Below are 576716 nucleotides of genomic sequence, written 5' to 3' on the forward strand. Positions count from 1 at the left end.
CAGCTTTCTTTTGGTTTCCATTAGCACAGAATATTGTTTTCCATCCCTTCACCTTTAGTCTGAATGAGTCCTTGTGGGTTAGATGTGTTTCCTAGAGACAGAAGAAACTTGGCTTGTATTTTTTATCCATTCAGCCAGCCTATGTCTCTTGATTGGGAGTTCAAGCCAATTACATTTATTTAAATAATTGATTAAGTGGGGAGGGTTTCTGTTCATCATGTTGAGCAGAAATTTATTGCTTTGTTTTACTTCTTGAGCCATTATGTTATCTGGGCTCTGACCTTCATTCAGCACCCTATTGTGAAGAGAATGCTTAACAAAATAGGCATAGATGGAACATACCTCAAAACTGTAAAAGTCATATATGACAAACCTACAGCCAACATCATCCTGAATGGGGAAAAACTGAAAGCTTTCCTGCTTAGAATAAGAACTAGGCAAGGTTGCCCACTGTCACCACTCCTATTCAACATAATGCTGGAAGTCCTAGCCAGAGCAATCAGGCAAGAGAAGGAAATCAAGAGTATCCAAATGAGGAAAGAAGAGGTCAAATTACCACTCTTTACTGATGATATGACCCATATCTAGAAAACCTGAATGATTCTGCCAAGAGACTCCTGGAATTGATAAATAAATTCAGCAAAGGCTCAGGTTACAAAATCAATGTACACAAATCAGTAGCATTCATATATGCCAACAATAGTCAAGCTGAGAAACAAATCAAAGACTCAATACCTTTCACAATAGCAACAAAGAAAATAAGATACCTAGGAATATATTTAACCAAGGAGGTGAAACACCTCTACAGGGAGAACTATGAATCACTAAGGAAGGAAATCACAGGGGATATAAATGAATGGAAAAACATATCATGCTCATGGATCGGCAGAATCAACATTGTTAAAATGTCTATACTAACCAAAGTGATTTTCAGATTCAGTGTAATCCCCATTAAAATGCCAATGTCATTTTTCACAGATCTTGAAAAAATAATTCTATGCTTTGTATGGAACCAGAAAAGAGCCCAAATAGCTAAATGAACCTTAAGCAAAAAGAACAAATCAGGAGGCGTCACTTTACCAGATTTCAAACTATACTATAAGGCTATAGCAACCAAAACAGCATGGTACTTGCACAAGAACAGAGACATAGACCAACGAATCAGAACAGAGAACCCAGATATAAAACCATCCATGCATTGCCATCTGATCTTTGACAACGCAGACAATAACATACACTTTGGAAAAGAATCCCCATTCAGTAAATGGTGCTGGGAAAATTGGATAGCCACATGGAGAAGACTGAAAGAGGACCTACACCTCTCAATAGTCACAAAAATTAATTCACAGTGGATAACAGACTTAAACATAAGGCATGAAACTATAAGAATTCTAGAAGAAAATGTTGTAAAAACTCTTCTATATATCAAAGAATTTATGAGGAAGACCCCAAAGGTAATCACAGCAGAAACAAAAATTAATAAATGGGAGCCTGATTAAATTAAAAAATTTCTGCACAACCAAGGAAACAATCCATAGGGTGAATAGACAACTTACAGGATGGGAGAACATATTCACATGCTATACATCTTATAAAGGGCTAATAACCAGAATCTACAAAGAGCTTAAGCAAATCAGCAAGAAAAAATCAAATGACTCCATTAAGAAGTGGGCAAAAGACATGAACAAAAGCTTTTCAAAAGAAGATAGACTAATGCCCAATAAACATATGAAAAAAATGCTCAATGTTTCTAATCATCAGCAGGGAAATGCAAGTCAAAACCACAGTGAGATATCACCTAACTCTAGTGAGAATGGCTTTTGTCAAAAAGTTCCAGATGTTGGCATGGATGCACAGAGAAAGAAACACTTATGCACTGTTGGTGGCACTGAAAACTAGCAAAACCTCTATGGAAAGTAGTATGGAGATACCTCAAAGAACTAAAAGTAGAACCACCATTTGATCCTACAATCCCACTACTGGGTATTTACCCAAAGCAAAAAAATCATTTCATCAAAAAGACACCTGCACTTGAATGTTTATTGCAGAACAATTCACAACTGCAAAGATGTGGACATCAACCCAAGTGCCCACGAATACATGAGTGGATTAATAAAATGTGGTATATGTATACCATGGAGTACTACTCAGCCACAAAAAATGGTGAACTAATATCTTTTGTAATAACCTGGATGGAACTAGAGACCATTATTCTAAATGAAGTATTACAAGAATGGAAAACAAACATCACATGTATTCATTATTAAATTGGAACTAATAGATCAATACTCATGTACACATATGGAAGTAAGCCCAATGAAAATCAAGCAGATGGGAGGGGGAGGATGCGATGAGTACACTCATACCTAACAGGTACAATGCATACTATCTTGGTGATGCGCACATTTATAATTTTTACTCAAATTTTACAAACACAATTCATGTAACCAAAATGTTTGTACCCTCCCAATATTCTAAAATAAAAACAAAAAATCAGGCAAAACATGGACATATTCACAGAAACTTAAAAAACAAAACAAAATAAGCTCTTTTTCTACATGAGAGTCACCTAAATTCAGATCTTTCAAACCAAAATTGAACTTTCTATGATTCTTTTTATACCCATAAGAATCTTCTAGTTTGAATATCATGAATTTTATCTCTTCTCCTATGCAGAACCTTCCCTTCCTTCCTTCCTTCCTTCCTTCCCTCCCTCCCTCCCTCCCTTCCTTCCTTCACCTCGGGTTGTATTTATAGTTTTGTTTTCCTCTACCACATCTGGTAAATTAAATTTCATAAGTGAAATGGCTTTGAACCCTAATAATGAAAGGCTAGCTCTTTGGTGAGGACCACAAGGGTCATGGGCTACTTAATGAAAAAAAAATCCAATATAATTTTTGATAAGAATAAAGAGAAAGAGTAATGCTCTAAAAACTAATGAGAAGTTACTGAATTCATGTAGTTCACCCATGCCAGGCTATTTGAAGCCTTCTTAAATGTAAACAACCTCTCCTGCTTGGGAAAACTTTAAAGATTTTATTTGTCTTCCATTTTTAGAATTAACAACAAAAAGAGACAAATGCTGCAAAGGCCTGCAGTTGAAATAGAGAGTGGGCCAAGCAAGTGTGTTGATTGAAATCCTTTTTCAGAGGCTTGTAGCCTATTCTATTTGCAGGTATTTATAGTTTTATAGGCAAGAGACCAGCCATTCATTTGGTTGAGCCTGAGGCAGAGGAGAATGAGATCCCCAGTGTTGACTAGAAATGTATAAATCACTTAACTACACCTAGTGAGTCACTTAGATTCCCTGAGCTCCCACGGAGTCACTTGTAAAATAGGAATTCTTTTAGGTTAACTTTCATAGTTGTTATTAGGTGGTAACATCTTGCAAATAGAAAATTCAATATGAAGAAAATGCACTTGCACTCCTCTCTGTCTGCAATCTCGTTTTCTCTTTTGAATTGTAATCTCCATGGGTTAGGATGCATTCAACCTATGATGGCATACATTTATCTTCCCTGAATAGTATTAAAACAATCAAGGGATATGTATGGTCCAAAATCAGCTAAGTCATCCAATTTTAAAATTTACACAGATATACACACAGATATACATGTACCTAACACATACTTTTAAGAACTGTACAGAAAAAGAAGTTGATAAGATTAAATTAGTTTTATTTATCTTATTTGTATAAGTTTTGGGGGTACAAGTACAGTTTTGTTGCATGGATATGTTGTGTGGAGGTGAAGTCTGGGCTTGGTAATGGAACCAAGACCCGAGTTATACTCATTGTACACATTAAGTAATTTCTCATCGCTCACCCCCAACTCCTAGTCTCCAATATATATTATTCCACACTCTATGCCCTTGTGTGCACATTATTTAGCTCCCATTTTAGTGAGAACATCTGATATTTGACTTTCCATTTATGAGTTATTTCACTTAAGATCATATATTTAATGCCCCCTCATGGGTCAATGTTTCAGTATGTTGCTAAAGTCATAATCAGTATGTGTATATCATTAATTATTCTGCTTTGGTTTTCATTTATTATTTGAAAGGCTGAATATAATAGAGGATAAGAACTTGAGCCTTGGAGTTAGATTCAAAAGGTAGTACAGTCTCTTACTATATTCATGACATTTGACAAACTTCTTATCCCCTATAATATTTAATTTCATTTTTTGTTAAAGAAAATGCTAATGATAGCATCTACCACACATTATTATTTATATGATTAAGTGAGATAATACTTGTAAAATGCTTAGCATAGCATCTGGCTCATGATAAGGCCCTAATAAATGTTTGCTATTATTATTATCTCTTATATAGATTGGCATACCCATTATTTTTATGGTTTTATAGTATTCTAGAAAATTAATCAATAATTTTCTTTTTTCTACAGCTACGAATTTGGGTTGTTTAAAATTGTTTTGGGATATAAGCATCATTACTATAAATATCTACATATTAAATATTGTTTTCTGTTGTGTTTATTTTCTTGAGAGATATTCTGCAAATTGGATCAAATGAGAGGTTTTTATGGACCTTCTTGCAAATTGCCAGATTGCTCTCCAGGGGAAAGTAAACCAATTTACAGATAGCTATATGATATTATTAAACCTCTTTCTTCATAGACACACTAACGTTGGGTTTTCATTGTTATAATTTATTTATTATAGAAGAATCAGCATAAAATCATACCAAAAATATTTGACTTTGCCTTTCTGTAACAGCTAATGGAACTGATTTTTTTGTTCCTGTTTTCCCAGCCTAAGATTAGAACTTCTCCTTGGCTAATAAGTCATTTTCCTAGACCAGTTAGGGAACCATTTAATATTTTAAAGCAACATGTGATACCCATAACCTATAATGATCCCCAGGCTAAATTCCATTCCAGCATTTTCCTGCATGTAACATTTCTTCACCTGCAACTTTGGAATAAAGCTAAGAATATTCTCAGATATTACATACTATGGCTAATTTAAAATTTTTTAAAATAGAATTTGGGTGACAAAAGACAATTAAATAGAGATACTACCAGAATTGCTATGTAGCACTAATTTGGAATTGATGGAAACAGAGAGTTAATCCGAAACCTAAAGATTCCACTGCAACTCCATGCTTTGTTTTAATATTATGCGACCTTTAGGGGAACCATTGTCCTGAGTCCCAGATTTCACATTTTGGCCCATAGACACTGGCACACTACTTCCCATCTTCATGCACTTCTCCAAGCCCTTTCTCCTCAGCCTCTTCGATGCAATTACCCCAACTTTGCACTCTCAGGTAAAAGCCAAAATAGCATGAATTACTGAAGAAAGAGAAATCACCACTTAAATCAGGTTACTTCCTATCAAAACAAGAGGAACTATGTACATCCAACTAGACTGTAAAAGAGTTTAAAAATATCCAAATTCTTGATTATTGAGTAATTATAAGATTAATTTGATAGAGCCCTCATGATTCAAAGATGAATAGATAAAAAATGATGAAAAGCATTTGGAAGAGAAGGAAGAGATGAGAATCGTAGGAGCGTAGGCTTTTTCAAAAGTTTAATGCTCTGGGAAATGACTAACCACAGGACACAGATGCAAACATTAGGTGGCCTGTGTTAAGGTATCTGGAAAATTCAAAAAACAAATAGAATCTATGTGACATTAAATGAAAAGATAACCTATCCAAATGGAAAGAGAGCTGGCTACATTACTAACATGAATAAAAGGGAAACTGATGAGAGATGAGGAACAAGTGCAATGAAATCTAAATGTAAAATCACTGAAATTAAAAAGATTATTAGCAAAGAGGAGAGTTCATGCTTCAGAAAATTGAATCTGTGAAGATAAATTTTAGATATATTTTGAGAATTTGATGAATTGGGGAAAAGAGGTAAAAACAATGAAAGGAGAAGAGGTGACAGATACAAAGGTTAGAAAGCAGATACCAAAAAATCAGAGAAAGGAAAATGAAGATTTCCTTTATTTTTTTATTTTTTTTTAATAGCAAAAATGGTATATGTGTACCATGGAATATTACTCAGCTATAAGGAATAATGAAGATACGACATCTCTATGGTTCTCCTGGAGAGAGTTGGAACCCATTATATTAAGTGAAGTATCCCAAGAATGGAAAAACAAGCATCACATGTACTCACCAGAAAATTGGTTTCCCTGAATATCACCTAAATACACATCTAGGAACGACACCAATCGGATATCAGACTGAGGTGGGGGGTGGGGGAGGGGATGGGTGTATGCCTACCAATGAGTGCATTGCGCACCCTTTGGGGAATGGTAACGCTTGAAGGTGCTGACTCGGGAAGGGAGGGGTGGGGAAGGGAGGGATATATACCTACATGATGGGTGCAACGTGCACTATCTGGGGAACAGACATATGAGGAAGATTTCCTTTATAATTGAGACATGTTGCAAGGGGATAGGGTGCTCAAATTCAAAATCAATTAAAAGGGGCTCAGTCACACACACAAAAAGAAAAAAGAATGAAAGGAAATAAGGAAGGAAGGAAAGAAGGAAGGAAGGGAAGGAGGGAGGGAGGGAGGGAGGGAGGGAGAAGGGAAGAAAGAGAAAGAAAGAAACAAAAATATTTTTGATATGGTAAAGAAACAATTTTTGTGTTAAAGAATAAATAGAGCTGCTACAGCTATTAAGGCAGAAAAAACAGGATGCATACAAAGAAAGACAAATTAGGCTGATTAATGCAAGATTAAATATCAGAGTAAATTTGGCCATGTCTACACCATTTTAATATGTCACCCATAAAAATCTCTAGGCAGGGAAAGTAGAATATGTAAAGGGAAGAGTAAGATATCCCTATTTAAATTAGTATGCAAAAATATACCATAGGTTAAAAAAGAGAAAAGCTTTTTTAAAGGTGTTCTGTGAAAAATGTGAAATGAATCAACACTGAGAAACAAGAAGGAGGGCATGAATGAACAGAATGGCTGGAGATGAGCAATGCAAGTAATTAAACAAAAAGTTGAATTTTAAAATGTTCTAAACATGATCATAAGACTATCTAAGTGCCATAAACAATTCTTAAATGGGAAAATAAAAAGCAGAAAAATAATGTTTTTGTTCCAAATAAATGGAACACAGATGATTTTATTGACAATATGTACATGTTCAAGGTACAGATAAATCTTACAAAATTTAAAGTGTTCCAAGTCATAGAACAATACAGACCAAGCAGGGACTTCACTAACTCACAAATTCAGATACAAAATTCCTCAATTCACTTTAAGTAACATCAATCTCTATGTTAAAACAATATTTTAGATCACAGCCAAATACATTTTCCTTTGAAATTAAAGGATGGCTGAATATTAGAAAATCTATAACATAATTTAAGATTTTATTAATTCAAAGAAATAATCATTTTTGTAGATGCTAAAACTTTTCATAAAATTCAACATCCAATCCTGATTTTGTTAAATCAATAGGCTAAGAAGAAATAATTAATAAAGGAAATATTAAAAATTTATAGCAAACCAAGAACCATTTTACTTAATTCTTTTTTTTTTATTTTTTTTTATTTTTTGTTTGTTTTTCAGCTCATTAAGGGGGTACAAAAGATCAGGCTATATATATTGCCCATGCCTCCCCATGCCCCCGAGTCTGAGCTTCAGTTGTGACCATTCCCTAGACAGTGCACATCACACTCATCATGTAGGTGTGCACTCGTCCCCTCCCCCCACCCCATCCCCCCCAGTCAGAACTTCAATCGTGTCCATTCCCCAGGCAGTGCACATCGCACTCATCAAGTAGGTATACACCCATCCCTTCCACCCAGCCCTGACCTCTGTCCAATACCCAATTGGTGTTTATCCCAAATGTGCACTCAGGGAAACCAGTTTGCTGGTGAGTACATGTGGTGCTTGTTTTTCCATTCTTGGGATACTTCACTTAATAGAATGGGTTTCAGCTCACTCCAGGAGAACCAAAGAGATGCCATATCGCCATCATTTCTAATAGCTGAGTAATATTCCATGGTATACATATACCACATTTTGCTAATCCATTCATAAATCGATGGGCATTTGGGTTGTTTCCACATCTTTGCGATTGTAAATTGTGCTGCTATAAACATTCGGGTGCAGGTGTCTTTTTTATAGAATGACTTTTGTTCTTCTGGGTAGATGCCCAGTAATGGGATTGCTGGATCAAATGGTAGGTCTACTTGAATCTGTTTAAGGTATCTCCACATTGCTTTCCACAGGGGCTGCATAACAGACTTAAACCTTAGGTCAGAAACTATTAGAATTCTAGAAGATAACGTAGGAAAGACTCTTACAGACATTGGCCTAGGCAAAGAATTTATGAGGAAGACCCCTAAGGCAATCACAGCAGCAACAAAAATAAATGAATGGGACCTGATCAAATTAAAAAGCTTCTGCACAACCAAAGAAATAGTCACAAGAGTAAACAGACAACCTACAGAATGGGAAAAAATTTTCACATACTACACATCAGATAAAGGACTGATAACAAGAATCTATTTAGAACTCAGGAAAATCAGTAAGAAAAAATCAAACAACCCTATCAAAAAGTGGGCAAAGGACATGAATAGAAATTTTCAAAAGAAGATATAAAAATGGCTAACAAACATATGAAAAAGTGTTCAACATCTCTAATCATCAGGGGAATGCAAATCAAAACCACAATGAGATATCACTTAACTCCAGTGAGAACGGCCTTTATCAAAAAGTCCCAAAACTATACATGTTGGCGTGGGTGTGGAGAGATAGGTACACTCATACACTGCTGGTGGGACTGTATACTTAATTCTTAAATGCTCAGAATCATTCTCATTTTGAAGTTAGGTTTATGATGAGGATGTTCATAGAATCCTCATCATTAAACATTGTTCTCAAAACTCTAGCCAAGGCCATAAGATAAGAAAAAGAAGTAAGCAAAGCTATTTGTCAAAATTTATAAATGACACCATTGCCTATCTTTAAAAAAAAAGGGAGAAAAATCCATGTAAATACTTTTAGGTATAAGTAAAAACTTCAGTGAAGTTACAAATAAACATATAAATAATCCACAAATTTCCCATATAACTAAAATAAGCACTTAGAAAAAAAATGATGAAAAAGACACTTTTAGAGTAACAAAATATTTTAAAATATTGAGATTAAAAGCTTATGATGATATATCCAGGAACTACATTAAAACTGTACAAAAATAATCCCTACAGTACTTGATTGATGAACATCAAAGAAAATCTGAATCAGTGAAGAAAAATATAAGATTTTGTAAAAGTAAGATAGATAAGCATTCAATAGGCCAAAAAAAATCTCTAATTTCAATGTGAGTTAAAATTCCAGTGGATTAGGTTTTGGCAGTTAACAACCCATTATAGAGTTCATCAGTGAAATAAAGAAGAGAATGTAGCAAAACACATTTCTAAACAAACACTAATGAGTTGGTGCTTGCAACATCAGACATTTAAATTACAAAGCTACGGTATTAAAAACTATGTGTTCCTGGCAGACAGACTAATGGAACAGACTATAAATCCAAAAACGTACCCAGGTATGTGCACAAGTATGTACATTATGATAAACTGACATTATTAATCAATGATAAAAGGTAGATTATTTAAAAATACAAAATGATTCAATAGTTTAAAAAAAGTAAAAGAAATAATATGTAAATATAATCGTTATAAACTAGCTACCTCAGTTCAATAACAGACAAATTAACATATGTTCCCAGCAGGTGTGAACTTATTTGTTATTAAATGTAGATAGGTTTACCGGAGGTAAAAGAAGCAAACAAAATAAAAAGATTGGTAAACATGCCTACTTAAGAACAAAAACATCAAATGTCAATAAACTACATGAAAAATATGAAAGGTAAATGATAATTTTGGGAAAATGTTTGTAACATGTGACAAACAGAAGTTGAATACCTTTAATATAGAAATTTAAATTAAATTTAAATATAAATTTAGAAAGAAAAAAAGATGATTAACAGAATAATGATCAAAAAACATGGTCAGGAAATTTATAAAAAAGAAATATTCATCATGTGGAAGTATCTATATCAGAAAACATCAAATTGTAAATTAACTACCACTCCATTTTCATGTAAAAATGGCAAAGATTTTAATATAAAAACAACCAGTAACTTTAAAGCTGTGGGAAAGGAAACATATATATTATGGTTGAAATTATTATGTCTATATATTCATAAATGAAAAAGTAATCTAGGAATAATTTCAAAAGATCAGTTGTGCAGCATGGTCATTATAGTCAATGGAGATATACTGTATTCTTGAGAACTGCTGGGAGAGTGGATGTTAAGTGTTCTCAACACAAAAATAACTATGTGAGGTCATGCATATGTTAATTAGATGGATTTAACCATTCCTCAATGCATATGTCCTTCAAGGTGTCATATTGTACATAATAAACACATACAATTTTGTCAATTAAAATAATTAATTAATTAATTTGGAAAAAAAGAAAGAAAAGAAAAAACAATCTAGGCTATTTCACCCAAATGTTGACAGTGGTTATTTGGATAATTCGGTGGGATGGCAGTCCTCTTTTGCATTTTCCAAATTTTATTTTCTCATTCAGAAAAAACAAAACTGTATTTTTAAAAATGAAAATCAAACATCTTTTTAATTACTAAAAAATTATTAAATGATTTTTCTAGGTTATGAAGATTTTGTATTTTTCAGTGTCACAAACTAGAGAGAGGACCAAGCAAACTCATCTTGTGTAGGTGCTAAGGGGACCCTGGCTGAAGCAGCAGGAGTACGGTTTGGGAGCACACACCAGATACTGAGCCACTGCAGGGGCACAGCTCTGAAACTCTGAGCTCTCTTGCTATTAATGGAGGAACAAATGGAGACAGGGGAGCTCAGCTGCAAAGAGCAAGAGGCAGTGGAGGATACAAATCGGGAGGAACAGTGGCTGACTCGGCAAAACTGTTAAATGACTTTGCAAAAGACCTGTCACAATGGATAAACGGCGCCTCCTGAAGAAGCAGTTTAGCATTACTGCAGTGCACACACAATTATTTCCAGGGATAAGATCAAGAGGAAGGAGAAAGGAAAGAAGAGCAAAAGACAGCCTTCATGGATCTGCAGATATTTCTTAAATGAGCAAAGGGGAAGAAGGGAACCACAAGAAGAAACTCAAAACAAAGTGTACTTCATTTGAAGCTTCAGCCACTAGGCAAAAATCCACCATCTCTGCATTTCCTCTGCTTATGAAAGATGGTCAGTTGCTCTGTGGATGTTGACTACACTCTAATTATTTCTATGCTAAATGAGGCATGAAACCTATTGTCAAAAAACATGATGTCCACAGTGTTCAGCCATAGTTCGTCTTCCCAGTGGATCCCTCCCAGGGGTTAATGCTGTTTGTGGGGCCTAAGAAAGGATGTGCTACCACATCCTTGCATTTCTTTAGAGCAGACATTTGGAGAAGAGCTCCTGCCCCTGCCTTTTCTAGCAATTCCTTGAGCGTAACAAAAAAGAATCTTTCTGAAGGAAGCCCTGTTATACCGAAGGAAGAGGTTGGAGGGGAGGAGGGTGGCAAAGGTCTCTTCTTTAAATCATATAGAATTATGATGACAAACATTAGTTACATACTTTGTATTATAATAAGAACCCTGGTGCTAACAAAATTCCTAGGATTCACTCTGCTGATTATTATATCTCAGGATTAACCCTATTCATCAGAAACTAATCAAATGGTACTCAAACAGCCTGTTGCTGGTTTTATGTTATTAATTTCCTCTCTCATCTCTTCATGATTATAACCTTATTGGTTGGAATATTTTTGGGTCAAGAAATTTTCAGGGAAATTTTCCTCTCAACCATGTAGTCTTCAGGCCCTTGGAACAGGAAACACAATCTGTCACGGTCAACTGTTTCATAGAGAATAGGAAAATATGTCGTGATACAAATGTCTGGGTAAAACGGGCAATTTCCCTCCTCCCACCCTCCATCAAACTCCACGCCTGCCAAATTTAATTCAAATCTATTCAAAGCACACATAGTAATCATATCCTATGTTCAGGTGTCCTGTTGTTTGGGAGCTGTTCCACCCTAAGAAGGTTAGGAGGTCATAGGAGGACCTCTAGCTTCGGTACCCTTGGACAGTTTGCAACTGAGAAATGAATAGTCAGTTGTGTGCGATGGCATGGGGAGAACAGAGACAGGTAATCCTATCTCCTTATGATAACCCACATAGCAGCCATTGCATTTGAAGTCTGACACCGAATTCTTTAGACTTGAATTAGAAAAGGCATTTCTTTGACAGATTTCTTCTTGTTCCAGTTTACAGGCAACTAATCCTTGCTGCATTGGATCAAACAGACGGGCACCATCAATTTGGGGCGAGTAAGCAATGCCAGCTCTGCTCAATCTTCCCTCAATGAGCAGAGGAGGAGAGAGGGGGAAAAACAGAAGGAAAGAAAGAAAAGTCAGGCCTGCCTGCACCCAAGATAGCTCAGCAAAGGGAAAGATGAAAAGACAAATTGAAATATATATCCTGGCAGGTGGAAGCGCTGGCTGTCAGAGGGAGAGTCTGCAAACACCACAAGGATGCCAAACACACAGATCCTTGGGGCACAGAGGGGTGTTGAAGGGAGCAGCGTCGGAAGGAAGTGGTTGTGATGTCAAAACAAAAGAAATCAGCAACAGTATCTCTATGGAGGAATGAGGTCTGGATTTATTTAAGTCTCAACGATCCATGATCTATATCCCAGTGTGATAAGCAAGTTAATTACCGTATTTAAATAATTAAGTCTCAAAAAACCAGGGCCTTCCAAAGCAATATTAATGTACCCTCCTAGACCTTTCTAGGCTTGACTGGGCATTTGGTGAGAAGTCACACTGGAACAGCAGCCTAACAGTAGCAAGAGAAAAATTAATGAAAATGAGCTAGAAACAAAATGGCCCCATTATTATTGGCCTTCTCTCTGCCTGTGGACGTGAAGTGCATGAGGGATGCCTCCTCGGGTACCAGCAGGCACCGGCTGGCACTTCCTGTGACAGTTTGGTGCCCCACCCATTCTGTTGCTCAGACTTAGTCTCCTTTGAGTCCTCTTGCTCCTCTCTCCTTTCACAGGGCCATTATTTCCTCCCTTCTCACCCCTGAATTTGCTGTGGCCAACTCCAAAATGTTTGTCTACAAGGAGAGGCATCAAAAGGGCTCATCTGGATAACGGTTCTCCCTTGCTTGGCTCCTTAACTCTCCACCCCATTCTCAGATCCAGCCTTTCCCTGCTGTGGCTGCGAGTCACAAAGCAGTAGTCATCTTTAGGCGGTTCCCCTCATCTTCTGAGAAGGAATGTTGCTGTTTGAGAATGGGAAGATTAAAACATTTCTTGCCCCCAAGTGCCTAGACATGGGCAGTGAGACTGCCATTTTTTGCTGAGTAATGGCTCAAAAACGTTATCTGTACGCATATAAACACATAACTGACAAATATAAGAGTATGTAGATGTGCATGTGTGTCACCAAGCTGCATCTTCTTTATCATAATCAAAATGCAGTAATAATACATATTTATCAATACATGTACTTTATATTTGCATGTCTGTGTACAAGCAGACAGCATCCTCCTCATCTTCCATAGGAAGCGAGGATGTCCCAGTCTGGCTTACCAGTAGAGCCTAACTGCAGTCACCTTCATCTGGCAATTCTTCCATATTTTTTCCTCTGTAAAGACCCCTTGGTCCACTTGACTTTCATTACTGAGATATTCAGCAATTGGAACACAAAGGTCTAGGCCGGGCGCGGTGGCTCACGCCTGTAATCCTAGCACTCTGGGAGGCCGAGGTGGGCGGATCGTTTGAGCTTCAGGAGTTCGAGACCAGCCTGAGCAAGAGCGAGACCCCATCTCTACTAAAAATAGAAAGAAATTATATGGACAGCTAAAAATATATATAGAAAAAATTAGCCGGGCATGGTGGTGCATGCCTGTAGTCCCAGCTACTCGGGAGGCTGAGACAGGAGGATCGCTTGAGCCCAGGAGTTTGAGGTTGCTGTGAGCTAGGCTGACGCCACGGCACTCACTCTAGCCTGGGCAACAGAGTGAGACTCTGTCTCAAAAAAAAAAAAAACAAAAAAAAAACAAAAAAAAAAAACAAAGGTCTAAAAATCTCTCACCCACCTGTGATCATCTTACCTCTGGAGGTGGTGGTCCAGAGCCTCTTCCTCAGCATTCAGCAGAGTTGCAGCTCGAGTCAGGAGCTGATGGCTGCAGCTCGCAGATTTGAGTTCCAAGATGAGGAGGCCCAAGCAGAACATGGCTCCCATCTCCTCCAGTTCTCTGGTACCAAACTGGAGACCCTGCCAGTTAAACAAAGCATTGACAGTGACTATAGGTAATGGGAACTGAATGGTGACAATTTGAAATTGGGAAGAGGGACTCCTAGACACATGCTTATCACAGAAACTGAGAATTAATAGTATTTGTCAGTCACTGCCCAATGTGTTTTGTCATGTGATTTGTGGATTGGTGGTCCTCAGTCTGTGTTACTGGAAATACAGGGTTCCCCAGAAGTGCCCCCAGGGCCATAATGAGCTGGTAGGGGTACTAAATGGCAGGGGGGTGGAGGGAGATCCAGGAGCCAGTCCCCTCCCCACCGTGGTCAAAACAACAATGCTTCTATCTGTATTTTTAAAATAATTCCACCATTGAAATAAAAGTTTATAAACAATCTTACTAAAAAGATACCTTTCTTCTTCCTAAATTTGTCAGCCAATGGAGAAGAGTGGGAAAATTCTTATATATAAATATTGAAAACTGCAACTTATTAAAAACACACACACTATTTAGAATCACCCATTCAGGTGTACTGAGCTAATTCATGAAAGCAAAACCATGACGTGTACCCCACAGTACAATCTATGAAGTAACAGATAAAAACAACAATTAACAAACTTTATTGGTCACTACTATATGCCAGGTTCTGTTCTGAGCTCTTTTAATATGCATTAACTCAGGGGATCCTTACCAAAGCCCTGTGTGGTAGAGACCATTATTTTCCCCATTCCACAACAGAGATTCAGGCACACGAAACAAAGTATCTTAACCAAGGCCTAGTAACTAGTAAGTAATAGAAGCTAATAAGTAAATTCTGGCTTGACTACTCTAAATAAAATACTGTACATAGAGTAGGAGAGACTCTATTGTGTGGTAATATAGAAAGTGTGTGGGTTTTGAAATTAGATCAAATTAGGTTTAAATTAGGTTTCGCTAGTTTTCTGACTGTGTGAGCTTGGGCTTAGTGAACACTATTTGCCTTGATTTTCTTATCTGTAAAATAGGATCATAATTCTCCCCTCCATACATATGATCATAAGAATGGTTCACAATCCCTATAACATTGATTATTACTAGCTCCATTTCTTTTTCTCTCTTTCTAGTAAAGATTTTTAATATGATGGAATTCAGTGTGGTCCTGGGGTCTATATGCTTTTAAGTATATTTCACCTAAATAAAAAATAATCAGTAGTGAATTATTCCTTAAAACATAAATTTTCAAATCCAAATAATAGTGATTTATTATAGAGGACAGGGATATGGCAGTAAGAATTCAGAAAGGTTGGTCATAAGAGTCCCAAGGAAAAATGAAATTTCAAATTGGGAAATTATAAACTTCACAAAATATTTCTAGGTAAAAGCATAAAGAAAAGTGGAAAGTCCTCAAGTTTATTTCAGCTGTTTGAAAATTTGATTTGCTGCATGTTTTGACACCTGTTTCCCTAAAGAAAGGAGACATTACTTCAGAGTTAAAGGAAGTCTGTTCCTCCATAATCAACAACAGTCAGAGGGGAAAGACAGCTGTTGAATAAGTTGTTTTTTTCTTAAGTCAATAGAAAAGATCACTTTTTTTAAAGAGAAAGAGAAACCTGAGTTTCTTCGCTAAAGCTCTGAAGTCTGATTCTTTCCCCACCCTCTTTCCAGGCTGCTTGTCTTCATTCCAGAATGGCTGGCTTGGTTGGGAGAAAGAAGTGAAGGTCACACCCCCTGCTCAGTCAGCTACCTTGCCAGTGGCAAGGGAGAGTTGACAAGGAGAGTATGAGTAAGACTCCAGCTGACAGGCAACACTGTAAACACATTTGTAGCCCACCATCTAGCAGAGCACATAACAAGTGCTCTGTAGAGGTCAAAAGAAGGATGAGTCCTTGGGGGAAATAAATCTTATGGGGTGTGCCATATTGATAGGTTAGGGGCAATTCCTTTACACCAATCAACTTCTGTAACAACAACAGCTAAAACAATAGTATCTTCATAATGTAAAAAATAAAAATGATATCCCGGATGTTAGCATACCTATTTCATACCATGGTTGGTATCATAAAAAGATCAGTCCAGAAGACCTCGATTAATGAAACTGGTGCCACTTTATTGGCTGTGGGGATTTGGGCAATTCCCTTATTCAATTTTCCTCTCCACTGATAATCTCTCTTTACTGCTCTATTCTTTATACTCTCACACAGTATCAAAAATCTTTGTTTATGTAAATGACCTCCTCTCACACCACACTACCAGCCTGGAAGAGAAATCCTCAAAGGAAAGACTGAGCAATATCTGGCATCCCTGGCATTAAGCACATACATGTCAAATGGCATATCCTTGGTATAAGATAAATGAATAAAGAATGCCTATAAATGGATGGATACAGAAAGGCATGAATGGATCATCTGTTGGATACGTGTTGTATTTGTCAAGTGGGTCTTGGCTTCCCTGGGTTGTGAGTATGTGAGTGTCTTTACATTATGTTCTCCCATTTTCAAATGTGAGCATTTAAAAAATATATATTTTATTTCATTGTTGCTCCAGGATACTCATTCATATCTCTAGATATGATCTGGGAAAGGATAAATAAAATTTAGAAATTTTGACCTCTACTTTGGTCAGTTATCATGAGCTCACAATGGTATTCTTATAAATAAAGCTGGCTTTGGGTTAGTTTTAAAAGTGAGTGTTCATAAAATAGAGATCCAACTCCCCTCTTACACAGTTCAGGTATGTTAATTAGGAATTGTTTCCACAGACAATAACACAAAGTCTGACTGTAATGACTTAAATAAATAGGGTTTTTTATTTTACGCACAAATAAATTTGGGGAAGAGGTAGAAAGTTCATGGCATTATTTCAGCAACTTAATAAAATCAAGGCCACACCATCTGCCATTCTCCTGGTTTTCTTATAATGATTGCAAGGTAGATGCTGTAGCTCCAGCCAGCACATCATCATCCAAGGAAGGAGAAAAAGAAAATGGGGAAAAAGGCACCAGTATTTTTTTGCTTACATTTTATTGTCCAGAAATGTGTAATAGAGCCACCTCCAGCTTTACAATGTCTGTGAACTGAACATTTTAATTGGTTCAACCTCTTTGAAAGAGATAGGTAAGAGAGAATAGGGTTAGAAATAAGTGCTAGATGAGCCAATAGTGTCTGTCACACCAGTATTCTCATACCAATGGTGCTAGAAAATTTAGGTCCCTATCCATGCACAGTATTAGTAAGCAAAACTCACCAGCACAAACTTCTACATATTTTTAAAGCTTCCCCTGACAATCCACACAAAAAGAATATTTGTGTTACATATTACATGTATGTAATTATGCACAGTATTATGCTAGGCTTCTAAGACTAGTGTAAGGTCCAAAAACATAAGTTTAAATAGCATAGATACTGATAATTGGTGAGCAAAAGATAAAAAACAATTAAACAAACATAGAAAAATTTCCATTTCATTATTTAAATAAAAATGCCTTTGCACCTAGAAAATTGGTAGATATATATTTAAATTTATAATACTTAATGCTGACCCATATGCTAAAAGCTGGCACATATCAAAATGCCTGATGGAAGTGTAAATTTATTCATACCTTTTGGGAATTGGCTCAATAACATTTGATGCGATAATGTCACTTGAGGGAATTTTTCCTAATGAACTGATTCAAAATAAAAGTGAAGCTATATGCATAAAAATGTATATTATGTCAGTGTTATATATAATAATCCAAATTTGAGGGAAATAAAACCTTAAGTGTCCAATAAGGGAGGAATGACTGAGGAAATTATAATGGAATGAATTTCATAGAATAAAGTGAAGCCATTAAAATGATAATTATAACAACCATTTAGCAATATGGAAAATGCTCATGATTTAATGATAGTTAAATAAAAAAAGCAAAATACAAAGCATGCAATGATGCAATTTATGGTGAAGGTTTCACAATGAAAGCAGAGGTGACTATCCTCAAACCCTACGCCCCCCCCCCCCCCCCCGCAAAATACATTTTCAGACTCTATTTCTATATTTTGGAAATAAAATACAAATACTTGTAGGAAAGGAGTCTCTATAATATTATCAAGAGAACATCCATATACTGAAAATTTTAAGAAACTACTGCTTCTAGAAAAATGTTTTTAAAAAGTTATAATATGCCAATAAATTAATTCCTCTTAGCAGTATATAAGATCTTCTCTTTATCTTTAATATCCTGAAGTAGATTCTGATTTATTGTCATTTCTTTTACTTGAAATTTATTGACAATGTAATTGGTGTCTTTCAACAATTCTAGAAAAAAATGTCATATATTACCTTTTTGAATATTGCCTTTGATTTCAAGGAAATCAAAGATAAGCTACTAGTAAATTTATATTACCTGTATTTACTCTGTCCTCCATATCTCTTAACTTTACTTTCATATTTTCATATTTCTTTCACTGTAATAAATTCTGAAGTGTTTTCATACCAATGTTCCACTTTAAGAATTTTTTCTCCAACCACATTGAATCTGCTTCTTAACTCAGCCACCTCACAAACTGTTCTTAAAAGACTTCTAAACATGATTGTTTTATATTATTGTACTGGATTATTCCTGAATATTCAGCCTTTCTAGGCATTATTCATTAGTTTGATTTTTCTGTTGAGTGTCAATAATGTAGGCTTGTTGACTCAAATATTTACTGATTTTTAAATTCTAAACTCATACTTTTTGAACTTTGAAGACAGTCTTTGTAGATTAGTTTCAATGTTCTTTCCTCCAGTTGTAGCTTTTGTTCACTACTAGTAGGGGACCACTACAGACAAAATTTTTAGTTTGAGACCTTTTAGGCCACACTATACACTGAAATTCTAATCTCAGACATGCTTGAAGGAAGGTTCTATTTACAAATTATGAATGAAGACTTTGCCATTTTTTTCTGCTCCACTCAAAGCCATGGCCAAGAGAGTCACGTAACCCCAGTTTGTCCCTTTGCAGATTTTGGTTTTACTAATTACATTGACTGTAGTTTTCATCTGTGGATTCATGGCTTTGTGTGGTGGTCTCCAATCAATCCTCAAACCTTGCATGGAACTCTATTTTTGTCACAAAACCCAAATTATAAGTGGATAGAGATGTGTATCCGCCCCCAAAGACCTATGACAACCTCTGGCAAAATTGAGCTCTTTTTATAAAACGAGGCATCATTGAACATCTTCTGTTAATATGCACAGAGGGAAGATATGAAGACGTTAAACCTATGAGGAAATATTGCAGTTAAAAGGGAGTCATTCTAAAGATATCAAATGAATGTTTTTTTATGAAATAGATTTGCGGCTGGAAATAGGGAAAATCTGGGCAATTTCTTGTTTATATATTCAGAAAGGAACAAGAATATGTTGCACTGGTGAAAGTATATGAAAAGATACAAAAAGGGAATAAGAGATTAGAAGTGACTGCACTATTGAGATAGAAAATACAATCTCTAAATTAAAAGCCAAAATGGAAAAAGTTAACAGACTGTTAAATGTAGAAAATAAAATCCATTACATAAAAGACAACTTCAAGAAATTTTCCAATATCTCAAGGGAAAAATAGATAAAAAATGATGAGCTAAGTATATAAATATGAATTTTAGAATAGATTAAGGACAAATGATAAACTCCCATTTGGAATTTTAGACTCAGATATTAATAGTGTGTCATAACAGAACCAAGGAGAAGGAAAAGGAAGATGAGGAGGAAGAGAGTACTTACCTATGTTCCAAAAGATATCTGAGTCTACATATCAAACAGGCTCACTAAATATATGAGGCATAATTAATGAAAAGAAACAAAATAGTATCAAGATCCCTATAAATAACTAAAATTAACAAACCTAAGATTTGCTCAGACAACTAAATGCCAAAGACAGCGGAACAAGACAAAGAGTATTAAGGAGAAACTATTATGCCAAAGAAGTGTTATATGTAAGCCTCAAGAAAACAAACTAAGAGAAGGGGAAGCATTGAATGCAAATCACATGGAGATAAGGAAAAGTTTCAAAAATTCTTTTAAAATATTAGCATAGCCTTAATACCAAAACTGATCATTATAGCACATAAATAGGGCAGCAAACCAATCTCATTCATGGATATATGGATAGATAGATAAAGATATATAATTATATCTATATCTCATAGAAAAAGTCACTTATGTTCAGAAATAGAAATATAGTATATAAAAATTATACAACATGATCTAGAGAGTATTTTTCTAAGAATTACGTGGTGATGATGTCATTAGGAAATCTACTAATGTAGAAGAAGTTAACATAGTAAGAGATCAAAGGGCAGAGAGAAAAAATCAGGAACCTCTGGATGGATACATTCATTTCTGATACAAGCCATGGTACAGGAGCAAACTGGGACACTTTCTAAGCCTGAGAGGGCAGCCTGTTGTGACGGGTGTGAACACAGGCCCCTGGGCCCTGATTGCTGGGGCTACATTCCCCATGCTTCCACTTCTAATTGTATGGTCTTGGGGAAGTCCTTTGACTTCCTTGGTTTTCTCATCTGTATAATGGAAATAATAATAATCATAATCCCTAATTCATGGAACTGCTAAGATAATTCAGTGAACTCATATATATAAAAATTTAGATCAGTACTTGGTCCATTGGATGTTACATAAGTATTTATTATCAATAACAATAACAAAGGCTTATGTAAAACCAGTTGTCAAAATCATACTTGACTGTACCACAGTCCTTGTTAAAACTATGGCCAAACTTAGGATCTGCTCTCGCCACTGTTATTTACCATTATTAGACAAGTTCCAGACAATTCAATAAGATAAGAAAAAATGAGTCATACGTATTAGAAAGGAAGAAATCACATTATCATTATTTGAAGACTGATTATGTACTAAAACAAACCAAAGAAATCCACTGAAACTCAAAATCTATTAGATATAAGGCAACTATTAAGTAAGCAGACAGGTTACAAATTAAATATACAAAAATCAATTTTCTTTCTATAAACCAGCAAAATAAATTATTAAGTATAATAAAAATTCCATTCACAATACCAACACAACTATAAAATTTCTGAGAATGAAATTAGTAATAAATACCCCAAGGGTTATATAATAAATCCTAAGGCTTTGCCAAGAGATAATGAGGAAAATTTAAATATATTCTGGGAAAGCAAGGCCATGCAGTACCAATTCTCCTACTATTAGTCTATAAAAGCATAGGAAATCAAAACACCGATGGGGCTTTTCAAACTTGGAAAACTAATTCCACTTTAGAAGAATACATGGTATGAATATACCAGAATAAAAAGTAAAAAATATTAACAAGATTTTCCCTTATAGATAGCAAAAAGCTGTTATATACTACAATAATTAAATGTTATAGCATTGATGCAAAGTATGGCAGTCAGAGCAAAGTAAGAATACTGAAAGCATAAAAGACCTGAGAATATGTAAAAGGTTTGCATTTGATAAAGGCGCCTTTCAGGCACCAGGAAATGAACTATGATGAAGATAAAGCAAAAGCAACAGGTTAATAATTGAGGGAAAAAAAACTTACCACAAATATAAAAATCATTCCATATGATTAAAGTGGTAAGTGTTCAAAAAGTTTAATGATACAAAAGAATAAAATAAAAATTCATAAGTTATATCATCACCAAACCAGGAGAAGGTCTTTCAGTGCATATTTTCAAAGGAAGAAAGCATACTGGAAAATATTACTGATTGAAGACATAAAATTTAAATGTATCTGAATAACCTGAAATATGACAAACTAAACTAAAATGGACACAACAAAATAAACATAATTGCAATAAACAAAAAAATAACTTTTAAAAAAATATATTTCTTTTTATTCTGTCAAAATATTACAGGGGTATAAATGTTTTTGGTTACATGTATCAATTTTGTTATGGTTGAGTCAGAGTTATAAGTGTGCCCATCACCCAGGTAGTGTTCATTGTAACTGTTAGGTAGGTTTTTGCCCATGCCCTGCTCCCCACTCCTCTTTGCTTGATTTCCACTGAGTTTTAATTCCCTCTGTGAACATGCGTGCTCATCAGTTAGTTCCAGTTTAATAGAGAGTACATGTGGTTTTTGTTATTCCATTCTTTAGATACTTCATTTAGGATAATGATCTCTAGTTCCATCCAAATTGTTGCAAAGGCCTTAATGCATCCTTCTTCATGGCAGAGTAGTATTCCATAGTATACATATACCACATTTTCTTAATCCACTCATGAATTGATAGACACTTGGGTTGATTCCACATCTTTGCAATTGTGAATTGTGCTTCAATGAACATTTCAATGCCGGTGTCTTTTTGATAAAATGATTTCTTTTCCTTTGGGTTGATACCCAATAGTGGGATTGCTGGATAGAATGGTAGGTCTACTTTTAGTTCTTTGAGGAATCTCCATACTGTTTTCCATAGAGGCTGTACTAATTTGTGGTCCAACCAACAGTATGTAAGTGTCCCTTTTTTTCTGTATCCACACCAGCATCTACTGGTTTTGGACTTTTTAATAAAAGCCATTCTGATCAGGGTAAAGTGATATCTCACTGTGGTTTTAATTTGCATTTCCCTGATGATCAGTGACATTGAGCATTTTTTCATATGTTTATTGCCCGTTTGTCTATCTTCTTTCAAAAAGCTTCTGTTCATGTCTTTTGCCCACTTTTTAATGGGGTTGTTTGTATTTTTCTTGATTTGCTTGAGTTCTTTGTAGATTCTGGTTGTTAGCCCTTTGACAGATGTACAGCTTGCAAGTATTTTCTCCCATCCTGTGGGTTATCTATTTTCTCTGTTGATTATTTCCTTAACTGTACAGAAGCTTTTTAATTTAATGAAGTCCCATGTATTTATATTTGTTGTTGCTATGATTGCCATTGGAGTCTTCTTCATAAATTCTTTGCCTAGGTCAATATCTAGAAGAGTTTTTCCAACATTTTCTTCTAGAATTCTTCTGATTTCATGCCTTACATTTAAGTCTTTTATCATCTTGAGCTAATTTTTGGAGTGGTGAGAGATATGGCTCCTGTTTCATTTTTCTGCATGTGGCTATCCAATTTACTAGCACCATTTACTGCATAGGGCTTCTTTTCCCCAGTGTATATTTTTGTCTGATTTGTCAAAGATCAGTTGGCTGTATGTAGATGGTTTCATATCAGGGTTCTCTATCTGTTACATTGGTTTATGTGTCTATTTTTGTGCCAATACCATGCTGTTTTGGTTACTGTAGCCTTATAGTATGGTTCGAAGTCTGGTAATGTGATGCCTCCAGATTTGTTCTTTTTGCTTCAGATTGCTTTGGCTATTTGGGCTCTTTTCTGGTTCCAAATGAAGCATAGAATTATTTTTTCTAGATCTGTCAAATATAACATTGGTATGTTGTTGGGGATTGCATTGAATCTGTTTTGATTTTCATATTGCCTGGGATTTTTTTACTGGTTTCTTATCATTTGAAACCTATTTTCTTGACAAAAGGCTAATAGGTTTTATAGAGTACCTGGTCTTTGCTGAAAACTCTCCTGCTGAATTAGAAGAAGGGGAGGTCCCTAAATGGTGCTTTTATCCCCTACTCTGTAATGTTGGCACAGCAGGGGAGGGGCGTGTGCACTGGAAACCTATACTGCAGCTGTTATGATTTGATCTGCTCACCTGCGATTGCCTCTGTCCAGGCCTGTGCTGAATGCTGTTTGTGCTGGGTCTTGGGCTGCTCACCACACAGTTGTAGGATGCTTCAGTTGGGAGCTGGGTAAGACCCTCTTCCTGGAGGCTGTTGTGGAGATTGCTCTGCCTGGGTTCTCCCCACAGAGGTGACAGTGGCAGCTGGGTGAGGCTGTCCAGGTGGTGGTTGTGAGTTCACAGGCAGAGAAAATGGAGATTTTTCTCAAACCAGGTCCCAGTATACTGGTGGCTCTAGGACGTGGGGTCCCTTACCGGGTATTGGACTTTGTCGTGGTTCCTGCGGCCATGGGCGGAGGGTGCAGGGTTGCATCTTGGGGCCCCGGAGCAGCACTGGAATCTCAGGGTGGTGTCCCCAGCCTGGCAGGGGCTCTGGGGACACAGAGGTGGAGCCCTGGGCTCTGGCATGTGAGCTCACAGCCGAGGCTGGGGAGGAGCCCGAAGCAGAGCTGCCGAGCAGGGCCAAGGGGGTGGCAGGGCTGCTGCGACCAAGATGGAGGGTCAGGGCTGAGCAGGGAGCAGGCAGTTAGGGCCTGGCGGGCAGAGGCAGGTCCAACCAGGTGGCCGGCTGTTCCACAGGCTCGGGGACCAGATGCCCAGTCGCACGGGTGGCGGTCAGTTCCAGCGGCCCAGGGGCCCTGGAGCTCTCCCCGCACCCCGGGACCCCCCGAAGCAGTTGCCCAAAGCCTCCCAGGATGGAGCCTGTGTGCTCAGACGCCATTGTGCTGGCGGGGAGGGCCAAGTTGGCTTCCAGTCACCGGGCCCAACTTAGAGGGGCCTCCCCCCGGTCCCCTCCCAGCCCCGTGGGAGCAACGTGAAGGCTGCAGGGGCAAAGCTGAGTCTCTGCCGACCTGGCACCACGCACCGCAGAGCTCGGCACGGCGTTAGCTGCTGCCCGATCCCCACCGCACCCGTCGTCTGAGGCGAAGACTCCGGGCAGGGCCCGCTCTGTGGCAGCGGAGCGCGTCCTCTCGCAGCTCAGCCACGGGCCCGCAGGGCGAGCAGGATCCCCGCGCCCATCCCCGCGTGTGCTTTGTACAATCGGGCCATCACCCCTCATCTTTTTCTCTCCCCACGCTGAGTCGGGTGCTGCTTCTCTGTGGTTGCACAAGGTTCCTTCGGAGAACAGCCGTCCTGCTTCCTATTTACTCTTCTTTCCCTGGGAGCTGAGGGTTTGAGGGCTGATGTTTTCCCCCTCCTGAAGTTTTCTTCTGATGGTGGCTTCAGGATTCACTTCAGGATTCCCAGACGCAGCGGCCGGCCGGACCCCGCGCCTACACGCCCTGGAGGCCGTGGGAGAAACTCTCCTCAGGCGGAGAGGGGCGCCGGGCGCTGGCTGCCTCCCCTGCCGCCGCGCTGCGCGAACCCGCCACTGAAGCGTTTGCTCGGGACTGGGGCTGGGCCTGGGCGGCCTCCCCGGCTCCTCTGTGGGCTGCTGGGCGCTGCCTCCATCCCACAGGCCGAGTCCACGAGACGCCGGCAGCAGTCTCTCCGCCATGCTCCAAGCCTCTGAGGTGCTGATTCCTAGCGAGATCTGGCTCCTTCTGCTCCACAACATCTTCCCACGGAATCTCTGGTAGGTTCTAGCACTCTTCTCTCAGTTCCACCTCAGCTATTTGTTTTTTTCAACTAAAACTTTTTCTTCTTTCTGGGAGGATTTGGTGACCGATGTCTCCTGTCAGCCATCTTGTCTATAGCAAAAATTAACTTGTTTTGACATAAAATGCAAATTAAAATGACAATAAATAGCATTTTGTTTTGTTTTGTTTTTTGTTTTGTTTTGTTTTGAGACAGGGCCTTGCTCTGTCACCCAGGCCGGAGTGCAGTGGCATCACCTCAGCTCACAGCAACCTCAAACTCCTGGGCTCAAGCGATCCTCCCGCCTTGGCCTCCCAGAGTGCTAGGATTACAGGCGTGCACCACCGCGCCCGGCCTAAAACAGCATGATTTGTTTCATAATTCGGGCTTATCCTCACCCCTCAAATCATAATAGTCTGCTGGAGAAGGGATGGAAATGCACTGTTATATTCTGTCATTGGTGGAAATACGAACCACTGCAATGTTTCCAAAGCACAATCTGGAAAAGTATTTCAAAAACCTTAAGAATGTTTAAGTGCTCAGAGTTAACAATTCAAATTTCAGAAATTAAACTTAAGAAAACAATCATAAGGTGAGTAACAGAGAAAATCCTCAATATGCACCAGTTTATTACCAGTCAAATTAACTTGAGTGTATTCACACCATACAATAGTAACATCATGATGTGTTTGGAATAGAGAACAGCATAGGGATATAGTTGTGATATAGTGTTAAAGTGGAATAAATTGACTACAGTACACTAGTATATCTTTTATGATCTCAATTTTATTTAAAAATTTTAAAATGATATATATGCACTAAAGTGTTAAAAGTGGTTATAAATGCATGATGAGGTTGCAGAGTTTAAGTATTTGCTTTGTGCATTTTCCTTATTTTTTTATTCATCAAAGTATGTATTTTTGCCACTCATTATGTCCTTAAGCAATGCATGTAAGCCTGAAAAAAGTACTAGAATATGAATTAGTATATTATTTTATACATTATGGGATTTTAAATTTATGAGTAAAATTAAATTTAAAATTAACTTCTATAAATTATTAAATGTAAATTAAATATTTTAATTTAAATATTTGATAATGTCAAAAGGCAAAGAAACAAGTTGGTTAGTCCTATCTAGTTTTGTAAGTCCCTGCTTTTTCCTTACCATACACCACCTGGGATCACCTAGAGCCCTGTAACTTCTTTTGGGTCACTAGGCCTGTACCTATTTTCTATTTGGAGTAAATATACTGCAACTTAAGGTCTAGTAAAGACATAGCAATGAGATACCTATTTCCTTGGTATTGTCCCTAGAAACATTCTCAGAACACTTACAGAGTGCTAGTGTGAGTCACAAGAGGGTGACTTTTGGAGTTTTAAACAGGTTTGGAGAAGCTCTGAACTCGAATTAAGTTTGTATAGCCCCTGCCATGACATGCACCCAGCAGAGAAGTTAAAACTGAGTCAATCAGGCCATGCAGATCTGTGAACTCTAATAGGTGGCAGAGGAGAAAGCGAGAGAGGCAGGAATGGGCTCCTCAGCTTCTCCACTATCGACCCCAACAAATGGACTCCAGCGCTTTCATGCTGAGGACCGAATCAATCGCCAAGCATGCTGGTGTCTCTGCCAGGCTCCATCTGATGGGCTCCTCTGTAAAAAGCCCCCTCTGTGTCCCGCCTTTCAGTCCAGGCTTCCTAATTCACTACTGACAATTATTCCTTAGGAACTGCAAAAAAACCATATAGTTATTAGAAACAGCAGGGCTTAAGGTGTGGGCCAGTCTTCAAATGTGTCCCTCATTTCTATGCTGGGCCTTCCTCTGGATCTCTTATTGGTGAACTTGTCCCTAAACCATGAATGACCACCGCAGACAGCTAAGTCCTCTGTGCTTGCCTGTCCATGTTTTTCTAGAGCACGCATATGCGGGTAAATGTGAATCAGAAATTGTATCATTAGATAGCCTAGACTTTCAGCAAGCTTAACTGTCCGTTTTATAGATGCATAAACTGACAATGCCATGTGCAAAGTTATGTAGTTAAAAATCCATAGAACCAGGGTGACAAAAATAGTCCCCTGACTATCTAATCAGATGTCCATTTCAATACAGGAGGCTTTAAAATTGACACATTTTGTTTACCAAAAGCTTTTTTGCGATCCACAGGCCATCCTTTCTTAAAGGTTATGTGCCCCTTGATCCTACCATTCCAGATTCCCTATTCCCTTTCTTATGCCTCTGCCAAGAAATTCAGCACAGCACCAGGAACACACACAAGCCCAGTCTTGGGCAATAACAGGCTGCCTCTCTCTTTCCTTCACTATTTCCACCCTCTGTCCCCTGTGCTCATCATCTCCAGCCCTTCAATCCTTTAGCTCTGCCACAAGGCCGTCCTGTAGATAACCCTGGGTCTCTGCGGGTTCCCTCAGACCCTAATTTTGAACTTTCCTTCTAGTACCACTGATTGGGGGAAGGAGGGGGAAATTGCTGCTGTCCCCATGGTGCTCATTGGTTATACACATTGTTTGAGAAACTCGTCTGAAATGGATGATGATCAATTAGGACAGAAGCCAGCCAAAGCAGTGGAGCTGAGTTCCGCTCTGCTGGGCTTTCATCCCTTAGCTTCTGAATCTCAATAAGGTCCTGGATGATCATGGAAGAGGAGTGGGATAGAACAGGGCAGTGGAGGGGTGAGTGTAGGCTTCACTTGGTGGGCATGAGGAGTGGCTATTAACCCAGGTGTGGAAGTCTTTTAATAAAGTAGCAACTGGTACAGCCATATTGGTACAAACCAGTAGGATATCGATCCTAACCTCCCACAGACCAATAGGCCCCACAGCAGCCCATCCAACTGCACCCAGTCTCCTTGGCAGATGAGGAGGATGGGACACCAATCAAAACTATTTTCAAAAAGGTGAAATAACATTAACATGAAGCTACCGCTCCCAAGTCTTCCATACATATGGTGTCTACCAGGAGAGTGGTCCACTGGACGTGGCTTCACTGGTCATTCTGGATGGCCAGTAGTTTCTGCTGGGTGAGAGGACCATGATAGTCAAGTCCAGTGCTTCTCAATGTGTGGTCTGCAGATTAGCATTTGCCTGTGAAATGTTTCTGAACTTTTATCTGTGATAAAATAAGAGGCCTAAGCCAGAATATAAATCAGTCATTTAACTAAACACATGTTTTTAATTCAGCTGATTTTATCAATGCAGGAAGCATTGTGATTGTGTTCATTTATATTCTGGTACAAATTCCTTATGTCATTGCAGCAGCCAATGAGTCAATGGTTCATGGAACAGATACTTTGAGTAGCACTGCTCCAATATATATTCCCCAACAAGGCCTCTACTTCAAGCAGTGCAAAGAGAATATTTTGGTGGTCAGCTCTTTGGTATCTATTTTCCAACTTTGCCACGTTTTATCCAAATGACCACGTTCAAGTTACATAATCCCTTCAAGCTCAGTGTCCTCATCTTTAAAATGGGAAAATACTACCTACCTCTTAAGTGCTTCTATGAAGATTAAATGAGATATAGAGTACACAGTCCCTGCCCAGAGGCTCAGAGTAATCGCTCCATAAATGTGAATTATTTCAGGTGCTTTTTCCACATGCAATATCACACACGCAGGCATGGCAGAATCTGTATAGATCACAAATGTGTGTGTTTATGTATGTATGTGTGCATGTATCTATGCATCTATATGTGTGTATAAATGCCATTCATCTTTGCTAAGTTTTGCTTCTCTTTCTTCCAACAGAAATCTTTATTTCTCCCTAATTTTATCTGGTCATTTGATAACACAAAAAGGCAAAGCAATTCAGAACTAACATTCAAGGGAGGCCAGAGCTTTTATCCCTCTATATAATTAAAGTTGTTGAATAGGGTGAGATAAAAGATTAGTATTTCCAGTATATATAATTTATGTGGAAAGTGGAAGTTGAATTGAAGAAAGAAAATTCACAGCTTAGAGCAGAGAAGAGAGAAATTGTCCCCCTAAAAGATTCATTTGCCTAGTCAGATAAATAGGTTAGAAAGTCACATGAAGCAGCATGACAGTCTCAGGGGGCCCAGGGTAGCTTTTGGTGGCACCCTTCACCGAGATGAGACCTTAACACAGTCTCCACTCCTAGTACCATCTCCCAGAACCCTAGACCACAGTTTATTTGGGGAATATTTGCTTGTTGTAGCCAAGGGCTTTTTAACTGGGTTTCAATGACCAATAAGGGTCCATGAACAGTTGATAATTCCCTTCAAATTGGATGTGAATTTGCAGGTGGACATCTTTTTAGGAGGTGTCCCTGGCTTCACGAAGAATTACAGGGTTTTGTACAGATTGGCTAGAAACTAGCCTGAATTAGCCTTGCCATCGGCAGCAAAGGATTATGAAAGCCTATGGTCCACTCACTCATTTAATGGGCATTTAATTAGCTCTTACTATGTATATGGCCCTGTTTTAGGAGTTGAGAAAAACGAAGCATGGTCCCAATTCCCGGGGGTGACTTTTGTGCCTGCCACCCCCAAAAGACTGTCTTTATCACAGTGTTTGGCAGAGGGTGTGATTTTAGAGTCCAGGGTGGACATTTAAAGAATCATCAAAAAGAATAAGAAAAAATGTGACTTCTCAAGGATCTTACAACCTGTTAGGGAGGTAGGATATATACTAAATCAGACATGCTTTGAATGTCCAAAGGAAAAATAACTTCTCTGGCATAAGCTGGACTTTGGAAATGTTTGCATCTATAAGACATATGTTGGTTAGCCACTTTGCTTGCCCCTGCACGGTGTTTCGTAGGTGGTAGAACTAAGCAGGTGTAGCAACACGAGCAGTTAAATACATACTCTTTTACACTTTCCCAGTCCCTTGTATTTATATTACCTGCCTAGCTCCTGTAGGCATTCAAATTCTGAGCATTGCTAGTCACTAAAACTCTTCTTCATTGATAGTTTTATTAGTTTCCTTGAAGTTTTGCTGGACTGAATACTTTGGAGAGGAACAGAGTAGAGAGAAAACAAACATAAATAGGAAGAGAGGCCAATATACATTAGGGTCTGCAGATTTATGCATGGCTAGGATTTGCTGTTATGATCTAAAAGATAATATCTGACCAAAAGCAATATAACAATTTTATATTCAGTTCAGTAAATGAGGCCTGACCAAATGCAGAGAAAAATCATAATTCAGGGCTTAAAAGCAATGAGATTGCTATATAAAACTCTTACATTGAGTCGATAATTAAAAAATAATGGTTAATTTAAAAATGTTTGAAGTAAAAAAATCAATAAGAAAATTTTACTGACAACATTGGATTGTTAAGGCAATTAACACTGAGAAAAAAGATTATTTCTTAATCTTTCTAGAACTTTGTTCTGCATTTCAGCAAATGACACCTACCAAATTGCAAATAGATCTGAAAAGATGATGATATGTGTCAATGCTACATTTTAAAACATGCACACAATAAGGATACAAAGCATTCTGATTATCTGAAGGGGAAGCTTGATTCGTATGTTTGTTTCATAAATTTATTTATGATAATTCTTTTTGGGGTGTATGTGCAAAGCAGTGACGGAATCCATTGTCCAGAGCTTCAAATCTAGGCTGCAAACAGTTTGGTGTTGAATATGTCTTTTTGCCCAGATCCAGGCAAGAAGCCCCTGGTTCAATGGTACATGTAGATCTTTTCAGATGAAAATAAAGATACTGTACTCCTTCTATTCTGCTCCTTGCCTAAGGTGAAAAACTGACATTTTCTGTAGGAAATCTTCTTTCCTGTGGGTGCAAGTTTGTCTAAACATCTTTGGTTCTGCTTACCAGATAAAGAGAACATGCAAAATTCATATCCATCTAAGAGAGTTGCCAAGCAGTGGCTGCAAATGCGCCCGTGGCTTTGTGATTCCCCAGGGTTTGCATCTGCGTAGGGGCCCTCAGAACCCATGAGCAGGGAAGTAATAATAACAGTAATAAAAACAGTAACAGACCTGAGCCCTGTCAGACTGTAATTGCTCTGGCAACAGAGCAAACAGTCCTACCGTAGGCCCACACGGCTTTGATACCCAAGTGCTCAGGAGGGAACAGCTGGAAACTCCAGCAAGCAAAATACTTGTTAGCAGACTTTGTTCATTTCAAACGGGGAGAAATGTTTTATTTTTTAATGAAACCCTTTCCAATCAGTCCTGTCTTCTTCCTGCCTGCCTTCAACCTCGTTTAGCTGTCTCATTCTTACTTACATAAGGGAGAGCATTCAGGTTAGAGCCTGTTGTTGGCAAAAGAACTGGAATGAATTGTCAATGAAAGAGTTGAAGATGCAGCAGCAGGCAGCAGAAGATAGGAGCATGCTACAGAAATTCTGCAAAGAAGGCAGCAGATGCTACACACACAAGAGAAAACCCTGACATCAGGCCACACCAGATACACCTATAGGACTCTAGACTGTAGCACCTTTACCAGAGTCCTGGTCTTTGGCAGGGTCTTATTTTAAGGAACCCCAAAGTCTCCCTGCTTCAAGTCATCTCATCCATCAATCTGAAAATGACTGAGATTTCTCTTATGACCACTTAAATAATACCCATTGATAAACAAAGCAACACCAATTCTTACGTTACATATTAGTGCATTACTGCTACAGAGCCATTCAGTGGAGGTTTGGGGACCAGAAAGAATGAGACACAGAACAGGTAGGTAAATTCTGGAAAGAAAAATCAAGAATCTAGGAATCTGCAGGCCTTCTATGTCCCTCGTGAGAGCAGGATTGGGGAGGAGGGATAGGAAATAAATGAGGCAGAAATTTTCTTTGTTATGAAATCATGACTTCTGTGTTTGGAAACATCCCCCTTTGCTTTCTGTGTAGTGCGAACAGCTGCCAACATGTGTTCTGCTTGTACAAACAGAATGTTACCACAACCTACATTGGATCTGTGTGATGCTTGGGCTTACATCCCAAAAACCTTTCCTCCAGAATGTTATTTCTAATAACTTTCTGAGATCCATCTCTACCTGCCAACATCGAGGATTGCTCTCCTTTGTATTTCTGTGACCATATATTCTTTTTAAAAAAAATCAAGCCTAAAACACATGGCCTAACAAGTACTAATTTATTAATGGGGTGATGGGACAAATACCAGAAACATACCCCAGCCTAGGAACCCTGGCTGCAGAGTTTCTGTATTCACACTGGTACCGATACCTATGTGTCAAGGTAAGTCAGTCTACAAACTAGGAGCACTGGCTGGACCCAAGGTCCAGGACACTGTAAGAGTTACGGCTGTAAAATGGGGCTCATAATCTCATTTTGTGAGATAGTTGTTAAAAATTAAATGAGATAATAATAATTAGTAATATAGGCATCTAGGCTATGATTTACTATTATTTAATCCAGAATCAAAACAAAAGATGCCAAGAGAGGTAGCAGTTTCCATTAGTCACAGAAAACCCCTAGTAGGGCTTATTCCTATTTCACTTTAACACATATTAACATTTACCATTCATTCATTCTTTCAAAAATATACAGTAAGTTCTTCCCAAGTGTCAGAAATGGTTACATTGATCTCAGGCTGAGGACAAAATCCTTTCACCCTAGATTAAGACAACTCTTGTAGAACTCTACCTAGAGGAGTTCTATTTATAAGTGCCTCAATATAGAGGAGTTACATTAATAATTGCTTTATTATAGTTTTAAAAGTGCTCTGACCAAAACATATAGGATGCTGTGAGAATACATAAAAGGAATCTAACCCAACCTGGAGTATTATACTGATCATGTTCTCTAATTTAGACATATATATATTTTTATGTATATATACACACAAACACACAGATACTATATACATACATAATATATATATATTTTTAACATTCTTACGACAATCCCAAAGATGAGTTTGAGAGAAGGTGAGCATCTTATCTCAGAACCCTCAACAAGCAGGAGAGCTGGAACCCAAACTCAGACCCCCAATCCTAAGGCCAGGGTAGGTCCCGACAAGACACCATAGCTGCTAGCCCACCAGAGGCCCTCGCCCCCTGTTTCCTTCTCTGGTATATCCCAGGTCAGTGGCCCATTTTGTCAGTCCCAGAAGTAAGAGACTTAAGAAAGATGTGTCCTTCCCTATGATGTGAGGTCAGGCCATCACCTTAAGTTTGGGCCAAGCAAGTCCACACATAAATGACAGTGTGATTACCCATATAAGACACAGCGTTTCTGGGGAATAACTACTGACCATGAGTATGGAAATGTGACCTCCATTAGCATTAACATCAAGTCTTCCTCCGGCATTTTTATATCCTACTGTTAGTCACTTTCCAACCCATGGGGCAATGGATTTCCACTCTAAACGTCACCTCTAGTCAATATGTACACACACACACACACTCACACACACACAGGAGTGTTGTCTGCATCTCAACAGCTTTACACATGCACAGTGGTTCTGCCCTGAGGCTGGGTATAAATAAATTGACAGTCTGATTTCCCACTAATACCATGAGAGATTGCTCTTTCAGAATACTAATCAGGGACTCTCATGAAGTGAGGAGAGCTTGTGTCAAAAAGTGGGAGGAAACCAGCTCTTACTGGGGCCAGAAAACTGGCCAGAAGGTACTCAGTGGGCCCACTGGGCTGGTGCCACTGGCGCTGCTCCAGCTCAGCTCCCCCTTCTTGAAATATTTCTGAAGGCCAGAATGAAGCCTGCTTAGGGCTTGCTGGAAGGGCTGGGAGGGACAGTGAGTGTAGTGGCAAAAGAAACCACACTGGTAAACGAGGAGGGCGAGGGTGTTGGAAGCAGCAACAGTGTACAGGAATGAGACCCAGTGATCTTCAAAAGAAAGATGTTAAGGGCCTGGGAACCAGCATCACTGAGGCAAGACAGAGTGTTGGGGGAAGGTAAAAGCAAGAGCAAAGGAAAACAGAATTTTGTAAAAAAAAAAAAAAAAAAAAAAAAAAAGGGAGCAGAGAAACCAAGAGGAGTCTGGGACATAAAAACTACTCTCGGCCGGGCGCGGTGGCTCACGCCTGTAATCCTAGCACTCTGGGAGGCCGAGGCGGGTGGATCGCTCAAGGTCAGGAGTTCAAGACCAGCCTGAGCGAGACCCCGTCTCTACTAAAAATAGAAAGACATTATATGGAAAACTAAAAATCTATATAAAAAAATTAGCCGGGCATAGTGGCGCATGCCTGTAGTCCCAGCTACTTGGGAGGCTGAGGCAGTAGGATCGCTTAAGCCGAGGAGTCTGAGGTTGCTGTGAGCTAAGCTGACGCCACGGCACTCACTCTAGCCTGGGCAACAAAGTGAGACTCTGTCTCAACAAAAAAAAAAAAAAAAAAAACTACTCTCGCTGTGTGTTTCAAACCTCCTGTGGAGATGTGGACTTTTTTTGGTATGGCTCCTGTGAAAGAACTGCCTCTTCTAATGTTTTCGGAGGTTAAAAAAAAAAAAAAGAGCGAGAGATATTAATAAAAGCATACTGCTAAGTTTTACACTACAACAGTCCAGTTCAGCTTCCCACCCACTGTTTCCTCTTTCCAGCCTTCTAGACTGGAGGTGGAGCAATGCAGGTGAGGGGGCTCAGGGAGTAGTGAAGGAAGAACTCCCTGGGAGCTGTTGCCGGGGAAAGACAGATCTTCAATAAATCAGGGAAAAGACAGGAGGCTCAGTAGACCAGGCTACGGAGATCAATGGTCAGTCACATCAGAACTGTGTCATATGTTAAGAGATATTTTATTACTTTTTGATGTGTAAAGTACTTAGAAATACACTACCAAAGTCTGGCTATGGAGAGGCCCACTAGACACTCCCTTCAATGAAGAAACAAGAGTGATTTGTAATTAGAACCTCAGTAAGTGGCAAGTTACTTCCTTTAAAACTTTGCAACAATGCTATAGGAGTGAGGATTTTCCCCTAAATAAGGCAAACAACCCCCTAAAGCCCCAGGTTGACATCTATGGACTTTTTAAACACCAATAATTTTGTTAGCATATTCTTTCTTTCTAGAAATGCCAGTCATACTCGAATTAATAAAAATTTTAAATAATTAGAGTACAATTTAATTATACATAGTTTTTACCCTCTCCCAATTATAAAATGGTTGAAAGTAGTTTATGATTATTTAATACAGAATGAGGACTTCCTGTAAATCACAATTTCCATCATTGAAGGCCAAGAGAAGAATGTCCAAACTCATCACACAAAGGCTTTCACGATTTGACCTATTACATTGAGAGAGCAAAAAAGGGTCTGGCACTAATGCTTCATGCTCTGTATACTATCTAATGACTTACTTTACTTTTTAATAGCAGCTCAGTGTGGGTAAGCACTACTAACCCCTTTGCACACATGAAAAGACTGATGCTCAGGGATGCAAATTAACTTGAGCTATATTTGAATTGTCTGCCAGTCTTTCTGCGAACTCACACTTATTATCTGTAGGAACCTGTTGCTCCAGCAAAGCTACCAGGAAGCCCATAGCCAGACATTACTCATATGTTTACCTCAATTCCACGTTTGACTCCCTCCCCAAGAATTGCTCCTCCTAATTTATCCAAATTGTATACCTTCTTGAAGCATTTCCTGACCACTACAAGTTAGCAATGACTTCCCTTCTCCCAACAAACAACAATGGCAACAACATTTATGGGACATCTAATAACACCCAGGTGCCATTTCTAATTTTTTGAATGGTGTGTGTTCTTTTTGTTGACACATATGAACTTGATGGTGAGGAAATCCCCCTCCTAGAAGTGTGCTGTACCTAGAATTATTCATCATATACGAAGCTTTACAAAAATTGGGGGAAGAAGAGGAAAACGGAAAAACAAGACAAAGGAAAGTAAAAGAAAAATACTGAAAATGTTGATTACCTGCGTCCAAAATTAGTTTGGTGATACTTAGTCTTTATGTATATATTTTCCATCAAATACTAGTGAGGACATCATTACACATATTGGTAGTTAAACAGAACCCAACGTCAACTGGCTAGTCCAGTTTCTATCCTCTGACTGTATACTCAGGTGTCCTCCAACTGCTGGGAACAGTGGGAAGGCAAGTTGTTAACAGATGTTCACAATTCAAAGAGAAATGAAAGGAAGGTTTGTTTGCATTCCCTGCACACCTGTGTCTCCTTGCTAATAATTTCCCAGGGAACAATGCATTTCCAGAGACTGGGATCAGCACCAGAATTGTCCCACCAGATGTATCCATGATCATGCCAATTGATCTACGAAGCTCTTCCTGTACCTCCCTTATGAATGGATGTATCGCCTTTTCTGGCAGGCTGTGAGTGTGAGATCTTGGCTAACACAAACAGAGCTCCCACTGCTTTTCTGCAGCACTGCTCTGAAAAGGAGCTGTTGAGATGTTACATTATAATAGAGCACAAGAGTGAGATTCCAGAGTGGCAATCTCTCTGTGCCTGGAGCTATATGAAGCTCCCATTTGATTTTGATGCTTACTGGCATCTTTAGTCAGAGAAGGCAATGTGTAATCTTTGTTTTTCCATGGCTGGCTGACTAGGCAGAGCCCCATCATCAGGAAAGCCTTACCATGAAGGGGACTGCGAGGTCAATGACCATGGCCCTGCCTAAAGGAGAGCTTGAGTGACACCTATAGGAGAATGCTCAAAATGAAAGGAGATGCCAACATGCTACCCTGACACCTGACACCTGCTACCTTCCATCATTGTATGTGGGTTCTAAACATGAAAGTTAAACACAACGATGCACTTTGTAAAACCTTGATAAGGGTCCTGGGACTAGTGAACATTATTTACTGTTTATTTTCAAGAAGGATACATTGAATTCAAGGCCATGGGCAAAGAGTGGGGCCCAGCCTGGCAATCCACAGCTGTATCCGGCCCACAGATATATTTTAGATTGTTTTTTGGCCCATGCAATTTTTCAAATGAAATTACTCATATAAAAATTGGAAGCTTCTACATTCAAAATAAGTCCTTATCATATCTCTTTGAAAATGGGAAAAATCTGAAAATTCATTCCAACTTCCCAACAACTGGCAGAGCTAATGGAGAAGGAGTGGCGATTGAGAGGAAGGCATATGTACCCAGATGACCAAAGACCCCCTCCACTCCTTTTTCCCTTTTTCTCCTCCTTTTAGCTCATTTATGTCATCTGCTTGGCCCGTAGAGACATCCGAGTTTGTGGCTCAGACTAAAATCTTAGTGTTTTGATTATCAGCAAACCCCTGCAGTCATTCTGTCAAAGCTAAAGTTTTCCCTGTGAAGAGACTAACATTCTAACTGTGGTTTCCTCTTACCTCCGCTTTGGGGCAAGCTTTTTATCAAACGACTCACATTCATCTGTTCTAATCTGCTTTCATTTATAGCATAGACTAATTGCAGCTCCCTTGTAAAGTTAAGAGTTGGGAAATACAGCTGGAAAGAAAATGAGCTCTAGGATTGAGTTTAGTTTTGTGTTCTGTCTCTAGGAGCACAAGGCATTGGCTCATTCCAGCCCAAGGTGATGGCACTTATTAGTCTATAACTATTGAACAACAAAATGGAAAGTCATCATGATTAAAGACATATTTGAAATTAGTTCCTCCTTCCTCGTACTGGATATGCTGGCTTGTATCTCTTCCATCTGCGAGTGAAGACAGCCGCTGGTCACTAGGGGAGTAGCACAGGTAGGGTGAATCAACCCATTAGGAACAATAAGGGTAAAACCTTGGCGCTTTTATTAGCTTTGATTTGTGTTGCTTTCAGAGCTCAAGTGCAGGGTTTATAAAAAAGAACCAAGCAGTTATAGATTGTGCTCTGCTCGTCGCTATGGTTTATATCCGATGTCTGTGAAGGTTTTATTGGATTATTGGTAGCGTGTTTATCTGCCTGAACACAAAAAGTCCTGCTAGGCCTTGAGAATAATACAGAGAGAAGGGGCTTTGTGGTATTACAGGATTTAGGGAAAAGTCTGCATCCTGTAGTCTGGGTGGCAGGGAAAGGAGAAATGAGCAGACATTAAAGAATGCAGTGTATTGACTATAATTTAAGATGAGGTTATCGAATAGATGAGGCGGGAGCCTGCCAAGCCAGAGCTAACTATTCTTTATTCGTGAACCAGGATTCCCCTGGGATATTCCTGCTGATTTAACTCATTTTGGTTTGCAATTGAGAAGGTTACAGAAGGACAATGCAAAAAAAGCTCCTTGGCAACATCCCAGTTGGTTGGTGGGTGAACTAGTTTTTCATAAAAATAAAATGAATATACATCCTAGAAAATTCTGTGTTGTGGGGACTGTCCTGTGCATTACAGGATATTTCATAACATCCCTGCCCTCTACCCCATTTGATGCTAGGTGCACCCCCACCTAGTTGAGATAACGAGAAATGTCTCCAAATACTGTCAAATGTCTCTAATGGGCAGGGGAAGAAGGGATAAAATTTCTAACTAAAGAGTGTATGTGTGTGTACATCTGTTGGGGAGATTTAATGTGGCCATTCATGAAATTTCAAAGAGGAAACTCCAAACCCAATAATTTTAATTAGCTTAATTACTTCAAAGTGATTCTCAGAAATTAAAATTGGGTGATTTTTAAGAGAGGAGAATAAATAGGTAGAACCAGTTTTAGGCAGACCTTACCCATACAAATGTTTGAATCTACAACTTGAAGTTGGAATATACATGACTGTGAAATATGAAGCAGTTAAACCACATCTCAGTGTGTTAACACTGATCCTTGGACAACATTTTTCTGGAAGTGCTAAATGAGGCAGGAAAAATCTCCAGTAGATGGGGAAACAGTCTTTTCTATTCTGGCCTCCAGCATTAAAGTCTAGCTCTTATCTTTGAGTCTTTAGTAAGAACAACAACAACAAAATTAAGAGGCAGAGATATCTGTGCTTCTCAGTAAGAACCACAGAAATCGACATTGATTTTGTCCCCTTTTTCACTAAGTGGAGTCACATCACAGCTGCTAAGCTTCCTATGTTGCTTAAGTTGAATAAGAGACACGAGGGGGACTGCTTTGCCTCTAAATATTTTCTGCCAATCTTTGCATCATAACATTTAAATTGGGAGTGTATTTGGATATAAGCACAGGTGTCAGAGTTACTATTTTGGCACATTTTCCCTTTATTATATTGGGGAAAGAATGGATAAATACAGTGAAGATGATTTGTTACACTATCTCAGACAATGGAACTACTCTGAGCACCTAGAGTATAACTGGATTGGAGAAAAGCAAACAAAAACTACCTTGACTTTTGAATTTTCATGTATCTTCCTCTAAATGATGCTTTGTGTTTGGTGGGGTTAGGGCAACCACATGTGGGACTACAGCTCATGAGACAGAATCTCAGCTGGGCAACCAGAACTAACACCAAGAAGTAGACCAAGAAAGACAATATTTTACTAGACATTCAGAAAGTCAACTGAACTCATTGTTAAGAGTTGATGTACTCAGTGGCAGGTTTAGTGAGATATCAAAATTCTTGGCGAGATCAATAGGTGGTATCTTAACAATCTACTGAAGCGTCAAAAAGTTTCAGATAACTAAGGAAAGGAGTAGAAAGAGGAGTGGGAAAACAGGGAAACCATCATTTACTGTTTAATGTCAATTCATGAGGAGCCAGGCAAGGCATTCCAATCCTGATGACAGCATTTTGAAGGAGGATTACATAACTCCTCCAAATCACTCAGCCAGTAAGTAGCAGTGCTAGAATTCTAATAATATCTGTATGGTTCCAAATTCACATAGCAAGGGAAGCCACACATTTTCTTGTGTGTTTCTACAGTAAGAGAAGTTATAACCAGAATCTAATGTTCTTTGAATTATCTCTTTGAGAGAAAAGTGCTCTTTCCTTTCAGCAAGAGCCTTAGAAGTGCTGGAAAATTATACTAGTTAGATTGTCTGACTCAAAACCCGCAGAGGCCTTTATGCAATTGCTTGAAATGTGACCCATGCAGTGCCCACATCAGAGTCACGGGATAACGCTGGTTAAAAAGGAGTGATCCTGGGCCTCACCACCAGAGCCGACAAATCAGGCACTCTGAGGCTGTGTTCTGATGAGATGCATTTTTATCAAGATTTCATGCTGATTAAAATTTGAGAACTACTTAATTAAGTTGTATGTTGGGGTAATATGGGAAAGGGAGTCCTGAAGACCCGTGAGTGAGTCATATCAGAATTTCCTTCTCAAAAGCAAGCCAATTTGAGGATTTGAACCAAGAAGTGCTAGGGGATTCACTAACTATAGAAATTTTCAAGAATCACTGTTCTGCCAATGCACTGTGAAGTCAATGAAATCCCCAAGTCAAACCTATTTGGCATGTGTCCTTGGCAGAGAGTAGCATGGGTAAGACTAGCTGTAGGCTACAGAAAATCACACCTATATTCAGAATCCACAGGTCTGGAAGACGTGAAGCCTGGGAAAGAAGAATCTAGATAGTGTGCTGATGCCATATCCCTGCCAATCTATGATTCAACAGTAGTTATTGGCGGATCATAAATATGTACTTTATAGACATCTTGTGTTACAGTTTTTAAATTCAGGTGTTTTTTTTTTTTCCTTAAAGTAATGCTTTTTTATTTTGCTGTTATTTTCAGGCAGTCTCATGTGGACTAAAAGAGAACAAGAAATAGGATTCTTGGCCTAAAAAAAAAAAAAACTATATATTGGACTTTTGTACTATGAAATGGCTGTAATTCATCTGTGAGGCCTTGAAAACCCCACAATAACAATGGCTTATAAAAGAAGTTCTTTCTCTTTCATAGTCATTTTGGCCAGAGGTATTACCCCATGGTGTCAGAGACCCAGGTTCCTTCTACCACATAAATTTATATAGCTTCCATTGTCAAGGTTATGGTCCCAGATGACTGACATACCACTTCCACTTGCCTCTGATTGGCCAAAGATGGTCACAGGGCCGTCCTTAGTTATAAAGTAGCTGGCAAACATGGCCTTTATTTCAGAGGGCCATGTACCTAGCTAAAAATGGAGGAAGGAATTCCATTACTATTAACAATGGGAGAAGAGACTGTTTGAGGAAAACTACCAGTTTCTTTCATAAACCTTAATGCCCACCCCCCACCAAAAGAACTAGATACATAGCCTATTAGGAAACTAGAGTATTTTTAGGCGAATGTTGAATGAAAGGGCGTGCTCCAGAATAATTGTTATTTTGTTGAAAAAATATATCCAATTTATCCTGTGCATAAAAAGATAGCAGTAAATCTAATAAAGTGTTAATTTATAAATATTCCTATTTTTTCTTCCTTAGAATTTAGACAGATAGGATCAGCCAATATAATCACTCATTTGCATGTGTTCTCAGCTTCTGTTTTCTTACCACCTATACCACACCTTCTTCCAAGTAACCGAATGTAGGTAGTGAAAAACACATCAATCACTCTGACTGGTCTCACTTCAAACTCATGACCAAAAATTTCTAGTGGACCCTTAATGCTCCCATGCAATCATAGTATATTTCTCTTGCCCATTTCTTCTCTCAGTCTCTTAACACTTTTCACCTCTTTCTTTCTCCTGAAATCTTCAATAATTCTTCCACCACCCTCATTCCCAGTAGATGATCTTGCTTCCAATTTCACTGAAAAAACTGAAGCAACCAAAGGAGATCTCCCCAAAACTCTCACATCCTATTATGCCCATCTTCCAGCATCCATTTCCATACAATCTGCCTTTCTCCTGCTGCTATGAATGAACTAGCCATTCCCTACTCAGTCGCTCCATGTATCAGATCCTATGTCCGCATCCCCACTCAAGGACATACATCAGCCATTCTTGCATCTCTCTTCCACATCATCAGTTTTTCTTCTCCACCAGATCATTCTCATCATCATACAAACATGGTATCATTTCTCCATCTTTATAAAAAAGGGGGAAGTCTCTTGATGTCACTCTTCCCTCCAATACTGGCCCCATTTCTGTTCCTCTTTTCATCAAAACTCTAATTCCTCTTTCATTCTCTCACACCCATCACTCTACTAAAACTTCTCATGCCAAACCATCTTATGTAATCCAGTGGTTGACTCTTACTCCTCATCTACTTTACCTTATGTGACACAGAGAATCACTCTTCATTAAAATATTCTCTTCACTGGGCTTCTGGGACACTATATTCCTAGTTTATCTCCTGGTTTTCCTCCTACTTCATTTCTGAATCTCTTCTGTTGGTTTCTCCATTTCAACTCTTAATGACAAAGTATCCAGGACTAAGTCAAATTTATATCTCCAGGTCAGACCTTTCCTCTGAACACTCAGCTCATTATATAACTACCTACTTGACATTATTATTTAGAGGTATAACAGGAATCTCAACCTAAACATGTACAAAACTGAGTTGTTTACATTGTTCCTACCTGCTGAAAATCTAGTAGATCCACAGTTTTCCCCATCTTAGTTGATGGGGAACCCCAGCCTTCCAATAGCTCAAAACAGAAACTTAGGAGTCTTCCATGGTCCTGGTTCTTTCTCTCACCCACCACATCCAATCCATCATAAAATCCTATCACCTCTACCTTCAAAATATATTTAGAATCTGATTCTCACCACTCTCCAGTCTGAAACCCTGAATAAGACACCATTAGCTCTCACTGGGGTAACTGCATAGCCTCCTACCTAGTCTCTTCTTCCACACTTGCCCTTCCCTTCCTACTGTCCCCACAACATCCCAAACAGTGTTTACAAATTGCAGTAAGAGTAAAACCTTCAAAATGTAAGTTAGATCATGTCACTAACTTCTTATTTCTCCCAGAGAAACGTGCAAAGTCCTTACCATGGTCTAAAGGGCCACACGATCTGGCCCTTGACCAACTCTCCAGCTATTTGCTACCTGTTACTTATTCTGGTCATTCACACAGGCCACCCTGCTGTTCCTCAGAAATGCCAGACATGCTTCTACCTTTGCACTGACTCTGTCTCTCTCTGGAATGTTCTTTCATCATATACTTACAAGGATGACTTCTTCATATATTCAAATTGTCACCCAGATATCATCCTCTTAATGACACCCCTACCCCACTCCAGACAATTCCAAAACCTCTTTCCCTTAGATTCCTTCCATAACACTTATCATCTTCTGCTAATCTATATGATTCATTTATTGCACATTGTATATTGTAGACTGTACATATTATAATTTAATCTGTATGAGAATAAGCATTTTTGGCTCTTCACTCTTGCCTCTTAAAGCAATAGCTGTCATATACTATTAATAGATGATCAACATATAGTTAGGTAGTTAACAAATACGGAACACAGACTTTTTTTTACTGGATAAACTTTTGGACAATGTGATTTTTTTGATTGTCTTTATGTTTAAATATTGTTTACTTTACAAATTGTCTTTAATGCATCATTTTATCTATATTGTAAAAAATTGACATATTAAAATTAAGATTTTAAGCTATTAATTCTACTTCTACCTCAACCAATTAATATTATATAAATCAATTAACTTGCTGAATTTCATTTTTTACCTTTTCAAAATGACTTTTAAAATACTAATCTTGGTTATCTGAGCTGGAGTAGATCACATACAAGATGACAAAAAAGCTATGTGACATGCAAGTCATACCAGGAATGTTATGATGATTTTTTTAATGAAACACCAAGAAATTCAACTATCCCCAGATAATAAAGTGTTGATTTTTAAATTATATCTTTTTAAATGTATTTTTATATTTAAGAAAAAAACAAGAAAAACCTAATTACTTACCACCTATCAAACACACATAAAGGCAGAATCTTTCCATTTTCTGAGCATTTTTTCTTTAGTAATGAGAATAATATGATCAAAATCAGATTGTGGCCCTGACACAGCCCAGAGCTCTTCCTCTAAGATCATATAGGATTCCATGGGAAAAATTTCTCTAAAGTGAGGCAGAGTACACTATTGTTGACGTATACTCAATTACTAAAAAAGAAAAAAAAGCATAACTCAAACTCGAGGCTCAGCGTCTTGAGTATGGGAAGGGAACACCAAACACATTCCTTTCCTCTCAGGGTAGGCAGGGAGCCAAGGAAAAGTAAACAGAAATATATGGATAATAGAAACAAAGAAATTGAAAACAAAACCTTTTCTATGAGAAGAGGATAAATGAGACTGGGAAGTACTCTCAAGTTAGAGAGGACTGTCTAGGGTCCAACATACCTATTTTCAGGAAACCTGCTAATAGCCACTAAACTGAAATTAACAAAACCAGACATAAGGAAGCCTTCCGTTTGGAGGTTTTACTGCTGCCATGCAAATCAGCATAGCTCTCTGCAGAACCATTTACACAGAATTACCCATAATGCTTGACACCAGGATAATTCCCTTCTGCCCTGATGCATATTCTACCAACAAGGATTGAAACTCCGGCAAAGGGAAAAAGTAAATGATTCAGCAAACTGTTGATGTAACACAGGGAAATAAACATTCAGAAATTCTACTACACGCCAAGATACGCTCCCAACCTGGCCAGAAAAGAGAGCAAGGATATTATACATTCAGAGGGGTTATACAAAATGTCCCAGACTCAAACAGAAAACAATACCTAATTGACAAGTGGTCAAAACTCAAACCTAAACATGAAAATCAAGCTGAGGAATTTAAGGTTTTTTTTTTTTAACTTTGTCGCCCTAATGTTCCATGGCCAGAATTCTTCCTGCTCAAACTTTCAGCTCTTTGGTGGTACAGAGAAAATAATATGGACTTAAAAATCAGAAAACCAAGATTATAATGCAGGCTCTGACATCTCTTACTTACTTTGTGAACTTGGACTGGATACTTAACCCCTCTTGACGTTTCTTAATTTACTAGAGAATCTGATTAGCTGATCACTGTGGTCCCTATCTACTATAAAATTCTAGAATGTCTTAGCTTTTACCTTTCACAACTGTCAGTCAACAATGTCCTTGTGGCTTTCATGGGAGGTGCACAGAGATGATCAGAAAACCTGCATCACAGTGCCATTAGGACCACACTCTGTGCCTCAGTTTCCACTCAATTTCCATATGGTAAATGAAATCACAATAGAAAATCTACTTCTCAGATATTAAAATTAGGATTAAATAGTAATGGAAATATTTGCTTATTTTTCCCAATTTTTTATTTTAAAATATTTCCACCCATAGAAAATCTGAGAGAATAATACAATGGACACCAATATATCCTTCACTAATTTTTAACATTTTGCCTCATTTCTCTGCTTTCTTACTACACACAATATATGTGTATTATATATATATATATATTACTTCTGAAGTATTTTAAACTAACTTGGAGACCTTATAACATTTGACTCCTAAATACATCTTCAAGTCATATCCTAAGAACAAGGACATTCTTCTATATAACTACAACTCTGTTTCACATTCAAAAAGTTTAACAATAAAATGATATTAACTAATAAACAGTTCATATTTTTTTTCTAATTTAATCATGTGTTTGCTTGTGATAACTTTGCCTTTAATCTAAACTAGACTTTTAGTTTTTTATTTTCATGATTTTCTGGTATTTCATGATACTGATTTTTTTTTTAAGATTTCAGGCCAACTGTTTTATAGGATGTACTACATACAACATAGAAACAAATCTCACAAATATAATGTTGAATGAAAGATTCCAGACATGAAACATTACAAAAATAGACAAAACTTATTTATGTTATTAGAATTAAGGATATCAGTTACCTGTAGGGGTTAAAGACTGGATAGGAACATTAGGCTGACATATTAATGTTTTAAGTCCTGACCTAGGTGCTGATTATATGAATATGTGTTCACATATTACTTATGAAATCAATTATTTAATTAAGCAATTATTTTCAAAATAAGGTGAATTAAGAAATTGAGAAATACATAGAGTTGCTTTAATTCCCTAATGAATGGTCAAAAATGTACATGGAGAACAACTATTGAAATTAATTTTTAAAAGTGTGTGAATAGACATATAGTTTATTTAATTTTGTATACCACAAACTGAAAATTATGCTTTCTGTTTAAGCCTGAAGAGAATAGTTTGAAAATTGTTTTTTACTAGCCAGGCTCAGTGGCTCACATCTGTAATCCTAGCACTCTGGGAGGCCAAGGAGGGAGGATTGCTTGAGCTCAGGAGTTGCAGACCAGCTGAGCAAGAGCGAGACTCATCTCTACTAAAAATAGAAAAATTAGGTGGGCTTCTTGGCACCACCTGTAGTCCCAGCTACTCCAGATGCTGAGGCAAGAGGATCACTTGAGTCCAGTAGTTTGAGGTTGCAGTGAGCTATAATGATGCCACTGCACTCGACCCAGGGAGACAGAGCAAGACTCTGAGAAAAAAAATTGTGTTTACTGGGACACAAAACTGCAATAAGTCCCCCACATTGGGACATTGTATAGATCACATTATCTGTTCAAGTTTCAGTAAAAGCAGAAATTGCAAAAACAACTTTACAAAGCCCTAACCATAAAAATTGAAAGCCCCTATTCTACCAGTCTATTGAGTCAAAGAGTAAATGCATAATAAAATATTAGACTAAATAGAAACTATCTTAAATGAGAATAATATATATCCACATAACAAATATAAATATACATAAGTTGAAATTCTTAAATACTTTGTTATTAAGTAATATTTTTAAATCCAAACATTTAGAAAAATAATACAAAACAAGCCTCAAGTAAAACAAGAGAAAATACATTACAGTAAATTGATTTAATTTATTACAAAATTTTAAGTTAATTATTGAGAAATGCATAAACCAGCATATGTAATAAATAAATCTAAGAGCTAGTTCTTTTAAAAAATAGATAAAACACAAAAAGTGAACAAGTCCTATAAATCTAATTAAGAACAGAAAAGATAAATTAGAAATAAGATAATATATATAACATTTCTTTCACAGCACCTAACCCGAATTAAGTTTTAAATATTGTGAATATACAAAAAAAATCAACGGTTTGGTAATAGATATGGGGCACATAGGAGATTAAAAATATGAGAACATCAGACAGAATATTGGCTAACATATTTTTAAGTAAGGATAAAATAAATGATACAATGGCTTATCTATATAGGAAAAATGGATTCAAACCTTCCCTTATAGCCTAAATAAGAATTAATTATAACCATTTTAAATGTCTAAGTTCAAACGATAAAATTTTAAAAGGTAAGGGAGAGAGAGTCTCAATGACTTTGAGGAAAAGTAAAGACGTTTAAAAACAAGACCCCAAAAGAACAGATCATGAAGGCAAAGATGGATAAATCTGCCTACGTAAAATTTAAGAATTTCAGTTAATCAATCAAAATACATTGTTAAGAGAGTAAAACTCAAGCCATAAACAGGAAGAATATATTTGCAACACTTATAACAACAAATATTAAAATAAAAATAGAGAACACCTGGGATTTTTAGAAAAAATATTTTTTTTAAAAAGATTAATGGGCAAAGAATTTGAACAAATATTTCTCAGTAGACAAAACATGAATGACTCCTAAATGTGTGAAATGTGCTTAACCTCACTTAGTAATGAACAAAATTATCATTAAAACCACATTGAAATAATACTTCATATCCACTATAGAAGTAAAACTTAAAATGTTAGAAATCCTAAATGTTGTCCAATAAAAGAAATGGAAAACTGCTAGAGGGAAGGAAAGCAAGAATAAACACTTTGGGAAACAGTTTGGCATCTATCCAGCAGAGTCAAACATATGCATATCCCAGAATTCAACAATTCAACAACTCAATAAATTCCCTGGAGACATTTTTTGCAAATTTGCACCAAGAGGTATGTCATGTACAAGAATGTTCAAAACAACATTTTCTGTAATGAAAACCACCACCACCACCTGAATACAACCCCAATATCTATTAAGAATAGAATGAATAGATAAATTGTGGCATATTCACTGTATGGCAGTGAAAAAGAATTGCAGGGACAGGTATCAACATGAATGATTTAAAACTGTATGTATATTGTCCAAAGAAAGAAATGACAAGGAAACATACACAGTGCAGTTACATTTATATAAAGTTCAAAGACAAGAGAAACTAAACAATATATTGATTAGATATTGAATACATATGACATTGAATACATATGACTTGCAAATTTAGGAAGAAAAGAATTATCACAAATTCAAGATACTGTTACCTTGGGGGAATGGAAGACAGGTGCATGATAAGGGAAGGCACAAGGTGGGCTGCTAGGTACTGCACTGGTGTTGGTTCCTTTTCTTAAATTGGAAGGAACTAGAGTGTTCATTTTATCATTATTCTTTAAAAAGCACACATATATTCTATACATTCTTTGTATAATTGTTTTGTATATTTTATACATTCATTTGTGCATAAGAAATATTTTACAATAAAAGTAAATGATTATGGTTAATAATTTTTGAAAAATAGTTGCATTTGGTACACTAGCCTTAATAAATGCTACATAAGAATTAACATATTTAGATATCAAGAACATCATACACAAAATCTTAAAGGCAAACAACTCCTAGGAAATGACTGTAATATGAGAGCCAAAAGGTGACAATAAGCTATTAAAGAGCCTTTATCAATTAAGAAGGAAAACATTCAAATCCATTCAGAGTCAAGTGGGTGAAAGTCATCAATAAACCATTCACAGAAGAATAAATGCAAATGGCAAAAAAAAACCACAATGGAAAAATCAAACACAGTAATTAAAAATTAAGATTAAAATACAAATATTTTCTATTAAATCAGCAGAAATTTTAAAATGATATTATTCAATGCAGTTGAAGGTGGAATGAGAGAGGCAATCTTCTTGACTCACGGAAGAATGTAAACTGGCAAATTCTTTCCAGAAAATCACCTTGCCAGATTTATAAAAATATTTTAAAAGGTCATATCATTAACCTAGTAATTCAACTTTTGAGACTCCTAAGGAACTAGCTTAAGATATAGATAATGACTTATTATCAAATATTAATTGAAACATTACTCATTTTGGGAACAAAGTAGAAACTTAGATCTCCAAAAAGTAGAGAAATAGTTAAACTTGTTATTACAAATATTTGAGTGGAATATCATGTCACCAATAAAATAATATTTTCAAGTATATTTAATGACATAGGAAATTACTCATGATAGACTATAAATGCAGCAAGACATAAAATCTTGACACACATATCTATATGTGAATATATATTAATACATATATACCCATACATATATATAAGGTTGAAATATGGTAAAATATTAACAGTGATTTCTTCTATTTTTATGATCTCATTTCTATTTCCAAATGTTACACAATAAATCTAATTTATAATTAGAAAAAATGTAACATTTAGAAACATGCATGCCATAATATGTGATATTGCCACTCTATTATATTTATAAGTCTGGATTTCAAAGGCAAAGGATTGATGCATAAATGCATATTTGGAAGAGATTCGTTTATTTTGCTGAGCTCAAATCCTAATGGTGTATGTGGAGCATTCATCTAGGAAAAAGCCTACTTTTGCAGATGGTGCATGAAAGATGTGCTAGAGGATGATGATGATGGCGCTGATAGTAACAATAATAACTGTGACATGTATATAGAGTGTTACAATTTACATTGCACTTTCAGACACATTATCTTTTTCAATCACACAAGTCCACTGAAGAAATGTCACAGCCCAGCACACATACCATCCGTTCAGCCAACCTCAGCCCAACATATGCTGTTGGGGAATACAAGCAAGTAGAAGATAAGGACATGCTTTCAAGGAGTTTGCAGTCTGGTTATAGAGATAAAACCTGCACCCAATAAATGTTATGTGATGAGACTGAAAATATTAATATATGTGGCTTTTCCAGCTTTCCTCCTCCCCTGCCTGCTAAAGAGAACTTGCTTTCCTTGCTCATTTCATCCCCCTCGTCCACTCGCCAAAGAGGGATCCGCAGTTGCCAGACCATTTCTGTGCTGTAGCCAGACCTTTTATTTGGACATTTGTCATCTAGAAATGGAAGAACGGATGAGAGATGAAAGAAGTTGTTTGGCTATAGGAAGAGAGCAATTTTAGAGCAACCGTGGTGTAATGTATGAGTTAAGTGGATGGGAGCAAAACTGGAATTTTCAGAGGAGATGTAGTGCAGAAGATGCACGTCCTCCATGATGTTTGAGAAACAGTAGTTAATAACTAGAGTCAACGAGAGATCATGTTTGGCTACCAGACTGTTTCTTTGACCACCACATTAATCTGATCCTAGGTCAGAATTCAATACTAGAGTAACACTTTGGAGTTGCTTCTACATAGAGGGGAAGATACTTGCCAAAGAAACTTGCAAAAAAAAAAAAAAAGAAAAGAAAGAAAAAGAAAAAAAAACCCTACCGAAGAAACGCCTGCTCTTCTTTCACCGTGCTACAAAAGTTCCAATACTTGCAACTAGATCTAGTGCAGGGTCATTGTGGCATGCAGACTTCTAAGATGGCCCTCAACGATCTCCATCTCCTGTATTTGTGCCCTTGTGTAATATTAGTGACTAGCTTTTTTTTAAAAATGTATTATTTATTTTTATTTTTTATCTGTATATATTCATGAAGTACAAGTGCAATTTTGCTACATTGATATATACGCATTGTGGTGAAGTCAGGGACTTCAGTGCATTCCTCACTGGAGCAACTCACATTGTACCCACCAAAAAACCTCCCATCATCCACCCTAGTGACTAGCTTCTAATCAATAGAATACAGCAAAGGTGATGAGATGTCAATTCTATGATCAGGTTACAAAAGACTGTGACTTCTACCTTCCTCACACTCTATTGCCATCTCGCCTGCCTAGATGGATGAACAGCCAGCGAACAAGCTTGGAAGTGGATCTTACCAAGTTGAGCCTTGAGATGACTACAGAGGAGCCCATGCATTGATGGCAGCCTGTGAGACACCTTGAAAGCCGAGAACCCAACTAAGCTGTGCCCAGACTCTGACCTTCAGAAACGATGAGATAATGTGTGTGTTGTTTTATGTCTCTTAGGCTTTGCAGTAATTTGTTACTCAGCAACAGATGACTAGTACAGTCAGACATTTACCTCCTCTTTTGTTTTGTTCTTTCTCTCAGAAGTTTTTCTCCTCTCCAAATTATCCTGGCCCTCCTCCTAATACAAGTTCTCCATTTGGGTGGATCAGACACTGAAGCTGCATGTGAAGAACAAACTGTGGGGCTAAAATGGGTCTCCAAGGAGGAAGAAAATGATGCCTCTGTCATGGCCATCCACCAAATCCAATGCACACAGCAGAGCAACCACTCAGCTCTCAGTGCTCACTACCCACACCTGCTTCCCCATAAGATGCAGGGACAAAATGGTTACAGCCTAATATGGTCCTTCTGACCCTGTAACAGGCCAGGTGATGTAGATGGGAGTGGAAATCCAGCACTTCCTTTCAAGATCATTAAAAACCCACTGGGCCCCACACCCTACTCATGAAAGTATTCATGAAAAAGTTCAAGATGCATATAAGGATATTTTAAAGCCATGCCCATCTGGTAATTATGCAAAACAGAATGGATATTGACTGCTGCATGCAATATTTCTTTATCTTAGCTGAGCTACCAAGTGCTACCATCTTGGATAGTCCTTTTAATGTGGCCACCACAGCATTTATTCCGAAGAGCAGGAACAAGTTCTGTGTCTCTAGCCTGTGCTAAGTTGAAAGAGGACAGTAAGTAGTCCAGAAGGGTGAGGTATGAAGGAAAATTTTTCTCATTCTTCCTCTGGGGCCCTGAACAGGATGCAAATACACAGTAATGAAAAGAGAACAAGAAAGCCCTGAGGAGAAGGATAGAGGAACTAGATTTTCTGTTCTGTAGTACAACAAATTGCAAATCAGAATTTCCTAACCACATTCTACATCCTTGATGCCGTAGAGAATGCAGATCAAGCAGACAACACACCCACTGCTTCAAAGAGCTTACAGTCTTGTGACACAGTTAAGATTATAACATAAAAACAAATAGTCTGAGATGTTCCTTCTCTTCCACTCTCCCCATTCAATCATGTCCAGGTCCTGTCGATTCTACTTGCAAACTCGGATTGCTTCTTACCCCTCACCCTCATTGCTTCTGCCCTAGTCCAGGCCATTATCTTCTCTCCCCTGGATGCCACCAGTAACCTCTTGCTAGTACTGCTTTCTGCTTCCAATTCACACTCTGTATGGTACACAAGTAACAGTCTCGTAGCTCTGAAGGATTCCCATGGCACAGAATTGTGAACATGCCCTTAAGTTCCTTCAAAATGTAGCTTTTGCCCCTCCTCTCTCAACCACTTTCTGCCACCCTCACTCACCATAACCCAACCACATTCACCTTCCTTCAGTTACTTCAGCTCATCAAGCTCTCTCCTGCCCTGGAGCCTGTTGCACTTGTGCTTCTCTTTGCCTGAAATGTTCTATGCCATCCCCCTTTACCAGGTCACTCCTACTCAGTACTCAGCTCTCGACTCTCCAATCTTAATCAAGACCCTCTTTCATTGCCTCTTCAATCTACTTTTTCACATCACATCACAATTTGTAACTACACTTTCAAGTGTGTCTTGAGTTATTCAATGTGCATGTCCCTTAATAGATTATAAACTCTATGAGGTCAGGGACCAGATATATTTTGTTCCCTGTCTAGCATCAAATAAATGATTGGATGGTGCTCCCACTCTTCAGAATTCTCTCAGTTCTTTATATCTAATTGTCATCCAGCATTTTTATTATAATTACTTGTGTACATGCCTGGTTGTGTCTTAAGAAATTCTGAGCTCCTTGAGGACAGAGTCTGTGTCTTATAAATCTTGAAATCCACCTTCGGTACAACAAGAGCCCTACGTATAATTGACACTAATAAATACATATCAAATGGATGAAACAACTGAATTGTGCCTTATGAATCACCAGAGATGGTTTCACAGTGTTTAATTTAAATATATTAAAAAAGGTCATCTTCTCCTGCCTTTCTAGATACATACTGATAGTGGTTCCATGGAATTCTATAAGCCAATATAATACGATTTAAGGTTTCTGACGCAGGTGAATCAGTAATTTAATATTAAAATAATACTTTCCCAGGAGGATATGATAATGAATTTATTTTAAAAATGTATTTTTAAAATATATGAGGGAAAAATGCTTACATCTTTGTCCTAGCACAGGAATTTTTAAAAAAGGTAGTGAGTATTCCAGGAAAAAAAATTTTTTGATAAGTTAAAGAATACTTTTCTTACATTGCCTCCTCTTCTGTCTTAAAGTGGAATGTTTCCAAAATATCCTATAGACTCATTGTTCCTATAAAATTATCCAGTTGAAATGGTGAAAATGGACTTATTTGAGTGGACATCTGTAAAATGTCTCTGAAAAAGATGGGTCAGTGAAGATATATTTATCATGAAGCTAAAGAAGTGAAGCTTCAGGGGCCCTTGCTAATGGACTCTTTCCAGGGCCCTACTGTTGTAAAATTTACAGAAGTGTGTTTTTAATAGCAATGGATCAACACTTCAGTCTTTTGCCTTTCTAATATTGCTGCTTTCTCACTTCCCCCACCAAATTTCCCTTCTTATGGTGTGGAAAGGTGGTGGCAGTAGACATTTTGAGCATCATACTCTTCAAGAGTTGAGTTGGTTGTATTTAGTTCAAGGTGAGTGGTATCCATTTATGTGGTTTATAGTGAATTCCATGTGTAGTTAAGTCATTGGCATCATCCCAGTGTAAGAAATCTTCTAATACTTCTCCTACTTCCAACTGTGCTGACCCCCTCAGTGTTGTGACATAAAATTAGGGCCAGAAGTTCTATTGGGTTACAAATACGTCCTTTGGCACTTGGCATTGGGAAGAGGAAGGGATGAGACACAATGTTGGAAATAAATGACATTTCTGGATTTTGGACTTCATGTTGGAATTTGGCAGCATTTTTATCTGTGTGACTTGTTATATCTTTTGTCATTCTAAATATTCAGTTTTGTAGCTATTTTTATACTTACAATTTGTAATCTTTTTCTTATAGGTGATCTCCAAAATGTTATCAGGTGAGGGCCCCACCAAAGCTGGTTTCACACCTAGCGCCAACATACCCACTTTTCCTAGGGTAAGAACTCAGGGCAACTCCCAAACATATCAGGACCCTTAAACGACCAGTCTGGCAGGAACACCAGATCATAGTGTGGGCAGCCAGTGAGCCAGAACAGTACCACCTACGTGATGTTCCTCTAAGTTACCTGCACAGCAACCTGATTAACAATTCAAGCCAACAGTACTTTGCCTTTGATAATTACACAAAGGAAAAAAAAATGGCCACATCCCCTGCCACCCAAAAATAAGGCAAGACAAAGAATTATGGGTAAACTCTAGGTCTTTTAGGCTTAAAAAGAAGAAAATATGGAACACTCATTCTCTCTTCTCCACAGTCCCTTAAATGAGAACATATCATTACAAACCTGATAAAACTGCTTTTCTTCTAATTCATAGAACAAGTTTATTAATTTTGCTTATCCAGACTGTCCTAAGTTTTCAACATACTTTCAGTGGAGTCCCTTTTAGACCACCATGAGGGTACACAAAATGGAAAATCCATCTCTTGTTAAATCAATGTTTATAGAGATAACTTAAAGAAAAAATATCTTTTAGAGAGTATGCTATTTAAGAGAGAGAACAATCAATGTGGAAACTTAATGCAAATGGAACTGAACATTTTCATTGTCATGGTCTTCTCAGTTGTACTTGCTTCAAAAAGTTTGTGTGAATTTATCTAAAGCAGTGGTTTTCAAACATATTTTTTCTTTAATACATAACAGTTTTATTGAGAAATAATTCACACATCATAAAATTCACCCTCTTAAAGTATACAAGTGTTTCTAGTATATTCACAGGGCTGTATAATCCTTGCCACTAATTTTAGAACATTTTCATCACCTCCAAAAGAAACTCCACACCCATTAGCAGCCATTCCCCAATTTTCCACACCTCACCCACCCCTACTCTAGGCAACCACTAATCTACTTTCTGTCTCTGGATTTGACTGTTCTGGACATTTTTAATAAATGGAATCATACAATATGCAAGCGTTCTGTGTCTGGCTTCTTTCACTTAGGGTAATGTTTTCAAGGTTCATCCATGTTGTAGCATGAACCAGTATTTTGTTCCTTTTCATAAAATCCACTATATGAATTCACCATATATTGTTTATTTTTTCATCAGTTGTTGGACTTTTCAGTTGTTTCTAATTTTTAGATGTTATAAATAATGCTGCTATAAATGCTCATATACAAATTCTAATGTGGACATAATGTTTTCATTTTCCCTTGCATATATAATCAGGAGTAGCATAAATAGTTGGGTCATATGGTAACTTTATTTTTAACAATTTACTGTTTTCCAAAGTACTCCCACCATTTGACACTCTCATCAGCAGAGTATGAGAGTTTTGAATTCTCATTTCTCACATCCTTGCCAATACTTGTTATTTTCTATCTTTTTATTTTAGCAATCTTAATGGTTTTGAAGTAGTATCTCATAGTAATATTGATTTACATACCAAATACTTTTGATTTTGCATGCCTATTAGCATTTGAGCATTTATCTCATTTTATGTGTGCCAGTATATTTATAAAGTCATATGTATGTATATGTGTATGTATATGTGTGTATGTATATATATATAAAATATAGCCCAAAGATAGAATATATAGTATACAACATCCACTAAAAATATAAGCTTTAAATAGAAGAAAGAAGTTCTAAAATTTTCTTCCAAGATTTCAAAGAATAGACTTTTTTACATCCCTGGGATTAATTCATCCCAACTAGAAATCATCTATCTAATGAAGAGCAAAATTTTAAATAAAAATTCTGATGAAGATCAAGGATGCTAATATTCTTTCAGCAGAATTTACTTATTGAGAATTCACCATACTTGAAGTGTTCTAAGTACTTTCCAGTATACAAAGTACATCAAATACAATCCATGATCTCAGATGTCACAGTCCAACATTATGTCATAAACAAGGTAATCTTGATATAGCTTTTTGTCTTTTAAGTTGGGAGGATCTGACAACATTACATTAAAAAATAATTCATGGTGTAATCAAATACAGCAAGACTAATCTGACATATCTTATTGATATGGGAAAGAATTTGTATGCAAGAAGCCATTAGAGCTAACATCCACTTTAGTTCTATCAACTAATTATCATACAACTCATCTTTTCTTTTTCAGAGCAGCACCTCTTTATAAGCATTAAGTGTGGTTAAATAATCTACCTTTTCCTCTGTTTTTACTTTCAAGATATTTTCTTTGTCGTTATTATTCTAAATTTTTACTACAACATATATAAGTATAAATTTATTTTTTTACTTAGAAAGAATAGAGTATTTCTACCTAATGTCATGTTTCACAATGCTCATCAAGTCTAGAAAGTTCTCATCCATATTGCTTTTGCGTTTTTTGTAGGCTTTTTGGTTAATAATTGAACTTTGCAAGTGAGCCAAGTATTGTTGGTTTAATGCAAAAATTCTCAATAATGGCAAGGAGGATAAGAAAAAAAAAAACAGTAGCATTAGCAAAACCTTTCTTGCAAATTATCTGTAAAAACAAAACCATGCTGTGGAAGACATCCCTAATACTATGCATACATCTCAAGAGCAGTGGTAATGAATACACTTGTTCAGAGTCCCTTACTTCCAAGTAACTCCACCTAAAGAATAACTCAGGCTAATGGAGCTCACAAAGAAGAAAGCTCTTGTGCAAAAATATATGATGAGATTTAGTTATTGTCGTGGCTGTGAGAATAGAAGTGAGGGAATCTTAACAAGACATCCAGGAGGAAGGTCTGAGCAATTTGAATGGTTGGGTGGTATATATAATTGCCTTCCTTTCTCATGACAGGCAACTATGTAATTCAAATGCACCTGATTAACTTTTAAAACTGCTAAGAAAGCAGGGGACCCAATGAGAACCAAGGAAAGATTGCTGGTCTGTGGAAATTGTCAGCAAGATTGGGCAGGGGCAGCGACAGGAGGAGGCTCTCAGCTTTATCGGTGGACATTAAGTTCAGAGAGGAACACATCCAGGACCTAGGGGTGGCTGGGAGAAGCCCCTGGGCCCTCCAGCTACCCTGAAATGCGTTTTGTATGTTTTCCTAGGGATTCAGGTAAAACCAAGAGACCTCCCATCAGAGAGTGTGCTCATCCTTCCAGGAGGTTCTAGTACTAGGCTGCCATATGCATGTCATTGGAAATGATGCAAAAGATCAATAAAAGATGCTAGTAGGCCTCAATTGAAACTACAGGTCTCAAAAAATTAGTAAGTCAGGAATGTATTTTTTAGATATAAAGGAATAAGGGCTTTAGGTCTTCCTAGTAAATTTGTCTCTGGGCAAGTCACTCAGTCTCTCTGAATTTTTCTCAGACCCTGAGTTCCAACATCTGCATCCATGGGAGCTTTGGAATTATAGTCTGCTTTTTAAAACAATACAAAGGTGATTCTTTTTTAAATTTCAAAACACTACAGGGGTAAAAATATTTTAGGGTACATGGATCACTTTTATAATGCTTGAGTCCCAGCCATAGGTGTGCCATTCACCCAAATACTGTTCATTGTACCCATTAGGTAGTTTTCTGCCCCTCCCCGCCTGCCCCCCTCCCCTGGTTGATTTCCACAGGATTTTGCTTCCCCTTGTGCACACGTGTGCTTATCAGTTAGTTCCAATTTAATAGTGAATACATGTTGTATTTGGTTTTCCATTCTTGAGATACTTCACTTAGGAGAATGGTCTCCAGATCCATCCATATTGTTGCAAAGATATTAAGTCATCTTTTAATGGCTGAGTGGTACTCCATGGTATACATATACCACATTTTATTAATCCACTCATGAATTGATGGGCACTTGGGTTGATTCCATGTCTCTGCAATTGTGAATTGTGTTGCAATAAACATTCAAGTGCAGGTATATTTTTGATTAAGAGACTTTTCCTTTGGGTAGATACCCAATAGTGGGATTGCTGAATAGAATGGTAGGTCTACTTTAAGTTCTTTGAAGAATCTCCATACTGTTTTACATAGGGGTTATAATAATTTGCAGACCCACCAACAGTGTATAAATGGTCCTTTCTCACTGCATCCATGCCAGCATCTATTGTCTTTGGATGTCTTAAAATATAAAATCTTTATATTTTAATAAAAGCCATTCTAATTGGGGTAAGGTGATATCAGATATCTCATTGTGGTTTAAATTTGCATTTCCCTGATGATCAGTGACATTCAGCATTTTTTCATATGTTTATTGGCCATTCGTCTTTCTTCTTTTGAGAAGCTTCTGTTCATGTCTTTTGCCCACAATTTAATGGGGTTATTTGTTTTTTTCTTGCTGATTTGCTAGAGTTATTTGTCAATTCTGGATATTAGCCCTTTAATGGATACATAGCTTGAAAATATTTTCTCCCATTCTGTAGGTTGTCTATTTGCTCTGTTGATTATGTCCTGAGCTGTGTAAAAGCTTTTTAGTTCAATCAAATCCCATTTACTTATTTTTGTTGTTGCCATGATTGCCATTGTGGTCTTAGTCATAGTTCTTTGCCTAGGCTTATATCTAAAAGGATTTTTTTCTACATATTTCTTTAGAATTCTTATGGTTTCATGCCTTTCATTTAGGTCTTTTACACATCTTGAATTAATTTTTGTGAGTGGTGAGAGGTAGTGGTACTGTTTCATTTTTCTGCATATGGCCACCCGATTTTCTCAGCACCATTTATGGACTATGGCTTCTTTGCCCCAGTGTATGTTGTTGTCTGCTTTCTCAAAATCAGTTGGATGTCAGTAGATGGTTTTATGTCTGGGTTCTCTGTTCTGTCCCATTGGTCTATGTCTCTATTTTTTTACTGATACCATGCTGTTGTGGTTACTATATCCTTATAGTATAGTTTGAAGTCTGGTAATGTGATGCCTCCAGATTTTTTCTTTTTGCTTAGGATTGTTTTGGCTATTTGGGCTCTTTTCTGGTTCCAAACAAAGTGTAGAATTATTTTTTCTAAATCTGTGAAGTATGACTTTGGTAATTTGATGGGGATTGCACTGAATTTGTAAATCACTTTGGATAGTATGGACATCTTAACAATGTGGATTCTACCAATTCATGAGTGTGATATGTTTTTCTATTTGTTTGTATCCTCTGTGATTTCTTTCCTCAGAGTTTCATAGTGATCTTTCACCTCCTTGATTAAGTATATTCCTAGGTACTTTATTTTCTTTGTAGCTATTTTGAATGGTATTGAGTATCTGATTTGCATCTCAGCTTGACTTTTATTGGTATATAGAAATGCTATTGACTTACGTACATTGATTTTGTAACCTGACACTTTGCTGAATTTACTTATCAATTCCAGGAATCTTTGGGGTTTTCCTGATACAAGATCAGATTATCAGCAAAGAGCAATAGTTTGTGTTTCTCTTTACCAATTTGGATATCATTTATTTCTTTCTCTTGCCTGATTGCTCTGGCTAGAACCTCCAGCACTATGTTGAATAGACATGGTGACAGTGGGCATCCTTGTCTTGTTTCAGTTCTCAAGGGGAATGCTTTCAACTTTTCCCCATTTGGTATCATGTTGGCTTTGGGTTTGTCATGTATGGCTTTTATCATTCTGAGATATGTTCCTTCTGTGCTTAGTGTGTTAAGGGTTTATATCATAAACGTGTGCTGGATTTTGTTGAATGCTTTTTCTGCATCTACTAAGAAGGTCATATATGGTCTTCATTTTTCCTTTTGTTTATGTGAGGGATCACATTTATTGATTTACGTGTGTTGAACTAGCCTTGCATCCCTGAGATGAAGCCTAATTGGTCCTGGTGGATTCATTTTTGATGTTCTGTTGAATTTGTTTTGCTAGTATTTTATTGAGGATTTTTCATCTATATTCATAAGGGATACTGGTCTTTAGTTTTCTTTTTTTGTTGTGTCTTATTCTGGCTTTGGTATCACAGTGATACTGGCTTTGTAGAATGAGTTGAGAAGGATCCCCTTCTTCCCAGTATTATGGAATGATTTCTGTAGTATGGGTACCAGGTCTTCTTTGTAGATCTGATAGAATTCAACTGTGAATCTATCTGGTCCAGGGCTTTTTGTTGTTGTTGTTGTGAGATATTTTTTTTAAATTACTGGTTCAATCTCACTCTGTGTTTTTGATCTATTCACAAGTTGTATTTCATCCCGGTTGAGTCTTCGAAGGTTGTGTGTTTCCAGGTATTTGTCCATTTCCTCTACATTCTCTAGCTTATGCCCACAGAGATTTATGTAGTATCAATGGATGATGTTTTGTATTTCTGCAATATCATTCATAATATCTCCTTTTTCATTTCTGATTGAGTTTATTTGGGTCCTTTCTCTTGTGTTCGAGTTTATTTGGGTCTTTCTCTTGTGTTCTTGGTTAATCTAACTAAAGTCTGTCAATTTTGTTTATCTTTTCAAAGAACCAACTTTTTGTTTTGTTGATCCTTTGTATTTTTTTTTCCAATTAATTTAATTCTGTTCTGACCTTCATTATTTCTTTTCTTCTGCTGGCTTTGGGTTTCACTGTTCTTCCTTTTCTATTTCCTTGAGGTGTGACAGTAGTTTGTTAATTTGTGATCTTTCTATCTTTTTGATGTAGGCCTTTAAATCTACAAATTTTCCCCTGAAGAATGCTTGTACTGTCTCCTATAGATTTTGCTAACTTGTTTCCCCTTTGTCATTCAAATAGTTTTTTGATTTCCATCTTTTTTTTTTTTTTTTTTTTTTTTTTTTTGAGACAGAGTCTTGCTCTGTTGCCCAGGCTAGAGTGAGTGCCATGGCATCAGCCTAGTTCACAACAACCTCAAACTCCTGGGCTTAAGCGATCCTACTGCCTCACCCTCCCAAGTAGCTGGGACTACAGCATGTGCCACCATGCCTGGCTAATTTTTTCTATATATAGTTTTAGTTGGCCAGATAATTTCTTTCTATTTTTAGCAGAGACAGGGTCTCACTCTTGCTCAGGCTGGTCTCGAACTCGTGAGCTCGAGCGATCCACCTGTCTCAGCCTCCCAGAGTGCTAGGATTACAGGCATGAGCCACCATGCCTGGCCTTTGATTTTCATCTTAATTTCATTCTTGACCTAATAATTAAACAGCAGTTTGTTTAAGTTCTATGACTTTAAGTGGAATGTTTCTCTTATTATTGATTTCTAGTTTTATTCCTCTGTGATCTGAGAGGGAACATGGTATGATTCTAATTTTTTTGAATTTTTTGAGACCTGTTTTGTTGCGTTAGGGTATGATTAATCTTGGAGAATGTCCTATGTGCTGCTAAGAAGAATGTGTATTCTGCAGTTTTTGAGTAGAATGTTGTGTAAATGTCTGTTAGGTCCATTTGATTTAGTGATTGGTTTAAGTCCCTTGTTTCTTTATTTTCTGCTTTGATTATTTGTCAACCTCTGACTGTGGCATGTTGAGGTCCCCAGCAATTTTGATGGTGCTATTTCTTTGCTTAGCTCTAGTAAAATCTGCTTTATATATCTGGGAGCTCCTTTGTTGGGTGCATATATATTTAGGATTGTTATATCTTCTTGTTGAATTGCCCCCTTTATCATTATATAATGATCTTTTTTGTCTTTCTTTGCCTTTGTTGGCTTAAAATCAATTTTATCTGATATGAGAATGGCTACACCTGCTCTCTTTTTATTTCCATTTGCATGGAATGTTTTTTTCCATCCTTTTATGTTGAGTGTGTGTACATCCTATGGTTTAGATGTGTCTCCTAGAGACAATGCATACTTGGGTTCTGTTTTTCCATCCATTCAGCCAGCCTATATCTTTTGAGAGGAGCATTTGGTCTTTTAACATTAATTGATTGTATTGATATGTGGGATGTTGATCTATTCATCCTATTGAGTGGTCCTTTATTGCTTTGTTTTATCACTTGTTCTATTGTTTTATAAGAGTTGTGAGTTTGGGGTTCTTTTCTTTTAGTTAATTTTACACTGGTGGGTATCTGTTGTGCTGATTTGTGTATAATGCTCTTTTGAGTATTTTGTGCAGAGAGCAGTTCTGGCCATGGTAAATTCACTCAGTGTTTCCTTGTCTGCAAAAGACTTAATTTCTCTATCAGTTGTGAAATTTAGTTTTGCAGGATACAAAATTCTAGGCTGGCAGTTGTTCTGTTTCAGTTGATTGAAGATGGGGCCTTAATCTCTCTGGCTTATAAAGTTTCTTCTAAGAAATCTACAGTTAGCTTAATGGATTTTCCTTTGTAGTTTATTTGATGTTTTCATCTTTCTGCTTGTAGAATTTTCTCCTGCATTTTGACTTTGGCCAGGTTGATTACTATGTGTCTTGGAGATGACCTATTTGCTGTGAATCTTCCCAGTATTCAATATCCATCTTGTATCTGTATGTCTAAATTTCTGGCAATACCAGGGATATTTTCCTTAATAATTCCCTCAAATAGGTTTTCCATGCTTTTAGCTCTTTCTTCTTCTCCCACAGGGATACCTATAATTCCAATGTTAGTTTGGTTCCCACAGTCCCAAATATCTCTGTGATTTCTCAGACTTTTTTACATTCTTCTCTTCCTCTTTGTATGACTAGGTTATTTCAAGAGCCTTGTCTTCAAGCTCTATGATTCTTTCTTCTCCTTGGTTTAGCCTGTCATTGAAGCTTTTTGCTATGTTTTGAAATTCCCTAAATGACTCTTTCATTTCTTTAAATCCTTTCTTATGTCTAGCTCTCTAGTGAATTTTTCATTTTTTTCATTGATTTCCTAAAATATTTTTAGCTTCTTTTTATTGCTTTTCAACTTTCTCTTCAATTCCATTCATCTTATTTTCTATCCATATTCAGAATTTCATTTCATTCACTTCAGCAATTTCCTTGTGGGTGGAGTCTACTACTATAGCTCCATTGTGTTTCCTTAGGGGTGTCAAACTACTTTGTTTTTTCATGTTGTCAGGATTCTTTTGCTGGTTTCTTCTCATACAGCTCCTGTTCTCTCAGCTCTGGGTTAATAGGATTGCAGGGGACTGTTCTCCTTTGCTGGCGACTGTCTTGTGTCCCTTGGGCTCCTCTTCTGTTCAGCTCCCATGTCAGGGAAATGGCATGCTCAGCCCCTAGTCACAGGGCATGACACAGGGGAGTGCTGGTTCCCTCCCTGGACCATCAGCATTGATGAGAAGGCTACTGCTGAAAGGTTGGGTCTCAAACAGACCTACCTCTGTGCATCAGAGCAATCACAATGGTGCCAGTTGCAGTAACCTGGGATCGGCAACCACCAAATCTTTGCTACACCTGCTATCTGGTGGAATGTCTCTGCACAGACTCTGAGCTGCCCAACGTATTTCTTTGCATAAGATTTATGTTTGACAAGCATAGCACTCCCTTTCTTCCACTTCAGCATTGTTGCCCCTAACTTTCCTCCTCTATGTTTGAGATAGAGTCTACAGAGCCACAGTTTTGCAATCTGAGTCTCCATTTCATTCCATTGTCAATGGCAGAGGCTTTCAGACATTCCTGGTATTTCAGTGATACAATCAATCTGCTGAATTCCATAAAAATTGTCATGGAATAGTCTGCTTCTCTTTGTCATTGCTGGGGCCACAATCTTGCCAACAGCCAAGAGGTGAATAAGATTAGAATGCAAAGGATCTGGATTCATAATGCCTGAGGAATTGAATCAAGGCACAGTCATAGTTCTTGGACACCAAAGCAGACATAGCCCTCACCCTACAAGACTCCCATCCTGACCACATAAAAGGAGAATTCATATAAGGAGAACATTTTTGCCCTCTTCAAAGCACCAAATTGCAGAATTAAAGATGTTGGATTTAACAAGCAAATGGCAGCAATATATTTGCAATTGCAATAAGCATCTGCTTTTGTTGCTGCATTCTCTATTCCTATATTTATTAATGTGATGCTAATTAGTTCTATTAATGAGGGTTATAACAGAAGGGTAATGACCAGAAGCCCCATACAAATTGTTCCTCTTCATCTATTTATTTTTCTGTCTCTCTTTCTTTTCTTTCTTTTTTTTTTTTTTTTTCCTTTTAGCAATGAATTGATTAGGGCCTGAAATAAAGGAAATGCAGTATCTGTCAACTCACTATAAATATGGACGGGAAATTCTGAGAGGGTTTTTTTTCTTTTTCTTTGGCATTTGTTTCAATGCTGCCTGGATTTATTCAGAAATGAGCTGAGAAGCCAGCACTATAAAAATGACTAAATGCAAACATAAAAAATTAAACCTTTGTACCTTGGACAAAGCTGATGGTTATCTAGCTGCAACCTCATCTCCATTTTTATTGGAAGCAAATTATGCATCTATGTATGATTCAAAGATGCATTTTATTCTTCTCCTTTTGAATGTGTGGGGTTTGGGTATTATGATTAACTTTGTAGAAGCAAGATGATAAAGCTTGCTTTTAGGCTTTGTATGTCCTGTTCACACAGACAAACTGACCAATATGCATATAATTCCAAGGTCCATGCCAGCTCTGTGGAAACTGCTATTCCACATAGATCAGTTGATTCAGACCAAATCTTTCACCTACAAACAGGCACAGATTTTGCCATTTCTTAAATAAGCTAAATAAAAATGTTTTTGTCCACTTCCTGCTACCTTCTCAAGCTCCAACCAATTTCTATCTCATTACAAATTTTTATTGGAATATAAAAAAAGCTGAACTCATGGAAATCAAGCAGCATAGTGGTTACCAGGGGCTGGGTGGTGGGGGCAAATGGGGAGATGTTAGATGAAGTGTACAAACTTGCAGTTGTAAAATAAACAAGTTATGGAGACCTAGTGTACAGCATGGTGACTACAGTTAATAATAATGTATTGTACACCTGAAATTTTCTGAGAGTAGATCTTAAGTATTCTCATCAGACACACACAAAAGGTAACTATGTTAGGTGATAGATATATTAATTAGCTTGATTATAGTGATCATTTCACAATGTATATGTAGCTCAAAACATCACGTATATCTTGAATATACTCTATATAATTTTTATTTGTTAATTTTACCTCAATGAAGTTGAAAAAATAAAAATAAATAAAATTTAAAAATATTTTTAAAAACTGTTTTAGTTCGACAAACATGTTTTAGCCATGTACTATGAGATAGATTTCATTTAACACCCCTATCAGTCCAATGTTGTAGGTCAAGCCCTTATCTTGCATATGAGTAAATAGGCAAAGAGTAGTACATAAAGTCAAAGCAAATAAGAGAAAAATTTGGGATCCAGTCTGGGTCTTCAGGGATATTTTCACTAGCTCAGTGGTTCTCAGAGTGTGGTCATTGGACCAACAGCATCAACACCATCCAGGAACTTGTTAGAATCAAAATTTTGGAGCCTCAGTTCAGAACTATTAAATTAGAAACCGTAGGGGTTGGGGCCCACAATCTACATAACAAACCTACAGGTGATTCTGATGCATGTTCAAGGTCCAGAAGGACTGCACTTGCCCAAAAGTGCCTTATGTGTCTCTGTCTAGAACAATCTGGAAAGACAGAAGATGCCAGTAGACTCAGAAGTCACTCCTTTTTTAACAACTTTGCTTCCATGCCTACAGCTCTCCTAAAACAGCACTGAGTTTGTATGTTTTCCATTCTCCATTCAGTAAACATTCATTGAGTGCATTTGATGGGCAGGATGTTGTGTTGGATGCTATGAATGTATGGGCACAGACAATTTCTCCATGTTCAGAGAAAATGGCAATGATGCTAAAACAGCACTCGTCATGAGCATTTCCAGAGACTTTGCCTCGGTGCTCCTTAACCCCTGAGGTACCTGATGCTGCTGATCCTGCTGTGTTTTAGGAGCTTTCTTCCTCTGTTAACTGTTTCTCTTTTTCACGAGTTTTACTTTTTCACTTTCACTCTATCAGTAAGTCCTCCCCAATGTTTCATTCAAATACATCTTCCTTTCTCTTTATGTATTCCTCTTGTTAATTTTCTCAAACTTGCCATCTTCTGCTTATCTTAAAGGTGCCTTCATTTTCCCACTGAGACTCTAAACCTCAGCCATCTCTTTGCCCTGTGTCTAATACCCCAGAACCTACACTGAATCAGAGGTCAAGTCCTCAAGTTTGTACCTCACTGTCTCTAGCGTCTACTCACTTTTATTCCCACTGCTTCCAGATAGGTTCAAAGATTCTCTCACTAACCACTTACCTGGCCTAATCTTCTCTTGTCTCCAGCATCCATCCTAATACACTGTCCAAAAATGTCTTTATAAAAATTACATTACTAGCTTACTTCACAATTCTTATAGGTTCCCCACTGTCCACCAAATTCAGAATTGTCTTTTAGGAAGGCTCTCCGCAGTATGATTCCAAATGAACTTTCCCAGGCATATCTCCCCTACAAACTCCATAAACTTCAACAAGACAGACTTCACTGTTTTCCAAATGCAACCCTTTCTTTCCTGACTTCAATAATGAGCAACTTTCTTCCAGCTAGCTCATCCTTTGTATTATTACCTGTTGACATCCTACTATTCTTTAAGACCCAACTGAAACAGCACCTTTGCCATGGTGCCTTCCAAGTTCCACCACTGGGATGTGGTTTCCTTATTCATTGAATTTCCTCAGTACTTTGCTTGTTCTTTCCTGTCCCTTTGTCACTCTTCTTTGGATTTGGATATCAGCATAGCTGCATTATCACCCACCTCGAGGGCTGGGTGTCTTTTGCTGCCCTAAACAGTAACTTTCTCAGGGGAGAAACTTAATAAATATTGGTTGAATGTAATTAAAATTTGCTTTTCTTCTTCTGTTTATCCTTTACCTATCATTCTCAATCCCATTTTGTTATTAACATTTGATTCACAAATATCCCTCTTAGATTCTATCCCAAAGATCCAAAATTTACCTTTCACGAGTCTTATTCAAATATATTCTCTGTGCCTTTCATCTTATCCTGTCTGAAACTCAGTTCCCAGGAGTCAGAAGAGGTTTGTGCATGGTTTGTGAATTAACACCCTAATTATGGTGGGATTCATCTGAACAGATCTGGACTAAATATCTCCTCTCTATTACCTTTCCATTACCTTTTGGGAGTCTCACAGAGCCTCAGTTTCTGTGTCTGTAAAAAAGGGCTAATTTCTCCTGCCTTGGAGGCTGAATTTCAGGACCAAATAAGAAGAAGAAATCGAAATGTCTAGCAAAATTATGACATCATGCCCGATCCTTTTTTTAATGTTTTGATGTTGAAAGGATCCATTTTCATTTTACAGATGAAGAAACCAAGGCTCAGCCCCCTATGGATCCAGCAGCTGAAGGTCACCAACTCGAAGAAGGTAAAGCCGACACCAGAATCATTGCCTCTTGACTCCCTGCCTGGTCCTTCTCCAAATAAACAATGCAAATCCCTCCAGTGACAAACCTGGCTACTGGAGGCCTGTGAGGGAGCTGGTCCTGAGCAGACATGGGGGCATCTGCAGTCCCTCCCCTCACTCACAGGAGCAGGCAGAATTTAGATCCCCTCCTGCTACACAGAGAGCTGCACGGCCCGGTGAACAATTGTGGAGGCATTCTGTCAGGTTCCTGGCAGCAGTAACATTCTGGGTGATTTCTGCGCAGCTGGGCTGACTCAGGGCTGACTCACTTGGCAATGCAGGCAGGGGAGGCGACAAACTGCTGGTGTCTGACCTTTCAGACCTTGTCTCTGGAGTGTGCTGAGGAGTCCCTGGGGCACTTGTGACACCCTGTGGCCAGGTTGGCTCATCACAGCAGAGTGTCCCTTAATAAAACAAAGAATGCATGGGGGTTGGGAGGAAGGTGCCATGGAAGAGAGGGTGCTTGGCTGAGTTTGTGACTTATTTAGCCTTTTGGCTGCAGCTCAGGCTCACTACTCCTCCACGGCCCAGCCCCACTTCCACCCTTAATTAGATTTATGTGGGCTTGGTTAATTCAGAATATTGCCCCCCACCCAGAGAGTAGATAAGAGGAAATGAAAAAGTAAAGGCCGCAGACAATGACTCAGAATCAATATTGAATGTTTCCAGAAGGCAGAGGCCATGTTTTCCTATCCATGGAGCCATCCCAAGGCATCAAGGGCACAGTATACTGTAGATGCTCAATACATATTATTGAATGTTGAATGTATCCCCCACCCAACAGCTTGTCCAAAGGCTAATAAGTGTCATATGCTACTGTATTACATTCTATCTATCAATATAAGGTAATCTCACACTTTTAACATCAAAGCTTAAATTTGACTTGCTCTTGATTGTGAGTTGCCAGTACTGGGCACAGGAAGCATTACCTCTCTATGCCTGCTTAGAGATGTTTAGAAGAATTTTCACATACATGCACTGATATAGGAAAATTATGATAGGACAATTTTAGACCATGTTATTCATGTACGTTTGTGTTTCTTGGACTTTCTATGGCTTTTCACCTTCTCTTTATTCTGTCTCTTTTCCTCTCAGTACTCTCAATCTAATTTTTTTTTCTCTTTTGGAAAGGCCCTAATTTTATTTTTTCTAGGTTCCTTTTATCTTTTTAGAAAATATTTTTTAAGTGAAATAATTTGGCATAGCAATTCATGAGACTGGAATTAGATTACATCTAACTGTGCCTCTTCTAGGTGAACTGCACAACAAAGCCCACCAGAATTTAGTTTCAGGTGAATAGACAGTAAAAACAATACCAGTATATGCATCATGGTATCGTTCAATGTAAGCAAACTCACTTAACAGGATTTGGAATTTTATATAATTATTTAGAAGAGCACTACCATGTCACCATATACTGGAGGAACTGACAGACTGAAATGCATACATCTCTTGTCATATGCTGGTTCCTAGAAGTGTCTTGGAGTATTACTGTCTGCTTCTATCAGATAATAAAAATAAAATAAAGACAGCAAGAACAAGCCTCCAGAACTAGTGATAGCTGGTTGAAGAATAGTTTGGATAGCAGGCAAAGAGAATGGCAGGAGAGAGCCTAGATGTTGCAAAGGAGGCAAAAGTTCTGTGTACTCTGGACATGTATCCCAATGTCTGGAGAACTAGTGATGGTGGTCTCTGTCCACACTGAAAGCTGCCTTTCTGAGTCACAGCTGGAGGTAGCTTGTTGCTCTTGGACACTGCATTCTGCCAATCACATTGGATCTCACCTAGCACTTGTGATGGCCCCATCCCAACCCTGGCCAACCAGGCTTTACATGATCTGGCTCCTGCCTTCTCCTCAAAATTCTACCCTAAACCTCCCTGCTTTACACATCCTGGACATCCTGCTTTTTCTACTTCTGCCACAGGGTCTTTGCACTTGCTGTTCCTTCTGTCTAGAATGTACGTCCCCAACTCCTCTCAGGGAATGACCCCTCACTTCATTCAGAACTTGCCTTAAATGTTACCTTTTCAAGGGTTGCCATTTCCGTTGCCATCCCTCATGTTCCAACCCTTTGTCCTACCCTATTTTTCTCTATTTCATTTATAGCTACCCGGAATTATATTAATATTTGTTGTGTTATTGTCTACCATATATCTTTCCATGAGGACTGGGCTTTTGTCCTTTTTGGTCAGCTCAATAAATATATATTAACTGAAAGAACTAGTTAGGCCTGCCTGGCCTTTATCTGAACTGCTTTCTCTCCAAAATTCTAAACTTTGTCTTACAGATGAATTATCTTTAGGAAAACTGATTTCTAAATATCATATAGTGATGTAGCATGAGATCTTTGAAAATCAATTTTCCAATCTGTAAAACAATATCATATCTGTTTTCTAAAGAGTCATACCAAGCAATCGAGGAAAGGGGAATTAATGTTTATGGAGCACTTATATGTCCACCATAATGCTAGAGGCCTTCTAAACATTTTATCATTTATTTCCCTCAACAGCTATTTTAATTGGCAGTGTTGTCTCTCTTTCACAGATCAGGAAACTGAGGCTCAAAGTGAATAAATAACTTGACAAAGGTGGTAGTGGGCTGAATAGTATCCCTCCAAAATATATGTCCAAGTCCTAACCCCAAGTTCCAGTGAATGTGAGTTTATTTGGGGAAAAAAAGGTCTTTTTAGATATAATTAAGTTAAGGATGTCAAGAAGATATCATATTGGATTTAAGAAAACCCTAGATCCAATGACCAGTATCCTTAAAAGGAGAGACACAGAGAAGATGATCATTTGAAGATGGAGACAGAGATTGGGGTGATGCTTCTACAAGCCCAGGAATACTACAGATTACTGACAACCACCAGAAGCTAAGAATGAATGTGGAATGGGACTTCTGGTCTCCAGATCTGTGAGAGAATAAATGTCTTTTGCTTTAGGCCACCCAGTTTGTGGTAATTTGTTTCACCATCCCTCTTTAACTAATTCAAAATCTTGGGCTGGTAAATGGCAGAGCACAGATTTGAACCTGGATCTGGTGAATCCAAAGCCTGCACTGGTTCCACTATCCCAGTTGACTTCCCTGAATTCTATAGCAGAAAAGCCATCTTTGATCAGCACAACAATATAGAAATATTTAGAAGCAGATCCCTATAACCAAATGAAATCTGCAAGCATGACTGTTACCTTTGGTCGTAGTATCATCTATATTCATGGCCAATGTGCAAAGAAAACCACACACAAAGGAAACCCTCAGCTGATTCCAAATGGAAAGGGTTGCAAATGCCAGGAAAGAAAGAAGAGAGATGCAGAGGAACTTAGCAGCAACAATGGCAGAAAATAATAAAGAGAGATTTAACTGGAGAGAAAGAGCAGCCCCTCCCTTCAAAGGGAAATATTCAAAGCACACAGCAGACTTGAATAGGAGTCGTGAAGAGAGACATGCAGGCAGCTAGTCGGATTTAGACTAGTCATGCAATACTGTAGCAAAAAAAAAAAAAAGGAAGAAGCAGCTAATATCATTTTGCATTTCACTTTCAGAGGTGGAAAAATCACATATCTGGCAGGTTGCAAAGTCCCTTTTTACGAGGCTCTAATGAGAAGAGATGTTATTTCTGAGTCACTTCAAACCAGAAAGTGGAAATGCACCAGAGACAGGTAGGAAGCTGATTAAAGGGTTAAACAAAAGCCATGCATGTGGAGGATGCATTGACTTCTGGGGACAGATTAGAAGCACTAAATATGTACCCTTGATGAGGTGATAATTAAGGTCACTGGGGAAGCCACAGGAGCTGTCTGGGAGGAGGTGAGGGAGGCCAGCCTACAGTCAAGTGTGGAGTAGCCCAGAGAATCATACACAGGCAAGCAGGCAAGTGGGAGTGATAGGGTGCAATCCACAAAGGAGCATTCACAAAGTCTCAGCACAATCTCCTGACAGGGTAAAGTTTATTGCTTTTCTGTGTAACTCAAATTTCAAGTGACCTTTCGCTGTTCCACAAGTGAAGTCATTTCCTTTGAGGAAAGGTGCTATATAAATGTAAACATGTAAGTCTGAGCTGGACAGAGTGCTAGAAAATAAATACATCCTGGAATCCTCCTGCCCGGATCCTCTAGAGACAGACTAGATGTGACCTCATAGATTTTGCTTTTCATCTTCTACTTATGGGAATTATACCTGACACCAACAATTTGGTAGACCCTTTCCATCTGGGAAACTCACAAATAAGTGATATTACTGGAGACCACACTGTTTTAATAAAAACACTCTAAAGTCAGTCTTTGCCCAACTTTTCTGGAAGAACATTTATGTGGCTAATACTGAGGAGTCTGGAAAGCCCTGGACCAGGAAAGATGAGATTCTGATAGCAGAAATGTGGCTTAACTCTACATAGAAATATCCAGGAGTAGACCCTTGTAGAAATCAAGAGTTTGCCCATTTCCTCTGCATGTGCATATGCATCTCAGTTCCTTTGAAGCCTGGTCATATACTATTTAAGGTTCAGTCCAAATGCTCTCTCTTCTGAGAAGCCTTCCCTGATTCCCAGGTCTGCAGTGAGCCCTCTCTACTGCAGATGTTACATCTCTATTTCACTGCTTGTCACAGTCTAAGTTGCCACTTACTGATCTCACACTTGTACTAGCAGCTGTAGCCCAGGGCCTGGGAATCAGAGGTCAAAAGGCTAAGAGTCATATTCCGCCCCTATTCACCCTCACAGCACAGTCCACCCCATAGGACCATGCTGACCAGCAGAGTCTAATTACCTGTAAATAGAAAAGACACTAAGGGTGATTTTCTCCTGGCTGTGAATTAACTAAAAAGGTCACCAAAAATGTGATTCTTCTCCCCAAGGAACAGTGACATCAAAAGCTAATGAAATCTGAACTTTATCATTTTCCACTGAAATTTTCATTTTGTTTTAGGATATTAAGAGAGAGAGGGGGGGGGGAGGACAGAGAAAAGGAAGAACTGGAAGTCAAGAGTTAGATCGGAAGAGGCCCTTTCATTAGGTGATCTTTGATATTAGGCCACACACCAAGTGTAGCTGAGTCATTGGTAAATCGAAGACATTGTAAGCGTGGTGAAGATGGGTGCCATGTCTATTAAAAAAGATATGTTGAGTACCTGTTATATGCTTGACACTATAACTGATAATAAACATCTCTTGAGCCTAGTACGTCACCTCATTCATAGTAGGCACTCAATATATGTTAGCTTTTAAATGAATAAATGAATGAATGCAGAAGTTTAAGCCACATCAGTGCTTCTCCTGAATACAGATCCTTGGAGGCCCTAATTACAGAGGGCCCACAAAATTTTCTGAAGAAAGTCATAATTTTTAATCTTTTAGGACCTAAATAATCTCTAATGACACATACTATGTTTGTTCTGGGTTCTGAGGGAAAGGGCAATGATAAAGTAGGAGCAGGACTTGTCTCCCAAGGGAAGAGGTTAGGGTCAGGGGGTCCAGCAAAATAGGGAAGTGCCTGATGCAGCAGGATCCAAGGAGGATCTGTAATAAGGAGAACAAAACAGGGGTCTCAGAATAAATTCCAAAACTCTTTACCAAAGATTTCAGTAGATCAATACATGATCCCCTTCCCCACTTTCTGATGGAGTTAGGGATGGGAATTCAGTACCAAATAAACCTGCATGTCTTGTTTTCACCATACTCTCTGGTTTAGTGGTTCTCAAATTTCAGGTGCCTAACAATTATTAGCATTCATATTACATATGAATATCCATTTAGACAGTGGTAACAAGAGGCCAGGTTTTTGGAAAAGCTAGATAAAATGCAGATTCCCTGGCTCCATCTCTAAGGATTCTCATTCCATACGTCTGGGGCTGGAGCCAAGAAATCTATATTTTTATTATAATAAAAGCCCCAGATGAGTCTGATGAGGGTAGCCCTGAGATGAAACCTGGAGAAAGATGTTTTAGCTTTATTTGTTTTATCACCTTAATAGACCTGCCTGTGTCATCAGGAATGTACTGAGCCACATCTAAAGTGGGGAGCATTCTTTAAATCATCTTAGCCATGGCTTGCAAATGTGAAAGCCATGGCACCAGGAAGACAGCAATTCTCAACCAAAAGTGCAGTTATTTAAAGGCAAGATTAGGCATACATGGTTTTTGCCTCTTTTTCTTTATTTAAATTCTCTTCTCTGACATCAAACTTAATAGCATCCTGTACAGTTTGGAATTAAAGAGTAATTCTGTTTGTTGTTCATAATTTTCCCATCTATTGAATATTCCATCAAGACTTCAGTTTCCAACATATGCATGAGAGATGGTAATTTTCGGAGGAAGCATAATATAGTGGGAAGCTCTGCTCAATCCATTTCTACCTCACGGAAATAGTATGATTAAATAAAATATTTGACCCATAGGATGTTCTCAATAAATACTAGTTCCACTAATGTTGTATAATCATCAATTCAATAGCAATACCATATTTTGTTTTTTTAAATTGCAAATCAACATTTTCCTATCAAAATTCTATTGCCAAGTACTTGCATTTTGAGGTACTGTCTGTCTGTCTCTCTCTCTCTCTCTGCATATAAAGTTGAACCATATAAAATTGACATTATTGACCATTTTTGATCCATTTTTGATCTGTAGAACAGCAATCTCATACTGTTCTACTTATTATGTAAAATACACCTATGATCATGATTTTGATAATAGCATATTTTCATCAACTAAACTACAATAAATTTAACAGCACTACTTGTAGCTCCAGTCATCAGAGGTTATCATAAATTACAGGATATCCATAGACATGCAATTAATTAGTAGATGGGGAGAATTCCATGGTCAACTCTCTATTACAGAGGTTTTTTTTTTAGTTTTATAGTTTTAATGTAAATGCCGCTTACTAAAGGCATTTTTCCCACTGAATGGGAGAAAGCCAGTTTGAGCAGTTCTTTCAAATCTCCCGTGTCTAACACTTAAAGCGAAAGAAAACAGTGACTCTGAAAAGTCACAGGAATATTACTGTTGGCTATTGACTCTGAAATCCAAACAGCTGTCAGATGGCAGAGCACATCAATTCTGTCAAATGACACTAGTCCAAATTCCCGTCAAAGGGTCAATAAATTGTAAAGTGGGACCCCTATGGAATACAATTAGAAATCACAGATCAAAGGTCAGGTCAGGCCAAAGATAACTTGCTAAGGCTAAGAAAAGACTGAGGAATAGATTCTCACATTTGAGCAGAGAGTGAAGATTAAAGGCGGCAAGGGAACATTTAAATTGGAAAGGTGATTATAATGTTTATTGATGTAAAGTATTACAACACAAATTCTATCCTACCAGCGAGCAATTGTTCCTGGTGATAGAAGAGGCAGGAGGGACAGACCAAGTGGCAAAGGTCCTTTTTCCTCACAATACTTACTGTGAGCTAAAGATACACTACTGGCCCTTTAGGTTTTCTTTCTTTCTTTTTCTTCTTTTTAAATTAGCTCTTTTGAAGTATAATTTACAATAGGATGGAGAAATTGAGGGGTAGAGCTCAAAAGACGATGCAAATGTCCAAAATGTGACAAATTTACAAGTGAGTGGTAAGAATTCATTCAACTGGATACTTTGTCTAGATGAAGCCAAGCATGACAATATGTCCAAATCTATGACTTTGGAGAAATATTAAATGACTTGACATTATGTAGACATAATATAAAGCTTTGCCAGGGTCCACAGCAAGTCAAATCAACCAATAACAAAATCAGACAAAAGGTACTGAGGTCTGTATTTACCCATTGGTCAAGCATTTTGGAGACAACGTCCTCTACTTACTCATTGCTTTCTCATTTCCCGTGTATTACTCTACCCTCAGCAATGTGTGCAGCCCCATCTCTATAGAAACTTATTGCACGATGACCACCAATCTAATAAAATGAATAGTTTTCTATCTTCATTTTATCGTATCGTAGCAATTGATGTTCTAATCAGCTAATCGCCCTGCTCCCATCTTCTGAAACTCTTTTCTTCTGTGCCTTACTTTCCATTTCTCTGAGAGTATTTTTTTTCTTTTCCGTGGATACCTTTTCCTATATTTATGCCCCCTTCAATGTATGTATATCCCCCAAATTGTCATCCTTATTCATTAACCTTTCAATTTACAAACGTCTCTCCTTGAGGTTCTATTTGCTTCCCAGACTTTTATCTGTGCTGTTAACATTTAAACCTATTTTTTGACCTCTCTCTCTGTAACATTAAACCCACAGTTCTGTAGCTTAGAGTAGTTTTGAGTCTTCTTAACATGCTAGCTCCCTGCACCAGCTCCAGCTGCCCAGAGGTCACCAGTGTCCCATTACCCTGTTAGATCCAGATAGGATTACCCAGCAGTCCACAAAACGTTTACTGCCTTCACCATCAGGCCATCCCTTCCTGGAGGGCATGGGGCCTTCTCAGGTTCAACATATCACAAGCTGGACTTTTCATTTCCTCTATATCTGTTCCTGCAATTTGTGTTGCCTATTTTAGCGAAAGCCAAAGCCACAGTAACCATCAAATCATCCCAATCTACAAAATTCATAATCATTTTGCCTTCTTCCTCCATACCCTATATCCCACTGGACACCACCTGTGTCAAATCTACCCATAAATAGCTCTCAAATGTGCTTCCACATCTCAATCCCCCTCCCGACCCCCGCACCCTGCTTTGGTCTCACCACACTCCCTCATCACATCCTTTTCTACACTGGCTTTTAGTCAATAGTCTTGTTTTTAGTCTCCCTGCTCCTCCACTCCAACGCTACCTCCAACACTAGAATTAATCTCCTGCATTCCTGGCAGAGGGATGATTCTAGAAGGCAGATCTGCTAATGTTATTCTCATGTGTGAATTTCTTCAGCAGCTCCCCATTGCCCTCAGCATGCTACTTAACATATTATTCATGACATTTGACATTCTAGTCCTAACCTCTCCTAAAACCCCTACTCTTGGTATCCTAATTATTTTATTTAAATTGCCATGCCATGAACTCTCACTGCTAAGGTTTTCTTTGCTAATTTTAGAGCAACTTCACTCATTCCCTATAAACTACCTTCACTGCCTGGTCAACTCCACACCTAACTAGGCTGTCACTGCCAGAAAGAAACTCCCAATAGACCTTTGAAGGTATAATTATCTCTCCTCTTTGTCCACAAAGCACTTTCTTCTTACTATTAGTAAAGACATGACATCAATGTCTCCACTCCATTCCTTCATTAAGTAAATAAAAAATTACTTTCTGAACACCTCCTCAGAGTTGGCCCTGTTCTAAGTGCTAAGGGACAAGTATGTGATGGAGTCTGCTCACAAGAGTCAATTGTGCACATCTTGTCCCAATGCCACAGTGATGTCACAATGGCAGCTTGAAACTGGTCATGATAGGATTATTTACACCACAGAAATTGGCAAATTTACACCACCAATCAAGGCTCACTTTAAAACTATCTTATCAGCACTCCATCAGGGTAAACACAGACAAAAATCTTTGTACTGATGAAACACATATTCTAGGCCATACATATGCTAAATAAGTGTTCAAAAGTACTAAATATGGGGGAAAAAAGGGGGACAAGGTAGAGTAATTCAGGATCTTGAAGGTATTACATGTACAGCAATATTACCAAGAATTAAGAAAAGAGCAAGACTGGGAGAAAGAGACAATGAAGAGGAGCAAAATTACCCAGAAAAAAAGGGGATAGCCCCAGGGTCAGTAGATGATTTCAACCTTTAAGGGTAGAGTGTAACATACTCTATTCAATTTGGAGCCACGTAACTAGTTCTGGGGTACACATTCTTCTGTCCTTAAGCTTTATTTTGATTAAAACCAATGATTCAGAGAGATCAGCTCCTTCCCTTACCATACAGAACATGCAGCAGCATATTACCCTACTCCCCTTAGAAGATGGAAAGGAATTCACTTACCCACTAATTATTTGAATTACCATTAATAACATCCCCAGGGTTTGGTCATTTCACTCAGGGCTTCTCAAACATTAATATGTATGTGAATTACCTGAGAATCTTATTATGCTACATATTCTAATTCAGTGGTTCTGGGATGGGGGTCTGAGATTCTGCATTTGTAACAAGCTCCCAAGTGATGGAGACGCTGCTTGTCTGAGGACCCTACTTTGGGTGGCAGGGCTGTAACCACCATTGGTTCATATCCCTCAGTAGGAAACTCATTCCTTCTGGGAAATGTCATGCCTTCTTTAGGTAGCTGTGAAGTACTTGAGACTTAAGTTTCTGTGCTCTGAAGTCTGGCTCTGGTAACTTCCTGCTCTATTATTCCTAGTTCCAGCCCTGGTAAACACACAGAGCAATTCTAATCTTTCTTAAACCTGACAGCCCTTAAGTACTTAACAGCAAGTCCTCTCTGTGTGGGCTAAATGCCCCTAGCTCCTGCTACTGCTCATGTAACTAAGCAACTTTGAATCTTCTGAACATGCCAGTCATTGTCTACTCATCCACTAGCTGCCCAGACGTCAACCAGTATCCCATTGTCCTATTAGATTCAGCTACGATCACCTCCAAGTTCATGGAACCTCGACTGCCTTTAGCATGCTGCAGATCTGGGATGCTTTCTAATCCCACCGTCCCTTCTTGTTCCAGCTTTTACTTAGTCTTTAATTTGGCTGTTCATTTTGAGATTGTTTCCTGGTTCTCCTCCTAACAAGAGCCTAAGCATGGTACACATCATGCTTCCCTGATTTACAGAGACAGAGAGAGACTCACACAGTTCACCGTGCTCTTTACTCCATCGCCAACCATCCTCTTTCTCTTCTCTCCTGTTTCAAGAGGAGGAAAAAACATTCTTCCCATGTTTTTTCATTCTTTTTTAAAAAATAAATACTGAGAACTTACTATGCATTAAACTTCACTCTAGGAGGAAATACAACAATGAAGGCAGCAGGCAAGTCTCTGCCCGTGAAGTGACAAAGAGGAACCAGATATACAACATGTTATGTCCTACAGAGTGTTAGGAAGAAATATAAATCTTAGTAAATGGGTGGTTTGAAGGGAGTGGGGGCTGCTCCCTAAAGTCAGAAAATCAGGGAAGCCCTCCTGGGGAGGATGCTTTGGCAAAAACTTGAGCAAAAAATATTTCAACTCCCCTTACACTTGGTTTTAGAGGAGGGACATAGGGCAGGCAAAATTTTACCTCTGCCCTCTTAGGGTTTTTTGGCTGGGCCTGAGAATCACACTGGCATAAGACAGATTAACAAAGGAAAAGCATACTTATCTATTTTTTATGTGGCATAGAAGCCATGATAAGGAAGTGAAGACCCAAAGAAGTGGCAGAACCTAATTGCTTTTATGTTAAAGTCGAACATAAAGAAGCAATTGTGGAAAAGTAGTTAAACTATGTGGGAAGGCTAAGGGAAGATAAGAATTATTTTAACAAGGCCTGTACAGGATTCTCTCAGTCTCAACTTCCTGTCCTTGATGATAAGAATGTTACTTTCCTTCTGGCACAGGGAGGACAACTTCCACATGAGGGTGTTATCTCTTGCTTCTAGGAAGAAGAAGGGGAGGGTCAGAGTGTTCTTCTTGCACCTGCTGTTTTGTTTATTTTGTAAGTGTCTTTAGCTCAAAATAATCCTTATTCCCCCTTTCATTGGCTTCTATTTGCATATTTAAAGATTCGTGCGGGTGATGAGTTCTCTCTCCTTTCCTCTCCCCACAACACAACTTTCCAAGAGGGAAAGAACATTGTACAGATTTTATCCCCAGCCGGTGGTGATGTTTTTGTCTCTCCCTCACACGTAGTTGGCAGAGCAGGTACAGTCTGATTTGGGTTGAAAATGTGGGGCTTATTTGTTAAATTCCTTTAAAGAACAGGGCTCAGAACAGAAGGCAATACTCCAGGTGTGCTCTGACCTCTACTGAGCAGAGCGCTCCCAGCCTGCCCCTCATTTTAAATACCAGTCACTTATGAATGCAGCACAAGATCAAATTAACTTTCTTGGCAGTCTTGTGGTTCTGTTGACTCACCCTGAGTTTACAGTAAACTTCCGCCTCTGAGGCTTTTTCATGTAGCCGCTGCTTTCACGGTATCTTACAAATGGGCTTGTTCTCCTAATAAGAACCACTTCTCTGGCCTCTGTCGCCTGGTGAATATCATGCTTTAAAAATAATATAATGATAATAAAAATCCCACAGAAATGTAAATTGGCTTTTTGATTAGATTACCAAGGGGGGAGAAAATAAAACCACCTTGGCAGAAAAGGCTGCAATAAATCAGCAAGGATTTCTACATCCTGTTGTAAATTGTACTGGTATCTTGCAGCATCTGAAATTAACTCTTCGCTCCCTATGTTGGTGAATGTTCTTCTCTCTATGTCTTTCTTTTGATTTGGGGTTAGGTTCAAATTCTAGGTCCCCCCCAAATTAAATGGCTTCCCAATGGATAAAAATATTAAAGATATGTTTCATACCCTCTATACTGAAAAATCTTCAAAAGGGAGATAGATTTCCTCCTAGTTTGGATAACCAATGGCTGCGGTGTCTGCTAATTTAGGATGGGCCACATATTGCAAATATTCAAATATATAGATGACAATCTTTAGATATAAAAAGTCAGTGAATTTGAAGCGAAATTCCTCTAAAACACTGATTTTGATTTTATTATTCCTTCTTTGTTCTCCCACACATCCTATGCGTGTCTATATAATTTATCATAACCCAATAATTTAATGTAGTTTTCATTACCAAATTGTAAGCCACCAAGAGCAGATACCAATCCCATTCAACTTTGTAGTATAGACAGTAGCATTTCTCAAACTTGATCCTGTATCAGGGTAACCTGGACAGCTTGTGATGACACAGATTCCTGGAGCCCATCCCTGAGTTTCTGCTTCATTAAGTCTGGAGTGGACCTGAGAATCTGCATTTCCAATAAGTTCTCAGGTGACAATGTGCTGCTGGTCTAGGGAGCACATTTTGAGAACCACTGATCTAGAGTGTAGGACAGTGTATTTTATATCATGACCTCTGCAGATATTTAATAAAAGGTAAAAAAGCAAGAGAATGGAGGGAAGGAAGGAAGAAAAACAATGTGATTAGAGAAGTAGAGTAAGAGGAATAAGAGCTGATTTTGGACTTTCGTCTACCTTGGAGTGTCTCAAAAGAGTGTGAAGTGGGGCTTTTACATTCAAAGTCTAAATCAGAGACATCCCTGCTTTTTCCCCTTACAGAGTTGTTGGAAATGGTTTGGATTCTGGTGTTTCCCATTTTAAACACTGACCAATAGGAAGGGAAAAGGTCTAAGATTCTGCTCTGAGGGACAGAAGTTTAAATGAAACTGCATTATCTAGTTAGTCTAGGAAATTTAATAGTTCCTCTCTTTCTCCCTGGGGCAGAACAGTGATCAGCCACACGCTAACTTTCTCATCTATCACCATGGTACTGCCTCATTCACATCCAAGAAAGTGCGTGTGAAAAAAAGAGAGAAAGAAAGAAAGAGAGAGAAAAAAAGAGTGGGGAGGGAGGGAGGAAGGGAGAGAAAGAAAGAAGAGAAAGAAAGAAAGAATCAGCACTTTCTTCCTTTCTTTCTTCACAACTAAGGGCCACAGCTAAACATTTCGAACCCATCATTACATGTTAAACATGTTAGTTTTTCTTAAAGCATTTAATGTTGCTTGATATTAAACTTTCATTTAGTATCATGTGGACCAAAGAACCAGTAGGTTAGCTAATTTTTCCTCCTTCCCAGCTGTTGTGTGGAATGGTTTAGCATTAACCCAACATCATGGCACTGGTGAAACTCAGTTACCCACATGTATCACAACCACAGTGCTATTGTGGCAAAAGAGATGTAATGACTGTCTTCAATTGAATTGACTATGCTATAGAAAGGAGAGCCCTCCTAGTTATTAAACCAGTTAAACTCCTAATAGAACTCTAATTAAACTCCTAATAGAAAAAAAATTGTGCCCCTAAGGGACATTAACAATTTAGTGTGCCATTGGCGAGGACAGGGGGCCATGTGGCCTTTCGAGATTTATAGCTTGGCCACTTATTTGCTTTGTTAACTTGTATAAGTGACATGTTCATTGAAGCTTGGCCTCATCAATAAAATGGGAATAATCAAAGTTAAAATAAAAATTTGAGATAGGGTTTGTTAAACAGAACACAAAACATCAGCATATGGTTGGCATTTAATAAGTAGTTGGGGGAAATCAGGATGAGATGTTATGAGCTCCTGGGTTTTTGTTTTGTTTTGTTTTGCTTTGTTTTTTTCTAAAGAGTATGTCATATACAAATCCTTCTCCCCTCTATCTTTTTGAGAGAGCATGCATTGTTTACTTGGCTATTGTCACAATTCTCACATGATCCCTTTTAGTATGCCAAGTCAGTTACTAGGGAAAAAAAAAAAGGGATTTTTAACAAGAAGCTTTGCATGACACTGAGATGTTTGGGGTGACATACTGATGTTCCATGGCTGAGTTCTGTAACCTGGGTCCAATGAAGCAGTAGTAAGCCCTGGAGTAGGTGAACACAAATCAACTCCTAGAATGCCACATGCCCTACCCCCCAGGCATCTATGCTCCCTACCACAGCTATTCAAATGTAAAGCAGTAAGTGAAATATGCATCAGCTCAGGCACCAGACTTCTCTGCTCACAGCTGTGTGTCTCAGGTGGCCACACCAATCTTCCACAGAGCTTCAGATATCTGAATCATCATTTGATGATTGGTAACTTTTGGGTCTCATAGTCTGGCAACCTCTACTCCCTGTGATTTCTGCTCTGAGTTCCTCCTCCATTCTGATCTCTTTATATGCATTCTCTTTCCATCTCTGAGTACGTCCTCACAGCACCTGAGATCTACTACTCCACGAGAGGAAGACTGATTTTATAAATCCTTACCCACGTACAGATAGCAACACCTTCAAGGATGTATCTCTCTGTGTGAGTGTGTGGGATGGATCAGGCCGCATGTAGAAAGGGACTATAATATAATATTATATATTCTCAGGAGCCAACCAGGATGTTTTAGCCTAAACATGTTTGGAAATAAAATGTCACATGCTTACAAAATTACACTAAGGATGCTCCTTGTGTCATTTTCACATAGCCACCTTATGTTTGTCAAAGTGTGATTTCTCATCAGGAAATCGCTAGCAAAGCGAATCCAAACAAAGGAAAAACACCAATTGAAGGCCCTATTGAAGGCTTCATCTTATTCACAGATATGTTTTATCAAGCTCACAGGATTTGTAAAAAGATATGAATTTATTGCCAACATTTGAAAATTAGAAGATTTTACGTTAAAATCAGATTTCCAGCTTCCCTTGAAAAATCAGAAACTTTGATTGGGCCCACACTCCAGCATGCAGCAACTGACTAAAGCTGAATAGCAGCTGCTCTTTTCAGTGGGCAGAGCTCTCCAGTTTGCTACTGTCATCCTGCTTGGGCACCTGCCAGGTCCCTGCTGGCGAATCCTGAAGCTCAGCATCATGTCATATATAGTGGTCTCTCAGGGAAGGGCGTTCAAAGACCCCTTTGCTCTGTCTCCACCATGTTTATGCTTCTCAGGACCCAAGCATTTTACTTCTCAATGAGAAGTTGAAACACTGTAAAATTTGATTCACACCTGTAGGTATAGGTAGAGTCTTACCAAGGGGACAGGGGGAGAAATAAGGCTGTGTTTGGGCAAACACTCTTCCTTGCTCTTGCATCCCCCTGCTTTAAAAATCTAAGATTGAGAAGTGAATTAGGGAAAAAGTACAAAGAGCAGTCCACCTTCCCTGCTTTGGTTCTAGCCTGAGCTTGTCTCTAGCCAAGACAAAGAAAGTCTTACCCTAATATAGTACAGATTACTGTAGTTCGTGACTGAAGATTCACAGTGACATCTCTGATTATATCCATATGCAAGCAGGAGTATAAAATATTGGTTTTAAAATTTCTGCATTAAAAATAAATTATGTCACTGTTATGTTATTACTTGGTGTTAAATCAATTGCAAATAGTAATGCAAATGCAAGTACAGAAAGTGGATGTGGAATACAGGAAGTGGAATACTTGGTTATAATGTGCTCCTCTAGCTTATCCAGTATATGCTTCTCTTATGGTTTATAAACATAATCTCAAGTAAGATAATAATTTCTAAACCTCTGACAATATATTCATACACTGCCTACTTGCTTACCCTATTTTGAGAAATATAGAATTTTCATAACAACAATTATTTCTCTATAGGACATTCCCTTTCAGACATCAGAAATCAAAAAAGCAAAGCACATCATAGAAGTAAATAATAATATCCAGGCACAGTGGCTCATGCTTGTAATCCCAGCACTTCAGGATGCTGAAGTTTGAGGCCAGGTGTTTGAGATCAGCATGGGCAACACAGCAAGACACATTTCTAAAATAAATAAATAAATAAAATTAAAAACATTTTTAAAAGCCTCAATAATTTTAAGAAAAACACGTTTTCAATAAGGCCTGAACAGACACCTCACCGAAGAAGATATGCAGATCTCAAAAAAGCATATGAAAAGACATTCAACATCATATGCCACTTGGAAATTGCAATTAAAACCACAATGAGATACCACTACACACCCAGTAAAATGGTCAAAATATGAAATACTCACACCAAATACTGATAAAGATATGGAAGAACAGAAACTCATTCTTTGCCGGTGGCAATGCAAAATGACACAGCCACTTTGGAAGACAGTTTACCAGTTTTTTATAAAACAAAAAATACTCTTAACATACGATACAGCAATCATGCTTTTTGGTATTTACTGAAATTAGTTGAAAATGTATGTCCACTATAGTACCCAAAATAGCATGGTACTGGCACAAGAACAAAGACATAGACCAATGGATCAGAACAGAGAACCCAGATCTAAAATCACCCTCATATAGCCATCTGATCTTTGACAAAGCAAACAAAAACATACACTGAGGAAAAGAATCCCTAATTCAACAAATGGTGCTGGGAAAATTGGATAGCCACATGTAGAACTCTGAAACAGGATCTGCACCTCTCACCACTCACAAAAATTAATTCACGATGGATAATAGACTTAAACCTAAGCCACAAAACTGTAAGAATTCTAGAAGAAAATGTTGGAAAAGCTCTTATAGATATTGGCCTAGGCAAAGAATTTATGAGGAAGACCCCAAAGGCAATCACAGCAGTAACAAAAATTAATAAATGGGACCTGATCAAATTAAAAATTTCTACACAACCAAGGAAACAATCAATAAAGTGAATAGACAACCAACAGAATAGGAGAAAATATTGGCATGCTATGCATCTGATAAAGGGCTAATAACCAAAATCTACAAAGAACTCAAGCAAGAAAAAAAATCAAACAACCCCATTAAAAAGTGGGCAAAAGATATAAAAAGAAGCTTTTCAGAAGAAGATAGATTAATGGCTAACAAACATATGAAAAATGCTCAATATCTCTAATCATCAGGGAAATGCAAATCAGAACCACAATGAGATATCACCTAACTCCGGTGAGAATGGCTTTTATCAAAAAGTCACAAAACAACAGATGCTGGCGTGAATGCAGAGAGAAAGGAACACTCATACACTACTGGTGGGACCGCAAACTAGTACAACCTCTAGGGAAAGTAGTATGGAGATATCTCAAAAAACTTAAAAGTAGACCTACCATTCGATCCAGCAATCCCATTACTGGGTATTTACCCAAAGGATAAAAAGTACTTTTATCAAAAAGATGCTTGCATTCAAATTCAAATAGTTTATTGAAAAACTATTCACAATCACAAAGATGTGGAATAAATTCAAGTGCCCATCAATACATGAGTGGATCAATAAAATGTTATATATTGTATACCATGGAGTACCACTCAGCCATAAAAAAATGGAGAACTAATAACTTTTGTAACAACCTGGATGGAACTGGAGACCATTCTTCTAAGTGAAGTATCATAAGAATGGAAAAACAAACACCACATGTATTCACTATTAAATTGGAACTAATTGATCAACACTCATGTGCACATATAGTAGTAAAACTCAATGGAAATCAAGCAGGTAGGAGTGGGGAGGAGGAGATGGGTAAATTCACACCTAACGAGTACAATGCACACTGTCTGGGTGATGGACACCCTTATAACTTTGACTCGAAATGTAAGAAAGCAATTCATGTAACCAAAATGTTTGTACCTCTGTAATATTTTGAAATTTAAAAAAAAAGAAAGAAAATGTATGTCCACTCAAAAACTTGGACATGAATGTTGTCTAAGTCTATTTGTGTTGCTATAAAGGAACATCTGAGCCTGGGTACTTTATAAGGGAAAGAGATTTCTTCAGTTCACAGTTCTGCAGGCTGCACAAGAAGTATGACACCAGGATCTGTTTCTGATGAGGGCCTCAGGAAACTTCTACTCATGATGGAAGGGGAAAGGGAGCCAGCATACACAGAGATAACATGACAAGAGAGCAGAAGCAAAGAGAGGGGAGGGAGGTGCCAGGCTCATTTTAACAACCAGATCTCAAAGGAATTAAGGATGAGAATTCACTCACACAAAAATAGCACCAAGCCATTTATGAGGGATTGATCCACCCTCATCACCCAAACACCTCCCATCAGGCCCCATCTCCAACACTGGGGGTCAGATTTCAACACAAGATTTGGTGGAGCCAACCAAACCATATCCAAACCATATCAAATGTTTAAAACAGCTTTATTCATAATCTCTAAAATTTGAAAGCAATCAAGATATCCTTCAATAAGTGAATGGAATTACAAACTGTGGTACATCCAGACAGTGGAATATTTAGTGCTAAAAACAAGTGAGTTATAACGTCATGAAAAGAAATGGAGAAACCTTAAATATATCTTGCTAAGAATCCAATCTTAAAAGGCCATATACTGTATGGTTCCAACTGTATGACATTCTAGAAATGGCAAATCTATAGAGAGAATAGAAAGGATCAGTGGTTTCCAGGGGTTCCAAGGGAAGGAGGGACAGAGAGATGAGTAGGTGGAACACAGAAGGTCATTAAGGCAGTAAAACTACTCTGTATGATACTATAACATTAGGATACATGTAATTATACGTTTGTCAAAACCCATAAAACGTCCTACACAAAGAATGCCCCTAATGTAAACTATGGATGTTAGTTAATAGTAATGTATAATTTATTGGCTTATCAGTTGTTACAAATGTATAACTTATGCAAAATGTTAATAATAGAGAAAACTGGGGGCGGGTAGAAATGGATATGTGGAAACTGTCTACTTTCTGTTCATTTTTTCTGCAAACCTAAACCTGCCCCCAAAGAAGCTATTTTTTAAAAAATCAAAGCACAATAATTTCAAGGCGAGCAGGAGTGGAGGAGTGAAAGGTTGGTTCTGAGTCTTGTTTCCAATCACCATTTTACTCTCACTATATTGTCAGCAAGATTTAAGGACAAAACCAGATTAAACTCTGTTTAATAGTGAGTCATTCAACAATTATCAGGTGTCTAATACATGTTAGATACTAATAAACGGCCTCTTCATACTGCTTCCCTAAAGTCTAATATACATGAAGATAATTTTGGCCATCTCTTTTGTCTTTACTGAGTATTTTACCCAAACTAATTCACATAAGTCCAATAGTATTGAATGTCCTTGCCAAATGTACCTTGGAGCCCTGTTTCTAAGGAGATGAGAGAAAAAAAAATTGCCACTCCCCCAAATATGATATTTTGATTAAGCAGAACCAGAATGGCCCAATCTTAAACCTCAGTCTTTAGAATATAAACTTATTAATTCAGTAATTAGAACATTTTGTTACCCAGAATCCTTTCTTTCCTTTTTACTGTCTCCACTCATGCTGCCTAATCCTACCCAGCATAAAATGCGCGCGCGCACACACACACACTCACACACACACACAGCCTGAGTCCAGTTCAGTAAAATATGAACTTTTTGCAATACTCTGCAAAATCAAAACCTGTCTTCAACTGGAGACTAGACTAGAAAAATCAATGTCTTAACCTCTAAGGGCAATTTCTGTATTCCATGTGATGTTAAGAATGAACCAGGTACATCAAAGATTTGAAAAGTAAAAAGGGCTTGAAATAGAAAGCCTAACTGGCTTCCAATACCCAGTTGCACCATCATCTTCCATACCAATTTTCCTCAGTGTAGAAGCTAATGCTTAGTGCCTGCATTGTATCAAAGAATGAAATTTAGCCACTGCACAGATTTGTGCAATAAATCCACAAAGAACTAAATTGATAAGAAAGAGACATCAGAAATCAAAAAGCAAAGCATGCTGATATCACAGAAAACTTAAAGATGCAAAGATTCTCTCTTTCTATTTAAAAAGCCACCAACAAGACAGAAAACCTACCATGTCCCATTTGTAAGGAAAGGATTTTCCTTTACTTTAAAGTCTTGTTGCTAAAAGCTGAAAGAACATTAGATTTATTTCTTTTGAGCAATGCTGTTTACTATCTTCAACCTCCAACTTTATTCTTTGAAATGAAATTATTCTTCATATGTCACCAATTTCGATTGCTTGAGATGAAAAAGGTAGAAAATAGCAATTCATAATTATGTATACACACTTTTAATTATTGTGTTCATTCATCTACCCACCCATCTACTAATAAGTAGGAAAGTGAATTTTGCTTCCTCTTCTTTTAGGTTGGTAGATGTCAACCTAAGTGTACAGATACTGTTAAAAGATAAAATATGCCACGGGCAGAGAAAAGACAGATAAATATAGTGTAGGTGATCCACAGCTAGTTCAGCCTCTGTGTTATTGAGACTAAACTGAGGAGTTGAATTTTTGTTGCTCCCTCCAAGAAAAAAAACCTCATCAAGAGTAATATCTGCTGGCATGGCTCCCGATGAGCAAGTTAGAGATGGATGTAATTTTAATACAACTTGTATGTATGGATGGTTGATATGATGAGCTAAGGGTGTAAGTAAATTCTGACCTGAAATTTCAGGTTGTGTGCACTTAATGCAGAAATATTTGGGGATGGCTCAATAGTTCTGTCTCCAGTGGCAGAATCTGTATCCAAGGGACAATCTGTCCTCATCCTTCTTGGAAAGGAAAAGTAGAAATTTGCTACTCAGGGGCTAAAGAAGAAAAGGGAAAAAAACAAATGGCAAACAAACTGCTGCAAAAGTCCATAGGGCCCTCTGGTTCCTTTCACTAAAGGATAAGCTTTCGTATTTTTTTTGGCACTTTCAGTAGAAGTAATTAAACTTTGGCAACTCCCAAATCTCTCTGTTTCTCTTCTCTTCCAGATGGAGGGGGTGGGAAGAGAGGTAAGGGGTCAGGCTCCCCTTCTGAGAGATTTGATTTAATACATCTCTCCAAAATCAATGGTTCCTTTGCTGGTAGATAGTGTGCCAGCTTCATCCCATTCCCAGGCAGAATGCCCACTGGAAGCAAAGTGGATGGGTATTAGAAAGTAGGGGGCTAAGGAAAGAGGAAGCATGTATCACTGCACCAAAACTTTAGCCAAGTGCCCAGACACTGGAGACGGGACAGGCAGAGGGGGAACAGTATTAAGAGAAATCTTAAACGGATTTTATATCCCTATTCCTGAGTCAGTTTCCAACTATTTCCTAAACAGCAACCTAATTAGCACATGAAAGTGGGATGTTAAAACATGCCTGAGATAGTGAGTCCTTTGGAGGGGAAGGTTTGTTCTGCAACCAGGGAATCCTGTATTTGGAAGGAAATCATCAAGAATGTCTACATGGAGAAATCGGTGACAGGGATGGTGGAATACTCAAGAGCAAGAGATCTTCCAGTTTCAAGAATAAATGGAAACCACTTCCTCAGGCTGAGAGATGCCAGACATTGCCACACATTCAGAATGGATGTGGACTTATACTGCCTTCTTCCTCTCACTGTTTTCTACTGAACTGTAATGAACCATTTGGCATGGGGCTTCATCTCCCATTATGAAGCAGGTCTACACCCAGCAACATATCAGCAGCCAGGGTGAGAGGCCTGATTTAAGATGTGTTGCTATTGCAAATGGGGCCTCCACTGGTCCACTGCTGGAGGAGCTGAGACCCTAGCATTCCACTTAGAAGGCTTTTGATGTTGATTCCAAGAGACCAAAGCCATGGCTAAAGTCTCTCTTCCCTCAGGACCTTACTTCTTTTTTCTACTAATGCATTTAACTTCAGAATTCTTACTTTCAAATTCTGAAGACATTTCCTGAGTCAAGACCTGATCTTTAAATAATTTTCCACCTTGTTTATAAAATAGAGGCAACCCATTCTAGCAAATCCTGATTATGATTCCATAATCATATTGTTAACTAGATTATTCATGCATTCCCCACTGGCTGTGCATTTTTCAACCCATTACAGATCTTTTCATATATGAGGAGGATATCAAAATTGACTGGGATTTGCCCAGAAATAGCGCTAACCAACTGATAGGATACTTGGGGTTGATCTCAAATCAGGGCTGTATATTCTGTGACTCCATTTCCATCTCTTTGAAATGAGGACGAATTTTTTTTGTCTTTTTATATATTCCAATTTCATTGTTGCTTATTGAACATAGAAACACAACAGCAATAGCTACCATTTATTGAGTACTTACATCTCTCAATGTCCTAGACGTTGTGCTAAGTACTTTACATAATGACCAAGTTTAATCCTCAGAATAATTTTACAAAGGAGGAATTTTTTATACCAACCACATTCCCACCATACTGCATGTGATGAATTAATAATCTAAAGCTCAGAGTTATTGATAATGAGGATTAGATTTCCTCTGACAAAGAGACTACTAGTGTCTACTAATGTCATGGTATTACAAAGAAAGAAAAGCAGGAAGCAAAGAAGAGAAGAAAGAAGGAAAACGAGGGAAGGAAGGAAGAAAGGGAGGGAGGGAGGAAGGAAAATAGGGAGGGAGGGAATGAGCAAGATACAGTTAACTACTGGTAGCTTAAATCTAACAGATATCATTCATAAATTTTGACATCTAATGGAAGGACTAAGCCAAGAGGCCTGGGCCCTGGCTTCAATCCGTTTATTAACCAGCTATGTGACTTTAAATACATGTTTATCCTGCCTGTCTCCATTTGTTTGTCTACTAGATGGGGTAATAATGATAATTTGCCTAAACCACATCAAAATTAAATAATATGGTGAACGTAGAAGAAATTAGGGAAATTAAAACTGCTATTAAATGGAATATGTCATTATGGATGATTCTGCCTAAAACACCGGTTAAAATGAAATGTCTCCCTTTCTTTCCTTTTGTTCCCATAGTACACCATTTGTGCCTTCTTCTTGAGTCTTAATTAGCTGGGAAGAACTTTATCTATCTTTCCAGAGAGAAAGAGCACCTTACTCATCTTTTTTTAAAGCATTTGTTTATTCATTTATTCATTCATTGAATTATTAATAATTAACTCACTTGTGTTCAACTGAAGCATGATTGATGCTTAACTTTACAGCCACATTTTTGTGCAACGTATTACACATTTTCAAGCCCACAATTCTAATTCAGAGTTTTTCCAAGGAATTCAAACTAATTGTATTATTAGCATAAGCAATGCATAACTGGAAATGTAAATATTCTAAAAGCAGAACCAAATAATGTGTTGCCCGGTCTCTTTCACAATTCCTGGCTTAAGGATTTGATAGCCCTCAACTGAGTGCTAACTGTCTATGGAGGAATCTGCTCATCCTTAATCAAATCTATACAATCACCTTTAAACCAAAAGACTATCAGTGAGCAGACTTCTTCCCATATATTATCCCCATCATCTCCTTTGCCAGTGGGTCATCCTGTCAAGCTTGCTCCATGGGGGTCTGGCTGGAGGTTAATGCAAATAAGCAGATGGGACAAAATGGTTTCAGTTACCACCAATCCTAGGGCATTTTAATATCCAGGAGAGCTTCACAAAAGGAGAAGTCTGCAGCAATTGCAAATGGAGTCAAGCAGGCTCTGGACCCTTGGTGTATGTCAGAGCTCACAGAGAATGCTGTTACAGATTTCTTCCTCTGCCTTGATTAAATTAGCATCAACTCTCCCTGGTCTACTATAGGAGTGCCCAGAATGTTTAAGATGTAAAATACCTTGGGACTGTGCCACTGAAAGAACAAGTCAGCCCAATTTTCTCTTTGTTGTATTCTCTGATTACAATACTGCTTAGCTAAAAAAGTGGATTCAGAAGTTGCTTTGGGGGTGAGGGCAAGGGTTAGAAAAGCAGGATTCCCCACCTAGGTTCTTTTTAATTCAGTTTCCTTTCTTAGGAACTGGTTCCTAGACTGCAGGTATCTCTGCCAATCTATCCATCTGAGGTGCCTTTAGAAGGAAAACAAAAAGCATACTGTTTGAGTGACAGATTTTTTAAACCCATCCCCGTACTGCCAGCGGATGACTTTTCCCAGAACACAGTCTAGGAGATATGCACAGAGGTGTCTTGACAGGTGGGTTGTCACATGGCAGTTGTCAGAAAACCACATCCCATACAATCCTTTTGCCATATCTTTGGAGTACTGCATGAAGGGTATTTTTGGTACAATGAACATGTGCCACCTACCTGGGTATATTTATATTTCTGGAAGGGTCCATGTGTGTACAAGATTTAGTGCACTGTGGACAAATTCAAGTCTGATATTTAAATGAAGTAACCATGTCAATTTAGAATAGTCATTTTTCCAGCCTAAGCATTCATAGCTCTGGGAGTGAAATGCGACACCCCTTTAAAACTCTTCACCAATTTGTTAACTTCCTTTGAACCCATTTCAGTTTGTTGGTGTTCTTCTCCAAGGATGTAGCCCAGAACTGGGCACAGTGTTCTATACATGTTCCCATTGTTAGTAACCATCACTTGTTACTATTGTCGAAGTGATTCAAAGTTAAATCTAACAAGTATGGCAAACCAAGTGTACCACCATTTTTGGACTGAATGTATTGGCAACTTAAGGTGCCTATATATAATTCAGTGGGTATTTTAATAAATTTTATTTCCAACACGGGGACTTATATTGTGAGAAGCACATTCTCATATATGCCTACCACCTATTGAACCCTAATTATGATACACAAGATAAAGTCTAGGACATTATCACCCAATTTGTTATTAACCAATTGGATCTCATTGCTTACCACCACTATTCGGAATGAATATTGAATTGGGGCTGATGGTTATCAAAATGGGAACCTTCCTGGGGAAGAGGTACTTGGATATTAGGTAAGGCTGAAAATTTCTGGCAAAAATAGAGCTTGATAGCTTACAAGGTCATCATGAAACATCATATTACCACTTACAGGCACTTACCAAAAGGAACACCAATTTTCCAAGTCATTATATATGGGTCCACTTATCAATCCATTCTCCATTTCCCTTCTCATTTCCCAAAGGATTTGAGGTACTTAGAAGAATATATTACATAAGTTAATTCCAAACATGAAAATAAAGCTAGACACAATGTCATTTAGAATAGGTAATTGAGACCAGGAAGAAAAAGTATAAATATAGAGGCAACTTGAACCTACACAGTTAAAATATTTAACTACAAATTTGTCCCTGGGCTCTATGGAAGCTAAAACAAAAATGGAAACAGTTTCAATTACATGATTTGCACAGTCTTTAAGGAGAAAATATACCAAATGATCAGGGGAAGGACATATAACTATAGAATATTCTCTATGGCAGATGAAACAACATGGAGCTAGTAAGTATTTCTTTATGACTGTAGCTCAAAAACTAAGTAAATACATCTTTGGTGGAAGAAAGTCAGCTCAGTGTGAAACCAATCTCTAGTCCCTCTACATGATTATCCTAAGATAAGTCATTCTCTTTTTCTTAGGGCAGGTAGTCATTAATCGGTGTCTCTCAAGAATCATTCTGAGTCATGGACTCTCTGTATTGAAAGACCCATTAAAGTTGCTAATCTATTCCAACCTCCCACTCAACGCTACAATATTATACACCATCCCAAAGACATTTGAGCAATGGCTAATCACTCTAGAAAGCATTCTACAGCAAGACGACCACTACTTTCTTAAGGCAGTCTGCTCCATTTTTAGATTTCTTTTTAAAATTAATATTTATATTCATCCTTACATTGACAATTCAGCAATTGGCCCTAGTTTTACTGCCTAAAGAGCAAGAAAATCTAAGTTGAATTTTTATATTTAAATATCACTAATGGGTCTATAATAAATCATCTGAAGATGATATCCTTTGTATAGGTACTGCCATGTTTTAAATTGACCTATTGCTTATGGGAACAGTTAGAGCAGTGTTCCCAACAGTGGAAAGCATACACATGGAAGTAAAAACTACAAAAAACTGATCACTAACTGTGGCAGAAGTCATTAAGTTTACTAACTCTGCCTTAGATGGAATACAGTTCAATCTCACTTGTTGACATGAATGGTGATGGCCCATCACATTGCTCTACATGTCTTCTTATGGGCTTTCCCTGGTGGCTTCTGTGTTATTGCTAATATTTCTTCTGTACTAGCAATCAAACAGGAAAGGTAGAACAGGCTATATCTTGCATTAAGAAAAAGCTACTTAGATTTCTAAGGTTGATCCCCATAGCCTCTGGAATTGGTTTTCTTGGCAACTGGTGTCCCTTATAAGTCCTACTAATTGTTGTTTCAGTCACAGTGGTCATGACAATGGTCTACTGTGATCTATCCAAAGTGTTAAATGCTCTGCACAGCTGCTCTATCATGTGATTGCCATGATGATACACCAACAGAAAGGTCAAGATCTCACAGTACGGTTGACTATGGTGACAATCCTTTAGCAGTGAATATCTAGAACTCTGGTCTTCTCTGAATGGGTCAATCTCTCATGAGCAAAAGAATAACAAAAACAGGGGCCAGAGAGAATGAATATACAAATGGCCAGACAAAATGTGACAATAAAACTCTGACTCACATATTGATGTGTTAAGAATAGCTTTAAAGTTGGGAGATTTTTACAGTAATCCAATAAAGAGATGATAGTGGCTCAAGGGTGGGAGAGATAGGAGGGGGTGAGGAGAGATAATAGTAGATAATGTAATGACATGGTGAAAAGTGGTAAGATTCTTGATTTATGAGGAACATAACAAGAGAATTTGGATTTGGATCAAATACAAGAAGGAAAGTCAGTCACGGTCGAATTTCAAGATTTTGGACTGAATAACCAGAAAGATGGAATTGACATCAGTGAAAATTGGAAAAGGTTTGGGAGAATTCAGGAACAGGTGAGAGGAGCAGGTTTTGGAGAATTCAGTGTGGAAGATGATAAATTTGAGATATCGATCAGACTGCTCAGTTTGGGATTAGAAGAAAAATCAGAACTAAAGAGATAAATTTGGAATTATCAGGATAAATAGGCACTTAAAGTTATGAGACTGGTTGAAGTTCTCAAAGGATTGAGGATGCATAGAGAGTAGAAGGTAATCAAGAATAGAGCCTTGAGTCATTTCATCAGTTCAGGGATGGGAAATAGAACCAGCAAAGGCATCAAAAAAGTAGTAACCAGAATGGTGGGGGAAAAATAATAACGCAAATAGCACAAAATGCAAACAATTGGCAAATTCAGGTAATTAGTGCTTCATACTGTTCTAAAATGATACCCCCAAAATGGAAGATTTCAAAACAATTAGTCATATTTTTTTAAAATCTATCCTTAGGTGTCCATGCATACACATACACATACACACACTAAGTAGATTCTAGAAAGATATGCATTAAAATTGAAAATTTTAAAAGTGGAATATGGGTGAGGGATGTTTAATATTTTTCATGTTCTCAGTTTTCTCAATAAACATTGAGAACACATTTGCCATCAAAGAAACAGTAAAGGCTTAATAAAATGCAAAAGACACTTTCTTCAGTTTGCTCTGGGGAAGAGCCATGATCAATCAACATGGGTTTTTGTTCGGTTTTTGCTGCCCTTCATAGGGTCAGGTTTAATTCTTCCCTGAGAGGGGTACTAAAAACAAAGCTCAGTCGCACTCACTGCACACAGAAGATTCCAGTAGTCAAGCTCAGCTTCCCAGGTAAGCCTGCTGTGCTCCATTGCAGAGGGCCTGACACACACTCCAGGGGTTGGATTTGATCAGGTTGTGGTTGCCTTGGCTTCTGACCCCAGGCAAATGAGTTCTAGGGGTATGTGAGCTTTAGCCTTATTAAAAATGTTGAAAAGCCAAATCTCACAGATCCCAGCACTCCCTGCAGTAACTTCTCCCATGCCGGGCACAGCAGGCAGGCCTGTCCTCAAAGGCGACTGCTGCCAATTTTCTTCTGGTAGGGGGCAGAAGGGGGGTGTTCCATTGTTTGGGTCGGCAGGATTCCTATTGGCTGAATCCTCTCAGTGATAACTGGAGGAGACCAACTGCATCAGAGAGCCTTTGATAAGGTCTTTAAGCGATCGAGACCCCCTAAGCTTAGATTCTTTTTTTTTTCAGCATATTATGGGGGTACAAAAGTTTAGGTTATGTATTGCCCATGCCGCCCCACCCCACCCCTGAGTCAGAGCTTCAAGCGTGTCCATTCCCCAGACAGTGCGCATCACAGATTCTTTATTCACCTACATTGAAGAGATTATATTCCCTGTCAGTAGCATAGCCAACTCAGGCTCACTCTGATTTCAAATGTAATAGTGTATTTATGAAGGTGTAATGCAGAATTTTTAACTTCTCTTCATGAACTTTATCCTTATCCCTAAATGTAATTTTCTAACTGGGCAATTACACATGAGTATTATTTGACCTTTAAAGAAGTTCATATTTATAATAGAATCATGAAGAATAATGACCAGTATATATTAGTAAATAGTGACACTTTCCATATAAATACATATATGTACAAACTCATTATTTATTTCAGAAAAAGGATGGTGTCTAAATGACAACTCTGGGTTCCTAGTGAGTCCTCAGGGCCTGTGGAAGAGCTGGAAGCTTCCTACTCCACTATGACTTTCACTTTGAAAGTGGCCCTCACTTCTGAAGGTTCCCCAGCCCAGACACCGCTGTGCAGCCGCGATGCAGGTTCCCATAGCAGCGTCTCCCCTGTTCTTGGTCACTTTCTGTGGTTGCTCATGGGTACTGATGTTAGTCAGTGTGCCTCTATGTTTTTCTAACAAAAACTTTTTTTTCCTGAGTTGTGAGTTTTCCTGAATCATTGTATCTTCAAAGAAAACACTCAGGAAATGATACACCCCTTTCACTGCCCTAAACTCAATGACATCTGGACAGAACATTTCCAGGAGTATACCCTGCACCACTTGATCTTTGTGTCTTTGCTTATGTTGCTCCTTCTTCTGGGAAAGCCCTCCTACCAATTCCTGCTGATAAAATTACACCTGCTTTCCCAAACCTTTTCCCAACCAGCCCCTCCATAATGCCTTCTTTGACACCCCTCAAGTAACCAAATAAATACCCTCCTTCTCTGAACAACGAAAGCATGCTACCATACGTGTGACTCTGATTGCATCTCCCTTGCTGTGCAGTTTCTTAGCACCTACCTCCTTGAAGGGCTCCCGGAAGAGGCAAGGGAGCAGAGGTCAGAGCAAAGATTGAGAGAAATCCAACTTAGTTTGCATCCCTGCTGTCTTATTTCACTTTTATGTGACTTTAGAGATATTATTCCACCTCCTGAGTTTCCTCATCTGTAGATGGGAGATAAATATAATACCTACTCATAAGTTGGTGGTGAGAGTGAACTAAGACCATGCCTATAACACACTCACTGAAGCAGTATGGTAGAGCAGTGAGGAACAATGGCTCAAGGTGTGAATCTGGTTGGGTTCAAGTCCAAGCTCTTTCAACTTACTCTCTATGTGATCTTGGACATGTTACCCAACTATTTGTTGCCCTACTTTCCTCATCCTAAAACATATATGATAAAAATAGCAACTACCTAATAGGTTTATACTGACAGTTAATCTAACACATGCAAATGTAAGAACACATAGTAAGCTCTAATAAATACTCTGATTTATTATGAGGTTCAGGGCAAGCAAGGTAAGCTCATGGCAAGCACTTAAATAACATTACTTACTATCATTCACAGTCATGAATGCTTCCTGCACGACCTTAGAAGTTGCCCTGCCTGGATAACTTAGAATTACAGATTAGGAATGAAAGAGAGAGAGACAGACTGAGAGACTAAGTGAGAGAGAGAAAGAGAGAGAGAGAGAGAGAGAGATTGATTTAATATCCCTTCCTCTTCTCCTTTCTGATTCAATTTTATCAAGTTATCTCTCAGATAAGAATGTTCTTCCCTGTGAAGCTGGACCCAAATCCATTGGTTCTATTCAGTGCATGAGCGTGCTAACAGCATGCTTGTGTGTCCAAATAGACGCTGAGCATCATAAAAGCCCTTTCCACAGTGATAGCAGTACACTGCAGAGCATGGCTTGCTATTAATTTTCTTTCTGCTTCACCTTCACAGTCAGCCTAGAACTTCTGAGCTCCTTGTCCACCATTGTTCTGAATTTGCTAATCATTCCTTTCAGTCTACTCTGAAAGCAACCTGGATTTCACACCTAGCCTCCAATCTTTGTGAAACGTAGTAACCAAATGACAAAAGAAGAAGCCTTCCAAGGGAAACATGTGCTCTTAGAACATCAGTTCCTGGACTCCTTGAGCCTTTTTTTTCTTATCTTTTGTCTATTTTATGTTTAAAAGGAGCTATGTGTATATTTGCTAATTTGAAATCTATTGGTTTTGCCTTCGCTCTTATTTTACTCTTAGCCTTGGTCAGCTCTCCCTTATCTTCTGACTCCATCATACTCTAGCCTGCTGACAACCTCCAAACTTTGGGGCATTTGTAAAATTAAATTTCCATGCTGGCTTCTATTTTTTTTTTTCTCTTAGAGAACATAATAGTCTGTTACGTTTACATTTCCCAACTGATAACACTATGCTGTTTTTTTTTTTTTTTGAAAAAAAAAAAAACATTATAAAGCATTATAACCTTAATAAACTTAAGGAACTACAAAAGTCTAGGGCTTGAAAGATTATATAGACCAATAAGTCAATTTCCCTGTTCAAATACCTTCAGAGTTAAAGAATAACTTGGATATCATCCAACTCAACCTTTTGATTTTTCAGTTAAGGACACCAAGACTCAAAGAGGGGACCAAAGAAACTAAATATTTGTAACTAAGCAATGGTTCTCAACAACGGGTGACTTTGACCCACAAGGGGACAACTGGCAATGTCTAAATACATATTTGTTTGTCAAAACTACAGAGGTTCTACTGGCATCTCGTGGGTAAAGGCCAGGGATGTAGCTAAACATCATACAATGCACAGGTCAGTCCCCATAACAAAGAATTATCCAGGCCAAAATGTCAATAGTGCTGAAGTTGAGAAACTCCAAGCTAGAGAGATCACCCTTGCTTCAGTAATCCTTTTAGGATCTCATGCCAACATATATCCATGATCACCTCATAATCCAAATTAAACTCATCTCCTGTGTCCTTGCCTGCTGGTTTCCATTTTACCACCTTCCTAGATAATCTCTGTAATGTTTCCTGACTGAGACTACAAATGGTCTTATTTCTGTACCTATGTGAGCCAGTGAGGAAGTAGCTATACCAGGGAGATTTGGGGGGAGAGGGAGATTTCATTTCTAGGTTATATTTGAGGGTTGATCATGACAGCTGTACTCAACCCATTGGTGGGTGACTGAAGAGTGCCCGAGGGATGTTATGACACACAAATTGATTTGTTATGGAAACTGGCAATGGATGACATGGTAAATGAGATTTCAAATGAATGATACCATGATGATCCAATTTGGAACTAACATAATGACTTTTGCAATGGCCTCTTTTAGGGTACCATTTCATAAGAGCTAAAGAATATAGATATACAAACCAATCCTTGAATTTCTTTCTATGATAACATAGCTGAATGAGAAAACTTATAAGAAATGTTGATACTAGATCTTGCCATTAGCTGATTTGGGTGGGGGAAAGGGAAGTAAGAAGGGGCCTATCAAAATCAAGAGATGACAAATTTTGAAAAAAATATTTAAAAGTAGCCGTTCCATTTCTATTTTGCCTTTCTTCCTTTTGCCCAGTTATTAAGCTTAAATGTGCTTTATATGGTTGAACTTAAAGCCCACAGGGAAATATAACTTTTCACACTGACCATGAACAAGATGTCAAAACCAAGCCAGGCTTTAATTTGATGAATGATATTTTATAATGTCTAGTTACATAATTTTTTTCAAAACTTTGACCTAGCAATTCCCATTTTGGAACTCTAACCTGTTTGAAAATATTGGTAGTGAGTAGGGAAACGTTTATACATTAAGATCTTATACTTATTGTTGCACAATATAGCAAAAGTTTGGATGTAACCTAAATGTCTAACAATTTTAAGTAAATTCTGATGTAATAAATGTAATGGTGAAAGAAAATGCATAGTCTGAGAAGCATGAAGTCTTCAAAGCAATGTGGGAAATTCTTATGCTAAATTGTTAATTGAAAAATAAAGGATCCCAAAATTATGGCTGGATAGGAGGAATAAGTTCTAGTGTTCTATAGCACTATAAAATGAATATAGTTAACAGTAAGTTATCGTACATGTTTAAAAAGCTAGAAAAGAGGATTTTGAATATTCCCAACACAAAACAATGATAAATATTTGGTGTGATGTATATCCTAAATACCCTGATTTAATAATTACACATTGCATACATGCATGGAAATATCACTTGGTACTCCATAAATATGTCTGATTATTTATGTGTCAACTAAAAATAAAAGGAAAAAAATTAATGATCCACAAATATATGTACAGATTGATTACCAGCCTATAAAAGATGGACATGTGAAGAAAGTCTAGAATGAAACACCAAAATGACAAAAACAATGATAGAAACAAATCCATGCATTTATAGGCAATACTGGTTTTCTTATTATTTCTTGACCTTTTCTATAATATAGTTAGAAAAAACATATATATATATATATATATATATATATATGTATGCACAGTCAAGTTTGACTCAGAGTCCCTTTCTTCAGCCAAAATACCAAAGTACAGATTTGCATTTCTAGGAAGTTAGTAGTATCAAGGAAACCTATAATAAGAATTTTGGAGTGCACAGAAGAATAAGCATTATAATTTAAATTAGGCTGCAACAAGGATAAGGTCAGCTGTGTTGGAGCAGTAATGAGTGTATGTTAGAAAGTCCCTCCTAAGGTTAACTTGGGCATTTCACATTCTCTTGTAATAATGGTCTGATCATAGTCTCAAGAATTTCACAGAAGACATTGGCCATGGAGTTCATCTATTAAGCCAAAGTCTGCTTCTTTAGTTGCTTCCTTAAAATCCAGAGATGTTGCTAGTTTCTCTGACTATGCTTCACTTCCTAATACATATGCTCATCCAAACATACCCACAAGATTATTTCCCTTCTCACATTTCAAACATCAAATCCAGTCCAGAGATTTGGTAATCATCACAGACTTCTCCCACTTCTTCATCCCTGAATGCCTCAGGCAGCTCGTTGTCAGGTAGACCTGTTAATTCCACCACCTGAATCCCTCTTGAATGTGCCGGTCTTGTTTCCTGCCCTCCCTCCTACCATGGGCTCTTACACACACCTTCTGACTGGTCTCTCTAAAGCCAGTCCCATCCATCACACAACTGTTAAAAAACAGCTGCGATCCCATTATTTCTCTGTTGAAATCAGTGGATCGCTACTATCTCTGAAATAAATTCCATCCCTCTTAGGTGGGCTCTCAGGCTCTTTTTATCTGACCATTGCTTGCTTCTACTAGAATTCCAAAATCGAGTCCTATTACTGAATGGAACACATTTTTCTCAGCACAATTAGATAGAGTTGGAGACAGTAGAAATATCAGCTTTCTCATTTCAGGCACTATGGTAATTTTAACATAATCTAATATCGCAGTCTCATTTTTAACAGTTGTAGTTCATATTTGATTTATAAGTAAAATTTCTAAATATTTTTATAAACCTTCTTGTAGTTAAGTGATTTCCTTTTTGTTTTAACAAAGTGCAAGGCTTCCTAATTATCCCTATGAAGCTCCTCTTTTGAGATTCTGCCCAGGATTCCATTTTGCTAAGATCTTTTTAGGCACAAATTTTGTCATGTAATGCAATAACTGCTTATCTCAGCTTTGTGAGATCTGAAGATTTTTATCAACACGAGGCAAAGTGTTATAATTAAGGAACACCACTGACTGCTCTTCAAGTATTTGTAATGCCACTGAAATTTTCTCCATTTCTCTTGGTTTTCACATCGGTAGGATGGGTAGAACAATATATCATGGTAAAAATGAGGATTAGCTAGCATTCTGTTTCAGACACTATACTAAGTGCATTAAATATTAATATATATATGCTGAAGGAGGTACAATCATTAGCCCTGCTTTTTTTCTGATGACTACACTAAAGATTAAAAAAGAATAAATAATTTATCCAAAGTACAGTCAATAAAATGATAAAGCTAACCTATAGAAATGCTAAAGTTCATGTGAATATTAATTATCTTCTTCCTTCTCTTGGAGTCATCCATTGTTTAAACAGAAAAGTCTTTATTTCACCAATCCTCTACTCATGAGACTTAAGGTTGTTTCCACATTTTCACCATTAACAAGCATAATCTTTGTGCACTTCTGAAATTAAATGTCTGGGAAGTAGAATTTCAGGGTCAAAAGTCATGGATATTTTTTATTTTATATGGCTAGTTTGTGCTATCATCTTTATAATTAAAAATATTAAAAGATTTTTGGGGGAATTGTATAGAACATATCTTAGGTGCCGCCTTAGATTCCCTCAGGGACATCAGCTCCTGAACCCCCAGTGGTGAGCTTTGCCTTAGGTGCCACCAATTCTGCTTGGCCCCTCACAGGTCCACCCCCTGGGATGACCAGTCAAATTCCTAGAAGAACCTCCTTCTTTGCTACTACTATATAGCCAAGCCAACCAGGCTTGTACCCCAAGTTTCTGGCTTCTCCCACCATTTCTAGACTTGGATGTGCGGCTGAGAAGGACCCAGATGGTGCAACCTCAACATGTCAGTTTAACCCTCTGGGTACATATTCTCACTAATGGGAAACCGGAAGGTGGGTGACACAGCAGGCAAATAAAGGCCATCCTTTCTTCTCAACTCCATATGGGCCATCCAGAAACATCTCAGATAGCTGTGCCGAGCTACCTGACTAACTGCTTTGGCCAGTGCAGTCCCTGGCTCATCATTTCCTTATCTCTCCCTTCCATTTTTTCCTCACACTTGGTCTATGGTAGTTTTCTGGCTCATCTAAGACAATAAATTTATGAAAGTGTTTTGTAAATTACAAACCACTTTGAAAAGGGAATGATTTTTATTACTGTGATTTTTGTTGTTTTCAAGCATACATAGGAGTGTATAGCCAGAATTTCATTTGGAACAAAATAATTAAGATCACCTTTATATTTAAATTTCACTACTCTTTATTAGTCTAAGAAGGATTTTCAAACATTTTTGATCTTTCTGATTCTATTTGCCTTGAGGGAAGTATAGTTAATTATAAGCAGCATAGAAATAATACCAGCAGTGCATTTCAGCGTGTTCCTATGGAGAGCAGGCTGGAATAAGGAGCAGGATGACATGCTTGTGTACTCCAGTGTGCGCCAATTCAGCATGATGCATACCCCTGGTGTGGGATTCCATGGTAGCATTAGAGATATGAAATGAGGCAGAAGTAGGATGAAAGAAAACTAGGATAAAAGAAAAATCAAGAACTTCCTAACTCTGCCCTACTTTCAAAGAATTATCTTCTATTTTACCAGATGTTATCTTTTCCAATTTCATACACACACATGCAACTTGTGGATAATTCATATTCAACTCTACCAACATTTACCGAAAACCCAAAGTATCTTCTCCTTCTGTGTTCTCTTATAGCACCCAATTCTGTCCATACTACTCTCTGCCATTAATGCTTACTTAATTATCTGTCTCTCTGGCTGGACTATAAACTATGGGACAGCAGGAGGCTGTCAGTTCTTCCCTCTGTCATATTCTTGGCATTTAACATTACATTGAATTTTTTAAAAAATGTTTCTTAAATGGTTAAGGAAAGAATGAATGAAGAAGGAAGATGAAATGACCATTTATCTGGCCTTGGTTTAGTGTATAGTGTATATATCCTCAGTCACAAACTTCAGCTTAAAACAAAGTAGATACTTAATAAATATATGTTGACCAATTGATGAAACAATTTTAAATTTATATAAAGATATCTGATGTTTGTCTTTTAACAACAAGGTTCAAAGTATTCCAAAATGTTCTTGCTTACATTTAGAGAACACAGACATATATAGAGTTGCTGCTTACTTTTAGAAATAGAAGTTCTTAAGGCCATGCCATTGGATTGAAGGCATGCTGGAGAATGGTAAAAACTGTCCAGGGGATTTGAATCATCATCTGCTTCTCGTAGCCAAGAAGGGTATTATGCTTTGGGGCCCACCCCATTGATATAGAGAGAATACTTTAGGGATAACTCTTCATAACTTGGACTCTGCCTTTATCAGAACATTTGTATGGAAATGCTACTCCAGGAAAGTTAGTCATGTACCAAGGACCAAAGAAAAGCATCCCAAGTTGGGCCAATGCTTATTTTGCCTATGCTACAAGCTAGATAAAACTCTGGATTAAATCAATACTTTCTTTGGCTTTATATATCTGTTCCTTAAGAGTATCTGATTTATCGCATTTACATTGTTCACATGGGAAGAGTAATACCTACAGAGATAAACCATTTTTCCTTCTTCCTGGTCATTTGAAGCCAAATTATTTTTAAAGGATCAGAGGTCATTTGAGGCTCATTGGATTATCTCAAGTGCCAGATTTCCTCCTTATTTTTGATACAAGGAACCATTTTCTGCAATGGGCATTTAAAATTCATGGCTCCCAGGGCTTTAGCAGTACTAGGAAGGCCCCTGCTGGCAACCTTATTAGCATCTCTGCCTCTTGATTTTTATTTAATTCCTTTTAATATTCCATCACAATGCTGACAGACATTATGGAACTAAGGGTTACAGCGTGAGAACAATATTTCACTATATCATTAAGCCTGCAGTGAGTTAATAAACTGCTCATAGTGTGCTTTGAGTTCATATACAAAGAGGCTAAATGAAAACAAAACCACACTTGTTGAATCACAGTTAATACGAAAGGAGAGAATATCGACATCAATTGTCCAAGTAGTACTTACACTAAAATGACAGTTTAGCACCTGGATTTTATATTTGTATCTACAAAAGAATGAAGTGGCTTTCCAATGGCAAAACAGGCATTTGAAAAATTGTCATTCTATTTTCTAAGCCCTAGGAAGTAGAAAGATGTTAGAGAGTATGGGTGTGATTTAAAAAAAAAAACAAAAACCAGAAAACAAAAAGACAGTTCATTAGAATGTTGGCATAGATCAAAAAGCTGTCTCATGTTCGGGATTACTTTCAAATTTTATATCATATTCACTTATAGCATCTCATTCTAGCTGGGAAGAATTTTCTGCCTTTGCAGAAAAGTTAGAGCTCCCCAACCTCTTGACCTCTCTTCCAATCTACCTGCCTGCCTCCCTCAGCACCAAGGGTACTCAAACTCTCCTGAGAACAGGAATCACCTGGGGATCTGGTTAAAATGCTAATTCAATGGGAGGGGCCCAAGAGTCTGTATTTCTAACCCATCCCAGGTGCTGTTGCTACTGCTGCAGAGACTAAACAACCACCTGTGAGAAAGAGCATCCTGAGATTAGTGTCCTAGGTCATCACAGAAGATTTAGACTGAAGTTAATCCAATACACATTTAATGAGATGCATCATTGTTCTCCTGTTAATTAATAAGTGGGTAGAAATAGTCAGCGATTTACAGATTCCACTTGATTTTCACAAAGTCAAGCCAAGCACTTTCTGCAGCTGATTTAAGAGCAAAACTATGAAGCTGTGAAGAGCCCTCTAGAGATCTTGGAATCAATAAACCAAGGCATGAGCTCTTACTCTTTTTTAGGGGTCACCCACCTTTTTAAAAACTATAGGTACTCTCCCCCCAAAACTGTACACATAGCCAAACAAATAATTTTACATATATCTGTTCCTAGACTCTTAAAAGCCCACATAAGAAAACAGTTCCAAGATGTCAATTTGAGAAATCCTGACCTCAGGGTGTTCTAGGAGGTAGGGAAAACAAGGAAACAAAAACATCTTTAACCTCTCAATGGGATATTAGGCAGCTTTAAAATACAACTCATATAGTAGAACTAAGTCAATTACCTAAAGGCACAGATTTAAAAATAAATAAATAAAAGATGGGGGCAAAGGGAGAATTTAAGATTTTATGACAAAAGCCATGGGAAATTCTCTGTACCCCAAAAGATGATGATGAACAAGAAAAGAAAAATAAAATCTTGTTTCAAAACAATCTTACCTCTTACATCTGGACTGGGTATCCTGCCTCAGTGTCTCAATGACTGGCCCCTGGGCCACTAGGCTCTGAATGTCCAAGGGTGCTTGATAAAATGCAGATTCCTGGGCCAAACCCTAGATCAACAAATCTCTGGACACACAGTTCAGAAATTTGCATTGTATAAGCTCCCAGGTGGTTCTTATGCACATTCTCAGGGTATATTAATGAAAGTAAGACACCTCCCCTGCCATTCAAAGCCCAGAAAGGAATTATATTCCTATATATGGCTGCCGATAGAATAAGGAAGCGATTTGAGAATAGTGATCCCAAATACATTCCTGAGTTGTGCTCATGATTAGAATAGGCTTTTAAATGCAACTGTCTTTGGGGAAATTAATTAATTAATTAATTTAAATTCAGGATATTATGGGGGTACAAACATTTTTGTTACATGAAATGCATCTGCCTTGCCCAAGACAGCTACAAGCGTGTCCTTCTCCCATACAGTGCACTCCGCTTCCATTAATTGTGGGTTTACCGCCCCCCTACACCTGACTGGCACCCAATGAGTATAACTACCTTGTGAACACCTTAGTGTTGGTCAGTTAGTACTAATCTTGTGGCGAGTACATGTGGTGCATGTTTTTCCATCTTGTGATACCTCACTTCAAAGGATGGGCTCATGCTTTATCCAGGATAATATAAGAGGTGCTAGTTCATCATTGCTTTTTGTAGTTGAGTAGTATTCCATGGTATACATAGACCACATTTTATTAATCCACTCATGTATTGTTGGGCACTTGGGTTGTTTCCACATCTTTGTGATTGCGAATTGTGCTGCTATAAACATTCTAGTGCAAATGTCTTTATTATAGAATGTCTTTTTTTCCTTTGGATAGATGCCTGGTTAGAGGGATTGCTGAATCAAATGATATTTCTATTTTTAGCTCTTTGAGGTATCTCCAAATTACTTTCCACAGGGGTTGTACTAATTTGCAGTCCCACCAGTAGTGTATAAGAGTATTCCAGTATCTCCACATCCACGTCAGCATTTGTTGTTTTGGGACTTTTTGATAAAGGCCATTCTCATTGGAGTTAGGTGACATCTCCTTGTAGTTTTGATTTGCATTTCCCTGATGATTAGAGATGTTGAGCACTTCTTTATATGTTTGCTGGTCATTTGTCTTCTTCTGAACAGTTTCTGTTCATGCCCTTTGCCTATTTATTGATGGGGTTGTTTGATTTTTCTTGTGGATTTTTCTTAAGTTTTATATAGATTCTTGTTATCAGCCCTTTATCGGATGTGTAGAAAGCAAGTATTTTCTCCCATTCTGTAGGTTGTCTATCTGCTCTAATGATAGTTTCCTTGGCTATGCAGAAGTTTGAGAAATTTAAATCTGTTTCCTGTCCTGCCCTCCTTTCCTCACTCCTTCCTTTCTCTTCCCCTAGAAGGAGGCTCACAAATTCTCCCCTTCTCCTTCTCTTTGAGACCTCTCATATGAATTGGCTATAATATACATTACACCACATAAAAAGTTTGATAAATAAAATAAATGGGTAGATAATAAAGGAAATGTCTAAATGACACATGTAGAAAAATCGCTTTGATATAGCTAAGTCTGTAAATGTAGGTATATGAATATCAGTGTCAATAAAAGCCCAAAATCTGTGGTTTTCAACCTTGGTTGCATATTAGAGTTTATAAAATCTCAGAGTCCTAATCTCAAACCCCAAAGGTTCTAATAGAAAAGATCTTAATAAGATAATTATGGTTAAGAGTTAAAGTCTTTGTGCCTTTATCTAAGATTAAAAAAAAACCATTAATAATTCTTACAATTAATAATACAACCAGTAAACATGTATGGAGTTTTACTACAGAAATAGTGATAAATATTTTACAGGCAATAGCTTTTTCAATTTTTATAGCATCTCCATGAAGTATGAGGTATGAAGAACATCATGTTTACCACTAAAGCTCATAAAGGTCAGGAACTGTCTCAAGGTCACAAAAGCAAAATACAGAGCTCTCCTTGGAACTCTAAGGAACACAGAAACATAGGAGCCCACACTGAACAATAAGCTACGCTTCCCTGTATGAATCTACGATTGAGAACCATTGCCCTCCATGTTTGTGTATATACCTGTGATACACACTCATACACATGTGTGTTTTAGAGAAAGAAAGAATGTGTGTATGTATATGCCCTGGCACAGAGCTAATTCTGCAGCTTAGGACACTTTTGCAGAAGAGTGATGTCCTCCTTTCAGGCTTTGCAAGTCCAGAGAGCTGCATGAGAGCAATGGTTCTGGTTCTCTGATGGGACAAGCAAGGAGAGAAGTTCACTAGAAAATGAAATGAGGATAGGAAGCAACATAGGAGGTCACCTGACACAAGCTTAAATTTGTTGTTTTACTGAAGACATGCTGTGCTCCCCGTTCCCCCTGCTGGTTGAAGGCTGCTATTTCATATGTGTCACATTCCTCTCAGACCTCTTTGTATACTCTGGAAAGGTAAAATAAAGACCAGCCAGGACAGGATGACAAGGAGGCAGGGAGGAATGGTGGATAGAACAGCTTGAGAACTAGCTAATTGGGGCTAAAAGTAGAGCACTCTTCCTCTAGAAAGATGTGCATACTCACAAATTGCAGATTTGTAGGGGCCTCACAATTCTGCTGGGTCACCCTGGTCTAAGTGATCCACAAGTCCCTTGAATATCCAGCAAAGGCAGACTTTGTCAAGCATCATTTAGCAGAAACCATGCCCATCTCTTACTTCCAATTCTGTCTTCTATTTATAAATAAGAAAACATTGACCCAAAGAGGTTAAGAGGCTCACCTGCTGCAACAGATCTGCTTAATGGCAGCCAACTGTGGAAGTTGAGTTTCCTGTTTCCAAAGCCCAGGTCCTCTTTCACCAGCCACATCCTACTAGGCAGAAAGCATGGGAGTGAAAGCAAAGATCCCAGCACCAGACCTGCCTGGCTTCAATCCTGGCTCTGAAACTTACTAGCTGTGGGACCTTGAGTGAATGACTTAACTTCTCTGCCTAAGTGTCCTCATTTATGTAATAGGAATAATGATAGTAATAATAATGAAAACTGATTCTGTGGTGCTTTGTCGTACAGTATCAGATATAGACTAATTTAATATATGTAAATGCCTTAGCACACAGTAATACAACAGATATGTTTATCATCATTATTGCTACTTTAATATTGCATATTATAATACCCAAGCAGTTAATCAGCACCTGTCATACATAGCATGGCTTTCAGACTTGTCTTCCAAGATGTTCCAAGAAACTCCAAACCTTCTTATTTTCCTCATCACGAGGTAGAGAGAAAACAAGAACTGTTACAACATATTCAGGGATTCACAGCACAGTAATATGAAGACAGGAATAAAGACCTCTCCTTAACTCTTGGGTCTACATACTCTATGCCTTGTTGCATGACCAGCATATTCATGTATTAGGATGAATCGTGTCCTCCCCAACCCAAAAATTCATCTCCTTCTCAGAGCCTCAGAATGTGATAAGGAAATAGGGTTACTGCAGATTTAATTAGCTGAGACGAGGTAGTACTGGAGTAGGGTGGGCCCTTAAGCCAATACGACTGGTGTCCCTATAAGAAGGAGACACACAGAGACAGAGGCACACAGGTGGAGAAGGCCACAAAAGAAGATACTGGAGTTATATGTCTACAAGCCAAAGGACGCCAAGGATTTCTGACAATACCGGAAGCTGTGCGAAAGGCACAGAACAGACGCCATTAAAGAGAACGCGGCACTGCTGCCACCTTGATTTCAGACTTGTAGGCTCCAGAGCTGTGAGAGAACAAATTTATGTTGTTTTAAGCCATTCAGTTTGTGGTAATTTGTTGTGGCAGCCACAGGAAGCTAATACACCCAGCCTACATTCCAGACCACTGTAAGACCTGCCCTGAGCTGCAGTGCTGCAATCTCTGGTTCTGTGAGGAGGAGCTGGGGGAGCTTTGTTCCCTGAACAGCTGAGGCAAGTGGAGTATTAATGGAAAAAAAAAACAAAAACAAAAACAAAAACCAACACTGGGACTGGGAGCCTTGAATGCTGAGTTCAGATAATTGAATTTCCTATAAAATTCCTCCCTATCAAACCATCTTAACAGTTTAAGTGCTTAGTTCCAACATTTATGTTTTCCAATTTAATCCCTTTTGATGCTATTATAAGTTGTTTACCCTGGGAAATAGCCTCTGAAACTCTGAGATTTGCATGTAGAAGGACTTACAGGGAGTACTTGCTGTAACTCTATCTGTGAGTGATGAGGAAAGCAGAATTGGGCAGAGGAAGTTGAACCGCAATGCAATTGCAGCAGAGGTCCCAGCTGATCCTACAGGGAGCACTAGAGCTGGAATAGCCCTTTGGAGTTGTCTGAACTGAGGCAAGGAGGCCAGGCCTTTGTACCCCCCACATAGACCAGCCATTGGATACAGGCTGCCTGTAGGGAGAAGCCATAGCTTTGGGCAAGGCAGCTTCCTTCAGCTACAGGCAATTCCTGGTGATGGACAAGGCTGTGAACAACCAGGGGAAATGAGTATCTGGGTCCTAAGGAGAGATCTAGAGGGTGGACTGCAATATCCACCATGTGTACGGATGAAGTCTTTCTGCCTAATCATCATGATATTAGAATGTGGCCACGAGAGATTCCACACCTGGACTAGAATTGCCTTACTCTGGGAAAGATTCCACTGGATGCTCTCAAATCATGTATCTAGTGACAGGTCTGAGAGGTCTCAGCACTACATTCTTAGGCTTTCCCCTTTCCCACCCACACAGTTTCCATTTCCGCCCATTGCACCAACTCTTAAATATCCATCTTAGAATGGCTTCTGATCACATTTGTACCATAGTGATTTCTTCCCCTTTTCTAGTTACCCATGACAGAAAGGATAATCATTTGACAACCTGGAAATTGCCATTTATTCATTTGTTCACTTATTCATTCATTCATTTGTCAGTCATCACACATTTTTAGTACCTACCCTATACTATACTAAGCACTGAAAAATATATGTAGATAGACAGATAGATAAAAGAAGAGATTGTAAAAGGCCTCACATGTCAAGATCAGGAGGTGGATTTTATCTACACATAATAAAGACACTTGGAAGGGGTTGTGGGCAGTACTGTGCCTTGAACAGATTTGTGTTAGTGCAAGATCCCTCTGTGGGGTTGGAGAGGACAGATTGCACAGAGGGCTTGCAGTACAGGGGAGGTAGCTTGTGGGTATAGAGAATTTAAACACCAATTGGGTCACTCTTCAAACCTCAGCTGAGTCCCCATCTTCTGCCTTTCTCTGACTAAGAACCACTTTGCTATCCCACAAGTTAGCACATTGCCAAGGAGCAAGTCGACAGCCTGCTTAGGTGGAAGTACTCACATCATCCTCCTAAGCCACCAGCAGCTCCTGGGGCCCAGCCACATGCCTTTGTATGTACAAACACAACATGTATGTGACCTCAGGTCACAAACACTCAGCACACAGCTGTCCACATAGACTGGATGCCTCTAAAAAATGAGCCCCAAAAGGATGCATCATTCCATTTTGGCTTTTCTCTCAACAGCCTCAATAGCTTTGGGCCAGTCCCTAATAGGTAAAGTAAATCTCTCAGTGGGTGGGATTTCCACATTAAATACAAATTATAGATCTAAGCGTATGACCTATCAGCAGAGACTATATCCCAAAGAAACTAAAGCAGGAGAATTTTTTTTTTAAATTAGCCTACTATAGAATGGAAAATAGAAGAGAAAATATCATATTAATAATAATTATTTGAAGGTAATAGCTTATGTTCTTTAAAGGAGCTCCAACATAAATGTCACTGTAAGAAATGATATTTCATTTCAATACTAACAAATCAGGTACTTAGTGTGCTGGGGGAGAAATGATTGGAACTACTTTAAAGTCGTGTTAACCAGAGAAACTGCAAAAATATTTATATTCTTATGAAGGAAGGAAGGAATGCCCCTCATGGGTGTATTTAAGGTTCCTCCATCTTTTGGATAAATGGTAATGCTAAACAAAAAATGGAAAGATGACCTTAGAATAATAACCTCAAGACTCAATTGGGACTCAGCTTCCCAATGTACAAAAATCATTTGCAATATGTTCAGGATGGAAATTTCTATACTGCTTTATAGCTCATGAACTTCATTATATACCTCAAATAAAAATCACCAAAACACCCAACTCTGGGCTGGCTTCCGTCCCATGGGGTGGGCACCCCCATGTGTAAAATTACTCACCATTCCCTCTCTCACTGTCTGCAATTCTGCTCAGTTACTAAACAATGTTTGTAAGGACGGGAAAACAAAAGGAAGGAGAAAACCAATCCATTCAGAAAGGTGTTTCATATTGAGAATGGGATTGTTGAACCAAAATCAGGTCTGGCACTGTTTGTGTTTTCTCTAGCCAGTTCTCTCTCCAGTCTTCCTTCTAGAGACCCCATGCAAAAACCAAGTGGAAAATTTCACAAGATAAATGCTGTGCCAGTACCTGAAAGCTGTCCTATTGGGTGAACCTCTTTCATTTTTTGTCATTGCCAACAGCCACTATGTACATTGCATAGAAGATAGAGAGTTGGTGAGGGCCTGAACCTATGAGTCATTTAGTTTTCAAACAGCTTCAAAGCACTGAGTTTCCAGCTGATTTATAGTGAATGGCATTGATACTTATGTGACTAGAAGCTGTTAGTCTGAGTTGGTACTTGGAGAAACAAAGTCAATAAAAGTCACCAATCCAATAAATCTGTGAAGGCCTGCATGGAGTTGTCTTTTAAACAAATGACTGGCTCGCTTCCATCAAGAGGCTTGCAGCTAGAGAGACACAAACCTATATCCATAAGGCCTTAGGTCACAATATTCCAGGCTTATTTTCCCAATGTTTTAGGTTTTGAATGACAAGAGAGTGAGCAGATTGCTGATGATATAACCTCCAAGACATTCATATATGTGTTTTCTTTCAGCCTTCACAAAGATCTTGTATGGCAGGAAGTAGAAGAATCGTCGTTAATATCTGCCTTTGACATACGAAACATAGATTCACAGTGGTAAGTAGCTTTCAACACTGTTGGTTAGTGGAAGAGTGAGATCTATGGTGGCCAATCCCATGTCCATCCAATGATATCTACTCTTCTTATTCTGCATCTACATTAGTGTGGGTAAATAGGATTAATTCGGCCTACTGATTTATTAATTTGGTAACAAAATTATTCTTTAAAGTGACTGTTTAGACTAAGTGGCTATTTGAAAGAAATAATGAGTCAAAATGAGTTTTCAGTAGCCCTGAGTAAAAAAAACTCTTTGGGTGGGAAGTTAGATAATGTTCTTCATCTGTTACTCCTTGAAATCCCATTGATAACTAACAGATTTCTACAAGCTCAGGATTGCATAGGTGCCAAGTGCTTCCTGGCTGTTCCAGGACAGTATTAAAGCCAACACAATGAGCTTAACACTGGTGAGGTACAGGTATTCTTGGGGTTTAATGGAAGTCACCAAGGAGTAGTCTGTCAGCTTGCCTAAGAAATTTACAAGAGTCTATTACCCTGGCACTGTCAAAATGTCCCTTATTTATGCTCCTCTATGGGGGAGTGGGAAGAGCAGCCAGGACAGCCTGCTGCAGCAGCTATCCAGCTGCTCATGCAGTTAATATAGCTGTAGAAAGAATGTGATTTATACAAGAGCACTTTCCCTTGACACTAGCATACAGGGTCATACGAGACCCACTCATTCTAGGAGACCCATGTCACAAACACACACTTTTTTGTGCTCTGGAGACAGCAGGGTAACACAGAGAGCTGCAGATTTAGATTGGCACAGAAGACAGAGAAACACAATAGATATATGTATTGACAGTATCTATAGACCAAGCTATGCCATTTATGATGCATATGGGACTAGTACACTGGTTGCAAAAGGCAACAACAGATTTTCATGCATAGAATACAGCCAGGCAGACAGAGATTCTATAAAAGTTGGAGTTGCACATCAAAGGGAGGCTCCCTGCTGCTTGCTGGTGAGGGCAGCTGATGAAGGAACCAAATTGGAAGGCACGCATGCATTGCTTCCAGGATCAACACAGATGATGCTGAAGGTAAAGGCAGTCATTGAACCAATTTTTCAAGACAAGGTAGTGAGGTCAGACTCCACTTGGAGGCTTCTTCCCCTTTCAGGTGAGAAAGCAGGAATGAGGGGCCTATTAGAACTTACCATTTCCGGGTATTGCTGCCGAACAGCAAGTATGGGTATCCTGCAGTTCACATACCTGGTACGGGCCCTGGTTGCAGCCACAGTAGCTGCTTTCCATGGTGTAGCTTCTGGACACCCCCATCTCTCTCCACACCACTACCCGGGCCGTGGAGGCTCGAGATTTCTCCACGAGGAAGCTGCAGCTGCTCATTGTGAATGCTGGCGCTAGCTTATCAAGAATTTTGGGAAGAGTCTACAAAAAGAAAAAACAGTGATCAGTCGCCAGTGATTGGAAATATTCATCATAAAAAATAGCTTCTCAATATTTACTAAGCATCTCTATGTATAAATACTTAAAATACGTTACTACGAATCGTTTATTGACTGTACAAAATAGATGCCAAATTTTTTATTGCTTTTCAGAGGAGGAAACTGAGGCTTAGAAAAGTTATAAATAAATAGCTTAAGTCCCACAACTATAAAGCATCCAGAGTGGGATCCAACGCCAACCTGGCCAACTTCAAAGACCATAATCTCTGAAGGCCACTTTCTGCATTGCTGTGGACCTGTGCTGCGTGCATACATTCTGCCTCATACGTGGATGAACTGAGCCTATGAAAAGCCACAGATTTCACAGGGGATTGTAATTTAAAGAGTGACTCCATCCATTCTTTCCAGCTTCACTGTTTCTTAGCAGGGTCAGACTAGGGACTCTTCACTTATCTCAGAAGGTCCTAGGGGCCAGCGATGATTCTTAAGCAGGAGCACATATAAAGTTCCCTTGTTTCCTACAAGTATGTGATGGCCAAAACGAACATGTTAGTCTTAACCTCTAAGCCACAAATCTGAGGCTGAACGAATTATAATATTCCTAAATCCATCCTCTCTGGGTTCAAATGCCCCACCTTTTCCTGGGGTAAAAATGTTTTATTTATAACCACTTCATCTCCATTTAGAAGTCATCTGTAGACTCTTGTCACTTTGACTGACAGAGAGGGGGCGTCCAGCCACTGGACCTCCTCCCCAGGGGATGATGACTCAGAGTTGATAGTTCTTGGATCAGCAGAAGTACTGCACTTAGATAGACCCAGACTTGTCACATTAACAGGAAGGGTTTTCCAGTCTTGACAGAATATACACAAACTAACATGTAACATAAAGTTATGTACATTAAACAGCGAACCTTTAGGCTTTTAGACAATTGTGGGAAGAAGGTAGAGAAGCATAAACAAATTGATGAGAATACGAATGAAAAAATTATTTATAAAGAAGTGTTGTTTTGTTAATTTCTAGAACATTGAACAAATCTATGAATCTCCCTGGTACTTACTTTCCTCATGTTTAATATAACTTAATTACATTATATAATTATTAATTATATTATGAATTATATTATATATAAGTATATATTAACATATGAATTATATTATATATAAGTATATAACATAATTATTAATACAATTTACCATCATCTCTAAGTTCCCACATAGCCTCCAGACCTACAGATCATTTGACAAAGGAAAATGAAATGCTAATATTTTTCTCACTTGAGTTTCTGCAATTGCCTCAATGAAATCCTAATTGATTTCATCATTTCCACTCTTCTCCTTTCCTCCCTGAATTCCTGACCCCATTTGTTTTCCTTCCAAATATTCATCACAATTGCAATTAAATTATTGGATATATATTAGTTGTTTATTTTCGACCTTCTTGGCAGCCTAGAAGTTCCCTGAGGGCAGATCTGTGTCTTATTCACAGGAAAATCTCTGCACATTGAGCAGTGTGTTGCTCATAGAGGGTACTCCATAATTATATGTTGAAATAAATAGAATTTGCTAGTCCAAACCCTTAAGTAACTGCTTAAATAGACATAAATACACTATGTATATATACTACAACTCCAGTGATTGAGAATATCCATGTTTCATTCTGTTGCAGAAAGTTTACTCTTGCACCATTTAAATGATCTCCTCTTTCTTACTTAAGTGAACTTATTTTTTTATTTTGTAATTTGTGTCTCTTTTAATATATAAAAAAGAGTTTTTTGGAGCAGTTTTAGGTTCAACAGTAAAATTGAGTGGAAGGTACAGAGGTGTTCATATATGGGAGTACGGGGTATGTGGAATGGCCTCTCCCATTATTAACATCCCCCAGCAGAGTGGTACATTCGTTGTAACTGATGAACCTGCACTGACACATCATCATTACCTAAAGTCCATAGTATAACTTAGGGCTCATTTTGGTGTTATATGTCCTGTGGGTTTGGACAAATGTATAGGTGATGTGTATCCAACATTATAGTATCATACAGAATGATTTCACTGCCCTACAAATACTCTGTGCTCCACCTATTCATCCCCCCTTTTTTTCTTCCAGCAAACTCCTGGCAACCACTGATCTGTTTATGGCCTCTATAGTTTTGCTTTTTCTAGAATGTCATATAGTTGGAATTATATAGTATGTAGCCTTTCCAGATTGGCTTCTTTTGGTTAGTAATATCAAATTAAGTTTCCTCTGTGTCTTTTCCTGGCTTGATAGTTCTTTCTTTTTAGTGATGAATTATATTTTACCATCTAGATGTACCACAGTTTACTTATTCATTCACTTACTGAAGGATGTCTTGATTGCCTCTCAGTTTTGGCAATTATAAATAAAGCTGCTATTAACATCTATGTGCAGGGTTTGTGTGTGTGTGTGTGCGTAGAAATAAGTTTTCACTTCTTTTAGGTAAATTTCAAAGAGTGAGATTACTGGATTATATGGTAAGAGTATGTTTAGTTTTGTAAGAAATCACCAAACTGTCTTCCAAAGTGCCTATGCCATTTTGCATTCCCACCCACAGTAAAAGAGAGGTACAGTTGCTCCACATCCTTGCCAGCATTTGATGCTGTTGGCATTCTCGATTTTGGCCATTCTAACAGGTATGCAATGAGAGCATATTGTTGTTTTAATATGTATTTCTCTGATTACATGTAATGTGGAGCATCTTTTCATACACTATTTGCTACCTGTAGATCATGCTGAGTGAGGTGTCTTTTCAGATCTTTGGCCTATTTTTTAATCAAATTTTATGTTTTCTTATTATTGAGTTTTGTGTTTTTCATACAAACTCTGAGTTCTTATATAAACTCTGTTGTTCCAGATACCAGTCCTTTAATAGATGTCATCTGCAAAATATTTCCTTCCAGTCTGTGACCCATCTTTTAATTCTCTTTACAGTGTCCTTTCATAGAGCATAAAATTTTTAATTTTAATAAAGTTCAGCTTATCAATTCTTTCTTTTATAGATTATGTTTTAAGTGTCATATCTAAAAAGGCATTGCCAAGCCCAAGGTCATCTAGATTTTCTCCCATATTATCGTATAGTTTTATCATTTTGCATTTTATACTAAGTCTGTGATCCATTTGGAGTTAATCTTTGTGAAGGGTTTAAGGTCTTTGTCTAGATTCTTTTTTTTTTTTTTTTTTTGCATGTGGATAACCAGCACCATTTGTTGAAAAGACTCTTTGCTCCATTGTATTTCCTTTGCTCCTTTGTCAAAGATCAGTTGACAATATTTATGTCGTTCTATTACTGGGCTCTCTATTCTGCTCCATTTGTCTATCTCTATTCTTTCAGCAAGGCCACACTGCCTTGTATACTACAGCTTTATAGGAAGTCATGAAGTTGGGTAGTGTCAGTCCTCCAACATTGTCCTTCTCCTTTATATTGTGTTTGCTGTGCAGAGAATTTTGTCTCTCTATATAAACTTTAAAATAAGTTTTCTGATGCCTACAAAATAACTTGCTGGTATTTTGATTGAGATTGCATTGAATCTATAGATAATTTGAGAATAACTGACATCTTGACAATATTGAGTCTTCCTATCCATGAACATGAATCTCTCTCCATTTATTTAGTTTTTTTTTAATTTTGTTCATCAGAGTTTTGTAGTTTTACTTATGTAGTTCTTATTCATATTTTGTCAGATTTATAACTAAGTATTTCATTTTAGGGGTGCTAATGTAAATGGTACTATGTTTTTAATTTTAATGTCCACTTGTTCATTACTAGTATACAGGGAAGCAACTGAATTTTGTATATTATCCTTGTGTGACACCACCTTTCCATCATCACTTATTGGTCTCAGGAACTGTTGGGGTTATTTTTGTCAATTTTTCCAGATTTTCTACATAGATGATCACAACATCGTGAACAAAAACAGTTTCATTTCATACTTCCAATCAGTATGCCTTTATTTCCTTTCTTTGTCTTATGGCATTGGTATAATTTCCAGTACAATTGTTTTAATGTCCATGGGATCTGTAGTTATTTCCAATGTTTTATTTCTGATATTAGTAATTTGTGTCCTCTCTCTTTTTTCCTAGTTAGAATGGCTAGAAGCTTATTGATTTTATAATATATTTCAAATAACCATATTTAGATTCATTGATTTTCTCTTTTGATTTCCTATTTTATACCTCATTGATTTCTGCTATATTTTTGACAAACAAAAATTGTATATATTTTATTAATCCACTCCTGTATTGATGGGCACTTGGGTTGTTTCCACATCTTTGCAATTATGAATTGTGCTGCTATAAACATTTGAATGCAGATGTCTTTTTTATAGAATGTCTTTTGATCCTTCGGGTAGCCACAAAAAAGAATGGTGATCTAACAGCTCTTGTATTATCCTGGATAGAGCTGGAACCCATTCTAAGTGAAGTATCACAAGAATGGAAAAACAAGCACCACATATACTCACCATCAAATTGGTATTAACTGATCAACACTTAAGTGCACATTTAGTAGTAACATTCATCAGATGTTGGGCAGATGGGAGAGGAGAGGAGGGGATGAGTATATACATACCTAATGGGTACAGTGCGCACCGTCTGGGGGATGGACATACTTGATGATCTGACTCAGGTGGGGCAAAGGCAAGATATGTAACCTAAATGTTCGTACCCCCAAAATATGCTGAAATAAAAAAAATTATATATATTTAAGATGTACAAAATGATGTTTTGATCTGCTCTATTTTTTTCTTTCTTTCTGCTTACTTTGGACTTAATTTGCTCTTCTTTTTCTAGTTTCCTAAGATGGAAGCTTAGATGATTGATTTTAGATCTTTTCCCTTTTCTAAGATATGCATGTGACACTATAAATATCCCTCTAAGTATTGCTTTTGCTTCATTACACAAATTTTGACAAGTTGTGTTTTCATTTTCATTTAATTCAAAATACGTTCTAATTTCTCTTGAGAATTCTTCTCTCACTCGTGTTATTTAGAAGTGTGTTGTTTAACCTCCACCTGTTTTGGAATTTTCCAATTATCTTTCTGTCATTGATTTCTAGTCTAATTTGATTGTGTCTGAGAGCAGATATTGTATGATTTCTATTCTTTTAAGTTTAAAGTATGTTTTATGGTCCATAATGTGGCCTATCTTGGTAAATGTTCCATGTGAGCTTGAAAAAATATGTATTATGCCATTAATAGATGACGTATTCTATAGATGTCAATTATATCCAGTTATTGATGGTGTTGTTGAATTCAACTGTGTCCTTACTGATTTTCTTCCTGATGGATCTGTCCATTTCTGATAGAGAAGTATTGAAGGATCCAACTATGATAGTGAATTCATCTGTTTCTCCTTGCAGTTCTATCACTTTTTTTTCCTTGATTACCAGAGGTTTATTACGCCAAAGTTGAAGACGCACCAGGGAAACAGGAATCACAGACAGATCTGTGTATATTTTCCCGAAGGGCAATTTGGAATTTTCAGCATTTTAAAGACATATAGAAGGAAAAAAAGACAAGGGGGTAGTAGTGAGAAAAAATGGTTATATTCTTGTGTGACCCAGGAAAATCTACATTTTATGTAAGATAAGGCAAATGTTAGAACAGAAAAGGGGAGTGACAGAAGCATCAATTATGTAGATGTCCTTGGGTAGGTGGAAGAATGTTTGATCGTGTCTTGTCTCTGTTCTGCTGCTTGAATATTCCCTGGAAGAATGTTTTCTTTATGGATCTCTGTGTAGGAAGCTTCTCATACCATATTGCCTGAAGTTCTATCACTTTTGCCTCCTGTATTTTGATGCTCTGTTGTTAGATGTATACAGGTGAAGGATTTTGATGTGTCTTCTTGGAGAATTGATCCTGTTATCATTATGTAATGCCTTTCTTTGTTCCTGATAACTTTCCTTACTTTTCAGTCTGTTCTGTCTAAAATTAAATCAGCTACTCCCTCTTTCTTTTGATTAGTGTTAGTATGGTATATCTTTCTTTATCCATTTACTTTTAATCTGTATGAGTTTTTGTATTTAAAGTGGGTTTTTTATAGACAACATGTAGTTGTGCCATATTGGTTGATCTACTCTGACAATCTTTGTCTTTCAACTGGGGCATTTAGATCACTGACATTCAAAGTAGTTATTGATATAGTTGGATTATTATCTACCATATTTGTTACTATTCTCTATTTGTTGCCTTTATTCCTTGTTTCTATTTTTGTCTTCTACTCTTTTTCTGCTGTTTGTGGTTTAAATAGAACATTTTATATGATTCCATTTTTTTATCCTTTCTTAGCATATCACTTTATTTTTATTTTTTTCTTTAGTGGTTGTCCTAGAGTTTGCAATATACATTTGCAGCTAATCTAAGTGCACTTTAAAATAACAGTGCACCACTTTACAGGTAGTATGGATACCTTATAATAACAAGATAATCCTCATTTCTCCCTCTTACCTCTTGCATTTTTACTGTCATTCACTTCACTTACATATAAGCATCTATACATGTTTGTGTATGTGTGTATACATATATAAACAATCAAATATATTGTTGCTATTATTATTTCAAACTGTTATCTATTAGATCAATTAAGAATAATAAAAATAAAAATTTTTATTTTACATTCACTTATTCCTTCTTCAGTGCTCTCCCATTCTTTATGTAGATCCATTTTCCTGACTGATATTATTTTTCTTCTCTCTAAAGAGCCTCTTTTAGTATTTCTTACAAGGCAGGTCTCTTTGCATCAAATTTCTTCAATTTTTGTTTATCTGAGAAAGTCTTTATTTTCCTTCACCTTTGAAATATAATATCATAGGTTGTAGAATTCTAGGTTGGTTGGGGCTTTTTCCCAATGCTTTAAATATTTCATTCCACTCTCTCTTCTTGTTTGCATGGTTTCTGAAGAGAAGTCAGATGAAATTCTTAATTTTTTTTCTTCCATAGGAAAGAATTTTATTCCCTCTGGCTTTCTTCAGTATTTTTCTTTACCTTTGATTTTCTGTAGCTTCAAAATAATATTCCTAGGTGTAGGGGGTTTTTTTGGCATTTATCCTGCTTAGTGTTCTCTGAGCTTTCTAGATCTGTGGTTTGGTGTCTGACATTAAATGAACCTGTATTTGTTAGATAATAAAGCCCCTGTACCAGCGACCACAAATTCTATCAATTGCATGTACCCTGGAGAGCTTCACTAGCTATGATCACTTCACTAGATCCCAGTGGACGTGGGATTTATAATGTGAAATGCAGTATCCTTTCCTTCATCTCCTCAGTGGCAGTTATCTATTTGTTAAATAATAGGTTCCAAAACTATGGCATTTATAGTAGATTTTCATTCTATCATCTCATTTCCCTTTTGGTTTCACATAAATAAGTCTTTGTCAGAGGAAGGAAGGCAATGACACATATTTTGAACTGGAGGTTCTTTCTTCATTTTATTGTGTTAATGAATGGAAAACAGATGAGCTCCACGTGTGAATTGATCCACTGGAGCCTTGCTTCAAAGCTCCCTGGGACATAACTTGGGTGGGAAAAGAAGACTTGGGACAGTCAACTCTTTCCCTGCTGCTTATTCTGTGACCTTAAGTTTCTCTTCATTTTCCATAACTTCAAAATTATAATAGGTATTGTTTCACTAACTACTTACTGAGTATTACTACATATTTTAACTCAATTATCACAAATCCTTGAGGTAAATTATATTATTATCTCATTTTAGAGATAAAACAGAGGCCAGAAAAGTTAAGTAAATATCTTTTCAGTGGTCACAGAGCTAGTAAAAACAATCAGAATTTCAACTGAGATACACTAATTCAGATCACAAGAGCTTAACCACTGTAAAAAAGCAAAAATATTGCTTATGTCCAGTATTACTATCTCACAGAGGCATAAAGAGGTTTAAATAAGATATAATATGTTCAATGTGTAATAGTCATTCAATATAATATTATTTATTATAAATATGTCCCAAGGAAAACCTCCATTCTTTTCTGATTCTTTCTTATTTCTAAAAGTAGACTTCAGATTGTATATTAAAGACTCTTAAAGGGCAGAGAGATGTCACTGCAACTCAGAACACTGTCTGAACAAACACTAAATACTACGCATCATAGCACAAAGTTTAAAGGCAAGCAGGGTAGAGCCAGACAGATTAGAGCTAAGAGTTGAGTTCCCCCATGGACTTGCTGTGTGACTTCAGATGAGCTATTTCACCTTCTTGAGTCTTCAGCCTTTCATCTATAAAATGGGAGAATTATCATTTCTGTGTTAAGGTTGTTATAAGGAATAAATGAGATGACATACATATGTGTCACAGCATAGGAACTGGCATTTGGCATGGTCTCAGTAAAGACCTCGAAGGGATTTCGAGACTAGTCCAGAAGTGACCTTGAGAATGAGTCTTCCACTTCCTCATAGATACTGAATTCCGTTTGTCCAGTAGCAGTGGAGTCAGGTACAACCATAATTGGTGGGGCAAGAGCTGGTTCTGATTCAGTAATTCTGGTTTCAAGGCTCATTTCAGAGGCCTGGGCTACATTTTAATTCATTTAATTTCTGCTGACTCTTCCCAGACCTGTCTGTTATCCAAAATTCAAAGAACATGGAGCTCTCAAAGATATGCTGACTGTGAACTCACTAGATAGTCACTAGCTCAGAGATCATTTCCAGGGAAGAGCCCCCTCTATTAGGGTTGACTCTGCAAAATCAAATGTCTTCTCTTTTCTCTGGATTAAGCATGTGGCAGAGGTGTGGTTGAGCATGGGGTTAAAAGTATAAATTCTGGATTCACACTATGCAGTCTAACTTTGAGCAGGGCTTTAGTCTGCCTGGCCCTCAGTGTTGTCATAAAAGTGGGGGGAGGATAATAACATCTACCTTGAATGAGGTAGAAAAGCACCTAGTACCCTCCATAATGATCATTAGTATTACACTGTTCAGAGTGGAGTTTTCTGATGAATAAAGGTTTGTAGAAAAAGAAGTCTTTCTGCTCAATCTTCCAAAGTTAAAAATTGTATTTTAAAGCCTCTTTGCATTGTATACTTACCCTTTTTTTAAAAACTCAGACAACCCACTGTTTTCTAAGCTCCCAACAAAGATTTATTCTTGCTTTCACTGTCTCTTTAATTCTACATTGTATAATAGTTTGATTCATTATTCTGTTTCTTTTAAATATAGGAAATGCTTTAAAATATAAGATATCTGAAGTCAGATTCTAAAAGTGTGAATTCTGGTGGTGAACCCACGGGGTTCAAATCCCAGCTCTTGCTAACTATGAGACCTTGGACAATTTACTTAATCTCTGCATTTCCATTCCCTCATATGTAAAATGGGGTGTTAGTAAAGGTATCTATTCACCCAACAATCATTTGTCAATTACCTTCTATTGCTATAACTATAGAGCAGTATTCTGGGTTACTGCGGAAGAGTAAATCAATTAATGTATACAGTGCTTAGAATAGTATCTGGCATATACTTGGCATTCTATGAGTAATGTCAATAATTATTATCTTTTCAACTCCTCAAAACTGAAAATTTATTAAAAGGATCAATGGTAGAAAATGTCACTAAAACAGGATGCTTCCCAGGCAGTGGTGCAGAAGACCTGAAATTAATTCATTTCTCCTCAATTCACTGGTATCCACAACTGGCAATTCAAGTTCTTTGAGGCTCAAGTTTTTTTTGTTGTTGTTGTTCCCAACTCCATGCCAAGTGAATGATCCAATAAAATATAACTCATACCGCTGTTATATTTTAATAGGTATTGTTTAAAGATAAGGAAATGCACGCGTGGAATCCCAGGAATTTGGGAGGCTGAGTTTCGCTTGAGCCCAGAAGTTTGAGACTGCAGTGAGCTATGATCACACCACTGCCCTCTAGCCCAGGTGGTAAAGAGGAGACCTTGTATATCAAAACAAAACAAAACAGAGATGTATGAAGCTATAAAGTATTCATTTTCCAAGTTCTAGTAGTGCCTTTTTGTTTTTTCATTGACAATATCAGAGAAGAGAATGTGATGAAAGGATTTGTTCAGGTTATGGTTAATTGACAGTCACCCAAAGTTAGCAAAATCCTGCTAGGAAAATCCACATAAGGATAATATATTTTTCTCACTTTGAATTTCAAATATGCAACTAAAGTCGTATTTTTTTAATTTATTTTAAATTTTTTTTATTTCAGCATATTATGGGAGTACAAATGTTTAGGTTACATATATTGCCTTTGCCCCACCTGAGTCAGAGCTTCAAGCATGTCCATCCCCAGATGGCGCGCACCACACCTATTAGGTGTGTATATACCCCTCTCCTCCTCCCCCCTCCCATCTGCCCGACACCCAGTGAATGTTACTACCATATGTGCACTGAAGTGCTGATCAGTTAATACCAATTTGATAGTGAGTACATGTGGTGCTTGTTTTTCCATTCTTGGGATACTTCACTTAGTAGAATGGGTTCCAGCTCTATCCAGGATAATACAAGAGGAGCTATAGCACCATTGCTTTTTGTGGCTGAGTAGAACTCCATGGTATACATATACCACATTTTATTAATCCACTCGTATTGATGGGCACTTGGGTTATTTCCACATCTTTGCAATTGTGAATTGTGCTGCTATAAACATTCAAGTGCAGATGTCTTTTTTATAGAATGTCTTTTGTTCTTTTGGGTAGATGCCCAGTAATGGGATTGCTAGATCAAATGGTAGTTCTCCGTGTAGCTCTTTGAGGTATCTTCATATTACTTTCCACAGAGGTTGCACTGGTTTGCAGTCCCACCAACAGTGTATGAGTGTTCCTATCTCTCTGCATCCACACCAAAATTTATTGTTTTAGGACTTTTTGATAAAGGCCATTCTCACTGGAGGTAAGTGATATCTCATTGTGGTTTTGATTTGCATTTCCCTGATGATTAGAGATGTTGAGTGTTTTTTCACATTTGTTGGCCATTAGTCTATCTTCTTTTGAAAAGTTTCTGAAAAATGGGCAAAGGACATATAGGAGATTTCTTAAAGTTCTGTGTCATATAACCTCTGCTTGTGTATAGGGAATTATCCATGAATATTGTTACCTTCTCTTAAAAATAGGTAAAACGCTCACTGACTCTGTATTTAGATTAGATAATGTTATGTAAGTTTTTTTAGTTCAAGATGTATCACACATAAGAGATAATTTTATACAAGTCAACATGAGCTGCCCAGATGAATATTTTGATTTAGTAAACTAGTTTTCTAAGTAAGATTAAGCAGTTAAGCATCTTATGGTTTATTGCCATCACTCTGGTTGAGCCTTAAAGCAAATAGGTTATTGAGGATAAGCTGCTGGTTCTGCTATGGAAGCCTTGAGGTAACTGAGCTGACCAGCAGCAGTCTGTTTCTGGTAGACACAGGTAAAAAAAAGGTGGAGAAAAGCTCAGGGAATGAGGAAGCATTGCAAGGTGAAAGAGTAGTGTGGTGGATTTTTACTTCTTTTAGTGCTATCATTTAACCCTGGGGAGGATGCTATTTCATGCACAGAAAATTAACATGCTCAGAAAAATAGATTTAGGAGATGTGGGTACCATCATAATGTTTCTCCTTTTTCTGCATAAATTTGAAACAAACACCAATTTTTATTTTGCGTTTGAGCAACTTTGCCTCTTCTACCTTTTTCTGATTCTCAGCAAGCAGCAGCTTGTTTTCTTTATCCTGCCTTCCTTACTCCTTAATTTCCTATGTGGTTCTGTGGAGGAATAGTTGAGCTCTAACCACTGGAACGTGGGTAAAATAGAGTAAGGTTCCATGGGTTACTGCTCTGCTTTTCATAGACTGCTCATGCGGAGGGATGTGGATGGTCTAATGGCTTAGATTTGTTCATCCCTTCATATTTATTTGGGTCCTTTTGTATTTTGTATCATTTTGTTCCTCCTATAAACTATGTAACAGAGGCAGTATTTTTATTCTCCTCACTTTACAGATGGCAGAATGGGAGTTCATAGAGGTATTGTCCATGACTCACAGTCACATAGTTATTAACTGCAAAGTCATTAAAATGAGGTCTCCTGTCTTCAGTTTTGATGCCCTTTATAGTATATATCATATCACATAGAAAACAGAGCAAACCAACCAGGTAGTAAGACATTATTCACCAAAAATGTGGAGAGGTTACACATGCCTCCAGCCTGCTTGTATTATAATCCTATAGTTAAAATAATATAAATGTTCATTTATCAGAAAAATTGGTGAGGCACAGATCTCAAAGGTAAGAATGTGAACACAGTATGTCTTGTGTCATTCTTCCCCAATGATTTACCCTGTAGCTGACGTCCTCCAGGAGAGTAGATGTGCCCACCGTGCACTCTGCTTGCCACAAGGTCTCCTTGATGCTACAACCATAAAGGAACACATTTTTCTTTTGGGAGTGGCCATGGAAATCACAGAAGACCTACAATAGCCAAACAATGGAGAAAATAAATCCAGGTCAGGTCCATTGGTTCCTGAAATGCTTAAAATGTCAGCTTTCTCAGATAGATAGATACTGTTTAGTTAGCAGAACCAGCCATGTAAGCATCATTGGTAACTCCAGCAGGAGTTGTACTGACTCAGTTCTCAGGGAAGAATGTAGATCATCGGGGTCTTAGGGGTGAACAGGTGTGAAGAAAAATGAGTAATGTATAGCTCTTTTGAGAAATTTACTTGTGACTAGGGAGGAGATGGAGTCAAAGCTGGAAAAGAAAAGGGGAAGGAGGGCATTTTAAAATATATATGAGGGCTTTAAATAATTTAAAAAGTCAATAGTAAAGATCTATTTTTTAAAAGTAGATTAAATATACAAAAAGAGATGCTAATAAGTAACTATAATTTTTCTCTAGGTTCTGATGTGGTAAAGAATGACCACCAAAACTCAATGGCTTATCAAACAAAGGGTTATTGTTCATTTATGCTAGAAATCAGCTGTGCCTCTGCTCTGTGTGTCTTCTTCATTCTAGCATCCAGGCTAATGGGGAAGCCCTAATTTGGAACATGATAAAATCTTGTGACAGAAGGAAAAAAACTCAAAGGTAGAATCATGTAATGGCTCCTAAATCTTCCTCTGAAAGATGGCAGACATCGTATCTGCTCACATTTTATTGGTCAAAAGAAGTTGCATAACCAGTTTTATCATCAGTGGGGTGGGGAAGTAGATTCCTCCTACAGGAAGGCTCTGCAAGTCACATGGCAAAGGGCAGTGATGTGAAATCCTATTACAAGGAGAGATGCTAATAATTGAGAAAAATCATAAAATCTAGAAAAATGACCACAAATTCTTCCCATCCCTGTATACATCCCTTTTTGCAGTAGACTATGTTCTACCTTCATCAACAGGTAGAATACATTTCTTCACCCCTTGAATCTGGACTTAGGTGTGTGACATCTTTTGGCCAATAAGAATGAGCAGACATGATGCAATGCAAGCTGAGGATTATAAAGAGGTTGTTTGCTGTCTGGCTGTTCCTGGGAGCCCTGCAACAACTGCTGTGTGAATAAGCATAGGGTAATCTGCTAGACAATGAGACTCTGCAAAGTCATTCCCCCTGACATAGCGGATATCAAGTCAACCACCAGACATGTGAACGTATCCACCTTAGAAAATCCAGCCCTGACCAGCCGGCTCAGACTAGAGGAATAACCTAATTTACCTGCATGCTTCTCATTTAGAATCATTAGAAATAATGCATAGTTTTGTTTAGGCTACTAAGTTTTTCTGTGGTTTGTTACACAACAAAGCTAAGTGCTACAATAATCTGTTTACTTAGTTAAAATATTTGCTTCCCTCCCTTTCGCATACAAAATACACTCAACTCCTCCCCAAATGAGATACCCCTGAATAGCCTATTCTGTCTCAGTACCAGACTCTCAGCCCAAGATTCTGTTATAGTTCTATATTCTATATGCACCTCCTCCTGATCGCCACAAAGGCAAGTTACCTGCTCTCCACACATCCACATACAATTGTTAAATGAAGCAACCATATCCCCAGTAACCTTCAGGTTTGAAAGGGCTGGATGGGATGGACACAGCAGTCACTTGTCTTCTGAAATGCCCATGGATAGACATTGTGAGGTGTCTATATCCTTTGGATACCGCCAGTTGGTTGATTAAACCCTGGTTCTGTTCCCTGTTAGGAGCTCTCTTGGATTTTTTCTCTATAGATCCTTACTCTGCCCTTGGGAGGTGCTTATTTTTCCTTTATCCTTCTGGGCCACACATAAAAAGGCCACTGGAGAATAGGGCTCTCTTTGAGTCCAAACATCTCTCTTCTCTGATTCCTGACGTAGAAGTTTGGGGGCCCAAAGATCATTTTGGTCTCAAAAAGTCAGTCTCTTTGAATCAAAGCACAGAAAAAGCACTGGAAATGAAACACATGAAGGAAAAATAAAGTATTCTTTTCTTCTTTTTTTATTTCGACCTTTCCAAAACATAACACTTGACAGTCTAAAGTAAAATAGTAGCAATGTAGTGTATGTTTACAGCATATGCAAAAGTAAATCTATCACAATAATGGCACAAAATATGGAAGAAATAAATTAGTAATATACAGTTATAAGGTCCTTATAGTATAAAGAAAGTAGTATATTATCTCAAAGTAGACACTGGTTAATCAAAGATGGATATTGTAAAGAATAGGGCAACACCAAAACATTTTTTAAGAGGCATAAATAATAATTCAATAGTGGAGATAAATTAGAATCATAAAAATGCTCAATTAACACAAGAGAAATCAGAAAAGATAGAAAACTCTAAGAACAGATGAAGCAAATAGAACACTGCTAGCAAGATGGTAGATTTCAGTACAAACATATCAATACTATCATTCAATGTAAATGGTCAAAGCTCACTAATTAAAAGATGAAGATTATTATATTGGATAAATAAACAAGATAAAATATATTCTGTCTACAAGAAATTTGTTTTAAATATAAAGAGGTAGGTTAAAGTAAAAGGATGTAAATAGATATACTATGCAAACACTGAATAAAAGAAAGATGGGATAGCTGTATTATTAATAATTATCAGATAAAGTAGACATCAGAACAAGCAATATTATCTGAGATAAAGAGGGATGTGCTGGTTGATGTGTTCATCTTGTCTTTGGTGGTTAGGTGCTACCACTTGGACTCTGCTACTCTGGGATTTCATAATCTCCATCAAAATCAAAGACCCCTCACCTCAGTGGTAGCATTCCCTGTAGACCTGGCTGTCAAAGGAGAGCAACTACACAGCTCTTCAAGGATGAAGATGCTCCCCTCACTAATATATGTCTCACTGCTTAGTGGAGGGAACGTCTCTCATGGGCGGGAGATGGGTGTGTGAGTCTCCCAAGATGAAACCAAGTACACATTTCTATTTCCCTGAGACTTTGCACACTCTCCTCCCCATTATGCCAGGGAAGCTCTAGCATCTTGACTTCACTAAATGTAGTCTAGTGTTCAGCACAAGGTTCAGTCAACCAACCAATTAGGGTGTTATATCCACCTCCAGCTGCTCAGGCTAACAAAGTAAATCCAGAATCTCCACATCATACACTCGTATCAGTGAAGTTAGCCAAATCCAGTGTTAGATTCTTCCTTTATCAGTGTAGCACCCTTAGAATCCATTCCTACACATGTTTCCCAGGTTTCTGATGATATATATTACCAACATCTTGCAATTTTTTTGGTATGCAGCTATTTCTTCCTGGGTCATGGTGCGTAGTTATCGTCCAGGATTATACTGGTATTTAATTCTAGTTATGAGATCAGGAGGCAATATTGAGTAGCTGTGGTGGGTCTTAAAGAAAATGAGCATCCTCTTTCAAGGCGCCTGCCCCAGGTGAGGCTATCCCAGGACTTTCCAACTGCCAAAAACTCCTCCTCAGTTACTATTCCTACTGATCTGTGAGGCTTGAATGATGTTCTATTCTAGACTTTAGAGCAGTGGATCCCAAGTATTAACAAGCATCAGAATAACCTGGAGTTTGTTAAAGCGACTGCTGAGCCACGCCCCAGCAATGCTGTGATTCAAGTACGTCTGCATTAGGCACCCAAATTTGCACTTCCAGGAAGTTTCCAGGTGATGCCGATGCCCCTGGTCACTTTGAAAATCTCTAGTCTAGAGGAACTAATGAAACAATTGTTTTAGGTTGAATTCTCTACCATAATGAATTTCCTATGCACCTTTACCTCTTACACCTCAGTTTCTCTCTGTGAATAAACACCCACCATTCTTATGAAAAGTGTGCAAACAAATTAAGACTGTGTCTTAGCAACAGTTTTCTCAATAAAGCAAGAAGCTATTCCTACTTGGGGACAGGCGCTCCTTAAATGCTGAATTCAACTAAAGAAGAGAGTGCGTTTTTTTTTCCTTCAGATTCTTACAGACTCTGAAAGCTGAGGTAAATGACAAATTATAGACCTATTCGCCTGCAGGAATGAGCACTGCTAAGCCCTGGGAGTTCTAGTGGCCTCTGAAGATTCAGAACGAAGAAAATGGAGACATTGTTCTGCTTGTTGCTCAAATGTTGCCCCTAAAAATAAATGCCTCTTAATTATAAGAAACATGTATTCCTCCAAATTGCAGGGGGCAATTACAAGACAATTATCACGTTATTTCAGTTGAAGAAGCTTTTTCTTTCCTCCTGGAAGATTTAATACTTATACTTCCTTCAGTAAAATTCTGTACCAGATAAGTAGGAAGTATGCCCAATTAGGACCCTCCAATATCCACAGGTTTATTTTGCTTGTTAATCAATTGATTCAACAAATATTAACTAGGTGCCTGCTATGTGGCAGGAGAAACTAAAATGTTAATATAACACAGTACCATTCCCCATACCAACAACAATAATAGCTGCAATAGTTAATTTATTGAAGACTCCAGGTACTGTGCTGAAAACTTAATATAGATTATCCCACGATGAAGTAGGTACTTTTATTATGCCTGTTTTTCAGCTGAGACCACTGAATTTCAGATAAAATAAGTAACTTGCCTAAGTTTGCACTGCTAATAAGTGGGAAAATTTTTACACCCCAATTTTCCATAACCCAGAGGCAATGTTTTAAAACACTTTTCATTTCTGTATTGCCTCTTTCAGGAGCCAACAGGTCATTGTAGTACAGTCAGAGGAGAGCTGAGGTAGACATAAGTCCAGGATTCTTAGGGACCCCACATGAGGGCATGTTGCACACCCCTAAGGGGCACCACTCACACTGCACCCCAAATCAATGGCATGCCTTCAAGGCATGCAATGTGGTGTTTCTGGGATTGCCAAGGCACCTTATACCTAAGATGAATCTTACTGAGTGAGAACTATCTAAGCAAATGGAAAATTGGGAAGAAGGAGCTATAGGTTTGAGGAATCGTAATAATTTAGAATAAGAGCATACAGTAAAAGGAGAATTAATCAGGTATCTATAGCAGTGGGCAACGGTCAGATCATCAATGCACTTGTATGCCATTTGAGGGTGTTAGGATGTTTTGTCGAAGATGGGTGAAGGAGGCTTTAAAGGTTTGAGCAAGGAGCAACCCGATCAGATCATTAGAATAGAAGTGTTACGATCAGAGGGACTGAGACCATGCAAGAGAGATAACAAGAAACTAGCGTAAGGCAGCAGATGTAAGTATGTAAAGAAAGGAAGTTGGTGAGTAAGGAAGTAATATCTACAGGAGTTGGAGACTAAATGGATTTAGAGGCTCAGAGAGGAAGAGGTTAAGAATAATACCTGGATCTCTGGATTAAGTGAATGAGCAGTGACTGCTTTTCCTCAAGTCAAGGAACATAGGAAGAAATGCAGATCTGAAGGTTTTCTGTAGTTTCATTTAGCTTTGTTTGTGCTGGAGTGCTTACTTTTGAAGTTCTGGCCCTTGGCGAAACTGATAGCCTTCTCTATGTCTCAGTTTCTTCATTAGCGAAGTATATGGTGTGGATTGGATTATGCATTTCCCTAGGACCTTTTCCAATCCATTCTTGTCTGAGCTAAACTGCAAGGTTAATTTAACTCATGCAAACGTGAGTTCCATCCTTTCTTGCTCAGCAAAGAGGCTGATCACAAGACCACGTTGCTATGCTCCTCACATGCCTTCTCCTTTGTTCCCCTCCCTCCCTTGGTCCTATTCTGGTTCCTCTGCAAGTTAATTGGGCCCCTTGTTTGAGAAGTTACCCCTTCCATCTCAAACACAGCTCCTTCAGCTGTCCCCCACCCCACCATGGCTCACTTAATTCCTGACTGTGTTTACGGCTCTGATTTGCCAGCGTTAAGCTGCTGTGTTTTCCACTCCTGACATCTGGGTCTCATTCCTGCCTCCCAGCAGCAAACCTCTGCATTATTTATGCATTGCCACAGGAAGATGAAGCGAGGCCGGAGTCAGGAGGAGACATATTCTGGAGAATGTGATAGAAACTCAAAACAACAATGCTTCCAATTAAACCAACCAAGGCTCACCAAAGCCCTGGAGATTACAGTTTATGTGCAGCATCGTGCAGACAGCATTCAGCCCAAGTTCCTGAGTGGTGTTAACATCTCTATAAAGGAAATAACATTGGTGACATGTTCAATTACCTTCCAAGAGCCCAGTTTGCAAGACCCCGTTTTCCAGACCTCTTATTGACAGCCTTGCTCTCCCTAGCAAGCGTTTCATCTGAGTTATCAGCAATATCCCTTTGAGAATAACCACAGGGGGGCACGTGCAGAATTTATTCCTGTAACTACCTGCAAGGGGGTTTTATGCTCCATTCCCGTTCTCAAAGTCAGAGACATTCACTTAAATTGGGCCATTGTGGGCCAATGTTCCAACAGGGCCTCAGAAAAGCAGCATTTACTTATAGATAGTTTTTGCTCCCTCCACTAGCTAATTTGTGGAGACAATTTTCACATTAAACCCAGCAGAATGCACCAATAACCAACTCTTCACAAGACTGTCCACAGTGGGACCTTTTATTATATGTTGTAAAATGCTGGAGGAGGTTTTCTGCCATTCCAGTGTTGTGTATTATAAAATCCTTCTTTCCAAAATATTTCTATTACACTGAAAGAGCCCATGTAAATCAACATAAAAACATGTAGCCTAGTATGTGGCTTTGTTTTGTATCTAACATCCTTCTGGTAAGTAATAATTCTAACGCCTACTATTTATCTGAATGCCTGGTATGCGCCAGTCACGGTGCTAAGATTTTACACACATCTATAATCTATAAAAAGTCTTGAAAGGAGGATATCATCCCAATTTTACAGAGATTCGACTTCTAAGATTAAAGGAGGTTAAACAACTTGTCTGTGGCTACCCATTATAAAGCGATGTGTTATATCTCAAATCTGATCAGTCTGGTTCCAAAATTCTCCAAAACAAAACATTTAAAAACATTTGATCTATCAGCGATGAATAGCAATATAACAAGACTATCAATTAGCAAGTCTGAGCGTGAACAACCAGACTTAGCCTGAGGTCTTCTTTCAGCGTGTTCTACTCTCCACCTCTGGCCGGCTCTCCCTCCTTGAGCAGTCAGCTTAACGCCTGAGAGGGCACTTGTGCGGCGTGTTCCTGGCAGCTTTCTCCAGAGCTCAAACTGTTTCTTTTCCTCCGTTTTACATATTGAAGGGAGAGAAGCAGCAACCTGGATGCCACCATTCTACATAGTCCCTGGGTGAAGCCTTTGCCTTCTGTCTCACTCAGGTGCAGGTGCTGAAGGTCTCAAGGTAGAAGCATTCACCTATTCATTTTGTGTGTTAAACTCAATCAGAGCATACAGGCTATTGGGCCCCCTGTCTTCACCAGAAGGTGGGATCTAGACTAGGCTTTTTGACCTATAACAGGTTTCTAAGTTGCCTGGGTAAACCCTTGGGGTGGGTCAGGGCAGTAAATACTGACCCACTGCCAACCCTGCCCAGTCCATGTAAGGAGGCTTGCTTTGGTTTTGCCTCAGTTGCCTGATTTGCATTCCTATCTTTGAGAGCTGTCAGTTGCCTCAATCCCCAGGGCTGGACTGTGCTTTGCTCGGGGCGGGGCAACCCCCACTTTCTGGAACTGGAACTTTGAGCCCTACACCCAAGGCCCTTGGCCAAGACCGTTGTTACCTTGCTCTACTCATGAGTCAGTCCTCAGACACACACAGGCCCCTTCTGTGTCTGCATCAGAAGCCTCAGCTTTGACCCCGGCCCTCCTTCACAGAGAACAGCCTTATGGCAAAACTAGGCCCTCTGGCCCTGTCTCCACGTATTTCTTGCCTTCCTACCATTTCTCCCAGCTTTGGGCAGAGGCACCTTCACAAAGGCTGAAGGGGAACATAATTTAGGCAACTACTCTCCTATTTTCCCCTGCACCCCGCCTCCTTGCCCACTCCCTCCCAGAAAAAAATTAAAAATAAGAAATTTACTTAGATTTCTTTGAAAAATCTGATATGTACTTTTATCCAGCATATGGAAGACCCCAGATTTTCGGCTCCTATGATGCATAGAAGCTACATTGAAGATACTAGCAAGGGAAAAAGAAAAATATGCCCTTTGCTTTTCAAACTAAGTTTATCCGAGAAACTTTAGCATTCACTTAAATATAGATTATTTGTGTCAGTAAAAATACACACAAAGCATAGTTTCTGGTACATTGAAGAAGCATTGTTTAATGTTTATTTGGATAGCATTAAAATGATTCTAAATAAAAGAATATAAAATCAAATTTAAATTTTTTTACCTAGGACCTCCATGGGAATTCTGTCCCTTCCTCCCATTATGGAAGCAAGGTTTTTGTTTTTTTCTACCATATCCTCAAATGCCAAAAAAGTGAAATTCTAGATTTATTTAGTACCTTAGCATGAGTCAATGAAAATGAGCAAAAACAACACTTGTTCTTCTACCACTTCCAAGGAATAAAGTGGAGACAAAATAGTGTGTATAAAATACCTTGAGGTCCTTGGAGACAAGGGTTATAGGAAGGGACATGCCATCCCTTTTCTTCTCTCTCCGTTTGTGTCTCTTTTAAAAGAAGCTGATTAACTAAAAAACATAGGCCAGAGGGACAAAATAAGACCAGGAAAATCATTTAAGTAGCTAAAAATTCTATTCCACTGGGCCCCAGAGAAAGACAAAACCAAAATATGCCTGCCCTGTCCCCTGGCAGAAGGCAGCCCAGTTTGTGTGGGTTGTAAATGGAAATCAATGAGCTCTTCAAAGAGCACTGAAATCCCTTTACCAACATGCATTCACACAGGGAGAGCCGAGAGGCTAGGAATCGATACCTCTCCTGATTGTGAAGCCCCAATTCTTCTTCGCAGCAGCACAAGGGCCAGGCCAGCTGCAACATGGCAGCTCAAAAGAAGCTGTCCACTAGCTTCCCCCAAGCGTGCTACAGCCTAAGGGCTTTCTCTCACTCCGAAGCCATGCCCAACCGCCCCCTCAGCCACCAGCCTTGCTTCCTGGCTCTTACGGGGAGTTTCACAAAGAGAAACAGATTCAATGCCTCCTGCTAGCTGCCTGTAGAGCCTGTCTGCTTCTTTGGGCTTCTCCACTTACCTGCCTTCTCTCTGGCTGGATCTTTCTGACTTCTAAACAGATCTTCTTCCGCAACCTTTCTACTCTGTCCTGGCAAAGATGTTTTCCCTGACTTGACTTGCATGTCTCTATGTTGGTCAGTCTTATTTGGGGGAGCCCCTTTGTCTCCTAGTTGCATTTTAAATCTCCATGACTTTGCTCTGATTTGTTTTTAATTTTCTGTATTTAGGTAAATGTGTACCTAGAATGAAAGGCCCGGATCCTGAATTCACAGTTTAGCGCATTTTGGTGTAACTAACTCTTCGATATAGAACATTTCAACTAACCTAGAAAGTTGCCCCCTGGACCTTTTTATTCAATCCCCTTCCCCAGAGGCAGCAACTGTTCTAATTTCTATCTTTATAAATTACTTTTACTGCTCTTAAATGTTACATAAATAGAAGCATAAAGTATGTAGTCTTTAGTGTCTAGCTTCTTCCATTCAATATAATGTTTCTGAGATTCATTCATGTTATTGACTATATCAGGAGTTCATTGTTTTGTTTTGTTTTTTTGACTTTTGGTTTTGTTTACTAAATAATATTCCAATGTATGAATATACCAAAATTTGTTATGTGTTTGGGCTTTTGGATGCAAGATCTAAGCTCTCTAACAAACAAAAGAGACAGGAAATCCGGGTCCAAGAACATGGGAAAGGAGTCACAAGACGGTCTCTGTGATATGAGTACCTGCCACCGGTTAAATGAGAAGCTTGCTTTCTTTTATACTGTGCAGTGACCTCAATCATAGAAAACTCCTTGGATTTCCAATTTTACAAAGCAGATGATCTAAGAGATCCTTTGAGGGAAAAAAATATTTCTCAGTCTTACTAGAGTCAAGTCCAGGGGAAACCCTGCCTCATCCTTCATGTCCAGCTCAAATGGCACCTCCACGCTCTCCAGCTTTTCCATAAGCCTGAGAGAAAATGACTCAACCCCTCATCTTTGCTCCTATAACACTGCACATGGGCCTTCGTCACAATGTTTACTGTTCTGTACAACACTAGTTTCTTTGCAGATCTGACTCTACTTTCTTTTTTTTATTTTATTTTTTTTATTTCAGCATATTACGGGGTACAAATGTTTAGGTTACATGTATTGCCCTTGCCCCGCCCAAGTCAGAGCCTCAAGCATGTCCATCCCCCAGACGGTGCACACTGCACCCATTACATCTGACTCTACTTTCTATCAAAGTAAACTATGGGCTCCTCAAAGAAATGGACAATCCTTTTTTTGTTTTGTTTTTAATTGGCTTTGTATCCCTGGCACCTAGCACAGCAATTTCACACACATGGTGTAAGAGAAGGGACAAATGGATGACCGCCCAGCTAGGTGGATGGATGAAACAATATGTGAATATTGCCATGTTGCCTATAAACTAACTGATTTCTCTGGTATTTAGAAATCCCCAGCAGTATCAGTGTACTGCTTTCTCTCACAGCCCCACATTCTCATTGGTTCTGGGAGTTCATATTAATCCACCCGCTCATGGGCAAATGCCTGACTAGCATCTAGAACAGGTGAGATTTCCTAGCAACCATACAGTGCCTTCCCAGTGCTTCACAAAATAATTTATTTAATAATAAAAGCTAGAGGTTGAGCAGAATCACAGTTAATCTCCAAACAGATAGCCCAAGAGTCAATCTTACTGCAGTAGAAATCTTCCTGGTGCAGGACAGGCCTGTGTACTGAGTGAGTGGTAGCACTTCTGCTGCTAGCAGGAGACTGATTCAATATAGCTTCGTAGGTAGCTAAAAGGTGATGTTAAACCCGTTAGAGAGCTTTGTAACACTGTGAATAGCATTTAGTACTCAGCTGTTTCTCACCCACCTCTCAGATGGTCCCAGCAGGAAACAAGTCTGTGGCTGTCATGTTTACAGCTAATTAATGTTTATTTATATTTTTAAACAAGCTTTTCACCTGTCATGCTTTAAAATAAATGTTCTGCTCTTCAATTAGAGGTTGTCAGAGCAGAGAGAATCCTGTGTTGTTGTGGGTTGAATGTGTGTGTGTGTTTAAATGCGTATCAGGTAGGGAGTTCTTCCCTTTTAAGTTTTTCTCTCTCCTCTTGGAGCCTAAAGCTTCCTACTCAGAGAGACACCCTTTCTCCAACTTTTGACCATGAGGTTGGTGCCCTGCTATGCAGGCCATGAGCTCAATTCCAGTGGATAGATAGCAGAGATAACAGTCCCTTCTAGGATTGAGGGAGGGCAAGATCAACATGAAAATATTGTACATTTTAACCAGTGCACAACCAGGATTCTTAAGAGAAAAGAATGTGCTTTGCTCTCTGTGCAGTAAAGGATTAACTCAGCAAGTCTAGGATGTTCAAACCTTCCACATTCTTAGAAAGTTCTGTTCCTTGACTGGCTCCTGGGAAATGAACCTTACCCCCTTGGAATATTCTGCTGGATGAATGCCTTTCTTTACCTGAGGATGTGGGTCATGCCAAGTGGTTGATGGTAACAATATGATTTTTGTTGGGAGTCTTGGGCCATGAGGTATCAGTTTTACCCCTGGAGAGGCTGGAGACTAAGTAGCTAAGGTCAGCCATGTGGGGCACTCTATGGCTACATAGCTGACCCCCAATAGAAACCCTGGACACCGAGGCTTAGGTGAGCCTGGTTGGCAACACACATTGTTGCTGGTGAATTAAGTACCGTTTATACAACTCCACAGGATGAGGAACATCTGGAAATTTGCACTTTGTCTCGCCTGAACTCTGCCACATGTGCCTTTGACCTTTGCTGATTTTGATCTGTATCCTCTCACTATAATAAACCACAATTGTGAATATAATGGTGTTGTGAGTTCCATGCATCATCCTAGGAAATCACTGCACCTGAGGATAGTCTTCAGGACCCCTGGCACACTCTCTCAAGAGTAAGTAATGAAGAGAGGTTGAGTTGCAGGGTAGAAAAACACATCAAAACTGAATCACAATTCTGCTATACACTCTGGGTGACCTCATAGAAATCACTTTATTTAATCTCTTTTGAGATTTAAATAATATTCTATGTTACATATGCATCCATTTTGTCATTAAATATTTATTGAATATGCTGTTTCTTGGATTGCATAGTAGATGCTCAAAAAGTGATTAATAGTAGAGACAATTATTTGATTTGGCCAATATGTCAGCTTCTCCACCCTATTTTAAGTCTCTTAGGTAAAGTAAGGACTCTAAGTTTGGATATATGCCCCTCCACAGTTTACAGACAGGTGTGTTCACAGTTTGTAGCTAATAAATGAGCATTTTCATATGGTTACTTTGGTGCCATTTCCTTTTTCTTATCTCAAACCAAGTCCTCTGATTTCAAATAGTCTGTTTTTTAAATAAATTATATAGTACCAGTGGCTTGCGAGAATAAACTACTTAGAACAGTGCTAGAATCATCTTCAGAATGTATTAAGTATTAGTTGAAGATGGATATAAACATCTAGAGGATTTTTCCCAAACACTATTTAATAGTCATGTACATTTTATTTCTTGTCCAATAACTGAAATCTCAGAAAAATGAAGGCCTAGGAAATAAGATAAAATATAATTTCTTGCCCCGTTTCTACCAATGAGTACTGAACTGATTATTTGCCTGTGTTGTGGGATGAATTGTGTGCTCTAAAGAGATATGTTGAAGCTCTAATCCCTGGCACCTGTGAACATGACCTTATTTGGAAATAGTGTCTTTGCAAATATAGTAATGCTAAGATGAGGCCATATTTGATTAGGATGGGCCCTAATCCAATAACTGATGTCCTTACAAGAAGGAAATTGGGATACAGACACACACAGAGGGAAGATGGGCTTGTGAAGACAGAGGCAGAGGTTGGAGCTATGCTGCCACAAGCCAAGGGATGCCAGAGATTGCTGGCACTGATGAGTAGCTGGAATGAGCAAAGGACTCTTCCCTAGAGCCATGAGAGCGAGCATGGCCCTGCTAACACCTTGATTTCAGACTTCTGTCCTCTGGAAATGTGAGCTATGTTTCTATTGTTTTAAGCCACCCAGTTTGTGGTAGTTCATTACAGAAGCCCTAGGAAATCAGTACATCCTCCATTTGAGCTTGTCCTACGCAGGTCTTTGGCCTTTATTTTTGGTTTTGGTTTCAGTTTTTGGCCTTGGCAGAGTATAATTTGCCTTCTGGCAAGTAAAAGGAACCAGCCAAGAGTGTGGAGGCAGAGGGAAGTGAGTGACTCACCACGGGACTCCGGCCAATGCTGCCCAGGTAGTAGAGCAGTCCTTTGGCGTGGTAGATGGTTGGCTGGAGATGGGCCTGGGGAGACAGCCACTGTCTGTTCAAATCTTCCCCCCTCAGTGAGCATCTGTGACTGCAGGAACAAACCATACACAAATAAATACACATTTAGAAGAAAATTACTTGAGAAAATAAAGCTCCACAAGACAGACAATTAAACTAATGAATCCAACTTCCCTCTGACTTCTGCCCAATTGGCATCAATTCCAGATGTCCAGAAAACTGCAGATTTGTTGTTTAAGCTCCCAAAGTGCCATGATTATTCACAGCCACAGACAGAACCAGAAACCATATTTGACTTAATATTGGGTTAGTTTTAAGATGAAGTTTGAGAAATGTAGCTCCCCATTATATACACTCATGGAAAATACATTCAATAAATTTCTCTAGGCTCTGGGCCCTTCAGTTCCACAAATAGTAAGCTGAGGTCAATCTATCATACTGGGTGTGTTATATATGATATTTCCAGCTGGCCCAATAACTCTGCCAGGTAGATATTAGTGCATCCCAATGAAGAGACTGAGGCTTAGAAATGATTAAATAAATGGCCTGAAATCGCCTAACCAAGAGCTACGCTTTCCATTGGGTCTATTTGCCTCTAACCCTTATGTCCTTTCCCTTTTCACACTGCTTCCCTCCCTGGCCAGGTGGAGAACACAGAAAGCTTGATATTTACCTGGAGAATCACAGTACCTTTTGTCAAAGATTGCATCAGGGTATATGAGAGCTAGAGTGAGCTCAGAATCATATAGTCCCTCATTTCAGGAGTGAAAATGTTCATATTGGAAAGTTCCAAGTTACTTTACCAAGGTGACCTAGCTGGTTGGTGATAGCACTGACTGCAGTTCAGAGGGAGGGAACTGAGATGCTGAGTTGTCAGGTAGTGTGCTCCTAAAAGCCCACTGGAGATGACCAGTGCAGCCCATGCACAGGAGAGGTTCACAGCAGCCCTGCTAAGATGGTATTTACTCAATAGGGTTAACAAGCAAAGTGCCACAGATTGGGGGGATCAGCACAGCATCTCCTTCACTAGCACTCCAGCACACTCCCCTCCTCCACCCCAGCCCTCTACCCTTGTCCTTCTATACTTCAGCTCCATATAATTGCTCACAGTTCCCCCTGAGCAATTGTGTCCGCTGGCCCTTGCTGGGACTCCCCCTCTCCATCCATTCCTACCTATCCAGCTTTCAGGGGAACAGCCCAGCAGGAAAACTTCCCTTGATTTTCCAGTCCATTGCATTCCACTGCTATTTGTTGCAAAAGCATCCTGAGATCCTATTAGTCAGAGCCCTTATGAAACCATTTTGGATGGGGTTTTATTTTCACTTCTCTTGCCTTCCCCATTAGATTAAGAACTTTCTGGAAGCAAGGACAGTCTCTTGGTCACCATCAAAATCCTAACTGTGTCAGAGCTGATACCGAGTAAATAGTTTGGGATAAATAAATACACTAATACTTAAATGTAGAATCAGATTCATTTTCTGTTGTTTGTTTTTTAACACTATTTTCTATAAACCTTGGAGGTAGAAGAAAGAAAGTTCAGCCTTCTTTCACCACTCTTTCATCTCCATGTTTCTGAAATTATCTTTAAATATTAGCTTCCTTCTGCCTGTCAGACCCCCTGACAGCTCACTGGAAACAGAAAATCTTTAGATTAATCACTCATCCCGATTTCTCCATTAAAATATTTTGACTTGAGAAATGGTAGGTTTTGTGCATCTTCCCTTCTACCTTTTTTTTTTTTTTTTTTTTGGTTATTTCTCTGCTTTGATTCGTCCCTTCCTCTTTTTAGTGGCAATGACATCTAGAAATAGGGTTTATCTGTTCTGCCTGGGACCAAGGATGAAGGCAAAATATGAAGCAGATATTTATTTATTTATTGAGGCACAGTGTCATTCTGTTGCCCGGGCTAGAGTGCCATAACGTCAGCCTAGCTCACAGCAACCTCAAACTCCTGGGCTCCAGGGATCCTCCTGCCTCAGCCTCCCGAGTAGCTGGGACTACAGGCATGCACCACCATACCCGGCTAATTTTTCTATATATATAATTTTAGTTGGGGAAGCAGATATTTAATGCCAATAGCAACAGAAAGGAACAAGCAACCCAGACTTGTTCCCGAGCATGTCTTCTGTGTTTAAATGGAATTTCTTTTCTCAAATCAAGGTTCTTGCAGGCACAACATCCCAGAGCCTCAGGATTCTCTTTAACTGCTCTGTGATTCTCCTTGCCTTGACCTGAATTCTCATCAACCAGGGATTTGTTTTTCTTTGTAACATTGACTGAGATAAAATCAGCTGAGCCTCTTTAAAAGAATTTCTGTTTATATAAATGAAAATGTGAGCACTGTATATGTCCAGTAGCCAGCAATTCTACATCAGCTCTCTCTACATCTTCTCTCCCCATGCTCCATGGAAACCAAGTTCAGGGGCACTATCTCCATGGAAAGGGCTCATAGGTTACCACATAGCAGAAATATAATCCTAGATTATAATTCACAAAAATAGAAAAAATAAAGATCTGTACAGAAACCAGAAGCAGCCCAAGTTTTAGATAAGAAGACCTAGTTCCAATTCCCAGCTGTCACCAGGTATGGGATTTGGGGCCTCTTTGAGAGTCACTATTCTCAAATTTGAAAAAAAAAAAAATAGATATTCCTAACTTCTCTTCCAGGTTTATTCTAAAGAGCAAATGAAATACTATCTACTTCAAATATCTCCATGGAGAAATATCTGCATAACTCTCACTCTGCCTGTGTCTGTGTCCATGACTATATTCACATCTGTATCCACATCTGTATCCACATCTACATCTTCATCTACACCTGTAATGATGAGGGATGCGTAGCATAACTTTGTGTCATTAGTTTCTCATCTCATCCTAACATTTTTCTGTATGAAGAATAATCAGGTAGTTATACGCAGGCTGAATGCAGAGGAGAAGAATCGTGGCTAAGGACCCCAGACAAGAGGCTGTGGTCAGTACCAGCTGATCTGAGCACACTTAAGGGTAGAGGCAGTGGGCTGAACAGAAAAGAATTCATTTAATAAAAAATGCAAAGGAATAATCAGTAGAGATTGCTGATTGGAATTTGTGCTGTTAAACACTGCAGGAGGGAGGATGTCATCTAAGATTATCTAAGTACATAGATTTAGAGCGAAATTGGGCCCATGTGAGACATACAGAAGTTAGGAAAACTCTTAGTTTGAGGCAAATTTTGTTGTTTGTTTTGCAGGGTTGGAGGCAATGAATTATTCCACTGGTATATATAGGTTGTATGGTTTTGGGAAGCCCATGTGTTTGTATTTCTCCTCAGCACTCTACGTGTGGCTATGATTTTGAGAACATCTCTATGTGTGTCTATGGCCTTGGCAGTTCCTATATCTATGAAATTGCAGATTATTACGATATGTACCATACCTAACTTGAGCATTTTTACTTTTAAAGCAAATCCATTTGCTTCCAATCTCCAAATCCATTTGGCATTTTGTGTTAATAATATCAGAGATTCGTACAGTCAGAGGAACTGTTGCTGCTTTTCTCGGGGATTTGTTTTAAGCATTTGAAGATGAAACGCACCCCATCTTATTATCTCCTGTAGCATTTCTGAAATGACAGCTGCTCCTTCTATGTGGAGAGAATTAGCAGATGGACAGCTATGACTGGCTGGCAATAAATTCAGTGCCTATAATTTCTGAAAAGCAGTCATCTCTCAAATAGAGTTTGAAGTCTTGCTTTGCTTATAAGAAGAATAAAGTGGTGATCATTGCTACAGTTGGCGCTCTGTATCTGCGGATATGGAGGGCCAACTGTACTATACCATTTTTTTTTTACAAGGGATTCGAACATCCATGGATTTTGATATCTGCAGTTGCAGGGAAGGGTGTCCTGGAACCAATCCCCCTCAAATACCAAGGGATAACAACATTTTTCCCCCACTAAAAACTGCAAATTTACAGAACAAAAGCATCCACTACCTTTTGGTATTCACAGGTGCAGGCATTTGACCCAACTGGTTTTCCTCTTTTTTAAAGCTTAAGTTTAAATACAATCTAGTTTAAGACAAAGATTATGTGCACAACGTGTCTCCAGGGTGCATCTAGGGTGCTCAAATACCCAATCTCTCCAGGCATGTTGCAATTTTAGCCTTGAAATTTCTGCATCCCAGGAAACCCTTCAGCAAATGTAAACTGAATGTAACCCTTCAGCAAATGTAAACTGAATGTTTGATCACCCTATCTAGATCCCCCAATCCTAGGAGTTGCTGCAAAACTAAGATTCCTAACCAGAACTGGGATGAATTGTTTTGCACTGACTTTGGGTGTTTTGAGGTGGAGCTTTCTTACTCCACTCAGGCTCAGGCACCTCCGTCCCTATCTTCACCTTGATTGTTTCATATACACATTGTCAGCCTGATCTTTTTAGGCCTTTGCAGGTTATGTCTAGGAAGTCTTTAACCTTTAAAACTGAAGTTTTTTTGTGGGACAATCTTTTCCCTTAAGAAAAAAGAAAAAGCCTCTGATCTCCAGAAAACATGATCATGTTATGACCAAACAAAAGCACCTCAGCTGAAATTGTCAAAGTGTGATTCGGTAGCAGCAGTCCTAGCTAAGAGGTCACTGAATAGAAGCCACCAACTGCATGATATTTTGAGTAAAGGATAACATTAAAGGCCAGACACTCTAAAGGGAAATGATGTCACTAAAAATCACTCTTTTAACATGAATTGGGCATCTTATTTATCTGCTAAGAACAGGGATCACCCAGAAACTGGGAAACAAGTAATACAACCAAGGGTCTTAACAAACATACCCTGAACTAACAGGACTCCTGAAGCTAAGAAAGGACCACAAGTTAGAGAAAGAATAACGAAGACTGAGTCACTTCCCAAAAGAGAATCTATAAAGGTGCAATCATAATAGAAGATGATTCAAAAATCTCCTATCCATCCATGACTGAAAAAATGTAGAGATGGTGCCCATCAAACTGAATGAATAATGCCAGGCTTGGTAATATAGTGCCTCCAACACAACAAGCTATGCAGCCTAAAGAGAGACAGCACGTCTGAGATTTAGCGAGCAGTTTCACCATTCACTACACATCCTAGTAACAGGAGGCAGTGAGTGCAGGAGGAGAATATCTATAAAGGCAAAGAGATGCATGAAAGCTTCAAGAACAGGACAGAACAGCATGGGGCACTATTGGCCCAGAGCTGTTCGAACAAACATTGCTTGGATGGAGAAAAAGAAGACAGAGGGAAAAACAAAAGGCAACTTCGCTTCAAGGCCACTGTTGTTCTAAAGCTCGAAACAACTAGGGGTGCCAGGGACATATTATAACGTTCAGGATATTTCTGTCACACAACGTGCTCAGAGAGTCAATAATTGAGAGAGCAGGGGAAGACAAGAGATCAAACCAGGTGTTCCTCCACATCCCCAAGAACCCGGGACTGGGTTACCAGAGGCACGATTACCCCAGAGGCAAGGAATGGGAAAGCTGAAGTCTTTAAAAGATGGGCCAGAAGAACTGACCTGGGTTCGGATGTCATCTCTGTTAAAGAAATTATACAAGGTTGACATTTAGGTCAGTCTAAATCTAAACTAGTTGCCCTTATTTCTCAACGTGTAATCACAAACCAGGAGCAAAGCATTACCTGGTGGTCTATTACATATGTAGAAACTTGGGCCCTACCTCTTCGTCTGCATTTTACCAAGATCCCAGGGGAATTTGTATGCACATTAAAGTGAAGAAGCAGTGCTTCATCTTATACCTTCAGGAAAGACAGAAAATTAACATTTTCTAAGGAATCGTGGACTTCATAAAGAAATATGTTGTCACCACCCTTCCAGGAACTAGAATTCATGGTATTTAGAATTTCCAGCATCTCACCTGGAGCAGAGCCAGCTCCTAGAGCTTGGAGCGATCCCACTGCATACACACCTGCCTGCCCTATTTTTCCCACTATTATGTTAGTCTTTCTTATGTTTTAATTTGAAAATCAATAGAGGTAAGATTAAAATGTGTTTTCTCTAAGTTATTTTGACAAGTCTGGTTTCATAATATCATTCAAATATCCAAGGGACAATTCAGATGATTACAAGATCAGGACAACTTCAGCTGAGATCAGCTCAGACCAGATTAAGGGGTGAGCCAGCCAGGCTACAAATATAAAGGGAGCCCTACAATATGATTTGTACTAATCACGAATATGTAATCAGTTAATTCACATTTTTCCACAGCACTTGAGCCTGTATAAAACTCACTACTCAATAAAAATAAGTATTACTCCTTTTGAAACAATCAACACTCTAATGTAAAGGTTTCTGATGTCTTGAGACCAAGAACTACTGGGAAGGATTTGTCAAACATACATGCAAGTGAACAGTGAAACCTTAAGCTGTGCCACGAATTCTGAGGCCAGCCAGCCAAAAATCACTTAAAGTCGCCTAATGCAACTAGCTAACATTTTGAACAACATAATATTATTTACCAGATATGAAAAAGAGTAATTTCTGAAATTTTAAATCCTTTATTCATTCTCACAAAAAGTTGTTAGAATGGAAAATTATAAATGAGACTCACACATTCCTCAAGTTAGGAATTCTAAGTCTTAAAGGAAGAATCGCATTTAATGGAGAAACACTAAAGGAATTTTCACTAAGATCAGGAATAAGGTAATGAGGATCCCTCTCTCCAAAAGTATTAATTCTAAAACATATAATCAGAAGTATTATTCAATGAACATAGGCAAGAGACATCAATCGAAAGCATACAAATTGGTAAAGAAGACATGAAACTATGTCTATCTGCAGATAATAGTACAGCTACCTGGAAAACCCTAGAAACCCAATGATTTACTCAAATGATAAAATAATTCAGTAAGGTGAAAGGATATAATATTAGCATACAAAAGTAAATATCCATATAGAAGAGTAGTTGAATAATTCAGTGCATTCACAAAGTGAAATGTTAGGCAACTGTTAAAAAAAAAAGAGAAACATCTCTATGAACTGATACGGAGTGGTGATTTTTAGAATATATAGTTAATTGGTAAAAAATATATAATTAAGTGATAAAATATCATATGTAAGATTGAAGAGGATAGAAAATATACATGCATCTATTCCTTTATGCAAAATCTATGTGAATAACTCAGAAATCAATAAGACTCGTTTAAGGAATGGGCGAAGTGGGAATGAGGAAGGAAGGATGAGAGGCAAGTGACACTTCTCTGAGCACACCTTCTTGTGTAGTTCCAGCTTTTGTAACCATGATAATGTTTCAAATACTCATAGAAATAAGTAAATATAATTAAGCAGGAGAGAACCATGGAGAAAATCCATATGGATTACAAAACATTTATAAATGAACATAAACTTTATGACAAATAAATAACACTGAAGGAAGTAAAAAGAAAAGAATTGACCTAAGTAACATTAGAAAACAACATTTTCACTATAAACTGTAAAGCTAAATACAAAAAGGACAAGATACAAATTTGTTTTTCACAGCAGTATGCAATTCTGAGCTAGCAATTCTAAAACTACTTTGTATGCATTATTAGGATTGAGTAAATAAGTAAATCAATTATGAATAATAACAACCAGGTTTCTCACAGTCACAGAAAGGAATTACAAATAAGGAATTAACTCTGTGATGTTGTATTGGAATCAAAGGTATTAGCATGAACTCATGGTTTTATATAGACAGATAGGTAGATAAAGAAATGGATATAAATATGTGTATATGTGTTCATACATCCATTTCCTAGCTCTGTCTACTGGAAGGACTTAAAAAAAGTAACTAGTGGCAAAAAAACATATGTAATAACCATACCTCAATTTCTAAGTAGCATTATCCAATAAAAAAAATGTCAGGGATGCTTGGAGAAATGCTTGGTTTCAGAGGTGGGGCAGGAAAGGAAGAATATTAGTATAGAATCTATCATGGTGCCAGAAAGTAAAGAAGTACTTAAGAATAATCGGGACACATTGAACTGACACAGAAATCAATTCTAAGGGAACACCAATGGCCAAATATGGTAAGATTTGATAAAATAAATAAGAATAGTAATATATGATAATCCATAGAATAAATTAAATACACATAAGTCCATATTGATATAAATAAATATGTACGGGGAGAAGCAATAGCTCTTCACTTCAGTAGAATTCCAATTAGTAAATATATAAGTAGATTAGTAAATATAAAAGAAAATTGAAAAGTTATCATTTAGCAAACATCATAGTAATAATTGTTGTAAGCAAGAATCATCAGTGGATGCTAAAATTAGTATGTGAAAGTACGGTGAGTGACAGAATATTTACATAAACTTAGAGTATTTCCTTACAAGATAATAACTAATTCCAAAGGGAATAATAGCAACTTTATGGTGGAGAAGCCTAGAGGATACCACTTGAACCAAATGATCAAAGTTAACATCACCATAAATAAGATATACAGAATTCATGCACCCCTGATATGATATACCAAGAAGGGAACAACCTAACCTGTGTGGTGTTCTTGCCAAAAAATACAAAATCACTATTTAATTGTGAGGAAATATCAGAAAAACCCAAATCAAGGTATATTTTATAAATAACTGACAAGTACTCTTCAAATATGTCAATATCAAGAAAAAAAAATACTGAGGAACTATTCTAGATTCAAGGGGATGGAGAAAACGTTACTACTAATGCAATGTTATGATCCTGGGAAAAGGACAATTTTGGGACAATTGGTGAAATCTGAATAATGTATGCAGAGTAATTAATGTAGTGTATTAATGTTAATTTCCTGGTTTTAATCATTATATTATAGATATGTAATACGTTAGCTTTTGAGTAAGCTGGGTGAAAAATACACAGGAATGTTTATACTATTATTGTAACTTTTTAACAAACATGAATTTCTTCAAAGCTAACATTTAAGGTAGTTTTGAAAGTTATAATTTGAAAAAGGAAGGAATTCTATAATTCATGAAAAATTACATAAGTACAAAAACTCAAAAAGGATGTGACAGCTCAATAAATGGTTAGAAAAAGAAAATATCATTTATAAATGAAACCTAGCCTAGAAAGAACACAAGAGTGAATAAATAGGACAAAAATGCCTTCAGAGAAAATTGTGAAACGAAAAACATGTTTAAACCTAAGGAAATGAAGAAAGAGATAAAAAGGATTTGAAACAAAGTGACAAATATTGAAGACAGGCAAAGAACATCCAATATACAAAGAACAGTAGGCCCTGAAAAAGAATTAAAAAAAAAAATCAGAACAAATTCTAAAACCTATATTAAGAAAACTTTGATTAAATAATAAAAACTACATACTGAAGTAGTATGTCATGTATCTGAAAATACTGATCCAGACCAACCAACACCAAGACATAATCTAGTAATATTACTAGATTTTAAAGAAAAAGAAACTCATTGGGAATCCAGATAAGAAGAAGATATGACTTACATAGGAAAAATTTGATTATCCTTTTTGATGACAATGCTTCAAAAGAAAATTGAATGGGGATATTCAAAGAATTAAATAAAATATTTAAAGAAAGAAAATGTGAGACAAAGATTTTATATCCAGCCAAACTGACCTTCAACTATAATGAGGTACAAAGTGTTATCAACATTCAAGAACCCAGGGAATATTGTTCCCCAGGAGCCATCTTTAATAGACAAAAAACTCAGACAAGCAAAATGACCAGAGAAATATGGACATTTTCAATTTTTAAAAAGTAATTTGAAGATACCTGTGCCATAGAACTTATTTTACATTACCTTACTTATTTCACATTACCTTACTTATTTCTTCCACCAGAAGTTCCAAAGACAAGATAGCGTTTTGCCTATTTCTGAGCCACAGAGCCTGAAAGAGTACCTGACACATAGAAATTATTTAATGAACTTACATTAACAAGAATAAAATGGCACTTATTATATATTTTTAAATGTCATAAATGAACTGTGCTCACTAAATATTTGTTAAATCCAATCCAACTGAAAAGCAAAACAAATTCTTTTTGACACCACAAAAGCAAGAATACGTTATTCTCAACATTTATTTTTATCTTAGTTATCACAGCTAAGATGTAAAATAAAATGGATACTTTTTATATTTCATTTAATATTGAAAGTTCTTACCACCATGTGTAAAATGAGCCCCACTTCATCCTTTTGTTTTAGGCCAGGTGAGTGTCAGAAACTGTTCTTTCCCCTTATCACCATTATTACCACCACCACCATGATCATCATCACCACCGCCATTATAGCTAACATGCATTGAACACTTATTTTGTACCATGCCTTTTGTTACCTGCTTATATGTGTTATCTCTATTAATCTTCATAACAATCTTATGGGCATTTTTAATTGCAATTCCCATTTTGTGGGTGAGAAAATAGAGATTTAGAGAGGTCAAGCAATCTACCTAAGGTCACACAACTAGATTAGCTTCTGAATCAAGAGAAAACTATTTAATACAGAAGAGCGTACTTGTAAGAGGAACAAAGGTCTTAACCACTTCATCAGCATGATATATCCAATAGTTCCAAGGGATGAAAGTGGGGAAGAAACTTGTAGAAAGAAAGGGTCTATGCCTCCCACAGCTACATGAACCCATGCATCTCAGCTTCTGTGTGATTTGCACATTGATCTCTGGACTCAAATTTAGTTTGAAGAAAGGATTTCACTGCTTCACATTTTAAAAATTGATGACCTGTGAGTCCAATGCCACGACTTGACTACAAGCCTTAGAAATCTTTTGACAGCTTTGTCTCCAGTTTTCTTATATGTAAAATTAATGTTCCTCTTTATATCTGACAAGTTGGTGTAAGATACAAAATTATATTCAAAAGACAAGAGTGTTATACAAAAATATTATTCACTAATTTACCAAATATTTATTGTTCAACTAAAACACCAACTATGTGTCAGGTATTATTCTTGTCCTGAAAATTATAGCAGCGAATAAGGCCTTCTAGGAATCTGCATTCTGGGGAATATTATCAAGAGGGATCTCAAGGCAGCTATCACGTCTGTCTTGTTCTGCTAATTTCTTAGCACCAACCCAGCACAGCAATCAGCAGGTGGTAGGCAAAGAATTCATCTTTATCTGAGGAATAAAGGAAACTCAACTCCCCATTCTACTGGTGTCAGAATATTTCTTTTCCTCTGGACAGTCAATATCTAAATTAAAACTGCAGTTCTTTTTTTCTGTCAATTCAACAGATTTAATCATGGAATATTGATTATTCCGGATCATCTCCATCTCAGCCAGGGCCGCCTCTGTGCTGCTGCAGTCTGCTTTGCATTAAAAGTCATGGTATTTTCCTTGCTGGAGAGAAACATTTAATAGAAAAAAAAATCATGTAATCTTCAAAACCATTACCAAAAAAATAACTATTCTTTATAAAGTTGCAATGGGACTTCCATTCTCCTATCCCAAATGCAAAATTGACAAAGAAGTTTACAGCTGAGATCTCCCAAAGAAGCTTAGAAATTAGGGTCCTTTAATGAACCATAAGACCTCATGTTTCTTTTCCTGGGTGGAAAGAATTCATGGCTCGTGTTCCCTTTTCTGTGTCTCAGGCGCTTCTTTCATATTAAGGTGATGTTTCCATACAGACCAGAAAGAAGACTGGACATTTACATCTCCCTGATGAGTTCATCAAGCCAAAAGGTGTCTCTAGGGAGTAACAACTCTTCCCTTCCCTGCTAGGCAGTAGAGGTAGAAAAGGTGATTCTTCTACTTTTTCCCAAGGATGTCGATGTGTTTAACTCTGGTGAATAATAAAATCCAGATGCATTTCTTGGGGCAAAGAACATAGATGTAGAGATATAATTTCTGCTGATTGAGGCTTTAAGTAGCTAGGGAACCTTCACTCCATCCCCTGAAATCAATGCTGACTGCCAATACCACCCTAGGTAAAAGGAATGAGAAGAATTATTCGGAAAGTCTGAAGTTCCTTTTCCTTGAAGTCCTAGTAGGAGAAAATGGATAACACTCATAGTGCTAAAGAGGAAATTTGAAAACAAATTGAGCTTTAGTCTTGGCTTTGACACTTGAGATCTTAGTTTTGCTTGGCTAAGAGATGTCATTTGTTTAAATTTTTTTTTTTTTTTTAAAAAGCAGATGATCTCTATCCAAGGTGATCTTCTCCTTTAAAAACCCATAATTCTAGGTAAATACATGCAAAAGAAAAGAGAAAGTGGGAGAGATACACAAGGGAGGAGAGAAAGAGAGGAGGTATCCTATAAGGTTTTATCCTTTGAAATACAAATTCAGAAGGAGAAAAATTGTCCAGGGTTTATCACCTTGTATCTAGATTGCAGCAATTCCCTCCTCACTGTTTTTATCTATCTTGCATAATATTTCTCCTCTAATTTGATAGAATTCCAAACTTATATTCAAATTGTCTCAGTGGCTTCTCATTACCTATGTGTGAACTATTTTGGCTGACATTCAAGATGTTGTACAAACTGGTCTCAGCTCACCAATCCAGCTTAATCTCTTATTCCTGCCCAAGACAAATCCAGTAGTACAAGCAAGCCAGATTTCCTTGTTTAAATTCACAAGGCAATATGTGCTCTCCCAACTCTGAAATCCTCTCAAATCCTGATGGAACTAGGTCTGAAGTCCAGATCCTTTCCTTCTCATTCTGTTTCTTAGTCTCCCTGTCTTTCAGGAAACTTCTCAAGTCCTGTGCACTTCATGAGACTTTCTTTGACTGTTATCCATAGCAACTTCTCCAATCTCTATACTTTCTAGAGAAAACAAAATGTTAGAAAGTTTATGTGTGTGCCACCAGAGTCTGTCTGCATGCACTGGAGTCTGGTTCTATCACTTGCTATATAAATTTGGCCAAATTACTTAACTTTGCTAAATTTAAGACTCCTCAATATCATATAAGAAATACTCCTGCCATTTGATTTCTACCTAAGGATAACATTAGTAGCTAACCTGTGGGGTTTTTCTCTGTTTCTTAGAATTAAGTGACATTAACACGCTGAAGGCACTTAGTAAAATGCTTAGCACACAATTATTGATGAATAAATATTTGCATTTTTTAAAGCAGTTCTTTTTAGCATTTACTACTTTTTGGCATTTAGTGTCACTTTCAAATACTGCTCTCAGCTTAAACTTAACTAAACTGTAGATTTATTGTAAATCATTTGAGGATAGTACTGCATCTTCTGTATTTATTGAATCTGCTTCAATACTTGTCATGCCTTATATTTAATGCATCTCAGTAACTACTTGTTATATGAAAGCTTAGATACTAATTACACCATGGATATAGGACTTTTTTGGAAATCTTCAATAAATCATAAGAATGAAATAAAAATAACCAGGAAAAAAGCTATATTTGTCATTTAATCCTCAAAACAATGTTCATTTCATATTTGAAGAAACTGCAGTTCACAGGGTTTATATAACTATTCACAGCTGCATATTTCAAGTAAGAATCTGATCCCAAGTCTTTTATCAAATAAGTGGCCTGGGGAAAGTCAGAATTTTTTTTAACTTAAAGCACAATCTTCTTCTAATACCTTCTTTTTCCTCATTATTTGTCCCCATTTTCTCTTGACATACTCCATACCATTTTGTTACAGAAAAGCTTTTGTGAGGATTTGACTCTTATCCAAATCCTTGCAGCCCATTTGTATGGCTCAGCTGAATCACACGCATACATAATTCCAGGAAATTAAAAGACAAATCACTATTATTAGGCTTCATAAATAACGAAGGAAGGAGCACCAACTACTTTCTCTCTATTCTCAGTAAATGGCTTCCACATCACTTGGTTGCTCAGGTCAAGTACCTTATAGTCATCTTTGATCCATCTTATCTCACACCCCGATCCTATTTAACAGCAAACCTTACAGACTCTGCCTTCAAAATATATACAGAAACTAAGTACTACTGATCACCTTCAACACTATCACTCTGCCCAAGTCATCATTCTCTTTTACTTGGACCACTACAAGAGCCTCTTAACTGCTTCCATTCTACATAGTAGTCTCTTTCCCAAGATATTCATGGTTTAATCTCTCAAATTTCTACTAAAATATCATTTTATCAAAGAGGATCTTCTCCCCATCTTCACCCTGCCCAATACCTTCTATTCTTTTGCTTATATTATTTTCTTCATTGCACTCAATACTATCCATCATTGTATTACACATCTACCTTTAGTTTTATGCCTTAGGGTTTTTTTTGTTTGTTTGTTTTTAATGTTCTATCTTTCCCACTAGAGTGTAGGCTCAATGACAACATGAGCTTTACCCATTTTGCTCAACAAAATGGTCTTCAGCACCAAAAACAATTCATGGCACATAGAAGTCGCTTTATCAATAGAGAATGAATGAATGAATTCTCCAATCTCTAGTTTCTGGGGACCGTATTTTCATGATCTGAGTATATTTTCCTTTTAGAATAGGTATGGCTGAGTACGGATGTGGTGTTAATGGTTCTTCCATGAAAAGGTCAGACCTTCTGTCTTTGTTACTAATGAAAAAGTAAGTTCAATCCTTTTCAGTGATCTTGTTCCTTCAAATATATGGCATTAAAAGTTTTAAGTTACTTCACTTTAGTTTGTTTCCACTAAGATCCAAGGGGGAAATTGGAAAACTTTATCATTAGTAATGTGGATACATCTTTTTATACAGGGAATCATTTTAGAAATATGAAAAATCAAAACATCCTTATAGTTAGGTCTCAGGGATCAGAAAATAGTTATCTTTGATCCACTGAATATTTTAAGCTAAAATGTATACTCCAAGCTAAAAATAGTCAATATGACTTTTACATCTCTTTGTCAAAGAGAATAATTGTTAAAATAATATTCTAGAAGAAAAATTATCCTATATAAGATGATACCTGCTTTCCTTCTTTATCACTCTTCCTCCAAGGTAAGAAAATCTCAAATGAATGTTTGGGAAATAAAATGTACACATTTATTTATTCAATGCCAATCCTTTTAGTATAAGACTAGATACTATTGCTCCCTTCCTTCCCAGGCTCCAGATTGGCTAACCACATTTATCAAAAAGGGTTTGTTTTCTGCTTTCACTCTGTCAACATTTCTGAATTTACATCTTACTGGGCTCTGTCAGGTATAGTGTAGCAGATGGCAAGTGAAATCCAATTAGTGGTGTCTTGCAAATTGTGTCAAGACTCTTCAATTAAGGTTGTTTTGTTGAAAAGCCATTGGATGAGTGTTAGCTCTGTTCACAGGAAAAAAGGAACCAGCAGCACTGGTCCTCATTTGACCTGACTCAAAGCTTCCTGAGTAGAAGCCAACTTCCCACACATGCATTTGTTTAAAAAGAATCACAGGCAATTGCTGAACATCATGGCTCTCTGAGGCAGTAGATTACAGTTGGACAAACAATGGGAAAACTACCAAACTTAAAACTGAAACCTAGGGAGAAATATACAGGGGGATTGGAAAAGCTGTACTATATACCTGAGGATATGCAAGCATAGGATTGTGTGCACTCTCAGGGCTATGTGCATGCTCAGGAAAGACCTAAAAAGGCCCTGAATTCTTACCTGTGACAAACCTTAAGACTCTGTCTGCACAAGCAGGAAGTGAAGATTAAAGAGGAGATGTAAACTTTGATTGAATGCTAAAGGAATACCCCAACATGCACAAAAGACGCTCCAGCAATTATGAGACTTATTAGTCCCAGACAACTAAGAAAACCTCCATTGAATCATTAGAAGACCACTATGTTAATCAAGCTGTGACTTAATGGACACACATGACAAAAAACATACACTGTACAGAATTAGTTCAAAAAGTCAACAATAATCCCTAGGATAGGGGACGAACCTGATTTCAAGAATTGTAATGTTATGTATTTAAAATTTATACGTTTCAGCAAAAAAATTATGAGACATTAAAAAATAACCAAGAAAGTATACCTATACACAGGAAATAAAGCAGTTAATAAAAATTCTCCCTGTGGAAGCCCAGATATTGAACTTAGTAACAAAAATTTAAACCAGCTATTACAAATATGTTCAAAGAACTAAAACAACAGGTCCCAATAATTAAAGTATGAAAATGATGTCTCAACAAAAAGAGAATATCAATAAAGAAATAGAAATTATATAAAAGAACCAAATAGAAATTCTGGAGTGGAGAAATACAATAATTAAAATAAAAAATTCACTAGAAGTCCTCAACAGAAGACTTTAAAAGACAGAAGAGATATTCAATAACTTGAAGATAGATCAATGGAAATTATCCAGTTTCATGAACAGAAAGCAAAAAGAATACAAAAAATTAGTGGAGTCTCAGAGATCTTTGGACACCACCAAGCACACCAACATATATATAATAGGAGTTCCAGAAGAGAGAGATAAAAAAAGAGAGAAAGAGAACAAATAGTTGAAGAAATAATGGCTGAAAATTGTTTTTAATTTGGTGAAAAACACTAATTCACACGTCCAAAAACTCAAAGAGTCCACACCAACACATATCATAACCAAAATATCAAAAGACAAAGAAAATTTTGAAAGCAACAGAGAGAACTAATACTATACAAGAGATCTACAATGAGATTAATAACTGATTTCTTATCAGAAATAATGCAAGCTAGAAGTCAGTGAGATGATATACTCAAAGTGCTCAAAGAAAAAGACTACCAATCATTAATTCTATATCTAGCAAAACTATTGTTTAAAAAATGAATGAGAAGTGAAAACAAATTCTAATAAAAAAAGTTAGAGAATTCATTGCTAACAGACTTGCTGTTCAAGAAGTTCTAATGGGAGGCCTTCAGACTTAATGAAAGGACACTAGACAGTAATGAGAATCCACATGAAATATAAAAGCACTGATAAAGGTAACATAAGTAAATATAAAAGTCAGTATGAATGAATTTTTTATTGTAACTTTGTGATCTGATTTGTAAGACAATGTCATAACCAATAATTATAAACTGTACTGATGTGCATACAATATATAAAGATGTATTTTGTAAGATAACAGCACAAAGGAAGGAGAAGAAAACAAAGCTATATAAAAGCAAATTTTTGTATACTATTGTAATTAAGGTTGTTTTAATCTAAAGTAGATTTTCATACATTAATATTGTAAATTCCCAAGGCAAACAGAAAAGAACTAAAAATAATCAAAAAAGAAATGAAAACAAATTTAAACAGTACTTTAAATAATATCTATTAACACAAAAGATAGCAGTAATAGAGGAATGGAAAAACAATAACAAAGAAGTCACAGAAATATAGAAAACAAATAACAAAATGACAGATGTAAAAATTTTTATCAGTAGTTACATTAAGTGTAAATAGATTAAACCATTCAATCTAAAGATTGAAATTAAGAGAATAGATTTTTTCTTTAAAGTGCTCCAACTATAAGCTGGCTACAAGAGATTCAGACATAATGGTTTAAAATAAAAGCATTGGAAAAGTTATACCATGTAAACAGTAACCAAAAGAGAGATATAGTAGCTGTACTACTGTCAGACAAAATATGCTTTAACTCACAGTCAAAGAAGGACATTATAGAACGATAAAAAGTCAATTCCTCAAAAAGGTATAACAATTTTAAATATGTGTGCACCTAATAACACAACACCATAATATATGAAAGAAACATTAACAGAAATGAAATAAGAAATAGACAATTCAATAATAATAGCTGGAGATTTCAATTCCCCACTTTCAGTAATGGATAGGACTACTAGACAAAAAGGAAACAAAGGACTTGCACAACACTATAAAACAGTTAGATTAACAGACATCTATAGAACACTTGGTCCAACAGCAGAATGTGCATTCCTTTCAAGTGCACATAGAATATTATTCAGGATAGACCATGTAGTAGGCCATAAAACAAGTCTCAATGAATTTAAAAGATTAAATCATACAAAGTATGTTCTTTGACCCAAAGCAAATTAAATTAGATATCAATAGCAGAGGGAAAGTTGGGAAATTCACAAACACATAGAAATTAAGCAATGCATTCCTAAATAATCAATGGATCAAAGAAGATATCACAATGGAAATTAGAAAATACTTTGAGATGAATGGAAATGAAAACACAACACACCAAAACTTACAGGATACTGCAAAAGCAGTACTTAGAAAAAAACCACATGTTTGTAAGTTCCTATATTAAAAAAGAAGAAAGTTCTTAAATCAATAACTTAACCTTTCATCTTAAGAAACTAGAAAAAAAGAGGAAATTAAACCCAGAGTAAGCAGAAGAAAAGAAATAATGAATATTAGAAGAGAAACAAATGAAATAGAGAATAGAAAAACAATAGAGAAGTCAATGAAGTAAAAGTTTGTTCTTTGAAAACTGATAAACTTTTTTGCTAAACTGACAAAGAAAAAAAAGAGAAAAGATGCACACTATTAAAAGAAGAAATGACAGAGGGAACATTACTGTTGACCTTACAGAAATAAAAAGGGTTGTAAAGAAACACTGTGAACAATCGGACACCAACAAATAAGAAAACCTAGATGAAATGGACAAAAACCCAGAAAGACACAAACTACTAAAACTAACTCAAGAAGAAAACTTGAATAGACCTGTGACAAATAAAAGGATTGAATTAGTAATCAACAAAGTTCCCAGAAAAGAAAGCCAAAGACTACATGGTTTCACTGGTGAATTCTGCCAAACTCTTAGAGAATTAAAACCAATCTTTCACAAGCCCTTCCAGAACACAGACGAGGAGGAAACACTTTCCAACTCATTTGGTATGTCCAGTATCAACCTGATACCAAAACCAAACAAGGATATTATGGAAAAGAAAATCACAGACTGATAACCCTTATTAACATAGACCCAAAAACCTCAGCAAAATACAAGCAAGCCAATATATAACAATTTATAATAATGTAAGAGTATATATGTTATTTGTGAACTATGGGATTTATCTCAGTATTGGAAGGTTTATTCAACATATGAAAATCAATAAATATAATACACACCATATTAATAAAGGACAAATAAATACACACTCATCTCAAGAGATATTGAAAAACCATTTTATAAAATCCAACACACTTTTATGATAAAAGCATGCAAAAAAAAAAAATCCTTGAGGTAAAGGACATTGGAAACCAAAAAGGTGGAGGGTAGGAAAGGGTTAAGGGATAAAAACTTACCTATCAGGTACAATGAACACTATTCTGGTGATGGGCACACTCAAAGCTCTGACTTCAGCATTAAACAATATATCCATGTAACAAAAACATTTGTATTCCCTTAATCATTTGAAATAATTAAAAAAAGTAAGAATAAAATGACTTTCTTCAACCTGATAAAGGGTGTCTATAAAAAACCCACAGCCGTTATTATACTTAATGGTGAAAGACTGAAAGCTTCCCCTGTAAAATCTGGAATGAGCCAAGGATGTCTGCTTTTATCACATCTATTTAATATTATATTACAAATGCTAAGCAGGGAAATAAGGCATGAAAATAAAATAAAAAGCATCCAGATTGGAAAGGAAGAAGTAAAGTTATCTTAATTGGTAGATGACATAATCTTGTATATAGAAAATTCTAATAAATCTACAAGAAATTTAGAGGTAATAAATTAGTTTAGCAAGGTTGCAGAATAAAGATCAATTCACAAACCTTAATTGTATTATTATATGCCAGCAATGAACAATCTGAAAATAAAATTTAATAAACAATCTTCTTTACAATAGCATTAAAAAGATAAAAGATAAAAGTCTAAAATACTTAGAAATAAATTTAATCAAAGAAGTATAAAATTTGTACATTGCACAATACAAAATATTGTTGAAAGATATTAAAGAACACCTAAACAAGTGGAAAGATAATTTGTATTCATAGATCTGAATATCTAGTATTATCAAAATGGCAATACTTCCCAGACTGATCTGCAGCTTCAACATATTCTCTATCATAATTCTAGCTGGCTTTTTTATTTTTCAAAATTTGACAAGCTGAACTTAAAATTTATATGAAAATGCAAATAACACAGAATATACAAAACAATATTGAAAGAGAAGAACAAAGTTGGAGAACTCACACTTCCCAATTTCTAAAACAAAGTTACAGTTATCAGAACAGTGTGGTACTGAAATAAAGATAGGCATAGATCAATGGAAAAAGAAATGAGAGTCGAGAAATAAACCCCTATATTTTTGGTCAGTTGATTTTCTACAAGGGTGTCCAAGACAATTTAATGAGATAAAATAGTCTTTATAGCAAATTGTCCTAAGAGAGCTGAATATGTACATGTAAAAGAATGAATTTGGTTCTCTACCTGAAATAATATAAAATTAACCCCAAACCAATCATAAATCTAAATATAAGATCTAAAATTATAAAACTCCTAGAAGGTAACACAGGAATAAATCTCTGTGACCTTGGGTTAGGCAATGGTTTCTTATATATATAAAACACCAATAGCAAAAGCAGCAAAAGAAAAAAACAGATAAATTGAATTTCATCAAAATTAGAAACTATTTGATATCAAAGGACACCAAAAAAGTGTCCTTTTGAAAGTGAAAAGACAGTCTACAGAATGGGAGACAATATTTAAAAATCTTATATTTGATAAGATAAATAACCCAATTAAAAGCTAGGTAAAGTATTTGAATAGACACTTCTCCAAAGAAGATATACAAATGACCAATAAGCTCATGAAAAAAGTTTCACATCATTAGTCATTAGGTAAATGCAAATGAAAACCACAATAAGATACTATCCCATACCTATCAGATGGCTAAAATAAAATATAGAAAATGACAAGTGTCGGAGAGACTGTGGATACATTAATACTGTATATATATATATATATATATATATATACACACACACACACACACACACATACACATTGATGGTGGAATATAAAATGATTCAGCCACTTTGGAGTAGTTTTGCAATTTCTCAAAATGGCAAACGTAGAGTCAATATGACCCAGTACCACATGACCCAGCAATTCTGCTCCTGCGTATATATCCAAGAGAATGAAAAACATATGACCACATAAAATCTTGCTCATGAACGTTCATAGCAGCATTATCCATATCAGCCATAAAGTAGAAACAAGCCAAATATCCATCAACTGATGAATGGATAAACAAATTGTAGTATATCCATACAGTGGAATGTTACGGAGCCAAAGAGAGGAATGAAATACTGACACATTCAACAACATAGATGAAACCTTGAAAACATTATGCTAAGTGGAAAAAAGCTGACATAAAAGGTCATATATTGTATGATATTATTTATATGAAATGTCCAGAATAGGAAAATCCATAACACAAACAGTACACTAGCAAATGCCAGGGACTGAAAAAAGGGGAGAAAGGGAAAAGATTATTAATGGTTTTCTTTTGGGGTGATGAAAAATGGTTGTACCGCTTTATGAATATATTAAAAACCACTTAATTGTACACTTGAAATGCCTGAATAGTATGGTATGAGAAATATACCCTGATTTTTTTAAATGCAATTATAAAAATTGTGAAATATAGATTCCATATTCTAGATACTCCATTAAGTAGCTCCTCACTTGCCAAAGTTTCCCACTTTCAGTGCATGTCTACCTATTTACATACTGGAACTTGGAATAACCTGTTCTTAACTGTCCTGCCTTTTGTGTGACTCTCCAACTGATATTTTCAGAGGTCAACCATAATTTGTTAGTAAATTCTCTAAAACCCAATTAACACCAAGAAGCCATGAGACAAAGATAAAGACTACCTCCACACCCTGTGCACCCTGAAAGGAATTTCCAGGGCTCATTCCATCAGCCAGCCCAATAAAGCTATCAAGTCCCCCTGCTATGTGGTGAATGTCTGCCTATTCTTTAGAAGAGAGAAGTAGCACCACTTTTCTTCAGTTGTCCATTTTGTCTGGCAAGTCAGCATGACCACAAACCCAGGGATCCCTCAGCTTTCTCACAGCTAACAGAAAAATAGCTTAGATTGGCGATTGACAAACTATTTCAATAACCAAGGGTGTCACACCCAAAAAGCTGCTAGGTACTCCAAGGTGACATCCTGATGCTATGATATGTTGTTAATTTGATGTCTCTGAAGGGGGAGAAATAGTTCCTTGCTCCCTCCATTTACACAACAATAGAATGTTTCTACTGCTCACTGGAAACTTGTGTCTGCTGGCTGCTAACCAGGTCTCTGCTTTCACTGAACACCCTGCTGGCAGTTAAGATGGCAGAATGATTTGCTTACAACTTTAGCTTCCTTTAGTGCATTTAAAATGCACACCTCCTACTAGCCAAATCTATGCTTAAAACCTCATTCTATGGGACTAGTCCAGAATTGAACTGTAATACCAATTAGTGTAGGTTGCATTCTCTCTGTTTCACATTCCACAATAAATAACTTCTGTTCAATGTACAAGCCTTCTTTTCAGTCTGCATAGCTGATCTCCTTGTGGTAATCCTTACCACAGATCCAAGTCTTGCTCAGGAACCTCCTCTTCAACTTTTAAAACATTCCTGTCTAAGCTCAGCTTTCCTGGTTGCGTTTCCCTTTGTTCTATTAATAAATTGTATAGTCATGGACTTCAGCCATTCTCAAATCCATATCATTCTTTTCTCCTGGAATCCTAGCCCAGTCAGAATTCCCAGGCCTCCTGCTTCTGTGAAGAGAGATTACACAATTCTCAGAATTAACAATAGCAAGTCTTTCTACTCTAGGCAAAAATGATTACTCCCTTTGCTATTGGTTGTTAAGTATTTGTTGGGGCATAGAATTTCTAAGATACCTATAATTGTGAATAAACATTTTTCTAAATAAGAACTTTGTTTTCCATGTATAAAAAGAGGTCCCTCTACACCCTTCATTTAAAATATTAGAGAAAATAAGCTCAAAGCTGGAGTCCTTTTCTGCTGGACTTGAGTAAAGAGGTGTGTCTGTGTGTGGGCAGGTGGTCTAGTACACAGGCCATTTCTGAAGATGGAGACACATTGGCCTAAGCCCATTCCTATTTCTCTTCAAAAATCAGGGGTGTGCTAACTCCCTCATGGTTGTATGCTTTAGGGGCAGAGTAATGTGGAAAGGAAGAGTGCAAGGCTGTATACTGGCAAGTGATCCATGCTTTTTTATCCAATTAAGAAGTCCTTCTCACTTCCTGCTTTCTCTCCTGATAGTTTTACATAAAACAATGCTAAATGAGGGAATACTCTTTTATTTTCCCAAATCGGTGATGATTATCATCATCAATATCTTGTATTCTTTGAAAGAATAAATATGAACAAAGTAAAATAGACTTTGCAATTCTCTAAAATTGCAGGGATGCATGAAAATTTTTTACAAGTATAGGTATGGAAACACCTTAACCAATAAAAGAATTATACAAATGTAAAGTGATATGGTTATTTTATCATTACTAGAAGTTTTCATCTTCTCACAATGCTATTTTCTAAACCCAATAATCAATCAAATCATGCAAGAAATCTGGGAGAAAAGTCTGGTAACATAATGAACATCTGGTTAAATTTCTTGCCAAGGGGTGAGAAATACTCTTGTCATAGCTGACAATTTTTCTGATAATATTGATTCTAAATTATTCAGTTTTATTAAAGAAACATTTATGGAGCAACCTCTTCACACCAGACACTGTGACAGGTACCAAATATACCCAAATGCATAAGTGCTTAAGGTGTAATCCCAAGTAGTACACAGTCTAGTTTTGAGGCCTGCCAACCAAAAACTATAAATATACCAAGGAGATAAAACAGGGATAAGGAAGCAATTAATTCTGAATTGGGGGTCAATTATAAAGGGGAAAGCATAACAGCCATTTGTAATTATAAGTTAATGTGTTATGTCTCCCTGGGATATTTTTAATTATGAAATGAAGGACTCTATCTTCTCTTAATAGAATTTCCAATGTCTATAAAATCTTAATGGAAATGATTTTTATTTAAACACAGAAGATTGAATATATGCACTCATCCATTATACCTCCAGGAATCCCCCTCCAAAATTACTGTAAGGGAATTTAAAAATGTTTATAAATCTCTAAACACAAAGAAAATGGAAAGGAGATGACAACAGACAAGAAATATCTAAATATTGAGAGACTGAAAGCAGAAAGGCTGGTAGTGTGTGATTTAACAGCTCAGAGATCCCCCAAACTTATATGCCAAAAGGGAGATTTCTAAAACTTATGTACCATCATTTTAAATCAATTTACCTGAGGAAAAGGTGAGAAATTGAGTATACCAGATAGCTCTGATTGTGAGACACACAGAAAGTTTCCAAACATAGAAGGACTCGTTGAAAGAGTGAATGAGAAATAATCAGACTCTGAGATCCCTTCCTCTAGGCTGTAAGACTAAGCAATACCCACTCTCCCTCCAGGCCAGAAGACAGGACATTTATTCTCTGATGATTGCACCACACAAGTAGCAAACACAGAGGCACCAGGCATGAGAAGAGTGAGGTCCCATACTAACAAAAGAAGGATACATTACAATGAAAATAAAAAGAAATTCTCTTGAAAATTATCAAATAGAAAAGACACATTTCCTTCAAATCAATGGCAATTATATTGTGAGCAGATTTAACATCAGTAACAATAAATAACTGAAGGTAATGAAGAAAAATTTCAAAGAGCTGAGGGAAAACAGTTATTAAATTAGAACTTTGTATCTAGATAAAGTATCATTCAAATGAAGATGAAATAAAGACCTTTTTAGACATAAAACAGGGTTTAGAATTTACTTCTCATAAATTAGTAATGAAAGAACTACTAAAGGATGTACTTTAGTAAAAGCAGAAAAAGGCACAGAAAGAGGAACTAAGATGGAACCGGTAAATTTCCATAACTACTGAATATAAAATACCTAATTTTCTTTCCTTCAAATAAGTGATATTAAAATTAAAAACAATACCAAAGAAGATGGGAAGGAGTACGTGATGGCTAGTTAAGTTTGCTTTGCTAATGTCCTCATCTTATTTGGGAACATATAGAGATACTGCTTGACTTTAGATAAAGTAAGAAACAAAATTTAAATCAAATATTTATTTTAAATTGAGATAATTATTTCACAATGTATACATATATCAAAACATCATGTTATATACCATAATATATTCAATTTTGATTTTTCAATTATACCTCATTAAAGCTGGGAAGAAAAAGATATTTTTAAAATGCATTAATGTTTTGTGCTTCTGAAATACTGGAAATGTTTTATTTCTTGTATGACAGTTGCATGAATATTCATTCTGTGATAATTTATTTCTTTCATGTAAAATTTACTGTATGTATATCATACTTCATTATTTTTTGATTATGGGAAAATCACAACAATTATAAAAATATTAATAACTTCTGAACAGGTAAAGGAAAAAAACAAGGAAATTTCCAAAAAAATGTATCATCCAAAGAAGTTAGAAAAAGAGGGGTTAAAAAAAGGAAATAGAGAAAAACTGATGTTAAATAAATAGCACAAAACAAGATGGAAGAAATTAATCCAAATAGATCAGTGCTCACAATAAACATAAAATGAATCTATTAAAAGACACTACTATATATTGGATTTTCTTTTTTAAGAAAAGCTATATTATCTTTGCAAGATGCATAATTAAAACAAACTAACAAAGAAAGGTTGAAAATAAAAATTTAGAAAAAAAGATTCACTAGACGTATTTTTACCTCGTATAACAATACCAGCATTTGGGGAAAAAACAGAATTTAGGGCAAAAACATTGGACAAAATAAAAGAAAAAGTAATATTGAGATATTTTTAATAAACTTCCTCCAGAGACAAATAGATCAAATTGTAAAAAGGAAAGAAAGAAAAAATAGGATAAGAAAGCAAATAGCATGATCAAAAATCTTGATCTTGAAGAATTCTGTCCTCAACAGAGAAAACAAATACCTTTATATCATACACTGAAGATTCATAAAAATTTGTCAGGCACTATGTCATAATGAAGACTCAGTACATATTAAAGAATTACTCCCATAGAGGCCAGGTACTCTAATCACAATGGAATTTATTTAGAAACAGCCTCACTTCAAAGTTTGTAAGACCAATTATTTAAACAATAATAACCTACTCTACCACTACCTTCTGGCATTTAAAAACAGAATCTATCAATTTATGGGTTAAAGAAATGATGATGGAAGTTATAAAATACAGAAATATAAGAAAATAATGCTTATGAAATTTCACTTATATTTTTTTAAGAAAAACAAGGTAGAGTTAAAATAAAATGAGTTTGGTCAAACCAAAAATCTAGGAAAAAATGTTGGAGTAAATCCAAAGGAAAGCAGAATGAATGGAACACACACAAAGAAATAATAAAAAATAAAATGGGAAAAATAGAAATAATCAGGAAACCCAAAATAATTTTGAGGGAAAAGCCTATTAAATCAGGCAAACAAACCTCTAATAACTACTAGAAAAAATTACTCATGGCAAAACCATTATTCAGGGTAAAGTGAGATACTATATAATTCTCAAAGGAACGATGCTCTAAGAAGCCGTCACAACTGTGAAAGTGTATACCCCTGACAACCTCATTTCAAAATACAAAAGTGAAAATAATTATAAAGAGAAATTGACAAAAATCACAATCGGAGTAGAAGTTTTTAAAAAACATACATCTCACAAAAGCTGATAGATCAAGCTGGGATAAAAAAATGACATTAGAATTTTGCTTTCTTTTGAATTTCAGAGCTTTTCTTAGGGTGGTGTATGTTTACTTTTAATTAAAGAGAAAATTTAATAAAGACTTTCTATAAAAACATTGTAAATTAGCCATATACAGGGATAAAGAAATAACCAAAAACAGCAAAGAGAAAATACAAAAGCAGAAGCAAGGAGATAGATAGATAGATAGATAGATGTCAGTTTCAGAATAGATGCAATTTTGGAGAAGAATGAATGGAAATTGGATTATGAATGTATTCAAAGGGGCTTCAATCTTCATCTATAATATTTTATTTATTTAAAAATAAAAGTTTGAAGCAAGTATGTAAAAGTGTTAAAATTTGTTAAATATTAGCATTATGTTTAAGTGTGTTACTTACATTATTCTCTGTGCATCACTATATGTTTGAATTACTTTATAAACAAATTTTTAAAACCACATGAGTAATAATGGCTCCTGATGAAAGGAAATGTAGGAAATGACAATTATTGAGACTTAGTTTTTAAAAATCAGTGCTCCAGAGTAAGGGATGAAATATATACATATTTTAAAGTAGGGTTAGTTTAAAATAAAGTATTAACTGAAAAATTCTGAGTAAGAGTTTATGATTAAATAAAAGTAAATGAATTTTTAGTGTTCCTAAGTCATGGTGCTGATGGGTGGGTAGTAAGAAGTAATTAGTGGAGAGACTGCATGGAGATCAGATAGGCTGAGCAGGGAAGACATGCTGTAATCAGGGTCCCATGGAGCAGTAGCCCAGTAAAGTTCCTTAATCAAATTACAGATGTAGAAACTGTGTGGGAGCATGGGGAAGGAAGACAGTGGGAAATTGCAGCAACAGCCATGCTATATTGACGTCCATCCTCAGGTGGTCATGGCACTGCAGTATCTGTAGACAGTCTTGTTACTGGATCCCATTCATCAATGTGAGGGAATGGGATCCAGGTTCAGATGCTACAAGAAGAGTTACAGAAGCTGAGCGGGAAATGAGAACTGGACTCTCACCTTTAGCAGGGCTGTATCCTCATCATCAGCATACCAAGCATAAAGTATGTTTTGGTTTAACTATTAATAATTTCTCCATAATCAATCTCAATGCTTCAGGAGAGGCTCACCCCACATTCAGCTACAGGGCTGAACATATGACACATGTCTGACCAATCAGAGTATCATATTTTCTCACATACAATGATTGGTTCATGTATATGCACATGACTCAAGCTGTCCGATCAAAGCCCTTCCTGGGACTTATGCTGAAGTTGTCTAGGAAGAAGGAGGCTACCTGAAACCATGAGTGCTAAAAATCTGTGTATAGCTGAAGTTTCTGATGATGATCTTTTCTACCATCTGGAAAAGCATATCTAGAAAAGAGAAATGGTACAGGTAGAAAAGGAGTGATGGGGAGAAAAAAAGGAAATCTGATGTCCTCCTGTATTTTTCTGATTCATGAGCATTAATGCTCTTTTTGACAAAAGCTAGTTTGTGTGAGTTTTTATTACAAGTAAAAGGGTCCCATCCATAAAAATCAGGCAAAATCTCTAGTACTACCTAAAGAAGAATTTTCATGGCAAATGAATGTGCTGGTGCAGAAGCAGACTGACATTCCCGTGGTTGTCAGGTTTTTCAGGGTCATACCTGTTTAAATTTGTGTTCAGTGGCATAGAACTGAGACAGCAGGTAGTATGAGGGTGTGGCAGGATTTGAGACAGCCCACGGCAATGGAACTGGGATCTGTAACCCTGGGAACTACCTAGCCTGCATATTAGACCTACAGTCTCCTCCTCACTAACCACCCACTCCAAGAACCCAGACCTGAGACACCAACCCTTTAAGCACACCATTGTCCTGCAGAACCTAAAAAACCAGCAAAAGAAGAGTCAGTGAGAGAGAACAATGACAATACTCAATACTCAACTTTCTTTAGGTGTGGTGAACATAAGGGAAGGGATGGAACTACTTACGAAACTCTACTCTTTAAAAGAAGCACCTTCTAGGAGGAGGGTTATTAGCTATAACCATAAAAGTAATCTTAATGTCCCAAAGACATGTCCAATGAAACTTCTCTAAAATAAAACAGGTTATCCTCTATTACAAACGTGACCCCTCTCCAACTCCACCTTGTGTTTACACATACTGACGTGGTAGACTATATTCCTTTTATAGCCAGAACTTTAACTATCTTTGGAGGAAAACACCTTTCATAAACATAGAAGTAGAAGGTGATGCATCTCCCACCGCTCACTCCCTGCTCCAAGGTCATAAGTGCTGGGGTGTTCATAAGAATGAAGGGTTCAGAGATGAAGGAGCAACTACACTGCCTGCAATGGGAGGAGGTTTGGGGAGTGATTTGTGGCTGCAGAACAGGAGTGAAGTAGATGAGAAAACAAAAGAGAATGAAGGAACAGAGTGAAGAAAGAAGCCATGCATTGATGCAACCAAATGCAACAGAGGCAGTGGGGGAATGGGGCAGTTGGGGGACAGAGGAAGACCAAGGGGATTTTTGAGCACAGGATTTTTTTGGAGCTTTGTTTCATGGTAACCAAGGTGACCACAAGATCTTCAGTGGAGTCTACAATGTTCAGGGATGTTTCTCTGTGTGCTTTGCAGAAAGAAGTGAAGGGAACAGTTTCACATCTGTATAAATAAGTTGTGTAAAATCCCACAGCATTACAAAAGAAAGTGCGTTGACACAGGAGATCATGAAAACCTCAACTTCATGAAATCTTGAAAGTATTTGGGAAGACTTTAGATTCCCAAAAGTGAGAAATGTGGGCTCAAGACATTCTTTACTGGCTCTCGGGGGCCAGGAGACCCCACCTGATAAAAGGTTATCCTGCTCTGTAAATGATGCCATCATCCTTTGGCATGCTCAAGGCATCCTCAATTTCTCTCTCTCCCTCACCATTCACATTCTACCAGTTTATCTTCTTCCATGTGTCTTCTAAATGCTTCTCCTTTTCCTTTTCTCAAGCTCTTTCCTCCCAAAATACTCCTTTTCTTACAGTCTCCATCGTTGTTTGGGTCTCCTATCTACCCAGCCCCCAAACAGGAAACTGAGTGATATTTATATCCCTCACTTCCTATATCCCCTGATCACCATGTTGTCTCTCTTCTACCACCTAAATGTTGTCCTACTTTATCTCCACTTCTATTGTACTAGTCCAAGCTTATACCACCTCTGACCTAGAAAGTGCCTTCTCCCAGTCTTCTCCATTCTCTCTAGAGTGCCATCATAATGATCTTTCTGAAGTGCATATTTTATCTTAACACACAATTACTTAAAACCATCAATAGCATCCTATTTCTTGTATCATAAGGCTCAGTCTTAGTATGTCCTACAGCCTCAGCCTCTGCTATCCCTCACTAGCCATGCTGAACCATTTGTAGTTCCCAGTTTATACTCCTTCATATTTTGTACATGTGACTCCTTTGGCTGCCTCTCCTACCTTGCAGATATTAATAATTTGTAATCACCTTGTAGGAACTATCTCTTCTGTGAAGTTTCCCTAAATATAGCTAAAAAATTCTATGCACTTGCATCACTCCATGTTGACCTTCATTATAATCATCATAATTATAAGCATTATAATTCCATTCACACCAATTTCCCCCACTAGTCTATGAGTGCTTTGAAGGCAAGAAAGGTGTCCTCTCTGTTTCCATCTCTTATCCAAAAATGGAGGTAAGATCTACCTCAAAAGGCTATTGTGAGAACCAAGAGATATCATGATTGTTTAGTATATTTGGCCAGTGCCTAGAATAATGTTATTTTTAAAAATAAATATGATCATCCTTCTGTTTCATGGACTCCCACTCCTGCCTACCCAAACACATCTAGAACTTAGCCTAGGACCTAGAACTGAGTGTATCCTCATTAAATATTCTTTGAATAATGACTAATATGTTATTAGCTTTGACTAATGCTTTATAGTTTGAACAATGCTTTTACTCACATTAGCTTGTTTAATCATTAGTATAAACACATCCCATTTCTTCACCCACCACAGCCAATCAACCTCTCTATACCTAATGATTTATCTATAATTTCTAGAAACTGTACCCCTTCTCTCCGTCTTCTGTCACAGATCTACTCTCTCTCCTGGGAAGCTGAAAGAGTCATCTCTTAACTTAAAACTTGCCCCTCTTGGACCAGTGTCCTGCACAATAGCCAAGGTGTTTGATAAAAAAAAATACACTGCAATTGTTGCATGCCACCCCTGCCTGAAAGCTTCACAGACTCTCCAGTGCTCTCTAGGTAAAGCTGAGACCCTTTGGCAGGGCTTACAAGGCCCTTGGTGACCTGGTCCTCATATGCACCTCCAGCCACATACCCTGCCACTGCCTCCCTTTCCCTCTATGATCAAATACCACCAAATCTTTTGGAACTTTCTACATATATCATGCTGTTTCATGTCCCCTTGCTTTCTCTCATGCTTTGGTCCCCATCTACCTAATCCTTCCACCTTAGCTTGATGACACTAGTTTCCCTAGACACTCAGACTCAGCAAAGCATCCCTCTTCTGTATTCCTGTGGAATCCAGATTGTATCTTATATGATCCATACCAAATTATGTTGAAACCATCCTTGTACACATCTGCGTCCCCAGTACACTATAACTTCTTAAGGAGAAAGGGTTTTATTTTTATGTAACCACAGTGCTAGGCAAAGAGCCTAGGAAGGGTAAATGCTCGATGGAATGAAACAGAAGTGAATTCAGTGAGGCTAGAGATACTGTCATCAACCAGACTTGGTAGAGGAAAAGACTGAGCAAACCAACCACAGACTTGGAGTCTGTAAGTGGTGGAACTGTGGTTGGAATCCAGGTTCTCTTATTTCTAAGTCAATGCTGTTTTAATATAGCAGGTGCCACTGAGAAACAGGGTATTTCAATATTCTCTTTCTTTGCTTGATTTCACTTTAATCATGAAACCACTTAACCAGTTTGCAATCAGTTTCCTTATCCATAACGCAGTGACAAAAACAGGAAGGCTAAATGGTAGCTGCCAAGATAAAGAGGGAAATTGCATATCCTCATGTTGGAGTTGTTCTAGAGTGTTGTTGTTGTCATGCAGATAAATTAAAAATATCTGCCTGTAGAAAAATCCATCCCAACTTATCAAAGTAAAAAATCATCCAAATGCAAAATTTTCCCCCCAGCCAACCAGATATCTCACGACATCCTGGTCCTATAAATCACAAAACCTTTCCAAGGCTACAAAAAGGAGAAGAACCCTTTGGTGTAACTGAGAAGAGGGTGACAAATGGATTCATCAGTGGAAATTGCTAAAATGCCTACAGGTGTGAGAGGTCTCATATGTTCAGTCTACTCATGGATCCATTCGGGAAAAAAATTAATTTCTCAGAGAGAAGGCAGCCTGCGCCCACTCCAGGGATAACGAAAGAGCAAGAGGAGGCACCCATGCCTAATTAGGTTACTTTCAACAGAGATGCATCTGGAATAACTTCTCAAGGGTAAAGAAAGTGAGATAAGGAGGGAGGCTGGGGAGACTCAGTGGGATGTCATGGCTGCCATGTAGGACAATGGGCCCTCAGAAGTGCCTTATGCTGAGCTCTTAGAGATAACACAGGCAACTTGAGTGTAAAACCATGGGTACTCCAGTGTGCTTTATCCATACGTCCACTGAAGAGGATGATTCCATGTCGACGTTTATTTACTTTTCCATTTTTCCTCCCTGATCTTTCTTTCCAAGTATACAATGTAGGCCACCAATCAGAAAACACCACTCAACTGTCAAGAGGGTTTCCAAAGGCAGATAGTCTTTCCCTAGTTTCTTTGACATCCTTAAAAGTGACATGTGCCCCCTTCTTAATACTCTAGAGCAGAGGTCAGAAGATTTTTTTCTGTCAAGGGCCAAATAGCAAATACCTTAGGCTTTGCAGGCCTGACTATCTCTCACAACTACTCAACTCTGCTGTTATAGAGAGATAGCAGCCATAGACAATACGTAATGAATGGGCATGGCTGTGTCCTGACAAAACTTTATTTACCAAGATAAGGAATAGGCCAAGTTGGTTCACAGGCCATGGTTTACTGACCCCTGATCAAGACCCCAAGAGGCCAGACAGGAAGTGATATAACCCATCATCTGTGCCACTGCTCCTTCTGGTTAAATTCTCAGCTTTAGATTAGTTGCTTATTTTTATGTTTTCTGGCTCATTCATGAAAGTATGGGGAAAAAATGACAATGCACTAACAGTCACATTGAGTAAGATGATATAGGTGGAAACCCTTTGGAAAACCTCACAAGTGTAAGGCATTAGTACTAGCACAAGCAAATCCAAGCAGGTTTAACTAGAGTTCATTCATTCACACTGTTCGTGGCCCAAGCATTTTTTTTAAGTGTGTGTCAGATGCCAGGCACCATGCAAGACCCTGTTGATATAAAGTGAAATACAAGGCCCCTACTCATAAAGGGCTTTTGGTCTAGCACAAAAAAACAAATGAGCCAGGGCATTGTAGTGTCACAGGCCCAACACTGTGGCCAGATAATGGTTTAGACTACTGCAGATGGACTTTCCTTTCTTGCTTCCATTATCACACCTCCTATCCCCCACCTCCTGCAGCTCTTCTGCTCTTAAGACTAGTTAGCCCCAGAGACTAACAATTAGTACCCCAGGGAATGACAGAACAAGGAAATCATTGCTCAGCTTCTTAAATTCACAGTGAAGTGATAGTCTTGAAAGCCAGGTTTCAAGTAGAAAAAAATAGATGAGTTTGGTTATTTGTTTCCCTGTTATCAAGAACAAATGCTGAGAGGATTAACTATAGAGACTGAAGGATAAATATTTGACATAAGGGAAATTTCTGCTAACAAAGGAAGAGGAAGGCCCTTGCAATGCTTGGAAGAGAAGTTCAAGCAAGATGAAGGTTCCCCATCATTGGAATTGGCCCACCACAGAGGGGTAAAGTGTGGTAGCTGTTGCTGGAAGAAAGGAAGGCATGTATGAAGGGAGGAGAGGGAACAGGACCAGCAGAGGAGAGGAGAAGGGAAAGGAGGAGGATGTGACAGAAAGTAGAGGAGAAGAAACAAGAGGCTCTCCTTGGAATCATACATATAGTGGTGCAGGTGGTGCTAGATTAAGAGGCTGCCTTTGTGATGCCTATCTTAGGCCGGCATCTGAGTCTTATTTCTTGACATTACCTTATCATCGTGTCCCCTTCAAGCATCAACTGATCCATCTCCCTGGCTCAACCTGTGGCTGGATTTATGAGCCCGTGGCTGGGTCAGCTCCTAATGAGAAGAGAACGTAGTTTGGGAGCTGGAACTAGACTTCACGTTTTGGCAGCAATCTTCAGGGTGGGAAGGAAGGAAAATGCATTTGAGTTGGGGTGGAGTGCATGATTGCTGGATTACAGCACTGAATATATATCTTCGGGTGACTTCCCAGCTGCAGACTCCTGGCTGCAATTAGAAACCTATATGTCTAGTCATTTTATCATTTTTATACATTTAGGAGCTCAAGTGTTTGCTCTAGCAGGCTGCAGCTGGGTTGCTGTCAACTCCCAGCTGTTGTTTAGCTGAAACACCACAACTAAAATTGTGGGCCAATATGACCAGAAACTAAATTGGGGGCTGAGTGTAAAAGTTCAGGATTAGTTAATGATGCTTAGTGTTCTTATTGTTTGCTTCAACCAGGTGAAACCTACTCATTTAGAAAAAAGCAAAGGAAGGGGACTTGAAACTCAGCCAGACACCTTTGAGTACCCTTTGTATGAAATAGACATGCCCTACACACCAGTGTTCTCTCGATGATTATTCAGGCCATTCCATTAGACAGGTTTCTGGTTGTCTCTGCTTTCTAAGATTTACCAGCTTAGAGACTTAATTCCAAATAAATAGGTTTGGCTGCTGACAGAAAGGATGAATTCAATATTCAACAATTTTGGTAGCCTTATTGGACTACTGAAAGAAAAATAATATTAATCATGCAGTTGGGTTCTTTACAGATGAGATTTAGAGGCTACCTAAATGCATTAGGCTTGCTATCTGGCATGGGTCTGGGCCTCCTTGCCAACTGAACTTTCATTTCCCTTGAGATTGAAGCTACTTTCCTTTAAAAAATCAGGGAGCCTTTTCACATTTTAGCTCATTTCATTACCAGGGGTATCTGGGTTTCTAGGAAGTGTCTTTATGAGACCGATATTCTGCATTGATCCAGACCAGTATAAAGATTTTCCTAATGAGTCAATAAAATCACCTCACTTATTTATTATTATTTTTGCCAGCATTTTGCCCACTGCCAATAGAGTCAACAGTACTGTCAGCACCACAGGGTTAGGAATTCATTTCATCTTCCAGGGGGCTGGGACAGCTGCCCTTGCAGGATGGAAGCTCCTTTTTCAAGCAAACAGTCACAATAAGAAGAGAGATTTAAGATGGCCTAAGCTTGTTTCTGGATAAATGTTGCACCTGTGGCCATCTCTTTGTGACCTGACCTTTCCACTCTTTCACTTATGGTTATAAAATGCCCTCTGGTGCCATTCTAGATCAGGGTAAGAATGAGTTGGCAGGCTCAAGGACTAGCAAAGTGATTAGAACCACAGAGCATGGGGAGACTAGAGATTCTGGCCAATTTCATAACAAGGGTCATGCAGAACCATTTGACTCCAATTGGCTGAAATTAAATGAGTACAAGCATGTAGGAGGTTACATAAAGAAGAGTATATGGAAATCTATGCAGGCAGTGGTGGCATTCAAGAGTCAAACTGGGAACTAGGCCACTAGGTAAAGACACTGTCAAAGATCATCAGGAATCGGTGTGCAGAGATCCAAGAATAAAAGTGCATAGGCCAAAGAAGGATAAATACATATAGACAGGCACAGCTGAGACCCAAGTGTCCAGAAGTGGGGAGATATAAGGAGCAAGAGACAGCATTTGGAACCCAAAAGACACATGGAGATTAACTATAGTGACCAATATATCTCACTCATAGGAATGAGGTTGAGAACATAAAATCATAATAAAAAGTTTATAATATAAAAAAAGGTAATCTCATCACTATCTTCAAGTTCTTTACTCATAACAACAACTACATTTATGTCTTGCATTTATGCAGCAAACAGTGTCCCCATGCCTGCTCTGGGAAACAGACTATGCCAGGTGCCTCAGTTCCAAAGCTGAATGACACAGATCTGACCATCCTGCCCGTGGGGTCAACATACATGCAACCATAATGGAATGTGGCAACAATTGTGGTCATGTGATTAACAAAGCACAGGTAAGGAATAACAATTTTTGCTTATGTAGGAGAGTGGTGGGATAGGATAAGTAGGAAAGATTTTAGAAGAGAAGTGACTTATATCCTGGACCTAGAAGAATATGGAAGTAGAAGGGGGGAAGGAGGGAAAGTTATACTCAGCAAAAGAGACAGCATCAGCAAAGGAATATAGCGCTGGAAATCCACAGCAGAGATCAGGAGTCATGAGTAATAATAGGTGACCTTCTTGAGGACTTGTCATGGGCCAGACATTATGCTAAGAACTCTGCATACTGTGTCGTTATTTAACATCTGGCACAAAATTGCCAGGCAGCCATTATATAATATATAATCTCCAAATTAAAGATGATGAAACTAAGATATGTAGATATTAAGCATCCTAAGAATCATGTAACTAGTAAATGGAAGGACCTAAATTCCAACCCAGATATATGCGATGCCAGAGTTCAGCCTCTTAACTGCTATGCAGCTCTGTCTTCCTGAGGGTCTAATGTACAGGGTAGGAAAAGGGAAGGACAAGATGAGGTCAAGGTTTGCGAAGAGCTTTGAGTATGATTTAAGGTTTAAGCCTTTAGATCAAGATTGGTCAAAGGTGTTTCTACAAATCACCTGCATCAGAATCACTCAGGGTGGCTGGGGAAAGGGTTTGTATGCAGATTTCCAGGCCTCCCTCAAGTATACTGAATCCTCATCCATGGGAAGAAGTCTGGGAATTTATATTTGAACAAACAAGTGGTAGAGATCTGAGGGAAAGTTTGAGAAACACTAGTTTTGGTGAGCACTTCCTCAATCTGAGGATATACAAAACCACCTAAGACCCTTCTTGAATATAGAGTTCTAGGATTCAGATTCTTTCAGTAGGTCTGGATTGGATTTAGAAATATTTACATTAAACCTATAGTTTTACAATCATTAAATAATAGAGTAATTAATTCACATCTATGTTTTATAATCAAGAGGAAATAATTTCTGGTGGAAAGACAGAATGGAAAACCAGAGGCAAAAGCGCCAGTTGATTAGTATTATAATCTAAGCAACAGATGGTAAAAACTTAAGCCAAGCAAGAGTGGAAATGGAAGAAGGAATATTAAAGAGGCAAAATCACTAAGATTTGACAATTGATTAGATATAGGGATAATGCATAAAAGCAGTTGAAAATATCTCTAAGGTTTCCAGATTAGATTCATGGATGTAGGGTAATGCCATCAGGAGAAAGGAATTTATTCAGTAGTGGCCACTTGACATAAGGCATTTTACTAGTGTTATCTTATGTTTAACAAATACTTATTTTGAATACAAGAATACAACAGTACAAAGGTGAATAGCATATAGTCCTCTTCCATGAGGAGTTTGACAGGGGGGAGAAGAGAGACAGATGGATAAACAGGTAAGATAGCTGTGTCCATGGTACAATGGAAGCACAGAAAAGGAGACTGAGCCAGGCTGCAAGTTCAGAAGAGCTTTCTGGAGGAAAAGATATTTAATCTTGAGAGCTTGTTTGGAGGTTCTAGCAGAGGAGCGCAGCTACTCATATACCCTTGACCGAAGAACCGTCCTCCTCTATCATGGAAGGTCATCCTCTTCCACCAAGTATGCAGCTTCCGGATGGACGCACATGGGGCAGTTAGGGAAGAAGGGGCCACCCGCCTAGCCAGCCAGATCAGCTGAGTCAACCCTGGCGATCAATGGGGTGACAGATGTCACAGCCAGATCACCCTCACATCCAGGACCTTTAATCTTATTCTGAGCCTCTCAAAGGTGGGGAAATGTGCTCTGCAGGCCTTCAAGTTTGGGGTTAGCAGTATCAGACTGACAGGTCCTGAGCAGGATATTTTGGTTCCCAGTATTCTCTTGGGGAATACATTACCACTGCTTCACAGTTAAGGATACAGAAATGGAGAAGTATGATGTTTATTTAATGTCATTTGAGTTAGATACGTGATTTCTGTCTCCAAAAGCCATATTCTTTCAGGGAGAAAACAGATTTCTTTTGGGTATTTTGATTTAGAGGTGTTTGAGAGAAAAGTTGAGGTGAAAACACAGTTAGCTGTACCTATATAAGAGAAAAAACACAATCCTTGTTCATAAAAACTGAAAAGTCAGGAGTTCTTCACTTGAGATTAACCCTCCATGTTGGTTAACGGTCTCCAGAAGTTCTGTGGATAAAAATATTTTTGAATGTGCATTTCTCTATGGTTAGACCAATGCTTTCATCAGATTCTCAAACAGATCCATGATCCAAAAGAAATTAAGGACCACAGACAAGACACAGCAGTGTAAGAAATAATAATTCATATTTCTTATCCATACACTGTAATAGATTACGAAAAATGGTAGTTTGTGCAATCCTGTATAAAAGTGAGCACCAAGCATTGCAGAAGAAAATCTCTGAGTTCAGCAGGATTACCAAAGGAGTACCAGATTACCTCTGTTTGCCACCCAGAAACATATTCTTATAGTTTGGATCTAATCTGAAGGTTATATTTTCAGAAAAAATAGCAAGTTATAAACCCTCTTTGGCAAGGCAGTAACTATAGAAGAGGTAGATAAAACAGAGAGGCAAGACTGCTACATAAGAATGCCATGTACATATAGTAGTAACATTCCCCAAGTGACGGGCAGATGGGAGGGGGAGCATGGGATGAGATAGTCACACCTAATGGGTGCGGTGTGCACCATCTGTGGGATGGACATGCTTGAAGCTTGACTCGGGTGGGGCAAAGGCAATATACGTAACCTAAACATTTATATCACCATAATATGCTAAAATTAAAAAAAGAATACCATGATTAATAAAAATAGAAAGATGATTCTGTAAAGAACAAGATGGAAATTTTACACAGCATATTGAAGGACAGAAAAAAATTTCCTTGGATATAAAATTAAGATGGAACTTTAAAATCAGATATTCTGAGTTATTGCAGATTAAAGGAGCAAGAATTATTACCCAAATTAGTTGAAAATGTATGTCCACTGTAGTACCCAAAACAGCATGGTACCAGCACAAGAAGAGAGACACAGACCAATGGAACAGAACTGAGAACCCAGATATAAAATCTTCCTCATACAGCCATCTGATCTTTAACAAAGCAGACAAAAACACATAATGGGGAAAACAATCCCTAATCAATAAATGGTACTGGGAAAATTGGATAGCCACATGTAGAAAACTGAAACAGGATCTGCACCTCTCACCACTCACAAAAATCAACTCACAATGGATAACAGACTTAAACCTAAGGCATGAAACCATAAGAATTCTAGAAGAAAATGTTGGAAAAACTCTCATAGACATCAGCCTAGGCAGCAAATTTATGAAGAAGATCCCAAAAGCAATCACAGCAACAACAAAAATAAATATATGGGACCTGATCAAATCAAAAAGCTTCTGCACAGCCAAGGAAACAATCATTAGAGCGAATAGACAACCTACAGAATGGGAGAAAATATTTGCACCCTGATACATATTAAACTGTATTTAATTTTTATTTTGTGGTAGAGATTCACTCATTCAAAATAAATTCTTATTCTGCCTTTACAGTCTCAATAATCTCTTCAGATAGTTTTATAAATCACAAAGAAATAAACTAAGAATTATAGAGAAATTTCTTTATCCAGAATGGACAGAAAGAAGCCTGAACTCAATCTCCTCTTTTCTAGGTGGGTCACTTGTTATTTTCACTCAGTAATGAAAAAGAAGGGAGAATATTTACTTTGCTATGACCCAACTTTCTTTGCTATTAGCTAGAACTTCCTTCCTCCTAACACCCTTCACTAACCCCAAATAAAAATTAATCCAAATTTTAAAACCACCAAGAAAATAAGTTCAGACATTCTTAGAACCTGGATCAGAAGAAGGGATGATTTTAAAGTTGTGAGCACACCACTGTTTGTCCCCTGGAGCTCTGACCTCTTGTGTTCTTGCAAAGTTGTCATCAGAGAAGTTAGCCTTGTCTAGTGTTTGCAGATTACAAGTGCAATTTCCTGGAATGTGTTCATCATTAAACAGATACACACATCCAAACACATACATACACAGTATAGTTTTTGTTAAGATGTATTGAGTAAATTTTCATAATAATGTGCTGGAGAGATTTTTAAATGTGAGACCCAAGCACACCTGGAACTAAGTCCTTCCTCCATCCCTTATTATTAATAAATATGGAACCTTGATAAATATAACCCTTTTAAGGCCTAATATTCTAGTTTATAAATGGAGATATAATGCTGTTCCCCCTTTTTCTTATGTGGTTATCTGTTGTATGTAAATATCAAAAGAGAATACATTGTCAAACCACATTGAATCATTGAAACTCCTTCTAATGTCTCTCCATTGCCCTTAAAATAGAACCTGAACTTCTTCCCACGACCCGCAAGCTCCTGCATTAAATCCCTTGACTCTCGCTCAACCTCAGATCATGCTGTTTTCTTTTTCCCCTGCTTTAGTGGGTGTTGTGGTATGTTACCCAAATTCCCCTTTCAGCACTCAGGCACTAATGCCCCCAGCTGCTGAGTGTGTTAGTGGCTGGCATCACTTAATTAAGTTCTTTCAGCCCCAAAACTCTGCCCTACCCAAGGTCATGCCCCTTTCCTGGGGACTATCCATATGATCTGACTATGCAAGGTATAAAAGTTTGGGCCCTGAGCCTCCAGGCTCTGAAAAGTCTCTCAGCAGTAAAGCAACCTCAGGAGTCAGCTGAGGACTCTATTGATACTGCCTTGCAATCCAGCTCCTCCCTGTGTCCAATTCTCCTTTCTCTAACCCCCACAGGATCCTAACCACATTTACCAGTAGATTTCTTGCCAGCAAACCTCTGTTTCAAAGTCTGTTTCTCAGGGAACCCAATCCAAGGTACCTGCTACATGGGGGCTTATCTTGTCTTCTTTGACTCTTTAAAAATGCCCACTTTCTCCCAACTTTATGGCCCTTGAACATGCTGACTGGACTGCACCTTACCTCTAGCTGCCACCTTATCATCCTTCAAGAGTTAGCTCATGTGTTTCCTCCTGGATGCGCAATCATTCTCCATCAGAAACCCTTGCTATTAACTTTAGGACACTTATTTTATTTTCCATTAGGACAAGGTCTATCTTTTTCACGATTATAGCCTCACTTCCTAGCAGAGTGCCTGGCATTCAGTAAACATTGGCTGGATGATTGGATACTAATCACCATACTACAAACAATGTATCATGAAATGCTCAAGTACAATCCAAATTTTCTAAAATCATATCCTTTTCTTGTGCTTGGCCCAAGCATGCTGTCATCAGGCCCAACCAAGAGTTTGACAAGATCATCAGTAGACCAGTGAACACCTTGCTCAGGATGCTTTGACTGCGACACTTAGTGGCAGTCCACTTTGCCTGTTACTTTGTTCTTGGCCTCCCAGGTGCTCTGCTCTTCTCTTTGCAAGAATTTCTCAAAGATGACCGGGGTTCAAGGTTTTAATAGTTGCCCAAGAGCTTAGCAAGCCATTAGCAGGCGTCAATTCAAACATATGGTGGTTCTAAATAAGGTTGGGGGTGTGGAGAAAGTAAATCAGATTGGAGCAATCACTTCCAGTGATTCTGATGCAGCTTCACCCAAAGTTTTGAAAAAGTTCTCAACACAACTCTGTAGAATCCATCTTGGTTGAGTAACACAGCTACAGATTTGGAAGGAAAGAGGCTTCAAGAAAGGAGAGAGCAGCTTTGGAAGTTCTGGAGAAGATATGAAATGAATTACTATTAGGCTGTTCTCTAAATACAGCTCTTAGTCAGTCAATGCTATTTCAGTGTGCCAAGGGTGTGACAGTACTCAAGCTCAGGGGAACTAGATGCGTCAAAATGTAGAAGTAGCAAACCAGGTTCTATCTTAAGTGGATACGTGTCTCCTTAAGAATAACCTTGGGTTCAAGAAAAGCTTAATTATAGAATCAAAATACTGCAATGCCTCTCCAATTCATAAATAATCCCTTGCATTTTCAGTTTGGGGGTATATTAAAATTTATTTAGTTTTTCTAATTAAAAAGTGGCACAGGACGTCATGGACACGTTACAATAACTCCTCTCTGCAGATGCACAAACAAAAATGAATTGGGGCTCTCCACTGCAAGGTTTTTTCCACCTCAGACTCCTGAGAAGCACACAAAACCTGCTCTACTTCCTTCGTCTCCTCTCTCAGCTTCCCCTCGTGGTTTCTCCCAAAGTCTGTGCATTCTTGCAATTACAGGTTCTCAATTACACACACTTGCTACTTGCTTGAGGGGACAGAAAGTGTGCTTCCTCTCTTGGCAGCTGCTCAAGCCAGATGTTGCGCTGGCAGGTTGTGATTGGCTGGCAGATGAAAGAAAATGGCTCTTCATGGACAGACAAGAGGAGAGATGTAAGCAAACCCATTTCAGCCCTGAATCAGCAGGTCCTCGTTAAACTGATTGGAAATGTCCTTCAAACTTGGACTGGAAAACAGGGAGGACATTGTCACAAGATCATTCAGCTGAATACCAACTGCTCCCTCCCTGGCTAAAATAGTAAGAAGCTTCATTTGGAGCTATCATAACAGTATTCAAGATGAGCTGGGATTCATTTGAGCTGCATCTGCATTGGCAAGCAATAATTGTAGGGATGCAGAAGTTTGTTTATTTTAACAGCTAAATGTTTGTATCTCAAAAACCAATGAAACTTTTCTGTAATCACTTTGGGGATGCACTTGAACCATTTCATCTGCCCAAATCTTTCCATTGTGTTTCTCAGTCAATGACAATAGACAGTGATTGAGGCAAAGTTAAGCAGCCGTTAACTTTTCCCCCTGCCTCCTTGAAGCAAGCATTAAACCAAGGAAATATACTTTGGTTTGGCTGCTGAAGCTTTTGTTGGAATTCTCAAGACCCTGTAAAATAAAAATAATTGATAAAAATTCTGGTCTATGTTGACTGTATATGGACCCAGTGTGTATGTTTCAGGTGGCAAGAGCACGCCCATAAGATATAAAGTGGGCAAAATATGCCATAGATAAAGCAAAACTACTTTTCTTCTTCTCATTTTACATGTGTGATACATATTCAAGTGAAGTTTCTTCACACTGATTTCCAATATAAAACATGAAGAGTCCAACCAGGGTTTCAGTGCAGTTTGTTTTAATTATAGATACCAAAAGTCACCAGATGAAATAAGAGGAGAAAAATGCAGCTCATTCAGAATAGATTATGGGAAATCATTATTTTTTTTATCCAATGTAGAGTTAATCCTTCTAAGAGATTAGACATTTATTGCTCACTGGACTGGCACCTGCAGCTACACTCCTGGGGATAAAACATGGCAGAGGCCATCCATCTCCATGGCTCTGGGCAGGAGTCGATAATAATAATTAATAACCATTTGTGCTCTCTAGCTCCCTTCAACTGGGATCTCAGAATATTTTACTAACGCAAATTCATTAAGCCTCAAAGCACATCTGGGCATTCAGGAAATGTTTGAAGGTTAGCCCTGTTATTATTTTATATTCATATTGCATCTTTCCTCCAAGGAGCTCAAAATAATTATAAATATATTACCAAAGTAGGTTAACTCATCACAGTTATGGGTCAGGAGTACATTACTTCTGTGTCCTTAGCATGGGAGTTCCTATGCTATGAAAGATGGGTCAGGCGGAAAACAACACAGCAAACTATTGGACTTATCTCTAGCAGCATCGATACATTACTTTTTCTATTCAATGTTTAACCTCTCTAAAGGCAAACATGACTTTCCATCCTTCATTCCACTTCTCAGCTATATTAGATGAGTTATTCAAGTGTAACACAGTCCCTTCTACTTCGGTAACATTTTGAAGCAGAAAAGATCTATCGGGAATGCTGAATGAAGTTTTCAGTAGAGTGGACGATGAACCAGGTGACTGCTAGTTCACCACATCTAGTTCTAAGATGATTGTTTGGCAGAACCTGCAGAAAATAAAGTGTGAAACAGGTAACTCTGCTGGGCATTCATTGCATATGTCGACCCAAGCCCAGTATGCCCTGGGGCTCAAAAGTATGGGTTATAAGAAAGTTATAAAAGTAATAGAAGAATCAAGAAAGTCCTGCTCCTGTAAGTCCACATACTCAGTACAGGACAACAGTAATTGCATAGGATCTGGAAGCAACTAATGTAAATTTTATTCCCAGCCCTACAATTTTTTTTTATTGCAGCATATTATGGGGGTACAAATGTTTAGGTTATATATATTGCCTTTGCCCACCTGAGTCAGATCTTCAAGTGTGTCCATCCCCCAAATGGTGCACACAGCACCCATTAGGTGTGAATATACCCATGCCCCCCTCCCCCCATCACCTGCTGACACCTGAATTTATCGGTTACTACTATATGTGCACGTAAATGTTAATCAACCTAACTGTTGATCAGTTAATACCAATTTGATGGTGAGTACATGTGGTGCTTGTTTTTTCATTCTTGTGATACTTCACTTAGTAGAATGGGCCCCAGCTCTATCCAGAATAATACAAGAGGTGCTAGATCACCATTGTTTTTGTGGCTGAGTAGAGCTCCATGATATACATATACCACATTTTATTAATCCACTTATATATTGATGGGCACGTGAGCTGTTTTCACATCTTTGCAATTGTGAATTGTGCTGCTATAAACATTTGAGTGCAGATGTCTTTTTTATAGAATGTCTTTTTTTCCTTTGGGTAGATGCCCAGTAATGGGATTGCTGAGTCAAATGGTAGTTCTACTTTTAGTTCTCTGAGGTATCTCCATATTACTTTCCATGGAGGTTGTACTAGTTTTCAGTCCCACCAGCAGTGTACAAGTGTTCCTATCTCTCCGCATCCACGCCAACATTTATTGTTTTGGGACTTTTTCATAAAAGCCATTCTCACTGGAGTTAAGTGATATGTCATTGTGGTTTTGATTTGCATTTCCCTGATGATTAGAAATGTTGAGCATTTTTTCATGTTTGTTGGCCATTAGTCTATCTTCTTTTGAAAAGTTTCTGTTCATGTCCTTTGCCCACTTTTTAATAGGGTTGTTTGATTTTTTTCTTGCTGATTTTCCTAAGTTCTATATAGTTTCTAGTTATCAGCCCTTTATCAGAAGTGTAACATGAGAATATTTTCTCCCATTCTGTAGGTTGTCTGTTTGCTCTCATGATAGTTACCTTGGCTGTGCAGAAGCTTTTTAATTTGATAAGGTCCCATTTATTTATTTTAGTTGCTGCTGTGATTGCTTTGGGAATCTTCACAAATTCATAAATTCTTCATAAATTCTTTCCCTAGGCCAATGTCTATAAGTTTTCCAACATTTTCTTCTAGAATTCTTATAGTTTCATGCCTTAGGTTTAAGTCTGTTATCTACCGTGAGTTGATTTTTGTGAGTGGTGAGAAGTGTGGATCCTGTTTTAGTCTTCTACATGTGGCTATCCAATTTTCCCAGCACCACTTACTGAATAGTGATTCTTTTCCCCAGTGTATGTTTTTGTCTACTTTTTCAAAGATTAGATGGCAATATGAGGATGGCTTTATATCTGGATTCTCTATTCTGTGCCATTGGTCTATGTCTCTGTTCTTGTGCTAGTGCCATGCTGTTTTAGTTACTATAGCCTTGTAATATAGTTTGACATCTGGTAAATTGATGCTTCCCAGTTTGTTCTTTTTGCTTAAGGTTGCTTTTGCTATACAGGATCTTCTCAGGTTCTACAGGAAGCGCAGAATTATTTTTTCTAGATCTGTGAATAAGCTTCCAAGTACTTAGCATGATGATCAAAGTCATACACATTCTTCCCAGGCTTCAACCAGACTAAACTACTCACCTTTACCTAAATAGCCTTTCTGACCTTATGTCCTTTATTCATGCTGTTTCTATGGCATTATAATCTCCATCTTTTAAAATCTCTCTAGTCTTGGAGGCCAATTTCTATGCCATATCTTCCAAGAAAACATGAAATTCAGACCAGGCATCTAGGACATGGGCATTCTAACACATTTCATGTAGAAGTGCAAGTCAGAACAATTCTCCAAAGGGAAATTGGGCACAACTTAACAAAAGCAAGAAAAATATCCAAAGCCTTGACCCCACAATTCCATTGTGGGAATTAATGCTGAGGTAACACTCAATGGTCTGGGCCAAGACAGGCAACAATGCTGTGTGTGGCTCTGCTGTTCTGCAGAGTGAAGAACTGAAAGCAACTAAAATTCCAACAGCATAGTCATACCATCCATGAGCACCACAATTTGGAAAATTACTTTGCTCAAATAAATAATTTTCCATCCCCAAGACAAAATACTATATCATTATCCAAAATAATGACTCAGAATAGCATTGATATGAGGAAGAGAAACAGATTAACACAAAGCATGTACTGTATGACCATTATTTTTAAAAAGCAATAAAAAATATACATATACATGTACAAAATGACTGTTCATATTCTGAAATATTAATAGTGGTTAACTCACAGAAGTAAAACTATAAGCAATTTCTTTTTCTCCTTTGTGCTTTTAATTTTTACTTTATTTATTGAAAACCAAAGCTAATAGACGATTGATTGATAGATAAAAATCCTCCTAAACATCTAACTAGAAGATTTCACCTGGATTATCTCCTTGAATACTTAGAATAGCCCTGTGAAGGGGCCTCATTATTGCCATCACATTCAGTTCTTCCCTGATGCTTCCTAGGCTGGGTCGGGGGTCCCTGCTCTGGGCTCCTAGAACAATCTCCCACGGTGCAAATCTATCTTTGTGCATGTAAGAAATTCAAGTGAAACTTAAAGGCTACAAAAGCAGCAAACAGTATTCTCTGGAAAGGACTTGCAAAAGCCATTACAATTACATTTTAAAATAATATTTTATTTCATATAATGTTAAAGTAGTATATACTATTCAAATTTTCTTATAATTTTATAAAATGAGTGAAAGGAAATTCATTAAAATATTAACTATGGTTAATCCTTGATATTGGGATAATGGGTTATTTTTATGTTATTACTTTTGTCTATCTATATTTTCTAAATGTTGTCCAATTAGCATTTTCTCCAATTAAAACATTTATGGTCAGATAAAAGAAAATTTAACAAGCATACTGCAATAGTTGGTCTCTTTTCATTATCCATAAAATTATTTAATGTTAGGAAATGCAAGTATTTACCACAACGTAAATACCACAAGTATTTACAGAGCACAGGAAGAAGTCAGTATAAACTTATTGAATAAATTCTTAGGTAAACAATGAAGAATCTATCAATTAACAAATTAACCAAATTAATCAATTAACCAAATCTATCAATTAGCCAATCAGGTATTAGAGAGGATATCTTAGCCTCGGGCCACATAAGCTAAGTGGTAAAAAAGCCTTTAAACCAGGTCTTTAAATCACCAAAGCCCAAGAACTTTATCACTTTGCCTTCTTGATATCAATACTCTCGTCACCTGTGCATTTCCTAGGACTGCCAGCACAAATTACCACAAAGTGGTGATAACAGAAATTTATTCTCTCGTAGTTCTGGAGACCATAAGTTTGAAATCAAGGCATCAGTAGTACTGTGCTCCTTCCAAAGCCTCTAGGGGAGGATCCTTCCTGCCTCCTCGACCTCCTAGTGACTCTAGGCATGCCTTGGCTCATAACTGCATCACCCGTCTCTGAGTCTGTCTTCATAAGACCTTCTTTATGGGTTTCTCCTTTTCTGTTTCATAAGGAGACTTGTCATTGGATTTTGGGTCCACTGATGGAATCCAAAATGACCTAATCTTGAGATTTTTCACTTAATTACATCTGCAAAGGCTCTTTCAAAAGAAGTTCACATTCAGAGGTTAAGACATACACACATACTTTTTTTGGAGTCACCATTCAACCCCCTACAGCACTATTAGAATGGCCCCCGGTTTCCTACACATTCTACCCTGGTACCCCTTTTCCTTTGAATATAGAAGCCGTGGACACTGTAGCAATACAGAACTTTTCCCAGAATAGGGAAAAGTTTACAAAGAGAAGCCACCACCACTGTAATCCTCTGTTCTCATCAAATATTAGAAACATGATTTAAATATCACATATGAAAAATCAAAGAGGAAGGAATACTTCCAAACTCATTTTATGAGGCTAGCATTAATCTGATACCAAAGCCAGACAAGGACACAAACTACAGGCCAATATCCCTGATAAGAATAAATGCAAAAAAAAAAAAACCCTCAAAAAAATATAAACAAACTGAATTTAACAGTACTTGAAAAGGATCATACACCATAATCAAGTGGGATTTTACCCCTGGGATATGCAAGTCAATAAATGTGATACACAATATTAACAGGGAGGATAAAAATCATATGACTATCTCAATAGATACAGAAAAATCATTTGAAAAAACTCAACATCCTTTCATGATTAAAAAAACAAGCTCTCAATAGATTACATATAGAAGGATTGTAACTGAGTATAATAAAAGCCATATATGACAAGCCCACAACTAACATCATACTCAATGGTGAAAAGTAGAATGATTTTTCTTTTAGATAAGGAACAAAACAAGGATGCTCACTGTCAGTACATATATTTAATAGTCAGAACAATTAGGCAAGAAAAAGAAATAGCAGGCATACAAATTGGAAAGGAAGAAGTAAAACTGTCTTTTAGCAGATGACATGACCTTATATATAGAAAACTCTAAGGCTCCACCAAATAAACTATTATAACTAATGAATTCAGTAAAGTTGCAGGATACAAAGTTAACATACAAAAATCAACAGCATTTATACATATTAACAAAGAACTATTCAAAAAATAAATCAAGAAAGCAATCTCACTTACAATAGTATCACAAAATACTTAGAAATAAAGTTAACCAAAGAGTTGAAAGATGTATAGAACATTGACGAAAGAAATTCAAGAAGATGCAAATAAATGGAAAGACATCCTATGTTCATGAACTGGAAGAATTAATATTGCTAAGATGTCCATACTATCCAAAGTTATCTACAAATTCCATGTAATCCCTATCAAAACTCCAATGACATTTTTCACAGAAACAGAAAAAACAATCATACATATGAAACTACGAAAGACTATGGATGGCCCCCAAAAATCTTGAGCATAAAGAACAAACATGAAGACATCACACTACCTGATTTCAAAGCATACTACCAAGCTATAGTAAACAAAACAGCATGGTACTAGGATAAAAACAGACATACAGACTAACTAAACACAATAGAGATCCCAGAAATGAATCTATGCAATTATAGTCAGCTGATCTCCAAGAATAGTGCCAAGAACACACAATGGGGAAAGGACAGTCTGTTCAATAAATGATGTTGAAAAAACTGGATAGTCATGTGGAAAAAAGTAATATTGGATCCTTATCTCAGATATATAAAAATCAACTCAAAGAAGACTAAAGACTTAAAATTAAGATCTGAATTATAAAAACTACTAGAAGAAAACATAGGAAAAACTTCTTGACATTTGTCTAGACGATATTTTTTTAATATGACTCCAAAGCACAGACAACAAAAGCAAAAATAGACAAATGGAATAGCATCAAATTAAAAAGCTTCTATACAACAAAAGAAACATTCAACAGAGTGAAGAAACAACTTACAGAATGGGAGAAAATATTTGCACACCACACATCTAAGGAGCTAGTATTCAAAATATACAAGGAACTCAAACCAATAGCAAGAAACAAATAACCTGGCTTTTTAAATGGGCAAAAAACCAGAATAGACATTTCTCAAAAGAAAACATAAAATGGCCAACAGGTATATGAAAAAATATGCTCAAAATTACTAATCATCAGGGAAATGCAAATTAAAACCACAATGAGATACCACCTCCCAACTTTTAGAATAGCTGTTATCAAAAAGACAAAAGATAACCAGTGTTGGCAAGGATGTGGGAAAAAAGGAAACTTTGTACATTGTTGGTGGGAATTTAAATTGGTTCAGGCATTATGAAAAACAGTATGGAGATTCCTCAAAAAATTAAAATATAACTACCATATGAACCAGCAATCCCACTGCTGCCTATGCATCCAACAGAAATGAAATCAGTATGTCTGGGAGGTATCTGCCCTCCCGTGTTCACTGCAGCACTATTCACAACAGCCAAGATATGGAATCAATCTACTTGTCCATGGAGAGATGAATGGATAAAGAAAATATGGTACATATATACAATGAAAGAATATTCATTCTCAGGAAAGAAAGAAATACTGCAATTTGGGACAACATTCATGAACCTGGAGGACATCATACTAAGTGAAATAAGCCAGACACAGAAAGACAGATACTGCGTGATCTTACTTATATGTGGAATCTAAAAAAAAATCTAACTCATAGAAGCAAAGAGTAGAATGTTTGTAGCCAGGGCTTTGGGGAATGGGGGAGGAGGTGAATGAGAAGATGTTGGTCACAGGGTACAAAGTTTCAGTTGGACAGAAAGAATACATTCTGATGACCTATTGGACAGCATGGCTTCTATAGTTAATTATAATACATTCTGTACTTGAAAATTGCTATCAGAATAGGTCTTGAATAGCCTCATCACAAAAAAATAACTGTGAGGTGATGGATATGTTTATTAGCTTGATTGTGACAATCATTTCACAATGAATGCATATATCAAATCATCATGTTGTACAGCACAAATATACACAATTTTTACTTGTCAATTATACCTCCATGAAGACAAAAAAATCAATCACAATCCATTCTGCCTTCCCCACTTCATTTAGCCAAATTAGATTCAAGGAGGGGAAACAAAAAATGTCTGTTCCCATTCAGTCTCAAGATTAATAATTCATCTCTCCTAATTCTGCCACATCCCCCTCACATCTATTGTGCAAAACACTCTTTTAATACAATAATCACCAGGTTATGAGCTAAAGAATTTACAAACCTTTCTCATTATTCCTTGGTGATGAAGAGAAATGCCATAAACATGAACACCACGATTTGAAAAAAATAAGCACAGGCGCCTTATTAGTGAGCGTTTAGCCCTACTCACATCCTATCAGAATGGAAGCTCCAGCAAGAACTGATGATGAGATCATTTAAAACAATGAAATAATTTTCTCCTCAGAAGAAGAGAAACAAGAAAGCCTGTGCGGGCATCCATAACAAATGTCTTCAAGCCCCTCTGTGGGGAAGGTGGCCTGCACCCGAATTAACCTGAACCACAGCGAGAAAGCCAAGTGCCTGGAATGCAGATTCGAGCAGTGGGGGCTGGGAAACTACACCCCGGGCTTGACTGTACTGCTCATTCTGGGGATGCTCAGTAATTGAAGCTTCAGCATGAAAAATTTTGTGCAATGAACAGATTTTCTAGATTTCCATTCTGAAATGCAGACCTTGCAAGGTTTGTCTAAAAGTCCAATTTAGGACCAGTTAGAAAAAGGTGGATAATGCCCCAAATGCTTTGTCTAATGCTTTCTGCCTGCGTGGCAGGTAGAGAAACTGACATGCAGTTTTTGTCCAAGACCTCAGAGTGAATTATTCAAGTATTTGTAGGTAGTGACCTCCCTACCTGTCTGCATACTCTCATGATACACTTGCATGTCTGGCATTGGGAGCACACGGATGTAAGTCGCATCCCTGCCCTCAACAGCTTATAGTCTAAGGGGCAGAAAAATGCTAGTAAAAGGAAATAAAGGAATGTTTGCAAAGGGGATATAAACAAGAGGAAATGATGCAGTAGGGAAACATGTCCTTAAATTTCCCTGTGGGAGTTGGAACAGAATTTAAAAAGGGGAAAGAGATTGGGCTGAGACTTGAAGTCTTGGTTGTGTAGATGACGGATGCTGATAAGAAGGCCACCATTTACTGACCACTCATCATGCACCAGACACTGCCCTCCACACAACGCTTGATTATCCTAATTAACTCTCACAACACTGCAACAACAGGGGCTCAGAAAGGTCACACACTTTCTGAAAATGGTAGAATTTAAGCCCAGGCCTTTCTGACCCCTAAGAATATATTCTCAACTCCTACATGACTCTGCCTTTTGAAACAGATGCTGGCAGACAGGGTTGCCATTTTTTATGGCCCAACAGATGGAGATACTCAGAGTTTGTATTATAAGTAATTGTCAAAGGAAAAGAATACCACAGAGCTAAGATTTGTATGGCCTGAGTAAGGTGGGAAGAGGCTGTATGATGAGATTTTAAGCAAAGGATGCTAAGGCAGTTTGATCACCACGAAACAACTGCCACCATGAGAATGTAAGAAATAAGCAAACACAGTGAGTGAACTAACCAAAAGTGTAGCCGTGGGAATTTCAGCAATAAAGAGAGATGAAAACTTTTGCAAAGGGAAGGAGAAAGAAAAAAATGGGGCACCAAAGAGTAAAAGAAGGCATTGAAAAGAAATGTTGATAAATGCAAGCACATTTGGGGGGTTGTGTTTTATATGTTATATTTTATGTGTTTTATATATATATATATGTATGTATGTATGTATATACCCATCTGTATACATTAATGTTTATGAGATGTAACTATTAAGTTAGAAAATCATATGGCACTTATATATATTTTTTAAAGTAGTGTTCTCAGCGTTTATGTATTGGTATGATACTCCTGTGAAATCTTAAAGAAAAAAATCTACAAGGATTAATGAGATCTTAAAAGAGATCCGCATGGTATGTGTGCTCCAGGGAGACAAGCGCTATATAAATATGATATTGTAACATGTTCTTCTCAGATGGGTTTAGGGAAGAATGGTGGCTAGGCATAAAAAGGGCTCATTGCAAATTCTTCTCTCCTAGAAGAGAGAGTTTGGGTGAGCAACATGCTACTTTGGTGATTCCTTCAAAGACAGCTCAGGGTTTCTATAGTTAAAGCAAATGTTTGTTATAAATCCAGTTCCACTCTCCTGAGAATTAGTACAGTGGCTGCAGAACTCCTAGAGCAGTGGTTTTCACTCTAGGGGGCACATTAGAGGCACCTGGTGGCGTCTTTAAAGTCCTTGATGCCCAGGCCACACCCTAGACCAATTATATCAGAATCACCAGGTGGTTTGTAAAGCTCCCAGAAGAGCTCAGTGGGATTGAGATCCTCTGCCCTAGAATGCATTTGTTTAGCACATATCCAAAAACAAACAAGAAAATAAGATCATACCATCCTTTAAACTTTGGGGCTGGAAATGGTTGGTTTGGGCACTAAATTGCCAATTCTCTCACATGGGTGAAACTTGACAGAAACAAAATGCAAAGTCGATAGTAGAAGACAGCAAGTGGCCGTGACCCAAGACACAGGATGGTGGGCAGACAAGAACAGGAGCAGCTGCTAGGACCCCAGGGAAGGCAGCACAAGGTCATGAGCCAACTTTGCAGAACTAGCAGTAAAGCAATCAGCAATTCAGAGATAAACATTTAAGGAAGTGGCAAGGAAGAGCAGTTAATTCTGCCAGCCCACATCTTCTTTGTCTTGGCAGAATATCTCCAACTTCTCTGATGGTAAGGAGCTTCTAGGGTATTTGTTAAACTTGCTAATCCCCAAGTGCCATCCCAGACCCTCTGAATCCCAGTCTCCAGGGGAGGCACCTGGGAAGAGTTGTAAGGTAATAAGCACCCTTTTCCTTTTTTAATGCCACAATCTGTCCCTTGATGTCTAAGTGCTGCAACTGACACACTCAAGACCAGGAGACCAAGTTGAACTAAGTGTCAAGTAAACATTCCTCTATTTTTGAATCTGTCCAGCCTGGCCTGGACACTAAAATGGTCCAAATTTTGAACTGTTTTCTCTACCTATCACAGAAGCAGAAAGATTTTGCCATCAGTTATGCACAAGCCTTGCTCCTAAATTCTTTCCTCATTTTAAAATTTTCTGGCATTTCCATTATGTAGCAAATCACTTGGCACTGTAGCTATGTAAGCCAATTCCATTACAGAGGTTGTTTCCTGAGGAAGCGAGTAAGATTATACAACAGAATCAAGGCTTAAACTAGGCAACATTTCACAGCATTGGATCTCAAATTTTTTTATCCCTATATCTTTCTTTTCACTCAAACCAGGTATGGGAATGCTAATTGGGAAATTTATTTTCAATACTTGATATATGCATATTGAATAAAAACTTCATCGCCACACGTTTCTAGGCAAGCCAAAGCTATGGAAAGTAACACTGCTATTCTAGTCTAAATCTTGGGGACAAACGAACATTCATCACTGATTGTGGCTTCTGTTTCCCTCAAGTATGCGAGTGCATGCTCGCTGTTCAAAATGAAATGAGACCAGAGGAAAACTGGGTGTATAAAAGTGCAGCTGATACTGATCTTACCAAATCAGCAGCAGCTCCATAAATGTGAAATAACGCTGAAAGTAACAACAATACGGCTATTCTCCTTGAGGTGGGCACTGCTTAGGGGACCCTTTCATACTCATGTGATTACTGCATATACACAGCCTAAGAGGGCAAAAGCTCCATGTCAATACAGGTGAACACGAGCCAGAGAGAACTGGGACATTTCTGTTTTCTGAGGTCAGGTTGTAATTTGTAAGCGAGCATCCCGAGGAACAGTAGTTCATTTGAGGATATGCATGAGACTTTACTACACTTTCAAGGCAAAAGTGAGTACAGTTATAAGTTAGCAATTAACTAATCATGTAATGTATAATTAATTCATAAAGGCTTTGACTGAGCAGTACTCAATGGGACCTTGATATGTCTATATGCTTCTACTGCAAATGAGCTATGATTTCCCATCTATTTTCTCAGCCTCATTTTCCTCATAATACCTGACTACATATGATAGCCTGCTATAGACATAAAAATCCTCCCCATGGTCTGCAACCTAGGGTAATCAACCTGCAACAGGCATTCAGTGACGATGTGCCCTTGGTGAGCTGCATAACCTCTCTCTGCCTCAATGTTCTCATCTTTTAAATGGGACAATAAGAGCATTGCTCACATACAATTATTGAGAATTATTATAATATATATAAATATAAATTTAAAAATTGGTGCTAACAGACTAGAAAGCAAAGAGTTCAGCTTGCTCTGTGGCAAACCATGTTAGTGTAGGCTTTGTTCTCTATTCGCATACACACATACATATATATATGATAGAAACAATGTAACAGACTGCAGAATGAATGGTAAATGTGTTTCTACATATTAGATGTGATTGTATTAATCACAGAATCAGTTTATACTAAATCTATGGTTTGGCAAAAGAAAAAAAAAGAAAGAAAATACAGGGAAAATAGTTCAATGCTAGGCACACAAAGGCAAATTACTGTAATATAGATTATAGATGACCTTTTATATATGACATAATATATTCATTATAATATGTTTCATATGATAAAGTTAATTATAATTATTTTTATTTTGCAATCTACTTCCTAAATTTTTATAAAGAAAGCCACCCTCCAAATATTGGGGAAAACTAGCTTAATTTCTACAAGTTTCTTCAGATTGTTATCAAGTCATATTAGTGGACCTCACTAAGGACAGATTTCTGAGTCTTGTTATCAGTTTCTTTAACTCATATTTTTTTAAGTGACAATATAAGGGGGTAATCTATCTGCCTTCCAACAAGGAGAGTAGGACAATATTTTCTCTGTATTCAGCCCTCATTGTCCCCATTTTTAGTGCATTAGTTTTCCATTTACACCGAACTACCCCTATGATTGAAAGCACTAAAAGTTGAAAGAGGCCAAGGACCCCAAATGGAAAACTCTGAGGCACTCACTAATCCCAGGCTGAGAGAAATCTCCATGAAATTGTGAGAACCTGCGGCTGCAGTATGTGTTTCCAACATTGCCGTTTCTCCTGCTGGCAGATTATGAACCTTTATTTTGAACTTTTCCAAAGTGGATAATTCATATAATCTCTTGACACTCTCTAAACCAACAAACCTGCATTAGACTGCATCATCTGACCATTAGAAGGACGTGTCCCGGACGTCTTCTCCAGAGCACTTCTAATCTTGCTTGATTTCAAGATTATTCACTGTTAAATCTTTCTATAAGACATGAAGCTTGAAGAACAGTGGGGACATTTTTCTCTAAACAGAAGATACTGTAATCATACTTTCCTGACTCTTCAATTCTGCTGAATGAAGACAAAGTTTTATGATGATCCCACTGATACTGAGTATTCCCTACCCTCTTCAGAAAGCAGAGAAGATTTCACCTGTTAGAATATGTTCCTGGCAGGGTTCTTAGGTACGGAGGCTGTCACAAATCTGTTGTGTCACCCTCTACTTCACCTGACAGAGTAAAAAACAAAAACAAAAACAAAAAACAACTTCATGTATCCATTATAACCTGGTTACAAATAAAAAGTCTTTTGTACATGCCCACAAAAACTTGAAGTTTGTTGTACATTGAGCAGACCAAATGATCATGCTTGGTTTCAGGCTTTAAGGAGGGAGTTGCTTTAATAATGGAAAGCATACAAAAGTAAACCTAAAAGATAGAGAGATAGAGAAATAGATATTTTCTTCTGTCCCTTTGCACAGCTTTCTAAGAAATAAAAATTGAGGGACTTTTGGCTAGGTTCCATGATGAAAGGGATTTTGACTATTTAGTTTACTAACAAGATGAAACACAGTACGTTCTTTCTCTAGGTATATATTTTTAAAATGAATCAGTAATAAATACCTAATAAAGGGATCAGTCTTCAGAGTGCAGGTGGTCCTATTTTGAGACATGGGAATTTTGACCATTTCACTTCAGTCAACACAATAGCAAAGGTTATAAAAAGTGTGAACATGAAAGCATTATAGATATGCTCTATGTTATAAAACCAATCAGGTAAAACTGACAAACATAAACAAATGCAACAATTTCTTTTTTCAACTGAAGCATCAAAACCATCATGAAATACATTACATTTTATTTGCCCTAGAGGCATGCTTAATCAGTTTTCTCACTGAAAAATGTCCTAATCAATTTGTGGCTTTCATCAGACCTCCTCTGAACTTATTCTCATTGGAGAATCTTGCCCCAAATGTGAAATCTGGCATGCAAACACGTGTGCCAACCTGAAGATTAAACCACTCTGGCCCTTTGAAGCCTTCTCCTCTGAGTACCTCACTGGTCAGGGCTTCTTCTCAGCTGCTTTCAAAGGCACCATCATCCACTGTGCCAGCGCTGCCTGGTCCTTTGGAAGATGCTAATAAACTGCTGGGCATGAACTCTTTAACTGTCAAATTGAAGAGTCAAAATTTGGCAATCCCCTGCTAGATTTGTCCAGCAGGTTTTCAACAGAAAGCAAAAAAGAAACAGTATGGGTGGAATAGGCAGGATGGCTTTCTGGAGGAGTTAGCCCTGTGTATTTTTTCCGTTTAACATGTCATTCTCTGGGTAAATGTGATGTGAATTAGTAATGCTAAATTTACCCAACCCAGCTTGACAACAATAAAAGTCAAATCATGCCACTGTTAGTTTGTTTGTTGTTATTGTTTTAATCTAGAGTAGCAGTTTTTATCCAGAATAAAAAAGAGTCAAAATTTCAACTAACACACAGAAAACTGCATAACTTGCAATCTGTTAATCTATCTGGTCGACCAATAAGAATGATAATGAGGTGAGGATATCTCTGAATGGCCATTATTTGTCAGATGTGTTTCGAGGGGATATGCCAAAAGTTATTGTTCTAGAGATAGATGGATGGATGGATGAGAAGGTATAAAGTAATGATTGTAAGAGATTTGAATATAACCTATTTGGATTCAAATCCTGGTTCTGCCACTTACTGTCTCTTCAACCCTGGGAAAACTTGCAAGAACTTCAGTTTTCTCACCTATAGAGTGGAGATGATAAAGATGATGATGATGATGATGATACCTACCTCATGGAGTTTTGTGAGAATTAAATTATTACATACACTATACAGTACTTAACACAGTGTGTGGTACATTTTAAGCACAAACATTAATTCTTAATTATGGTAGGAAAAAAGAAAGTCAAATCCTATGCTAAGCCATATTGGCTATATTTTTATAAAGATCTAAAGCTTACAAAGATTGTTCACATATTTTAAATTATTTGATTGCCAATACAGACATATGATTAAGATATAATTGTAACAATTTTACATAAGAAATAACCAATTGGGAGGGAGGATATCTTGTATTAAATCAAATTTTAATTTAATGGAAAACCTAATATTAGAGATCTGGGCTCAAAACCTGGTTTTGCCAATTATTATATTAGCTCAGAGATGTAGGAAAAGTCACTTAACATTCTGACCTAAGCTTCCTTATCTATAAAATGGTGATAAAGTGATAATACACTCAGAACATTGTTATAAGATTTGTATTATTATTCAATACATATTTATGGTGTGCCTCCTATGCATCAGGCACTGTGCTAAGAACCTGATGCAAGGTAGTGCAGCCCTACAAATGCCAGGCATTTCAGGCAACCAGTAACTATTCACCATTTTCATTGCCTCTGTCTTTAATTGCCATTCCTGAGCTCTCTCAAGGAGAGGCCACCAGAACCAGGTCTTGAATTCAGAGCCTGCTTTGTAGTATAATAACTTCATGAAGTTTTCTAAACCTCTCCTATAAATGGCCAGTTTAAAGGGGAAGCAAGAGTCCCTTTTAGACAGAGGTCTTGACAGGTGAAGGCTTTGGGTGGGAATAGACTTTAAATGAGTTATTTTAGTTTTGTTTTCTTTTTATTTCAAATCAATATTATTGCGGTTTAATTTTCATACAATAAAATGCACCCATGTAAAGGGTACAATTTGATGGATTTCACAAGTGTGTACATCCCTGTAATCAAAGCCACAATCAAGATATAGAACATTTTTGTCACCTCAAAAAGTTTTCTCGTGCCTCTGTGCAGTCAACAGCCCCACCCCTCTTTTGAGGCAACTGCCAATCTACACTAGATTAGTTTTGCCTTTTCAAGAATTTCATAAAATAGAATCATTCAGGATGTAGTCTTTTTGTGTCTGGCTTTTCTCGCTAAGCATAACATTTTTAAGGTTCATCAAATTTGTAGCCTGTGTCAGTATTTCATCCATTTTTATTGCTGAATAGTATTTCATTGTATGGATATGCCACGATTTGCTTCTCAATCCATCTGTTGATAAATGCTTGGGTAGTTTCCAGTTGGGGGTGATTATGAGTAGAGCTATTACTGTGTTATTAACAATCATGTGGACTTTTTCTTTTTCTTTTTTTTTTGCTCTTGGGTAAACACCAAGGAGTGAGATTACCGAATCACGTGTTAAGTGTATCTGTAAATCTAAAGAAACTTCAAAACGTTTTCCAGAGAGCCTATACCTTATTACACTCCCACTGGAAGTGTAAGAGAGTTCTGGTTGCTCTCCATTCTCACCAACAGTCAGGCTCATTTTTAATGGACAGAATTGCTAGTGAAGGGGTGAAGGGTCCCCGTGGGCAGGCACAGGACTCTTGGAAGCCATCACAGTGTGCACTTCCAACAGAACTTCTCTAAGGTGTTCTCTGCAGAGTCAGAAATTACAAAAGCCTTCAGTAGCGAGTACACAAAGCAAGAAAAAGACACACAGACGGGTGAGAAATTGAGGAAAACGAGAAAGAGTGAAAAATACTAGACTATCCTAATAAAGGAAACTTGTATTTATCAACTACCAAGGTAGAGGAGACTAGAAAGAGAAGCTCCACAAAATTTATAGAATTATTTTTATTAATTGTCTAGTCACAAAACCAATATGATATTTTTAAAATACTACACAAAAAATGTTTTTCCCAGTGAGTGAGGCTGAGAGATTTTTTGCTGTTGTTGCTGTCATTAGCAGATTTTACTCAGACATCCAGGGCTTAGCTGTAGCTGCCAAAGCTGCTTCATTAGCTCACCACTAAGAATGTAAACACTGAAAACAGTTATTTTAGGGTCAGGCACTGGAAAAGATGCTAATAAAATAAATTGACCAGCTTTCTACGGATGAGAAAACTCAAAAACCTGATGGCTTTTTGCTGGTAACTGCAGCAGTAAATTCAGGCAATCCTGAGTAAATGTCAGGCTGTTTTCTGGGATAAAATGCCTCTATCAAGCTACCAAAATATTATTAAGGTGGGTATAGGATTACTGTAGGGAGAAAGTATTCAAGCTCTCTCTTCTCTTCTCCCAATCTTCACAAAGCAGTACCTGACATGATGTATTTGTATTATTAATACCATGTGCCTGTCTTGGATTTGAAGATTCAGGAACATGCATCTATATTTAATTTAGGTGTCTGTTTATGTGGAGAGAGGAATATGGATGGTTGGTGGGAATAGCTACCTATATTCAACAATACGAAATAGTTGTTTTATGTTTTGTGCTCCTTTGCATCCTTCCATTTCTTTAGCATATGTTCATTCATTTAACACATAGTAATTGAGTGCCTACTGTGTGCCAGACATTGTTCTAGAAGCTGAGGATAGGGCAGTGAACAAGACAAAGTCTCTATGCTCATGGATATTATTTAAATAAACATACCATTGAACATATGTCAGATGGGGCTAAGGGCTGTGGAAATGATTAAGAATGATAAGGCAGATAGGGAGTGCTGTTTAGGGAGCACTTTATAATATCAGATGATCAGAGAAAGCCTCCCTAATAAGGTGATATTTGAGCAGAGAAGGTTGAGCAGACCAAGCCATGCAGATATCATGGGAAGAACATTCCAGCAGAGGAAACAGCCAGTGCAAAGAGAATGAGTCTTGAACATGCTTATTGTGTCCCAGGAAGAGCAAAGAGTTCAGTAGACAGAAGCAGCATGAGTGGGTCAGGTAGAGTGTCAGGAGATGAGGGCAGAAGGGTAGCAGAGATTACATCTTAGAGAATATTTCATTTCATTCAGTAAGAACATTGGTATTCACTATGATTGAGGTGAAACCATTGAAACATTTGTTTGTTGAGTGTCTCTTTGTACCTGACCTCCTGCTATGCACTAGGATGTGACAAGGTGTATATAGGACAGGTGAGGTTCATGCCATCCCTAAGCTTCTACACCAGCTAAGCATGTGCTAATTACAGAAAATAAAGACTTGCAATGCCCCATTCTGCCATGAAGGAATTCCTGCTTTTAGGGAGTTTGATCTTACAGACATGTGCAAAACATATTAGAATAGGGAGAAAAGATAAGTAGGTAGGAAACTGCATTAGAACCATAGCCAAAGCCTGAAGAAAAAGGGAGATATGTGAAAGACATTGGGAAACGTACTCTTTGGCAAGTAATGTAAGATGGGAAAGTGGATGTGAACTACTTTTGCCCTCTAATATCCATTCCTCCTCTTGGTAGCAGCAATTGGATTTTCCTTTGGAGGACTTACCTCTATCCCATGGTGTGCAGACTTAATACAATGCTTAATCAGAATTCCAAGCCCACCGCAGCCAAAGATTGGACACATGACCACATGTGTGACCAAGGATGATTAACTATATATTCAGAAGCCTAGTAAGACAGGTCTCTGAGAGATTCTGTTAAAGGGAAATTCTAACACAATTTCAATTCAACACATATTTATTGTAAACAACTTTATGGACACACAAGAATAGAAAAGACACAATCTCTATTCTCAAACATCCTATAGTCTAGAAGCATCTGAGATCCTTCTTTCCCTGTCTCCTCATTTATACTCTCTCTTCTTAGCTTGCATTACTAGCAATGATGGAACAAAATAGCAAAGGCTATGAGATGCCAAAAATATGCTGAGAAAAGCACATATCCCAAAAGTTTAGTGGTGAGAAAGGAAGCATTCAACCAGTTGTTATGGCAAAAACATAATCTCAAGGAATAAAAAAATCAATGAAGAACCTCTATATACAGTATGTCGATAACAGTTTCTTTGAGTATGTCTGTACATATGTGTACATTTCTGTAATTTAACATTTTCAAAGAAATGATGGATATTCATTAAAACATGTCCTGAAAGATCTTATATTATGACAAGCCTTAGGGAAAAAAATACCAATCCAAATCTACAAATATCTGAGATACTATAAGGATAGTGTAATAAGAACATCTATTGATTCATCAGTAACTAATAAAGATAATTAAATTATTATTAATTATAGCTCCATTTAAAGCACATTCCATGCCTAGGCACTGAGATAGGGAATTTACATGCAGCATCTCTTTTAACCCTAACCACAGATATGTGATACGGGCACCATCTGCATTTTATAGATGAGGCACAAGGAGGTGAAGTAGCACCCCCAAAATCACAACTAGTACAGAGCTAAGCTATAATTTGAATACAGGTGTCTCTAACCCTAAATCTACTATTTTGACCCTATTGAGATAATAACAATGTAAAAAATAGATTTTGTATAAGAAAGGAGTCACCCTCAAATCTAAATAAACAGGATTTATAAGGTTTAAAATTTCTGTCGATTGAATCTAGGCAACAGGAAGTATGTAGCCCCAACACTTCATTCCAGAACAAATAAACAACAAAGTCAACTTTTCAAAGGCTTCTCTCCTTTACCATTAACTATACATTAAAATCACCCGAGGAGCTTTATAAAAGTACACATGCCCCAACCTCATACCTAGAAATTCTGATGCACCAGGCCTGGGGTAGAGATCTAATAACAGCAACAATAACAAAAAAAAATGTAGAGTAAAAAATAAACCTATCCTGGGGTACTCTACTGGACAGTCAAGGGTGAGCATTACTGCCTTAGATAACTAACAGTCAAATCCATTGTGAAATGGGCCCCATGCATCATGGGAGACAGCTGAACCAAATGGCTGTTATGCCACAGTCCATTTCTCTAGACACGTAAAGACGATTTTCATCAGGCCCACATTCACAGAGTCAGAAGTCACTGAGCATTGATGGCAGAGGTGTTCCTGAGCTGCTGGAGTAAGGTGACATGCAGGATGATGGGTAGGTGAGTAGATGGCACACAGAAGGGCACCCTGAAATGCCACAACTTCACTGTTAATTTTTTTTTTTTTTTTTTTTTGGAATAGGCCAATGAAAAAGCGAGGGGGTTTATTTGCAGCTTACTTCTCTGCATACAGAGCCATGCATGTCACTGCCCATAGTAGCAAACCAAAGTATAGCTCTCTCGTGTGTGAGGATTAGACATGCCATCCTCAGCTGCTCCACTCACAGGCACAACAACCCGGAATCTACCTCACTGAACAAATACCAGGAGGCTGCCCTCACTGGACACAGCACAGTCCTGCTGCCTAATCTCAGCTGAGGCTTCCCACCTTTTTCCATGTTCTCCATAAACATCTTATGTTGAGCCCTGTACCACGCAGTGGTCTAATGTTTTATGTATTGTTCATTATTTAGTCTTTGCCATAAGCCTGTGTGGTAAGTAAAAATTCTCTACATTTTTAGAGAGAAAGAAACTGGACAACTTGGCCGAGAACGCATAGCTAATAAGTACAGAGCAGGGATTCAATCCCAGGTCTTGCCACCTCCGTAGCACAGACATTCAGCCACTGTTAAATATGCTTTGGAAGGGCAGAATCCCTGTTCTACCAGCTGAAGCTCTCACACCCCACTTCAAAGACAGCCTGTATGAGTCGCCTCGGATTTTGCTGTAATTACATCTGCCCTCTAATACTTTCTTCTTTGCTTGGATGAAAAAGTTCCTTTGATCCTCTAAAGATGTATTTGTATAGAGTTCACAGCATAGTGGCTGGCACTTAGTAAATTAGTTATTATCACCGTGGCTGTTACTTTTGTTGTTATCACTACTGTCTCCTTGACTAACCTATCTCTATTTATTTTCTGAGTCCCATTTCTTCCTTTCACCCCAGAAGTTTACTCATGTTTTCTCATTGATCCTCATATTTTTTCTCTATATTCTTTATTGGGCTTTATATTCCTACAACTTTAACTTTGTGTGTTACCTCCAAAAACTGTACGTGTAGCCTCAACTTCCCTTTGGTGTACCATATCCTTATTTCTCATGTACCTGCTAGAAATATCTTCATACAAATATCTTGCCAGCTAATTAAATTCAAAATATTTACAATATAATTTGGAATTATATTCCCCCAAATCAGCTTCTTCTAATGTTTTTTTCTTTTGTGTTAACTTTTAATGGTACACTGTCATAGTAACTCAGATTAAAAAATTTAAAATCACATCTGACTTCCTCTTCTCCCTTTACCTTCCACAACCAATCAATTGCTAAATATTCTTGAGTCTACCTAGTCTCAGGGCCCTCCCCACTAATCTTATTGCCCCCACATCTTATCAGAGACTGAAGAGATTTTAGCCTAGACACTTAAGAGCCCTTCTTTCTTCTGATTCATCTTCCTCTAATACACCATAGACATAGCTGTCACATTAATATTCCCAGATAGACCAGGTACATCCTTCCACTGTTAAAAATCCACAGTGTTCTTCCTTAACTGACAAGGGGTGGGAACTTTGGTCTTTAAATTCATTACTTTCATATCAGTAACTCATGTAGCCTCCTCTTTGTACCAGTCACCTACACATGGCTCTGCCCTCAATGGTATCAGCTTACTTAACGCATGAGCAGTGCTGTCTGCCTGAAATGAGATGATCTCTATCTTATCTCCTCTTTGGTCATAGGAGTTACCCAAAAGTAGCCCAAGAAAGAAGACAGGAACACATTTTAGTAAACAGTCATGGCTGGATGACTCATGGGAGCCAAGAGAAACAAATTCAAATACTCTCTCCTCTACTTCTCTGGGCCATAGTGAGCTTGAGCTCCACCTCCTCTAACTTCCTTTCATTTATTGATTGTACTTACTCCTTTTTGATACTTTCATGCTGTCTTATAGTATTAGGTCATTAAATATGAAATGTCCAATTTTGAATCAAAAGTTTAATTTATTAGTTTTATCTCAAGCAACAGCTGTACAATTAAGCAAAGTATGTGCCTAAACTATCAACACAGTTTTGACGTCTTAATGGTAGATTGCTTATGCCAGCAGCAAAGAAGCCTGGAGAGTGAGTGGCGATGAAATCATAAAAGGCATTTTCCACAGCCTGTTGAGAATTGAACGTTTTTCCTTGCAAGAAGTGGTCCACAGCCTGGAAGAAATGGTCGTCAGTTGGTGCAAAGTCTGGTGAATATGGTGGATGACAGAGAATTTCCAAGTTCAGCTGCTATAGTTTGAGCAACGTTGATTTTTTGCAACATGTGGTCTTACAAGAGGATTGGCCTGTCTCTATTGATCAATCTCAGCTGCTTAATCACAAGCATCCTCACCATTTCATCCACTTGGTTCCCTGCAGCAGACATCCACTGTAATTGACTGACAAGGTTTCATGAAGCTCTAGTGCATAATACCAGCGCTGGACCAGCAAACAGACACCATCAGCTTTCTTTGATGAATATTCGGTTTTGGATTGTGTTTCAGCTCTTCATCTTTATCCAACCATTGTGCAAAACACTTTAAATTCTCAAAAAGAATTAATTTTTCATCACATGTAACAATATGGTGTAGAAATGATTCTCCTTTATGTTGTGACAGCAAAGAAAGGCAAGCTTTGAGAAGATTTATCTTCTGATGCTCATTTAATTCATGTGGAACCCATCTATCCAGCTTCTTTACCTTGCCAATTTGTTTCAAAGGGTCCAATATTGTTGGAATAGTAATGTCAAACCTTGCTGCTAATTTACACAGTGGTTGAGATGGATTCGTTTCCACTACAGCCTTCAGCTCATCATTATCCACCTTGGTCTCAGGTAACTCACATGGCTCATTTTCAAAATTAAAATCTCCAGAACAGAACTTCTCAAACCATCAACGTACTCTGTGTTCATCAGCCACATCCTTTCCTAATACTCCGTTGATATTTCAAGCTGTCTGCACTGCACTGGTTCCATGATGAAACTCATTCGAAAACAACATGAATTTTAGACTTATCCGTGGTTTCACAAAAATTGCTCTAAAGAGAAATTTGAGCTGGAGCCCATTCTAGTAAGTGAAGTATCACAAGAATGGAAAAACAAGAACCACGTGTACTCACCATCAAATTGGTACCAACTGATCAACACTTACGTGCACATACTGTAGTAACATTCATCAGGTGTTGGGCAGGTGGGGGGGGAAGGAGGGGCTGGGTATATTCAGTGCACATTGTCTGGGGGATGGGCATGCTTGTAGCTCTGACTTGAGTGGGGCCAAGACAATATATGTAACCTAAACACTTGTACCCCCATAATATTCTGAAATTTTTAAAAAAATTAACCTTCAGCAAATAAATAAGAAATTTAAAAAATGAAAAGACATTTGAAAAATAATCACAAGCCAAACGGTGCATTTGAAAGAATGAGGATGTACCTTCACAATAAAAATAAAACAAGAAATGTCAAAGTGAAATGTCAGAGATATCAGCTGTCAAACTTACTACTTAAGGAAATCAGACATTTCATACTTAGTAACAATATTAGTTCTTTTTGGAGGAATATTGTCTTCTCTTCCTTTTAGAAAACTCCTTGAGCATAGAACTGGGCTTCTCACCTCCTGCTATTCCATGCTGGGCCTTAAATAATGTTTGGCCCAACCAGGGCCAAAGTACTCAATGAGCATATTAGAATCTAGTGTGTGGTGGATGTTATTACAATTTTGGATTTCCTATTTGGAATGAGATTTAGAGCAGGGCTTCCTAAGTTTGGTTGTTGGTATCAGGTGGAACTCTTTTGGTTTTGAGTGATTTAAAACTTAGCTTATCTTTGCTTAAACACTTTGGCTGATTTTACTAAAACATCTAGACATAGATTTCAAATCAGACAAGCCTGATCAAGAACTCCATCGATTCATTAAGAATTCAGCTTACTGCTTTCCACTGTGTCAGCTTCATTCTCAGGCTACACACGGTAGCCCTCAAACAGCTCCAAGTTTTCCCTGGCTACAGCAAACAAAATGTCCACTACAAGTCCAGGACCCAACAACTTCATCCACTGTCTTCAGAGGAAAAGAGTCTTCTGCAGTAGCTCTAGGTCTTAGGATTCACCCTCTACCACTGGCCTGAATGGTGACAGGGCAGGTCTAACTCAAAAAACAACCTCGTGGTGGAGAAGAGGCAGGGGTTAAATACACGGAAGGAAATCTGGGTAGCAGTGTAAAGAGAAGGGGGAAATTAATATTTAGGCTAAAACTAATGCTTTCACTGTACCGTTCATCAGGATCACCAGATAAACTTACAAAAGTTCTATCTTAAAACTTCTGAATCAGAATCTTGTTCTGGAGTCTAAGATCTACATTTTATGAAACCTACCCAGGCCATCCAGGTTGGGGGATCAAAGCATCTTAGTTCTGTCTGTTTCTTTATTTACTTCTGTAACACAGGAAAATACTCCAGATATATATTAAAAAGATATAAAATAATACTTAGAAATATGAGCACCAAGGAAAGTGGCTCTATAAATATGAAAGTATAATTATTTTCAATAAACATTTCTGCCTCCAGTCTCATCTAAAATAAAAGCACGTGAGCTGCAGAGATGTCTGATTCTGATCTATCAGACTCACTAACACAGATTTATTCTCTTAGATAGCATGATGAGCAGTTGCATCTCTAAAAGGAGGAGGAATCTATCCTCCAGGGTGCCCCTAGCGCCGTCCTGAATGAGTCACATATATAATATCACAAAGAGAAATCTAATACAAATGGAAGTTTCCTCTGATGATAGAAAATAATCAAAAACTTTGCACCCAAATAGGGAAGACAGGCATTTGCATAACTATGATAGGAACGTTAGAAAGACGAAACGCTAAGAAACCCAAAATGAAAGTTCTCTCCTGGCATAAAACCTGCTCTCAAACACAAGACTCAGAGCATTCACTTGGGCAATTCCAACGTAGCTTGCCATGCCAATGAAGTCACAGAATGCACCACCGAGTTGGTCTGGGCCCTGGAAAGGTCCTGTGCGATGCTACAGCGGTGTGTCTGGGGAATGAAAGGAACAGAACAACTGTATAGCCAGCTCCAATCCCTTCCCTTCCTGCATGATAGTTTAATGTGCTCAACTGATTAAATTTGACAAACAAAAAACACAAAGGGAAAGAGATGCAAGGGACAGGAGAGTGGCAGGTTGCTGGAGGGACTCTCTGTCTCATCTTCAGGAATCATTTTTGCTTTCCTAAGGGGAGAAACTTCTTTTTCTATCTTATTCTAGCAATATATAATCTTTCTTCCTCTTAATTCACCCACCCCTTAGCCAAACTTTGTCAGTCTTTCTCCCTTCTTCTTCCTCTCTCTCTCTCCCCCCCAAGTGTTCCAAAGAAGCTGGCATGATGGATAACAGATGTTCTTTGACATATTGTGTCATTTATCACACAACAGCCCCAATCCTGCTAACAGGGCCTTACCCATATGTCACTGTCGGCTTTTACGCGGCCCCAATGCATCAAAAAGAAATGGTTTAATACAATGTGCTGTAATTCCTGAGTCACAGCTCAATGGAGAGGTTTGGGACGCTGAGCTCCCTTTCCTTTCTAGTTTATTTATTTCTTTCAACTGGCTCCTGTTCCTGATAAATGAATGAATGAACTCATCTGAGGTCAGGTGGAGGGGAAAATTACCCTCAGAATTGTGCTCCAGGTGGGGAGAAAAGGGGAAGGAAAGTCTAGAGTGGGGGGCAGAAAATTCAGGCTGCACTGTATTACCACATTCCCTGTCAGGCACTTGCTTATTTTCCATGGAGTACTGTGTCTGCCATGCTTGACAACGAGGGGCACTCAGTGGTGAAATTCTATAAATCCAAACGGACACGGGAGTGCCCTGCTGTGTCCCCGAAGGGAAGAGAGTTTACTGCATCAGCCAGAAAGGAAGTTCCCCTGACCAAGCCTTCACTTATGACTGCTCCTGCTTTGGCTGAAGCAAAAGGGTTCCAAGGTATTTCTCGTTACAAGCCATTCATCCCAGAAGCATCGCCATAGCAACAAGTCACATCTTTGTAAGCACCAACGGCTATCGCGAGTTCACACACTTTATGGATTTCTTTCTCCCCAGTCCCCCATGGTGGACTTGCTGCTCCTCTCAGCTTGCCAGGGTGTCACATCTCCCTGCAGGTAACGGGCTTCACGTCAGGCTGAGTGCCAATGTTCTAGACCTCTGAGGCCTTTGAGTCAACCACACCCACTTCCATAGGACCCAATAGGATGATGCACACAGTAATAATAACATTAGCAATTTTGTCATATTCCAACTCAGACATGCAAAGACATGCAAAGGCTTCTACCTTTTTATATGCATGAACTCCCATCCCAATGGATAAGGAAAATCTTAAATTTTCAATTTAAGGGATCTCGATTTCTTCTGGTTTAAATTGTCTTTGGGGTTAAGACAATTATGTTGAGGCAAAAAAAAAAAAGTAAGTTGATTCAGAGTTTAACTTTCTGTTAGGGCTCTTTTCTCCCCTCCCTCCTTCTTCCTTAGGTGGCATGTGGCTGTCGAAGGACTGACTACAAAGGCATGGGGAACAGGTGGCCCCTGGTCCTGTGCTGGTCCTTTAACTAAAAAGGTCTGGGCTGGCCTGCAGGATTGGGCTACTGGCTCCGCCACTGGCCCCAGGCACCCTTCCCCTTTCTGGTGCTGGAAATCACAGCTGGTTTTCTTGGTGTTGTTCACAGCTCCACTTTTGCTGCAGGGACAAGGTTCCCAAGGATCCTAATGGCCACCTTGGTTCTCCCGGGGCTCCCACTTAGGTCCTGGGAAAGCTGGACTGCCCCCAGGTAGCCTTTTCGCCCTGGGCTCACCCTACCTTAACTGGAGGTAACCTTTCTGGCCAGCTCTCCAGGAACTTACCATTCCTGAAAGTCATGTGGAAACTTCCAGATCCTTTCCCAACACGTGGAAGCTGAGCGCGACCAGAGAGAGCTAACCCCAGCTCCACTTCTCCCTGACCACTGGGGCAAGAATTCTTATCCAACTGATTTATTGAGGTGGGGCCTTCTTTGAAGAAAAGGGGAGTGGTGGCCAGCAAGAGTGAAGGAAAAAGCTAGCAAGACTGTGGTCTCCAACAGATACATAAAAGCATGTTCAACATCACTAATCATCATGGAATGCAAATCAATTTATATCATCTTACCCCAGTTAGAATGGTTATTATCAAAAAGACAAAAGATAACAAATGTTGGCGAGGATGTGGAGAATGGGGAATGGTGGAACATCGTTGGTGGGGATATAAATGTTACAGCCACTATGGGGAACAGTATGGAGGTTCCACAAAAAACTAAACATAGATCTACCACATGATCCAGCAATCCCACTAGTGGGTATTTATCAAAAAAAGAAAGAAAGAAAGGAAATCAGTATATCAAATAGATGCCTGCACCCTCATGTTTATGTAACACCATTTACAATAGCCAAGACATGGAATTAACGTGTCTGTCAACAGATGAACAATAGAGAAAATATAGCACATATGTGCAATGGGATCCTATTCAGCCATAGAAAAAAATGGAATCCTGTCATTCACAGCAACATGAGTGAGCTCGGAAAATATGTTAAGTGAAATAAGCCAGACACAAAATTACAAATGCCACATGTTTTCACTCATGTGGAAGGTAAAAAAGTTGAACTCATAAAACTAGAGAAGAGTGGTTACTAGAGGCTGTGAAGGGTAGGGGGAGAAAAAGGTAGTAAGAGGTTGGTTAATGGACACAAAATTACAGCTGGATAGGAGGAATAAATTCCATTGTCGTTTAGCACTAGAGGGTAACTATAATTAACAAGTTATTATATATTTTTAAGTAACTTCAGCAGTTTTTGAATGTTCCCAACACAAAGAAATGATAAATGTTTGAAGTGATGGATATGCCAATTATCCTGAATTGATCATTGCACATCGTATATGTGTATTGAAATATCACACTATATTTCATAAATATGTACAATTATTGCAGGCCAATCACAAATGACAATAAAAGCAAAAAAAAATGTGGCCTTAATATGAGATTCCCATACATCTGATCACACAAGGAAGTTGAGAGTACAAACTGCACCACCAATAGCCGTGAGTCCCAGCCGGGGGTCCAGCGAGCCCTGCTGCAGCTGATCATTGGCCAAGGGCCACAGGGGCTGGCGAGGAGAGAGAGCTGCTAGGTGTCTCTGGCTCAGTGACTTCTGTCTGGCTAAAGGCAACTCTTAGGAGAGGAGGGTAATGGTTTCTCGTTGCCAGTCAACACAGCATCTGGAGAGACATGCACAGGCTGATAAAGGGGATCCGGACAGGATGGTGGTAATACCCACAGCTCTGCCTCCATCACTTCTAATCTCCTGAAGCCACCTCACCTTGATGGAGGACCATCCTGCACAGCAATCTCACCTCTCTGTTTTTCCTTCCAGAGTTCTTAATAGGGAAACATCAGTTTACTCTGCTTCCTCTTCACCCCTCTCTAGTACATTTTCCCAAAAAACTTTCCACCCTGAGGGTGGAGGTCAGGATGCATATTATGGAGCACTTGCTTTTCTTGCTGTTGTTCTTTTCCTTTCCATAATCCACCAGGGCTACAGGAGATGGATTTGTACTTTCCTTGCTTTCCAGCATCGATTCTCCCGCTATTGTATCTCTTTCTTTCCCAAAGTCATATCTTCCCTGGCCCATTTCCTAGAGCCATAGGGTGGGTTGAATGAAGGAAGAGAAAGTGACTTACCAACAATGACAGATCTAAAATGATCCTGTATTGTGATTATTGTTGCTATTAATATTGAAAATATACTTTGAGTCAGGCTCTGTATTTTACATTCCCAGGGAATTTTTGAAAACCACCATGAAATAGATATGATTATATTCACTTATAAATGAGAAAGTGGCATCTAGGCAGGATTCAGAAATGCCCAAAGTGTTACAGGTGGCAGGGAATAAAACCAGAACTTGATACCAGCTCTGTCCAATTCTGAAGCTCATGCTCATTCCACTATATGGTACCCATGAAGCCCTGGGTATATTTAGAAATGGGGGGAAATACCATCTTCACTCTCAGCATGCTCCTCCAGGCTCAAAGCCAGGGATGTTTTTCTGTTTTTCTGATCTGACCATGTGCCTTTAACCCTAGCTGAGTACTACACCCCACGTGGCTGGTACCCAGTGAAAGCAAGGCACAGCCTCCTCCCTCCACGCAAACAGTTGTCTTGAACCAGACTCTGATCTTACCTTGACTCTTTTTCGTTTCTGAGCTCCTGGGGGTACTGGGCTCCTAATGTTCCAAACAATCTGTTGTGATACCATCTGCGCCTGCCCCTGTGGATCTGACTGCTTTCCTTTTGACACTCAGAGCTCTTTAGAACATGACTTTAACTTTCCTTAAGCTCTTCTGATTCTGCCCTCTCCAATGACTGATCTCACCCCAGGGTCTTAGAAGTCTACTGGACACTGGGCTGCTGAGTTGTTGTCCCTACAGGGCTTGACTCTTCACTGTGGCCACCACAGACTGAAGTTTCTGGCTTAACTTCCACTGCCAATTCCAACTATTTCATTCATTCCAGTGAATTGAATCTTTGGCTGGATAACTGCCATGGTTAGTTTCTGGGGAAGGAAAGTGGCCTAGCCGCTTCCAATGGCAGGGAGACAGTGCCCCCATGTATAATAAGTATGGACACTGTCGTTCAGTCCCTTTGGGAGTTAAGGTGAGGTCTTGGCATGGGCTTGTTGGCACATGTAGGTACCTGGATAGTTGCCTAGAAGCATATCTATATTATTGTCACATCTCTCACATCATCTTCTATGGTTCTCAAAGTCATTTATTAAACAGAATCAGCCACTATCTGTGCTCTTCCCTGCTCCAAAGGCCATAAACTGTGAGCAGGAATTGGAGAGAGCTGCTGGGGAATTTTTTTCTTTTCCATACAGGAAATGTTGAATATTTTGATTCCAAAGGCGAAACACCAGGTTGATATGAAAAAATATATATATGTCAGATGTTAACTTCACTACTTTAAAGGGTTCTTTAATGATCAATGACAATTATGTCCAGACATCCAAATTTGCTATATGAACAGCCATCGCTCTCAGGGCTACTTAAAGACAGTCGGCCAGCACAGTAAGCACACTGACAGCTCTTTACAAAACCATTCTTGCCAGCAAGCCCTCCTCTGCTGGTTTTGAGCAAATCATCTTTTTTGAGTTCTTATAGTAGGATGGATGGTTTCTGTCCTTGTGCATCAACTACATCTCTAACTCTAGGTTACATTTTTACACTGTCTGTCCTGACTCTCACTCTGACTTATGACTCTGACCCCAATGTCCTTTCCTGTCACTGTGCTTGATCTGGATTTTTTTAGCTTGTTTCTCATACCTGATTTTGAATCTGATGTTTGTTCCACTTAACTCTTGGCATCTCCTGTTGTGATAAAGGCCACTTTGCTTTGACAATGCCCCCTTGGTTCAACTCTCACGTAAGGAAATGTTTGGAGTCTGATTAGTGTTCCCTGGCTCCATTCCAACTGTGTCCATGCTGCAGTATCACAGTAGGCGGGCATGGTAAATGCACAGTGGGAAAGGGCTCCATCTTAGATTAGAGTATCAATGATACCATTCATGAACTACATGTCTCGGGGCAAAATACTGGACCCATTTCCTTGTCTAGTAAGAAAACTCACCTCTGGATGGTTATGAAGAATAAATGAGATTGTGTCTATAAAATGCTTAGCACAGTGCCTGGAATTAAGTAAGTGGTTAACTCTCATTCACTATTATGATTTCTGTTATCATTATTATTCTCCATCCTATGGTGGGGATAGAACGTGTGTGAACATGTCAATTTAGCCCTTGGTAACAGATTCTTGATCACAATCTCAACTTCTCCTTTCTTGATGATCTATTTCACAGATATATCTCCTTCTAGGTATAGCCAGATAATATATGAACCAACCATAGGTATATTGCATACTCTGTAGCATCTCTCCAGTTGGGCAGATTCCCCTATCTTTTTTTTAAAATTATTCTATGTACCCCTCTTGAAAATAGCATTAAGTTTCCAGATCCAAAAAGTCTTAGATCCCAATGGATGATTTTCAAAGTATCATTTGCCCTTTTTCTGTCATTATTATGCAGTCTCCGAACACAGTGTTTCCATTTCATAAAAATATAATATGGTAGCACAGGAATTATAGACAAATTGTGTTGGAAAATTAGTCAATAAACTTTTATTATACCAGTCCTTAATGCTGTTATTAATTATGAGGAATTTAAAATTAATTTCTATCCAGGGTAAAATTTGCTGCAGAAACTCCTGAGATAAAGCTGGCTAGGGCAACAATTGAGGCCTCTTCAGGGACCCTCTGGCTATTCTCACTTAAGCTGTGTGCACTGACATAAGGTCCTCCCTAAGCAAACGGGGCATGCCTGTGCTTACACAGCCTCTCTGCTGTGGGCTGCTTGAGTACATGGGGCCTGAGCAAGGACAGTGGTTGGAGAGAGGAGGAACTCACTCATTTCATGACACCTGAGGAGGATGTATAGGATGGAGAACCACAGGAAAACATCACCATGGGATCAAGTTGCTGCTGCCTACTCATGGTTTGAAAAGTCACAGATTTCGGTGCTTTGCTCACTGTGGCCTCTGTATTACTCCTGTTGGTGCCCTTGTTAATAATCTTTGTTGAATCCTGCTAAACTGAAATTTATTTATTCATTTATTGATTCATTCATTCTTTTAACTGATAATGCATTATATAACAAGCCCTAGAGAATCAAAGATGAACATTGTCCCTACTTTCTTGGAATTTACAGTCTACTTGGAAGAAATTAAGATCTACCCCACAGGGCCACTAATACTGAGGCATAAGAATGGAGCTGCCTGTGGAGTTCAGCCACAAGAGATGCCATCTCCACTGTGGGCTATCAGAGAAAGTCACGTGGGGGAAAATGTAATTATCCTGGCCAGAGTTTTCGAATTTCTCACACCCATGAGTGATTTTTAAAATACTTAACTAGTTTCAACATTTATATATTGATAGATAACACATACTTTATTTTTGGAATTTTCAACTACTCTTGAATACTAGGGACATGTAGCAACACAAGTCTCATATTCACACATAGAAATAACAAGCTGGAGGTGAGATGCAGCTACCCTAGATGCACTGCCCAGTTATGACATTCTCCCAGGACTCTTCCTCCCAGCAGCATTACAGATGTTTGAGTTTGCCACCCCTTGAGTAAGATTTTAAATAGCAAATAGGATTTGGTAGGCAGAAGGGATTAAAAAAGGGAGAGAGTTGCCAGATAAAATACAGACTGCCAGTTAATTTTGAATTTTAGATAAATAATAGATAAAATTTTAGGATAAGCATATCCCATTAAATATTGCATAGGAGGGCCAGGCGTGGTGGCTCATGCCTGTAATCCTAGCACTCTGGGAGGCCGAGGCGGGCAGATTGTTTGAGCTCAAGAGTTCGAGACCAGCCTGAGCAAGAGCGAGACCCCGTCTCTACTAAAAAAAAAAAAAAAAAAAATAGAAAGAAATTATATGGACAGCTAAAATATATATATATAAAAAATTAGCCGGGCATGATGGCACATGCCTGTAGTCCCATCTACTTGGGAGGCTGAGGCAGGAGGATTGCTCGAGCCCAGGAGTTTGAGGTTGCTGTGAGCTAGGCTGATGCCGTGGCACTCACTCTAGCCTGGGTAACAGAGTGAGACTCTGTCTCAAAAAAAAAAAAAAAAAAAAAATACATTGCATAGGATACATGTATACTGAAAAACTATCAGTTGTTTATCTGAAATTCAATTTTAACTGTATTTCCTGTATCTTTACTTGCTAAATCTGACTACTATGGATGGTGGTAGAGGAACTGGGGGATGAGGGGGTCATTTCTGATAAAGTGAATGTTATCAATAAAGTAGGGAGAGGGACAAAGCAAATTCCTGAGCAAGGGTGTGTTCCAGTCTGCTTAGAGCATGTGATTTGGGAATATTTGGAGATACTGAGATAATAAAAATAAGAACTTAGCTATATTGAGCATTTCAGGCCAGATCCCATATAAAACAGTTTACCTGGATTAGCTTACTTTTCTCCTCACAACCTACCTGTTATATTCCCCATTTTAAGGAGGAAAGTGAGGCTTGGCTGGATTATGTACTCTGTTCAATGACACTTGCCTGGCAATTGGGAGAGGCTGGGTTTGACCTTGGGTGGGTTGAGCTCATGCTATTAGCCTCCACTCTCTGCAGACACCCACAATGAGAACAGAAGGTAGGAGGAGACAGATAAAGAGACAGGGAGCTCTTAAGAGTAGGGTTTGGCCGGGCGCGGTGGCTCACGCCTGTAATCCTAGCACTCTGGGAGGCCGAGGCGGGTGCATCACTCGAGGTCAGGAGTTCAAGACCAGCCTGAGCAAGAGTGAGACCCCGTCTCTACTAAAAATAGAAAGAAATTATATGGACAACTAAAATATATATATACAAAAAATTAGCCGGGCATGGTGGCGCATGCCTGTAGTCCCAGCTACTCGGGAGGCTGAGGCAGTAGGATCGCTTAAGCCCAGGAGTTTGAGGTTGCTGTGAGCTAGACTGACGCCACGGCACTCACTCTAGCCCGGGCAACAGAGTGAGACTCTGTCTCAAAAAAAAAAAAAAAAAGAGTAGGGTTTGCACTTTTTCGTCTTTTTATCACCAGACCCCTAACCTCCACCCCAAAGTGCTCAATCAGTGTTAGTTGAAGTTGTTGATGTGATCGTAAAATGGGCAGTCACATCAGTCACTCACCGGGGTTGGGAACGGTGGACTTTGTTTCAGATTAGGTGGAAGGACCCGGCTGAGTTGGGGGAATCATACGGACATTGGAAGAAAAAGGAATTGAAAGACAGGATATTGTAGTTCCATGAGTGCACCAGACTGTGAAGAAGAGACTGCATCTCACTCTGATTCTTGAAATTATTGTGCTCAGTAAACGTCTCACAGTGATAACACAAAGAAGCCCTGAAGCGGGAGCTGTGCCTCCTCCATCTGATCCCTCTGAGCCCTCTCTCATTTCTCTACAGAGGAGAGAAGTAGCAGGTCATTGAGTTTTGGTCAACGCACCAAGATAGTTAGAATTCTATCTAATACTTGACAGAAATATTTATTATCAATGTTTCTCATTTAACCTCTCTAACATATACCTTAATGCACATACTCAGTGTCCTCAAATTGAGCTAATTTATAAAATTATAAAATCAAGAATAAGTCCAGAGTTACCCACACTGATGATAGTAATGAGGGGAAAAGTGGTTTTGAAGATGGTTTTAGGCCAGTCACAGTGGCTCATACCTGTAATCCCAGCACTTTGGGAGGCCAAGGCAGGAGGACTGCTTGAGGCCAGGAGTCTGAGACAAGCCTGGGCAACACAGTAAGATCCCATCTCCAAAAAAAAAAAAAAAATTTAATTAGCTGGACATAGTGGCACATGCCTGTAGTCCCAGCTACTCAGGAAGCTGAGCCGGGAGGATCACTTAAGCCCAGACTTGGAGTCAGCAGTGAGCTATGATTTTGCCACTGCACTCCAGCCTGGGTGACAAAGCAAGATTTTGTCTCTAAAAAAAATAAAAATAGTTTTAATGGAAAATCCCCAAGAAATATGGAGTCATTTGATACAAAACAAAAACCCTGTTCAAACCTCTCTGCATGATGACACTTTTTCAAGACTAAGCAAGGTCAGTTTATTTTATTTTTGTGAGTTGCAGAGTCCTGAAAAATATTAGAAGTTTTAACTTTGGTGATTATTTATTCTTTATTGCCCCATAGTTATTTTCCAGAACCATAAGCAGGTCCTTAGGCACTCTGAAAAACTATTCATACATTTTTTTTCCTTAGCTAATCCATTAAACTAATTAACTTTGGGTACCTTTCCTTATTAACAGCTGCTGCTCTGCTTATTTGCAAAATAATAAATTTGAAATCATGGTTGTCAACTAATATTAATTATTACTAACATAATTCTTTCCATTAACTTAGTATAATTGTCATTGCAGCAAAGGCCATGGCTCTGGTCTTTGTTACTCAATACATGATGCTTAGCACAGTGATTGTCACTTGGTGGGAACACATTAAATATCCATTAAATGGATGGAATGAACTAGAATTTTCTGGCCCCAAAACTATTCTTGCACAGAAAGCTAATACTGGACAAGACCATCATTCTCACCAAGAATCGTGCCCCCACCTACCCAATGGACACATTTACCCCATTTTACGTCTATTTTTTTTTCCTTAGCTTAATTTTAAAGTTATCCATATTTACCTATTTTAGTTACTTATTTTGAATCTCTTCTTAGTTGTATCACTTGTGGAAGCCTCTCCCTTTCTCCTCTGCCCTACCTGACCCTATGAAGCATAGTTTTGGGCAGAAGATAGAAGGAACTTTCCCAATTGGATGCTACTAGATCCCTACTTCACAGGCCCACTCTACCACCACAGAAAGGGGTAAGATAATAATTTTCTACATGTATGCAAGGGTTAGAATTGAGAATTGTACTAAGAAATGAACCAGCAAGAGGGAGAGAGGGAAGGTCCTGAAAGGAAAGTTAAGAAGCTCTATTACAGTCACCCCAAAGTACCATCTTAGGAGAAGAAAACGTAATTTAAGTATTCCTTAGACTAATGAACCATGGTGAGAAGAAATTTTAGCTAAAATAGGATGCTAATATATTTGTTAATAATTATAATTGTATTGTTATAATATTGATAATTAACTATAATAACTATAGCTTAAGATTTATTGAGCATTTATTATATGCTAGGTATACTGTTAAGCACTTTATATTATTATCTCACTTAATTGATAGGTTCTATTATCTTCATGGCTTTATGGTAAGGAATCTGAGCCTCAGAGTGGTTCGGCAATGAGGTCAAGGTTACCAGCCAGGTTGGGAATTTCAGAATTCTGGTTCCAGAGCCTATTTGCTTTACCTACATTCTATACTAGGTTAGTGATGAACCTCAAAATTAACTTCAGGTGCTCCAAATTCTAAAAAAAGCCATTGAGTCTTAAAATGACACAGACTCATAAAACTGTAATTTGGTTTGAACTTCTGATTCACATGGAAACGATTCTTGAAAAATTAGCCTAAATGGAACACCTTTCATGGCTTAAAAATTTAGGATTCTTTAAAAATGTGAATTTACCAAAAGTCTGATTAAAGTGAAAATATCAATTCTCATCTGGTGCTATCATCCTACCTAGCAATAATAACGTTCCCCACAATAATTAGTAGAAAGCCTTCATAATTCAGAGTTTATCCTTCCCCTACCAGGTTTAAGTCACTCCCAACTGCCTTCAGCATAAACTCAACTCAGAACTGAAACAGTAAAAAAAAAAAAAAAGAAAAAAAAATCAAGAACATAAAATGGGAAAAGAAATAGAAAATTTAATATGTACATATTTTAAATGTGGGACTCATATGTGCTTATGTAGAAATTTACTTGATAGGTTAATGACCGAAAAATGAATTTCCTTCCCTTTCTATTTGTTTCCTCCTAGAAATTATGAAAACAACCATCTGAGTTGTCCAATCACTATTTCTCCCTGCCCTGCATATGTTTCATGTGAATGGATTTACGGTAGCTCAAGGATCTTTCAGGATATATACTCAATCAGGAAAACTTACTATCGAACACACACCCTAATTTATAGGCTTTAGTAATTGCTGTGGCTATGTGCACAAAACAAATCCAGAACAACAGGACTTATAAACCCTGAATGTTATGTGTTCATTTCTTCTGCATCAATTACAGCTGAACTATAAACTTCTTCTGGGAGCAAGCCATGTCCATTTAATCAAGCTTTGCCTGCTACCTTGTATGAGCCCAGAAACACATCAGACATAAATTGCTGCAACAGTAACAATATAGTTCCCTTATCATTTCCGACATTCTCTGGTGTCAGATATTTTGGCAGCAGGTAAAGGAGTAGCGGAGAGGGGACCAACTAATGGCTTCTATTTAAGGACATTTGATGAAAATGTTGACTGGCCCATGACCGATTTTATTTTTAGTGCTTAAATGTTAGTTAGTTAGTCAATTTGAATGTTAATTAGCCATAATGACAAGGAGTGTCTCTTTTTATGATCCTCTTAAAATGTATCCAGGGGCTAATAAGCAATGGGTGCATCCCATAAATATAATAAGTAAATAAATTAGCATCAGTTAATTTAAATGTAAGCAAACTACACTAAGAGGCTTTCCTCTGCTCTCCCTGCATTTCCCTTATTTTCCTCTCAGCATCATTTCTCGCCTCATCAATTTCATGATCTCAACAATATACTCTACAGCAGAGGAGCAAGGTCAGACGTTCTTGAATCCAGTGTAAAGCAAGTGGACCTTTTTCACTTTTTAGACAAATGTTGTCAGATAACTGGGTGGTTAGAATAAAGGTCAAAGGAAATGAGACTCATAAAACTCCGCTAGTATGGACAACTGATTTCACCATGGTGATTAATCCAGATGGTTAGTACAGTCATCAAAAAGGTTAATTTGTTCAAATAACTACCTAGACTCCATAAAAAAAAAAAAAAAGCTTAAATGACCAGGTCACAAGGAAAGGCGGGGTGGGTGGGCAGATGCCTATGGTTTCCTCCACTGGCTGGATCAACTAGAATCCCTTCCATGTGCTGCACTTCAGATGGTTGAATACAGTCGGGAACACCTTACAAACTGGGTCCCAATAGCTTATATTTCTGTAAATCATTGCCTCTTAAGGGAAAGGGCCACAGAGATGCATCCCAGTTGGCAGAGAAGGAAGAGAGTTACTGAGAAAGATGTTCTGTGTAGCCTCAGTCCCCACTCATGCACTCACTGAATATTGGCTTCTGGGTTGTATTTGTGAACACGTTAATGAATCCACCAAAAGGCTGAAGGTTGGAGACCAAGGGGGGGGGGTAGCCACTGGCAGCTTAGACTGAGGAGTGCCCTCCCAGGAGGTACCAATTACCAATTACCCTCCCTGGAAGAATATGCCAGAGTTCTCATGGGACACACCCCTGCCCAGCTTTAAATGTAGAGGCCCTGACAATTAAACTTCTCTCCACAAGAAATGCGAATCACATCCAAAGTTGCTGCTCTGTGAGTCAAGGACGGGTAAGACTTGGGAGCAACTGATTTCCTGAGGTGGATATATCCCATTTAGTGTTTTATTCAGGTTTTTTTTTTTTTTCCCCCACTATAAATACTGGCTTAATTTCCAGGGAACAGCCATGAACAGAAGCTGCCACCTTCCCCTTCTAGAAGGAGCTAAACAAGCTCATTTAGAATGACACTATCTGTCCTGATGCTGTTTAAACCTCCTCTACCCATCCACTAAATATGTGGCCAAGGGCAAAAAAAAAAAAAAAAAAAAAAGAACAAAGGGAGCTTCTTCTTCTTTCAAGGAATTTACTCATCCCTCCAAGGCCAGCAGGTTTGCCCCTTCTCTGTTCTCCCAGTCCGCTGACCTCTGGATTTATCTCCTGCATCTACCCTGCTCTTGCCTGTCAGATTTGCCCTGGCTTGCACACAGCCCAGTCACCCTCGGGAACTTTGTTCCTAGTGCCTTGAACCTGAAAGTTTGCCCTGACACCATCACCAGGACTGGACCTCCAGCATGGGTCCCTAGCAGCACTGCCACCGGGTTCCACCAGAACATGGGACACTCCAGTGGGTGAGTCAGTGCTACACGTCCCTATGCTGACATACTGGCTCACAGCCACCTGCCAGGGGCCACTTCTCATTGTTCTCGAAGTGAAAAAATCTTCTGTCAATTTTTCATGCCACTGGCCCCAAGAAAAAAATTAAACTCAAAGCAGAATAGCCTCAGGCTTTGGGTCTTCCTACCACATCCTTTAGGCTTTTATCTAAGCTCCTCTTCATCTCTGCTATCTTGGGCAGTGACCTAATATTATTTAGGTGAAAAAGGTTGGTCAGAAAGAGTACAATATGAAGTGCGGGGCAGGGGGAAGTATCTCTACAATGGAGAAACTTGGCAAACATTACCGCAGCAAGGTCAACATTAATAGTGACGAGTCATATTGATATATGTACTTTTAATAGAATAGAATGCAATAAAAAAAATAAAAATAGTACTTTATACCTGTGGTCTTCTTCCCAAAAAACACAATAACCAGTCTAAGTATGAGAAAAACATTAGACAAATCCCAACGAAGAGAAATTTTATAAACTACCTGACCTCAAAATTACCAAGGTCATCAAAAACAAAGAAAGTTCAAGAAATTGCCACAGTCCAGAGAAGCCTGAGGAGACATGATGTCCAAATGTAATGTGGTATCATGGGTGGGATTCTGGAACAAAAAATACATTAGGTAAAAACTAAGAACATCTGAATAAAGTATGAACTTTAGTTAATAATGATGCATTAATATCGGTTTACATGAACCACAGTCTGGCAGGTATACAGTTTTTTGTCAGGAGGTTGGATCCCAGGACAAGCTGGACTCAAGCCCCTGTGCTGGGTCCTCAGCAAACAGAATCCTGAGCCACAAAGCTGAAACCCAATTCTAGGAACTGGGGTGCGAGAACCACTGAGGGCCCCAGCTTAGGGGAAGGGTGGGAGGATAAGAGGTGAGTCCCCGGATTCCAAGCCTGGCTGGTGGGAGAGGAGATTCAGAATTAGCAGGTTTATTAGTCACAGTCCAAGAGCCCCAGGATGTTCAGATCTGCTGGTGGGAGGGAACCAGTGGAAGCAGTGGAGGTTATGTCAGGGCAACCAGGAGTCTCAATTGAGAGGAGTCATGGAACTCGGTTCAGAGAAGTCACAGGGGGTAATATCACTAGCACTATAGTAGGTTCCAATATAATGACCACAGGTCAGTCCAAAAGCCGATACAGTCTACTAAGTAAGCATTAACATTTTAAAATGCATGTGGAATCCTTTGGCTTGTTGGACACTGCATAAACACTCAGGATTAGTAATAAAGTAAAATAAAAGCTTATTAACCAAGACTAATTAGTATGAAGGTCAGTCTGAGTTACAGAAATATTTTACATGTAGTTCTTTTACTTTGTCCTACAGAGACAGAAGCAAATGTGGATGGCTTTCATGCAAAGGTTTGGATAGTTTGAATTGCTCTATTGCAAATTACTCAGACATTTATATAGTTACTGGCACTTTTGTGTCATCATATTATGTGCCATGCACTGTGCTAAGCCACCCATGTCTGTCATTTCTTTTAACCCTACTAAATATTTCATAATGGAAGGACTGTTATATTTATTTTATGGATGAGAACATAAGGCTGTTCGATTTCATGTAACTTATCCAAGATCACTTGGATAGTGAAGTTGCCATGAAACAGACAATCAGAGTCCCCTGATGCCAGGTCAGGCACTACTCTCTCCTATCACGGTGTCAGGCTTAGTTCTGGAAAGTGAGGTTCATCGTGGGATCTCACAGAGGGTTAGCTCATTGATAAGTTCGCTGTTGACAAGCAAATAGGTCCACTAAAATCCTAGGACTTTGGAGCAAGACAGACCAGGTTCTAATCCCAGCTCCACCACCTGGTAACTGAGAATTTGAGTAGGTTACTTAACTTCTCTTGAGTCCCAGCTTCTTTATCTATATAAGGCATTTTAAATATTATCTCTCCCATAGGGTTGTCACAAGGATTAAAAGAGATCTTGTAATATAAAATGCAAGGCACCATTCCTGTTACATAGTAAACACCCAGTTTAACAATTCCTTTTCTAAATATATTTATCGCAAAGTTACACTATAATACAACCTACTTGTCTCCAAAGTGCTACAAAGTCTATTCTCTCAAAGCCCCATGTAAAATCTCAATTATCACCTATAAACTGTGATATGTCTGTTGTTCCTCTGAAGCAAAGTTAATTCTCTGTATGCCTCATTTTTGCTTCCATAAAAACTTATTGATGTAACTATCAAAACAAGTATCCTACATGTGGTGGTTAGCTCTTCTGGGTCCATCTCTCAAGCTTGACTGCATGCTTTTGAGGAAAAGATTATATCTCTGCTTCCCTAAAACCTAGAATAGTGTTTAGTACTTAACTAAAATCACATATATATGAGATATCTGTTATATATTTCTTTAATAACGGAATTCTACCTCAGGCGGCTGAGCAAATCCTGTGTTAAGAAATTGTTATATATCACAACTAACACATATGCACTGAAATAATGTTTTGCATTTTCTAAGTATTCTCCCCAATATATAATAACATCGATATTATGGTTTGATTTGTAATATCTTAAAAATTCAAAGAGTGGCTAAGTCAAAATGGACACTCTAAACTGCTGGAATTGCAATAGACTATATTTCACGGTACTGGTCTCCCAGAAAAGTAGATCCACCTCAATCATAGAAGGCTAAAGAGTTGACTGAACTCCGAGCCAGTGAGGGCAAGGGTAAAGAATATTCATCAAAGTCAATATATTGTTGTTACTTGTTTCAACCATGGATTTTTCTTAGGTTCCTTTTTATTTATGTCTCTGCCTACCTTGGAATTATAAGCAGCAAAGCTTAAAGGCAATGATAGAAAAGATGCCTGATTTCACAAACAACATGCCCTGTGAGGAATCCATTTGCCTGAAATAAATGAAAAATGCAGACATGGTTCAAGGTTGTATTCACCCACGTGGTGAGAACAGAGGCTGAAATTACAGGACCATGAGTATCTGGGGAAGGAGACCCTTCATGCTGATTCCTCAGAGATGAATTGACGTTATGATCCCAAGCAGCATTTGTGCAACACTTGCCTGTTGCCCTATCTGTCAAATTTACATTGTGCGTCTGCTGGACCCAGCTATAATTTTAAGTTTGATAGCATGGTTGACAGTCTATTATGCTCAACATATTTTTTTAAACTTTTACTTTCAAAGAAAAACCCCAGCTTTCCTATTCTTTTCTATTCGTCATACGTGTGTGTTGCTGAGGTAGAGCCTTGGGAGTGTTTTCAGTCTCAAAGTCATAGAATGGACCCATCCCAAATGCTTTACCACAAGGCTGGCCCTGGAGGAAGACAGAGACAACGCTTCTGTGCTGACATGTTTTAAACCAGTTGTTAGTGAGACAAGCAGATATCTATTTTCCCACAACCTGGAGTATGACAGGGACTTCTCAACAGAGAGACCACTCTGCTTTCTATTCCAGACCTAATGTCCGCATGACCTAGTGACCAAAGGAATGGGTGCCCTTTGGAATGTCTTTGTGAAGGGCAGAGTGAATGAAGTGAAAGAACACTGTCTATGTGTTTCTAGAACTCTCTATGAAACCAGAAGCCATGTTTTCCTTCCTGTGTCTGTTCTGTTTCTTAATGTTCACTTGTCCATAGCATCAGCCTCAAAGACAATACCTCTTCTACAGGACACCATGGAATCAGGAACTCCTGGGAGATGAATCTTTTAATTACTTTTTCTTTCTTTTGTGATAGTTCAGAACATGAGTCTCCAAAAGAGAGAAGTTATTTAATCACAAGGCAAGAAAGGGTTTCACATAGCCCTTTGCTTTCAGAAAGACATAATTCATCCCTTACTCATTCCAGGAAGGTAGAAATCCAAGATACTGTTAATGACCTTCAGATATTATTCTGTGAACTCAGTTGTTAATCCACCTTCATGACTGAAACCCCAGTGGCCAATATGAATCCTTAATTCTAGTCGTAATCTTCCCTGTTACAGATTTTCTCTTGCTTGGTTTTCTCAGGTGAAAGATAGAATTCAAATCCACTCATAAAATAACAACAAAACACATCCTAAAAACACAAAGTGCATCTTCTATCAGATATTGTCTAATAGAAAAATAAGAACACTAGGAGGTAGATGATTTCTGAATACAGCAGTTAAATAACTCAGTGTATATAGAAAAAAAGATGAGAAAAATAGGCAATATCAAAAGGAAGATGTGGATCTTACTTCCCTAGAGTATTTATCTCTAATATGTTTCCCCTACCTTCGGGTTCTTAATTGTGCTGTGATGGGAATGGCTCCTCAAGCCAAGGCATGGCAGTTGGCTCCTTAGAATGGCAGGAGCTCCCTCTCGTTCTTCTCTTACAGGCTTTCTACCCAAAGATGCCCTTGACGAGGGTTTTTAATGCCCACAGTTTCACTTGGATTTGTATAAAATCCTAACCTTCAATTGGATCAGTTTTTCAGATTCCTCCCTTTTGATGATTTTATTTTGGGCCTTTTAAAATACCAATTGAAATGAAAAGCTTGCTGGTTTAAGAGACAAGCTGTCCATCGGCTGCATCCATTATGCCTTCTCTGAATCCCAGTTTCATCATCTGCAGAAGGGAGGGACAGAAACACCCACAAAAGTATTTAAGATTCATCTCATTTTGTGTGTTACTTCTCTCTACAAAGCCAAAAATAAAAAAGGAAAAGGGAGAGGGTATTTGTTCTTGCTTCGCCAACTTCTATCATCATGTTCACCATGTTTGGATCCAAAGAAAAGTCTGGGAACATGAGTTTTAATCCCTGGTGAAGATGTAGCTGGGAAGAATAGGCCTAAACAAGCCCAGAAACTACTAATGTTGGAGTTAAAGTCAAATAAGTAGTGACTGTTAACCACACTAAGGGTTGCCTCATCTCATCCACATTTTCTTTTTTAGAATAAAAGGATATATTATTGAATAATTACACTGGAAAACCAGATATAAACTGGAGCTGCCCTGTGAAATGGTCAAAACTTTATTATGAATGGTCAAAACTTTATTATTAATGGTCACACCTGGCTTAATGTCAATAGGTATTATTTTTTTTAACCATGTGCTAAAATTGCAGAACATATTTTAATATAAACCATAAGTCTTAATGCTTCAAACAAACTGAAAAAATAAAACAGCATAAAAGATACTGAATGGCAGCATAAAGCTGGAAATGTCATTTAGGACTCTGGAGATGTCCTAGTTTCAAACTCATAGAAATATTGCCTAATTAATGATACCCAGTATGTACTAAAATATCTTATGAAAGACACTAATATTCATCCCTCTGCAGTTTCTGGTTTTTGGTTATGGATATTACACAAAGGTCTAGCACATTTGTCATCACCCTCACAAAATGAAGCTTTTATAATTTCATTTTGTTAACTGTCCCTCTTTTTCCTTCTGCCCATGAAAAATATTTGTATGTAATGTCTACTCCAGTAATTCAGTCAAAAACAAAGTCAATTGAAGAAAAAGAAAGTATAAAGTAATTTTTTCCTTACGTAATCACCATTTGATCCAAATTAAATAAAGTAAATACAAAATACACAACAAAGCCAACAAATAACTAGCTGCACAGCCTCACTTGGGCAGCTTTAGCGTGCAATCCACAGAGGATTTCAACTGATGTGTGCATTTATATTATATTATATTTCATTCTTAGAGCAGAGCGGGCCTTTTACAAGCTGCATTTAGAAGCCATGGTTCATTTCCACTGCTCACTCTGGCTACCATGTTTGAGGCTTCAGTATCAGCTGGTTCTGCCTGGCTTAAGTTGCTATTACCTGAAGGGACCCTTTTAGTTAGGACCAAGGGAATTTAGACAGCGTTGTTCATCTGTGAATGGACCCACACTTTGGAACCACATACAATCGCCCTTAAGGCTTACTTAAACAAATGGCTGATATACACATAATATATAACATGTACACAATAATATAATTCTCACATTGAGATGACCTTCCGTGCTGATTCACAAAGGAATAGATGAAATCCTTTGAAAGACCGGGCTAAGGAGATTTTCTCTGTCCTGGGTCTGTCAGAATGCCCATCTATGGTGAAATCAGTTCTAGGCTGTCCACTAACCTTCTTGGTATTTCACACTGATTTGTCCTACACCTGTGTGTGGCCAAGCTGATATTCCTTTGTATGAGGGCTTTTACATCAATTTCAGAGAACTCTCAGTCTTTCAGTTTACAAATTTTCAATGTTCAAGTTCTCAATACAAAGTCTTAGCTAGCTGTATTTCTATATTGGTTTCCCTTATCTACTACATGTGTTCTGCTACATGTATGTGTTCTACGATATAGGAACGAAGTGACAAAACTCATCTCTACTCTAGTGGATGTTTTGAAAAACATTTGCTGACACTCACATGGGGATGACTTCTTTATCCCTGTTTCTCATGGTGACTTCTCTCCATACGTGTTATTTTTTTATGTTTCTTCTTCTCCTCCTCCTTCTCTCTCTCTCTCTCACACACACACACCCCCTTCATCCATACCCACAACATCTCTCCATAATCATCTGACAGTGTGACAGTTAGAAAGATTATAAACACAAGTAGCATAGAATTGGCCTACTTTCAGAATTATCTAGTATGTTAAAAATACAGACTCCTAGGCCCCACCTCTTCCTCTTGAATCAGAAATCAGAAAATATAGGGAGAGTGACTCTGGACACTGTGCTTTTGGAAATCTTCTTGTGGTATTCTGATGATCAACGATATTTGAAAATTATTGAATAAATTACCAGAACTTTAATTGGAGAAGGAAACATTTTGTTGAAAATGTGTCCCACACTATATAGGAATCATCGACTTTAAGTTGCTTCTCAAGTTATATTAATAGTCTGGAATTTTGCTGATTTTAACCCCTTTAAGCTTACAACATGTAGACATTTTCACATTAAAAAGTTCCTAGGATATGTATAACATATCTTAGTCACATATCTTTGATAGTGTCTCACACAATAAAAAAATCCTTAATCTTTACAATACATGGTCTACTCATATCCAGGAGGGAACTATTGGTACTACAGAGCATGAAGTCAATAAAAGTAAAATAATTTATATTAGTGTCATAAAGAATTTTCTAGATTAAAATATCTGAAGTTACAATGATTTTGACTCACATGTAACATGTCAGTTCTGTGAACTAAGGTCAAGAGAATTGCAGTTCTCACATATTTAGGCTAAATCATCCTGACAAGCATGATGAATGTTCTATTCTGGGGACAGGGAAGGCTAAGAGTGGCAAGCTCTCAATTATGACAGGTGCCTATAGGAAGTCTGAATCCTCCTAAGCCAGGAGGTGGGGTTTCCTCTTCACTCTTTTTGAAGAGCCTTTGGGCTTTGGATGACCCCACTCTTAGCTTGAGACAATATCAGTGATCTCTGGAAAATTCTAAAGACTAGAGATGAGCAAGTGTCCTTTCATTTTTGGAAAAGGAGAAAATAGTACAGAAAACCAGTGAGCTCAACACTGTAGCAAATTTCTGGAACATATTAATAACAAAGTTTGGGGTCCCTTAGAGAAGGAAACTGAAATCATAAAAACCAGCACAATAAGCAAGAACAACTTAGTGAATCATTCCAGCTGTGCCAGCCCAACTTCATTTCACACTTTGACAGGTTATTAGATGAGACAGAGTTTAACAGGCCTTCAGTGAGGAATTTGCAAAAGTCCCTCAAGATACCCTTGCAAGTTATATAAAGAAAGATGGATTCAATGGTAGCATGAAAATAGATTAGAAAGTGGTTGAATGATCATAACTAAATGGATCTATGTCTTTGGTGATCTAGTATATTGTCCTTGGTTCACTCAAGTTCAACATATGTATCAATGACATGGTAAAAAGATAAAAGAAATTCTTGTCAGCTCTGAAGGCTCCATGTAAATTAGGAGATAGTCAAATGAAATGGATGGCAGATTCAAGATCCAAAGTAGTCTTATGAGAATAGACTCTAATCGGATGAAATTGGGAAAAGTGTCAGTTCAAGACTTGATCCACCCAGATAAACTACACAGTGATGCAGCAGGAGACAGTCAGGTTAACAGCAAGTAATAGAGAAAAGGACTTATGGGGTTTATTTGATGATAAACTGCAAAGAGTTAGCAATATGATTAGGCCATCGAAAGAGCTGAAGGCTTCATGAATAGCAGCTGGATTTTCAGAATGATGATGGTGGTCATCTGAAAAGCTGGGAATCCCACCATAACAGAGATCTGGATATTCCCGGACTTCTGGACATGCCAGATTCTCCTGTAGAAAGCTGTCACACCTTCCTGCCATCATGCTTTGCTGCTGGCTAACTCTTCCTTCAGCTCTCAATGTGTAGATGCCACAGAAAGTTGTCCTGGACCTCAGGACCAAATGACGTTCCCTTCTCTGGGCATCTCTACAGCTAACAGCCATCAGATCACTTCTAATACTGTATTATACTGTTTTTAATTGTCTGTTTCCACCTCTATACTGTGAACAGCTTGCTCTGTTGACGGTTACATCAACAGGTTTACGAATGTTTCTCACCTAGGAGATGTTCAATAAACATTTATTGGATTAATGAGTGAGTTAATTCAGATAGTAATCAGGACTATGAAAGAATTCAAAAACACATCCCAAGACAAGTGGTTGAAGAAACTACAGATGCTTACCCTGGAGAAAGGAAAACTCATGGGGGTGATATGAGGGTAGCCTTCAATTATGTAGAAGTCCAAACAGAAGTGATACAACTTACTCTACATGGCATCAGAGGTAGAAGCTTTGAGAAAAGATAGTTTAACATGGTTCAAGAGATGACTTTATAATAAGACTATCAACAATGGAGTAAGTTCCCATGAGGGAAAGTAAGTTAACACACTATGGACAACCTTGAGCACACGCTGTTTGGGCACATTTCATGAACGCTATAGAGATATTTCAAGCAAAAGATGGGAAGCTGGACTAAATCCTAATTTTCATAAGATTCCATGGTAGTATGATCAAGTCACAGAAACATATTCATCTATAGTTCACATTGTCTTTCTGTATGGAATAATAAAGATAAAATTTTTGTCCAAGAGAAATTACATTCATAGAAATATCATTAGAATGAACGAGTCTGTTATCTTTTGACTTCATCTCATCTATTCTAGGAAACTGAATAAACTTTTATAAGTAGCATCAAATCTCTAAGCCTATTTCTTTTTCCATACAATGAAAGACTGGGTTGAACTAAATGATTCTGAATACTGTTCTGGATATATAGTCTAGTTTATGTTACCAGTGCCTTTAAATGACCTACCCAAAGAGACTGAGTTGTTTTCCAGATGATATCCATTACATTACATGCATTATAGCTAAGTCTCTTGTGGCCAAATCCACTGAATTAGAACACCCAATAACTCAGTGTCAAGATGGCTAGATTGATAGCTAGATATTGAATTACATTTTTTTAAAAAGTCTTTCCCACATTAGATCAGATGGACTTCAATGGCCATGATTACTGTTGAAGGGAGTCTCGCTGTCTGAATTTCCAGAGTTACTACCACAAATGATGGGCATTAGTGTGCCCCAGTCTCCTCTGGAGAGAGGCCCAGCCTAATCAGGACCCACAAACATCGGAATTTTTTTGCTCTGACATTGGAAAATACAGCCCAAGCTTTGGGCATTTTCATTTAACAGTGCATTTAGGAAAAACAAAATAAAACAAAGCTTGATCTCAGCATGAAATATCCTGACATCACATTAGAATAGGTCATCTCTTCCGTGAATACAGACAGTTCCCTTTAGGTCATGTCAAAATCACAATTGACTTCACAGGAAATAGTTCGATACTCTCTATTCAACTTACATCTTGCCATGGAACAAATTTTGCTCCCCCTCCCCTGCCCCAAATACATGAACTGTCTGAGCTGGTGCCTTGTGAAGATGTGGATCACTCTTATCACAGAGATTGACACTGTTTGGGAAAGAATACGCCAGAAAATGCAGTAATAGAGAGCGTCTTCATCCAAGCCTAAGAAAAGGCTATAGAGAGTCCTACCACGGTGAAAATATGATGACATATAGGCACTAAAATTATTTTTAATTCACTAGGAATAATGAATATGTTCTCTTTTTTCCTTCATTTCTGTTATCTTAACCACACTGTGAATTCCATGATAAATAACTTAGCATGTATCTTAATTATTTTTTATTTTAATTACTTTAACACCTATAGAAAACTACTTAATATCAGGCATATTATGTAATAACTCATGAATGATCCTATAGAGAAGGTACTACCATCATCCCCATTTTACAGATGAGGAAACTGAGGCACAGGAGATGCCATTGTGTAGCCCTCAGAATGCCCCTTCAGGACCAAAGGGTTCATTCCTCAGCTGCTGTGGGCTGCTGAGGTACACAACTGGATACTTCCCCTAGGAATTGACCTCAGTCCAAGGGATCTTTCTTGCCCAGGCTTATGCCCCCTCCCTGGGGGCAGCCCACATTTGAGTACTGATCATGGGTGGGAAGCACAAAGCAGAGGCTCAGTCTACTTGCCTTAATTCGGGACCTTGAAAGGCCATTAGGTAAAGAGGCATCCCAGCTGCAGAGTCCCCATTGATCACCTGAGGCCTCTGTAATAACAACTGCATCGGAATTCAACTGTACCCCATGCCTAATCCAGCTGCCCTCATTCCTTCACAAGTGTTATTTTTTATTCCCAAGGACACAACACATTTAACCTCCTGCGGCAAATATCCATCTGAAACTGTTTCCCAAATAACCCAGCCTCTCACAAGTTTCTTGTCCAAGGTCACACAGCTAATAAGTGGCAAACCCAAGCCATCCTTCTTCATTCGAAGTGTTCTTAGCCACTATGATACTGTGCTTCTTTATAAGTGGGCTTTATTTTATGTCAGCATCTCAGTTAAAAGCCTAAAGCAACATATCCCAAGTTGAGGATCACTAATGTCCCTCTAGATATCCTAGGTGTACTTTAACAAACGTGACCCTGTTCAAATAAGTTCAGGAAATGCCACCTATTTAATCCCATCTTGGAGAGTCTCCCTGAGTGTTAATATTTTAATGGCACTGATAAGTTATACAATTAAAAAAAAACTGTTTACCCAAAATTTCTTGAACTTTTCCAACCATAGCACCCTCTTATGTGAAAAATCTATTAGCACCAATCTGCTAGTATCCTACAGAACCAGTCTGGGAAACTGCTGGCCTGGAGACAGCATCACTCTTCTCCCAAGTGTCTTCTGCTTCCCCTTTTAAAACTCCCTCTGACATCCAACCACCTCAGAGAAGCCGTCTCAGGTGGTCTAAAGGGTTTCTGACATTTTGTCCATTTCCATGCAGAGCTCTTTGCACTCTGTCTTAATGAAGTATGTGGTTTTGCTTTACATGCCTAAATGTCATAATATTATGCGTAAGAGTATATACAAATGCCTGTGTAGGTTGCAAATATTTTATCCTTGCATGGAATGGTGATAGAATGGGGAAAGTTTTAGTTCTGGATTCTAAATTCAGTTCTAACACTCTGGGGATTTAAGAACCTACCGGACCTTATTGGGAATCCTTTCTTTTTTTTCTTCTTCTTCTTCTATAAAGAAAGAGTGGGGCTGTATTTGTTGACATGTAAGATGCCTTTCAACTCTAACATTACAGAATTCTATGACTTCTGACTTCATACATAATGTAGTAGTGAGTAGGCAGGGTCTAGAATCACAACTAAAAAAAGAAAAACAAAACTGGATTCAACACCCTCCTAATCCAATTACTATCTATGTTCTTTATGCCCTTGAACATTTATTTTGCTCTAAAAATATTAGTTTTCTCATTGGTAAAGTCAGAGTATTATTAATACTTACCACAGAAGGTTGCTCTAGGGATTGAAAGGTAATAGACGTAAAGTGTTTAGCATTGTCAAGCATGTGTTAAATGCCCAATTAATATTTGCCATTTTCTTGACATTGGTGGTGGTGGTGACAGCAGAGATGGAGGTGACAGTGGCGATTGGAGGAGGAAGTGTTGTATCTGTGTCTAAGCTGTATTTATTCTAGATTTCAAATATATAGATGACTTAAATCGCTTACCTAGAACAACTTAGAGGAGCACAGGCCCACATAACAAATTAATAAGTGCAGTTGAGTGATGATGTTGAAGAACAGTGCTAAGAGGCATAGGTAAGCCATTATGCTATGGCTTGTCTGCCTTCCACACTCAAGAGTGACTTGGAGAAGTTTAAGGAAACAAAACAGTGACATTTGTACTGCAGTTAAAATACTGTGTATTGGGACTAACCCCAGACCATACATGATTTAGGTTCAAGAAGAAAGAGTTAAATTTCCTGGGAGGCCAAGGCGGGCGGATTGTTTGAGCTCAGGAGTTCGAGACCAGCCTGAGCAAGAGCGAGACCCTGTCTCTACTAAAAATAGAAAGAAATTATATGGACAGCTAAAAATATATATAGAAAAAATTAGCTGGGCATGGTGGCACATGCCTGTAGTCCCAGCTACTTGGGAGGCTGAGGTAGGAGGATTGCTTGAGCCCAGGAGTTTGAGGTTGCTGTGAGCTAGGCTGACACCATGGCACTCTAGCCCGAGCAACAGAGTGAGACTCTGTCTCAAAAAAAAAAAAGAAAGAAAGAAAAGAAAGAAAAAGAAAAAGAAAGAGTTAAATTTAAAAAAGACTTAAATACCAAAACAACTTGGAAAGATGACTGTCATAAATAGGATAATAGTCATAATTAATGAAGAAAAATGACTGCCCACATTTCTACTGCAGCCCATACAAGAACAAATGGACATAAATTGCCTTTGGATAAAATTAGATTGGCTATAAGGAAAAACATTTTAACTCTGTGATTGGTCAGCACCCACATATTTCACAAAAGGGTATGCTGTGACCTCTCCTTAGAGATCCACAGATGATGGGGTGAATGCACATCCATGTAGACCAGTTAAAGGGAATTTTATCTACAGAGGGAAAAATGCCAAGTAATTCCTTGCAGTTCCCAAGATTTGATGATGATGCAACTTAACATGCTAAATGCTGCTGTTCCCAATGTGGGACTGCTGACAAGGAGATTTCTCAAGGGATTCCCTGAGCCAAATTTCCCCTTTAAAGACCCAAGGCATAAATCAGCTGGGGGGAGGGGTGTGTTCACAGAGCAATAACAACCACTCTCTAATTACACACAATCTCCTAAACAGGGCACCAACAGAGCAGCAGAGACTGGCACTAGTAAATGAAATTTTTAAAACCCTGCTGTAATCACTCCCCTGACGTGCCCTCTTCCTTAAGCTCCACTCTCAGTTATTTTTTATTTATCATAATTACTTTAGTAATAAGATTTGTTTCCTTGTTCTTATATACATTCCAGAGCAGAGTAACAAAAAAAAAATAATGGCCAAAAAGAGTTATGTTTCTTATTTATCTCCTTGGCCATTAGTTATTGGGCCAGGGGGAAGGATGGGGGAGCAGCAAGAAACTGTAAATAGAGAAAAAAGTGTTTCTGTGGAGCAAAGATGTATAGGAGCATATTTGCAAGAAGGGAGCTGGCAATGAAGGAGTAAGGCTAATAATTCAAAATGGCTGGGTGGCCCAGAGAGATAGATAACCAAGGAAAAGTTAACCTGGAAGTCAGGGCAGGGAGGGTGAATCTGCATTATCAAAGTGCATGTGCTGCCTTTGACTTTCCTGTTATAAACTCTGCTCTTCCAGGCAGAAGAGCACAGACAGAACTAGAGAGTATAAGGCTCTAAGGCAATTTCCCAATGCCCACCTTGGAGGTGCAATTCCTTCTGGTTCCTAATGGGATACACTTTTCTAGGAACCTGGGCTTCTGTGATCTTGAGGCTTGGGTACAAGGAGATTTCTTCTGTTTCCCCTTTAGACATCTCTCTTCTTAGACTGGGAGGCAGTCCCAGGCTGGGGAAGACAGACTCCATGGACCACAGACTCTGCTCATACAGATGCCCTGAAAAGCTTTCAGAGACTTCCTGACAGAAGCTGATTATATGCTGGCTTCCAAAGGCAAGAAGCCAGGTATTTTGTCCATTCCAACTGGCCAAGTAATTCTATTTAAAGATCAAACATGAGAAGGAAAAAAGGTATTAGCAGAACTCCCCAGTTCTAAGCTTTCTCTAATGCTGTGTTTGTGGTACAATGTATTCAGTCTGACACCTACTCCATAATTTTAAAACCAGAAAGACAACCTATGCTTTAACAAGATAGTTACATGTATCTAAGGGAGCCTTTCTCACCTTTGATCTTGTCCCTCTCTCTGCAGAATTTCTATCCTACTGCCATGGCTTGTCCTGGATCTCTTTGAGAAACTAAGAAATGAAAAGCAGGACAAAGATCATTAAGCCTACTTAGACTGGTCATTGAGAAGAGCTTTGACACTCTACCATTAAAATTTACACATCAGAACACAGTAAGAGGAACCTTTACTGTTGTATAGTGCTAAATAGTTTTGAAGCACTATGGTATTTGATCATGATACTAATCAAAAGCAAGGTGCAGGAGTTAGGGCTTACTACTCCCTTAATAAATTGAAGAAACAGAAGTAGAGGGATGAAATAACGTGTCTAAAGCCACACAGCTGGAAAGGTTTGACGTAAGCTGGGTCTTCTCTTCGCCTGGTCAGAATTCTTTGTACTACATAACCATCACGATCATCACAGATGGAAAAAACACTAGAGCCTGGAATAACAAAGGAAAAGCAAAAATTGTTTCCCCTTGAGAAAGGCAATGAGACTGTATTATAGCTCTGATAACCAGGGGAGAGGCCTCCCTCTTACTTCGCAAAAGCAGAGCGCCCCGAGAGTAAATAACAAAAGAAAAGGCATCCCCAGTTTTGGCAGGGGTTGTCAGGGTTGTGCTTCCTATTTTCCAGTTATAGATTTTCATGTATTTTCAGTAGCCATGTAGCATTCATCCCTAAATACATGGTAGATGTGACTGGAATTGAAAAATAACAAATCTGTATTATACCCAAGGGTCTGCTTTATAAAGACTTCTAAGTGTATGTTGAAAAAAAGTGTCACGAGTGAGAATGCGAAAAAGAGAGATGTCTAAAGGGGAAATTGAGACAGAAGAATAGATGTTCATGTATGTTCCCCTATCCCTGTGCCCCTGCCCTACAGGAAGATTGGAGGAGGATGGGGTGGGGGAGGAAAGGAGGAACACTGGAATGCAGACAGACATCAGACGTTGCCCAGCCAATGAAGGAGCAAAGCATTTAACAAAACAAGTGCATTTTCCCAAGAGCCTCGGCCCCAACTTGATCAATGATTCTGCAACACTGAATCATTTTTAATTTAATGCTTCTGGGAAGTGAGGGGGAAACCCATCAACTACAGGCACAGTTGGCAAGAGCTGGGTATTAGCATTTGGCAGCATTTATTATCACTGTTTATGATGGCATAAATTAGGTTTATGCTGATATAATTAATAACCCTAAATTTGGGAATAATAAATAGTAATATTTATTTGGAACTGCAATGTCTGAGGAAGGCAAATGGAGTCCTCAAGCACCTGACTCTCTCTCTCTGTGCAGGAGGTGGTAAGGTTGGGGTATGAGTGAGGAAGCCCTTGGAAATGCACGCCCAGGACCCAGCCCCAGCACTATGCATCATTTAACACTATGCAAATGACTTAGCAGCAGGACCATAAGACTTCCCAGAGCAAATAATTTCCATTTTGGTCTCTATGAACAAGTTCATCAGCAAGATTGAGTGTGTTGCATTTCCCTCTAGAAGCAGGGCCTTCAAATGTTCTCTGAGTCCATACTATTCCTGTGGTTTATGTACAGAGGTTTGGACAGTTGCAAACCCAATGTCATGTTTTTTATGGGTCTCTCAACCTCCATCCCCTTGTCTAAAGGGGCATCACAGGTGCCTTGCCAATGCCTACAGACCATGATTTGAGAATTACTGAAAGACATTTGCAAGGAAAGAATTTAAGGCAGAAAACAGTTACTTCTGGATTTTTTTAAAAGTCAAATGTATCTATCTTTCATTTTATCAAGTTGTAAACAAAAGCAGTGAAATTAAAATATTCCTATAAATGTTCTCCTTTTTATTTGTCTAGGGACATATCTTAGCATTCCAAATGGCTGAGGTTTTCATCCCTACTTTTTTCCAGTAAGGGCAGGAAGTAGATGGGGAAAAATATAGTTCCTTAGACCTCTTCTGGATCAGAATAACAATTTTTCCCATTTCCAAATATAAGGAAAGTAAAGCAAACAGAGAGTTTTAATGCCCTTTGCCCAACTCCCCTTAGAGTGTCTTGACATAGAGATATGCAAACAAGGTAGAACAAGAACTCAGAATGACATTTTCATTCACACACTCAACCTTTGCTCCATGTCTAAAAAATCTTAAATTTTTCTTAAAAACAAATAAAGCAAAAATGTCCATCTACTATTAACTCTGTTCCATTCTAAACGTTACAAAATAGCAGAGCAATCTAAATAAAAAAAGTGAGGAATTAAACACGATTGCAAATTTAAGCTCCTTTGTCAGCCTCCAGGAAGAGCAGCTGAGTTCCATGTTGAAGAAACAGGTGGCTGACATAGAATAAGTTTTAACTGCTAAGAGATTAAAATTTTTGGATAAGCAAACATTTCACAGAGGGATGCCACAGCAGAAGCTTTGGACTGCCTTGGCCTCTCTCTGAAAGGAGAAGTTTGGAGGTGAAACCTTGGAATGAGAGTTCAACGGGGAGTATGATCTCATATTATGCCATCAGCACCATTAGCCTCGTTTCTACAGAAAATATGGACAGAATCAACTCATCTTCCCAGAGCCCACAGAACATGCAGAACTTTCTCCTATATATTCTTCAGCTTGTGATCACCTAGCCTTCAGGGAGGGGAACACAGTGCCTTGCTGTGTTACAGAGAGAGAAAAAGATAAAGAGACAGAGAGATAGGAACAGACAGATGGAGAGACAGACAAGAAAGAAAGAAAGAGAGAAGAAAGAAAGAAAGAAGAAAAGAAAGAAAGAAAGAAAGAAAGAAAGAAAGAAAGAAAGAAAGAAAGAAAGAAAGAAAGAAAGAAAGAAAGAAAGAGGGAGGGAGGGAGGGAGGGAGGAAGGGAGGGAGAGAAACAGAGGGACCCTGGGAGGTTGACCACCAGACGGCCAGTCTTCCTGTGCCTTTGCTGATTTCCCTCCTTCTTCCTGCCTCTCCTTCTTCATCCAGCAGAGGAGCCTTGGTCCTCCGCCCTTGCTTTGTGGGGGAACACTGTAGAACTCACACCCACAGGCATACAGGCAACACGTGCTTTGGAAGCCAAACATGGACCAGCAAATCTATGGAGTCATTTTCCAACATGCAAGAGTTTTAAGAGAATAAATCCTCTAGGCTTCAGTAGATCCACAGACCCCATGCCTATTAAAAGTGTCTGGGGGACTGGGAGACTGCCCAGACTTAAAACCAGACTCCACGATGTGTATGCAGCATTTCTTTTAAAACAGTAAGTAATGACTAAAAGGAGGACAAAGAAATGAACAATGCTAAATAATTATGATGCCCAAAAGGTTCAACAAAAGTCATGCCTCAAATGGACAGGACATAAACTTTACCTTCCCATATAACCTATAGTAAAACATTTTAGCGTCCTTTCTCTGTTCTGGAATGACCTTACCTGGAGGGCCACATTTTAAGAGATTTTAGAAAGAGCAGGTGCACCCAGAGTTAGACTTAACAAACATATTAGGCACCTACTACTTCCCAGGTTCCATGCTAGAAACATTCAAGAGGAGAGTCACCAAGATGATTGTCTGGAAGTGTTGACATAGTGGGACTATATAGCCTAGTGGAAGAAATACAAGCTTTGCAACCAGACAAACTTGAGTTTAATTCCTAACTTGGAAATTTACTGCATATGTGACTGACCTTGAGTATGTCACTCAATCTCCTTTTGCCTCAGTTTTTTTTTAAGTCTACAAAATGGGAGTGAAATATTTACTTTTTCAAGTAGTTAAAATAAAATCATATGTTTATCCTATCAGGTTGACAAAAAATAAAAAAGGTTGATAATGTGCAGCGTTAACAAAGGTATGGGGACCAGGCACTTTTATCCATTGCTAATAGGAATATATTCTGTGAATTTTCTAAGGAGAGTAATCTGGCAATAATATGCATCAGCTATAAAATACACATAACATTGGGCTTACCTGACTACTTTTGAAAATTTATCTTAAGGAAATGACCAGAAAAATTTACTAAGACTATTACAAGACTATTCATCTTTCTATTGTTTATAATGGAGAATTGTTTAAATTAATTACTGATGATATCATTTGTATTCTTTGCCTTAGGAAGATTTTTTTAGTTTATAAATTATACTACAAAATATATTATCTTATGAAAGTTAAAATAAGTATTATATAGAAATATACTTGAGGAAATAGCTGATATAATTAAAGCAGTCGATTTTCAAACAAATGACTAATGGATCTCCTCCAACTTGCGTTTTTCTCTGGGCAGGTTGATTCAGAAGAGTCTCCAAGTTACAAAATTCTAGAGGCACTATGTGATTATAATAGATTATAATGTGAATGATGCCTGTTGGAATTATGTAATGCAATAGTCTTGAATTTGGGTGCTTTTCAATTTCTTCTTTAAGCTTTCTCCATACATGTTGAATTGTTTATAATAATGATGTGTCATTTTTTTCCATTGGAACAATAAAACCATTTTGTTTTTTCAAAACAAAGTAGTCACATATACACACTTCTAAGCACCATGATAGTGCATGTCAGGCACTTAGTTAATAGATGCTTTGTGCTTATTTTCACCTACTGTCAAACCTCTGCAAACTACAGGGCTCAGTTGGCTTTTCTGTGGCTTCTACCAATGAGAGGGATTAGAGAGAGATAGGAAGGCAGGAGAAAGGAAAGAAAAAGATCCCCTTTCTTATTTCCAGTTCCAGTTAAGGAAGGTAGAGCAGCGGCAGGCTAGTGAGTCAATCTCAGCTTCTTGAGCACTCATGGAACCAATATTGCTGCACACCCTTGAAGGTCCCAGCAGCAAGAGAAACCTAAACGGTTCCCTTACCATTTAGATACAGGCCACTCTAGACCCGTTCATCCCCTAGGCTGTGCCCTCTGGTGTACTTAAACCCCAGCCAGGTCAGTCCCTTTTCTCAAAGTTCCAAACTCCAGCCTCATGGAGCCCCTCAAGCTCCTAGTGTCTGGTAACTCCATTAAGAACCCATTTTTCAGGCATCTTGTCCTGTTACAGAGTTTTCACTGTTCACGATGATTGACAATGGTAATAACCAATCCACTCAATGACTGTACACTGCTCCCTACCCACATAGAAGCCGTCACAGGCAACAAGTATCATAGTTCAAATAGCAAGTATGCACATTGCTGTGATCTCTAGATTCAGCATCATATATTCGTGGGTTATTTGTATAATCCCATCTTGGTGGGAAGGCAGCCTAAGCAGTAATTGAGGTTGAATTTCTCACCAGTCTGTTGTTTGGGAGCTCAGAGAGGATCTTCTATTCTTACTTGTTCAAATTTTTAAAAATGATGTACTTATTAATAAATCCTCTGTCTATTTAAATACACTGATCTGTGAAATCCAAAAGTCTAAGAACGACTACTACATGTTATTATATGGAAGAGACTTAAAATACATTAAAAAGTAGATCTAAGTGGGTTTCATCTCAGGGATGCAAGGATGGTTCAACATACGCAAATCAAAAAAGGTGATTCACCACAAAGACAGAAGCAAAAACAAAGACCATATGATCATTTCAATCAATGCAGAAAAAGCATTTCACAAAATCCAGCACCCTTTCATGATAAAAATCCTCAAAAAACTAGTCATAGAAGGAACATACCTTAAAATTATAAAAGCCATACATGAAAAACCTATGATCAACATCATACTGAATGGGGAAAAGTTGAAAGCATTCCCACTAAGAACTGGAACAAGACAAGTGTGCCCAATGTCACCACTTCTATTCAACATAGCACTGGAAATCCTAGTCAGAGAAATCAGGCAAGGGAAAGAAATAAAGTGTATCCAAATCAGGAAAGAGGAGGTCAAACTATCTCTGTTTGCTGATGATATAATCTTATATCTAGAAAACCCTAAAGGTTCCACCAAAAGACTCTATTTGTGTCTCCACCTGAGGTTAGAAACAGCTGGTAGACTAAAATGAACAAGGGTTTTAAAGTTAGACAGACTGGGTTCAAATCCCAGCTCTGTCACAAGCTTGCTATATAACCTTGAACATGGGTACATATGTGTGTGCATGTATGTGCATATGTGTGTCTCAATTATCTGGATAATTTCTCTTGCCATTTCTGCCTTGAACTAGGAAAACTCATCTTACCTGTTTGGTCTCAGTTTCCTTATGATTTGAAGCACTGAGACTAAATAATATACAAGAACCTGCCAAGCTAGAACATTTTAAGATGCTTTCACTCTATTTCCCTTAAATCTCTACAGCCAAGTGGTGTGGATAGACATGAGTCCTAGCCCTGGCTCTGTAACATGAGATACTTAAACTGAAACCAAGACTGAATCCCTGTGTGCTTAAGTTTTCCTATCAAGAAATTACATAGAAGACCTACATTTGTTGGGCCACAGTGATGATTAAATAAGACAATATATGTAAAAGAACTAAATACTTTCTTAGTCCATATAAAGTGCTGAATAATTTTTGTTAGGTAAACTCAAGTACTCTTATTTCAGTAGAGTAAAGCCTTCACAACTCACAGTGGAGTAAAAGACTATTGGCACACACTTTAAATGGTCCCACGTTGTTAAATTGTCAAGATTTTTTATCTGATTTTTACAGTTTGATTTGTCTCCTCTAGTGCATTCAGCTATTACTTCTTAATACCTTGGTGTGTCTATTTGTAATTTGCCCTTTGCTCTTTATTGCTGTTTGCTTCTGTTCTGCAATGGCCTTAGAAGGAGGTAATTAAGTTTGTAGAGTTATACATACTGTAAGAATCAATATGCTCTGATTCTCCTGTAAATAAATTGTTAGGCTGTATGTTGACTTTATAAAAATTATTTTGTCATTACCACCCAACAACTAAAATTTGAAAATTGGAAATCGTGTTTGACTTCTTCCTATCCCTCGCCCTGTCTCTATTTATACATCATGGCTGCCATTAAAATGGTATAGGTACCACCTACAATCTCCTCACTTCCCACTTTAATCAAGCCATCATTATCACTTCTGATCTAATGCAACTTGTTGACTCCCTGTTCTATTTCACTCCACCTTGGGAAGAATTGTAAGAGTCAAGGGGCCAAGTGCAGTGGCTCATGCCTGTAATACTAGCACTTTGAGGGGCTGAGGCAGGAGAATCACTTGAGGCCAGGAGTTTAAGACCAGCCTGAGCAAGAGAAAGGCCCTGTCTCTACAAAACATAGAAAAATTATCCAGGCATGTTGGTGTGTTCCTATTGTCCCAGCTACTCAGGAGGCTGAGGCAGGAGGATCAGCTGAGGAGACTGAGGTTTCAGTGAGCTATGTTGACACCACTGCACTCTAGCCCCTTTTGACAGAGTGAGACCTTGTCTCAAAAAAATAAATAAATAAAAATAAAAAATATAAAAAAGTCAAGGAACCACTGAATCAGTCCTTCTGATTTAGTTAAAACTCACCCCAATTCAATACTACCAGGCCAGTAAGATGTCAAGTTGTTTCTTTTGGAATTTACCATAACCATCCATCTTTGTATTTTGTTTTCCTGTTCAGAAATGTTGGTCTAAGAGATCCTTGGTTTGGCAAGATCCACTATATTGCTGGAAAATCCTGGCTTTGTTCCCATGACCACCATTATTAAAACCTCCCAGCCATCTTCAGAGGTTTCATCACCACCACCATGGAAAGGAACTACTCTACTTTTACAGATTCTTGCAAGCTCCATGTAGGCCCATGATTACTTGCGAAAGAAAAGTACAGTCTAGTAGGTTAGGTGCCATTTTCAGGTTTGGGTTCTCTAATCATTATGCAAGGATTGCCTCTTTGCTGGTCAGACAACACCCAGGGCAGTTCTATCACCTTTAAGAAGCCTATTAATAAGAGTATGTTCAGAGAAAATCAATAAAGATGAGAACATCAGAAACAGTATCACAGAAACAATGTCTAGGTGAACTGCATAAAGCTCGGATAGACTTTGCATGGGGAAGTTCAGGCATGTGCAAGGGGGGTTAGATTTTATCCATGAATACCTAAAGGGAATTTGCCCAAGGGAAGAATGACTAAAATGGGTGAAGCTCATAGGGCAAAGATCAAAACACAATAAAACACAAATCTACCTAATTATACACAAGGGAATGAGCAAGCCCTGAAATGGAATGTCAACCACAGAAATAGTTCAAGTGGAAGTTAGATAAACCATGTGTTAGGTATGTTCAAAGGAGGGCTCAGGTGCTGAGACTTTTAAGCCCTTTTATTGTGAGAGGTTATGCATCTAGGCAGCCTCAAGTCTTTTCATAATGATGTACTATGACCTATGGATCTTCATATCCATAGAATAACACTGTGATTTCCAGGTCCCTTTCAACCAAAATTGTTTGGGTGATCCAAGTGCCTTGAGCTCCATGATGAAAGATGCTATATAAATGTAAAGGGTAATTTTAGTCATAATAAATAATGGTAATGATGATGAACGCCAGTGCCACTGAGAAGAAGCTGGCCTGCCATTTGGGACCCCAGAGCAACCAGCTGTGAGCTGGAAATAATGTGTGTCCAGGTCAGGAGGAGACTCGGTGACTGAACCACATTAACCTTTACACCAGAGGCCTGGATCAAGCCCCCGATTTGGAAGTGTGAGCATTGGAAATGCAAGAAACAACAATACTTAATCCCTGAGCTTGAATATTGCCTTGGGCTTATGAGACCTTTTCCCAGAAAGGTCAACAGGGAGCACAGTGTCTTGCTCTTACAAAAGAAGAGAAAACTGAGCAGGGCGGGGGAGGGCCAGAATTCCAAACTAGACTTATGACTCCAGACCTGGTGCTCCTTCCATTTCTCTGTCAGACCCCAGACAATCCATGGAAGGAGAGACTTCAGAAAAGAGCTAACCTGGATGAGGAAATATCGAAATGGGATCATGTCCCTCAAGACAGCTCACATAGCTGTTTTTCATCCATTTAGGATGAGAAAGCTTGCTAGTAAAATCATTGGCCGCTCAAGCAGGGAGGAGCCAGTCATTGACGTCCCAGAGCTTCTGTCTGGAGTTAAGGAGCACATGACATGAGCCAGCTGAGTTCTGACTGACCAGGAGAGAACCCTGCTCCGGAGTCTTGGCCAGCTTGAGAGTTTAGAGAAGCCTAACTGCTGTCAGACATCTGAGTGATGCTTCTTCGCAAAGGACTTGGCCTCCCAGTTTTCCCATGGGCTTAGAGGACAGCAAGTCACTATAGAAAAAGAGAAGGGACTCTGCTCTGTGCCCAGCAATCTCTGCCCTAAAACAAGCTCCACGAGGAAAAATAAATGGAGTCTGGGAACTGCTGAGCTAGAGCAACCTGACCTGTTAGGAACACATGGGTGCCTCACTTATCTCTCCTTTTTTTGCATGTGTGTGTCTATTAAAATTTTATTCTTGCAGTCTGTAGCTTTGATTTGCTTTCATTTAGCGTAGTTTACCATATTTCATCATTTGAAATTTATGCTGTTCCTCTTTTTATATTTTATCATCTTTATATTTTTAGCCTTTTTAACTTATCTTTGTTTTGTGCTTAGCCTTTGAAGCTAGTCTATTCTCAGCTGTTTAACATTTAATTTCTTCCTCAAAGAAATAATTACAATTTCATCTTTCTAAAATCATTCTTATTTATTTAAGTCACTTTAATCTCTTTGAAGTTTTTTTTTTTGCTTTTTAGCATTTCTTTATCTTTCTCATTTTATCATCTCATACATTTCACCAGTTTAATATTGTTCTATTTCCTCAGTTTTCTAAACTTGTGTTTTTACTTCTTTAATACTGATTTTTTAAATTGTAAATGCATTTTTCATTTGTAGCTTTTCAAATTATTTTTTCTTTTAATATTTTCACTTTAACTTGTATTCTGGTTTTTTTTTTTTTTCTTCCCCAAAAGATACAATGTCTGTTTCTATAGGAAAAAGGAATCATTTATTACCATAGGAAGGGGCTTTGTTTTTTGTCCACAAAGTTTGAAACAACTGTTTGTCAATGTTAATCCTGCCTCTCCCACCCACAGGCCATGTAACCTTGGGTGCCTCATCTGACATCTGAGCCTCAGCTCCCAAACTCTGAGAATGCTCACCCTTTCCAAAAGACCTCACCAGACACAGGCATCTTTTTTCCCATCATACATTCCAAAGGGACATGTAGAAACCGGTTAAAGAGAAGAACTACCCCAACTGTCTCATTTTTAGCCAACATTCCATTTAGCCAGGGTGACACTCTTATTATAGCTGTATCCAGAATCCAGTAAAATATAATTGATAATCAAGATTTCTCTGTAGTCAATATTAATAAGTAAATATAAGCATTGGTCTTAACTGTGAAGACATCACAGTTTGAGCCCTGATTTTGCCACTAACCCACCAGGTGACTTGGGCAAGTTATTTGATTACCCTGGATGCCAATTTCCTCCTTTATAAAAGTAGAGTGCTGGACTAGATTATTTCCTCTGGCATTAATTTCCTATGATTCTTTAACTTTCTATTCAAAGAAACCGTGAGACTTGCATCAATAAATATGGAAAATACACTGTTATTTGTACCAGACAACAGGAGCTCGAGAGAATTTATTCTTGCTAGAATACCAAGGCCTCTCCAATCATGCCCACTGGGTGAAATGCCAAAGTGTCACTATGGCAACATAAATGCAGGCTAGGTTGGGCCAGGCGCTCACATACTTGCCGTTGATGACACCATCTGGGTTGAGCATGGGAATGATCTTGAAAATGAAGTTCTCCCTCAAGAGCCTCGCCACAGGATCACTGCTGACCAGGAACTCCAAAGCCCCCTTCATGACCCAACTGGAATTGCTCTCTCCTGGGTGAACTCGGGCAGTGATCACCTGATATGGACGACGTCCTGTAGAAAAAGGGACATGAGACAATTAAACCTAAATACACTTCCCATTGCCATTAAGATAGTCTCTGGGGGACCAGATGTACACCTGACTGGCATGAAGTTCTAAGTAAGTTGATTGTTTCTTATACATATCTGACCTACATTTACCCATTTTCCACCTGCCTCCCTGGTCTGCAAGACTCCAGAGAGTATAAAGCTAAAGCTCAAGGCTTAAGAGATGTATTCTGAGGCCATGTCTGGGCTGAGGCAGAAAATGTGTTTTGATTGATTAGTGATGTCTGTTCTCCATACACTCAAGGAAGGAAGGAGAAGGATATGGTATCACACCAGGAATTCACCGTGTCTACTATAACCCCTTGTCCAATTTTGTGGGGTTTTTTTTTCTGATTATCTTTTCTTTTGTATCCTCATCCAATTCCTTATTGCTCCTAAACTTACTCTAATAACAAGTACTAAATATTTGCTAAGTATAAATACCCCAACCACTAAGCCTAAAGGTTAATAAACTAGTAATTTCTTTCTACATCATTCAAATCACTGAGTCAAAATATGCTTTTTCTTCCTTTAAACAGTAGCCTTTTTATTATTTTATTATTTAATGTATACTGTGGCATACAATGTGATGTTTCAATGCATATATACATTGTATAATGATCAAGTCAAGGTAATTACCGTATCTATCACTTTAAACATTTATCATTTTTTATATGATAACATTCAAAATCTTCTCTTATAGCTATATTGAAATGTACACTGCATTTGTTGTCTGCTATACTCGCCCTACTGGTAACATTAATAGAACACCAGAACTTATTCCTCCTAACTGTAACTTTGTACCTTTGCTGTTCCTCCCTCCCCCTGTACTCCCTAACCTCGGGTAACCACCATTCTACTCAATATGGAAGTTCCTCAAATAATATGATCCAGCAATCCCACTACTCAGTATTTACCCAAAAGAAATAAAATCAGTATATTGAGGAGATATCTGCACTCCCATATTTATCGCAGACACCTTGATCCTGTTTCTTGAAACTCCCATGTTATTCCCAATAGGCAAGATGTGGAATCAACCTAAATGCCCATCTACAGATGAATGGGCCAAGAAGAACATGTGAGATGTGAGATAGATAGATAGATAGAGTCCTATTCAACCATAAAACAGAATGAAATCTTGTCATTTACAGCAACACAGATGATCCAGGAGGACATTACAGAGAGAAATAAGCCAGACACAAAAGCACAAACACTGCACGATCTCACTTACATGTGGAATCTAAGTAACAGCCTTTTTGAGGGCACAAACTGCATCTCAAATTGTGCACAAAGAAAGAAAAAAACTGAATAATTCTCAATTACAAAACTAAAGAACAAGTGATAGAAGATAAGGAAATAAACTTTTAAATTACTGAATTGTATTATCATCAACTAAAACCAAAAAATCCCCACACTATCTTTCTCTTCCATATTTCTGCTGGCAGCCATTAATCCACTGAGGTCTAGATTTAAGGAGTGTAAATCAGTGCATTTTTACTAACTATGGTGAGAACAGGTCACTTCAGTTCCTTGTGAGTCATCTACACATTGGAGATAAAATTCAGCTATGTTTTCCCTGAAGCAGGTATCTTGAGCATATTTCAGTAACTACGGAAAGCACTAAGTAGAACAAGTTGAATACATTAGAGTCCTTGTTCTCCAAGAGGCCATAGCATTTGTCAGTAGTGACAAATATGTAAGCAAATAATGACAAGTGAGCTAATGGAGGTGTATATAAGGCACATGTGAAAAAAATAGATCTGAGAGAAGTAAGGACATTTCAAGAGACATAATTGGTATTTGAACTGGGTCTTGCAGAATAAGTGTTATTTACCTGATAGGGAAGGTGAAAAGGGCCTTCTATGCAAAGAAAATGACACATGCAAGAAGCACAGAGGAGAAGCCAATGCATTCAAAAATAAAGTTATGTGTTGCTGAAGCGAAGAGTTAGAGATGGTGGAATACAAATTTAGAAAAGCAGGCTGATGTCAAACTGGTAGGATCCCTTCTTATGTGTTTCATTTAGGGATTTGGACTTTATCCTGTTCTCAACCATGGAGTAAGCATCTCTCTGTCCTGTGACCAGTAACGGAGACTATCACAGAATCAATACCAATGAAAGAGTGAATGTTTGCTCATGATATTCTACACATGGCATAAAATGCTGGTAGCTTGCCCAACACCCCTTCTCTTCTTTCTTATTAGCAGAGTCCTGATTTTGTGGGAGAAGGAATTTGTCTAGATTAAAATACTCAGCTTCATGGATCCTCTTGTAGGTAGAAATGACATTTAACCTGGTTGTGCCCAGTGAGAGATAAATGTGAGCAGAGGGCTAGTCTTTAATGGAAAACTAATTAAAGGAGACAGTTTCACCTGGCAAATGCCTACTTAGTTTTCATGTCTTGTCTTTTGCCTTTCTTGTTTGCACCTGCACCTAGATGTGATATCTTCATGTGAGAAAACCAACTTGAAAATCAAAATCACATGCTAAGAATAGTGACCATAAATTTTAGAAAGAGCCAGGGTTTTTAACAGATTCCGTAAGCAGCTACACCACACCTTCACTGGCTTCTTCAAGACTTCTGGATATTTGAGAACCATAAACGACTATTTGGCTAGGCCATTGTAATCATGTTTCTGTTACATCCTGTTACCTTCAAGTCTAACATGTGAATATAAGATCAGGTTTAAAGTCATCCCTATAAAAATATTACCTTGAACGACAGGCATTCATGTGTGCTTTCTAGATTGAAGAGAACAGAGTGAAAGAGTGAGTTGTAATAAGAATGATATTTGACATATATTAATATGTTTCAGAAAAGAAGAGTTGAGAACCACTATTTTTTTTTTTTAAATGGGGAGTCAATGATGGTCTTTCACCAAGGGAAAGATATGCCAAAGACTGTGCTTTAGAAAAAGAACTCTGAAATTTTTGTGGATAATACATTCGCCTGATCAGAGATAGCATGATGTAGTGAATTAGAGAACAACCTTATGAGCCACATTGCCAGGGTTCAAATTCCAGCCCCACCCTTTTCAACATGAGATGAGTTATGGAAGTTCTTGAAGAGACTGAGCAATGGATTTGTCTTAGTCTGCTGGGGCTGCTCTAACAGAACACCATAGACTGGGTGGATCACAATCAACAGAAATTTATTTCATACAGTTTTGGAGGCTGAGAAATCCACAATAAAGGTGCCAGGAGATCGTGTGTCTCATGTGGGCCCACTTTCTGGCTCTTAGTTGGCTGCCTTTTACTGTGTCCTGACATGTGGAAGGAACAACTGAGCTCCCTCGGGCCTCTTTTATAAGAGCACTGATCCCATTTATGAGGGCCCCACCCTCATGACCTAATCAAATCTCAATGTCCCCACCTTCTAATAACATCATTTTGGGGATTAAGATTTCAACATGAATTTTAGGGGGACACAAATATTTAGTTCATAGCAGATTAGGTGTTCTGCCTGTAAGACTAATGGCTCAGTAACTGAAACTTTCTAAATAGCATGTTGGGGGAAAGAGATATACAGTTAGCCAGCTGAGCGCAATTGAAATTAACTGGAGGTCAACTTTGCCACTATATCATTTGCTCACAGTCAATTTCACTCTTCCAAAGCAAGCTGTGTTGGCATGCCAATGAAAAGCTTGTTTAGAAATAAAGAGGCTTGATGAATTTGTACCCAATCAGTATCCTATTTTCGGTTCTATAATTCCATATCAATCTCTTTGTGATTTTTGAACTATGTTCATTTGCAGTATATTGGACAACAATAGTAAGTGCTTCCAGCCTAGCAAGAAGAAATAAAAAAATAGCTTAAGTGCTTGTAAATTTTGACACTAACTGAACACTCTCATTGTCTGGGCCAGTTGGCTTCCATTGCCTAATGTGCCCAGTACAATGCAGTGCATTAGTCAGTAAGACAAATGCAAGCTGTAACAGTGTGTTTCTTTCCTTTGGAGAGTCAGGTTCATATCTGCTATATTGTAATACACCACAAGACCTAACAGGCTCTTCTGGCATCCTGAAGAAGCAAATGGGGAAAATTGTGGATTCTCATGAAGACATAAGCAGCATTTTATCCATTTTTAGTTGGTTTTCCTCTCTTCCCCTCTGTGATTTAAGACAATTTTGCAGTCATATTGGTGAGTTAAACTTATGGAACCATTCAGTTATAGCAGCAAATGGTACTCCAGAGAACCCATAATGGACAACAGCTGTAAATAGTATGCAACTCACAGGCATGTGTTTTTTCTTGTAATTGACAATTTCAGTCTTAGTAACTCATTTCTGCTTAGGGCCAGGCAGAAACTGTCAGGTATTTGTATTTTTTTTTCTGGAATTTATAATATCTCTTCCAGAGACCACCACAATCTATGGAGGAGTCATGGTTTGGCCACATCCTAATTCTTAAATCTACCTATTGAATTTATGTCAGGAGTAATGACATCTGTAAAGAGATATTAGGAACAAGTAGGGCATTGAATAATACCTAAGATATATCAGGCCTTTAGGCCAATGAAAAGTTGAGTAAAAACTGAAGACATATGTGATGATATACATGTGTACCCAACTATATAAACATCCATTCATTTATTCCTTTTTTCTTTCAACACTATATATTAAGTTCCCACTGCCACTCTACAGGGTTCTACAGATTCCAAGAGAAATAATGGTTTTTGCCCTTGGGGAACTAATAATAGTCTGTGGGAAAGACAGGCATACAGATAATTATGATCCAATGTGATCAGGGACATTTGTCAAATATTTGCACAAGCAAGCACAGTGGAATACTCATTAACACATTATTTATACTAACGCAAGCAACTGAGAATGACTTAAATGTGCATTGACTGGAAACTAGTTAAGGAAGTGACACATGAAACAGAATATTATGCAGCCATTAAAAATGACACCTAGGTCTTTTTCTGTTGATATAAGAAATATCTGTGACATAATGATGAGTGAAAAAAAGAAAAGAGAGTTGCATCATAGAAGTATCCCATTTGTGTGTAGTTGTGACATTTATTCAAAGGTATCTTTACATAGAGATGCGTTTGCAAGTAGAGGTCATCTGAGTAATTTTTATGTCTTCTTTATCCCTATCTGGCATGTTTGCCTCTTCAGCAAATAATAATCATATGTCAATGTTCATAAAAGCAATGAGTTTTCAAATAGGACACCACAGGTAAGGAAGATTAAAAAAATGAATTTTCATTTTTCAATTTAGTGCGTCCAGTTTGTGTGTTTTCCAGGTAAAGAAAAGAAAGGCGGGAAGCAGTAGAAAAGCCTAAGTATTATAGATCTATTTGCAAGCTACTAAGGTCATAAAGTACATAATACCTGAGGGAGAGCGAAGTGATTTTACATGACTGAAGCACTAGCTATTTGGAAGGCAAGAGGGGAAGTGAAGCTACAGAGCTAAGTTTGGACCTGCTTCTACAGGCCTTGGTAGCACACGCTAAGGAGGTGGAGAATAATCTTGTAAGCTGTGGAAGGACCATGCAAAATCGTTATGCAAAGCTGTGATGGGACGGGGCTTCTTGTTGAAGCTGAAGAGTTAGAGAACGGGATTGAAGGGTGAAAGAACGGCCAAGATAGCAGATGGTGAATTCAAGGTGAGGTCAGCTAACACGAAGACCAGCAAACCTAGGAGAGAATGCATGAAAACCTGATTGAAGGGAAACGAGGTGAGGAAGGGAGGAGACAGGAACAGGAGTGGAAAAGGAAGTGGCAGTGAAAGAGAAAATTCTTGTGAAAAGAGGTGCGGTGGGAAAATGTGTATGCCTATGCAGGGCATATTATACTAATGTTTCCCACAAAAGGGAGCATACTATGCACATTTTTATTCACTGCACATTTTTTATTTACCAATATATATTGGAGATCTTTCCCTATCAATATGAAAAGATACTTCCATCTTTTTTATTAGTTTTATTGCGGTATAATTTACATAAAATAAATTTTTACCAATTTTAATGTTACAATTCAATGAATTTTGACACATGTATACAGTGTCATGTGATCCTCATATAAAACATCAATATCATTCGCCAAATTCCCTTCATTCCCCTCTGCTGGCAATCCCTTCACCCCACCCCAGCCTCCGACAACCACTGATCTGCTTTTTTCCACTACAGTGTTTTCTTTTCTGGACTTTCACAATAATTGGATTATACAATATATAACCTTTCTGTCTGGCCTCTTTAACTTAGCCTAATGCTTTTGAGAGTCATCCATGTTGTTGAATGAATCCATAATTTGTTTCTTCTAATCACCAAGTTATAGTCCAGTGTGCCACATAGCAATGGCTGTGCCACAATTTGTTTATCCTTTTATTTGTTGATACACATTTGAGTTTTTCCAGTTTAGGGCTACCAGGAATAAAGTCTCCTTTGTCTGTTGTAATATGGCTATGCTGGCTTTCTTTTGGTTAGTATTTAAAATATATATCTTTTTCATCCCTTTACTTTCAATCTTTCCATAAATTTTCAAGAAGTATTTGTCTCTTGATGCACCATATGGTTGAATATTTTATTTTATTTACTCTAATATTCTTTAATTTTCTTTTTATTGGAGCATTTGGTCAATTTGCATTTGATGTAATTAATGATTTATATGGTTTTAATGCTATCATTTTATTATTTGTTCCCCATTTGTCCTAACTATTGTATGGTCAATTCTTTTTCTTATCTTACCTTAACTGATTCATCGGGTATTTTTTCCCTCTATTAGCTTAATAGTTGTATATTGTTTTATTCTTCTTTAGTCAGTTACCTTAGAGATTACAAAATGTATCTTTGACTTATAGAATTTACTATATTTTAGTTCCCAATATACATCTTAATATCCATAAGACATTTATATTTACTGTGTTATAAGGTCAATATCAATTTAGATTAAACCACATATTTACCTTTTAATTACTCTTCATTCCTTACTCCATCTGCAAACTTCCATCAAGTTTCACTTTTCTACTGCCTAAAAATCACCCTTTCATATTTCTTTCATTGTGGATCTACTAAGCCATGAACACTCACTTTTTGTTTGTCTGAAAATGGACTCATTTTACCATCAGTTTTGAAACATATTTTTGCTGGGCATGGAAACACCTCACATCTGCTGATGAACTCTCCATTCTCCACTTCTCTCCATGTTTCTTCCACTGAAATCCTGCAAGAACTTGGCTGCTTTTAACAGCCCTTAAAAGAATCTAGAAATTTGTCTCTTCGTTTTGCAGAAATAGAAATGTGTATTTTTGTTTTTCTGTTGTATGTGTTCTTTTTACATGTTTTTTTTTTTTTAAAAAGGAAGAAAGCTTTCATTGGCAGTTCCAAGTTCTTAAACTTTCTTACATTCTTTTTTTTTGTTGTTGTTGTTGTTGTTATCTTTTCTGTTGATTCTTTTGATATTTCCAGGGAGAAAAATCCTAACACCTGCAAATAATGAAGTATTTCTTTCTCTCCAAAGGTTACATTACTTAATCCTGAGACATTTCTAATGTCTTAGGCAGAATTTCCTCAATGCTATGGAATAAAAAGAGTCCTTTAAATCCATGCAATGTTATTACAACTGATAGATATCTGATGGATTAACAGATAATTTTGGCCTGCTCTGACAACATGTGTAGGATTGTATGTAATCATACTCATGACATTTCGATAGCACCTTGCAGCTGAGAAGGCACCTTAACCTACATTATTCCTTCAGTACTGGAAGTGAATCTGTGAAGTAGGCAAGACAAGTATCACTCTCTTGTTTATAAGACTGGAAGGAAGAGAAAGCAAGAGAAAAACTTAGGTGTTCCGAATCAAAATCCAGTATTCATTTTATAATGTATTATTCTGTGTGTATATATTTAAGAGGAAGGCTGAAATAAATCCCATTGAGACAAAACATGATATTCTGAGGGAAAAACAAGTACTATATAAATTATGAATCAGAAGACTTGAGTCTGAGGTTTGGCTCTGCCTCTTATTAATTGAATGGATTTGGGAAAATTAAAATCTTTTGAAATCTCAGTCCCTGACCTATAAACTAAGGCTCTCTCAGTTCTTTGTAGCACTAAATTCAATGATTATCGATGGCGATGTGAAATATTATAGATGAAAATCAAACTTTTTAGCCAATGGTTTCAATCCCTTTTAACTCTATTATATTCTTCTGAATTCTTTTAATAGAGCTGCTAAAAGGAAGCAAAATTATGTGGAGCTTCATCTCTCTTTTCTCTTTGTCTAATATTTAGACACAAATGCTAATAAGGGAGAAGTGGTCAAAAGTCTGGAGGCAGCAGAAGAAAATAACAGAGTGTGGGTAATCACTGCTAATAATCAGCTCCTCAACAATCAAGTGTGGGCGGGAGCTCTCCTGCTGGGGCACAGTTCCTTCCCAGAGGAGCAAGGTCTGTTGGCTCCCGTGCCCTCTTTTACAAACTCTTAAACAGTGATCCTTCTGACCCATATGTTAAGTTATTAGGTATGAAATGTCCAATTTCCTTAAGTACTAAGTTTGAGAGTTGATTTCTCTGACATTTCACTTTGACTCTTCTTGTTTTTTGGTTTTGTTTGTTTGTGAAGGAACATCCTCTTCTTTCAAACGTACATCTTGGCTTGTGATTATCTTTTAAATTTTTTTTTAGAGTAATTTTTGTGAAACCATGTTTAAGTCAAAAATTTGTGTTATCTTTGAATGGGAATTCTGTCATGGAACCAATGCAGCACAGACAGCTCGAAATATCAACAAAGTGTTTGAGAAGGATGTGGCTAATAAATGCACAGTACATTGATGGTTTGAGAAGGCCCATTCTGGTGATTTTAACCTTGAAAAGGAGCCACATGGGTGATCTGAGACCAAGGTGGATAATGATGAGCTGAAAGCTGTAGTGGAAGTGAATCCATCTCAACCTATGCATGAATAAGCAGCAAGGTTTGACATTACTATTCCAATAATACTGGACCACTTGAAACAAATTGGCAAGGTAAGGAAGCTGGATAGGTGGGTTCTGTGTGAATTAAATGAGCATCAGAGGAGAAATCTTCTCAAAGCTTGCCTTTCTTGGCTGTCACAACATAAAGGCAAACCATTTCTACACCATATTGTTAGTTGTGATGAAAAATGGATTCTTTCTGACAATCTCAAGTGTTTGGCACAATGGTTGGATAAAGATGAAGTGCCAAAACGCAGTCCAAAATTGAATATTCATCAACAAAAAGCTACCGGTGTCTGTTTGCTGGTCCACTGCTGGTATTATCCACTACAGCTTCATGAAACCTGCTCAGTCAATTACAGTGATGTCTACTGCAACCAACTGGATGAAATGATGAGGATGCTTGCTATTAAGCAGCCAACATTGTTCAGTAGAGACAGGCCAATCCTCTTGCAAGACCACATGTTGTAAAAAATAAAGCTGCTCAAACTACAGAAGCTGGACTTGGAAACTGTCTGTCATCCACGTATTCACCAGACCTTGCACCAACTGAATGCCACTGCTTCCAGGCTGTGGACCACTTCTTCCAAGGAAAAATATTCAATTCTCAACAAGCTGTGGAAAACGCCTTTAGAGATTTCATCACCACTGCTCTCCAGGCTTCTTTGCAGCTGGCATAAGCAATCTACTGTAAAGATGGCAAAATTGTGCCGATAGTTTAGGCGCATACTTTGGTTAATTGTACTGCTTCTTGTTTGAGATATAATCAACTACACTTTTGATTTGAAATTGGATATTTCATTTTAAAGACCTATTACCATGAGAATAAGAGATTGACAAGATTGTATTAATAGTTTTCAAACTGTGTGCCTTCATGGTTGCTGTCAATGCTCAGGTAAAATCCTAGGTTCCCCAGAAATCACTCATCTTCATCTCTACCCTCCTCCAGTGGCAAGAAGTGGCCCCAGACCTGGCCCTCCTAAAACTCTGAACTCTGCCTTTCTCCCAAAGCCTGAAGTACGATCTCTGTTACCCCAAATGACAAGGAGCCTAAGAAGCTCTGACTTCTTTTGATAAAGAGTTTGCTTAGATTTCACCAAAAACTGGGGGCAGGGGGCAATCAGGCATTGGCAGAGGGGGAGAAAAAGAGATTCTGATGCACACACCCACCTCACGGGGCGGGGGGGGGGGTTCTTGGGGACAGAAGGGAGAAAGCCATGGAGGCAAAGGCTGACCATAAGCTCTTTGTAGCTGATGAGCTATGAGCTATGGAGATTGACTGAAGGATCATGGTCACCCTACTGGCTGCCTATAAATATTTTCCCTAAATCTTTTAAGCTTCTTCCCAAATTATAAGTAATACACACAGCAGGGAAGAAAATTTTAAAGTAAAATGTATTTCCCACGAATGCCCATGACCTCCAAGTCGTCACCCTCTCTCTTTCCTCCTCTCTCAAACATCTCTCCTGTTCATCACTGCCCGCCTACAACCTCTTCCTCACCAGCCACACAGCAGTCCAAGTGCTCTAAAAACAAGCATAAAGACCCAAATCAGACTGCATAACCTCCCACATAATGCTGTAGGAGAGTCTGCACTCTAAGTCTCCTCATTGATAGCTGCCCCCCCACACCAGCTGTCCCCAGCCCAACTGTCTACTCTCATTTCCTGTCATCTCTGAGCCAAATATTCTTCACTCTGCTCTTTACTGTTCCCAAAACACACCATGTCCTTTCTGTTCATCCCCACTTCCTCTGCCCAGCAAACTCTTATTGTTTTCCACCCTGAAGCTTTTCTTGACTCCCCTAGGCAGAGAGAATAGCTCCCTTCTCCTGGGTCCCACAGCACATCATCCACGCACCTGTATCCAACTCACCATGTGACCTTGCAATCCATTTTCAGATTTGGTCTCTTCCACCACCCTGCCTGCCTCCTGTACCTTATTTCTCCATTGTGTACATGGGGATTACTCAGAAAACGCTTGCTGAGTAGATGGGTGTAATTAACCGTAATGAGCTCCCGAAATTAACTCCTCCGTGTCCAGTTATGTTACAAGATATTCACTCATTTTTCATTCATTCACTCACAGAATATGTATTGAGCTGTTGTGATATACCAAGCACTTGTGAACTGAAAATGAAATCCTATGCCCTCTGCTAACCACATGGACCCCTCTCAGCCAAGAGGACCCCGGAAACACCTTAAAACTGAGTTCCCAGCTATGATGGGATGGGAGAGAGAAAGCACAATTACATGCATATGATTTCACTTCATAAATATTCATGACTCCTCCTATAGTTTGTTAAATATGTATATTTGACCACCAGACTCAGTATAAAATCCTGTTGCCTTTTGTCATCTTTGAAGCACATGAGCCTGGATTCTCGCCAAGGCTCTGCTTCCCAACCTGTTGGAATGGCCACCCAGCAGGTGGCTACTCTTTATGAGAAATAAAGCTCTCCTTTTTCCAAAGTATAAACCTCGTTAATTAATTTTTTTTTTAGTTAACACACTATAATAGGGACTGAATCTATAAGAATGAAAGAGTCGAAGCCCCAGCCAACAAGGGATTTACCTTCTAGTGGGGAAGGCAAATAATAGCATCATGTAATTACCGTGAAGAAAAATCAAACAGAGGCAGGCAAGGGAGAATGGCAGAAGAGGAGGTGAGGTCATCATTTTAGAAAAGAGGGCTCTTCAAGGAGTTGAGATTTGAGCAAAGACCTCCCTGGATTGAGGAAATTTGACCAGTTAATGAAATAGAATTTAAGTGGGCACAGACTCGAGTGTGTGAGGAGGAGGATACCATGTACCAGGAACCACGAATGAATTTGCACTTTTGTTGCATTTCAGATAATTTTCCATACCACAGCCAGAGTAATGTTTTCAATGTCCATATGGGGAGACCAGTTAGGTTTCTAACATATGTCAACAGTATATTGCTCTGTGCTTCAGGCACCCAAGTGATGTCATGGTAGAGACATCGCTTTAAATGATTTGCCCTCTGTGGCGGTCACCCATCAGAATCTTTCACTTTATATGCCCACCAGAAAAGCCTTCATCCACGAGGTGGCAGGCAGGATTATGTGCCTATTCACTTACTCAGCATTTACTGAGCATCACCTTCCATGTGCCAAAGGCCATGCCAAACACTGAGGCTACCAAGGACTTTCAGAAAGAGACCCTGTTCCTTGAAGAGCTCCCAGTTTTCCCATGGGAACCCAATAGGTATTTATTGGAACTGAAAGAATTGGGGCCTTTTATTAAAAATGGAAATTTTCCTCCACTGAAACAATGCTTCTCAAACTGCAACATGCATGAAAATCCTCTGAACAGCTTGTTGAAATGCGGATTCTGTCCCAGTGAGTCTGGGGTGGTTCCTGAGACTTGACATTTCTACCCAGCTCCCAGGTGCTACCAAAATTGACGAATCACCCTTCTGAGTAGCAAACCTCTCAGGGTCCAACAGAGATACAGTGCGAGCCACATGAGTAATTTTATTTTTTCTAGCAGCCACACTTTGAAAAAGTGAAATTAATTTTAATAAATTTTGTTTAACCCAATAGATCTGAAATATTACCATTTCAATATGTAATCATATGAAAAATGATAAGACATTTTATTTTTTTTTTTTTGGACTGAGTCGTCAGAAGTCGGGTGTGTATTTGACACTTGCAGCACATCTCAATTTGGACTAACCAGCTTTCGTTACTCAAAAGCCTCATGCGGCTCATGGCTACTGTATTGAACATTGCGGCACCAGGCCCTCTACCAACTCTCTAACTGAAACTACTCACCGTGCTGAATAGTAAAAGTTTATTATACACCAATGGAATACAGTCGAGGCACAGAAAATAAATAAGAGAATAAGGCTTTCCCCTTCCCCCAAAGAAAGCATTCTGTGTCATTGGCGCCTTTCTCATGAAACAATCCAATTTTGCAATATTACAAACTCATGTTTCTTTGCAAAGGGTAATCTCGCCTTCTTATTTTGTACCCTTCTGCCTCTGAACTATAAGAAAGTGGGCTTGCATAATGGGTATAAATGAAAAGAAAATCAGCAAATTTATTCCTGGGCAATTTTCAGATAACCAAGAGGAAGTGGTGTAATCGAGGCTGAAATAACAATTTTAGATTCTGCATAAATATGAGCAAATTCATCTGCATTTCCTCATCTGCATCAAACTGTACAGATTTTTCTGGAGATTTTGGTATAATATGCTGGAAATAAAAAACAATGCATCTGTGCTATAATGATACATAATATATACAGTATAATAATAAAGTATTTGGATTGGGTTTGAGAAATTTACTACACACAGAAACGGCAGTCACTTGGGAGAAGAGTATAATCGCATCAGGAAAATTGCAGACAGATGCTGTGCACCGGCCTCCCACCCCCAATCCATCAGCTGATCTCAGCTAGGGATGTTTGCAACTGTGCCTCACTTGTATCCCACGTTACTGGCTCCTTCGCCCCCAGATTTCCCTAGTAGCATTACTGCTGTCTAGAAGAAAGCATTACCTGATTCCCTCAAGCTTCAGAGTTCTCAGGAAGGCTCCCCAGCACCTACAAACCACTGAGGGTGCAGCCAACTCCCTTGCAGCTATTTCTGAATGAATGTTTTGTAAAGCCACGGCCAAGGCTCCAGCAAACCCCTTCCAGAACGCCTGTCTGAGCACTGTCTCAACAGAGCCAGAATATCACAGTAACCTCTAGAAACATAACCAAGGTGAGAGGGGAGGGGCACCTTTTCCTGTTCCGTGAAGACTCATTCAACCCATCCCACCCTGTTGTGCTTCATCCCACTTCACCAGGTTTACACATACGATAAGGCATCAAAGATAAGAACCCTGAAGAAAGAAACAGCTATGGACTTCATTCAGAAAACTTTGAAATATATTCTCAGGAATAATTCTGCTCTCGGGTCACGTATGGTTTCCTGCGCTGCTCTTTCCTATATTATTTGCCTGAAAAAAGCATTTGAGCAAGAAAAGGACCATAGTGCTTGGGGGATCAAGGTCTGGCTTCCAAAGACAGAGTTTCCTCCAGAAGCAAACTTTCTGCCCCTGTAGTGTTACAGCAGGCTGCTGGGTCAACGTCATTGCAGCGTACTTCCCACATCAGTGAAGAAGGGCAGGGAAAAGATGACAAGAGGGAGGGGGCAGAAGAGTGAACTTGTGCAATGGAATGTTTCACATAAGCAAATGGGATAATTCTTTTTGCAAACTGAAAGCCTGCTCTCTTCAGACCAGCATCTTTCAGGAATGTTAGGCTTCCCCAAAACCCTTTGGGGTTCCAGCCATTTAAGACAGCTGACATCTAAACAGCAGAAAAACCACCCAGTGAGAACAGCATGATAAATAAATTACAGTCCCGAGTCATAAGGACCAATAAGGTAGGAGGAGAAAATGTTCAGAGTCTGAAGCCCAAAAACATATGTCACCACCTGACACTGGAGCAGAGCCGCTTAAAGCTGAAACCGTGCCAGAAAATTGCAGTAGCCGCATCACTTGCTTTGAGATGTGGAAATTTTAACTCCTGCAAGGATTGGCACAGTATAGGTTGCTTGGGGAAGTCTGGAGGTGTTCCAGGAATGGGGCAAAGTCAGCAATAGGAAAGTAACTTTGCTGCTTGGTTACTCCCCAAACAGAATTAAGAGCTGTTATAGACATATGTTGGTTTAAATAGAGCTATTATGTTTTAAAATTCAGGTTGAGTTGCTAGTTTACAGTAAGAGACAGAAGGAGGGAGTGAGGGAAGAAATCAGAGGAAAAAACAGAGAACAAGGATTATTATTATCTTTGCTGCTGTTCCACTCAAAACGACTCCAATGGTGGCCTGCCAGCTCTCCACTTACATAACCTGACACGGGTATTTCAGATTCCCAGTTGCTTGGCAACCTGCCTTTTATGTTTAGGCCATTTAAATGTATTCACCTTCTGAATTAGGTGTATTCACACATGGCTGGGCAATAAGAAAGAGCCCCTGGCAGGCCAAGACCTCCTAGGATCTGTGGAATCAACAGTGTATAGGGAGTGGGTCTGGTCAGAGTGCCTCCCTGAGAATGTCAGTGGCACATTCAGGCCTGATAATGGGGAATGGAGATCTGCATACAGTCTTTCCCTGCTTCCAAATGGGCTCCTTCCAGGATCTAAGACTTGTTTCTGGGCCCCTCTTTGCAATGTTTCCTTCTGTCTTCCTAAAACCCTCCTGATGGTCTTTGTGGCACTGGCGGCAGCAGCCTGAGACAACAGCATAGAAGCTTGTCCCCTTGCACACGGGTGGACATGGGAAAGGTGCCCTGTGTCACCATCCTTCCAGCCAACTCTTCCAGAAATGGGAAGACTCCACCAGACCCCACACCACAGAGGTACCCCACATCCAGAGAGTTACCAAGTCCTGTCATTTCTACCTCCTAAATACCTTTTTAGATATTTTCCATCCTCTCCATTCCTATTCCCTTAAAATATTCAGTGGCTCCCCATTGCCCTCAAGATAAAATTAAGACTTCCTATTGGGGCATAAGGCCCTTCATGATCTGCCTGCCCAGTGGGGGAATGTTCACCCCATGCCACAGTCCCCGCTGGCACCCCACATGCACACCCACAATGCAGCTTGGTTTACTATGCTCTGCCCTGTTCCTCATCTTCGCACAGGCCCTTTGTTCTGCAGGAATGCCCTCTCACACCTCTCTTCTTGACCAGCTCCCTTGCACTTCAAGTTCAGCTCAAGTTTCAGCCATTCCAGGATGGTCTCCTTCTTACCTCTTTCAGAGTCTGAATTAAGTACTCCTGAGCAGGCGTGCCTATGCCATCTGGCACATATTTCTACCATAGCATGGATCATGTCAGTCCACCCTGCCTTGCACTTCTTGATTTCATTATCTGTCTCTAGCCGGAACAAGCCTCAAGGCATGAGGACAGGAAGGGCCCTTTATTCCTCAGGTCCCAAGTCACGGTGCCTAGAGCAAACATGCTTTATAAGATTCAGAAAAATAATGGAGACCTAAAAAAAAAGGTATCAGGTCCAAAATATGAAAATAAAATATTTAATTGACATAAATGTTTAATTGTCCAAAAAATAGAGTATTATGTCAACTTCATTAATTGTTAGGTTTAGTATTCATAAAAATGTAATGCCTTTGAAAGCAATTTGTAGGTAAGGTTTCTGCACTTCGTAAGAATTCCCAATTACAGACAATGATGGCAAAAGAGTAACAGCCACCCATAAATTATCACCCACAGCCAAATAATTATAGAAGCAAACATGCAATTATTTCAAATTCAATGATAAAAAAGATATTTAATGTGGAATGTGATTGCATTTTATTATGTCTAATATGATATATGATGGGGCCTCCAATTCTTAAAATGCCTCAGACCTAAAAAGATTTTTAAATGGCCCTGAGTACATGTGTTTAATTCATTTTTGCTTCCCCAGGAATTAGGAACCAACACAGTGACTGGTATACACACACACTTTAGAAATAATGTGGATTCGAAGAACGAAGACTAGTGAGGGAGGTGTCACTCTGAGAATCAGCCCGGCACTAAAACCAAGATTTTTTAAAGATGGAGCCCAATAAAACAGATTTCTAGGCCATGCATGTGCATAGATGGCCTTGTAAATTAAGAGGAAGTTAATGAGATACTTCTTTTCTCCTTCATGGTTTAGAAACAGAAAGACAGACAAACGCCAGAGAAACAGAAAGACACAACGGATGGATGGATAGAAAGCAGGGAGGGGAAGAAGGAGGGGGGAAGGGAGGGGACTGAGTGCCCTGAGTATCTATCTATGTGTCTAAAGTATTCTATTATGTGAGAATTTTTGGTCATCAGTTTTTCCTGAGCAGTACATGGATTTAAAAGTCCCCAGGAACCCATTTAATACAAGCCAAGTGGCATTCCACTAGTGCTCTGGTTTAAAACAATCCCCTAGGCCATGCCAAGGGATTGTGCCAGAGGTGGGCCTTACAGATTGCATGTAAATGGCTGTTTTATGAATCAAGTCATCATTTAACTTTACTTCGAGAGCTCTCAATTTTGAAGCACCCTGCTATGAATCTTTTTGAAAAGTTAGAATTCTCACAGTTGTTTTTGAAATGAGACACAGTACAAGGGTAAGATTGGACTGCCTCTGCTGCAAAGCACTTGAAGACAGTTCTGAAACTCTGGGGAGCAGGGCAAATAAGCTGTATCCCAATCGATATATCTCGCGTCAGTTAGGTCTCTGGCTCCGGACTTGGGGTAGAATCTCAGCTCTTTGTGCACCATGGCTAGACTCTGGGCCATAAATAAGGCTTCAGGGCCTTATTTGCAAAACTGGGGAAAATAATGGTCTCTATCTCACTGGATTGTTGTCAAAATTAAACATGATAATGCATGTAAAACATTTTGCAAAGTATACGGCACACATTAATTGCCCAATAAATGTAATTAATTAAGCTGTATAATTACTGACATTATTATTAAGAAGAATTATATTATTATTATTCAGACTACAGTAAATCAAATGAATGAATGCATAAATGAATAAATTACTGGTATGGCCACATCTCGTTTGAATGAGAAGAATGCAAATTTGACTTTAAAAAGTTTTCTCTAAAACACAGAAATATAGAAATATAGGAAATAGAGAAGAGTGGGTATTGTCTTCATTTACATGATATTATTATTATATTATATTCTGCTTTATGTAGGCAAGTAAGGCAGTATCATGAATGGTTAAGAACGAGGATTTTCAGGCAGTCAAATGGACCAAGATCTAAACTAAGGTGACCGAGTCTCCTGGTTTGTCCAGGACTGTCTGGATTTTGGCAGTATAAGTCCGTATCCAGCGAAACCGTTCCATCCCAGGAAAACCAGGACAGTTGGTCGCCGTATACCTTAGCCCTACCACTGAATCTGTGGCTTGACCTCACATAAGTTATTGACATTCAGTCTCAATTTCTTCAGCTGTGAGGTGGTGATGATAATAATTCTACCTTGTTATGCTGTACGATTTAAAGGAGATGGCATGAAGAGCGTAGCCTCAAATACATAGGTAATGCTCAATAATGATTAACTATTTGCAAGCCCCTATGAAGTCAGCATTTCTCTCAAAATGGCCCGGTTGGAAGCTGAAGCTACTCAGCGCTGTGTGACCCCGCGCCGGATTACCAGGGTGGCAGGGCGATTGCACGTCCTCTGCTCTGGAGAGGCAAAGGGGGCTCTAGCAGACTGCCTCCCGCAGACAGAGCCCCCTTCTGTCCCCCGAAAGAAAGAAGCAAGCGAGGAGGCTGGTGGGAAGGGAAGGAATTTCCACTGACATAGAAATATCTTCCATGGTAATCAGCATTGACGGGAAAAGGAAATAAGGGGAATTTATGTGACAGTTTAATAGGGTTTTGTGAAATATGATATTATTTTAAAGTTTGCCTGAGTGAGGCAGACAGCACATTAAGGTGACTTCAGCTCTAAAAAGATGACAATACTGTATTTTAAACTCTGAAATTTGCCCCACTCTTTCCGTGCTGTATTATGCAGAGGGCTATATATTTGTATTACACATATCAAATACATATGTACTCATCGTTGTGTGACCCCTCCCCCCGTTTAGGTGCAAGGTCGGTCCACAGGCAAAGAGAAGCATGAAGCCTGGGTTTGTAACGCCAGAACTTAAAATTCCCACTCAGATATAACAATCTATTTGTTTTCCACCATGGTTATTATTATTATTTTTTATGGTCTCCATTGTACCAAGGGAAAGAGGAGGGGACCGCAGCAGGAGATACATCTCGTGAGTGTGGGTTTTCCTCCGGGCAGTCCTACAAATCCTACCTGCGGGCGGGCGCGTCTCTGGGGGATGCGGACAGAGGACCCAAAGTCGGCCTCCAAATCCCGGTCCTGGATCCGCGGTGCGGGGAAGGGGCGGGTGTCCGATCGGGAACCAGTGCGCGCGGCCGCCCCTCACCGGACGACAGTGGCGCTCACCGCGCCACCGCCACCGGGTGATTTAGAACCGGCTTAGTGAGATTAACGTGCCGGGAACCAGTTACTCCGAGATGTCACTTACATAAAATAAGCTTGTAAATGTAATATGCAATAATGTAATGAGAGAAGCCTTTGGGACCTGATAAGAAATAATGAAAACAGAGAATTGGAAAATCAGGACTTGTCGACACTGACCAGGAGAAATTGTGCTCGCATTTTAGGAGGCCAGTACAGCTATTTAGACGGAAAAATGCTGCTAGATTGGGCAAGACCAGTCCCTCGGGCCATGAGAACTATCACATCTTCAACATCCGATCCCTTTGATCTGATTGTGCTGAATAAGCCGCCTTCTATGTGCAGTATTCTGGTGTCCTGAGTGGACAGCCGCCATAGGACCCAGACACCCTGCGCAGGTGACCTCTTGTGGTTCTTAGTAAAGGTATACACATATATGAGTGTGTATTTAATTATAAATTATTATAATAAATTTGATTGTGATTTTAAAAATCCATTTCTTGTGACTTTGGCCCATATAATCCAATCCATCTGGATGAGCAGATAAAATCAAGTTTCTGAGACTGCAAAGCAAAGGTTAGGGCTGGATCCATGGTGGTTCTGCCCCACTGGGTGGAACCAGAAAAACCCAACCAGCATAATCCTCGCTCTTAAGGACTTGGTCTGCTCTTCCTGGCTTTCCCATGCAGAGAAAGTCACAAGTTAATACGACCCAGCTCTGTGTATAATATGCTTTTGCCCTGTACCATGATTGGCTGGGTGATTTCAGAAAGAGGAATTTAAGAGTTAATAACTGTGCAGGGAAGGATTAACTTTACCCAGAGATAAGCCTGGCTTTGCCCTTGGCTACTTAGAGGTGATCTCTGGACACCTAGAATGTCCTGTCTGATCCGAGTATATTTACTTGGGCGTTTTGGCCACTGGATGTCTAACAATGTGATTTAAGATGAGAGCTTGGGCCATGCCCTGTGAGTTCCAACCTCTGCAGGAACTGGAGACTAAAGGTAAGCTATGAGCAGCATGTAGTCAAGCCCCAGTAAAAATCTAGACATCAAAGGCTTGGGTGAGCTTCCCTGGTTGGCAGCACTTTGTGTCTGTTGTCATAGGTCAAAGGACAGGGAGGAGGTAACAGCAACCAGGACTCCACAGGAAAAAAGCAAGCAGAATCTCTACAGTTAGAAACCCCTCTTGGACTCTGCCCTATGCATCTCTTCCTTTGCCTGGTTCTAATTTGTATCCTGTCCCTGTGATAAATTATCACTGTGACTATAATGATCTTCAGTGAGTTGTGTATTGCTCCAGCAAATCACTGAACCTGAGGGTGGTTTTCATGTCTTGCAGTTGGTGTCAGAGTGAGGGCAGTCTTGCAGGGACTGTTCCTTCAGACTTTGAAGTTTAGCTAAGTCTGTGTAAAAACAGTTTCCTCACACTGACCCTCTTCTCATTTCAGCTGATACTCTTTCCTAATTCTGATATCAGTGGCATCCTATGACAAGATTCTGACATCCTTCTCTTTTGTCCCATTGAGCCCTGAACTCAGCATTCAGGCTTAGAACACATACCCATCGTCAGCTCAAACCTTGGCACTTGTCTAGCATAATTCCATTCTCTATCTGTTTGCACAGCCAGAAGCCGCCTTAGATCAATACCTGCTCAGATTTAACTTCATGCAGGATCCACTGCCTTGTCTGGAGCAGTGTGGCCACCTGGCTTACCTAAGCTCTGAGCGTGTGAATGAGTCAAATATGATTCCACCCTTCAGTTCTCAACACCTGCCCTGCCTTGCCATTGGCCAGGGCCCAAATGAGCGCATTCCCTTGTTAATTATGGTATTCTTCCACTTCTCCTTCATCCGTAGCCCCCACACTTAGGTCTTCTACCCTTCCCTGTAACTCAGTAAACTGGAAAGTAGGGGAGTAATACAGAGATGAAACTGGAGTGCTAACTACACAGTTTTAGAGCCAGCTCAGGAGCACACAAGAGACTGTGTTTCTTCACTGTATAGTGACACATTCATGTTTCAGCACATGCTAAGCACTTTCTTTGCATCAGGCACTGCACAGGGTGCTAGAGATGGATTAGCGAAAAGGCCAACATGACATCAGAAGGTAGAGTCTGGAGAGTTTAAGGATGCTACAAATCAAGATCATATGTTCTATACCTTCCAAGACAAATCTATGCCCAAATATGACGAGGGGTCAGACAAGCTGCCTTGAGCTTGGCCAAAAGACAAGGACAAGGGTTGAATCCCAAGTGGTTGAGTAGGGAGAGAGTGTGACATATTCCATGAAGAGAAGCCAAGAATCAGTAGCTTTAGGACCAGATAACAAATTAAGGAGTGTTTACTAGGAGTCCATCACTAACTAAGCACTTTGGTTGTTCTAGTACAAATTATCCTCAAGACAGCTCATGATGAAGATGCCACAGTAAGCACCATTTCACAGAGCAGAAAACTGAGTCTCTGAGTAGTTAGGTGACTGGCCCAAGGTAATACAGAAAGCAAGTCATAAAGGCTGGATTCCAATGTAGGTAGTCTAGCTCCGGGGTGCGGCCACATTCTTAATTAAGCCCTGCTACAATTCCAAAGGGACAGCTTCATGAGAGGTGTACCCATGGTGCATGCTTGCAACTGAAAGGACAGTCAGGAACTCTGAGGTCTCCTTTTGGCCAGACAGATACATTAGGCAAGTATGTGACTGATAATCTTAAACATATGGATTTCAGACGGATAAGCCAGCGCACTCCATTCCACAAACTGTTCTCTACCTCCAGTCATTGTGATCGTGGCCAGAGGGATGGGAAGGGAAAGTGGATAAGTCAGAATGATCCATTACCACCAGTGTATAAACAAGACAAGTCGCATGCCCTGAAGAAGGTGCCACCTGGCTCCCATCATCTCCTTCATATGCTCTTACTATTACTTTTATGATATTTAGATAAATGCTGGCATTAAAGTCAAACATGCAGACCTCTAGGGCATCTGTAAAAATGTACTCATGAAACATAAAATTACACTTACCTTCATAGGCTCTGTAATAAATCCACAGACAAGACACAAATCTTATTTCACCCAAAATATCAATTGATATCAGTAAGTATTTACACACTTAATTGAAGAGGCCTAGGGATTCGAATTCAGAAAAGCTGAGTTGTATTTCTGACTTTGTTTCTTACAACCACCAGGGCCTTCACCAAGTCAAGTAAGCACTCTGGACCTTAGTTTTTGCCCAAGCCTGAAACCAAGTCAGGCTGGGTTAGGAGACCCATAGGAATTGCTCACCTACTAACCTCTGCATGACTCAAGTTCCATTAGCACTGCTCCTCCCACAGGGCCTTGCCTGGGGCAGGAGGAAGTCAATTATCAGTTATTAACAGCTACTATACAGCTAGCCCTGTATTAAGCATTTTACACACATAATTTCACTTAATTCTCACCATAACAAAGCAAAGGGGTTTTACTGGCTCCACTTTAAGTAAAATAAATGGCTGACAGATGTGAATTATGCTCATGGAAAGACTCCTTGTAAATAGCACAATAAGAACTTGAACCCAGACCTGATACGAGGCTTGGCTCCTGTCTTTGCAACATGCTGTGCCTTGCCTGCAGCTTTTCCTCTACTACCTTTGTCTTTGACCAAGGACTCTTGACCTTGTTATACCCAGAATCTCCACCCGGGTCGGTAGGTCTTTCTTTCTTTCTTTGCCTGGTTTTCTGCCCTGGATCCTCATTCTGGTGCCTGTTTTCTTTGAACTCCTGTCTACCTGCCTGCATAGTGTTCCTTCCTCTCAGATCTGCTACAAGTCTTAGATTTGATCTCTGACATATATTAATAATACTTTCCAACACCCTCCTGTGACACAAGCAAGCTGCTAGTCCTGGCCTTTCAGGGTGAGTCTAGCCCCATCCCCGCCCACTCCTCTAGGCTAGGCCATTTCTGTCCTGTCACTGCTCATGCCCCAGCATGTCAGGTTTATTTCTCTGCCCATGGGAGCAGAGCTGCAAAATGTTGGAAGGGTGCCAAGTCTCTTTGGAAGAAAGTAATTAATCACATTATAAGAGGCACACACTCTTAAAGCAAATTGCACAGAAAAATTCAGCCCAGAGAATTTCAAGTAGAATATCACCAAATTTTTCCTAAGGATGTGTTGATTAAACCACAATGAGTTAATTAGGCGCGGGTCGATGGGGTATATTTGTAAAGGTAATGCTCCATTAGGCTGCGTGCTATTTGAAAGGGATGTGGGACCAGTTTCAAAATTTTATATTGCTTTGACCATTTAATTGCATGTCTGAGCCTATGAATAAAAAAAAGAGAGAAAGAAAGAAAAGAAGCAAAGAAGGAAAGGAGGGGTTAGAGGGTTAGATCAGTTTTGCGCAGTGCTGTAACCAAAATGTACTCTTCTGAGATCCAATCCCACCCTTAGCTGGAATCCCTGGTCTGTAGGGCAGCGAGGGCTGGAAAGACCTCTCCTTCACCACTACTACCTTGATGTCTTCTGCTCCGAGCCCTGTGGGAGCCAGCCTTTGGCTTTTTAATTTCTCCAAGAGACCTTCGCATCACCAAGAATCTAGCCAGCCAGGCTGGGGGTGGTGCTGAGAGTAGCCTCCCCCATGGAGACAGTTTCTCAGGCATTGGTCCCAGCTGGCAATGCAGAGGTAGCCAGGAAAATTGCAATCATAAGAGAAAGAACCAAAAGTCTGTATTCCAAACCTGAATGAACTATCCAAGCATCTATTTGCCTTTATGCAAATATGTGTATGTGTGAATGGGGAGAAATGGATAGCGGGTGAAAGAGAGAGAAAAACAGACAAGTAAAAAGATAGAAAGAGAGACAGACACTTAATGAGACTGAGGGAGGAAAGGATGGACAGAATGAAGGGGGAGGGAAGGAGGGAAAGAAAAACAAATTTACATTTGACCTTTACATATGTTACATTTGAGGCCAAGAAGCAGGTAAATCGAGCAGATGCTACTCTCCGCTCAGTGGGGACGTTCTCATTCCAAACCCTGAAAAAGCACAACAGGGCAGTGTGTGTGAGCCCACCCTCCCGTGTGCCCAGGCGGGTCCCTGAGGTGAGGCTCTGCCCCGCAGCCATACCTGTCCTGCCCCCAGGCCACGTTAGACTCTGGTAAAAAGCCCACTCAGTAGGAAATCCCATAGCTACGGCTCCATCAGCATTGCCCGTTTCCAGGAAGTGCTGGGAGTACAGGGAGGTCAAGGAGCACAAGCAATGTCTGGTGGGTGCCTGGGACCCGCCCCATGTGGAAGTGGCCCTGCCAGGGATGCAGGTGGGTGCCACTCCGACAAAGAGGCTTGGCACCCCTCTCCTCCTACCAACCCCCTTACATGCAGCCCCTCTCTGCTACTTAAATCATGCACTGTATGGATTTGTCCATGTCTCCTTGTAATTTGGTGTGGTTTTCCTCTGTTGCTAGGGGCTTGGTAGTACATACGGTTATATTTCTTATTATGCAATTTCCCTCTTTATTCCCATTAATAGGTTTTCCATAAATTCTCTCTAATTTGATATTACCATTACTCCACAATCTTCTTTTGTGTTTATATTTGCAAACGTTCTCTGTGGGTCATCCTAAGTATGTCTTTTATTAGCAAGATGGAAATAGATTTTATTTTTATCGATCTGATAATTTCAGATCGATCAGATAATTAAGTAAAAAATAGTTGCCTTTAATTCAAGTATATTAGTATTATTGGTATGTATATACACTCATTCGAACCAATTTATTTTATGTTTATGAATCTTTTTTTTCCTTCTTCCTTTTCCCCCCTACTTTGCAGTCTATGCATAAATTGATGGAGTTTAACATTCTGCTCTTTTCTTTCTGTATTAGTTTCAATTGTCAATTTTTTATGTCTGTGTTTTAGTGGTTATCTTAAGACTATAACTCTTCTGAACAAAATTTAAAGTTATTCACAATGTATCCCTCTCCAAGCATGATAGGAATTTTAGCATATTTTAAGTATTAAACTTAATTTAAACCCACTAAATTCAGTTTTCCATACTGGCATTGCTGTCTAGAGTTTATCATATTTTATCATATTAAACAATAAATTTAATTTTGTAGCCAGTCCTTTTTCATAGTTTCTCATAAAATGTATCCATTTCTATGATCACCATCACTACTTGTGTACCAGACCTCCCACCTCTTGTTTACTATTCTTACTGGAGTACATCCACTAATTGTTCCCTTACTGAAGATCTTGTTGGTAAATTCTCTTCATCTCCTATGATTGAAAATACTTACATTTTAACATCATTCTCTTTAAAGACATTGCACTTTGTTGCTGACCAGTTTCTTTCAGTCTAACTGTTTTTTCTTTGAAATACATCTGTCTCTTCCCGTTGGATAGCTTTTAAAATTCTCTTTTTATCCTGTTGTTCTGCTGTTTCAACATGTGTTTCTTCCTGTTTGGTATTCAGAATGTGTTTTTGAAAGACTCAAATATTTCTTCTGTTATAAAAAATTCTCAGCTATTACTTCTTCTAATACTGTTTCTCCACAATTTCCTCCATTCTCTTCTGGAAATCCTATTAAACAAATGTTAAAACCCCTCAATATATCCTCATGTCTCTAACTGTTCTTTCATAGAGATATTTTATCTCTCTGTCTCTTGTCCTGCTCTCTGAATAGATTTCTTCCAATTTATTAATTCCCTCTTCAACTGTGTCTATGATTGAATTGTTTCCATTTACTTATTTTAATGAACTATGCATATATTTCATTTATAAGGTTTCAAACTAGTTATTTCTCATACCCACCTATTCTTGTTTGATTTTTGCCCATTTTTGTTTCATATGTTTTTGTACTTCTTAATTGGCATTATTTTTCATTTATCTTTTTGAGCATCTTAAATGTGGTAACTTTAAAATCTTCATTTGAAACTTTCATATATTTGATGCCACATGGAGTGAATTTGTGATTTCATTATTGGTTTCATTAGCTGTCTCTCTTATCATGTATTTTGAAAGATTTATTTTTAGGCTCATTTTTAAAGTGCGTTTTTATTGTTTGTTGTTGTTGTTTTTCTCTCCCTCCCTCCCTCTGTAATCATCACACCTATCTAAGTGGTGCTGTGTTTGCCTCCCCTCACTTCCAGACGCTCAGCCCAGAAACATTCGAGGGCTTTTTACCAGGGTGATGTTAAGACTATGGCATCTCGGTGCCATTCCAGGTTGAACCTTTATCTTCCTGGCTTCCGAGGACCATAAATTCCTGAAAAAAACAAATCCTCAATCGCTGAATCAGCAGTTATTTCCTTTTCAGGGTACTTTCCTTTGTGGGGGAGTAGACAGAACCAGCTCCAGCCTCTGGCATCCAGCAGTGAGCCTGTCTCTGGACCCCCAGCCCATGTGGAGCAGTTTTAGCAGAAATCGCCCAGAGGTAAAATGCTGGCTGCTGCAGTCTCTTTCCATCTTCAGAGCCCTGCTGGCCACAGGCCCTGCTCAATGATTGGAGTTTCTGATCCATTTGTGGTCCTCTCTTATCTTATTTTTGAGCCTATGTTTTTGTTTTTAATTTTTATATTTTATCTATCATTGTCATATGTTTGGAAAATGAGGAAAGTACTTTAAAAGCCTTTTTCTTAGATGGTGCTTGTCAATAAGGGAGAAGGAGGCGGATACATTTGGATGACATATCTTGGTTTAGCCTGCACCTTCCATCTATTCTCTGTCTCTTGTTAATAGAAACTTGATTTGTTTCTGGTAAACCAGCGTTTCTCCACTTTCAGTCAACATGGGTTAAGTGAGTATGACCCCCAGGTATCAGGCACAGAAAACCTGTATATCCTATCTTCACCCTTCCCCACCTGAATGATTGGATAAAAACTGGCACCTAAATCAGTCCACCATGAGGTAGCTCTAGGACTTGCATTTGGCTTACTGGGAAAGGCCCTCTCCCTTTACACTGGAATTGCTAATTAATAGAACCTAAACCTGGATCTCTGGGGGTAAAGGAGGGTCACTATGTACAAATTTCCTGCCTAAAATGAATTCCACACAGAGAACACAGCTAAGGGACTAAGGCCTAAGCGAATTCTGATAACGTTAGCTAGTTTTTGAATAAAGCCATGCCTAAAGGTGCCCTTTCCCCTCTGAGACTTCTAATTTACATGAGCCCATACATTTTCTACTTTGCTAAAGCCATTTTGAATTAAGTTTTGTCACTTGGCTCCAAAGAGTTCTTAACTAATGATCAGACTTCCATGGAATGACATGAAATTTAAAAGACACATATTCAAGCATATATACATATTATATGTGTATAATTTTAAGGTACTCACAGATGAATGAACCCCATCTATGGGCCTCATTAATCTATAATCTCTAGCATAAAGACTCTTAGATCTAGGAGGATATGACAGAGTAAACAGAAATGGGAAGACTTGTGACTTAATACATTCATAGATCCTACTCCAGATGATAAAGCCTATTAATAGATGAGTTATCAGGGCTCCTCAGAGAATGCCACCAAGGAGCATAGCATGTGACATATTGCTACAAGCCTCAGACCTGACTGGTTCTCACAAAAAACACACTCTACCAAGAACCCATTCAAGATGTTCAGTTTTAGGATTATAGGATTATGCTTGTATCATGTATTTTGTCCAAATTAGGAAATAAAAGCCCAGCTTATCCCCTAAAAGACTCCTGAGCCTCATGAAGTTAGTCTCTGATGACTACATAAGGCATTTATCTCTTTGTCCTCATGGTCTATATTAAATATATGCCAGTATGGAAGTATGATACATCATAAGAGAGGACAAAAGGACATAAGGAAAAGCCTAATATGCCACAGGACTAGGGCAGTCAGTGTCCTAATAGGTTCTACAGTGACAGACTTAGGGGAAAGTTTTTATCTGACTCCAGCCCCTCAAGAAGATAGAGTCTGAATCTGAGACATGTTTCTAAGCACGGTCCACAAACCTGGGTGTCCCAAAAAATATGGGTCTAGTTTAGGATCCTAACACCTTATTATTAGAACAGAAGCAGTCACTCAGTCCAGCCTCATATTATTTTTATAGATAGACAAGGTGGCAGAATAGGTTTTTCCCCCCAAGATCATATAGTTTGTTCTGACAGAGCTGAAAGTATATCTCTGAGGCAGAAGTTATTCTAGGATTTTGGAATGTGGACATTGCCTGAATGCTTCTGGCATAATTTGTTTGGTAAAGAAGTATGATTGGCAACATTCTTCCAAAGAGTAGTCCAGAGACTCTACGAAGAAGAACTGGGAAGATGTCTGTGAGAGCTGGATGATGCTAGGGTAGATGCACCCCCAGTGAACAGTTTGATGTGGGAGCAGCATAGTCAAGTGGCCAAGAGCATGGATCCTGGAAGCTTGCTTGTATTTGAGTCCTGGCTTAACTACTTGCTGGTAACTTCAGTCATCTTGCTAATTAACCTCTCTTTGCCTCAGTATGCTCCACTATAAAATGGGATAAAAATAGGATCGACATCATGGAATTTTTATGATCATTAAATGAATTAATACTTAAAGATCCCCTGAAAGATTGCCTGGCTCAGAGTAAGCGCTTTTTCAGTGCTTGTTAAGTAAGTGTTGCTTTGTTCCTGTCTATCCTTAATCGTATTCTAGTGTGCTAACTTAAAAGGCCAGTTCTCAGACGTCATCTCAGACGCCTTAAGTCCTCCTTAATTTAAGAAATGGGGCTGAATGAAGAAAATGGGGGAGGTTTGCATCACAACCTTTGCCAGATAAATTTCCTCAGGACAACCAGAGATTAAACCCAATGCAATATTTTTAATAAAGAACCTGAGGAACATTATGGAAATACTTGCTGCCAGGCTCGGGGACACAAAGTACTAAAGGAATATCAGGTGCCTTTCTTCAAATGTGCACAGACTGTACTCTGCTTTGATTCATGCTTCTCGGGGAAAGAAAAAAATTTTAAAAAATATTATGAAAAGGCACTGTAATCAGAGTCTTCTATTATCACAGGGATAAAATATCAATTTTTGTCAAGATAAAACGAAGCACAGATTGGCCCTGATAGGGAAAATTAAATTTCTGGCCTTCACTTGATTTGATATTTATCACTCCTTTACCCCAGAAATGTTCTGTCACAAAACGTTAAAAAAAAAAATTATTTATCACAAACCAAACAAGCTTAAAGGCTCTGAGAAAGCAGAACTGAAAAATAACAGGTGTGATTGAGAAAAAAATCAAAGGGTTGTGTCAGAAATGGAGATAAAAAAATCAGAGATTTGAATAATCTTGGGCAGCTTTTGCAAAAAGAAAAATGGGCATAGAGAGAGAATGCAGGAATGAGTTTCACATATAAGAGGCCAAAATTCCACACCCGCTCTCCGAAACAGGGCTACATGAATGGTCAGTTTCAATCTACTTTTGCAGACAGTTCCTGAGACAACTGCCTCCCTCCATCTAAGCTCAGGGACACATGGAGATCTGCAGCAAAACCAAGTACTCAGCACCCCCTCATTGTCAGTTTTCCCCGTTTCCGGGATTTTAGGATCATAAGGGTTCAAAGGACTCAAAATTAGTTCTTCAAAATGAACTTCTCTGCAGAAAAAGTTCAGTCCACTACATGTTGACTTGAATAGCTTAGATGAACCTCCCCTGCCTGAGATAGGAAATCAAAATTAGGGTATTAATTCTAATTCATCAAATTTTTAAAATTTTTCACGTGTCCAGATGTGATATGGCCCTTGTTTTGGTATTATCACTTGTCTCTTATAGAAATGGGACTTTTCTTTCCCTCACTTAGAAGGGCAGCTCTTAAAGTGAAAATAAATCAATGACATGTATATCAGTAACATATAAGTCAATGAGCCTCCTCCTTCAGGTTGTCTAAACACTGGTGCTAGCAGTAATAATCATAAAAGCATGAAAGGTGCACTGCACTGAATTAGGACAAGATTTGATATGCAGTTACTGTGCTGCCAGCCAATTAAATTTCAATGAAGACCCTACCATGCTGTAGGTAAGACACTCTTCTAAGTAACTTGAATAACAAAAAAAGTGATTGACAAATAGTCCCTGTCTCTTCAAAGACAATAAATATCAGAACTTAGAAGCTAGGGGTGCACATTACTTTAAGTTAATAGAGTTGTGTATAAAGGCACAAAGTAAATAATATGTGATTTCAACTAGGGGTTAGGGATCAGTGAAGAATCTGTAGGGGATAAAATGTTTTCTAATACAAAATCTGTAGAAACACATTCTAATCAGAGGGAAGTGGGGCAGCAGTCAAACGCAGATGCATTAAAATGCCAGATTAAAGCTGGCAATAAGCCAATAGAAGGTAAAAATGGTCACAGGTTCTAGAGTTACCTCACCTATGCTCCAATGCTTACTGTGTGACCACAGCACATAGTTAATACCATAATTTTTAAATGATAATAAGATTACCTAGTTAATAGTGTTATTAAAACCACTTAGCACAATGCCTGGCCCATAGTGAGCACTCAAACATGTTGACTATTATTAATAGCTATTATCAGTGGTAGTTAAGATATATAGAAAGTTGAATCTTATATTGTGGAGGACCTTGAATTTCATAGTATATTTAATTTTGTCAGTGAAGGAAACCCATGACAATGTTTGAAGAGGAAAATGATCGTTCCAGAGTGTGGAGGTTATGACTGGGGAGAGCAGAGACTGCAGGCATGGAGATTATGGGTTAGGATATGGCAAAGGGTCAGGTGAGAGGTAATTAAGCCCCACACAAAAGTAGAGATGGTGGGAATGGAAAAAGAGGACACTCACATGAAAGGGATCATAGGTAGAATATAAAGGCTGGGCACAGATTATGGAGTGAGGGAAAGAATCAAACTAAGCCCAAAATTAGTAGAAGAAAGAAAATAATAAAGAGTAGAGCATAAATAAATCAAAAAGAGAATAGAAAAATCAACAAAACTAAAAGCTGATTTTTTGAAAAAAATAAACTTGGCAAACCTTTAGCTAGATTAAGAAAAAAGACTAAGACTCAAATAAAATTGAAAATTAAAGAAGAGACATTATGATGGATGTTTCATAAATAAAAAAATTACATAACCTAGAAGAAATGGATAAATTCCTAGAAACATACAACCTACCAAAATTGAATCAAGAAGAAATAGAAAGCATGAACAGATCAACAGCAAATAAGGAGACTGAATCAGTATGAAAAACTCCCACAAAAAAAAAGACCAGGAGCAGATGGCTTAAGAGTTGAATTAGACCAAACATTCAAAGAAAATTAAAACCAATCCTTCCTGAACTCTTCCAAAAATTGGAAGAAGAGAGAACACCTCAAAACTCATTTTAAGAGGCAAGCATCACCCTGATACCAAAGCCAGAAAAAGATACTAAAAGGAAAGAAAAATTTAAGTCAATAACCCTCATGAACATGATTTTTTAAAATCTTCAATAAAATACTAGCAAACTGAACTCAACAGCCCATTAAAAGGGTCATGCAGCATGACCAAGTGGGATTCAGACCTGGGAATGCAAGGATGGTTCCACATATGCAAATCAATCAATGTGATACACAGACTACCAAAATGAAAGAAAAAACAAAACACATGATCATATCAGTGGGTGCATAAAAAGCATTTGACAAAGTTCAACATCCATTCATGATTGAAACTCTCAACAAAATAGGTATAGAAGGAACTTACTTCAACACACTAAAGGCCATATATTAAAAGCCCACAGATAACATGATACTCAAGGGGGCAAATGGAAAATGTTTCCTCTAAGATCTGGTACAAGGCAAGGTGCTCACTCTCATCATTTCTATTAAGCATACTACTGAAAGTTCTAGTCAGATACAGACAACAAACAGAAGTGAAAGGCATCCAAATCAGAAAGGAGTAAGTATTGCAGATGACATGATCATACATGTAGAAAACCCGAAAATTCAACAAAAAATACTGTTAGAGCTAATAAATTAATTCAGTAATGTCACAGGACACAAAATTAACATACAAATTTCAGTAGCATTTCCTTCTGAAAAGGAAATTAAGAAAGCTATCCCATTCACAATAGCAAAAAATAAAATAAAATTCTTAGAAATAAACTTAATCAAAAAGTTAAAAGACTTGTATACTAAAAATTATACAATACTAATGAAGGAAATCAAAGACAACAGAGATTAATGGAAAGACATCCTCTGTTCAAAGATTATAAGAATTAATATTGTTAAAATGTCCATACTACCCTTGTGATCTACAGATTCAATGCAACCACTATCAAAATCCCAATCACAATCTTTACAGAGTAGAAAGAACAGTCCTAAAACTCATATGAAACCACAAAAGACCCTGAATAGCCAAATGAATCTTAAAACAAAAAAAGCAAAGCTGGAGGCACTGCACTTCCAGATTTCAAAATATATTACAAAGCTACAGTAATAAAGCCATATGGTACTGGCATTAAAAAAAAAGAAAAAACACATAGATGAATGGAACATAATGGAGATCACAGAAATAAATCCAAGGAATTACAGTAATTGATCTTCAACTAAGGTGCCAGGGACACAAAATGGGGAAGTGACAGTCTTTTAAGTAAATGGTGTTGGAAAAACTGGATATCCACCTGCAGAAGAATGAAATTGGACCCTTACCTGACACCATGTCTAAAAAAAGAAAAAAACTAAACTAAAAATGTTTAAAGACTTAAATGTAAGACCTGAACCTATAAATCAACTAGAAGAAATCAAAGGGAAAAAGCTTCTTGACAATGGCCTACGCAAGGAATTTTGGATATGATCCCTAAAGCACAGGCAACAAAAGCAAAAATAGGCAAGTGAGATTTTATTAAACTAAAGATTTTCTGCACAGCAAAGGAAACAATCAACATTGTGAAAAAAAGGAAACCTACAAAATGGAAAAAATATTTGCAAACCATACATTTGATAACTGGTTAATACCCAAAACATACAAGGAACTCAAACAATTCAATAGCAACAAAAATACTCAAGCAACCTAATTTTTAAAATGGGATAAGGACTTGAGCAAACATTTCTCAAAAAAAAAAAAAAAAGAACATACAAATTGCCAACAGGTGTATAAAAAGGTGCTCAATATCAATAATCATCAGGTAAATGCAAATTAAAACCATAATGAAATATCACCTCACACCTTTTATAATGGCTAATGTCAAAAAAAAGATAACAAATGTTGACAAGGATGTGGATAAAAAGGAACCCTTGTATACTGTTGGTAGATGTGTAACTTGGTACAGCCATTATGGAAAACGATATGGTGGTTTTTCAAAAAATTAAAAATAAAAAAACCCACATTTACTCACTATTAAATTGGAACTAACCAATGAGCATACATGTGCATAGAGGAAAGTATAACTCAGTGGAATCAAATAGGGAAGATAAGAAGGAGAAGATGGGTGAAAACCTACCCAACGTGTACAATGAACACTATCTGGGTGACAGGCACACTTATAACCCTAACTCAAGCATTACAAAAGTAATCCATGTAATCTAAAACATTTGCACTCCCGTAAAACTTTGAAATAAATTTTAAAAAACACTATATGATCCAGAAATCTCCCTTCTAGGTATATATACCCAAAGAAATGAAATCAATATCTGGAAGAGATATCTGTACCCCCATGGTTTATTGCAGGATAATTCACAGTAGCTAAGCTATTTAAACAACCTAAGTGTCCATCTAAGGATGCATGGATAATGCAAATGTGATCCATATGTAAAATAGACTATTATTCAGCCTTAAAATGAAAGAAATCTGCCATATGTGACCATATGGATGAACCTGGAGAATATTATGCTAAGAGAGATAAGCCAGACATGGAATGACAAATACTAACATGATCTCACTTACATGTGGAATCTAAAATAACTGGACTCACAAAAAGCAGACATCATGAAATGTTGGTTTCAGGGCATGAAGTCTGGGGAAATGGGGAGATGTTGGCCAAAGGGTACAAAGGTTCAGCTAGGTGAGATGAATAAATTCTGGAGACCTAATGCACAGCATGGTGACCATAGTTAATAACACTGTGTTATATACTTGAAATTTGCTAAGAGAGTTCATATTAAGTGGTCTCATCACACACAAAAAAGATCACAACTATGTGAGGTGATAGATATATTAATCAGCTTGATTTTGGAGATCATGTCACAGTAGATCTGCATGTCAAAACATCATGTTGTACACCTCAAATATATATAATTTTTATTTGTCAAATATACCCCAATAAAGCTGGGGCAGAAAAGGAGTCATATATGGAGAGTTTAAAGAGTGACCTTTAAGAAGTTTACTTTAAGAAGTAAAAATGCTACCTCTAAACAACTTACTGTCTCATGAAAAGATTCAGAATGCAAATGCAGGGAATGGCACGGTTGAGAGGATATCATCTTAGTGTAAAGAAGTACAAGGTGCGTTAGAGCTAAGAAAGTGCCCTGGAGAAGATATTCGAAATGTAAAGGAGAGAAGAAGATAAATTGATGAGTAAATTGAAAAGGAAATGGAAAAAGACAGGATTGGGCCCAGGAAGGTAAGTTAGATTTTGCTGACCAAAAGGTCATTTTTTACTCTGTGTAGAAGTGTAAGCCTAGATGGAGATTAGAAATCAAGAGTAAACAGGGAAGAAAAAATAAAGAAGGTCAGGTGGTATGGAATAGTTTTAGTTTTGAGAGAAACAATGAATTCAAGATTTAGGTTATCAAGCGCAAGCCTGCTCCACTCTTGTGCCAAGTCTATAATTCTCTGCACAGCATCCCTGGCAAACGATCATTCGGCTTTGACTTAACTACCTCAGAAGGCATAGAATTCATTATCACATAAATTAGCTAATTCAATTTCGGACTCTTCAGATTGGAAGGAAGTTCCTTCTTATCCTGGAATTAAATCTGCTTTCCTGTTACTACTACATCTTGATCTTGCATCTGCCTGCTGGGACCACAGGATTTAAGGACATCCCTCTTTTACGGGACTCCCTAACACACATCTGAAGGTAACAATCGTGTCCCAACTGAATTACTTGGTTGCAGCCAAAATATTCCCTGAGTCCTCACATGTCCTTTCATCCACAAATAAGCTCTACAGTGATACTTTCAATTTTTTCTCCCAGAAAAACAAAACAAAACAAAACATAAAACAAGAACTATGGGAGTAGAATTAGATTTTAGGACTGGAGAAAAATGGAAAATATTTGGATTAATTGATGTGGATGCTACTAACTGTGTAATGTTGGACAATCATGGTACCCATGTGGGACTCAGCTCACTCAAATGTAAAATGAGAATCTATATCACCTTACTGTCTCCATCATGCTCCACAGAAGAGGTTACAAAACAAAATGCTAGGGATATCACCAAAAGGAACACCTCCTCATTTGCCTTTGGCAAAGTTGGCCTTAACTCTTCTTGTGACCCAAAACCTTGATCATGGGAACTGTAGTACTGCTTCTCACATCCTTCTAGTACAACTCTGTAGATTGTCAAATTCATGGGACAAAGCATAGGATCTGTACTGAATCCATTTGATCCACCCTAAGACAACACCCATGTTCTACCCTAGGTCCAGCAAACTAGTTTCTCAGTTCCCCTTACCTTCAGAAAAACCAAGGCTACTCTCATTATTTCTGAAGACATAAACTCAAGGTTTGGACATGAAGTGATCTTCCAGGAAGGTATTTGACTCCCTGAGCTATTTTTTCTTTCATTTTCCTTATTCTCTAACAAAGAAAAATATACCTGGTCTGTCTTCCTACATATAAATCCAAAAAGCTTTTTCCCACTTATTCTACTAAGCCTCTCTCTGGGTTAACTCTGAACAGTTCTATTTTTTAATGTCTTTGATTTTATTCCCAATCAGTCTCTATTTCTCACTCCCATTTCCATTACCCCTCCCCAGCCTCACCAAACGGCCTCTCCCTGGCTGTTGTGCTTCCTGTCAATCCAGCTCTTGCTTACCATAAATTAGCATTTTTCAGTATCCACATTTAGATTTAAAACACAGAAGATAGCTCTGTCGACTACATAAGAAGTGCACACATACAGCCCAGCCGCCTAGGGGGGGCTGTCCATTCCAGTCTGGTGCTGAAAAGAAGACAGACAGGCAGAATGGTGGCTCCCATGAGTGCTTCATTAAATTCTTATGATCAGGATGTTTGAAAAGAAAAAAGCAGGAGCTATTTTCTCTGGGTAAACTCATGGGTGAGATTTCAAAACATGAGGAAGTACAAATAAGAAAAACCTGCAGGAGATGTCACCACCGGAAAAGGATCCAGTGTTGATAAATACCAGATCTTCATGTCCACCTTCACCTGCTATATCCCATATCACGGAAAGCAGTGTTTCAGCAGGGCCACTTCTGGTTGTATTCTTAACACATTATAAAATTGCTTTGAAAATACTTATATATCTGCTTGTACCTACATGATACACACATAAACATATACACACATATCTATCGGCTGGAAGACTTGTTAAGCTTGGCAAAACTGTGGGTGAAGGCTAAAGCTGAGTTTGAATTTCTGACAAATTTTATGAGCCAGCAGCCCTCAAAAGCAGACAGTATGATAATCCCACACATGGAATCTCTCTGTAATTTATCGTTGAAGAAGTTAAAAATGGTCAAAAGGTACCATGCTTCCAGACTCACTTGGTGTTGAGTGCCTGAAACATTTCACTCGAAGGCTACATATCTTTGGCCTATGAACTATTTATTTATTTTAATATGCTACACAGTTTATTATACTTTTTCTGAGATATTTGTGTACATATGTTTAAAAAACAGATATATACATCTATGTAAACATAGATACATGACTTATTAGTTTTCTCTTGCTGTTGTGACAAATTAACACAAATCAGCACAAATCTACAGGCTTAAAACAACACCCATTTACCTCACAGTTCTGTGGGATAGAAGCAAAACACAGGTCTCACCAGGCAAAAATCATCTGTCCAGGGCTCTTATTTGGAGGCTATGGTGTGGAATCCTCCTCCAAGCTTATTCAGTTACTTGCTGTTACAGGGCTGAGGTCCCCACTGACTTGCTGGCTGCCAGCTAGGAGCCTCTCTCAACTTCCCACCTCCATCTTCAAAGTCAGCAACAGCACATCGAATTTTTTTTCACACCTTCAGTCTTTCTAGATTTCCCTTCTGTCACATCGTTCTGTCTTCTTTTCCACCACATCTGATTCCAGCCACAAAAGTGTTCTGTTCTTAAGGGCTTGCATGATTAGATTGGGCCCACTTTAGTAACCCACAGTAATCTCCCTATTTTAAGGTTTATAACCTTAATTACCTCAGCAGTGTTCCTTTGCTATGTAAAGCAACTCATTCACAGGATCAAGGGATTAGGACAGGGACATCTTTGACGGACCATGATCTGATCTCCCCAGTGAATATATCACCTGAATTCCTTGCTATACTAAACTTAATTTCAGGACATTTCAGGAACTTCATTGCTGACATTTCAGGAATATTAGCTGATTATGCAGAGCTACTCACATCATTCTAAAATGTCTCTCCTCTGTTTTCATGTTTCACATGTTTGTAAATACACTTAACTTTATTTAATCATTGGTTATCCTTCCTACTGATGTCTTATACCTCAGCTCCATTCCATCCCTGGCCCATTTCTAACAACGGCAAAGACTAAAGATTTGTGCCACAATCTAACCAACATGAGTGGGCTGTGCCCAGTGGTCTACCTCTCATTGAAGAGGTTAAAACCTTGTCTTTGTATCTCATCCAGTATCAAGGATCCAACCATGAACCACCTAATGCCTCAGAATCATCCTATTGTCAATCAGCTGACTATACTGGCCCTCTGCTTTTATTTGTCCAAATCATCAAATGAACCTCCTTCTTACGTATGCCCACTTGAACCACACCTTAGAGCAATTTTACCTTAACAATCAGTCTACTTAGATGCCCCTCAGGGACCAGCTTCTGGGAGAAAGGACAGGTTCTGTTTGTTGCATGCACCAGCTCTGGGCAAAGCCCTGCTCAAGCATATGTAAGTCATGACAGCCATGCTGTTTAGCATTTGCATCCATGGGGAAGTTAAGTGCAAATCATCTGCCTCATTAGTGTCCTTCACAGAGCTACACTCTCTGAAATTAAAGTGGTATTCTGTGATATATCAGTATACTCTGTTGTGAGCCATGCATAAAAAAGAAAAAGCAGTTTCTTTGTCAAGGGTACATCAAGTTTATTACAGCAACCATCACTACTGTAGTTTTTTGTTGTCTGACACAACTCTGTGGTCTGGTTCTCACATGACTCACAACTCTCAGGTGTTTGTTGGGCCATCTAGTCTCTTGTTTCTAATTTTACTCCCATGCTTCCCTAAAAGTCTGAACTCTATTGCTCAGTATTCTATCAAATCTTTCCTCTGAATTTGTGTATGTATTTCTTCCTACCATCCAAAATTGAATTCCAGTGACTCTCATTCACATGATAGGTCTTATTTCCCAGATAAACCTCTTTCATACCTGTATTTCTCTCCCACTTGCATTATTTTCCTTATCCATCAAATGATTTCATCAGATAATCATCCACCCTGCAAAATGATTGGCAAAGCTTTCTATATAGGAAGAAATAAGAATGGCATTTATTCTATTCTTCTAGAAAGTGAGGGCCTTCCACTTTGGAATCATGATGGGTTTCATTAATGTTCTCCATAGTCCTCTCTCTTCCTTTCATTAGGAAATGAATCTTGACCTAGAGCTGACCTTAGTGGCAGCCCATTAGCTCCGTCCTCACAGTTAAGAACATTGCTTTGTACTGATGGTCCTCGTTTATAGGCATGTCACCAGACTGAAGCTGCAAGGCTGTCCTGATCCCAGCCAATTTAATTTCACAAATAGAGTTTCGTGAAACTCTGTCTCACTGTTTTCCTGGCAACAGCCTGAATATTTTCAGATAGCCCTCTGCCAAACCAACCAACTCCCCCCACTCATCTTTTCTGCAAACATGGTAGAAAAGCTACAATGGATACTGTATTGTCAGACCAAGAAACAATAATTGGAACTCACGTCTGAGCTTTTTGGTCAACCACATCTCCACACCCCCAAGTTTCTTTCAACTGGCATGCACTGCAATGGATGCTGCATTAAAAAAATGACAAACTCCCCAGAAGAAGATTTTTAATGTTTTTATATAATTAAAATAAAAACTTTGCATTTTTTCTGACTTATTTATATAACAATCCAATGCATGATTCTTTTATGACTAATTAGCTACTTTCTTTCCAAACTTAAGAGGATATCTTAGCCTGAGGTCTCCAGAAAATGAAGCCATAGATAAGAATTAAAGCGCTAATACTCTAAGAGGTACAAACCATGGGCCTAAAGAGTGAAGAAAAAGTAAAAGAAGACAAGGAGAGATGCAAGGCAATGAGAATATTGCATTACAGTGTTGACTCACAACCTTCCATGACTAGGTAGAACAGGTAACTCAGCAGGTGGGTTGTCTACAGACAGGAGAAAAGATCAACCACACATCCAACAAGTGAATGTAAGGGAGGAATAGGGAATAATTTCTGATTATCTCTCTCCTGTCTCCTGTTTCTAGCTGGTCTGAGCTCACCTCACAGGGTATTAAACCCTCCTCTATATCTTAGTTGCTTTAATGACTCAAGATGCCACAACCCCGACCTTCATAGTGAGGTTTCATCCAAGTCCACAACTGGCTGTGAGGCCCAGGAACTCTAGTCTTGCTGCTGGACAGCTGAGCTTCTCAGGAGCAACCTTAGAGGGAAGGTCTGGCCTTCTCAAAGCAAGTGCCTGGTCATCCCCCAGTGTCTGCAATATTGTCCAGGATGTGGGCAGCAGTTCCCAGGGGAAGGATGTGGAGTATCTGATGAGTCCTGTAAGTCACGTGTCTGATACAATGAGAATCACTTTTAACACAGGGTAAAGACTCAAAGAACACTTTTGGTGTGTATTTTCTCAAAACTAGGTAAACCAGAAAGAATGTGTGAAAATATTTCTGATGTCACCATTTGTACAGAAATAAATGGTCTTAGCTTAGAGAGGGAAGGCAGAAGGTGAACAAAGGGATATAGAAGAATCCCAAAGTTACTTGTCCCTTGAGGAAGTCGATGTATAAATATACTTTATATCTGATTGTTTTGGATATAAACTTATAAAAATCCAGAAATATGAAACCTTTGAAGCGAGACATTAATGGCTAAATTACTATTAATTTGATAACAAGGTAGTAGGAAGCTAACCTATTTTTTCTAATGATCAAATATCTGCTCTTATAGCAGCTTGACAAAAGAAAAATACTTTAAAAAATCTTCAATAATGATCACCATGAGATGAGCCCATCCTTTATCAGCACTTTAAAAAGTGGCCAAGTCCTCAATATCCACACATTATCAGATTTACAGATGCCACATAATCTAAGTGATGAAAGCTGGGTCTTCCAAAGGCAATACCTACAGCCTCATGGGTGTCCAAGAGGGGTCTTCAATCTTCAGTGGTACCATGGGCCTCTACCAATGGTGGAAGAAAACTATGCTTCCTCTACACATGGGCTTCCAACATGAATTCCCTGAATAGCAGATGGTATAGTTAGAATGTCTGTCCTCTCTCAAACTCGTATTGATATTTAGTTGGGATTAAGAGTTGGGACCTCTAAGAGGTGGTTAGGCCACCAGAGCTCTGCTCTCATTAATGTATTAATGCTGTTATCATGGGAGCGGGTTATCAGATTCCTTATAAAAGGATGAGTTTTGCCTTTCCACCATGGAATGACACAGCAAGATGGCCCCCATCAGATGCCAGTCCTTCTCTCTTGGACTGCCCAGCCTCCAGAACCATGAGCCAATAAATTCCTATTCATTATAAATTACCCTGTCTCAAATATTCTCTGCAATAGCACAAACCTGACCAAGACAGCAGGTCTGGCATAACTATGCAAAATATGCTAAACTCTGACAAATGAAACATAAAATTGGCTTTTCCCTGCCCTGATTCTCATCTCAGATACAAAAGTTATTTTCTTGGGTATCACTTAAATGCACTTATTGTTCAATTTGCTTTTTCTTTGAAATGTTCTGTTAAAAACTTTCCTATAGATTAACATATTTTTCCATTAGGGCATAGCTCACCAGGGCATGAACAGTCTCACAGAGAAGCAGCTGCAGTATAAATTTCTAACACAAACATGCCAAGAAGGTTTGGAATCTTACTCAGAATTACCACATAATATCCCAACATCTTTTCCCAGACTTTTAACCTTGTTGTGCTCTAGCTTTGATAGCCATACTTCTGAGACTAACTAACTCAACAGACCCCTAAAACCATAGCCCATCATATTCTCTCTGTCTGTGTCCACAGACACCACTATTAACATGTTACAGGCACAGGCTGGAGACCCAGAGCTGGGTCAGCATAACTTACTACTACCGTTAGAGAAAAATAGCCCAGATACATGGCACAGGGTGAGTGGGCTGGGAACATTGTCTTCACACAGAGATGACACCCTACCCACACATGCTCACCTCATTTAACTTCCACAATACCTTCTGTTTCAACACTACAATCACCTCTCTGTGATGTATCAAACAACCACTCAAGACCTTTCAATATCAGCTTGAAAGGCAGCACGTTCAGTTGCTATATGATGGGGTTTAATATCAAATCTGAGTCTGTTGATACTGACTGCAGCTCTGTGTGAGTTTCCCCTTGTCAGATTCACTTCCCTCATTTCCAAACTGAGAATAGCAATTGCTACCTCATGCTAAATATGAAAGAGAAAATGTGAAAACATGCCTGGCACACAGGAAGTACTCAGTGTTAACCACTATTCCCTTATCCATCTTTTCTGCTTCCCAGGCAAAACTCATAGCCCCGTGAAGCACATATTTATGTTTCCTGGTGTGTGTCACTCGCATGAACCAGGAAGACATGCTTGTCCTAGTATTGACATGGTCAAAAAGTAAAAATTTTCACTTAGTGTCTTTGTCAGGCTCATTATATTATAATCTGCTTGATCTTCACAACAACTCTATATGCTGAGAATCACTATTCCGTTTTCATACAAGGGAAAATTGAAGTTCAGAGAGAACATGTGAGTTGCCCAAGGAGATAGAAATTAAACCCTTTTCCTGCCTTCCAGTCCAGAGCTCTTTCCAATAGACCATGCTTCTTCTACATCTTGTGCACACCAGAATTTCCTTGCTGGGTGGATGTATTCCATAACAGATAAGGAATATCAACACAACTTGGGAAAGTAATACCTCAAGACGTCAGGATAGGCTCTACTGATGGGGTGGGGACAGTTCCACTGCAACTGGCTCATGTCTTCTTCACAGTCTTGTTCATTTATTCAAGAAGCATTTATTGAGTTCCTACTATGTATATATCAATTAATTTTAAAGAAATCAAAGAAGCAAACACATGCCCCCTTTCTTTCTAAGAGTTAACAAGTTAGTCGACGTACCAACACAAAGACCCAAAAAGTTAAATAACATACAGGAATTGGGTGAGAGATTGAAAGCTTAGAAACACATCAAAACATAGAAAATAAAATGATAAATGAAAGCTACAGACCTGAGCTCTACAGCAGGGTTTCTCACTCTCATCATTATCAACATGTTGGACCATATGTCCAAATTGCACCTTGGCCCTTGTTGTAGGCGGCTGTCCTGTGCATTGTAGGATGTTTAGCAGCATTGTAGGATGTTTAGCATTAGTTAGTTTGATGCTAACTAATACACTAATTCAATCTTAGTATATTAGTTTCCTAAGATTGAGTTTCCTAGGATTGGGTTTCATGAATCAAGTGGCTTAAGACAGCAGAAAGTTATTTTCTCCCAGTTTGGGAGGCTAGAAGTCCAAAATCAAGATGTTAGCAGGCTCCCTCCGGAGGCTCTGGGGAAGAATCTTTCTGTGTCTCTCCCAGCTTCTGGGGGTTCTTGGTGATCTTTGGAATTCCTTGACTTACAGCAGCATCACCTCAATCTCTGCATCTGTTTTCACGTGGCCAACTTCCTCTGTGTCTGTGTCTCATGTTCAAAGTTTCCTTTTCTTATAAGGACTGTTAACAGTCTTTGGATTTGGGTTCACCCTAATCAAGTATAACCCCATCTTAACTTGATTATATCTGCCAAGACCCTATTTCCAAATAGGGTCTTATGCATAGTTGGTTTCTAGGTGGACATGACTTTGAGGGGATACTTTTCAATGTAAGATATCTGGCCTCTGCAGCGTCCCCCTCCCTACCTACTATTACCACCACTGGTGATAATCAAAAATGTCTCCAGGCATTGCCAAATGTCCCCTAAGGGGAAAAGTTCTCCATAATTGAGAACCAGTGCCCTAACAGAGATCAGAAAAGGGAAATGTTTGTGTGAGCTGTGTATTCAGTAAGGTGTCAACAGAGCAAGTAGGGGTCAAGGAGGCTGTTTCTCTGGCTTTTCACAGCTACTACTTCCTCTTCATCTTTCTTCCCCCTTTGTGGTTATTTACTTCTTCTCTTTTTCTTCCAGTTTTATTTTCTTAAACTCTCTGCCTCTCATTTTCTCCCATTTCCCTCCCTTTCCCCACCTCCCTGCCAGTGCCTTGCTTAAGAGGCTGCTGTAGGGTAGCAACAGGAGGAAAGATCAGATTCCCCGTGGGAGGTGAAAGACAGGTGGGAAGAACTGGGAAGGAAGGGGACACAACAGGCTCCCTTCTTCCCTGTCACCTTGTGAAAATGGCTCTTACCCAGTCTTTTCTTTTTCAGGAGTTTATTAAATTTAATCAGTGAGGGGAAAAAGAAGGAGAAATAAAAAAAAAAAAAAAGGAAGCATGAAATCTTGAGAAAAATTACTTTTTTTAAGGTTAAGTAGCATGACAATGGCAACCGATAGAGCAAATTAAATTCTAACTGCACCAGTGATTTGATAGATATCACTGTGCTAAGTGTTACTAACGAAATGCCTTCTTGGGGATATGAAGCTCAAACTCAGAATGAACACTTGTCAGTTGTGGCATCCAATTCAATTAGGTGAAATTCATTAATATAAAGAGGAAAAGGGTCAGATGGAAAATTGAAATTCGTATAACAGATCTAGAGCATCTTTATAGAAAACAGACATGTAATATCTTCAGGAAAGCACATATTTATTTAATTCAGGGCCAAAAAGGAAGGAAAATATTTCACCTTTGTATCAGTGAGCAATCACAGTTGTGTCTAGAAATGGTCTGTTTCTTGTAATATTTGAAATACATGCATAAAATCGGCTTTGTCTGTCTTTGTAAATCCAATACAAAGCTTGCCAGGGGCTCACCCACCCCAGGAAAACATTTTCAGTCACTAGGATATGGCCTTGTTTTCACAGGAAGCAAGATAAAGCTAGCAATGGCTGCAATTACTTTGTGCCAATCCTGCATATCAAGAATTTTTGAACACCAAAGACAACCACCAACTGGGACTTTCCAGTAACTATCTAGTTATCCTTAAAAAAATTAGTAAAATGGATGCTATAAAATGTTCTCCATGAAATATTTATCACCCATTTAGTAGGTCACATCTCCTTAGGCATTCGTGCAGGGCTGGCTAAAAGAGTTTCAAAATCTTATTTTGCCTAGATGCAAGCAAGTCTTCCTCATTAGTAATCAATTACCAGCCAGGTTGGCCCTAATAAGTCATTAATATATACCTTGTACTGTCAAATCCAGTAACTGAGCACCACGTATCCAATAAGCCACCAGATGCTGTTATTAATAAAGGCCTCAAAGTTGCACCAGGATCCATATTGTGCAAGTGAGGCACCAAATGGGGTAATTTTTCATTGCCTTCCAACTTGTCCTATGATAGATCTACACAAAGCAGCCAGTGCTTGAACCCAAAGGCAGAGTCTCAGTGTACGGCACATCATTAGCATCAATTCTTGGAGCTTCCAGTAGAGATACTGTTTGCACAGCCTTTTTCCTGTGGGCTGCTAAGCTAGGCCTTACTTTAAGAGGTCCGTTTTTCAGAAGTTCCTAATTCCTCTACTTCAAGGTGAAAGATTTCCAGGTCTGCAATGTTGTTATTCACTTGACCATAAAGAAAGAGATTATATCCGGTATTAATTCAGTAATTTTGAAAAGGAGGAGCCAGGTATACCCAGTGAAAAGGGAAGGGAAGATTGAAGAGAGAAATTTTAGCAGCCAAAAATCATCAAGAAGAGGGCCGAGGAGTAAGGATGGTAAATAACTCCCTCTCCTCAACTTATTGAGCTGTCAATTACCCTGATCCTGAGAATCTGCAAAATTCTATTCATTCATGCCTTCACTCAATGAAGATGAATGATCTATCCGTCTACTCATTCTGTCATTCAACAAATATTTATTGACCAACCAAACATCAGACCCTGTGCCAGACCCTTGAATGGAAAAAGACTTCTTTGATAAATGGCCCAATATTGGTATCTTTTAGGAAAGGTGAGAGTTTCCAGAAGATGCTATCCTTCTACCTGCAACTCCTGGGCATCCTCCAAATCTCAGCATAAAAGCTTCTTCCATGGAAAAATTTCCCTTGACTGCTTCTGCCCAGTGGTAGGTACCATAGCATTCTGTGATTCTTTACACATTTGCTATTATTATTTAAATAATTACCTTCACACTTTCTTTAATGCCCACATTCATTACTAAACTGTACATTTCTGTTGTGCTCACTACAGTATTCCTTGTGCCTAGCACAGTGCCTGGCACATAGTAGGTGCATAACTATTGCTGACTGATTGACTGTTGGTGCCACAAACTGTAAGAGGCAACCACCAATGGGATGGCTTAGAGCAGCAGAGTCTCCTGAATCAAGGCTTTTGACTAATGGCTATGGCTTTGCTACCCACAAAATGCCTTCTCTAGATGTCCTCTCTTTCTCTTCTCTCCCCCTGCAAAACAAGTTTCCTGCAGGTAAAATGAAGTGGTTAATATAATGCTCACACAGGCACTCAGGGGCTGTGGAAAGGGTTTTGGACATGATGTGTTTATTGCCTTTTTGGTTCACTGCTATTCCCCAGAGTCTAAAATGGAGCCTGAGGAAGAGGAGGTGCTCAATTAGTATACTTCGAATAAATGAATGAATAAACTGATTAAATAATTAATTGTGGAAAAGTTATGCTCACCAATGATATTTTATGACTCCAGAAAAAAAGGAGTCAAGTACAAACTAAGGACTCTGAACAGGCAGCAGCACATCAAGTTCCCTTCCGTGTTCTCCCATTAATCATTCTCATTTCTGGCCACACTGGGGTGCGGGGCTCCATGAAGAACCTACATTATACATAATAAGAGCATTAATAGTTAACATTTAGGAATAGCTTATCATGACAGAGCAAGGTGCCTTATTTGCATTTTCTTATTTTTATAATCAAAATCACATGTGGAGGTGTTGTTATGATCACTATTTCTAAAATGGGGACCCAGAGAGGCTCAGAAAAGATATGCCCTAAGTCACACAGTTAACAAGTAGAAGACGTGTGATTCAACCCAGGTCTGTCTGACCTCGGAGCCCTCTCTCTTAACCCCTGGGCTATGTGCTTCCTTCTAAAGCTACAGTGTTATGAACTTAGGGCCACCTTACGTGGCTGCACAGCCTGTACACTACACAAGTCTGCACGCAGATGATGACGGGAATGGTGCCCTCTGGATTTGGGCAACGTGTCAGCGCCACTCAGACTTGAGGGGATAAGCCCACATGACACCAAACTATTGGCTTCATCCTGGCAGAACTTCGATACTCACCTCCCAAAGGAAGCTTTGAAAGAGTGCTGCTGCCATTGTCTCATCAAGCTATTCCAGTGATTACTCAGCGTGACAATACAGTGATTCTAAGGCCCCTGGTACCATTCTACTTTTTTGTCCAAATCACCCTGGCACAAGATCCTCACGCCCCACCCCTCCCACCGCCCCATGCTATGGCCATCAATACACATTTACAATAGATTTCATTCAATTCCAATGGTCCTCTGGTTAATTTACACAGTGCCAAACTGACCTTTCCAAATGTGTCCCACAGCACGGTGAGAGTGAGGGAAATTTACTGCCAGGAACCAAAAATATGCTACCTTGTGAAATATGGGTTTTTTCATGGCTTGATTTGAACTTCATATCAGAAACTGCAGAGTGGTTCAATGATTATTCACCATTTGAGGAAGGGAAAAGGCAGTTCAGAGGCCTTCAGGGGCCATATTTCACAGCCCTATCAGACGTTCATGCAGGTGATTAAAAGCCCTGCAAGCAGTGGCAACTGCAGGGCCTGCTGGTCACATTCTAGAGAAAGAGATGGCTTTCACTGAAAGGGAAGAAACTTAAGAACCCACGGCTCTGGAAAAGTTGGTACAAATTTCCCTGGTGAATTCATTTGAGAAGAAAAAGTTATCAAGCCTTCCCTTCCTCTTCCCATCTTTTGTTCTTTCATGAAAATCCACCAAGGGCCCCTTTAACCCACACTTTTCTGAGCACAGACATGACTTTGATGATATTGGGATTGATCCACTCTACCATGAGACATCTACCCTGTGAGGACATGCAGAAGCAAGACTAATTTCTGGGATGACCAAGGCATCAGTTCACGCGTTGGCAGGAAGCAGCACATGGAACTGGGGAGATCCTCAAGGGATAGCACGGGATCCTGGCACCAGCGGGGAGCACCCCTGGCCTGAATGTGCGAGGGGAGGGAGCCATTCCTGGTATGTAGAAAGGGCAGCGGTGCAGAGAGAAGACTCTGTCAAAAGCTGTGACTTCAGAGGAGAGTGCTACAGCAAAGGAGGAAGCTAGGAGAATAAGTACTGTGGTCTCACTCTCCTCCCTTTATGTAATCTTTCGTCTCGTCTCCCATCGGGCAATCCCAACCAAAGCCATTTCAGCAAAGGATCCCACTGATGTGGACCATGAAGATCAAGCCTCCTGACTCAAAGTCACCCTCCATGGCTGAAAGGCAGATATGGAGTGTTGCAAAGGGTAACTTAAAAACGTCTAGCACACCAAGAAAATTTTAAAACCCCACCTTTATCCTTGATCCCCAAGCCTGCCTGTAATTTAGGGAAGACCATTTGTGTATGTACACCAGCCCGACTGGTATACAGCTCTACAGCTAGATTTCAGTTAGACAGCCCATTGCCAGTTCGATGTGAGCTTTCTTGTTTGAGTTTACAAAATGCTGCTCTCATAGCAAAATTTTAAAATGTTCTAATTACTTTGAACATATCCTTCCTTCTCTCCTATACCATAAACTCCTTTGAGGCAGAAAAACATGATTTGTTAATAACCAACATAAATTGGGTACCTACTTACATCAGGTATTCTATACATTTGTTATTTCATTTAGTCATCCTAGCAAACATGTAGATGAGGAAATCAACCCTCAGAGAAGCTAAGTTTTATAGTGACACACAGCTAGTGTGGTGCACATTAGAGATTCAGATTCAGGTCTTTCTGACCCTGAAGTTCAAGTTCTTAACCCTCATGTCAGTCTGTTTCTTATTCATCTTTGAAATCTCTACAATGCTTAGTAAGGTACTCAAGGTACAGCAGGCCTCCACATATTTGTTTTTTGGATGGATGGATGAATGGGTGGAGGGATGGATGGAGATAGCCTAATGTAACAAAAACATAATTCTCTTTCTTTGGGGGGGTCATGTAATTTTTAAAATATTTTTCATTTCAGCATATTATAGGGGTACAAATGTTTAGGTTACATACATTGCCAGTGCCCCACCTTGAGTCAGAGCTTCAAGTATGTCCATCCCCCAGATGGTGTGCACCACAAAACCATAATTCTCAATCTCTGGTACTATCTCCTAGGTCAGATTCTCTTAACCCACTTCATTAATTCATTTCAAAATCAATTATTGGGCCAGCATTTTCTTAATCATCTCAAAAGGCAGGAAAGAAATAGGAAATACAGCCTCAGGTCTCACGCAGTATATAATATTTCTGAGAAGACCTGTCCCAACATATACAGGTTAAAGGAACATAATTGAGTTCATAACCAAGCAACTACACGTAGTATGTAGAGAGTGACCAGAATTCAGCTATTTCCCAAATGCTTACCCTGTGAAAAGCTTAGACAATTTTCAAGGACTCAGTGAGTGCTGTGCAGGCAGAGGAATGGCAGCCAAGAAAGGGTGTTAGATAACCAGGGCAGACACAGACGGAGTTGAGAACAAAGTCAGGAAAGGGGCCATTGTCAGGCAGTCGCTTCGATTAGCATGAGAAAAGCGTGGAGGAGGAGGACACTAGTCCACAGGTCTCTCACCAACCAGCATTTCAGTAAGTCATTAGTTATTTTAACACCTGTCTTCATGGAAATATTCACGTAAGCTGAAGAATATCTTATTCACACCGGAAAGACTAAGCCTTTTCGGAAAAATTTTATGGTTAAGAAAATTATAAAATGAAGGCTCCCTTTTAAAAGAAAGGAATTACTATTAATGTCCCATCCTCCTTAAAGCAATGACTCAATTGGCCTGCTCACAAGTAAAGAAAAAGGACAAAGGAAATTTCTGACCAAAATTTTGTCAAGGTTCATGGCCCTTCTGAGTTCAGGGGCTTGATTGGTCTACAGCTCATAATTAAAGCTCTGATCTAACACGATTCCCTAAATCTTTGCTGGGTCCAAAATGACACTCGCCAGGAAAGGGCATAGAATGAGAGGTTCTACAACCTGTCAGAAATAAAAATATGAAGAATCCTAAAAAGGCACCTAAGGACTTCCACTTTGGGGACTATGTAGTAGATGTACCCTTTCCTACTGCTCTCGTTGAGTACGACTAAAATCTCTGGTCATTACACATAAAACAAATATAAGAAGTCTTTAAAAAGTGGACAGAAGAAGGTGGACCAGCCAGGGATCTGAGGACCCAAGGAATGACATAGGAGTAAGTTTCCTGCTTCTTTTTTCCTCGTAATTCTTAAACTTGGAGGTGAACAAGTCAGCAACCCAGAAACGCCAATGGTCACAGACAAAAGTATCCCCAGTGGAAGTCTGCTCTGTCTAGTAAGGAAAGGGGCAGCCTAGCAAGTTAGAAACTTTTATTTAATAATACTGCAGCCAAATAGCATAAAACAATAAGCAAACAAAAAAAAAAACTGGTGCGTCTAGACTTCCCCGCTGGACAGGCCCCAGTGAGAGGCCCCAGTGAGAGGCCCCACTGAGACTCCCCGACTGGGCCCCACCCAACACAGTGGTGTATCTGGCAGGAGACCTGCAGTATCCTGAAGCCGTGTAAGAAGCCTGGACCCCCCACTTCCTACCCAAGCATAATGAGACTCCCCACCGCTCCCCACTAGGGTGGTGTCAGAGGAGTCCTAGTGAAAATCCGACTTTCACCACCTCCCAGTAGGACTGAGGCCACCCCTGCCATGGTGGTGTCTTACAAGGCCATGTGCTGAGCAGTGATCTACAGCCCTGCTCTTCCCAGCCAGAGTGGTATCAGTGCAGGCCCAGTGTGGAACCAGAACTCCCATTCCCAACCAGCAGGTAGGTGGAGGCCCCCTTCCCTCGCCGGTCAACATAGGGCAAATGGGGACCCTGAACTGCTCTGTTCACCTGGCAGTAAGAGTGTCACCCCTACTCTTTTCCTGCCACTACAGCAGTATCAGAGGAAGCCACTCCGTTTCCTAGGACTTCAATAACAAATTACCGCCAATTTGTTAAATCAACACAAATTTGATTAAATCAACAGAAATTTATTCTCTCACACTTCTGGAAGCCAGAAATACGATTTAAGGTGCTGGCAGGGCCAAGCTCACTCTGAAGGCTCTGGGGAAATTCTTGCCTTGCCTCTTTCAGCTTCTGGTGCCTCTGGGTGTCTTGGGCTTGTGACAGCATTACTCCAGTCTTGGGCTCGGCCTTCTCCTGGGTGTCGCTTTGCATCCTCTCATCTCTGTGTAAGGACACAGTCCAGGATGACTTCATTTCAAGACCCAAATTACATCTTCAAAGACTCTATTTCCAAAGGAGGTCATATTCTGAGGTTCCGACTAGATGTGAACTGGGCAGACAATAGTCAAGTCACTACACTAGCTCAATAAGGAATTTTAAATATGATCCATAGTCTCATAGCGTCATAGCTCAAAATGTCCAGGTTCCAATCAAAAATCACTCATTATACAAGAAACCAGGAAAATTGTCCTGAAAAAAGGCACCCAATAGAAGCTAAACTAAGAAGACAGATGTCAGAATTATCTGATGAAGATTTTAAGCAGCCATCATAGAAACGCTTTGGTGAGCAATCAGTTATGAACACACTTGAAGTAAACGAAATTAAAAAGCCTCAGCAAACAAGTAGAAGATACAAGGAAGGACCAAATAGAAATTTTAGAACTGAAACCCCCCATGCAATTACTGAAATAAAAAATATTAATGGATGGGCTAAACAGAAGAATGAAGGGCACAGAGGAAAGAATCAGTTAACTTGATGATAAAACAATAGAAATTACACAATCTGAATGACAGGGAAAAAATAGACTGAAAAAAGGAACAAATCAATCCTCAAAGACCTGTGAGACAAAAATAAAGATTTCACAATCATACCATTGGAGTCCCAGAATTTGAGGAGAAAGAACACATTGATGAAAAAGTATAAAAGAAATAATGACTGAAAACGTCTCCGATTTGGCAACTGAAAACCACCTGCAGATTCAAGAAGCCAAGTAAACACCAAATGGGATTAACCCAAACAAATTTACGGGAAGACGCATCATAATTCAACTTTTGAAAAATGAAAAAAAGGAAGTTATTGAAAATAAGAGAGAAACAACACCTAACCTATAGGGGGAAAAAACTGAATGACAGTAGATCTCTCATCAAAAACCACGGAGGCCAAAAGAAGTGGCATGATAGTCTTCGAGTGCCGAAAGAAAGGAACTATCAACACAGAATCCTAAATCTCGTGAAAATATCCTTCAAAAATGAAGGCTCCATCAAGCAATGCAATCTGCCATATTAATAGGCTAAAGAAGAAAAATCACATGATTATATCAATTAATGCAGGAAAAGCATTTGACAAAATTCAACACCCATTCATAATAACTCTCAGAAAAATAGGGATACTTGAAACCCTCAAGTAGAGGGTTACATCTTCAACTTGTTAATAATTATCTATAACAAACCTACAGCTAACATTATATATAATGGTGAAAGACTAAATGCTGTCCTCCTAAGATGGGAACAAGGCAAGTCTACCCACTCTCACCACCCATTTTCAACACAGTCCTAGAAGCCCTAGCTATACCTGGATGACTGAGAACAGTCCCTGCACTGGTCTCCCTGGCTCCAGTCTCAGCAGCCCATTCAAATCACTTATCCCGAGAGTCATCCTTGATGATTCTTTTTCTTGCACATCCTTTGTCCAATCCAACAGTAAAATCTGTTGTTCTGCCTTCAGAATGGGTCCACAATACAGCCTCCTCCCCACCTCTATGGTTCTGTTCAAAGTCACTACTGTTTTTTTCCTAGAACAAGGCAATAGATTCCTCAGGGTCACCTTTACCCCTTCACTGTGCCCTCATAGCAGCAGAGTGATCCCTAATATACAAATCAGACCACATCACTCTTCTGCTCCAACCTACCAGAGGTGCCAGGAAAAAGCCATTATCCCTACAACTGCTGCAAGTGCCTGGCCCTCATCACCCCTCCGACCTTACCTCTGTCTCTCCCTCTTGTTCACTCGATTTAGCCACACTGGCCTCCCTGATTGGAACCTACCAAGCACACTCCTGTCTCAGGGCTCTAAAATATGTTTTTTCAAATGTGCTTTTGCAATTGCTATTTCTTTCGCCAAGAATAGTTCTGCAAGTCCCTCTCTGCCAAACGCTCGCTCTCAGGGAGACTTCTCTGACCACTTCTTGCAATTCAGAGCCCAGGTCCCCCTGGCACACCCCATCTCCACTTTGCTTTTCCTTCTTCCATTTCCCTTAGAACTATCTGACATTTTATTCATCAGTTTATGTGTTTATTATCTGTGTCCCTTCACTGCAAGGCATACTCTCAGAGGACGGGACCTTATCTAGTTTGCTTTCTACTCACTGCCCTATCTCCACTCCTCAGAAGGGTGACTGGAATATATCAGGCACTTGATAAATATTTGCTAAATAAATAAATGAATTAAAATAATGCCTTAAATGTGTCTTTCTACCTCCTTCCTGCCTTCCTTCCTTTTCTCTCTACATTTTTTCTTTCCTTAAACAAATATACGAAAGCCTATTGGTAGTGCAAGGCAGCAAACGGAATTCTTGCAAAACATGGATGCCTAGGCCTGTCTGTTTTCTGCAAAACTCCAAGCACATAAACAAAATATTACATGAGAAGCAAACAGCAACTCCGTTTAGAAAAAGTTAATCAGTGTAAATCTGTGCAAATTATTATGGAAATGAACAAAGGAAAGGAACAAAGAAGCATTGGGAACATCAGTGCTGCCAGGATTTATAAATTAATTACTTGGTGTGTCCACCTAATGCTTCACCCTTGAGAGTCATGCTAATGATGGCCCCCATTTCCTGACAGCCAGAGTCCCTGGGAGTGTCTCTTAACACCCTAGAAACAGAGAGTCTAGTGGCCCCTGTTACTCAGACAACTTGCCTGTGTTAGAAAGCTGTCCACACATGGAGAGGAGAATAGCAGGGTAATTTTTATTTAGATTATGGGTAGGCAAAGATCATGTGTCACAATAGGAGCTTGCCTCAGGTCCCTTTCATCTGTCTCTCTCTTAAGGCCACAGCCAGTCAGATATTCACTTTCAGAACTACGAAAAGTCCCCATTAAGTCTCTGCTCCAAGGGGTTTAGCGGGATAGGTTTGTGTCTAGCAGCAAAAGCCCTGGTTATGGGCAGAGTCTTGCTTCTCTTCCCGTCTTGGTATAAATTATGGATCAGAGCTGGAGAATATCCAGCCAGTCCAGCAACCCTGCACCAACAGAACACCCTTTGCCTCTCTTCATGCTGAAGCCAGCCCTCTGGGTAATAAAAGCACAATCAAATGCCAACTCGCACGCAACAGTTATTATTCCAGATAAGCGTCTTGTTTCAGTCTGCCCAAGAAGTGGGGAAGATTATTCATTTAGCTCCAAACGCAATTTATTTTCTGAACTTGTTTCGGTTTGATTCTCTCATGCTTTATGCTCCATAATAAGTTTATATTCTGTTCTACTTGAATCACCAAAACCTCAGGGGCATCTCTTGCAAGTTACAGAGAGTGGTGATTAGCAACTCAAAACAGAAACATGTTCAAGACATCCAGAAACAGAACCCAACCCCATGGAGCAAAATGTAACTCAGTGCCTGGAGCACATGTAGCAAGAATCTGAGGTTTAAATGGTCACCTCTGCTCAAACCACTGCTTTCCAGGTCTCAGTGCTTCCGTTGAGCCTGAATGCCTGGGGCGTTCTGATGCAGCAGGTGGAGGCTGGTTTTTGGCTGCTCCTTCAACTCCTGGATTTCTCTACCTTTTCTCCCTCCCAGACAGCAAGCTGACCACAGGCTTTCTCTCCCGTGTCTGACACTTTCACAACCCAGGCACGATGGGCTCTTGTGGCAGAAAACAATAATCACTGTGCAAGATGAGTTATGGCTGATGGCTGAAGCTTGTCAACAAAACCAGAAAATAGCCCGTGCATGCTCTTAGTCAGAGAAGTTGGGTCGCTTAGCTAGCTAAATTCCCACGGTTAGTAAGTAACAGGACTAGACGGAGTGTCTCCTGAATCTTAGTGCTGTGACCTCTCCCTATTTAGCACCCATACACCTGTTCCCTTCTTTTATTTCTTATATTTCCCTCTTTCTTTTTCACCCTTTTCCTCTGAAAGTTTCCTGTAACTTTCTCGTAACAGCACCTTATTCTACTTTTGAGTTTTAGAAAACAATGATCAAGTACTATGGCATTTTATGTATTTTCTCTTTGGCTGCTTCTAAGAATTCCCCTTGATGTTTGTTGCTCTGCAATTTCGCTTCAGTGTGTCCAAGTGCAATTATTCTTATCCTCAATTTAAGGATTCATTTCCTTCATAATTTTGGAAAATTCTCAGCCAATGTATTCAAGACAGTGCTTCTTCTTCCTGCTCTGTTCTCTTTCTGGAACTGCTTGGACCTTCTCATTCTTTTCTTTATATCTCTCAGTCTCTCTTTTGTGGTGTCCTGCTCTTTCTCTAGGCCATGAATCCTACGCACGTCCTCAAATATGTCTTTCATTGCCTTAAATTCTTCAACTATGTCTAAACTGCAAGTTACTTTTTCTGCTCTGGTTCTAAATTCAATGGATATTTCTTCCCTTTCTGAAAGATGTGCCTGCTTTATTTTTCTTAAATATACCTGTTGACTTTCATAGTTTCTTATTTGATATTCATAATTTCTATTCTTTCTTTCATTTTGTTGGTCATTTTAAACATGCGTAATTTGAAGCACCTTTCAGATTGTTCTATCCTCTCAGTGTCTTCAGAGTCCAGTATTCCCGATTGCTGTGACTCTTGGTTTTCCTTCATGGTGCATCACTTCCTTGCCTGGAGCAGACACTTTCATTATCTGCTCATCTCCAGCAGTGGCCGTCCCTTATGCCTAGGCTGCAAAATGATTGCTAAAGAGTGGTTCTGCAATGCCTTCTTCTGGGAAGAAAATGAGTTTCACCAGAACCTGTCCTTAAATTAATTCATCCATTTCCTTCATACCGGGCTGGTACTACACATCTGTAGCAGAGCTCTTCTGTATCTCTCAGGAGATGTTTTTCTTCCCGATCTGAGCTTTCCTTTAAAACACACTGCCTGGAGCCACTCAGGAAGACACACCCCAACACACCTCATCTGACAGTTGCTGAGCCTCCTCATATCATTAGTGTGGAATGTAAATAAATTAGGACGGCTGTGCTTTTTCCATCAGCAAGTAATTAGGCAAGTCACACCTGCCTAAGGTTCATTTGTAGACACATTGTGACTCCTCTCTGAGTTTTATACCTGTCTCTTTTGGCAATTAACAGACTCAGCTGAATTTTCTACGACCCACCTCAAAATGCCATATGCTCACAATGGTCCGTGAATAGAAAAGGCAGCTGATGCCTCAATGAAAACATAAGCAAACACTGAGTATACAAACATTTCTGCTGGGCACATATGCCTATGATTTATTGTCTCTTATGTGGCTTTCATCACTTCTTGAAATAAATAAGCAAAACTAAACTAATTTCCAGTGACATTTGCATTCAGACCAGAATTTCCGCATCCAAAGAGTAAACTTAATTATCAGAGAATAAGTCAGAGAGATATTGTAACCTTCAGTATCCTAAGTAAAGGACAACATGTCTAGCTATCACGCATCAAGGGCAAAAGTGTCATCTAATGTTTGGAATGTCACACAAGTTATCAGGTAAGAACTTAGTTGGCTCTAACTCCACAAAACAAAGAGTTTATGACCTTAAGCCTCCTTTTATTCCCCAGTCTTTCCACTTCCTTGTTCTACACACCTTTCACATTGAATCAGTCCATCCTTTGACCATCTCAACTGCACTAGAACTGCCGAACACTGCTGGGCAAAAACACCCATCCCTACAGGTTGAAGCCACACAAACCCACAGCCTCCCTTATCGCTGGTTCTTACACTGCTGTCTGCCTGTCACTCTTTTCTCTCTCATTGGTCAGTTTTTTCTTCGATTCCCTTTAATGGCTGTTCCTACTTCAGCCATTCCCCCCAAACCCTTCTCCCACTCCATCCTCCATCAGTAGATGACCTCATAATACCACACAAAGCTTCAAGGACATGGGGCATGACCTCCTTGTACTTCTTGCTCAGGGACAGAGGTTCCTTATCTATTGTTCATGACTACTCAATTTTGATTTCCTTTGTGCTTCTGTGAGATACTTCACCATCAGTCATTACCAGTCTTGGCTGCGCTTCTGATCTTTTTTATCTCAAAATTGCTTTCTGCTCCAGCCAAACATTTTAGAAGCTTTTTCAAATTCTGCTGTCTTTAAACAAAACAAACAAGCAAAAAAATCAATGATAACAACAACAACAAGTAATATGTATCTCCCTCAGTCCTGAGTCCTCTCTAATTACTGCCCAATGGTCTCTTTCCCTTAACAATCAAGTTTCTCAAAAAGAAAAAAAAAAAAAAAAAGACTATGTACATTGTGTTCTTTCCTACCTGCCAAACTTCTTTAGCCAAGGAAATGAATCACCCCTCCTTCTGCATCCTCACCTTACTCGGCCTTGTTGTAATGTTTGACAATTGTATTTACATTGAAGAATAAATTGAAAACCATTCTCTATACCCCTCTCCCATGAATACTTATATTTGGAAGCAAATACATATGTAAAAAAGAATTTAATGGAACTGTTTTTACCCACCCTAGGTGGCTAAGAAAGAGACACTCATGGCTGGTGTAGCCTGATACTTCTGTACTTCTTGTTTCACAAAGAGGCAGGAAAATGTCTTCTTAACAGAAGGGGTATCCATTGCTTATAAGACACTGAACTGTGTTGTCCTGAGCAAAATGAAAAAGTGCTCACTTTAATGAAGTGTGCCAGTTTCCTACGTAATAGTGAGGAAATCGACTATTCGTTGATGGAGAGAATGAATGAGAATCGGAGCATTCACCCGCCTTCGTTTATGGGACCAGAGCTTCACTCTTCTCCTTAGGACTTAAAAAAAACCCCAACTCTTCAGTATCTATCTAAGCCTTATGTGATCAAGTGTGGAAGATACAGGAGGGGTTAATGGGGCAGAATTTTCTGCTTAAGAGAGAAGGGTTAGGATTTTCTGAAGAAGAGAACAGGTACTGGCTTTGGGGGCTTAAGTGTAGGAGATTCAGGTGAAAATTAGAACAAATTAAGTAATATTTGGAGAAAGGCATCATTCCTGGGAGGCATCACCCGTTCAAAGACATCAGTCCAGAAGGTGTTTCCCATGTGGATGCAAGAGAGCAACCAAACCAGATAAAACAGTAACATCTGCCCCTTTGCCCCCTCTGCACACACATGCTCTCCCACTCTGTGAGATCTACAAGGCCCGTTAGAAAAACAACCACCTACATTTCTGCTATAGTGCAGGGTTTTGCTTGGTAAAAACAAACCATGAGGTACTAAGGACAGGGGCAGTAACTGTTCTATGCTCATCTTGCCCGGGCTTAGGAGATGGCTGTGCCGACAGAGATTGGGCTGTGGGACTGGCCCGCTCAGTGATATGACAATGCCAGGCTGGCAGGAGAGACAAGGACTTCCCAGGTACGAAACCTGAGTCCCCATCATGTGCGTTAGCAAGTCACAGCGAGGGAGAGGCCCTGCCAAACCTGAATTCACCCTATTCAAGTCCTAATTGCTCTCATAAGCTCCAAATAAACTACATGCCCAACTGCATGCTGTTCTCATCTCTCATGCTCTCAGGGCTTCCAAGGTTACCCATTTGAGAGTCATTCATTTGCCTGCCCCCCAAAACTTGCTCCTCCTGCTGAATTTAGAGATTTGGAAAATGGTACCACCATCTGCCCATTGCCCATGGATGTTATCTGCCAATTCTCCTCTTTTTTTGCCCAAACACTTCTCATGCTTTTCTTCCTCTCTACTCCCATTGGTACTGTTCCTGTTCATCCTATTACAAAAATCACTTGGTGTTCTCCCTGCCTCTCTCTCTAGTCCTCTAGCCCTCCAATCTCTCCTGCCCACTGATGGAAGAGTAATATTTCTAAAATCCAAAGCCGTTTAAAGATTCCCCACTGGCTATAGGATGAAATCAAAACTCCTATTTAGCCTGGTCTGCAATGCCCTCGAAGATCTGTCCTCTACCTACCTCTCCAGCGTCATTTCCTGCTTTTCTCTCCCTTGTCCCCTTTACTCCAGTCACCCTGGTTTTCTTTCCATTTCTGCCATATGGCCTTCTCACATGCTAGGCCCTCTCCTGCAATCCTCTAACCCTCTTCCCCACACCCTACCCCACTTTGTCCCCCACCTTCTCAAATCGCAAATTCTTGTTGTTGCGGTTTCGGCTTAAATGTTGGCTTTACAAAGAGGTCATCCTTATCTGAATGATGTGCCACAGCCACCCCATCTTATGCTTTATCACCACAACCTACTTGTTTTCTCTATGGCTACTATCACATGAGATGAATATTCACTTCTGTAATTGTTTACTATTGACCGTCTCCCATTAGTCTGAAAGTCACAAAAAGTCAAAAAGCTAAAAACTACATATATATTCCATATAGACCCTGGAACCTAGTAGATGCCAATACAAATTGGTTGAACGAATGATGTATGAGCTATGAACTTATGAATGAATGCAGGCTATGAGTGCTATGAGTTGTTCACAGCTGCCTCACACTAGCAAACCTTCGCTCACTATAATTTCTCAGGCCAGAGGAGGCCCTCCTGTCCACTCTGCCATCTGGGGAACACCCACACAGCTTCCACGCCTTATGCCAGCATCAGTAGCTCTTATAAGTCTTATCTGACTTCCTCCCTTCACTCCCAGGTATAGTTTTCAACTCCCTCCTTTACACTTCATCTCTAATTTGCATAAGCTTCCATTTTAGCGCTTGCAACACCTACATGCACTATTTGTTTATGCATTTCCTCTTAAGAAAATTCATTAATTCCTTAAGGATGAGGACCATGTCTTAGTCATCACTGTATCTCTAGTATCTTGCTTAGTGTTGGACACTAAATTAAAGTTATTTTTGAGTTAATGAATGAATGACTGAGACATGCTTATGATTCTATTTTTTTCTTATAGCACATAAAACATCCTACTGTATAAATTGTCAGACAATCTTCTCTATGCACATCATCATTCATTAACTGGGGTGCTGGGATGCATAACAGCACAACACATAGGTTACTACCTAGTAAATTACATCTCTTCCAAAAAGCAGGATATGTCAGACTGCACAGGGAAAGGGAGAAAACCATGAAGAGAGGACAGTAGTAAGTCCATTAAGTTTGCAAAATACTGTGCAAAACTGAGCATCAGTGGTCCATGACCTTAGTGGGGTAAAAAGGTAGTTTCAGAGGTCACACTGACAGTGTTGAACATAGAGACTGCCAGGCAAGGTGGAGTTGGAGGAATTAGCCTTTCAGAGATTAATTCTACACCTGGATATGAGGAGTGTCACAATTAAACCCTAATCCCTGAACACCTCTAGCATAAAACTCCAACTAGAGTTTTGCACTGGCAGTTATTTAACTTCCAGTGCTCTTGCCTCTAGTCAGATTGCCTTTAGCATCACCTGTCAATGAAATGATTATCTCTCCTGACAGTGGATGGAGGTTTTACATATATTTCTTTCACATAACAATGGGTAATACTGAGGCTCACACATCCACCTTAGAATGAATCAAGTTTATTTGATTATTTTTCCATGTGTGACCTGTACTTGGCATGTTTTAAATCAACTGCTAATATTATTCAGGTGTTTATATAACTATGAAAAAGCCAAGCACTTTATTATTTCTAATGCTATTAGTCATATATTACTGTCTTGATTCCCACAGCCACCCTGAGAATAAGGCTTGAAAAATATTCATCAAACAGACTCTTCCATTTCCAGAAACATGGTAGATGAGATATCCCCATTCAACTTCCTGCCCCCCAAAACAGAAGCAACTGAAATGGCTGATAAAATACAAGGCAACACCATGCTGGGCTGGGAAAGGAAATATACTGTACCCCAGGCCAAGTAAAATTAGAAAATTAGGGGAATAAGTGACTATTGAGGACATCTTTGACCCTGAGAGTTTCCTGCCAACCCCTAAAGAACCCAAGTTTTGCTTTGATAAGTGCACAGGTCCCAGGAGATAGGAGAAGCAGCCCAAAGTTTGATCAATGTGGGGAACTTAATAGAAGACCACTGTAAAAAGTTGGTATTCAAAAGGGCTGTACACACAGTACAAAAGTGAACCAAAACCAAAACCCTTTTGCAGGTAGAACAACAAAAATTACCTGACTTGATGCTAGTGCTACTTTGGGAAAGTATCCCCATGTATATCCTCAAGTTGATTTTCGGTCCAAATTCACACCACCAGTGTGGTTTTGGAAGCAATCAAGCCAAGAATTTAAAAGTGGACTATGTTGAGCATGCTACTGGGTGTCTGGCAGAAGAAATCCTCTCAGGAGGAACCTCAAACCAAGATATAAAGTGTTCCTCCAGCTGCAGTTCCAAGTATATAGACACCTTACAATCAATAGTTATAAAACATACTAGAAACAAGATACTACAGGTAAAAACAAGCAGAAACAACTAACATAAAAAATAGAAGTCTAAAGACATACACTATTGGAAATAGCTTTACCAGGCAAGTATTATTCTCCCCAAAATGTAAAGTATAAATATTAATATCAGACAAATCTCTCTTTAAAATACTTGAGATAAAGAAGATCACCTCATAATGACCAATGTTTTCATTAGTTAGGAAGATACAATATAACAATTCTGAATCTATATGCACCTAACAATATAGTCTTAAAATAGGTAAAGAAAAATTTGTTAATTGAATAAACAAAAATTATCAACTCTATCACTGTAATGGACAACTTAACACAATTCTCTCAAATTGATAGTTTTAGCAGTTGGAAAAAAAGAAGTCAATAAAGATACAGGATACTCAAACAGCACAGATTAACGTCTTTGATCTAAAGTGTATATATAGAACAATGCATTCAATAGTTGAAATATATATATTCCTTTCATGCACACATGAGATATTTATAAAAATTAACCATACACCAAGCCATAAACATAGCCTCAACAATTATCAAAGAGTGGCACTGACATTAAATATATACCTAGAACAACTCTATATATTTGCAAATTTAAAAGAAATTATTGAATAATTCATGAATTGAAACTGAGCAATAATGGATATGAGAAAAAAATAATACTGACAGAAAATGAAAATACCACATAGAAATGCCAGTGGTATAGAGATAAAGGGGTATTTAAAGAGAAATGGCTTGCCTTGAATGTTTATATTAGAAAAGAAAAACATTTGAATAAACGATGTTAAGAATGAAACTAAAGACATAATAACACAAGCTGAAGAATATTTCGCAGATTATGGTCTGCGAAAGAACATATGGTCAAGGTTATTACAGCAATTTTAAAACTTAGATTAAATAAAACATTATAAGAAAAAAGATAGCTTATCAACTTGTATCAAAAATAAATAGAGAAACCAGAAAACATTATTTAATCAATAATGAAATTGAATTAGTAGGTTAAATACTTCTCACAAGAAAGCATCAGACCTAGGGAACTACAGAGGCAAATTATGCCAAACATAGAAGGAAGAAATCATCTTAATGTTATACAAACTCTTCCAGAGAATTGAATTTTAAAAAATAGGAATATTCTCTCATCTCATTTTAAGGAACAAGCATGACCTTGATATCAAAATCAGAGAAAGACAGCAAAAGAAAGGAAAATTACAAGCCTCTCACAATCATGGAGATGTATGCAAATACTAAACAAAATAAAAGCAAATTTAATCAAGCAATATACAAAAAAGATAATATATTATGACAAATGGGTTTATTCCAGGACTGCAAGCATAGTTTAATATTAGAAAATCAATTAATGTGATTTATCTCAATAGCAGATTAAAGGAGAAAAACTATCTGATAAAAGATGTGGGAAGAAGCATCTAATAAAGTTCCACATCCATTCATGTTAAAAAATCTTTTAGCAAATGGAGAATAGAAAGGCACTTCCTTAACCTTATAAATAAATATAAGCACACACACACACATACACATACACACACACACACACACACACACCCTTCAGTAAATGTCATACTTAATCGTAAAATATTGAAAGCATTTCTTTTAAGACCAAGGCCAATGTAAAGATACCCACTATCATCATTTCTAGCAAACGTTGTTCTGAATGCATTAAAAACAAGAGAAAATAAATAAAGAATATAGCTCTTATAAAGGAAAAAAAAACCTGTCAGTTGCAGGTGATATGATTATCCACATAGGAAATCCTAAAATATTTAAATTTAAAAAATATTCAATCTTTTAACATAAAGTTATATAGAAAAGTCAGTCTCATTTCTTTGTAACAGTAGCAATAATTTTTAAAGGGAATTTTTAAAGATTAAACCATTTACAATAGCCCACAAGTATATAAGTTATCCAACAATAAAATTCTGATATGTAAGCAGTATCATTATACAAAAAAGAAAAATGAAACTTTATGAAAACTAATGAACAACCTTACCTAAATGGACAAATGTAACATATTTGTTGGGCTGAACCCAGAAGCTGGTGGGAGGTTCCATGGGAACTTTCCCTTTAAACTGGCCCCACGCCCTTTGAGGGCCCACCCAAACTCCACCCCTTTGAGAGCCCGCCCAAACCTGACTATAGAAACCCTAGACAATGGGCATTTCAGGGCTCATGCCATCTTGGCCTCAGCCTGTTTGTACAGAGACATTAAAATAAACTTTCTTTTCCTTCATCTCAGCTTCCTGCATTCCTCCCTCAGTATTTCTAACAATATTCTTGAAACCTTCTTGGATAGGAGCATTTGATATCGAAATGTCATTTCTTCCCTGGTAGATATATAATTTCAATAAAATCCCAATAAAAGTCCCAGTAGGTATTTTTTATTTTTGTTCTAAAGCAAGACAAGCTGATACTAAAATTTATGGTGTAGATGTGGAGAGATAGGAACACTCATACACTGCTGGTGGGACTGCAAACTAGTACAACCTCTATGGAAAGCAGTATGGAGATACCTCAAAGAACTAAAAGTAGAACCACCATTTGATCCAGCAATCCCACTACTAGGTATTTACCCAAAGGAAAAAAAGACATTTTATAAAAAAGACACTTGCACTCGAATGTTTATAGCAGCACAATTCACAATTGCAAAGATGTGGAAACAACCCAAGTGCCCATCAATACATGAGTGGATTGATAAATTGTAGTATATGTAAACCATGGAGTACTACTTAGCCATAAAAAATGGTGAACTAACACCTCAAGCCAGAGACCATTCTTTTAAGTGAAGTATCACAAAAATAGAAAAACAAACACCACATGTATTCAGCATTAAATTGGAACTAATCAAACACTTTTGTGCACATATGGAAATAACATTCATTGGAGACCAAGCAGGTGGGAGGGGAGAGGAAGGGATGGGTAAATTCACACCTAAAGGGTACAACGCACACTATCTGGGGGATGGGCACACTTGGACTCAAACGGTACAAAAACAATTTATATAACCAAAATGTTTGTACCCACATAATATTCTGAAATACGAAATTTTTAAAAAAGAGATGTGAAAAAGGCCAAGAATAGTTAAAATACTCCTGAAGAAGCACAACAAAGTGCAAGACTTCCCCATCGGATATCAAAATTTATTTAAAGTGATAGAAATTAAGCTAGTATGATATGAGTGCAGAGACGGACAAATAAAACAAGGAGTCAGAACAAAGATAACAGAAACAGACACCCATGCCTATAAAAATGTGATTTGTATCAGAACTGGGTTTGCCCGTAAGTGGCAGAAAGGAGACACACACACACACACACACACACACACACACACACAATGTGGGAGAAAGACAAACTGATGGCAAAATGAGTAGGGGGATGAACAGGCGCTTCACAAAAGAGGAAACCCGAAGGGCTAAAGAAACATTTAAAATATGTTCAACCTTGTTTATTATCAAAGAAATGCCAATTAAATCTACAATGAGATACCATCCTGTACTGGTCATATAGGCAAAAATTAGAAAGTTTGACAAATCAGAAAGTTAGCCAGGATGTGGAGCAACTCTCATCCATAACTGACAGGAGGATAATTCCATATAACCACTTGAGAAAGCAGGTGTTTCCCAGTAAAGTCAGATGACTGTGAACCCCTAGATACTGAGATTCCCTTTTAGGTATATGCCCAGCAAAGAAACTTCTAATCACATCATATCAGCATCTTTTATAACAGCAAATATCCAGGAACAATCCAAATGTTATCAGTAGTAAAGTGGATAAGTAAATGTGAGTGTATTCATGCAATGGAATATTATATGGCGATGAAAATAAACTATAGTGATGAAGCTTATTTGTTTTTTTTTAATGTCCCTGCTGGGAGAAAGGATGTAGGAGGGAACTGATAATTTAATCAACTTGTAAAATGCACCCAGACTCACAAGAAAGATAAACTATAGCAAACTGAGCCACAATGTACACCACAAACCACATAATGCCACTTTATCCAGACCCCTATAGTCCAAGATAAGACCACAAAAACACTGATCTAACAGAATCTCTACATGGACTCATGTTCTAAAGATAAACCTACTGACTATTCCAGCCTCTCCCTCACTTACAAATTCTGGCTGATCCCTGCCAAAAAAAAAAAAAAAGAAAAACTATGACCAACTCCAGCCTCCAAACCTTAGAAAATCCCTCCCATAACTCCCCCTTTGAAAGGCCCAATGACTCTCTATTCTATCCTGCTGCAGCAAGTTAATACATCTAACATTGTTTGACTACTGGTGTGGCCCTAGTGGTCTTTGGGCCCCAGGCTTTCTCCACAGCTACACACATCTGCGTAGACGAATGGCAAAAGTAAAACATTGAGTGAAAGATGCATGTCAAAGGAGAATACTACAGTATGGCTCAAGCAATTAAAAAGTCAAAGAGGCAAAAGTAAGCTACATATTTTTAATGAAACATTTATATGGTTAAACCAAAAAACAAATGAAAAAGGAAATAACATAATATTCCAAAAGTAAGAGAAGGATAACGAGACCAGGGAGAGATACACACTGTCTTTTTAGGTACTTGTTAAGCATTGCCAATGTTCTATTTTCTTATAATGTGGGCAAATAGGTATTTATTTTGCTATTTTTTATGTACTACAAATATATACTTTAAATTATTCTGTACATGTAATATGACTCATGATTTAAAAAAAAAAATAGATATCCAAAAGAGAAAACTGGGGCTGACTTTGGTTAAATGGTTTGCCCAAGCTAGCATGGCTAATTAGAACATAAAACTTTTGATGACAGAGAGTCATTCATGCATCGCCGTATCCCCAATGCCCAGAACAGAATATTTCATGATGCAAATCCACAATAAATGCTTGTTGAATAAATGAGGAAGCTGGGACCTCAGTACTCATCTATTCTTTCCTCTTATGACACCTTAATACATTAACCAGAAAGCCCCAAGAGTATGTCTGATGTCCTTCAAGGACCTTTCCATTTAAATGTGAAACTAGTATACTACAATTCTCTATTTCAAGAATTTCATGGGCCAGATCTAGCCCAATCCTATTTTTATAAATAAAGCTTTATTGGAACACAACTATGTCCACTTGTTTATTTATCTATGGCTGCTTTTGTGGACAAAGTGAGAGTTGAGTAACTGAGAAAGATATCATCTGGCTGACAAAGCCCAAAATATTTCCTATCTGTCCCTTTACAGAAAATGTTATCAATTCCTGCTCTATTTCATTATTAATACCAACTCAGCCCTCCTCTCAAAGCTAGTCTGTGGCTTGCTTCACAGCCCTGGCAACTTCCTTAACCTCTCAAAGTTTTAATTTGCTCATTGTGCATGTTTCCTCATCCCAGGAGAGCGGTGCAGATTCATCATTCGTAATGCCTGGAAGGAGCAAACACTGCTCACAAGTGTGGCTAATTTCCACCCCTAATTTCTCTGGCGCCATTTGGAAAGGATTCTTCTTTCTCATTGCTTCTTTATCTCTCCCTCGTTCTTCATTGCCAAGGAAATCTCTGCATAGAGAGGATATTGTTTTCCTTTTCTTTTTTTCCAAAAGCCCATCTGCTCTCTTGCCATCTAATTCCCACCTCAAGTCATCACCCTCTGTTTGTGACATCATAATTGGTTGCTACAGAAACAGATGAGCTAGAAACTAGGTTGATTTAAAGTGTTTTGTGGACACTTTCTTTAAGAAAAATATTGAGAGCCCAACTTTATGCAAATATCCTTGGAAACAAAGAATAAAGAGGAAGGAGAAGCAGGAAACAGATGAGAGGCAGGAGGTACCAAACTGATGTTTATAAATGTCGTGGAGGAATATGGCAGCAGGGAACAATGCCAGACTGGCAGCCACAGAAGCTGAAGTCTTCCGTTTGTTCACAGGACAGCTCATAGCCCTGAAAGTCCCAGTACAAGCTCCCACCATCATCTTGCACAAAGGAGCTTCTTCTCACAGGACTATACCATCCTGACAGGAATCAGTCTACCCCTCTAAGGGGTAGGAAGCCCAGCATCAAGACCAAGTATGCAACTGAGATCAGGCAAGAGACACACAATGCCTTGACCAAGTGGAGATTCACAAAGCAGAGCTCAGACTCTAAGGAAAACAATAAGGATGCAATGGAAAATGCAGTGTTGTCCTCTCTGGATCCTCTGACCTCCTCTCTCCTTCCCAAGAATGTGTTCCCCAACGTCACAGATAAAATCGTGTTAACAGGAAGAGCATTTTGGCCTGCAGATAGCCAAGGGACCCACCAATCCCCAAATCCTCTGAAGCGGGATCACCTGCACTGCAACTGACCTTTGGGTTTCTCAGAGGAAAAGACAGACCCTCAAATTACTAAGTGGCAGAGCAGGCGTGAGAACCAGGCAGTTGGGCTCCAGAGCCCACCCATTCATCCCTACGTTTGACTGCTTATGCCTATGTGCCCACCGCAGGAATGGGTACGGTTCTTTAGAAAAAGAGGAAGAAACTTACAAAAATGAATCAAGCACAACTCAAAGTTCTAAGGAATTATTTGGGGTCTCTGGAGGAGCCCTTCACTCCAAGATGAGTTGAGATTTATATCAATTCAGAAATAAGCAGCTGGATCTATTAAGAGATTGCTTCCACAATCTCTTAGTATTCTTAAGATATTTCTCTTCTGTAATTTCTTCTAAACTCTTTACACTAATATAATGGGACCCTATCAGGCACCATCCATGGGTCTATCCTTGGTAGACGAGCTAAGTATAAAGAAATAGGTAAGGGACAGAAGGAAATTAAATTTTAGCCTAAGCAAAAATTAGATAAGTTTGGGTTCATTCAAACAACATGAATAAGATAGTGCTTTAGTCTCTGCTGAAAGGCCTCCTTAACTTGGTGTATTAAATATAGAAAAGGTTTAATTCTGGGAGCTTTATGCTGAGACAGAATGTTTTGTGGTGCTTGGTACTTCCTGCCTACTGGTATTATCTGGGACTACAAAGGGGAAAGGTTATATTCTCCTCTTTGACAAGTACCACGCTGAAGGTGAAGGCTAGCTATAGTATTCCCATGTGACATGAGAAAGAAGGAGATAGAGCACTAATTCTTTTACTGACCATCCATTGTGTGCCTGGCACTGTGCTTTATATGCAGTGATTCTGTTAAGCTTTACCACAGTCATATGAGAAAACATTACCAGTGTCATTTTACAGATGAAGAAACTGAGGCTCAAAGAGGTTGCTCAACAGTCAACATTTTTACAACTCTACGCAGCTACTGTGAGGTAGAGCACACATTAGAGTGCAGATCGGAGTGACTCCAAACCCTGCGTCTGGGGCTCGAGTTCTCTGGGCATTAGCTGAGGAGCCTGACTATCTGCTTGAGTCTCACCCTATGCCCCTCCATTCAAAAGGCTGTGGGTTAACCTGAGTGGTAAAATGGCATTGTGCAAAATGGGCAGTTACACTCCAGCTTGCAATAGACACAGAGGGTGGAATGGGAGAACATGGATGTAAGCATTTAACCAGTACCCTTTCTAATGCACTGTTAGGAAGACTAATATCTCATTAGTCTTCACCACAACCTTATGAAAGTGGTAATGTTATCCCCATTTTACAGATGAGGAACCTGAAGCTCAGAGAGTTTAATCCACTTTCCAAAATTCAGGCAGCACCTCCAGGATTCCAACCTAAGCCTGATAACAAATCCATGCTCTCCAAGTCTATGAAAATACCGTCCTTCCTGGAAACATGGACTTGAAAACACGGCTTTCACTGGAATTTACAAGAAGAAAAGATGGAGCCTGAATATAAGATCTCACTTCTTACTCTGCTGGTTTCTGAGCTGAGTGCTCAGGATCTCTCAGAAAGCCAGCCGCTGTTCTGCGTGGGGGCTCCAATTAATTCTGGAGTGAAGGGCTCCTCTTGAGCCATGAACCAGAGGTGGTGACATGCCTCCCAGGGCCTCAAGCCAGGTCCTTAAAAGATGGCTATGGAAAGAGACTTGCCATGAAAGAAGGGGTCATGTAACTTCTATGACTGGGTCCTGCTACCTAAATTCTATCTCCCTCTGGGTATCAAACACAAATTCATTGTGCCGCCATAACCATGCTGGCCTTGGGGACACCAGGCCTTCTTTTTATGTGGACTCATTCTCAGATCCTGTCTTGACTCCTCTGGCATAGCTAAGAGCAGACTGATTCTCTGATGCAAGATTTTACTACCCAGAAAAAATAGCTAAATGGAACTAGGTGAATTAAGTAACATGCAGAGAACCAACCAGGTTTAGGTGGGAGAACTCCTTCAGCCAAAGGCCCCTCTCAGAGGAGGAGGGCATTTCCCTGAATGAATAGCTCCCACACATCCCACCCCTACCCAGGAGAGGTCTGATCCTTCTGCTAGAATCCCCAAATACCCTTTGGCATATGCAAATCTCACACATGGACACACCATAAGCACCAGAAGGGAAGAAATAATATCTATTTATTCAGATGGCCTCAAAAAGCATAATGCACTGCTAGTATGGGCTTGGAGGTTTATAACCCTGACATCACTCATCTCATTTAGCAGGGCTCACCATCTAACATGTGTGTAGTTCCCTCCAACTCTGGATTTTTTTCTTTGTCACCCAGGCTGGAGTATAGTGGTGTGATCACAGCTCACTGCAACCTCAAACTCCTGGGCTCAAGTGATTCTCCTACCTCAGCCTCCCAAGTGGCTGGGACTACAGGTGCATGCCACCATTCTCAGCTAATTTTAAAATTCTTTTTAGAGACCAAGTCCCTTGTGTTGCCCAGGATGGTCTCTAACTCGTGCCCTCAAGCTATCCTCTCACCTGGGCCTCCCAAAGTGCTGGGATTACAGGCATGAGTCACTGCACCCAGCGCCCCAACTCTGTCTTTTAATTCTTTGACCCTCAGTTCTAAAAATGCTAAATGCCTGCTCCCACTTAATGAACAATACAGGGTTGAAAAATCCTACCTCATTCTGACCGGCTCTGGGCTCTGAACTAAAGATAATCTTGCTTCATTAAAGACACCATCAGCTTTATCTCTAAAGTTATTCCAAGAAAAGTGCTTGAGCATTTCATAATTAACATGTGGCAGCAGGTGCTATGAACAAAGCAGGCACAATTATAATAACTGGAAGTCAATAATTCATAAACAATAATGTATTATTAATCAATTATTGGGGTCTCAACAACATTTAATGAGATTAAGCTGATTGCCAGGCTGAACTGTTGGATACATATTGATTTAATCAGAGTGCTTAATTAAACTTTGTAAGCTGCCCACCAAATCATTACATCACAGCTTCCTTCAAAGGAGGACAGTTTCTATTTGCTTTTCTCTTCCTTGTGAACTAGAAATTGTTATTGATAGAAAAGAAATTAAGATAAGGATTCTCGCTGTTCATAACAACTTAAGAAATTGCCATGCCATCTGGCTGCATTTCTTTTCAATCATAAGGAATAAATGTTGTTTGCAGAAGTATACTTAGAGTGCAATTTGGTATGTAGGAATTCTGTGTTTTTTCCAAAGTGTTCAGAATCTTAGTAAACAAGGCTACATTATACACTTAAACAAAGAAGATAGTAGATTACAACCCTCCATTTTAAAGACTGAGAAACTGAGCCTCAAAGAAATTTAAAAAGCCCTGCAAAACATTGACATAAACCATGATTCAAATATAGGTGTCCCCCACCCCTTTCCCAGCCTAAATTTTTCTCAAAACCTCAAATTAAGCTTTAATCTGCTGAAAACCAGACAAGCATACTCATCTTACTCTATGAATTTTCAACAGTATCTTCCAGAAGCTGAAAGCTGCTTCCCCAGCAGCTGAAAGTTTTCAGAATCACTCATCATTTACAATGATGCATAAATCCTCGTCTTTTGACGTGCAGGTCCTCCTTTCACTTGTCATGTTGCTAATGATGGGAGTTATTTTTGTTGAACATTGAACAAAATGTTTTTTTGCTCGGTGTTTCAGCCTGATGATCCCGCCTGAGGGGAGACAGTGACAGCTCTGTTGAAGCTTCCCGGGGTACAGAGAGCCCTGCTGGTCCTTCTAATTAGGGCTTTACTCTGTCAGTTTCATGAATAGCCACTTCCTAACGGGATGTGCATCACTACATGTTGAGAATGCCCTTGCCCTCTAAAATTCTGGGATGTCAAAATCCACAGCTGCCACCTGGACTCGATGCTCAATGAGCCACAGAAAATCAGCTGCAGGAAAGCTACACGCAGGACACTGGGGTAACACCAATTCCCTCTGAGCAGTGGCATGCAAGCTCTTAATGTGATCATCTGTTGTCAGGGAAAGGCAACACTGCACGTATTAGCTTGGGGGGTGAACTCGATCACTCGATCATTACCAAGGTGGCTTATGGACATACATTCTAATTATCACATTTTGGGCAGTTAATTTGCCCAATGACTCAGATCCTAACCTGTGTTCCTGAATCTCTCTTGCAAGGGAAATCAGTAGAGTGAGCTCCCAGCTATGGCCTCAAGAGGCTCCTGTTTACAAAAGCCAAACAACTTCCTATCTACAACTTTGTTTGGGAGAATGGCAGTAGCAAACCACCGAGAACGAATTAGAAATTGCCATATTATTTGCATCCGTTTTCCTCCATTAAATCCAATCACTGCTTTCAAGAAGAAAAGAGAAGTGTTAGTACAATACAATCTCAGCATTCTGTAATCAGGCTTGCAGTGTGACTGTATGTGTTTTGTTTTGGGGTGGGAGGAAGTCTCTGCAGCCGTATCACTCATCACTCACCTCTAACAGAGTGGAATGAAGGATCCCACTAGGTCATGATCATTCATTATGGAAAAATAGCTAGGATCCATCTCTAGGTTCTACTGCATTATTCTATCCTGGTTTTTTGAATTCACAGGAAACATTGACAAGCTATGCTGAGAATCATTCACTGTCCCAATTACCGTAAGTACACCTGCCCTGCAAGTTGCAATTTAGAAACTCCACGTTGGGACCAAGAGAATCTCCACCAGCTGCAAGGGAACAAGTTCCTTCCACAGCTGGAGGTACCTCAAGAAAGCCTCATAGAGCAGAAAACCGGGTGGAATGGATTAAATGACTTTTCTTTTTGAGGTTTCTGGTGTTGATGTTGGACACAGGTGACCAAAACCAGACAGAGAACGTGCCTCTGGGTAAATCAGTCATCTTACAGGAAAAAAAAAAAAAAAACACTCTTCTGCTAATATTTATAATGTCAAAGAAAATTCAGGCAGAAAGCCCCAGAAAAAACTAGTCCTTGGTTGGAATCTTAATTCAGAAATTCCAAAATATTTCTTCACTAAAATTCTTACTATCTGCTAAGGAAAAAAATTATTCTAAGAATCATAAAAGAAAGGGTATTTTTTTCAGCAGGAATAAAGTCAATTGCAAATATAGAATAGCAGATATACTATTTCAAATTACAAGCAAACTTTCAAATTCATACCATTCATTATAGTAAACAAAAAATTGACTGTCATTTTCCTTTCTAATGGACAGAAGTAGCCTATAAAATGGAAATATCAAGGGGTAAGAATCTCCATTTCTTGCAGAATAATAGACTAAAAACTTTCAATAATCCTCCAAATAAAATAAAAAAAAAATAAAATATTTTTTCAAAAATCATTTTTAATGCATTGCTGAATTGGTCTGAAAGAATAAATCTGTAGGTGCCAAAAACAAAGTGAAACCAAAGAAACCTTGGAAGATAAGCAAACATCAAAGTATGTTTTTCCCCCTAAGGGTTCCAGCCAAGCCCTGGAGACCTTGAGCTTCCACTTTGAAGGCTGCAAGGGACACAGGGAACCAGTACGGAAGAATGGAGCCCACCCATAACAGGGCATCCAGCAGGAAACCCTTGCCTAAAGCTGAGACCCCAAAGGTCTTCACTCTCAATTCACAGAAGAGGAGAGCAAGAACAATGTTTATCTCAAATTTTCCCTAGGAATTTACAATGATAAGCAAATCCTCACATACATTTGAATTTATGATCCATATGAGGTCTCAAAAATCCAAAGTAGAGATTATGATTATCCTAATTTTCTAGATTTCTCAAGTGACTAACAGAAACAAATACATCAAAAAAATAAAATAAAAAGAAAGAAAGAAAAGAAAAAGAAACAAACGCAAATGCTTTTGACAGGCTCGCCATTCAGCCCCAGGCTCCAGGCCAGCTCTCATGGCCCCATGCTCCAGTGAACCCAGGATCCAGGCCTGTCTCAGTAGACCCAGTCCCTGTGGACCCAGCCTCCAAGCCAGTCCCCTGAGATTTAGGTGACAGGTCCACCCCAGGGGACCTCTGCATCAGCCTGGCCCCTGTAGACCCAGGATCCAGGCCTGCTCCAACAGACCCTAGCTTCAAGTTCACCCCAGTGAATCCAGACTATATCCACTCGCCTGCTGACCCAGGCATCAGACACCTGCCCAAGGACTACAACAGGAAGTCTGCCTGTGTATCATGCCAGGTGGCCCACCAAGAATCTCTGGATCAATGAAATTAAGAGTTTATTTTTCAAAAAGGTAAACAGAACTGACAAACCTTTACCTAAAGTAAGAAAAGAGGAGAGAAGATTCAGATAAAATGATAAATGAAACAAGAGGCGTAACAACTGATACTATGGAAATACAAAGTATCATAAGAGACTACTATGCCAACAAATTGGATAATCTAAAATAAATGGATAAATTCCTAGAAATATGCAACCTACCAAGACTGAATAATGAAGAAATAGAAAATCTAAACAGATTAACAACAAGTGAGGAAATTAAATAGGTAATCAAAAACTCCCAACAAAGAAAAGTTCAGGACCTGATGGCTTCACTGGTGAATTCTACCAAATATTTAGAGAGTAATTCTAGTCCTTCTCAAACTCTTCCAAACAATTGAAGAGGAGGGAACACTTCCTAGTTAATTTCATAAGGCCAGCATTATCCTAATACTAAAGCCAGACAAGGACACTACAAGGAAAGACTATCACAGATCAATATCCTTGATGAACATAGATGCAAAAATTCTCAAGAAAATACTAGCAAACAAAATTCAAGAGCACATTAAAAGGATCACACACCACGATCATGTGGGATTTATTCCTAGGCTGCAAGGATGGCTCAACATAAGCAAATGTCCTACAATAGATGTGTTACATGACATTAACAGACTGAAGGGTAAAAATTATGCGATCATTACAATGTGATCACTGTAGAAAAAGCATTTGACAAAATTCACCATTCTTTCATGATAAAAACTCTCAACAAACTCAGTATATATAAAATGTTTTGCAACATAATAAAGGTCAATATGACAAGCCCACAGCTAACTACATACTTATACATGAAAAGCTAAAAGCTTTTTCTCCACGATCAGGAACAACACAAAAATGCCCACTCACAACTTTGATTTAATATAGTACTGGAGGTTCTAACCAGAACAATTAGACAAGAAAAAGAAATAAAACACATTAAAATCGAAAAGGAAAAAGTAAAACTGTTTCTGCAGATGACGTGATCTTATATATAGAAAACCCTAAGGACTCCACCTCCCAAAAAATTAAAATTAATAAACCAATTCAGTAAAGTTGCTGAATATAAAATTAACATACAAAAATCAGTAGCATTTCTCCACTAACAATGAACTATTTGAAAACAAATCAAGAAAACAATGTCATTTACCATAAAGTCAAAAAATACTTAAAAATAAATTTAACCAAGGAGGTGAAAGATCTGTGCACTGAAAACTATTGATAAAATAAATTGAAGAAGACACAAATAAATGAAAAGGTATCCCATGTTCATGGATTTTAAAATTTAATATCATTAAAATGTTCATACAATCCAAAGCAATTTACAGATTCAATGCAGTCCTTATCAAAATTCCAATGACATTTTTGAAAGAAATAGAAAAAAACAATCCTAAAATTTATATGAAACCACAAAAGACCCAAAATACCCAAAGCAATCTTGAGCAAAAAGAAAAAGCTGGAGGCATCACACTACCTGATTTCAAGATATACTACAAATCTATAGCAATCAAAACAGCATGGTTCTGGCATAAAAACAGACTTACAGACCAATGAAACAGAAGAGAGAGCCCATAAAAAATCCATGCATTTATGGCCAACTGATTTTTGACAAAGGTGCCAAGAACACGCCATAGGGAAAGGACAGCTCTTCAAGAAATAAAGTTGAGAAAACTAGATATCTACATGCAGCAGAATGAAAATTGGGCCTTTATCTCACACCAGACACAAAAATCAGTTCAAAATAAATCAAAGACTTAAACCTAAGACCTAAAACCTTAAAACTCCAAGAAGAAATACCATAGACTGTGTGGCTTAAACCCAAAAATTTATTTTCTCAGTTCTAGAGGCTGGAAGTCTGAGATCAGTGTACCAGCATGGTTGGGTTTTGGTAAAGGCTCTCTATCTGGCTTACTGATAAACCACCTTCTCTCTGTCCTCACATGGCAGAGAAAGAGGAAGTGATCTTTCTGGTGTCTCTTCTTATAGGACACCAATCCTATCAGGGCCACACCCTTATGACCTCATTTGACCTTAATTACTTCCTTACTCCAGACACAATCACACTGAGGGTTAGGGCTTCAACTTATGAATGGGAAGGGGGGTGGGGAGAATCAATGTAAATTCATACATAGGATTATTACAGAACAATAAAAAAGGAATGATTCAAATGCCAACTCAAACATGTCAACATGGTTCAATCTCAAAACTATGTTTAACAAAATAAGCACTCTCTCTCTCACACACACACACACACACACACACACACACACACAGAGTATGTTTCTGCTTATGTAAAGACCCAAATAGGCAAACTCAACAGTAGGTTGTCAGAGATATGTAAATATGATTTAAAAATATAAAGAAAAGCTAAAGATCATTTAACACAGAATTCAGGATGGTAGTTATTCTGAGGCAGTAAGTGAAAGCCATCGGGAACACTGTTATTGGGGGCTAAAATATGGGTAATGGTGTATTTCTTAAATACACAGATGCCCATTTTCTTGTTGTTCCTTAATCTAGACCTATATGTTATATGAATTCTAAGTATTAAATTAAAAATAAAGCTCTGTTTAAAGAAGACCTAAATTCTGATTTCTACCTCCACATTTAATAGCTATGCAACCTTATATGAGTCACGTTTTTGCTCACAGGGTCTCACTTTCATCATCTGTAAAATGGGAAATTTTTCCCCTAACACACTACTCTCACAGTCTAAAAGAAGAATTGTTACATTAAACTCAATGAAAATAAATCAAAAAGTTAAAAAATTTAAAAAGAAGTGACAAACTAGAAGAAAACATCCTGTGTTTAGAGCAATGATCAATAATCAAAAATATTTGCTAAATGATTCAGTGTTTAACAAAGAATATTCCTAATACACAAAGAGCTCCTTATAAATCATTTAGAGAAAGACAATCATCTACTCATGTCATAGACAAATTAGAAAAATGATTTTAAATAAGCAATTTAAAAGGAAGAAATATAAATAACAAACATTTTAAAATATGGACCACCTAAGTCATGCCCAAAGAATTTGAAATTAAAATAACACTGAAATGGTGGGGTATTTAGGAGAGGGGAGTTAAAATTTTTAAAAACTAATAAGTATAAAAATGTAGAAGACAAATAAATCCATTACTGATCTAGCCGTGGAGGAAAACAATCTCCTGTACTCTTTGTAGGGGTGTAAAGGGGTAGCTCAGAATTTGGTGAGCTTTCAACTCTCAGAATTCATAGGGAAAAGATTTGGACTTCCACAGGAAGTAATTGTCAGAAAGGCTAATTTAAGTCCATTTTACCTAAATTTCAAGGCTCTATAAAAGGAGTTCACATGTTTGTGTGTGAGTGAGTTGTGTAGCATTTGTATACCAAAGGGTAATCATAAAACTATCAGCAGCAATTGTTTGAGGAGGAACAAGGACTTATTTTCACATTTTTTACTCTATGCATTTTTTAAACAAGAATGACATGTTGGCACTTTGTAGTTCAATTTTTTAATTTTAGATATGAAATATAAATATAGTTGGAGACACTCAGGAAATAATATAACAGACATTCATCTTTAAAAGTTGTTAACATTTTGCCATAGTTTCTTTAGAACTCTTTTTCTTTAAGAAATACAAACTCCCCAGTAGATTTCAAACCCATTTCCCTTTGCCTTTCTGCTTCCTCCTTTCTCAGATGAAGTCACTATCCTGAATTTGGTATGCTGGCTGTTTTTCTGTATGTTTTTCTACTTTTTCTGCACAGGTAAATATCCATGAACAATTAATGATATTGTTTTGTTACCTGAAAACCATATATTATAATGGGAATTTTAATAATGAACTCATGGTCATGTTGTGAGGCTTCTGTGACTACATACATGTATCAGAGCATCATCTGGCCAGCACAGCCATGTGTTCATAGGCATGGAAGATAAACGAGGAGTTTGGGTTAGGTTTTTGTGCCTTACGTGCAGGCACCCTGAGACAGAAAAGCATCTAGATCATGGAGGCATGGGTTTGCCATCTGGTCCCTGGCCAGCCTGTGAAGGAACAGCTGTTCTCAGTGGAACCTTGGGGACACCCATACTGCTTGGGGTGATGTGGATGTGTGGCACAGTTTTGAAGAACACTATTCCCCTATCTTTCCATGGAATCCAGAGACTCTCTGAAAACCCAACAATGACAGTGGCAAAGGTCCTTTTCACAGCTGCAAGGACAACTACCAAGAGAAGTCCAAACATCGGGGGAGGAATAGGGTGGCCCATACGTGAAGACTGTGGCCAAGGGCTGCTTTATAAGCACATTGGTGTTTACCTTGGAAACCCAAAAAAATATCGAGGAAAGAGGCACCTTTTCAAGAGAGGATAAAGGTCCTGCATTATGGTGTGGGACCAAGAATAGGTGTAGGGATTTCATCTGTTTGTTCAATAAATATTTATTGTGCACCTGCTTTGTACAAAGATTGTGTTAGGTCCCTAAAGTTACAATGGTGAATAAATACAGCATGCAGCCTGCGCATTCATGGAACTCAGTCTTAAGGGCAAGGAAGAAAAGATAAAAAGGTCAAGCTACAGAGAGATTCTAGGTGAGGAAACAACATTAGATATGGTGATCCAGGAAAGCCTCCTTGACCTGAGCTGGCAGAATATATGACAAGAAGAAAATAACCACACAAAGCTATGGAAGAAAAGTGTTGGACTGAGAGAGAACAGCAAATACAGAGACCTAGGGGAAGAGGTAAGGTTGTTATGTTCAAAAAACAGAAAGAGGTAGGATGGTTGAAGGGTATTGAGTGACAGAGGGGTAAGATACGGGCAGAAAAGGCACGTAGAGTAGTCTTGTTGAGGCCGTACAATTTAGAGTTTACTAAAGTTATAAGTGTTATTAATGTTAACATGACTGCACGGTACCTAACACAATGGAGAAGCCTAGAACATATTACTTGTATTATAAACAATTACTGTTATGCATGGATAATTGTATCTTAAAGTATTTTCCTTCATCACTGCACAGCTGAAAGAGTAGAGTACAGGAGTTAGGGTCATGGGGTTTAGGATTCAGACAATTTGGGTATAAATCCACACTCTAGCTCTTATTTATTATACAACTTTATCAGGGCCTCAATTTCATCATCTAAATATGAAGATAATAAATGTAAATTTTTTCTTACTGCACAGGGCTGTTGTGTGGAACAATTATTCATATGTAAATATTTTGTAAACAGCTAATTACTTTAAAATATGTAAATAATCATATCACATGAATAAATTTATAGACTAGAATGTTCTGGGATTGATTCTGATGAAATATATTACATGTTTCTGCTACAATAACTGCATATAGTCAATTCTAGTATTCTTGCTAATTGAGAAAATTGTTCAGGTAATGCAAAATTTGTTTTATTTTCCTCTGAAATAGATTATATTTTATAGCATTTTGGCTTTATAATTATGTTTAGCTTGAGTTCTTATATAATTTGCAGGCCTCTGAAAATGTATATTTCCAAAACTGAACTCATTATCCCTCCACAACAGTCTTACTCTCTTTCTCATATATTTCTTTGTTGGCATTAAACTATCCACCCACCAATGAAAGTATAATAGGAAATATTCCAACTCCTTACCCTCCATCCCTACTCTCAACCAATCACCAAGACGTCTCATTTCTTAGACACGGCTCCTAAGTGCATACCCTTCCCTTCAATTTCCCTAGACTTATCTTCCTTTGAAACCTCATCACCCATATAGATGACCACCCATTGCTACTGTTTCTTAAACACACACTATGTGGTAGGTACTATTCTTAGTTCTTTACAAACTTCAGATCGCTGCATGAAAAAGTAGATGGAGAAACTACAGTATAAGATGTTTAAGCATCTTTTCCAAGGTCATAAAGTTAATAAATAGCAGAGCCAAGTCTCAAACCCCAGAGAGTCTGAATCTAGGGTCTAAATGCTTATGAGTTCCTCCATCCTGGACTCCACGTCACTACCACTCTCCTCACTCCAGACTTTGCTCCGTGTTACTGCCACAAAACCTTCCTCCAAAACAGGTCTGATCTTGTCATTACTCTGCTTTTAATAACGTTCTATTGGCTCATCACTGCCAACAAGAGAAACTTCCTAACATGAAAAAGAAGGCCATTTTTCATTTAGCCCAACTTACTTTTCTCACTTTATCTTCTGTCCCCATAGTCAATCTACCATCCTGTAGTCCTGGCACTCTGAGATTTTCACAGTACCATTTCCAAGCCTTCTTGCCTCCGCAACGCAATTTTTCTACTTGAACAAACGCACTGCCTCCATTTCTCTCCGTATAGAAGTCTGACTCCAAGAATGCAGGTCAAAGGGCATTTGCAGTGATGGTTCTATCATTCATAAAACAGACATGATAATCATTTTTTTCTTTCATTTTCCTTAATTCAAAAGGCAGCTATGAGACCCAAATGATATTACACACAACTCTGTAAGGGTAAAATACTTACATGATAGGATGTAAGTCAAGCTATTAAACTACCTGTAAGATTTTACAATCTTTCCCACCCCCTCCCACCATCCTTGGTAGGAGGAAGGATCCTTGGCTCTCCTTTTATTGGAGTCACAAGGCCAAACTGGGAAGCAGAAAGAAGATATCCAACCAGTCTAAATGCCATAGAGTTTTGAGGGTTTGTGTTAAGAGAGGGTAGCGTTTCTGTGAGTTACTATATGCATGCAGATCAATGACTGTGAGAAAGAGAAGGAAAAAGAAATTTAAGATGGTTTGGATATGTTTTATATATTCTCCTTTCAGGTCTTCTCAAGAAAGATTTGATTTGTTCTTCAAATAGTTTTTGGATTCTCAACTAAGGTTTCCTTGAAAGCAAAGCTGTGTCGATGTAAGACCACCACATAAGTGGGGCTTATACCATTGACCCTTGTGGGTATAAGTCCCACTTTTATTTTACCATGCAAATAACTTCTCTCTTCTCTGTGCCTCCCATGAACTTAGTTTAGTTCCTGTTCTACTACAACTTGCTGTATTATAATGACCTGTTTACACGACTTTCACACACACGCACATTCCCTATAGATTGTGAGTGCCTCAATGACAAAGATAAAACAATATTTATCTTTGTATTTCTAATATCTGCCATGGTTCCTAGCCCTGGTTGCCTGAAGAGATGGAAATCCCAAGGCAAGAAAAGGGCACAGTTCAGTTTCTCTAATTCTAACTCCTTTTATTAAAGATTTCCATGGAGAGAAGTCATTATGCTCTTGTAGTTAATTTTTTTAGCTCTAATATTTGTCAGAAGTAGCACTGTACAGAAAAAAAAAAAAAATACTTAGCCAGGAGACAAGAGGCTGTGGTCTAAAGCTACCTCTGCCACCAACTAGCCAGGTTACCTAGATGGGTCAGTTCATGTCCCCTACCAGCAATTGAGAAATATGGACTCTATAGTCTTCACGGATTGTTAATCTCCAAAATTCAGTGATCCCATATAATACTTGGTCCCACATGCCTCTGGGAAGTAAAACCATAGAAATTTCCAGAATGAGAGGCTTTCGCTCCACTTGAGTTTCTGTTTTACTTGGACCAACCACTGTTGTCACTTCTATCTCTCCCCACGGAAAGCTCCCTTCTTCATACCTGATCAGGAGTCTCAAAAAGAGACAAAGGCCAGAGAGAATGGAAAATGATTTGCAAAGAAGCCAAAAGGGGAATTCTGTAACTGTGTATTTTTCCACTCTGTTCTAATTTAAAACCACTTACAAGTGACAACTCCCAACCCCAAGGCAGGTGCCTGTGGTAGCTCATTACACCCTCGGGACCCCATGTAAATCTTTTTTCTGAGAACAGCTATTGTCTTCCAAGGAAAAGCTTTTAGCATAATGGCAGGCTGAATAGAACATTGCTTTTGTAAGAACGTTTTTAAGAAAAAGAAAAAGAGAAAGGTATTCTTTAACAACTGCAAATGCAACCTCCTGCCGCCCTCCCCCCCACTTCAGCCCCCCTGGAAAGAACAGTGTGTGAGCCTTAGGAGACTGTGGCAGGGGAGTGAGCTATTTCACCTCCAGGGACTAGAAAGGTTACAGCTCTGCTCTTTTAGGTTATAATAAATGCAGGGTGGAGGTATCTCAGATTGCAAAAATAGCTGATCCACCCCTTCCCATCCACCTTTGTTGTTTCCTGGCTTCTCACCAGTCAGTGAGTCAGTCAGTGACTATTCACTTGGAGAATAAGCGTTTCTAATAAGAGAATGACATTTTCCCTCAGTAAATTCCCACAATTGGTTCCACCTCTCAAATCACTCACGAGGACAGTCAACACAAAGTTGTCACGCAGGATCTGAACATATAGATGTCCAATTTGGCAATAAACCTCCTAAGAAAAATAAAGCATCCATCAGAGATGTAGCTCCCTAAACTAAAATGGGACCCAACCCTCTCTTGGCTATTATGGTAATTTAGAATACGAAGTTATGGGGGAAACGTAGAGAAAATGGAAAGTTAATAAAATGATGGTGGTCTTCAGTAAGCGGTGTGATTTGACTGTGTGCGTTTTCAGATAATTTTCCAGTAAGAGCAAAGCCTGAAGGGCGTGGGGGATACCTGGGAATGTGTTCAGAGAGTTGCCACCTGCAAAATGGAGATAAAGACAAGTGTAGGGAGGCCTGATTGTCATCAGTAAGAGTAATTCCACGCAAAGGCAGCACATTCTGTGTGAGAAGAAACAGAAAGCAGGCATGGTTTGAGAAATGGCTGAGTCTCCTCTGAAAGGAGAACCACTCTCCTCTCCAGGTTTAGATAAATAATGACCCCCAAACTGTTTACTCTCTATTGCTCTCTAATTCTGCTTAAACTCAGCATCTTCTCGCAGTTCAAATGCAAGAAAGCAGACACCACACCACCTACCTACCCACACCCACACGTACACACATCCCATTCCTGAAGAGTACGCACACTAAAGAGAGATACCTTCTCAACTCTACCTGGAAGTTGCACATTCAAAGGATCTGCTAATCAAAGGACCTATTAACATATAATGTGTTAAAGGATTTAACTAGGCTAACGGTAATTATACCAGAACACCATTAACCAATGGAGAATAGTGAGGATTGAACCTTGACCTTTTTTCTTCTGTCCAAATCCCTTTGTAAGAGTCCTGGTAAGTCATACCTGCAAGATAAAATCTCATTTAACAGGTTTTTATTAACCCTGTATAATATGGCTTACTTTCCAACCAGATTCCGGCATAGCATCACATGACAGGCAAAATACCCCCTTATCTTAATTAAGTCAAGCATTTCTTTCTACTGACTCCAGGTCTTTAGACAAAGCTTAATTCTTTCAATCAACCATCAACCAAAGAATCCCTAAAACCCACCTATGACTTGTAAGCCCCCACTTCAACATGTCCTGCCTTTTCTGGCAGAACCAATGTACACCTTCCCTGTATTGATTTATGGTTTTACCTGTAATTTCTGTCTCCATGAATGTATAAAACCAAACTATAATCTGGCTGCCTCTGGCACATTTTCTCAAGACCTCCTGAGATCATGTTCCCCAGGCCACAGATGCACATATTTGGCTTAGAATAAACCTCTTCAAGTTATTATACAGAGTTTGATTTTTTGTTCCATTGACACTAGTCTCGGAAGGCAATGGAAACAATTTCCTAGGTTGACTTTGTCCACCAAGCCTATTCACAAACCTGCTCATTGGGTGTCTTCTGTTCCAACCTATTAGAGCCTTTGTTTCATTCTCTGGATTCTATTCACTCCTCCTCACTCACTCCCTGCTATGCAAACCCCAGATGTCCTGGGCTCCTTTGACATCCTGAATCCTACTAGTTAGGAAGGTCTGGGACTTCCTGATTTCCCAATGCCTCATCCATCACTAAGGGACTCTGAAGCTAGAATGGCTCCTTCTGTAACAATTCCCTTCAATCAACGATATCCCTGCAAGCCCATCTCTTCCATAATAGCTTCAGTGACAATCTCTCAGGGCACTTCCTTGTTCACTGTCCTACTGAAAACAGCAGAGAGTGACTTCACTCTTGAAGGCATGCCAGCATTTTGGTTCTGAGGGCTCCAATCCCAAAGTGTAAATATGAGTCTTCTTTATTGGGAGCGTTGTGAAAAGGTACTGTCCTTAATTCTCCAAAGTGCAATAAAGATTACAGCTGGCAAATCTGATGACTACTGAACTGAAAATATATTTATCAAGAAAGTAAAGCTAAATGTTTCCAGGAAAATAACTTTCTTAAAAGAAAATACTTTTGAAAAATAAATCAAATGAAATAAATGCTTCTAGGGGACTCTCTGGAGCCCAGACCCTTGGACAAACTAAAAATAATCAATAATTTGTCCTCAACAATCTCCAGGTCTGGGACTTTAGACAAGACCACAAGGGGAACCAGCCTTGAGAGGGGAGTTCCCTGGGGGTTCCATAGCCATGCTCTTATTTCTTGGGTTTCTAAAATAAGACTAACATAATCATCCTGTGCAGTGGAAAGAAAGTCTTTCAGTGCACAAATACATCCTTATGAGGGGTGAGTGGCAGCCACTGAAGCAGAAACTAGCCAGATCGCAGCTGAATACAATCCCACACTGAAGGTGACCTAGTCCCTGGGAGGAAGGAGGCAGATAAAACAACTTAATCTCACCTGGAGGGAGGACTGAAGGCAGGAGAATCTTGAGCTCCTTGTTCATTTGCTCTTTTCTCCTCCTAAATCAATAAGTCACATTCTGTGGTTCAAAGGAAGTTAAGTGGTTTCATTTCTGATTTACAGGCATGGTTAATTGCAGTTTTGAGGGTAGGTGGTATTTATATTGTCTTCTTTTTTCTTTTAGAAACACAGCAATGGCACATGTTCTTACATACACTGCAACTAGCCTGTGCATTATTTATTATATAGCTCGGCTGAGACTGTGCCTCCTGTACAGCTCAAGTCATGCAATTCCAGCTCTGTGCAGGGGTCTGAGGAGTCTAAGGAAAGGCCTTTGAATCAAAAGAATCTCTCTCCCTTCCTGCTACAGTGCCTGAAACATTCACCATGAAAATGTTTCCATTGGGTTAGAAAAAGAAAACAAAATTCATTGTGAGCAGGAGGAGAGTAATACATTCATCTGTGGTCAATTTAGCATGAGTTGTTAAATTTGGTACTAGTTTTTAATAATTTGAGGACGTAGGACAGGGAAGAGAGAAAGTTCTGGCTCCCAGAGTGAAACCAGAATATCAATGCTGAACAGGTGCTATGATGATGGAGCCAGCACATTTGTTGTTTACATGGACCCTGGAATCAGAATAACAAGGTTGGAAATCTGGCACCACCACTGGTCATGGTATTTAACCTCCCAGAGCCCCACTTATCCTATCTGTAAAAGGGGGGGGGAGGTCCTGAAAGTAATCCTCATGATGAAAGATACCACTCTGCTATATAATCCATACAAATCAGATTTTCATTGAGCAGGAAAAATAGGTTGGAATTCTTCCTGCACAATTTGGAAAGACAGGATGGTAGTATGGGAAGGGCAACAGCCTTTGCCACTTTTTAGCTATCACTTTTCAGATCACTCCCAGGACTGGCTACAAAACTTGCAGGGTCCAGTGCAAAATGAAAATGTGGAGCCTCTTGTTCAAGACTTTTTAAAAAATAATTTAAAGATGGTGACAGAGAGCATTAAAGAAAGTGCATGGTCCTTCTAAGCAGGGGACCTATGCAACTGTACAGGTGACATGCCTATGAAGACAGCCCTAATTAGTCTTTTTGCCTAGGTCACAGTCCTGGTTTCCTCAGGCTCTAGCTCAGTGATTGTTACTTGCAAGCCGCAAAAAGAAAACAAATAGCATTCATCTGACCATCACAAGAACCCTCCCTATTTCTGCCCACAATACCTCTCGAGACAAACAACAGCCCACATACTAGCATGTGCTTAAGAGAAAAAAACTGGAATGATACATGAGAGTATACAATTGTTATAACTAATCTTACAGAACAAGCAGAAATCACCCTCTTTTGATTCATACAAGGGTATACTAAGAGCTCTTCTCTCTCTTTTTAACTGAGCTACTTCTTAGAATGCCAAATTTTGTAGGGGCTTTTGCTATGTTTCAAGTCTTCTTAAAGTAAGAATAATCTCTGTAGTTATAATTTTAACAAAAGCACCAATGTCAGCACAAACAAAAATGCAAAAACAGAGGCACCTTAATGTCATAGTGACACATTGGGGCTCCACTTAGCTCCTTTTTAGAAACAGAACCTGAAAAACAGACTTACACACACCTGCTTTCTTAAATAAACAATCGTTCAGGGAAGGTTGCCCTGGAAAGATTATTGTCTCTAGCTTCCAAGCACTGCTTATCTGCCCAGTGGAGGACTCTGTGACTATTACAGAAATTGCTCTTAAATGCATAAAAAACATAAAAGAATTTTTTGGAAGATCCCTTATTATTCATTAAAGCATTTTAGGGCCGCATTAATTCAGATGGGATAATCAGTTGTTGATTAGCCAGGTTATTAAGCATTCATTGTCAGATGCTGAGGGGGTGTGAGAAATTACATTTTCTATCCACCAAAGAGTCACCTGAATGAGGTCAGCACTTCATCAGCTAAGGCTGTATCTTCTAGGGAAAAATTATCTGGGTCTCCATTCTTTTCTTTCATCTCCCAAACTTCTCTATATCATAAAACATTCCTTATTCTATTTGTTTTCTCTTGCCTAGCTAAGGCCTGAAGCTGTCAAAATCCATTTTCAAAAGCTAGTTGGTAACTGGTCAGTCACACTTATGCACTTAATCTCAGGACTCTATCATTAAAAAGACATGTGGGCTGGGTGTGTGTGTGTGTGTGTGTGTGTGTGTGTGCGCGCGCGCGCGCGCGCAGGCATGGATTTGGCTTTGGTTTTATTTCACAGTTCTTATCTAGATAGAGCCTCCTCTACACCCTCAGCCTTTCAGATCCAGGTGGCATTCAGGTTGTCAAGGAGATGCTTCAGCCAGGGCTCAGAGACTCAACTTCCTTCCTTTCCAAACCTTGACTGAGAGTAGCATAGCAGCAGTGAGCACAGTGAGAAAAGTTCCTGGGTTAGAAGCTGGAAAATGTGATTCAGACCCTGATTCTGTTTTGGGAGAGGAAGTGACCATGCCTAGCAAACTGCTCTCTATTCCAGCAAGTCATTTCATCTCCCTGACAGTTTGCAATTTATTTTCTCTCCCTCTAACAACAGAAAAACATTTATATTTACCCTTTGTATCACATCTAGAAGAATTGGGGGTGTATTTCTATAAAGGCAGACAAGTCCCCACCCTTTGGGGGGCTTCTGGTCCAAAAGGGACAGAATGCTTCCAACACTATAGAGGCCACCCTTAATCAAATATTCCAAGAAGAGGGTCCGCGTTGTACTCACGGAACTGCTCTAGATGGTCAGTGCTGCTGGACTCAGGCATGGCTGTGATGGTTACCAATGGACACAGGTTTCCACCCAACGTCTGGCAGAGAACCTCCTGCCGGAAGTAGACCTGCTTGGGGTTGACGCTTTTTTCCAGGATGTCAAGGTGAGTCTGGAGCAGAAATAAAGCAGGTGTGTGTATTATTAATATTTTTTTGTCATAAATAATAAAAAAAACAGATTACATTCATATAACTCCTTACAGTTTAGAAGTATTTTTGTTAACATAATCTGCCCTATATACATTAGGCATTGAATGATTAAAAGGGGGCTACCCCTGCTATGTAGGAGAAGTTCAGTGAGGCTAATCAGGAAGCACCATTTCTGTACGTTTCGGTGTAATAGAAGAGCTGTTTTCCAGTTGCACTGAAAGCAAGAGGACAGGGGCAGGAAGCACTCTTCCTTCACTGTGGCACGTGAAGGATGTGGATACCACGGAGACAGGGCACACCCAGAGCTCTGGGGAGCGTGAGAAAGAAAACGTCAGCAGCACACACTATCACAGGACCAAGCAAAAAAGGAGAGTTGTGACTGTATTAGAAGAGGATAGCAAACAGTTGATCCAGAAGGATTGCTAAGCTAAAAGAACAAGCAATTAGTAGGAATTGATTTTTCTTACCATAACTCCCCATCTAAATACTCATTTAAATACAGAATAAAACAAAAATGAAACAACCATTAAAACTAGGATGCCTGGTTAACAACTTTTAAGACTTCTCAAGAAATTTTCACTAATAAAAACAGTGGAATTAATTATAAAGAGGCTAAGAGCCTTCCCCCCCCCCCACCCACCCTGACAGCAGAGGCTTCAGTAACCAGAGAGGGGACAGCTGTCCCTCCTCAGCACAAGAACTTCACTGGGCAGGAATTATCTTCCCCACTGAAGATCTAAAATTTTCACCACAATCAAGTAGGTGTTAACAGGACTGATGAGAAACTACCCGCCTTGTTTCCTAACAAAAAAACAAGCCTGCTAGATAAATGAAACAAACAAAAACACGTGAATCTTATGAGAATATTTATAAAATATTCATAAATATACAAAATACATGAAAAGGGGACTAGTGCCCTCAAAAGGTAGAGGGAGTATTTACACCTGGAAAGGATTTACTACAGATGTGGTAGGCAGAATAGTGGCCCCAAAGATGTCCACATTCTCACCCTCAGAACCTGTGATAGGTTGCTTAGCACGGTGAAAAGGACTTTGCAGACATGTTCAAGGTCTCCCTGAGAAGGGGAGATTATCCTGAATTATCCAGTTGGGACCAATCCAATCACAAGCAATTAAAAGCAGAGAACCTTTCCTGGCAGAAGAGAACTACTGCAGGCAGCATAAGAGTGTCAGCCTGACTTTGCTGGCTTTGAATGTGGAGGGAGGCACCACCAGCCAAGGAATGCAGGTGGCCTCTAGAAACCAGAAAAGGTAAAAAATAAAAATAAAAAAAGAGTGTTCCCCCTGCCCCACCCCCCACCCCAGCCTCCAAAAGAAACAAAAAACACAGCCCAAACACCTTGGTCTTTACCCAATGAGACTCGTGTCAAACTTCTAGAAAACAAAAAAAAATTTATTCTTGACGTCACTAGATTTGTGATAATTTGTTACAGCAGCAATAGATAAATAATAAAACAGAAAACAAGAATTTCCTAAACTTGGCCGGGCGTGGTGGCTCACGCCTGTAATCCTAGCACTCTGGGAGGCCGAGGTGGGCGGATCGCTGGAGGTCAGGAGTTCGAGACCAGCCTGAGCAAGAGCGAGACCCCATCTCTACAAAAAATAGAAAGAAATGATCTGGACAGCTAAAATTATATATAGAGAAAAAAATTAGCCGGGCATGGTGGCGCATGCCTGTAGTCCCAGCTACTCGGGAGGCTGAGGCAGAAGGATTGCTTGAGCCCGGGAGTTTGAGGTTGCTGTGAGCTAGGCTGACGCCACGGCACTCTAGCCTGGGGAACACAGCGAGACTCTGTCTCAAAAAAAAAAAAAAGAAAAAAGAATTTCCTAAACTCAGTAAAAATCTTAGCATCTGAATACAAAAAGATTAAACCTTTTGGTACTCTACTGAGATAGCTGAGTTGCAAGGAGAATTAAAAAGTGCCAAAGAAAGAAAAGATTGCCAGATGATTCTGTGGCCTTTCCTCTAGCCTCAGGGACATCTGAAAATTGGAACCTGCATCATTAAACCCTCCTTACAACCGAGAACCAAAACCATCCACCCTCACACAGCTTACTGTCTACATTAACATGACTTTACTATTTCCCCACTTTCATCAGCATAACTTTACTAATCCAGGAAACTCTCACCCAGGAAAATAGAAATTAAAAATAAATTTATTGTTCATTCCAGGAATATCTCATCAACTCTTTAATAAAAAGCATCAACCAACCTTTGATCCAAGAGTCTTTGAACTCCTCTCCTCAAAATCCTTGCCTTACAGTGTCTGCCAGTCTTAACTCATTACATAATGATCTTTACCCAGTCCCAATCAAGACCCCACATTAAAATACTTGCCTTTAAACCAGGATTTGAAGCCTCAATAAATATCCTCACTTTGCCCTTTACTCTTTGAGACACTATGAAGATTCTGTCCCGTTCTTTCTTCCTTGTCATGTATAGTTGTTTCTTATTGTTATTATATCAAATTAGCACAAATTTTGTAGGTTAAGAAAACAAAAGTTTTGCAATTTTGCAGTTCTGAGGGTCAGTAGTTCAAAATAGGTCTCACGAGGCAAAGCTCAAGGTGTGGTAAAGCTGAGTTCCTTCTGGAGGCTCTAGAGGAGAATTTGTTTCTTGAAGTCCAGCTTCTAGAATTCACCAGCATTCCTTGGCTTGGGGTGCCTCCCTCCACCTTCAAAGCCAGAAATTGCATCGCCCCAGCCTCTGCTTCCATCACGTCACTTCTCTTTCTCTGGCTCTGACTCTCTTCTCTCGGTCTTTCCCTTATAAGGACCCTTGTGATTACAACGGGCCCAACCTGATAATCCAGGAGAATCTCCTCATCACAAAATCCCTGATCACATCTGCAAAGCCCCTTTACCAGGTAAAGGAAGATCTTCACAGGTGCCAGGGATTAGGATGTGGACCTCTTTGGAGGGCTATCATTCTGCCTACCACACCAACGTGAGCAATAAACTCAACTCTGTCTTAGAAACAGGTTGTTCTGGTATATTTGAGAAAGCCAGCATTTGACACAGTACTAAGTAAAGGAATTGTAAGAAGCATATCTATCCCAGATTAAAGATAAATGAGAATTCAGCTGAGGCCCATGTACCCGACCAAACCTTTGCAATTCATGGTTACAATTGTTCATCAAGTAATGAGCGTCAGGTATTGACAAGATGCACCTGCACTGGAGACTGGGAGGTAGTCACATGACCCCTGAGGAGGGAAGGTGACTAATTAATTGTACATACACAAGCACACACACAACAGAGGGGCTAGGCATCTAGCTAAGTATGAAAGTTGAGGAAGCCCACAGCTGAAGGCTTTCCCAGGCTGAGATGGTCCAGGCCCACTCAACCTGATCTCTCATGATCACACAATTCCATAGTGAGGAGTGACTGGGACTCCAAAGATACTCACTAAGCCCTTTCCATGCATGCCATGTTGTTTGTCTTCTCTACACCCTTTGTTAAGTATGAATAATTTGATTCTGGGTAAAGCCTAGTCTTGTGTGTTTCATTGCCAATCTAAGCCCAACACCGCTGCTCTCCTAGGTGAGTAGAATGAAGCTTTCACCCTACATTAAGATTAATTTTAAAAGTGTGTGTGTGTGTGTGTGTGTATGTAAATAAACCTATTGTACATATGTCTATACACAAAAAATCATTCTTGGCTCTTACTTCCTTCTGCAACACTAGATGCCAGAGGAAACTGCATAGAGTTTGAAAGTAGAAAGGATTGTAATCTAATAAACCTCTATCCAGCCAAACTTTTGCTCATGAACAAATGTAGCATACATGCTCAGAAATGCAAGAGTTCAGAAAGCATATCACCTTATCTTTATTGAAAATAATGACTTGAAGACATACTTCAATTGTCCCAAAATGAAACTAAAAAAAAAATAAAAGGACTATTATAAAGTCCAGTTATACAAGGCTTAAGTCTGAATAACCATTGAAAATATGGTTACTACATAATAAAAGCATAAAAATAATTCTTCAGGGAGAAAATACACATTATCAAACTTTGATGTCATTACCAGTCTCTAAAATGAAATTAAAGAGAGATGTGTGATGGAGGAATAAAGTGAAATAAAATATTAACGAAATAAAATATATTTAATTCTTGAAAATGAAAAGGCAGGACTTAGTATTATGCCAAATGCTGGCTCCCTGGCATATCACCAGAACAACCTGTTTCTAAGACAGAGTTTATTGCTCCCGTTGGTGTGGTAGAGGCAGAATAATAGCCCTCCAAAGAGGTCCACATCCTAATCCCTGGAACCCATGAAGATCTTACGTGGCCTGGTAAAGGGACTTTGCAGATGTGATCAGAGATTTTGCGATGGGGAGATTCTCCTGGATTATCAGGTTGGTCCTCGTGTAATCACAAAGGTCCTTATAAGGGAAAGACCGAGAGAAAAGTGTCAGAGTCAGAGAAAGAGAAGTGACGTGATGGAAGCAGAGGCTGGGGCGATGCAATTTCTGGCTTCGAAGGTGGAGGGAGGCACCAGCAGCCAGGGAATACAGGGACCTGTGTTCACATTCTGGCTGTGGATTCTGGGAAAGTTACAGAAATTCTGTGCTATACTTCTTTGTGACTCAGTTTTCTCATCTTTAAAATGTGTATAAACATACCATTACCTACCTCATGCAGTGGTAGTTATAGTTACATAACATATGTGAAGAGCATTTGTCATGTAGGAAACTATCAATGTTAGCTATTATTGTTGATGGAGAAATGTAAGTTCAAATATGATATTTTTAAAAACTAAAAGCATTACTAGAATTATAAACTGAGGGGGAAAAAAATCAAAGGAAACATGGTACACATTGCATAAGAAAAAGAAGGAAAAAAAACCAGAAATGAAGCATGGAAAATACCATAAAATCAAAATGATAGAGTAACAGCAAAAGCTGTTGTAAATAAAAACAGGTAATCAGCCTTATGAAACGACAAAGGCTTTCAGATTACTTTTTAAAATCCCACGATACATTGTATATAATAGGTACTTTCAAAGAGAGAGAAAAAGAAAAAAAAAAGATGTGTATGAGAAATAGTCCTAAATTGTCTTATTTTGTTTGCCTTTACGCAAACATTTTAAAGGAGAAATATTGAAACTAAAAGGATAAGCAAACATAAATTAAAGTAGGTATGGCAATAGTAATATACGGCAAAGTCATATTCAAGATCAAGTGCATTAAATGGGATTTTAAAATCTTATTTTGATAAAGGGCACAATTCACAATGAACATATAAAACTCATAAATCTTGAGAATCAAATAATATGAGATTGAAATATATAACACAAAAACGGCAGAAAGAGAAAAAAAATGTACTAGGAGTGGGAGACTTTAAGACAGCACCTCAGTCCTGAATAAATCAAGTGCACAAAAATAATGATATAGAGCATTTGAACAGTATTGTTTTTTGTAGATATATGTCAAACTTTACAGAGAACCACCTTTCATTTTTTTCTCAAACATCCACAGAACTATAACAATAATTAATCATATAGAGAGCTATCAAAAAGTCACTAAAATTTTCCAAAAAAAAAAAGCACAAACCACCTTTTCTGGCAACCCTTACATGAAATTAGACTTAACTAAAAATGGTTTTCAAAACAGCAAAAATAATACAACCATTAGGGACTAGAAAACATCCTCTTAAAAGAAGCTTACCAAAGAAATTCATAGGTTAAAAAATCCATATTAAATTACTAACTAAAGCCCTGATATAAGACATAGATACCTAGGAATCCCAGGAGAGAGAGCACAGAAAGAATAGGAATGGAACTGTCCCCATTAGAATGTCAGCCATGTGTCTCAGTCATCCTGGAGAAGGAAAATTACAGCACCACAGTTAAGAGGATATGGATAGTGCTAGATTTAGATTACACTCTCTGTGGTCATGAGCAAATTCTTTTTAGCACTTTCATAAACATTTGGGTGAAGGCTGCTCTCAGTATTATTATTGAAATCTGAACTGAGTGGACCCCACTTCAGAATTACTAACAAGATTCCAAAGCTCCAAAACTAGGAAAGGAAATTTTGCTGCAGCATTTCCTAAAGTGTATTCTGTAGGATGTTAATAAGCACTGGGGTGTGAACAGAGAAGTGGAGGAGGCAGGAAATTCATAGCCAAAGCACTTGGAAAATGGTGAGGTAAATAAAATGAAAATATTTTATTGGCTGCAGGACTTCTCAGATTCTTTAATATTTCAATATGCATTGAGAACTCTTGGAAGAAAAACTAGCACAAGTGCTTCATAAATTTATATGACCATTAAACTCTTTTTATCTAAAGATCTCAAGAGGCTAGAGTGTTAGAGAATATGCTTTGGGAAACACTGTCTTGCTGAATTGTTTCTATGAGCTTTGTCTTCTTTTTTTTTCATCAAAGCTATTAGTTTCACATTTTATTATGTCCACAAGGGTCCTTATGAAGAGGGGCAAGTGGTGGTTGTGGAGAGCATTCTCAGAATGAATCCTTCCCAACAAGAGCCCAGAAATAAACTTATATACCTATAGTCAATTGTTTTTTTACAAAGATGCCGCAAACACACAATGGAGAAAGGACAGTCTCTTCAATAAAGGGTGTTAGGAAAACTGAATATCCATATACAGAAGAATGAGAATGGACCCTTATTTCACCCCTTATACAAGAATCAACTCAAAATGGATTAAAATCTTAAACATAAGGCCTGAAACTGTAAAGCTACAAGAAGAAAACGAGGGAAAAATCTTCATGACATTGGTCTGGGCAGTGATTTCTTGGCTATGACCCCATAGCACAGGCAAAGAAAGCAACAATAGACAAATGAGATTTCATCAAACTAAAAACCTTCTGCACAATGGTAGTAATTAATAGAGCAAAGAGACAACCCAAAGATTTGGAGAAAACATTTGCAAATTATACATCAGATAATGGGCCTAGTGCTCAAAATATACAAAGAACACAAACTACCCAATAATAAGAAAACAAATAACCCTATTAAAAAGTAGGCAAAGGACCTGAATAGACATTTCTCAAAAGAAGACATACAAACGGCCAACAGATACATGAAAAAGTGCTCAACGTCTCTAATAATCAGAGAAATGCAAATTAAAACCATAAAGAAATATCGCCTCATATGTGTTAGCTTGGCTACTATCAAAAAGATAAAAGATAAAAAATGTGGTGAGGATTTGGAGAAAAGGGAGCCCTCCACATTGTTGGTAGGAATGTAAATTAGTGCAGCCATTTTGGAAAACACTAGGGAGGCTCCTCAAAAGTCTAAAAATAGAATTACCATAGAATCCAGCCATCCCACTTCTAGGTATACACCCAAAAAAACTGAAATCAGTATGTCAAAGAGATGTCTGCTCACCCATGTTCATTGCAGCATTATTCACAATAGCCAAGATATAGAAACAACCATGGAAGTCCCCATCAATGGATGAATACATTTTAAAAAGTGGTATGCATACACAATGGAGTACTATGCAGCCTTTAAAAAGCAGGAAATTCTGCTATTTGCAACAATGTGGATGAGCCTAGAGGATATATTCCAAGTAAAATAATCCAGGCACAGAGAGAGAAATACCATATGATCTCACTTATATATGGCAGCTGAAAAAGTCAAACTCATAGAAGTAGAGAATGGTGGTCACCAAAGGCCAGCAGCAGGGTGAGGGTTGGACAGGGAAAGGGGAGACATTGGTCAAAGGGTACAAAGTTTCAACTAGACAGAAGGAATGAGCTCTAGTGATTTATTACATAGCATGGTAACTATAACTAATAATAATATATTACATATTTTAAAATAGCCAAAAGAATTGATTTACAGTGTTGTCAACACAAAGAAATGATATGTATGTGAGGTAACAGATATGTTAACTAGCCTAATTTGATGATTCAACAATGTACACATGTATTACAACATCACATTGTACCCCATAAATATATACAAGTATTATTTGTCAATTAAGAATAAAATAAAACCGTTAAAAATAAATTAAAATTAAATAAATGTTATCTGTAAAAAAAAAAAAGAAAGAAAGAAAGAAAAAAGGGGAAAAGGAACTAATAAATAATAAATTTTAAAAAAGGAAAAGCAGTGACCATCATTCTGTGATGTTACAAATAGACAACAGCTCTTTGGTGCCTGATACCAAACTTTAAAAAAATAATAAAATCTGGACTTTATAAATCAGACATGTGAAAGCGGGTTTGTTTATAGAAAGCATCAAGCACAGTTAGCTCTGAGAGAAAAAAGTCAAAGAAGCTTCATGGGGCCCATGAACATTGCTGTTGCTGCCCAACCAGGTTCATTTGTCTGCTGCCCAAGAAGAGCCAATATGATGAACCAGCCAGTTTTACAGCAAAGAAAGAGTCTTTATTCCACATAGCGCTAAAAGGGGAGACGGGAGAAATTTCTCAAATCTGTCTCCCTGAAGATTTGGGAGTCAGGGTTTTTAAGGATAGTTTAACAGGGAGGAGATTAGGTAACTAGGTTCGTTAATTAGGGAAGAAATATAGGGGTGTGGAAATCATCTTCCTGTGTTGCTCCAGTCCCTGGGGTCACAATTCCAGCTGAGTCAGCTTCTTGGACTGGACCGCTGGTCTGGGTGGGCCAATCGACCCCCTGGAATGGGGGGCCTGGAAGATACCTTGAAAACTACCTTTAGGTTCCGAAAAGGTGATGTTATCTACGGAGAAGGTTAAGAATCTTTATGGACACAGCTGCATGGCTCCAGAGTGGCAATTACAGAGGGATGGTTACTAATTATTGGCATTATTTTTAGCGAGGCCCTCACCACAGTTCTCGCCTTGCACCCCGTTATCGAAGGGCGCTTTCATTGTCCTTCAAAACAGTGCTCCCTAGCGGCAAATGTGGGAGAAAACAAAGCTTGAAAGTTTTCTTCTCCTATGAGTTCTCTCTTAATTTTGTATTATAATTACATTTTTCATGATTAATAACAATACATACAACTGAACAAATGCCCAATGTTCTTTTAGCTTAAGCTCATTTTCCATAAATTTCTGCAATTTTTCCCATATCCATCTCTCTGCGCCCTTTGATGAAATCTCTCTTTCTCATTGGATTTGCCACCAAAGGTACGGCAACTCTATATAACACTTCCACCTTTAGGGGATTATTTTGGCTTCAGTCATACAGAAGACTGCTAGCAGTAAACCAATTATAAACTTCTGTTGGATTTCCTTTTGCAAAACTGGCCTTGTCTCGTTCTCCTAAAAATGATCTCCAGGTGAAGCTTCCATCACAGGTCCAGACAGGTTATGCCTAATTGGAGATTGTTGGGATCACCGATGAGAGAAGAAGGGCCTCTGAATGCATGTGTCAACTGGCTGTAATTGCAGCCCTGCGGAAGCCACAGGGGTGGGTTTCTTTATAAAAACGTGAATGAGTTCAAGGCAATTGTGGGAACCCCCAGAGAGGTTGACTTCTTAAAAGAAAACCCTGCCTGTGAAAGATATCAGGCTGATAACCTCAGCTTGTGGCCTCATCCTGCGTCTCCTCCGCAGGAGTCCTCCGTCTCCCTCTCCTTTATCAACTACTCCCTTAAAACTTCCATAAAAGACTCGCCTTGACCTCAGCAGGTTGCCCTGCTGATGGCTACTGATAAAGTGAGAAGCACCATGCACTCAAAAATCATTCATTTCTTATTGTTATCCCCTCAACCGCTGCACTCTCTGCTCCCCTCATTTAGAAGAAAGCCCACTCCTAAGGAGATGGCCTATTTTATTTGTCTACTGCCTAGATCGCAGTTGTCACTTAAATACACTCATCAGAGAATCGAAGACTTCTCATCACAAGAGAACAAATAACACTGTTAAGCTAAATAAAAGCTACAGAACATGTTTCCAGCGTGTTCTGATTAGCTTTCTCAAATTGTCCCAGTCTGCCAATATCACTCTCCCTAAGTTAAAGGGACTTAACTTTGAAAATGAGAGAAATGGTTAGTCTCTAGGTACCTACTCACAGATTTGTCAATTACAAAGAAAAGATGGTTTTAATATTCTTTTTCCATTTAAAAATAAACAAATTTGTATCGCTGATGATTTGGAAAAGAGAGTAAAGGAAAAAAATCATAATCACCCTAAGAAAATCATTACTAGTAGCCTTTGTTTGGGGTTGTTTTTATCAGGTGGGGGATGTCTTTTATTTAGATTCTTTACATAAATTTAATTTTTGTATAAGTTATGAAGTGGGTATCTTCTAGTCCAACAGAGAAAATAATTACACATCGTCATAAAAAAACAGTAAGTGCTCTAATGGTTCCCATCTGGTATGGCTGACTAGATGTAGACACTTTGCTAATACTTTCCAGGTAGCTATCATTCACACTCCACGATAGCCTGAGTAGTAACTGCCTTTATGTTTCCATTTTTATAGTTGAGAAGACTGAGGCAGAGAGAAGTTAGATAGCTTGCCCAGGGCCACATGGCAAGGAAACCCAGCTCCTGGCCTCAGATCCAGGCCTGTCTGAGCTCAAAAGCTTGTTGCTCCATGTGCTCAAGACCCTGGAATTCAGATGTCCTCTTGCTCAAAGACGTCACCATTCACACACATCTTGGCTTGTTCAGAATGGCTCTTTAAATTCACCTCCTCAACACCGAGACCCTTTGTTTGTGCCTGTCTTTCCTTCTGGCCCATACAAGGAGAGGTCTCTGCCTATTGATTACCTGACAGCACTGATTTATGACTTGCTCGTCGCATCTTTGATCTACCACATGTAAGTCAACATTTCCCACTTGAAGCTTTTTAAACTCTTCATTTACTCTGAGCCCTTTATAAGACACTGTGCATTTGGCATTCTAATTCTCTCTCTCGCTGCCACCCCCTTCCTTCCCCACACTACACTGCATTTCTCATCCCTGAGGATGATGGTATTAGCATCTTTCACAGTGGGCGTATGTGTCTGGTGAAAAATTCTACTCTTCCCTTTAAGAGCCTTAAGCTCTCCCAATATGTGGATCCTACTTACGACCACTTTTCTTGTCTCTTGTCAACTCACACAGTTATAAATTCTCAGTGAGATACCATTTCCTTACCTCCCAAAATATCCATCAGAAACTCTTTTGGGGCTCCATTTTCAACCTATATTATTAGCTACCTAGGGACAGTCCATACCACAATCCCAGTACTTTAACAAGTATCACTAACATTATTTCTGCTGGTATCTTGATATGGCTGATTAAAATATAACTCATTTTGATTGTTTCAGAATTACAATAGTGTGTTTCTTTCTTTTAGCTTTATTTGAATGCTATAATTTGAACAATTATCCAACAGTGTTGCTGGCAAGCATCTGGAAGATATCACTTTGAAAGAACAAAACACTAATTCTCTTATTATAAGAGAATAATAAAATTTTAAAAGTTTCAAAATCATATTCATATTGAAAAACATCCAACATACAAGTCCCTTGCTGTAAAAATATCTGTAATTATTAAACATAATCCATATTATCAGAGACCTTCAAATTATGAATTCCACATGGAAATGTATTTTCCACCCCTCAGCATAGCCCCCAAGTAACATACAGTTAATTCTGCCCTTGGGGTATCATTCACATTTAATTTATCACTGATCTGTTGGAAGAAAAAGTGTTTCTCCTCAGAACATGTCCAAAAATAAAAATGACTAGTGTGCATTACAGAATGTACTCAGTCTGTCCATGATGGGAGGAAGATATTTTTAAGAGAAGTCAGAGAGTCAATTATTGTCTTAAACAGAGAGAGGACAAAGACCATGAGTTATTGGTAATGTAAAACCTAAAAATGGCAATATACATTTTTCACTTTCAAATGACAAATTGTCTTTCTAACCCTGTTCTACTCATTTAGGAGAAATAAGTTATTTCTTATCCCTCTTCTCATTAACTTTCCTCAAACTTCCCTAGTGGAAGAGATTCACAATTAATAGGCTAACAAGTAACAATAATAGGTAATAATTATTACTTATTACTATTCATAGTAATAGTAAATAAGACTATAATTAGTATTAGTAGCAATTAATGTTGTTAGTATTAATAGTATCAAACCAAGAAGCATCAGTTAAGAAGGCCTTGCTCTCCCTTCTTAGTGACACTAAGTGGTCAGGGATTTTCTTTTTTGTATTTTTGCCTCCCTTCAAGATGAAATTATCTTCCCATTGGCCCCAAGAACTCCAAAGTTATTTATCAATTGTAAATTTTAACCCTGTGCTCTGATCTGACACAGTCCCTGGAAGGCAAGTGGGCCCAGAGGCACAAGGTACGCATCCAGGTGCAGTCAAGGCCTGCTTGAAAAGGTTACAGACCTTCCATCAGCTTGTAGGCACCTAGTAAGCATCCATCAGAGCATCTTGGGATAAGAATTGCGCCATGTTTGGGAAGAAACATTATCCTTCAGCTGAACCACATCCATAGCACTGAGCATTGCAGACACAAATCATGGATTGGTGACATGAACTCAACCATTAGAGATGTCTATATCATCACACAAAGATGACTATGTGTACTTATAAAACCAAACTGCATTTTTTTAGTAGCTATTGTATGTTGTTAGCATGGGAGGACACTGATCTGACCCCAGAGCAGAAATTCTTCTGATTTTTTTCTACACTTTTGCTAAAGTGGAGTAAGAAGGCCACTAGAATAGACATCAAAGGCCAGTGTTCTGTTCCTTGCTTGGCTGCTTGCAAGATGTGGCACTTCTAGGCTTTAGTTTTTGCATCTGTAAATGATAAGGGTGAATTAGATAGCTTCCCAGACCCTTCTGAGTTCTAGTGTTTTATACTAACCACTACCAAGAGCCTCATCAGGGTTCAGGATATTCTAACAAGTGAAAAGAACAGTGTCATAGACCCACAGTTCCTTCTTCCCCACTGGGAAAGGCAAACACATTTTCCAAAAAGAATCCACTTCCCCAGTAGACCTTCCCTCTCAGCGCTTCACAGGCAGGACTGTAGAAACAGCTGTTGAAAGGGATCATGAATCCTGCCTGTTCTGTGTCCCTAAAGGCAACAAAACACATTTTATAACAAATACGGCTTGTTACAACATAGCTTGCAAGGCACATTTCTTGGATTAACTTCTTGAGCTCTCTAAGTGTGATACACAAATAATACTAGTTGTGTATCTTTTGCAATCTGGAAAACAGTAAAAATCTCTGTTTAGGCAAGACAACATATGGAGAGAGGGACAGATGCACTTTCAGGACGTGGTTAGCCAAGTTTAAGATATGCCTCCTCGGTGAGAAAAATTTTCATTTATACCTGAACATTCCTTTTAAAGGAAGAGACATTCTTGGTTATTATCTTTTCTAACTGTTTATCACAGCCTTAAAATGAAAATGTTCATCCTTCAGGCTAAGTGATATATACACACATATTATTATAAATATGCTAATAACATTTTACATTAACACAGAGGATGAAAGTGCTTTATAGAAGATATTGTAGCTCATTAATCCTCGGGGTATCCATGAAATAGCTGGGGGTTTGCCCACTTTTTCAAATGAAAGAAAACTGCGTGGTTTGAGCAGTTTGCAGAAAATTGTTTCATGAACCTTTTGCAGGGTCTTACGGAACACAGTCATGCTAAATGTTGAGTCTGGTCTGGTTTCGGCTACGCTCCAGTCGTAAAATGACTGTGGTTCTCCTTTGCAGCAAACCAGCGTTCTATTCTTCCACTCTTCCTGTCCACCCTAAATCCTTCTAGCAGCTCCTAGCCCATGGTCCTGGCAACCACTGCAGGTGCTGAGGCGGCTGCTTGTTCACAGACTCAGGGAGGCTTCCTGGCTCCACCTTCCTGCCTTCTGCTCCACTCCTCCCCGCGAGTCGATGTTCCTCAGTTTGCCTCTCTGCTTACTTGTGTGGTTTCGCCCCATTCAGCTCCAATCTGGCTACTTCATGCTTGCCTTGAGGACTTTTTAAAGACAGAGCTCCCAAGAAATGTCCCCACCTCCCACACTCAACCTGCAGACCCCTTGGGCTTTCAGAACGTCACCAGTCATGACTGTGCCTTGTGCTTTGTCCAGGGAAGGAGATGGGACACCTATAAAGCCACTAAGTCAGTGACAACAAAACCGCAGGGAGGCAGTATTTCACCCCCACCCACCCAAGATGTCAAGGCCTCCTGAATGCTCTCAAGAGAGGAGAGAGAGACAGAGAGAGAGCCCCCTCAGTCCCGCTGGAGTGATGCCGTAAGGAGGGGGTTACCATGAGGGCTGTGTAGGTGTAGGGATAGTGGTAGGCCAGGTAGCAGACATCCTCATTGTGCGGGAAGGTGACAGCAAAGGTGAGGTTATAATAACACTTCCCAGATGCTCCACCTGTGGCAGCTGCGCTCTGGCGATAATGATTTCTAAAGAAAGGAGAAAGGAAGAGAATGAGAGAGGGGTGGTGGCAGGGGAGGGTGTCACTTAGAGTCCTAGATTCTATAAATTTCATGTGTTATATACTGTCCTGGCAAAATGGCCTTCACTGGAAACACTTTTGTGGGTGGAATTTAGAACACAGGGGAATGTACAGATGAACTTACTGCCAGGTCACGTGTCAGTTCAGCAGCATGTGGCCTGGCCCATCTGCCACCCAACTGCGGAGTATATGCTACCGGCCTTTCCTTGCTACAGCTGAAAGTGAAGGCTATAGAGCCATCGATCTAGAAAACAGAGGAAGATGTGACAATTCTGTTTTTCCTGGAACTCCACTGCAGACATACACTTCACTATCCAAATTTGGGTTCTCCCAATCCGTCTCTCCCCAGACTTCATAGGGTACCGATCCTTCCTCTCCCTTCTGCCTGTCAAGTGGATTTATTAGGACTCACTACTACATATGTCATCTCATGCTATTATTGCAGCAACCCATTGTGTGAATGAAGAAACAAAAGCTTAGCAAAATTGATTTTTCAAAAGTCTCAAGGCCAGTAAGTGTTCCGTGCAGAATTCGAACCCAGATCTCTCTGGCTGCAAAGCGTTTGTTCTTTCCACTGCACAATGCTTTCTTCCCAAAGGAATGTATTTGTCACCCCAAATATGGTTCAGCTTCTTAAAGCTTCAGAGTACACATTTTCCTTTGTCAAAGATGAGGAATCAGTTTTGATACTTCGGAGAACAGTATCAAAGTAAATTGCACCCAGAAGTACATTCCGAGCAATATTTTGCCCGCACGCTACCCAGTGATGCGGAGACAGCTGTGCAGGCTTTCCTGAGAAATGTTATCATTGAGGCTGCATGATAATGCAAAACACGCCCGGACACCGAAAGAGGTAAGTCCACCTTTGAACATTTACAACGTTGGCTTCCTAGTCCAGTGTGCTTTGGGTTTTATCCGGGGAGGGGGAGGGGAAAAGCAAGAAATAGTAGATAATTACTCTTGTATGTTCTTGCAAAATATAAAAAATATGGGTTATTCTTTTCTGCCTTTTTGCTAACCTTTATGCCACCCCCCACCTAAGCAAAAGAGCAAGCAGGTAAGGAAGGAACAAATAGGAAATCTACTATCTCATTTCTTGTGGTCTTGCGGTCTTGTGGGTGTTCAGTATTTATAAAACTAGGAGTGGAAGTAAGAGAAGCCAGCGGCCTACTGACTACGGCCTCAGCTTCCATCAACACAGCAGCCTGGAGCCTTGGTCATGCTAGGAAAAGGAGAGTACCTCATGATACCATGAGGCTCAAGCGACTATCCCACCCAGGCTTTCAGCATTGCTTTAATAGAACCATTTATTTTGTGCTTAGAGAAATAAAAATTTCAAAATGGTGTCTTCTTTCATGGTGTGATCTAGATGCCTAATAGGGTCTACTCTTTCCAGATTTCCCCAAAATTCTGAAGTTTCTCCAAAAGCTATGACTCTGGCTATGAGAAAGTATATAAAGAAGCAGGTGGTAGCTCAGAAAGCACGCACATCCCATATGCTCTTCCTTTTATTTGCTTTCTGATTTCACTTATAAAGGCTCCACTGCAAACACAAATTCAGTTAACACCTGGCTGAACAACAGGTGCTAGTCCATTACACCTCCTTACCACGGAAGAGCCAATTGAAATCAAATGAACCAGGAGTAACCAATGAAAATGTAGACGAGTGCTTCACCTGTAAGCACACATGTGTGAGTGCACACCCATGTGCACACACACATATTCATTTACGTAAAGACAGGTGGAAACACAAACCTCGTGCCTCACTAGACGCCCCTAAGGGCCAGGTGGTGGTGGTGTTATTTGCTGTGGGCCTTGCTTCTTTTTAGGTTTCCCACTACACTATTAAGTACGCTGAAGTCACATCACAGGCATGTTTACCCTGTGCAAACTCAGCCTTACCCCACTCAACCACAGGATAGAGCAAGAAAGAGCAACAAAGGGGGAAAATGAAATCCATGTGTTTATCCCTATGCTCTTTCCCCCATTCAGACCCAACCTGGACTCCAAGGAAAGAACAGCCACAGTGAAATGGAAAGAGAAATAAAATCAGCTAACTCTTAGCTCTTGAGCTTTTACGGGCCCAGGTTCTAGTTATTTAAGGGAAAAGTGAGGGATTCAAATGATGGCTTCGACTCTATAAAATCTGCCTTCTCACACCCCCAACATACACCCCTAACATGCTACCCCCATAGCCCAGGGATGTGAGATTGTCCTGACCAAGCCAGCCTTGTCCAGAATGGGTGCAGACCTGCCGGAATTTTTAAAACAACCAAATGTCACTTTATTTAAAATGAATTTCAGCTAAAGAAGATTCAGTTACAATGCTAGTCTGGGTTCTAAACTCTGGCTGAACCTACGGCGAGTGTCAGGCTTCCCCACTGGAGTCTCCTGGCAGCCCTGTTGTAACAGGAGCGCTCCAGGAGGTGACTCCACTTCCAGCAAAACTGTCTCTTCAGAGGCCTTTAACGTTTCCTAAGGCCATCGTCTTCAAAGTGACATGTTGGACAAATCTGTGAAGTGAAATACTTGACTTGCTACAACTCCACGTGTCCATAATAGAGTGAGATCGCTTCTGAAAGTTATTTTTGTTTTCCAAATTATGATGTGACCATACTGAGGGATGTTTGCAAGGCAGTAACCTTCAGCCTCATCTTTTAAATGGTTCCCATGTTCTTCCTTTGTGTGGACAGCCTTCACCCTCTTCCTTATTCAGCTAACTCTTCTTCATCCTTCAAGATTCAGCTCAATGTTTCCTCTTTCAGGAAGCCTTCCCTGGCATGCCCTTTTTACGTGGCTCTTATCCTCACTGCCAACACTTCATGGCAAGGATCATGCATATTCATCTGTGTATCTTTACACTTGCCGCAGTGTCTGGACATAACAGCTATTCAGTTAAAGCTGTAAAACAAAGGTACCTGAGACTGCAGGAGTAAGAATTAGGATGCTTAACATATTTCATTTTTAATCCTAATGGCATCCTTTCAAGACAAGTATTACTAATACTTATCATACATATTCTACAGTTGGGGAATAAAGCTCACAGATGTTAAGTGTCTTAAACAATTTCACACAAGTATAGTAAACAGGATTAAGCCCCAGGTGTGGGCCTAGCCCCCAAATTAAGATTTTTTTTCATTGTACCAACTGCTTCTTAGGAATCTATAACAGGACAAGAGGTGTTGTGGCCCAATTAAGCAAGTGGAAATTTAAAGTTCTGATCTTCACAAGGCAGGGCTGCCTGTGCACTTAGAGTCTAAAATAACAGGAATGTAAAATAATCCAGATGAGAGCTAGTAAAAATGATCCATATTTTATGAATCTTTATGTAATTGGTATTTGATGCCACTAAGATGATGTTTTTACTAATTATGAATAATAATTGCTAGCATTCATTGAACACCTACTGTGCACCAGACACTGTTCTAAGCTTTCCATGGATTTTATTTCATGTCATTTAATCTTCAGAACAGTTCTACCAGATAGATACCATTATTATCCTCATTTTACAGATAAAGAATCTGACGTTAAGAGAAGTTGGGATAATTTGCCCAGCTCATGCCATTAATGAGTGGTGGAAATTTGATTCAAAGAACTTTCTCTGCTCAGTCTGCTCTTCTAGATGGAGAAGAAACCCAGCAAAAAAAATCAGGCATGCTCTTGAAGATTTGCTGGACCCTAGACAGGTCATCTTAGGGCAAAGATGACCTGGGCTGGATAGATCTAGCCACTCTGCAGTTAAAAGGCTTCCCCATTGTATTATCATTCCCTGAAGCATTTATCTTCAGAAGGATCTGTACTTTTGTAATCATAAAGCCTTCAAGGAAGCAAGGAGCAAAGTATACAAATGCATAGTTATGAACTCGATCTATTTCCATTTGTACTTAAAAATATGCTGGGAAGTCATTCTTTTCCTGTGGGTGCATGAAATAAGCAAATGCCATGCCAGAGCGTGAATGAGATAATCTTATAATGAGGACAGCTCTGTTTAACAAGGGTGCATCACTTCACTTAACAGGATCTAATAAGGCAGAGCAGCCGAGTCGCCAGGCTTCCCCGTGTCTGCAGCAATTCTAATATTCTGTATAACACCGAATCTCTCTCCTGAGAGCCCTCGGAAGGATGCATGATGGCAGAGCTCTCGTATGACATTCATCTTCATGAGTGAGCTGTTCCATCTCCTCTCACGAGTGGAGATAAATGTCAGAAGAGATCAGCCGTTGTGTGTTACATGGCCACGCCGAGCGTGCCGCTCCCCTCCCTCTGCCCTTCGGCACCAAAACTGCTTTAGACTAGGGCACAGAGAGAATTCGAAAAGGTATAAGGCTGTGTACATTAGAGGGAGAAGCAGACCACAGGGAATTAAATAATAGAGAAACTAAAAGAGTCTTTGCTTACTTTTATGAGACGCATGGAGAAATGAATCTGCACATTCGTGTTCCTCCCTCTCGAGGGTCATTCTTTATTTTCCTGCCTAGTGGTCTTTAAGGTGGACGGGAGGGGGGTGGAAGGGGTAGGAGGTGCTCCAGGGGAGGGGCAGGATGATCCACTGACCATGGGAGAAAATATTAGAATTTCTCCTTAAATGCATTATCTAGGTAGTAAGAAAGAAATTAAGCTGACTGACATTTAATATGGGGATCAGCACAGCTGCCCCAATGCAGTGCACATCAATCTAACGTGATGAGTAATTATAAAACAGTCTCAATTATGGCGCAGCAATCTTAACCATGCCTCCCTGTTGGGTTCCAGGGCTGAAGTATGAAAAACACGTTACAGTCTGCATCTACGGTTCTTCCATCTCAGAGAGCTAAGCATCAACTCCTGCATAGGAGCTCCCCAGCAGGAGAAGTGGGAATTGTTAATTCCCTTCCTCTTTCTTTTGCTTTTAGCTTCTGGTGAGGTATTTAAGTTTACATAAGCTCACATTGGTTGATTTACAGATTATATTCTCTAAATTAAACTAAACCTAACAAAATAGACAATTAGTTTTTTAAAAAATTCTGGTTAGAAAACATCAACTGATGATAATATTAAATGACAAGCAAAATAACCAAAATCATTTGACCATTTGAATGGAGGTGGCCCATGTCTTACATTTAATACTAGATCTTTCTCAAGAATTCTCATTGTATAAACATAATCTAAGTAGATCTGGAAAGTTAACCAAAATTTCTCAAAATTACCTAAAAGACTATTTACAATATTTTTAATGGTGAACTCCCCCATGAAGTTGTAGTGTGACCTGAGCTATACATGGTATAAGGATGTAACCCACGGCTCACAGGTCTCCCCACAGTGAGCACCCCAGCATCCCCTGAAAACATGGCACTTAATCTGGGAATGTAACAGAAAAACAGAAATAGAAATTCTGAGTTTCTAATGACATATTGGAGACAAGGATACAGGGAGGTAAAGTTCTCCTAAATTAATACACCAGAGAGAACAAAGGCAGGATAAAGCAAAGAAATCTTATAAGCAGAAGGACTCAAAGATTGGGACGGGTAAATAGGGAGAAAGATATTGTGTAATCTGAGGCATTTTACAACAGGGAGAGGTGTTCTGAGGGGTGGGTGAATAGAGATTATACATATCTATCCTGTTATTAGATCACATTATTGGAAATATGTTAACATAATGTGGTGAATAATTATAAAACAAACTACATTACAATGTAGCAATCTTATCCATTCATCTCTGTTATATTCATGGCTGGGATATGAAAAATGAATTACATTATACAGTCATGGTTTTCATCTCACCCCTCTGTTGCTCTTTAATCACATAACAATTGTCTTGTTAATGAATCTCAAAGCTATTAACATTGGCTTTCCTTAGGCCAAGGCTGTGCTTTGGAAGTGTGGCTTCTTCCTTCTCCTTTCGGCAGGCACTTGGCCCCTTGAGCCTTCTTGTTCCCCAATTCCAGGAGGAGCACCCTCTGGGGGGAGCTTTCCCACTGGGAAAGGATGCAAAACATTATGTTTGTCCAATCTCTCACTAAGTTCCAAACCCAAGCTGGCTCTAAGCTGAATCTTTCACGTTTATTGAGGGTAACTGTTTCCAGAGGAAACTAAAAGTTATTTTTGACACACCAAAACCCAAATTTAGGTTTTCATGTTTTTTCCTGCAGTTGTAGAATCTATCACCTTGAGGTGATTTTTAATCTAAATCTCTCCGAACCATGGAAAACTCCTAAGAGTCTTGAAATAGGTGGGCCAGAGAGTAATTGTTATTTAGGTGAATGGAAAACCAACAAAGTTGTAACATTTTGCCATTCTTCTAAAGAATCAGAAAATACTATTCAGCATCAAGGACTAAAGACTTCCAACTCTTTTACTATAGACTGTCAGCCCAGCTCTGTTTTGTAGACTTTCATTATCTCTACTGTGATTTTTGTCTTTGTATCTGATAGAGCAACAAGATTCTTGACCTTTCCTGTCTAGCAATACTCCTATCCTTTTTTTTGTACCTTTTGAGTCAAAGTTACAAGTGTGCCCATCCCCCAGGTAGTGTGCATTGTACACGTTAGGTAAAGCAATTTATTTGACCAAACATGTATTACCCGTGTACACATGTAATACTCAGAAATTTAAAAAATTAGGCCGGGTGTGGTGGCTCACGCCTGTAATCCTAGCACTCTGGGAGGCCGAGGTGGGCGGATCGTTTGAGCTCAGGAGTTCGAGACCAGCCTGAGCAAGAGCAAGACCCCATCTCTACTAAAAATAGAAAAAAATTATATGGACAGCTAAAAATATATATAGAAAAAATTAGCCGGGCATGGTGGTGCATGCCTGTAGTCCCAGCTACTCGGGAGGCTGAGACAGGAGGATCCCTTGAGCTCAGGAGTTTGAGGTTGCTGTGAGCTAGGCTGACGCCACGGCACTCACTCTAGCCTGGGCAACAGAGAGAGACTCTGTCTCAAAAAAAAAAAAAAAAAAGAAAAGAAATTTAAAAAATTAAAAAAAATACACTAGCTATTTAATCATTAATAAAATAATTATTGACCCACAAAAATAATTCCTATCTTCATAGTCTCAAAAGCCAAGAGGCATAAGGGTATATACCCTCTTTATTTTTAATAGTGATAACTATCCTAAACTCTAAAATGTTTGGTGATAGGTTTATTAGGGGCCTTGTGTAATCTCAGAAAGAAATAAGACTTACTTTATAAACAAATATAGCAAGAGTTTGTTCTAGCCTATCAGTTATCATAGGAAACTAGCAATGAACTTATAATAATTAATTATATATATTCTACCTCTCCTAGCAATTCCTTTTTTTTTTTTCCTTATGAATTTAAATTTTATTTTCCATCTAAAGAAAATGTGCACACATGCAATTCCTAGGTCTGGAATCCATTTCTTTCATCACAATATATAGAAAATTTTAATTTCATTCATTACAACTTTGCAGGAGAAATTGATGAAACTGGCTGCTGACCAAGGATTGAAGATGAATTTTAAAACCCCTCCCTCTTTTCTCTTTTGCCAAAAAATCATCTTGCTGTGGAGGAAAAGCTACTTAACAGTATTTGTCACATATTCACTCTCCTGAACATGGGCAAACTGAAGCACGGAGTGGATAGGAATCGGACAGGGAGGGTATCTCAGACTTTTTGTTCACTGGGTCCGATGGAAACAGATGAAGAGCTAAGGCTTTATTTACTAACCACAGGCTGCGTTTGCAACTTCAAACTCTAACAACAAGGTCTAAAAGTTTGAATGTGCTTGTATAAAGATAAACCATCTTTCAGCAAATCAAAAGGTATTTTGAGGGGTCTACTGTGGTTGCCAATGAACATGCTTGTGCCTCTGAAAGGTGAAAAATTTGCCATCAGGACAGAGGGACAAGCATAGCAGACAAGCAGAGATTCCTGATGTTTCTAAGATCAATGTGGAAAAGCAGGAAATTGAGAGGGGACGACAGAGAAGAGGACACCAACAGCACTCTCACTTACCGGTAATAACAGATTTCATGGCCTGTCCGTATCCAGGTGGGTCTGCCAAGAAGAGCCTCCTTCACGGAATACAGGGTTGGCTGCATCCCTACCCGAAACAGAAGCAGGAATTAATCCGCCAGGGAAAGAGAAAATGGAAAGAGGGTTGTGGTGGTTCGAATAATGGCCCAGCAAGCTATCCAGGTCTGAACCCCAGGAAACTGCGAAGGCTAACCATATGTGGCCCAAGTGACTTTGCAGATGTGACTAAGTTAAGGATCTTACAATGAGATTATCCTGGAAAGCCCCAAATGCAATCCCAAATGTCTTTATAGGAGGGAGGCCGAGGGAGGTTTGACTGTAGAAGGTGACTGAAGCAGAGAGAGACATGAAGATGCTAAGCTGTTTGCTCTGAAGGTGGAGGAAGGGACCAGCCACCAAAGAATGCAGGGACTGTTGCACTAGAAGCTGGAAAAAGAAAGGAAATGTACTGTCCCCCGGATTCTCCAGAGGGAACATGGCCCCGGGCCAACACCTTGCCTTTAGCCCAGTGAAACTGAGTTTGGACTTCCGGACCCCACAACTGTAAGAGAATACATTCATCTTGTTTTAAACCACCAGGTTTGTGACAGTGTGTTACAGCAGCTGTGCAAACTGAATACAGAGTCAAGGTTCTTATTTTCTCTTTCTACACCAACAAGAATCTGTTTAGTTGCTACAAAATAAAGGCGGCATCCTGTGCTCAGACCTAGACACCTGGGAATATTTATTCCTCATTCAAAGCCACCCAGCAAATTAGTGTATAATCCAGCCATAGTACACAGAATTTCCCAGTCCTAGAAACATTCAAAATAAATATGGGTTGCTAATCAGTGTTTGTGTCTTGAATGCCTCCTCAGAAATGGCAGCAGGTATTCAAGAGAATTTGAACTTCGTCTAAAGTTTTCTGAGGGTGTAAATCGGTGTTGTCCAGTAGGGTTTTTCTGTTCCCCCTGTCTTATGACAAGTAGTCGAAACGTTTGCTCCTGTAGGATTTAGGGGATGGAGGGAAGGAATAAATGAAAGGTCGCACCAACCTCAAAAAGTTCAAGGTGGAGCAAGGGAATCAGGAAGTAGTGGGATGTTATGTGTGTCCCGCTCACACTACATAGCTGGGGGCAGGGGGAGGTTGAGGGCGTTCACCAGCTTCCCCTCCATGGTGGCGGTATGCCATTGGTGGGCCACTGCCTTGCCACGCCAGCAGCCCGACTTCAAACCCCCTAGGAACCCCAGCAGGGCTCTGGTAATAATCCAAGCAGTCAAGAAGTGGTATGATTGCTGGTGTTCACCAGAAAGCCCCTGTCCCCCCGGAGCACGTACCATAATTAAATTGGCTGTTGGGCTTCTCACAGTTGATGATGTTGAAGCGGTAAGGCACGGCTGCACGCATACCGCTCACCTCAAAGTAGAACCACTGCTGGTGCTGGGTGCTATTCACATCAGCGTTGACCAGCAAGTCGTACTCAAACCTGCAGAGTCAGAAGCAACATCGGAGGGTCATCTGGAAAGTCTCTAAGGTAACTTCCAGCACTGAGAATCTACATGTCTCAGGTACTGGGTTATAGATCTGAGACCCAGGATCTCAGCTGGCTGGTATATTATAGTTATTGTCCTTATCTCTCAGGATTGGGCACGGGCTTTGGAAATTCATGGGAATAGGAGAATTTCTTAGTATTAGAAGGGTCAGCTACACAACTGTAGCATATCTTTTTATTAAACTATAAAAAGTTTTTTATCCAGATAGAAAAATGCAAGTGTGCTATATCCCAGAGAAAATTCAATCACACCTGGGTTGGACCTGCCATTACTATTTGATGCTGGACATTACTTTTGAGCTTCAGTTCCCTTGTATGGAAAATGGAAATCATATCTAAACTTAGAATGCTATCTGTAAAAATTAAATAGTATAGTAAATGTTGCCCTCAGCAGAACAACAAACACAAATTAGGTTAGCGATGCAAGGGTTGTTCCATTTTTACTGAGATCTAACTTACATGTAGTAAAGGACACATTCATGCTCTGCCACTCCGGACCCCTGATACGTGGCACTGTATAGTAAGATTTGTGAAAGGACAGAGCTTGGTATAAGGCACTCGAGAGTAGCTATCAGAGGGAGTCCACCTTTCATACTGTCACTGTAAGCACTGCACTCTAACCACTGAGCTCACTGCACAGCTAATTAAGCATAACCAATGTTTCATAAGAACAATTCTGCAAAGTCTATGACCTTCAAATTATCTGCTCTTCCCAGTGCCCGCTCCAAAAAGTGATCATAGACATTGCTTACTAACAAGCAGGATTGTTTACTGTCATTTGACTCTGTTACCCTGCCCATGACAGGTTAGTTTACGGTTCTACACTCTGGTCAAAAGCAGATGTATAGAGAAAGAGACCTGAGCCAGGCCAGAGCTTAGGCACATCCCAGACTGACAACTGTCCCACTAGGATACTATTAATCTGGTCTTTTCTGCTGGATCCTTCTAACATGCTATCTGGAGAGAAGGAATAATGAAATCAGGAGCTATAGGAAGAAGTAGAAGCTGAGCTTACACCAGAAAGAGAAAAAAGCTTAGAATAAATCTTGACATGATTGTCTTTCTCTTCTTCAGCCCAAGTAGCTCAACTTGTCTGTGTTTTATAGGTTGGGCTCCCTTAAAATCTTTAACGTACCAAAGAAAGGATCACCCTACACCTCCCCCTAAAAAGAAAAAGTTCTAAAATATCTCCTCAGGTAGATATAAAACAAGTTTGAGCTATACTAAGTTCTGAGCCCCGGTCACGGTGAATATGCCACCCTGAGCAAGAACTGATGTTGGCAGAGTGCTCCCAGGTACTACTCTGAGAGCTTTCTGTGTATCGTTTAACTCTCAGAGAATCCCTGTCCTCATTTTATAAGTGAGGAAATAAAGGCACAGAGTTAATTAGGAAAATTGCTCAGTCTCCTGGTCAGGAAGAGGTAAAGTTGCCCTGGCAATGTCTGTGGCCACTACACCATTAACTGTTTTGGACTGTTACTCCACAAGTTCACCAATAGGAAATGAATTATAGTTGGGCTGTCCGAAAAGTATACAGCCATGGATACAATGGATACCTGGATACAATGGCTAGATACTTTCCGGACAGCCCTCATATATCTTGCCTTTGGGTATATGGGAAATATAGTCCACACTGCTATAGTAGACAGAATTATAATGAAGTGAGAACACCAGTCTCTTTTGCCACTGAAAAAAAGAAAACTCTGTGTTTTTGTTTTTTTTTTTATTTCCTTCCTTTTAGTTTGTGCAGCTCTAGGCTTTCCTTGCTTATGAAACTGTTTTCTATTAACAGCTCCTTTGTAGGTTCTGCCAGAGAGGCGGAGTACCGCATGCTCCCCGAATGAAGGATGCCCCCACCTCTCCATGGGGAGCCCATGATTTTTGCCACCTAAGTTCACAGATGTGGGAGCAACGATATACAGACGTGCAGGAAAAACAACACCATGCACCCTTCTGTGTCAACAGACCCAGCTTTGGCATAATGGAAGCATAAACATTCTGGTCAAAGTACTCTTGCACCAAACATGGACTTGTTATTTGGAACGTAAGGCACATTCATGGCAATTCACCTCTAATGAACAGTTCACTCTGCTATGGTAGCTGGCGATTCTCCTAGTGGTGTGCCAGTAAATGTTTAACACCTGACTCTCTGATAGGACAAACCTTCATTTATGTGTTTGCCAAATTTTATGGTGTAAATACTCCCACCATGGCTGATTTCAAGCTACCAGCGTGGGGTCATTGAACAGAGAATGGGGAAGAGACGGTCACAACCTGCTCTCATGAGCTGCCAGGAGCCAGCTCTGCGGCTTTCTTACTTACTCACGCACTTGGATGGCTTTGCGAAGATTTCCTGACTCGAACTGGGAGAAGAACCTTAAGCAATTAGAAGCTGTATCTTGCAAAGGCCTGTAATGAAATCAAGAACTCATGAACACGTGCATGATTGCTATTCTTGAACACCATTTGACATTTCTTAAAGATAAGCTTTTTCTTCTAGATCTTTAACCTTACTCTTCATCATGCTATTTTTAGGAGTAGGAATGGATTATTATTATGACAGGAAATACTCCTATTCTCTTGCCATTAACAGAATTCTCCATGCACCCCATCCCATACATGCACAATACCACCTACCGAGGCTCATCTAAACTGAAGATGACTTTGTTTATAACATCACTTGGCTGGATAAGCCTCCGGACATCTTCTAATATCTTGATCCTGAAAAGGAAAATTGAGAACATTTTAAGGGTCGGCCTTCACTCCCCACCCCAGTCATCCTATGGTCACCTGAGAAGGGCCTTGGGGGCCATCAGAGAAATACGAAAGCAGAGAGAAGTTTAATAACACCCCCAACCTTGAACTCAAAGGGTTAAAACACCACTGCCCTCCTTCCTTCTCTTCTTCATCAAGAAATAAAACTTCACTGAAGTAGGAATGTAGGAAGCAGCGATGTTAGATTTTCGCTAGAGGATTCTTGGGTTGAAGATGAGTTTTGTCAGGACAATTTGGGCTGAGGAACTTTGCAGCTTTTCTGACTATGTGAATAAGGGGGTCCTTTGCACTGAGACAGTTCTGAGGGAGGCCTCAGGACTATTAACTGAGAGCATCCTCAAGGTATGGGAGGCTCCCATAAGCCTTTGTAATCTTGTGCCATTTATACTCCCCACACTCTGTCTGTTCCAGGAAGCTGGGGTCAATCTTCCATCTAAGAAACAGAAATATCTGGGAGATTTAAGTAAGAGGAAAGAAGAAGGCGTAGAGTGTCTGTCAGATTACCCTCTTGCATCTCCAATCCAGTTCACTGGGGTTGGGTGAGAGAAGATGGAGGGGGAGGTGGACATGAGACCTAGACTCAGAGGGAAGTTGTTCTATGCAGGGGTAAGACGGTGCTAGATCACACCCTCTGGGGTGTTTCTCAAAACACTGGAGCATGGCAGAAAATCTGCAGGGGTAGGGTCAGAGATATCAGCCAGGAGCTCAAATGGGAACAGTTCTTGGGATCCACCATCAAGAGAACAATTTATTGATTACATGGAAAATGTAGGAAGGCAGGTTTGCGTGTTTGGCACAAGTTTCCCGGCAGGATTTAACGTGTTCCTGAATAATGCTCACTTTACCGTAGATGGCAGAATTATTTGTACAAACTGTCTCGCCTGTAAAAATATTAAACAAGAGAAAAAATAGAGCTTTCAAGTAAGTAGCACCATCACCTTTGGACTCCACGTTTGCGTTCCAACATGGACTGGGCAGAGGGAGGTGGACAGTGTCCCCAGAGGTCAGGAAATGCCATTGTCTTGAAGTCCACCACAGATGTGGTTCTTCCGGCTTTGGCCGTATAAAGATAAGGATCATGGAAAGGCACACGCTCTGGGTGTGTCTGTAGAAGCTTATCTATTACTGCGGCTGTTTTTCTGGGCCTCGTGGAGTTGGAGAAGAAGGCACTCAACCTTGAGCAGAAAATCGCATCTAGGTCCCCGGCATCCTCTTTCAGGGAAGCCTGAGTGTTAGGGATTTCATTTCCAGAAGAATCTCTCCCAACACCATTGGACTGTACGTTTTGGTATGGGTTCATTACAGGCCTTTTTCTGGAGGCCAGATGCACGGTGGACCTCCCCGTCTTCACCATGTGCAGAAGGGAAGTCTGGGCTGTCTCCTCTCTTTCCTGCCCCCTGGAGCTTTGGTCTTTACTCAAGCAATGCTGCTTCGAGGCGGCAGCAGCGGGAATGTGGTGATTGGCACACTGAGTCTCTCCAAAGTTCACATTATCTCCAAACTGGGACTCCAGTTCCTTCAGGTTTAGAATGGAAAAGAGTGTGTTAGTGCTTCCTTCCAGGTAGAGAACACAATTTGGTCCCTGGCCTTACTCTCTGGGCTCAGAGCTAAGCATAAATCTTATGAATTCTGAAGCATTTTCCAAGGTCAATGAAGAAAGACTGACCTTCAAGAGTCAAATAAATGACAGAATCATAGCAACTCACATTTGGAAGGGACTTTCGACTCTAAACAGTATATGAATGCCTTCTGTAACACCCCCACTAAATTACAACAGGGTTGAACAACTTCATTAATGGGGGCCCCACTGCACCCCAACGTGATGTCTTTCATTTGAGGCTAACTCTGATTACTTTTAAAAATTCTTACACTGAACTGAAATTTCCTTCCCTGAAACTGTTACTACTGATCCCCTTCTGCCTTTCTGAAATGGAATAGAATATATGAACTCCATTTCATATGCATGACTTAGCTTACACCCTTAGATGTACCCAAATTCATGACTTATTAAGAGCCATAAGAAAATAATGGAGATCAAAAAGCAAATCTAAAATATTGATGGCAGCAACAGCAGCAACAGCAACTAGACTCTGGATTAACATCACTAGGTCTATGTTTCCCAATCTGTTTCTAATAACAAAAAAAAAAAAAAAAGCCTGGAATCAGGACTGCCACCTTCAAAAAACCATCTATGACGATTTTCTCACTTTGGCATGATAACAACTAAATCATCATGAATTTTCATTGGCTTTTTCAGTGCATAGGGGCAGGGCACCTTGCCCACCAGACAATGGGTAGTGATGTGTACCTTCATTCCACAGTCATGCGTCACTTAACAAAGGGGAAACCTTCTGAGAAATGTGTCATTAGGCAATTTTGTCATTGTGCAAACATGACAGAGTATACTTACATAAACCTAGATGGTAGCCTACTACACAGCTAGGCTATATGGTATAGCACAGCCTATTGCCCCTAGGCTTACAAACCTGTACAGCACATTACTGCGATGAATACAGTAGGCAGTTATGACATACTGGTGAGTACTTGTGTATCCACGTACAACTACATGTAGAAAAAGTACAGTAAGAGTGTGGTATTATAATCATGTGGAACCACCATCATATATGTGGTCCATTGTTGGCCAAAATGTCATTATGCAGCACATGACTATATTTCTAACCTAGGTGTAGAACCAAATTGCAGAACCCTTGCATGCATCCTAGCTTGGCCACATTTTTGCTTAGCATTTCGCTTTTCTCTCAGAAAGATCCCAGAAGAAGATTGCTAATGATGAGCAAGGCTGTCCATCTGGACATCTCTGTTTGGCCCCCCAGGTTCTGCAAAGAACCCACCATGCATCTCCAAAGAGCAGAACCAAAGCATATGACCTGCCTCAAAGCTACAGGAGAGCTCACGACACATTGCCTCATATTGCACCAGTTCCTCTTCGGGCCGGTCAAGACCAGGTTTGGAACTCAGCTTGTCCACGTCTGTTTCCAAGTCGTCATCCTACAGTGGAATATTCATAGAACAGATGACAGTTAAGAAGTCCAACCTGAGAAGCACAGAGACAAGATACAAATGTGCTTCTTCAGAATCTCAGGACATGGTTTCCTTGCTTCCAAATAAAGGATTTGATATGCTGAATTGTATTTTTAAAATAAAAAGAAAGAAAATATACAACTTTTCTCAGCATTTATTTCAGTTTTTATCAGCCTCATCAGAAATAAATAATAATTTATATTAAATGCGATGAACCATAGAAACAATAAAGCACAATATAAAAGACATTCTCATCACCTGCCATCATCAACATCATTATAATTACTGTTTCTATTTATTAGGTCCTTCAATCTTTTCACAAACATTTAATGAGCAACTACTATGAGCAGGTGCTCTTCTAGGTAATTAAGGTTCAGTAATAATGGAACAGATAAAAGTCCCTGCTCCCATGGAATTTGCCTTCTAGTGAGAGAAGAAAAAATAGTAAATAAGAAAGTAAATGAATGAATAAGGTAATTTCCAACAGTAATAAATGTCCTAGAAATGATGAAAGAGAGTGATGTGATTTGTACGTGAGTCCGGGGCGTGGGGTGCTGTTTAGATTGGGGGATCTGAGAAGGACCCCTTAGAAGATAACATTTTAACTGAAACCTAAATGACAAAAAGAGCCAACTATGCAAAGACCTGGAAAGGGATTACTGGCAGAAAGAAAAGCTTAAATTTGCTCACCTAATGAAGGTGAAGAAGCATAGAGAACATAAGATTGGAGGAGATGAGATCTGAGAAGTAAGTAGGAGAGAAATTATATCAGTCCTTACAGGACGTGGGGAGGAGCTGGAACTCTCCTGCTCTACCTCTATCCCTTTGTACATTTGCAAGTTAACCACGTCACCACCCGTCTTCTCTTCATTGGGGTACATAATCCCAGTCACTTTACTTTTTCTTCCAGACAGATCATCATTTCATAATAATTTAATGGCGACAGTGACTCTCCTTTGAACACTTGTGTGTTTTCCAAGGATTACAGGGCTTTATAGAGAAAAGACACCAGGAATCAACCAGTCCAGTGTCTTCATCTTTCCATATCCTAGATTAAGTTTCCCTAATAAAAGAGGGGAGGAAGACATACTATATGTTCTAGAAGTGTACTTGGTTAAAGAAAAACCTGGCAGTCAGTTTTAAAGGCCTAAATCAAATAAATGTGGAAAATAAATGCTTATATTCCAGATCCAGGGAAAATGAAAATGTGATCTTCCACCCGTCTTTCACAATTTTCCTCCAAACTTCAAATTAACAGCAATTCCCATAAGTTTCATAAAAATTATTATTTTTTGCTTCTTTCCCAGTTGGGTTTATTTATTTGTTTAGGTTCTACTCCACGCCACCCCTCCATCCCCTGCAGAGGGAGGAGTGTCCTCCCTCCCACGCTGTGTGAAGTCAGGTGGTGCCGGGCACCTTGTCCCTCCCCATCAGATGCATGTGGTGACTGACATTCTATATCGGTTATCAACGAGCAAGCAAGAGAGGAGGGGGAAGTGGCATTGATGAATGACTGCAGCAGCACAGTAATGTTCAAATAATTCAGCACGTGCTCCACAGGCCCGCACCACCAAGCCACAGCAAAGAACCAATTTGCTACCGATGACTTCAGAAATGATTCTATTTATCAACAAAACCCAGAGAACACTGACTGTCAATAGCAGTCTAAACCTGCAGATAGCTAAGAGGTGGTGTTCATATGACTGCCACTGATTAACTGATGGAGAAATCAAAAGTTTCTTTCTCTCTAAGCAGATGGAAGGAAGGAAGGAAGGAAGGAAGGAAGATAGAATTTTTAAAATTAAGTTTTATCCCCAAGAATGTCATAAAAAGTAATATTTACTTCTGGATCTTATTTACAAATGACAAAATTAAGAAACTATAACTTGAATGAACTTGTCCAAGTCCATGTCCACCAACAGAAATGGAGACATAATGATAACTCATAGACAAATTATTATTCTAGAACAATGGTTCTCAACTAGGAACAATTTTGGCGATTTCTAGAGACATTTTTGGTTCATGCCTAGGGGGCGAAGGGGTGGGTGCTACTGATGTCTACTGGGTAGAGGACAGGGATGCTGCTAAACATCCTACAACTCGCAGGACAGCTGCCCACAGCCAAGAACCATCCAGTCTAAATGCCAATAGTTCCAAGCTTTCTAAATCTTGCTGTAGAAAAGCAATCAGTAAACCATGTCTCATTGCTTGCTTTTGTTCACAAAGTTTTACTGAAACCCAGTCATAGCCATGTGTTTATGTATTGTCTATGGCTGCTTTTGTGCTACAACAGTGAAGTTGAGTAGTTATGATAAAGACTATAGGTTCCACAAAGCCTGAAATAATTACTATCTGAGTTTTCATAGGAAGTTTCTTGGCCTCTGTTCTACAGGACAGGCCATTATGGGATAGGGACCAAGGAGCATCACTTCCCTGCTGGCCAGGTTGTGCACCATGCAACGTAAGGGAGCGCAATTCACACAGACTCTGAAGTAAATGGAATCATGCTATGCAGCAGCCCTGTGCAGAGTGGGTAGGTAAGAAGAATGACTTTCGAAGATAGGTGAGGTCTACTAGAAAGTTTCCTGAAAAATCTTCTATGGTGTCACATGCACTTATTAAATGTACCAACCCTAAGCAATTAGTGTCTACCTAAGTCTAATCCTGATGGAGTATTAGTGTCTTAATAACGGATAGCCTCTGACTTTACAAGGAGACATTGTACCAGACATACCAAGAGGAAAACGACAACTTGGAAATCAATACAGTGGCTGTCACTTACTGAGTGTCACTGTCACTGGAGTGGCAGTATTAAAGTAAGTCCTTAAAATTTACACTGGGCTTAAGCAAACATAGGAAGTGACATTTTTCTTTGCACGATGTGAGTGTGGAGATCATTAGAAGCAAGGGCTCATGTACCTACTTCTTCCTTCATGTCTTCAGAGTTCGAGCCTCTGTCCACCTCTTCATCAGCATCATCCTCAAAATCCTCTGATGGAGAGAAAGAGGTGAAGTAAGTGAGGCTTCCCCTATGCACGGGATTTAGACTCACCCCACACAGTGATCAGGTTTTCTTCCCCTCACTAATAAGGGTCCCATTATTACATGCACAATATCGCGACACACTCTAATGCTCACTGGTGCATGTGACTGGCGTGTGCATGGACATGCAGAAGCACCGTGTCATGACGTCTCAGCAGGTGTCCCTCACTGAACACAAAGGAAGTGCAGAATGAAAGGAAGTGCACACGAATACCACTCTGGATTCTCCCACTCAAGGTAGAGGTGTTTATGCAACTAACACTGCTAAAGTTTAGAGTTCACCTACATACGAAACTTGTTATAACTTAGAAGTCGCCTTAGTTGAGTCCCCAGTTTTTAGATTAAGGAAGTTACTTAAAACAAAAGTTCACAGAAAGCGTCCAGTGCCACTGGGGCAAAATCATGCCTCTAGAAAATCTATTCCATGGTAGGAAGGCAGTGCTGAAAAGCACTAGAGCTATTTCACAGTAAGATCTTCCTGGAGATTAAATAATCATACTTTCAAATATTCCAATGTGACTAGCCTGGGTTGTAAATAGCAAGAGTTTTATTTCAATTTCATCCTTAGGGCAAATTAATTCCACAATCAGTCAGTACAGTAGACAGACTCGATCACAGGATTGTGAATAGAATATATTTTTTTTAATTAGCTGAGATGACTGTACAGGTAATTGATAGCTACCAGGCAAAGTGGCCACAGTTAGTAATTAAGAACAAAATAAGTGAGCTTGGTATTTGTTCACCCTGTTTATGAAAAAAAAAAACTGTTTTTTCATATTTATCTCTCATTAGCTTTTTAAACAATCATGGTTGACCTGCAAAACAACTAATTCTATTTTCATCCACGTTCCTTAGAAATAGTGGCAAAATACAAACACTCATCTTAAAGGTCATAGTTACCCACTTATTTTACCTTCAGTTAGATCACGTGGAGGTTCAGAGGTGATGCTCCCAGGGACCGGGAAGGCATAAGCACTGCTGGCTGTGACCAAAGGAAGGGGACTCTTAGGGTAGCATCGCCGCAGGATCTGAAGCGCCTCGGAGATGACGGGCTCCACGCTCTTGTCATCCAGGCAGCTCTGAGTAAAGGGAAGATTGCATCAGACACTGACATCTCAGTACAGTTTCTTTGTTGTAACCCTATTTCAAGTAATGAAGTATACACAGCCTAAAGAGACAGTAAACAGCCTTAACGTAGAATGTCGAATTTGAACATGCTAATGTCAAATTTTGTCCAATGTAGAATCTGCATTTTTATTTCTCTTGCACAGCTCATATGTTATCAGAATGCATGTAGTCTGAATACAGACTTAGAGTTCTTTCAAGGATGCTGGGCCTGAGGCAAGACGTTGTCCAGGGTGGCTGGGGGAGAGGAGGAGAGCATCTTGTTTCAGCTGTCCATGTGCCATTGTGAATCACTGCCTGAGTCAGGGAATTGAGGGGAGTCTTGCTTGTCTCTTTCAGCTGTCTTATGAAGAGAAAAATATAAAAGAAAAAGATAAAATATGAACTCGGAAGAAACGATTAAGTGAATCCCAAGTACCTAAATTAAATAACACGCCTCTTCTCGAAGCCCAGAGTGTTGATCCCGATCTCTTGGTACCTTCCCAAAGCAAAGAAAAATTGGGTTTGCAGATGTAACATTTTGATACTGATGGAACATGACAATACCCTTCTTTTCAGACACCGTGAAAAATGTAAGAGCAAGTTCACTAAATTGAGAGAGAGAGAGAGAGTTGGATATAGTTCAATATCTCTTTGGCAAAAACACAACCATTTTCTCCAGTATTTTAGTAAATGTTTTATCTACCGACTTGGTACAAAAAGTTGACTAATGGGAGCCTCCAGTGTGACATTCCTACAGGGTGCAGCAAGCTCTGAGGCCACCAAGGCATAGACGTAGACACAGCGTATGCCTAGTACCCACTGCAGGGCGGCGTGAGTGCCTGTGAGGCCGCCACCCTACGGCATCTCCAGGCCCACACTGCAAGTAGCTCCACATGAAAGAACACGGAGAAAAACAAATTTTAATAAAAATTTGGCCATGAATTCAAGCTACCCAAATGACTCCAAAATATAAGTCATCCAGCTTTCAAAACAGAAATGTCTTAATACGGTCAAGAATGCCCTCTCCTTTTCTGTGCGCTCAGATGGCACCAAGAAGGAGTCCTGAATCAACAGCCTCTGCGCACACAGCAGTAAATGCTCTCAGTGGAAAATGAATTAATTGACGCTGTTTCATTCCTTGGCCTGGCCAAATGCCCCCGAGTGCTGAGTGAAAAGTGTTAGTATTGGAAAAAATAAATAAATAAAACAGGCTGGAAGAAGAAGAGAAAAAGCAAGGTAGAAGGCTGATCAGAGATAATGTTCTAAGCACCAATCTTGGTAGAAACAGCCAAGTCCAGGCCAGGGAACTCAGTCAAAAACGCCATCATCCAGGTACGTCTGTGACTGTCTTTGATGATGATAGAGATGATCATATTTTTTACCTTGGTGGGATGGTACAGGTAAAAAGTGTGTGAGTAGCAGGGTGGAGCTAAGTCTAAGTGTTCTGCAAGGTTGAGCCACACCATGAACTGGATTTGGGGGACGGAAGGGATATTAAAGTCCACAGATACCAAGGCACTCGGGATAACGCTGCATATGGTGTCTGCTACACTCTGGGGAAAATTTCTATGAATTTAAAGATGATCCCTGGTTCCGGGATAATAGAAATTCTTAGATCCATTTGTCGACATTTCCCTCATGCTAATAGATAGATTCTGTGCAAGGCTGGGACTAAAGTGAGGTAAATGAGGTGCCCAGGAGGCAAACTTTAAAGAGCCACTTGCTCTCAGTCTCCTGCAAGTGCGGGGCTGGCATTTGTGCTGTGCATCATAAAATGACAAGACTCCAAGAAATAGGATCCCTGTGGACAAATGTCTCAAAACTGGGGGCAAAGGTGAGATTTTTTTTAGGCCCCCTTTTCCCATCATTCCCAATAATACACCTGCTACTTGGAAGGCATGATGGAATAGGAGAGTGCTTAGAACACTCAGTGCTTTGTCACAGTTAACATCTTTGAATTAGCTTTGTAATAATACTAACAAATATCCCACTTCTATGATACATAGACAAGGTAGAGGAACAGCAAACTGCTCAGGTCCTGGAGCCAGACGACCTACATTCAAATCCTGGGCTGACGATTCCTCACTGCATAACCCCGGCAAGCTGTGCCACAGTTTCCTCATCTGTAAAGTGGAGACAATGACAGAACCTCTCTCGTAAGTTTGTGTGTGAATTGAACGTGTTAAAGTAGACAAAGCACCTAATAGTGAGCACTCGGTGTTAGCTAGTGCAATGTCAGAGGCATCATTAGGTTCATAAAATATCATAAGAATCTGCAAGCAGATCCTAAAAGTCACTGTTAATCAGGGAAGAGCCCAGTAATAATCCTCGTGATGACGAAGTGAAACATGTCAGTGGAAAAGGATCCCAACTAAGAGTCTGAAGTCCTGGGTTTAAGTCCCAGCTCTGCTTCTGGCTAGCCCAAGCCGTCCGCATCTCCCACTGAGCTCACACGGCGAGCTCATCCCCAACTCTCCTCCTTCCCCCGTGCCCTCTGATAACCTCCTCTCCACAGGGCAGCCAGAAGGGCCCTTTAAACACATAAGTCAGCTGAATGCGCACAGAGCTTCAGTTTTCCAAGACAAAAAGGGCTCTGGAGAGGGACGGATGGTGGTGGCGTTTGTACAACAACAAAATTGACACTACTGCACTGCGCACTTTAAAACGGTTAAGATGGTGAATTCTGTTATATGCATTTTACTACAATTAACTTAAAATTTTTCAAAAATAAAAAAAAATGAAAAGCGTAAATCATATCAGGTCGCTCCCCTGCTTCAAACCTGACAGAAATAAAATCCTGATAGAAAGTTCTGTATGATCTGGCCCTCCCTATCCCTCTAATTCATGCCTTCCCCTCTCTTCATGCCTGTTTAAAATCTGATGGAAATCAAACCCAAATTTCTTACCATGGTTCGGGAAGCTCTAAATGCTCCATCCCTGCCTGTGTCTCCGACTTCATCTCACACCGTCCCACCCTTACTCAGCACGCTCTGCCGCTTCTCTGTTTCTGAAGCTCACCCCGCCTACCCCACCCCCTACCTGAGGGCCTTTGCACTTGCTTTCTTTTCCTGTCCCGGAACCCTCATATCCAGACCTTCCTGTCACCGGTTCTTTCCCCTCATTGAGGTCTCAGGTCAGAGAGCGACTCCTCCACCCCACCCTGGTATCCCCCGTCTCTCCCTTCTCTTTCTCCAGCCACTCTCTGAACACAGATGGGCAAATGCCGAGGCCCAGAGCAGATGTGGCGTAGCTTCAATTTAGGAATGTCTCACATGGAAACGCCCTCAGTTTGGGAACTTCTGGGTTATTCTCACCCAGTCTTTCCTTCCGCCTGACTTTCCAAATTATCTTAGTGGCCCCACTAGTTCATACTGTTTCTCTCTCCATCTGTGTCTCATGCCACCTCCTTGTCCTTCCCCGAACAGTGCAAACACCAAGTGCTTCTCTCAGGCTTTTCAAGATGTCCCCCTGGCCTGACTCAATGTGACTGCCTTCTCGGAGCTTTCTCCGGCCAGCCAAGACCAAGCAGGGCGCGCCTTCCTCTGCCCAGCTTTGCCGATGATGCTGTTATGACACATGCCACTTGCTGCCTGCACTCCCATTATCCATCTCCCACTTGCCCCTGAAGCATGTAAGTTTCCTGAGAAGGATGGGTCCTCTATCATCTTCATCGTTGAAGTCCTCACATAACCTGGTCCCAAAGGTGGTGACCTTTCACAGAGCAGGAGCTCAGAAAGCATTTATCGAATAAACAAAATGATCTCAGACCAATTCGACCTCCAGGATATCTAGATCCTGAATCCTAACGGGAATGTTTCCAAGTTGGAATCAGGGTCCTTCCTTCCTTCCTTCCTCAGACCCACGATGCTGCCTGCGGTGGTTGGTCCTGTTGGGCAGAGGATCCTGATGATGCGAGGCTCGGCCTGATACTCCTTCTGAGCAAATGGCAGGCGTAGCTGTGAATTTTAAAAGGCTACATCCCTGCTTATGCCAGTGGTTCTCAAAGTGATGTACCCAGACCAGTAGCATCAGCATTACCTCAGAACTTGTTGGAAATGCAGAATCTTGCACCTCACCTCAGACCAACAGGATTAGAAACTCCAGGGAAGAGTCTCGCAATCAGTGTTTATCAAGCTATCTAGGTAATTCTGATGCATGCTAAGTTTGAAAACCACCAATTTTAGCAACTTTTTCAGTTGCTTAAATTGTTGCAGCCCCAAAGAGTAGTCTTTTTATCTGGTTATTTTACACAAGTTTGGCCTTCTGGGATTAACAGTTTCTCTGCATTAATAACTATCTCCTACTGTTTCAGGGGATCCTTATATGAGTTCTTGGTTTTAACCTCACACTCAAATTGTCATCCTTCTTCCTCCTTCCTCATCCGAAGCTCCCACAAGACTGCATTACACTGGACAGCCTCCTCCCTGCATCGTGGGCAATCTCAGCCTTTGAACTTCCAGGGCATGTTCAGAGGATCTGTGCAGGAATGTGTGACCCAGGAAACAAAGAGGCGGCGTCACCAAGAGGGAGACAGTACAAGCAGTGGCCTCCGCAGAAAGACAAAACAGAACAACAGGATGGGCAAAGGCTGCGGGAAGGACTCAAAATAGTTATTTCTCCATCAATCTGTGCCCAGTAGGTTTGTAATTACATCATAAATACCAGTAAAAATAGTGCATGACAGTGGTTTTCAAAGTGTTGATTCCCCAACCGTCAGTATCAGCATCACTCGGGAACTTGTCAGAAAAACAAATTCTCAGGCTCCACCCCAGACCTACAGAATCAGAAACTCTGAGAACGGGGTCCAGCAAGCTCTGCTTTACTGGGCCCCAGGTGACTCTGATGCATCCCCAACTCGAAGACACCACTGGTACAGTGGGCAACACACAGACTCTTGCATGGGACCAACTGCCAGCTTCAAACCCTGCCTCCAACACTGACCAGCTTTGTGAACCTGGGGAATCACTTAACATTTTTGTGCCTTGGTTTCTTCACTGTAAAATGAAGATAATAATAGGCCTACCTCAAAAGCTTTTTGAAATGTCAAAATTGGAGAGTCTACGCTAAGCCAGTTAGAGTTCGATACAAAGTAACTTCCTCCTCCTCCTCCTGTCCTCCTCCTGCTCCTTCTCCTTCTTCTTCCTCCTCCTCCTTCTTCCTCCTTCTCCCTCTTCTCTTCCTCCTTTTCCTCCTCCTCTTCTTCTGTTTCTTCTTCTGCTGCTGCAGCAGCATAACTTGCAAAGTAGCGACTGAAATAACGTCCCCAAATCCAAGGTTCCTGAATCGTCCATCCAGTGACTCCCACGCCTCCTCTAGCAGGAGGGAGAGGAGGGGTGACCGGCAGCTTGAACCCCAGAACAGCTGCAAGGGCATCTGTGCTCACAGCACCCACCCCCCAGTCTGGGAGGCTGCTCAACACTGGCTACGATTCCGCCAGGGGAGAGTAATGGACCATTTTGGTTTCTAAGCCAGAGCAGCATATTTCACCTGAAAGGGTCATTTTCCAAAAACATGAGAATGTCAAATGTCAGACTTTGCATGTAAAATTAATAACATCTCTGGGAGAACACACTTTAAAAGACCAAAAGCAAAAAGCAAGGTGGGGCTTGGAGTGAGGAATCCAACCCCTTGAAATTGTCCTCCATCCGTTCTGCACACTCTTCCAGGTGACAGCCTTAGTGTCTCATGGCCTGTTTACTCGGTACTGTCCCACAGACCCCTCCTGAGCTTCTTTTTCATATAATCCCAATAGCGATTATAACACAGGCTGGAGAAACCTTGCGACAAAGTGCAGATTCTGCCTCCACTCACACTCTGCTTCCATTCCCGACAGTAATTGGAGGCTCAGAGCTTTCAGTTAAGTTGCTTAATTGGGCAGTTGAGGTCTTCACTGACCTGCTGAGGAACCGCTTCTAAGAGCCTGCACCCAGGCTTGCAGCTGCCCACCTGCCTGGGCCTCACTCGCAATTTTCTCCACCAGCTTCCTATGGTAGCCATGTGCCTCTGCAATCACCATCTTCTTCCTTTATTATTCTTTCCATTTTTTTTTTTTTTAGCACAGGACAGAGAAATGGCCAGTAACGCATGGCAGAGGAACAGGGTGCAGCACACTGATGGGAATGGAGGTCTGTCAGCCATCAGCAATGCAGGAGGGCATGTCACAAGGACTGGGAGAGATTTGGGGGACCACAAGCTTACAGAGCATGGGAGGCTTGGCAAAATTCAAAGCTTGGGAAAATTCAAAGAAATAGAACATGAAATATAGCTATTTCATGACTGAGAAGCTTTGAAAGCTGTAATGATAGACAGAAACCCAGAGGTGATATCAGATAGAAAATTAGATACTGGTTTGCAGCACAGTATTTTGTTATTGTTTGGGGGGGGAGCCATTTTTTTAATGAGAAAAGTCTGTATCTGTAGATACCACAGTTGGAAAACAACACTCTCATTGGCTGCTCGTTACCTGGGGTATACTCAGGTGGAGAATGATCGGAGGGTGTCCAGAGAGGAGTGACGAGACTGGTAAGGGGAGTGCAGGGACTGGCACAGGAAGATGACGGGAACATAACGCGTGTGAATTGCGGCTGCCTTGGCCCCAGGAGAAGGTGGGGAGCAGATGACGGACATTTGGGATACTCATATCACCAATAGAGAGGTTATCTGTATCTTCAAACTATGGCATTTAAGTTAGTCTTAAGCAAGTGAAGTTAAGGAATATACTACTCGGGTTGAAATCCAGGAGACCCTAGACCACATATGCCACTGGGGTGCAGATAAAGAGCAACCCTTGGAGGCGTTATTCACTCTGCCTGGAATGTTCTTGCCCTTAAACTTGGCAAGGCCAGCACCTCCAATAATTCAGGTCTCAGCTCAGGTGTCACTTGCTAAGAGAGGATTTGACCTCTTTAAAAGAACGCCTTCTCCCTCTGCCTGTGGCAGTCACTGTAGACCTATGCCCTTACTTTACTGATTTCACAGAGCAATATGGAATTATCTTCCTCACTGGATTCTTTGCTTGCTGAGTGTCTGACTCTCCCGCTAGTATGTTTGGCCCATAAGATCAATATGTCCTATCTGTCATATTCACCAGTGGATCCCCAGAGCTAATTATTCCAATAACTACTCAGACTCAAAAAGCAGTTAAACTATGGCAGCCACTCTTCTAAGCACATGACATTTCTACGTTAACTTACTTTGTCCACACAACCTAGATGTTATAGTTTCCACTTTTTTTTGAAAAAGAAACTTGAGGCTTGGTGACTTCTCCACAGTTTCACAGCTGTAGGTGCTCGAGCTGGGATTTGAATGCAATCATTCTAGCAGGAGTCAATACTCTTTTTTCACAAATTTTTTTTGAGACAGGGTCTCACTCTGTTGCCCAGGCTGGAAGGCAGGGGCATCATCATAGCTCACTGTAACCTCAGACTGCTGGGCTCAAGCGATCCTCCCACCTCAGCCTCCCAAAGTGTTAGCCAAGGCAAATCAACACTCTTGGCTGCTGCACCACACTGCACCCCTGATAGTGTGTACTCAATAAATATATACTGAATAAATGAATGAACCAGTGCATGAGGGAATGAACAAACGAATGAGGATTTGAATCCAGAACATCTGTCCATAGTGAGCAGCAAGAAATATATGGAGGTTTCCCAGCTGTTTGGGATGGTTCCGGAATCATCCAGATGTTATCCAATGGTAGATGGAATCCAATGCCAACTACCTGTGCAGTGCTGAAGAGGATCTCCATGCCCTGGGCTGCCAGGAAGGCCTCCCTGCCCGAGCGGAGGGTGACAATGTGCTTGAGGCAGAGCAGGAAGCCCCGGCGGATCAGCACGTAGGTGTTGGCTGTGTCCCGACTGTGCCAGTCCTCATGCAGCCTGAGCAAGCTGGTGACGTAGCCTCTGTTCACCGCCCTGCGGCTGTTAGACTCTGAAAACAACGGAAAAAGACAATGTCAATCACAGGCTCTCCAGGGCCACACCTGCTCAACAATGTCCCAGTGTATCTGTCACAAGATACTTATTAATTACAAAGGGAATAATAATAACTTTTCTGCATAGAAAACTGGCGTATGTGGGAAGTTGCCTTCGGAGGTAGTGTGCGGGTCAGTGTGGTCTTTGTGAGATTCCGCCATTGCGTACCGTGGCCAGGGCCAGAAAGTGCAGAAGGTGATGGTGCAGCCCATCAACCTCATCTTCAGATATTTACAAAATAGATCCCGGATTCAGGTGTGGCTCTATGAGCAAGTGAATATGCGGATAGAGGGCTGTATTATTGGTTTTGATGAGTATATGAACCTTGTATTAGATGACGCAGAAGAGATTCATTCTAAAACAAAGTCAAGAAAACAACTGGGTCGGATCATGCTAAAAGGAGATAATATTACTCTGCTACAAAGTGTCTCCAACTAGAAATGATGAGTGAAGTGAGAAATTGTTGAGATGGCAATACAGTGTTTTTAGGTGTACTTTGTTGGGCATATAGTTCTAAAACATTTGTTCATGTTTTGATTACCCTTACATTATTTCGAAATGACCAATAAATGCTGCGGGATTGTTTTTATAAAAAAAAAAAAAAAAAGAAAACTGGCGTATGTCACCTTAGCCAAGTGATCAAAGTCAACATCACCAGTAACGGGACCGACAGTCATGATGTGCCCCTCATACGATGCACTGAGGAAGACACAGCATCTCTTCTATGGTATTCCTGCCAAAAATGCACAACCTGAATTCCATCATGAGGACAATCAGCAGATCCAAAATGAGGAACATGCTACAAAATATCAAACCTATCCTCTTCAAAAATGTCAAGGTCATGAAAGGCAAAAAAAAAAAAAAAATGACCGAAGAACCAAGGCTCAAGGGGACTGAAGAGACATAGCAGCTCGGTGCGATGTGTAATTACAACGCTGATTTAGATCACAGGCCAGAAAACAATTTTTTTCCTTTGCTATAAAAAGCATTAGTGGGGCAATTGGTCAAGTTCGAATAAGGTCTGTAGATTAGCTAATAGTTTTATAGCAATGTTTATTTTCAGATCTTGATAAGCTGTGGTTATATAAGAGAATATCACTGTCTTTAAGAAATTCACAATTGGAGTATGTGAAACCGTATAACTCAGTCTCAGAAAAAATAATAATAATGTGTGGGGAGGATGAGACAGAGAGAGAGAGAGAGAGAGAGAGAGATTTCCATCAGATTTCCACTCTTCCTTCCTGAATCTCAGTGGACTAGGATACTGCCGTTTGGATTAAGCAAACTATAGGTTAGGTGGGGAGGAGAAGACGCTGAGTGAGATATAATACCTGAAAAGCTGTCATGTGTAAGAGATGCCTCGGGCATTCTTCCTAAAGAGAATGGAATCTAGTTTATGGTTAATCAAGGTGTCATAAATTTGTTTAATATGGTTGTTGTCTCAGCATCCGTTTTTAGGCCTGATTTAAGTTGCTTGAAACCCAGGTGTACCCCATCACCTGTGACGGAGTGGAAACTTGCCCTCCCCACGTGGTTTTTGAGCCACCGCCCACCTGTTCCTCATCCCACTGACCCAAAACACAACACATCGCACACCTGCTGGCCACGATAGAACCTAATAGCCGGCATCAGAGTCACGTGAATAAGATGCGCTCTTCATGCACGTTTTCCTTAAACCACCCAAGCCACAACCCTGGCAGGAAAGCCTAAGGGGTAACGCGGTGGACCTTACTAAAGGCCGAGTCCCGCACATGCTCTCTCCCCCCACCAGGTGGTTGGGCTCCCTGCTGCTACCAGACTCCCCACTGGCTCTTGTGGGCACCCCTCTTATTCTCGTGGGCCTGTAACTCCTGTTATCTCATGTGTCTTGCTGAGCTGCCTCCCTGCCGCCTCACCTGATCAATACACTTGAACACAGCTTTACCCGGGGCCAGGGCTCTCCTGGAGAGTAGCCGTCTTGTCTCATGGCCACTCTCAGGAGGGAGAGACCACAAGACCAAGGGAGACAGAGACTGCAACACGAGGGTTTGGCTCACTTTGGGAAAGGAATTGCTCAGTGTCTAGACTGTTCCACCAGCAGATGGACTCTATATGGTAGTGAGCAACAGGGCACAGAAAATTCCCAGGCAAATTCTGAATGTCCACCCAGCAGGGATGCAGAATGGCCTTTCTCACATTGGATAGGAGTTGTAACACAGCGCTTTAGGGTTCCCTTCCCCTCAACGAGATTTCTCTGTGCTTCTTCAAGCGTCTGGCTGAGGCTTCCCATAGACCCTATCTTATAGATCTAATTTTCTTATAGATTAAGTTCTCTTTGAAGAAACGCAGGGGAACTGGCCAAGCGTGGTGGCTCATGCCTGTAATCCTAGTACTCTGGGAGGCCGAGGTAGGTGGATTTCTTGAGCTCAGGAGTTTGGGACCAGCCTGAGCCAGAGTGACATCCTGTCTCTGCTAAAAATAAAAAAATTAGCCAGGCGTGGGGGCATGCCTGTAGTCCCAGCTACTCGGGAGGCTCAGGCAGGAGGATTGCTTGAGCCCAGGAGTTTGAGGTTGCAGTGAGCTGTGATGATGCCACTGCACTCTAGCAGGGGCAACGGAGTAAGACTCTGTCCTGGAAAAATAAAAGAAAGAAAAAAAGAAACACAGGGGGAAGAATAGTCCAAGATACCTCTCTCAACGGTTAATACGTGCCACCTTTCAGATTAAACTCCTTGGGCTGCAAGTTTGGTGGACAAATGTGTACCAGGTCAGACCTACCCAGTGACACTGAGTCATGTCAGCCCCCGTGGACTGGGTGCTTCACGGGGCTCTAACCGGCTGACTCCCGTGCACAAACGCCCACGTCTTACAGCTCTGCTCTCTCACTACTGCATTTCTCCATTATCCAAACCATTCACATTTATGAGATAATACGTGCTTCTGGCCGAGGGAGTGTGAGGGAGAACCTCTGAGCTGTAATCAGATAATCCAAATTTCAACTCAAAGTCAGATTTTTCCCTAAGACCGTGTAAGTGCATGTGAGTGCAAAAAATAACATGGAAATTCAATGCCTTATTCCAGAGGGGGTTTCTCATAATATTAATGAAACTCTTTCTTTCCCTTTGCTTATTTGTCAAATTCTAAATTGTCAGGCTTGACTAAGCCCCACTGAGATTTTTGGCCCATTTGTGCAGTTGGTTTTATTTTTTTTTCACAACATTTCATTCAGCCATGACCCTGAACTGAGAGCAATGAGCTTTTTTTCACCCAGTGATGTGTTTGTGGAAGGTTTAAATTGCCTTCATTACCTCTTTTAATGAATTATTCTTTTGTATCAAAAATATTTCTCTCCTTGGCAGGTCTTGGCCACAAAGCACTAGAGTTCTTTACTGCTTAACCAAGGTTCCAGCCTAACCAATATCTGATGTTTAAAAGAAAATTGAGGATTTAGCAGGAGATATTGAAGGACAGTATCGCCTGCTAAAAAAGATGCAAGAATGGCAAGCATAGCACACAGGGGCCCGTGGGCAGCACAGGGTTAGGGACTTTGGTCGTTTATCAGTTTTAAGAGCATTAGAGTGATAATGTGTGATCCTAATGACCTTCAGCCATGACTCTTTTTGGGCGGGCTGGGAGGGGGGATAATGAAAAAATCTTTAATTGTCTGAGAGAAAAATCCCTTATCAAATCCCAGTGATTTTATTCGTGATTTCCTGTTAATCTCCAACAAACTGTCATGTTTACTAACATTCAAAATAGCTCAACCTCCTTTCCCTGGACCCTACACGTGTCAATCTTTCTCTGAGAATGGCTTGGGAAGTTTTGCAAAAGTCAATACGTATCTCAGACCGGACGAGAGGAGATTCACCAAGCAGATGTGGGCAGAGCCGGGAGTGGAAGGAGGGTCGCTGGGATCAGAACTGGGTTCCAGGAGACCAGAGGAGGAAACTCTGCTTCTCGGAGCGAGGGCAGGCCACGAGGAGGAAGAAGACCCAGAAGGAATATGTCAAAATACCAATAGTACTTAAGGGGGGGAGGGTAAAAGAGGGCAGTATTGATGATTCTATTTACATATTTAAACTTTTCTGTAGTTTTTATTCCCAATCAGCGATAGGGAATCTGCAGCCTTGGGGCCATATGTGGCCTTCTGGATCCTTGAATGCAGCCTTTTCACTGAATCCAAATTTTACAGAACAAATCCTGATTTGTTCTGTGAAGTTTGGATTCAGCCGAGGGGCCAAATTGGGGATCTGGAGGGCTGCATGTGACCTTGAGGCCGCAGGTTCCCCACCCCTGTGTGGTATTCTACAATAAACTTTGATAATCAGGAAGAAAAAAAAAATATATATATATATATATAACTCTTTGACTGGAGTTACAAACTATGAAAAAATAAATTTCTATTGTGTTTACAAATGACCCGACCTCAGGTATTTTGTTATAGCAGCAAAAATTGGAGTAAGACCCTTGGCCATTCTGAACTGAATTTTCATTGTCTGTAAACATTAAAGTACCGTCAGAGAGATAAAGATAGTTGAAGCATCTGCCTTACAAGTCCATTATAAGAATTGAATCCACAGCACAACACCTGGCAGAAAGTATGTGCTCAATAAATGATAATTCTCTTCACTACAAAGATCACATCCAAATTTTACATATGTTTCACCAGGGAGAATAACCTCAGGAAAAGTTTGAAAATAAGTAAAATTTATAATCAGTGCTCTTCAATCCCCATGGAATGCAATTGACTTCTCCCCCCAAAATGGCCACCAGCCTTATCTTGCTGCCTATTATCCTGAGACACCCCATACACACATGCTAAGATACACCTGTACGCACACTGAGATGCCTCACACACATCATGAGACATCCTTTTACACACAATGAGATACCCCCTACACACACACTGAGGATCACACCCCATTTCATCCCAGGTGCCTTTACAGACTGTGTCCATAATATAAACCTTATAACTCCCCTCGCTGGCAAAATTAACATCTATTGGGCCCCAATACCCTACAGCCTTTTTAGAAGACTGGCTAATCCTCCAAGATCCATTTGATTGATAACGGTTATGTGTTTAGTAGACCACCCACACTTTGATACGACATATATAAGTCAGAGTGCATACAAGGATTTGAGGCTCTCCTTCATTCCTGAAAATGGAAATCATCTCCAGCTACATGGTGCACTGTGACATGTACTATCTCAAGATATTCTTGCCCAAGCAGATTAAATAGCTCTATCATTTGTTTCAGAGACTTCCTGAAAATCCATTCATCTGAACTATTGACAATTCAGCTAGTCTTTTTCAGGATAGAAGCCCCCTCCTCAGAACAGAAGACCATTCAGCCGGGCTTACTGAATTCCCATTTACTCTCCAAGGTTTGCTTCCAAATTTTCTCTTCATCACAATCAGGACCCCACACTGAAAGGCCCGCTTCAGATCACAGCACTCAAGAATTCCAAAATCTGAGATACTAAGATGATTCAGGATAATGGTATCCTAACTACAGTACACTTATCTTTGCAACAGATCATTTTTGGGGTCTTTTCAGGGAGTCAATTTAGAAGATATTATATTTCCAGACAAAGTAACCTTTACCAAGCCCTCTGAGTCATATTACATGAAATCATATTACATGAGAGGCCTACTTTGCCATAACACCAGTTCTGAGTATTTATTTACTGAATATTTCCATGTGCTCAGCACTAAACTAATCATTTGACATAGATCATCTCACTCATCTAGTGGAAATTCTTTGAGATACGCATTACTTTCCTTCTCTTAAAAACAAAGACACAGGCAAACAGAAATCAAACAACTTATTTAAGTTCACAGAGCTTATAAATGGCGTATTTAGGATTCAAATGGTAACCCTCCATCTGACTTCAAAGCTAACATCCATCCAGTACATCCCATGTTGCTTTGCTATCCTCAAAGCTCTCTCTCTTTTTTTTTTTTTAAGAGGGACAGGGTCTTGCTCTGTCACCCAGCTTGGAGTGCAGTGGCATGATCATAGCTCACTGTAACCTTAAACTCCTGGGTTCAAGCAATCCTCCCACCTGAGCCTCCCAAAGTGCTGGGATTACAGGCGCAAGCCAATGCTCTTTTTTAAAGAAAATTTTATTTTTAATTGACAAATCTAATTGTATATATTTATGGGCTACACTGCTGTGTTTCAATACCTGTTAACCTTGTGGAATTAGCAATCAAGCTAATTAATATATCCCTCATCTGACATGGCCAGTTAGCATAGTTCTTCGTTTTTTTAGCATCCAGATAAAGACCTTTAACCCTTATCACTAAAACCAGCTTCTTGAGAGGCTAACAGGAGATGAAGCCAGCGGAACACTTGAAGCCCAAGGCCCTGGAAAGGACTGGCTTTTAGCCAATCTTCCCCCTCCATCTTCTCTGCTCCCTCCTGTTCTCCTAAATTGTGGTGAGAGCTGATTTTTAATAGGAAACAGCAAAGATTTAAAGGTCCAAATAAATGGCCTACAGTTCTTCAGGTCACTGGGGAGATGCTTGGGAGGCTCCCTGACATCCAGCCGGTGATGCAGTAAGGCCAGCCTCCCAGGCAGGCCCCAACCTGTGCGCAGTGCCGCAGGGGAGAGAGGAGTCAGCTCTGCCCTCCTCCGCCTGGCTCAGCTGCAGGAGCGGCTGCCAAGGAGGAGCAGTGAGATCTGGATTAAAGCGTAACTGAGCTTAACGCCATCGGTAATGGAAATTATACTCGATTATCATTAGCTCAAATAAGAATAATGGTATTGTATTAACTTACAGGTATTTTTTTCTCTTTGTAAAATAGATGCATTTCAATAAACCTGGCTATAAAGGAAATTTTGGTTTCAAGCAAATCTTGTTTTCCTATTGACTGCCTTTATAAAATGAAAGATGCTTTTCCTAAGCTCCAGAAACAGTGTCTGAGACAAGTAGGAGACATACACTGCATGTTTTAAATCTACACTCATCTACTTTTTTTAACATCAACTCCTTCCAATAACTCTCCATAGACATATTCCCAAACCATAAAAATTTCTCCACTCTCAAGAAAGCTTCAGAATCCACACCTTCCTCTTCCTCCACACACCTGCTCGTCCCACCAGCCTCAGAGCCTGCACTGTCTAATGAAGGATGGCGGGCTGCAGCGCTACACTTATTAAGAAAAGGGCCCCCTCAACTCAAAACTCCTTCAATTCAATGTTCTACATTGCCTATGATGAATCAATCTCATATTATCCTTTATCAACGCAAAGGTACGTATTTATTCACATTTAAGCATTTTCAGAATTAAGGTGCTTCTTACCAATGACTGTGTTTCCATTATAACTGACAGCAATTTTTCATTCAGTGGCACATAAAAAATGGTGCGCCTCACAGTCGATGATATCTTAGATTTGAGGAAATATGACTGATTTGTCAATGCTGCTCATTTGAAAATTCTCTAAAAATGAGTCGATTCCCAGCAAGAGGTAGCCACTCGGGATGTTTGGTTCTTATATACAAATAAACAGAGAGGCCTTTGTCCTGAAAGCCAGGTTCTGCTGTGGCTAGATAGTAAATTATACACTAAAACCATGCTCACACACCCAAAACCCAAGGTGCCACTGTTCATCCATTCAGCAAACATTTATTTAGCGGCTACGATGCGCCAGGATGTGCCAGGCACTGTTGTTGACACTGGGGATGTAGCCGAAAATGAAATAGACAAAGTCACGCCTCTTATGGGGCGGTGCTGTGGGGAGGCAGGTACAAAATAGGTACGCACAGAAAGAAAAATAAATAAGGTAGTTTCAGAAAGCGATGATGGCCACGGTAAAAATAAAACAGTGACGCCAGAGTGACTAAGTGGGGCAGCCACTTCAGGTTGGGTGACCAGAGAAGACCCTTTGAGGAGGGGGCATTTGAGCTGAGACAGGAGAGACAGGAAGGAGTTAGGATGCAGAGATCTGGGGAGAGGAAATTCTTACAATCTTAAGGGCACAGCAAGTGGATAAAGCAAAAACTTGGTGAGTGCAAATAACAAAAATCCCAGGAGCTAATGCCAGGTGAAGAAAATGAGGGGCAAGCACAGGTGGCCACTGGAAAGGGGAGCAGGGGTCAGCGTGTAACCCCCACCACTTTGAGATCCGTCCCCAAAAGTTGTGCAAAAGTAGGGGGATCTGTCAGGCCAAGACTTTCTCACTCTCCCTTTTGCTGTTTTGGGCATTTCTGCAAGAAAGCTTTTGGAATGATAGTCTTTGACACTACTGACATTTTGGGCTGGATGTCATTTGTGGTGGGGGCCTTGCTGTGCATTGTGGGATGTATAGCAGCAACCTGGCCTCTACTTGGTAGATGCCAGGAGCAGCCCCATCCCCACAGATGTGACAACCAAAAATGTCTCCAGCCCTTGCTAATTGTTCTCTCTGGGCCAAAATCACTCATGCTGAGAACCACTGCCATGGAACAGTTAAACATTGACCTGTCTTACAGGACTATGGCAAAGATTAAGTGAGATCATCTATGAGAAGGTGCTTTGTAAACTGCTATTGTTAGAAGTCTGTAGGAAACACCTGATGTACATCTTAACATAAATAAATAATTGTACAGTCAAGCCTGAATGTGATGATGAAGCCACTGTGTACCATCAGCGTCACAAGATGTTTATCTTTTTGTCTCTCTCTTTAAATCTTTGCGATACTTTATCTTTGTCAATTCATAGCCAGTCATCAATTATGCCAGGGTGATACAAGTTCTAACATCTAAAACTCAGCAACCCTGGATATTAACCCCTGATTCCCTAGAGAGAAAACAAGATAAGTGCATATACACCAACTGAGCAGGGCTGAATCTGCATGCAGCTGTTTACTTATTTATTCCTCTGTTCTTTTCTGTAACTTGCTCTGAGTGTCCACTGTATAAAACACATTAGTGTTATGGCTTAAGAAATAAGAATGAATGGGACAGAGTCCCCAGGTCTGAGGCTCACACAGTCTAAAGTAGGGGTCAGCAGATTCCCCACAGCCTGATTTCATAAAGTTTTATTGGAACACGGCCACACCCATTCCTTTATGTGTTGTCTACAGCTGTTTTCGTCCTATAGGGGCAGAGTTGAGTAGTTGAGGTCCACAGACCCTAAACTATTTACTCTCTGGCCCTTTTACAGAAAAAGCTTCTAGAAGGAGGACAGACACTGAGAACAACCAGGTATCATTCAACACTCAGGGGAGATCTTGGGAAACAAACTTACATTTTAACTGGCTTTATAGCCTGGTATCATCAATTCCTGAAACTTCCAGGATTATCCAAGTGGTGACAATAATAAGAGTTGATCTCTATAGAGATTGACTAATGTCCAGCACTATCTTCCCACTCCAGGTACATCACCTTATTTAAATCTTACTCATTGTCTTCAGAGGTACCATTTTTCCTGCTTTACAGATGAGGAAAGAATCATATTCTAGTGAGCATAGGATCATTAAGGAATGTGCCCACAGTGGCCACAGTTTGACTCCACACTGTGTCATGAGAGCCTGCATCGTGACACTGTGCAAACAGTGGTCTCCACCATGGCTTACCCTTTCAGAGAGTAAGAGGTTTGAGCTTTCAGAAAACACACACCACTTTCATACATGACCCTGAGCATCCTTGAACCCTTTTACACTATTGTCAAAGGAACACAGTGGTCCAAACCTACAGGCAGATCATAAGGCCAGAGGGAAAGCCCTTGAGATAGAACTAGGTTGCTTAACAGGATCGCCTGGGTGAAAGACGGTATCCTCCATGTGCGTAAGAACCAGGATTGATTGCAATTGCCTTATAATGATATTTGATGTAGCGAGCAGGTATGTCAGGCATGAAAAACCCAACACCACCGTCACAGCTCTGTTGGAGCCAGAGTGGCAGCCTTGGAACATCGTGGCCACCTTGGAGAGGTGGTTCACCATCCTGTTCATCCTCCTCACCAGTGTAATCCCAACTGGAAGTTGACCCTCTTCATTGAATTGGGTTCAACTCAATTGTTTAATTAAATCTCTTAGTCCCAAGAGACTTAAATTTTACTTGGGTAGGGCTCAAGGATGAATACTCCACTGTGGACCTTTCTCTAGGTCAAACCTCACTAGCTCTTTCTTATTGCCACTATATAACAAAATCTAGCACACTTTTCAAACTTGCTAAAGTGTCAGTCCATTTTTAAATCGTAATCTCAAACAACAGACTGAGCTCTGAAAGTGTCCCAAGAGCATGTTTATTTCAGAGATTTTCAAACCTGATTTCTTCGAGCCCCTCAGGAACTTCTATGGGAGTTTCTCAATGTCTATCAAGAGCCAGGGAAAAGGTAGGGGGCCCAGGAAAAGCCATGCGGTCATTAATTGGGGTCTGCCACCTCTGCCCCCCTTGTATCTGCTTCATGTATATCACTTTCTCATAGGAGTGTATGTTTTAAGGAGGGGTTCTGCTACTAAAGAATTCCCAAACCCTTCATCTAGGGTAGCCCTCCCATTTTTTTAAAAAAATGCAAGTGCAATGGCAAAGAACTAGTTGAAGGTCTCACAGCCAATCCGTGGCTGAACCGAACCTAGAATCCTGCTTCCCTGACTCCATATGGAAGGAGAGAATGATCTTTGAAATGTGAAGATTTTCTGCTTTGGAAACGATCAGAATTGAGTTCAAATTTTAGCTCTCTGCTTACCATTTGTGGGATCTTGGGCAAGTCATTAACCTCCCTCAATTCCACCTTCCTTGTATATAAAATGGGGATACTAACATCGCAGCAGGCTGTGAGAATTTATGAGATACCGTGTGTAAGGCTCCATAATTATTAGTGCTGAACATTATGCATGGCAGGTACTCTAATACTCTAGACACAGTCACTCTCTCCCCACTCCCCACCGTCCTTCCCACAGTCAGCTGGGACGAGGAGAAGGGTGGGGAGAAAAAAAGATACTGTCCTTGAGTAGCGTCTTCCCGACCACCAAGGAAGATAACGGGTTATCAGAGAGGGAGAGGGAGATGGGGAAACGTAACCAGAGGCGGCCCTCAAAAAAGCAGCTGGGGATGCTCCCCGCCCTCCGTGAGTCCCGCTCAATCACGCTCACATCCCTGGGAACGCAAAACATTCCATCCGCGGTTCCCACCCCGGGCTCGCTCCCCCTGCCTCCTCCCAACTCCCTTAAATAATGGCTAAGCAAATGCCTCTGAGACCATCTTCAGCTAATTTCCTTCGAGACATGCAAGCTGCTAACGCTGGGAAGCACAGATAGTGTGGAATAGCAAATATGGCCAAAATTAGATTAAAATAACCTCCTGATAAACAAATTACTCATCGAAAATAAATATTGGGCGGGCGAGGGTGAAATAACTAAAAGAACAGCACCACCACATGGCAGGAAGAGGAACTACACGCGCCGCTGTCCGGTTCAGCCCCAAACAGCCCCCCCAAACCTGCTGCGCCTGACAGTCCAAGGGGCGGGGAAAGGGCAACGGAGGACGAGTCGTATCCTTTTAGCTTAAACTTTTTTAATTGTTTTGTGTACGTTTGCAAAGACATAAATATTTGGCAGAGAGGACTGAACTGGGAGCCAAGGAAAAAAAGCCACGTGCCAAGGTGAACGTGGCAAGGCATAACAGGAGTCGTAATCCTTCAAGTCCTGCTCCCTTTCTCTCTCTCACCATCGTTCGTCAGCCTCGCCTGCTGCTCAGCCTCCCAGCAGAGACACTGGCCCTCTCACAGCCGCGCTGATGTGTCGGGCACCTCTCACTGGGGCCCATTCAGACGCTTATGTGGAGTGGACAGTGTGATGTTCTCTTCTAACCTAAATGACAGATGCTCCCTCCCAAAATAACCCTAATACTTGAAAGTATTTATTTGGCTTTTTTTCAGTGTTAGGTCATGTCTTCTTTGGACTAAATAAACCTACCCTCATTAATCTCTTCTCCGCACAGCAGAGGGCTCTGATCCCAAGGGTCTGGAGACTGACAGGTAGGCGCTGCAGCCTTTTAGCAATGTGAATTACATAAGCGTTCCAAACTTCACTTCCTCCGCCTGTAAAACGGGGATTATGATACCTCCCTGATAGGCTAACTTTATATACAGTGCCTGACGTACTAAGAACCCGATAAATGGTAGATATTTGTGTTGTCATTTCAAACCAACAGCATGATGGATGTAGCTTGCTATGCTGCATTCAAACATAGTTGATCAGGGCAGTTCATCTCAGTGTGACAAATGCAAAAATCTATCAATATTATTTGAAGCAGATTTTTGGCTCATCACGGAAATATATTGCATGCTTCTCCAATAGTTACAGTGGAAGAAGAGACACCAGCTCTGTAATCACACCACAATTGGATTTCTTCTGGGAATGGGAATTAGGCTGGACTCTTCATCAAGGCATAGTGAAAGCAAATGTGCATGGCTTGAATCAGGAAACTGGAATCCTTTCTTAGTCAACACGAATGTATTAGCAGCTCCTCCGGGTGTAGCCCAATGTGAGTTATGGAGGACACAGCAGGGATCTCAGCCCCTGTGGAACTATATCCAGTAGGAGAAATATGCATGTATACATACCTACATGAAAAAAATACATGATTCGTTGATTACAATCTGGCTAGTTCTCTGAAGGATAAATATACGGTTTTACGAAAAGGTTAAACAGGGAACCTAATGATGGGCAGAGGAGAGGGTGGGGTGGTGTTGAGAGAAAACCCCTGAGCGAGCTTTTTGTGCTGAGACCTAAAACAGGGCCTGTGTTAGCTGGGCATGAAACATTCAGTGTCTTGGGAATCTGGGTAGGTCACTTCCTCTCTCTGGTCCACAGTTTCCTCTTGTGAAAATGAGGGGATTGGATCAGATCAATAGTTTTCTGGGTTCTCAGGAGCCCTGTGTTCCTGTGACTGTGCCTTAGAGGCCACCTTGGGAAAATTGATGGGAGCTGGACAGACATGGCCACGAGCTCTCCATTCAAAAATGAATATGTTAATTGGCTCAATTTAGCCATTCCACAGCGTATACATATTGCAAAACATCATGTTATACACCATAAATATATCCATTTTAATTTTCCAATTAAAAAGTAAATAACAAGGCTGGGCAGAGTGGCTCATGCCTGTAATCATAGCACTTCGGAAGGCCAAGGTGGGAAAGTTGCCGAAGGCTAGGAGTTCAAGACCAGCCTGGGCAAAATAGCCAGACCCTGTCTGTACAAAAAAATAAAAATAAAAATAACTAACGGGGCATGGTGGCACGTGCCTGTAATCCTAGATATTTGGGAGACTGAGGTAGGAGGATCACTTGAACCCAGGAGTTCTAGACTGCAGTGAGCTACGATTGTGCCCCTGCACTCCAGCCTGGGCAACAGAGTGAGACCCTGTGTCAAAAAACAAATAAATAAAAATAAAATTTTTTTAAAAAGCAAATATTTGAATACTACTGCACTAAGTAACCTTGAAGATGTTTTCCAGCTCCATGGCCCTCATCTGGAAACTAATGGAGGAAACACACTACGTGGGCAGAACCCGGGGTGCCATGCTGGTCGGGGCAGAGCGCGAAGCCCGGAGGGCAGACCACAGGCCACGTGGAAACACAGAACATACGTGGAAGTCCAGTGAGGCTGCTCTGATCCACTGGTACTCGTGTAGGGAATTACAACTCCAATCATCCTAAAACATATATAGCCCTTCTGAGGACTCCTTGCAGTTCTCAGGATGCTTATAAAGGCCTTGGTTTGGTGCATTTCAAAATGGCATCTTCTTTGGGATTTTGCAGTAAAACAGCCATCTGGCTCTCACAGCCTCCATTCTCTGCCCTGCTGATTGCCAGGCCACAGCAACAACCACTGAGCCCATGAAGCTGTCCCTTCACAATCAGGTTCCTGGCACTCAGAAGGCCTTCCCTCCCTATACTCCTGGAGTGACAGGCTGAAGGCCTGTCCCTGTGAGCCAGCCAGCCAGAGCATTAGCTAGGAAGATCTGTGAAAAGTCTCCACTTTCTGCCAAACTTCCCATTAGCTCTCTAGGATCTCCCCTCGCTCCTTTCTTGTCTCCCTTCCCTTGCTAATTCGAACTCCTGTTCCCAGCACCCTCCCCATGCCCCAATTTCTGCAAACTTCCAGACCCCTCTAAATGCTGATTCTTGAGGAGTGGTTTGCAGTAGACCCCTCATTCCCTCATTGAGTTTTAGGGCCTGAAACAGAAGGTTTTTTCCTGTTGCAAGAATGTGACCTTTAAACCTGGGCAGCAAGGATAACACCAGGACATTATTTGCAGACTGGTCCCTGGAGCCGGTACAAATCAGGCATAACCCCCCTGCCGCTGCCTTGCTCACGTGCCGCTTCCAAGGTTGCAATTTTTCGAAAATGCATTTATGCATAGTGCTCAGGGAAGGGAAGACAGGGAGTGAAGGGAAAGAGGGCGAGGTGGAGGGCAATGAAAAAGGAGAAGGAGATGAGGAAAAACGAAAGAGACAGAGGGAGAGGGAGAGAGGAGAGGGATAAAGGTAGAGCGGAGGCAGATAGCAAGAGAGAGAGCGACAAAGGACGACGTGTTTTGATTTATTAGAGAAAACAAAATGCCTGCAATAAGTAGCACTATTTCTTAATCAAAGCTTTATTAAATTTCAGTAATAAAAAGCTAAGTGTTTTTTGGATAGGCTAAAGCATAAAAGGGCAACGCTTTTAATACAGGGAAATTCAGGGGCGGATTTGTGCATGTATGAGTGGAGAGGAGGGAACTGACACGAGGAAAGGCAGGAGATTTGGATTGGACCATTCCAGCCACGTAGGTACAAAAAGGACCCTTGATTGAGAATTGCTTTTTAATTTGTAGGCTCTCGAGTTGCTGAGACAATTGGGAGAGGCCTAGGAATTCCCAGCTTATGTTGGTTGCTATTGCCCAGGAAGGAAAAGATGAGAGATGCGTTTCAGTTCATTTCTCTCTTTCTACCGTCCACATATCTTACGTGCAGTAGAGACTTGACAAAGAGACAACCGAGGCAAAATAATGAAATCTTCCTCACGCAGCCCCGAAGCCCTTCCCCTTCCTTTTTGCTGTTACTCTGGGTGGGCCGGGGTCTCCCAGGCCTCAGTCTTGCTTTCTCCGTTACTGGTGGGGATTGCTTCCCGCCAGCCACTACTGGACAGGGCCTTGGTGACCTTAGATTCCCAACCCTACCCTGGTGTTTACTGCTTGGGAGCACTGACGGCCGCCAAGGTACTTGGTCTCTAGTTCTGGCTTTATTGAGCCTGGAGAATGTTCTTCCTTCGTGATGCAATTCCAGAGATCTGCTCCAATGGCCAACTTTCATACTAGCTGACAAGCAAGCATCAGGGCCAAAATAATCACCAAAGGGGTGTGCCTTTAGGAGCTAAATGTTCACATAAACATTCCCAGATATCAGTGCCAGATGGTGAGCTTTTGAATTTTAGACAGAAACTGCATTTAAGTTCAACTGATACGAACTCACTCTAGGATCCAAATCAACAGACATTCTATGTCAGGCCTTAACTATGCATGACATACAGACAATATAAAGCAACTGGACAATTCCATGACACTCATATACCCTGCAGCAACCCAGCCTCACTGGAGTGGTACTGTCTACATCCATGCCAGTCACTATTTTGGTTAGGCTGGTAGAATAGGGGTGGCGACTGCCTGGTGTGCTAGGACTGCTCCTCCCCAAATCTGAGACAGACTTGGCTATTTAAATGTAGTCCTCTCTCTTGCCAAGCTCAAATATGACCTCAGAATTCTTCTAGCACACACTGGGCTTGTCACCTGGAATAGAACCTGTTTTCCCCTGCTTGTTCTTGAGACCTTCTAGAACCTGTTCCTCTCCCAAGTAATTTGTGAACACGCATAAGGACATTCTGCCTTCAGTGTTCTTACCTCTTGTGAACCTGTATGAATGATGCTGATGCTGAGGAATTTAAGATCAATTATTCCTGTGAAATATCACTAAAGGCTTTTTGGGAGCGGTCCCTCGAAACTTTGAGTGGGCTTCAGCTCACATGTGTGACCCGTCACTCCCACCCCGGGGGGATATTGGCACTGTCTGAAGATAATTTTGTTTGCTACAACTGGGAGTGATACTGGCATCTGGTGGGTAGAGGCCAGGGATTTGGCTAAATATCCTTCAATGCACAAAACAGACCCTCACAACAAAGAATTATCCAGAATGCCAATGGTGCCAAGGTTGAGAAATACTCATTTACATTAAAGCTGAGTATTTAGTGGTAGAAAGAATGTTAGAGAACCTCTCACCCAACTCTCTCATGTCATAAATAAAAACCTAAGACCCAGACAAAGACCTGTATAGACAGCTCAGCAGAATTAGCAAATAACCCCTATACATCCTTCTAACGGGACATTAAAACCTGTTTTACCTGTGGAGGACAGCAAGCTCTCAGTTCCCTAACAGTTGATTAGTGTGAGTATGTGGAGATTAGAACGACAAATGTTAAAATCATTGGTTCTATGCATGGATCGTTGGATGCAGGTAGCAGGGGGCAGTATTGCCACTTTCGTACTTGTGAATATCACAAATCAGTCATCGTTTAAAATTTTAATCAACAAGTATTTATTTCAGGTTCTTTATTGTGCTGAGGCAAGTAGTACAATGATCGATAAAGACAACCCTTTCTCCCAAAAGCTTGCAAATCAGCTGAGAGAGACGGACAGTAACAACTTCAATACGGTGGGGTCAATGCTGAGACGCAAGAACCCACAGGAACGTGGAGGAGGGCATCAGACTCAGTCGTGGTCCTCAGGGAAAGTGTTTTCAGAGGAGGTGATGTCTGAATTAAGCTCTGAAGGGAGTGTAGAAGTTAAAAACTCTAAAAGCTGAGCCCCCAGCACAGCGTGCTCAGCACAGCCAGAGGGTTGGAAACCCAGCTGAACGGTCTACGCCGGAATCAAGCCATTTTTGCACTGGCTACTGGTGTCTCACGTTTCCTATTGACACAGTTAGTATCTGGCATGTGGCTACTTTCAGGTTGTTGCATGTGGTGGGTACAGTTTATATCAGAACGCTTAACTCTAAGCTTAAGGGCTGAGGAGCGTGTGCCTGTAGACAGTAAGTCGGCCATGCTGAGCTCCCAGGGCTCCCTTCCCATGGAACATCAAGTTCCCCCTGGCCGAGGCTGGGCTGGGGAGACGCAGGAGAAAGCTGCTTTCCCCAGGCAAGGCATTCTCAGGCTGGCCTGCCAGGCCGCCCGCAAGCTCCTTCGCTTCCTGCAATTCATCACTCACTCACCCGGCTGCCTCAAACACTGGGCATTTCAGAGCCACAGAGTGAGCAGGGAAGTAACTAGAATCAAATGCCAACCCCGACACATGTCCAGTCTGAAGAATGAACAGGCCTCTCCCCAGGACCTGCAGGTAACACTTGCCCGTGACTTCCCATCTCCGGGCTCCATAACCCTTCACTCTCCCCTCCCCAGACTGTTCTCGCCCCCCGACCTGCACTCTACCTGCAGGTCAGAAAGCTGCGGATAGACTTGTGTCTCATATCAAGTTCCAATAAACCAAATGAATTCAAGCTTCAATTTTTCTTCAGTCTGTAAAGGGAAGCATCATCCTGTGATTTGGCTCCTTCCCTGTGTTTGTGGTTGACAGAGATGTATGGATGGGTAGAGAGGGCATTTTTATTTTTATTTATTTATTTATAAGTTTTATTAAAGTTCACCTATTACCTACCAGCCTCAGGCTCCCTACAGAGAAACAAATATCACAATTGAAGCAGCTGGTTTCCAAGGTGCCAAATTAAAATAGATGAAGAGGTAAGGAGGGGAAAAAAATAAAAACATTAAGCTAAGACTTCTTCCCTCCCAAGTGCACTGTGCCTGCCACTATATTGCACACATGAAATTGACTCCCAACATAATTAGGTGAGGGCTACTAGGCAAAAAAAAAAAAAAATCCTCAAATTATTCAGCCCCCCAGAGCTATTCTTTTGCAATCACCCAAGTAACTGAGAAAAGAGCCCACTTTTTAATATAAATTTGTTATCAGCATCTACATTGTCCAAGCAATTCTCAACGCTCTACATGACCAAGAACATAGAGTCATGAGCTGAGTTGAGTTGAGAACCAAATGCAAGAATACTGTTTCCCACCCGGCCATAGCCTTTTCTTCCAGTGGACAATCCCACCGGATGCTGGCATTTATGCCACCAGTCCTCTAGGGTTGCTGCCCCTGCTAAGAAGGAGCTGGAGAGGACCCCAGGGCTGCAGTAGACCACATACCCCCTTCAGGTCAGTTATCTTGGCGGCATCACACACAGACATGTCCACATGAAGAGAGATTTACTTTCTCTTTGCAGTCATGTACTTGGAACAGCCATAATATTCTCCATCTCACCCCAAAGATCCAGAACATGGCTCTGTTGCCTTACAGGTCAAATATGAGCCACAGGAACAGGAGAGTACCTTCCACTAAAATCAGAGGGGAAAGAAATAACCACTCTTCAAAAGAGGTGCTTACTGGATTTCAGCAATGCTGCCAAAACTTCGGTGGCTACCCTGGGGAAAGAGAAAGAAAAGTGAGAAGTCAATGTTCAATGGTCTTTTCATCAGCCCATGGATCCCACAGCCAGCGTGCTCCTTGCTGCCACCTAACAGACCCATGATTAACCAGGCAGCAGGCGTCCTATTGATCGCCCACTGACTGGTAGAGAGGCATAAATGCAGAAACCGCGCTGAGTGAAGGGTCTGTCTTGCAAATGGGTCTCAGAAGTCCCCTCTGCTGCTGAAAATCTTTTCCTCTCCTCTTCTTGCCTCCCACTTTCCACCACTTCCTTGCATAGAGCAGGTCATTTTTCTGTCTATACCAGCCAGAGCTCTTGTCAGTCTCTTAATCTGTACCTGGAAACAGGTGGGGATGCTGGAGGAGGGGGAGGGAGGGAGGGAGTGGGACTTGGAGGCGCATGAATGCTGCAGTGCAGTGCAAACTTCTGGAAACACTCATGCCACTGGGGACACAGTGGAAAATGCACTCACATATTGGAAAGAGAGGTTGTTTCCTTAGGGTGGAAAATGGTTATGTCAAGATTTTCCTTCCAAATTCGTCACTTTCTTCCATGCAATAATTGCACAATCTTTGCAGTGAAAGGAGGCATATGAGAATGAAAAACATGTTTTGGCCCATGTGTTAGTGATCTTTTAATCTGTTCCCTGAGTCTGGGAATGTCACACAAAGACCCACCCACGGGGCAGAGGTAAACGTCACTGGTGTTGAGAGCACTACGGTATGAGTCTGGGAAGGAGAATCGTGTTTGCTTTTCTAAATGGCCATAGTAACGTATCCTTAAGGTGTATGAAGTGAGTGGTCTGTTCCCACCACCTGCCTGTGGATTGAGGAACCAGGCCAAAGAGGCTGGGTCACCCTTCGAGATTATATATAGACAGTGCGCAGAGCTGGGACCCCAGATCTAGGAACCTCTCTGCCCATCTCTGCTTCCTCCCATCTGTTGTTTTCTAGAATTTCTCTCTTGCTGGCCCTGCCCTGGCCTCTGGCTGGTTGATGAAAGATGGTTCTCTTTATAACATATTAGCTAATATTGAGCGACAGAGCCAGCAGTAAAAGGAAAATAAACGACTGAATAAACATAAAGTAAAATACGATAGAAATGCAGCACTTGAGACATCATGGCTTCCAATGACCTGCGAAGGAGTCCTGCCACAGCAGAGGCCTGAAGTTCACAGGCCCCAGTGCAAACTCATAGCTGATGCCACCCCAACTCAGCACGACCAAAACGCCCACAGGGAAGTCAGAAAGAAGCCAAGGCTAGCTTGCACGATGGACTACTTCATTTATCCTTCAGAACCATTTTCCTTTTGACTAATCAATTTTCAGCTTCTAACCCTACAGAGTTTTGGCAACAGTAGGTTTGAGGAGGAACACATTGAAGGTGTTGCTGGGAATCCAAGGCAGTATGGAAAATCTAGGAGCCACAGTACATAGGTCTCGGCTTGGACTGGGGCAAAAAGAAAATCAGTGTTTGGGGGAAAAGCAGAATAGCTAAATTAATTTCATCAAAAAGGGTTAACACAGAAGAATGAAACCATGGAAACAGGAAACGAATGAGGATGTTCCAACAAGGCACCTAAGCCAGTCATAGCTCGTGGGCCAGGCCTATAGGGGCAGCAGCCTTGCGTCTCTGATTTGCATGGCACTTTGGCTTTTGGGAGTTCACAGACGAGGTAATGGTCCATGAGGTAATAGTTTTATGAGAGACCAACTAGTGGTGGGAGGGACAGGCAGCAGGCAGACTGGATAGGAGAATGAAAAGTGATAAATGTTCCAACCAAATGAGTGGCCTGGAAAAAGAAGGGGTGGGTTAGAGGGAAGTTTAGAGCCTTGCTACTCAACGTGTAGTAAAAGACCAGCAGCCTCTCATTTCCTGAGAGCTAAATAGAAGTGCATCCCCATTCCTGACCTGCTGAATCAGAATCTCTACCAGACAACTCATTTGCACAGTAAAGTTGGGGAATAATTGGTTTAGAGGAAGGCATCGTTATGGCTTTGTTACTCCATGGAAGCTAAAAGGAAGATTCAAGGGGACTCCCAGATCTTAATTCTCTAGAAAATACCTAATAACATGGCAACACAATGAATAAATGTGAATCCAAACAGTGACATTATATGGCAGGAAACATATGGTAAGTGTCACATTAGTCAAAGAATTGAGGCAGGTTCCTGAGAGACCAGAAAAGATTTATTTCTTTATAGCTCATAAGTGGAGGATCAATGTTTGGTGCAGCAAAGGGTATATTTAGGTCAATGATAGAGATAAGATTTGAAGCCATGGTCTGGTATTCTAAAGAGTTCAGATTCAATTCTGTAGGTAATGAGAAACCATTTTTTTTAATCAAGGTGATATGGTGTCAAAAATGGAAAAGTGAGAGGGAGGTTGTGAGCAAAGAATTAACAAGATTTGATGAAAGGTTAGTTATGGAGGGCAAAGGAAAGGGAAGAGGCAGCAATGGCCTGAGATATTTAGGCTGGGTAAATGGGAGAATAAGAAAGATATTAATAGAATAAGGGGGGATGTTTAGGGAAAAATAGTGATTTCTATTTGGGACAGGCCAAGTTCAAGATGATGGGAACAAAGCTAGTTGAAACTGTTCAGAATGTTGCTGGAAGCATACATAGAGAATTCTGGAGTGCATCTGGAGTTGAGAATATATGTTTATGAATTACTACAGTAGCAACGATAGTTGTAGCCACTGGGAGCCAGTGGTATCTGTGAGGAAATTCAACCAAGAGCAGAATAGAGGGCTGACTCAGGAAAGCATCCACACTAGAGGGAAGGAAACCCCTAAAACAGTCAGAGGACATACATTTGAGGACGTAGACAGAGACCTGTGGGTGTTCAGCTTTGGGACTAAAAGTCACTAAATTGTCTAGGCACAGTGTTTTGCAAACTACAAAATGTGACCCAATAGAGCATTGCAAAATCAACATCATAGGTATTAACTGTATTTCTTAATAAAACATAAGAAATTGAAATGGAATTGAATGTATCAGCGTCATCTCATGTAGCAAAGGTTAGCAGTGATCTGAGAAACTTTTATATACATACATAGGTGTGCCTATTGGGAATGTGATATATAAAAAATGCTTTCCTTTATTGAAAAAAAAAGAGGTTGGCGAGGATGTTGTGTCCATATAAGATCTGAACAAGGACAAACATCTGGAATGAACTAATGAGCAAACTGAAAGTGTCTGATCTCCCACATGGTGCTTGGGTCACTCATGTGAATGTCACCAAGGGCTCTTTATTTCTGGTCTGTTCAGTGGATAAATGTCTGTACCGCTGGCCCATTGTCTGAGCATTGCTGCGCTGTTGCTCTCCTGCTCCCGCAGAGTAGCACCAAGAAAGGAGTAAAACCCATCAGAACCAAGGCCACTATTCTGTCGACCAATGGCTAAAGCTACAAAAAGGAAAAGTGTAAGCTGCTAAAGGTTTTAAATGAATAAGAAAGCATTCAGTTACTTCCACTCCAAAAAACCAAGCTGACTGTATTGAGTGGGTGAACTGGGGCCCCAAAGTTAGTGCCTTTGGAGTGCAGACTGCCTCCGGCTGGACTCGGGTGCCTGGCATCCATGGTTCTAGCAGCACCACTGATTTTATAGATGACATTTTGGGAGGGCACTGTTCCTTAAAGTTTAACTTCCCACATTATTTGAGCTTCCCAGTGGGGCACTCGTGTGGGATAGAAAATAGAAGTGCCAACATGTCTTCCATCTGACTTCCCCTGTGTTTATATCAATGAAAGAGTCATTGTAGAAATTTTTGCAGAACATTCTCCTCCAAGAGAATTACAACAACAGCTACAGGCAAAGTTGAATGGCCCTCATCCAATCCATTTTCACGTTGTAGGATAACTCTACCAAGATTTTAGAGCTCACAGATCATTTCTACTCTCCTCCCCAGAAAAAGCTTAGCTTAAACTAAGCTTAGCAAATTTGTAAATATCCTCTTGTTAGGAATTTTGCAAAAATCCACGGAGTTGCAACAATTCAATTTACTTCTTCAAGTTGAAGTAAATCTTAAAAGCCATTACAAAAGCATCTTTAATAATTATCACCACTATTTAGGAGCCCCTATAAATCCCAAGCACTGTGCTAACTGTCCTATATGCATCATTATATATCACATTTGATCTTCACGGGAATACTAGAGGGCGAAATTATTAGTCCTGTTTTGCAAACAACAACAAACAGGTTCACAAAGAGTAAATAACCTGCCCAAGGTACAGCAGCATTGAGATCCAAGCCTACCTCTGTCTGACTCTAAGTCTAGTGCTTTTAATTTCTTCTCTCTATTGTTAACATAATTCTAGAGGGAATCTAAAATACCTCTCAGTGCAATTTCTTTATCTTTCAAATAAGGACTGTACATTTTAAGGGCTTAGGTGACTGTACATGGTCATAGGATTAATACATCACAGATAATCATTCTAGATATATTAGAAAATATAGTTAAGCAAAAAAAAGAAGAGTGGAACAAATTAAAATCACCTAAATATCTCTCACTTAACTACTGCTATAGTCCCAGAACTACTCTGTCCGTATCCACTCTAGGTCCCCTTCAAACCATTCTTCAGGCTGTAACTAGAGGGTTCTTCTCCAAAGAATATCTGATTAGGGCACCCTAACCTTGCCACCCCCACACCCACTCTTCCTGTTGGATAAAAATACAAATCTGGAACATGGACCAGGAGGCCCTACCGAGTCTGGCAGCTGCCTCTCTCCAGCCTCGTCTCATGCTGCTCTCTCTTACCTTTTGTACTTCTGCCCCGTGGCCTTTTGCCATGCCCTAGAACATGTACCCATCACTTGTCCTTTGTCCTTGCTAATGCTGCAGGCTAAAATGCTCTGGAACCCCACCTCCTTACCTGCAGTTCATACCTCAGCCTCTCTATCCTAACTTATGAAAGACTTCCTTGACCCCAGTCCTTTGTTAGGCACATTGATCCTTTTCTCCCCTCTTCTCATTGCACAATTCAGTTTGTAATTATTCACTCGGTTGTGTGATTATTTTATTAATGTCTGTCTTCTTTACAAGCTCCAGAAAATGGAAAACATGTTTGTTTTGCATTATTTTATCCCTACCACTTGATAGTATTTAAACACAGAACACCATCAAATATTTGCTGAACCTCTTCCAAAAGCTAGGTACTGGTCTAAGAGCTTTATATATGTTATTCATTCATTCAACAAATATTTACTTGACTCTGTACCAGGAAGAATTGATAAACTAAAGATCCTTGCACTCAAAGAATGTTCTCAATATTCCCAAACATTAGGTGAAGGAAATAGTTAATAGATAATAGCATTTTTAAAAGTATATAAAGTAACATTCTAAAATGTGATAATGCTATGAAAAAAAGAAAAAGTAAGACCGTGGTAAAAAGATCAGCTGTACAGGGACTGGTTGCTAGTTTTAAAAGGTTGTTTGGAGTGTGCTTCACTGAGAAGGCAACATCTGAAAGAGAATGGGAGGGAGGGGAGGAGGATGCCATGCAGACGTCAGGAGGAAGCATGTCCTGAGCTGAGGGCACAGCCCGGGCAGACACTCTACGATGACGATAGGCCTGATCTGTTCAAGGAACAGCGAGTTGGACAAGCCTGCTGGAGCCAAGAGGATGGCAGGAGAGGAGCAGGAACTGAGGTGAACAGTAGCTGGGGACCATTCGTGTAGTGCCTGGTAGGCACTGTAAGGGCTTTGGCTTTATTCTAAGAGGAAGATTCACTGCAGGATTTCGAATAATGATCTTGCATGTTTTAGATTTCTCTGGCTACTCCACTTTAAAAAAAAAAAAAAAAAGGACTCTGGGAAGACAAGAGTAGAAGCCAGAGACCAGTAAAAAGAAAGCCATGTGGTCTCCACACACAGCATCAAGTAAAAAGAATTCTACACAAGGACCAAGTGGGATTTTAGACCAGGAATTCAGGATTGGTTTGACATCTGAAATTCAATCAATGTAGTCATTTACCATAATAATAGAATAAATGATTAACAAAAGACATGATCATCTAAATAGACACAGAAAACACATTTGATAAAATCCGTCACACTTTCATTATAAAATCATTCAACAAGTTGCAATAAAAGGGAACTTCCTCAACCTGATTAAGGGGCCTACAAAAAGTCCATAGCTAATGTGATACTTAATGAGGAAAGACTTAACGCTTTTCCCTAAGATCAGGAATAAGATAGAGACATATATTCTGCCACCTCTGCTCAACATTGCATTGGAGGTTATGGCCAGGGCATTTAGGAATGAGTGAGTGAATAAATAAATGACATGCAGATTGGAAGAGAAGAAGTAAAACTATTTCCATTTGTAGATAGTATGATCTTGGATACAGAAAATCTTAAAGAATCCACTAAATACTATTAAAACTAATAAACAGGTTTTGCAATGTGGCAATGATAAAAGATCAATATGCAAAAATCAATTGTATCCCTATATGTTCGTAATGAACAATTAAAAAGTGAATTTTTTTTAAAAATCCCACTTTCCATAGCAGCAAAAATAATACAATTCCTGGTAATAAATTTAACAAAAGACATCCAAGGCTTTTACACTGAAAACTAAAGAACACTGTCAGAAAAATATTTAAAAAGACATAAATAAATAGAAATCACCCAAACATCATCTCTCATCTAACTACTCCAATAGCCCCAGGACTAATGCAACCCTATCCACTCTAGGCCCCCCTCAAACTGTTCTCCAGGGTGTAATTAAAGTAGTCTTCTCAACATAACATGGATATATTTTGAATTTAGAGCTAACAGGATTTCTTGACAGATTGCTATGAAAAGTAACGTTAGCTCAGTTATTTCTCATGACAATCTGCATTTTACAGATGAAGAGACTAAGAAAGGTAAGTTAACCTTCCTGAAATAGCCACGTTAGTAAGCAGCAGAGCAGGAATTGGTCGTACAGTCTGACCCCAATGTCGGGTACTTAACCCCTGCTGTCCAGCACAACATTGAGCACTGGGGCCAGTGAACTTCTTTAGGGAGATTTCAGAAAGAAGGAGGAAGCTGGCTCTAGAATTTAACCCTAGAGCCACACTAGGAAGTGGGATGTAGGGGTAGAAAACAGAAACAGGAAAAAAAATGAGTTAGCCAAATAACAGGTGGGTAAAGCAGGAGGGCCTTTGCAAGGGATTGGACATGTTGCCTACAGAGTACAGATGCCCAGAATACCATCTGGTACAGTCCCGGCCTCCTGCCTGGCTTGAGAGGCAATAGCAGGATGGATAAAATATCTCTCTCTCTCTCTCTCTCTCTCTCTCTCACACACACACACACACACACACACACACGCAGCTGGATGACCGACGAAAATTGATAACACGTGGATTTGCTAATCACCATTTTCAAGGGAGAAAGGAGAAAACAAAAATCGAAACTGAGATGGCTCCTGCATGGTGAAAGGAAAGAAAAACCATGAACATATGGTGCAAAGGTTGAACCAGATCCTGTGCCCAGCACGGATTTGTCCATTTTTCTCTGGGAAAAAAAAAAAAAAAAAGAAGAACCCCTGCCCCTAACTCCATCCAGACACTGTCAAAAGCAGATATGGGAGTCATAATCAATCATAGGAAATTTTTATAAGAGGAATTGAGACCCAGACCTCAGACTGGTTTGGTCAGTAACACCCAACAGGGAGTGTGACAGAGGGTGGCTACTGCCTGAGATGGGAACCAGGAGCACAGTGCTGCAATGAAGGCTAGGAGGACCCCACCCACCTGGTTTGTCATGGGCAGTGAAAGGAGAATGATTGTGAAGTACTTCAAGATCCACAGGTGACAGCAATAGGACAAGGACTCAGACAGAAGATTCTGGGAACCCCTGACACCAGGAAGGAAAAAGCTAATGCACAGACCAGTATTGCAATAAACTCTCACAAACAGGAGAGTCTCTTTCTACGTAGAAGTCTGACTCTCAAGTTAGCACTTAAGGCAAACATTACCTTTGAACTTTCATAGATCATTTCTAAAGTACAATGTACATGGATGTGATACTATAATCCTACACTGTAATATGTATATAATGAGTAAAGTACATAATTAAGCATATATATGCAAAATAGAATTTTACGGAATGTTTGCTAGATGGCTATAATAGTAGAATAGTTGCTATACCACACTTTTAGTTGAATGTTTCTAAGTAAAATGTATGTATGCTACAATCCACTCTTGAAAGATCTGCAAGCATAAAAGGAAAGATGTGATATCCTATCTCAATGCACAGCACAGTGCAGGTGCCCAAAGGACATTTTCTGACTCAATGAATGAATAAAAATGTATCTGATTTTGCTCCAGCTAAAGGGCAGAGCAAAGACAAGCCTGATCCTTATTTGATCTGTTTGACTGAGGTGTAACAGGGCCCCACGCAAGGTACCAAGGCTTAGCACCTTCTGGCACTAGTGCAGCCAGCACTTCAAAAGGTTGCCATTCACACAAAGACAAATATTGCATGATTCCTTCCACTTAGGAGCTACCTACAATAGGCAATTGCATAGAGATAGAAAGTAGCTTTAAGGTTACCAGGGGCTGCGGAGAAGGGAAATGGGGAGTTATTGCTTAATGATTACAGAGTTTGGTTTGGGGTAATGAAACAGTTTTGAAAATAGATAGTGATGATGGTTCTACACAACACTGTAAATGTAATTAATGCCACTGAATTGTTTGCTTAAAAAGGGTTATAATGGTTAATATTATGTTATGTACATTTTACCACAATCAAAAACAATACCCCAAAACATGTTGTCATTGGATCTGATGATTAATTAATCATCCCTCTTCAAAAAAAAAAAAAAATGCTCAGATCTCTAGGAAAGGGTAAAGAGTGCGGCAGAGACCTACAAAGTGCTTTCTCACTTGGCAGGACATAAAATAGCAACAGAAAAGCTCACCACCAATCACTGAGACCAGTGATTCTCAAACCTGAGCGTGCACTTTGCACCGGAACCCCTGGAGGAGCTTATGAAAACCCAGAGTTCTGGGCCCTGGCTCCAGAGTTCTAACTCAGGAGGTCCAGGGTGGGGCCTGAGAAATTGTACTTCTAACAACTTCCCGGGTGATGCTGCTGCCTCTGGTCTAGGAATCGCACTTGTGAAACACTGACCGAGGCAGTGGGTGCTCAGTAGCCTTGGCCAAGGGACTCTCCGAGTAAGAAGCGAGGGAGGTGCCCCTAAGCCATTTCTCCTTCAGTTCAAATGCTCAAGATCCTCAATGATGCCTCAGTAGTTCTGCGATTGCTGGAACTCCAAGCAAAGATTTCATAAACATTCTTCTTTTTTAACTAAAATTAAGGTGTATCATCTAAAAAAGAGCCCCCTTGAGTTCTGGGGGACTCTTTCCAATCTAGGATCTGAAGTTCCAAACAGCAGGGACAATTACTCATTTTTGTCAATCTCAAAGTCTTACAATGATTTTGTGCTCGTTCCTTGATTGACAAGATTTATGCCTACTATTCCCAGCATCCTTGGACTGTGTAGCTCTTTCAGAAATCAGGATCTTCATTAAAATTCAGATGGTAGGGGAGACTTGAGGAAAAAGTGCCAATCCCACTTCTTTAAAAGATGGGACTTATTACCAATAAAGTCCAATATTGGCCATAATCTCTCAGGAAACTCCTGACACATTGTTCTACTTGAAATTTCCATCAACACACCATGGTCTTGCATTTCTCCACAAGTTTGAACAGGAAGTTCTCTCATTCTCTAGAAAGCCTTTCCTTTGTCTTTTTCCATCTGGAAAACTCCTCCTCTCCCACCCACCCACCTTGCAACATGCAGCTCAAATTCCTGCTCCCCCTTTATCTAAGTCCCAGACTCCATAAAGTTCTCATTCCTCTGAGTTCTCATCACACTTTCTAATTTCCTTTATTATAGCATTTTTATGGTAACACAGACATTATTTGTTTATATATCTGATTGCACATTAGGCTAGAAGCTCTTTGAGGACAGCAACTATATTATAATCTTTAAAGTCTGAGCATTTATGGTAGTACCTGCTACAAATTAATTTTTAAATAAAAATGTGGTTGGTAAATAAATTAATAAATCAATAGGTTCCCACAGTCTTCTGCTAAACTTAAATATATATCAATATTATCCCCATACTACCTCTAGAAATCACATAGAATAGTGTTGCAAGAAAGAGCCTTTATTTTTTAAGGGAAAAAAAAAAAAGAAAGGTCCAGGAGACAACTCTTAAAACTCAACAATAAGAAAACAAACAACTTTATTAAATTGAGCCAAAGACCCTAACCGAATCCTTATCAAGAAGACATACAGACAACAAGCATATGGAAAGAGGCTCTACATCATATGTCATCAGGGAAATGCAGATTCAAACAACAATGAGATACCAATACATACCTATTAGGATAATCAAAATCTAGAACACCGCCAACACCACATGGTGGTGAGGATGTGGAGCAACAGGAACTCTCATTCACTGCTGGGGGCAAGTGCAAAATGGCAACGACCACTTTGGAAGACAGTTTGACAGTTTCTTACAAAATTAAACAATCTCTTACCATACAATCCAGCAATTGTGCTCCTTAGTATTTATCCAAATAAGTTGGAAACTTATGTCTATACAAAAACCTGTACACGGATGTTTATAGAAGATTTATTCATAATTGCAAGAACTTGGAAGCAACTAAGATTTCCTTCAGGTGGTGAATGGATAAATAAACTTTGGCACATCCAGACAATGGAAGATTATTCATCACTAAAAGAAAATGAGCTATCATGCCGTGAAAAGGTATGGATAGCATACTGCTAAGTGAAAGCAGCCAATCTAAAAAGGCTACATATCATATTATTCCAACTATACGACATTTTGGAAAAGGCAAATCTATGGAGACAGTAAACAGATCAGTGGTTGTCAGGAATTGAAGGAAGGGAGGGATGAACAGGTGGAGCACAGAGGATTTTTTGGGCAGTGAAACTATTCTGTATGATACTATAACGGTTTGAATCCACCATATAGTATCATGTCATCATATATTTGTCCAAACCCATGGAGCATACACCAAGAGTGACCCCTAATGTAAACTATGGACTTTGGGTGATAATGAAGTGTTGATGCAGACTCATTAATGGTAACAAATGTGCCACTCTTATGGGGGATGCTGATAATGGGGCTGGTTGTGCATGTGTCAGGGCAGAGGGTTTATGGAAAATCTAAGTATCTTATGTTCAATTTTGCTGTGAGCTTAAAATTGCTCTAAAAATAAAGTCTGTTACAATAATGATAATACAAATGAAAGAACAGCAGGAGCGAGTTGGGATGGTGTGAGGAAGGCAAGGGGTCAATGAAGGTTCTGAGTTGGTAGGAGAACCGGGTGCTGGGCAGGTTGCTTGGCTCCTCTGAGAACTGGAACAGAGAATGAGGATTCTTCTAAGTGGGTCAAGAAGCTCAGAGCACTTCCTAGTGAAGCTTCCAGAGCCACAAGCAGAGTCCACCTGCTTTTTTCAGGCTCCCTATACAGATCTTGGCCATTGTCCCAGACTCATCATCCACCTCATCTCTCAGTCTTCATCCAGGAGTGCCATGAAAAGGCTAATGGCTTGCCGAGGTGCGAGATGAAGAAATTTTTCTTCTATTTTTACAGTTTTGTTGCTTTTCCATTTTGAATTATTGAGTCATCACATCTATTGGATCCTAAGCAAGCTTTTGCATAAATGAAGAATGAATGCATGAATGGGTAGCATGAGAGAGAGGGGCTTCTCAAACTAGTAACATGAATTTCATTTCCATTCCTCCCAAACTCCATTAATTTCAGAATGGAAATATGAAAACAAGTAACCCAGTTACAGTGGAGATAGTGGGAGGAGGGAGTCATCAGCTAACTAAATACTTCAACACAGTTTTGGAAGACAAGGAATAGAGGAAGTCTATTGACAGGTTAAACAGAAGTAAAGGAAGCCACAGTCTAGAAATATCTGTGCTGGGGCAGTAAAAAAGCTGAAGCCCAGGTAGGGGTCAGTCTATCAACCAGAAACCCAGAAAGTCTGAGGGCCCAGCCATCCGCCCCTCATCTGCAACACCACAGTTTCTTATACTTGAGAAATACACTAATACCTTATAAAGATAAACAATGTTCAGCTTGCCAGTTTCTGAAACGGTGCCCTAAGAAACCAGCCTTACAAAAATATTTTCAGCTATAAGTTATCAGTGAAAAGTTTTGTTATGTATCTTTTGGTAAGATAGCGCATTTGTGACTCTCTTTAAAGTACAATGTAACATTTTTTTAATTGTTATCAAGCTCTCAGACTCTTGGGAATATGTTGATCCTAGAGTGACAAAAACAAATCTATACCATGAAGCATTTCCTGACCTTCACATTGAGATGCAAGCTGCCCGCTTTTGAATTCCCCTAAGCATCTTGGAAACGTCTATGGTGGTTATCGAGCAGTCATGCGTGCACTTGCCTCAGCCCGCCTCTGTGCAATCGCAAGCTTCTGCAGGGCAGGGATGTACCCTGATAACACTTGCAGCACTTAGCACCAAGCCTTGTATGTGATAAACCTCTAGGGGTCTTATCTGATCCATACCAAAATTTTCCACAATTTCCGGGTGTGTAGGGTGGAGGGCAATGTTTCCAGTATGGCATGCCGGCTCTTTACTTAGATTCTCAGAAACATGGTAGGAAATAAGAATATTGAACCTTTGCTATTTTAAGGGTTATAAAATGTTACCCTAACATAATAAAATGCTCTGCCCTGATTTGACAGTGGATTGGAAGTCAGCGGAATCCACTGGGTATTTGCAATGTGGCAGGTGCTATGCCAAGAACCTTACTTACTTATTTCGATTTTCTTACAACAGACAGGAGGCTGTTCTCATTTTACTATGAAGGAACTGAGACTTGGAGGAGATAACTAACTAATCAGTCTTCTGATTCCAAACCCAGGTCTTCTGATTCCAAGTGTAGTGCTATTTCTACAGCACAACGACTTTCTTACAAGAAATTAAGAAAGAAAAAATAGAAAAAAAGGGAGAGGAGAGAAAATAGGGTCACATGACAGGGCCCCTTCCTCCTGTGCCTAACGAAGGGTTTAGTCTTTGTTAGACTTTCTTAATTGGGTTAAGTGATGGGCTCAAATTGGCCTTTGTCCGCCAGCGCCTCCCCCTGCATGTGCCCAGACCTGCCTGTCCTTGTGTGAACCGCCTATAAAGGCCCTTAGAAAAGAAGGAACTTCTAACCCCTTTGAAACCATGCAGCCCACTACAGTTGCTGATATAACAGGTTCAAAGTTACTGAAGCTCCACATAACTGAGTTTTGGCAATGAAGGGGATGTCCTTGGTTCCCAAGGGGGCCTGACAGTTGGACGCAATCTCAATTTTCAGATAGGAATCTTGATACTGTGAACTAAAAACAAAATTCTAATCCTCCTGCTAACTGAATGGATCCCTTTCAGCCAAGGAGACCCCAGAAACACCTTAAAATTCAGTTCCCATCGATGGCAGGATGGGAGGGATAAAGCACAATTATATGCACATGATTTCCCTTCATAAATATTCATGACTCCTATAGCTTGTTGAATATGTATATTTGACTATCCCCCTCAGTATAAAACCTTATTCCTTTTGTCTGTCCTTTGAAGCTCGTGTGCCTGGCTTCAGGCCAGGGCTCTGCTTCCCAGACTGTTGGAATGGCCGCCCCACAGGCTGCGACCCTTTATGAGAAACAAAGCTCTCCTTTTTCCAAAGTATAAACCTCGTTCATTTTTTTTTTTTTTTAGTTAACAATACTCTCTAAGGCTTCACCATTCCAATGTTCTTCCCTCTCCTCCCTCCAGCCACCAGGTTTCTTAGGTGGTATCCGATATACACCACAGAGATAGAAGCAAATCCTAGCTGCCACCACCCAATCTCTGGACACAGCTTTCTCAGGGAAGACAGCACGGACTGCATGTTGAGAGGGAAAGGACCTGTCAACCCGATGAGTCACAGTGTCATGTGATAACATCACCTCTGTTGGACTAAAAGATTCCTAAACGGCATTTTCCATTTATGGCAGCTCCTACTTTGCTGTCCAATGTCTCAGCCATGGCTGTGGGACACTGTCCATGCTTGTTAGTTATATCCAGATTAAAAGACCAGAATGATGATAGTCAAACGACATCCTTAATCAACATCCTACCCAAGCTTGCCTTCCTGGATTGTTCCTGGAGAACACAGGAAACTTCTTTCTCTACATAAGGGTGCAGAGATGAAGAGGGGAGAAGATTCAAAATATATCATGATATCCTACATAGAGTTCCCAATTATCTTTCCTGGGTCTTGACTGACCCGTAGACAAGTCTACAGTAGGTCTGGGATATGGTAACCTGGACTATTCCTGTATATTTTTAAATGTAAATTAACCAAGCAGAGTATGATGGTAAAAATAGATATAAATTTTTATGTTCTACAAGTATTTATGCATGCTATATCTTTTGAATATATACTTTAATAAACTTATGATTGTTATTATTAGTACAATATACCTATTATACTATTATTTTATATGCCTTGCACTTATAATATGTGAAAGTGGATGAGAGCTTGAAGAAGAAGAAGACTATTATTTTTCCAATTTAAAGAATCCATAATTCTTTGAGGCAGCACCATAATGGGAGCAAGTGAAAAAATTGGTGTCTATTACTCCAGAAAAATAATATAATGGAACTAACAAGTTCTGTAAAATAAACTCTTTTAATCAATGAAGGATGAGAAATATGTGGCCTCCAGTGTCCAAAATCTATGATAATTTTAAGTCACTAAAGATACCATAGATGGCATAAATGAGGTGCTAAACATTAAGTGGAGTAGGCAAAGGATCTTTTTCTTATAATTTTTTGAAATCAGGGGAGGAAGTTCATCAAAAAAAATTTAAATCTCTGATCCATCAATTTAATGATGCTAGCTCTTTTTCTTTTCCTCTACATATATGTGTTGTCACCTAAAATAAATTCAGGCCAAAATGAGGCTTTAAAAATGAAAAAGTAAAAAATTAAATTGCTTCACTTTTTAAAAATTAAATTGACAAATCTTCTAAAATACAGCATCTAGACCTTCAAACAATTGAGTCAACAAACTGAGATATGTGTATAACAATTAAGAGCACTTGTGTGGAAATTGGATTCACAGAATAATCTTTCTGTTGGAAATCAATCCAATCCCCAACGATAAACACAACAGTATCTTGGCTCTTGCAAACAAGACAGTTATGTAAACTCCCAGGCATGTTAGAATCACCCATGTTTATTTTAGCCACCTCATTAATAGGATTAAATGGGTATAGAGATTAAATAGCTTTACTAGGGTGGGTTTTGTACATTTGCAGAGTATCTGTTGATAAATAAAATTAGATTAAAATAATATAAATTATGAGAAATAATTTTTCTTGTAAACACTAGGCAGATTTTACAAACTTTTCTAGGGAGGCCAGAACCTTCTATGTTGCCAAAATCCTGCCAGTAAATTCATTAGTCAGATTGACTCTATTCAAGCCACATAGCTAGGAGAGTTCATCCAAGATGTAATAAGGCAGCTGATGAGTGATGTCACAATTTCCATAGCAGTACAATTCTTTCATGAATGAAAGAACAAAGTACTTGGTCTCCTAAAAAATGGGAAGTTAGCATTTTTGCTGCACAGGGACCAGATGATGCCTAGCGAGTGCATGGCTACTAAGTAGCATCCTGTGTTAACATGTCTTTTGAGAACTATCAACCAACTATATTCTGCCGTGACTACATAGTCAAAGGTCTTCAAAACTCAAAGTCTTCTTTTAAGGCAACAGACACAGAGAACCTGTAGTTCTAGATCAGCAGGTTCAAAAGTGTGTTCTGCTGAATACAAAACCAGAAGACATTCCACGTTCAGGTAAGTGTAGGAACCACTTCACGCAATGTTCTCCCATGCTGAAAGGATCGAGGTAATAATACATCTGCACACTGTATCTACGCAACTTTTATCAAGAATGAGGTAGGGATATATGTGTTGTTGAATGGAAGTAAACAACTTGCATCACAATAAATAAAATATCAATGTTAAAAAGCAAAAAGTAAACAGAAAAGTATGGGTATACAATGATAAGTGTATATACACACATGCATTTGGTAAGTCTGAAAAAGACTAGAAAGGTACGCCACAAATTGTTTTGAGCAGCACTCACTCTCCAGGGCTAGAATTGGCATAAAGGTGGAACAATTTCATCTTTTTTTCTAGAAACTTCTATATTATTTTAATGTCTTATCACATTGATGTAGGTATTAGTGTGCTCTGGTAACCATAATAAAATATCAAGACTGGATGGATTAAGCAATAGAAATTTATTTAGTCACAGTTCTGGAGGCTAGAAGTCCCATATTAGGGTCTGGCAGGGTTAGTTTCTGTTGAGGGCTCCCTCCCTGGTTGGCAGATGCCACCTTGTCGCTATGTTCTTACATGACCTTCCCTCAGTGCATACATAAAGGCCACCAGTCCTGTGTGATTAACATCTCATCCTTATGACCTCATTTAAGCTTAATTACCTCCTGAAGACCTTATCTCCTAATACAATCACATTGAGAGTTAGAGCATCAACATAAGAATTTTAGGTGGACACTATTCCGCCCCTGGCTCCCCAAAATTCATGTCCTTCTCTCATGCAAAATACATCCATAAAGCCTTAATTCATTTTAGCATCAGCACTAAAATCTAAAGTCCAAAGTCTCATCTAAATATTGCCTAAATCAGGTACGGCTGAGACTCAGAATACAATTCATTCTGAGGCAAAAATTCCTCTCCAACTATGAATCCGTGAGACCAGACAACTTATGCGCTTTCAAAATACAGTGGTAGGACAGGCATAAGACAGACATTTCCATGCCAAAAGGGAGAAATCAGAAAGAAGAAAGGGTGACAAGTCCCAAGCATGTCCCAAACCTAGCAAGGCAAATTCCATTAGATATTAAGGCTCGATGCTCTGCCACATCGTGGCTCTGCCAGGTAAGGGTCCTGCCCCCAAGACTCAGAAGTAGGTGGCCTGGCCTGCTGAAATCAGGGCAATGACTTCATGACTGTGCGCTTTGAACCCAAGGTGGAGGCAGCCTTGCCCCGGGACCAGTGTACTCTCAGACTGTGGGGTGAGTGGCAGTCCTGATAATCTCTGAATCATCTTTGAGGTCATTCCTCCCTTTCATTAAAAAATAGCTAATATTTTTAGCCAAATAGCCCTGCTGTTCTTTCCTCAGTCTGGGGGTGGAGAGAGAGAAAGAGAGAGAGCTCTTCCTCTTATTCTAAGACCACTAGGCTTAAAGGATCCCAGCCTTATGATTTCATTTAACCTTAATTATCTCCTAAAGACCCTATTTCCAGCTAACACTGGGGGATATGGCTTCAACATGTGTATTTTGGAGGGACCAACTCAGTCCATAGCAACGTGTTTCTTTAGCAAACATTATGATCAGCCTGCCCAGCACTTAATTCCACATAGCTCCTTCTAAGCAGAAACTCGATTTTGTGCAGGTATCTACCCATTCCGTGTATATCCAGGTGCTTAAAGGAGAGCTCATCCATTCTCCTTGCTGTTGATTAATTTAGGGATAAGGCTAATAACCAATTCTGGCCAAAGATGTATGAGAGACGGTCTCTTGAGGGATTCCGGAATAAAGCTCTTCTCACCTAAGAAGGAGCTCTAGGAACAAATGGTCACTCCTCTTCTTAAGCACACGGCCATGCTAGAGCTGGGGCCTAGACCTACTGCAGCCATCCTGCTACCATCTGAGGATGAAGTCAACACTGCGTGTGGCAGAGACAAAGGTGGAAAAAGCCTGGGCCCTTGATGCCGTCATGGAGCCACCGAATCAACCAACCCTGAAGTCCATCCTATATCTGTGCTCAGTTACATGAGACAATGAGGATTCTTGTTGCTCAAATCATTTAGGTCAGAGTATATGCTATGTATAGCCAAAGTCATCATAATGGTACAATTTCTCAGAAATATTTAAAATAGATCTTTAAAAGACTTTTTAAAATCACTCTTTTAAAAATTTGCAACATAGGCAGGGCGCAGTAGCTCATGCCTGTAATCCTAGCACTCTGGGAAGCTGAGACAGGTGGATTGTTTGAGCTTAGGAGTTCGAGACCAGCCTGAGCAAGAGCGAGACCCTGTCTCTACTAAAAATAGAAAGAAATTATATGGATAGCTAAAAATATATAGAGAAAAATTAGCCAAGCACGGTGGTGCATGCCTGTAGTCCCAACTACTCGGGAGGCTGAGGCAGAAGGATTGCTTGAACCCAGGAGTTTGAGGTTGCTGTGAGCTAGGCTGACGCCACAGCACTCACTCTAGCCCGGGCAACAGAGCAAGACTCTGTCTCAAAAAAAAAAAAAAAAAAAAAAAATTTGCAACATAGGCTGGGCGCGGTAGCTCACGCCTGTAATCCTAGCACTCTGGGAAACTGAGGCGGCAGTATTGCTTGAGGTCAGGAGGTCAAGACCAGTCTGAGCAAGAGCAAGACTCTGTCTCTACAAAAAATAGAAAAATTAGCTGGGCGTGGTGGTGCACACCTATAGTCCCAGCCACTCGGGAGGCTGAGGGAGGAGGATCACTTGAGCCCAGGAGCGTGAGGTTGAAGTGAGCTAGACTGACACCACGGCACTCTAGCCCAGGGAACAGAGAGCAAAGCTCTGTCTCCAAAAAAAAAAAAATATTGCAGCCTATATTAGTGTGTTAAAAAATCTAAGACATCCTGTGGTTAGAAAAACACCTTATGGTGTTTGAATGAGAGCTCCCCAAATTTATTTGATCAGGGAATCCTTTTATTTTCTCTTCAGTAAGTCTTATTATCCTTGACAAAAGAAGACAGCTGCTGAAAGACACCCCCAGGGCATAACTGGGATAGACTTAGAAATATGGGCAAATGGCTGAACCAGAGTTGAAGGAAAAACAGCAAAAATTCCCTAAGGGAGGAAATTCCTGAGGGACTTTTGAAATCTTGAATAGCCAATATCAACTTTTTTGGCTATACTGTTGTGTGGTTTAATCACCATCACAGCCACCTGTTGCCCCAAGTCTTCAGTGAAACTTGCCAGTTGGCATTTATTGGTAAACACTAGAGTGAAGGGATACTGGACTTCCCATCAGATTTGGGGTCAAATTTCACTTTAATCTGAAGACCTGGGATCCCAGCAAGACAGATGATTTGTAGGCTTTCAAGAAGGTGTAAGACATATGTAATTTTTAAAATTTTTCTAGCCATTATTTTGGTAGGGAATTAAGTTTGGGGGTTTTTCATTTCCTGAGTGTGATGAACTAAACAATGTTAAATGGTATTAAGTGCAAATAAAACTACCAAACCCTATGAAAAATAGTCACTACCCCATGACCTCACCTTCAGAGCAGTCACAGCAAGGGCACACTTGTACCTGTGTGTCTAAGTGGGTCCAGGATGACCACAAGCAAATTCAACCAATGAGAGCTCCAAACACCCTACACACATCCTCTTCACCTAGGAACACTTCAACCAGCAGTTACCACTGCGATTCTACAAGTACTTGTGGGATGTTATGATTAACATCTGTCTTTCCTATTAATCTATAAAACCCGTAAGGACGGAGACCGTTATCTGTTTCTACATACCCACGAGGTACTCAGCCTATAGTAAGCTCTCAGTAAACGTATAATGAAGAATGAATACATGAGTGAATGAGGCATTTAAAAACCCTCATAGATCAGTTGAAGAAGTAAATCACTCATGCTTAGTGAGTGTAATAAAAGAATAAATTTATACTCATCATAAAATAGTGTCTACAAGTGGAAGAGAACATGTCAAAGACAGAATATTTGTATCAGGTTCACCAGGAAGACCTAAATGACAAACTATAGAAATATATATCTTTCCTTATATGTGTCTTTTGCCCAAGACCTTGCTAGCTTGTTCCTTTCATGTCCAGTTTGATGGGGTTGGGACCATGATTAAATCACCGCAGTGTAAATTTTAGGGCTCTGCCACTCCCGCTGGGAAGGAGAGCTAACAGCTCCGTGCCCAAGTACTGGCCCATCTTCCTCTCATCCTAACACCCCAACACAGGACCAGGAATTCGTTCCATGATTCACTTTGTCTGCTGGGTATCACCAAGGTTATCATAGGTTAATTAGTTACAGAAGTAGTTAGTGCTTCAAGAAGTCAGTTCTTCCAGTACACAGGGACACAAGCAGAGAGAGCATGGATTTCCAGAATGCTCTACTTCTAAAATCATCATCACAGAAATCCTAAAGTACAGTACATTGAACAGTGCTCTGGATCAGACACTGAAGACAATGCTATTAATATAATCTAGCAGGGCAAGTGGGGAGCAAAAGGGAAAACGTGGGAGAAAAGATTCCAAGACCACAGCCATTAATGTAGACATTGCACCCTATTAGTACCCATCACTCTTTCTTTGTGAAGCACAGACCCAGACAGCTTGACAAATGAGTAGGATAATGGAGAACACCGAGGACGATGATGAAGGGAGTGGAATTATTGATATATGAGGAGAGAAGTTTTTGAAAAATCTAATTATGAAGCGACCCAGCCAAACGATGAGTTCTCTGAGAAAGTGCAGATGTACTTCTGGTCTGCGCTCAGAAGCAAACCCCAGAACAGGATAAGAACAAAATGAATTGTTCCAACAGGATGTGAGTAGGAGTAAAAGGAAGAAATAAAAAATGTGAAGTCGAGAGCCAGTATCAGGACAGACTTCCTCGCAGGAGAATGTGTTGCTCCACAGCGATTCTACCTCACACCTGGCAGTCTCGTTCCCAGGCAGAGGACTTGGAAGTGGACGCCGGTGACGCTCCACTGCACCTCTCCCTTGGTCCGATGGCCTGGCCAGAATGGGTCTGTCACTTCCAATTAGTGTGACTGTTAATACAAATAGCTTTTATGTTTAGGAATGTTGAGTATGGTTAGAATAAACATAGAAAATATTCCAGAATTAAAAGGTTCTGAACTGCCTTGACAATTTGGCTGAAGGAGTGACTTACACCGTGGGAAACCTTGAGAGAGCGCTTTAGACACTCGTCTCTACACACTGGTTTTCACTGCGTTAAAAAACACGATCCCTTATTCCAATGTCCAACCACTTCTCCAAGCTGTGAAGGTTTCCCAGAGCCCTGAATAAGAGACTCGCACATCCAGTCCCCGACTCCACACCTGCGAGTAAGCCTCAAGCACCCCAAGCCTGGCATGAAGCGAAAGCTACTCGGAATGAAGAGGTGGTTCCAACTCAAGTGGACAGCAGAGTCAAGATCAGAAAAAGACACATTGTGCGCCAGAGTGACATCTTCAGTTGCCACCTTCTAATTGGGAAAAATGGCTAAATAGGTTCTAGTACATCATTTCAATTCCCAACAAAAAGAAAAATTCTTGACCCAAGAGACCACACTCTCCCATTTCTATAATCATATTGTTTGGCCTTCGTTTTTGTGCCTCTACCCTAATACCATTAGATTCATCCTGTTCTTTTCTCTCTTGGGAACTGAATGCTTTTGGGAAGCTGAGCAATAATAAAGAATAAATTCACCTTCCTTTCAGTAACATCTCTGAATAGATCCAGGGAAAGTATTCCCATCTGGGGTAAAGAGGGTTCAATACTCATCACGGTAGTTGGTATGATCATATTTTCTAATAAATCAAGGTGATATTGTTCCTGCATTCATAATTATTTATCTTTACAAAATATACAACATTAAATATTTTAAGATAAAAATATTTTTTTTAACTAAAAAGAATGTGACAGAATTAAAATCTTTTCGGTGTTTATCTTACCAGCTTTCAAAAGAGAGAGACTCTAATGGAATGGATGGATAGTGGACAGATTGCTAAATGAGAATATTACATGTGTGTGTGTATACATGTGCTTAAATATATTACTGACCATACTATACACAGTTTTATCACCTGTATCTGCATTTCTTACCTAATAATAGTAACATATTTTCAGCATTGTCCTATGCATTGCAAATTTTTTCCTAAAATGATTTTTAATGACTGCATAGTATTTAATGTTATGTATCTACCATTGTTTCCACACTCTATCATTCAATTTTTAAGTTATTTCTAATCTTCTATTATTTAGAAACAATGTGGTCACAAACATCCATGCTTATAAATCTCTGACGATTTCTTTAAAAAAAGTTTTAAAAGTAAAATTCCTAGGTCAAAGGAATTAAACTTTTAATTCATATTGGCAACTTCAGTGTATGAACGGACCCGTTTAACCACACTCCCATCAAAACTCAGCTTATCATTTTTTCAGAATGGCCCATGTGATAGACAAAATGTATGTGTGTGTATCACACACGTGTGCATATTTCGTTATTGCTTTAGTTTCTAAACTATGTAAATTAAACTCATAAAATTTATATTTTACTATTTATATATATATTTATTGAAAACATTAATATCTGTAATATATTTATATAAATATATAATAAAATATTATATATAATTATACATAATATTAAAATTATATGTACCTTATTATATAAGTATAAAACGGTTTTATTATGTATTTATAAATTCACAATATTTACATTTTATTATAAATAAATAACTTCCCTAATGTTAGGAATAATGGAGGTAAGGTTTCCCAACATTTTATAAGCTTTAAAATTAACAGAAAGGTTTACAGCACAGACATGCAGTGATCTTTGAAAAAGAGATGTTTTCTAGCCCAACAAGATTTGTGTATAAGTGGATTGAATATATTAATAAATCTAGAAGAAGATTGGTCCCACTGGAATCAGAGACAAATAAGAATTGCATGAACAAACACTGACACATTCCCTAGAAGCACTGTGCAAAGGGGAGCCCAACCTGGACCAAAGATGAAGCCCGCTCATTCCTGTGACAGGTACATCTTTATTGCAGAGGTGGCTACCAGGTCAGGTGTTTTACAATTTTATTACAATTTGAAGTAAAATCTCTTTTTTCAATAATAGTTTCTAATTGATTATTTGTGGTGAGTGGTAATGCAATCGACATCCACGTATTCATCTTATATGCTTTGCAGCTTATTGTAAGGTGCAGAAAAATTAATAATTATATTTTCTTGATGTATTCTTATTTTCAGTGTAAATTATTCCTTTGTCCCTTTAATGCTTTTGCCTTGATTTCTGTTGTATCGGATACGAATATCATTTCTGTCTATTGTTCTGTGGCTGCTGTGGATGCCGTTGCTGTCACTGCTGTCATTAGCGTTCCCTTGATCCACCTGTTCGTTCCATGTCTTTATTTCCAACTTCTGGTGTCATTTTGTTTTCAGAATGTCACCTGTAAATATTATATACCTGGCTTTAAAAAAATCTGTTATCATTGTTAAGTTTAACCTATTCATGTTTGTTGTGATGTGTTTGAACGTCAGCTATCTTTCGTGTTTTTCCCCTGCAGTGCATTCTTTCAAGCCTTTTTTATTTCCTCGCCTGCCTTTTGGTGATTAAAATTTCTTTGCTTCATTTTTTCACTCTAGATTTAAAAGTAGTCATTTTTTAATATGTTCTAGTGGTTATCTTGAATTTTAAATGCACATAATTAAATCCTAGCAATGTATTCAGTTAGAATTTTACTTACAGAAACATTTTTTGTTTTCAATTTTTGTTTGTGTTTTTTCTTTTATGAGGATGAGGGATGAGAAATTGAACAGGGAAGTCAGTTAATGATTTTGTCTATTTCCTTTTCTTCTATTTTTTCCAAAATATATTTGCATTTTTGAATGATAGAAATACAAGTGCATGGTTATAAATTCAGATAAAATTTAAACTTATGTGGAAAATAGCAATTAATGCCATACTTCTGTATATATTCAAGTCTTGCCCCCCCAAAAGCAAACTCTTCAAATTTTCTATTTATTCTAGTATTTATTTCTATCCTTATAAATAATATCCTGATAGTGCTACTTCTTGACTTATCGAATTTAGACAATGCCTATGAACTTCTTGTTTTGGTAGATGGCTCTGGATTGACCTCCCAAAAGCCGTCAGTATCCTCTTTATCTTGCCTTCCTCGACTATGAAGAATGAAGAACTAGAATATCTTTCTAGACTCCTCTGAATTTAGGTGAGGCCACTTGACATGTATCTGGCCAATGAGATATAAAAAGACAAACTCTCATTAGTAGAAAGCAATTTATAAAATGTAAATTTAACAATATTTACATTTTATTATAAATAAAATTCATTACTCCCCCAATATTAGGTAATAATGGAGGTGTGGTTTCCCAACATACATGAACTTCAAAAGTGACATAGAGAAGTTTACAGCAGAGGCAGGCAAAGTAAACTTTAAAATAGAGAATGTTTTCAAGCTCTACTAGATTTGCATATAAATGTATACATATTTCTACCTGGAATATGGAAGAAGCACATGAAGGCACAGTAAGTACATGCTGAGGATGGTGGAGGAAGACGGTACTAATAGAAAGAGCCTGATCCCCGATGGTACGGGTTTGCTATGCTGCTAATCCCAGGATGCTCGGCCCAGTATTTCTGAGGCCACTGTATGAGGGTTTTCTGTCATTAACAACAGTTACATTTCTTTCACTTTCTGGTTAACAAAGACCGATTATTCTTAGATAGCATAATCCCTGGCCTTCTTATCAATTATTATCATTCCAGTTGCATTAATTTCTGACTATTTTTTCTGTATTCAAGGTTATCGTTACAAGCCTTTGCTCTAAGTCATGAATTATCTTTTCTGTTGTATCTATTCTGTTCTATGCTGTTAATTTCATTTAAAAGCAGAATTTGCGTTCTTGTTTTTTTTCTTCTTCAGTTATCTTCCTTTTCAGCTCATTCTGTTGTTTTGGCATCTTATCTTTGGTCTCTTGAGTCACTGAATTCATGATCTCATTAAAGTCTTCTACACTACAAAGCAGTTGTAGGGAATTTTTATTCGTTTCTTGGGTAATATTTTCCGCAGCTTAAATTCTTCATCTGTCTTTTGTATGCCTGCTTATTTAGAACTTTTAGAGATGTTTTCCCCCACACTGTTACTTTCTATATTAACTAGGACAGTTCTTTCTATGTATTTTATTCCTTCCACATAAATGTAGTTGAATTATCCATTAGTCAATTCCCACATGATTTGATACCTGATGACCATCCCCTCAGATGTTCAGCCGGAGGTATGTGGGTTTTGTAAGTTATACCTGTTTGTGCACAGTCTGAGTAAGTTATATCTGCTTTTACACAACCTGGAGGAGGGGAGGAGGGAGCCAGGTTGGCCTGGAGCTGGTTGTGCTGCATTTACCTAGGTAGAATTCCAACGTTTTTAGAAAGTCAACTGAAGACACAGCCCTACCAAACAAACAAAAAATATATATGAAAAAGTAGGCAAAGGACATGAACAGAAACTTTTCAAAAGAAGACAGACTAATGGCCAACAAACATATGAAAAATTCTCAACATCTCTAATCAGCAGGGAAATGCAAATCAAAACCACAAGATATCACTTAACTCCAGTGAGAATGGCTTTTTTCAAAAAGTCCCAAAATGACAAATGTTGACATGGATGTGGAGAGATAGGAACACTCATCCACTGCTGGTGGGACTGCAAACTAGTGCAACCTCTGTGGAAAGTAGTATGGCGATGCCTCAAAGAACTAAAAATAGAACTAGCATTTGATCCAGCAATCCTACTACTGGGTATCTACCCAAAGGAAAAAAAGACATTCTATTAAAAAGACATCTGAACTTGTATGTTTATAGCAGCACAATTCACAATTGCAAAGATGTGGAGAAAACCCAAGTGCCCATCAATACATGAGTGGATTAATAAAATGTGGTATATTGTATACCATGGAGTACTACTCAGCCATAAAAAAAAAAAATGATTGACTATCTAGTGTATTATCCTGGATGGAGCTGGAGTCCATTCTTCTAAGTGAAGTATTACAAGAATGGACAAAAAAACACCATTTGTACTCACCACTAAATTGGCACTAATTGATCAACCCTAGCGTGCACATATGGTAGTAACATTCACAGGGTGTCGGGCAGGTGTAGGAGGAGGAGGGGATGGGTAAATCCACACCTAATGGATGGGGTGCACTCTGTCTGTGGGATGGGCACACTTGGTGGGCAGTGAAAAGGCAATTTATATAACCAAAGCATTTGTACCCCCATAATACTCTGAAATAAAAAAAATTATACACATATGTTATTATGTGTAAATAAATAAAAATATGAAGAACAGATGTTTATGGGAAATAACATATTATTCCTTATTTACTTTTCTGTTATATAAATGCTAATATTTAAACAAAAAATAAGACTAAAAGTAGTAATTCATAGTAACTAATAGTCTAAACAAATAATGTAATGATATTTTTATATCTTTCTGCTCTTTAAAAAAGCAACTTATTTAAATCTTTTAAAACTATTGTATATTGAAGAGTTATACTACATATGCATTGTGCTATATTAATGTATGTTCTTAAGATACATAAGACTTTTTAAAAAGAGAACAACTGTAATAGGACTAATTAAACATATTATCTATATGTAATAAAAATAACAATAACAAGATATTTTCAGTTTCATGATACAGTAGGATAATCTTAATCTTTCTATTTACTTCTCTAATGATACTTCTCTGAAATGTCTGCACCCTTTAGGACATCCTTTTTTTCTTTTATATAGTGGCAAAACTGAATATGGTCAAATGTAAAATCACTTTGTCTTGCAGCTCACCGAGCCTACATTACACTGGTTCCTGGTGTCAGCCTGGTGAAGTCAAGGTGATATCTGTTCCCTACACAAAAGTATTTGAGCATGGAATGCTTACTATTTTACTTACTTGCAACAGCAAGTTTTTGGACAAGCAAGAATTAGTTTCCAAAAATGCTCATCCACTTTGCATCTACAGGCTTATTATGGTAGACCAGCTGGCTGGCTGTCCATGGGTCCTTCACATCTTTAAATTTATACCAGAGTTCTCCATGTCTAAAATGGCCATTGTTTTAAAACACTCCAACATTGAACCTATCTCAGGGAAAATGGTTGTAAAGCACAGAAATAATGTGAACTTATGAAATCAAAATTGCATTCCAAATAAGTTACAGTTTTAGTAAATAAATTGAGAAAATCTTGTTTAATTTAGCTGTCCTTTTCTATTGACATGCTTTGACTGAAGCAGTCTTATTTCCAAAAGTCGAGTCTTTTTTTTTTTCCCATGTAAGTGTTTATCACAACCTAGAACGATTCAAGCACAGTCAGTACATCCTTTCCTTAGATCCATAATCTCTCTTCAAAGATCACCAAACAGCTTTGTAGAAACAGCATGTACATCCCTGCTTTACAGCAATCCTTTTCCCCACTCTCAACCTCCATGTATTTACAAATCAGACAAGGAGATTCTTCTTGTCTCATACTTTAAAAATATTTTACAGCAGGCCAAAGTTTCAGACTCTTTTCTAAGGCCAGCAGCAACGTATCAAGATATACCATCTTGTAAAGCACATGTCTAAGAAGTTATCTCCTTTCAATTTTACAAAGTCAAAAATACTATTAATTGCTTCTGGATGTTTTAAGGAAACTTAAAAGTGATCAATAACTTTTATTAGGAAAGCCTCAATACCACAGAAAAGCAAATCACACCCTTTTTCAGCAGTTCTCACTAGTAAGTAGGAGCTAAACGACTGGTACACACGGTCATTAAGTGGGGTAAGGGACACTGGAAACTGAGAAGGGGGAGGCTGAGAGGGGAGCGAGGGATAAAAACTTACCTATTGTGTACAATATATACTATTCTGGGGCCCAGCACACTAAAAGTCCTAACTTCAGCATTACAAAATTCATCCATGTAACAAAAACACTTGTACCCCCTTAATATTTTGAAAACAAAATATTTCTAAAAAAGAAAGAACTACCAATTGGTAGTAAAAAGCAGGAAAAAAAAATCGGTTCAATTCACAAAGATAAATAAATAAATTAGGTTGTGACATTCAAAGGCATTTCGTATACTCATAAATGTACTCTTTAAGATTCTGGTTTTTAAAAATGTGACAATTCAATTCATATGCATTATAAAACATGTGGTACATTAAAAAAAATTTCCCTTTTTTTCAAGCACTGGGTATTTTCACTGCAACCTCTAAATCAGGAAATGTAACTTTACTCAGTTTCACAGAACATCAAAGAAAGGATGTGACCCCTGTGTGTTCATTCAGGCCCATGCCCAGGCTAATTCAGCAGCCACTGTGTGCAACTGAGCATTGACATGTTTGGGGAGATGAAAAAAAATTTATCTTAGAAGTACTTGCCTGTCTCATCCCAGACTTGTGAGATTCTGTCTCCACGTGTGCTTTCACATCTCCCTCTCTGGCATTCCCGATCCCAAATTCTTTTCTGCACATCGTGCAGTACACTTGGTTTTTGTCATTCACTTCCTTACACCCGTTGTGTGTGTCCTTCCACCTGTCATTAACGTTACCCAGCCATTTAGCCTTCCTGTCCAGTGAGGCTGGCACTGGTGTGGCGGTCATTCTCATTTTTGTTATCTGAACTCTTAGAAAACCTGGTCACAATAAGCACAATGTTTAATTTAAACGAACAAACATAGACTGCTAATGTTCGCCATTATCATGCACTTAAGTTGTGCACTTCAATTATATCCCTCAGAGCGGTGTGACAATGGATAGTCCATTACTGTGAGCCACAAATCATGTTGCCAACATCAGCGGTCAGAGGGCACAATGGCAACCACAGAAGGTATCCATTTATCCGTCTACGCCCTATCCATTTGACACTAAATACGACATTGCTTTCAGCCCCTAGTTTGGGGGGTTACCATATGAGTTTTGTATTTTACCCCAAACTTCCAATACCTATCATTCAAAACCAGGGTTTTCACATCTCACAGAGGGGTTTCTCAGGACACAAGATTTTTCAGTGCAAAACTGGGATCGTCACAGTCACACTGGAATAGATGCTCACCCTTTCTTTTGGAATTTATTTAAAAATCTGGTGACAGAGTTCATTTCACACGGGTAAAATGATGTACTAACCACATAGGAGGAACCCTTGGGCTTTCAATCATGCCTCTGAGAGAGGACGGAACCCAACAGAAATCCCCAATCCTAGATGTTCATTTCCCCCACTCCGCTCACCTCTCCCCAATAGCCGTGTATAATGACTTTCCATCTAGGGAAAGAAAAATATTAGGTAAAAATGACGAGTTTGGGGTTCAGAGTTATTGTTCCACAAGGTCATGGGAAACTTGCCCCAGGACTCCCCGGAGAATCTTGCCTTACATGTTTTCCTAATAGAGTGAACTTTTGTTCCTTCTTCTACCCAACGTCTACCCCTCTTTTTCATAGAAATGATGCTTTTTACATTGGAATAAAAGTTGAGTCCACCATTGAATACTGTGCATACATTTTAAAAGTTTGGTAGGATCAACAACAAAAAGACAAACATCCCAATTAAAAAATGGGCAAAGGAATTGAATTCTCCAAAAAAGATGCGCAAGTGACCAATAAGCACATGAAAAATGCTCAACATCATTAGTCATTAGGGGAATGCATATCAAAACCACAAGGAGATACCACTTCACACAGACTAAAATGACTCTAATAAAAAATTAAAAAGAGGAATATAACTAGCATTGGCAAGGACATGGAGAAATTGTTGGAACCCTCTTACATTGCTGGTGGGAATATAAAATGGTGCAGTTACTGTAGAAGAGTTTGGTAGTTTCTCAAATAGCTAATCATGGAATTAACTTATAACCCAGCAATTCCACTCCTAGGTATATAGCAAAAACAAAAAAGGTACTCAAACAAATACACATATACGCACATTCATAGGAGAACCATTCATGATAGTCAAAAAGGTAAAAATAGCCCAAGTCTTCATCAACTGATAAATGGATGCACAAAATGTGTTGTATCCATATAGTGGGATATTAATCAGCCATAAGAAGGAATGAAGCATTAATACATGCTACATTGTGGATGAACCTTGAAAACAGCATACTAAGTGAAAAAGCTAGACAAAAAGGCCATATGTTAGATGATTCCATTTACATTAAATATCCAGAGCAGGTAAATATATAGAGACAGAAAGCAGATTAGTGGCTGCCAGAGGCCAGGGGAGGTAAGAGGAGGGGACAGGAAAAGGGAGTGATTATTTAATGGATATGGAGTTCCCTTTTTAAGGTGACAAAAATGATTTGAAACTAGATAGAGGTGGTGGTTACACAACATTGTGAATGTATTAAATATCACTAAATTATATTTTAAAATGGTTATTTTTTATGTGAATTTTACTTCAATTAAAAAAAAAGATACAAGAGATGTTTATGACCTAACTCAGAAAGCATTCATGATGCATCTTTAAATAAAAAGTGCAGTAGAAGAATAGCTTTAGAACATTCCTGTTTTTGTAAGATCATAAGAGTAATAATATATATTAAAATATATGCATGTTGATGCATGCATAAAATAATTTGAAAGCATTACGTGGAACTATTCAAAGAAGTTATTGCTGGAGAGTAGAATTACAAGAAACATTCATTATATATTTTACATTACTTTTTTTAAAAAAGAAAATAGGAAACTTGTAACAGACTTTTTAAAAATAATTTTTTTTGTTTGTTTGTTTTAGTTTAAAGAGAATTTATTCAAGCACAAAGTTTGAGGACGGGCCATAAAAATAATTGCTAATCCATCCCATATAGAAGACAATTAAATTATCATCATTTTACATTCTACCAATTCATCCAGTTCCCTATTTCTTTGATGTGTGATTTTTTTAATTTTACCATTAAAAATTTTTTAAAAAAATATTTAATCTTCATCTGTCCTTTATCCCTCTTCATTTTAACAGCTGTCCGCCCACATTAGAGGATGAAATTTTTTGTTGAAAATGGGAACAGTGAGGCAGGCTTTGTATTGTTTCCTCATCCTGGAGCCTTCTGTACTATAACTATTAGAAACACCTTGAAACTTCTAGCATGTCGATGTCACCCTTACTTAATTTCCATCCCTGAGTGCTTGAGGTCACAGGCAGATGAAGCAATCTAAAAGTGAAGTAGCTTTTTGAGTAAGTGCTTGGTGAATCCAAATGTCGATGCAGATAGCTGCATTTGTGAACCAAAGGACAGGATTAGCTACACCTTGAGTTAGTGTATTGGTCGAGCTGTGAAAATTTTAGTCACGGGTGGCCTGCATATAATCTTGACAGTTTTAGAGAGGGATTTTTGAAGAACTAAGAATGAGGAATGAAGGGTAGAGTTTTGCTAGGTTCAACCCATTATTCTGGGCCCTTATCCACTTAAATCTCTCAACAGGCCCACATGACAAGCATTATGATACACATTTTTAAAGTGTGGAAATTGAGGTTCAGCAATATTAAGAAACTTGCTTAAGGTCGATGAAAGAGGAGGAGCCATCTCTTGAATCCAAATCCATGACCTCTGACTGCCTGTTAAGTTCTATAGTTTGGGGAGCTGTCAGTACATGTTCTTTCAAGTCCTGGTATCCCAGAGAATGGGATGGGCTGGAGGAGTTCTGGGAGCAGAGAAAAAACAGAAATCTGAATTTTTACCTATGGCTTTCAACAGGCAGCTATTATTTGTGTTGTATTTTGGGATTCCATATAAGAATTCATTTGAAAAAGGAAGCATAGCTCTTCTACTTAAAAAAAAATCTTGTAAGAAATCAGACTTTAAAAATGTAAAGCATCGTCTTTCATTCTCTCATACCCTTTCTTACGGTGAATCCTATGTGAGACCTTGTGAACTGACTTGTGGATGTGGATGTGTGTGGTCTTCATGGAGATGTGTGAGTTTGTAGCACAAGTTTGATGCTTTTCTTTACAAACCAAAAGGAAGATGCAGACATAAGTGCATTAGCTGTGTTTGATATAGCATCAGTATCAATAATAGACTAGTGATCCTCAAATTATTTTTGGAAATAAGCATAGCCTGAGGCTGGATAAATTGAAAAACCAGTGCACACTGTATAATGGAAAAAGTGTGGGATTTAGAGTCAGATTCTCTGACTTAAACTTCATTCTCATATGATCTTGGACATATTGCCAAACATCTCTCAGCCTCAGTTTCCTCATTTGTAAAATGGTGGTATAAATGCCAACTTCACAGTGATGTGAAAATCAAACAACACCATGTACATGAAGGCATCCAACACATTTTGGGTTCCCAAGTGATGTCCCATTTTTATTAGTATTGATGATCCAGATTCTTGAAAGTAATGAATGATACCCTCTGTGAGAGTAACTTCTGAGGGGCCTTTGTGGCAGCCAGAGGGCTTCATCGCAGATTGGCTTGAGAATAAAATGCCACTCCCACGACAAGCATTTTGACAGGTCCACAACAGGTTTACCCTCACATTTAACTGCGCTTGAAATGGTCGCTTGAGAAGCCTGGAGCACTCGTGGCAAGAAAGAGCATTCTTTACACTGTCATTAATTTCTCCATTGTTCCCTTTTCCTGATCCTGATATGAGGTCCAGAGATTTGTGTTGGAATGCATATTTTCAAACCCATCTTGGGAGATAGCAAGTGTCCCCTCTTACAAATGTCTGAATGGACAATTGTCCAAGGCCTGGCCACACACAAACCAGTTCTAGCCATGAAGTCCCACCCTACATGCACTGCCTAAAGGATAATTTTCAGGGACAGAAGCTGACCTTGAGAGAGAAAAAATATTTTATTTTAGAATCCCCTTTTTTTAAAAAAATGATTTTGGCACACCCTTTTTAAGCTTTTTGTCCTTTGGAAACAAAAAACATAAGAATAGATTGTGTATAAAATTCCCTGGCAAAAATCGAAGGCCTCTTAACAATTCCCTTCCAAAATACACTCTGAGAATTTCTGCTTTGAAAAGCAGAATCATTATTGACCCAATGACTAATTGTTCAATGAACTCATTTCAGCCTCCGCCAGCAACTCTAATCGGAAAAAGAATACCTATAAGATGCTACTTGGAGTGAACGTTATTTATCCCCACCAGAAACAAAATTTAAGGAGTCAATATTTGGGTTCTCCAAACAACAGAAAAAAAATAGCAAATTGAATTTTTAAAAGCTATTTTCTTTGAGTTTCTTGGACATAGCACCTCTATAAGCAAGAAGACATCATAATTTCTGTCTAAAAAAACATGCCAGTCTGTGGATGTGGCACTCTGGAGCTGTAATGCCCACGGCTACCAAGAGGTGGCAGTGGGGTACACATGTGCTCAGGATCAGAGGAGCGGACTTCGACGTTTCTCTGCCTCGTTGACTCTTTTTTTTTTTTTTTTTTTTTTTTGGAGGAACACAATATTTATTGTATAAAAGATTTATATTTATTAATCAAAGACACAAACCAAAACTAAGACTGTTAAAGTTGACCATAATATTGACAATTAAGTCACATCAACCTGATAAGGAAATACCAGCTAAAGCTAATGAAGATAAGTTCCATTAAATTCCTAAGGAAAATACAATAATTCCGACACCATTAAAGTAATAACTAGAACCTTTCAGGTAATAGGGAAAATATAAACATTATAATAAATCCCTTAATTTGGAGGAAAAGAAATGTAAAGTGTGTGCTGAAAGCTGATGTATCACAGAACATCTTGGGTGCCTTAGACACAAGGCCTTAGACTGTTACCATTATCCAACAACTCTGATGATGGATGCCAACCAATGACTTACTGGAATTAAATTACACAATGTGACTCTCTGCCTGTCAGCAGAACAGAGAGTAATGAAACATTTTAACTTCTTGGTGAAAATTATATACTCAAACCAGATAACCTTGGCTGGAAAGGGGCCAGTTCAGGGAGGTCAATTTTCTATCACACTACATCAATAGCAAATTCAGAGGGGTCAATTTTCCACCTTCTAGCACTACATCAAAATAGCAAATTCACAGTGCCTTCTCAAGGCCCCACACTAAGAAAAATAAAAGTCAAGAGGAACACAGTGTTACTTCGTTTACAATTTACTAGGTCTTCCAGTGTTTCAGAGTGATATGGGGACTCAACTATCTAAGTTGCATGAGACAGAAGGTGGACTTAGAACATACTGAACAAGTATCTCAATTGAATCAGGCTATTGGTGTAGTTTTTCAGCCTATTGGTAAGTAGTGTGTCAGTCTTCCATCCAGGCAATCTTGTAGTTCACAGGGGGGACCCTAAGTGTCCTTAAAATTGGAGAGGAGTAAACCTGCAGATATGCTGGTTACACTATGTCATAGGGGTTATTTGTTATGGCGAGAGAGAGGCAGTAGGCTTCATAGATTCCAAACAGCTGGCAGAAAGCAATTACGAAGGAAATTCCTGCAACAATTCCTACTTTTGACTCTATAATGGCCATCACCTTTTCAATACAACCTTCATCGTTTACTTTATCTGCATCTCTCTGTGGAGAACAATCTTGAAGTTTACAGCAACTCTCGGGAAATCCATTTTCTGAGTAATAATCAGTATCTGTCCAATCTCTATAATCGGTGATACCACAACAGTGCAACGTATTTTGGATCTTGTCTACTGCATTGCTTCTATAATCTCCCGTAGAGCTATATTGCTTCAAAGCATTCTCATAATTATTCTTAAAGCTGTCTTTAGTCTCATTTATGAAAACAAATCCTAAAATTGCAGAGACCAGTTGGACCAAAAAAATGAGAGTCAGAAACATTGCATACAGTTTTAGCATCCATGCAGAAGCTCGGCAGGTAGCAAAACAACCAAAGGTGCCCAAAAGAAAAATGACAGTGCCCGTGCCAATGAGCAAAGAAGGGACATTGGTGACCTTCTCATTTAAAAGGAAAAAAATAATTCTCCAGGCTCACCTTGCCCCAAATGCCAACGGCAAGGAGGACACCACCAGTGATCCACAAGATGAAAGTGTAGATCAGAAGGACGCTCTTGAAACAAGTAATGACTGGTCTAGTCTGCAGTCTCCGAGACAGGAAAGCCATGACTAGCCTGAGACCCTGCACCACTGCACCGGGTGATCGGAAGAGAGCGAGCGAGTCGCAGAGTGCCCAAGTCTCCCCGGAAACTGCCAAAAACTTACGAGCGTCTGCAACTCACCTCGTTGACTCTTGATCTTGTTTCAGAATGATCATTTTCTGCTTTCCCTCTTACCCTTTTATATTTTAATTCTGCAACTGAATTATTTAATTCCATAACGGCATCATTTAATTGGGGGACCTTGATATTAACTCTGAAAAGCATCTTTGGGGGATTCATGTGGTCTGAAACATGGTACGTAAAATGTGATTTTATCACGTGTGGTGGTGATTACTATGATTAGGGTAGGCCATTTTCAAAAACAAATTATTTCAACCTCAAGGAAACAGAGGTCTAAGGCTGGCTCTTTCGCCTTTGGAGTCCTTGGGCTCTAGCAAAACTGTTCACTGCGCATGTTTTATTTATTTATTCTAGTCATTTAATCTTTTCTGTTTTTAAATTTGAGGTAAAAAGCCATCATCACGCTACACCACGATGTGGTGAAAATAGATTTGCTTAGGATGTCAGGAGAACTGGAACCTTACCTGAGCCCTCCTACTCACTACTTGCGTAGATTATAGGAAATCACCTATTTTGGACTCAGTGTCTCTATTCATCAAGTGAGGCCATTGGACTGAGTACCCTCTTATTTCCTATCTGCACAAAACATTAAAAGAGTCTATGGAATTTAAGAACTCATTGCTATATCACAGAGTCTGTTTTATTTACCTTTAAAAAGTCTTGTAGAAATACTCAATCTGCAAAAATGTTAGCAGTACTGAGAAACAGGAATGGAACACCTCAAAGTGAAATATTTGGAAGAATCTCTGATAGAGAGAGAAGAGGCCCTAGTCCCCTATCCCAGAGAAATGAGAACACAAGGTGAAAACAACATGGGACTCTTTTGGACAAGCACAAGTTCAATTACCTTCCTCCTTAGCACACCTGGACATGAGGATGCCTCAAGGTTTGCTCTTGATCACACATACCTCAGAAATAGCCATCCTATCAGTGATATTGAAATACAGTAACAACTGTTGCTATGAATATAGACCTGTTCCACTACACTTCTCCATGTTGCCAGATGTAAACTGCTAAAATAGTAACTATTAGGGTTTCTTTTTTTTTTTTTTTTTGCTTTCTTTTATCTGACCCTGGAGATTTTCCTATGAAATATTTGAGTGGAGACCTGCACCAAACTCCAACATGATTCAGTGTGACTGTTAGAGTTTACAAACTAATAATACTAGGAGAGAACAGATCTGCCCTGTAAGGCTGAAATAGCAAAAAAAAAAAAAAAAAAAAAAAAAACTATTCTTCAGTTCAAAAGGAGGTAATCAATTTTCTGAGTATGATTTTCAAGGGGTACCTCCCTGTGAAGCAGGGTAAATGTAACTTAGGAAAAGGAAATGAATTCTAAAATACCAGATTTGCATTCTTGAGAATATTCTAGAGGACATGTATGTCTATAACCCTTGAGCAAACTGTTATGAGACCATAAACCTAAGAATATAAAGAATTAAATATATGTATATATGAAATACATAATTATGAGTTGGAACTTTGTTGGAGGCAGTGAACAGCAGACAGGATGTAGCAGAAAATTGAATTATTCAGGTTGTAAACAAACACAAGGCATTTCCCTAGAATGCAAACAAACTAAGATGACAGAGAGGAGGGAAGGGATTGGTTCATGTCTTTCTCTCCTGTTACCACCCATTGCAAATTTTATCTTATATTAATATCCACCTAATTATTTGCCCCACCCAAACCAGTCTGTTTCTTGCTTCTGTGCATTTTCTAACAGTTTTTACTCTGCCCAGAAAACCCGCCCTTGCTTTATTCCCTCCAGTTCCTGTTCCCAACACTGATGGGTTAAATCTACCTCATCTGTACAAACTCCTCTTCAATTCCTTTTCCAATGAATGGATGCATGATCTAATCATCAGTGATGATGTTGTTATACAATGCCCGTGTCTGTAGCCAGACAATCAAATAAAATATATTTTAGTCTCGATAGTACTGAAATTATTTTCATTTAGTTTTAATTTTTATAATTATAAAAGTAATGTCTAAGGATTATAGGAAAAAAATTAAAGTTAAATATTTAACTAGAGTCCCACCACCCAAAATAACTAGAGTTATTGGTATCTTTCTATAAAGATTTTACTGTGCATATTCTTCATGCTAAGAGAAACTTTTTTGTTTTGTTAACTGATACATTGAACTATAATTGGCATATAATAAATTATACACATTTGATAAGATTTGACAAACATATACACCTTAGAAACATCACCACAGTCCAGATAATGAACATATCCATATCCTTCCCAAATTTTCCTTATTCTTCTTTGTAATCCCTCCCTCTGGCTCCACCTTCCTACATCCCCCATCTCCAGAGAGACATTCATCTGCTTTCTCTCACTGTAGTTTATTTTACATTTCCTAGAATTTAATATAAATGGAATCATACAGTATGTACTTATTTGTCTGGCTTCTTTCACTCAGCATGATTATTCTGAGATTTATTCATGTCGTAGCACTTATCAATAATTGTTCTTTTCATTGCTGAGCAGTATTCTGTAATATTGTATGGAAATATCACAGTTCATCTATTCATCAGTTGATAGATATTAGGATTGTTTCCAGTTTGGGGCTAGTACAAATAAAGCTGCTATGAACATTTGTGAACGAGTCTTCATAAAGATATATGCTTTCATTTCTATTGTGTAAATACCTAGAAAACGAATGGCTGAATCATATGGTAGGTGTGAGTTTCATTTTGAGGACATGCCATACTCTTTTCCAAAGTGGTTGTATCATTTTTACATTCCCACAGCAAAGTGTGAGAGTCCCAGTCCTTCTTTGTCAACTCTTGTGATGGTCAGGCTTTTTAAATTTAAACATTCTGATAGCTATTAATATATAGTAGTATCACATTGCAGTTTTAAGATACATTTCCCTAGTAAATTATGATGTTGAGCATATTTTGTATGAATATTTTCCATCTGCATTTCTTCTTTGGTGAAATATCTTTGGTTAAAATCTTTTGTCTATTTTTAAATGAATTGTTCATTTTTTATTATTTATTTTCAGGTGTTCTTTTTATATACAGTATAAAACTCCTTTATGAGATATATGATGAACAAATGTTGTCTCCCAGCCTGTGGCCTGTATCTTCATTCCCTTTAGTTCCTTTTGAGGTGCAGAAGTCTTTAATATTGATAAAGTTCAATTTACCAAATCGTTACTCTATGGATTGTGCCTTTAACATTGCATCTAAAAAAGGTTTTTCCCTGTGTTTTCTGCCAGAAATTTTATAGCTATAGGTTGCACATTTAGGTATATTATCCATTTTATGTTAATCTTTGTTTATAGTCTAAAGTATAAGCTGAAATCCATCGTTTGCATATGGATATCCAGTTTTTCAAATACCATTTATTGAACACACTATTATTTCTCTATGGAATTTGCCTGTGCCAAAAATCAATGATCCATATTCTGTCCCATTAATCCATTTGTCAGTCTTGACATCAATACCACACTGTCTTCATTGCTGTCACTTTACAATAAGTCTGGAAATAAAGTATTGTTAGTTCTCCAAATTTGTTCTTTTTTTTTTTCAAAGTTGCTTTGGCTATTCTAGGTCCTTTACATTTCCATATGAATTTTAGAATCAATTTATCAGTTTCTACAAAAAACAAAAAGCCTTCTCAATTTTGACTGGGGATGCAATGAATCTAAGATCAATTTAAGGAAAACTGACACTTTAACAATACTGAGTCTTCTGAGCCATGAATTTTATTTATCTATTTATTTAGGTATTCATTAATTTGTTTTGGCAATGGTTTGTACTTTGCAATGTACTGGTCTTATTCATCTTTTGTCAGACTTATCCCTAAGTATTCATATTTTTATTGCTATTGTAAATTGTGTTTTTATTAATAAAAATTTTAGTTTACAATGATTTCTTCCACTATGTAGAAATATAATTTATTTTTGTATATTTATCTTGCATCCTGGAACCTTGGTAAGCTCACTTGTTAGTTCTTGTAGCTTTTTTGTGTATAGATTCCATCAGAATTTCCATTAATTCATAGACAATCATGTGCAAAAAGAGTTTTACTTCTTCCTTATCCAGATGGATGTCTTTTATTTATTTTTCTTGCCTTATTTCACTGACTAGAATCTCCAGTATAATATTAAAGAGAAGCAATAAGAGTGGACATTTTAGTCTTGCTTCTGATCTTACTGGGAATACATTCAGTCTTTGACCATGAAGTATGATGTTTCTTGACAGTTTTCATAGATGCAATTTATTGAGAAAGTTCCCTTCTATTTTTCATACGTTGAGTTTTATCAGGAAGTGATAGATTTTATCAAATACTTTTTCTGGGTCTATTGAGATAATCATATATTGTTGGATTTTTATTTTTTATATGACAAAGTATCTTTAATAATTTTTACATGTTAAAACAATCTTGCATTCCTGGGATAAATCCTTGGGTTAAGGATATTTGCATTCTATGGGTTAAGGATATTTACATTTCTGTTCATAAGAGATATTGGTTGGTAGTTTTCTTTCTTTATAAAGTCTTTTCCTGCTTTTGGTATCAGGGTAATGCTGACTTCATAGAATAAGTTAGGAAGTATTCCCTCTTCTTAAGTTTTCTGCAACAGTGTGTGTCGAATTGCTATTATTTATTTTTAAATGTTGGTAGAATTCACCAGGAAAGATATTTAAACCTACACTTTTCTTTGTTGAGATAATTTAACTATCCATTCAATTCCAATTCATTTCATAAATATGAGGCTATGTAGGTCATCTCTTTCTTCTTGAGTGAGCTTTGATAGTCATGTCTGTCAAGGAACTTTTACATTTCATCTAAGTTGTCAAATTTACTGGCACAAAGTTGTTAGTAATATTTTCTTATTACACTTTGCATACCTATAGAACGTGCAGTAATTTTACCTTCATTCCCAATACTGGTGATTTGTGTCTTTTCATTTTATCCAATCAGTCTGGCTAAGGGTTTTATCAATTTTGTTGATGACAAAGAATCAGCTTTTGATTACACTGATATTTCTCTTCTTTTTCTCTTTGCTATTTCATTGATTTCTACTCTGATTTTTCTTATTTCCTTTCTTTTACTTACTTTGGGTTTCAATCATTTTTTTCTAGTTTTCTAAGGTGATAGCTGGGGTCATTGATTAGAAATTTTTCTGTCTCTCTTCTCTTCTAATATACGCCTACTGTTCTATGAATTTTTCCTAAGTATGTGGCATCCCAGAGATTTCAGTATGCTGTATTCGTTTGCATTCAGCTCAAAATATTTTCTAGTTTCTCTTTTGATTTCTTCTTTGACTCATGGTTTCTTTAGCAGTGCATTATTTAATTTTCAAAATTTTGGGACTTTCAGAAACCTTTCTGTTGTTGATTTATAACTGAATCCCTTTGTAGTCAGATAACATACTTTATATCATTTGAATTCTTATAAATTTATAGAGACTGTTTTTATGGTCCATAACATAGTCTATCTTGGTAAATATTCCATGTGCACTTGAAAAGAATGTGTATTCTGGTGAGTAAAGTATCCTATGAAGATCAATTAAGTCATATCGGTTAATATGTTATTCAAATCTTCTGTTTTCTGATTTCCTCTCTACTTATTCTATCAATTATTGAGAGATGGTTATTAAAATCTCTAACTATAATCATAGATATGTCTATTTCTCCTTGCAGTTCTATCAGTTTTTACCTCAATTATTTTGAGGCTCTGTTATTAGGTGCATAAATACTTAGGGTTTTTATTTCTTCCTGATAAATTGACCCATTATTATTATGAAATTACTTTTTTTATCCCTGGCAATATTCTATGCTCTGAAATCTGCTTTACCTGACATTAGTGAAAGCTCTCTAGCTTTCTTTTAATTACTAGTAGTTTGGTATATCTTTTTCATCCTTTTGCTTTTAACCCACTTGCACTTTAAAGTGTGTTTTGAACACAGTCCTGGGGAAGAGCTTCGAGACAACTGACTAGAGGCACCCAGCACTTGCCTCCTCCAAAAGAAGGCCTGAAGCAGCCAGGAGATGATCACATGTCAAATAGAGCTTCTGGGAGAGACCACTGGAACTCAGCAGGGGAGTGACAGGGAACCTCGGAGGCATGAAAGAAGAGGGAAGCAAAGCATCTGGCCCAGTCAGGATCAGGACCAGCTTGAAGTCAGGAGATACTCCCCAATGCAGAGAAAAGCTAAGCAAAAGACTCTCAGCAGTCCGCATTCCTACCCCAAACTCCTGCTATCCTAGCACAGGAGAGCCCCTCAGCTCTCACGGGCCCTGAGTAGAGGGAGCTGCCTGGAGTCCAAGTGACAGAATTGTTCCAGAGAGAAAGTTCACACCAGGTCCCACACACCCTGGAAATCCAAGTGGCTGCAGCACAGAGCCCCCACCAGACTACATGCTGCCCCGGGACCCACCAGCCCCTGCATTGCAGCCGGGTCCCCAGCACTTTAGCCCACACAGTGTCCTACACCCTGGGGAACAGGGTCCAAAGCACACACTCCCCATAGTCTGAGAGTGCCTGCCTGGTGCTGCTGTCACTGACAGCAACCCCTTCCCCACCACCTCACTCCCCTCCTACTCCTCCATCCCCAAACCCACTCCTACCCCCTAAGCAGCAGGGCTGCTGCACACCCACACGTGCCTTCAGGGAGCTAAGGGACCAGCCCACTGGAGCACCTAACCAGGGCCTGGGAATAAGCTGACCCTATCTGCTGCCACCTCCACCCAAGTGCACCATTTGGGGACCTGGAGATTGATCAGCCCTGACCACCCCAGCTGGTGCTTGGGCACACCATTAGGGGACCTAAGGATGGGCCCTCCCCACCCAGAACCACCCCATCAGTGCACCTGTGTGTCACCAGGGGGCCTGGGGAATGATCCATCCCACCCACTACAGTTTGCGCTGGACAGATAGACTTCAACCCAATAATGGTGGGGGACTTCAACACCCCACTTTCAGCATTGGACAGATCACCTAGATGGAAAATCAACACAAAAACATGGATTTAAACTGCCTTTTAGACCAAATGGACATAACATACATTTACAGATCATTTTATCCAACAGCTGCAGAATACACATTCTTTTCATCAGCACATAGAACATTTTCCAGGATAGACAATATGTTAGGATACAAAAAAAAAAAAAAAAACTCAATAAATTAAATAAAAAATCAAAATCATATCATGTATCTTCTCAGGTCACAATTGGAATAAAACTAGAAATCAATAACAAAAGGAACTTTGGAAACTGTCATGCATGGAAATTAAACAACATGCTCCTGGGTGGCCATTAGGTCCATGAAGAAACTAAGAAGAAAATAAAAAAAAATTTTAAATACATGAAAATAGAAACACAACATACCAAAACCTATGGGATACAGTAAAGAAATGCTAAAAGGGAACTTTATTGTAATAAATGCCTACATCAGAAAAGTAGAAAGATTTTAAATAAAAAACCCAATGATGCACCTCATGGAACTAGAAAAACAAGAACAAACCAAACCCAAAATTAGTAGAAATAAAGAAATAATAAAGATCTAAACAGAGACTAAAAAAAAAAAAAAAAAATACAAAGAATCAACAAAAGGAAAAGTTAGTTTTTTGAAAGATAAAATCAATAAACTGCTAGCTAGATTAACCAAGAAAAAAAGGAAGAAGATCCGAATAAATAAAATCAGAAACTATAAAGGAGACCTTACAACTGATACCACAGAAATACAGGATCATCAGAGACTATTATGAACAACTATAAGCTAAAAAATTGGGTAATCTGGAAGAAATGAACAAATTCCCGGACACATCCAACCTACCAAGATTGAACCAGGAAGAAATAGAAAACCTGAACATAACAATGTGAGTATCAAGATTGAATCAATAACAGAAAATATCCTAGTAAAGGAAAGCCTAGGAACAGATGGCTTTACCGCCGAATTTTACCAAACTTATAAGGAAGAACTAACATTAATTCTTCACAAATTATTCCAAAAAGTTGAAGAGGAGGGAATTCATCCTAACTCATTTTACAGTTCCTAAGTAGACTGAGACCATCATTCTTGAACATCCACCATTATAGCATTTATCGTATTCATCTACATGTCAATGTGCATGTGTGTCTGTAAGCTCCTCAAGGGCAAGGACTCTGTCTTTTTAATCTCAAAGCCTGCACAATCCCATTAATGGTAAAAGCCCCAAAATACTACTGAATGGATAAATAGATCATTAAAAGAGTACAACTCAGGCAACTCAGTGTTCATTCATTTAACTGGCATTTATTGAATACCTACTATGTACTATCTGAAAGAATTTCAGACCTAATTCATAATAATTCACTTTTTTAAAATGACCGTCTATTGTTCTCTGGCCATTTTTCTCATTAGCTCTGTTGAATACGACAAATGACCACATAAAGATCTAATATTAAAATAGCACTATAATTGAACTTAGAGAGAAAGCCTCCAATCTGTCCTCATCCTGCAATCTCTGCCTAAACTCTTAAAAGCAGCTCGTTTTCCATGGCTATACATCTGTGTGATGGCTTCCTTTTGACCCTCTCCTTCCCAGCTAATTGAGCTGGCTTGTCTCTGCGAAATAAGTGCATATTCCCAGACTCTGCACCCACTCACGGCCCCACAGGAAAAGCAGAGTGTGTTTTCTTCCCCAATCTGTTTTGTGATTCGTGGTGTCTGAGTGTGAAATCAATCCCTGAAGAATTTGGTCTTGGTCTATTAGAAACAGCAGTTCCCTCAAAGCAAAGGTCACAAGAGTCTCTCCTGATAAGGGAGTCTTTCTGTACCTCCCCCCGATTTCACAAACTCCCTCTTCCACATATTTGTGGGTGGTTACAGTGTTGCAAGAAAGGTATGATTAATAGAAAGATAAAATTTCTTTGCGAAAGCTTGTCACTGAGTCAGGCTGGGCTAGAAGATTAACTTCCAGGGTAAGTGCAAGTTCCTGAGTCTGCTTCTAGTCTCTAGAGCGAAAATGGGAAAATCCATGGAGAGGTGTGAGCAGTACGTGCCTCAGCAGAGAAAGATGGCAATGGAGCTTCTGAGGACCCTCACCAGGGGACAGTGGTAGACGTAAGGCCTCCCCAGGATGTGCAGGACCCAGGAACTTTTGTTTTTGTTTTGTTTTTTGGAGCCCTGTCTATGTGAGCAACTTGATCCATCCTGTATCAGCTTGTCAGACCATTCTGACTCGCCCACCTCATGCCATCCCGAGGAATAAATACCCCACCAGCCGTGGAAAACATCTGCTTACCAGGCCAACATGCCTGAACCGAGGACTGGATTTCAGGATGACCACCCCACATGCATGAGTTCCAGACCTCCCCCTCCTCAAGGCACCTGGTCCACCTCACTCAGGTGACAGGAAGTCAGAGAGCATCCCAAAGGGGAGACACCAGGACTCAAACCCCCACCCAAATGGCACTGGCAGACCAAGCCCTTCTCAGGCACAGAGGGGTACTTTGTATATTTCAGGGAAGAATTTCCAAAGTGCGGGGCCTCCTGAGGCCCTGCCTGCTCAGCTCTAAGGGCGTTTTTGAGAAATGCATTATACAAACATGTCCACAGGATAGGAAGCTGGCCCATTTCACAAGCCCAAGACAGGGCTGGGATGTAGGACCTTCCTACCACACTGCATTGGTATGGTTGGCATAGACTGTCAGCAACTTGAGGGCAGGGCCCACCTTCTGTTGTTTTCAAATCCCCAGTGCATAACACTGAGACAGGCACATTGAATGTTGTCAAATAAAAGTCTTAATTCAAAGCATATTTGTGTTGTATTACACAGAACAGCATCTTAGAGTAATGAATGGTGCCCTGAAATTAGGGTGGAAGGCTTGGCTCAGCCTCTCTGGGTCTCAGTGACCTTGTTTTAAGATGAAGGAAAGAGACAAGAAGGTCCCTCAGGACCTTCCAGCTTTAGATCCTATGACTTGAATGTCCACGACTGGCCCTAATCAGGAAGAGATCAGTGACTTCTTAAGAAGATGAAAGGGCTTTAACGCCATAAACCTAGTTGCCAACGTTTAATTCATGTAGGAAACTATTCATTCCACCATCCGCTACAGGGTTGGAGTCAGGTTGCAGACGCAATAATCACTCTGTAAGTAAGCAGAGCCCATGATACACACCCCCAATATCAGCACTTGTGAGGCCGGGGTGGAATGTTTTTGTTCCCATTCCAAGGTATTTGAGTCCAAGTGCTCTGGAGCACACAGCCTCTGAACCCCCGATGTGAGCCCATGCCCTGGAGACCGCAGAGTCTGATTGTGTTGAATAGAGAGTCACAAAGCCCTTAATGGGGTGGGGGGAAATGAAAACCCAGGGGGCATTCAGTAGCTATTTCGAGAAACAGAAAAATCTGTTCCTTGTAACTTGGATTACCGTTGTCTCCGTGACAAAGTGGCTGAGTCACCCATGCAACCCATTAGCTCTGGCTGAGTCTCCACTCATCTCTCAGCCTCTACCGTCAGATAAAGTGGAATGGTGTGACGGCTGGAGGAAGTCCAGGAGACCTGGCTTCGGGAAGAGACAGTGATTTGGGGGCAGGGAAAGGAGGAGCAGGATAATTTTCCCAGCTCGTGAACTGAGGATGAAATCACCATAAAGAGCAGCCCATGACGAAGGCCCAGTAATCCCGCAGTAGGGCAAAGCTCGGATGCCAGAGAGGCCCTGGCACATCAGACTTTGAAACGAGAAGATCACCTAACACTATTCTGACCACAAGGAGCTGCTAGGACGGACAACAGGAGACTAAGCTGAAAAATTTGCTTATGAAGCTTGCCGAAGACCAAACACATCCATCTCCTCCTGTCGCCGAGGTGTGTGAGTCCAGCTGCTCTGCGGCACACAGCCTCTGGCCCCACAGTCTCACAGCAGCCAGGGCCCAGGGACCCAGAGCCCAAGGAGATCAATCATAACATGGCACCCCTGCTGAGACCTGAGAGGGGACTGAGAGGGTGGGGAGACTAAAGATGCTATCCTCCCTGAGGGTGAGACCAGCCTGGGCCTGAACAGCACACTTCCCGGCTTCCTGTGCCCTTGGGGCAGCCCCAGAGAGAACAAAGGTGAGGGATGAAGGAACCATCTCTCAGTCTTGAGCCCCTCTGACCACTGTGGTGCCATGATCAGAGAACACAGCGGGGCTCAAGAACCAGCCTCTGCTAGGAAGACCCTACCTGTTTCTGATTTACTCTGATATTCACAAGACAGGCCAAGACAGCAGAGTTTAAGTCCTGGGACATACGCTGGTGATAACATCTGATAAGCCAGCTTCAAAGACTGGGTTAGATATTACAGAGTGAGGGTCCAACATGATCAGAGGGGATGAGGCTGGGCTCTGGGAAAGGTCAAGTGAATGGCCACTGGAAATGGTCACTGCTATTACCAAAACCCTCAGGGCCCTCCTGAAAACGAGGGAACGGGGGGACAGCTCCTAGCAGAAAGCGTTGAGACATGGAGTGAGCACAAGCTTTCCTAAGGTCACAAGATGAGTCAGTCGCAGACAAGTAATCTATCTTTGCCTCAATAAATTTTCCTACTTAGTGAGTTTGGACAGCTCAAAGACAGCTTTAGTGCAAATAAACAAGCTTGTCCACAGTTGAACACGCTTGCAAGAGGTAGCACACTCTGGCCCAGGGTCATTTCCTCCTCCCTGTTTCTATAAAAAGCAAGCTCAGAAATTGTAAGCCGCAGCAGAAGCAATTAACAGACCAAATACTGGAAGCCTATTTCAAACAGAAGGCAAAGATTTTGTGTGAATACTGCCCCCAACGTGCCCCTCAAATTCAGCTCCTTCCCTTCTGCCATTCTCAGAAGTGCCCCAGACAACTCTAAATAATTCAGAAGACGCTAAACCTTTCCTTCCCTCCTGTGAGTGAAACTTTGCTTCCTATCAAGCTGACAGCTGCTGCTTCTCAGCCTCTCGGGACGAGTTCTCTCCCAGAAGGCACTTCCGTCCATCCTGCAGTGGAGCTCTGGGTAGACCTGCTGCAGGACTTCCCAGATATGTTTGAACAGGGCAGAACCCTACATGTGGAGCCAGCCTGGGATCAAGGGGGAAAAAGACCATAAATATGAAATACCTAGCATAGTACCTGCTCAGTAAATGCTGGATTTTATTCATTACTACATAGGCAATTCATCAAGAAAACTTTTTAATGAAAGTGTTTCTTTTTAATTTAATTACGAGCCTGCCATCATGAAGATAGGCTCTGGGCTAGGCCCTATGGAGAACAGCAAGATAAATTTAATTTGATTGCTCCCTTTAGGAAGTACAGAATTTAGAGAGGAGACACGCAGGCCAGCATAGTACAGAGTGAAATACAATGCCTGTGTAAGGATAGTGTGGACAAAGGTCTGGAGATCACTGAAGAGAGGAGATTCCTTCTCTCTGGTGAGATGGAGCAGGCAGCACCAGGTGGAGTCTGAAGACTGGTGGGACGTCTGCCGTGGAACAGGGCAGCAATACCTCTCCCTAGGCAGGATAGAACCTAGGGTGGAATAGGGCAAGCCACACTCGGGAATAGTTGGCTGGAAAGAGAGGTGAGAGGAGGAGTGAGAAACAAGGCTGGAAAGGGAAACTAAGGCACATTCTTGATGGCTTTGAAGCCAAAGAAGACCAGTTAGAGGGCTACAGTAGGAGTCCGCATCTGACCGTAACTGCTTGGACCAGAGTGGTGGCCATGAGCAGCAAAGGGAGGAAAGCAGCCGCAGCCAATGCAAGTGCGGGCAGCGTGGTGGGTCGTTGGGAAGTGGAGGAGGCCTGAAATAGCTGCCTGCCCTGGGGTGAGGGCTGGCACAAGGCCACAGAGGGTTAGTGACATTGCTCTACATGTCCCTTCTCCCTAGTAGGTGTGTGTTTGGAGCTTCTGTCATAAATCTTGCCCTGAGTACTATCTGGAGACAGGGCTCCATTGGAGGACAGCTGCACGTCTAATTTTAGGTTCATGCTGGAGAAGTAGGGCAGGTCTAATCTCCACAGGAGGGACGAGTCATAGTGATACAACATGGGGCATCTGCTCCCACAAAGCCATCCCGGAATAACTCTCCATAGCTTGCTAGCATTTGGAGGATGATACCCAGTAGGGCTACCCTGTCCCTGACGTGGCCTTTATTCCCTTCCTGCAAGACCCCTGAAGCTCACAGGCTCAGGCATCCGAGCGGAGTGGAGCAGAATTCATTTGGGCACACGCCTTGGTTGCTATTTTCAGGATGGAGTTCAGGAGAGAAGATGGGACTGGGCAGGAAGTGCTCCCCTTCACGTACTTCCCTGGCCTCTGCATCCTGACCTATGGCAGCAACCAGACACAGCCAGTAGTATTCATACGAATAACAATCAAGAGTGTGATAGCCTGTCAAAGTTCACAAGGTTTTTACACATTATTTTTTTAACACCCACAACAAACCTAGGAGGTAAGACTTGATATTCATGCTTTAAAAAATTTCAAAGTTCAGTCAAGAAAAGTCAAATGACTCGCCAGGACATGATCTAGAAGAGAGTGACAGTGCAGGTCATACAGTTTCAGCACCTTCGTTCCTATCCCGCTGCTGAGGAGTGAGGGTAAGGTAGAAAACAAGGTAGCTTTGGGAAAGAATTCAAAAGCGGAGGGAAAAGATATTTAGCCTTTGAGAGGAAGTAGCCATTCCATCAAGGAGAAAGACTCCCCTATCATTAAGCAAATTGTTCCGTGGATATGAGCCATTTAGACGGTAAAAGAAATTTAAGCAAACTTTAACTGCTTATGATTGTCTTACATATGATGGTTTTAGAAATAAAATGCTGGTAATAGACTGTGTAAGATACTCCAGTGGTGGCTTAAGAGCTGAGGCTCATGTATCAGACACAGTTTAAATCCCAGTTCTTTCACTTAAAACTCAGCGTGTCACTTAACTTCTCTCAGTTTCAATTTCTTTTCCTGTAAAATTGGGGACAGTAATAGCACCTGCCTCACAGAGGAGAGGAGAGGATCAAAGGAGATAATGTATCTTAAGAGCTTAGCACGGTGCAGGGCACCTAATAAACACCACGGTAGTGACAGCCGTATTGTAACGGTTGGAGAAAAAGCCTCTCTTCCGCAGGGTTTGGTTTCAATTTGGCATTTGGCTGAACAAGGGGAACCATCTTGCCCACAATGTACAGGACAAACCAGACATGCAGAAATATGCCTGAGGTCCCCAAAGGGCTCTTTTTGTTGTTGGAAGCACCCCGCTTTCATTAATCCCTGGCGCTTCTTTCCCATTTTCCTCTGGCACCCTGATCAGATCTGCACCTAAATTCAACTCCTTTTGCAGGAGGAAAAGAAAGCAATAAAGATAGCAACTAGTGTGAGTCTCTGAGAAGAGGCCTTCTCTGTTTTGTTGCTTGGTCTGAATGAGGAAGACCATAAAAGCTATCAAGACTCCAGAAGGGCAGGGGCAAGTGCCTTGATAGCCACTGTTGGCTGGAAAGGGCTTCCTAGGAAAGCCCGCCAAACAACATGGCACTCAACCGGCAAGGAAGAGATGACTAAGTAAGACTCGTATGTGGATGGGCCCAGCAGACATCACACAGATTTTCACATAAGATAGGGGAAGCACCCAGACATTCCTGAGCTTCTGAACAGCTGAGTTATGACAGCACCAGATTAGAAGAGGCCTTGTGAATAGGGCAGAAAGATAAAGTTCATGTATTGGTGACCAGAGGACACATTGAGACTGCAAATGTCAGCAGCAAAGGCCTGCACACATGACAAAAATGCGACATGTCCAAGTCATACACATCCAAATGGACATGAGATGAGTGAGGACAAACTATGCTTGTCTGTTGACACCTTGGCACAACCATAGCTTCTCAGAACTTAGATGCCCCGGGAACAGAGGGAGAGGAGGGAAAACCCTGAATGAATCAATGAATCACGAATTTGACTTAGATTCCTGATAAAACACTGACTTATTTTTTTGCTATCTGGCATAAATGGAAGTTTAAGACAGAAATAAAGTATAATTACAAAAAAATAAAGAAATTTAATTTTTTTTTTTTTGTCCCTGAGTTTGTGACTCTGAAGTCTTATACCTACTAGATGAAGGTCCCGTGGTAGGATTTAACTGAATTCCACTTGGCAATAAATTCACACTGCAGAGAAGAGGTTTCCAAAATGAGATATATAGAACACTGACCCATGCTAAAAAAGGTAGTTGCCACAAAAAAAAAGAAAAAAGTTCCCTCACCAAATCAGTTTTGGAACAGAATATACTACATTATCCTGATATCTGGAAATCCCATAACTCTGAGTATCTTAGATATTCTCAATATGTGTTGGCTTTACAAAGGCTCTGAAAAGTCTTATAGTAAAGAAACCTATCTAAATTTGTTCAACCCAGTATTTCCCAATTTATTTGATAAGAGATTTTTTTTTTTCACTGAAATATAATATATTTCACTCTAGCAAATGCTGGTGTAGAGAACTGCAGGTGAGAATGGATGATAATGGCATAACTGTGGTGACCCAAGAGAAAAATAATCAGGTGGAACATGAGCCTAAGATTGATGCTAGGATGCAGAAAATATCATGGCTGGGCATGGAAATGCTACTTGCCAAATGACCCCATATATCTTGGAAATTGTCTGAATTTCTTCTAATATTCTTTCAAGGTCCTAGCTGAGTCACTCCCATAAATGATGGATCTTAATAGTTCTGAATATCTCTAAAGCCTTCATGTCTAACCATCTCCCTTTTTAACTTGGTGATTCACACCACTTCAGCAAGCACAGGCAGAGAGAATAGGCTGAGTTTCATTTTCAATCATAAAAATATACTCAAGTCCAGCACACAACCATGATGGACTATTATAAGGCCCAGATCTCACATCAGAAATTTAACTGGCTGGCTCTTTAGAGACCTGGTCATTTCTGGACTGTCTTTTGAGAAATATACTCATTTATGGTAGATTTGCTGTGAGTAAAACGTCTACACCTGAAGGCTTCAAGCAAACAAACATGGGGTTTTGAGTACGAAAACTGGATTCAAATCTCAGCTGTACCATTTCCTAGCACCACGACCTTGGATAAGGCTCTCTCCAACATTTTAGCTTCCTCTTCTGCAAGTGAGGATGCTAATAAACCCATCAGGGTTGTTGTGAAGATTACAGGAAATGACTCGTGGGGGGGAGAGATGTATGCTGAGAAGGGATACAGTCATATCTCCAAGGGGAAATCATCACTAAACTGAAATGGGAACATCATGAAAATATGTGTGGGGCCATCTCCATCTCTCCGTCTGTTGCAAAGAAGGCGGAAGTACTATGAAGGTGCTCCGTACCTGATTGTTCGGGTGTGCTTTCGGGTATAAGGAGTAACGATCTCAAATATCAGTTCCATTGCTCCATTAATTCCCAGCATGGCTCCCGTGGTGACTGAGAAAGACAAAAGCACAGTAGTTATGGTCACAGGTGGGTGGGTTAAGGCTCAGTACAACTTGGACTGGCTTCTTTAAAACTATAAGGGGCAACCTAATAAACAAGATAGTGCCCTTTCTTTTCCAACTTGGTTACAAGTTCCCTTACAACTCCCACACCTGGATCTCCCACAACTGAGGCAATGACCTGAGTAGGCCTCCTTTACAATGTCAAAGGAAGAATCCATTCTTCCTGCTCAGGGGTAACAAGTCTGGGAACTTTTTGCCTTTTTGCCCAATTGGATGGTTATAAAAACATAGTCGTAGATCTGAAGGATAGAAAGAAATTCAAAAGGGGTGTCTGATCAGATCAATAAAGCCTCTGGATGTCATTCTCATTTCCAAAGAGGCCCCAGCCTCTCTGCAATATCCCCAATACCCCTCTCCACTCAGCTCACCTTGGGAAGAGCTCTGGGCATGTCAAAAGTAAGAGGAATACACAGGAGATGACATGGGGCCAGGCTAGCAGGGGGCAAACATTTCAGTGGGAGAAGGAAAGAGGGTTGTGTCTTCCAAGGTGTGAGTCTCTTCTCTCTTTCCTCTGCTGCACTGGTGTTTTTAAGACAAAGACCTAGGAATGCTTTGTGCTTTGGGCCAACCTTGTCCTGATAAAAGCAAGTAGGAACAAGAGGTCTCAAAGAAGCAAGGGGAGAGAAACAAGAGTGGAGAAACAGGGGTGGCTTATCCTGGCTGGCTCCAAGCCTTGGGGAAGGGAGCTAAATGGAAATCTGGAGGCTTTGATATCATTCATCCCAGTACAGTCCATCAGGTAGAGACTGAAGCTGATGTCTTAGCTATGACAAAGAGTGTACGCTCCTGGAACATCCTCTGTGCATATGTTCCTCCTGAGGCGAGGACAGGCAGTAATTGCCTGGATCAAAATTCAGGGATTTGGCATCCTAGTCCTGCCCATCAATCTTCCACTCTTATGGCTACTAACTCAGTCCTTACTTCTAAATTGGGAAAACATACCAGAGCAAACTCTTGGCGAATAATTCAACAAAATTCTGGCCTTGAGTTAGGGAGGGGATAGTTTTAAGAGCACCAATTCTAACATGGAATACTTTAGGCTTGGAAGTGGGAGAAGATAACAATAAGAAATCCTCGCTGAGTTCACCCTTGCTAGATGCCTGTCCAAGGTTAGGTCTCTGGCAGCTCCGTGCATACCCTCATTGGCCATCTGAGAGCTTCTAAAGGGTTCATTGGCTATCAAAGACCCAGTAGGGTCCCAGCCAACTCCTGAAGATAGAAGCTGTTGAGAAAGCTTCCTGGGACATTCAACAGTGGCTAGCAATTCACTGAAGTGACAGTAAACCACAGGTTTTTTGAACTCGGCTTGCCTCTCATCAGGAAAGTCAATGTATAGAGAGTGACTGCATAATTTTTAAAAATATCTTATGGATCAGTTAGTTGGTACAACAAATGTAGGCTTAGAATATGAGACCAATGGCCACCTCCTCCCACCCTCAAGCACATCCCAGGATTTCTCAGAGTTCCAGCTGAAGGAATTTTTCTAAATCCCCATAGCCACTGTATATCATAAGGAAGGCAAGTTATTCAGCCTAATTATTCTGTAGGAAACCATGAGATACTTCAAGTCCTATGCTGCTGGCAAGCTCCAAACGGGGGTGGCACACCTTCTGTCTACTCATTAATGAGAGGTGTCCTTGATACAAAGCCATAGTTTCGTTTTTCCTTTATGAGAGATGGGTTTGCACAGAACCACTCAGTCTCTTCCAAACACTCTCTGATTTTCTGGTCAATGTATCTGAAATGGATCAGTGGAGGCTCTGTCTGCGAACAAGAAGTCAAGAATCTCTCCCATTATTTATTCTCCAGAAAGACTTGCTCATTAAGGGTCCTCCATGTTTATGAATAGAATTAACCAATGAAAATCAGATTATTTTAGTAGTTCTTAGGATAATTAGAAAAAAATGTTACCTATTTACTTCCCATATGTGTAGTCATCCTATTATTTCAAAAGACCAAGGGAAAAGAGCAGGGCAGGGAAGGGAAAATGATCATTACCGAGCAGCTTCCATGTGGCAAGCACAGCCATGAACGTTATCCTATTATCCCGTCTACCAAGGCTACGAGCACTGCGTGGGCTGCATTGCGTCTCCTCCAAAATTCATACATTGAAGCCCTAATCCCAAGTGCCTCGGAATATGACTGTATTTGGAGACAGGATTTTAAAAGAGGTAATTAAGTTAAAATGAGGCCATTAGCATGGGCCCTAATCTAATCTGACTTGTGTCCTTACAAAAAGAGGAACTTTACACACACAGAGAGACTCCAGGGATGCACAAACACAGAGGAAAGACCATGTGAGGACACAGGGAGAGGACGGCCATCTGGGAGCCAAGGACAGAGGCCCCAGGAGAAACCAAACTTGCTGACATTTGGATCTCAGACTTTCAGCCTTCACGACTGTGAGAAAATAAATGTCTGTTGTTTAAGCCACCCAGATTGTGGCCTTTTCTTATGGCAGCCCTGGCAGACTAATAGTAATAATTATTACTACTAGAATTTTATAAAGGATGAAACTGAGGTCAAACAGGTTAAGTGCTCATGTTACATGACTCATAAGAAATAGAATCAGGGTCACACTCAGGTCCTTCTGGCTCTAAGCCCACATTCTTTCCCCAACAGAGTATACTACATCTAAATAATTGTCACTTTCATCCCACAGGAAGGGGGCTCACGAAGGAGAAATGAAAGTCTGTGCTCATTACATGTGAGATAGGAGGTATAGAATCTAATCTATTAATAAAAAATGTCTCCATATGGAGCAGAATTAACATGAGTGTTGGAGTTAGAAATTCAGCCCTCATGATGACTTTTTATCTGCGTGAATTCAAGCAATTACTTCACTCTTCTAAGCTCATTTTTCTAAGCTGTAAATTTGTGAGTCTAAATACAGAATTGTTATGATAATTAGAAATAATCCAAATTAGGAGATAGCAAATACGTATCAAACCACGTGCTGTGAGGTACCTGGAGGACCCTGTTGAGAAGGATCATGAGATTAAACAAAAAGTGGTAAAGGATGTTGTAATCAATGAGTGACTTCAGGAATATAGCAGAGAGGTTTCTGATGGGAGGGTCATTCCTGACAAATGTAATACACATAACACTGTGCCTTGAGTATGATAGGGACTGAATAAAGTCTGTCCTTCTGCTGTCATAGGTTGTTTGCATGGTGCAGCACTAATAGAAAAGTTTAGAATGCTACACCATGTGACTCCCAAGGAAAAGCAGCATCAAAGTCTGTCTCCAAGAAAGGCTCAAGACTTCTACCTGGCTAAGGGGGAGAAGAATAAATAACTTCTCACCTCCACAGCCTCTGGATGGTCAGGCTCCTACATATATCTTGTCAGGACCACATGTATCCCCCACCCACGTCCTCCTTCCAACCAGGCGCCCACATGGTTTCCAAGTGCCCCAGCCCAGGTCTCGAAGCCAACCCAGGGAGCCGCAGTAGAGCCACTTACCGCTGGAGGCAAACACACGCAGGGCCCAGAGACAGTGGAGGAGGTTCTGGCTATCACACAGGTTTTTCCTGGCCAGAATCAATGTCACATCGAGTGCTTCCAATTCCAGCGCCTTCTGGCCAAACTTTTTATCTGAGAACACAAATCAATCTATCTTAGTTGTGTTGCACATTGAGTCTGAGGATTGCACAAGATGTGGAATAGATAGATGAAGGGGAAGATGGTGGAGAGAGGAAGATAATCATAGCCAAAGATGCTTTTCAGACATATTTAGTTAAAAAAAAAAAATGCCGCTAAATATGTCCCCACTGGAACCAAATGAATCAGAAGAGCTAATTTGGGCTACACATATTTACATGAAGCCTGGTGGGTTGTATGACTCTCAAGCCCCTATATTTAGGTTGTCCTCATACATGCACTACAGCTTAGTTGGGAATAAAGTTCTTTAAGAAAAGTCTAGAGTTAGGAATACTTACATAACATAGCATACAAATGTAGTGTGTGAACTTTGATCGGATTCTACTTTGAAAATGTCTGTAAAAGATGACTGGGAACACTTGGAGAAATTAGAATGAATATAAATTATACATGTATTTTTGATTTTATCAGATTTGTAATTGTGGTTATGTAGGATAGCATCTCTTTGCAAACAAATGCACTTGAAATGATTTAGGAGTAAAATGTCCTCTGTAATTTTTTTAAATATTTTAAATAAAAACAAATAGGTGAAGGAAATATGGCAAAATGTTAACAATGGTTAGATCTAAGTTTTAGGAATATAAGAGAATTTTCATAATAAAAAGTTGAAACATATTTTAAGAAAATAAAATTTTCTCCTCTAATATCTCTAAATCATTGCTCCAAATAACCTGATACCTACTGTTATAGATAAGTCATTATTATCTTAATAATTAGAAAATAAACAAAAAACAGGGACAAAGCACCTCTTCTTCTGTGTTCCTGTTCCCACTATGACACCAGGTGACTGTGCTACCAGTCACATTTGTTTGTGTCCTTTCCACAGTGTGATACCCAAGTCATCATGTTTGTTTTGGCAGGAATATATTCCGATCAGATTTATCACAGGTAGAAATGAGTAAAAGAGAGACAATATCCTAAACCTGGTTTACCAATATTTACCTCAGAACCAAAGGACACCAGCAATGAGATTGTGACTAACCCTACATGACCCATTCCCTTCATGAGGAAGGAGATATTGATTTTGTCTGGGACATGCTCATGCAGACGCTGGTGGATGCCTGGTCCTCGGTCATTACCTGTGGAATGTTGAATGGACTCAAAGTGGAGATCCAGACATTGAAAGGAAAGAGTACTCCAGAGGCCTTGCCCTCGGCTACAGCTGCTAGCATGGGACATCAAAGGTCCACTTTCAGAGGACCCGAGCTTCTCATTTCTGACCTATATAAGACTAAGCACACAATTGGAGCTTAACTGTTATGACCGGTTTGCAAGGTCTGCATGAGTCCTGTGTGCTCAGGTTTTTAAACTGTGCTCCAAGAAGTTCTGGGTGTTTCGGGGTCTTCCACGGGGAGAGAGAAATGACTCTGTAGCCAAAGTGACAAGAACTCTAGGCCCCTCCCCCATCTTCCTTCCAACTAGGAATGCTCCGCTTCTGTGTGACTTAGCAGATTAAACCATGGCACTCCAAAATCCATGTCCACTCAGAACCTCAGAATGTTATCTTATCTGGAAATATGGTCTCTGCAGATCAATTACTTAACATTAAGTCACACAGATTAGACCCTAAATCCTATGACTGATGTCCTTGTACAAAGAGGAGAAGACACAGAGGAGAACACTATGTGAAGATGGAGGCAGAGACTGGAGCGATGCAGCCACAAGCCAAGAAACACCAAGGATTGCTGGCAGCCACCAGAAGCTAGAGGGAGGCATGGAACTGATTCTCCCTCAGAGCCTCCAGATGGAACCAACCCTGCCAGCACCTTGATTTTGGACTTCTGACCTCCAAAATGGTGAGAGAATAAATTTCTGTTGTGTTAAGTCATCCACTTTGTGACAATTTGTTATGACAGCTCTAGGAAACTAAATGCACTTATATAATGGACTTTCATGTCAGATGCAATTGTAGACATGTTCCATTGATTTTAAAAATGATTAAAAACTGCATTGGAGTATCTCCCCTCTTTCCCCCAATGTGGCCCACACCCCATGTAGCCCATGCCTGCTCTGGGCTCTTCCCTAAGCACTATACCTTGGATTAGGTGACATCTAGGTCAACAAAATTACTCTCCTATGGGGCTGGTCCTGCCGTCAGTCACCACCAAGGTGTCCAGAACTTTCCTGTCACTTCTTTCCTGCACTTCCCCACCAGAGCTTCCCCAATTGTTTGTATGATAACAATCCCAGAAGTGCCTTTTCAGTCATCTTGGGTCTTGGGGTGTGGGTACCTCTTAGGCCAACTTTGGCCAGCAGCCGGAAGAGAGGCAGGAGGATGTCATAGTCCGGAGACGCTGTCCTCGCTGTGTCCACCAGGGTCTGCAGAAGAGCCTCACTGCCACCCTTGCTGATCATGTAGTGGATCCTCCGGTCTGTGCCTGAGGGGGAACCCAGAGAAAAGATGAAGTAATAACCCTCATTTTCCTTACAGCTAAAGATAGAGCTCACAGCTAGAGACAGAGCAAGGATTGTTTCATTTCACCCCAGAAACCAAAATTGTGTTGTTCTTGAAGTGACCTGGGCTAAAATTGTGCTATTACATAAGAGAAGAGGGTTGTGAAATGGGAAAATAGTGGAACACTTAAGAACCTGGGTGTATTCATCTGTAACAAATAGAGCCTAGAATCTACTTAACTGAGAATCTGTTGAATTTTCAGTGTATGTGTGTGTACATGTGTGTACATTATGTAAATATGCCTAAGGCTTATGTATGCTTAATAGAAGAGGGAGTATCAATATCCCTTTGCTATAAGTTAGTATCATTTGTAAAAGGGTTTGGGATGATAGCCTCATCTGGAATAATTTTATTAATGGTATAATGATTTTCTGTTGCTGGCCTTCAGAAACTGATAGGAGAAAAATGGAAACTACTGAAGTACACCCTTGAGAAACAAGCATCCAATCATCCTGTCTGGAAAATTTTGAAGAGGGTCTGGGCTATGATGAACTATTGATCTTTCTACCTAAGAACAATTTTGAACTAGGACCTCCTCCACCTTGCCCAAGGATAAAAGCAACGGCTACATTTCAACTTGGCCCTGGGTGATTCTCTATGCACTAGGCATGGTTGACCTAACCAAGGTGGCCAGCAGGTTGGACATTATCAAAGAAGACCCTCTGATTTTTCATCCTCATAAAAAGCAGCACTCTCCACAAAAGGAGCAGTTATCACCACCTGTGTCGGAGGGAGAACGCCAAGGTTGCATTCTAAGAATTTCAGACACCTCTGGACAAATTGAAGATAGCACTATCCCAGAAGACAAGTGGCTTTACCTACACAGGTGAACTCACTCAAATGACTATGGGGAAGTCACCCTGCTAGAGGAGAGCATCACAGCCTATGGAAAGACCCCTTCCTCTTGAAACTGTACCCTTGAGGCTCTATGGCTTTGGAGTGTCATTTATTTTTGGTATTGCCTATTTGGTGTTACTATTTCATTCTAATATTACATGGTCAGCATACAAAAAAATGCAAATTGAGTGAATGTTGGTATGTCCAACAACCTCAGTAAGAACTTGATGCTCCAGGTAACTCAGCTGATTCCAGGGTAGTCAATTCTGTCATTGTATCTTCACAACCTTGATGTTTACCATGCCTCCAGGTCCAGTTCCTGCCTCATACTCCTGTCTCCACCTGACATATGCAAGGGAGCTGCCAACACCCGACTCTCTTAAATGAGCCACAATGAAAAGGAGGAGAGAGAGGAGAAGGGTAGAACTGCTAGGGGGTAGCTGTCCCTCAGGGAAGCTCAGAGGTGGGTGGGCACAGGCCCCTGAAAGTCCCTGGCCTCATAGATGAGAAACCACAGAATAACCACGCAGAGTCTAATTTCCTCCTAAGTTTGGGTCACTATAGAGTGGGTGACAAGACTGAAAAAGCCAACAATCAGCCCAGTTTATTTTGGGTCTTATTAAGCTTAAAGAAAAAAGACGGGCTAATGAGTCTGTCTGTCATAGGAAACTGGAGCTAGAGCAAACCCCGAGCCGCAGAGGTTCCGGGAGAGACTGCAGCCAGCACGCTTCCACGTCCACCAAGTGCGGGGGTGAGGGCACAGCCTACTCACCAACAGAAAGCAGGTCTCCGAGGACCTTGAGGATGGTCAGGATGGATTCTCTGTCGGAGGAGCTCTGCAATGAGAACAGAAGCAGCCATCTTTAAGAAGCATTGCAAGAGGAAGGAGGCAAATGGTCAGGGACACACGTGGAAATGGCAGGACTGTACTTCCTCCCATGGAGAAGGACTTACTGCAGCAAAAGGATGCATGGGGGGGGCTCACTCAATAAGGAACTCTATGTGCAGTCTTCAGACCCCTCTTTGGGGACCTATCTTATAGTAACGTCGGCAAAATGAATACAAGAATAAGCAATGACAATGTATGCAGAAAACAAGCATGGGAAAGGGGGCTTTGTGGACCAGGGTAGCACAGTTCTGTTATTTCAGCAGGCTTGGGTTATTTTTAAATGGAGGGAAGAGGTATGAAACAGAAATCCACTAAAATGTTCTGATGGAAAGACTTCCCGGACCGACAAGAATGAATTCTTGTTTTTCTCAAGAGAAGCCCAGGGTAGTACAAAATCATGTTATGGTGATGCTCTAGGGGATCTTGGCAATGCTGGACACTTCACCCTGTTATGCAGAAGAGAACCCTGAGTTCGAAGACAGGGAGGACTTGCTGAGTCCCCCAAGGGAATCTGTATAGCAAAGCCCAGAGCACAACCCAGGCTGGGTTCCTGAAAATCAGGCCAGGGCCCTTTGTACTGAAAGATATTAGGAGTTGGGGGTGGGAGGACGTTATTTAAGGCAAAGCCTAAATCTTTCCATTAGTAAGACTCATACTCTTCATCTGCTTCAAAGACCTCAACAATTTCCCATCCTATAGGACAAAGTCGTAGCATCATAGCTCGTTAATAGAATTTCCGAAGCTCTTCGTGATCTTGTCCTGCTTATGTCTCCAGCTTCATTATTCATTATAATATCCTGCCCAAAATACATGCTTCAGCAACATGGAACTGCTTACATTTTCCTGCTCAAACTGTGCCACTTCTTGCCTCTGGAGCTTTGATCATGCTAGTCCCTCTTCCTGCAGCACTGTTCCCTAACTCTGAGCCTGGTCAATGCCAGCTCATCCTTTCAGTGCACTCTGGCCCCACAGATGGCCACCTCACCCACAGGCTGCGTCTGGAGTCCCTTCTGTCTCCGCATCACTCTGTAATCAGTGCTGACAGCGTACTTACTGTGGCATTGGTATCTTGCTGCCATCTCCCCACTCCACCCCCACTAGGTATTCATATCTTTAAAGAAGGAACCAAGTTGCGTCCATATCTATTTCCAGCACTGGGCAAAAGGTCTGTTTCAGAAAAGGTGTGCAATAAATATTTGTTGAGTAGAACCAAACTGAACCAGAAAGAACCCCAAAGGGGCCATGAAGCCCAACACCATGCCCCAAGGCAGAAGGGTGTTTATGCTTTCTTTAGTTTCAGTTTTAAGACCTTCCAGGAAGTCAAACTTCAAAACCCCAGCCAGGGCCACTTGCCACTGCATAAAATTTAAGGAGGCATCAAAAAAATAGCAATAACCAAGATAAATAATATCTTTATGCTATATTTTTACAAATTAAAATTAATGAAAAAAAAAATCATGATGAAAAAAAGCTTAACTCTCTGACTCCTATTCTGGGTGGAATGAGACTTTTGGGGATTCCTAGATGCTTAATATCTGTAGTTACCCAGGAAAAAGACAGGTTTACTCTGAAATCTTCTTCATTGACAGCTTTGGCCTAATAAGGGCAATCTCAGCAGACACTTTCTAATGCCCCTCGTCACAGCTGCGCTGAATGGTAACAGAATTAACTGAATCCCCAAGTCCACACCGCCCACCAGCAGCTGCCATATATGCATGTGCCCAATGTTGGTGCATCCCCCTCCTTAGTCTATGAAAATCTGGAAATTGGAACGAAGGAGCAGCCCAGCAACTGATCTATCGTTTTGAGGAATTTGCAGGCCCCCAGCCCTTTGAAAGTGGATCCAAAGACAGCTCGCAGGAGAAAACAAAGTACCTACGATAGTTTCCCTGATCGACCCTGACATTTCTGGATCGACCCCCAGCACGTCATTATCTTTCTGTGAAGGAGGATAAAAAGCTTTTTGTAAGACTGTGCAAATGTTGGTTACCTTCTACAATGCTGGATTCGTTATTTAATTCTGAATCACAAGCAAAGAAAAGGAAAATAAGAGAGGAAATGGAGAGGTGAGAAAAAGAGGAAAGAAAAAAGGTAAAGAGGAAAAATTAATAAGGTAGAAACTGATTAAAGGGAATAAATAAAAGATCCAGGGGAATTTGCTTTCACTCAGTGATTTGTGCATTCACCCCACAAACACTCACTGGGAATCGTCTACGTTCCAGTCACCCCGATGGGCATTGCAGATACAAATGGGTCTCAACACAATCTTCTTCGTGGAGCTCCAGGCTGAGGGGACCAGCTGGCAGGCAGTTGGGACCCAAGATAGGCAGGGCTATGACAAAGGTCAACATGGGTGCTGAGAGAGTCCTGGGAAGGAGGATTTAACCCTGCCAGGTCCATGGGTGATGAATCTGAGACACTAGGTAGGAAGGGGAAAAGGTGTTCCTGCTGCGCTGTAGCCCTGTGTTCTCCGAGCACTGCAGAGAGAGGTGAGGCTGGGGAAGCAGTCTGCCTCCAGTATGATGGGATCGAATAAGAAGATGGGAAGGGAATCATGAATTCCTTGTGGGCAAGAGCTAGGTCTTACTCATCTCTCTGTTTCCATCTCATAAGGTGTAATAGATAATCTATATGTTTTATTAAATTAATTTCTCAAGCTCAGGAAGGGGCTGCTTTATTACAATGCCCACTAACGCTCCCTGAGAACAGCATTGTCTTGTGTGCTTCTGCTGTGTCTGCCAGAACTAGGCATATGTTGTGAATTAAATCACCACCCCTAAATTGCTTTGACCAGTGGCCAACACTGTACACTGCACACGCATCAGCCACTCCTCTGTGGTTGCCCCCAAGAAAATCCCGTTTGGTTCAAATATGGGGCAGCAAATACTGATGGAAGATATGGATCTCTCCCTGGGGAACAGGCCATGGTTCATCTCCTCCAAGTCTTTCTCTTTGTTGTGTGATTGGTTTAGAGGTGGGTATGAACACAGAGCAGGAAAAGAACATCTGAGTGGAACTCTCTTGAAGAATCCTGGAAAAAAATTTTCTCCAGGATTAAAAAAAAAGAATATTAAAAACAAAACAAAAATTTTCCTGTGTTTGGACTTGTATGAAGACATGATCCTGGGTCCTAGGCGATTGTTAAGCCACCAAATCAACTCTATCGAACCACCTACCTGTGTACTTTCAGATAAGTGAAATAATAAATATCCTCACTTGTAGATGCGACTTTTGGTTGGGTAGTTTGTTACTGAATTCAGATATGACAGGGAAAAAAAGGAAATTTTACACTTCCACATGCCCTCTTCCCAAGCACTATAGTCTTAATAAATGGGAAAGAAGTTGATTTCACAAACCAACCACAGAGCCAGCCCACCTAGCAAATCCCGCTGTCCCATAGAAAACAAGAGATGTATCATCACACAGATGTTGAGTTCATGATGCTCTCACTCAGCTCTGAGCCAGAATGGATCAGCACAATATTGTTTTTCTTTAAGTAAAAATTATGGCTATCAATGGAGAAAAAAAATGCCCCGCCAAATCTCTACTGGCATTAATTTATGCACTGCTATATTTACCAATAAATATTTTACACTATTTAGAAGAATAACACCGAGCCGTTATCTCACCCACAGTAATAATAAATGAGCAATTAAAGAAGGCAGGATGTGATATGCCTTGATTTTCCTTTAATGATCCTTTTAAATGAATCATTGAGTAATCCCCTGTTGTTTAAGACTTTCCTATAAAAAATGGATCTGCCAAGCTTTCAGGGAGATGCAGGCAGTTGGAAGAACAAATAGTGTCTTTCACAGTCTGTGGGGTTTTGAACTGCAATTTTCTCAAATACTGTTTTTGATTTGTCGCTCCTTGCTTTAAAATCTTCTATGTCTCCCTGTTGCCTTCCTCCTCCGGACTCCTCACCGGGCCGTGAAAATTACACCATTCGCATCACTCTGCCTTTGGAGGCTCATCTCCAGCCACTCCCCCCAGCCCGATACTGAGCATGCTGACTACACAGTACCAGTTACTGTGCCTCAGGAGCATCCTGGGCACCTGTGCCTTCAAGGCTTTGCTGTTGCTGATGCATGCTGGAGTACCATTGCCCCTCCTTCTCGTAGCATATTTCAATTCCCAGCTCCCGTTTCCTTTCTATATAGTTTTCCCAGCTAACCCGTCTTCCTGGCACCTGTCACCCACAATTGCCATATATATTTGCATAGGTTGGGCACTGCACAACTCCAGGGGATATCATTTGCTAAGACTATGACATGACTGATGCCCCTTCAAGTAATGCAATGTGGTGGCCTGGTTTCTCCGGGGACAAAATTATTTGTTCTACATTTATTTTCCAACACAACTTTGTACATACCTTTTATTTGAATTCTTACTGTAGTAGATACTGGTAATTTTCTTACCTCCCTGTTCTAGATGTCTATTGTGGTATAACAAACCACCCCAAAACTTAATGGCTTAGAACAAGAGCCTATGATAGCTCTTGTTTTTGTGAGCAAGGAATTTGGGCAGGGCTTGGCTGGGAGATTCTTCTGCTTTCCGTAGTGTCACCTGAGGTCACTGAGTGGCACTCAGCTGGCAGACACACTAGACTGGAGGGCCTAGGATGGCTTCACTCATATGTCTGGCACCTTGGCAGGGATGGCTGGAGCACTAGGCTCACCTTGGACTGTTGAGCAGAATGCCCACATGTGACATTTTCAGCAGGACAGTTTTAAGGCACTTGGACTTCTCATGTGGCAGCTGGCTTCCCCAGAACAAGCACTCTGAGAGAACTGAGTGGAAGCTGTAAGACTTCTTTTGACTTAGCCCCAGAAGGCCAAATATCACTTCTGCCGCATTCTATTCATTAATCAAGGCACTGATGCTAGCCCAGATTCAAAAGAATTTGCAGCCATTTTTAATCTTCCATGCTCCCGTTAGACTGTGAGCTCTTCTAGAGCAAGAATTTCAACTCGTTCCTCTTGACATCCCCAGACGCTAGCATGGGGCCTTGCACAGAGTAGGCATTCAGGAAACTATGGAATGAGATGAGATGGAATGGTAGGGCATGGGGCGAGAGGGAATAGAGGTTTAATCTGCCAGAGCCTTGCCATCCTCTTCTCCTGTATGCCAGGATTTACCTTAAAGTGTGTCCCAGTGAGAACATTGTCACTGAAGTTTACAAGGGTCACAGCTCAGTTTTTCTGTCAATCTAGCAACTAAGCAAATTAATGTAAAATGGTCACTATATGTCAGGCACTGTGTTGAAAAATGGGGACCATCTATGTCATCACAGTCTTAAAGTAGAGAAAAAAGACGTATCCTGTGCCCCGCCCCTCAATTTTCTCCACAAGTCTAGCCCTGGTTTTAGTGGATGGGGGAAAACACCATCCGTCCCCATTCCACTTTGAGTGGCACCCCTGATGTCACAGACTAGAAAATTATACCCTGCCACTCTGTTCCCACAGGCTGAAAGAACAAGCCCACAAAATTCTAATTTTTGGTCTCTGAAGAATAAGACAGAATCTCTTCTAAACTCATGACCCAAGAGCACAGGACACAGCTCGTAGGCCAGGAAAACCATATTGCCAAAAATAAATTTGTTCTTCCAGTCATGCAGTTAAACATTCACTAGAGATGGTCCGCTGGTTAAATAAAAGGCATTATTAAATTTGAACTTGGTAATGAATAACTGAAGAGAGCACTAATCACAAACTTCAATGACTAAAAATGGTTATAGCACCAAAAATAGTGACCAGTCGCTCTGTCTTCACGCAAGAGGAAATGGGCAGGAAATGACATTATTAGAAATTTAGTTTAGGTAGAAGGAAAAAAATTCCTGCCAAGGTTGAAATGAATTCATAAGAGAGAAGTATTTTAAGAGAGTATGGACTGAAATAACCATGAATGACATGAAGTGACATTTGTTTCAATATGATGGGGGTTGGGGTGGCAATAGCAGGAGCATATGACAAAGAAGTTTGCCACCGTCATGGAAGCTGAGTGATGGGTAATGTGGTTTTATAACAAAATGTTAAGAAAAAGAAAATAAATATAAAATAAAACAAAATAAAATAAATAGCATTTAAAGTTTTCTGGCTAGAGTGTTTCAGATGGAACCTTGAAAACAAACCACCTCACTAGGATCTCTCCTCATAGTTCTCTGGCCCCAGAACTTGACAAATATCCCAATCATATATGGGGTCCTTTATGATTAATTGGTAAGAGTATCAGTGATCCACCTCCTCGGTAAAAAGGGTGCTGAAGGCCAAGCACAGGGCAAAGATGGGATGTTGTTCATTTGTCGTTTATTTGGCAGATGTTTGTTGAGCACTTACTCTGTCCCAGGCACTGTGTGCTGCGAATACCACGGGTAGCGTAAATATACACAGTCCCTGTTCTCAGGGAGCTTCCGGGTTCGTTGGGAGGCACATATTGTGCAAAGGGTCACCCGAACAAATGTGAAGTTGTCACTGGGGAAAAGAGCCCAGGTTTATTGTGCCATGTGAGCATAAAATAGAGCTATTTGACATGAGTCAGAAAAGGGTTTCTCGAGTAACGCTTCAGCTGAGAGCTGAAAGGTGAGCGAGAGGTAACTAGCAAAGGATGGGAAGGAAGACGCTCAGAGAAAAACAGGGGAAAGGAGGGTAGTGAGCAAAGTGCCGTGGCTAGAAGCCTGGCAAAGTTGAGGGACATATAGAAGGCTAGAGAGTCTGAGGCAGAGAGAGAGAGAAGAGAAGTGGTTAAAAGGATATATGTTTAATTCAGATAGACTTTAGACTAGCGTTCATAACCTCTGTAAGACTCAATTTTCCTACACGTTATTGGACTAATACTTCTACCTAACTCATGGATACAACTCAGTTAGAAATAACATAACAAATGTAAAAATGCTTACCTCACTGCCTGAGTCATAATAAATGCTCAATTAAGATGTTGGTAAATGAATAGATGCCAGGCCAGACAAAAGGTGAACAATCTAAAAATAGGTCTGAAGATCCTTTGAGATGCTTCTTACTGGATCAGTTTTCCACCCAGATCACGATGTTCCCAATTTAGGGAAAGGGGGGAAAATAAACAAAATATCTGAAGAGAGTCGGGTTGCATCCTCTGGGCAGAAGCAACCTGGAATCCTGTGCTTTGTCAACAGCGCCCGGCACACTTGTTGCCACTCGATAAATGGGAGCATCTCCCAGTCGTAATAATAATGACAGCAATCAACAGCATCACATCCCTGAAAGGTTCTCTGATTTCTTTTAAATGATGTTCATTGGAAAGCAGGCACCATCTCTATTTCTAGGAAGGCTATGAAGTCTCTCCAAAGCACAGTTGACAAATTATAGCACAGAACTTGCAGGTTAGCATTAACGATTACTGAAAAGGAATGCCAAACAGTTTTCAGCTTTTCTGAAAGGATTCTAAACACAGCAAGTAAATAATCCTTCCAGGTGCCTTCCACCCCAGACTCAGCACCAACGTTGAGGAAGTGAGTCTCCGCCTTCGTGCCTCAACCAGCAGCTGCCACTTGCTACCCTGATGCCCTCTGAATCCACCACCTCCCAAACATACACGGACAAATAAAAGCATCCAGGACAGGGAGGCTCATCCCTGCTTCTACACATCCACGGAACCAACCTGCCCTCAAGCACCTTCATTTCAGAAACACTGGGAAGATAATGTTTTCTGGGTCCCCTACGTAGTACACTCTCAGTGAGCTGGTCTAAAGCAGAATCATGAAGCAGAAAAGCTTTGACCCTGCCGTCCTCACATCTCCCATTTAAGGGACTCCTCTGAAAAGCTGCTTTTAGAGATGTTTTGTACAATTTGAGGGTTAAGAAATAAGTATCAAGATATGAACTGGCATCCCCTATAGCCAACGATATTACAATTACTACCATTTGGTGTCTACTTTGTTTCAGACATCACTTACTGCTTAGTCCTTAAAACAAAATCCTCATCATACAATTTAGGTACAATTATTCCCATTGTACTGATAAGAAAATTGAAGCCAAGAGAAGTTGAATAATTTGCTGGCAAGCAAGAGTTACCTTTCTTCATGTTTTAGTAATTGAACTTGAAAACCTAGCAAATTTGAAAAAAAAAAATTGAGGACATTGTAAAATAGCCAAATTAATATTTCTTTACTGAAAACTCTTTGATTCTAGAATCCAACTGTGACAATATTAAAATATGGCCACAAATGCTTTATCATACCTGCCACCAAGAGGTGGGATCCATGTCCTCTACCCTTGAATCGTGGCCAATTTTAGTAACTCTCTTATTACTAAATAGAATGTATAGAATGTAACAGAAATAACAGTGCTTAACTTTAAAGACTAAGTCATCAAAACCATGCAATTTGTAGGTACAGTTTGAGAGTTAAGAAATAGTCATCAGGTTGCTGGGATACCAGCATCTGAAGCCCTAAGTCTTCATATAAGAGAATTGACTACACTAAGGCAGCCACGCTGTAAGGAAGCCCAGGCCACACAGGAAGACCCATGGTAGACAGTCAGTTAAGCTCTCAACTGAACAACGATCAGTTGCCATTAACTGTCAACCACTAGAGTGGGCAATCTTGGATGTCCAGACCAGTTGGAGCTTTGGATAATTGCAGTCCCAGCCTATTTCTGACTACAACCACTCAAGAGTCACCACTGCCCTGCTGAGTCCTTTCCAAATGCCTGGCCTACCAACTAGTGAGAAGAATCAAATGATTGTTCTAAGCCACTGTGATTGAGACTATTTCTTACCCAGCAATGGTGACTAGAATGCAAACCAATCTCAACAGCAGATCAATAAAAAGCATTGAACATTTGCTTTCTAAGTACTAAATTTGGAATGCATGACAGTAAAAAAAAACAAAAGATCTATAGCAAGCATTTAAACTGTAAAATTTCACAAAGATTTCTACCAAGTTTCTCTCTTACTCAGTTGTTGAATTTTGCAAAAGACAACATGATAGAGAGTAGAGAAACATCAGACTTGGAGGTGGTAAACCTAGTTCTAATCCTAATTTTTCCATTTTGACTTTAGATAAGTCATTTACCTTCTCTGGCCCCTACTTGCTTTCTTCATGCTTAACTAAGGAAATAAGAAAAGATAATTTCTCAGGCCCCTTCCAATTCCATGACCCAATGACATTCTATGATGTCAGACCAGGGTCAGTAGAAGATCCTCATGCTAACAAGCCAACTTTCCATTTCTGGTGGTGTGGCTGTTGAGTGTGTCAGACTCTGAAGATGAGGAATGGGAGAGAAAGTGGTAGTGTCTGTTCATTTGCTGGAAAATTGCCCATGAGTCTCAGAGGACAGGTGTGCCCTCAGTGAACTCAGGTAGGGCATGAAGCTCTTCTAAAGGTATCCCTCAGGCTCTGGGTTAAATAGATTAAGACACGTAAAAGAGGCCAGTGTGGACCTCAGTTCAAGATCCCTGCTGTCCCCCTACCCACATCTCTGCTGACCTTTGCTAACTTGCAACAGCACCATGGCATTTTAAAAGAACAGCTCTACATTTGGCATATTTCCCAGGAGGGACTGAGGCTTTCCCTTTTGCATGTGTTGGCCAGGAGCCTCTGGGGCATAAAGGTATCACAGCATTCATCCTCCACTTTCACAATTTTATATTTATGTCTTTATGTCCATCCCACCCCCTCTCTCCCAAAACCTCTGCTCTGTTAACCTTCTTCTCTAAAGGGCCTACCAATGAATGCAGGATTTCTCAACTGGAGCATTAGTGATATTTTGGGCCAGATAATTATTTGTTGAAGTGGGGAAGAGGGAGCTGCCGCATGCATTGAAAGATGATTAGCAGTATCCTGGGTCTCTACTCGCTGGAGACAAGTGGCAGAACCATCTCCAATTCCCAGCCCCTGTTGTGACAACCAAAAATATCTACAGACGTTGCAAAAGTCAAACTTGGCCCTGGTTGAGATCCACTGCACTAAAGCATTAATGACTAATACCTCTTTAACATGCTATCCCTCCCAGGATATATTACTATAATGAGGATAATGATATAAATCAAAGGGATAAAGGTCTCCTTGCTTCAGGGCTCCATGAAAGCCAAGTCAGAGATATGTTTTTGGTCCAGGAGCCTTGTGGAGTCTCTCACAAATTCCTCCTCCCAGACAACTGAGCCAACCACCTACTTCCGACTTTCACTCAAAGCCAGGACTAGATTTCTGGATCAGACATGTGATCAATCAGATGCCCCCCTTCCCCCCACACACACACGCACACACAGGGTTAAGTGACAACCTAGTTGAATTTAGCAGATTTCATTCTATAGCTATATCCACCATCTACTCAACTGCTTAAAAATAAATCAACAACCAGGAAATAAATGGAAGTGTGGCTTGGGTCTAGCATGAGATGTTCCATCCATTTTTGAATGATCATTAATTCATATTCCCTCTACAGTAATTGCTTCTATTATATTGAAAAAGAGAATCCACCACATTCTAGACAGTAAAACCTAAGAGTTTTTGTTTGTTTTATTGCCAATATTCTCCACAACTTGCCCACGTTGGCTCAGTTATTGAAAGCACTGTGTTAATATGATTGGCAGACATTTATTGGGTGGCTACTCCGTGTCAAAAACTGGGGATGTGGCTGTAAATAAGTCGATAAGTTCTCAGTTCTCACAGGTATCTCAGTCTAGGAAGTGTCTGCTCAACTAATGTTTTGGGTTTGGTAAGGTTAGTAAATATAATTGTCATATGCCCCAGTTCCCTTCATTCTGTTACATAAGTATAAATTGCTTCCCCAGATCTAGCAAATGAGCTCCTTTGGCTAAAGAAAAAGAGATTTAAAAAAGGGAATGTGCATGAGTTAGCATAACTCATACAGAAACTTCCTGCCTCCATTAATAAAATAAGGTCCAAACACTGTAAGTTTGGGTTGGGGTGGAGGAAATGTGGTCTCACCACACGGCAAGGGGCAGCTGCAGCTCAGAGATTGATTCTTTGCTCCTGGGGAGTCACCTTCTTCCCAAGCTACTCAGACAGTGAGTTACAAAACCAAGACATAAACTTTGTGAATGTCTCCAGAATTCAAACTTCTACCATTACATGAGGTTAACTGGCAAATAGACAAGTAAGTTTTTAAGGTATATGGGTTAGTTAAGATAATGTTACCCACTGTAACAACCAAAAAAATGTATGAATGGTCCAGTCACAAAAAAAGTTGGTTTTTTTTTTTTCTTTTTTAATTCATATAAAGTCCAAAAGAAATATTCTTGACTGGTGGGCAGAGCTTCTAGAATTGGTGTTTTGGGACCCACATTCCTTTTCTCCTGTGGCTCTTTTTTCTCATGTGATTTCATCGGCCTCTAAGCTAGCAGAAAGAAAATACAGAGTCTCTCTCACAGAAGGGTTTTATGGGTCAGGCCTAGAAGTGACACATATCATTTCCAACCTCATTTCATTGACCCAAATTCAGTCACGTGTTCACACATAACTACAGGGAAAGATAGAATATGTAGCCCAGCTGTTGTGTTCAAAGAAGAGGGAATGGGTCTGGTAGATAGCTAGCTTGGTTCTGTTGTAGTATGGTTTCCTTCTCTTCCACTTAGGGTTTTCCAGAAGGTGTGATTTCCCACATGCCCTTGGCCGGTCTTCTTTTGGCGGATGCCATCTGTCTCTTGCCAACTGTCTATACTCATCAAACTACAAGCCAAAGTCAGCAAGATCAGGAGACATTGGATTTCCTATCCTGCAATGTAAGGAAATTTTCCAAGTTCTAGTTTCCCACATGAGGACTCACCTCATTCATGAAAGATTGACTCTGCGATTGATTGCACCTTTCAGGAGGAACTGAACCCTCTACTTCAATAATAAACACAATGTTATACATAGAAAAAAATAGTAACAAGAAGGAGTCAGTATATCACACAACCTATAGCCAAGGATGAAAACACAAAACCCTTTTACTTATGAGTAAGTTACCTCATAAACAAAATCATCAACAGACTAAGATCAGATATGCTAAGGGTCAGACATTTAGAATTCCTGCCATTTTTCCCTCATTTGAAGGCCAGATAACCAGAGAGTATCTCAGAAAAGCACTTGTCAATATTCAGCTTTAAGTTTCTGCAAGAAGGAATTACCCATCCTGTCTGGATAGCATGGCCTCCTCATCTCATGAGGCACATCTCAGAAGTATTTCAAGCCATATCATGAGCTTGGTGAACCAGCTGTTACATACCAAGCCCCTCTAAGAAACCTCAATGGTGGTTTCATCCTAACAATTCTCATCTTCAAAGCAAAATATTTCCCACCAAATATCCAGGAATGTCAGTGCTATGTGGCCAATTGCAATGAAAATATTTTGTAAGATTTGTTATATTAATTATAACAGCAGTGTAGCTGCTAAACAGAAAGTAGTTTGGAAGTAAGTTAGGTATCTTATTTACCTTTCCTAATGCTCAATGACTTCATTCCCAGATCATCCAAAGATTAAACAAAAACATATTTTTCATCTATGTCTTTATTACAAGTCTTGCTGACCTCTTCTCCAGTGAAAATGTTCAAAATTTAGTCATCACTAGGTAACATACATGGTTAAGGGTGTTTGGTAAAACATTTTTCCACAGAAGTCTCATCCCTCACCAACAAGAACTTGGTCTTAAAGTATTGTTAAATTGATATAAACTCTACCATCTATTTATGAAATTCTGGATACATCTTTGGAAATATGAACATTCCATTGGGGAGACAGAAAGGCCCACAGATATAACCCTAAAACTCTGCCAGGGACACTGTGCCTGTTTCAAGTGGATTCCTCTTGGTTGTTGATAATTTCACACCAAATTATTCAAGTACCCAGATTATATTTCATGAAGTAAAGGAAGCAGGTGAGATGATTTTAGATGAAGACAATGTTGAATACAAACTAATGATATTTTGTTTTTTTCATAGTTCACACCCCCCAAAAAAACAGAGGATTCCAGAAAATCGATGTCAGCAGGCTGGTTTATAAAATAAATGAGTTAAAAGGTTAAATAAATGGGAAAGATAATAGAAAAAAAGCGCTTCCAAGGGTAAAGGTGGTAATTCCATTACGAATCAAGGCTTCAAGGACCAAATATTAAAACAGGGCAGTGGAAAGAAAATAGTCTATTAAAGGATTCAATAACCAAAGCCCTGAATGTTTGGCAATTAGCCAGTTAAGTTACAATTTTAATAGTCCAGAAAAGTGCCTGCAGCTGTGCAGGATCACGTAGCCCATAAACAGGACATCAGGCATCTCTTCTCTAATTGCCAGGGCTGAATTCCAAGAACTAAGGAGATACTCAATAAGCTCTTAGTTCAATGCTCCCACTTAAGCAGTACAGATCTGTTTCATTTCTCCTTTCTGGAATTCAGCTTTATGTTGAATTATCAAGTAAATGTCATGATAATGGAAGTTGCTTTTGACTTTGATCCTCTCAATGAGTCTGAGAGACATAGCTGGAACACCAGTACTCAGAGACCCAGTGGCATCTCCCTGCCTAGGTGAATGACAATTACTAGTTGAAAGTCAGTCACTAAGAAGTGTAGTTGTGGAAAGTCATGAGCAGTAACTTGACAGAATGTCCATTTATCTGTCCTTCTATACATCCATTCGATCAATTGTTTATTAAAACTAGATAATAGTCATCAGTACACTGAGCCACGGATGAGGGAACTCAAAGGATGCCACCAATATAGGAGTTCTCAATCCAGCTGCAAAACAAGCTAAAGAGGATACAGATGTACTGACAAATTTCAAGTACAAACTGAATACACTGTATGAGAATCGTTAACGGGAGCTGAGGAAGAGTTAGGAGATACCTGAAAGGCTCCCTCATGGAAATAGGCTTAACAGAGATGAACAGTGAAGAAATAGAAGGACCTTTCCCAACAGAGGCAACAGTTATTTTAGTTAGCCATGGCTGTCCCAACTCAGGGTGGAAAACTCTTCCAAAAACCTTATGGATTATTTCAAACTTTACCCTAAGTTTTGGCTCCCATCTTCTTGAAGGAAGTCAACCAACCATGTAAATAAAGCACAGATTCACTGTGATTGAAAACCAAGCGTAAGATAAGATAAGCAAAAGCAGAGAGCCTCCCATCAGAGATGCTGCCCTTTGAGGGATGTTTGACCAAATTAATGCCAAAGCCTTTTATTAATTCCTCCACAAAATAAAGTCTACTGTTTTAACATCAACCAGTTTTATGTCCATTTACCAAGAGTAATTATAATTGTGCCCTGCCATTATACAGACTGCTGTAAGTGACTTTATACGTAATTACATAATTAGGGTAAGCATTATGACCCTCTTCTGTTTTTCAGTCTCCATGGTCAATTGTCAAGTAGCTGATAATGAATGACCACTCTAACCATTTACTCCTAAGAAGTGCATTCAAAATCTGGCATTTGAGTCATATGTTCGGGAGTGTGGACGCTCCTGTGAGGAACATACTGATTTCCTTAAAACCACCTGATGGGTCAGTGTCAAAGACATGGACCAAGTCCATCAAGAAAATGGAAGAGAAATTTGCACACAGAAAGAAAACAAATTCTTGAAAACTTTTAGGTAAACATTTTAATTTAAAATAATTTTAGATTGATCGAAAAGTTGCAAAGATAGCACAAAGAGTTCCCGTGTACATGTCGTCCTTTTTTGCCTGCTGTTAACATCTTACAAGCAAGGTACATTTGTCAAAACTAAGAAACTGACATTGGTACATTTTGGTTAACTAAACTTTAGACTTTCTTGTCCATTAATGTCCTCGTTCTATTCCAATGTCCCATCCAGTGTACCACATTGAATTTAGTGGCCATGTCTTTCCAGTCTCCTCTGACCTGTGATAGTTTCTCAGTCTTTCCTTTCTTTCCCCCACAACCTTGACAGTACCAGAGTGTAGTGAAAAGGAATCCTGTAGAACTGCCCCCAATTGGGTTTGTCTGATTTTTTCTCATCATCAGACTGGGGTTGTCAGTCTTCAGAGGTCCTTTCCATCATGTATCTGGGGTACATAGTAACCCAATGACATCACTGATGATGTCATTACTTGGTTTATCGCTTGAGTACAGTGATGTTTGGCATGTTTCTCCACCGTGAAGTTACTATTTTCCTTTTCCATACTCTGTTTTCTGGAAGCAAGTCATTAAGTCTAGCCTCCACTTGGGGAGAAGGAATAGAATTAAGCTCCCTCTCTTGGAGGGGTAGTATCCACATATATCCTTTAAATCTTTGAACTTTGAGGGAGACCTACATATAGTTCATTCAGCTTTCATGGGAATATCTACATTCTCCATCCTATTTTTCACAATCACATGCCCATTACTTTGCTTGGAACAGGACCCTCTCCAACACTCAATCTGTCAGAACCTCCTGCGACCGTGTCAGGAAATGGACAATATCATGTTGCTCCAATGACTGTTTTGCCATCAGCAGTGGATTCTGGCTGCTGGGAGGTGAAGGGAAAGGAACTTGGAGACAGTTCCTTGGAGGGAGAACTTGCATTCAAACGCAAATGTGTGCAGTAATTAGGTATGATGGGCTGTAATTTTCCAACTTCCTTTTGCAAAGCAAATTGCTTTTTGAGTTGAAATGTTCTCTGGCTTTCTTTCCTCCCTTAAGTTTGGCCTTGTATGAAAGTCCCCTTTTTCAAAAACCCAGATTTGTTTCATTTTATCCTATAACTAATCTAATGCTAATTGTGCAATGACTACATTAGACTTCACTGGACTATAACACACTGTGGAACGAAAACTCATCTGTCAACCTGAAAATCGTAAGTCAGCCTGAGAGTGTGTTCAAAGATTAACCTCTGAGCGGCTGCCTGTGAGCATCTCACTGGCTGAGACAGGGCTGTAGGATGCTATCTGTTCTGGCTCTCAGCACAGCAGATACTTTTAGAAACATGGGTTCCCCTTGGAATCCATGAGAATTCTCCTAATGGATCAGAATCTCAGACTTTAGTTCTCTAATACAATGATTGTCAGATACAGGAGTCACCCTTACAACATGCCAAAGAGAAATTTTCTAATCTTTTTGTTTGTTTTTTAAAATACATCTAGGAACAAGGAATTCAGCATCTCTCAAAGCAGCTTGCACCACTGTTTGAAGTTATCATCTTAAAGGAGATCCTCTTTAGAGGTGGCTATTTCTATGTCATTTACACATGTACACATTTGCCTAATGTCTATTTAAAGAGAATGATTACATTTATTTTAAAAATAATCCACATTCATGTATAAATTTTTGCATTGAAAAATACCTGGGAAAGTAGATGTTAATAGTTGTTATTCCTGAGCAGTGGCATGACAAATAATTTTTGCTTACCCAATTTTCTAATTTTTCTAAAATGACCATAGACTAATTCTACAATAAAAAATGATAAAGGCAAATGGAACATCAAGGGAGAGGGAAGTAAGTAGTGGGAAATACATGAGCCCGAAAGTTCCTAATATCCTTGGGCAGGGAACGCGCTTATACTGAAGAGATAGCTCTACAGTGATTAATATTCTTGCCTTCTATTTTACTTATTTTTGCATCAATTCAACATTTATTGAGAACCAAAACCATGCCAAGAGTTCTGCTAGGCACTAGGGATGCACAATTAGTGACACATAATTTGTGCCCATGGCACAACAGTGGAGACAGACATGCAAACAGGTAAGTGCAGGCTGTTCTGGAATGAAGGCTCACAACCACTGCACCTAGTCGTGCCGCTCGTGCTCTGCTCGATGGTGCCAGGTCTAAGCCGGCACATCTGCCATCACAGTCGGCATTGATTTGCATACTTACAACAATTTTCCAGTGTTTGACAAGTGTCTCCAGGAGAGGACACCGATTCCTCACTGACACAATAGGTTAATGTCTGTCCTAAAGTCAGGCTCACTGATTACAATGGGAACATTAAGCTTAGCTTTGCTTCAGGGGCAAGAAGTGTGTGTTATATGAGATTTTATATATCCATATATATCATCTTTTTTTTTTTGTCCATGGTTCCTGACTCATAACTTCCACAGTGTCTATTACAAGAAGCAGAATCCCTCTCTCTGACTCTCTCCTGTCCTCCCTTCACCCGGCACAACGACAGAAGCTCCTGTGCTCAGAACCATTCCAGACGCTGCCTCATTTATCTCTTCATTTGGTTGTTTATTTGTGCCCTTTAAAATATCCTTTGTAATGAATCTCTAAACATGTTCCCCTAAGTTCTGTGAACCCAAAGGAGGAGAACCCCAACTTGAAGCTGGTTGGTCAGAAGGTCCAGAGGCCTGGACTTATAAGGCCTGGGGACTGAGCCCTCAGCCTGTGGGATCTGACTCTGTCTCCAGGGAGACAGTGTCAGAATCAAATTGGAGAACACCCAGGGAGTGTCTGCTGCAGAATGGATTGCTTGCTTGGTGGTGGGGAGAGAGATCCCCCCACATTTGGTCACAGACATCTTCTGTGTTGATTGTTGGTGGCTTTGAGTGAGAGAATAGGAGAAAGCATGTTGAGTGTTGCTTTTGACACTCACAGAGTGTATTGGAGAGAAGATGTTGGGGAGAGAATGCTGGAACTTTGCCTTAAAACCAAGAGGTGTTCATTTATCAAGCAAACAAGGCAAAAGAGCATTGCAACTTGCCTGAGAGCCCCAAGTACATGCAGGGGGAAAGCAGAAGATGATCTGGGAAAGCAGGCCTTGATGGGGAGCTTAGGTGTCACCCTGTAGGCAATGGAGAGCCTCTGAATTTAAGGTCTTTTTTCACGTGCTCAATATGTTAAATGAAAAATGAGTAATTGAATAAATGAATGGATGAATGAGTGAATAAATGAAAGTGTAAATAAATGAATGAAAGTCTAGTTGGTTTATTAATAGTTAATGGATGTCTAGAATTGATGCTGTGAACAGATTATGGACAAATTCTTCTTTTCCCTGACTTTCCTGAGTTGTAATCCTTCCACTTTTGTCCATTATGGACAGCCATCCACAGGCACAGAATTAAAAATTATATATGGCAAACTCTGCACCCACCAGGACCCCACAGCCAGGAGACACTTGCGGTCTGCACAGGTGTCCTGGGCTTTTGTCCGCCAGTACGTATCCGCATACAGAGAAACGTGCAAATGCGTACACACACAGACACAGATGTACACATGCGTCTGCACACACGCTGCTCTTCTGAGGTATGCTCCTCCCTTTCCCTCCCACCTGGCCGCTGTGGGTGCCGTCACATTTATACAGCTCTAACCCCCACACTGGCCCCAACTGCCGTGTCCAGGGGTGGGCAGCTCATTCAAGCTGGGCCAGTCAATCCACTTCTCAGGACTATTGAAGCTGATGCCCCTCTCTGGGTGCCTTGGCTGTATCATGTTAAACTCAGGAGCTGTTGGCAGTGTGGTGCAGGGTGTGGGGGGAGTTGACAGGGGAGCCGGATGAAGCCCATCTATAGCAAGAAGGAAAAGTGAAGGAAAAGTCTACCTGAGAAAAGTGAACTAAGGTGTACAGAAAAGCAAAGACAAAAAAACTGCATGAGTCCTGCCTCGACTTAAGTGGTTCATTCAGGAGAAACAGACCCACTTTAGCATCCTGTGAGAAACGTTTGTATCTCTATATAATAAATTCCCTTTTATATGTAAACTAGAGTTCAGTTTATTTTAGTAAACCCAGAGTGTGGTTTAAGTTGGGTTTGCTGGAATCTAGAACTGCACTCCAGTTACTTGCAACCAAATAAGCCCTAACCACACCAGTGGTGAGATGCCACCTACAGCAGAGAGCAAGGACTTTGGACCCTGTAGGTTTGGATTTTGGTTTTGCCACCTGTTGGTTATATACCCCTTCATGTGCCCTCTCAGAGACTCTCAGAGTTTTACATTATACTCCTCCCACAATCTTGTTGTGGGAACTGTAACAGAGATTATGACTATAAAGTCCCTCATACCCTGCCTGGCAAATAGTAGATGCTAAATAAATGCAAGTTGCTATTATTACTATTATGCCTACATTAAGAGACCCTCTTAAACACGGTTGCTTAATTCTGAGTACGTGAGAAATTGACAGGCTTACGGTTCTTTATTAGCACAAATTTGCATTCTAGTCCCACCCCCTCCCTGCAAAAAAAAAAAAAAAAAAAAGCTTCACTAGGCTTCCTTTCCTTATCCTCACTAGACTGCATTGTGAACAGAATTCAAGAAGAGAACTCCCATTTCCTGCCCCATCACCTCCCTTAATGCCCAAGCCTCCAGGAAGGCATTCTCATTCATTATGGTTATGACAAAAGTTAGACACTGGGTTTGAGATTTTAACAATATATATATATTTTTTTTTTTTTTTTTTTTTTGTTGAGACAGAGTCTCACTTTGTTGCCCAGGCTAGAGTGAGTGCCGTGGCGTCAGCTTAGCTCACAGCAACCTCAGACTCCTGGGCTTAAGCGATCCTACTGCCTCAGCCTCCCAAGTAGCTGGGACTACAGGCATGCGCCACTATGCCCGGCTAATTTTTTCTATATAGATTTTTAGTTGTCCATATAATGTCTTTCTATTTTTAGTAGAGACGGGGTCTCGCTCAGGCTGGTCTCGAACTCCTGACCTTGAGCAATCCAACCGCCTCGGCCTCCCAGAGTGCTAGGATTACAGGCGTGAGCCACCGCACCCGGCCAACAATATATTTTTAACCCTTGCACTGAGTCTCCAATGCTGAACTTAAACAGGCACTCCTAGAGCAACCAAATAAAGGATATTTAGGATGCAACTTCTTGCTGCCTTTGTTTTTGAAGCATAATCATAATGTTGTCATTGGTGCTGATTTTCAGAGGGCCAACAGTGTGCATGGTGCTGTAGAGTTCTTGCAAAGACAGCCTTTTGTGAGCATAAACACAGGAAAGACATCCCTTGAATACAATTATTTTTGTGCTTTGAAACTCTACCTGCCAATTTAAAGTCTTTATACTTTTCTCCTTATTCTCCCCTGCCAGCCTTAACTCCAGAGAGAAGCAAAGGGAGACGGGCAAGGTAAACTAGGGTGCCCCACACCTCAGGTGAGAACTTGCTTTTATAGGACTTAGGCAGCAACTTTAAAAACGGAACTGAGCCCATCCAGGAAAATTGAGAGCCATCTTCTGAAAGAATTCCTGAGAATTTCTAGAAGAAGAATTATACATTGACACCCTGGAGAATGATAATAATGTCAATATAACAAGAAATTCAGAGATGGCTGTTTTGTATGACACCACAAACACTGGAATAGGCACACACTTTTCAATTTAAGAGGAAGATACCAATTCAGACCAGCAGAGCATGTCTTGGCAGCTATTCTTGTGCTAAAAGGTCATCCATGGAGATATATGACAACTTTCTAAAGTACAGATTCCCCCGGCTCATCCAGAACGACCAAATCTGAAGGCCTAAGGTTGGATTTCAGGTGTATGAATATTTTACAGCCCTGTGAGATTCCCTTATCACCTCTAATCACATGAGCTTGTTTTTTTTTTTTCTGCAAAAACCTAGATAAAGGAAAAACGTGAAGGAAGAGGTGTCCCGTTTGATAGTCAAGAGGGAAACTTTAGATTAAAGAAAGGTAAGCAAGAGTTTTGAATACCTCTCATTTGCCATGTGGAGTGTTAATAGTTGCATGGTATACAATGTTTGATATGCACTCAAACACATTCCAAGCTTTGGTTTCCTCATCTGTAAAATAGACAGGCCGCCTACTTGGGAGGCTTTAGTAAGAATTAAATGAGGTGATTGCATAAAGTATCTAGCTCATAAAAGTTACAATATTTGCCCAACAAAACAAAGTTAGTCACAGGGAAAATTGGAAATCATAGCCAGGTCAATGTGATGCCAAATAAACCTTATTTCATGTTTTATTCCCTACATGTTCAGAGTCTCACTGGAAAAAAGAAAAGATCCACAAACAATGGGAAACAAAGAAAACAAAGTCAGTGACAACAGCAGAGACTGTCTTCCTTAGTAACAGACCAGTGTCGGGAGGGATTCCCAGCAGACATCCTGGAGTGTAGGGTGTTCTCACAAAGACAACCACGTGTCACAGCATCAGGACAGAAGAAAAGCCAGAGCCATGTACCTCCACACTTCTCTATGTAAGAAAGAATGAAACAGGAACTTTAATTTTCCATTAGCCACAGCCAAATTTTATTCTGATCAATACAGTCACATGAAGAAAGTCTCCAACAAGACTGTGATGATGACGATTGATAAATTATTAAGCAAATAGTCCAAGAAACACAAAATCCTCTAAGAAAGTGTTTCTGAGGCTAGATGAAGAAAGATGACTCATTGCAAACTGTATTAGGGTTCTTTAGGGAGTCTAAACCAATAGGGAATCAGAACCAAATATATGCACATATGTGTGTGTGTGTGTGTATACATATATATACATATATTATTAGATAGATAGATGAGAGGGGGAGAGAGAGAGAAAGAGATTGTGGAATCTGGCTTATGTGATTATGGAGTCCCACAATCTGTCGTCTGGTAGCTGGAGAACCTGGAAAGCCGTGGTGAGATTCAGTCCCCGTCCAAGGTTCTGAGAACCAGGGGAGCTGATGGTGTAACTCCCGGGTGAATCTGAAGGCCTGAGTACTTGAGGAAGGAGGGAGCTCTGCTGGTTGGTGTAAGTCCCAGAGTCTAAAGTCTGGAGAACCAGGAGCTCCAACGTCCCGGCTCAAGAAGAGAAAACAAATTCATCATTCCTTTGCCCTTTTGTTCCACTCAGGCCCTCAGCAGACTGGATGACACACACCCACATGGACTTCTTTGTTCAGTCTACTGATTCAAATGCTAATCTTTCCTAGAAACACTCTCATAGGCAAACTCAGAAATAACATTTTACCTGCTGTCTGGGCTTCCCTTAGCCCAGTCAAGTTGACATATAAATTAACCATCATATCAGCAAACTGACTGGAAAACACAAACAAATGACTCATGGGCTTTAGCACGAGTGGGAACTCAGATTCATATCCAGCTCTAACACTTACTAGCTGCATAATCTTAAGCTACTTATTTTAACCTTTCTGAGTCTCACTTTTTTGTTGTTATGTATTGGTTTGTTTTGTTCTGTTTTAGCTGGAATAAACTATAATAATACAAAACAGAGATAAAATAGAGTTTAAATTAAATGAGAGTAAATGCAAATAACCTAGTGTAATGACAATAAATTCTAGGTTCCCTGCTTGTGTTAGTGGTGTATTAAATTCTATTACTCTAAATTACTTATTTTTCTTCCTATAAAAGAATTTCAGGGAGAAAAGTGACATGATCTGACTTAAACACCAACCTGACTATCATGTAGAGAATGGATTTTAAGTTATATCCAGGTAAGAGACAATTGAGGCTTAGACTGAAATTGTAGTGAAAGAGATAGAATTGAGTGGATCTGGGATGTATTTTGAATGTAGAATCCACAGGGTTTATTGACTGCCTAGATCAGAAAAGTAAGAAAATCAAAGAAAAGTCCTAAAAAACTTGAGTTAAGCAACTGGTGGACATTGATGCCATTAACCAGGAAGATAAGGAAAATCGGTGGAAAATTAAGAGCTTAGTTTCATACACAGTAATCTGGATGCTATAAGATATTCAGATGAAGATGTCAAATTGTCTGAGGCATATGTGTAGAATGACATAACTGAAACATTTGGAGAGAGAAATGGGTGCTACCAGTAATCATAACAAGACAATAGGTGTAAAAGCAAAGCTGTCCCAGAAAATGGGAATGTTCCGTTATCCTGCATAGGTGAGTCTAGAATTTTATGGAAAATCCAGGACTAGAGGAATAGCTGGGGCATCATTGCTCATGATATACATGACGTATACATTATATGTGACTGAGGAAGGTGCCCCAGGAAGAGTATTCAGAAGAAACTAGAAAGGAACAAAAAACATAGCCCTGAGCTTTCCAGCGTTGATAAGTCAGGCAGAAAACAAGGAGCCAATAAGAAGATTGAGCAGGAGAAATAGTCCTCACTTGAAGGCACCAGATGTTGGAAGGTGAGTAAGTGGTATCTGGGCATAAGTGTGAATAATTCTGAGCATATCACTACCTCCAGCCTTTACAAAATCACAACAGCATCACTCAAAGGTCCTTCATGGCAAACGATGTTTCTCATATGCTCTTCCAAGCTACATAAAACAGAGGAATTTATTTTTTAAAAAAAAAAATAGGGAAAGAATGAAAGAAATATCCAACAAAGTAAAGATTTGCCAGGAAATATACATCCATGCAATGTTTATACTCTAGCACAACCTAGTGGCCCTGTGTTTACCAGGCAGATCTAAAATAGGATGGAGGGGACTCCACTGTTAAAAGTCCACCTTCACAGTCTCAACCCACCACTGTGACTTCGTGGTGCTCACCTGGATCCCGGGATTAGCAGCAAAATGGATGTCACAGTGCCACCCAGAGAATGGCTCAAACATCTTTCAAGAGAGATATTTTTCAGAAAAACAAAAGTAGTCTCATGTGTCATTTTGAAATAGCAGTAGCTATTTTTTAGCAGTCAAGATACTACCCCGGGTTTTCCTCACCTGATGTGCCAGGCAGGCATTTATCCAAAACCCAACAGTGAGCAGTTAGCGCCAAAGCAGCCACAATGTTTTCTGCACCTTTCACATTACAGCATATCGTGGAGCTCAGCAAAGACACTCCAACAAAAGAGCCAAATTCATTGAAAGCTCAGGCCTCTCTGACTGAGAATCTCATCAGAACTAGATCCCACATGAATTCCCTGGGAAACACTCGTTTAAGAACCTTAGCCTTGGGATGCTCTGGTATACCAATCCTAAGGTATGACAGATGGGACACAAATCGGCCTGCGTTACACAGTTCTGCGGTGGGCAAGCACAGCGTGAGTTGTCATGTGCGCTAAGCTCAGCCAGCACACGGTTATTTTAGTGACCACCTTGCAGTATGTGGTATTCTCAAGCCAGCAGGGTCTACAGCTTCATCAAGACTCAGATGATGAAGCTGACTGTGACATAAGTGAAAAGATCCTTCTGGAATCTCCAAAATTTCTCTTTGTTTTATAGGCCAAGCTCTTGGAAAGGAGTTCTCATGATGGAAGTAAGATATCTATGTCACATGGAGGTCAAGTTAACATTTGGGCCACAAGGAGTTTAGTTCCTACTGCTTTTCACAAATGCAGGGCGCCTGGCGTCCCATTAAATCGACAAGAGAGAGTGTCTCCAGCAGATGGGCACACAGGCAGACTGGGGCAGACGATGGAGGACACCTCCCACAGGTTCATGGAAATGACACCTCCGAGCTCTTTCTTCTGGATGCCTGCCAAGGCAGAGGGCAACTTACTTCCCCTGGGAGTCCCAGGCTGAAGACACAGAGCCACTATCAAATAACCAGTAGCAGATTTTAAATATAACATCATCTCAATATTTCAAATGGAAAAATGGCATACATGTTCTATATAAAGAGTTCCTTAATTGGATTGTTCAACAAGACCAGAAACAGCTATTGGATTCCCATTTCAGCCAAGTTTGTAAATAATTTCAATTTGTTAAGGCTCGGTTATTAACAAATATAGACCTTGAAATGTCAGTATTAACTCACATATTTTATTTCAAGTGTAGTTAATGACTTACGTGTAGAATGCTCTTAATTGTTGTTTAGCTCTACAATAATTCTCAGCATTTTCAAAGAAGCAATGTAACACACAGCACCTTATGAATATATACTGCCAGTCTTTCCTTTGGGACATGAAGAATGAGAAGCACTGTAAAGTTAGGTCATGTTTCTATGACTCTCCAGCAAGTTTGAAAAGAGGCTGGAAAACTCAAAATTGCCTAGTAATATAATAATAAAATGGCACTATTGGGAAGTGACATTCCCATTTGTTCACGTCGCATAGTGCACACCTGTCATGGACAAGCAACTGTGTTAGGTGTGGCAGGATATTAAAAGATGAAGAAGAAACTTTCCCGGCCTTTTCAGAGCTTAAAACCTAGGAGGGGGCACAATAACGCAGGCACTCAAATATCTAGACTACCAGGCAGCCTTTGCTCAGCCCTCCAACACCTGTGTAAGGCACTGTAGGGCCACGAACACACTGGAAAGCCTGAGAGGCATCTCTGAACAAGAGCTAGGAGTTGGGGCTTGAAGCCTAAAATCTTCCTGGCTCCATTGCTGGCAAACTCGCCACCGATTAGCAAGGACACCATTTCCTCCTTTTAGACTGTTTCCTCATTTTTCCAAGGGGAGGCGTGTTTTTGAAGTATGAGAACAAAAGATAACGTTTTAAAAATACGATCCTGATATTTTAAAGGAGAATTTCCCCGAAGTAAAGATTCTCTTACCCAAAAGAAATAAACAGGCAACTTACAAAAGCAGAAATGCAAATGGCTAATAGGCTTATTTTTTTAAATGTTCAATCACATTAGTAATCAAAGAAATGCAAATTAAAATGAATTACCATCTTTCCTCTCTCAAATGGGCAAAGATTTAGAAGCAGGATAAAATCCAGCCCTGGTGAGGATGAGAGGAAATGGGCATTTTCCTGCACTGCTGAAGAGAGTGTAAATTGCTACAACTTTCCTGGATAGGCAATTTAGACGTACTTAATCAAAAGCCTTTAAAATGTACAGACTCTTTGACCCAACAATTTTACTGCAATTATTCCTGAGGGAATGAAGACAAATATCTATTTGCAAGGAGCTCCATCACTTCATCACTGTTGCTAATAGTGAAAACCTGAAAACACCCTAAATGCCTAATATTAAGTAAATTGCCGTAATATAACAGAATAATGTTCAATCATTGATAATGATGTTGTTGTAGGAAATTTTGATTAATGTGAAAAGATATTCATGTTATAATATAAAATGTGTGAAATTCATTGACAGCTGGCATATGGATGGATAAATGCAAAGAACAACATCTGGAGTGATATAAACACCCATATATTGCACTATCAACCTGTCTATCAACGGACAGTCTCCCTTTGCCAGCAGACAGGCAGGTGCATCTCTTTACTTGACAATTCAGTGCATGCCTCTTGCTCTTACACGGTGCCTTCCCCCACCTCATCTCCCAGGAAACTTTTACTGGGCCTTCAAAATGAAATTTCAATGTCATTTGTTCTCTCTAAATACCTCTCTCTCTCCCTTATCAAAGATGGCAAGCTAAGGGGAGCAGGCGTGAGGCTTCAGATTCAGCAACAGTTGTTCCTTGCCTGCTGTGCGTCAGTCTCTGTGCTTGAAAAGGCAAAAGCTCTTCCCATCCTTTACCTCCTGCCCTGATGGCTTTCCAAAGAGAAATGCCTGGGTAAGTCATTCAGACAGCTCTGTTCCCTCCTTACGTCTCGCTCCTGGGAGAATAAAAAGGATAGGCCTGTCACAGCCACTAACTGTAGCAATACTCAGTGGTGCAGAGTCTTCACAGCTTGTCCATGTTGGGAAAACTCGGAGCTGGTTTGCTAAGCAAGCCTCTGCTGGAGGAGAAAGAGAGGGAGGGATGGTTCTCGATGCAGTAACAACTATTTCCTCTGGCTCTTCCCTGTCCATCCTGACCCTGCTAGGCTCATTCAGGAACAGTTCACAGAATCGTGCACTGTTACATCAGGGATCTTACACTTCCAGTAGTTCTAACTTTTCACTTCGAACATGAGAATTCCAGCTCCATTTCCCAAAAAAAGTGAAATTATTAACTTTAGGTCACACACTAGTTCTTCAGCAAACTGGTGGCCCAAGTCTACAACAGTTGGCCCTTGAACAGCACGAGTTTCAACTGTGCAAATTCACTTACACGTGGATTTTCTTCCACCTCTGAGGAAAGAGCAAAAACAACTCCTCCTCTTCCTCCTTTTCCTCCTCCTCCTCAACCTACTCAACGTCAAAATAACGAGGATGAAGACCTTTATGATAATCCACTTCCACTTAATGAATAATAAATATATTTCTCTTCCTTATGATGTTCTTAATAACATTTTATTTTCTCTAGCTTTCTTTAGTGTAAGAATACAATATATAATATACATAACATGAAAAAAATGTGTTAACTGACTGTTTATGTTATCAATAGGCTTTTAGTCAATAGTAGGCTAAGAGAAGTTAAGTTTTGGGAAATCAAAAGTTATGTTCAGATTTTTGACAGCACCAGCGTTGGTGCCCTTAACCTCCAAGTTGTTCAAGGGCCAACTATAATTCTCTCCCCAGTGCTGTTTGTTATTATCAGAAGTAGATTTACCATGACTCTTATGCAGCTTAGGCTTTGGAGCCCCTCACTGTGTGGGAATCTTTCACAATCTTGAGTGGAATCCTAGCCATGTGTTTACATGGGCATATGTTTTTGTATAAGTCACAGGAGGTAAACATTTCAACCACAGTTAAGACCCCTGTTTGGATGACTTTGGAGTTGAGGATCTATTTATCCTGGGTAGAGTAGGATTTATTTTTATGATTTGCACATACCTTTTGCATATAGGTAAGTTACTACTAGCCCACTGGTTGTAGCCATGGCTTCTGAGAGCGTTCCTACCTGCGCAGACTCAACCAGCATCATGACCTGAAGGTGCCATTGTGATGGACACGTTGTCTATGGGGTCTAGCACTGGAAGTGAGTAATAGAGGAGAAATAAGGTCAGCGATGGACAGAGCCAGAGGCTGCTCTGCGAAATGTTCTTGCAAAACTTACAGCTCTTTAAGGTTGATAGAGTTTTCTCAAATTTGACGATAATCCTAAATGTTTTTTAGGATATTACCCAAAAAACAAACTGTGGAGCTGAAAGAAATTTTTCTTTAGTTATTAATAGTAAAAAATAAATTTTGATCAACCATGCTAGAGAAGAGGTTGAATTATCCTTAAACTCTCTGTAGAAATGGTGTTATATAAAATGTCATATGAATAGGGCAATCACAGAAAACTCAGCCACAAAAGATACCAGGAAAAAAAAAAAAAAAGATTAAAAAGAAATGCCAGGAAGTCAATTTAAAAATACATTATTTTTCTGATTTTGTGAAGCTTGGTATTTGTCAGCTTTCTAAAAATCATCACTTTTTAAAGGTTTCTTATTCTAGATAAATATCCCCATTCATACTTAATTCTGTACTTGTAGTTCTGTACTCTTTTCCTTAAAGAGAGATCTGAAGTTGTATAAGCTTCAGGCCCCACAGAACCTGGGTCCCCCCAATTACCATTATTACAATATTGTATTTTATTTTAATAGCAACATTTAATGGGTACCTAGTCGTTATACCAAGGAGCTTTAGTAGATATACTCTCTCCTTCATTTTACCCTTTCAGGCAACCAATATCCATTTTACTGCCAGAGATCTTTAATCAAAAAAGAGAAGGATCCTACATATGATATTGTCATTTCAACATGCTCTGCCCTCCTTATTAGCTAAAGAACTCAGAGCATGTTCCAATCATCTCCCTGAAGCTCCATGCATTCCCATTTTACAGAAAGGAAAACTGAAGCATAAAGAGCTACATAGAGAAAATTAATAGTGAGTTTTTGAGTCCCTGGTTTCCCAGGTTAAGGGCACATCAATGCCTTAAGGCAGTGGTCCCCAACATTTTTGACACCAGAGACCGTTTTCATGAAAGATAATTTTTCCTCCAACTGGGGAGAAAGGGGATGGTTTCGGGATGATTCAAGCACAGTACATTCATTGTGCACTTTATTTCTATTGTTATTACATTGTAATATATAATGTAATAATTATACAGCCCACCATTGGGTGGGGCACCTCTGCCTTAAGGGACTACAGGAAGAATTGATAGGGACCACTCTGACCTCCTACACCCTGGAGCACTAAATCATTCTTCAAAGGTGAGACTAGCTTGTGTTTTCATGTCTTTAAGCAATAAAAGTATCTGTGGCTGTATCTATACATTATAAACATTTTTAAGAGAAAATCCCCATCCCCTTAAACAGAAGACTTCCAAAATCATCTGACCTCTCTTGGTGAGAATGAATGCTCATTGATATGAAAATTAACACTGTGTTCAATGTGTAAACTTAAGTCTCTGCCGAGGTAGAGCTGCCATTCCTTGCTTTTGTCAAAGGAGCTACCTCTAATGTCTTCCCCTTGCTTTAATCTGCTGGTCCCAGTGAGATAATTGGCTCAAATTGGATCAAAGGGCTTATTTAATTGTATGCAAAATGGGGGTGAGGCAGCCCTGATTATAGTAAGGTGGGACTCTCCTAGCATACAGATTTTACAGCAGGCATCCATCTGGGCTCTTCCCTCGCATTAATTGGTTATTGTCTTGGTTCTCAATTCTATTTCAAGAGAGCAGAGCTTCCAAGAGAACTAAATTATTAAAAGGTGAGGTACTGTTCTACAAGAGACTGCAACGGGAACCCATAGGAGCATGAGGTTCTGGGAAAGCCCTGAGAGGGCAAAACAGCGGCAGTTTGTTCCTAGAAATTCCTGTTTTCCAATCCAGGGAGAAGACTTGAACCAAGTGTTTTCCGTCCTTCCTCCTCCCATTTCTCCCCTCACTGAGCCCAAACAACAAAGGAAGAGGACAGATGCTGCTGACTGTGAGTAGTCAAGCAATGGTTCACCCTCCCATCCCCTCTGAGGAATTCTAGAGTGTGGCTTGCATTCCGAAGAGCTTCCCAAATGCTTACAAGAAAGTGATTCTGAGAAGCTCGACATTTTGTTAGGAAGGAGAGATCTGACGTTGCTTCAGCTATGAGAGTGAACGAGGCAAGTGAATATTCATCAAGCATCTAGGGAGTGTCATGACTGTGCTAGCACATTCCCAACCAGTATCTCCTTCATCTTCACAACAGGTAGATGTTTGCCCCATTTTATAGATGAGGAGACAGAGGCTTAAAGCAGCTAGGGAACTTGCCTAAGGACACATAATTTGTTTGTGGTAGAACGAGGATTGGAATTCACTCTCTCTGGGGCTAAAGCCAATGTCTGGCCACTATAGATGAAAATTAAGCTCTTCAGCCAAGCTGCGGAAGGAATAAGAACAGAATAGAAATCATGGAAGACCAGAGTTGTTTGCAAAATTCTCCTGTTTCACCTTGCCCCGTGGTCTCCTGTGCACTTGTAAACCATGGGATGCCACGTCCATGTTCATTTTTGGCACGCCCGGATCTTGGCGTGCATACACAAGCTTGCTGAAAGATTCTGGGCCCTAAATGCTTCCCGCAGTGTGTTCTGTTTTTAATCAACTCTAATTGGTCTCCTTCTCCCCTTTGTGAATTATAACACTCCTCGCCTCCAGGCATGTGTCACTCATGTAATTCAACAGTTTCCCTAGCCTCAGGAATACATCAAAGCAAACAGCACTGATCACTGCCAACTGGTTCTCGGGGCTCAGCTGCACGCTGCCGGCAAAGAGTGAGGATGAGTGGCTCCGGAGAGAAAATGTTTGTCCTGAGATCCACTAGCCCGACCCTTCTATGAGCAACCCAAGAATTAGCAAGTACAGCGTCTCTATCTTTCTCAGGGAAAGTATTATTTGGACAAAATTACACTGTGCTCTCTGATATTGTGCCATTTTAAATTTTGGCCTAGATTAGCAAGATGGATAAGGGCTGATTGGATACAGCAGAGTTCTCAACCCTAGAGCTACAGACATTTCGGACTGGATAATTTTTTATTGAGGATGGCGGGAGGTGTTCTGTGCAGTATAGGACAATTAGCAGACTAGGGCTGTGGCATGTTTGGCCAGTAGCATCCCCAAGAATTATGACAACCAAAATGTCTCTAGACATTGCCCAATATCCCCTGGGGGCAAAACTGCCCTTGGTTGACAACCACTGGAACTGCGTGAAAAGGGAACGCATTATCCCAAAATCAGATGGAGGTTTCCCACCTCTGATTAGGACTCAAGGCAGATCCAGTGACCTCCTGCATCATATCAACCCCCTTCTTCATGCACCCTCAGTGTATGGTGCGTGAAAATCGCTTTGACCATGGGTTCCATGGCTGCATCCCAATGCATTTTGTTCTAAGTAATGGGGAATTCAGCTTTCCTGAAAACAATTCTATGAGGAAAATCTTAGAAAGACCAAGCACGTGTAACATAAGCCCCACATTCATCACGCTGTTATCTCTGTATACGCAGCGCTTGACAAATACAACAGAACACTAGGTTGTAAGTCACCAGAGAAGTTGCCCACACATCAGACTGAACACACATACATTCGCACAGTTTTGTTTATAAAAAATTTTGTCCCTGTGCCATTTGCAGAATTAACAGCACGGGAAGCAATACATTTGGAAGCAAAAAGAAAAGTGATTTTTTTTCAGATGAAATTTGAAGAGATGGAGGGCTGAGTGAGCAGGTCACTCTAGAAATACTAGTGTAACCCCAGATATTCCATGTGACTTGTAAGACATACCAAGTAAAACTGCATACTTAAAACTAACTCACTTTCACAGACCTTGTTAAATTGGCCCAAAAGACTTAACAACCAAGAAAATATTCAAAGAGCCATTAAAAGGAACTGAGATTGGGTTAGTCTAGAAAAGAATAAGAGACACTTGTTTATTTAATTGAACCTGAGCTTTAAAGCTGAGGGATCCATCCGTCACGAGGCTGCGTTCAAAGCTGCAGAGAACCTGGAACACAGGAAGTGCTCAACAGAGGCCTCTGCCTCCCCCTGCTCTCCTCTTCCCTCTTCCCTTCTTGCACCTCCTCCTCTATCTCCTACCTTCTTCCTTCCCTATGACTGGGTAATAGTTGTCATTATCATCGCTACATATTGACATAAATTGGTGTTACCATCAAGGCCAAGAGGTCTCGTGGTCTGAAATCCTCAGGAATATTCAAAATATAGAGCTAACTAAAGGATGGGTGGTGGCCCCACTACTGTGAGCGGACGCCTTTGCTAGCTCCAAGTAAGGCAATGGTATATGTCCTCGTAATTTACACATGGGGGTAAATCAGTACTGACATAGAATTCTGTCATCCTCCAGTTACCTAGCATAGGTGATTTCAGCAGGAGATGCCAGGAGCCCTAACACTGGGGGATTGAAGGATGCCAAGACTGGGATGAAGTATCCAGTACCATGGCTGACATCCTAGAGAAGCTGATGGGGACCAGGATACGCAGAAGTGATGACTCTGGAAGCAAGTCAGCTGGTTTGGGCAACTCAGTGCAGGGTCTGATATCTTCCAGGAAGATCACAGGGAGGAGAATTTTCTAAAATTCTTCTATGAATGCCTAAATGTTCTAGGATAAGCAGGCTAACCCCTGGTCAGCATGGAAAAGGCATCTGAATAAGAAATTGGTGGTCTCACCATGGAGAGGATCACAGAACAGGTGAGTTCAGATCAGCCACTCCAGAGAAGGGGAAGACAGGACAGAGGGCAGAGCTACACTAGGTTCCCCAAGGAGAGAATGTCTATCTTCTGTGAAAGGCCCCCTCTCCCAGGGATATTGAAACCCTGAATTCTCTTTGCTAATCATCATGACTGCATTTCCGATGTGGCATGCTCACAATATTAGGAACCCCCTTCAATAAACTCATTTCCTCAGGCTTCTGACTAGTACTCAATCTAATAGATGCATGACCTAAAAAAATTATAATTCATATCTTTCCCCAGCACTCCTCTCACACAAGGAAAGAATCATGAACAATATAATTTTCCCCTAAAGACTATCTAATCCAGTATTTTCTTGAAAGGTCAGAAACCTCCTACTGACAGTATATGACCTGGATTTAGGTGCCACAGGAGACATAGCATTAAATATCACTGAATCACATCGAGAAAAATGTTTATTCTCAGTAAAGTGTTTATTCTTCTTTTGGGAAATGTCTGTTCAAGTCTCAGTTATTAGTCTATTTCCAATACCTCTCCAATATTTGCTAATCTTTTTAGAAAACAGAAAGCAGACCTGAGGCTCAGGGATTCCACAGGCAACAGTATCTAGCTGAAGTTTAATAACAGTATGTTGTTTATATTACATTTATTTTTGTGACTACTTCCTATGTGTGCTGAGTCCCACTGCTAGTAACTATATACAAGTGGCTAAACATAAAGTTTCACCTTAAATAAAGTTAGGTTAAAATGAATAAATTTACTGAAAAAAATAATGTTAAGTAAACAATAGTAGAGTTGATTCAAAAATATGAAAAAAAACCATGAAATGGCATGCAAATGACTAAACGCTAGGAAAAATTGATCTCATCCCTACCATTTATTTTACAGATGATGAAATTGTGACCCAAGGGGTTAGGTGACTTGCCCAAGGCCACATAGTCAAGTAGGAGCAAAGCCAGGAACTTTCATTATGCCCAGTCTTATCAGCAGCCATGTGTAGTGGATGCTTTCGGTGACTACAACGTCTCCCCTTCAGGACTAAGGTGGTCACCCTCCAATTGGGGGGAATATTAGTCACTGCCAGCTCTCAGCAGTGTCCTTCTCTGGGAATTGCTGTCAGATAAAAAGTCACCGAAGTCATGTGATATTGTGATATAATAAGAAATACATATTGGTCTTCATCCTCAGTTCCTTGCACAGAGATCCTAAAATGCTTATAATTTCCTAAGTGATAGGGACAATAGGAACATCTTTTGTTAAAATATTTGGTCTTAGTCCCTGATTCCTGACACAAAAGCTTCTAGGACCCTTGGAATCTCCAGAGCTCTAAGAGTGTCTTTTTTTTGGTCAATGAGTTGGGTGGTGACTGGGGCCTCTAGATAGCTTCAGGATGGGGACTAGTTGCCAGAAAAGCCAAGAAAACCCCCCTGGTCGTTCAGTGGGAACCCCCTTGAATTTATAGTCAGTTGATTCCAGTAGTCTGGAACTTGTGATTGGCATCTGAATGGGGGCAGTCTTATGAGATTGAGCCCTTCACTTGTGGGATCTGACACTAACTGCAGGTGTTAGTGTAAAATTGAATTAAGCTGTAGGACTCCCAGCTGGTATCCAGAAAATTAGTTGTTGGTGTGCGGAAAAACCTCACACATCTGGTGTCCAAAGTGTTGTGTGGATAGAAACAGATCATAGTGGCCATGCCCTGTGTCTGGAAGCAGCTCCCATCCAATGACTGGTCAATGACGCAGAGGAGAAGGTGTGCAGCCTTCACCTCCTCCTGCAGGATGAGACAATTGCTGAGCTCCCTGTGGGATCAGCTGGAGCCTTTGTTGTGACTACATTGCCACCCAGTTGTCCCTCTGCCTTCGTCACCCCATGTGTGGATCCAGGCACTCCCCAGTAAGCTCCCTGCATGCAAATCTTTGTTTCAGAATCCGTCTCCCAGGGAACCTATAAAACATCATGTTTCCTCTCTATTTCAAAGGAAAATATGAATTACTAACCAGAATACCATATCATTAAAGAGAACAAGGCACATGCAAGTAAATATTAATGTTTTAATTACCTGTTACCAGATTAGAATTTTATAGCTCACTGCCAAAGGCTACTATAAAACTTACATAGAAAGAAACCAAATGGAGTATAATATATGAGTTCAAGGGAATTTTTTGATCAAAAATGAATCATCAGGTTATACATGAGAACTTAAAGTTCAACCATAGTGTCGATGGAAGATTTAAGTCTAGTTTTTGAAGTGACAACTGCAGATACAAAGATTCAGGTATATGGATGCCTATCCACATCAGACAGCAGTTTGTATCCTCTAGCATTATTTTAAAGAACATACCTACCACCTTAAAAGAACTTCAGACATCATTCCAAGGGTAAAAAGTGGAATAGAACGCAATAGGAAAGCTTCCTCACCTAACAAATTCAAAAAACACACAATAAAGTCCTGCTAAATATTGCAGGGAATACAGACTTGAGTGAGATACTGTTGATATTATCAGGGAATGAACAGTATATTGAAGGGTTGAGATTCTGTCATTATCTCTTTAAACATTGTTGCTGTCTCATTCTCTCCTTTCCTTCCCGGCCTCCAGTTAAAGGTATGTTAGACCTTTTCACTGTATCCTCTATGTCTCTTATATGCCTTTCAGCATGTTCAATTCTTTTGACTTTCTGTGTTTCATTCTGAATAGTTTCTTATGACCTGAATTTCAATTCTTTCTTTAGCCAAATCTAATCTTCAGTTAAGACTATCTATTGAGTTCGGTGGGATCTTTCATTTTTTAGTTCAAGAACTTCTTTTTGGGCCGGGCGCAGTGGCTCACACCTGTAATCCTAGCACTCTGGGAGGCCAAGGCGGGAGGATCGCTTGAGGTCAGGAGTTCAAAACCAGCCTGAGCAAGAGTGAGACCCTGTCTCTACTAAAAATAGAAAGAAATGATTTGGACAGCTAAAAATATATATAGAAAAAAAAATTAGCCGGGCATGGTGGCGCATACCTGTAGTCCCAGCTACTCGGGAGGCTGAGGCAGAAGGATTGCTTAAGCCCAGGAGTTTGAGGTTGCTGTGAGCTAGGCTGACGCCACGGCACTGTAGCCCGGGCAACAGAGTAAGACTCTATCTCAAAAAAAAAAAAAGAAAAAGAACTTCTTTTTGGTTCCTTTTCAAACCTACTATATCACTTTTTATAGTTTATAGTTCACTGCCAACTTTTTCAAACTTGGCTTTTTTATCTCTTTGACCATAGTAACCAAAGCTCTCTTACATTCTGTGTCTGGTAATTGCAATTTCTGGAGGACTAGTGAATCTAATTCTATCATCTGTTATTTCTTCTGGTGTTTACTCATATTGGCTTATCTCCCCTTATACCTGGTTTTTACATTAATTTGGAGAATTAACATAAGGACTGATATGATATTTTCTTCCATCAATGAAGGTTTTAATTTGCAGCTACCAGGCACTTAGAATATTTAGAAATCTGAGACCACCAAGTCTTAAGATTTTCTGGGCCACCCAGATGAGTTGAATAATGGCTCTGTGTGAAGACTAGCTTATGTATGGTTCACTTTTACTTCTAGGGAGCAGTCTCTCACGTCTCAGCCCTAAAGCAGGGAGTAGTTTACCAGGGTCTCCATTCTTGGCAAGCCCCATATTCCAACTCTTGTTCTCCCAGATGTGCAAGGCCACCAAACGTACAACTCAACTTTTCCAGCCACACCTTGGGAAACAGTAAATGCCTCCAAGGCTGCTATACCAAAAGCATGTATTGGAAATCCAGTCTTCAGTGCAACAGTGTTAAGAGGTGGGAGCTTTAAGAGGTAATTAGAGCCCTGCAAGAATGGATTAAAGCCATTATCAGAGGAGCAAGACTGTTCTAAAGGGACAAGTTTGACACCCCCTTGCTCTGTTTCACTCTCTCTTTTTTGCCGTTCCACAATGTGATGCCTTCCACCATGTCATGACGCAGCAAGGCGGCCCTTACCTGATGGCTGCCCCTCCATCTTATACTTCCCGGTCTCCAGAACCATGACCGACAAATTTCTGTTCTTTATAAGTTACCCAGTCTGTGATATTCTGTCATAGCAGCACAAATGGACGAAGACGAAAAGCAAAAGTACCAAAGTTTTGCTCTTCTCTCTGGGTTTCTCACCTCTCCCGACCTCAATCCATATAAGTTCATTATCTCATTAGAACATTGATATTTTTTACAAAAAGTATTGATATTTTATCCATATTTTTAAATTATCTCCAGTGCAAGGATTGGTCTGAATTATCTAATCTACCATCAGTCAGGAGCAGTGGTTCATGGAAGGTTACAGATCATATGAGATCCTCCATTTTCCAAAACTGCTTTGGGCAAACCTCTTCATTCATAACAGTATTTTATAATTATTTGTTCGTATATCTACTCAAGCAATCACATGGCATGGGTTCTCAATCAAACTGTAGGCAAATCTGAGGTTGAACTGCTTGGCTTAAGTGCATACATATGTTTACCCAGGGAGAGGGTCCACAATTTTCAAACCAGATTCTCAAATGTTTATCTAGTTTCTCTTTATCTCCGGGAGGGCAAAAACCGTGTCATATTTATTTTGGGGTTACCAATGTCTAATACATGCTTGTTGAATAGATGAATAACAGCTATATTTACAACCAAGCATAGCATAGATGATTTAAGAGAGGTACAAATGCTCGGATGCTACTTTGAAAAAGGAGAGATACCATCTACTCGGGTTATCGGAAAAGTCTTTTGAAAAAGAACATTTCAGTTGATCATCAAGGATAGTTATTATTTTCAGAAGTATAGCTTAAGTATAAAAGATGTTCAAGACCAAGTTGGAATGTGGAGATAAAAGAACATTGTGTCCAGTTCAGAGGCATGAGAGATACATCACAATTAGAAAAAACTGTAAGATTTTTCTTATAAATCTTACAGAACTTGCTCCATTATTCTAATCTTTAAAAGCTTCATTCTCTAAGATGAAACCCAAGTGTAGATGCGGAGAAAGTGAAACCCTATGGAGTGGCTTGTTACCCTGAAATTGTTCACAATTTTCTGTGTGTATTTATCTGAGAAAAATGTCTTTAGCTTTCAAGAGGAATCTGTGACACCCCTCCTCCCAGGAGAAAAAAAGAATTAAAAGCTTAAGACTCACTGCCTTGTAGTTAAGAAAAAAGAGGGAGAGACCATATATGAATTGACGGAGGTGAGCAGGCATTGCTGGACATGTTACGGCTGCTGGGTCTTCAGATCTGCCCCCAGAGCTTTGCGGTAAGGATGCTACTGTCTTCTCAGCTGGTCAGCACAGAATAGGGTGGTCACACACCAGAGGGGACCAGGAGTGACCACAGCATTTTCTGATCTCTTTCTTCCTGACATCAGACATTAGCATTTGGAAGAATGTCAATAGGAAGGTGTTTGCTGACAAAATTGAGAAACTTTCCACCCACTACCTAATACAGCATCTGGCATGGGGAGTCATTCAATAAATATATAAACAATAACAGGAGAGTCACGACGTACCAAGGAGACAGATGCTGCTGCTGGGAAAATCTCCCTGCACTGAAGTCTGAAAACCATCAGGACAGAGGAGGTCCTAACCCGGGGGATTTCAGTCAAACAGAAAGTCGGTGGCAGTGCTCAAAATCAACTTTGGCCTCTTAAAGCCCAGCCAAGAAACCTATATGTATTCATTTTAAATAAATATGTACATCAAATTTAAAACTTCCAAATGTCATCATACAGATCTCTATCGGATGGTAAAGAAATGGGACCTTCCAGTAAAAGAAATTTTAAGGCTATAAATTTGTTAACTGTGGCACAAGCTAGTGAAGTGTAGTATGGCAGAGAAGCTCTATGAAAGCAACAAGATTTAAGAAAGAGGGAATGGCATTGTGTAAAATTTAAACATCATTGAGTATAAGAGTTAAATCATGGGAGAAAACTCTTGTAGCCAAAACTAATCCATGAAAGAAAAGTTTGATAAAGTTGACTATTAAAATGTAACATCAAAAAATGAAAATAAAGAACACAGATAAAGTCAAACTCAAGTGAAATACTAGAAGAAAAAATACTTCTATTTATTTAAATTATGATATATCCATGTACTAAACAACTATATAAAAGACTGAGCTGGATCTATATGTGCTAGCATGAAAAATGTTCACGTACATTGATGCACAGGAAAAGCAAGTTGAATAAATTTGTTACAATGGTAAATATATAGAGTTATAAAAACATTCTCATTGTTATGTACGTAAACATCTAAAAGAATATTTAGCAAATCGTTATGAATTTGTCTTAGGGAATATGATTTGATGAGGCGGCAGATTTTTACTCCCTACAATTTTTATTGAAAATTAAATTTTTTTATAAATAATGCTCTTGTATTACTTTTATCAGGAAAATATGTTTAGTGGAGAAAGGACAGGTTCAAGGAAAAGGGATGCTATAGCCTGATGAGTAGAATGTTATAGAATCTGGAGTCAGACTATGCCAGGGTTCAAATCCTGACTCTGCTACTTAAAGGCTGCAAAACCTTAAGCTGTGCCTTGTGTTCCTTATCTGTAAAATGGCAATAATAGTCAGAACTACCTCTCACGATTGTTTTGAGGATTACATGAGAAAAGACGTGGAAAATGCTTAGGATACTTCCCAGCACGTAGTAAGTGCTCAACAAACATGAGGGGCTCATAGCAAAAACACTCCTCAAATTTTAATACCTATTTTCCTTCAAATATTATCATCATCTTAGCCTCTTCTCACTCGAAAATTTTAGCTGTCATTTGGGACATTTTTTTCCCTTTAGAACATATGATACATAATTCATAATTTAATAGTGAAAGTCCAGAAGAAAGTGGGATTTGCTTATAGGCTCTTCTCAATCTAGCTCTTATGAAAAGTAAAAGATATCTGCATTGTCCTCAGGGCTGCTTGGCTTCTGTCCTTGGAGGGCTGGGATAAGGACGCCCTGGGGTCAACAACGTAGGACACTGAGCTCGCACTGATTGGTCGGATCTGGCAACCAGAGATGATAACACATTGTTTTAATGGGTAGCTGGGGGTGAAGGGTGAGGAGAGAATTCATTACTGACTGTTTATTGGATGAGCTGCTTTCCTCCAAGTCCCCTGGGAAAAGTTTGATCAGATACCCTGACTGTGAAATCTGACCCTGCCGTTAATCTGAAACCTGAAGCTAAAGCTGTCCTTATCACCATATGTCCTCAGGATCAGAATCGGAATGGCTCTCTTGAGCCTCCAGGAAGGCTTTTTCTAAACCTCCACATCTGTTGCTTACATTTTTCCTCCCAATCAAGTCAGGACCAGAATTCATGTCAACTCAAGGCCAGCAGACTGGTTGTGGAATCACCAGCTGGTGGCATTAACCAAGCAGAGGAATGACCCTAGGCTCCCAATAGAACTCACTTCAAATCCACTCACATCAGAACAGTTTCAACACGCTGAGGCCAGTCTCCAGCCCAAGAGAAAGTCAACCTTCACCAAACAGCAGAGACATAAAATGGCATAGATTGACAACCAAATGCACTCCATGGATTCCTAATATTCCTATGAGATACTAGCAGGTTTTTACCAAAAGAAAAAAAATTTATCTCCTTTCCAAGATGAGTTAGAAATGCTATATACTATAGCCCCAATTTACTAATATATCATACACGCTCATTTTATTAGTCAATCAACAAACATTTATTGAACACCTGCTATGTCCCAGACAGTGCTTTAGTTAGTAGGGATAAAGAGTGAACAAGACAAACAAGATTCTGATCCTGATGGGAAAAGGGAGAGAGCACAAAAAGAAATATCAGGGAATACCCAGAGTTAGTTAAATGAGAGAGGTGGGGCATGCAGTGACTGGGTAGCTAATTGGTTTGAACATCTATCTTGTGCTGCTAGTGCTGTTGAACACAGACAATATCTGCAGAACAGTCATTCATCACACTGATATTAATAAATGGCACGGAAACGACCCAAAAGCCCAGAGGGCTGACGGACACAAGCGCTATCTCCACTGACATCCAGAGAAGCGGTGGCAGCAGCAGGAGACTCGGGAGATGATGTTCTCAGCTGTGCACTTCAGGTTCTGCAAGACTTGTACCCAGAGGCATGATTTGATCTGATGCTTTTGCAAGAAGAGCAGTCTGGGCGTTGAGAACGTCATAGCAAAGAGGTAAGTTTCCACTTGGCAGTTTGCAGCAGCAACTGGCTCCCTGGTGTACCATCACTGTCCTTCCACCCTGTCCCCCACCTTCCACCAGGCCTGTGGCCCAAAGGCCTGCAGGCCTGGGGTCAGCAAACTGTGACCCATGGGCCAAATCTAGCCCACTGCCGGTTTCCGTAAATAAAGTTTCACGGGAACACAGCCATGCCTGTTCATTTGCATGTTGTCTGCAGCAACAGCAGCAGAGCTGAATAGTTGCAACAGGGATCCCATGGCCTGCAAAGCCTAAAAAGCTTGCTGATCCCTGTGCTAGGCACCTGTTCTGTGCCCTCTTGGCCAATCCTCCCAGCCTGTGGGGACAGCTACTGTCCTTGCAGGATGTGCCAGGTGAGGGTCTCCATCTTCCCAAGCAGGCAGCTACGCCTGGGAAAATCTATTCAGAATCTTCTCAGTGGCCCTCCTTTTCCCGAGAGAGTTAATACACTTGGGGAGGGCACTTCTGCCGGCACAAGATTCCCTCTGCTCAAATTCCAGCTACGACTCTTGCTTGCTTTATGATCATGAGAAATTCATGAATCTCTCCAATCTTCCATGTTAGAGCTTTAAAATGAAGATAGAGTATTACCTACCATATAGGATTGTCGCAAAGATTAGATGAGATGAGGTATATGAAAGACTTTGCACAGCTTCTGACTTGCAGAAACTGTTTAAAAAATGTTAGTTATTACACCATGGAGTACTACTCAGCCACAAAAAACAATGGTGATCTAGCACCTCTTGTATTATCCTGAATAGAGCTGGAGCCCATTCCCCTAAGTGGAGTATCTCAAGAAAGGAAAAACAAGCACTACATGTACTCGCCATCAAATTGGTATTAACTGATCAACACTTATGTGCACATATAGTAATAACATTCATAGGGTGTTGGGCAGGTGGGGGGAAGGGGATGCGTAAATTCACACCTAATGGGTGTGGTGCGCACCGTCTGGGGGATGGACACGCTTGTAGCTCTGACTCGGGTGGGGCAAAGGCAGTATGTGCAACCTAAACATTCATACCCCTGTAATATGCTGAAATAAAAAAACTGAAATAAAATAAAAGGAATATATTGAGATAAAAACAAATGTTAGTTATTATTTTAACTATTTTTATCAAAGGGACCAAGCAGGGAGAACTGAACACATGAAGCATAAATGCTACAAAGTCCCTTGATACAAAGCATCCCAAAGCGCTTTCAACTAACCAATATGTGTTAAACAAGTTTTGGCAAGGAAGTGGGGTGTCCAGACCTTTCACAACCTAAGGGTATCTACGTGACTAATAGATGTTTATTTTGGAGCAACCAGTTTTGGAAACCACTTGTTATCTACTAAAGCTGACATCATACATGTACCTGTGACCCCACGACTCCACTCTTATATATTCAACAAACATGCACACATATGCTCACAAAGACCTGTACTAGAATGTTCATAGCAGCACTACTCTGTTTTAGCCCCAAATTGGAAACTACCACAAATATCACCATCTCCAGAATGGTTAAAGACCTGAAGGTATCATATACTCACACAGTGGCATGCTATTCAGCAATGACAATGAACCACCCACGACAACATGGAGGAACCTCGAAGTGATCAGCAGGAGAGGCCACGCACACAAGAGGCCTTGCTGTAGGATTCTGTGTACGTGACACACGGAACACGCAGAACTCACCCGGGGGTTAGAAATCAGGGGAGTGGGTACACTGAGGGAGCAGTGACTGGAGGTGGGCGTGAGGGGTCCTTCTGGGGTGCTGAGAGTTTACTGTTACTTCATCTGGGGGTTGGCTACACAGATGTATTCAGTTATCAAAAAAATAAAGATAAAAAGGGGAGAAGAAAGAATTGAAGGAGGGAGAGAATGAGACATACTGAACACATACTCTGAGCCGTGCTGTTTTTCACCACGTCCTCTTCTATATTCATTCTTTTATTCCTGGAATCTCTGCTATCCACCACCCCTTTGTCTCATCCCACCCTTTTCTCTAATGAGAGCCTGGCTGCAGATCTGTGGCTTTGAAGGAAGCATGCAGAATTTGCTCAGCGAAAGGGCACAGATCCCACAAACCCTCCACTTCCTGCATTTCAGGTCTGGCAAAAGGATACAGAGGTCACACCCAAGAGGATGCATTTCCATGCACCCATTTCTGAAATATGAATCTGTTTGATTCATAGCTGCCTGTCCCTCCCACGAGCACAGAGACCGTCATTGGTGGCCCAGAACAAGTTCTCTCCCTCCTTAGCATACTTCCCCGCCCAGGGCCTGAACTGAGACTGTGTTTGGCTCTCCTAAGAGCGGTTCCAGTTTTAGAAACAGAGTAAATTGTGGAGTAAATGTTGCCAGGTTACGGGTTTCTGCTGTGGGCGTGGGTCTCTCTGCTGGCCCTTTGCCTCAGCGTGTCACCAGCACTGCGAACTTTCCAGTTACAACTCAAAGCAGCGCTGGCCCCCGTCCCCCGTGCCCTGTGCTGCGGAGGTGGGCGTTCAGGGAGACAGATCCAAAATCTGGGCTCAGAAGGTAGAAATACCAAGTGCTCTCAATTCCCGAGTGGGGGTGGGACTTTTTGACTCAATTAGGTTTGTTTTAATTCAGCCACGCTGTCAGAGCTGCTTGGATGCGAGGACATTTGAATGCCGCCCCTAAAATAACTTGTATCTCTTCCAGATTAAAAAATAACAACAAAAAATCAAGTGTTTTAGAGTAATTCTCCTCCTCCAATCCCTGAGCCTTAACTCCTCCCGGCCCTTCCCCCTGGGGTGGGGTGGGGTTGGGGTTGGGGGGAGGTTCCAGGTGGGGTAAGATGCAGGGATGAGCAGGTAAATGACCCGAGGGCTTGAGGGCCAGGCTGAGAGTCAGGGACAGGCATAGGTAGAGGTCCAGGGACAAAAGCCTGGTCAGGAATGGCGGGTGAGGACACATCACGTTACTTGATCAGAATAAAACAGTCATGCTACAGTCATGGCAAATGTCCCCAGTCCAAAGAGCTGTAGGAATGACACCTCAACTGCATGTCCTGAGCCCCAGCACCCGTATGCAGAGCTAGGCAGCCACTACCAAGGGCGTGGCTGGACCTGAATCTTGACCCTCAAGACCCTCAGGCATTTGGGCAAATTCCCATCTCCATCTCTTTTCTTTCTCTTTGTGAACTTCCCGTTCCAAATAAACTTGATGCCATGGCAAACCCTGAGTGCTCTCCCACTTTCCTGAGGGGGAAAATCGCTGGGCACCCTCCTCACCCTGGCAACCGCACCTCCCCCTGCTGAAACCTGACCCGTTTCCAAGGCCTTCCCTGAATCTGCAGCCAGGAGGGGTTTCTTCTGCCAACTTCCATAGAATTTTCTTTTGATGTTTGCCATTACCATGGCATTCATCACATGCAAACTTGCTTTACAAATATTTCAATCTTCCTTTCTTTTCTCTTTAACATTGCATTTTCGTGAGGGCAGGGACTGTGTTTAATTACAATCATTGTTCCTTTATTGGGCACATACCTCTGTGCTTACTCCTTAATATGAATTTTCTATAAATTTATAATAAGCCTGTGAGTAGGTATGATAATTCTCATTTTACAGATGAAGAAATTTCAATAAAGAGAGATTCAGTAGTTTGTCCTGAGTCACCCAAGTTCTGAGTGACTGAGCCAAGACCCAAAGACTTTGCTGTTCCTAGCCTATCATTCTACTCAATGGTCTTCTCTGAATCTCTTTTAGCACATAGAAAGCTATGGATGGATGGATGGACGGATGGATGTTGAAAATATCCAATTGACCCAAATCCAAAGAGTTACTTTCCTTTGCTGGGAGCTCCTTTCCCCAACACTGAATTAGGATGTGTAATGGGGTTTTAGTTCTAAATAAGCTTTCCTCTACTTGTAGAGGAATTCATATTCCCCCAACCTTCAGGCTCAGACCAATTAAGGTAATGCCCTCAAAACAAAGAATAAGTGGGCCTGCCCTAGGTCACCTAAGCAATGTAGAGCAGTGGGAAGACTTCAGAGTAACAGGACCCGCCTCACATCCCCCTCTCGGGATTTACTAAGTCTCTGTCTGTGAGCCTGGAGTGTCTTCACCTTCCCTTCACCCTCGGCGTCCTCATCTCCAAGGCCAGAGAGCAGCCTCAGCCCCTCCCAGGTGGCAGAGAGGGGAAGTTGGGTAACGGAGGTGAAAGCTTGGCACAAGCTTAATAATTGCTCATTTCCTCCAGTCTCTAAATCCAAGGAAATTAAGGAACTTTGCAAGCAACAAGGTCTTGAAAAACAAAACACTGAAAAAAGGCTTCTCCCCACTTCCAGCTCAGCATGGGCCTGCACGCCACCCCACCGCCACCCCTCTCAAAGTCATTCCTCAGGCATTTCTTGACAATTTTACCTTTTTTTTTTTCGCTTCCACTAATGCTTGAAATGAAAACATATTTCAGTTTGTTTCTGTGTTTGTGCTGTGGTTGAGGTCTCCAGCAAACTCAGAAAGCCTCAAACTTCACCAAAGAGAAAAATCCTAGGGAATTTTGGGAAGTCCACACGGTGATCGCTATCTAAAAGGAGAATTCCTCCCTTGATTTGTCCCAATCCTTCCGTTTTAGTCCAAGGGGAAAGCTCAGCTCTTTCTCCACCTGGCCCTACAGATACAATAGCTGCCTATTCCCACGTCCTCCATGGAGAGTTCTGCAAGGGAAACTTTCAAACACGTGATTTGGAAGCAAAAGTCCCAAGTGCTATGAATGAAACATATCAGTCATCATTTTTCTGCCCTTCCCCTCTTTGCAGCCCAGGGGCCGAAATCACCTGTTGTCTTGGAAATAATCCTTGGAGGATCAAGTCCAAGAGGAAAAGTGGCCTGGTCATCCCAGTCCGGGTTACCTAAGCTCCATGCTAACTCGAGACAGGAAGCCCCACGTCCCGAAGCCTCATTCACAATCCATAATAGACGATGTTCCTGGAGCCCAGGTTGAGAAGAGGAGTTAGCGATGCACATTTTGGCAAAGATGCAGCCCTGAGATTCGGTCTGAGCAGCTATAACATAAAATAATAAAGTACGAGTGCAAACAGCAAAAACGTGCCCATATCACAGCTCAGAGAGTGCCAAAGCTGACCGAATAATTACACATTTTTCATGTTTCAATAAGGTACTTAACTGGCATTTGGTGGGACGCCGCTGGGTAAGGGCTCGCAGCGTCAGAGCTGGCGAGGAGCCCGCACCCTACGACGCTGGCAGTTCCCCATCTTCTCCATTAGCTCAAACCACACGGAGAGATGAGAGCGGGACAAATGAGACACCTTTCTTTTTTTCTGTGTATATTGGAGTTCGCCCAGGAAAAAAGCAGGGCAGGTTGATGAAAAGTGCAGGCAAGTGTTCCCAGCCTCTCCACTGTGTGCTCGGCTAGGGAAATCATAAAACCGCAGTGATTTGAACAGCCGTTTATAGTTTACAGGTGCCTTTCAAATATATTCTCTTAATCCCCACACAAAGTGCTAGGGAACGCATTTTTATGGGCCTCCTTTTACAGATATACAAATGGAGGCTCAGAGAGGTCAAGGAACTTGCCTAAGGATAAACAGCCAGTGAGTGCCGGCAATGGGGCTGGATCCAGTCCTGTCTGCCTCTAGCACCTGTGCTGTGGGCTGCCTCCCCCTTCACCCAGGAACTCATGAGTCAGTCTGATTTTCTGCCTCAAATCCAAGCTGTAAAGGCCAGGAAGTTGGACAATGTCTGGGTAGACATCTGATTCTTACACCTTTAGGACAGAGATAAAGCTATGCAGGAAGGAAAAACACTTACCCCTTCCCCATTTGTGCAGGAAAAGGTCATAGGCAGAAAACTGGTATTTCTTAGTGACTTGGTTATTTTATGCCCCCCAAAAGGCAGAAGTGGTGATGTTCTCTGGTAGGAGGACTTCTGCAATCGCGTCACGGGAATACTTTGTTATGCACGAGCTTGCTCTTTCTGGCCCTCTGTTCTTTCTTCCTTCCCTTGGCGATGTTCTGGGGCACTCCCAAAAGACGTGGGAACTGAGACCTAAGCTCACATTCGGTTCAAACCTATCCACTGTCTTCCTTGAAGGTTTGGGAAGAAATACAAAGCCTTCTGCCTGTCACCTTTGTGCACAAGGAGAGAGGAACTGGTTTGAAATGGTAAGAACTTTGGTATCCTCAATTGAGAGCGTTTTGGCTAAGCCCTTCTCAGAAACAACGTGGGCTCACCTGGCTGAGGTCCATGGGTTGGGGGAGGGTAACAGGCATCAGATCTATCATGAAAGATTATTCCATGGAATACATGGTCTGTGTTCTCTCTTTTTTCTTTTTAAGTATTTCAGAGTCCTGATTTCTACTATTGGAGACAAGAACAGGGCTCACAGAGGCATTTTGTGGGGGCCAAACCAGGAACTCAGGTCAATTCTACAAGCAAATTCTGATCAACCAGAGTGTCCACAGGAAGCATGTTCCTGTTATTTTAATGTTCTGGTTAACTGGAAAGTAAGTAGGGTCTAGAGAGCATAATTAAACCTTTCTTTGATAAATGAGAATCTTGTAGCGCCCTGGAGTGATCATTCTAAATATCAATTATAAATTCTTACAGGTGGGAATACGGAAGATTGAGCCCAACCTGCAGTGCCTTCCAGGCTAACTACAGGACATTCATTTTTACTAAACCCTTAATACCAACTTATTATTTTCCTCTTTTCCCTAGACAGCTTGTGCGAGGAAAGTTCTGTTTATGGGAGGCTTTCAGATGTTTGAATCACAGTTAATCAAGATTTCCATCTAACTGTTCAGAAATGAGAAGGACTCTCAGAATGTTGACTTGTTACACCTGATTATTAAATCAAATCTAGCCAGATAAAAATTCTTAGACTTATCTTACAAATTTGTTTTGAGGTCCACTGCCACCCCAACACCCCTGGCCAGATACATTCTTCCCATGCGCACATCACTAAGTCGCCTGGAGCGTGAAGTTCCTCAGCGCTCGTCTCAGCACCCCTACTAAGTAGTCACATGACATCGAGGAACCTATTTAACTTTTGAGACTCAATTGCCTTATCTGTACACCTTATCTGTACACTTCAAGGCTGTATTTATTCAGTTTTAAACTTTTTAGGGATACAGATCTCCTTAAGAATCAGAGGAAAACTAAGAAAGCTTTTCACAGCAGGGGAAAAGGAACGTAAGTAGAAAATATTCACATTCTAAATGGGGGAACAGGGTCATGGACACCCTGATGCCCACCACCTGGTGACCCCCATCAGTGAACTTTGAGTTTAAGATCCTGGGGTAGAAGACCCCTTGGGCTTCTGTGAATGCTGGCATCCTCTGACTCCAGCCAAATGCATGCAGCTTCCCAAGTATACAGCAGTGGTTCTCAGCTGCACATTGAGACACCCCCAGGAAGTTTTCAAAATCCAGTGCCCAAGTTGCTCCCCAGACCAATGAAATCCAAATCTTTGGAGCTGGGTCCCAGCTGTCGGTATTTGTTAACACTCTCCAGATGATTCCAATGTGCAGACAAATTTGCAAACCACTGCTCTAGAATAAGGATTCTCAAAATTAGAAGTGATTAGAATCACCCAGGTGGAAGGCAGATTCCCAGAATCCTGCTCCTAGTAATTCAGATGCCTCTGGCCAGACCTTGCCTGGGAATATGCCGGCATCCCATCTACATGCTGATACAGAACATTATTTGGGAGCTAGTCATACAGCCATTCAGCAGGAGAAACGCAGAGGAGTCCTCTCCCCAGCTGCCCCGTCCCCCCAGACAGCTCTACATGCCCTCAGCCGTTCCCCATCCTGATGCAGGGATAGCTTTAACAGGTCCCCTTCATTTTGCCAGAGAGGGTTTTTTCTCCAACTTTCCTGTCTCTAGCAAACCTGGATCTTTTAGCCAGACCTTCTGATCCCACCAGGTTCAATAATTTAAGCAGAACAATCATCAACATCATCACGTTTAATATTTAAACGCCATAGCATCACTTAGGTCAGCTTCAAGGTGAGAGCCGACGCCTGTGTTACACCCGTTAGCAGACCCAGCCGCCGGCTGCCAGAGGGGACTGCGTGTGCACGGTCCCAAGGCAGGCCTGCTGGGCAGAGACCAGCCTGCAAGCTTCTGCACCCACCCTGCCCTTTCCTTACCCCTTCCTACCTGAAGCGTGCGCAGCAGAAGCTGCAGCCCACTGTCTTTTTGTTCGGCCATCTCCTCCTGGGGTCCCAGGGAACCGCTGCCTGCGGCCAGCTCCAGGTTGGAGAGGCGGCGGCTGCCAGGCTGACCTCCGCTGCCCGCCTCGCAGGAGACGGCTGCACAGAGGCCTCAGCTGCACATGCTGCTGAGTGTGAAGTCACCGCGGTGCAACCCTAGACCTCGGCACAGGCGTGATTGCCCCCCGACTCCCACTGTGGGGATTAGGCGAGCCCCGGCCGCGGGGAGGGCTGAGCATTTGGGCACAGGGGTAGGGAGGGCACTGGCGTGAGTCACTCACCCACCTCCAGGCCCATGCAGGAGCCGGGCGAAGAAGAAGCCACCCTGGACGACTGACAGGCATTCCCAGCTGACCTGGTCAGACTCCCTCCAGAGGCTCGCTCAGCTCCCCGCTGCCCCCCCACCCCTTTATTTTGGTCTGTTGCCGCCTCCCGGGTAACAGGAGACCCAAGAGTGCTTGCACAACTGTGGCAGTTCAGGGCACAGAAGCCCAGGGCCCCCTGAGGTCCCAGGCTTAGGGACAGGAGCTCTGGCTGAGAAGGAAAATAACTACTCTGGACACTTTCTATGGACCAGGTCCCTTACACAATCCTTTAATTTACAGTAACCCTATAAAGGTGGGTACTACATTGCCACCCCCGTCCCTGCCTTACAAATGAGAAAACTGAGTCACCAAAATGTTAAGCGACAAGAACACAGAGCCTAGGAGTGAATGCCAAGCCTCAGACAGACAACCTGGATGCAAGCACAAGCACTAACCATTATACCATCCTGCCTCTGGCAGCTGCAGACACTTTGGTTAAAGTAGTGGAGGGCAGATGCCCTGGGTGAGCTTCCTCCAATCAGCCTACGATCCCTCACGCCTTTCCGCGTCTTCCGCTGGGGACGTGTGGGAAGAAGTTTAGCATCTGGCTTCTCCTGCCCACGTCAACACCTCAGTGTCATGGAGTCCTTTACATGCTGACTTCTCACGGTGCGGTCGGGAAGGCACCTGGAAGATTGTTAGGCCCCACCCCAGATCTCCTGAATCCGAGTCTACATTTTAACAAGACCTCCAAGGGGATTCAGAGCCAGTTAACAAAATGACCAGAGGGTTAAAGTTGAAAATCTCCAATTTTGACAATATTGATTACATTGCCAGGAACAGCCTGCATGTTGGACAAGTCTGACGATTTTTGAGCCAATGACTAGTACTCAGCAAGCTCAGAGCACAACTTCTATGTGTGAAACCGGAGTGCGGAGCTCCGTGGGGTTCCGGACTGACTGCACGGCTAGGTGGACGAACCTCGCCACTGGGGAGGGAGCTCCCAGCCAACACCCCCGTGCAGAGTTTGGGGGGCTTTCATGAGCAGCAAAAGCATTCCGCTGGCAGCTCCCCAAGCACATGTGCCCACTGAGGAAAGAGAGTTTGCGTTTCCAGACCCTGCTTGGCCTAAGTGTTCTGAAGTCTCGAGTCAGGGATCAGGCCTGGCCAAACCCCTCAACTCAAGGGTGAACTCATGTGGTTCCTGCCCTCAAGAAACTTCCACTCTCAATGGCTTTAAATGTGAAGACCTCCCATCTTGGGAAGTGACTATGAGAGCTCACATTTACAGAGTGGGGGTGGGGGGATGGGGTGGACCCCCTTCTCCCCTCCCCTTCCACCGCTGTCTCCCTGCACTTCCTAACACCTCTGATGGTAGAAGAGTAGAAATAAAGGCTCCCCAAGGATTTCTGCCTTCTATGGGAGCGTGAACCTTTTTAGGGCATGTGTTCTCCGATCCTCTAAGGTCCAGGGTGGAGAGAAGACGGAACCATCCCATGTGATTATCTTAGCGGCAGATTATTCCATGGTCCTCTACTAGAGGATAAAGAAGAGAGAGACGGAGGGAAGGAAAAATAGAACCTTTCTCCCAATATAGACCTAAAGTATAGTTTAAAGATAAAAACCCCCTGGCAATGAGAAGTCACAATGAGGAGAGAACTAAAGGTGTTGAGTTCACACTCACGAACGTTAGCAGTGAAATAAAATTGTCTCCATTTTAAAGAGCATCTTGGTTCAGCTCCCCGGAACTGCATGGGGCAGAGGCGAGGTCACAGCCCTGTATGGAAAGGGATCACACTCTTTTACTTAATGACATCTTTCCCCCTGCAGGGCCAAGGGCCTGGTGTTCAGCTGTCCCCTTGTGAAATGCGGAAAGGAGCGAGCCGCCTCTTTCCTTGGTGGCACACCTGCCTCACACGCCCGGTTTGGCCGCCCTCACCCTCCATGCCTGGCAAACCTCCATCCTCTGCAAAGGCATTGCCCACTTGTCCGTGTGGACACACACAGATGCCAGACAAGGAATACAGTGTTGGTTCTAACCCTGATTTCCTAACAGAATGAGAGTGAAGGTCCAGCTTGCTGTCAGCTCCTCCCCACACCTCCAGCACTCTCCTCCCTTACACCCCAACAGAGCCTGGTGGGGACCCCAGCACCCCTGCACCCTGCCTAGCAGAACCCTCTCCAGGCTCATCCTTAGAGAGAGCCCCAGCAGAGCCCCATCCAAACTTCCCTCTCCTGAACTCTGTCTTAATGAAAGCCCAGTTCTGTTAGCGGACTGAAGTATTAACATAAATGAGTGATGGAAGATAGTAAGCTCTTGCCCAGTGAACATTTGGATTTTAGTGGGGACTTTCCTAAAAGGCAGGAGCTGAGACCCAGGCTTGGACTCCTCCTGGGCAAAACAACATCTTCCCCAGAGTAGATTGGAATGAGCACTCATCAAACCAGCTGGGGGAGCCGCGAGGGGTGGCTCAGTCCCTAGGACAGGCCAGAAAGGAGGCTACTTTGTGCTTTGTACTTGTTTTATATTCTATCTTTTGAAGGAGAAGCCAGAGAGCAGATCCAAACAGAAGCCTGAGAGAACTCAGTCCACTGGCTTCAAAGGAAGACATATTTATCATAATCTAGAGATTCTTGTTGCAGTTCAGGAGTCCCCCAGACCACCTTCAGGTTCAGTGCTTTGCTAGAGTGACTCACAGAACTCAGAAGCACCATTATACTCACAGTTACAGTTTATTACAGTGAAAGGAGACAGATCCAAATCAGCAAAAGGAAGAGGCACATAGAGCCGAGTCCAGGGGAGACCAGGCACGAGCTGCCAGTTGTCCTCTCCCAGTGGAGCTTTGCAGACAGCACTTCCTGCAACAATGTGAGCAACACACACACAGAGTATTGCCGACCAGGGAAGCTCACCCAAGCCTTGGTGTCCAGGGTTTCTATGGGGGGTTGGTCATGTCTCCAGCCCCCCTGAGGCCAAGCTGACACTATGTGGCCTGAGGCCCCTGCCATGCAGCACACACAGACTATCCAGCCTGTCCCAGACCCCCAGGTAAACAAAGACACTCATCAGGCAGGACATTGCAAGGGTTTAGGAATTACATCCCAGGAGCCGGGCAAGGGCCCAACCTTTCTTTGGGCAAGATTAATCCTTTGCTGCACACCTATTCTCTTATCCCGTAATCTCAGGCCCAAGACTCTCAAATCTTGTGAAGAAGATGGGGAAATCAGTGCAGGGCTGTATAACTGGGCAGATTCAATAACTAGCAGAACACCAGACTCAAAGAGTGGTAATTAGCAAATTGCCACTGATGTAGAGAGCTTTCTAATAGCACCTAGAGTATTCAGCCCCCTGGCTCTTTCCTATTCAACATTTTTATCAATGACTTGGATGAAAATAAAGGCTACATGCTTATCAAATTTTCTGATGACACTCAGTTAAGAAAGATAGAAATATGTCAGATGACAGAGCTGGAATCCAAAAAGATTTCAACAGCCTTGAGTGATGGACCGGATCCTACAGGGTGAAATATAACAGAGCCAGGAATGGAAGCTCCCTCCCTGGCTCCCCGCTACCATCTGTGTAAAAATAAGGCTGGGAGGCTTGTCTCAACGGTATTGAATGTGGCAAAGGCTTGGGGGTGCAGCCAGGGGCGAGACTAATATGACCCCATATCCCCAGTGTCTTTTCACTCTAATGTCATCACCTGTAAAAGGAGCATAAACATTGTATCTGTGACCAAGATGGAAGTGAGGCTGAACTGAGAGGGGAAAGGCTGGAGGTGCAAAAGCCTCTGGAAGGGAAATTCTCAATGGACTTAAATTCATAAGTGACAAGAGGGATTTATTTCCCGGCGAGAGGAGAGGGTCCGCAGCAGGAGAGCGGGCCCTGCAGTAAGGATGGGAGCGCAGCCTCCAGGAGCCTTAGCTGGGCCTTGAAGGACGCAGTGACCTGGTGCTCAGGAATGCAGGTACCAGAAGAGGAGGCAGGAGAGCAGAGAGTTTCTCCACCACTGCACTTGGGGCCAGCTCTTCCCACAGCCCCTCTCCACTCTAAACCCAGAGCAGCTGGGTTCAGACTTTTGCTCCTTTGCCTACTGGCTATGTGAGTTTGGGGAAGTTGCCTAAGCTCTCTGTGCCTCGGTTTTCTCATCTGTTAAGTGGGGGGATGGTAATGCTTACTTCACAGGGTTACTGAGAGGATTAATTGGAGCAACACAGTGTTCTTACCACAGTGCTTGCCATCTAGCAAACACTCAATGAATGCAGTTGTTGATATTATTGTGATTATTAGTGCCATTGTTACAGATTCAATAATACCTACCTCAAATAATTGGTGAGAAGATTAAATGAGCAAATATGTGCAGAATGGACAGATGTAAGGCAATGAGTGGATGGGAAACTGTTGAGCAGTGCTGCTCTGGACTCCTCCTGAATTAGAAGGTGCTGGGTGGAAGAGGTGACTTGACAGCCCTATATCTGTCCACCGAGGAAAATTGTTTTGAGTCCTGGTCGTTCCCAAGCATCTCTCAAATGAACTCCCGGGACCATGAGGCATGTGCACAACTGAAGGCATCAAGGAGAGCCTGCAGCTGCCCGAGCTGAGATCCCAGACAAAGCGAAGAAGATGCAGACGGGAGCTCAGCCTCATTCCAGCTGGAGAGCCAGAGAGTGACAGCACAGCCCACCACGGCCAGCGTCTTACGCAGCCAGCCAAAGGGAAGCCCAACCTACAGGAGGCTTGAGCTCGCCAACACTGGGGTCTTTGAACTAACTCAGGACTGGAAGGTAGGGGACTGAAGCAGTGTAGACGTCTCCACTACGACCAGGTCTGGTGACAAGGGCAGCACAGGATGCAACAGAGAGGTGCAGAGGGAGCATCTCCAACTCATGAGTTAGGAGAAGCGACTCCCTAATGGGGAGTCCTATGGACTGAATGTGTCCCCCCAAAATTCACATGATGAAATCCTAATTTCTGATGTGATGGTGTTAAGAGGTGGGGCCTTGAGGAAGTGATTAAGTCATTAGGGTAGAGCCCTCATGAATGTTATTGGTACCTTTACAGAAGGGACCCCAGAGAGCTGCCTTCTCCTTCTATTAATACCATCTGAGGGCACACCTAGAAGCTTCCATCTAGGTAGAAACCAGGAAAAGGCCCTCATCAGAAATCAAATCTCAGGCTTCCCAGCCTCCAACACTGTGAGAAATAAATTTCTTTTTATTATGAGCCACCTGATCCAAGGTACTTTGCTCTCGCAGCCCAAATGGACTAAGACAGGGAGGGATTTAATCTATTCTCTACATAGTGTGTTATGTACAGCTACATTTTAAAAATTGCACATTATTCTCAAATGAAGTAAAATTAGTCATTTCTCACTAAATAAACACTCGAAGAACTATTCAAATATTGTCACATCTGGACCACTCTGAATGTGGCTATTCAATTCTGGGGTCCAGAGTGGACAAAATAGGTAAACATCCTTGCTGAATGCTACAAGGGAACGATTTCTGGCATAAATTTGGGGCCCAACAGTAATAGGAAGGCTTCCCTTGGCATTGGGCATGCCTGACCACCGCTCCCCCCCCCCCCCCGCCCCCGCTTAATTCTCAGAGTCTTTAGCCATATCTGTCCATGACTCAGCTCATCACTCTGCTGTGCCATATCCATAAATCCTGATTCTTGGACAGGGCATCCAGGTGATAACTTATTCTCCTGCACTGTCTTGGAATATTTTTCCCTTCCTCCTGGTTGATGTGAAGCGAAAGCACAGATCCTTCAGGAACTATGGAGAGTGGTGGAATGCAAACGTCCTACAGGCAGGTATGCCTAGAACAGAGCGGGGAGGTTCTGCGGCAGTTGATTTCCCCTCCTGCACATAAGGCTCCCCCTGCAGCCACCCCCAACACACAGCAGCACCACCCAAGCCCCTGCCCCTTTGCCATCTAGTGCGCAGTGACAAGGACTGTGGTTAGGATGCGCTCATACGGGAAGACAATCGTGCAACGCTGTGCTTTCACAAGGAGTTTGCCGGGAATCAAACAAGCCTTGCTTTATAATGTAAACTTTTTAGACAGGCCGGAGGGACCACGTTGCTTGTTTATCTGTAGATTGTCTTTTCTGGTGGAAAAAAATATTAATAATAAAGCATTTTTAAAATCTTTCCAACTTTTCACACAGGCTTTTCTTAAGTTATTTCAGAGCCCCAAAGTTTTATTATTGCCACAAAAGGGACCACTGGTCCCAGGAGCAAATACATATTTGTTCCATTGAGTTACTTTTATTAGAGAACGTTAGAAGAGTAACTGGCTCTGCAATAGTCTCTAGTCTTTGTTTATTTGTTTACTTCATTAATTTCTACTCTCCTATCCTAGCCTTCATTCTACTTTTTTTGGATTTAAATTACTTGTATTTTTCTAGCTTCTTAAGGTAGAAAGATCACTAATTTTAAATCTTTCTTCTTTCCTAATGTAAACATACAAAGCTGTAAATCTCCCTCGAGTTACTGTGTTAGCTGAACCCCACAAATTTCCAAGTGTATGCTCATTATCACTCAGCTGAAAATATTTCCTAAAATTTGGCATTATTTAGACATGTGTTTTTAAATATACAAATATTGGAACTTTACCAGAATTCCTATCATAAATTTAATCTCCAGTTTAATTTCATTATAGACAGAGGACATATTCTAAATATTATAAGATTTGAGTCTTTTGAAATTTATTAAGGCTAAATTTTTGACCCAGCATATAGTCTATCTTGAAGGAAATTCTATTTGTATACAAAAAAAATGTATATTCTGCAGCTGTTGGTTATAACATTACTAAAAATGTCCATCAGGTCAAGATGGTTGTAATGAACTGAATGTGGACGGGATGTTTGTGCTTCCCTAAAATCATACTGAAATCCTAATCCCGGATAGGATGGCGTTGGGAGGTAGAGCCTTTGGGAGGTGATTAGCCCATGAAGGCAGAGCCCTCATGAATTGGGTTAGTGCCCTTATAAAAGAGAGCCCCAGGGGGCTTCCTGTCCCCTCCTCCATGTGATGGCATAGGGAGAGGACAGCTGTCCACGACCCAGGCAGGGGGACTTCACCAGACACTGAATCTCCCAGTGCCTTGATCTCGGACTTCCGAGCCTTCGAAACTGTGAGAAATAAGTATTTGTTGTTTAAGCCATTGGGTCCACGGTATTTTTGTTATAGCAGCCTGCATGCACTATGGCAGCAGTTGATAGTCGTGCTGAGATCCTCTGTGTCCTATGATTATGGACTGGTCTCTCTCCCATTAGGGCTGTCAGTTTTGGCTTCATGTATTTTTAAGCTCTGTTATTAGGCAAATAGGCACATGTGATTGCTATGTCCTCCTGATGAAGTGACCCTTTTGTCATAACCAAGTGTCCCTCTTTATCTTTGGTAATACTTGTGTCTCAAAGTCTATCTTGTCTGCTATTAACATACCCACTCCAGATTCATTATGCTTATGGTTTACATGGTACATTTTTTTAATCCTTTACTTTCAGTCTGTCTGTGTCTTACACTTAAAATCATTTCTTGTACAAGGAGTATAGTGGAGACTTATTTTTATATCCAGTCTGACCCTCTCTGCCATTTAATTTGCGTGTTTAACTTATTTACATTTAATGTAATTAGTGACATGGTTAGTTTTAGGTCTATCATTTGCTATTGTTTTTCTGTCTGTCTTGTCTGTTTTCAGTTCCCCTCCTCCTCCTTTTCTGCCTTCTTTTGGACTAATAATATTGTTTAGTATTCCATGTTAATTCTGCCATTGGCTTTTCTACTCTACCTCTAGGCATTGCATTTTAGTGCTTGTGGACATGATTACATTTCGCATCCTTTACTTATTGCAGTCGAATTGATTTTATATAGTACCACTTTATGTAAACTGTAATAACTATGCAACAGAATGGCATCATGAGCCTTCCTCCACCTGTCCTTTTGATATTGTTGTTATATTTATTACATCTGTTTGTTATGAACCCCATTGTATATTAATTTGGTTTAAAACAGTAATATGTCTACTAAAGAGACTATGAGAAGAAAAACTATGCGGTCTTTCATATCCATCCACATAGCTACCAGTCCCAATATGTACCATTCCCTTCTGTGGATTGAGTTTCTATCAGGAATCATTTTCCTTCAGACTGAAAAAATTTCTTCAGCATTTCTTGAATTTATAATCCACTGGCAACAAATACTCTCAATTTTTATTTAGTGAAAAATCTATTTGTTTTGCCATCATTTTCAAGGATATAGCATTCTGGGATTTTGGGTTGACAGTCTTTCTTTTTTTCTTTCACACCTTAATGATGTAATTCTATTGCCTTCATGCCTCCACTATTTTTAAAGAGAAGTTAGTCGTCATATGTAGCAATGTTTCGATATGTAATGTGTCATTTTTTCCTTGCTTCTTTCTCTTGGATTTTTGGCAGATTTACTATGTAGCACCTAAGTGTGTTTTATTATTTGTTTAGCCTGCTTGTGTTCAGTGAGTTCCTTGATCTGTACATTTGTGGTTTTTATCAAATTTTGGATACTTTTAGCCATTATTTTTTCAAATATTTTTTTCTGCCCCATTTTTTCCTCTTTTTCACTCTTTCTTTATATCTTAGATCACTTGATATGGTACCAATAGTTCTTGAGGCTCTATTTATTTGTTAAGGCTTTTGTTCTCTGTTCTTCAGATTGGACCATTTGTATTAGTTTTCCAAGTTCACTTATGTGTCATCTCCAAGGTGATATTAAGCCCATACAGTGATTTTTTTTAATTTCAGGTATTTTCATTTCCAATTATACAATACTCATTGGATTCTTCTTTATACTATCCATTTCTCTGTCGATAATACCCATCTGTTTATTTATTATGATCATATTTTTCTTTAAATTCTTGAACACATTTAAAATTGATGTTTACAATATTTAAAGTACTAATTCCAATATCTTAAAGTAAGCTAGTTTCTATCAACTGCTTTTTCTTTTGGCTATAGAATACATTTTTCTGTTTCTATACACATCTGATCATTTTTTATTGATTGCAAGACACTATGAGTGTGACATTATAAATACTGAAGACTCTGTTATTAGAAGGGCACTTGGGCACCAGGTAGTCCATCTTCCTACATTTACAGATTATAAAAGGGAATCAGTGGGGGGAAAGGACTATCTACCAAGAGCTCATAGTTAATATAGCAAGTTGTAACAGAACTGAAACTATAAACAAATCTAACACTGAGCTCAGTGTCTTCCCAACTTCCCAACTTACTATTTATTCAATACTTTTCCTAAACTTATTCCATGGAAATAATACTTTATCCTTTTAAAGAAGGAGTGCTGATCCCTTTCCTGTTTTCTGTGACTGGAGATCACTCATTCATTCTTCTAGATCTGGGGATGCTACTCCTGCTGCTGCTGACAGTGAATCTGAGATCACTGAGCACCTGCTGTTTGCCAAGCACCATGTTTACACTACCATGTGTCTGCTGCTATGCCGGCGTTGTACTTATTTATCTCACACTAAACCGTGTCTTCTTCTTTTGGCAGCTTAACATAATACCACGCTGGCTACTGAAAGAATTCAATATTCCTTTTTATATATCTCAAAAGTACATCCATATATAACAAAGCACTCATTATACAATATTACCGTAATGAGTTTATGTGGATGTCTCTGCCATTAAGCTCTAAGCCTCCCAAGGGCCATTGGAGCCCTCTATATCCATAACACCCAGCACAGCACCAGGCACACATGTAGGGTCTCCGTGGCCTCCAGTGAAAGGGGAAAGCCCCATGTCTGGGCTAGTATACATGCCAGGATTGCCAGCCTTGTCAGCAAGTGGCAGCTCAGAGGTCACCATATCCTTGGCCCTGAGAGGCAAAGGGCCAACTCTACTCAGCATCCACTCAGGGCTTTGGACACCTGACAAAGATCTTCAGGGAAAGCCAAGACAATCCCCACCCTCCTACCCAGTCTGTTCTCAGCAGTGGCCGGACCTGTAGTGCTGACAGTTGTGGAATGTCCATCAGACCCTTGCAGCTGGGCCAGCCCAGAGGCTCGTGGCTTCTGTGCCCCAAAGCTGAAGTATCAGGTCACAAACAAGCTGGGACCAAGGGCTCCTCAGGTCAGGCTTTCCAGAGTTGGGTGGAGGAGGAATAAAGATATCAGCCATCAAAACCGCCAGTCCGGAGGCTTCCTTCTGCTTTAGTGAAGGCTGGAGAGACTGCAAGCCAGAAATGCCAAACTGGACAGGGGCAGGGCTTCGCTGGTGAGGGGCTACTCCAGCAGGTGGCACAGCCATTCAGTCATTCACTTAGCAAACATGTATCAATCATATTCTGTAATAGGGAGTATGCACAATATCACAGCATAGGAACTAAGAGCAAACTCTCTGGAATCAGACAACTTAGTTTCACATCTAGGCTCTGCTAATTCCAGTTGCATGACTTTCAACAGCTTACATAAATTCTCTGGCCCTCAGTTTTTCATTGAGAAAACAGGAATGTAACACAAAGGGTTGTAAAGATTAAATGAGTAATCCATTCGAGATGTGTAGCCCAGTGTCTGGCATATAATAAGTGCTCAATAAATGTTAGTGATTATTATTGTCAGGACCTGAGACAGTATCAAAGAGATTAAGGTGAAAAAAGGCAGTTCCTCCCCTCAAGGAATTCTTAGGGTGGCGGGAGAGGTTGACCTGTATGTGACCTTTCCCAGGATGATGGGATCCTGGCAACTTCAGTGTGGGAGCCCCAACAAGAAAGTAACTTCTCCTGCCTAGAAAAGTCAGGAAGAGTTTTTCAAAGCATGTGGTCCTGGCACTGGATCTCATAAGAATTCCAGGCTGAAGAACGCAGAGGGGCATTCTCGTTAGAAGCAGGAGTGTGTGAAGGGTGTACCCTGTGTAAGACAGTTTGGGGTATTTGGTGTAATGAGGGGTTGGTGTGCAAGTCACAGAGAACTCTCAATGAACCTGTGGAGGTAACTCAGGCCAAATGAAATGGTTTTATTTTCTGTAACATGGAATGGGAGCCCAATCAAAATTTGTAAGCAAAGGGGGGACATGGGTAAAGTTCATTTTCATGTTAAAATTTCTTCTCTCTCCATGGAAATGTGAGCTCTCCCCTGCTCCACGTGCAATGGGGGATATGGCAAATCCCTCTTTCACACTAGGCTGGGAATAACTAGTAAGGCAGGGCGCAATCTTCACCAGGAGGACTCACGGTGCACTAGGAGAAACTAATGAAATATGGAGCATCATCCAGGGAAGGAAGGATTGTGAGATTCAGGAGCCCTCCCCAATTTCCCTCTCTCCTTTTCCCAGGTGGGTGTCTAATATGTTTATTATAATGGAAGGATCCCTTTATCAGTTAAACAATTGATTAACAACTTCTGATGGAGCTATCTTGGGACACCCAGTACTCTGTGAACACGTCAGAGACTCTGAGTTTCCCTTCTGGGACATTATGGCCAGTGCATTTTCTGAGCTGTCTGTCTTTGCAGTAGTTCAGAGATGAACCACCGTTACTCACAGTCTGGCTGTTGGGTAAGTAGGGAACTAGATCCCGGGAAAAGACAAAGTCCTTTGTCTTTCTTCTTAGTCTGTAGCCCACACTTCATCCAGTGGGAGCTTTTATTTTCTCCCCCCATCTCCTTTCCCATACAAATAAACGACGACCAGATGTTAGCCATGAACGATGGTGACCAGTTCAGATAACTACATCAAGTGTAGAATAACCTCAGAGAAGCAAGCATTTGAGATTTAAGTCTTCTATCTATAATCAATTCATACCAACAAAAGATCTCATTTTAGAAGATTGTCAAACACCTGAAAGTGGGTGGGGATATTTGAAAGATAAGGAGGACCAACCCTCGGTGACCTTGGTGTTACTTAGGATATCTTTCCAAGGTGACTTGAAAGTTGACATTATTTAACCCTTTTAGGGTGCTTGGGAGTGGAATTCATAAGGAATGCCCCACTACCCCATGATCCTCAGCTCCTGGTGTTCACACCTTTGTGTAATCTCTGCTCTTTGAGTGTGGGCAGGATCTAGGACTTGCTTCTAACCAATGGAGTATGGCCTGGGTGATGGGATGTCTCTCCTGTGATTCCTTTACGTTCTACAAGACTCCATCCACCTGCTAGCAGATTCACCTGAGACTATCCTCGCTGGCTTGATGAAGTAAGCAGTCAGGTGGGAAAAGCCCACGTTGGCTGCCTCTAGAGGACACCAGCGAGCAGCGAGAGCCCCCATGCGCCTCGCCACTGTGTTGCTGCTGGAGGATTCAGTTGAAGTCTTGCCGAGGAAGCCATAAAGTGAGCAGACCACGGAGCCCAGCTGCTCTGCCGTCTGTCCCCGGCCTTCCCTCCCGCTCTCTCCCCACCTCCAGCAAGCCACCCATCAGCACAGGAGTCCCAGGGAAATCATCCGCTTGCCTGCACATCATTCACACTGGAAAATGAGGAAGCAACAAGAGGAAAACTGCAAAATCTGATCTGGCTGGTTGAAACCGATTCTCATTACAGTGATTTACACGGATAGGAGCTCAAATTTGCATACCATTAAGTGTTTAAGATTAACTTGTGCAAGGTTTATTTGATTTCAGCCTTAAATTCTCCATGGAAGCTGCGCCTCCATGGTTTTCTCCTCCAAGTAACAGAGCTTTAAAACAAAAATTAAAAGAACTGTCACGTCCAATGGATTTCTTCTAATTCACTAGTTCACTTTGGAGAAGAGGGGCCCAGTTGCACTTGGAATGCTCCTTCAACACCGAAACAGCAGCTGGTACAAAGATCAACACTCGCATAGAAACTTCTTTGAATAGGAAATAGGATTTTATAATAATAGTGAGCTCTACAGAGCTCAGCGAGGGAGCTTGCAGAATACTTGTCACGGGCAGGATAGTGGTTTTGGGGTCTGCCATTTTCCACACGCTGAAAGCGTTTAATATGCACTTTAAGACGGAAAGAAACCCTGCCTCTGGGATTAAGCCACACCTGTCCACTGGCCTTGCTGTGCCAAAACGTGGGTGGGTGTGTCCCAACAGCCAGCCCCTATAAAATCTAATAGCAGGACTTTACACAAGGACCAAGAGTGGCGCAGAATATCTATTCACCCTGGAAAATGATAGGGAAAAAACAGGTTTTATGAGCTGCACTAGCACACTGTGTCTCGGTGTGATTAATCCATCTCAAGAAAATGACTTTAAAAGCCAATTAAAGGCAGTTTAGAGGAGCTATTTTGCATTGTCTCTTTATTCTGTTTCTGGCGACAATTGTACCTGTCAGTAAAGCTGTGAGAAACTATCAATTTCAGCAGCGTGAATATTTAGAGGAAAATAAGAAGCGCTGCCCTGGGAGAGATCGGTTGTTCATCTCAGAGCTGAAGTCCCCAGAGGGACACCGTCGAGTCTGTGTGGCTTCCAGCTGCAGGTGATGCCTTGCGGGTCCCCCTCTTGCCTTCCCACGACCTTCTGCTCTGGAACACGGGAACACAACCATCACCACCTCTAGGCTCAGATGAAGCCAACACTTTCCATCCTGGAGGAAAATCTCTGATCACAGCGAAGGGGGAGCAGGAGAAGGAAAGTGGAAGAGGAAGAGGAGGAAGAGGGAGAGAAGGAGAAATGCTTCCTATGTACCACATAAAATTATTTTCCTGGTTTAAAATGGCAAGCGCTTAGAAGCAAATGAGCAAACAGAGGTTTCTTTCAAGGCAATGACTTTAATTCTGTTTAATCAACTCTTTTATATCCAATTAGGTAAGAAAGCATAACAGTAGGGGGAAAAAAACCGAATTCTGTAACCATTTCACTTAATGCTTCCCCAGAAAAGAGAGACTGCCCCAGTGCAACACTAAGGAAAGAGTTAAACTGGAAAAAAAAGAAAGCAAAAGTTCCCGGCACCCAAGCCCGAAGCAGAGCCAGACGGCCTGAGACAGAGGAGAGCAAACACTCCTGGGCTTGGACCAGGTGGACCTTTCTGGTTCCTTACATTACTAGTGCTTGGTGGTGAGCAGGTGGCTGTGAGTGGCTCAGATGTCATGCAAAAAGGACAGGACTGGCTCGGCCTATGTGGCTCAGGTTCTGTCACTTGGGTAGGGTTGCAAGTGGCTTCTGATGCCCGTCGACCTCTGGTCAGGACAAATATCCATCAGTTCACCTTTCCAAGAGTTCAAAGCTACCCCAGGTAGCCAGGGTCGAGCAGAGGCAAAACTGGGAAGTCAAGAGGCTAGTTCTGCAGGCCACTAAATTGTCCTTCTGGGAATGACATTTTCCCAGAAAGACAAACCAGATACGGCTCCACCGACACCATGGTCTGCTTCAGGATTCCAGGGATCTACGCAGCCCCACCAGGACTAACCAAGCTGAAAACTTAATCTCTGCTGCTGCAGCCCCGTGGCCCTCCCTGAGAAACATGCACGGTTTAATTGGGCCTCAAGAAGATAATGTCTTAACCCCAGTCTGCCCTTGCCAAGCTCTTCCTGCAAAGCCTCTGGCCTCAGTGAAGCATCCCTGGGCGCACTTTCCCAGTGCCTGGCCCAAAGCCACATCACAAGTGCCCCCACCTCCAGCGTGCAGACACAAGTGCCCCCACACACTGCATCTTCTGTGCCTCTACAAAGTTCCATCAGGAATCAGGTAAATTGTCAACTCCTTTACAAAGCATCCCCAGAGGCCTCCTCCGGGGATGAACCTCTTTGTTCCCCCTCTCAGCTTCAGAGGTATCGCAATCTCCCCCACCAGACTGTACCAAGCTTAGCATCCCAGACCAGATCACAGTCACCTGCCTGTCCCCACGGCCTCACCCAGGGCCTGGGGCACAGGAGACGTTCAGGAAATGTACGCAGAAGAGAGGAGGAAAAGGAGGAAAGGAGGGAGGGAGAGGAAGGGAAGGAGGGAGACTTACTTTACAAGAAGGTTAGCTGGTTTCTTTAGGCTGCTAGAGGTAGATAAAGGAAAAAGTAAAGAAAGAAACCAACATTTATTAAATGCATATATGTATCTGGCATTATCTTACTATAAAAACTTTTATTTCCCTCATTACATACAATGTATGAAAAAGACCTGAGGCTCAGAGCACTTACGTAACCTCCGCAAGGGTCGACACACGATAAGGCTCAGAGCTGTAATTCTGAATCCCGGCCCCTCTGCCCTCGGAACGTGTGTACTCTTTTTCTCTTACAACATTGTCTTCCTAGACTCAAAATATTAGGATCAAAATGGGCCTTAGGGATAATCTAGTCTGAACTGCTTGAGGCCCAGAGAGGTTAAGCCATTTGCCCGGGTCATCCAGCCGGTTCTTGGTAGAGCCAAGAACTTGTTTCTCCCAACCCCCGTTCCAGCGCCTTTGGCATCACCCCCAACCCCTCTGAAGAGCCATAAATATGTGTGATATTATCCTATCAAATCAGATTATTAAGAAATAGAGCAAAATATTTTGGAAACAGGGTGAGCCCTTTTTCTTTCCTCCCAGAGCAGCTGCAGGTCCATAAATACACTCAGGAAACACACAAAGGAGGCAGCCAGCCCGGAGACCCCCAGATGCTCCTCGAATGCCCTGGAAGAGTCTGTAACTGCGGGGAGCAAGAACCCTTGGGAGAATTTCTGTGAAGCCCGTCAAAACATGCCCTCCAAACGGGGCAGTTTCGCTGCTTTCTTTGCGAAATTACCCATCCGATGGCTCTGATATGCGGGTCTTCACACCCCAGTGGCTTTACTGCCCGTAAGCAGCAATCCGTCATCCTGCGGGGGCGGGGGGGGGGTGCGGAGGCTGCTTTGCTGCCAGCATTCTTAGGATGGGAAAATGGACGCTCTGAGAAGACGAGTTCCTTGCTCCATTAAGGAGAGTCCTTAACAGCCAGGCAGGCTCCACCGTCACAGCCTGCAAGCCCCTGCGCTTGAGCAAGAATAGGTTGTCCAGCTCATGTCTCTCTCCCGGGTGGACTTTCCTTCTGGCTCCTCCTGGTCTTTGTCCTTGTTACTCTTTCCGTCACAGTGTCCTCTCTCCTGCAACTTCCCTTTGCATGGCCAGCTCCTAATCAGAACTCCCTCCCAACTCCTGTCTCCCCGCACCCCATCCTGCTGAGAGAAGGCATCAGAGCCGAGTGAGGAGAGCACCTGGCCCAGGCTCAGAACTCGGTGCCCCACACCTCCTTCACCGGCCCTTTGCTGTTTTATCTCCAGCCAGTGGCTTGAGTTCTCTGCACTTCTGTTTTCCCTTTGGAAACCCATGTTGATAGTCAAGGTCTCCCTCAACGGGACAGTTTGTGATTTACCCCGGGCCTCTCTGACTTGTCCACTCTCTGACCTCCAGCACTTTATAGCGTTGCTGTACAGTTTAGTAATTCATCACACGCAGTCATTGTACCCAATAATTGCGGCTGCTGAAAGGCAAGAACTAAGACTAATGTTTCTGCTTTATTTTCTGCAGCAGTTCACACGGTGAAGAAGAACCATATGATACCCAGAAGGTGTCCGGAGGTGAGTTAGTTGGCTGGATTCAGGCAGGTCATACCTCAATAGCAACAGCATCACTACCCTGTAGGACAGAGGAGAGCAAGCAAGGAAGAGCGGGAAATCAAGTCAGCCACTTCAGGATCTGACCAGGAAAGAAGCCAGGCTGGGCCCCACAAGGGCCGTCCCATCCAGATGTCCACCATGCTCAGCCGCTGCCTGGTGTGGATGCACGGGCCCAGGACGGGCGAGCCTGCTGCCATCCGGGACACAGAGCTGGAAGGCTGAGAAGGGTGATGGAGTGGCAGGGAAGGAGGGTCGGAAGGTGTGTGATGGAAGATTATCCAACCTATGGAGATTGAAGACTGGTTCAAGAATTAACTCTGAGAGCTCAGCCCACCTGCCAGGTCACCCTCTCTTTACTTGGAGGGATCAGAGGCTGGTTCTGTGTGAAGGAGGGTGTGCAAGGGGCCAAGGCTGTTCTCTTCCTTTCTCCCAGGCAGGCACTGTCTCACCTATTGCTTTCACGAAAGGTCTATCAGGTGATATACTTTCCCCTCTATGTTCCTTTAGAGGATGGGCTCTGCAGCCAGAGGGCCCGAATTTAGTCCTGGCTCCCCCCTTACTAACCTGACTAGCTCTGTGACCCTGAGCAGGTGGCTTCATGTCTCTGAGACTTGATTTCCTCATCTGTAGAATGGGAATGGTAATAGTGCCCACACTACTGTTTTGAGAATTAAAGGAGTTAATGTATTTAAAGTCCTTAGAGCAGTTTCTAATATGTGTTACTGCTGTGATTGGTTGTTTGTTTGTTTTGTTTTTGTTTTTTGTTTTTGCTCAGGTTTAGCAAACTATCCCCACAAGTAGTTGAGCACCCATCCTCTGAGGCACTTGCTTTTAAGGATGAATTGGGTTTCCTGTCTACAAAGCAAACTTTTTCTAAGATACAAATGAGTGATTTACCTGCAAGCAGGTCTTTATGGTCTTTGGGGCAGACAGACACATGGCAGAACAACATTGATTCAGAATTGCAGAGCTACGAAGTATTACAGATACCACAGGGAGAAAGAGGACCTTATATAAGACAGACCGACATCATCCTATTGCAGGAAACAAAACCCCGCTCGCCCTAACTTGAATAAAAGGGAATTTGTTATGAAGATACTGAAGTGTCTTGCAAGCACCAAAGGAAAGGAGAGAGTCAAGTTTATTCATTCATTCAACAAACACGTACTGGGGGCCTACTGTGTGTCAAGCACTGGAGATACAGCAGCAAATTATCAAACAAAATCTCTGCCGTCTTGGAGCTGATATTTCAGGGGAAGGACACAGGCAATAAACAAAATGATCAAATATGTGTAACGTCAGAAGGAGATAAGGAAACCAGACAGGAAGGAAGGGATGTGGGGAGGAGTGAGGACTAGCAGGAAGGTGATTTACAAAAGCCTTACCCAGATGGTTATAGTTCAACCAAGTCTTGAGGGAGATGCAGTGAGCTTTACCGATCCCAGGGGAAAGAGCTTTCCAGGCAGAGGAACAACCGATGCAAAAGGCAATGCAAAGAGACAGACCAGGCCTGCTTGGGGAACAGCCAGGGGACACTGTGGCTCAGAACAGTGAGCAGGAGACAAGGCCAGAGGCAAAGTAAGGCCAGATCATACAGCGCCTCCAAGGTCAGCATGAGAACATTGGCTTTTAGTCTGAGGGAGGAGAAACGCCGTGAGAAAGTTCTAGGCAGGTTTCCTGTGAGTTAGATGTGGAATGTGAGAGAAAGAACAAAACCAAGGAAACTCCAGACTCGGGTATCCGATGTGTGCAATTGCCTTTGCATCATCTCCACTCAGATGTCAAATAGACAGCTCCAACCTACCACGGACAAAGCAAGACTCCTGGTTTTTACCCAAAACCCTGATCTTTCCATAGTCTTCTCCATCTCAAGAGATCAAACTCCACTCTTCTAATGGTTCCCCTTGACTCCGCCCTTTCTCTCACACCTGCATTCAACTCACACCCACATTTAGTTCAAAGCCACCAGCAAATCTGTTTTCTCTGTCTCAAAAGACACAAACCCAACTCTTTCTCGTCCCCTCCACTGCTACCACCTTGGTTTAAACGGCCATCGCTTCCTGCACAGAGGATGGCAATGGCCCCTCACCAGCCTTCCTGCCTCCACTCCTGCCCCCTCTAGTTTATCCTCCACAGGACAGCTCAAGGGATCCTTCTGAACCCAGATCAAGCCACGCTCTGTTTCAGTTTCTCCCATCCTACTCAGAGTGAAAGCTGAAGCCCTTCCAATGGCTTCCCTTTGTTCTACCCCAGGAAGCACTCAATGTAAGGGTGTCCCATGAATGAACTGATGAATGAACAGATGGATGCATAACTGGAACTGAGAACTTGAAAACCATCAGGAACCAAGACAATTTCTCTCTCTCTCTCTCTCTCTCTCTCTCTCTCTCTTTCTCTGCATGCCTCCCCCAGCTGCCCAACTTCGTCTCTCTCAAAAGAGCAAACCGTTATCAACCCCACTGTTCATTTTTGAACCGCTTAGCTGTGCCTAGATAGGAACAAAATCATACCTTGCGCAGATTCTCTGGGTAGAGGGTAGGGCAGGGAAGAAAGAGGAAGGATCGCTGAGACAGGAGTAATATTTAAAGGCCTTGGCATAGAACTCAATAGGAGAGATTAACCAAGAGAATCCTGAAACAAAGGAGAGGGTTCAAGGAAGTGCAGAGGGAGGGATTTGGAGAAGGGGAAGCATTAAGCAATTGCAGCCATAACCTAGGGTGAGCAAACCATGTGGTAGAGGCCCAGTAGTAGCCATGCACATGGCTTGGCCAAGTATATTAAATGCCTAAACAAGACTGGAGAGGCTCTTGTCTTGTGACCAAGACAAAAGGAGGTGGTTTATCCAGACACCTGGAGCAGGTGGCCCAGTCCACTCTGGATTCGGTAACCAAGGCTTAGTTTCAAGTTCTAGCTCCCCTACTTGGCAACTTGCAAATTTAGAGTAGTCACTTATTTATTTCCATCGTGGTATAATATCTAAATTTTACAAATACAATAAACTAAGCCACCATGTAAGGATGTTCTTCCAGGTTGGGGTCTACACAAGGATTTTTGACTGAGGGAGGGAGTGGGGGCTGAAATCCTTCCTGGGAACCATTCACCAAGACTTGCACATGGCAGGGGTCTGCACTGTCCAGAGAAAGGGGTCTTATGGGCTAACCACCACTAAGGGTGGTCACTTATTGGATCAAGTGATATTCTGCTTCCTCCGCTAATCACAGACTGTCTCACTGAGTCACACAGATGATATATCTACACACTGCTTGTTTTCACCAAATGTCAGCAGAATTTGTTCACAAACCTGGTTGACAAATTAATATAACTGTGTAATCTTTTTAAACATTACCTAAACCAAAGAAATACGAGTTCAAAAAGATTTTGTTTCTGTGGAACCTAATGAAATACCAAGGAAAATCACAGCAAAGGCAATAACCCTTAAAAATTGCTATCCAGTTAGGTATGGTTGAAACAACCATATGTAGTTGGGGGAAATTATAATATCCAGAAGAATTCTGAGCTCCTAATGCCTTGGAAGTGTTTTAGGTTTTGATTTCACTTTAAAGAAACTAAACCTAGAAATTATAGATGATGCATTATGCATCATTTAGTTTGTGCAAGGAAAACAAAGTACAACGTCAGTCAGTGGATCCACACTCACATAAAAGCCTACATCAGAATGTTGGTAAAAGGATTTACATTTAAGTTAAAATAAAAGGGCTAAGTTATGTGTTATTTTATTATCAACTTGTTCAATTGATCCCTCAATTGCTGCGTCTTTAAAGGTGAGTCTTCCTGGCTCTGGTTTCTTCATAAGTTTTTTCTCCAACGTCAGATGAGCATGATGAGTAAGAAAGCATTTTGTAAATAAGAGAAGACTGTGCAAATTTCCTTAGAAGGAGTTGCTTGTTATCTTGTTTTGTTTTTCGATGCTTACTTAGTACAATGCTCTCGACATAGTAGGTGATTCATGAATCATAAGAGGGATGTGTCTCAGCACCACAAGTTTCTCCCAAGTACCCTTCCATACCAGCACCGCCATTCTGGATGTTGAGTGTTTCCTAATCCTCTGTTGGAGGAATCATTCATTAAGGGAATGCTAGCAACTGCTACAAATGCGAGGGGCTTACCACAGTAGGAGTTTATTTCTCACTCCCTGTAACATTCCAATGCAACACTTTCCTGATGTAGTGATTCGGGAACCCAAGTTGTCCCAAGCCCTAGGGTGTCAGAATCCTCTTCAGCCAGGCTGCGGATGAGGAAAGAGAGAAGAGAGCTTCCAAAAGAGTCCAGGCACTCATCACTCCTGCTCCTCACCATTGGTTCTGATGTGACTAGACTTGGATGTAAGTGGTTCTGGAAACTGAGTCCGGGCCAGGCTGCTTCCTACCTGCAACAACTACTAGCCACCTCAGCCTCAGAGGCCAAATTTCAAGGATGCTTGCTCATTGATAAAAGGGAACATCTCCCTCAGGGAAGTCCAAATGGGACTTGGCAAAGTTTTAAGGCACAAACTCAAGTCCGGTTGGACATCCCATGGACAACATGTCGGTACATGTCAATGAAAAAAACCACACCCTACATCAGTGAGGCAAAAAGCTAAACTGACTCATTAACCCAAGCAAGAAGCACTTTTCCCTTGAATGGTGACAGTTTTGCATGCAGTGAGTCTGCTTCTACATGTTGGCTTGGTAGACACAAAAATCAGATGGACAAAGAAAATGTAATTTATTTCATGCATAATTGATCTGAGTTTTTATCAGCCCTGTGCACTTGGTAACGAAGTCTGGACAAGGACATATTCTAGCATCCATGTTCCTCCCTGGCTGAGTTGGCCTCCCCTCAGCTCTTGATACTTCCCTGCACCCCCCTGAGCGTTTCCCACGTCCTCCACTTGCCCCAGGCGTCGGCTCTCTCCCAGAAGCCTCTACTCACTCATTGCCATGGTGGGATCCAAAGAGGCTCAGACGGTGCCAATACAATCACTTTCTGTAAGTCACACTCTTTGCAGCACATATGGCAATTTCTGGGATCCATCTATGCCACATGGGAACCTAGAGCAGTTCAAGAAAGCTCTAGCTGGGCTAGCAAGTTTGCTTTACAGGCTCGGACAGGGGGACTTGGAGGCGATGTCCCTCCACAGTACCAAACGAGAAGTTCAGCAAGCCTCCTCCTCTGAGAACTCCACTTCCTATATGAACATGTGGCCCACTGGGGTGATCTAAACTCAGAGTCAAAGCTGTTGCTTCTCTTACTGCTTTCTCTCTCTCTTTCCACAGTCCCCTTGGCTAGGAAGATGCATTGGCCTTCTTCTTGCAACTAGGACTGGCCCTTGCTTGTTAAAACTGCCAGTATATGATGCTGGACTGTGTTTATCAAGCAAGTGGGCTTGCTGGCTGATGCTCATAGAAGCAAGTACTATGGCACTGGCTTTTGAGAAATGAAAATCTTTATTGCAAGGGCAGCCAGCAAGGAGATAGGAGATGAGGTTCAAATCTGTCTCCCTGATTTGGAATCTTATGTTGAGGTACATTTCCTAGGCCAACAGACCCCTTGCATTTGAAAGGGTTCTGACAATCAGGTAACAGTCATGCCCCAGACCACAGGGAAGAATCATGAGTTCTGGGTGGTGCTAGAAGTCAAAGCTTTCTCTATTGTGCATGCCTCGGCTACATGACTTGCAGTTTGGGCTCTGTTATACCTGCAAGGTAACTCAACATTTTATCAACAGAGAAGACCCAGTTCGGGCTGGTCCTGGGGTTACAGGATGGTGCCTATTTTCTTGATTCTAAATAAAACAGAAATCTGTTTTGGCAGTTGCAGCTAAGTAAATACTGCCTTGCTTTAGAGGTTATCTGCTTTCCTCTGAGGCACCAAAACTTGTTGCTTCCAAGTTAGAATTCCCTAGGGCAGCAAAATTTGCAGGCTATGGAAATCCACATAAAAATATTTCAAATAAGTTATTTCTATTACAGGGGTGAAGTGAACTGAATGAAGTAGAGGATTTGTTGTTGAGGGACTAGTGGAAGGAAGAGTTGATTCAAAAATGGTGAAAACAAACTATGGCAAAGCCAAAAGCCTAGATAAGGCCATTAGACTTGATTTTATAAACAACAGACCTAGGGCCCCTTTTTATTTTTCCTACTTATGAGCTAGGAAAAGTCACTTAACCTTGTGAGTCTCTGATTGTCTCTGATTGCTTTAACCTATGGATAATTAGGATTACTTTCCTTACAGAGGTGTAAGGATCAAATTCACACAGAGGTATCCTCTGTTGCTCCAAAAAATATGAGGAAGGTCTTCATTTGCTAATATGGAAACGTCTTCAAAATATATTGCTTAAATGGGAAAAAAAAGCAAGATACAACTTACTCTATGTATTAATTTGCTAAGGCTACCAAAACAAAGTACCACCAAGTGGGTGGCTTAAACAATAAACATTTATTTTCTAAGTTCTAGAAGCTAGAAGTCCAAGATCGAGGTATCGACAGGATTGGTTTCTTCCCAGGCCTCCCTCCTTGGCTTACAGACAGCCGCCTTCTGATTTTCCATGTGGTCTTCCCTCTGTTTATGTTGTCTACGTCTCAATCTCCTCTTATAAGGAAACCAGTCAAGTTGGATTGGGCCCACCCACATCATCTCATTTGACCTAAATCACATCCTTAAAAGGCCCTATCTCCACATACAGTTACATTCTGAGGTACTGGGGTGCTACGGTCTGAATGTTTGTGTCTCCCCAAAATTTGTATGTTGAAATCCTGACCCCCAAGATGATAGTATCAGGTGGCGGAGACTTTGGGAGTTGATCAAGTCATGAGGGCTCTGTGCCCTTACAAAAGAGATCCCACAGAGTTGTCCCTTGCCTTCCACTATGTGAGGACACAGCAAGAAGGCACCATCTATGAACCAGAGAGTGGCCCTCACCAGACACAGCATCTGCTGATGCCTCGATTTTGGACTTCCCAGCCGCCAGAACTACGAGTAATAAATTTCTTTCATTTATAAGCTGCCCAGTCTATGGTGCTTTGTTATGGCAGCACACAAGGACAAGGTATGGGGGTTAACACTTCAGCGTATGAACTCGGAAGGAACAGAATTCATTCCATAACAGTGTTTATAGAAAACATTCCACAAAGACCTGTACTCAAATGTTCAGAGCAGCCTTATCCATAATCACCACTAACTGGGAACGCACAGACGCCCATCAGTTGGTGAATGGGGAGGAAAATGGTGGTGCAGTCATTCACACAGTGTGAAGGGAACAGCATAAAGACTTTTAAACTGAAAACATTCAGACAAACCACAACTACAGAGAGAAGTCTTATCTGAACTTCCCTTTAATAAAGAAAGTAGATTTTCCAAGAATTTAGCTGCCATAAATGCCCCTCTGGGAGATTTTCCTATAAAGTAGAAGGCTGACTTTTATCACGGAGTCCTAGCTCTGAGACATCCTAAGGCATTGTGTAAAAAAACCTAATCAAAATCTTCCACACCTTATTGCTGAAGCCCCACCCCACCACCTTAATAAGCCAGTATATAAACTCTAACCCCCAGCTGTTTACAGAACCACTCCTTATAAAGTGCTCCCACCTGCATGTGTAATAAACCTTCTCTCCTGTTAATCTCTGTGTCAATGAATTCACAGATCCCAGACCACTCCAACCTAAGTTGATAGAGGAAAAGTTTTCCTTTCAAACAAGCAGAATACTACTAAGCAATAAAAAGAAATGAACTTCTTATACACACATCTGAAAAACATTACAGTAACAGAAAGAAGCCAGGCAAAAAAGACTGCAATATGCAGTCCTATTATATGATGCGATTTATATGGCGTTATAGAAAAGGCAAAACTAGAAAACAAGCCAGCGGTTGCCAGGTGCTGGGGGTGGAGGGAGAGGCTTGGCTGCAAAAGTATGAGAGAACATTTCGGAGTGACAAGGCTGTTCTGTGTCACGACTGCCTGACAGCAGACATTGTTAAAGCTCATTGAGTCGTATGCTATAAAACGGTGGATTTTATTTTGTGTAAATTATACTTCAATAAGCCTCATATTTTAAAGTACTATAAAATTTTCCTTTTCTGTTAAAAAATTGAGGGTTGAGAAACTCTGTTGTATTTTCCTGCATGTACATAAATAAAGTCTGTGTGGAAACTGAATAGTGTGATAACAGTAGCTGCCTGGCAGCGGGGGGAGAAACTGGAGTCTAAGCATATGGAAGGCAAGGATGAGAGGGGAGGGAATTTTATCGAATACCTGTTCATTTTTTCTGTTTTGAACCAAGAGAACACGTTACCCATTCAAAAGATTAATCATCTGAATGACCTAATGAACATGGAAGAACTCTGTAAATTCTAAAGCATGTAAAAGTTGTTTTTTACTTATAGGGAGGCCTTTTTTAAAATGTATGAAAATTAGAGTGGATTTTTCTTAAATAAATATTTCTTTGCTGCTTAATATTTGCTAGGTCAACATTTCCCAAGTGTGATCCATTCTTCCACATGCTGCATGTCAAAAATATTCTGAGGTCGGGCAAGTTTGGGGGATACTTTTTCTGTACCAACTTTGGGAGTTTCCCAGTAGCATTAGCTTATGAACTGTGCTAGGCGGTTCTACAGTAAGGAAGCCTGTTTAATTTTATTTAGCCCAAACTTCACCAAATGTGTTTGCTCGTGCAATGCTTTTTCTCATGGCACATTTCTTGGGGCTACTTTTTCCCCACAGAACACAGTTTGAGAAAAGCAGCTCTAGGCCTGGGTTGGTGACCTTTTGAGTGGGAGGAGGCTGTTCTGAGCCTCGTAGCTAAGGTAACATAGTCTGCTAGGAAAAAAAAAAAAAAATCAGTGGTGGGAGTCATTAATAAGCTCACCTATGTCTGTTCTGCCTTAATGCACTTATAGGAAATCATACTTCCCTGTACTGTGCAGTTAGGCGAGGCCAGATGATTAGCTGTGGACAAGGAGATGTATATAGAAGTAACAGGCAATCCTCCAGGCTTAGGCAGCAAAGTGTCACTGTGTGATTTCCAGTCTTTCTGTTGCCTGCCACAGTAAACATGGAGGCCTCACATTGCCATGGCAAAGCTATGAGGTCAAAGTGACCCAACTTGCTGAAACATCACATGAATGGCAACACCACAGGAATGGCAACATTAAAAGACCTCTCTTCCAGCTATTTTGAAACATGCAACACATTATTGTTAACTCTAGTCATCCCACTCTGCAATGGACCACCAGGACTTATCTAATTGTAGCTTTGTACCCATTGACCAATCCTTCACCATCCTCCTACCCCTAACCCTCTCCATCCTCTGCTATTATTCTACTCTCTACTTCTATGAGAACAACACTTTTGATGCTATATATGAGTGAGATCATGGGATATTTATCTTTCTGTGCCTGGCCTACTTCACCTAACATAATATCCTCCAGATATATCTATGTTGTTGCAAATAACAGGATTTAATTCCTTTTTATGGCTAAATATTATTCCATTGTGTGTATCTATGCTACATTTTCTTTCTTTTCTTTTTTCTTTTTATTTTATTTTATTTATTTATTTATTTATTTATTTTTGAGATAGTCTTTCTCTGTCACCTGGGCTAGAGTGCTGTGCCATCAGCTTAGCTCACAGCAACCTCAAACTACTGGGCTCAAGCAATCCTTCTGCCTCAGCCTCCCCAGTAGCTGGAACTACAGGTGCATGCCATCATGACCTGCTAATTTGTTACATTTTCTCTATCCACTCATTTTTTGTTGGACACTTATATTGATTCCATATCTTGGCTATTGTAAATAGTGCTGCAATAAACATGGGAGTGCAGATATCTCTTCTATATACTGATTTCCTTTCTTTCTAATATGTACCCAGTAGTGGGATGGCTGGATCATATGGGAGTACTATTTTTAAATTTTTGAGGAGCTTCCATACTATTTTCCATAGTGGCTCTGCTAATTTACATTTCAACCAGCATGTAAGGGTCCCCTTTACTCCACATCCTCACCTACACTAGTTATCCTTTGATTTTTTGATAGTAGCCATTTTGACTGAGCTGAGGTGATATCTCTTGGAGTTTTGATTAACATTTCTCTGATGAATAGTGATGTTGATCATTTTTTCACATACCTGCTGCCCATTTGTATGTATTCTTTTGAAAAATGTCTATTGAAGTCATTTGCTCATTTTTTATTCAGGTTATTTGGGTTTTCTTGTGGTTGAGTTGTTTGAGTTCCCTACACATTTAGGATACTAGCCCCTTATCAGATGTATAATTTGCAAATATATTCTCTCATTCCATAGGTTGTCTCCTTGCTCTGTTGATTGTCTCCTTTGCTGTGCAAAAGCTTTTCAATTTTATGCAATCCCATTTATCGCTACTTGCTTTTGTTGCCTGTGCTTTTGAGGTTTTATTAAAAAAGATCCTCACCTAGACTGATGTCATGGGGCTTTTCCCCTATATTTTCTTCTAGTAGTTTCATAGTTTGCGGTCTTACATTTAAGTTTTTAACCTATTTTGAGTTAATTTTTGTATATGATGAGAGATAAGGTTCTAGTTTTATTCTTCTGCATGTGGATATCCAGTTTTTCCAGCACAATTTATTGAAGAAGTTGTCGCTTCCCCATTGTGTGTACTTGGAATCTTTGTTGAAAATCAGTTGGCTGTGGATGTGTAGGTTTATTTCTGGGCTTTCTATTCTGTTTCATTGGTCCATGTGTCTTTTTTATACCAATATCAAGCTGTTTCGGTTACTATCAATTTCTATTATGTTTGGAAGTCAAGTAATGTAATGCCTCCAGCTTTGTTCTTTTTGCTCAAAACTGCTTTGAACATTTGGAGTCTTTTCTTGTTCCATATGAATTTTAGGATTTTTTTTTTTCTATTTCTGTGAAGAATATCATTGGTATTTTAATAGGGGTTGCAGTGAATCTGTAGATTTTGGGGGATATTATGGACATTTTAATAATATTAATTCTTCTAATCCATGAACATGAGATATCTTTCTATTTTTTTGTGTGTCTTCTTCAAATTTTTCCATCGATGTTTTATAGTTTTCATTGAAGAAATCTTTACTCTGCTTGGTTAAATTTATTCCTAGGTATTTTTGCAGCTATTGTAAAAAAGGATTTTTTTCTTAATTTTTATTCAGATAAGCTATTGGCAAATAGAAATGCTACTGATTTTTTATGTTGTTTTGTATCCTATGGCTTTACTGAATTCCTTTATTAGTTGTAATAGGTTTCTGGTGGAGTCATTGGGGTTTTCTATATATAAGATCATGTCATCTACAAACAGGGACAATTTGAATTATTCCTTTCCAATTTGGGTATCCCTTATTTCTTTCTCTTGCCTGATTTCTCTGGCTAGGACTTCTAGTACTATTTTGAATAAAAGCAGTGAACGTGGAATTCTTGTCTTGTTCCAAATCTTAGAGAGAAAGCTTCTAGCTTTTCCCCAATTAGTATGTTGGCTGTGGGTTTTTTATATATGGCCTTTATTATATTGAGGTATGGTCCTTCTCTACCTAATTTGTTGAGAGTTTTTATCTTGAAACAATGTTGAATTTGATATGTGTTCATAGTTTTATATGACACTGAAGGCTTCAGTTTAAAGACCCAAAGATACAGGGAAAACTATACATTTGTTTGCTTGGGTTCAATGAAGAATGGGCAGTTCTGTGGAACTGTGATTGGACAAAAAGAATATGATCCAATGCCAATAGACTGAATGGGGAAACTCAGCAAGACCTGTCTGTTCAGACTCTTCTTGGCCGTTCTGAGCAACATTCCTTCCTTCTGGGTATGGGGCAGGACCCTTTCTAGAATGGGGGTCTTATGACCTACAATCAAACAAGGTAGGTCAGAGAATTTCTTTATAGCCAGTTCTTACACAGAAAAGCAGGGGGAAGTTAGAGTAATATTTTTAGGTTTTATGACTGACTTTGGGGAAAAGGGGTTCTGGTTTCTATGGCCTGCCTTGGAGAAGAAGGATTCTAATTTCTATGGCTAGCCTGAGGGAGAATGAAGAACAAGAGAGAAGAGGACAGGAAAAGATCAGAGAGAAACTTTTGCCTCTGAGGCTGTTTCATAGGCCTTTACTTTGGGGTATCATTTTTGAGCCCCAACACTGCACTATCTTTGCAACGTTTCTGTAAATCCAAAATTATTTCAAAATAAAAAGTTTTTTTTATGTATCTATATCTGCCCTATCTCCATCCAAAGCCTGTGTGCCACAGCAAGTGATACGTTCACTTTCCTGAATGTGGCAAATACCATTCAAGAAATGTACCTTGACCTTCTACATGACACTTTCCCATTCTCAAGTTCTGGATCCTTCTTCCTTCCTTCCTACTCCTGATGGACTGGAGCCGAAACCTTTAAAGCAGAGATCAGCAAACTGTGGCCTGTGGGCAAAATCTGGCCCACTGACTATGTTTGTAAATAAAGTTTTCCCGGAGCACAGCCATGCTCATTCTTTTACATATTGTCTATGGCTGCTTTCATACGATGATGGCAAAGTCAAGTAGTTGCAACAGAGACCAAATGGCCTGCAAAGCCTAAAATATTCACTATCTGCTTCTTTGCAGAAAAAGGTTGCCAATCCTTGCTCTAAACTTGGAATCTTCCCTCCCTAAGCAGGCACCACTCTAGGAAGCCGAGCTCTATGGTTCTCTCTGACTGCAGGCTAGAAAATGCTGCCCAAGATCTCTCTCAATCTCTCTCTCTCTCTCCCTCTCCCTCTCTCATACACACACGCACACATACATAGTACTCTACAAAGATAGCAAATCAGTTTGATTTGATTTTCCTGAGCACCCACTTAGCATCAAGGGAGACTTTTGAGCTGCAGGAGAGGTCTCACCAGTGGTGGGTCGCAGTTTGAAAACACTTTAATGAAACAAGCTTTTAAACATACCCCTGTGTGTGGAGTGCTTGTTTTCTTGTAGAGGTGTCTGGCCTGGCCCTGTCAGATGCTTCCTGTGTTTCATGCAGATGCTTGTCAGCAGCAGGGTTTATGTTTGTTTTCCTACACAGTAGGCATCCGTGAAGGCTGCTTTGGGGATTTTTTTCAGTGCAGTTTTCCTTAAAAAGGCATTTTCCCCATCAGCTTTAGGTTGCTGTCTGAACAGAGACAAGACAAAATACAGAATAATTTCTGGCCAAAAGCTCCTTAAGGAAAGGGTGTGGTTTGTTCTTTGAAGCCCTCAAGTTTGTGTAATAACTGAAAAAGAGTAGGTATTTAGTAAGTGTTTGTTGAATTAGGTTGAATTTTGATTAATTATTGAATCACATTTCAAGCCTAAGGTAATCCACATGACCTCTTCTATCAGCTTCAGGGACAGATGTGGCTACTTCTATTTTCCCAGTTAATGCTTTAGTCTCTGACACCAGTCTGCGTAGATTTGAAGCCTGGTATAAAAATTTACTAGCTGTGTGACCTTAAGCTGTTTACTTAACCTCTCTGTAACTCCATTTCCTCATCTGTTAAATGCAAACGATGATGCTACCTCCCTTAAAGAATTATGGTAAGGATTGTGTGTAGAGTACCCAGAATCATATCTGGCAAATATTATTAATAAGAAAATCAATCTCTTATCAAGCAATCACCTCACTGCCCACGAAACATCTAAGAAACTAGGGGCTCATTCAGTCCAGAAGGGTTAGTCAGTCCTCATTGCAAATGCCAGGTGGATAGATGCAGATAGTCAGTGGTCAGGGATGAGAAGGTGTCAGTTTTTGGTGGCTGGTTTCTCTGTGGCTTCTGAAAAGTTTCCCTGTTGAAAGCTGGTTCAGTCCAGAAAGATGTGCTCTTATCCACTGTGACAATTATGTCCTTGCTGGTTTGGGTCCTTCTAAAGTCTCTGTAATAGTCCCAGACTTACACATCTAAGATTACAGCTTTGTCCATTCATAGATTTTAAAATTTCGTGCTCAGCCATTATGCTCAAAGCAACATCATCCCATCGGGGTGGCTAAGTCCAGAAGAGCTTCAGGCCGCATCAAAGAGCTCATAATTCTAGTGGAGAAAAGACAAACTAATAAATACAATCAGGGGTGAAAGAGCTATGCAAGAGCAAAATCTGAACGGTGTGCTCTAAAGGTATGTGGGAGGGGAATCTAACCCTGCCTGACTTACCCAATGAGCAAGTGCAAGAAAGTTGATCCAGAGAGGGTAGGTCTTGAGCTGCATCTTGAGGGCAAGGATTTAGCCCAAGAGGAGAGGAGGATGTTACAGACAGAGGCTACAATATGTGCAAGCAAATGCAAGGTACCCATGGTGCAGAGTGACCTGCAAGGAGTGTGACATGGCTAGTGCCCAGCAGAAGCCCAGGCAGTGGAGCTGACATGGCAAGAAAAGGGCTCCACGTGTCATGATAAGACAGTTGAACTTCCTCCTGTAGCACACAGGTGGAAAGTGGATGATTCCTAGATCTATAGTTTTTAGTTTTCACCTTATTTCCAAAGTATTTTTTTAATTAGTAGATGGATCAGTTAGCTTAGGCTGAGTTGTACATAGTAACAAATGACCACGACGTCAGTGGCATTCAACAACGTTGTGCTTTCTTTCTTGCTCATGTTCTTGTCTTTTCTGGGCTGACCCCAGCTTTACTGCGGTCTGTTCATTTTGAGACAAAGGCTAAAGGAGCAAGCCCCGCCTGGGATGTGCACCTGAAGGAATTAGGAGCCCACCAAAGTGTTATGAAGATTATTTTAAACTAAAAACATCTGCACAGACAGCAGACACAGAGAGAACCATTATCTAAACTTAAGCAGAACCTCCCAAAAATTCAGCTGCTGCTGACCAACTCTGAGGAATTTTCCTGTTTGAAAGAGACTGACTCTTGGCACCAGGAAGTGTGAATTCAGCTGCCATGAGCCCCCATTATGGGGAACTTCCGGACAGACTGCCCATTCCAGAACATTTCATTCTCTATCATTAAAACCTTAAAAACCCCCTTTTGTTAACTTGATATATATAAACCTTTTCTTGTGGCTCTTCCTCAAGTTTTCCATTATTTGGAAGGGGGTGTGTGTGTGTGTGTGTGTGTGTGAGAGAGAGAGAGAGAGAGAGAGAGAGAATAAAACCTTGTCTTTTCTCCTGTTAATTTATCTTTTCTCAGTTGATTTGTCAGGCTCCCAACCATTCAGATCTAAGTTTGTAGAGGAAAATTTTTTCTTCCCAATGCATTTTCGCAAAGAAGGAAAAGAAGGATGACAGAACCATGCAATGTCTCTGAAGCTTCTGCTTAGCAGTGGCTCACATCAGTCTTACAGCATTTCATTGGCCAAAGCATATCGTGTGGTCCAAGCCCCACACCAACAGGCTGGGTAATATAAATCCTGTGGCTTAGTAAGAAGGTGTTACCAGGGGGAAAAAAATAAACACTGTAAAATATTTTAAAGAGATTTATTCTGAGCCAACATAAGTGACCATGGCCCAGGAATACACAATCTCAAGAGTTCCTAAGAAAGTTCACCAGAGGCAGTAGAGTTACAGTTTAGTTTTACACATTTTAGGGAGACATGAATTACAGGTAAAATCATGAATTCATACATGGAAGGCATACATTGGTTTGGCCCAGAAAGGTGGGGCATCCTGAAGCAGGAGCTTATAGGTTATAGGTAGGTTTAGAGATTCTTTGATTTATAATTGGTTGAAGAAATAAAGCTTTACCTAAATGCTTGGAGTCAGTAGAAAGGAATGTTTTAGATTAAGGTAAGGAAGTGTGATAATCACAGAGAAAGCTACAATGTACTCAAAGTGATCTGTTCAGCAAATTGATGGCCTGCAGGCTTGACTTAACCTATACCTTTCATGGCCTTAAGTCTTGTTTGCAATTTTGTATCTTATTGTCGTGAAAAGTCTGTTTTGTCAGTCTTATGATCTCCATTTTAACATCACTGGTCAGCTGTAGCGTCTGAACTCCAAAAGGGTACAAGAAGGCATGTCCACCCTCCCCTCCCTTCATGGCTGGGAACTCAGTTTTAAGGTTTTTTTCCTGGGGTCCCCTTGGCCAAGAGAGGAGGGTCAGTTCGGTTGGGGAAGAAGGATTTTATTTTTAGTTTACAAAGGGGTGGTGACTATTTTGAAAAAGTTATTATATCTACCACAGCAGCCAATATTCAAAATTTGACACTCACAGCAAAGCCAGGATTTCCAGATTTTATTGGAAAAAAAGTCAAAATACCAGCAACATGGGGCTGTGTTTCTGTACAGCGATAATCAGCTGGAGCTAAGCGTCAGCCAAGCCTTGTAGGCCAAGGCACGCTTTTTCCCAAGTTGCCTCCGTCTCCACCTGGCCTGCTCCGCTCGCTCACCTGAGTCACCTGCCAGGCTCAGAATGAGCAATGTCCACCTGTGGAGCAGCCAGCCAGAGGTAACACCCAGCTGGAAGCAGCCGGTAAGAGCCAACAGAAGGACGGACACTCTGCCAGTTGCCTTGAGTCAATGAAGGCATCTTGGAGCCAGAAAAAAAAAAAGAAAACTGCCATTGGAAAACTTGGCTTTAAATATCTCCCTGCCCCACCCCACCCCCAGAAAAACAAAAGCCTACAGGCTTCCCAGAGAACAGAGCTGGACTCTAAATTGTTCCTCCCTCACAGCGGATGGGGAGGAGCCTGTCTAACAGGTGTGGTTAAAGAGCCGCTTTCCTTTCTGATTCTCTCCCCACCCAGCTCCCCCCACCCCCCTCCTCCCCCCAACCTGCTGTTGGCCTAAATTAAGTTTTCAAACGCTCTGTGCTGATTTTTGCTGAAGAGCATTGAATTCAATAAAATATAATTATTGATTTAATTAAAATAGTTGCTCTGTGAGGAGTGAAGCTTTTTTAATGGCCAGTAGAGATGGAAGAGCCCTCATTCATTTCCAGTGCAGCTTCTGAAACAAATTGGGCTGCTTTTTTTAATAGGCCAATTCTAAGTGTGGCTTTGAAATGGATCCTCCAGCCATTCACATGCAGTAATTCAGCCAGTGAATTGGTGCTTTTCTCACTGGCTGCCTTTCAGGATGGGGAAAGAGGAGGTGCTTTGAGTCCAGAGCCCAGACTATGGGATGAATAATTCATGGCCCTTCCTCTGGGGCGGCTCTGTGTTGCTTTCTGCCTCCTTGTACTCACAGTTGAAAGGAAGCTGGAGGGGGGGGGGGGGGGCTGCGCTGTGGGGCTCCACAGCGTTTCATGATTCCTGAGCAGAGGAGCTGCCCAAGAGGCCCAGCGGCCATGGGAGGCAGCTAGGAGCCCGGTCCCCACCATAAGGCAGGGTCAGACACCCAGTGGAGAGCACTGCAAAGGAACGACCAGGGAGACAGAGGGAGAGGCTGCGCTCCTGGGCACACTAAGCAGCCTTCAAGGGCACGAGGAAGCAAGCCCTCCTCCCGCACCACCCTCCTTCCGCACCTGCCTCTGCAGGCAGGCGGGCCTCGGGCACTCGGCGCATCACGTCTATTAATGAAAGAGAATAATGATGCACCCTCGGAGAAGACAGTAATGAGGTGATGACATATTTTTAATTAAATGCCTTATGTAGATTATTAATCCATTCCTCCTGGAAAGATAGTGCCATATTATAAACATGAGACAAGCCAGTGTCTAGCTGCAGGCGCACGCGGACCCACACGTGCACACGTATACACACCCTTTCCCCGGACCCCAACAAGGCTCTTCAGCACCAGCTGCAGCCTGAGACAGGAGCTAGAACTGCCTTTCTTCACAGCTCTGTTAACTCTGGGCTTTGTTAAAGAAAAAATTTTTTAATGACACTTGTCAAAGCACAGTAAGGAAGACTGTTCAGGACTATTTGGTGGGTACAGGGACCCCTGCAATGGGATTTTGTGGTGGGGGAGAGAGTTTAGGCTCAACTCTAAATACAGCAAGGGCAAGTGGGAATTTATAGCCACAGAGCAGGGTGGAGTCAGTGGATGGAAAATTACCACTAATTACTATGAATTCCTATTAATATTATGCAATTATACGATATCCCCCTCACATCAGGCGTGAAGGGGATTCTGGCTAAATAGGCCTGAGGAAAGAAAAGAACTTCTATCTAAAGAATGTAAGTCCTTTCAAATTATTAGGCCCGAGAGGCATTAAAAGGAGACAGCAATCACATCCCTGTTGAGCTATGTATCCATCTATTGAAACTGCTTGTGATTGCCACAACTAGCTACAAATTACCCTAAAGTATAGATCAAATAATAAGTTCAACGTCAGAAAACTAGTAACTGGCAAAGATAGAATTCCAACTCCGGTCTATTTGGTTTCACCACACTGCTGGCTTGAGGCTTTCTAACACTACACCTGCTGTTAGTATTCTCACTTTGCAAATGAGGAAATTGAGGCACAGAGAGGCTAAGTTGCTCAAGATGCCACAACAAGAACTAGACAGTGGAACTTGAATCTAAACTGTTGGGATCCGGAGTCCCAGGACAGACCCGCTCCAATAAGCTGAGGGCAGGCAGTCAAGTGCCGACGTTTCATCCAAACCGCTGGAGGGGACTAGAGGCCATCTGTTCTCAATTATTTTCACCATAGAAATAAACAATGGATGTCAAGGGAGAAATCAGGTCCTGAGTAGAGAAACAAGGTGTCATGTTTTTCCTGCAGAGTCATAATGAGACGTAATCAGCATCTGGGGAGTAAGCATTCATTTCTCTCCATCACCTGAACTTTACTCTGGGCCTCTGCCTTCTCCTTTCACTCCAAATCTCCTTGCAAAACAGAACATATTCTGCTTTCTTCTAAGGAGTCAACAATTACCACAGGGACAAAGACTCCAAAGACACAAAGGTGCATAAGCTATTTTGCTTTATAAAAGGCAAACTCTTACCCACCTACTCACACTTCATGGGAAAAGTAACAGGTGAGGTAGAAGACAGCTCTCCAAACATTCTGAAAACGTAATTGTGACCAAAGTAATCATTCCAGCGCCAAGAGAAGGGAATGTTATGGAAACTTTCACCCTAGCATAACTGTAGGCTCGCATCAAATGTACAGGTGCTAAACGTATAATTATGGCATATAGGAAACCATATGCAATGTCATTTCAAGAGCAAGAGTTATTGCTTCCATAAAAAGAACTCACGTCGACAACTTTAAAGGATCTCGAGCCTTTCCTCCCTAAGCCAATTTGTCATGTGTGGGAAAGACACCCTCAAAATGATTCTCCATTAGGGTCACAAGATAGTAAAAAGGCATGTCCCACAGAGATGTCACTGGAAGCATTTACAACTGACAAGCCCATTGAAGCCATGACAGGTGTTTATAACAGGTGTTTGGAAATGTACTTCACAGAGAATCACTTCTTGTTTCAGGAAGTCAGCCAGGCCACAGCCTCTAAGGCAACTTTACAAAATTGGTCATTGCCTTACTTAGGTAATATATTTAGGATATTAAAAATCAATGATGCTGCCATTTCCCTTTATAAAAGATACAAAGAGCCACTGCCTGGATTTCTTGCATTTGTGCCTCTAATGGAAATTTTTAAATAAAGTGACAAAGTAATGCTTATAAAATCAGATTGTATGCATTTTCCTCAGTTTGCCTCCCTCTTCCTCTTGTTTTCCTATAATGTTTTAGGTATTTAATAATGTTTATTCTGGGACTTTGGTGGCAGGGGATTTCATAATTGCTTGGAATTCAGAATGAATCTCAGATAGGAAGCAGAAAGGTTGGGCGAGGGGGCACAATTGGATTCCCTGGGCCAGGTCTCACCTCCAGAGGCTTCTGCTGAGAATGTGAGTTTGCAGGGACCTAAAAAGAATAAATACCCTTGTTCCCTGCTCAAGTTTAGAACAAGTGAGTGACAGGCTCCACCAACGGGCAGAGGAAGATCAAATATCTACCTTATTATTGAGAAGTGTCATCGCCAGGGCTCATGTCTTGTAGTCCCTCTTAAAAGCTGTGTGACGCTGGGCAAATTACTTAATAACTGTACCTTCTTTCTCAAAGTCATTGTGAACAAAACAAGAAAATATCTGTAACATGCTTTTCACAGCTGCTAGCACCCAGTATGTACCAAGCACTTGTTAGCTCTTGTTATTGTCTTCTTGCAAATGGAGTCAACAAAAATGCAGTGCAGCTGAATCAAAAAAAAAAAAAAAAAGGGTAGAATTCTGTATATCTACCTCCAAAAAGTAACACAGATTTTGAAAGTGTTGGGGCTCAGAACACAATACCCCATAGTATGGTGCTTTGGCACCTGAGTACTTTGAACTACAGGAGACTGGGAGGCCTCAGAAGCAACATCTCGCGCCCCTCCCTGTCTCCCCTGAAGTGAGTAGTGAAAACCAGAATTCCTCTTCCCCAAAGCAGGTCATACACACTAGAACTCCTCTCCCCAAAGCAAGCCAGAAAACCTAGAGAGGTCACTCTCTCCCTTTCCCCTTCCCCGTGAAGACCCCCATTCCAGAGGGATCCTGCCCCATACCTGGGGGAAGGAAGGCTGCACAGAGAGGCCAGGAAGAATCTGGACAAATAGCCTTGCTGGAGTCCTGCCTCGGTCTATTACCTTTTGTCCAATCACGTTCCCGCACGGCTGTCCATTCTTCATTGAACCTAAGCATCAAAACAGACAGTTTTGTCTGGGTCTTTGGGTCTTCATTTCAGAAGCCTCTTATGTCACATAAAGCTTTGATCAAATAAACTTTAGGCTTTTCTTTTGTTGACATGTCTTTTGTTATAGGGATGTCTGCCATGACCCTTATAATGGATAAGGACATTTTCACCCTCCAAAATCATTAAAATTCTAGTTTAGGAGCACAGAGATAGCCACTCCTCTTGGCAAGTGAAAAAAAAGAAAAAAGAAAATAAAACTTGAATCCATAATTGTTTTATGATGCTCATTTCAGTTTTATAGACATGTTGTGAGTTCTCTTTTTCAGAGTCTGGTATTGATTGTTCCTGTATTGTTAACTCATAACCAGTCCATATTCGCACACATAAACTTTAAGAGAGATAATAAAGAAGAGAGACACTCTCACATGCGTCTCATTTCTGCTGGTTGAGTGGAATACTTAAACGCTTAAGGGATCTGTGAAGTTATGTGACCAGACACTAAACCTGGACTGTGGCAGTTTGGAGGTCACTGAGCTTCAGCAAAACTATTCTGCACTGGTCAGATGACATCTGAACTATCCTAACAGGTCCTAGGGCCATTTTTAAGTTCCTCTTGGTAAGTGGACACAATGTATTATGCAAATCTATAACCATAGAAAAATCTATGAGATTGGCTTTCCTGGGGAAAAAAGAGTTTGAGATTCTAAGATTTTCATGCAGGAGATTTTTATTGGGATACTCTCAAGAACAGCACCTACGAGGGATAAGGGAGCAGGGGGGGGAACAAAGCAAGGGGGTTAATTGCAACAATTGCAAGAGTTGAGTAACCTGCAGTTGCAACAGTGCCTGCACCCACGTCACAGGGAGCTCTGGAGCTGCCAAGACCCTGCAGAGTTGCCCCGATTAAGACAGGGGGAGCTGGCTTTTGTATCTCTATACAGACCAGCCATTGATTACAACTTTGTCAGGGAGGGAACGTAACTTCAGGCAGAGCAGCAGGACTCGGCTGTGAGCCCTGGGGGCAGGGAAATGAGATCCCCATGCCAGGGTGAGGGGTTTGAGCAGTGCAACACAGTATCACCGCTATGGGTTCCGTGGCCTTAACGATATTTGCAACAGAAACAAACATGGCAGTGAATAATGCAGTGAATTAGCATTTATAGACTGCCTTCTGTTACCAAGTGGTATGCTAACCCCTCTCATACATCATTTCATTTAAGCATCACAGAGACCCCAAAAGATGGTTATTCACATCTCTAAATTACTGGTAAGAAATCTGAGTCAAAAAGGTTAAGACATTTATTCAAACTTCCAGAGCTGGTTAATAACAGATTCAGAATTTCAATCCATCACACACCCCAACGCCTGTGCTACCAGCCTTTCAGAAATGATCACATCATTGATTTTACATACATGATTCCTGACATTTCACTCTGCTGAAAAGAATTATGCCCCCTGTTTCCCTAATGAGGAATCACCCAAAAATCTCAGGTCATTTTAAAACACCATCTAGATTGGATTCAAATCCAGGTCCGTTTAACTCCAAAGTCCTTTGTGCTTCCCCTCAAAGGTATGCTGCCTCTTCTAATAGACACTCGTCACTCTAAAAGAACCAAATTTCAGACCCAGAAGGCGACATATGGTACAGGCGTGGTGTTACCCTAAGGCCCCAGAGAGAGTTGTGGGAATAGCAAGAAAGATTCCTGCAGGTTACATGAGTTCCTGCAGCCCAGACTGTCAAGAACCGCTGGCAGAGAGGTTTGGAGGAACTCAAGAGGAAAAAAGGGGGCGCTCCTCTTCTCAAGCTGCCTGAGGAGCTAAAGCAAAGCAAGCTGGAGGCTACAAGCAGCTAGAATTTGTCTTCCATTTATCATCATCATCACCTCTGAGTACTTGCCTAAGGGGGAGAGGTGTTTAAGCTTCTTACCTGCTTCATTACATTAGTGTGACATTCTTCTGAGCATTAAGAAATGCATTGACCTCCTAGGACCTTGGTCTCTAAGCACCAATGTGACAATCTCCAGGCCTATTCATTACCTGTTATCACAGCACTCCTTGGGGATTCACAAAGTTAAAGTCCAACTGCAATTTAGGTTATTTGTGAGATAACCTATGAATCAGGGAGACTGCCAGAAGAGGGTGGAGAGTGGAGAGACAACAGTTCATTTTACAACAGCCCCGAGAGGGTTTCCAAAAATCCTCTAGCCAGTTGACATGCAAGATCTGAGTAGGTGGTGCCCCCTTTACCCCTCATTTCCTGCTGTCCCCACCTTGACCTATTATGGTTTGGGTGGAAAATCATAAGTTTTAGAGGGAGGTAACCATTGTTTCGATGGTGGCTCAGTTGTATGAGCTCAGACATGTTTCTTAACCTCTCTGGGCCTAGTTTTCCACTTCTGTAAATGAGAATAGCCAAAGCAATGTTTATAAAAGTGCCTAGTAAAAGTGGGTTGGTTTGTAGTAGGCACTCAAAAACAAAATGAAACAAAACAAACATGAGTCCCCTTCTCCCTTCCCTTCTCCCTACGCAGCTCACTCAAGTGACAAAATCTAGGTACAATCAGTACAGAAAAAAAGAGGCGCAACTTTAACCCAAAGCAAGCTGAAGAGTAAAAAAAGTGTATCATGCAAGCCATATTCCTACATCAAGCAGCCCTTTCCGATCTTAGTTAAAGCCCTGGGAATTTGTCCTTTATTTCAACAAATACCCACCAGGCACCTACCTATTAAGTGACAGGCCCTGGGATGCAAAGATAAAAGAAGATATCAGCTCAGCCAATGCTCATGCGTGTGCTCCCTCAGTCAGTCAATGGAACTCAGAAAGTGTCAAAGCCGCCATACGTGCATTCCTCAGGGTGCTATATATGATCATCTTTTTACTGTTCCTTGAAACCAAGATAATTAGATTTTTAAAAATTTTTGGTCTTCCTGTGGATACAGTATTTGCATATCTAAAAGAGCCACCTTGTCAAGGAAGCCTACCTAATGCAGCAAATGAGGTTGTTAATGACGCAGTTGAAAAAATCTCTCTCGGGCCTGGATTCAGTACTTTAGCAGGCATGCAGGGAACTGCATCTGCGGCCCCATTTGTGGGAAAGAACAGAGATCTGTGTTTTGTCCTAAAAGGGCCTTCCACGTTCAGTCTGGCTAAGGCAGAATTCAATGGTTGCTCTAACCACAGGTCCTACTGAGAATTTGAGGAAATTATGCTCCCATGGCCTCCAAATGAGGAAAAACCAATTAAAGCACAATTCATTATTGCATTCTAAATATGGGCCAAGTTGGGTCCTCTGAAACCAATTAACCTATTAACTACATGTACTAGAAATTTGTTCTCATGTATTCTTCAGGAAAGCTAGTCTAAGCTGGAAGTTTAGCAGATAAGGAAATCAACAAGGGCCATGTAAGAGTCCTACAGCGGGAAAGGGTCTATGAGTTATGACAGATGGGGAGAAAGAAGCAAACGAAAGCAAATTATTGGACATGCATGCAAAACCCTCGCTAGCAGAAAACAGGAAAGAAGGAAAAAGGAGAAGAGAAAAGAAAAGAAGGAAAAAGTGGGAGAAAATAGAAGGAAGAAGAAGGGAAAGTGGAGGAGGGGACCATGTTGAGCTCCTACTATGTGTCAGGCATTGTCCTACTGCTGTACCTATGTGATCTCATCTGTATTATTGTGCCCATTTTACAGAAAGCTGAAACCATAGAATTTAAGTAATTTCCCAAGATCACATAAACTAGAAAATAGCCCTCCAAAGATTCATTTTGACCATTCAGGGACAGAGCTTATTGAAGGTAGTTTTTATAGAACTTGTCATGTCTTTAGTTTGTGCTTGGAGTGGGGCTGATCCTTTGACATCTCAACTGCTTTATCCTCACCCCATACCAATTATTCTTTAAAAGCAGTAGAAGATGAGGATGCCAGGGTCCAAGGTGGCAGACTAGAAGCAGCCTGCACTCACTGCTCTCAAGGAGAGGATCAAAGGTTAAGGGTAGAGGTTCACCTGTGGATGGACTGTCTTGGAGAGAGCACTGTGAACCATCAGAGAAGCAACTGGAGACACCCAGTGCAGGGTGGAGAGAGGCAGGGCAGAGAGGTTCCACTCTGCAAGATTGGAAGTTACCAGGGGGAAACATCCACAAGTGGGGACATCACCAGGGCTCCGCACTTCCCCAGCAGACACTGAAATCCAAGCTGTGAGGGGGCTCCCACACCACAGCAGGCTTCCAAGCTGGTCAAAGAGCTGCTTGGAGATTGCAGCAGCGTTGCACTAGAGAGTGGGCACGGTGGGATCCCACCAACTTCTGGTCCCAGGTCACCAGCACCAGAACGCCCAGGCTGCAGAAAGGTCAGCTCCACTACAGCTGCCTTCCCATTACCCCGGCCAGGTCAGAGAGGGAGCAGGGAGGGCAAATGCTCTCACATGCACTGTGACTGAATGCCGTGCACCCCACAACCCCTCTCAGTGGCCACCTCATGGGGATCTGAGCAGAGCAGGTGCTCACCAGCCTTCAGCATCTGCCACCACCATCTTACCATCTTGATAGCACCCCCACAGCCACCTGAGTAGCAAGGCAGCAGCTGCCACACTTGGACCTGGGAGAGCTGGAGGGAAAGCTCCAGCCACCATGACTCCCCAGTGAGGTGTCACATATCACCCCATCCCCATCAGCTGTGGGCGGCCCAGCCACTGTAGCCCAAGGAGCCACCCCGCTGCTGGCTGCAGTTTTACAACCTGCCTGGCCACTGGCCAAGACCCTCAACCAATCTAGGAAACTGCCAAGGTCCTACACTCTGCACAGGCACCTATCATGTTCCCAAAACCCAATTCGCTACTTGCTGCAGTCCCACAACACACCCAGGCACCCACCAAGGCACTGCAACACATGCCACCACCAGCGGCAGTGCTGCGATGCATCCAGATGCCCACCAAGGTCCCACTACCCACACAAGCAGTAGCCAAGGTCACACCACCTGCCTTCACAAACCTAGAAAAAATAACCCTAAGCTTCATACAATACCTGACTTCAAATTATACCACAAGGCTATAGTAACAAAAACAGCATGATAATGGTATAAAAGTAGAGACACAGACCAGTGGAACGGAATAGAGAACACAGAAATAAAATGATCTATTAATACCTACAACCAACTGGTCTTCCACAAAGCAGACAACATATGCTGGAGAAAGGAAGCCCGATTCAATAAACGGTGCTGGGAAAGTTGGATAGCCACACACAGAAGAATGAAACAGGACCCCTATCTCTCACCACATACAAAAATTAATTCAAAATGTATAAAAAACTTAAATATAAGGCACAAACCCATAAAAATTCTAGAAGAAAACATTGGAAAAGCTCTTCTAGACATTGGCCTAGGCAAAGATATTTATGACTAAGACCCCAAAGGCAGATACAGCAACAAAAAAAATAAATAAATGAAACAATTAAATTAAAAAGCTTCTGCACAGCAAAGGAAATAACCAACAGAGTTAATAGACAACTACAGAATGGGAGAATATATTTGCAAACTATACATCAAACAAAGGACTGATATCCAGAATCTACAAAGAACTCAGCAAGAAAAAAACAAAGAACCCCATCAAAAAGTTAGCAAAAGATACGAACAAGTTTTTCAAAAGAAGATACAGAAATGGCCTACATACATATGAAAAATGCTCAACATCACTAATCATCAGGGAAATGTAAATTGAAACTATGATGAAATACTACCTTACCCCTATCAGAATGGTTGTTATTAAAAAATCAAGAAACAATAGATACTGGCATGGATGTAGAGAAATAGGAATGCTTATACACTGTTGGTGGGACTGCAAATTAGTACAACTTCTATGGAAAACAGTATGGAGATTTCTCAAAGAAATAAATGTACACCTACCATTCAATCCAGCAATCCCACTGCTGCATATCTACCCTCAGGAAAAGAAGTCATTTTATCAAAAAGACACCTACACCCAAATGTTCATCACTGCACAATTCATGATTGCAAAGATATGGGACCAACCTAAGTGCCCATCAATTCATGAGTGGATAAAGAAAATGTGGTATACACACACACACACACACACACGCACACACACACCATGCAGTACTACTCAGCCATAAAAAGAAATGAAATAATGTGATTTGCAGCAACTTGAATGGCAGTGAAGACCATTGTCCTAAGTGAAGTATCTCAGGAATGGAAAACCAAACATCTTGTGTTCTCACTAATAAGTGGGAGGTAAACAATGGGTACACATGGGTAAAAACAATATAGAGGACATTGGAAACCAAGAAGTAGGGAGAGTGGGAAGGGAGCTGTGTGATAAAAACTTACCTTTTGGGTACAATAAAGATTATTCTGGTGACAGACCACCAAAAGCCCTGACTTAAGCATTATACGAGGTATCTATGTAACAAAAATATTTGTACTCCCTTAATATTTTGAAATAATAATAATAATAAACCATAGAAGATGAAAAAATCTTCTTTGGGATTCATCAATACAAAAGAAAACTAGATTGCCAGGTTGCCCATCAAAGGAACCTGAATTGTCTGGCCCCAGGAGTTGGACCTTAGCATGCAACCAGTCATGGCCATTGACTCACTGCAAGAAGAGGCAAACTAGAAGGGACCTGAACCTTGACCTCCAATTGGGATTCATCCACTTAACAAATATGCCTAGAGCACCTGCTATGTTAGCCTTGTTCTAGGTGCTGGTATACAAGACAGACAGTGCCTCATGGAATTTACAACTTAGTGGAGGTAAATAATAATAGAATTATAGTGCATACGAAGTGATACAAAGAAAATAAAGCAGGATAAGGGGCTAGAAAGTAACTGGTGGGGTGGAGGCTAGTGTAAACTACTTGAGATAGACCTAGGATACCTGGGGGAAAAGATTTCAGGAAGAGAAATCTAAAGAGGGAATTTCTGACACAAAATCAAGAAAGTTGGTGTGCTTGGACATTATGAATAAGAGGGAGAGTATTTGTACGTGAATTTGAGTCCCTGCCTGTCTCTCCAAGCTGGCTATGTGAGCAGTAAACTTATTTCCTCTGGGCACACAGCTAAACTATGTTTCCCAGCCTCCGTGGCAGACAATGAATTTCGCCATGAAGTGTGTGTGATGATCACTATAATTGGGGAATAGAAAAATATTATGGAAACACAAAAGATGTAGTCACAGACTCTGTCTGAGGGCTCAGGGAAGCCTTTGTAGAGAAGATGACATCCAATTTTGTTCTCGAAGGATAAATAGGGGTTTTCTTAAGTGGAGAAGGAGAGCCAGGGCAATTGAGGTAGAGAAAATAGCACATACAATGGATCAGAAATCCATATTTTTTTAGTATTAAGGAGCCAGTGAAGAACTATAGCACATATATAGTTAGTATTTAATCTCCATAATGATAGTAAGCCCCTATAAATACGAGATGTCTTCAATTTGTTTTGTATTCCTCAAGTTCTATACACGTGGTAGGAAGGAAGAAGAGAGAGAATGAGGGAGGAAAAGAGGAAGGGAAATGTGGAGGGAAGGGTCTATAGAACTCACAGCCATGGGCCATACACTCATCCTTAGTTATCTAGGGCTAGTCTCACTGCTGAGAGGGAACATTTAGGATTTGTTTGAGTTTTATTTACCTTGTGCCTATGTTCATTTCACACCATCTGACAGCTGTTTTAGGCCATTTCACCAGCCGTTGGAAGCATGATCAGGCCTGAAATGCAAGCTGTAAATAGTGCACATTACATAGTAAAACTAGATTTAGTGCATAGTATGTTTTATTAATGTTGCAACATTTATTGTGTATTTTAAGTTGTTATTGATTTTTTTTTATTTAAAAGGCCACTTTTATTACAAGTACATGATGCCAGGAAAATAAAACTCCCTCCCCAAAGCAAATTTGGGTTAATTTGCAGTAAGTGATCAAGAAAAACCCAGCTAGACTTGGCTGGCTCAGATTATGTTTCCCCAGTGACACCTCATCCATGCACCTCTGCATGAATTGGAAGGGCAATCGGATAGCGCCCTCACCTGGACCAGGGTGGATGCCAGTGAAACAGAGAGCATTTCTGACACTTGGTTTCATTTTTGACCATTAAACTAGTGAATAAATGAGTCCAGCTGCAAGTCAGCTCATACGTGCAGGACATGAGAGACAGTCTTTGGGATACTGTAATTCTGTTTCTTCACCAAGTTGGCACCTATGTGAACAGCCGAAACCTGGGCTCTCACTGTGGAATTTCCTGCTGCTACTGATTGTCTTCAAGACTATCATTTGGCATATCAAATACTCTTCCCACCGACTTCTTCCCCTTTTTTTTCCCGGATCCACAAAACCTTTCCTTGTAATTTAGAGATAAAAGAGTATTCTGCACTGCCCAAGATGGTAGCCACTAGTCACATCTGGCTATTTAAGTTTAATTACCAATTTTTTAATTAAAAATTCAGTACCTCAGTCACTCAAGCCACATTTCAAATGCTCAATAGCCACATATGGCTAATGACTACCATAATGGCAACGCAAATACCGAACATTTCCGTCGTTGCAGAAAGTTCCAGTGGAGAGTGATGTTCTACCGCAGAGGCCCCTTCAAGACCATAGCAATGAGCGTCCATCTCACTCCCGTTTTTCTCCTCTCCCACAGTCCATTTCGGTAGCTCGCCCCCTGGCGAGTGTTTTGAGTTCCTTCGCCCTCTTGTGACTCTAACCGCTTCCAGCTTCCAACTTGCAGCCTCAACTCTAACTCCATACCCGCCTGCATCTACAGACACTTTCCTTCATGCTCACTCATTTATTCGAGATGCACTGAACGGCAAGTCAGCGCGTGGCACTTGTTTGCTAGGTGCCAGGGCGGCAAAAGCAAAGACAGCTCCACTCCTTACCCTCAAGGGCATCGCAGCCAAGCAGAGAGCACTAATTATAACCCTTAGTTGTTGAACGAGAATTCACAAATCAAATCATATTATTCTCCTGCCTAAATACCTTCAATAGATCACTATTTCCCAAAGGAAATGCTAAGAAATATTTGCCATAAATTATTCAATCAGTGTATACACTTTCAGGGACTAATCTTCTACACACTTTATGTATGAGGAGTAGAAAACTATCTCTGGTATATTTCCCTTTCCCTTAGGAATAATATCATTTCTTTTAAACTCTTAAAAGTTGAAACTTCTAAGAAATGTATTTACCTCCTTATAATGAATTGGATGCCAAAAGACATCACTTGGAAGGAAGAGGCATGAGATTCTTCCCAGGGGGGCCTGGAGGCCCTGGGAGAGGTGAATGCTTGGGCCACTCTCCAACGTGGTTTGTGCAAGTGAAGCCCCAGAAGGCATGTTGGGCTGTGGAGGTTCTGCCATGAGTCTACACCCCAGGGGCTACCTTCACCCAGTTGCCAGACCACCCCTGGGCAGAGAGGAAGGAGGAGCTTACCCAAGCCCATTCAGGCCAACAAATGAAAGCTCTTTAAGTTTCCTGCTATGGTGATGGTGGCTGTTGTTACTGTTATACAACTCTGTAGACACTGGCTCTACTTGGCAGTCTAGAAAAATGGGCAAAGAGATGAAATAGCTGCCCTCCAGATGCAAACACCCTCAATAAGCCAAGCGCCATTGGCCCCAGCCCCGCTCAGCAATCTACAGTATTGTCCACCCTCAGAGCATCAGCCACTCCCTGGCTCTTCCCAGTCCACTAGCTGTAGGTCTCCAGTTGGATGCTTCCTCTTCACCAGGGAGCAATATCTGGAAATAACCTACTGGGCAGCCTATATACCCCAAGCCACATGAACAGGGGGCCTGGAACCTCACCTGGTCCCTGACCAGACCATCCCTCCATGGGTACGAAACACTTCCAGTATCCCTTGCATCAACTCAGACCTCTCAGAGGTACCTATTCTATATCCACTCTATAGCTGGAATTACAGCCACCTAGAAGTCATTTGCCTTCCCCCTGCCCCATGTATAGGATGCCCAGGAGACCAAAGCCAGCTAACAATGGACCGTGGCCGCAGTAAACTGCACAGTGTGTAAGAATGCCCCCTCTGAGACCAGGTGACTTGGCTTTGAATCCTGAGTCCACTCCTCACTGACTGTGGAGCTTTGAGAAAGTTAATCCCCCTCCTCTACAGTCTTCAATTTTGTCATCAGTGCAGCAGGGACACTTATAGCACTTAGTCCACGAGACTGTTGGGGGGATTCAATAAGATAATCCAGCTAATAATCCAGGCACTCAGCTCAGTGCCTGGCCCCTGGTGGGTGCTCACTGATTGTTAACCACTTTTATTAGGCTGCAATTCTTCACTCTGTTGGACTTGGTAATATGGACAGCCAGGCCCCAGAGAGCAGGGACCTTCTGTCTCTTTAGTTCTCCTCAATCTCTACCTTCCACAGGAGGATAGAGTAGGACAATTTGGCCACTGCCAAAAAAGACCTAAAAGCCTCTGGCTCGGACCTCAGGAGAGCTGGAACAGAAGAACGGGTCAGAAGCCGTAGCCAGAGGTGGCCGGGAGCTCCCTGTCTGTTTGCAATTGTCACTTATGCTGGAAGGCTCTCGCTCTCATCCCAAGACAACATCTCAGCAGAGTTTCTTCATGGCAAGATCTGGTGGCAGCACTTCTAAAACCAGGACCTAGGCTTGAGTGAGTGTTCTCACCATTATTCTATTAGCACATTGAGGGGTCTGAGAGCTGTCGCTTCTCAGGGATGCCAAGGAAGCCTGGAGTCGAGCGAAGTCTCCTCTCCCACGTGGATAGCTCTTCTCTGCAATTTAAAGAGTGGGTATCTCACTGAGTGGAATAGCTAGATGATGCCATGACACGAATATAATGAAATCTTTGTGTCCATGCTCTGGCCCTGTCTCTTGCCCTGTGTCCCATCCTTAACACAAGTTACAAGTCCTCAGTTGGCCAGAGTCAAAACCTGAAACCTTTCCCTGGGAAATAAATGATTCCACAGTAACTAGTGAGAGCAGAATGTTTTTCCATGGAAGCTGGTCTAGAAAAGCCAGGGACCCAGAGTGCCAGAAAGTTCTAGGGAAGTCCTAAGTAAGTTTGAGAATAGCTAGCCACAGCATACATTTGAGGTGAAGTTCTCCTCCTTACCATGCTCGATCCTTCAGATGTCACTATTCATCAAGTTGCTTTGCCCCAGTGACCCCCTCTGAGCTGGAAATGACCTTGTTCCAGAGAGACCCCTGATGCAATGGACACAGGAAGGAGACCAAACTCCTCAGCCTGCACCTGAGCACATGCCCCAGTGATGGGGCACCAGCTGAGCAGGTACATTCCCTCCGCTCCACCCTGCCTTCTCTCTGGTCTGCAGGGATGACATGCTTTTCCAGAACTAAACCTGTGCACATGAGACCCCTCTGCTGGAATCCTCCTCCTCCTCCTCCTCCCCCTGGAGAACTCCATCTCCCTTCAAGGCTGAGTCCAAAAGTCATTACCTCTGTGAAGCCCTCCCTGACCCTCTAAGTCAGAATTAATTCTCCTGCCACCGTTCTAGCAGTTTTAATGCAACTCAGAAAATTTTTAAAAATCATCTTTGGATTGTGAATCCCTAAAAACTTTGATGAAGGAAGTGTACCATCCCCAGGAAAATGCTTGTAAAGCATGTAAGTTGTTTGTTTGCTTTGAGACAGGGTCTCACTCTCTCACCCAGGCTGCAGTACAGTGGCACAATCATAGCTCACTGCAGCCTTGAACTCCTGGGCTCAATGGGTCCTCCTGCCTCAGTCTCCTGAGTAGCTGGGACTACAGGCGCACACCACTGCACCTGGCCAATTTTTTTTTATTTTCTGTAGAGATGGAGTCTCGGTATGTCACCCAGGCTGGTCTTGAACTCCTGGGCTCAAGTGATCCTCCAACTTCGGCCTCCCAAAGTGCTGAGATTATAGGTATCAGCCACTGCACTAGGCCTAAAGCACATAATGTTAGAGTACTTGAGGATTTCCTGAGTTTATCTGAAGACCAATTACAAATTACTCCTCTTGTTACTCTTTTCAATAACTTGCTATCACTAACATTTATGCCAGGCAGAATGTTCTGGATAATCAGATCTCCTCCAAGGCAAATATGCCTCAAATGCTGTCACTACAACACGGTGGTGAAAGGGGAAGGGTCAGATGTCTTTGGCTCTAGGTGAGACAAGAAGTTTCTTCTTGGACCAAGTTTCCCTTGGATAGTTCTTCCCTAACACCAGAAACCCTTCCCTTGGAGCCTGTTTCCCGCCTTCCCTTATGGGACATTCCCCTGGCCTCCTAGACTGTTAAAAACTGCCTGTGTCCCGGGGGATGGGGCACTGCTGGGACAGCGGTCAGAAGGGCAGGGAGCTGTTAACTCTCCCATGCCTACTTACTTGTAGCTTTGAAAAGTTTTGAAGACTTCAGAGGGCTGTATAAAAGCACACTGACTCTACTGATGGAGATTGAGAATGAATTCGGTGATGGCTGCATCATTGTATTTCTCCAAGGCCCACATATCTGGTCAACCATCTAGATCAAGGCTGTGTAGACCGAACATCATCCCTGTGCCGTGTCCAGGAATATGTCCTCCCTACTAGGATGCAAGTCCCATCCCCTTCTGGATCCAGGCCAGCGAATCTGGCTTATGATCTTTCCATCTTTTAGGGTATCGAGACTATTGTGCTAGAAAGAGGGAAGGGATGGGTGGAGGTTGAGAAACCCCATCCTTGTCCCATCTGGACCACCCTTGCACTAGGGCTCAGCTCCTGTCTGCACGCCCAGATGAGCACTGGAACTCACCCTCTGGGGGAAGATGGGATTTGCTCTCATGTTTCCAATGCTTTGCTAGTTGTGTTTATTGGCCCATTAATTATCTGTCTGTGTCTTTTAACAGTCTCAGTCCTGGAAAAAGGCTGCAGACAATGCTTCCAATGTGACTTTTCAGGGTGCTGGAAATTACAAAGTTGCCCAACCCTGGAGAGCATCAGGCAGTGTGACAAGGTTCTAATGTAAAGCACAGAGCAATTAGCAGAGAGATTTACCTTCCTGTCTTAAAAGCATTTTTATTACTTAATCAATCACAGGCAATTTCTAAACAAGGCTGGGGTGTTACAAGGAGCCATAAATCTCTCCCATTTGCTTCCAGGAGAAAGAGTAGGAAAAACAGATATGACATTCCAGAAGGGACATTTTATCAATTAAAACAAAAATTAAACCCAAGTCACTTAGGAAACAAAAAAAGTGAACAGGAGGTAGCTTCAGGGTCACAGAGGATCCAGGAAGGAAGGAGTTAGTTGAGGGCAGGTGTTTGGTCCTGACCACGGGTCCAAGTTCAATCCCATCTCTCTCCTGTACACACGGAGAAGGGAGGAGCAAGGAACAATATGAAAAAAGGTAGCCAAGCAGATTTTCCGCATTTCATTTCATGGCAGAGGGCCTCCACGCTGTAGCCTTTCCCTGGACCTCAGTTTCCTTATCTGTAAATCAAGAGAATTCAGACTGGATTCCATCTAAGCCGTTCTTAGCCCTGACAGCATATGGGAATCACCAGGGGGGTGTTTTAAAAACACCATTACGAGATTTCTTCCCAGACCAATTACATCAGACTATCTGGGGCTTAGCTGAATGGTCTTTAATTTCATCTAGCTCCAGCTTGAACATCCAAGCAGCGAATCTTATTTTGAAAATGAAATGCTTAAATTCCTTGCAGCAGTGAGCTCGGCAACGAATGATAGAGACGTTCGGTTTGTGTTCACACACTCGTCCTTTCCTCCAGCCAACAGGCGTTTCCTGAGCTTTTCCTGGGAAAAGCTTCCCAAGAGGCTTTGCTATGCCCATGGACGACTGTCTCACGGCCTCAGGATGCTTCGGTGAGAAATGCACCCTTAGCTCTGCTTGAGGCCAGAGAAGTGGCTCCCGGAGGCCTCAGTTCACAGGCGTGGAGGCTGGGAACTGCTGTCCACAGACAAATCGTCTGAAGAGAAGTGCAGAATAATAACTTTTCCCTCACGGGCTTCTGCTGGGCACATGCTGGGCAGAGAGGGGCCCCCAGGACCTAGCCTGGGCACCCCAACTGGCTCCACCGTCAGCAAGTGCTGCGGAGACCAGGTAACTGTAAGAGCCAAGGAAAGCCTGATTGAAGTGATGACTCTGACTTAAACATTGTCTTGGGCCCATGACGGACTCATCCCTAAAGTCCCCACTTAAAACAGTAACATCTGGGTCCCTTCAGAGAGGTGGCCTGCAGCAAAAACTGCCCTTGGCCCACCCCTTCCGTTGCCCAAAGTAAACATCTTTTCTTCAGTTAAGTAAAGATTATCATTCACCTACCAAATTTCTACCCAGCATATTCTTGATGTCCTTTTTCCCCCTAATTTTATCTAACATCTCAGTTTTGAAGGAAAAACAGTTTTTTTTTCTCTTGGTCCTATGGAATTAAAATCAAGTTCAAATGCCTCCATCTATATAAGGTTTCTATTTCTTCTTCTGAATTCTTCTACTGTTTATGTACCTCCCATATGATATATATCTCATCCTGACTCCAATTGTAATGTTTGTACAATGCCATCTTCTCTGCTAGACTATTGATTGTCTAGTGCAGTAGAAAGAGCAAGTTTTTGGAGTCACATGATCAAATCCCAGCTTCAGTACTTACGTGGCTTTGTGGCTTTGAGAAAGTTATTTGACCTTCTGACCTTCAGTTTCAAACCCTATAATGTGAAGCTAAGAAGACCTGCTTCACAGTGTTGGTGTGAGAATGAAAGGAGATGGCACACATCAGGTCTCTGAGTTTACCAATGTCCAACTTCACATGTAGTACCCACAGCCTAACAAGTGCCCCCAGCGCAGTCCATCAACTGGAGAGCATGTGATGGCACTCAGTCATCGGAATGAAGGAGAGAAACCAGATTGCACTCGGGCAATGTGAGGGGTGCAGGGGGAAGCCACGGCCCAGCATCGGGAGTTGGGGAGGCAGCAGACCCTCTGCTGGGAGGGCTGGTGCCGTTACTGTAGGGTGAGTAGGAACATTGAAAAGGCTCCTGCCTACGCTGATGACCTTCTTTACATATTTCCCACACGGGACACTATGTCACACTGCTTCCTCTGGACCTTTCATCATTGCTCAGAACAGTCATGTCAAGGGTACCTAGTAAAAGCATAGAAAACTTCGGAAACTGCTCAGGGAAAATGACCCCTCCACCAGTCAGTCCTCTGGCTATGCATACGAATGCACACACACACACACACACACACACACTCATGCACATAGGCATGCATATACACATGCATACACACACACACACACACACACACACACGGGTGCACATGCGCACACAGCACACATAGCACCTTATATTCAAGCAGCTGCTACTCTGTGGAGCCCTTCCACTTGGTGTAGATGAAACCATTTGGCCGGCCTCTTTGCTCAGTATCTGCCAAGACAGTAGGAGAGAGAGTAATGAGAATGCTAATAAGAACGCCATCCTTGACCACACGCTTCAGTCACCAGCAGAGAGGATGTTCAGCAGACTGTGGATTCCAGCCTACGTTTTTCTTACTCTCAACCAGAGGCCGGCAAACTCTCCGTAAAGGGTCAGATAGTAAATATTCCCAGTTTTGTGGGCCACTTGATCACTGCCACAGCTACTCAACTCTGCCATTGTAGCGCAAAAGCAGCAGTAGCTAACGCATAACAAAAGGGCATAGCTGTGTTCCAACAAAATCTTATTTACAAAAACAGGCCAGGGGCAGTAGTTTTCCAACTCCAGATCTGAAGTCTTAATTCTTAACCACTAAGCTTTAGAACTTGCACTTGTTTTTCTTAATTCAAAATATGATCCCTTTGAATTAATATACATAGCAATTGTCCTAAATATATCTTGATACCCCTTGACCTAATAGTTTTACTTCTGGGAATTATCTTAATAATGATCAACAGTTACTAAGCATTTTATATTCAGTATCTATTTGATCTTCACAGTAACCCCATGATATGAGTCATATTTTTGTCTCCATTTTGCAGATGAGGAAACTGAGGCATGAAGACACTAAGTGATTTTCGCCCCAGACAGGCAGTTAGTAAGTGATAAAGCCAGGTTCTGACCCAAGGCAGTGATTTCTCACTCGAGTGAGAAAAGTATACAAAATTAGACAAATACACAAAAATTCCTGTTTTTTGCAACAAAGTTCATAACAACATAAAAAGAAACCATCTGAATATTAAAAAATGGAGAATGGATTTAAAAAGTTATGGTACAGAATACAAGCCAATTTTAAAATGATAGGGAAGAATGTTGACTCTGTTTGCAGAAAGGACTGTAGTAATTTTTCATTCCCAGATGCATGGCCTTTTGCCATACCTCTTTGCTGCTCCTCCTATCAAAGATTAGAGCCCATTTCCTGTCCATCATATGCGGACTGGCCCTGTGACTCTTGTTTGACCAAGAGAATGAGGAGGAAGTGTTGTTATGTGACATCCAAGGCTAGGTCTTAAAAGACCTACAGCTTCTACCTTTGCCCTTTTGAAATGCTGCTCTGAGCCCACCATGTAAAGGAGTCTCATCCAGTTTACTGAGGGACGGGGGCCACGTGGAGGAGAACCAATGCCCCCCAACTGCAAAATGATCCCAGGTGAGTAAGTTTACCAGCTAAAACACAGGACAGCCAGTCAATTTTGCATTCCAGATAAGAAGCAATTTTTTACTTTAGGTATGTCCCAAATATTGCATGGACATGCTTATACCAAAAAACTATTTACTGTCTATTTGGCAATAGTAAGCCAATCCTAGCTTCAAATAAAACTGACAGGGGTGGAGACTGCCTTTGTTCTACGCAAGGTGGTGGCAGAGGGGGCTGGAGCCAGCCAGCTAATCCCTAGTTAGGGTTCCTTACTGTACCACCCTGACTCCAGGGTTCTTCCATGGAAGAGTCCTCTGCCCAAGTCCCTGTGGCCTCCTCCAGCCACCAGAAAGAGCTCACTCAAGGACCCTGCTCTGCACAACTGGGCTAGAAGGCAAATGCTTGCAGCCAGAGCTACCTGTGATGCTGTGGTATAATGAGAGACAAAGAGAGATCCTGGCCCCTGGTTCCTAACATAGAGCTCCTAAAAACCTTGTAGATAATGGAGCTAGGAAAATCTTTTGTTCTACTATTTGGTCTTTGACCCTGGTTCCTGACACAGAGCTCCTAAGAGCTTTGTAGTTTCCTTAGTGATAGGAACATCTGACACAGGGCTCCTAAATCCCTTGGCATTTCCAGGGTAATAGGGGCATCTTTTGTTCTAATGAGGTGACTCTTGGTGGACTCTTGGACAGCCTCAGGATGGGGGCTGGTTGCCAAGGAAACAAACCATGCGATTAGAGGGTTGGCTCTTTCAGCCCCACTAGCCAAGCTCTGGGGAGGGGAGAGGCACTGAAGGTTGAATTGATCACCAAGGGCCAATAATGTCCTCAGTCGTGAAGCCTCCATAAAATCCAAAAGGACCGCATTCAGAGAGCTTCCGGATTGCCGAACATGTGGGGGCTCCCGACGGGGGCGCTGCCTGAGAGGGCATGGAAGCTCCACGCGCCTTCCCACATAACTTGCCCTATGCATCTCTTCCACAGTAGAGAGAAAAACGATTCGTTTTTTATTTCAGACTATCCGAGAGGGCAAAATACATGGGGAGGTCTGTCAGTCTCAAACCTAAAAGTAAGGAAGATCAGTGCCTACTTACAAGCCAGCCTGATTCCTTCCCCATCGCTCTCCTTCCAACTGCGCAGCGAAGGGTCCTGCCTTCCTGGCACAGCTCACACGGCACAGACCTACGCTACACTCCGCTGCAGCAAGCCTAGGCAGGTGAGGAATGGCGTGGAGATCCAGTACACCGACATCTGGTGGATTTTGCCTCAGGTGTATATGCAGCCAAAATCATCAGCAATATAATGACTCAACACCACCAATGCTTTATAAAATTGCCTTTCGGATGGGGTCACCCTCGGTACCAGCTGAGGGACTGGGAAGAGCCTACAAGGAGAGCAGATTCAAGATAATAAATAAAAACCAGTCTGCAAGTAATAGGCTGGGAGGATCATCTGTATTTGGATAATTGAGCTATGGCCATAGGCAAGCCATTTATTTAACAGACTTCGTGTGTGTAAACCAGGACTCCTATTTATTAATTTACAGCTGGAAATAAATGCACCGTCATGTGGCCCAGACATGCACATTGCTCTGAAAGAACACGTGCTGACTCCAGCAGCAGCAGCTGCCGGGGAAGTGAAAGTTATCAAAATGTTGCTTGACGGGTGTGGAATCGGCACAAGAGGAGCTTGCTTTGCAATTTAAATTCAGCAAAAATTTATCGAGCTTTATATATGTCAGGCATCATGCTGGGCAATGAGGACACAAAGATGTGATGCCCAACTTTGAAGAGTCTGCAGCCAAACAGAGGACTGTGGTTAGATGGCAATTTAATGTGATCAATATCATAACAGAGTTATTGGACACATGGGCAAGGGCCCTGGAGGCCTGGAAAAGCATCACCTTTCTACTGGGCCTTGAAGGATCAATAGGAGTTTGCAGGGACTGTGGGGGCAGAGTATGGTGGGGTGGGTTTCAGGCAGATGAAGAGTGTGTGCAAAAACATGGGGGAAGGGTGTGGAGGTTTACTGTGGCTGGATTGGGGTGTGAAATGGTGAAATATTAGACAATGACAGGTGGTGTTGGATGCTGAAGAAGTTGGATCTGATCACAAAGCTGATGGTGCGTAATGTCAGAGTCCCCTGGGGCATGTTTTAAAGACTACAAATGCTCAGTGCCTGCTCTGAGTCTACTGACCTAGGATCTCAGAAGAAGGGGCCCGGGCACTTATATTCTTGAAAGGCTGCAGAGCTGATTCTGAGGTGCAGCTCAGGAAGAGATTCGAACCCAGGAAACGATGGGAGCATAGTTTCAAACGCTTGATAGACTTAATAGGGATGTTATGTTATCCCCATTTCACAGAAAAACTGATGATGCAGAGAAAACATCGATTGACAGAAGTGCAGTGGGGGAGCCAGGGCTGGCGTGTTTGTCAGGACTCTCCAGAGAAATGGAAACAACAGGAGCTAAAGAGACAGACAGACAGAGAATTATTTTGAAGAACTGACTCATAGCAATGTGGGGCTGGCAGGTCCACATTCTGCAGGGCAGGCTGGTGGGCTGAACATCCGGGTAAGAGTCGATGTTGCAGCCTTGAGTCTGAATTCCGCAGAGCAGCAGGCTGAAAATTCAGGCAGTTTTCCTGTGATGCAATCTTGAGAATTCCTTCTTCTTAGGGACACCTCAGTCTTTGCTCTTTAAGCCTTCGACTGATTGCACGAGGCCCACCCACATTATGGAGGGTAACCTGCTTCATTGAAAGTCCACTGACTCAAATGTTAATCACATCTAAAGAAATACCCTCACAGCAATGCCTAGATTAGTATTTGACCAAACAGCTGGGCTTTATCAGCCAAGCTGACACTAAATTCACCACCACAACTGGAATCCCAGCACTAGCGGTACCACTGCCCTCCTTTCCAGTTAAGAGAAGAATCTAGAAATGAAGGAAAGTTTCTCATAGTGAACAAGGCTCCAGCTTCTACGGCCACCTCCCCGCTGGAAACAAAGTCATCGAATGCACAGCCTTGAAGACAGCTCCCTGACCCAGACAGAAGGAAACTAAGCAGAGAGCTGACAGTCTTAATGCACACTCCACACCACCAAGAGGGCCCAGGCGGTGTGGGCTTTTTAAGTAAACTCGCTAAGTTATATTTCTACTTTATTGGGGCTGAGTCGCCTGGGCTGATACAATGACAATCACTGGTTACTGCCATTTCAATACTTCATAAGAACAAATGTGCTGGTGCACAGTTCACGGATTTAACAACGTTGAAGATTTTGATAAATGGCTCCTTTTTATTTTTATCTCATAGACTTTTACATCACACAGTGAAAGACAGGAATGTGCTGCTTCATGGTGCGAAACCCTCCAGCCCAGCAGAAGCCTTCCCGCAGGTGCAGGGGAGCCGGGGCCAAGCTGCCTGCTGTGGGCATGTTCGCTCTCTCGCCCTGCACCCCAGAGCCTCATCCCTGCCCTGGGGAAGTGGGAGGCTGCGGCCTCCAGTGTCCTGCAGCAAGAAGGAAGCACACTGTTTTTTTATTAGATTGGTCTAAATCAGTGATTATGATCCCATCTAAATCTTATCTTATTCCACTCTTTTGATGGCAAGAAATACAAACTCAAAGAAGTAAATGTCATATAGACGTTGAACTATTACTTTGTTTCAAAGGACATTTAAACCAGAGGGACCTTAAAAACCCACTCATAATACTGTGAATTTTCTAGAGATCAAGAATGAGAAAAAACTCGCCCAAGTTACGGCCCCATTCCAAAACCAGAGCCTCAAGATTCCAACCCACTGGTCAGCCTTCTTATTTTTTCCTTTCTTCCTTTCTCCTTTCCTGCTTTTTGGTCCATATTTTTACCACAAATCATTTTAAACACACAGTGTATATCAATCATGGTTTTTAGCTGAAACAACAGAGTCCAATTCAGCTAGCTTAAGCAGAAAAAGGAGTTATTAAAGGATATCAGTTAGGTCACAGCGGGCAAAGAAACAGACTAGAAGCTACGTGTCCAGAAGCAACATTCAAAATATAAGCTGCAGGTCTGGCTTGATATGGAAACAGCTTCCACTGCCACTACTGAGCACCGAGTTTGATGAAATACAAGAACTTGACCTGATCTCCCCACCCCACCCCATATCCTGAGCACCCAAACCATCTGAGCCAGGAACTTGACCTGCTGCCCCTGAGAAATTATCCCTGCAGTGTCTGAAATCCAGATGCCACAGCGACCACCAGCAGCCAGTCCTGTTTCCCTCGTACTGCTCACATTAGCATTGACATCCCACGTGGCTGCATCCTAGCTGCAAGGGAGGCTGGGAACGTGAGCTCTGAATTCTACACTTAGATTCTGGGATCCCACAGATCCAGTCACTGAGTCAGGGGCTGGGTTCGGCTCCAGGTGAGAGGCTGCACTGGTCCTCAGTGCTCCTGTCTGCCGTGAAATTCTTTGTCCTTCTGGTTGTGAGCTGATTGTGGGTACTCAGAATGACATTTCCACAATGAGGATGCTCGGAGAAGTGAAAGGCTTTGGAGCTCACTTTTGAGTTTCTTCCGTGGAAATAACCTAAGCTTCAAGAGACACAAACACTGTTGCTCCCGAATCTGACCTGTCTCCTGTGTTCTGCCTTGCTGGCTTGTCTAACTTAGAATCTTGCCTCTGTCTTTCCCACTGTGGTGGAAAGCCTGCAACCACAGGACAAAGTCCACAACACGGCGGAGGACAAATAATACAGTATTTTCTAACTTAATATTCCAGCTTTGGTGCACCCTGGAATCTCTGAGGAAACACCCACTTTGTCTTCTTTCCAAGAGCTCTGGAAGCAACTTGATGGTATCCTTAGTTCCTCCCAGACAACACTTTAACAGTAGAGGTAAAAGCCACGGAGTGGACCCCCAGAGCCACATGGAGCCCCGGGCCTGGCTGGAGGAGGGGCTGAAATGGAACACAAAGCTTTTTATAGAACAGCTGTGAAAACTACCCGTGTGGCCAGCTGGACAGATTCTTAAACACCAGTAAGGTTCAGCTTTATTCTCTCTGTCTTCCTTATTCTCTCTCCTCCATGTGCCCTTTATGCTGAGAACATGTTGAATTGTGTCCTGGAAAGTTCATATGTTAAAATCCTAACCCCCAGTACCTCTGGCTGTGACCTTATGTGGAAATAGGGTTATTCCAGAGGTAATTAGTTACGTTCAGATGAGGTCATGTGGCGTGGAGTGGGCCTCATCCGCAGTGACTGGTGTCCTTATGAGAAGGGGAATTTGAAAACAGACATACACGGGACACCATGTGAAGATGAAGACAGAGATGGGGGTGATGCTTCTACAAGCGAGAGAATGTCAGAGCTAGACAAAAAAGCATCAGAACTGGGGGGAAGAGAGAGGCCTAGAAGAGATTCGCTCTCACAGCCCACAGAGGATGACACCCTGATCTCAGACTTCTAGTTTCCAGAACTGTGGGACAATAAGAAAGCTACCGAAGCTGTGGTACTTAGTATGGGCAGCCCTAGCAAACTAATACATAAGGCTACAGCGTGGGCCAGTAAATCCCACAGTTACTCAGACAAGTAACTGAGGAGCAGTTATTTACTTCCCCCTAAGACTGAAGGGGGATGTGGGTGGGCAGCCATGTAGGCCTTCGGTTTAGCTAGCGTGACTACAGGAGCGAGTCAAAACAGCCCAGCTTGGCCTCCAATGTTCTCCCCTCTCCCTCCACATCATCTCCCACTGCCCTTCCCCCAACCCCACCCTCCAGTGCCCCTGAACTTCTCATGGGCCCTCCAACATGCCAGTCCCGGTCGGTCATGGTGCTCTGCCCTTCCATGTGCTATTGCTTCCACCCCAGTGTCCCTTCCTGCTCAGCACTCCTTCCCCCTGTGCCTGGAAAATCCTACTCATCCATAAAAACACAGCTCAGCTGTTGCCTCCTCTGTGCAAACACCCCGATACCCTCTGCCAAAGTAAAGTATTCTCTGCTGCACACTCTCATCACAGGTGACTTATATCACAACTGTCCACCGTCTGCTCACCGTGTAATTTGTCAGTTTGCTCATCTGTCTCCCCCACCAGGCTAGGAACACCTGGAGGACAGAGACCACATGTAAGTCATCTTAACGTTTCCATGCCACCTGGACCGTGTGCCCAGGAAATCAGCCTCTCAGTAACTTTAGGCCTCTTGTCACTTATTCTAAAAGTTAAAAAAAAAATCGTATCCAGCAACAAATCATGAATGTCATAACCTTACATTCCTCTGGAAGTATATATACACACATACACACACACACACAATGTATACATATAAATACATATTATTATATTATATATATAAACTCCTTTACAGACATTCCTCATTTTATTCCTGTACACAAACACTGTAACCTGTTGTGATCCTAAATATTTTGCAGAACAAATATGGCGATCTCCTTCAAATACGTGCTAGCAGCACCCCTGCCAACTAGACTTTCTGAAATTGTCTCATGACCCGGAGGTCCTCCTCCTCCCCTGGGGAGCATGTTCATGCCCCATCCTCCCTACCTGAGGGGTATGGGGTTCCTCTCCCCTGGTGGATAGCAAGGTAGATGGACCATGGAAGGGGTCTTGGATTTTACTAAAGTGTAAAAGAAAGCCTGGCCTTTTAACATGTGAAGTTGCTGGCCGGTGGGGACATACCCCATCCTGTCCAGCAACGCAGTTCTTATAAACAGCAAGATCTTGTTTTTGAACTCTGAACCTGTGGTCCTTTTCCCTACAACCTGTGGGCTATGCATCACAAAAGTCTAGTAAAACAACAATGAATGAACCAATGAACTAATGAAAGCTAACACAAGGAATGCATCTGAGAACACAAAATTTTATAATATAGTTAATAACATAATGGATGGATCTCTTGTTCTTTTCCTCAAAATTGTTGCTTTTTTTCAAGTACCCATAGTTTTCTTTTCCCCAAGCCAACCTATTTTTTCCCCGTTTTCCTCTGTTCTGCCCACTGTGAGTAATGGGAGGTAAACGCTGCCGCAGGTCTCCGACTCGCACAGGTGAGGGAGCGCACCAACACAGACACAGCCAGAGCAGCTATCAAATCAGTGACATTTTGGAAGAATCTGAATATGGTAATTACTGCAGGAAGGTAAATTTGCTCAGGGGAAGAAAAATAACGGAGGAAAAACGATTGAGCATTTCAACTGGAAAAGCCTGTTCTTCCAGAGCTATTGTGGAGCAAGGACCCCCACAGCTTGACTGGCCAGTGTGCCCCGGGATTTTCCCTTGAGGAAGAGCTAAATTCATCAGGGTTAACGTCTTTACTCTGGTTTCCCACACACTGTACCTACTTGGGAGAGCAAAGGCCACATGAAGCCATCCTAGCCCCAGTTACAGAGGCTGAAGTATCATTTTTGTCTCTGTCTCCTCCTTCTTTTCCTTTACTGATCTTCCTTGGCTTCTTTGTTCACAAGCTAAAGCCTCCTCTTGCAGTCCTTTCTCTGGTACAGCAGGGATTCTGCTAGGTGCTGAGGATATGAAGATGAAATCCACATATGCACACAGTCACACACATAAACACAATCACACACAACTGCACACCTGCACACACACACATACACACACACACAAAAACACACAATCACATGCATAAACGTACAGGGGGAGCTGGTGGCCGGGAAGTCAGGGAGGGCTTTGCGGAGGGCTGGGGTGCTGAGCTGAGATCTGCAGGGTGCAGAAGAGGGCAGACAGCAGAGGAGAGAGGGCTCAGGGGAAAGGAAGGAGCGTGTAAAGGAGGGCTGGAGGGGTCAGAAGCCCCACACGTGCAGGTAACTCGTGTGACTCAGGACTTCCAGAGAACAAAGCCATCCAGCCCCAGCTGGGCAGTCCCTAAAGACTCACATGCAGCCCAGGCACTTTCCATGGGTCATCGGGGTTGAAGGGAGTGACAGTAAAATACGGCTTTCCTATGTACTCGGAGATCCAGGATCCTGGGGGCAGAACAGCAGGGAGAGTTAACATGAGTGTTTCCACGCCAAGCCCTCCTGGGCGAAGACGTAACCCTCCCACTGTGGCAGAAAGCCATTCCCATGACTGTGTGAGTGACTGGGACGCCAGCAATTAGTCCTCCAGAATAATGAATAAATGTGCATTTCTGTCCGACCACAGCTTTGTGAAGGCAGAGACAGAACTACCTCCACTTCCGTCTTCGTCTCCAATGCCTCTCTGCTCTCGCCAGCAGCCAGCCACCAGCCGCATCCAATCCATGTGAAGACACCCCAGATCCCCCTGCCCCCTCCTGCTGCAGGCCGCCGCCCTCCCCAGGCCAGCTCTCCCCGGATGACAGCAGCAGCTCCTGCCAGTCCTCCTGGCTTCTTCTCTCGTTCCTTCATCGTCTATCCCAGCCTTTGAAAAACGCAAGGCGGGCCGTGTCCCCGGCTTTAAACTACCCCGTGGGTTCCATCTGCTGCACGGTGGCTAAGTGCACAGCTCCGGAGCCTGAGTCCAGCTCTGATTTCAAATCCTAATTTCCCTGTGCCTCAGTTTTCTGCTCTTTAAAATGAGATTGATAATTCTACTATTCTCATACCATTTTTGTGAGGATTAAATGAGTTACTCCATGTAGCACTCACCGATGCTGGGTTTTTATTAAAATAAAATCCAGTCTTTTTACCGTGGCCCCTGACTGTTTCTCTGACCTCATTCTGATCCACTAGGTAACAGCCACACTGAACTTCCTCTTGATCTTTAGATAAAGCAAGGTCACTCTGAGCTCAGGGCTTTTGCCTTTGCTGTTCTCTCTTCCAGGCACCCTTTGCCCCAGATCTTCACCCGGCTGCCTCCAGCTCAGCATTCAGGGGCAAGCAGAAATGTCACCACCTAGTCCCCACTAGCCCCCCTCCCACCATCTCCTCCACACACATGTACACACACATGCACACACTCATGGTTACCCTGTTGGTTGTCCTCATAGTGTCTGTCATTATCTGCCTTTATGTCAGTTACTTATTGGTCTGCTTATTTATCACTCACCTTCCCCCAACTAGAAGGAAAACTTCAGAGGGATGAAAACATATAGAACAGTGTCTGGCATATAAAAGGAACTGAGAACATATGTGCAGGATGAATGAACGAATGAATTGGTATAATTAGCATCCTGCATGTGTTTACTGAACACACTGAAGTAAGCTCTCACCACTCCTGGAAATGGAAACAAACTAAAGTTTAAGGAAACTCAGTCTCTGCCATGTGACAGATGTGAAACTCTTATGCCATGTGATCCAATTAGCATCGCTCTTGAAAGGGCATTATTTTTGGATATGATTACACCATCTGTCCTAAAAGCTTTCATGATTCATGATCAGATAAGCACTGAACCCTATTTGGCAGGTCTCATAAAGTGACTCTATCTTTTCGGCTGGGCTCTGGCCATGTGTGGGCAGTGTTTTGACATTTTCAGATGAAATATGGGCTCAAATGAAAAACACAAAAAGTATTAAAAGGACTTGGGCAGGAGAGGAGTACCGCACTCTGTAAACTCTCAGGGTGTAACCAAGCTAGGAAGGATAAATCCAAGTCTAGGAAAATGTGGAGGAACATCGCCCAACGGGAAACTCTGTTAAATTCTGGTTTTGTCTTTCTGAAGAAACTGCTAGAGGCTCTATGACATCTAGCTCAGAGGACACACCACCTGCATGTCATAGAAAGTCCTGGAAGTACAGGTTACAGTAGGAGAGGAGTTGGAGGAGACTACTGAACCAAGGGAAGTGACAAGTACCCCCACTTTACAGAGAAGAAAAAGGGGTGGAATAGCTGTGCTTTGTCTGCCCGGCAGCCATTTCCCCTCCTTCTGATGAGAGAAACTCCATTTTCTGCTGAGAAACCCTCATTCCCCACTCTTGGCTCCTGTGGTTTGGGTGGAGCCCACACTCAAGTCCAAGGATTAGTGCATGATTTAAGTCCAGTTAATCAGAGTCTTCATACTCCAAACACACGATTAGCTCAGGGATAAACACGTGACCTGCATCAGACAAAAGAGAGAAATTCTGAGATTTTCTTTTTCTGAAACTATTGAGAAAGAGAAGCTTTCTGTCTGTAGGGGTTGCTAAACTCCAAGAAAACACACATCTCGGGCTACTAGCAGTCAGTTTTTATTCTCTTATAGAAAGCCTGCCTAAGAATGTAGCCAACACAAAGGTAGGCTGAGGCTGAGAAAAGGAATTACAAGACGAACCAGGTCTCTGGCTAGAACTAGCACTGGGTATTTCAATTACAGGACCCCCAAATTCCTGAAACCTCTTATCATGATTAAGCTCTGTGGTCTGATAAAATTAGGTGTTATATTTGGTCTTTGTCCCTGGTTCCAGACACAGAACTCCTAAAACCCTTGGAATTTCCTGAGTGATAGGAGTGTCTTTAGTCATTCATCATGAATCCCTTTTGATCACACCTGAGTTTATACTCCTGAGTTTACTTGGGCTGGGGCCCCCAGATAGCCTTGGAAATTTCTGCCTCACCCACTGACCTCTGAGAAGAGGAGGGGGGTTGGGGATTAAGATCCAAGAAACTCTCTGACATCAAAATTTGGGGAGCTGCTGGGTTGGTGAACATAGCAAGGTGCTGGAAGGGTGGCAAGCCGGAAAGAGCACAGAAGTTCTGCCCCTACGTCCCCCAATACCTTGTCCTGTACATCTTTTCCATTTAGGTGTTCCTGAGTTGTATCCTACTCAGCAATAGTAAGTAAAGTGCTTTCTTGAGTTCTGAGTCCTTCTAGCCAATTACCAAACCCAAGGAGGGGACAGCTGTAGGAGCCTCAAGTTTATAGCTGGTCAGTCAAAAGTACTAGGGGCCCCTGGAACTTACAACTGGCATCTGAAGTGGGGGAAGTCTTGTGAGACTGAGTGCTTAACCTCTGGAGTCTACATTACCTCTGCATAGTTAGTGTCAGAATTGAACTGAATCGTTGGACACTGAGTTGGTGTCAGAGAATTGAAGAATTGGTTGTTGGTATGGGAAAAAGACACGTATTTAGTGTCAGAGGCGGTGTCAGAAGAAAATGCCACATAAGCTCGTTGCAGTGGGATTTTCTATCACTTGCAACCAGGAGTCCTGACCAATTCAAGAATCCCAGGCTTAGAAAATTTCGATAACTCATCCAGGATCACACCACTTAAAAGCAACAGAACTTGGAACTGAACCAGATCTGTGTGACTCCCAAAACCAGATGTCTTATAGCTGCCCTATTTCCCTAAGTGGAGCACCAAGGAAAGTATTCCAACCATAGGTGGGAGGCTTTACCAGACGGTTTCATAGACTCTTGAAGCTTCAAGTTTCTGTCACTGTGACTACCTCCCCAGAGACAATTGTAGGAGTGTCTACTCACAAACTCCAAAGAAGCAGAATCCTCCGGTGACAGCAAAGCCAGTACCTACCCCTGGGTCTGTGCTGGCACTCCGAGCACCATGCACGGGGTCATCTGTGAGTGTGCATTCTAAATTCAGCCCGTGACATACGAGTCAACTCTATTTCCTAAACAAAGCTCAGCAACAGGGTAGGGGAAAATATCTCTTTAGCTTCAAGTCAAGCATGTGAGAAGGAACTCAATGAACTGTCTAAAATATTGGCTGTTTGCTCTTTTTATTTCCTTTCTAATTTCCTCTTATCTCTCTACAATAGATTATAACATCCTTCTGGCAAAGACCACATCTTAGATATTTTAGTGTCTCCCTCAGCCTCCAACAATATGCCTTGTGCATAAAAAAAACACTGAATGTTGAGTAATTCAGGACCTTTTTCTCATCCTGCTTTGATTCCATTATCTGTCTCCATCCAGATCCAATGCTGCTAAGTCTGATATTAAGAAGTCTTTTTCTGAGCCTTATTTAACTCTCCTAAGATACTTGTTTTCACAGATGTTTGTCGCATGTGTTGTGATGATTGGCTGTGAAATTAACCTTGTTTCATATCATCCACTCACCCCACATTTAAAATAAAATGGCAGCTGGGAAGAAGAAGAGCAGTTAAGTGGGAAGTGGATCATAAACAAAGCTAGAAATAGAACAGATCTGGGCATCTAGGAGAGAGGAGACTGTGTAAGAGAGGAGACATAGCCCTGGGCTGGGCACATCCAAATTTAGTGGATGAAGGCAAAACTTAGAGCAAGGACTGATCAGCCTCCGTGGTGCAGTGGATAGCGCATTGGACCTCTAGACAGAACAAGGGTTGAAGTGAGGTTAAAGAGAGCTGAACACCAGAAAGGCTGAGTGCAGGGGTGCAGGATGCCTGGAGCAGACAGTGGGGTGGGGGAACCTCTCATTCATCAGCATCGTACACGGACAGGACTGAGAAACTTCAATGGCACAGACTTCAGGGAGGCAGCCAGGCAGAGCGGAGAGCACCATCCCTCCACACTGGGCTCCCTCCCAAAGTGCCGTGCGCTTTCTTCTCCAGCTTTGCATGCGCTCCTTTCTCTGCTAGGAATGTTCTTCTCCCCATTCCCCATTTGGTTGGCTACTTCTAGTCATTTTTCCAATCTTGCCTTAGATGTTGGCTCCTCGGGGAGCCTCCCTGTGAATCCTAACGCCCCTCACCTCCGGTCTGACACCGTGACGTGCTCTGCCACACAGTGCAGCATGCTGCTCTATGACGGGGCTCAGCCTCCCGTACGTTATTCTGCACTTTTATACAGTGTCTTCACTCAGTTATTCATGCTTCCCAGCAATCCTGAAAGGTTGGGTCTTATCCATCCCATTCAACAAATGATATAAACTGAAGCTCGGAGTCACAGAAGGACCAGGTTTGCGATGCTCGGGGCACATAAATCCAAATCTTCCGGTACCAGTGCTGTGTCTTCCACTTACTTCTCCAAGCTGACCGTAGAATTAGCTGGAAGGACAATGCTGTGTGTACAGCTGGGGGCTCTGTGCACATATGTGCATGGCATCCTGCAGGGTTCTTTGTCACAGTCTTTTGGGGAGAAAATTGAGCTTCTTAGTGTTGATGGTCATTTTAAACAGAAAAGTTACTTTTATTCTATTTCTTTCACCCTTGTGCCAAATTACAAGATGAGCATATGCCAGATGCTGGGGTTGACATCCTTACACCACTGCAGGTGAAGAAAGACGAGGGTGTCCAAACTGGAGACCCTAGGACCACTCGCTGCAGACAACTTGCCTGTCCTGCCTTGACACCCATGGACAGAAAGGGGCAGGACACAGACCCACGTCACATGTGCTCAGCCACTTGCCTCCGTTCATTCACCAAACACCCACTGAGTCTTGCCGGGTCCTGAGTTTGGGACTCCGTCTCAACGTGTTCAAAATCTTGTGGGGAAGATAGATGAGAAAGTCCTGTTCTTTTATTATGATTCTCCTCCTGTTAATCCTTTATTTTCCTTTCTTATTTCAAGCTTACTTATTTGATAGGATTTTTTTTCCAGCTTATTTTGTGATTTTTATTTCTCAGATACGAATTTTTGTTTGTCATTTCATCAGACTCTTTCTCCTCATGGTCGGTTTTCTTGTGTGGTTGTCTTTTTTTACGATTATTATTGTTAGCTCATCTTCCAGTAGTATCATATCCCCTGTAGGGTTTTAATGTACTTGGGGCTGTAAAATGTCATCACAGAGCAGCTTCAAGTTTGCTTTTGTCGGGATCCTGGAGCTTCAGTGGTCCTTGATCACTTTTATGTTAATCTCTGGCCTTTCAGGGAATTTCGGCCCCATATCCAGTTTGGATACGGATCTGGAGTGTTAATCTCCCTTCAATAACTGTAATGCTGACGGGCAGAGCTTTCCTGGTCCCCAAGACCTTGGGGCACTGTGAGGCTCTGGGCTTTACGAGGGGTGGTCACTTCCGGCTCTCCCACCCTGCTCCGCAGGCCTTGGTCCAGTCTCTGATGGCCCAGTAGGCAGGAAAGGCTCAGGCTCTAGGACACGGAGCCTCTGTCCAGCCAAAACCCCAGCCAGCTGCAGCAGCAGAACCCCTGCCGCTCTCACTCCGGCCACCCTCTGTGCTTATAGCACCTGGCGGCTTCCCTTTTCTCTCCTTCCAAGCTCACTCACTTTTTACTGTTTGATTTTGTACAGAACACGTGTCTTGTAGCAAACAAACTGTCACCGTGTTGCTGGAAGCCCCAAACAGAGGCTTAGAGATCATAATAAAGAATTTTGGTTTCTTCCTGAGGAAAGCGGGGGAGCCTAGAAGGTTCCACGGAAGCCTCCTTCGCTGACGATGCTGCTAACTGGAATGTCTGCTCTGAAACCAGCCCCTGCCTGGAGCCCTGGAGACAGGGGCTAGTCCTGACTCTGCTTCCAATGCGCCCTGGGACCCCGAGCGGCTCGCCAGGTTCCTCGAGAGCCCTGCTTCCTTCCCCCAGTGAGCAGCATTCCTCCTCTGTGCCACCCGAGCAAGGACAAGGAGTTCAGAGAAGTCTCCGGAAATAAGGAGGAAGGCCGGACACCGAGAATGATCTAAAACGTAGTCCCCCTTACCTGTGGTTTCACTTGCCCCAGGTGCAGTTGGCGGCAGTCAACTGAGGTCCAAAAATAGATGAGTACAATACAGTAAGATGTTTTGAGGCAGAGAGAGAGACCACATTCACGTAACTTCCATACAGTGTATTGTTCTACTGCTCTATTGTATTATTACTTACTGTTAATTTCTTATGGGGCCTCATTTATAAATTACACTGTATCATAGATGTGTATGTATAGGGAAAACAGTGTCTGTAGGGTTCAGTACTACCTGCAATTTCGAACACCCATGAGGGTCTTGGCATGCATGCCCGATGGATAAGGGGGAACTGGGGTACAGGGACAGGGAATTGGGCACGGGAGAGAGGTCAGGAGAGTGAGGTGAATGAGCGGGGCCCCGCCCACGACGTCCAAGGGCAGCAAGGCAGAGAATTGCTACATGAGGGAAAAAGAAAGAACATTTACGTGGGAACTACACAATGGGATACTACATGAAGTATTTTGTCTCTTTTTTAAAAAAACATTAATAGAATTTATTTTTTAGAGCAGTTTTAAGTTTACTGAAAAGTTGAGCCTAAGTACAAAGAGGTCCCATATTCCCTCTCTCTCTCCCCGACTCCAGTTTTCCCTATTATTATAATAGCATCTTGCTTTGGTGGGTACATTCGTGATGAATGGATACAGGTACATTATTATTAACTAATGTCCGTCGTCGACATCAGGGTTCGCTCCCTGTGCTGTGCGCTTGCTGGATTTTGATGCATGTACAATGGTGTGTACCCACCATTACTGTATCACGCAGAACAGTTTCAGCGCCCCACTGTCTCATTTTTAAAACACATGTGTTTATAAACATAGAATTACCGTATCATCCAGCAATTCCACTTCTGGGTATATGCCAAAAAAACATTGAAAACAGAGACTTAACCAGATATTTGCGCACCTATGTCCATGCCAGCGTTAGTCACAAAAGCCAAAAGGTGGAAGCAATCCCAATGGCCATCAGGGGATGAATGGATAAACAGATGCGGTATCTCCGTACACGTGGTAAAATGTGGTACTCACATAGAATGGAATATCATTCAGCCCTTAAAAGGAAGGAACTTCTGCCACATGCCACAACTCAGATAAACCTTAAGGACATTATGCTAAGTGAAATAAGCCAGGTACAAAAAAGCCACATTTCAATTTATGATTCCACTAACACGGAGTACCTAGAATTCATACTCGGTTGAAATTCATAGGGACAGAAAGAAGAATAGAGGTTACTGGGCCCAGGTGGGGCGGGGGTAGGAATTCACTGTGTAGTAGGCACAGAGTTTCAGTTTTGGATAAAGAAGAAGTTCTGGAGACGGATGGCGGCGGTGGTTTCACAACAATGTGAATGTACTTAATGCCATTGAACTGAACACTTAAAAACGGTTACAATGGTAAATTTTATATTGTGCATATTTTATAATAAAAGATAAACAGGAATATATAGAGACCCTATTTCTAAAAGGTTTTAAGGAAGCATGGTGTCTTAACTCTCACAGAGGCCATATAAGGTGACTGTCATACTCAGCTCACAGGGACATTCACCAACCTCTCCAGCCAGTGCCTCCAGTGTCACCCAGAGGGACCAACTCTGCCAGCCTGTGCACATTTCACCATAGCAACGTCTGGCCAGCCTCTCCCAACCCAGCTTATGACATGGAACAGCAAACACTCACTGTTCTTCACCAGAGACCACAGAAGAGAAGGGCAAGAGGAGACATGCTACAGTGGCCACTGCCAAGAAAGAAAAATTCCTCTTACGTGGCCCTGGAGCACTCAGTGGTTGGGAAATCTGGTTCGAATGACCCCTTTCTTCCCTAACAGCCCACAGTCCTATCTCTTTTTGGCTAAAATGCACAATCAGCTGTTGACATTCTCCACTGGTGGTAGAACAAAGACAACACCATTCTCCCACGTGTTTGAGTGTTCAGCTTTGACAATTGGAACCGAATTGTGGGAATTTTATCTCATTGTTCATTCCTCCCTCCACCCCCAAGCATATTTTCTCTCACTCTGTGCTGCCAACCCATAATGACAATCCCATCCCCGTCCTCCTGTTCTGCCTACCTCCCCTCCTCCCTTTCCCACCTCCCCCAGCACACAGGTGGAAACTGAAAGCCAGGTTTGGCAATGCTGGAAGTCATATAGTGAAGCTGGAAATAAATCGGAACGAGCAAGCTGCAGCAGCATAACAGGGCCCTGTGCCCAAGGCCTGACAAGCCACCCACACCGTTCTTTCTGCTCCTGACAATGTGTTATGATTGCAGAGCTGAGTCACCTATATCAAATGATAGTAATTCAGCTCAATCATGTAAAATATCAAAATGCACAGCCATCTGGCCACAAGCTTACTCACCTACGAGGGCCAGCCATTGGCATACTGTTGGCAGAAAAGGTCACAGAAAGTGTGGGTGAAAAGGAGGCCATGGGTGGAGGGTGGCACTAAATGGCTTTCGGCCGTGGGTCTACCCGTTTGCATCTGCCCCATCTTTTTGAAATAAGCATAGAAGTTGAAGACAGATGGTCTTGATAGAGGTTCGGACAAGAATCTCCCTCCATTTCTTCTCTCCATTCATTGCCGTAGATGTCTCCAAAGTGTGAACCAAACTTACTCAAATGCTACCATTTTTCTCCGCTGCACTTGGAAAATATAAAAATAGAATAAAAGGTAATATTTGTTGGTAACAATTTTGCAATAAAACCTGTACTTTCATATATTTAATTAGAACATAAATTAGTATAATTTGAGGAAAGCATTTTGGCATTAATGTATCAAGATTTTTAAAGTTGTGCAAACCCCTTTGACTCTCTTCTAAGTCATTCTTCGTCTAAGTTTGTGTCCTAAGGAAATAATCAGAGATAAGCATAAAAACTAATGTTATAAGAATGTTCACTTGGGCATTTTCTGTAATAGCAAAACAGAAAGGGAGAAAGGAAGGAAAAAAGACAGGAAGGGAGGGAGGGAGAAAGGAAAGAAGGAAAGAAGAAAGAAAGGAAGAAACGAAGTAAAATTCAAATATCTTACAATAAAATAAATGGTGAAATAAATTACAGCCACACATACAACTTACTAGAAGACAGCCATTAAAAACCGCACCTTCAAAGTAAATTTAATGATGTGGGGAAATGTTTACGATATAACAGTATTGTAGAGTAGGCCATAAAACTTGATATGCAATATGAAATGTATTATGTTGAATCAGATATAATATTGCCTTTTTTATAGGTCAAAATAGTCGAATGTCCTCAATTTCAGATGATACAAGTCAAAGAAGAAAAAAAACACTATAAACAAAAAAATACCAATATATTAAGTTGCAGCTTGCTCTGTTGACTTTCAGGTTTTTTTTTAATCTCTCTATTTATTCCAGTGTTCTACACCAGGCCTTTTACAATTAGAGAAAAAAAAAATATAATTTAAAAAGAAGAAAAAGTAAAAGTTCGTTAGGACACCCTCAGCAGAATCCATCCCAACTCAGTCCAGAGGAGTAATGTGCTAGAACCAGCTTATACCTGCTTACAAGAGCACGTTGGCCCAGCTACTTAGGAGGCTGAGGCAGGAGGATGGCTTGAGCGTAGGAATTTGAGCCCAGCCTGGGCAACATAGCAAGACCCTGTCTCAAAAAAATAAAATAAAATAATTTTTTTCAAAATAGAGCATATCAGGTACTTTTCCCAACTCTTCATTCTTGGTATGATTGACATCACATCAAGTTGGTGGCTTGAAATTGGTCGTGGTGGGAATATTTACACCATGGAAATTGGCAAATGCTGCAAACCTGGGCCTTTTTCCAGCACACTAGCACAGAGCACACTACTGGCCCAGGGATTTTACCGGACAGAACCTGTCCAGCTGCAGAGTACTCATGAATCCCTGCTGTTGGACTGATGAGTCAAAAAACTCTTAATCATGTAACCCCTATATCAGAATTCCATGTTCTAAGCTCACTCACCAAGAGAACTTCTAACTCAAATGGCTTCTCCTAGATCTCTCCCATAGGGATAGGGCCATGTGATGGACAGGTCCATCGGGAGAATACATGAACAGGAGGTTACATTTCTCACTGCAATTTAATAAATTAAAATTACTATATTCAGGGAGGGTGGTAGTTTGCTCCTGAGACAAATCCAGCTCTCAGAGCCCGTGATCCCAAGAGTCAGGTCTTGGGCTGTGCTGAATTCCTCTCCCTAGGAGGCTCCTTTGTCAACTGTCAGCACAAATTGCCACATGCTTCTTCTCCCTAGACATCTCCACATTTGTTACTAATAATTAATATTAAGAGTAGCTAGCATTTACTGCTTGCTTATTGTGCCAGACATCATGCTAAGTGCATGACATACATCACATCATTTAGTCCTCACAACAAGCTCATAAGCTAGGTTGTAGAAATACTTGTCATGCTCTTGGCACCCAACACCTTTGAACACCATTCGTTACTCAGGGTCTTCCCCACCCTCTGGAGTAAAACACTGGAACCCAATTTCCCAGCCTCCTTTGCAGCTAGGGCTCAGGCATGCAACCTGATCTCTGCCAATCAGATGCCCCCAAAGACGTCCTTTGGAAATCTAGTGACTCACAGTAGCAAACACCACGTGAAAGCCACCATGGCATCAGGACATCCACATCCAATGGCAGGGATGCAGGTGACAGTGCCCAGTAGCAGCCTGGCAGGGGTGTCTCCATGGGAGCAGTCCTTCCATGTGACTCAGACCACGCTGCCGCCTGCACGCCTTCCAGACCCGGCTCCCGGGCCCTCCTGAGACAGCCAGGTGCCAACGAATATCCTCCAACAAACTCCTGTTAGGCTTAACCTCCAGAACGGGTTTCTGTGAATCTCAAAAACATTAAAAACCCTGACAGATTTATAGGTGAAATTATAACAATGTATAATATAATGTTATTAATATCTCTTGTTTATAAACCAGGACATGAAAGCTCAGAGAGGCCGGGCGCGGTGGCTCACGCCTGTAATCCTAGCACTCTGGAAGGCCGAGGTGGGCGGATCGTTTGAGCTCAGGAGTTCAAGACCAGCCTGAGCAAGAGCGAGACCCCATCTCTACTAAAAATAGAAAGAAATTATATAGACAGCTAAATATATATATATAGAAAAAATTAGCCGGGCATGGTGGCGCATGCCTGTAGTCCCAGCTACTCGGGAGGCTGAGGCAGGAGGATTGCTTGAGCCCAGGAGTTTGAGGTTGCTGTGAGCTAGGCTGACGCCACGGCACTCACGCTAGCCTGGGCAACAGAGTGAGACTCTGTCTCAAAAAAAAAAAAAAAAAGAAAGCTCAGAGAAGTGAGGTGATTTGTCCAAGGTCACATATTTATTGGGATTAAACCCAGTTCTCTCTGACCCCAGAACACAAGCTTTTATTTTAAAATACTGCTGCAGTTGACTACACCTCTACCCTCGAGGCCAGTATTATTGCTTCCATTTTAAAGATGCCTCTGAGCTTCTGAGCTCTGTTCTCAAGGACACACAAGTGGTTGGTGGTAAGTGGAGCCAGGACTCAGTACCAAGGCCACCCGCTGCACCCTCTGTGCTTTTCTGACAGGGGCTCCATGGAGGCCTGACTCGGCACTCCACACCAACTCAGCTGCCGTCCCTCCCAGCAGCCCCCGGACCAGTCTCTTGCCTGCTCCCACGTGGATGATGGTCTTGTGCTACATCACCTCCTTCCTCAGCTTCTTCCCTGACTTAGAATGTCCCCCCATTCTCTCCACTTTTTATCCAAATCCTATCACCTTTTCAAGATCCACAAATTAAATGCCACCTTTGAGGT

The 576716-nt window shown here is 40.3% G+C and overlaps 3 protein-coding genes across 5 annotated transcripts; 1 reads left to right on the forward strand and 2 right to left on the reverse strand.

The window, feature by feature from the left end:
- Positions 1 to 14172: 14172 nt before the first annotated feature.
- Positions 14173 to 453806, reverse strand: AGBL1 (AGBL carboxypeptidase 1). The gene is given in 24 exon segments (XM_069465752.1): positions 14173 to 14340; positions 101314 to 101323; positions 106856 to 106868; positions 112748 to 112790; positions 114493 to 114666; positions 126975 to 127106; positions 140399 to 140528; positions 246725 to 246905; positions 333912 to 334065; positions 348324 to 348468; positions 356479 to 356566; positions 357817 to 357965; positions 360354 to 360440; positions 360669 to 360752; positions 361745 to 362322; positions 363699 to 363815; positions 366772 to 366839; positions 367804 to 367969; positions 375718 to 375926; positions 394419 to 394456; positions 445837 to 445930; positions 449466 to 449597; positions 451895 to 452041; positions 453728 to 453806. Coding segments are annotated over 23 exon segments (3084 nt in total). The 5' UTR covers positions 452019 to 452041; positions 453728 to 453806.
- LOC138381481 (small nuclear ribonucleoprotein E) lies at positions 376104 to 376550 on the forward strand. Its single transcript, XM_069465751.1, has one exon. It carries the CDS (start codon positions 376169 to 376171, stop codon positions 376406 to 376408), a length of 240 nt encoding a protein of 79 aa, XP_069321852.1. The 5' UTR covers positions 376104 to 376168; the 3' UTR covers positions 376409 to 376550.
- On the reverse strand, positions 428689 to 429427 carry LOC138381483 (tetraspanin-6-like). Of its 3 annotated transcripts, none has more exons than XM_069465754.1 (2): positions 429322 to 429427; positions 428689 to 429188 (listed from the first exon to the last, which is right to left on the reverse strand). In XM_069465754.1, the coding sequence occupies exons 1-2, from the start codon at positions 429425 to 429427 to the stop codon at positions 428689 to 428691; spliced, it is 606 nt and encodes a 201-aa protein (XP_069321855.1). The 3 variants fall into 3 exon arrangements, with proteins under 3 accessions (XP_069321855.1, XP_069321854.1, XP_069321856.1); XM_069465753.1 differs by having other exon boundaries at positions 428689 to 429221; positions 429277 to 429427; XM_069465755.1 differs by lacking the exon at positions 429322 to 429427 and having other exon boundaries at positions 428689 to 428757; positions 428827 to 429162.
- Positions 453807 to 576716: the final 122910 nt, after the last annotated feature.

This window comes from Eulemur rufifrons, chromosome 3, assembly GCF_041146395.1.
Source record: "Eulemur rufifrons isolate Redbay chromosome 3, OSU_ERuf_1, whole genome shotgun sequence".
Lineage (NCBI taxonomy): Eukaryota > Metazoa > Chordata > Mammalia > Primates > Lemuridae > Eulemur > Eulemur rufifrons.

Excerpts from the sequence above, each read along its gene's own strand:
- LOC138381481 (XM_069465751.1), top strand. The coding sequence starts at position 376,169 with ATGGTGCAGCCCATCAACCTCATCTTCAGATATTTACAAAATAGATCC.
- LOC138381483 (XM_069465753.1), bottom strand. The coding sequence starts at position 429,427 with ATGGCTTTCCTGTCTCGGAGACTGCAGACTAGACCAGTCATTACTTGT. Across the intron at positions 429,222-429,276 it reads GAGCCTGGAGAATTATTTTT|CTGTCATTTTTCTTTTGGGC; the intron begins TTCCTTTTAAAT and ends TTGGCACGGGCA.